The sequence below is a fragment of the Schistocerca cancellata genome, chromosome 1, assembly GCF_023864275.1.
Source record: "Schistocerca cancellata isolate TAMUIC-IGC-003103 chromosome 1, iqSchCanc2.1, whole genome shotgun sequence".
Lineage (NCBI taxonomy): Eukaryota > Metazoa > Arthropoda > Insecta > Orthoptera > Acrididae > Schistocerca > Schistocerca cancellata.
Window position 1 is genome coordinate 12,143,289 of NC_064626.1, and position 576,716 is coordinate 12,720,004.

General features: G+C 45.0%; 1 protein-coding gene and 1 pseudogene across 4 annotated transcripts; both read right to left on the reverse strand.

Moving 5' to 3' along the window:
* Positions 1–26,301: 26,301 nt before the first annotated feature.
* On the reverse strand, positions 26,302–479,332 carry LOC126164138 (carboxypeptidase E-like). Of its 4 annotated transcripts, none has more exons than XM_049920215.1 (12): positions 479,266–479,332; positions 353,765–353,945; positions 234,653–234,849; positions 204,130–204,285; positions 200,671–200,733; positions 182,736–182,899; positions 171,915–172,054; positions 152,603–152,742; positions 133,644–133,770; positions 126,704–126,888; positions 82,528–82,611; positions 26,302–26,696 (listed from the first exon to the last, which is right to left on the reverse strand). In XM_049920215.1, exons 1-11 carry the CDS (start codon positions 479,329–479,331, stop codon positions 82,531–82,533), a joined length of 1,500 nt encoding a protein of 499 aa, XP_049776172.1. In that variant the 5' UTR covers position 479,332; the 3' UTR covers positions 26,302–26,696; positions 82,528–82,530. The 4 variants fall into 4 exon arrangements, with proteins under 4 accessions (XP_049776172.1, XP_049776171.1, XP_049776174.1 ...); XM_049920214.1 differs by having other exon boundaries at positions 82,518–82,611; XM_049920217.1 differs by lacking the exon at positions 200,671–200,733 and having other exon boundaries at positions 82,518–82,611.
* On the reverse strand, positions 149,670–149,786 carry LOC126095311 (5S ribosomal RNA; annotated as a pseudogene).
* Positions 479,333–576,716: the final 97,384 nt, after the last annotated feature.

The window sequence follows — 576,716 nt, forward strand, 5'->3', positions numbered from 1 at the left end:
ACTTACATAGCCCCCACGCTCCCCACAAAAAATTTTACAAAATATTTTTGGGCAGTGGCCAATAATGATTTGAAAAAATTTTTCATAATTACAATAACAAAGATATCAAATGCACACACTTATTTATACAATGTTGGTCAAAAGCTAAAATTTTCTCACAGTCCATAAAGACAGTCTTGATCATTCATCATAATAGTAATTACAGATTTTTTTCACAAAGTCTCATTAGTAAAAAAAAAAAAAAAAAAAATTGCACACAGAAGTAGTGAAGCCGGCCGCGGTGGTCTAGCGGCTCAGGCGCTCAGTCCGGAACCGTGTGACTACTACGGTCGCAGGTTCGAATCCTGCCTCGGGCATGGATGTGTGTGATGTCCTTAGGTTAGTTAGGTTTAAGTAGTTCTAAGTTCTAGGGGACTGATGACCACAGCAGTTAAGTCCCATAGTGCTCAGAGCCATTTTTTAGAAGTAGTGGATTTCCATGCAGTCTTTAAGAAGTAGTATTGTCCTTCCAACGGAAAGACAGTGCTGACTCTTGACATGCTGACAGGTAATGGGCCACAACAGATCAAACCCGCAGCAGAGTCATTCGACGTTTTGAAGAACATTGGTAGGTAGGTCATCACAGAGCAGACCCACTGCAGTCCTTGTAGAAATTGTGGTATTGGTGAGTCATCATAGGTGTAGACCCACTGTAGTCCTTGTAGAGACGGTCAGCAGCCATCTGTTGCGACTGTGCAGGTGCACAATCACCATTGAAGAGTCTTGCGGATAATATAGCAAGTCCATAAACCACCACTCGTGCACTCACAAAGTTTTTTTTTTTCTAATTGTCCTTAGAACCAGCAATGCTGTTAACCAGTCCCTTGCTGAATTATTAACACCCGTGCAAACACTAACAGTCCCAACTTCTCACATATTGTGCATTACTATGATCAACAGAAATGTGTGCAGTGAAATGAATGCTTACAAGTTACTTAATTTGATGAACTGGTGTCAATTACAATATTATAACATGAGAATACAATGACAAAGGTACAAAATACATAATTAAAAACATAACAATACAGATAACATTTGTAGTAATACAGGCTTTACAAAAGAATAGAAATAGACATATACATCAGTGTTACAGGAATTATGACATAAGTAAATACATAAAAGATCAGAATAATTATTGAAACATCAACTTCACACATGAGCATTAAAACAAAACAGAATAAATAATGTCTAAACATCTTTACAAAGTAAATAACATAGAAAAATTCTACAACATAGCTCTCATCAGCTAAACACATAAAGACAGGAAAAACACAAATACACAAGGGTACACAAACATATCGAGGGATGACACAAAAGGAAAGGACAGGGTTTGTTTTACTGCAGTATTTTGCATGGAGATCTCCCTTCGTTCATCATTATTCCCAAAAAGTCCTATCTAAGCCTGCTTTCTGTATTCTGTTCACATCCTCTGTCAAAAATAGTTTTTCTCCACTGTACAGTATCCTTTTTTTGCCAGACCATTTTCTGATAGCTTCTCAATGCATTTCTTATAAATTCATCATAGTTAGTTTCTTATAGTCTACTCCTCTTAAGCTAACTTAAATCTACTGAGCTCAGATGCTAAACTAAGGGACGAGGCAATGCAGCAGCACATAACAAATTAACACAAACAGCAATGCAAAAAAAAAAAAAATGGAAAATTGCAAAGCAAGCTACAGTAAATCTAAATTACCAAGCAATGCAACATTACAACTAATATAAGCCAATGTGCAGTAACAAGAAAAATAAGTCAGTAGTAAAACTAGCTTAACAGAGTAACACAATTTAAAATTCAGTAGCACTATGCCTGGCAAACAGCAGCAGCAAATATAAAAATTTAAAAAAATATAAAGCTTATATCTATACATGACAAAGCTCAAGCAGAAAAAATATTACAGTAAAAATGGCCATGTTTAATACCTATGTCACATCTTAACACTAAAGTGATGCATCACGAGAACTTACACTAGCAGATAAGTTACCAAATCGTAAAGAAATTATTTATGCAATTCCTGTGAAGGGAAACGTCTATTTATGTGCCCTCGTTTTCTTGGAAGTAAAACATAAATTTCTTATTGACTGGATCTGTAGGCATAAAATAACTATATTAGTACATATATTAAATTTTATTTTAACCAATGCTGCAGTGCAGCTAGAAACTAGATATTAAAGAAAATGAGCAAATACACTCCTGGAAATTGAAGTAAGAACACCGTGAATTCATTGACCCAGGAAGGGGAAACTTTATTGACACATTCCTGGGGTCAGATACATCACATGATCACACTGACAGAACCACAGGCACATAGACACAGGCAACAGAGCATGCACAATGTCGGCACTAGTACAGTGTATATCCACCTTTCGCAGCAATGCAGGCTGCTATTCTCCCATGGAGACGATCGTAGAGATGCTGGATGTAGTCCTGTGGAACGGCTTGCCATGCCATTTCCACCTGGCGCCTCAGTTGCTAAAGCTTCTAATTCAGTAACGGAATAATTTTTTTCAGATTTTGTTAGCACTCGGCTAGCAAAAGCAATGGTTTTCTGAAAAGTAGTGTCATTTTCTGTGGCTTCTTGAAATAAATGGGCACCAAGACCGACTTTAGAAGAATCCGTGATAAGGCAGAAATCTTGTGACAGATCTGGATGAGCTAGTATTGGCGCGTTAAGTAGCGATTCTTTCAAAGAATTGAATTCCAACTGTGCTTGTTCGTCCCAGTTCCAAATAGTATTTTTTCCAGTGAGAGAACAAAGTTTTGGTGTAACTAGAATTTGCATATTCAGAAAACGACGGTAAAAATTTACGAGACCTAGAAAACTGCGGACTTGTCTTTTCGTGGATGGAACTGGAATGGCTCTGATTGCTTCTAACTTTTCAGGATCCGGCTGAACGCCTTCAGAAGAAATAATATGTCCCAAAAACCTCACCTTTGACCTACCGAATTCAGACTTTTCCAAGTTAACTGTAATTCCAGATTCTGCAAAAATACGTAACAAACTGTTGAGGATGCGATTGTGTTGTTCCCATGAAGCTTCTGCTATCAGAATATCGTCCACATATAAGGTGATGTGACGTTTTAAGAACTCAGGTAATATGGAATTTAGCCCCCGAATGAATGCTGCTGAAGAAATGTTCAAACCAAAAGGAAGTTTCCGAAACTGATAACAAACGCCGAAGCAAAGGAAAGCTGTGTATTTTCTACATTCTGGATGAAGTTCGATCTGATAAAAGCTGGATCTGAGATCAATGGAAGACAACACTTTTACACCATTAAAATTTTGAAGAAGTTCTTCCATCGTCTGCGGCCTGTCTGTTTCAGGAATAATGATAGTATTGATTTGTCTCGAATCTAAGACAAGCCTGATCGATCCATTTTTCTTCTCAACAACATGTAACGGATTGTTGTATGAGCTTACTGCAGGCTCAATAATGCCCTCGTCAAGCATAGATTGTATTTCTGTTCTAACACGGTCTCTATAATGTGCTGGAATTACGTATGGTCTAACACAAAATTTAGTATGCTCACGAACACGAAATTGGTATTGAAATCCGTTGATTGTTCCTGTTTTGTGAGTAAAAACTGTGGAATGTGCTTGTAAAATCTCAAAAAGGTCCTGCCTATCAGTGTCATTACAATTCTCAATTGTTTGAATTTTATTCTGAATTAACTCATTAGTTTCAAATATGCCGTCGATATCATCCCTGTCAGTACTTGCAGAGTGATTGTTAGTGTCTAGTTCTGTAGAAAATTCCGAACTGTTGTCTAACAGAACGTAAAGCCGATTAATTTCCTCATCATGGTTTGAGAGCCAGCCTTCAAATTTCAAAGCTATTGACTTACCTTCTTTCTCTAAACTTATTTCAGCATCGCGAAAGCTTAAGATTGCTTTGTATTCATTCAAAAAGTCTACTCCCAGTATAATTTCCGTCGACAATAATGGAACAATAAGAAAGTTCATAGAGAAGCTGTGGCTTTGGCAAAAGAATTCTAAATTGGTTTGTTGGCGTACATCTACACTTTTTCCAAAGATTGCACCTTGTAATTTAATCTTACGTAACGGAAGTGTGGGGCAATCGTTCGATTTGTTGCATTTGCTAAAAGCTGTTTCACTAATTACTGAAATGGGACTGCCAGAGTCAAGTACTGCTGTAAATTTTACGTCATTTACTGTAATGTGAATCACAGGATGTGCAATGTTGTTAAGTTTTACGTCATGTTCCTGGAGTAAGATGTCCCTAATGTCTTCCATTTTTACGTAATTACTAGCTACGGCAGCTGTGTCGTCAGTTTCATAAGTATGTCTTGTGGCTGCCAGCGGTGTGAGTCATTGCCTATTGTCTCTTTGCTGGCGCGCGTCGTTATTGGGATTTGGAGACCTAACTTCTACAAATTCACCATGACGAGAATCCCGCCAGTTCTGATGCAGTTCAGGTCTGTCGTTACGATCATATCGTCTGTCGTCATGTCGGTAGATTCCATAGTTTCTTTCTTGTCGGTCACGTGGTGGAGAATTTCTCCCTGAGTCGTAACTGCGCGCTGGACCGTTGCGTCTAAAGTTATTCTGTCTCCCTTGATAATAATTGTTTTGGTTCCCATATTGTCTGTTTCTCTGATTGTCTCTGTGATATTCATTACCGCGGAGAGGTGATCTTTCCCTGTAATTATTACTACTCTGCCAACGGTTGTCATACGGGTGATGTCTGTTTGGGTCACGATTTGTGTTGTGAGAATAGCCTTGTCGTGTCCAGTTATTATTTCATTCATCACGGAATTGTGACGGATGCGCCCTGTAGTGATTGTTTTCCCGTTTTCGCATCCCGCGACTGTCTGTGTCAATTTCTAATTCTTGTAAGAGTCCCTGAAACGCTTCAATGTCGTCTTTGCAACGTCCTGCTAAAATAATATGTCGTAAATGTTCAGGCAGTTTGATTAAGCAAATGCAGATGAGTTCTGAGGGGCTGTATGGGTTTGCAGGTACTGATTATTGTGCAACATTTCTTCAAAATATTTCACAAGACTGGAAAATTCAGATTGTTCGAAATGTTTCATCATTATGATGCTATGTTTTACTCGGTCTTGTGTAGCTTGAGACCAATATGCTGAGAGGAAGGCATGGTAAAATTCTCCTTCACTGCGGCAATCGTGAATGACCGATCGCATTCTTACAGCTGGTTCATTCTCTAAGTAGCCACAAATAAATTCTAACCTGTGCTCCAATGACCAGTTGGGAGGAAAACAATGAGAGAATTGATGGAGCCACGCTTGTGGATGAATGTCGTTGGCAGAATTCTTAAACGTTTAGAATTTACATGTAGTAATGAACAGCTTATAGTCAAACTCATCGTGTCGGCGAGTAGCATGTCGGTGATTGTTACGTCGTGTCGGCGGTTCCATCTCAAAATTCGGTGTACCTTGCCAATTTCTTTCATAATTACCGAAATGCCCTGTGTTATTATTTTGTGGCTTTTTCGTATTTCTAAGTTCCTCTTCCCATGTTGGAGCGCGAGTGTCCTCTGAAATATGAAATTTTTGTATTACTTGTGCCAACTGATCTTGTACTTCCTGCATTTCTCTTTTGTATTGCGTATTAATTTGATTCTGATTTTGCTTGAATTTTCTTATTTGTTCATACTCTTCTGTGTCAGTGAAGGCTACAGGTCTTGTGTCATTCAGATCATCATCTACCTTTGTAGATAAGTTAGTGACCTGATCCGAAAGTTTGGCTACTTTCTCCGATAGTGTACTTATTTCCTCCATGTGTCTTTCTGAACCAATTTTCAGGGTATCTACTGTGTCCTTTAAATTTTCCTGAGTTTTTGCAAGTTGCGTAACCGAATCGGTAGATGCAACTGAGTCAAATTTAGCTTGCAAGGTCTCATGATTTTCATGAACAATAGTTTGCAGTTCTTTTATGGCTGCTTCGTGATTCTGTAATGCATTTTCATGACGCGAAAAAATAGGTTGGAAATGCTCCCAAATTTGTGGTTTTACGTCATTACAGACCTTTTGGCATTTCGATTCGATGTTTCGATGTTATGTAACTCAGTAGTTAAATCTTCACGTGTTTGTTCAAGTGTGGTGTCTAACTTTTGAAGATTTTGTTCCATTGCGTCTAACTTTTGAAGCTTTTGCTGTTTTTGTCTCTGATTTTGTTCCATTGTGTCTAACTTTTGAAGATTTTGTCCCATTTGTTGCATTAATTGTAATAACAACGCATTAATGTCTGGAATCTGTTCCTCTACGGTTTTCGGCAGTGCATTTGCACCAGCAACATTCACATTTTGACAAGCAGAAAATGTGTCTTGACTTATATGAGAAAACGGTGAGGACGCAAAACCTGAATCTACAGTATTTGTAATATTGTGTTCTGTCATTCCTAATTCCTGAGGCGCGCTGTTGCCGACCGATCGATCGATAATGCTTCCCTGTTTACTACCTGTTTCACTGTCTACACCATTATTTGCCGCCCGCTCCATTTCCCTATGCACAATTACCAAATTACTACTTGGAATGTCTGTTAATTCACTACACAGTGGTGCTGATAAGCTACGCTCTTCGTCACTATTATTTCTCAGTTTACTTTGGAGCCTAGTGTTACGTTTTTCACACGCCATTATTGTAACAATATTTCACACGATAACACAGAAAAACACAATTTGAAGAGCAAAAATAGGGGAAGACATTAACATAGCACTGAAAATAATATCTAGTTAATTGCAGCTGCGAAATACTTGGTGCAAATCTACATGCATGACACAACTGTTTTACTGTACAACAATGAAAGACTGCAACTACAAAGAAGATTCTCTCTACAATTACGCAATAGCAATAAACAAAGTCTACACTAATTACACAAACTACAAGAAAAAAATCAGAAGATTCCAGTGAGGTATCCTAGGCTAAGGGTCGACATATGAAACGTCCCCTTAGAACAATTTATACACGAATGTGCTTAACCTGACACACAATATTACACTCCTGAAAATTGAAATAAGAACACCGTGAATTCATTGTCCCAGGAAGGGGCAACTTTATTGACACATTCCTGGGGTCAGATACATCGCATGATCACACTGACAGAACCACAGGCACATAGACACAGGCAACAGAGCATGCACAATGTCGGCACTAGTACAGTGTATATCCACCTTTCGCAGCAATGCAGGCTGCTATTCTCCCATGGAGACGATCGTAGAGATGCTGGATGTAGTCCTGTGGAACGGCTTGCCATGCCATTTCCACCTGGCGCCTCAGTTGGACCAGCGTTCGTGCTGGACGTGCAGACCGCGTGAGACGACGCTTCATCCAGTCCCAAACATGCTCAATGGGGGACAGATCCGGAGATCTTGCTGGCCAGGGTAGTTGACTTACACCTTCTAGAGCACGTTGGATGGCACGGGATACATGCGGACGTGCATTGTCCTGTTGGAACAGCAAGTTCCCTTGCCGGTCTAGGAATGGTAGAACGATGGGTTCGATGACGGTTTGGATGTACCGTGCACTATTCAGTGTCCCCTCCACGATCACCAGTGGTGTACGGCCAGTGTAGGAGATCGCTCCCCACACCATGATGCCGGGTGTTGGCCCTGTGTGCCTCGGTCGTATGCAGTCCTGATTGTGGCGCTCACCTGCACGGCGCCAAACACGCATACGACCATCATTGGCACCAAGGCAGAAGCGACTCTCATCGCTGAAGACGACACGTCTCCATTCGTCCCTCCATTCACGCCTGTCGCGACACCACTGGAGGCGGGCTGCACGATGTTGGGGCGTGAGCGGAAGACGGCCTAACGGTGTGCGGGACCGTAGCCCAGCGTCATGGAGACGGTTGCGAATGGTCCTCGCCGATACCCCAGGAGCAACGGTGTCCCTAATTTGCTGGGAAGTGGCGGTGCGGTCCCCTACGGCACTGCGTAGGATCCTACGGTCTTGGCGTGCATCCGTGCGTCGCTGATGATGATGATGTTTGGTTTGTGGGGCGCTCAACTGCGTGGTTATCAGCGCCCGTACAATTACCCAATCTTTGCTCAGTCCAAATTCGTCACTTTCTTGGATGATGATGAAATGATGAGGACAACACAAACACCCAGTCATCTCGAGGCAGGTGAAAATCCCTGACCCCGCCGGGAATCGAACCCGGGACCCCGTGCTCGGGAAGCGAGAACGCTACCGCGAGACCACGAGCGGCGGACAAAATGTGCGTCGCTGCGGTCCGGTCCCAGGTCGACGGGCACGTGCACCTTCCGCCGACCACTGGCGACAACATCGATGTACTGTGGAGACCTCACGCCCCACGTGTTGAGCAATTCGGCGGTACGTCCACCCGGCCTCCCGCATGCCCACTATACGCCCTCGCTCAAAGTCCGTCAACTGCACATACGGTTCACGTCCACGCTGTCGCGGCATGCTACCAGTGTTAAAGGCTGCGATGGAGCTCCGTATGCCACGGCAAACTGGCTGACACTGACGGCGGCGGTGCACAAATGCTGCGCAGCTAATGCCATTCGACGGCCAACACCGCGGTTCCTGGTGTGTCCGCTGTGCCGTGCGTGTGATCATTGCTTGTACAGCCCTCTCGCAGTGTCCGGAGCAAGTATGGTGGGTCTGACACACCGGTGTCAATGTGTTCTTTTTTCCATTTCCAGGAGTGTATTTAGCGCAGCGCAATCTGACTTTCAAAAATCCCTACAAAAGAATGGCCCTAACTAACATTAAACTATACCTTTCACAAATAACTTACCTCACAAAAATCTTCATTACTCGAACTACTGCAATACAGCGAGCGCCACTATTGCCAGCTAAATAAAAGATCCAAACTACAGAAGGCACTAACTACTGAGAGGGATAGTTAGCAAATGAAAGATATTAATAGAGAACAAACAATGTATTTACCTTAATAGTCATAATATATATATAGCAGTTCATGACAAATTACAAAACTCCGCCATCTCTCTCCCCACATCCACCACTGCTGGCGGCTCACCTCCAACTGCGTAACACTACGCGCTGTTCACATCCAGCTGCCGCTGCCCAACACTACAATGGCAGACAACAATGCAAACTAGCCACAGACTGCACACAGCACAGCCAGTGATTTTCATATAGAGCGCTACGTAACGTTGCCAATAAGAAAACATAAACAGCCTACTTACATAGAGAAAACATAAACAGCCTACTTACATAGAGAAAACATAAACAGCCTACTTACACACTTTCGACTCGTCCACCTACTTCGAAAGAAAAGGTGTATGTTGTTCTAAAGTGCACAGTATTTTTGCTTAGGACACAGTCTGTATGCCGGCCGCTATGACCGAGCGGTTCTAGGCGCTTCAGTCCGGAACTGCGCTGCTGCTACGGTCGCAGGTTGGAATCGTGCCTCGGGCATGGATGTGTGTGATGTTCTTAGGTTAGTTAGGTTTAAGTAGTTCTAAGTCTAGCGGACTGATGACCTCAGATGTTAAGTCTCATAGTGCTTAGAGCCATTTCAACAGTTCGTATCCATCCACCAGACTTCAAACCTTCCAAACATTGTGGCTTCTCCCACAGCCCAACGAGTTACTTTATTTTGGCCAACACCGTACCACTGAGTCACGGCGGTGGAAGCCGCCGGCTCTGTCATGCTGGATTAAGATCGATCTGCTGAGTTCAGACTTGAATATGTCGTGATCCACTACTCGGATCACGTTGGTATTTGCACCAGTGTTGTTGTTGTGATCTTCAGCCCAGAGACTGGTTTGATGCAGCTCTCCATGCCACCCCATTCCTGTGCAACCCTCTTCATCTGCGAATAACTACAGCAGCCCACATCCTTCTGAATCTGCTTAACATATTCATCTCTTGGTCTCCCTCTACGATTTTTACCCTCCACGCTTCCCTCCAGTACTAAGTTGGTGAACCCTTGATGCCTCAGAACGTGTCCTACCAACTGATCCCTTCTTCTAGTCAAGTTGTGCGACAAATTCCTCTTCTCCCCAGTTCTACACAGTACCTTCTCATTAGTTACGTGACCTACCCATCTACCCATCACGAGTATCCAAATACAATTCTCTATGCAACTAGATGTATTTATACTTGCTTAGTTCTTTCTTGCCTCAGCGATACAGATAGCCGTACCGTAGGTGCAACCACAACGGAGGGGTATCTGTTTCTGTTAAGAGGCCAAATGTGTGGTTCCTGAAGAGGGGCAGCAGCCTTTTCAGTAGTTGCAGGGGCAACAGTCTGGATGATTGACTGATCTGGCCTTGTAACACTAACCAAAACGGCCTTGCTGTGCTAGTACTGCGAACGGCTGTAATTTTTCCCGAGGGCACGCAGCTTTACTGTATGGTTAAATGATCATGGCGTCCTCTTGGGTAAAATATTCCGGAGGTAAAATAGTCCCCCATTCGGATCTCCGGGCGGGGATTATTCAAGAGGACGTCATTATCAGGAGAAAGAAAACTGGCGTTCCACGGGTCGGAGCGTGGAATGTCAGATCCCTTAATAGGGCAGGTAGGCGAGAAAAAATTAAAAGGGAAATACATAGTTAGTTATAGTGGCAATTAGTGAAGTTCGGTGGTAGGAGGAACATGGTGAATACAGGGTATTAATACAAAATCAAATAGGAGTAATGCACGAGTAGGTTTAATAATGAATAGGAAAATAGGAGTGCGGGTAAGCTACTACAACCAGCATAGTGAACGCATTATTGCGGCCAAGATAGACACGAAACCCACGCCTACTACAGTAGTACAAGCTTGTATGCCAACTAGCTCTGCAGATGACGAAGAAATTGATGAAATGTATGATGAGGTACAAGAAATTAATCAGATAGTGAAGGGAGACGAAAATTTAATAGTCATGGGTGACTGGAATTCGAGAGTAGGAAAAGGGAGAGAAGAAAACGTAGTAGGTGAACATGGATTGGGGGTAAGAAATGAAAGAGGAAGCCGCCTGGTAGAATTTTGCACAGAGCATAACTTAATCATAACTTGGTTCAAGAATCATGAAAGAGGGCTGTATACGTGGAAGAAGCCTGGAGATATTATCCGATAGATTATATAATGGTAAGACAGGCACCAGGTTTTAAATTGTAAGACATTTCCAGGGGCAGATGTGGACTCTAACCACAATGTATTCGTTATGAACTGTATATTAAAACTGGAGAAACTGCAAAAAGGTGGGAATTTAAGGAGATGGGACCTGGATAAACTGACTAAACCAGAGGTTGTACAGAGTTTCTGCGAGAGGGTAAAGGAATAATTGACAGGAATGGTGGAAAAAAATACAGTAGAAGAAGAATGGGTAGCTTTGAGGGATGAAGTAGTGAAGACAGCAGAGGATCAAGTAGGCAAAACGACGAGGGCTAGTAGAAATCCTTGGGTAACAGGAGAAATATTGACTTTAAATGATGAAATGAGAAAATATAAAAATGCAGTAAATGAAGAAGGCAAAAAGGAATACAAACGTCTCAAAAATGAGATCGACAGGAAGTGCAAAATGGCTAAGCAGGGATGGCTAGAGGACAAATGTAAGGATGTAGAGGCTTATCTCACTAGAGGTAAGTTAGATAATGCCTACAGGAAAATTAAAGAGACCTTTGGAGAAAAGAGGACCACTTGTATGAATCTCAAGAGCTCAGATGGAAACCCAGTTGTAAGCAAATAAGGGAAAGCAGAAAGGTGGAAGGAGTATATAGAGGGTCTATACAAGGGCGATGTACTTGAAAAGAATATTATGGAAATGGAAGAGGACGTAGATGGAGATGAAATGGGAGATATGATACTGCGTGAAGAGTTTGACGGAGCACTGAAAGACCTGAGTCAAAACAAGGCCCCAGGAGTAGATAACATTCCATTAGAACTACTGACAGCCTTGGGAGAGCCATTCCTGACAAAACTCTACCATCTGGTAAACAAGATATATGAGACAGGCGAAATACCCTCAGACTTCAAGAAGAATATAATGATTCCAATCCCAAAGAAAGCAGGTGTTGACAGATGTGAAAATTACCGAACTATCAGTTTAATAAGTCACGCCTGCAAAATACTAACACGAATTCTTTACAGACGAATGGAAAAACTGGTAGAAATATTGGAACACGTGAGGCGATACTGACCCTACAACTTATCTTAGAAAATAGATTAAGGAAAGGCAAACCTACGTTTCTAGCATTTGTAGACTTAGAGAAAGCGTTTGACAATGTTGACTGGAATACTCTCTTTCAAATTCTGAAGGTGGCAGGGGTAAAATACAGGGAGCGAAAGGCTATTTACAATTTGTACAGAAACCAGATGGCAGTTATAAGGGTCGAGGGACATGAAAGGGAAGGAGTGGTTGGGAAGGGAGTAGACAGGGTTGTAGCCTATCGCCGATGTTATTGAATCTGTATATTGAGCAAGCAGGAAACAAAAGAAAAATTCGGAGTAGGTATTAAAATCCATGGAGATCACATAACTAATGAGGAGGTACTGAAGAGGATTGGGGAGAAGAGGAGTTTGTGGCACAACTTGACTGGAAGAAGAGATCGGTTGGTAGGACATGTTCTGAGGCATCAAGGGATCACCAATTCAGTATTGGAGGGCAGCCTTTCACTCCCTGTATTTTACCCCTGCCACCTTCAGAATTTGAATATGTGCGCAAAAAAAAAAAAAAAAAAAAAAAAAAAACCTTCATATTTATACATCGTGTTCTGTACAGGAAGCTGGGCGCGGAATGTTGGGGAACGGTCCAGTTTATGCCCAGAAGCGTCAGTGACACAGTGCTGTGTGAAATAACATTATTTAGTGAGGCTGAGTGTACAGAGTTACGAAGTGTCTCTGAGCGTCGAATGGCGGCCAGGCACGAACGCGAGCCCCGCAGACGGGCTCGGCTATTGTGGAGACGGCGGCCTTCACGAGCCGACCAGCGGCTGCGCGGTAGCGCTCCTTGGCTCGCTGCGGTAATTCCGTTAAGTATTCTGGATGCCGAGTGCGCGTTTTCGTTTGACTGTGGCGGGCGCTCTGGCGCTTCGTGTCACCTCCTCACGTAGCGCTGCGGCATTTGCGTTACGCTTTCCTCGCTCGGAGGTTATACGGCAGTGATGGCCTGCTGCTTGACCTCCGTTACGTCAGCGGTACGTTTTGTGGACTCTGCGACCGGTGTCGGCACAACACCTCAAAGCCAGCTTCCTCAGGTCTGACGTTGCTGGGTAGAACTTGAAAGAACAGGAGCACGTACGACGAAATTGTTCTGCAGTGTAGCTATATACATTGAGTTGACTACAAAAGCATCACATTCGTAAGACAATAGACAAGATGACCAATAAAACTGTAACACAATGCAATACACCTACAGCTGTCTACTCATGTTTAGAATACACTGACACTTAACTTCTACGATTCACTTGTGTGATTCCATTTTTGCATTCTCCGCCATATTCATTCATTCGTACGTTATGTTTTGTAGATCCCTCATCAAGAACGAGAAAATCCAGGGTTGTAGAAAGACAGTGTATACACTAAAAAACTAAGCGTATCATTTAAACTTTATCTACAGTACATTTCACCTCACAGCTTAGTGCTATTCTTGCGTACACCATGTAAATGAAACTGAGTGAATCAGAATTAAAGCTCCTACTTGAAAAAAAAAAAACTGCTGTTTATCTGCTCCTGGTGAGTTAGTATTTATTCGATTACACTGGCAATTAAAAAAAAAAAGAAAAAAAAAAAACAGCTACCTGCGTTCGCAAACACCTACCACAGTATTTGCAATGCAGTTTCATGGTGAGCGCTGCTACTTGCCGCGAAGCTAACAGAACCTTCCAGTCCTCGAATGTGTATGCTGAGTTAATTTATGGTTAAAGTAGCTAATGAGCTGAACTGGTTGTGTTTCGCAATTACTGGTTTAATGTTAGACGGTATCATTTCCATTAGCTTTGCAGCAGACTACATAATGTGGGGAAACAGCAGACAGCTGGCGACACCCAGGGAGCCTGAAGGACTGGACCTCTGACAAGCAAACTCCGCTCACTCGCCGTCTCGTGCTGGTCTGTGTAGCACGTTAGAAATTCTGATAATTTAAAATCGTGCAATCTATATCACCAAATACAAAGTAACGTTAAGTTCATTAAGGTGCACCATCTCCAAACATTGTACCAAAAACTACAGGCAGCTAAGTCCAACGAATAAAGTCTCTAAAACACGTAGGCTGCTCATAAACTGCTAGTGATTAAGTGAATTGAAATTAGCTCGACGCCAGTGTAGTGGCGGATAAACTCAGACACGGCAGCGGTACAGCGGTCCGCTGTCCACACTTACAGTACTCCTCGTCCATAGTTGGATAAATTGAAATACTGGAAGAAAAAACTGTTGTTGTTGTTGTGGTCTTCAGTCCTGAGACTTGTTTTATGCAGCTCTCCATGCTACTCTATCCTGTCCAAGCTTCTTCATCTCCAACTAACTACTGCAACCTACATCCTTCTCAATCTGCTTAGTGTATTCATCTCTTGCTCTCCCTCTACGATTTTTACCCTCCACGCTGCCCTCCACTGCTAAATTGGTGATCCCTCGATGCCTCAGAACATGTCCTACCAACCGATCCCTTCTTCTAGTCAAGTTGTGCCACAAACTTCTCTTCTCCCCAGTCCTATTCAATACCTCCTCATTAGTTACGTGATCTACCCACCTCATCTTCAGCACCCTTCTGTAGCACCACATTTCGAAAGCTTCTATTCTCTTCTTGTCCAAACTATTTACCGTCCAGGTTTCACTTCCATACATGGCTACATTCCATACAAATACTTTCAGAAATGACTTCCTGACACTTCAAACCTATACTCGTTGTAAACAAATTTCTCTTCTTCAGAAACGCTTTCCTTGCCATTGCCAGTCTACGTTTTATATCCTCTCTACTTCGACCATCATCAGTTATTTTGCTCTTCAAATAACAAAACTCCTTTACCACTTTAAGTGTCTCATTTCCTAATCTAATTCCCTCAGTATCACCCCACTTAATTCGACTAAATTCCATTATCCTCGTTTTGAGACTAGGTGGAGAGGAGTTGGTGAAAAACCACTAAGTAAAGGATGTAAACTGTACTGGATAGGGAATGAGAGGGGAAGAAATGGAGTGGCAATAGTGGTTAGAGAGGGTCTGCAGGAGGAGGTGGAAGGTATCAATGATCGAATGATAAAAGCCAGAGTAGCATTGAAATCATCCAAGCATATGCCCCACAGGTGGGGTGTACAAAAAAGGAGAAGGAGGAATTTGAAGATGACATGCAAAAGCAGCTAAATGGAGGAAATCAGATTATAATAGGGGACCTCAATGCACATGTTGGCACAGACAGGAAAGGATTCGAGGAGATAATGGGACCAGAGGGCTGGGGGAACCGAAATAGAGAAGGAAAATTGTTGCTGGAATTCTGCAAGAGGAATGGGCTGGCGATCGCAAATTCCTGGTACAAGAAGAGAAGTAGTCACAAAATAACTTGGTACAGTGGGGACTGGTCCCAAACTTCAGTAGTAGACTATATACTAGTGGATAGGCAGATGATGAGCAGCCTCACAGATGTTAAGGTCATTCCATCTGAGGCCTTAGACAGTGACCATCGGCTGTTGGTAGCCACCCTGAGAGAGAAAAAAGATAGGAGGGCAACAGAAATACAGGAGAAAAGGTTGAAGACATGGATGCTGAAAGAGGATGAACGGAGGACCCAGTACCAGACACTGATCAGGAAGAAGCTGCCAAAGGAAGATCAGAGAACAGTGGAAGAAGAATGGGGAGATTTTAAGAGGGCTCTAGTTGAGGCAGCTGAGACTGTGTGCGGAAGGACTAACACAAAGAGGAAAAGTAGCGAAACCCCATGGTGGACCAACATATGTGAAGAGGCAGTACTTCGAAAGAACAAAGCCTTCAGAGAATGGTTCCAGACCGGAATATAAGGAAAGCAAGAAAGCGGCACAGACCATAGTAAGGGCGGAGAAGAAGAAGTGGTTGGAAAAATGGACAAGAATGTTATAAGAGGACAGTGAAGGGAACAAAAAAGTACTTTACACCATGGTAAGAAATAAGAGGAACGACAGAAGCGAGTGCCTGAGGATCATGGATAATAATGGAAGAGTTGTGGAGGAATTGCATGAGCTCAAAAAGATTTGGAAGGAGTACTTTGAAGATCTGTTGAATGCCGCCAAGCGGGTAACTAACAGCGATGGGGAAATTGATGATCTAACTTGGAATGAAGTGGAAGAAGCCATAAAGAGGATGAAAGGGGGCAAGGCACCAGGTTGGGACGAAGTAACAGTGGATATGATACGAGCAGCAGGAGAAGTAGGAACCCAGTGGCTATACAGAGTGCTGAGGGTGGTGTGGAAGGAGAACAGCATTCCTGAGGATTGGAAGAAAGGAATTATAGTCCCGATCTTCAAGAAAGGGGATAAAAGGAGATGTGAGAACTACAGAGGAATCACCCTGCTATGCCACTGTGGAAAAATCTATGAAAAGATCCTGGAGAAGAGAATAAGAAGCAGTATTGAAAGTAGACTGCAAGAGGAGCAGTACGGTTTCAGACCGGGAAGATCAACAACGGATCTCATATTTGCGGTAAGGCAACTGCAGGAGAGGCACTATGAGTACGGGAAGGACTTAATCATGGCCTTTTTGGATATTGAGAAGGCGTATGACAGTATCTGTAGGGACAAGCTCTGGGATGTGCTGAACGCAAAAGGGATAGATGAAGAGATAACACGAAAAGTCAGAAAAATGTATGAGGGAAGTGAGAGTTGTGTGAAAGTGGGGACGGAACGTACTGCATGGTTCAAGCTGGAAAATGGGCTGCGACAGGGAAGTGCACTTTCGCCTATATTGTTTATTATTGTTATGGATGAAATCCTACAGCAAGTATCAGATGCAATTGGAGATCCTAAAATGAAAGCAGTGCTTTTTGCCGATGACCTGATGTTATGGGGAAATTGCGAGAAGGAGGTGCAAGAGCAGTTAGATGCATGGGAGGCAACGGCAGCACAATATGGAATGCATTTCTCTGCAAAGAAAAGTGAAATAATCGTCACAGCAAGGAAGAAGAATAGGCCAAATGTGGATATAACTTGTGGAGGGGAAAAACAAACTTCAAGTACCTGGGAAGCGTGATTGAAAGTAAGGGGGGAAACGCAATGGAAATAAATGAAAGGTGCAGAAAAGCAGGGCAGTTCTACAAATGCATTAGGGGGCTTATTTGGAGCAAGGAGGTGCCACAGAAATCCAAGGGAATTATATACCGAACCTACTTTGTCCCCATATTGGCATACGAAAGTGAGACATGAGTAATGCACAAAAGCGACAAAAGTAGAATACTGGCTAGTGAAATGAAGTTCCAGAGGAGCAGGTTGGGTGTAACAAGACGAGACAGATTGCGAAATGTGTATGTGAGGGAAAGACTAAAGGAGGAACCAGTACAGGACAGGATAGAAAAATCAAGACTGCAGTGGTATGGACACGTGAAGAGAATGGATGAGGGAAGAATTCCAGAGAGGATGTTTGATCTGCAACTGGAGGGGAAGAGGCCCAGAGGAAGACCAAGGGATAGATGGGTGAAGGGAGTGAAGGAATGTGTGATGAGAAGAGGAGAGAACTGGGCGAAGGTGGAAGAGGGGGAATGGTGGAAAGACAGAACACAATGGAGAGGCTTGTGTTCCCGACAGACCCAGCCAGTGGCTGGAAACTGTCCAAGATGATGATGATCTGTTTCGTGAGGTGAGAAAGAATGTGTTCAGCCGCGATTGAGCCATTTGTAATTTTTAAAAGATATCGGCATTTGCTCTCTTCGGAGCTCACCCACAACCAGTTGCTGTACTCTCGCCACGTTTTCTGTGGCCCGCTAGCGGTGAGTATGCTGGAGGAGACACGGCTTCCTCTTCGTTGTAATTATTTCCGTTACTCACAGTGTGTACAACTGGAAGGACTTGCAGCTCGGCTCCACGTAACTGTACGGAACGGACGGCTGTCGGCGGGCCAACTCCCCGACTGGCGGCGGCAACGCGTCCGCCGCAGGGCAGCCGTCAGGCTGCCCAGAGGTCGCTGCTCGAGATGTCGGGACGCGGAAGGGGCGCAGAGCTGCAGCCCTGGCGGAGCGGAGTGGCTGCTCACGCTAGCAGGAGCGTCCGGCAACACGAAGACTGCAGCGCAGTGCTTTCGCTGCCAAAAGCTCGGCCACGTCGCCGAGCACTGCAGCGGCGCAGTCACGTGTCTGAAGTGTGCGCGAGCACGTGACCCGCGCGACCCCCCCTGCCCCCCGTACCTGCGTCAACTGCGGCGGCGAACGCCCGTTCCTGGGCCTACAAGTGGAACTGGCGCGGACCGGACAAGAAGAAGACGCAAAAGCGAGGGACCACCACGCGTCGAGAGGTGGTCTCTTCCACAGAAGACGTCGCCTCCAGGCGTCTAAAGGACGCCGCACAAGCAGCCACGTCCGTCTTCAAACTGGGCGAGGCTCGGCGTCAGATTGCTGTGTTGACGCAGGAACTTCTCTCCGCGACAAGAGAAGACACCGCCACCCAGCCGACTCCTGCTCGAGAGGAGGAGTCCGCAACGGTGGCCACGCAAACTGACGAGCCTGCCGAAGGGGAGGCGACACAGCAAGAGGACACCTAGGCAGCTGCACGAGAGGAACAAGATTGCGAAGAAGTGCCATTCCTCCCGCTTCCGGACACGTACAGCGCAAATGCTGCACTGAAGAATATTGCTACTTCGATCAGCGACGCTACGTACCCCCACCACGAAAATCCCTACCCTTTTGTCCCACCAAACCATCCAAAACCGCCACTCCCACGTCGAGCAGTTAGCTATCCAGAAGGCCTTACAGGACTGTCCAGGGGGGATTACGCGCTCATTAATTCCTACCCTATCTTCTCTGCAATGCAGATGCATTGTGTAACCAATTCTCTGGTTTGCGGAGAACAACTGAGGGCAGAGTACGCTACGTATCGAGCCGACACCGAGGAACAGTCCTCAGTCACAAGTAAGAAGAAAAAGAAAAAGCGTCACATCGACAAGACGCATGGGAGAAGCAAGGTTACCCAAGAGACTCATGGATTCAGCAGTAGAGGGTAGGAGGAGTCGGGGCAGACCGAGGAGAAGGTACCTGGATTCGGTTAAGAATGATTTTGAAGTAATAGGTTTAACATCAGAAGAGGCACCAATGTTAGTACTGAATAGGGGATCATGGAGGAACTGTATAAGGGGGGCTATGCTCCAGACTGAACGCTGAAAGGCATAATCAGTGTTAAATGATGATGATGATGATGATGATGATGATGATGATCGACAAGACCCAGAAATAGATTATCGGCACTCCTTGCCAGTTCCAGATTTAATCAAATAGTCCAAGAAACAAGTCTCATCAAGATTCTTAGGGGAGTAAACGCCAACAGGCCACAAACTTCCGTTTGAACCTCCCCACAGAGAGGAAAGGCAACAAGGAGCAGAGGCAGAGGGCACCGGTGGGCGAGGGGGGGCTGCGGCCGGAAAACCCCCGGTGCGTCCCGCGGTACCTGCAATACAGTCGCAGGCGCCGCCTCCACGTAGCCTTCCTAGCCCCTCTGTGCTTCCTCCCACGGGTTGGAGGTAACAGTTATCCACTTTTAAATGTGTGTGTGTGTGTGTGTGTGTGTGTGTGTGTGTGTGTGTGTGTGCAGTACTGTCAGATACTTGAGCACTCTTTGCAGCGTCTCTCGTAAGCACAGGGAGAGATGACGACGCCTGGTACGACGAGGGGAACAAGCTGACACTGGCGTCGACGAGCAGCAGCGCGATGGTCGGAGCGCTGTAGACCGGCAGGGGCGTCGCGTCTTTATAGCGCGCCGCGTACTCTACATTTTGTCTGATATTTATGAATTGGTTCTCCATTCAAAGAAAGACACAATTTCCAGCAGACTGTTCGATGCTGAACTACGTTGCGCACAAACGACGGGGCACACTGCACGCACTCCTCGGAAGTCGCACATTTACACGTGGCGTGTTCCACAGGCGGCTGGCCAGAAACGGTGGTGTATGCCTCGTTTCTGGTTGTCTGTTCTTACTTTGTGCCCATCGACGAGCATGCCGTGGCGTGAAACTTGTGACGTACACTCACTAGCAGCATGTGTGGACTCCAGGGTCGCAGGGCACACCACTTATCGCTGTAATATACTCGTGTCCGCCCTTCTTTTTATTCTCACTCCACGATGACTGTAGCCGAAAAGCCTCATGGGGAATAATCGACACACTGGGGAATAATCGACACACTGCGATCTAGACAAATTCTGAGAATTACAGCCGACTCCTATAATGATTTCCTATTACGTGCAGTAATTGGAAACCAGACAGTTTTTCGTTTTACACACGATTTTTTATTTCCTCTCCTTTTACTGAGCGCTAATCCCGTCTAGTTCAAAAATGTTCAAATGTGTGTGAAATCTCATGGGACTTAACTGGTAAGGTCATCAGTCCCTAAGCTTACACACTACTTAACCTAAATTATCCTAAGACAAACACACACGCACACACCCATGCCCGGGACCAGCCGCACAGTCCGTGACTGCAGCGCCTCAGACCTCTCGGCTAATCCCGCGCGGCGACCGTCTAGTACAGGATGTGCTGTATACGAGAATTCTGCAAACTTATTTTTGTTTAGTTCAGCTGTCTGAGAATTGCGTAAACTTCCTAAACGAGTGATCACGTTCTGCACGTTTGTGGAGCGATCTTCTGAGGAGCGGCCAGCACGTGGCAAGCCTGCGGGCAGCGCTAGTTACGATTTTTACTACGCCAGAAAATTATCCGCAGGAGGCATTTCTGCAAACAAAAATGCTCTCTATTTTGAACTTTGCTCGCTATTAAAAATTCCGGGGGTGGTGTTATTCCAGTTTGAACGTGTGGATCCTTTTAGCATTATGCACCTTTTAGCGCAGCAGAAAGATTCTCAAGTCTTTGTCAGGTGTGAAGATGACGCACGCTTGAGTAGGTAACCTTCTAAAAAATCGTGTCTCGTTGATGTCGAAGTGAAACCTGGTTAAGTGGATTTGAACTTAATAAGTGTACAAAATTCGTATTTTTTTAAAATTTTTGTCTTACAACATCCTCTGAAGTTCTCTGAACGAGAAAGAGTTTACTTCCAGGAAAGTGGATCACAGGAAGTACGAAAATTAGAGGAAATTAAAAGTGGAAGTGGCTGCACACCTCACAACGTACCCATGCCATAGTCAGGTCTGTTAAAAATAACGTTTTGTTCTCATGTGTTTCGCCTTTATCACGTTTTCGTGCCTTGAGTTGGCAAACCTGCGAATTCTGTAAAGTTCCTTATCTTTGGTTGTTCGCTGTTATTTTGGCGCAAATATTTTGTTTACAGCGAACTAATTGTCTGCCTGAGTTTCTTACTGTGAGCGTGACTATCTTGTTCCGCTTGAAAGCAATGATAAGAATTAAGAAGTTCGGTGTTAAACAGCGTGTATTTTATGGAAATCAGTTCACCAAACTGAAATATTTGGACCATAACAATTGACATAGAGTCACCAACTATTGATTCAGGTTGTGTTATTGTTGAACTATGCTCTCTCTCTGAACTAATAAATAAAGCTTTGCAGTGTAGGGAATGTGGCAACAGTCGTGTGAAGGTAGTTGAGGAGATACGTGCTAGAAGAGATTGTTAATAAAAACTGAGAATTGTTTGTAATTTTTGTGATCTAAGCGAATGTGGTAACCAAACAGAGAGCGTGTAACACACGCTTATGCTATGAGGTGTATAGGAACGGGGTACTGAAACGCACAAATTTTCATAGCTCCCCCTACAAGTTTTTGCAGGTACAATAAAATTATTCTATACACATTAGAATGAGTTGCAAATGATAGTATGGCAAATGCTGTTCAGGAAAGCGTAGACATGAATGACAGCAATACATGTATGTCTGCAGCTCTGGCAACGAAGAGGCCATAGTTCCCTAAATGGTGCAGAGACAGCTACCTCCTTGGACAATGGTAAACTTCTTGATGTGGAATGTATTACCAAGTACTGTCATGGCTGTACTAGTGAAACTGAAAATCATAAATGTTTGATTAATATTGGTGGTTATAATGGAGGAATGGAATGTGAAGGTGTTTTGAAGATTTTTGCCAGGTCAGTGGAGAAATATGGTGTGATGTATATACCGTACCTAGGAGGTGCAGACTCAAATGGGTATCAAAAACTTCGGAATCCAAACCTTATGCAGACACAAAAACTGAAAAACCAGAATTTGTTGGACATATCCAGAAAAGGTTAGGTACAAAACTGAGGAATCTGAAGGGAAATAAATTAGTTCATGGCAACTGCTGTAGTGGACGTGATCGATTAACACATGAAGAAATAGACAGGTGCAGTATTATTATGGACAACCTTGTTGTTGTTGTCTTCAGTCCAGAGACTGATTTGATTCTACTCTATCCTGTGCAAGCTTCTTCATCTCTAATTAACTACTGCAGCCTACATCCATCTGAATCTGCTTAGTATATTCAACTCTTGGTCTCCCTCTACGATTTTTACCCTCCACGCTGACCTCCAATACTAAATTGGTGATCCCTTGATGCCTCAGAACATGTCCTACCAACCGATCCCTTCTTCTAGCCAAGTTGTGCCACAAACTCCTATTCTGCCCAATTCTATTCAGTACGTCCTCATTAGTTATGTGATCTATCCATCTAATCTTCAGCATTCTTCTGTAGCACCACATGTCGAGAGCTTCTATTCTCTTCTTGTCCAAACTATTTATCGTCCATATTTCACCTCCATACATGGGTACACTCCATACAAATACTTTCAGAAACGACTTCCTGACACTTAAATCTATACTCGATGTTAACAAATTTTTCTTCTTCAGAAACGCTTTCCTTGCCATTGCTAGTCTACAGTTTATATCCCCTCTAGTTCCACCACCATCAGCTATTTTCCTGCCCAAATATCAAAACTCCTTTACTACTTTAAGTGTCTCATTTCCTACTCTAATTCCCTCAGCATCACCCGACTTAATTCGACTACATTCCATTATCCTCGTTTTGCTTTTCTTGATGTTCATCTTATATCCTCCTTTCAAGACACTGTCCATTCCGTTCAACTGCTCTTCCAAGTCCTTTGCTGCCTCTGACAGAATTACAATGTCATCGGCGAACCTCAAACTTTTTATTTCTTCTCCATGGATTTTAATACCTACTCCAAATTTTTCTTTTGTTTCCTTTACTGCTTGCTCAATATACAGATTTAATAACATCGAGGATAGGCTACAGCCCTGTCTCACTCCCTTCCCAACCACTGCTTCCCTTTCATGTCCCTCGACTCTTATAACTGCCATCTAGTTTCTGTACAAATTGTAAATAGCCTTTCACTCCCTGTATTCTACCCCTGTCACCTTTAGAATTTGAAAGAGAGTATTCCAGTCAACATTGTCAAAAGCTTTCTCTAAGTCTACAAATGCTAGAAGCGTAGGTGTGCCTTTCCTTAATCTATTTTCTAAGATAAGTCGTAGGGTCAGTACTGCCTCACGTGTTCCAATATTTCTACGGAATCCAAACTGATCTTCCCAGAGTTCGGCTTCTACCAGTTTTCCCATTCGTGTGTAAAGAATTCGTGTTAGTATTTTGCAGTTATGACTTATTAAACTGATAATTCGGTAATTTTCACACTTGTCGACACCTTCTTTCTTTGGTATTGGAATTATTATATTCTTCTTGAAGTCTGAGGGTATTTCACCTGTCTCATATATCTTGCTCACCAGATGGTAGAGTTTTGTCTCCCAAGGCTATCAGTCGCTCTAATAGAGTGTTGTCTATTCCCGGGGCCTTTTTTTGACTTAGGTCTTTCAGTGCTCTGTCATATTCTTCACGCAGTATCATATCTCCCATGTCATCTTCATCTACGTCCTCTTCCATTTCCATAATATTTTCCTCAAGTATATCGCCCTTGTACACACACTCTATATGCTCCTTCCATCTTTCTGCTTTCCCGTCTTTGCTTAGGGCTGGTTTTCCATCTGAGCTCTTGATATTCATTTGGTGGTTCTCTTTTCTCCAAAATTCTCTCTTAATTTTACTGTTGGCGGTATCTATCTCACCCTTAGTGATATATGCCTCTACCTCCTTACATTTGTCCTCTAGCCATCCTTGCTTAGCCATTTTGCTCTTTCTGTCGATCTCATTTTTAAGACGTTTGTTTTCCTTTTCGCCTGCTTCATTTACTTCATTTTTATATTTTCTTCTTTCATCTATTAAATTCAATATCTCTTCTGTTACCGAAGGATTTCTACTAGTCTTCGTCTTTTTACCTAATTGATCCTCTGCGGCCTTCAACATTTCATCTCTCAAAGCTACCTATTCTTCTACTACTGTATTTCTTTCCCCCATTCTTGTCAATAGTTCCCTAAAGCCATAAGACAAAATAAAAATGACCTTGAGGGAATGAAAAAGGCAATATGGGCTACCTTATTCCATAAATCCTCCACAGATGACAACCGATGTTATGCACTTTGCCCACCTTGCAGAGGGTTGTTACTCAAGGTAAGACCTACAACAATAAATATTCTTTCCTATTTGCTGTGATGGTAGGATTCAAAATCCAAATGAAAATTGCAACAGTTGTACATGGGAACAGATAGCAAAAACTGTTCTAGTAGGACTAAATACTTGGAAAATAGGTGCGCTAGATGCTGTTCTATGTTTCAATGACGGTGCAGTGTCAAGGCTTAATGTTATAGAACTGATGTGAGTGCCTGGTGGACTAAATATGCATAGAGCTCTAATAGCCACTGAACAAAGGAGAAAAATCGGTGTTGGAAACCACCAAAGAAGCAAGAATGAGAAGAGGTGTGAAAAAGAGAAGGGGAACAAGATGAATATGGACCTGGGATGCGTTAGTGCCGTGGAAGCAAGTTTTAACTTTAGCTTGAATTTTCCAGAAGTTCAATTATTTCACGTTCTGGTACACTTTGGCTACTAACTATTGAAAATAGAGCGCTGAAATTTTGTATACTGTGTTTAAAACTTGCTTAACTAAAAAGTACATAACTCTTGTGACTTAACTTTGAAAATAAAATGCTAAAATGCTTTTTTGAAGAAAAACTCTGAATTCATTTCCAAAATTTTTGATAATCGTACTTAAAATTTTGTTGTACCACAATTTATGACAGCACCACCTTTCAATAGTCCGCTTTAAAGATAATAGTGTAAAGGACTTACAGGCAAAAAAATAAACGTTCAACTTTGTTTGAATTGTAAGTAATGTGTATCTCCAATCTACATAAGTAATTAGCATGGTTTATTTCACTTGAAACAAAAAATACAATCAGAAAAAAGTGTGAGAGCTTAAGCGCGGCTTATTATTGCTATTGTTAGTGTGGACTTTGCTTTTCGCTCTTTAGCTACAAGTGTAGAGAACTTTCCACCTCGTGATGTATTGGCTTATGTGTTTATGTTGTGATCTTATTGACTGTATATGGACACGAGTACGGTATTTGTACAACAACGAAATGTTGGTAAGAGAGCGTTTTCATGTATGAAACAATAATAAGCCTGAAGAAATGGACTTTTTGCCAATACTGACAATCGGTGAACACCTACTTGTTTTCACTCCCCCCCCCCCCCTCTCCGGCTTTATTTCATGCAGGCGTCAATTCCTCTTCCTCCTCCATCACCTGTGTGACTGAAATACCAGAAAATATTGACAAGTAGTGCAACGTTACAACTTTTCCTTTGACTTCTTTTATCGATGTTCCTTCTCGCCAAACAACTGTGTAAAACTTGTGATCACTTTTTCATCTAAATTAAAAATCACACAACTGATCCTCTATTCTCTGCTTTTGTTAAGTATTCAGAGGAGTTTATTGAAATTATTTACAAAAGTGCTACCTTGGCAGAAATTCCTCTTTCCGTTCAACTCTGCTTTCGGAATAATTTACACATGTTTGTATTTATTTTCCTCAACATAAAAGAGTAAAACGAAACATTTGGCGTCCTTGTCTCTTAACTTACTCAGATGTGTATACGATGACGGCTTTACAAGCGGGAGCCGCCAATTTCTTCAGGTCATCTGCCGGCATTATTGTGAATTCAGTACAGTTGTACCACCTGGGATGCGCAGCACAATCCATTGGAAATAAAGTAACAAACGTCACAACAAAACAATACCAGTCAAGAAAACACAATCGAGCAATTCCACATCGTAACATCCTATGTCGTTTGTGTTCGTAGGTCCTAAGTTACTTGTGGAACTTGAGCATCTATATTTTTCAATAATATGTCAAGAGTGCTTCGGAAACAATATTTTATTTCGAATAATTTAAGAACGTTAACAATCTGTGTGGCTCACAATGTTTCTCTAGTTGGAAAATACAACTCAGTTCATGCAATTTACGAGGACCTTTTAATCTGTATAAAGTGTGAATTAATGGCACCACAAATAGTGTAGTAAATAAGGTTAAGTACCAGGAAACGGTGTTGTGCGATCAAAGTTTGCACAGTTGCTACAGATCTGTATTGCAGAGGGGAGAAGGGACGTGTGAGGGGAGGGGAGGGGAGGGGAGGGGAGGGGAGGGCAGGGCGCGGCAGCTGTGGCTGGCTGGCTGGCTCAGAGGGCGGCCGGCCCCCTCTGGCGCGCAGACGCCCACGGCGGCAGCTCGTCCGGCAGGTCCAGGTCCGCCGGCACCTGCAACCAGATGGAGCGAGTCAGGTGCAGAAACTGGGCAGCAACTGTACAAAGAAATGGTTCAAACGGCTCTCAGCACTATGGGGCTTAACGTCTGAGGTTGTCAGTCCCATAGAACTTAGAACTACTTAAACCTAACTGACCTAAGGACATCATCACACACATCCGTGCGACCGTAGCGAGCAATTGTACAGATCGACGGGCCTGAAAGAGAGACAGTGGCTGGGAAAGCAGCTGCACAGGGCGGCAGCGTGATCCCCGTATTGTTCCGTCACAACACCGAGGACAAGCCCTGTCTCCTCTGCAGAGGCTGGTATTAGCACGTACAGTGAGAAGGCACCTTCAGAGTCCCCTGCCGTCGGATTGCCGGTGCGGCAGTGCGGTTTTGAGAGTGACGCGTGCACCTCCCGCAGCACACAGCTGCGCGGTCCTCGTGCGTGGCGCGCTGTCCACACGTCCACTCAGCTGCACTCCGCGGACTCCGAGTCGGAGTCGTAGTGGCTCTGCTGCACCGTCGCACCGTCTTTTTACAACGACATCCCGACACAAATGGATTCCCCACCCACCACATCCCAATCGGCGTCGAACTGACCCACAGCAGACCGTGGACACGGTCCACAGCTGGCCGCGGATTTTGTCCACAGTACACCACGGATCGACCCGTGGCGCTCTGCGAAGCTGACACGTGTCCTTTTGTCGAGCATTCTATTATCGAGTACAACTAATATTTAGCTATTCTGGACTTGGCTTTTGATTTGGAAATTTGTACGATTGTGTTTTGTTCTTCGAGAAGAGTCTGATCTGAGGCTGTCGTTCGACGTGGCAGTTTCGGCCTGTTTCGAGCCGTCCCGTGGGTCGTGCTTTAAGGTGTCAGGCTGCAACACAAAACAAGTCATGTTGCATTGTATTTCAACCTTATTAATTTTGTCATTTCAACTGTAAGAGCCGTTTTACTTATCAGTAGAGTCGCAACACGGCTTGTAGCAGGCCTGGGCCAGTGGAGTGAACCACAGAGGGAGAACGCGCGGCGCCACCGCCCACGCAGCGCTTCCAGCCGACGGACGGGGTCGCGCTCTACCGCGCCGCGCAGTCTGCGTTCTGGAGACGCCACCTCAAACCCCTACGCACTGTCCACACTTAGGTTTCCCGTGGTTTGCTAGAATTTCTAAGCCGAACGATGGTTCTTTAGACAAAGCCGGTGCCGACTCCTGGGTGCGCCTCCGCAGTGTCGGTACGAGTGCTGCCATCCCTAATGTCCACACTGCCGAGGAGCTCGCCCTCTCACGTTACAAAAGCACGCGAGCTTTTTTTGATACTTTCCAAAACATTCGAGTCTTCACAAAGACTGCCACAGTTACAAATAAAATAACAGTAAGTAGGTAATACAGAAATGAATAGCTCGCCCTAAATACACAACTAATGCAAAATGAGATTGTCACATTGGCTCTGAGCACTATGTGACTTAACATCTATGGTCATCAGTCCCCTAGAACTTAGAACTACTTAAAAACTTAACTAACCAAAGGACGTCACACAACACCCAGTCATCACGAGGCAGAGAAAATCCCTGACCCCGCCGGGAATCGAACCCGGGAACCCGGGCGTGGGAAGCGAGAACGCTACCGCACGACCACGAGCTGCGGACGATTGTCACATTGAAGAAGGAACAAATCTGATTTTCATCCCTTAGTTTTCTCACTAGCATAGACCTGAAGGTGCTGGTGAAACTTAAGGAAAAAAAGTGACACGTATTTATACATTAACACCGAGCGACGGTACTGTCCTAGGTGATTAAATTTGCAGCAGTGCCGCCGTACATAGTATGTGGAGGAAGTCAAGAAAGGCCCTGGTGCTTTTCGAGTGAAGGACGCTGGGCAAAAGTCTAATCACTTTTTCGCTGTCACAGGTTGTTGCCACAAGTATGTCTGATAGGCAGTTTTCGACACGTGAAAACCCCTTAAGCAAAACGCTCTGTCTCCATTTATAAGGTCACTTCCTAATTTAATATGAACTGCTTCCTCAACAGCACCGAAAGCACACGCCACAACAACTGTCTTGATGCCAACCGCAGCCAGCGCTACGTTCTGCGGTAGCACACGCGCCCCACTGCTGTAGGCGCGCGGGGCGCTTCAGCGCTCTGCACAACGGACTCTTGACGGTGCTGGTGGTCTGTCCAGCGTCGGACGCGTCACAGCTGCACGGAATACGCAGAAACCGGACTCACGCAAACCCACACCTTAGAGGGCCCTACTCCCACATTGTGCTCCGAACACACAGTTCACATCGTGCTTCTGCAGGGTACCATCAGTCCTGCTTCTCCGTAACGCAAAAAGGCAGTACATTTATGTTTCTACCGAATTATTTCGGCTTCATTTGACGACTGATTCGACAATTTCGCCGTTTTCTTGGGACTGGCTCGACGGTGCTTCTCGGTCGAGTCTAACTGAAAATTCCGATATGTCACACTACCGCATTCGCGTAAGATTGAACGTTTCCGTGGCTCGGAGTGCTGTGATGACTCGCACCGAGAAATTTTTGGACGGCGCAGCTTTATCCGTGTTGAGGAGAAGTTTCAAGTTTTCGCAGACGCCCGAGCATGTGACTATTCTCGGTTGTATAATGCTGCTGCGTTCCTGTCTTTTTCTAAGCAGTTTTGTACTCGCTCCTTTCGTCAGTGAATTGTAATACACTGGCGGAAGACAATCTCATTACGAAGAAGGAGTCGTGCGACATAAAAGAATGTTAGTAGGCGTGTTTCTGCATCTGAGAGATGACGACTCTTGAGACTTGGCGCCAGCCGCACGGGAGTGGCACGAATCAGGTTTGCTTTAAATACGCGCCGGAGCGATCGTCAGCGTTAACTTACCTTCGAGATTGTACGCGGTGACTTGACGTTAGTCGAGAACGCCTTTCAGGTGACGAAGACGCCGTTATCGCTACCTCAGTGAGTTCGAACGAGTTCGCGTAACGCGGCTACGAGAAGCCGTGTGTTCCTTCTGCGATAGCGCAGACAGACAGACTCTGAGGGAACGGAGCCACTGTACGTGACTGCCTTCCGAGGAGCAGGCCGCGTCGTGCTGCCTGTGCAGCGACAACCCGGGCAGCAGTCGCGACCACAGTCGCACAGCGAGCTGTTGCAAGGCGGTTACTTCGACGGCAGACCCGAGTCAGATCATTTGCGGCCTCAGTGGTGCCAAGCGAGAGCTCACTGGACAGGGCGGACGTCAGTTGTTTATTCTGACGAAACCTAGTGCCAGTGATGGCGAGTTGAGAGCTCGCAACCAACCTGTCTGCAAGCTCGACACACTGGACCCACACTTGCAGTTACTACCTGCAGAGCAATTTCGTATGACCGCAGAAGCACTACACGCACTGACTGAAAATTTGTACGTCAGTCTGGTGATTCGAGTTGTTGCGTTGCCATTCACGAACAGCATGCCAGAGGGTGTTTATCAACAGGACAGCGCTCGCCGACATACCACTGTGCTAACGCGACCTGGACTGGTCGCCTCGGCCCGCTCCGTCACCAGGTCGGCCTGCAGTGGATCACGTACGGGAGGGACGCCGTCGGACGACAACCCCAGCCAGCGTCGCCCACAAACAGCACTGAGCGTCGCTGTACTGACCGACCGAGCGCAACAGCAATGCAACTCCCAACTCACATACTGACATTCGGTATACGTACAACACAATCTGTGCAGCTTTGCGTGCCTGCATTCGACATTCTGGCTGTTACACCGCTTATTAATGGAATGTGAATGACTTAAATCTGTTACCTAGAAAAATGCATTCTACTAATTTTATTGCTCTACATTAATCATTTTTTGGTGCTGCGATTTTTTCCGTTAGTGTATTTCTCCTATTACACAAAGTTTTTTCTTAGTTGCCTTCCTCGTACATGCACTCGTTTTCCGAACTTCTGTGGTTACCATTTTAGAGATGTCAATTCCTCTTGAGGTGAACTGCCTACTGTGGTATTCATTATCACAATGTCTACAGAGCCAGTGACCTCGAGACGTAGTGCCTCGCTACTATATTCCACGTCTTTGGACGTTGATACGTCTGGCCGTTTCAGTTAAACTTCAACCCATAGTTCATCACTACTAAACTGTGATTTGAGTCTGCTATTCGGTACTCCTTACAACCGAATATTTGGTTCCTGAATCTCTGCCCCTCCGTGATATAATCCAGCTGCTTTCTACCCGAGTCTCCAAGCCTTCTTGTAAGTAGAGTATGTCTCCTCTTGTGACTTTTCGACAGAGTATTTGCTATTACCAGACTTAGGTTTACTCCAGAACTCTATTAGTCTATCCCCTGTCTCATTCCTCCCGCCGTGAGATAACTTCAGTTTTTTCCCGTCTCACAGGCATTCACTCTTCCCTGATCATAGGATTATCATCTCCCTCTACGTACTGATTTACCTCCATCTGTCTCTTCATGTTCTGCTTGTGACGTCGGAATGTATAACTGAATTACGGTTGGTTTTGTCTCTGTTCTGATGAGAACAACTCTATTACTATATTGTTCAAATTAATTGAGTCTGTGACCTACCATTCTATTCATAACGAATCCTACTCCCGCTAGATCATTTTCTGCTGCAGTTCATGTGGTAAGAAATGCTTATCTTTCCATTTCACTTCACTTCACTCACCCTCACTCCGGCGGCAGCACCGCGAGGAATGCGTGCTGGAACGCGGACGCAGATGCCGGCCCAGCCTGGAGGCTGCGCTGCTGTGCCTGGCCACGAACGACTCCTGGGCAGCGCCCTCAACAAGCTGCAAGCGTCAGTCGTGGCCGGAACAGCGGCCGCTCTGTGTATCTGAGGGGGCTTTACTGCGCCTCTCAGTCGAGTGAATTTCAAAGTTGGCTAATTTTTGGTGTTCGTACGCTGCGTGCGTCCAAAACCGAGGGAGCCGAACTCCTCGGTGTTTCGAGAGGCACCGTATCGAAGATTTATATCGCGTATAGGGAAACAGGCTAGGTTTGTGGTTTGTCCAATCTCTATATATCTAGACTGAGCCTTTGCATTTCCCTTCCCATATTTTCTAGATTCCCTGACACGTTCACATTTCTGTCATTCCACGCCCCGACTCGTGGAATGTCAGCCTTGCATTACTTCTTCAGTCTCTTGCCCACGTTCATCTCCCCCCTCTAGCAGTCCTCTCTCGGAGGCCCAAATGGGGCACTAATCGGCAAATATTCACCAATGAAGAGGACATCGTGATATTTCTTTTTCTTCAATTGCAGGTCACACGTTCTGTGTATACAGACTGCGTGTATTTACTGCAGTGGTTGCGGTTGGAGGGCCTTCCGCACCCCCTGTGCCAGCGCCGGCCCCCGCCCTTCACCTGGAGAGGGCGTAAAACAGCTGACGCCTCGCTTAGCCTCGCCAGTGTGATCACTGACTTGCGTGCTATTGCGCTATTTTTGCTATAAAAATGACTTTCGACGTGGAACTTTTCACCACTGAAGTAGAACGTCGCCCTGTAATTTGGGATTCAAGAAACATGCATTACAGTAATGAGATTGAAAAACGTAATGCTTGGGAGGAGATGTGTAAGAACTTTGTTCCTGACTTCGAAAATAAAACAGTATCGGACAAAAACGAAAGTGGTATGTATTATTCTGTTTATATATGGCCGGCCGGAGTAGCCGAGCGGTCCTAGGCGCTTCAGTCCGGAACCGCGCGACCGCTACGGTCGCAGGTTCGAATCCTGCCTCGGGCATGGATGTGTGTGATGTCCTTAGGTTAGTTAGGTTTAGGTAGTTCTAAGTTCTAGAGGACTGATGACCTCAGAAGTTAAGTCCCATAGTGCTCAGAGCCATTTGAGCCATTTGTTTATTTATCATTAGCATACATCTTATATTTTTGAGAACATTTTGGGTAATCAGTGCTCTTTTCCTCTTAAAATTTTTATAAGAAACAGTTTAGAGCGCAAACTTTGTTTCAATTTTCATAAGCAGTAACAGCACCTGGAGGCATCCGTAGCACATGCTCCGCTCCACGCCAACTGTGGTATTGCCTGAATTGAAACTAGTTGTTAATAAATTCAAAAGTTGGCGCTCTAGACTGTTTTTTTATGAAAATTAGAATACATTTTGTATCTTGCTCATTTGCCAAGTAAGAGTACCTTCACTGCTGACAAAACAATCAAAAAATTTGTCTCTTACACTCACTGCACAGCGCCTTCTTACGGGCATGGTGCTACATCGTCCAACCCAATTATTTCTAAAGATTCATCCAGTTTGAACCTATCTCTTTTGCGAACGAAGTTGTCCAGAACGCAATATGCTTTGATTATTACTGTACAGAAGTCTTCATTCACATTTAAAGGGCGACGAAAAATTCGCCATTTATAAAATAGGATTCCAAAAGTGCACTCAATGTAACGTAGCGCCGTCGATAACCTGTAATTATAAACCTTTTTTTTTTCTCTGTCACATATTTTCCACTGTACGGACGTTGGCACGTTTCCTTGAAGTGCAAACGCTTCATCTCCAACAAAGCGGAATGGAAGAGTTCACCCGAGTCAAGTCAGAGGTCGAGGCTCTGGCAAATTTAAATTATTGTTTCATTCTCTTGTAAATTTGTGAGTCCCCACTTTTGACATATAAACCTACGTCTATTAATGTAAAGTAATAATCAGCGTCACAAACTGCTTGTAACACTACTGAGAAAAAGTGTTTGTAGTTATGGTATACAAAGCCACTGTGTTCAGGTTTAACAATACTCTCCATCAATTGCACCAAGACAGTTCGGAAAATCAGCGCACACTTTAAAATTTTCTCCTATATTAATCGAACCTTCTTCTGATGCAGGTCGCTTGCATATGCTTTGTAGATTATCCCATATCTCCTGACAAGTGTCTCGCACATTTCGATGTAGTTAAAATGCCACATTTGAAGGAATAATGTAGCTCTGTAAATGTACAGCCTGTAGCAAGGTACCTCAAATCAGACAGTTTTTTTTTTTTTTTTTTTTTTTTTTTTTTTGCAGCAACACAGTTACAGAAGAAGTGGAAGAACATTACTGACTGTTACACAAGAGAACTCAACAAGAGAAAAGCCTCAAAAAGTGGTTCTCCTGCAGAAACCAACAAAAAATACGTATATTTCGATATGCTAAATTTCCCATCACCTGTAACTGCCACTAAACCACCAGAGTTGGAAGAAGCCGATGCACTTACTGAAGAGGCAAATAATTCTCATGTACAGGATGGAGTTACCTCCCATTCCCGTAAGAGACAAAAGATGACAGACGAGGAGGAATTATTTCAGGTACTTGCATCAAAGATCAAGAAAAAAAAACGCGTCAATGGCCGAAGCAAATTTTCTACTATCATTATTAGATGATTTGAAATCTGTGCCACAACATTTGAAAATGGACGCTAAATTTGAAATAATGTCTGTTTTGAGGAAGCACAGCAGGCAGGTCTTACAGTTCATTAGACAACTATAATTTTCAGTTCACTTCACAAATACCAATGCCTGTATACTCAAATTCACCCATAACTGTACCTGCATCTAATCCCAGCCCATGTACATTAAATCGTGGTGCCACACTTTCACCTGTATCATCTGATTCATCAGTTGTCACTGATTTATTCTCTGGGTAGCGAAATATCACAGTTTTGGCTTACTGTATTTTAATATTACACATTGGAGCGAATTACTGATAAACCTACTTTAAGAATAAAGGTATATGTAAAATAAGCATTTTATTTACCTTAAAGTAATCATTAGTCTTTCCTCTGGTGAAATACTATTCCTCACCTGCGTATTTTGCCTTATGAGACTTGGCCTCAGCATAGCACATAATTCATCAAAGGATGGCACAGACATTCTGAAATAGTTTATGAATTTAGAAGGGTTTTCTCTTAATTCGTAATAAATTGTGCAAAAATGTCCGTTTTTCTCTCGAGTATTCAGTAGAGGATGAATCCAGGATTTTCTTTGACGTCGGCGGCTTCTGTATTTCCTTTTCAATAACAGGCTCGTCAGAATCCAGAGCAGCTGCTACCTGGCGATTCGGTGGCACGGTTCAGCCGAGCGAGAGTCGCGCATTGCAGCGGCTGCACCGCGGTGACCAAGTCGCCGGTGTGAAAGCAGCTTTAGGGGCGAGGCTGCCCTAAATTTCCGTTCTCTTTAACAAGGCCACTGCTGATGGTATTAATTGGTTCATAATACGTATCGTTAATAGTTACTGCAATAAATATACTCACAATACATGCAGGTCTGTTTTATGGAAATAAAACAATTGTTCACGTTCCTACAAATGAAGGATGTAATGCTGAAGTCGTTATTAACGGTGAACGCCATGTTGTTGTTGTTGTTGTGGTCTTCAGTCCTGAGACTGGTTTGATGCAGCTCTCCATGCTACTCTATCCTGTGGAAGCTTCTTCATCTGCCAGTACCTACTGCAAGCTACATCCTTCTGAATCTGCTTAATGTATTCATCTCTTGGTCTCCCTCTACGATTTTTACCCTCCACCACTAAATTGGTGATCCCTTGATGCCTCAGAACATGTCCTACCAACCGATCCCTTCTTCTAGTCAAGTTGTGCCACAAACTCCTCTTCTCCCCAATTCTATTCAGTACCTCCTCATTAGTTATGTGATCTACCCATCTAATCTTCAGCATTCTTCTGTAGCACCACATTTCGAAAGATTCTATTCTCTTTTTGTCTAAACTATTTATCGTCCATGTTTCACTGCCATACTACACTCCATACAAATACTTTTAGAAACGACTTCCTGACACTTAAATCTATACTCGAGGTTAACAAATTTGTCTTCTTCAGAAACGCTCTCCTTGCCACTGCCAGTCTACATTTTATATCCTCTCTACTTCGACCATCATCAGTTCTTTCGCTCCCCAAATAGCAAAACTCCTTTAGTACTTTAAGTGTCTCACTTCCTAATGTAATTCCCCCAGCATCACCCGACTTAATTCGACTACATTCCATTATCCTCGTTTTGCTTTAGTTGATGTTCATCTTATACCCTTCTTTCAAGACACTGTCCATTCCGTTCAACTGCTCTTCCAAGTGCTTTGGTGCCTCTGACAGAATTACAATGTCATCGGCGAAGTTCAAAGTTTTTATTTCTTCTCATTGGATATTAATACCTACTGCGAATTTTTCTTTTGTTTCCTTTATTGCTTGCTCAATATACAGGTTCAATAACGTCGGGGAGAGGCTACAACCCTGTCTCACTCCGTTCCCAACCACAACCTCCCTTTCATGTCCCTCGAATCTTATAGCTGCCATCTGCTTTCTGTACGAATTGTAAATAGCCTTTCGCTCCCCTGCCACCTTCAGAATTTGAAAGACTGTATTCTAGTCAACATTGTCGAAAGGTTTCTCTAAGTCTACAAATGCTAGAAACGTAGGTTTGCCTTTCCTTAATTTTTCTTGTAAGAAAAGTCGTAGGGTCAGTATTGCCTCACGTGTTCCAACATTTCTATGGAATCCAAACTGATCTTCCCTGAGTTCGGCTTCTACCAGATTTTCCATTCGTCTGTAAAGAATTCGCGTTAGTATTTTGCAGGCGTGACTTATTAAACTGATAGTTCGGTAATTTTCACATCTGTCAACACCTGCTTTCTTTGGGATTGAAATTATTATATTCTTCTTTAAGTCTGAGGGTATTTCGCCTGTCTCATACATCTTGCTCACCAGACGGTAGAATTTTGTCAGGACTGGCTCTCCCAAGGCTGTCAGTAGTTCTAATGCAATTTTGTCTACTCCCGGGGCCTTGTTTCGACTTTGGTCTTCCGTTTTTAACTGTGAACGCCATACTGAAGCAAAATTATTTCACGATTAATAAAGGTAATGTAGATAAATTGGTTAGACAAAGAGGCTGCCTTAACTAAGCCCGACAGTAACGGCTGACGATGTGGGGTGTAAGAGAATCCGTGGCTGTCACACCGTGCCTTCCCTTTCCTCGACATCTTCCGCTCGGCGGGCTGCCGAGTGCGGCAGGCACATGGTCCGTCTCCGTTCTGCTACTGTGCGAACGGACGTGGTGTGTATCTGGCAGAGGGCGCGTCGCTCTGTCCCACATATTAGGACCCCTTCCCGTTCTGCCCGCGAGTGGAGCGCCTCTGTGGCCGCTGTCTTAGCAATCCCCACGTTAGTGATGCGTCGGGGGTTGTAGCGTATTCTACTAGGGCCGTCAGCTATGCTACGTTCTAGAAACGAAGTAAGTAGGTTTTCACGGGACAGTTTGCGTCTGTGCGGGAGCGCCTGCCACCTGAGCTCTCTCAGCAGTCCCCCACGAGCCGAACAAACCTGCCACCAGCCGTACTGCCCTCATCTGTGTAGCTGCAGCACACCCCTGAGTCTTGGCCAGGACGGCTCCTGCACACTCGAGCGGTACTGTACGACGGCTCGGGTCGGACGAGTGTCTCGCTTTGTTTTGAAGCCGGACAGCCTCGCGCCACCTGCTACCTGCCAGTGCCGGGGCAGGCCGCCGCATCGATGCCGCCCCTGACGTCAGCACATCGATCGGTGACGTCAGCGACGCGACAGCTGAGCGTGTGCGGCCACTGCGCGGCGTGGCGGCAGGCGTGGGGAAAACCGGACGATGGCGACACTTTAGCGCTCAATAACCGGTATTTTTCGGTATTTATTTGCTCTCAGTTGTAACAGATTTTTTAAAATTTTTCACTAATAACAGGAAAAAACCGGCATACGAGTATCCCATAGTAGAAGCGCAAAATTTTTTTATTTTTAGATAATTTTTTAAATGAAACTATTTTTAGAAATGCACGATGTTCATGTGGTGTCACCGCCAGACACCACACTTGCTAGGTGGTAGCTTTAAATCGGCCGCGGTCCATTAGTACATGTCGGACCCGCGTGTCGCCACTGTCAGTAATTGCACACCGAGCGCCACCACACGGCAGGTCTAGAGAGACGTACTAGGACTCACCCCAGTTGTACGACGACTTTGCTAGCGACTACACTGACGAAGCCTTTCTCTCATTTGCCGAGAGATAGTTAGAATAGCCTTCAGCTAAGTCCATGGCTACGACCTAGCAAGGCGCCATTAACCATTGCTATAGAGAGTCTCACTTGTATCATCAAGAATGCTGTATACAAATGATGGATTAAAAGTTAAGTAATTCAGCAGCTACGTACTTTTCTTTATAGCATTCATTACGTATCCTGTTCCAGACCTCACGCCCGTCTGCATTAGATTATACCGTGCATTTTGGCCTCCTCTATCTGCAAGGTGTTGGCACATTTGCCAACACATCAGTTCATTTTTAAAATTTCTGTTGCTTTGAAATATTGGGTTGTTATAGAAGATGAAAAATGCGATCAATGCTATTTTAGTAACAATGCCAACTGTTGGAAACTGGCGACAAACACGTGAATCACGTCTACAGTATTGCTGGGGCAATAACGTTCCTGTTGCTGTGTGGTGTGGACTGTTAACACGGTACGCAAGTACGTGCAGTGAACCAGACCTGGCGTGTGCTGCCGTTTCTCGTTCTCGTCTTCAGGTGGTCGTACTGCAGAATGGTACGATACTTCGTACGTATTTTGCGAAGCACAGTAGCAATGAAGTAAAACGCAGAATTCGCTTTAAAAAAATAACAACAGGAGGACGCGTAACATATTTGCGACACGAAGTAAGCGAAAAACATCCAGAATATGCCTTGCGATAGAAGGTAAATTTCATTGGTACACCTAAAATGTTACTGACCTACTACAAACTTTCGATAACAACTGAAGCCTTACTTTTGTGTTTGCTATCGGGTGAAAAACTGATAGCATCGAAAAGTGACGTCGCAGGGAAGTCACAAACTCGTGACCTCGCACAAAATCGATTATTTGAGAAACCGGTTATTTGACCGGTTTTTAACAGTCAGGTTAAACTGGACACGGAAAATACCGGTGTAACCGGAAACCGGTGGATACGGCAATAGCCGGCATCGTCGCGTCGCAGTGCCGCGTACCTCGAAGCATTCTGTGATGGCTCCCCGCTGAGGATCGATGCGCACAGGACGCGGAAAGCACAGCTGGTGCGGCGCTCAGCTCGCTATTTTGTCGCGCGATAACCTGCGAACCGTGCGCGAAGGGCAGGAAGCACGTCGTACGTTCCCAGATTTCCGGAAAACGTCGACACGGTGCCCCACTGTAGACTGTTTAACCGACGTCCGATCTTACGGAACTGGTTCACAGACACGTGAGTGGTTCGTAAAGTAATAGAACTCAGTGCGTCGTCCTCGAGAACAGGTGTTCGTCAGAGACGAGGGCATCGTCAGGGGTTCCCCAGGGAAGTGCGACAGGACCGTTCTATTAGTCTGTACACAGGAACGACGTTACCGACCGGGTGAGCAGCGGCTGTCTGCTGACGATGCTGTACTCTGCTGTACGGGAAGGTGTCGTCATGGAGCGACTTTAGGAGGATACAGGACGAGTGGGGGAACATTTATAGCTGGAGTGATGAATGGCAGTCACGTCTACACGTTGAAAAACGTAAGTTAATGCAGAGGAGTAAGAAAAACAAACCTATAGTGTTGGCTGAAAATGGTTCCAATGGCTCTGAGCACTATGGGACTTAACTGCTGAGGTCATAAGTGCCCTAGAACTTAGAACTATTTAAACCTAACTAACCTAAGGGCATCACACACATCCATGCCCGAGGCAGGATACGAACCTGCGACCAGAACTGCTCGGCCACTCCTACAGTGTTGGAATAGAGTGTTAGTGCTGTGATGCTCGACCCGGTGACGTCGTTTAAATATCTAGCCATAACGTTGGAAAGCGATACGAAACGGAAGGAGCACGTAAGGACGGTAGTAGTGAAGGCGAATGGTCGATTTGGGTTTACTAGGAGACTTTTAGAAAGGTGTAGGTCAGCTGTAAAGGGCACCGCGTGTAGAAGTCTGGTGCGGCCCGCTGCTGACTGCTGCTCGAGTGCCTGGGATCCGCGGAAGACACCGGAGCTACTGTAAAGCGCCGTGCAGGTCTCTCTCCGGTGGATTCGGCCATCGCGACAGTGTTACGGAGATGTTTTGTGGACTCAAAAGTGACTCGCTAGAGGGAAGACGACGTTCATTTCGTGAGACACTGCGACATTTGGAGAACAGGCACTTGCAGCTGAGTGCAAAACGATTTTACTGCCGGAAACGTTAATTTCGCGTAAGGATGCGAAAACGAGGCAAGTTAGGATCGTACAGAGGCACACAGATAGTCGCTTCTTCCTTCGCTCCGTTTGCAAGTGGAATAGGAGAGGAAATGACTAGTTACGGTTCGGCATAAAACCGTAGCGTGAGTTGCAGAGCGTGCGTGTAGGTGTAGACGTTCAAACATTCCACAATGTGACGTGCACGCCGGCTTCCGGCGAAACGGAGTATCACGGCCGTCAAGTTTTCTCGGCACGGAAGTTTCGATGCAGATGTCGGAAGGGTAGGCCAAGGGGAAGGACAAGGGACAAGGGGTGATGGGGAGGGGGGGGGGGGGTGGACAGAGGATCGGCGACAAATAGTGACGTCCTCTGCTGACGTCAGAAACTGACCTGTTGCAACGTGGCACTGGTCCGTTCCACAATTAACTGTGGCATCTCATTAATGAACTCTGTTTTGTCCGTTAATAAGCTCTACTACTCAAACTTCCTGGCAGATTAAAACTGTGTGCTGGACCGAGACTCGAACTCGGGACCTTCTGCCTTTCGCGGGCAAGAGCTCTGCCAACTGAGCTACCCAAGGACGACTCACGCCCCGTCCTCACAGCTTTACTTCTGGCAGTACCTCGTCTCCCACCTTCCAGACTTAACAGAAGCTCTCCTGCGAATCTTGCAGAACTACACTCCTGCAAGCAAGGATATTGCGGAGACATGGCTTGGCCACAGCCTGGGGGATGTTTCTAGAATAAGACTTTCACTCTGCAGCGGAGTGTGCGCTGATATGAAACTTCCTGGCAGATTAAAACTGTGTGCCGCACCGAGGTACCGAGTTCGAGTATCGGTCGGGCACACAGTTTTAATCTGCCAGGAAGTTTCATATCAGCGCACACTCCACTGCAGAGTGAAAATCTCATTCTGAAAACTCTATTACTGTCAGTGTTAGGTTCTTTTTAGCAGTATCCGTGACGATTCGTTCACCCTTGCCACGTGTCCTGCTACGCAACTTTCGACAGCTGAGTTGCGCCGATGAGTTCGGAACTAGGGAACGTGGCGTCCGCTCGGACACGTGCTTCGGAGCAGCGACGTGCGCGGCGCGGTTACGGCAGCAGGGGGCGCGTCGCGTGAAACTTGGACAACGCTTAGGATCAATCGCTATTCTGTACTATGCGGGGTAATTGAAAGAAACGGGTAGTGAGACGAACAGAAATGACACTTTTATTAGGAGTCAATAATTACACTGAACTCACCGCGACTCGTAATGGTTCCCCGGACAATACAAAAGGCAGGACGCGACTCGTGTTAGCGTCGTTAGCACGACGGACGCCGGTATGCGGTAGCGAGTTCCCGCTACAGGGCGCTGCTGTGCTGTGCTCGGTGGGACTCGGGTCGAGGGAACGGGCGGGCCGGTCCATTCGGCGAATATCCTCACCTTCCGAGAGTCCTCCTTCGACCGAGTCGCGCTTCGTCACGCATTAAAGCGAAATCGGGGCCGAATGCGCCCCTGGCAAGACTCGCGTAGGAAGGAGTCGCGTGTCACAGCAGCGCTGGCCGTGTTCGGAGGTCTGGAGTGCAACGTCACTTGGACCACGTGTCCCCGTCTGGACGGCGCGTGCAGACTGTCGCCACGTGTCCGGCAACGTCAGACACGATCGCACGACCGTTTCGGTGGGCCACGTGTAACGGTGTGGCGAGGCGCGGTGTTGTCTGCAAGTCTCCGAACGCCGTACCCTGGCCGGCCGACGTGCACGTGGCACTCCGCTGCTTCCCGTGCGCACCTTCTGCACGGAGTGTCGAAGATAACGCGCGGCCGCGGCCAACAGCGCAGCGAGCAGAGGCTGGTGGCGCGCCCGTCTGCAGCGGACCGCCCCGCCACCACAACTCCTTGCTGAACTCGTAGCCAGCACCAGACCGTAACTGCTTTCCTCGGTCGTCACACACGCTTTTAACAACGGTCTCCGGCGGCGACCACCGCGAATCGCGATAACTATAGTATAATTATATTGCCTACGAATAAATGCCCCCCCCCCCCCCCCCCCCCCCATGAACCATGGACCTTGCCGTTGGTGGGGAGGCTTGCGTGCCTCAGCGATACAGATGGCCGTACCGTAGGTGCAACCACAACGGAGGGGTATCTGTTGAGAGGCCAGACAAACGTGTGGTTCCTGAAGAGGGGCACCAGCCTTTTCAGTAGTTGCAGGGGCAACAGTCTGGATGATTGACTGATCTGGCCTTGTAACATTAACCAAAACGGCCTTGCTGTGCTGGTACTGCGAACGGCTGAAAGCAAGGGGAAACTACGGCCGTAATTTTTCCCGAGGGCATGCAGCTCTACTGTATGATTATATGATGATGGCGTCCTCTTGGGTAAAATATTCCGGAGGTAAAATAGTCCCCCATTCGGATCTCCGGGCGGGGACTACTCAAGAGGATGTCGTTATCAGGAGAGAAAAAACTGGCGTTCTACGGATCGGAGCGTGGAATGTCAGATCACTTAATCGGGCAGGTAGGTTAGAAAACTTAAAAAGGGAGATGGATAGGTTAAAGTTAGATATAGTGGGAATTAGTGAAGTTCGGTGGCAGGAGGAACAAGACTTTTGGTCAGGTGATTACAGGGTTATAAATACAAAATCAAATAGGGGTAATGCAGGAGTAGGTTTAATAATGAATAAAAAAATAGGAGTGCGGGTTAGCTACTACAAACAGCATAGTGAACGCATTATTGTGGCCAAGATAGACACAAAGCCCATGCCTACTACAGTAGTACAAGTTTATATGCCAACTAGCTCTGCAGATGATGAAGAAATAGATGAAATGTATGACGAGATAAAAGAAATTATTCAGGTAGTGAAGGTAGACGAGAATTTAATAGTCATGGGTGACTGGAATTCATCAGTAGGAAAAGGGAGAGAAGGAAACATAGTAGGTGAATATGGATTGGGGGGAAGGAATGAAAGAGGAAGCCGCCTTGTAGAATTTTGCACAGAGCATAACTTAATCATAGCTAACACTTGGTTCAAGAATCATGAAAGGAGGCTGTATACATGGAAGAAGCCTGGAGATACTGACAGGTTTCAGATAGATTATATAATGGTAAGACAGAGATTTAGGAACCAGGTTTTAAATTGTAAGACATTTCCTGGGGCAGATGTAGATTCTGACCACAATCTATTGGTTATGAACTGCAGATTGAAACTGAAGAAACTGCAAAAAGGTGGGAATTTAAGGAGATGGGACCTGGATAAACTGAAAGAACCAGAGGTTGTAGAGTGTTTCAGGGAGAGCATTAGGGAACAATTGACAGGAATGGGGGAAAGAAATACAGTAGAAGAAGAATGGGTAGCTTTGAGGGATGAAGTGGTGAAGGCAGCAGACGATCAAGTAGGTAAAAAGACGCGGGCTAATAGAAATCCTTGGGTAACAGAAGAAATATTGAATTTAATTGATGAAAGGAGAAAATATAAAAATGCAGTAAATGAAGCAGGCAAAAAGGAATACAAACGTCTCAAAAATGAAATCGACAGGAAGTGCAAAATGGCTAAGCAGGGATGGCTAGAGGACAAATGTAAGGATGTAGAGGCTTGTCTCACTAGGGGGAAGATAGATACTGCCTACAGGAAAATTAAAGAGACCTTTGGAGAGAAGAGAACCACTTGTACGAATATCAGGAGCTCAGATGGCAACCCAGTTCAAAGCAAAGAAGGGAAAGCAGAAAGGTGGAAGAATTATATAGAGGGTTTATACAAGGGCGATGTACTTGAGGGCAATATTATGGAAATGGAAGAGGATGTAGATGAAGATGAAATGGGAGATAAGATACTGCGTTCAGAGTTTGACAGAGCACTGAAAGACCTGAGTCGAAACAAGGCCCCGGGAGTAGACAACATTCCATTAGAACTACTGATGGCCTCGGGAGAGCCTGTCATGACAAAACTCTACCATCTGGTGAGCACGATGTATGAGACAGGCGAAATACCTTCAGACTTTAAGAAGAATATAATAATTCCAATCCCAAAGAAAGCAGGTGTTGACAGATGTGAAAATTACCGAACTATCAGTTTAATAAGTCACAGCTGAAAAATTTTAACGCGAATTCTTTACAGACGAATGGAAAAACTGGTAGAAGCCGACCTCGGGGAAGATCAGTTTGGATTCCGTCGAAATGTTGGAACACGTGAGGCAATACTGACCTTACGACTTATCTTGGAAGAAAGATTAAGAAAAGGCAAACCTACGTTTCTAGCATTTGTAGACTTAGAGAAAGCTTTTGACAATGTTGACTGGAATACTCTCTTTCAAATTCTGAAGGTGGCAGGGGTAAAATACAGGGAGCGAAAGGCTATTTACAATTTGTACAGAAACCAGATGGCAGTTATAAGAGTCGAGGGGCATGAAAGGGAAGCAGCGGTTGGGAAGGGAGTGAGACAGGGTTGTAGCCTCTCCCCAATGTTATTCAATCTGTATATTGAGCAAGCAGTAAAGGAAACAAAAGAAAAATTTGGAGTAGGTATTAAAATCCATGGAGAAGAAATAAAAACTTTGAGGTTCGCCGATGACATTGTTATTCTGTCAGAGACAGCAAAGGACTTGGAAGAGCAGTTGAACGGAATGGATGGTGTCTTGAAGGGAGGATATAAGATGAACATCAACAAAAGCAAAACGAGGATAATGGAATGTAGTCGAATTAAGTCGGGTGATGCTGAGGGTATTAGATTAGGAAATGAGACACTTAAAGTAGTAAAGGAGTTTTGCTATTTGGGGAGCAAAATAACTGATGATGGTCGAAGTAGAGAGGATATAAAATGTAGACTGGCAATGGCAAGGAAATCGTTTCTCAAGAAGAGAAATTTGTTAACATCGAATATAGATTTAGGTGTCAGGAAGTCGTTTCTGAAAGTATTTGTATGGAGTGTAGCCATGTATGGAAGTGAGACATGGACGATAACTACACTCCTGGAAATGGAAAAAAGAACACATTGACACCGGTGTGAGGATGATGATGTTTGGTTTGTGGGGCGCTCTACTGCGTGGTTATCAGCGCCCGTACAATTTCCCAACCTTTGCTCAGTCCAATTTCGCCACTTTCCTGGATGATGATGAAATGATGAGGACAACACAAACACCCAGTCATCTCGACACCGGTGTGTCAGACCCACCATACTTGCTCCGGACACTGCGAGAGGGCTGTACAAGCAATGATCACACGCACGGCACAGCGGACACACCATGAACCGCGGTGTTGGCCGTCGAATGGCGCTAGCTGCGCAGCATTTGTGCACCGCCGCCGTCAGTGTCAGCCAGTTTGCAGTGGCATACGGAGCTCCATCGCAGTCTTTAACACTGGTAGCATGCCGCGACAGCGTGGACGTGAACCGTATGTGCAGTTGACGGACTTTGAGCGAGGGCGTATAGTGGGCATGCGGGAGGCCGGATGGACGTACCGCCGAATTGCTCAACACGTGGGGCGTGAGGTCTCCACAGTACATCGATGTTGTCGCCAGTGGTCGGCGGAAGGTGCACGTGCCCGTCGACCTGGGACCGGACCGCAGCGACGCACGGATGCACGCAAAGACCGTAGGATCCTACGCAGTGCCGTAGGGGACCGCACCGCCACTTCCCAGCAAATTAGGGACACTGTTGCTCCTGGGGTATCGGCGAGGACCATTCGCAACCGTCTCCATGAAGCTGGGCTACGGTCCCGCACACCGTTAGGCCGTCTTCCACTCACGCCCCAACATCGTGCAGCCCGCCTCCAGTGGTGTCGCGACAGGCGTGAATGGGGGGACGAATGGAGACATGTCGTCTTCAGCGAAGAGAGTCGCTTCTGCCTTGGTGCCAATGATGGTCGTATGCGTGTTTGGCGCCGTGCAGGTGAGCGCCACAATCAGGACTGCATACGACCGAGGCACACAGGGCCAACACCCGGCATCATGGTGTGGGGAGCGATCTCCTACACTGGCCGTACACCACTGGTGATCGTCGAGGGGACACTGAATAGTGCACGGTACATCCAAACCGTCATCGAACCCATCGTTCTACCATTCCTAGACCGGCAAGGGAACTTGCTGTTCCAACAGGACAATGCACGTCCGCATGTATCCCGTGCCACCCAACGTGCTCTAGAAGGTTTAAGTCAACTACCCTGGCCAGCAAGATCTCCGGATCTGTCCCCCATTGAGCATGTTTGGGACTGGATGAAGCGTCGTCTCTCGCGGTCTGCACGTCCAGCACGAACGCTGGTCCAACTGAGGCGCCAGGTGGAAATGGCATGGCAAGCCGTTCCACAGGACTACATCCAGCATCTCTACGATCGTCTCCATGGGAGAATAGCAGCCTGCATTGCTGCAAAAGGTGGATATACACTGTACTAGTGCCGACATTGTGCATGCTCTGTTGCCTGTGTCTATGTGCCTGTGGTTCTGTCAGTGTGATCATGTGATGTATCTGACCCCAGGAATGTGTCAATAAAGTTTCCTTTTCCGGGGACAATGAATTCACGGTGTTCTTATTTCAATTTCCAGGAGTGTAGTTTGGACAAGAAGAGAATAGAAGCTTTTGAAATGTGGTGCTACAGAATAATGCTGAAGATAAGGTGGGTAGATCACGTAACTAATGAGGAGGTATTGTATAGGATTGGGGAGAAGAGAAATTTGTGGCACAACTTGACTAGAAGAAGGGATCGGTTGGTAGGACATATTCTGAGGCATCGAGGAATCACAAATTTAGCATTGGAGGGCAGCGTGGAGGGTAAAAATCGTAGAGGCAGACTATGAGATGAATACACTAAGCAGATTCAGAAGGATGTAGGTTGCAGTAGGTACTGGGTGATGAAGAAGCTTGCACAGGATAGAGTAGCATGGAGAGCTGCATCAAACCAGTCTCAGGACTGAAGACCACAACAACACAACGAATAAATGTGTAATTTCTGCTTATCTCATTGCCCATTTGTTTCAGTTACTTTCTGAGCTAAACTTTGCACTTTTCGCTCTGTATGGTCCACGTTTCATTGAGCCGTGTTACTTGGCACCGACGCATCACGCAAAACTTACTCGTCGTCAAGTTTTGCACACCACTGTACCTCCAGAGTTCCAAACAGTTCAATAGCAGCGTCAGCTGTGCAGAAGTCAAGTTCCGAATGTAGAGACCACCGACACGTCAAGGTCTTACGAGTGACACGCGCGCAACGCACGCGCCCTTTAGTCGGCGGCCACTGGAGGAGTACGCAGCGCGCGGGATACGGCCTGTGAGCCTGTACCACATTCAGGGGGCGACCCTTATTCGTATCATTTCGACACACATATTGCAATATTTTCAATTACATTAACAGTCGCAGTTGTCAGAATAGTCGGTAATGGGTAAGAACGTTATCATCCAGTTTGCTGTCGCGTAATGCGTCGCCTTCAAAAGCAGAATTCCAAAAAAATTGCTCTGAGCGCTATGGGACTTAACATCTGAGGTCATCAGCCCCTAGAACTTAGAACTACTTAAACCTGACTAACCTAAGGACATCACACACATCAATGCCCGAGGCACGGTTCCAACATGCGACCGTAGCGGTCGCGGGGTTCCAGACTGAAGCGCCTAGAACCGCTCGGCCACTCCGGCCGGCCGTATACTCTCATTTTCCATCAACTTCGTATCATAGGTCGAAGAACATTTTACTACAAGTGTGTAGATTCTTATGTACGTACGTCAACTTCCTGTTTTCTTACAAGGAGACCACAAGACACTAGGATATTTGTTAAGTTTCTATACTTACTGTACACCAACTTCAGAACTCAAATATTGATCACCGAGCGAGGTGGCGCACTGGTTAGGAGACTGGACGCATTCGGCGGGAGGTTTTCCCTGATTGCCCTAAATCGCTTCAGGCAAATGCCGGGATGTTTCCTTTCATAGGCCAGGGCCGACTTCCTTCCTCATCCTCCCCTAATCGGCTGGGACGGATCACCTAGCTCTTTGGTCCCCTGCCACAAATCAACCGACCAATTAAATATTAACCCCCCAAAGCAATTAGATGCGACTCTCAAAAAGTGTACAGGAAATGGATTTTCCATTTTTCTGAGGTTATTTAATATCCTCAAGAAAGGTGCACAAAGCCAAAAAAGTGGTCCAGCTAAAACATTCATATTTCTTTACATACTACACGAATATGTAATAAAAATGGGTGTTCCTATTTCAAAAAAACGCAGTTGATATCCGTTTGCCCTATGGGAGCGCCATCTAGTGGGCCAACCATAGCGCCATCTAGTTTCCCACTTCAAGCTACACGAGTTTCGTTCTTTTTAGTTTTTTCGTTTGACGCTTATTTCGTCAGATATTTGGCCCGGTCACTATCAATGGACCACCCTGCCATGCGCGGGGCCTGGGTTTTATTCCTGGCTGATGCAGATTTTTAAACCAAGTTACATGTTTCGTGAGCACTTATGTGAAGCGCAAAATACATAATGATGGGGAAAAAATCGGTAGGTTTCGAGACTGGTAATTCCTGGATTCCTGCCTCCATTCTCATTTTCTTAGTTCACTTCTAATATCTATGTCATTTATAAATAAAATTCGTCAAATATGTGCTGATTAACACGTATGTAATTGTCATTTTTATAAAAACGCACCTATTCTTATTTATAACTACATATTGCACACAAAAATCCGGTTTTCACTACAAATATAATTTCTTCACAACTGACTTTTCACATCAGATTTTTCGGTTAAAGAAACCATTACAAATTTATTTTTTTTTCATCTTAATGTATTTCACGCTTCACGGAAATTCTCTAAGGCCGTGTCCTACGCAAGCGTCATAAGCGACCGACAGCGAGCGACGTGTGGATACGCGAGGCCCGGCAGCGAGCAGCGGCACCGGGCGGAGAGCTGGGGTGTCCTGCGTGCGAGCGACCACAGGATGGCTCCCTGCAGCCGACCGGCGCCCCTAAACTGTACAATACTGCAGCTCGAGAGTAAGGCTGCAAAAATAGCTTTACTTGGCAAAATAAAGCGAAAAGGAATAACGTTCCTGAAATTTACAAATGGAGGAATCTTCGTGGAGCATTTCATACTTTGCAGCATCAACCACTGAGATCACGTGACAAATTTTTCGAATACACGTGAATGAGCAGAGAAGCATTCAATTCATCAATAAATTAAAGACGAGTGTTTTTTTACACGACCGAGACCTTCTAACAGCCAATAAATGCAAACGAATTACTTACTACGTTAAATATTAGAAAAAGGAGTTGGGCACGCTAAAGCCATATATAATGTAACGGTAGCATACGGGGTTTGAAATTGCGATTCAAATAAGGACCTGTGTTCGGTCCCGATGTTTCTTACATTTTAGCTGCCTCAGCTACAATTGCGTATACTAATTTTTATGTATATTGTTTACACTGCATCGTTAAGTACATTTTTAAGGTCTTCCGAAAGTACTTGATCTTAAAGTGTATACACACTTACCCCAGCACATCACAACATTAAATTCCTAATGAAATACAATGAACAACCACGAAATTTTATTTGAATTAATCTAAATAGTCTGTATAAGTAAAGCATACAAAATTTCTGAGAAGAAAGTCAAACATTTTGTGAAATGATTTGTCTAGAAGTATGAAATAAAAAATATTAGAGAAACATTTGATACACCCCATTTCCTGTTTACGATTTCGAGCATCATTCAAAGGCGTGTCCAATGTTTCTCTGATTTATTCATTTCTTTCTTTCACGTAAATCACTTCACAAAATATTTGACCGATTTCATTCATTTTTTATTTTCACGTTTTGTTCAGAAAGCATGATGTTGTTCAGATGCTTCAGATGGCTCTGAGCACTATGGGACTTAACTTCTGGGGTCATCAGTCCCCTAGAACTTAGAACTACTTAAACCTAACTAACCTAAGGACATCACACACCCATGCCCTAGGCAGGATTCGAACCTGCGACCGTAGCGGTCGCGCGGTTCCAGACTGTAGCGCCTAGAACCGCTCGGCCACCCCGGCCGGCCATCATCTTGTTGACACTTCATTTGCCTTCCTAATGTTTTCTGCTCTCGGAAAACCTAACTTTGGTAGTTGATTCCAAGCAAGTCTTTCTGACATTTAAATGTCGCACCAATGTATCTTTTTATGCGCAAAATAGCTACGCCTTGTACAAATGAACTTTTTGACACTTCATTTACATAGCTTGCTGCAGCTGTTCCTGAAACATTTCAATTTTTCCTCAGCTCACTAATTAAGTTTTCCTTAATTACTCTGATCACTTTCAAGCAAAACTAGACCTCATGCTGGTCACTTTGATACCCTGTTTATCTGTTTCTCTCTCTTTCTTTGGCTGTGAAAATTCCGAAATATCTTATTGTATAATCTATAGGGAGTCTTGTTCTCGCTCTGCTCACACGTTTGACAAAAACGTTTCGAATGTTAATCATACGATAAAATAGTTCCTTCTGCGTGCTGTCATAAACGGTTCACGATATCGAAACGCCGTTTCTTGGAAATAAGATACGACGATTTTTACGACCACTTGATTCCCGATGTGCAGGAAAGGATTCGGAAATGCGGCGAGCGACGCGCCCGAGGATATAACAACCAATATCTCAACAATGAAAAGAGATATCATTCCACTCACAACTTTAAATAGAAGTAAGATATATTGGTTACATTTCATACGCAATAATATACGGCCTAAAATGAACTATACGGAAAGTCTACCCAACGCGATTTTACCTCTGCAAACTCTTAAAAATTTCGTGCAGCCATGTACTCGGTTTCGTGCAGCACAGTAATTATGACGAATACCGAAAATAGATTCAGACCTTCATCGAGCAAACATATCAAGCTGCAAGATAAGGAGGAATCAAATTTTTCACCGAATAGTTTTCCTAAAATCGGATGATAGCAGCCGGCGCGTCCGCTCCGCTGCTTTGCCGAGAAGACACGTGGTTGTCGCCCTGGATGTCGCACGTGCTGCAGCGACTGGATTCAAACCCGTCTGAATGCAAACGTTGCCAGTTGTAGCAGAGGACAGGCGCGGCGACCGCCTAGCACACTTCCCAGTTCTGTCGTCTGAAGCTGTTGCGCTGTCGGTCGCTTACGTAGGATGCGGCCGGCCTAAGAACGTGTACTTTTCTTTAAGGGGGAGTCGGGTGGTTCTATCTCGGCCATGTTAAATTACTAGACTTTGTTGTTGTTGTTGTTGTCTTCAGTCCTGAGACTGGTTTGATGCAGCTCTCCATGCTACTCTATCCTGTCCAAGCTTCTTCATCTCCCAGTACCTACTGCAACCTACATCCTTCTGAATCTGCTTAGTGTATTCATCTCTTGGTCTCCCCGTACGATTTTTACCCTCCACGCTGCCTTCCAATACTAAATTGGTGATCCCTTGATGCCTCAGAACATGTCCTACCAACCGATCCCTTCTTCTGGTCAAGTTGTGCCACAAACTTCTCTTCTCCCCAATCCTATTCAATACTTCCCCATTAGTTATGTGATCTACCCATCTAATCTTCAGCATTCTTCTGTAGCAGCAAATTTCAAAAGCTTCTATTCTCTTCTTGTCCAAACTATTTACCGTCCATGTTTCACTTCCATACATGGTTACACTCCATACAAATACTTTCAGAAAAGACTTCCTGACACTTAAATCTATACTCGATGATAACAAATTTCTCTTCTTCAGAAACGCTTTCCTAGCCATTGCCAGTCTACATTTTATATCCTCTCTACTTCGACCATCATCAGTTATTTTGCTCCCCAAATAGCAAAACTCCTTTACTACTTTAAGTGTCTCATTTCCTAATCTAATACCCTCAGCATCACCCGACTTAATTCGACTACATTCCATTATCCTCGTTTTGCTTTTGTTGATGTTCATCTTATATCCTCCCTTCAAGACACCATCCATTCCGTTCAACTGCTCTTCCAAGTCCTTTGCTGTCTCTGACAGAATTACAATGTCATCGGCGAACCTCAAAGTTTTTATTTCTTCTCCATGGATTTTAATACCTACTCCAAATTTTTCTTTTGTTTCCTTTACTGCTTGCTCAATATACAGATTGAATAACATTGGGGAGAGGCTACAACCCTGTCTCACTCCCTTCCCAACCGCTGCTTCCCTCTCATGCCCCTCGACTCTTATAACTGCCATCTGTTTTCTGTACAAATTGTAAATAGCCTTTCGCTCCCTGTATTTTACCCCTGCCACCTTTAGAATTTGAAAGAGAGTATTCCAGTCAACATTGTCCAAAGCTTTCTCTAAGTCTACAAATGCTAGAAACGTAGGTTTGCCTTTCCTTAATCTTTCTTCTAAGATAAGTCGTAAGGTCAGTATTGCCTCACGTGTTCCAGTATTTCTACGGAATCCAAACTGATCTTCCCCGAGGTCGGCTTCTACCAGTTTTTCCATTCGTCTGTAAAGAATTCGTGTTAGTATTTTGCAGCTGTGGCTTATTAAACTGTAATTTTCACATCTGTCAACACCTGCTTTCTTTGGGATTGGAATTATTACATTCTTCATGAAGTCTGAGGGTATTTCGCCTGTTTCATACATCTTGCTCACCAGATGATAGAGTTTTGTCAGGACTGGCTCTCCCAAGGCCGTCAGTAGTTCTACTGGAATGTTGTCTACTCCGGGGGCCTTGTTTCGACTCAGGTCTTTCAGTGCTCTGTCAAACTCTTCACGCAGTATCGTATCTCCCATTTCATCTTCATCTACATCCTCTTCCATTTCCATAATATTGTCCTCAAGTACATCACCCTTGTATAGACCCTCTATATACTCCTTCCACCTTTCTGCTTTCCCTTCTTTGCTTAGAACTGGGTTTCCATCTGAGCTCTTGATGTTCATACAAGTGGTTCTCTTATCTCCAAAGGTCTCTTTAATTTTCCTGTAGGCAGTATCTATCTTCCCCCTAGTGAGATAAGCCTCTACATCCTTACATTTGTCCTCTAGCCATCCCTGCTTAGCCATTCTGCACTTCCTGTCGATCCCATTTTTGAGACGTTTGTATTCCTTTTTGCCTGCTTCATTTACTGCATTTTTATATTTTCTCCTTTCATCAATTAAATTCAATATTTCTTCTGTTACCCAAGGATTTCTACTAGCCCTCGTCTTTTTACCTACTTGATCCTCTGCTGCCTTCACTACTTCATCCCTCAAAGCTACCCATTCTTCTTCTACTGTATTTCTTTCCCCCATTCCTGTCAATTGTTCCCTTATTCTCTCCCTGAAACTCTGTACAACCTCTGGTTCTTTCAGTTTATCCAGGTCCCATCTCCTTAAATTCCCACCTTTTTGCAGTTTCTTCAGTTTTAATCTACAGGTCATAACCAATAGATTGTGGTCAGAGTCCACATCTGCCCCTGGAAATGTCTTACAATTTAAATCCTGGTTCCTAAATCTCTGTCTTACCATTATATAATCTATCTGATACCTTTTAGTATCTCCAGGGTTCTTCCATGTATACAACATGACTTTAGGAACATTTTTCTCCCTAATCAATCGATATATTATCATGATTTTTTTGTCGTGCTCCTTATATCTTTATCTTCATTTTAAACTAATAAGTCTTAAACATAACGAAAACTTACTTTTAAAAAATATTGTTTTAAAGTAGCCATAAAAACTACAATTTTTTACTTTAATTAAATTTATATCATAGTTCTTTAAGAGATAATCATATTTCCTCAGTTTAAATCAACAACTAACAAATAAGGAACAATTAAAAAAATCATGTTGATAACATTAATAGCAGCCAAGAAAAATGTTCCTAACCATTGAAAAACACAGTTGTCAGGGAAACGCAAATAAAGATGCGAGCAGATGCTCAAAACTATAGGCCTATATCTCTGACATGGATCTGTTGTAGAATTTTAGAACATGTTTTTTGCTCGCGTATCATGTCATTTCTGGAAACCCAGAATCTACTCTGTAGGAATCAACGTGGATTCCGGAAACAGCGATCGTGCGACACCCAACTCGCTTTATTTGTTCGTGAGACTCAGAAAATATTAGATACAGGCTCCCAGGTAGATGCAATTTTCCTTGACTTCCGGAAGGCGTTCGATACACTTCCGCACTGCCGCCTGTTAAACAAAGTAAGAGCCTACGGAATATCAGACCAGCTGTGTGGCTGGATTGAAGAGTTTTTAGCAAACAGAACACAGCATGTCTCTCAATGGAGAGACGTCTACAGACTGGCGTGCCACAGGGGAGTGTTAAGGGACCATTGCTTTTCACAATATATATATATATATATATATATATATATATATATATATAAATGACCTACTAAATAGTGTCGGAAGTTCCATGCTGCTTTTCGCGGATGATGCTGTAGTATATAGAGAAGTAACAGCATTAGAAAATTGTAGCGAAATGCAGGAAGATCTGCAGCGGATAGGCAGTTGGTGCAGGGGGTGGAAACTGACCCTTAACATAGACAAACGTAACGTATTGCGAATACGGAGAAAGAAGGATCCTTTATTGTATGATTATATGATAGCGGAACAAACACTGGTAGCAGTTACTTCTGTAAAATATCTGGGAGTATGCGTGCGGAACGATTTGAAGTGGAATGATCATATAAAATTAATTGTTGGTAAGGCGGGTACCAGGTTGAGATTCATTGGGAGAACGCTTAGAAAATGTAGTCCATCAACAAAGGAGGTGGCTTACAAAACACTCGTTCGACGTATACTTGAGTATTGCTCATCAGTGTGGGATCCGTACCAGGTCGGGTTGACAGAGGAGATAGAGAAGATCCAAAGAAGAGCGGCGCGTTTCGTCACAGGGTTATTTGGTAATCGTGATAGCGTTACGGAGATGTTTAGCAAACTCAAGTGGCAGACTCTGCAAGAGAGGAGCTCTGCATCGCGGTGTAGCTTGCTGTCCAGGTTTCGAGAGGGTGCGTTTCTGAATGAGGTATCGAATATATTGCTTCCCCCTACTTATAGCTCTCGAGGAGATCACGAATGTAAAATTAGAGAGATTCGAGCGCGCACGGAGGCTTTCCGGCAGTCGTTCTTCCCGCGAACCATACGCGACTGGAACAGGAAAGGGAGGTAATGACAGTGGCATGGAAAGTGCCCTCCGCCACACACCATTGGGTGGCTTGCGGGGTATAAATGTAGATGTAGAAACAATGATTTTATTCTTACTTTAGTAATTCCAGCTTCATATGAATGTCTACCTGAATCTTCTAGTTCTTCAAACTGGTCCTCAGTCGTTGTTCTTGTTTGCTGTGTGGCCTGGCGACACTTTTTCTCAGTTTCTGTGACAGCTTCGTCCGCTTATTTTAATCCGAAGTTCGTCGTCCTTTTTCAGAAACTTGACACTGTTCTTGCCTGGAGATATGCCTAGAAGACTCAGAATTATACACTTTGCTAAATTTCCTTCACTGGAACTTGTAATAGCTTCGTACGCTCCCAACTGAAATGTAGTCGGCAAAATAAAGGTTGCTTGTGGTAGCCTCGACCATACATCATTGTTGAACCACTCTGACGGATTTTGCGTTCCACCATGAAGGCAGTTAGGCAAGAGGTCAGGACGGGCCAAGTCTCTAAATACGGGTTTTATTTGTTCCATGACATCGAAAGGAAGATGAGTGTGGTCACTGTGGTCGCAAGGCTCATTTTTCTCTTGGGCTTTTCGGAATTTGCACCAGCTTGTCTCACCTTTGGGGCATAGTCCGTGTCCAGATGTGTCTTCGTTGGTAGCCGTCAAATGAAAAAATTCTGCCCCGACCGCTGCCTTCACGTCATTTAGAGTTTTTGTAGCATTCCTTCTTATAGCTAGGCCATAATATACTTGTATTTGATTTACAACCTCACCAGTAAGGCGACCACGACCCCCGATAGTTTTGCCGTCGGAAAGTTTTGTTTTCCCAAGTTTCTGTTTCAGTTTCCTGAGGCGACTACCCATCCGCTTCTGGACGTGACCGCAACATTCCAATTTCTCAATTGAGAAGTCGGGACCGTATGGTTTGGCCTCACAAACCTTAGGGTAAGAACCACTGCCCCCATCTCCTAAATAATACTTGTACCGCACTCTGTATTTCGGCAGCGATTCTTGGAACATTTCCACAACTCCTTTTACCTCCGTTCCTCCACTTACTCCAGAGTAGTTAGCTAGGAAATCAGCATCATGATTGTTGGTCATTCTATTTTCGCATCTGCAATACTTGGATAAAATTTTAACATCAGTTACTTTGCTTGTCTTTTCTGCTATTGCAGTTACAATTCCATTGAGTGAAGTGTGGCCCCTGCATTGCCACGATTCGTATAATATTGCTGTCATGTCTCTATTACCATCATTTTCACCGACACTTTCTTCAACAGCAGCCTTCATACTCTCTTCACATACCTCTTTTGCAGCATCTCGAAGCGTGTTATTGTAATATTTGAAAGCTGGTGGAGTCGGCAAGTTCATTACACCGCAGAAAGTGTTCGCCGCTTCTTCACATTTTCCAGTACATGGGAATGCGTAGGCTAATCGAACATTCACTTCTGATTGTTTAGAGTGTGGTAAGCATGGAGAATGAGTAGTGGACACTTCAAAAGAACAGTCACTGCACTTTATTACTATCGGTACTTGTAAGCCTAGCCTGGTTCCAGTTGAGACGGTAAGGGATCCTCTACATGTTAAGCACACCGTAATTTGGCTAACTAGGCTACCTAAATTGTTGATATCAACAATATCATAGGAACCTTCTTCTTTTCCATATATCTCATATTTAACCAAGTTACAGGTAAGCTTCTTAGAACAAGAGCTTGTTTTAGAGGCACGACCAGCTTCAGTACTAGTACTGGGCCTAGGCTCGGCTTCACAACGAACTTCCACTTCAGAGTCACGACGATGCAGAAACTGTTTTTGGTCATATATCTCCGCCCCCCCCCCCCCCCCCCCCAGTGAACTCACGTTTTCTTTTCACGTTTTGTATTCGCGGTATTTTTACATAATATAAACTTATTTGCTGAAATACGAATACCGTAAACAAACTTCACTTTCAATCACCACAAACAAAGAACTGAGAACAACAAAGTAAACTGGCAGCTGTTTTCATCACTGTTACCAACAGTGTTTCATCAGTGCTACCAACTAAGCTTTCAAACAGCTGTACTATAACAAGTAGTCACTAGCGAGTAAAAAGAAGGTCGAGTTCATTAAAAGTGTTGTAAAACGGAAACCACTCAACATAAATTAATAAATTTGCTATGAATTTACACCCAAATACATGCGTAACAAAAGAAGTGTAAAATATAAAACTCAAAAATTTTGAAGCAAACAACCATCCGACTTCCCTTAAAAATGTACATCAGCAGCGGATCGAACCCAGGTCGCCATACTATTTTAAACATATTAATTTAGCATTTAGTAGTTTGACATGGAGTGATGAGCCAGAGCTGCCAAACAGCCGCTGTGCCCGCCTTCGGCAACGCGCCGTTACGCGCAAGCCGGCCCTCGCTGGAGGGAGCTGCGTGGCACACACCCAGATGTGTTCCATCGGGTTCAGATCTGGTCAGTCGTGGGGCCAGCACATCAATTGGAGCTCGTTAATATGTTCCTCGAACCACTCCACCAGCTTCCTGGTCTTGTGACGTGGTGCATTATCTCGTTGCAAAATGCCATTGCCGTCAGGAAACACGGTCGTCACGAAGGGGTGTGCGTGACCCGCAGCCACTGAGCGACACTCCTCGGCCATCACGGTGCCACTGGAGCCACGGTAGAGTTCTCCAGAGCGTAACGCAGCCGCAGGCGCTGCGCGCATGCTAGACGACGGATTCGGGCCCTCGCATCGGCACCACGAAGCAGGTATCGGGATTCGTCACACCGTGCAACGCTCTGCCAATGCCACTGCTGATGGCCACGTGCCCATTTCAGACGTAGTTGTGTTAACACTGTGACATGCAGGGGTCACGTGTTCCGATACACTTGTGCAGTCTGATGTTAGATTTGCCACAGTTCGCCGCTTGTCCCCTTTTACCTGTCCGCCCATTCCGAGATGTCCGATACCTGTAATTCCACAACGTGTGGAATGTGGTCTCACCTTGCTCTCGCCAAGTGCTGAAGACGCCAACTACACAACTCCTCCAACACTCTCTGACGAGTCCCGCAGTTTCCGAAACGCTCGACCCTCCGCGCCACCACAACCTGGCCCCGGCCAGACTCACGCAGTTCGCGCGCCTTCCCCATTCTATACACGGGCAAGACACTCACTAATACTACACGAACCGTGCGTGTGTCTGACTAGCAGTCATTCCTCGGCACCTCAGGTTTTATGTCAAAATATTATCGTAAGCTTTACGTATTGGAATCTCGAGAAAATTCACGTACGTAATCCTGTGCTTAGGATGACGACTTATTTCCAGTGTCCATACCCCAAGTGTGTCAGACAGTTGTCCGTTAATTTAAGTTCAAAAACTGTACATGAATTGCGTGCGCCATGATCCTCGTTGCTGCGTGTCGCTTTGCTTTGCAAAACTATTTGTATTTAGGTATCGTGGCGTTCGCAGCCTGCACATTGGGTAGGTGCGTTCTATTGATCGTGTCCCTTGCTATGTCGCATATCGCGATAAATTGTGGGTACTCAAAACGATGTTCGATTGGTTCTCCTGATTACAGCTTCCACATGCGGCCGACCATTTTACTGGATTCCCTATTTTCCGGTTTATCACTTTTACCGAGTCGACCTGGCGCCATCTGTTATTATTTTCATCGCTAAATTTTCCCACACGGTTTTCCAGTTGTGCTCCGGTAATCACAGCGCCCATTCTTAGGGACTGGTATTCCTTTGTGAGTTGTGGCCATTTTGCAAAGTTTTCCTTGTGTTAGGACGTCTGCTGGTATGTAACTCTTACTGAGACAATAATTTCGGACCGTGTTTACGTAGTGCGAGGTGTTCCAGTAGGAACCGGTGCTGGCTGCGATGCCGGCCGGCCGAGTGCGGCCCGCCCTCTGCTACGCTTCTACTTCGGTTCACGAGCAGCAGTGCTGCGCACTTTGCGTGCAGACGAAGGCGCACGTCTGCAGAGAAACCTAAAAAATCCCACCCCTTCACGTAAACCAAGATATCGCTTCCTGTGTAGCCATTCCTATTTTTTTGGGCCCCCCTCCTACTTTTTGGGCACCGGGAGGACTTGATCCAACTACCATGCTTTTGCCAGTATTTGTGTGACGTCTGAATTTTCCTATCGTAGCTACATTTCTATCTGCGTGGATTTTGGCTACCGCTCTTATTTTAATAGTGTCGTGCGTTATCTGTCATAATGACACTTAAGCACTTGCTGTTGATCTTTAGCAACAAACCAATTGCGCTGTATATTCCGCTTATGATTTTCAGTTGGCGAAAGACAAAACATTGGGCTTAACAATTGCATGTTTGATTTTTTTGTACCGTCGGAGGAAATTATATAAAATGTGAATATCCCAATTCATCGGCGTAAGCTCTGCATATGAACCGTTCACTTCTTATTGAAACTCCTTGACACTCAAACATATTATGGTACGAAGGATAGGTAAGGAGCAACCTTGCCTGACCGATCTGTAAATGGGAATTTTCTTACTTAGTCTACCGTCAATAACGATTTGTGACGCACCAATGCCCAAAATATTCTGAACTGCATTCGTGAACTTGCTGCCAAAGACCATTTTGATCATGACATTTCCAGGTAGTTATGACTAATCCTACCGAAAGTATTTTTAGTCTATTAATAAATCCGCTGCTTTCCCTAACATGTCGGTCTTTGTGTACGAAATAAATATTTGCTAGTAAAGAGTCGAATATCTTTTTGTCCAGAAGCGCACATCTCATTCGGACTAATCACTTATTTTATTGTTTACTTTAATCTCCTACCAAGGCACGGAATGATTAGCAACAGTCAACGCTGAGTAATGGTATCGGACGTAGATTCTAGATTTGGTGTTACCTTAGCTTTTGGTATCCTCTTCGAAATTCTTCCGGTAGTCGGCACAATTACGGACTTCATTAGCGATGGTTCAAATGGCTCTGAGCACTATGGGACTTAACAGCTGAGGTCATCAGTCCCCTAGAACTTAGAACTACTTAAACCTAACTAACCTAAGGACATTACACACATCCATGCCAGAGGCAGGATTAGAACCTGCGACCGTAGCAGTCGTGCGGTTCCGGACTGAAGAGCCTAGAACCGCTCGGCCACCGCGGCCGGCCAATATCTAGTAAAATTTCCCCTAAAATATTACAGCCTTTCGCATAAAACTCAGTAGGAACACCTGGAGATTTTCCTTTAGAACTCACTTTCACTGCCTCCTCAATGTCATTTAAAATGAAAGCCTCGTTAAGATGCGTCCCTCGTAAACATGTGAGGTGTTCCCTTGTGCGTCCGACCATGCCTCGTACGGATGTGAAGAAAACTGTTCACTGCGGATGGTTGATGTCGCTTTCCTTGAACAGGTTTGTAACGTGGATGGTGATTTCGGTTTTGAGTTCATGCTCATCAGTAGTTTTCTGGCCGTTAACTTTCTCCACGTCCTCATAAAGCAACTCCTGCCCCTCTCCCGTTCAATGTCTGAGCAGCACACTGTCACAGATGTTTCCACCTCGCCACCTGGCGGGTGACTTCTTATCCATTTTCTCTCGGAGGTCACATATAATTTTTACCTCAATGTTGTCTCATTTTCGGAAGTAAGTTCGTCATGACCGTCAGTATGACTCGGTTCTGTCGGGGTTCAAAATTCGCCGCTTCAAGACGGTAACTGTAAACCAGTGATTTACGTTCATTATACTTGTCTCGAAGAGGTTTCTTATGATTACCACTAATTACACAGTTAAAATCGCCACCGATGACAAGTTTGTTATTATTTCTTCGAAGTAACTGGCAAAGTTCTTGACCGAAGAAACGGCTTTAATTAGATTTGTTTTCACTACCGGATGGAGGGTAAACGTTCACTAATGTTGGGGCATGAATGTAACAAACGACACCGTGTCCACTCGGTGAAAGCTCTACCTCTTTACTTCAGTGTCACCAAGTATTACAATGGCGGTCGAGGTTAGAAACTACTGTGAAGGCGACAATTTGATTGACTGCTCCGATTGTGACTTCTTGTACTAATGCTATATCACATCTGACCTCCCTCAACAAGTTTTTAAGGGCCGCTATCTTAGTTGCATTGGATACCTTATTTATGTTAAGAGTGAGAATATTGCACCTAATGGTGGCTATGCCGACGTGTCATTGTCTACAGTACCCTCCACACTCGAACTGTATTACGAATGGTGTGGAGATCAGGTGCTTGTACAGGTTTCTTAGCATATCGGTCTTCAGAATTCGTTTTCCCTTTTACCTGATGGGAATCTTGATTCTTAAGTTTGCCTGATAGAATTCGACTTGATTCCCTAGCAGACTGTTCGTGGGTAACATCTTTAATTTGACGTGGTTCTGTAACAGGTCGTTCGAGTGTATCATCTTTAATTTCAGAGGGCGCAGGGACTTCCCCGCGTTTCCGCCTTTTTCTGTGCGGATTCTCTGCTGCACTTCCGACGCCCGGGGCACGTCAGTTTCACAAGTACGCCACCCTGTGTCTGCGGGATCGGTGCGTCACAATACGTCTTACTGTGCTCAGTGTTTCCCTTTTTCTTTTCAACTTTAACATTAGATTTTGTTTCTCTGGATGTACCTTTGGCTCTGGAGTGAGTTTCTGTAACGTTCGCAGCCACTGATGGGCTCTGTATTGAGGCTCGTGTGGTTTGTTCACTCGCTGCTCCTGGTTTCTCAAGCTCCGTTACCATATCGTGCCTCGTGCACTATAGCCAGTATGCATTACATTATCGTTTCTGCATCTAAATACATACTCCGCAGTCCACCATACGGTGCATGGCGGAGGGTACCTCGTACCACAACTAGCATCTTCTCTCCTTGTTCCATTACCGCCGGCCGGAGTGGCCGTGCGGTTCTAGGCGCTACAGTCTCGAGCCGAGCGACCGCTTCGGTCGCAGGTTCCAATCCTGCCTCGGGCATGGATGTGTGTGATGTCCTTAGGTTAGTTAGGTTTAAGTAGTTCTAAGTTCTAGGGGACTGATGACCTCAGAGCCATTTGAACCATTTGTTCCACTCCTAAACAGAACGAGGGAAAATGACTGCCTATATGTCTCTGTACGAGCCCTAATCTCTCTTATGTTATCTTTGTGGTCTTTCCGCGAAATATAAGTTGGCGGCAGTAAAATTGTACTGCAGTCAGCTTCAAATGCTGGTTCTCTAAATTTCCTCAGTAGCGATTCACGAAAAGAACGCCTCCTTTCCTCCAGAGACTCCCGCCCGAGTTCCTGAAGCATTTCCGCAACACTCGCGTGATGATCAAACCTACCAGTAACAAATCTAGCAGCCCGCCTCTGAACTGCTTCTATGTCCTCCCTCAATCCGACCTGATAGGGATCCCAAACGCTCGAGCAGTACTCAAGAATAGGTCGTATTAATGTTTTATAAGCGGTCTCCTTTACAGATGAACCACATCTTCTCAAAATTCTACCAATGAACCGAAGACGATTATTCGCCTTCCCCACAACTGCCATTACATGCTTGTCCCACTTCATATCGCTCTGCAATGGTGCGCCCAAATATTTAATCGACGTGACTGTGTCAAGCGCTACACTACAAATGGAGTATTCAAACGTTACGGCATTCTTTTTCCTATTCATCTGCATCAATCTGCATTTATCTATATTTAAAGTTAGCTGCCATTCTTTACACCAATCACAAATCCTGTCTTGTATCCCCCTACAGTCACTCAACGACCACACCTTCCCGTACACCACAGCATCACCAGCAAACAGCCGCACATTGCTATCCACCTATCCAAAAGATCATTTATGTAGATAGAAAACAACAGCGGACCTACCACACTTCCCTGGGCCACTCCAGATGATACCCTCACCTCCGATGAACACTCACCATCGAGGACAACGTACTGGGTTCTATTACTTAAGAAGTCTTCGAGCCACTCACATACTTGGGAACCAATCCCATATGCTCGTACCTTAGTTAGGAGTCTGCAGTGGGGCACCGAGTCAAACGCTTTCGGGAAGTCAAGGAATATGGCATCCGTCTGATACCCTTCATCCACGGTTCGCAAGATATCATGTGAAAAAAGGGCGAGTTGCGTTTCGCAGGAGCGATGCTTTCTGAAGCCGTCAGCAGCCGCACGCGTACTCTTTCCAGAACAACCAGTACGCAGGTGGTCAGTAGAATGACAAATGAAACACGTCTGCGGCTGCCCGATGCACGTTACGAAAGCTCGGTTTTGCGCAGTTAATACGTGAGACGGAACGTATATTTTTAGTTCGATTCGAACGCTTCGTACAGCACTGTCGGTTTGACATGGCCAAGTACCAGACCATTTATCATTTTGAGTTTTCAAAACGGTGCCGCACTGTCTAAGGTTCCACGCTGTTATCCCATTTGGGCATTGAAAACATGCATTACAAACTTTTATATTTTGGATTCCACAACCTGGATGCACTACAGCAACATTACTAGCAGATCCATTTTTAAGGTGCTTGAATCTCCTAGAACTGCCACCTGCAGTCACGAGTTTGTCACAGTTTTCAACACTTTCGGATTTTTCTTTTACTATTTTATCTTATATTCTTTGTAATAGGTTCTAACAAACCCAATGTAAGCCCTTTATTTCGTCGGTGCATTACTCTGCTTCTGTCATATATTGCCTATGTGTGGGACGCTCCATATACATTCGTTTTTGTCTTTTTATTCTGTGGTGTGCTTCGTGTATGGGCCTTTCTTCACTTTCTCTAGGCCTGCATCAATCATGAAAGCAGTATAATCGTTGCCAACAGCAATCTGTTTCACTACGTTTCAGTTCTTGTTGTATGTTTTCTTGGTTCAAATGAATTTTAGTTTGCCTATGTAGGGTTGTTCTATAGGCTGCCTGTTTATAGATGTTTGAGTGACATGAGGTTGCAGTGATTGTGCTCTTGGTCATTGTATTTTTCCTATAATACACTCTGTTGAATACGTGGAGGTTAAAAAAAGGGAGGCGGCGATGCAGAATGACGCCGAATGTCGTCTTGAAGTCAAAGTGTCCGGCGCCGGCCGCCATCTTAAATAGCCCGAAGCATTACCAGAATACTGACACTTGCTGGCAGATTAAAACTGTGTGCCGGACCGACACTCGAACTCGGGACCTTTTCCTTTCGCGGGCAAGTGCTCTACCAACTGAGCTACGCAATCACGACTCATGCCCCGTCCTCAGAGCTTTACTTCTGCCTGTACCTCGTCTCCTACTTTGGAAACTTTACAGAAGCTCTTCTGCGAACCTGCAGAACTAGCACTCCTGAAAAAAATGACTTTTTGCGGAGACATGGCTTAGCCACAACCTGGGGGATGTTTCCAGAATGAGATTTTCACTCTGCAGCGGAGTGTGCCCTGATATGAAACTTCCTGGCAGATTAAAACTGTGTGCTGGGCCGAGACTCGAAATCGGAAACTTTGCCTTTCGCGGGCAAGTGCTCTACCATCTGAGCTACCCAAGCACGACTCACGCCTCGTCCTCAGAGCTTTACTTCTGCCAGTACCTCGTCTCCTACCTTCCAAACTTTACAGAAGCTCTCCTGCGAACCTGCAGAACTAGCACTCCTGAAAGAAAGGATATTGCGGAGACATGGCTTAGCCACAGCCTGGAGGATGTTTTCAGAATGAGATTTTCACTCTGCAGCTGAGTGTGCGCTGATATGAAACTTCCTGGCAGATTAAAACTGTGTGCCCGACCGGGATTCTAGCCGGCCTGAGTGGCCGTGCGGTTCTAGGCGCTGCAGTCTGGAACCGAGCGACCGCTACGGTCGCAGGTTCGAATCCTGCCTCGGGCATGGATGTGTGTGATGTCCTTAGGTTAGTTAGGTTTGATTAGTGCTAAGTTCTAGGCGACTGATGACCTCAGAAGTTAAGTCGCACAGTGCTCAGAGCGAGCACGAGACTCGAACTCGGGACCTTTGCCTTTCGCGGGCAAGTGCTCTACCAACTGAGCTACCCAAGCACGATTGACGCCCCGTCGTCACAGACCTACCTCTAAGGGAAGGTCCCCAATTCTAAGCTAAGAAGGGAAAGAAGAACCACCTGTATGAATATTAAGAGCTCAGATGGTAAACCAGCAAAGAAAGGAAAGCAGGAAGGTAGAAGGTGTACTTGAGGGCAATGTTATGGAAATGGAAGAGGACGTAGATGAAGATGAGATGGAAGACATGATACTGCGTGAAGAATTGACAGAGCACTGAAAGACCTTAGTAGAAACAAGGCCCTGGTAGTGGACAACATACTACTGATAGCCTTGAGAGAGCCAGCCAAGGCCAAACTCCTCCATCTCGTGGGCTAGATGTACGAGACAGGCGAAATACCATCAGACTTCAAGAAGAATATAATAATTCCAATCCCCAAGAAAGCAAGTGTCGACAGGTGCGACAATTACCGAACGGTCAGTTTAAGAAGCAAAATACTAACGCGAATTCTTTACAGACGAATGGAAAAACTCGTAGAAGCTGACCTCGGGGAAGACCAGTTTGGATTCCGTAGAAATGTTGCAACACGCGAGGCAGAACTGACCCTACGACATATCTTAGATGATAGGTTAGGGAAAGGCAAACGTACGTTTCTAGCATTTGTAGACTTGGAGAAAGCATTTGTAGACTTGGAGAAAGCTTTTGACAATGTTTAATACTCTCTTCAAAAGCTGAAGGTGGCAGGGGTAAAATACAACGAGCGGCAGTTATAAGAGTCGAGGGGCACGAAAGCAATTATGTGAGGCCTGATTTTGGAAACCTTCAAATTTATCACGCATTTATGACTTACGCAGCACCATTTGGCAACGAAGTCAGCCTACATTCGTGTACACAATAGTACGAGATTTGAACACTATGTGTTTTGTTTTGGGTGGAAGGAAAGCGTTTAACACTCCCGTTATAAGAGTATGGGAGCCTTGGTACAATTAATGTAGTTATACATCAAAAAGACAGGTGGCGCTTACGCCGAGAGAGTTACGCACAGTAGCATATACAGCCAAAATATAAAAATTACATTACTATATTAGTGAAGCCCACAAACGGTATATATGTCAGAACTTTAAAATTAACAATAATGGCTCTTAAGACAGAATTACAAACCCTGGTCCACAATCCAGTTAATACACATTCGCAGGGAACCAACGTTTTAGAGCCAGACAAAATCACATAAGGGCCGATGTAGTGGCAGCCATACATCGTGAGAAAACCACATTACATAAAGGGTAGTGAGCTTAAAGCATTGAAAGTGCATCATAGCTTCCTGAGAAAATAGACCACTAAGGTTACCAGCATTAATGTTATACCATAAACAGGAGAGGTTTAAAGCCTTCGAAAAATTGTCTACAAGCAAGGTTCAACTGGTCGTTCAGTATATTACCGTTCTTGAGCTGTAGATGTTTAAAAATTTGTAACTCTTCCCACAGATCTAGTCTACGCCCTTTGACTTCTCTGTCTTCTAACTGTTTAGGCGTATGGCCGGCTATCAAGAGGTGTTCAGCAAAAGTAGAGCTGTGTATATTCGCTCCTTTTTTACCTAGTAGGTGTTCTTTATATCTTGTTTTCACAGCTCTGCCTGTTTGACCAATATAATATGAAGGACAGTTATTACAGGTTAGTTTGTAAACACCTGAATTGGAAAACCAATCGCTGGCAATCTCTACTGAATGTGCAAGATTTCTTTTTAAACTGTTATCTGTAGAGAAGGAGACGTTACAGTTATATTTTTTCCTAGAAGACGTTTAATCCTATACGATATATTACCCAAGAAAGGAATGGAAATAAATTTTTTAGCGTCTTTGCTATCAGTGGGGAGGTTGTTGCTCAAAGTCGAACAGTTTTGGGAAGTTTTTTTACTGAACAAGTAATCAATCATATTCTGATTGTACCCATTATTAGCCGCAATCGCTTTGATGACACTCAATTCCTTTTGTTGATCGGCAGGTGATAAAGGAGTAGTTACCATACGTTGAATTGCAGAATGAAAAAACGCCAGTTTATGAGCTTTTGGATGAGTTGAGTCAGCAGGGATGACATTATCTGAATACGTTTCCTTACGGAAGATAGTGAAATTGAAGGAACTATTCTGTATAGAAATTGTTAAATCGAGGAAGTGAAGTTCACCTTTTTCATTCTGAAGTTCTTTTGTGAAGGAAATCTTTTCATGTAAAACATTGAAAGTATTGAAGAGAAGCTCTAACTCATGATCAGTGCCATCAAAAGCAATGATAATGTCGTCAACATAACGTGCATAATAGCGGATGTTGTGGCGTAATTCTGAACTTGAATTGAAGAACCTTATTTCCAGGGCGTTGATAAAAACATCTGCTAAAATACCGGCGAGGGGGCTACCCATTGCTAAACCATCTGGTTGCACATACATTTTCCCATTGAACGTGAAATAATTGTATTTTAAAACGACCTTAAGCAAACCAATCAGTTCCGCAATCTGAATTTCACTTAGTTTTTTATGTTTTAGAAGATTCTTTTTTACAAGGGCTATGGTTTCATCGACCGGGACATTTGTATAAAGGCTGACGATGTCAAAGGAAACCAGCCTGGGGTCAGGTGTACATCTTACAGTTTGAATATTGTTAATTAATTCCTTACTATTTTTAACAGAAAAATTATTTTCAAATGTGAAAGCATCTTTAATTTTAAAATGGAGACGCCTAGCAAGTGTGTGATGTGGACTACCTATTCCATTCAGTACAGGGCGAATCGGGTGATTTTGTTTGTGCAGTTTAAACTAACTTCTGAGCACGGGTGGTTTTGGGTTCATATTTATAAGCCCTTTCTTTTGGAAGTTATTGAACAGGTTGACAAAACTAGCTAAAGTACGCCGGATTTCATTTTGCAATTCCGCGGTTGGATCTACGGTAACCTCAGTGATGTCATTTTCCTCAAAAAACTTTACAGTCTTTTCTATAAATTCATTTTTATAAGCCACGACAGCGGTGTCCCCTTTGTCCCTCTTAGTGACTAAGGCGTCGTGTTCTCTAAGCTTACGATTAATGCTTTTTACTATACTATATTCGCCCAACTGCCCATTAGAAAGTAATTTAATTTCTTTTTCTATTATGTTATTACATTCATAGGCACATTTGACTTGCTCGGTTTTCTCTAATTTCAGGGATTCCAAACCGATTTTAAGATCTACAATAAGATTACGGATAACTGGATATTTATCGAGTTGAGCAGGCAAATTATATTTAAGGCCTTTACATAACAAGTCATTCTCAGCCTGCGTAAAAGTAATATTAGTTTTATTCAGTATTCTTTCGTAAAATTGATGTTTGACACTATTGACTGCTATATTAACATTTTTACTTGTGGTCCTATTACTAAACTTTAACAACTTTCTTTCATGTCTGGCCTTGATTTCTTCTTTACGATTAAAGAGCCATTCATTAATACTATTCCACAGGTGGTCAATTTGGAAATTACAAAGATCTTTAAAAGCTTTAGTTACAAATAGGAACACCTATTAGGTAAAAAAGGAGCGAATATACACAGCTCTACTTTTGCTGAACACCTCTTGATAGCCGGCCATACGCCTAAACAGTTAGAAGACAGAGAAGTCAAAGGGCGTAGACTAGATCTGTGGGAAGAGTTACAAATTTTTAAACATCTACAGCTCAAGAACGGTAATATACTGAACGACCAGTTGAACCTTGCTTGTAGACAATTTTTCGAAGGCTCTAAACCTCTACTGTTTATGGTATAACATTAATGCTGGTAACCTTAGTGGTCTATTTTCTCAGGAAGCTATGATGCACTTTCAATGCTTTAAGCTCACTACCCTTTATGTAATGTGGTTTTCTCACGATGTATGGCTGCCACTACATCGGCCCTTATGTGATTTTGTCTGGCTCTAAAACGTTGGTTCCCTGCGAATGTGTATTAACTGGATTGTGGACCAGGGTTCGTAATTCTGTCTTAAGAGTGAATTTTAAAGTTCTGACATATATACCGTTTGTGGGCTTCGCTAATATAGTAATGTAATTTTTATATTTTGGCTGTATATGCCACTGTGCGTAACTCTCTCCGCGTAAGCGCCACCTGCCTTTTTGATGTATAACTACATTAATTGTACCAAGGCTCCCATACTGTTATAACGGGAGTGTTAAACGCTTTCCTTCTTTTTATTGTTACTTTATCCAAGGACGTTATTAATACTGATAATTTACACGTTGCCTTTGTACGCCAATTGGCACGTGGTTCGCGCCACGAGCGCCACCTGCCCTGGTCGCAGAGTAACTACGCTGGCCGATTACGCTCAGTCGGTTGTGAGCTCTGCAAGATCCATGTACTAATTTATATTTACGTGACAAACCCTATTTCTAGGGCTATATTTTAATTTCGACAAATGGATCTATGCCGACATTTGTAAAAAAGGCGATGGTACATTAGTCCTTACTAATGTAAAATTGTAAGTACCAGTCGTCGTTCTCATATTTCTGTAATGCAAGAGCTCTCTAATTTATGTTAAAATCTATTCTTGACTTAAGTTTCATACCTTTCTAATGTAAGCTATGATGTTCATTGTCCTTAGGCCACCTTCTGAAGAAGACAAATTTAATTTTGTTGAAACCTAGGTAAAGAATTCTTTATCCATTGCAACTGGTCGGCTGTTTATAATTTTATTATCATTAATTCTTAACTAAATGTTATTCTCCTATTTAGGTTACTACTGTTCTGAATTGCACACTCAACAGTTACTTTTATATTACGACAGTTTATATATATATATATGGGTGGTCCATTGATATTGATCGGGCCAAATACGAGGGTTATTCCAAAAGTAAGGTCCGATTGATTGCCACATTGAAACCATAGTGAACATCAGAAATGTTTTACTTGTAACAATTAGCTACACCTTTCAGCTACTTCTCTACGTAGTCGCCGTTCTGACTTAGACTTTTGTCATAGCGTTGTACCAACTTTTCAATAGCCTCATCATAGAAGGCAGCCGCCAGTGCTTTCCGCCAATTCTCCACGCTGGCCTACACCTCGTTGTCTGTGTCAAAATGTTGTCTTCAAAGACAGCGGTTCATGTGACCAGAGATGAAACTCAGGGGGAGACAATTGCGGACTGTATTGTGGGTAATCTAACATTTCCATTTGAAAACGATGCACGAGCATCTTCATTGCCCCTGCAGAATGCGGCTGAGAATTGTCGTGAAGACGAAACAGCACGACAGTTATGTAATGTTGGCTGCATAGCTTCAGGCGAAATTTCTCACCAGGCCCTCGTACTTGGCGGCAGACACTATTTTCTAGACATCTTTACGCACTCACTGCGAGCTCAGAAATGAGAAGAGCGACGTGATGCTAACTGGGGTTATACTAGAGACACTACCCAACACATCTGTGCAAAGCTTTATCGGATTTTCATAGTCGTTTCCATTTCGCGACCGATCGGACCTTACTTTTGGAATAACCCTCGTATCTCAAGAAATACGCATCAAACGAAAAAACTGCAAAGAACGAAACTCGTCTAGCTTGAAGGGGGAAACCAGATGGCGCTATGGTTGGCCCGCTAGATGGCGCTACCATAGGTCAAACGGATATCAACTGCGTTTTCTTAGATAGGAACCCCCATTTCTTATTACATATTCGTGTAGTACGTAAAGAAATATGAATGTTTTAGTTGGACCACTTTTTTTCGCTTTGTGATAGATGGCGCGCTAATAGTCACAAATATATAAGTACGTGGTATCAAGTAACATTCCGCCAGTGCGGACGGTATTTCCTTCGTGATACATTACCCGTGGTAAAATGGACCGTTTACCAATTGTGGAAAAGGTCGATATCGTGTTGATGTATGACTATTGTGATCAAACTGCCCAACGGGCGTGTGCTATGTATGCTGCTCGGTATCTTGGACGACATCGTCTAACTGTCCCGACCGTTAGCCGGATAGTTACGTTATTTAAGGAAACAGGAACTGTTCAGCGGCGTGTGAAGCGTCTACCACGACCTGCAAAAAATGATGATGCCCAAGGAGGTGTTTTAGCGGCTAATCCGCACATCAGTAGCAGACAAACTGCGCGAGAATCGGGAATCTCAAAAACGTCGGTGTTGAGAATGCTACATCAACATCGATTGCACCCGTACCATATTTCTGTGCACCAGGAATTGCATGGCGACCACTTTGAACGTCGTGTACAGTTCTGCCACTGGGCACAAGACAAATTACGGGACGACGACAGATGTTTTGCACGCGTTCTATTTAGTGACGAAGCGTCAGTCACCAACAGCGGTAACGTAAACCGGCATAATATGCACAATTGGGCAACGGAAAATCCACGATGGCTGCGATAAGTGAAACATCAGCGACTTTGGCGGGTTAATGTATGGTGCGCCATTATGGGTGGAAGGATAATTGGCCCCCATTTTATAGATGGCAGTCTAAATGGTGCAATGTATTCTGATTCCCTACGTAATGTTCTACCGATGTTACTACAAGATGCTTCACTGTATGACAGAATGGCGATGTACTTCCAACATGATGGATGTCCGGTACATAGCTCGCGTGCAGCTGAAGCGGTACTGAATAGCATATTTCATGACAGGTGGATTGGTCGTCGAAGCACCATACCATGACCCGCACGTTCACCGGATCTGACGTCCCCGGATTTCTTTCTGTGGGAAAAGTTGAAGGATATTTACTATCGTGATCCACCGACAACGGCTGACAACATCCGTCAGCGCATTGTCAACGTATGTGCGAACATTACGGAAGGCGAACTACTCGCTGTTGAGAGGAATGTCGTTACACATATTGCCAAATGCATTGAGGTTGACGGACATCATTTTGAGCATTTATTGCATTAATGTGGTATTTACAGGTAATCACGTTGTAAAAGCTTGCGTTCTGAGGTATATGTATCACATTGGATCAACCGAAATAAAATGTTCAAACGAACCTACGTCCTGTGTTTTGATGTAAAAAACCTACCTGTTACCAACTGTTCCTCTAAAATTGAGCCATATGTTTGTGACTGTTACAGCGCCATCTATCACATAGCGAAAAAAGTGGTCCAACTAAAACATTCATATTTCTTTACGTACTACACGAATATGTAATAAAAAATGGGGGTTCCTATTTAAAAAAAAAACGCAGTTGATATCCGTTTGACCTATGGCACCGCCATCTAGCGGGCCAACCATAGCGGCATCTGGTTTCCGCCTTCAAGCTAGACGAGTTTCGTTCTTTGTAGCTTCTTTGTTTGACGCTTATTTCGTGCGATATTTGGGCGGGTCACGACGAATGGAACATCCTGTATGAGGTGCAATGGAATAAGGCAATACGATACAAATCGAAAATTACCTTCTAACGTTTTATGCATATTACTCAGAAATAAACGATTGCCGACGTACCTTATTATGCCAAAGCGAGTCGTGCGGGTCATAGATACCCCTTGCGGCGCTGTATGCCTGAATTAAGACGATTAATGCCTCTTTGCTCCATTCCATTTTCACAATACTATACAGTTAACAGAAAAAATGCTTTCACAAAGAGTTGGTGTAAAGAAAGTCTACGGCAAAAAAATTGTTTTTTTTCTGCATTTATGAAAACCTACTTACAGAAAAAATGCAGACCCAAAACGAAAATCTGAACAATTACCAAATAACAAGCAGAAATCACTGCGGTAGCTCCTCCTGCGTATGCGCGAATTATCGCTGCCTGGTGCGTATACGCGGGTTGACGGCAGTTTACAACTGCTCTTTATTGTAGCGCGCGGGTAATGTGTGTGCTTCTTTTCCTAGTTTCACCCGTAGAACCGCTAGATGACTGTCGCGCTAGATCAATACCATTCGCGGCGGATGGTCGTGTTAATATCCTCGTACGGCGCTCCTTAATGTGACCGCGCCTGCACTTCGCCGTCGCCGCGGCCGTGACGTCACGCTGCCCCGCGCACCACCGTACAGCGCCTTCCAGACGAGGTACCACAGCCCAGAACGTCGAGTAGCCTCAAAAGCCGCGTGGTGGCAGAAGCACACAACACGTGCTGGGACCCCTGCACAGCGGGCACGATGACGAAGTGGTAGGTGGGGGGGCGACTCAGCAGCTCCCTCGTGGCTTCCACACCCGGCATATCTGCATAACGTCACCATTATTGTGCAATCGTTCGATACAAATGGCGACAACTGTCCCATTACAGCTTTGCCATCACGAAGACGCGGTAGTAGGAAAGAACTGGCGGTTGATGAAATTTCCAGAAGGCAAAGTAACGATTTTTGAATTATTGTGTTTTTCCTATGTTTTTTATTGCCGGCAGGGAATTATGATAGAAAGTTCAAATTTGGTAAAAACATCTAATATAGCAAAACCTTTAACTTGCTTTTACTCTTCTCTGTGTGCAATTTGAAATGAATAAGTCTAACAGAAACTAGAGGATACACATATTTTCGTGAAATCTGTAAACATTAACTACCCTCTGATTGGCACTGACAATTATTCTAAAATTTTAATACGTTGTAGAGTGAAGAAGTTAACGATATGGCGAGGCTATCCTTAAACAGTTGTGCCACGATCCACGTCTGAAGGGTTCTCTGGGAGCTCGCAAGCGTTAGTGCCAAGTCGTTGAAAAGTTCCATCAGTTGCTACACAGGGCGATACGCTTTACTGGGCTTCAAATGGTTCAAATGGCTCTGAGAACTATGGGACTTAACTTCTAAGGTCATCAGTCCCCTAGAACTTAGAACTACTGCCGGCCGGAGTGGCCGTGCGGTTCTAGGCGCTACAGTCTGGAACCGAGCGACCGATACGGTCGCAGGTTCGATAGAACTACTGCCGGCCGGAGGTTCTAGGCACTACAGTCTGGAAACGAGCGACCCCTACGGTCGCAGGTTGGAATCCTGCCTCGGGCATGGATGTGTGTGATGTGCTTAGGTTAGTTAGGTTTAATTAGTTCTAAGTTCTAGGCGACTGATGACCTCAGAAGTTAAGTCGCATAGTGCTCAGAGCCATTTGAACCATTTTTAGAACTACTTAAACCTACTAACCTAAGGACATCACACACATCCATACCCGAGGCAGGATTCGAACCTGCGACCGTAGCGGTCGCGCGGTTCCGGACTGTAGTGCCTAGAACCGCTTGGCCACCCCGGCCGGCTGCTGGGCTTCACTCACGGAAAGATCATCTTCCGCCAAAAGAACTGTGTGACGGCTGAAGCGTCACGAATAGGAAGGCAGGGATCGACTGTAGTGGCGTGGAGAGGAAGGGTGTGTGTGTGTGTGTGTGTGTGTGTGTGTGTGTGTGTGGGTGGGTGGGTGGGTGGCAGAGCGCGGCGGCCGGCGCCTGCAGGCTCTCTGCAGCCCTGCTGCACTCTGCACCTGCACCGGACACGGATTCTGCGAAACATCTCGTAAGAGTCGAGTAAATGTTTTTATTGTCTGGCTTGCGTACGGCTGTCCCTGTTACAAACTGCGTGCCAGCCGGACTGTTTTGTGTGTCACGAACAAAGGCTACAGTAGCTGATTGGGCGAGTTAAACGACTGGACTTTACCAGCGGCACGTACCGAGCGAATTTTCGTGTCATGCAAAACGCGTTATCTCTGAGCTCTGAAAGACTAATATTAGGAAGGGATATTTTTACTGTTCTAGTTTCACGCGACCTAGTGTTTATGACGTCTGCGTCGTGAACTACGTTTCGTACAGTGATATTATTCTGCACCTACATTCAGTGACCTGTGAAGATACCGTCTGCAATGTCTGTCGCGAATCGAATTAGTAGTGAAGGAGTAAAAAATTAAAACGTCGTGTTGGAAGGTGCTAAGTGCTCTCATTACCAGATAATGGATGATGAAAATAGGGGCCTCTGTGCGCCGTCAGTTGGCGCTGCCTCGACATAACCGCACGGTTTCTAGCTGTACTCCTCGTCTTATTGTGTCAAACTCTAAACACAAGCGCATGCCTTTAAACGAGTACATTGTCAAAGCATTTTCAATTTTTAAATTCGGTCAGTGTTAACACGTAACATTGAAAATCAAATTTCTGATGGTGCTCGAAGCTGTCAGACAGACGGCGGAGGCGAAGCCGTGCCGAGTGGCTCTGGACGATAAACTCCAAATGAACATTTTACACACATCAAAAAAAGTTTTGCATCACCTCGGTTCCGAATGTTCCGGAACCTGTACAGAAGATTGCAATAGAGATCAACATAAACATCATTTCCGCCATTTTTGTTGCTCATAAAAACCACACATTGCACGTTGTATCGCCATACACTGAGACCTTCAGAGGTGGTGGTCCAGATTGCTGTACACACCGGTACGCAGTAGCATGTCCTATTGCATTGATGCATGCCTGTATTCGTCGTGGTATACTATCCACAAGTTCATCGAGGCACTGTTGGTCCAGACTCTCCCACTCCTCAACGGCGATTCGGCGCAGATCCCTGACGGTGGTTGGTGGGTCATGTTGTCCATAAACAGCCCTTTTCAATCCCAGGCAATTTCGATAGGATTCTTGTCTAGAGAACATGGTGGCCACTCTAGTCCAGCGACGTCGTTGTCCTGTAGGAAGTCATTCACAAGATGTGCACGATGGGGACGCGAATTGTCATCCGTGAAGAAGAAATGCCTCGCCAATATGCTGCCGATATGGTTGCACTATCGGTCGGAGGATGGCATTCACGTATCGTACGGCAGTTACAGTGCCTTCCGTGACCACCAGCGGTGTACGTAGGTCCCATATAATGCCATCCCAAAACATCAGGGAACCTCCACCTTGCTGCACTCGCTGGACAGTGTGTCTAAGGAGTTCAGCCTGACCGGGTTGCCTCCAAACACGTCTCTGACGATTGTCTGCTTGGATGCATATGCGACACTCATCAGTGAAGAGAAAAAGAACGTGATGCCAATGCTGAGCGGTCCATTCGTCACGTTGGGCCCATCTGTACCGCGCTGCATGGTGTCGTGATTGCAAAGATGGACCTGGCCGTGGACGTCGGGAGTGAAGTTGCGCATCATGCAGCCTATTGAGCACAGTTTGAGTCGCGACACGACTTCCTGTGGCTGTACGGAAATCATTATTCAACATGTTGGCATTGCTGTCTGTCAGGGTTCCTCCGAGCCGTAATCTGTAGGTAGCGGTCATCCACTGCTGTAGTAGCCCTTGGGCGGCCTGAGCGAGCGACGTCATCGAGGGTCCCTGGCTCTCTGTATCTCTTCCATGTCCGAACAACATCGCTTTGGTTCATTCCGAGACACTTGCCTTGTTGACAGCCCTTGCTGGCACAAAGTAACAACGCGGACGGGATGGAACCGCGGTGCTGACCGTCTGGGCACGGTTGATGTACGGACAGCACGAGCCGTGTACCTCCTTCCTGGTGGAGTGACGAACTGATCGGCTGTCGGACCCCCTCCGTCTAGTAGGCGCTGCTCATGCACGGTCGTTTACATCTTTGTGCGGGTTTACTAACATCTCTGAACACTCAGAGGGACTGTGTGTGTGATACAATGTCAACACTTAACGTGTAGGTGTATGTCGGATTTTAAGAAATTGGAATATCTTTACGTTTTTTGTTCAAAATCACCAGAAGTATAACCCCTCACTCTGTTCCTGTCTGACGGTATAGTCAGTATTTGCGTCCATCGTAGTCCAGAGTCGCTGTAACAAAAAAGTTACTCATTTCAGGCAAGCGACCTGAGAGACAGCTACGGTGGACCGTCGTACGGGGACAGCTTCCATTTCAGAACCTACGAAGTGTCACTTGCCGACTGTACGCGCTGTCACTGTACACTGGAAAGCAACGGTTAATGTCGTAGCGGGGGAGCGATTAGGTAGCTCCGAACAACAGTAGGCAGAAGGAGACTGCTTATAAAACACTAATACGACCTATTCTTGAGTACTGCTCGAGCGTTTGGGATCCCTATGACGTCTGATTGAGGGAGGGCATAGAAGCAGTTCAGAGGCGGCTGCTAGATTTGTTACTGGTAGGTTTGATCATCACGCGAGTGTTACGGAAATGCTTCAGGAACTCGGGTGGAAGTCTCTGGAGGAAAGGAGGCGTTCTGTTCGTGAATCGCTACTGAGGAGATTTAGAGAACCAGCATTTCAGGCTGACTGCAGTACAATTTAACTGCCGCCAACTTACATTTCGAGGAAAGCCCACAAAGATAAGATTAGAGAGATTAGGGCTCGTACAGAGGCATATAGGCAGTCATTTTTCCCTCGTTCTGTTTGGGAGTGGAACAGGGAGAGAGGATGCTAGTTGTGGTACGAGGTACCCACCGCCACGCACCGTATGGTGGATTGCGGAGTGTGCATGTAGATGTAGATGTAGAAGAGCTTGCACTTGAACAATTTATTGAAGTTTCAATTTATAAATGATGAAAAAGAATTCCCATTCCCCGGTACTGCGTGCTCGCAGTAGAGTACGAGACGTCGCTGCGCACGGCGGCCGTTTGCTCGCGTCCGTGGCTGCTGCACACGGGGCGGCGACACGCGCGTGCGTGCGTCGCGGCAGTACAGCACAGAGGCGGAGCTGCCGTCTGCACGCGGACGGTTCGTACGAAAACGTACCTGGCGTCATTACTGCCGCACTGCGGGGACGAACACAAGCTGAACGCGGAACTGTGCTTGCAGCTACACGCCCGGGACATTCCACTCCGGAAATCGAAAGGGAGTCGAGTGTTGCGAGGTGCACATTGTGGACAGTGGCGAGGTCAGCGGACGCCTGCCGGCACAGCGGCCGGATGCCTCCACCTAACGACCGAGGGCGGCGGCGCCTCCGTACAGCTGCCAGTCAGTGTGTGGAGCGTCCCCACAAGTCGACGGGGCCGTGTCTGTCGCACCCTGGACGACTGGAAAACCGCCGGCGCGGCCACGCACGTCCAGATATCAGCTGCTCAGAGCTGCCCGTAGAGTTCCGGTGTGGCGCGGACCCGAGGAAGCCGCGGGCCGAAGCTGTCGACGGGGCACTGTGCAAGTTGATGGTGGCTCCGTAGCGGCGGCGGCTGTGTTCGCGTGGAACGGACTCGCTCCTCTGGTACAACTGAGCCGATCGTGCACTGCGAAACGCTGTGTTCGGCTACGTGCAGACCTAGCGACGGTGGAATTTTTTCGGACGACAATGCGCCCGTGACAGGGCCACAATTGTTCGGGATCGGTTCGTAGAACATCTGGACAATTCGAGCGAATGGTCTGGCCACTCAGAGCGCCCGACACGAATTACGTCGAACATTTGTGGGACGTAGTCGACAGCTCAAAAAAATGGTTCAAATGGCTCTGAGCACTATGGGACTTAACTTCTGACGTCATCAATCCCCTAGAACTTAGAACTACTTATACCTAACTTAGCTAAGGACATCACACACATCCGTGCCCGAGGCAGGATTCGAAAGTGCGGCCGTAGCCGTCGCGCGGTTGCAGACTGAAGCGCCTAGAACGGCTCGGCCATCCCGGCCGGCTCGACACGTCAGTGGGTGCACAACATTCTGCACCGGCAACACTTCCGTGGCTCGGCGTTTCTGCAGAGAACTCGTGACGACCGGCCGAGTGGCCGGCACGGCCGGCTGCACGGGGGCTGCCACAGCACACGACGTCGGGACGCCCAGCTCACGACTCTGCGCCACCTCGGTGTATGCGGCAGGTCGGAGGTGACGGGCTGGTGCTTTCACGAACCTCCTAAATCGGCGTTTGTCGGAGGCTGTCGGGATAATTTTGGATTTTCCCACGACGACCGATGAAACCCGTTGCTGGGAAAGTTCTTATGGCGTTCCCGAGAAGCGATATAAGCGGGAAGAGGAAGTGCGCAGTGCAAATGCCTATATCCAGCTCCCGGTTCGAACTGGCTGAAAGGCCTAAATGTTACACGATTTCGTGAATCGGTCTGGAGATCGGGAAACGGACGCCGGTGCTAGAGCCCGCCGTGGCGTGGCCGCAGTGTACGGCACGCCTCGCGCCGTGCTGTCTGCTCCTCGACGCAGCTGCTTCTCCCTGCAGGGAGGAGAGAGGGATCGAGAAGGTGCCTTCGCGTGAGCCGTCGTGCGTTTTCAGACGAGTCGTTCGCACCTTCTAAGCGACTCTTGCCGTCTCGGGCAGTACAGACGCTCAATAGATGGGGACTCGATATTAGGTTGTGTAGCCAGGCAGCTCGGCGGAAAGTGAGATTTAGAAAAAGTTGTGAACACGAAAAGCACTCGAAAGTGCGAAACATAACGTACACCACATTTACGAAGCGTCTGGTACATCAGAATGACCACCCTACTGCCAGAAGAACGCTATTAAGCAGTTATAACGACTTGTACGTTTGCGAAGCACCCCGTGTGCCGGAATCACCTCCCTGCTGCCGTAAAAACGCCACTAAGCAGTACTCGTAACTCGTATATAGCTTATGCCCATCTACCACAGCCCAAAAAAGACCCAGTACAGTGATTTTAACTACAAGGTCTACCATCCTTATCACTCGAACAAATTATTTTTTCGAGTTATGATTTACGCCTAAAATTTGAGATAAACATTTTTGCCTACTTGTCGTTTCCAGTAATACTGTAATTTCTGACCGTAGATTTCGAAGTATATCGCGATTACGAAATCTTTGAGTGTCAGGAAACTACAGACTAGTTTTTCGGATTGAACTTATCAGCATCTCACAGTCCGTTTTTCCTGGGTCAGCATGTCGGCCGATTTGACCGAAGAGAACATGTTGTTGTTGTGGTCTTCAGTCCTGAGACTGGTTTGATGCAGCTCTCCATGCTACTCTATCCTGTGCAAGCTTCTTCATCTCCCAGTACCTACTACAACCTACAACCTTCTGAATCTGCTTAGTGTATTCATCTCTTGGTCTCCCTCTACGATTTTTACCCTCCACGCTGCCCTCCAATACTAAATTGGTGATTCCTTGATGCCTCAGAATATGTCCTACCAACCGATCCCTTCTTCTGGTCAAGTTGTGCCACAAACTTCTCTTCTCCCCAATCCTATTCAATACTTCCTCATTAGTTATGTGATCTACCCATCTAATCTTCAGCATTCTTCTGTAGCACCACATTTCGAAAGCTTCTATTCTCTTCTTGTCCAAACTATTTACCGTCCATGTTTCACTTCCATACATGGTTACACTCCATACAAATACTTTCAGAAAAGACTTCCTGACACTTAAATCTATACTCGATGTTAACAAATTTCTCTTCTTCAGAAACGCTTTCCTTGCCATTGCCAGTCTACATTTTATATCCTCTCTACTTCGACCATCATCAGTTATTTTGCTCCCCAAATAGCAAAACTCCTTTACTACTTTAAGTGTCTCATTTCCTAATCTAATTCCCTCAGCATCTCCCGACTTAATTCGACTACATTCCATTATCCTCGTTTTGCTTTTGTTGATTTTCATCTTATATCCTCCTTTCAAGACACCATCCATTCCATTCAACTGCTCTTGCAAGTCCTTTGCTGTCTCTGACAGAATTACAATGTCATCGGCGAACCTCAAGGTTTTTATTTCTTCTCCATGGATTTTAATACCTACTCCAAATTTTTCTTTTGTTTCCTTTACTGCTTGCTCAATATACAGATTGAATAACATCGGGGAGAGGCTACAACCCTGTCTCACTCCCTTCCCAACCACTGCTTCCCTTTCATGTCCCTCGACTCTTATAACTGCCATCTGCTTTCTGTACAAATTGTAAATAGCCTTTCGCTCCCTGTATTTTACCCCTGCCACCTTTAGAATTTGAAAGAGGGTATTCCAATCAACATTGTCAAAAGCTTTCTCTAAGTCTACAAATGCTAGAAATGTAGGTTTGCCTTTCCTTAATCTATTTTCTAAGATCAGTCGTAGGGTTAGTATTGCCTCACATGTTCCAATATTTCTGCGGAATCCAAACTGATCTTCCCCGAGGTCGGCTTCTACCAGTTTTTCCATTCGTCTGTAAAGAATTCGTGTTAGTATTTTGCAGCTGTGGCTTATTAAACTGATAGTTCGGTAATTTTCACATCTGTCAACACCCGCTCTCTTTGGGATTGGAATTATTATAATCGTCTTGAAGTCTGAGGGTATTTCGCCTGTTTCATACATCTTGCTCACCAGATGGTAGAGTTTTGTCAGGACTGGCTCTCCGAAGGCTGTCAGTAGTTCTAATGGAATGTCGTCTATTCCCGGGGCCTTGTTTCGACTCAGGTCTTTCAGTGCTCTGTCAAACTCTTCACGCAGTATCGTATCTCCCATTTCATCTTCATCTACATCCTCTTCCATTTCCATAATATTGTCCTCAAGTGCATCGCCCTTGTATAGACCCTCTATATACTCCTTCCACCTTTCTGCTTTCCCTTCTTTGCTTAGAACTGGGTTTCCATATGAGCACTTGATATTCATACAAGTGGTTCTCCTTTCTCCAAAGGTCTCTTTAATTTTCCTGTGGGTAGTATCTATCTTACCCCTAGTGTGGTAAGGCTCTACATCCTTACATTTGTCCTCTAGCCATCCATGCTTAGCCATTTTGCTCTTTCTGTCGATTTCATTTTTGTGACGTTTGTATTCCTTTTTGCCTGCTTCACTTATTGGATTTTTATATTTTCTCCTTTCATCAATTAAATTCAATATTTCTTCTGTTACCCAAGGATTTGTACTAGCCCTCGTCTTTTTACCTACTTGATCCTCTGCTGCCTTCACTACTTCATCCCTCAAAGCTACCCATTGTTCTTCTACTGTATTTCTTTCCCCCATTCCTGTCAATTGTTCTCTTATGCTCTCCCTGAAACTCTGTACAACCTCTGGTTCTTTCAGTTTATCCAGGTCCCATCTCCTTAAATTCCCACCTTTTCGCAGTTTGTTCAGTTTTAATCTACAGTTCATAACCAATGGATTGTGGTCAGAGTCCACATCTGGCCCTGGAAATGTCTTACAATTTAAAACCTGGTTCCTAAATCTCTGTCTTACCATTATATAATCTATCTGAAAGCTGTCAGTATCTCTAGGCTTCTTCGATGATTCTTGAACCAAGTGTTAGCTATGATTAAGTTATGCTCTGCGTAAAATTCTACCAGACGGCTTCGTCTTTTATTTCTCTTTTTACGAACAAAAATGCGTAGAAGACAGTCGAGGCTTTCTCAATACATCAGAATCTCTAAAAGAGTGAGCACTATGCGGTCTCGAGGATCGAATGGAGATCGCGTGGCAAGACATCCTGCGGCTCGGGAGCATCAGGCTTCAGCTCGCCCTCTGGAAAGCCCTACCGAAAGAGACGCACGACGTAGCCGTGATCCAGAGTGACGTTCATTACCTCGCAGCGGGAGATGTCACGTCACCTAGTGCTGCTGTCGTCCGTGTGGACCGGGGGCAGACAGTATTGAAATAAGAGAGTATATCGTAGCAGAAGAAAGCGAATGCAAGATGAATTTTCGGCTGTACGTTTCTGTGGAGTACCACAATGTAACAGAGTTAGAAAGTGTGAAACACACGACGGAAATGCGTTAAAGCTGGTATTATTTTTGTTATGTTACAGGTGCAGTAGCAAGGGAACAGCGGCACGGAAAAGGGGAGGGAGGGACGGAGAAAGAGAGACAGAAATGAGACAGAAATGAGACAGAGAGATGAGAGAGAGAGAGATAGAGAGAGTGTGTGTGTAAGCGTAGGTGCAGTGCGTAGGCGGGGCTGTGTGCTGCACAGCAGCCTGCTGTTTACACCACGTCACTGACCTGACGTGACCTGTCAGTTGTGGCTGCGGGCGCCGCTCCCACGGGCCGTATTTCTGCCGGAGTGCGGAACACGGCGGCCGCTGTTTCCCTGTAGCTGCAAAGCGAAACATTGCCGTTACCAAAAGGGACACGGGCGAGCTGGAGCTTCCCGCACGAGGCTGTCTTCCAGCTGTGCCCACTGTGTCTGGGTCCGCCGCGGCAGCCGCTGAGCGCGCTGTCAGCAGGTGAGTGCAGGCGGCGCCCGTGGCAGAGGGCCGGGTGTCACGTCACCCAGCTACCACCCCCCACACATTCACTTTTACAAAGCTCCGTATCACGCTAAACGCTGTAGTACAAGTTAGTGCTTACAATAAATTAAAAACAACAACATTCGGCGAACACCACACGAACACCGTACGCTTGGCGTAATTTCAAATGCGAAAAGATGTCCTATGACCGGCAACAGCGCCACTTGTTCCTCAAATCCAGCATGCGAGTTACTGTCTCACTGTTAACACCTGCACAGTTTAGAACGAAGCTGGAGTACCTCGATGTGTAACAGCAGGTACGCAAGCCGCGTTCTGGGGCACAGTACGCGAGTGATAACGCAGTCTTCATGACCTCCACCGCTGTCCAGTGACGGCGAACAAAACTCGGTCGACTGCGCTGCCTGTGTACGCCTCCCGCGACCGCACTATCGACTGGGTCAGCAACGCCGGCCGCGGTGGCCGGGAGGTTCGAGGCGCGACAACCTGGAACCGCGCGACTGCTACGGTCGCAAGTTCGAGTCCTGCCTCTGGCGTGGATGTGTGTGATGTCCTTAGGTTAGTTAGGTTTAAGTAGTTCTAACTTCTAGGGGACTGATGACCTCACATGTCAAGTACCATAGTGCTCAGAGCCATTTGAACCATTTGGTCAGCAACGCCAGCGCGAATCGTCCACCGGTTCCGCCAACGGCCGCACAAATTCGCTTTCCGATAGCAGCAGCCACCCACTACTATTCGCAAATACTAATACTTGTCAAATATTGATATTGGCAAGCACCCAGTAAGTATTTGTCAAATATAGTTGTGATACGATTGCTGTTATAACTGTTTTTCACCAACCAAACATTGATATTTTTGCAATTTTAAATGTCTGTAATTGTTTTTTCAGCAACCGATCGCAATTTTGCTTGCACGGGCGCGGCGTTAGAGCGAGCTGCGTCGCCAGCTCACCAGCGTTATGTCGGGCGTCCGCCAGCAAGCCACCTTTTGCACCTGTACGCAGTCCTGCGTGGGGCGGCTAGTTGAAAGAATGGATTAATATTTCCGTATGTCAGTCTGCCTGTCGCGATGGCACGAGAGCGGCAGCAGTGGTTCTACGTAGTGCTCAGTGGGATGGCTAGCTGAGAAAGTAATTATAAATGAGTGCTGCTCCACTGCATTTGTCTCTGATTGCACAATGTCAGTAGGGCTCCGCCGTTCGTCAATACTGTGGCAGCAACGACGAATTAACGGCTGCCGCCCTCTGGCCGGAGCCGGGGAGTGCCTTTAGATCTCCAAATACCTCCTCCTCCACTCTAGGAAAGAACGTGTAGCCAGTATCGCAATAAAAACGCTGATAAACTAGCAGCTCAGCACCACAAGACAGACAGAGTGTGGGACAGCCGCGGACGACAGAGGCGCGCCCAGCTGCTTGCTGCCCCTGCCCGCCACGGCGCTCCTACTCGTCCCACCCCCGCGCCACCGGCCGGCCGGCCAGCTGGCTGCAGCTGCACTGCACGGCACCCACAGTGCCGAGCACCAGCCGCCTCCAAACACTACTCCTACACTGTCACAAAAACTCCCTACTTCTCGACCGACGAACCACGACATGGAACGCCACTAGCGCAGCCTCGCCATGCTGTAAAGTACTTCAAAATCGAACGCATTTGCTGCAATATACCACACCATACCCATCAGTCCTGGTGATCTGGCAACGCAGTTTCTGTATCTTCATAACCACTCCCATGATAAGTGGACGTAGCTCGGTAGGTCAGCTAGTAGTAGTAGTAGTAGTAGTTGTTGTTCTTGTTGTTGTTGTTGTGCTCTTCACTCCAGGAATGGTTTCATGCACCTCTCGATGCCACTATATGCTGTGCAAGCTTCTTCATCTCCCAGTACCTACTACATCCTTTTGAATCTGCTTAGCGTATTCATCTCTTCCTCTCCCTCTACGATTTTTACCCTCCACGCTGCCCTCCAATACTAAATCGGTGATCCCTTAATACCTCAGAACATGTCCTACCAACCGATCCCTCCTTCTAGTCAAGTTGTCCCACAAATTCCTCTTTTCCCCAATTCTGTTCAGTACCTCCTCATTAGTTACGTGATCTGCCCATTCACATTTCGAAATCTTCTGTTCTCTTCTTGTCCAAACTATTTGTCGTCCATGTTTCACTTCCATACATGGCTACGCCCCATACAGATACTTTCAGAAAAGACTTCCTGCCACTTACATCTACACTCCATGTTAAGAAACTTCTCTTCTTCACAAACGCTTTCCTCGCCATTGCCAGTCTACATTTTATATCCTCTCTACTTCGAGCATCATCAGTTATTTTGCTCCCCAAATAGCAAAACTCATCTATTACTTTAAGTGTCTCATTTCCTAACCTAATTCCTAATCTAATACCCTCACCACCACCTGACTTCATTTGACTACATTCCATTCTCCACGTTTTCCTTTTGTTCTCTCCACCTTATATCTTCCTTTCAAGACACTCTCCATTCCGTTCAACTGCTCTTCCAGGTCTTTTCCTGTCTCTGACAGAATTACAATGTCATCGGCAAACCGTAAAGTTTTTATTTCTCCTCCTTGAATTTTAATTCTGCTCCAAATTTTTCTTTTGTTTCCTTTACTGCTTGCTCAATTTATAGATTGAATTAAATAGGGGATAGGCTACAACCCCGTCTCACTCTTTTCCCAACCACTGCTTCCCTTTCGTGCCCCTCTACTCTTATTACTGCCATCTGCTTTCTCCACAAATTGCCAGTATCCTTTCGCTGCCTCTATTCTACCCTACCCACCTTCAGAATTTGAAACAGAGTATTCCACTCAACATTGTGAAAAGCGTTCTTTAACTCAACAAATGCCAGAAGCGCATCTTCCAACATAAGTCGTAGGGTCAGTACTGCCTCGCGTGTTGCAACATTTCTACGGAATCCAGTATGATCTTCCTCGACGTCGGCTTCTACCTGTTCTTCCATTCTTCTCCAATCAATTCGTGTTACTACTTTGGAACCGTCACTTATTGAACTGATATTTCGGTAATTGTCACACCTGTCAGCACCTGCTTTCTTTGGAACTGGAATTATTATATTCTTTTTGAAGTCTGAGGGTATTTCGCCTGTCTCATACACCTTCCTCACCAGATAGCAGAGTTTTGTCAGGACTGGCTCTCCCAAGGCTGTCAGTAGTTACAGTAGAATGTTGTCTACTGCCGGGGCCTTGTTTCAACTTGAACCTTAACTGCTCGGTCAAACTATTCACGCAATATTATGTCTCCGATTTGATCTTCATTTGAGTCCTCCTCCATTTCCATAGTATTGCTCTCAAGTACATCGCCGTTGTATAGACCCTCTATATACTACTCCTACAACTCTGCTCTCCCTTCTTTCCTTATGAGTGGTCTTGTCTCACTGTATTTCTTTCTCTTGCTCTTGTCAATCGTTTCCTAATGCTCTCTCTGAAACGCTTTACAGCCTCTGTTTTTTTTAAATTTATCCAAGTACTATATCCTTAAATTCCTGCCATTTTGCACTTTCTTCAGTTTTAATCTACAGTTCATAGCAAATAAATTGTGGTCATAGTCCACATCTGCCCCTGGAAATGGCTTACAGGTTAAAACCTGGTTCCTAAATCTCTGTCTTACCATTTCATAATCTGTCTGAAACCTTCTAGTGTCTCCCGGTCTCTTCCACGTACACAACCTTCTTTCATGATTCTTAAAGCAAGTATTCGCTATGATTAAGTTGTGCTCTGTGCAAAATTCTACCAGGCGGCTTCCTCTTTCATTCCTCACCCCCCACTCCATATTCACTTACTACTTTTCCCTCTCTTCCTTTTCCTACTATCGAATTCCAGTGCCCCATGACTGTTAAAATTTCATCTCCCTTCACTATCCGAATAATTTTTTTTATTGCATCATACATTTCTTCAATTTCTTCGTCATCTGCGGAGGTGGTTGACACATAAAGTTGTACAACTGCGGTAGGCGTAGGCTTCGTGTCTATCTTCGCTACAGTAATGCGTTCACTATGCTGGTCGTAGTACCTCACCCGCGCTCCTGTTATTTTATTCATTAGTAAGCCTACTCCTACATTACTCTTATTTGATTTTGTATTTATAACCCTGTATTCACCTGACCAGAAGTCTTGTTCCTCCTGCCAACGGACTTTACTAATTCCCACTATATCTAACTTTCACCTATTCATTCCCTTTTCTTAAATTTTCTAACCTACCTGTCCGATTAAGGGACCTGACATTCTAACTATGGGGAACTATTTTACCTCCGGAATATTTTACCCGAGAGGACGCCAGCATCATTTAACCATACAGTAAAGCTGCATGCCCTCGGGAAACATTACCGTTGAAGTTTTCCTTGGTTTCAGCCGTTCTCAGTGCCAGCACAGCAAGGCTGTTTTGGTTTATGTTACAAGGCCAGATGACTCCATCATCCACAGTGTTGTCCCTGCAACTACTGAAAAGGCTGCTGCCCCTCTTCAGGAACCACACGTTTGTCTGGCCTCTCAACAGATACCCCTCCACTGTGGTTGCACCTACGGTACAGCCATCCGCAGCGCTGAGGCACGCAAGCTTCCCCACCAACGTGAAGGTCCACGGTTCATGGGAGCGGGGGGAGGGGAGCGAGTTGTTATTCTCCCTGGACGCCCAGTGGTACAGAAGCAGCAGTGTAGCGTCCCAGTAGAGCCGTACACTTGGGTGCAGAGTGGGCAGTGTGTTTGACCCTGTCCGAGGCTGTTTAACTACACCAGACAGCGACAAGGAGTACTTACAGTGTAGAGAACAGCTGCTCTGTGTTGGTAACTCGCCAGAGTGTTGGCGTATCGGCTCTTTAGAATATAAAAGGGGGCAGGAAAGCCAGAGCCGATCAGTCTTCTGCAGCAGTGGGAAGTGTCAACGCGGACTGCTCCAAAGTGCTCAACACTCGCCAGGTATTAGGGAGGAAGAAAAGACCGGCAGAGGAGCTCTTGGGCTGGGCGTTATTACTGGAGATCCTGGGAAATCTTGATGTCGACAGCATAAGTTACACCGAAAATGTGCGCTCCATAGCAAGAAGAATTTTAATGTGCTTACACCTATTACAGAACCGTCTTGCTCGTTAAAATGTGTGATGAAGTGAACTGTGAGGAGCCATTACAAAAGAGAGAGTCAGTAATGTAGGAGCGGGACACGTGCGGCTCACCTGCGAGACACGGTGTCAGGGGAGTGACAATGTGACGGCGAAAGGAATATTGGAAACAATCGGCAAGGAAGTACTGGAAAATATTTTATGTAACAAATTCATATATAAAATCACAAGCCCGGGAGTGAAGAAAGTTGTCTGTAACCGTGTTACAGATTTTATTAAGTGTGGAGACACGCGAAACGTTTACCTCTTCCTTGGCTAAAGAAAATGGATTACCAGGTTGGAGGCAACAACATATAGGTTTATTAAACATATTTCTCTCAATCCAGCACATTGTTGTGCAAAGTACCGTCAAATGTAGACATTGCTGAATTAGGCCTGGTTATTCTACAAATTGCCATTAAACACATCATGACTTTAAGCGCTGTTAATACGTTATCCTCACGAAAAAATAAACTGGAAGTGGACTGGAGTACACGTCTTGAACAACTGTTAAAAAGGATGAACATAAACCGCAATAGTAAAAAGACGAAGCTGTTGTAAATGTACGAACGACGTTTACATACGGCTTTAAACACAGTGTATGGAGAAATATGGTTACGACTGCGGAGTACAATATGTTAGTATTTACTGTAAACAGCGATGGTGAGTGGTGATATATTGGCGTCCTGGCTGAAAATGATGGTTTGGAGCACATTCACTATGTTGAAGGACACTATTCCTTCCTAGATCTGCTTAAAAAGGATGGTTGCATTGTACTGAAATAAGGAGAACTGGTGTGATACAGTTTGCAACAGAACATCCGTTTGTAGAGATTAAAACCAAAGGAACAACAATCTATAGTGGTAATTGCCTTGCAAAAGTTGTAAATTTGAAGTTCTATACGAAAATTCGACAAGAACGTGCAGCACAAGAGCTGATAGGGCACACGCAGGGAGATGTGGTATGTTAGGACAATAGTGTTACGCAGGAAGTGAGAGGAAAAATTTCACCTCCCTGAATACTCACGGCTAGAAGATTTTCAAGGAGGGACGGAACTAATTGTTGAAACCAGTTTACAGGAAAAAAATTGATATTTAATGAAATTCGAAAACGTACCTTGTTTGTACTTCTCAGTTACTGGCTACAGAAAGAATTAGAAGATTCCAATGCGGATATAAAGTATATGTTAAAAATTAAGCTGGATGTTGTTAACGCTACACTCAGCAGTACACAGGAAGAGTTGTTTCTGTGTGTAACTGTAAATGCTGAATTTAATAAAGATTTAGAACAAGAATATATTTTTTTCGTAACCTCTACCGCTGCCAAAAATGATCTATGTGTATGGAGAGGAGGAAGCTGCAGAAAAAAAAAGTGCAAGAAAGGTTTGTGTGTTGCTTTAAACACAGGCAGAGATTGGGATTTACTGTAAAATTGTTACGGCACATTCACGTAAGTTGGACTAGCGGTAGAAAAAAATGCAGGAATCGAGGTGTCGAACATCTATCAAGATAACGACCGTTTGTTTTCTGCAGTTTAAACAGGTGGAATAACAGCTTTTCAAGGCAGTTCGTTTTCAAAGATTGTGAAGCTTGAGTTGTGCACGAGGTGAGCGCGCAGGGCAGTCACCGAGCACGACGGACTCGCATCCACGTCCGCACACGGGAGCGCCCTGTAGGGCGACTCGTGGCGGCGGCCGGCAGCCGGGGCGCCGCGTGCTTTCAGTGCACAGCTGTGCGTCAGTTTGGTGTCGGGCGTACCTCGGCTGCAGCTTGCAGCTTCGGGGTCTCCAACCATACCGCCGGCAGTAATGGGCGTCGCCAGCGAGCGTACCGAAAGCTGCGGCACGTTGCGAATAGTCGCTACGTCCTACGCCCGAACGCTGGCGGAGAAAGGCCACTCTTAAGAGGGACAACGCAGCGCTCCCCGGACGCCTAACAGAGCACGCTTATAATAATGCCCCCTCGCCTCCCCCCCCCCCCATTCTGTCTGGATAAGTCTAATTTCTTTCTTTACCGTGAAGCAGCCTCATTACTGAAGGCCGGAATAACAACTGTGGAGAAATTACGTCCTAATTTACGCATCAGACCGAGGTGTGGTGTTGCGACTGTTACGAGAACCCCGACACTGTCATCTCGTCAAAATCGGTGGTTACGCTGATGGGCGCCTCTTCCGGAGGCAGGAAAATAAGGAGCATCGTTTACATCACTCGACCTCAACGAGACGACAACGAATCGCCAGGAAAGTGTAAGAGATTACAACCCCAACACTGTCCATAGTCACAAGTGACCAGCGGGACATCATCCGCGGGCTATCAGCCAGTCGTCAGTCCCCAACTACAGGGAGCTGCTGGGAGCCCGCAGCGCAGCCGCTCAGCACAACACGAGCACGCTCCGATTCTGAGGTGAGGCTTCCCTCTGTAAGCACTGCACAGGCAGATTTCCAGATTCACTCCCAGTAGACTGTAGTAGTGTCGCTGTTTCTACTTGAAAGAAAAGGAAAGTCGCGACGCTGCTACGATGCCAGCCGTGCTCTGTGCAGTGGAACGACCACTGCAGTGGGTGTCATTGCAACAAGCAGGCGGCAAGTGTGCGTGTGGCGCTGACTCTTATGATATTAGCTCAGATAAAACAAAAACAAAAAACTGCAGTTCCTTGCAAGACTTAGTGAAACTTGTCGGGAAGACCACACCTTTCAACCGACCGCCTCTCTAAACGACCATATTTTTAAGGAGCGGATGTAAACTTCCATAGAAACAATGCGTCTATAACCCCTTTAAGATGATCACCCCTTTTCCCGCCCAACGACCACTAACGGTGCCCTCGCTTCAAGACGACCACACTCACACGAGGAGGAATTACAACACCGTACTGCACGAAGGTTTCTCGTCGACAACGTGACATAACAATCCCTAAAATTTAATTCTAATCTCTTGTTTTTAATAGAAAGCAGTTCTGATTCCTTCCGTGTAGTGAACTGTCGTGGCTACTCCAAATAAAAGATAACCTGTTGATCTTTCACTAGAACAGCAAATTCATGTTATTACAGAGTGAAAATGGAAAATCTCAGTGTCCGTTAGGTGGTGAGTTTAATTGTGATAAAAGTCAAAAACAGAATACAAGCCGGCCGCTGGTGGCCGAGCGGTTCTAGGCGCTTCAGTCTGGAACAGGTTCGAATCCTGCCTCGGGCATGGCTGTGTGTAGTGTCCTTAGGTTACTTAGGTTTAAGTAGTTCTAAGTCTAGGGGACTGAGAACCTGAGGTGTTAAGTCCCATAGTGCTCAGAGCCATTTGAACCATTTGAACAGAATACAACTGCAAATCATGGCATGTACGTTAAGGGATGTCAATAAAAATTCAAAGAAAAGATGGTGGCAACCATCAGAACATGTTTATAATGCTGTTTTAGAGTGGCTTAATAGAGCACGTGAAGAAGGATTGCCTTTTAGTGGATCGATGCTACAACAAAAAGCTCTTAAATTTGCTTCTGATTTTGGAATTCCTCATTTCAATGCAAGCAACCTCTGCCTGGACTGATTTCGTGTTCGATACAATATTGTTTTGGGAACAGTATGTGGAGAATTTGCAGAAGTTAATCAAGATGTTGCATCCGACTAGAATTCGACAGTTAGTGTAATAACTAGTGGCTATTTGATAGTGATTTACAACATGGATGAAACTGGACTATTTGAGCCGGCCGGGGTGGCCGAGCGGTTCTAGGAGCTTCAGTCTGCAACCGCGCGACCGCTACGGTCGCAGTTTCGAATCCTGCCTCGGGCATGGATGTGTATGATGTCCTTAGGTTAGTTACGATTAAGTAGTAAGTTCTAGGGGACTGATGACCTCAGCTGTTAAGTCTCATAGTGCTCAGAGCCATTTTAGCCACTTTTTTGCACTATTTGTAAAGTTACACCATACAGAATGCTAACTGTAAAAGATGGTCAGTGCAAATACGCCAAAACTGGAAAGCAAAGATTAACGATTGGTCTTTGCTCTAACCTCTGCAGCTAAAATGTAGCACCACTTTAGATATATAGAGGAAATCGTCCACAGTGCTTCGCAAAAAAAAATGACATTGCATGGTTGGTGTCTTTTTGCATGCAAATAAAAATGCTCGGGTGACTTCTGACATTTCTCGTTCTCGGCTGAATAACTTAAATTCAAAAATGAGCAGTCAGAAACTTAACATTCTACGTTTCGTGCATAATGCACCATGTCATTACATCGAAAAGATACCAGTGTGGAAGCAAAGTTTCTTGCTTCCAACGCATCATCGCGTGTTCAGCCTCTTAAATAAAATTACTAAAAGAAGATTCTGTGTTCCCTAGTTGCGAAAATGGACAGCGTCACATTCGCGTATGTCCCAGCTAACTCTGCTACCGCAGGTGATGCTTTCGGCTGGATTAAAAGTGCGTCGAATGAGGTGAAAAACGGAACAATTAGAAGATGCTTCATTAATTCTAGTTTCCAGTCTTCAGAAAACGTCGCGGTGGAGGAGGAGGAGGAGGAGGAGCTGGCGGCACCAGGGGCAGGAGCACAGCCAGGTAACGTGGGTTGCCTACACTGGGGGCACGCTTACGTTCAGGGGCCACCCTGCTGTCCTCTACTGGGTGTTGTTTTGGTTTGTGGGGCGCTCAACTGCGTGGTTATCAGCGCCCGTACAATTTCTCAACCTTTGCTCAGTCCAATTTCGCCACTTTCCTGGATGATGATGAAATGATGAGGACAACACAAACACCCAGTCATCTCGAGGCAGGTGAAAATCCCTGACCCCGCCGGGAATCGAACCCGGGACCCCGTGCTCGGGAAGCGAGAACGCTACCGCGAGACCACGAGCGGACTGTTCTCTACTGATTGACGGGTCTGTTCGGCTAACTTGACTACATTCCTCTGGGAATGATTCACCCTTCAGAGAAATCCCCGCAACCCTCCCCATCCGCCTCCGCCTCCCCACCCCCTATGGCAACTCCCCTCGCCAATACAAGCACACTTTTGATATCAAATTAATTGACAATGTAATTACTCGATCAATTAACTCACCCCCCCCCCCTCCTCTGGGAAAACCCCAGCTGTCCCCCTCCCCTCCCCCACTTGGAAATTGGCGAGCTGACTGGCTATTTGCAGGGCAATTGATTGCAGTGTGTCGAATATTGTTTATTTGAGCAGTTTATGGGAGCAACACAGTGTCTGTAATATCGTTTATTTATTTATTTAAAGCATTTGTAGGGAAATTGAGTGCAGTCTGTGGAATACTGTTTATTTAAACATTTTGAGAACTGACAAGGCAGTCTGGAATGTCTGAACTACTGCCGGGCTTTTTCGTTCCGATGACCGTCAGTGTGACTCAGGCCAAGCAGTTACAGTGTTGAAAACCCTGCGCCAGGCCGCAGCACGCGCCACCCACGTGGCAAACCCCAGCTGTGGCCGTCTTGCAGACAGTCCCTCACTCTGTCGCAATGACTGGCTAACTAATTAAATCGATACCCACTAAGTGCGACAAGTTTTCCTCGCTTCCCATTGGTGGAGACTAGGATAGGAATATTTAGCGGGATGTGATTCCGCAACAACCCGGTTTCCATATCCTACTGGCTCCATTTTCCCGTTGCCTGCTGTCGGTGCATTCTGGCACGAAGTCCATAACGTTGCACGTAGCTGTGAAATTTGAAATTTTACATCAGTTGCATGCTACACCCGTAATCAACCTGTCGGAGGGGCTGCACTGGTGCGTATGTTCGCAATACCACTTTCGGAAACAATAAATTGCTCTGTCAGGAATCTGACATCGTGATTGAGTTTTTAAAACACTATAGCATTCCTAAAAGCTATCCCGCACCTGGGTAAAGCTCATGTCTGAAACCCCCCCCCCCCCTCCCCTGCCCCTCGCCCCCTTTTCTCATAGTGTAACATCTGTAATCACCGAGGAATGGAAAGAAGTGTGGTTAGTAGCCACCGCTTGACGTGTACCGCAACCGCACTGCCACGCGGGCCAGAACGCCCCAACCTGCTAATCACAGATCGCGTTGCCAAATACCACCCACCGTGGAGCGCGCGCATACCGGCCTCCTGCGACCTCGCGGCCCCACTCGCTTTCTGTCTCTTCTGGCTTTCTCTGGAGGGCACTCCCTCACTGTGCGAACCAACATCTCCAAACATGCACACAGAGGTTTTCATCTCTGCTCAGAATACTGCGTCCCTATTGCGTGATGCTGGAGACAAAGGGAGAGCTGGCGCAATTTCGATATCAAAAGTAGAGTGAAATAATCTGTTTTGCACAGCCGTATCAAATTAATTGTTCAACAACTTTACAGGAGTCGAATCTATCGATTAAAACGGCCACTTCAAGCTTACGGTGACCCTTCTTCATAAAAAAAAACACATTTTCAGCGTTTGAGTATCATACGCAAACAATAAGGAAATCAAGTAATGAAATTTCCGCCAGAAAGATATCGCAGCCCTAATTACATCCGAGGTCTCGTATGCACTGACTTTTGGAAGCAGAAACACCCCCCTCCACCACAACGTTTGCTCTAAACATGTCAGCTGAAAAAATCCTACTGATCTGACAAAGTCGCGATCGCGAAGGCGTGCCGTCCGCTGACCGCTCGGGGTGAATATCCGCTGATACAGCCACCATACCGCGCAGCACACACGTGCGCCTCCCAACCCGCAACCCGCAACCCGCCACCGCCGCCGCCACCGGCGGCTGCCGTCTTCACCGTAGTTCCGTCCCCGACACACATTCCAGGGGCGCAGTTCTGTCGATACACCTACAACTTCTCTCGTGAAATCTACATTCTTCCCTTTTATACGAGTTACTTTCCGAGATAGAACAAGTCGGGGTATACACACGTTTTCGCATTGCTAAAGTACAGTCACTTGTTGTGAAAATCCTGTACAACACTATGGCATAGGCTGTATTTCCTCTTAAGTATTTTATCATCACATAGAAAAAAATCTGTCCTGTGTCACAGGACAAGAATATTACATTCCTTTTTTCCTGTGCTGGGATCTACCTGTGTCGCAGGATGCCGTCCTCACTTTCGAACTCTCTCAGAGTAACCAAATCTCTCAGCACACACCGAGTCTCTCATGGCAACAGCACAGAGACGTCGTAAATACCAGGCTTATGCTGTGAATCATTTTATAAATCCGGCAGCATATCTCGTTTTATTATATTACATTGGTCAGCTCTCCCTTTGCAAGTGACAGACTGAAACTTCCTTAGAAGATGCCGGCACAGCGAAAAAACGCCCGACTACCGCTCCCACTCCCAAACAGTATCAGTGCCGCTACCCACCACGCCGCGCGTCACAAATATCAAATCGACAGGCTAGTTAATTAAATTGACCACGAGAGTCATTTTGCACAGCGAGTAATTTCCTTTTTTCAACAATCAGACTACACTCACCCTGGAGAGAAGAGAATGTTCTTTTCGAGGAGCACTATTCACAACTGACACTGTAAGCTAGCTGCGGAAGGACTCTGCCGCCGGCAATATACATTTCGCGTAAGGACCGTGCTATTAAAAACACAATCGGAACGACTGTGCTACCGTCACCCTGCATAAAAAACGGCCACGATTCTACAAACACACACGAGACTGGCTGACATTATCTATGTTAAAAAATATACATACTTTATAAATGAACGTATGGTACTGGGCACGAATGAAGTGGTGTCCCACACAAATACCGCAACATTACATATATACAGTCATCGTAGGGTGTCTATTAACAGACCGAAAGTGTGGATGCAAGTCACCAGCTGTCAAAACCCGTAACAAAATTATTATTATCGCGGAATTTAGAAAGTGATTCGATTATGCAACGTGGTATTAAGCCGGTATTTTCAACTCCCTCTTGCCATTGCTAGATATTTCGCACACTAACAAACATAATTTCTAACGCATTCTATCAAGAGACCATGTAAACAGTGTAACAGAGGTTCTACGATATGTCAATGGCATTATAGGTGAGGGAAGGTGATAGCCGATTCAGAATGATCACATACAGTAGACGGTGTGCTATGTGAGCAATCACTTAAAAATGCAACGCTACATTGAGATCATAAGAAAGGTACAAAATCCTATGACCAATACTGGTTTTCCAGATTTCTGTCAGAAATGCTGTCCGCGATTTGGAATCAAGTCTCTCCAGTCAACTACATACTTGCGTTCGACCCGTGCTTGATTTTGTATTTATAACCCTGTATTCATCTGACCAAAAGTCTTGTTCCTCCTGCCACCGAACTTCACTAATTCCCACTATATCTAACTTTAACCTATCCATTTCCCTTTTTAAATTTTCTAACCTACCTGCCCGATTAAGGGATCTGACATTCCACGCTCCGATCCGTAGAACGCCAGTTTTGTTTCTCCTGATAACGACGTCCTCTTGAGTAGTCTCCTCCCGGAGATCCGAATGTGGGACTATTTTACCTCGGGAATATTTTACCCAAGAGGACGCCATCATCATTGAACCATACAGTAAAGCTGCATGCCCTCGGGAAGAAGTACGGCTGCAGTTTCCCCTTGCATTCAGCCGTTCGCAGTACCAGCACAGCAAGGCCGTTTTGGTTAGTGTTACAAGGCCAGATCAGTCAATCATCCAGACTGTTGCCCCTGCAACTACTGAAATGGCTGGTGCCCTTCTTCAGGAACCACACGTTTGTCTGGCCTCTCAACAGATACCCCTCCGTTGTGGTTGCACCTACGGTACGGCTATCTTTATCGCTGAGGCACGCAAGCCTCCCCACCAACGGCAAGGTCCATGGTTCATGGGGGGGGGGGGGAAATGTGATGGAAATGTGATGCTGATATGCATGTAGTATACAGGGTGGTCCATTGATCGTGACCGGGCCAAGTATCTCACGAAATGCTTGTCTAGCTTGAAGGGGGAAACCAGATGGCGCTGTGGTTGGCCCGCTAGATGTCGCTGCAATAGGTCAAACGGATATCAACTGAGATTTTTAAAAAATAGGAACCCCCATTTTTTATTACATATTCGTGTAGTACGTAAAGAAATATGAATGTTTTAGTTGGACCAATTTTTTCGCATCGTGATAGATGGCGCTGTAATAGTCACAAACATATTGCTCACAATTTTAGACGAGCAATTGGTAACAGGTAGGTTTTTTAAATTAAAATACAGGACGTAGGTTCGTTTGAACATTTTATTTCGGTTGTTCCAATGCGATACATGTACCGTTGTGAATTTATCATTTCTCAGAACGCATGCTGTTACAGCGTGATTACCTGTGAATACCACATTAAGGCAATAAATGCTCAAAATGATGTCCGTCATCCACAATGCATTTGGCAATACGTGTAACGACATTCCTCTCAACAGCGAATAGTTCGCCTTCCGCAATGTTCGCACATGCATTGAGAATGCGTTGACGTATGTTGTCAGACGTTATCGGTGGATCACGATAGCAAGAGAGCACAGAGAGAAATCCGGGGACGTCAGATCCGGTGAACGTGCGGGCCATGGTATGGTGCTTCGACGACCAATCCACCTCTCATGAAATATGGCATTCAATACCGCTTCAACCGCACACGAACTATGTGCCGGACATCCATCATGTTGGAAGTACATCGCCATTCTGTCATACAGTGAAACAGCTTGTAGTAACATCGGTAGAACATTACGTAGGAAATCAGCATACATTGCACCATTTAGATTGCCATCCATAAAATGGAGGCCAATTATCCTTCCTTCCATAATGCCGCACCATACATTAATCCGCCAAGGTCGCTGAAGTTCCACTTGTCGCAGCCATCGTAGATTATCCGTTGCCCAATAGCGCATTTTATGCCGGTTTACGTTACCGCTGTTGGTGAATGACGCTTCGTCGCTAAGTAGAACACGTACAAAAAATCTGTCAGTGTCCCGTAATTTCTCTTGTACCGAGTGGCAGAACTGTATACGACGTTCAAAGTCGTCGCCATGGAATTCCTGGTACATAGAAATATGTTACGGGTGCAATCGATGTTGATGTAGCATTCTCAACATCGACGTTTTTGAGATTCCCGATTCTCGCGCAATTTGTCTGCTACTGATGTGCGGATTAGCCACGACATCAGCTAAAACACCTACTTGGGCATCATCATTTATTGCAGGTCGTGGTTGACGTTTCACACGTGGCTGAACACTTCCTGTTTCCAAAAACAACGTAACTACCCGGCGAACGGTCCGGACGCTTGGATAATGTGGTCCAGGATACCGAGCAACATACATAGCACACGCCCGTTGGGCATTTTGATCACAATAGCCATACATCAACACGATATCGACCTTTTTCGCAATTGGTAAACGGTCCATTTTAACACTGGTAATGTATCACGAAGGAAATACGATCCGCACTGGCGGAATGTTAAGTGATACCACGTCACTATCAATGGACCACCCTGTGTAATGTATCTTATTACATCGATATTTAAGGAAGTCTGATGCCCACATGTATGTAGTGTAATGTCTCTTATTACACTCATATCCAAGTAATTCAGTGAGAATTGTATATTTCAAATGTTGGACGCTTTTTACCAGGAACACACATGTGGAAATTTCTTCTTCTCGAATCTCTATAACAGATCGTGTAGATACGACATCATAATGTGCAGCATGTAAATAACATTGTTTTGCTTTCCTGCCTTGCTTCATGATTTTATAATATTCCTTAAATACTTATTTACTATCCTCACGATGAATTGTCCGTAGCTTGTTGCGACCTGACAACATTGTGGGGGCAGAAGATATAATGCAGTGGCAAATGGCTGACGATTCGTTGATCTGTGCGTTCTTCTTGACAAAAGAAAAAACAAAACAAGAATTGTACAGATGTAAGATATTGAAAAATATTATGTAGTAACGAAAAAAGATGGAGCATTTAAATGTCGGAAAACGAGACACTACTCAGTGACAAGTGGAATGTACAGTGAGGCTGTACCATTGGGATGGCCAATACTAGCACTCCCGTACGCCTCCCCGCTCCTCCCGCGACGCTGCACGACTGCCGGAAACTCTGCCGCAGCGGCCTGGCGCAGCCGCGGCCCTGCTCGGACCTGGTCTGGCGGCGTGCGCTGGCTGTCCTGTGCCGCAGCACACACGCTATGCGCGCCTCAATTTGCGCCCAGCGTAAAAGCGACCTTCGTTCTACAGGCACACGCAAAAGTGGCCGACGATATTCGTGGTGAAAACTATACCTGCTTTATAAATCAACGTAAGGTATTGCTTCCGAATGAAGTGTCTTCCACACAAATACCGCAACACTAAATATATACAGTCATCGTGGGGTGTGTATTTATAGACCAAAAGTGTCGATACAAGTCGCCAGCAGTGTAAGGTCGTAATAAAATACCCTTATCACGGAATTTAGAAAGTGATTTGGCTATGGAAAAACTGGTAGAAGCCGACCTCGGGGAAGATCAGTTTGGATTCCGTAGAAATGTTGGAACACGGGAGGCAATACTGACCCTACGACTTATCTTAGAAGCTAGATTGAGGTAAGGCAAACCTACGTTTCTATCATTTGTAGACTTAGAGAAAGCTTTTGACAATGTTGACTGGAATACTCTGTTTCAAATTCTAAAGGTGGCAGTGGTAAAATACAGGGAGCGAAAGGCTATTTACAATTTGTACAGAAACCAGATGTCAGTTATAAGAGTCGAGGGGCACAAAAGGGAAGCAGTGGTTGGGAAGGGAGTGAGACAGGGTTGTAGTCTCTCCCCGATGTTATTCAATCTGTATATTGAGAAAGCAGTAAAGGAAACAAAAGAAAAATTCGGAGTAGGTATTAAAATCCATGGAGAAGAAATAAAAAGTTTGATGTTCGCCGATGACATTGTAATTCTGTCAGAGACAGCAAAGGACTTGGAAGAGCAGTTGAACGGAATGGACAGTGTCTTGAAAGGAGGATATAAGATGAACATCAACAAAAGCAAAACGAGGATAACGGAATGTAGTCGAATTAAGTGGGGTGATGCTGAGGGAATTAGATTAGGAAATGAGACACTTAAAGTAGTAAAAGAGTTTTGCTATTTGGGAAGTAAAAAAACTGATGATGGTCGAAGTAGAGAAGATATAAAATGTAGACTAGCAATGGTAAGGAAAGCGTTTCTGAAGAAGAGAAATTTGTTAACCACGAGTATAGATTTAAGTATTAGGAAGTCGTTTCTGAAAGTATTTGTATGGAGTGTAGTTATGTATGGAAGTGAAACATGGATGATAAACAGTTTGGAGAAGAAGAGAATAGAAGCTTTCGAAATGTGGTGCTACAGAAGAATGCTGAAGATTAGATGGGTAGATCACATAACTAATGAGGAGGTATTGAATAGAATTGGGGAGAAGAGGAGTTTGTGGCCCAACTTGACAAGAAGAAGGGAACCGGTTGGTAGGACATGTTCTGAGGCATCAAGGGATCACGTATTTAGCATTGGAGGGCAGCGTGGAGGGTAAAAATCGTAGAGGCAGACTATGAGATGAATACACTAAGCAGATTCAGAAGGATGTAGGTTGCAGTAGGTACTAGTGTATGAAGAAGCTTGCACAGGATAGAGTAGCATGGAGAGCTTCATCAAACCAGTCTCAGGACTGAAGACCACAACAAGAACAATTTCCACTGCAAGCAGTCGAGAAACCGCCACGAATGACACTGTTTTAATTGGCTTGTCGTGACGAGAAAAATCATTTCAGTGGCTGCATATACAATATCAGAATTACTACACTAATTATAGAACAGGCTACACAAATGAAGGCGTGTTCGGTATTATTCCATAAATAAAAATATCCTGAAAGAGTGTTGTTATTTGATTTATTTAGTTTTTTGTAATGCACTGCTGACAAAACACAGCTACATTCATTTCTTGCTGTCGCGTGCATTATTCTATGCTACTGACAATACACAGACCATCGTGTTGTGCAGACGAAAAGTTAATAGAGACGTTCAGGGAACGCAGAAAGCTTTATGATGCCTTTAGCATCGGGGGGGATGAAAATAAAATACCTAGATATATGGCTGCAATGCTTTATAATTCCTAAAATAAAGAAAACGGATGTGTGCGATCATCGCCTGTCTCAAAAATACTCACAGTTTCTGTCCAATTGCAATCGGCTCCTATGCATTACGTCCATTTGAGTCAGTGGCGTGTTATATAATTCCACGTACTACAGAAAACTGCTTTCTAGTCGTTTTGAATTAATTTGTAAAATGAGCATCACACAACATAGTTTCAAATTGTCTACATCTTTTCTTTTCAAACAAGATGTACATTTGACGATTTCAATCTTTTATTGGTCACCGAATGCAGTAACACTTCATTTTCAGCATTAGTACCCGAATCTGATTCGGAACTCGAGACTAACGATAGCAACTCTTTTATTCGCTGGTCGAATACTTTCGGTTTTCGAGCTGTGGCTCAGTAACGGCGTGTGGCACGTGTGCGTCACGCATCACACGCGTCTCAGTATGCGCCGGTCTGCACGACGCGTGGGGACCGGGAGGCCGGCGCGGCTCCAGTCCTGCCACACCACGCGTGCTACACGCGGCTCCAGCTGTGCTCACGCTTATGTGGGGTCACAGTAACACAGTCGTTGTGATTGTGTTTTTAACAGCACAGTCCTTACGCTAAATGTATGTTGCCGGCAGTAGAGTCCTTCTGCGGTCAGCCTAAAATGTCGGTACTCAGTAGTGTTCGTTGCCAAGAACATTGTCTTCCCTCCAGGGGTTCCCACTGTAGCTATCTGGTCAGTATACTCTGACTGTTGAAAAAAAATTACTCGCCATGCAAAGTGACTCTTGTGGTCAAGTTAATTAACTAGCCTGTCTATTTGATATTAGTGACGGGCGGGAGCAGGGTGGGGTTCAGCTTTACCCAGGTGGGGGATACCTTTTAGAAATTCTATAGTGTTTTAAAAACTCAGTCACGATGTCAAATTCCTGATAAAGCAATTTATTGTTTCCGAAAGTGGTATTGCGAACACACGTACGAGCCCAGCCCCTCCGACAGATTGATTACGGGTGTAGCATGCAACTGAGGTAAAATTTCAAATTTCACAGCTACGTGGAACGTTATGGACTTCGTGCCAGAATGCACCGACAGCAGGCAACGGGAAAATGGAGCCAGTAGGATATGGAAACCGGGTTGTTGCGGAATCACATCCCGCTAAATATTCCTATCCTAGTGTCCACCAATAGGAAGCGAGGAAAACTTGTCGCACTTAATGGGTATCGCTTTAATTAGTTAGCCAGTCATTGCGACAGAGTGAGGGACTGTCTCCAAGACGGCCACACCTGGGGTTTGCCACGTGGGTGGCGCGTGCTGCGGCCTGGCGGCTGGGGAGACGGCGCGTGCTTCTTCACAGTCGCAGGGTTTTCAACACTGTAACTGCTTGGCCTGAGCTATACTGACGGTCATGGGAACGAAAAAGCCCGGCAGTAGTTTAGACATTCCAGACTGCCTTGTCAGTTCTCAAAATGTTTAAATAAACAGTATTCCATAGACTGCACTCAATTTCCCGACAAATGCTTTAAATAAATAAATAAACGGTATTACAGACACTGCCTTGTATCCCATAAATTGCTTAAGTAAACAATATTCTACGCATTGCCTTGTCTACCCAAAACTGTTTAAACAATGCGCCGTACCACGGTAACTAGATACTATGTTGTTGTTCTTGTGGTCTTCAGTGCTCAGACTGATTTGATGCAGCTCTCCATGCACAGTAAAGCTGCATGCCCTCGGGAAAAATTACGGCTGTCGTTTCCCCTTGCTTTCAGCCGTTCTCAGTGCCATCACAGAGAGGCCATTTTGGTTAGTGTTACAGGGCCAGATCAGTCAATCATCCAGACTGTTGCCCCTGCAACTACTGAAAAGGCTGCTGCCCCTCTTCAGGAACCACACGTTTGTCTGGCCTCTCAACAGATACCCCTCCGTTGTGGTTGCACCTACGGTACGGCTATCTGTATCGTTGAGGCACGCAAGTCTCCCCACCAACGGCAAGGTCCGTGGTTCATGGGGGGAAGACACTAGACACTATAAGGGAGGCCATTTCGGGCGGGTCTGCGGTCGAGTTTGCCACAGTGACTTTCGCGGTGTGACGTCATGTGGCAGACAGCGGACAGTGTGCGAATAGCGCGTGTACAATCGAGGCGGAACGCGAGGCTAAATAATTATTGTAACAGCGTAGCGAGAAACGAAAGAGACGAGTAAACATACGAGTAACCGTTCAGCTGCAAACTGTAACAATTATGGATGTAAAACTAGTCACATAAAATATAATCGATTCCCTAAGAATGCAGTACAAAAGGTGTGGGCAGCCCATTGCAAGCCATCAGATAAAATGAACTGCTCAATTCATTTTGTTCTGCAAGAATTAAAGAACGAGCTCCTTGGTTTGCCGAGAAAAAAGAAGCTGAAGGTAAAGAAGTAGGTCCATCACAGTATTTGCCAAATTGGTTTGGAGTGTACGTACAACAGCGAAGCTGCCGATGATGTAAGCGGGGTAAATATACTGCCATTTATTGTTGAACTGATTAAACTAAATTACAGTGCTGATTTCGTTACCTTAAATCTTATCAAATGGCATGTGTTTTGTGTGTGGATAGATAGTTATTATTCCTCACGTGTCACTGATAAAACAGACAACACGAAACAAACAATTAACCACATTTTCTGTTACTCCTGCAGGCCGTACGTGGACGAGCTCTACGCTGTGAAAATAGAGACGTTCGAAAGACATCAGTTGGACGCTTGGATTCTGTGTCCTCGACGAAGAAGGAAGTGGATCGAGCAACAAATACGGCGCCGATCTGTGAATTCACTGACGAAGAAATAAAAAGACTGAAAACAGAAGTAGAAGTTTTGAAGAAGAAAAATCCAGTGTTAGAAATGATCCAAAAAGAACGAAATGGAGCCCTGAAACGGCTGAAAGCTGTCAAGGCGCGTTGTTAAAAAACAGAAAATTAAGTCAGGCTGCCTTCCATTCAGAAAGCTGTAGAACTCAGCGACAGTTATATTGACTTGTAAATTATAGATTACAGCGACCAGCCGCCCTTTTTTAAATTTTATTGTGCAGATCTAGATTTCGGCTAGAAGCTAGCCATTCTCAAAGCTAAGAATACAACAAGTACACAGTTAGATGATGTCGTAAAAAGTTCCAAGTAATGACTTAACTCATATGGTTTGTATACATGCAACTATTATTTTCGCTTAATGCATGTAATGCCTGTTGGTCGGGCTTCATCCACAGTTCATTCATTACTTCTGTTTGCGGAAGGCAGGCTGTATGGAGAGCAATCTAGAGGTGCACAATAAAATTTTTAAAAAAAGGACAACTGATCGCTGCAATCAATAATTTACAAGAAAATTAAGTGCAATTGTGGAAGAAAGTATGAAATGTTTCACTCTGAGAAAAATTCCCTGTTTGTTACAAGGCAACAGACGGGTTAAATGGAGTTCCCAAGATATTGCCAATGCACTAACTTTAAAGACACTTTCTCGAAAAGCTTACACGTATTTGAGGAATCACAACATTCCTTTGTCCTGTAGTGCAACGCATCAAAATTCGACTACAAATTATAAGTGCAAACCAGGTGCCTCGGAAGAAATTTTCATAATTTTGAGAGCAAAGACTGTGTTAGAAAAGGAAACTGTGCTGTTGCGCAAAATTTCGGGAGAACTGCCGGATATCTGTAACTTCCTGCCACAATATTTCGGAGCAGAGTCTTCTGGTTATCTTCAGGTGATACTGGCAAAAACGCACGGAGCTCTGGTATTTAAGGAAGTTACTGACAGCTCTCCCGAAATTTTGTGGAACATTGTGTACGCCGGGAAAGTTTTCAATCTCACACAACCGTGCTGTCTTTTGACGAAATGAACGCTGACGGCCGCATCTGCTATGACGCAGCGGAAGGCAAGATTTTAGGACCTCACAGCGATGTGCTAGTTACGATGATTCGTGATTTAAGTAAATCTTGGAAGCAGCCAGTTACTTATGATTTTGATGTGACAATGAATAGTAACCTGCTCCGAGATATAATAATGAAAGTTGAAAGTTGAGGGCTGCATGTTGTGGCCGTAACGTGTGATATGGGAGGAAAAAAATCTAGAGTGGGGAGCGAGCTTTGCGTCGACACGTCCAAAACATCTTCCAGTAATCCAGGAGCGAGGGAAAAGTGCCTCACTTACTGAAGCTTCTTAAATGGCTCCGAGCACTATGGCACTTAACTTCTGAGGTCATCAGTCCCCTAGAACTTAGAACTACTTAAACCTAACCAACCTAAGGACATCACACACATCCATGCCCGAGGCAGGATTCGAACCTGCGACCGTAGCGGTCGGGCGGTTCCAGACTGTAGCGCCTAGAACCGCTCGGCCACTCCGGCCAGCCTGAAGCTTCTTAGAAACCACTTTTTGGATGAAGGAGTACATCTACCTAATGGAATTTCAGTAACGAAGAAGTTAATCGAGAGCGTTTTAGACAGTCAGAAAGCAGACCTGAATATAACACACCACTTATCAAAAGCTCACATCAGTGTCACAGGTAGAGCGTGACTAAATGTTAAGATTTATTTCCACACCGCACGGCTAAAGCTCTGTTGTACGTACTAGGAATGGACGTTATAGGAAAGGAAGTCAATGATGTGTTCGACGTTTCGAACTCTAGAGTTCCCTTTGAGCACGGCACCCCTCTTCGTAGTGGGTTTGGTCTGAATCTTCCAAGCCAGGAGAACAATTTAACAAGATTTAGAGATGTTTGCCATGATATGCGCTTTGGAAACAGAAAGGGTTCGTTGCCATTTCAAAAGGGGTTTATTATTTACATCAGATCACTATTAGGACTATCTGAAGAAGTAAGTAAAGATAAAGGAAGGCATATCCTGGCATCCCGACCGTTTATTTTTCGACTATTCGAGGTCATGGTGGTTTCTACCACAACCCTTCAGTAGTCGAGGTCAAGAGCAGAATTCGGCTTCTTTTTTTAACAGGAAGTGCACATTACGTGCCGTTATCAAGCAGTACATCGATGAGAGACTCAGTAGCACAGCTGCTACAGACGCCGAAACGCACGATGACGAATTCGTGAAATTCATTACCAGTGAACTTTGTGTCGACGTGACAGCGTGCAGTAGTTGTGACATTGCACACATTACGGAAGAGGAAGAACTCGTGAGAAGAACCCACGAAATAGAGAAAAAAATTCTGATGCAGAGGACGTTTCGCGTGACTCTGTACACTAAATGGCAGGCTGCCTTGCGGTTTAAGTGTCGAGCCGCTGACAAATCCTCGGGATCACGAACTGAAATGTGCCCAGTTCCTGGAACAGGTACTGATCCTTGGACATTTACTGTGTCCCGAGGGCATCTTTTAAATCCGACAACAGACTGGGCGAACACAGTAAAACAGTTTGGAATTATTTTTTTCCGGGTTTCATGGACATAGTACTTCTACGTGTGATAAAGTAATTAAAACTTTGTCATCATCAAAGGAAAGTTTCCTCTGGTGCAGGAAGATATAATTAGTTGGTATGCAAGAATGAGAACATTTATCCGCATTAGGCATTTGAATAAAGAGAACCAGTTGCGAGCAAGGAAGAAGAATGCAGCAAAGAAGAATCTGATGTGGACAGGATCTCGACCATGTAAATATTGAAAATTTTCTTCCCTACACTCGCAACAGGCGATTAATTCATTTAAAAATTAGATGATTCAAGTATGTTCGTTTAACAAATTGAATTATTATATCTAGTGTGGAATTATTTTTAGTTGTGTATTTGTTAGGAGCAATTTATTTATCACTCTAACAGCGTTTAAATTTGTCTCCGGAAGGCACATGCTGTATAAAGCTTCGTGCAAGTTTGCTTTGTTATCGCGGCCGGCGGTTATCTGCCTGCTGACGTCACGCGAGAGTGACAGTTTCTTTGTCGGGCTGCCCCCCTGATTCCATCCACTGCAATCGATTCCCTGCAAAATACCCACTCATCTGAGTCTTTTTCTCACCGATTTCCAAGTGGGGAAGGGGAGGGGGTACGGCTGGGGGTCCCAGAGGAGGAGAGTTCAGTTAATTCATTGATTTAATTAGTTAGTCAAGTAATTTGATGTCAAAAGTGAGCTTGTATCGACGAGGGCAGTTTCCAGAGGTGTGGGGGGTTTCTCTGAGGCACGGGATATCTGCAGGGGGTCATAATCCACTAAGCGGAACATTAGGTTTCCTGCTGAAGGTATGCCTGCCGCTACTAACAAACAGTGTTCCTGCCTGCCGCCTGCTACTGGCGATCGATCAGTAAACAAACACCCTCAGTGACCTGTGCGACACTCCCAGTGTTGAGTTGGACATTTCTAGAGCGAATGAAGGAACTGAATGCTTTAATAGTGGTTGCAACTGGCAAGATGTTGCTGCTGAAATGGAACGCGGATCCTCACTGTAGTGTTTACTGAGAATGTCTCTATTACTCCAGAATTTTGTGTTTACACTACAAACACAACATCTTTACATATGAACTGTCTACGCTCACCATCATAGAAACTCTTGAGTGTGTGCAATGATTCACACCTTGAGACTCCATCGTGAAATGCTCTAGGTACGGAGCAGTACCTATTCATTTATACAGCTCGCTGCACAACACCTGTGAGTGGGCAGTAGTTGATCACACGGTCATGTAGAACTGGAGCATACGCGGCGGTGTGTTCTGGGAAATCTGCCGATGATTTAAATTCAGTTCACACATCTCTAGGTCCAGACTTAATTATCTCGTTCTGTTTCGAGCAGTCCATTATGATGATCGGTGAACGCTCCTTGAATTTATGTGGACTGAGTAGACACCCTACCCCCTCCACTTTGCAGTTTCATAGTAATAAGCACGAAACCTTGCAGACACGTCATAAGCTAGACTGTATACATTTTGATTCTACTGCAGATGTAAATTGTCATATGGGTAGAATTCTGAATTGAGGTAGACTTCGGCATTTGCTAACTTGTAGTTGTCAAACACGGTGGAATCATCTGCTATATTACCTCTTCTGTTAGTGTGAAAAGCGAGTATCATGAATCTAGGTGTCACTAGCTGCGAAGGGGTTTTAATAGCCCATGTTTGTCTGCTCGCAGTCAGTAACACTGCGTACTCGAAAACCTCCCACAAGCAAAATGTCAGTGACAGAAATGTACCAGAATTCAGGACTTTTAAAAGCTTCAAAGGCTCCTCGACGGATACACTGATGTGAGGCATTTTCGATATTATCTTGTTGATGGGGATCATATTCTCCTCTTGAGCTCCTGTTAAGCGTTCATAATAATCTCTCTCATATCCTCAAAGGACGCCATAATCATATTTAGAGCTATGCATGCAGTAAATCGCATTTACTCTGCAACTGTTCTATCATCTGGATCGTCTATGAACCATCCCACATTTTCTAAACTATGCAACTCTGCGGGTGATGCAGAGACGTATGTTTTAAGGGTCGATGTTATGCCGACATTCAGTGTACGGTCGATCGAAGACCCATTCAGTTCATACTGTGTCTCTTGGAACAGGAATATTAAAACATTATGTGTAAGCTTGGATCCCACTATATCACTGCCGTCGATTTTCTTAAATGATCCCTCTACATATATGAAACTCTTGCATGGAAGCGTGAGTGCGTCCCGGTACTGGATGATAATCCTAATTTCATCGTTCTTATTAAATGTGGTTGAAGCGTAAGGTTTATGAGCGACGTATTCCTGATGTATAATTCTCTCATCATACTCTACCGGACTCGTTATATTGAGTGAGGACATCGTTGTGCGGTTTCAAACCAAGTGATTTAAGAAACTCGTAGCTCGCACGTGTTATCACTTTGTTGTTCAGTAGCGAAGTGACATGCTGTGGATTGTGTGCACTTGTTTTATACCATATGACCATCCCCCTTAGATGTAATTGTACAATGATCTCCTCACCACGAAAGTCAAAAAGTTGGTTATTCTGGTCCACAACACACAGCTGCAAATAATCCAATGTCAGAGCTGTCACTGGAAGGTAAATCACAGTGGCAGGGATCTCAACAATCGTATACCCCACTGCAACTGAGAGGAAGAATCGGTAAATAGTATGAATCAGACTATCGTTGAGACAGGAGTTTGTTACAATGTTACCCCCAACTCAGATTGTGCTAACGGAAAGTATGTCCTCAGTCCGATCTGACTTGTAAAATTTGCTTGGATCCTTCTTCAAAATCTGTCCTTTTGTCAAACCCAGCAGGCGCCCTATTGAACCTTTCTGGTTAAAGTCAATCGTTGCATTTAGAGTCCTTATTTCAGCCTTAAGTGTATTGATGTTTGCATGTAGTTCAATACCTTTGCCAGACTGTTTTAAGACTTCGTTTCAAATCGTCGATATCGTATACACCCCGTTTTATTTCAAAAATATCCAAATGCATTTTGTTGCTGGTCTCAGTGATATTTGGGATGCTGTTGTATGTCTGCAGTCCAATCATTGCAATACTCCATTCACCAATGCTCAAATCAAATGGTGGGAAATAATTTGCATGCAATACAGATGATCGTTCTTTTAACGTCAAAGTGTACGACACTGCATCTCAACCTGAACTGATGAAGGAATGTTTAAAGATCCTCCTTACACAGCATGCTTCTTCTTCTTTGCAAATGTCAAGAGAAACATAATGTATAGATCTCTACAGAGGTATGTATTAATGTCCTGATAGCGCTGGTAATTGTAGAACACACGTCTTCTGTGAGTGAAGTATCGTCGTAATTCTTCTGGCGGTTGCAGTTCACCAAATAAGTCGAAATAGTAGACGGTATCCACATTTTTCTTAACATATGATACCCAGTGGGTGCTGGGGCCTCCAGCAATATCTAAATTCACAATGCCACATTCACCAGTTTTCCACATAGTCTTCAGTAATGTATCCCACATAAACACTCCATGGAATCTTGGTATGTTGAATTTGTTTCCAACAAACTTAAGAATATTGTAACAATACCAGAGAAGGAAAGTTGCTACTTACCATACAGCGGAGATGCTGAGTCACGATAGGCACAACAAAAAGATTCACACAGTTATAACTTTCGGCCATTAAGGCTTTTGTCAGCAGTAGACACACACACACACACACACACACACACACACACACACACACACACGCAAACGCAACTTGTACACATGTCTGCAGTCTCAGAGAACTGAAAACACACTGCGAGCAGCAGCACCAGTGCATGATGGGGGTGGCGAGGGGGTGGGGGTAAGGAGGAGGCTGGGGAGGGGAGGGGGAGGGGTAGTATGGTGGGAGTGGCGGACGGAGGGCAGGAGAGAAGGTGCAGAGGAGAAGGGGGTAAGTAGAGTGGGAAGTAGAGAAATAAAAAGAAATTAAAAGACTGGGTGTTGTGGTGAAATGATGGCAGTGTAGTGCTGGAATGGTTGGTTGTCATGCCTACACAGAATGCAGCAGAGTGGTTGCAGCTTAGCTTGTAAATCACATGACTGGTTTCACAGCCTTTGATGGGATAGGTGATGTTAGTGACTGGACTGGAGTAGGTGGTGGAAGGAGGATGTATGGGACAGATCTTTACACAGACATACAGAAAGAGCAAATGCTCTCCAAATGTGGAAGTGACTGGATACAATCGGCAGAGTGCTATGCCTCTCACTCAGTGCATTTGGACTGAGTTATATTTGCTACACATACTATTACTGTCCCTTCAAGTGTATCTTTCTATATATGCCACCTACATGTCAGTAGCTGGCGTAGTCAGTATCATGGCAGGGTGGGTGAAACATCCTCGTCACAAGGACTTTGTTGTCGGTGACTGGTCCTGTGAAGATGCAAAAGAAGACCTGAAGAAGAAGAAGAACGGAATTCTCCTCCCTGATAATATACAAGCAATTACTGTAGGTCCATCCAATTGCGGGAAGACTAATGTCCTCATGACGCTGCTAACACATGTAGATGGAGTCCGATTTGAACACGTTTGTGTATTCTCAAAAACACTGTTTCAACCCAAGTATCAGCTATTACAGGACATACTGCATGGCGTAGATGGTGTTACATACACAACATTCGGTGAATGCTGAGGAAAACCAAGACCAAATGCGAAAATATTTCTGTTTCGCTCGTCTGATGTATTTTATCTAACCCAAACATATTCCAATATTCCGAATCAGTTGGTTAAGGATAATGCAAACCTCATTATAGCCTTCAAACAAGACAATCTGAATTTAAAACACATTTACCAGGCAAATGTCGAACTGACAGGTCGTTCAATGATTTTGTAAAGATATGTGCTGATTGCTGGAATCATTTACAGTATGGTTTTCTCATTAACGATAAAACAAGAAAACTGAGTGGTGGTAGGTACAGGCGAAACTTTCAAGAGTTTCTGGATATATAGCACGGTAAGAGAGGATAGTACATCAGTATACGCTGCACCATGGACAAATTCGCGCGTATGTCTACCTCTCAAACCGAGAGAACGTGTGTACACAGACAGAACATTCGCCTGTACATGGATGCGAAAATTCAGGCTACTGTGCATAAAGCTGGAGGTATGCGCAAGGAACTAGAGCCGTATTACCAGACTCTTCTGAGAATGGTGAATGTGTTAAATGAGTTAGTTAATGAAGTCCGTAAGAAAGTAGCCGACTTAACTAAAAAGGTCGAGGCTATTGAGGGGAAAACAGTTGTAGAGTTCCTTGTTGTTGAGAAGGGGGAGCAGGTACATATTAAGAGGAAGAAGAAAATACACTCCTGGAAATGGAAAAAAGAACACATTGACACCGGTGTGTCAGACCCACCATACTTGCTCCGGACACTGCGAGAGGGCTGTACAAGCAATGATCACACGCACGGCACAGCGGACACACCAGGAACCGCGGTGTTGGCCGTCGAATGGCGCTAGCTGCGCAGCATTTGTGCACCGCCGCCGTCAGTGTCAGCCAGTTTGCCGTGGCATACGGAGCTCCATCGCAGTCTTTAACACTGGTAGCATGCCGCGACAGCGTGGACGTGAACCGTATGTGCAATTGACGGACTTTGAGCGAGGGCTTATAGTGGGCATGCGGGAGGCCGGGTGGACGTACCGCCGAATTGCTCAACACGTGGGGCGTGAGGTCTCCACAGTACATCGATGTTGTCGCCAGTAGTCGGCGGAAGGTGCACGTGCCCGTCGACCTGAGACCGGACCGCAGCGACGCACGGATGCACGCCAAGACCGTAGGATCCTACGCAGTGCCGTAGGGGACCGCACCGCCACTTCCCAGCAAATTAGTGACACTGTTGCTCCTGGGGTATCGGCGAGGACCATTCGCAACCGTCTCCATGATGCTGGGCTACGGTCCCGCACACCGTTAGGCCGTCTTCCGCTCACGCCCCAACATCGTGCAGCCCGCCTCCAGTGGTGTCGCGACAGGCGTGAATGGAGGGACGAATGGAGACGTGTCGTCTTCAGCGATGAGAGTCGCTTCTGCCTTGGTGCCAATGATGGTCGTATGCGTGTTTGGCGCCGTGCAGGTGAGCGCCACAATCAGGACTGCATACGACCGAGGCACACAGGGCCAACACGCGGCATCATGGTGTGGGGAGCGATCTCCTACACTGGCCGTACACCACTGGTGATCGTCGAGGGGACACTGAATAGTGCACGGTACATCCAAACCGTCATCGAACCCATCGTTCTACCATTCCTAGACCGGCAAGGGAACTTGCTGTTCCAACAGGACAATGCACGTCCGCATGTATCCCGTGCCACCCAACGTGCTCTAGAAGGTGTAAGTCAACTACCCTGGCCAGCAAGATCTCCGGATCTGTCCCCCATTGAGCATGTTTGGGACTGGATGAAGCGTCGTCTCACGCGGTCTGCACGTCCAGCACGAACGCTGGTCCAACTGAGGCGCCAGGTGGAAATGGCATGGCAAGCCGTTCCACAGGACTACATCCAGCATCTCTACGATCGTCTCCATGGGAGAATAGCAGCCTGCATTGCTGCGAAAGGTGGATATACACTGTACTAGTGCCGACATTGTGCATGCTCTGTTGCCTGTGTCTATGTGCCTGTGGTGCTGTCAGTGTGATCATGTGATGTATCTGACCCCAGGAATGTGTCAATAAAGTTTCCCCTTCCTGGGACAATGAATTCACGGTGTTCTTATTTCAATTTCCAGGAGTGTAAGTGTATATATAAAGCCAATCGCTGCAGAGATGTCTGATTAGTATACACCAAGATGTAAACAAAGCAGAAACTATTTCAAATGTCGGAAGCAGTTCGTGAGAAATTACGGTTGCTGGGGTTAGGGCATATGGATCGACAGCAAACACTAAAGAGAGACCTTTAACCTCGTTACTGAACCTGTCGCCCGCCCTGTTAGCCGTGCAGTCTATCACACGGAAGGGGCGCCCGGTCCCCGGCACGAATCTGCCTGGCGGACTCGTGACGAGGTCCGGTGAGCCGGCCAGTCTGTGGATGGTTTTTAGGCGGTTTTCCATCTGCCTCGGCGAATGCAGGCTGGTTCCCCTTATTCCGCTTGAACTACACTACGTCGGCGATTGCTGCGCAAACAAATTCTCCACGTATGCGCACACCACCATTACTCTACCACGCAAACATAGGGGTAAAATGTAAATGTAAATGTCATGTGACTAGGGCCTCCCATCGCGTAGACCGTTCGCCGGGTGCAAGTCTTTCGATTTGACGCCACTTCGGCGACTTGCGCGTCGAAACATAGGGGTTACACTCATGTGGTGTGAGACGTTCCTTGGTGGTGAGGGGGGGGGGGAGGGGGGGTTCCAGCGGGGGCCAGACCGCATAATAATCCTGACAGAGTGATTCAGCTGCGGTAGTCGCCATCGGGTTGTGGACCACTGCAGTTGCGGCAGGGACGGAGCCTCTCTGTCGTTTCTATGCCGCCGGTTAACATACATACATACATACATACTGAATCTCTCCTACAGCTCTCAGCAAAAACAAAAACACACGATAACGATGATGTTGCCATTGGCGAATTCATTATCCGTCACACCCCTGGTCAAATAGATAGAACATTCGGCATTAGCCGGGGAAGACCGTACATGTTGCGTATGCATCCTGTAACTGTAACTCATGACACAATACAATTGGTGATAGGCGGTTTGAGAGAACACTGGCTTAATTAATCTTATTTTCCTAAGACCTACCAAGAAACCTATAAATTATTCAGTTAATGATAGGGAAATGTACTGTGAAATATTGCACATGATTGATGTACATAAGATCGCGAAAAGCCTGAGCAACAAGAAATATGAAACCAATACTTGACGGCGAAAGCGGCAACAACAACAACAACAGCAGCAGCAGCGGTGATTTTTTGACATTGAGCATAAAGCACTGAACAATCGAATCCCGCAGTATACATATTATGACGACCCCAAGAAGCTAATAGACTGACTACGGCTGCTCACGGCATCAGCTGCTGCAGGTAATACAGCTCATGCAAATGAGGCTGTTTCAATAATCTCTGAGTTTAGAGAGAGTGGTATCATCGAATAAGTATGGAGACAGTAGTTTGAGACCTGCACAAACCAGCAAGCAAAACATACCCTCATAGGCATGTTATGATTAAAGGTTTGGATGACTTATGGCAAGCTCATCTCGTAGATATGAGGGAATATTCACATGAGAATAATGGATTTAAATATATTTTAATGGTTATCGATACATAGTCCAAATTTGCTTGGGCATTACCTGTTAAAACAAAAACGGCTAGAAATGTCGCAGATGGTTTTTCAGCGTTTGCTACGGACAGGGAAGAATCGATGCCCAGACAACCTCCAAACCGATCACGGCGCTGAGTTTTACAATAGGTATTTCAAGACTGTGATGCAGCAGTATGGAATACATCGGTACTCAACATTCACTCACCTGAAGGCAAGTATCGTGGAGCATCTGAACAGAACAATAAAAGGTCAAGTGTGCATGCGTTTTAACCTTCACGGCTCATACAAATGGACAGATATCCTCCCAGAAACAATTGCTCAGTATAATCGAACCAAACATACCACAATAGAAATGAAACCAATCAATGTTCGTGATAATGGACTCATGGATACCGTGTACTATCGCATTAAAATCCACACAGACAGAATTTAATGTACGTGATTTGGTACATATCTCAAAACAAAAGACAGCATTTGAGAAATCATACCTACCGAACTGGTCAACAGAGATATTTACAGTTTCAAAGGTGCAAAGAACGAATCTTAGAACTTATATATTGAACGATACTAAAGGTGAAGAAACTGCAGGCTGCTTCTGCACCGAGGAGTTGTTCTTCTCATGGAAAGACTCATAAGACGTCGTGGAAACAAAGCAGTTGTCAAATGGCTCGGTTTTCCTGCTACACAAAACAGTTGGGTTGATGCCGACTATTTGCTATATATTCACAACCACCGCAGTAGCATAACATGTATGCTAGGAGATGCATTACAGGAGGTAGTGGTATTGTAGACAAACTGTCAGTGAAATTACACATCCCTGGGTATAACTACTGTGGACCTGGGACACAGCTTCAAAACACGCTTGGCACGAGGTGATAAGGGGGTTAATCTGCTTGACGAAGCATGTATGGAACATGACACTGCAAATAAAAATCTATAAAGTCATCAAGTTGCAGATAGGATTTTAGCTGATAAGGCTGAGGCGATATGAAGAAGAAAGGATATTGGTATAGGTCCATGCATCGCAGCATTTGCAGTTGTTGATAAAACCTGAGAGGAAAAATTAAGTTGGGTTTAGGAGTGATGAATATGAAGCGAGTTATGAATGCTGCACGTTGTGCACTAAACAAGAAGAAGGACAAGGGCAGGAAGCTGCTGTTTGAAGAACTGTAATCTGACTGTGATGTGTGCAGCTAAAAATATACTGGAGCAGAAAGATGTGGGAAGAAGAAGAAGAAGAAGAAGAAGAAGAAGAGGATTGGTTAAAGCACCTCGAGTTCTACCAATACCCAAGACATCTGGCGGTTTTATTCCTGCCGCGCGGGATTAGCCGAGCGGTCTATGGCGCTACAGTCATGGACTGTGCGGCTGGTCCCGGCGGAGGTTCGAGTCCTCCCTCGGGCATGGGTGTGCGTGTTTGTCCGTAGGATAATTTAGGTTAAGTAGTGTGTAAGCTTAGGGACTGATGACCTTAGCAGTTGAGTCCCACAAGATTTCACACACATTTGAACATTTTGGTTTTATTCCATTTCTCATCCCGGCCCTCCCTGGACTCTCGGCGGTAGGGTCACCCGCTGGTGGTGCTGCAGCTATCGCTCGAGCGGTCAATATCACTGAGACTAACAACAAACTGCATCTGGATATTAATGGTGAAAAAGATATTGCTGAAATAAAACTGGGTACATACGATATCAACGATTTAAACGATGTATTAAAACAGTCTGGAAAAGTTATTGAAGTGCATGCAAACATCAATACACTTAACGCTGAAATAAGGACTGTAAATGCAACGATTGACTTGGACCTGAAAGGTTCAATAAGGCGCCTGCTGGGTTCCAAGTAAATTTTACAAGTCAGATCAGACTGTGGACATACTTCATGTCAGCACAATCGAAGTCGGGTGTAACACTGCAAGAAACTCCTATCTCAACGATAGTCTGATTCACACTATTTATGGTTTCTTCCTCTCAGTTGCAATGGGGTATAAGATTGTTGAGCCCTGTGCCAATGCAATATACCTTCCAGTGACAGCCCAGACATTGGATTATTTGGAGCTGCGTATTGTGGAGTAGAATAACCAACTTGTTGACTTTTGTGGTGAGGAGATCATTATACAATTACATCTAAGGGGGGATGGGTGTAAGGTACAAAACAAGTGCATGCAATCCACAGCATGTCACTTCGCTACCTAACAGCAAAGTAATAACATGTGCGAGCTACGAGTTTCTTCCATGAGTTGGCTTGAAACCGCATTATGATGTCCTCACTCAGTATAAGCAGTACAGTAGAGTATGACGAGAGAATTATATGTCAGGAATACTTCTCTCACAAACCTTATGCTTCAACCATATTTAACAAGAACGATGAAATTAGGATTGACATCCAGCACCAAAATGCACTCATGCTTTCATGCAAGTGTTTCATGTATCTAGAGGGGTCATTCAAGAAAACTGACAGCAGGGAAACAGTGGTATCCAAGCTTACATAAAACGCTTTAGCATTCCTGTTCCAAGAGATAAGCTACGAACTCAATGGGTCTGATATCGACCGTACACACAATGTCAGCATAACATCAACCATTAAAACATATGTCTATGCATGGCCATGTGATCAACTCCTGCCCGCTCACTGGTGTTGTGCAATGAGTTGTATAAATGAAAAGGTGCTGCACCATCCCTAGAGCAATTCACAATGGCATCTCAACGTGTGAACATCATTGCAGACGCTCAGGGTTTCTATGATGGTGAGCGTAAATGGTTGATATGTAAAGATGTAGCGTTTGTAGCGTGCACACAAGATGCTGGAATAATAGAGAAATTAGCAGCAAACTTTGCATCACCAAGTTCTTTCAAGTACGTGAAGTATGCTAAGGCACAGAAGAGTTCAAAGTGGTTAACAGATTTCTACCATGCAATTCACTGGGATGATCCCGGCATACCCTATACAGGTATTGTGATGGCGCTTAATTTATTTAATCACATAGAATTTACGTGAAGGGGAAGGAAAAGAGATAATGGATGCGTCAAATCTTTAAGTTTTCTGCTACTCAAGACCTGGAATTGTACGGGTGTCCTTCTCTCCATTGACTGAAGAAGATGTATGAAAAAGTGTTGCTGTGTCATCTTATGAAAATGTAAAATTACTTTTAAGTTGGATCAGAAATAAATGAATTTTTACCTCACAACCTCTGTGTTCTTTTTTCTTAACCCTGCTCCCATTGTAGCAGTGTACAGTTTTTTAACGACATGCTATGTCTGCGGTTTTCTTCAAGTACAGGAAATATAATTTTAGACATGTCTGCTGTATATCTTTGGAACTGGACACAGTCATGTGCCTCCTGCTCCCATAACTCAATTCGTGCTGCATGATAGGCATAATTCCACTCAACCATTGTATATACACTCCTGGAAATTGAAATAAGAACACCGTGAATTCATTGTCCCAGGAAGGGGAAACTTTATTGACACATTCCTGGGGTCAGTTAAATCACATGATCACACTGACAGAACCACAGGCACATAGACACAGGCAACAGAGCATGCACAATGTCGGCACTAGTACAGTGTATATCCACCTTTCGCAGCAATGCAGGCTGCTATTCTCCCATGGAGACGATCGTAGAGATGCTGGATGTAGTCCTGTGGAACGGCTTGCCATGCCATTTCCACCTGGCGCCTCAGTTGGACCAGCGTTCGTGCTGGACGTGCAGACCGCGTGAGACGACGCTTCATCCAGTCCCAAACATGCTCAATGGGGGACAGATCCGGAGATCTTGCTGGCCAGGGTAGTTGACTTACACCTTCTAGAGCACGTTGGGTGGCACGGGATACATACGGACGTGCATTGTCCTGTTGGAACAGCAAGTTCCAAAAAAATGGCTCTGAGCACTATGGGACTTAACATCTGTGGTCATCAGTCCCCTAGAACTTAGAACTACTTAAACCTAACTAACCTAAGGACATCACACACATCCATGCCCGAGGCAGGATTCGAACCTGCGACCGTAGCAGTCGCGCGGTTCCGGACTGCAGCGCCTTAACCGCGAGACCACCGCGGCCGGCAGCAAGTTCCCTTGCCGGTCTAGGAATGGTAGAACGATGGGTTCGATGACGGTTTGGATGTACCGTGCACTATTCAGTGTTCCCTCGACGATCACCAGTGGTGTACGGCCAGTGTAGGAGATCGCTCCCCACACCATGATGCCGGGTGTTGGCCCTGTGTGCCTTGGTCGTATGCAGTCCTGATTGTGGCGCTCACCTGCACGGCGCCAAACACGCATACGACCATCATTGGCACCAAGGCAGAAGCGACTCTCATCGCTGAAGACGACACGTCTCCATTCGTCCCTCCATTCACGCCTGTCGCGACACCACTGGAGGCAGGCTGCACGATGTTGGGGCGTGAGCGGAAGACGGCCTAACGGTGTGCGGGACCGTAGCCCAGCTTCATGGAGACGGTTGCGAATGGTCCTCGCCGATACCCCAGGAGCAACAGTGTCCCTAATTTGCTTGGAAGTGGCGGTGCGGTCCCCTACGGCACTGCGTAGGATCCTACGGTCTTGGCGTGCATCCGTGCGTCGCTGCGGTCCGGTCCCAGGTCGACGGGCACGTGCACCTTCCGCCGACCACTGGCGACAACATCGATGTACTGTGGAGACCTCACGCCCCACGTGTTGAGCAATTCGGCGGTACGTCCACCCGGCCTCCCGCATGCCCACTATACGCCCTCGCTCAAAGTCCGTCAACTGCACATACGGTTCACGTTCACGCTGTCGCGGCATGCTACCAGTGTTAAAGACTGCGATGGAGCTCTGTATGCCACGGCAAACTGGCTGACACTGACGGCGGCGGTGCACAAATGCTGCGCAGCTAGCGCCATTCGACGGCCAACACCGCGGTTCCTGGTGTGTCCGCTGTGCCGTGCGTGTGATCATTGCTTGTACAGCCCTCTCGCAGTGTCCGGAGCAAGTATGGTGGGTCTGACAAACCGGTGTCAATGTGTTCTTTTTCCATTTCCATGAGTGTATTTTGGCATGTCTGGTCTGCAGTACGTACAAAGAGTGTCTAAGAGCAGCGGCAGTGGTAGTTTGAGAGACAGGGGCTGTCGTGGCCAGGCACTCACTGGTACAGGCAGCAAACAGCAGGCAGTGGCCGACCCCGTGCTATTCTTAGAGCTCTGCTGCCCCACAAGACCGCCTGTACAGTGGTGTAGTGTATGTGTGTTTTGTCTAATTCAGAACAAGGCTTTTCGGTCGAAAGCATTTTTGTTTAGCAGTGTTTTTGTTGTTCCTGTTCGCGAATCAATATTTCCACTATATGGTGAGCAGCAATGTATCCCTTTCATAAATATTTGCGAGTATTACCTAGCCAGTATCGGTAGGGTATTTGGTGTTTTGTTCAATCGACTGTTTATTTTAAACGATAAACATTTTTATAGATCAATGAAGATAATTAAAATTACATGGGAAAATGAAGTACCGATGTCAGCCACATGAGGGCATGGAAATAATTCATTGGTGACAACTGAGAATTTGTGGTGGGGCGGGAATGGTATCCCGATTTCCCGCTCGAAGTGAGCTGTCGCCTCGGCCACGACCACCTCCAATATCCGAGCACGCCTCCCATCCTCCCCAAATTGCCAGCTCCTCGCACAGTGCTGTGCTGCAAGTTAAGACTGAGCCGTGCTCGGATAGCGGAGGTGGTCGTGGCAGGCGACCGCTCACGTCCAGCGGGACATCCGTGTTCGAGACCCACGCCAGCCAGCACAAGTTCTCACCTATCGTCACCGAATTATTTCTGTGCCCTCGTGCGGCTGACACCGGTACTTCACTTTAATCATACGGTTACGGAATCAGAAATGTGTGGCGTCTGTTCTTGCGGACATGTGTAGAAGAACAGATAGCACACATATAGTAGTACCGTGTGCAATGATTCCAAATGAAAAAAGAATAACGAGAAGAAAAACGAGAGCGAATAAAAAAGTTAATAGGATAATTAAAATGTCGTGGGAAAGGCTTAGAAATAAACGTTCATACACACCAAAAAAGTGTAGCGTGACGTCGATCCCGTGCGCTCCTGAACACACGTGTGTATTGCACCAGTATCACGGTGCCCCGCACTGTTCCTGGTGTTCACTCGACCCGCACGAAAACGTCAGCAACCGGGCATGCGCCGTGCCTGGGCGGCGGAGTGAGATAGACAGTCGGTCGGTTCCAGTCGTAACACCGGGAAGGAAGTACACTACTTGTTTCGCTTGTAGTCGCGCCTCACCTAGAGGGTCAGTTACAGAGTACGATCTTATCTGCAGCCTCGTTCAGGCCGCGCACCCTGTGAAGCGAATCGGTTACGAGATTGAGGATCGTAACAGATCGATATAGCCCATAAGACATTTTAAGAGCAAAGATCGAAGAACTTAAATGGGAATCTGCGAGGTGCCTGGGCTAGCAGTGTATTTAACACTAAATTCTACTAGAATCTTCATATGTAAATGATGCTCTAAGCCCCCCCCCCCCCATTCTAACTCCGACTTTTGCTGTTGCACATGGATTAATAAGAAACGCGAACTGACTGTAATCGACCCTGCAAGTGGAACAGAAAAGAGTTTGGCACCTGCAATAATTTAATTTGATAGACATTAATTAAATAAAGGAAAGTTTCAGTAACGTAGTGAGAAATGAAAGGGTAGCTCTACTGATTAACAGAATGGAAGTTCTGTCCAAAATAACAATTTGATTTATTATGACTAAACTCAAAACAATAAACAAAACACACGAAACATTTACCATACATCAAATTGGATACTCAAATAAATGCTGTGAAGGTGAAGTTGTCCATAAACTACATTGTGATATTTATGACGAAGTGGTGTGTGGAGCCAGTCCCTTGCAACTCAAATCTTAAGAGAAACACCCAGCCAACCCAACATTAATTGCTGCTACAGTAGTGAGAACTCAGACAATGAACATCCAAGGCAGAACCACGTAAGAAAAGACGGGGGAACAGGCGCGCTCTGCTGAGCTCTCATTATCACAGTGCAAATTCCCTAATCTGCTGATGCCTCGGACATACATTACCAAGCTGTCTTCTTAACTGCAAGGACACAGTCTGGCGTACCGGAAGCGATGGCTGGTTGCTTCGACGTCCAGTCGTGGTGATAATGTCGCGAGTATAGCCCAAAACAAATTATCCTGGTCTGGTTGTTCCAGACTTCCTATCAATACAAATGCGCCTCTGAGGGATACGAAGAAGGCTCGCCACACAATCACTGACGGTACAGTGATTGATTTTAACCAGCGAAGTCACACAGTAACTCCGATACAGTCAACTTTAGCCAAAACTGCTCAAGTCAGACAACATAGGTCGCTTGTACGCAAAAAGCTCAATTGCCAACTGTACTCGGAAAGTTACGTTGAAGTCGGAACTTCAGCAACTTCGTCAAACAGTTAGAATTAAATAAAAGTATATTAGACTGCCAACAGAAGGCAGGCTGTCTGAGCAGCGAGAGCTCAGTCCGACCGAAAGGCGAGAGCCGTCTCTCAAGAGCATCCGTACAAACCGAACACAGAACATTCCCGCCCCCACGACAGTGGCCGTGGTTAAATATTCCAATCAGCAAGTCAAAAACCGGTGGAAAATTCCACTCTATTGCTGAAGCACTACCATTCCACCAATGGAGAGTCTTGGCGCCAATTTCTGCATCGATTTTGCTACGTCACGGAACTATGCCCTGAGCAAGCCAATCACAGTTACGATTTTGCAGAAAACGCGGGAATTTGCCCGCCAAGACTGCCTGGGAACGCAAGTCATTCCCACGCCTCACTGGTAGCCCGCCAGAAAGTGTTTTCAGTGTTTCTGCGAAGTAACGGAATCTCTAGCCCAGCCGCTCCTTCAGGCCCCTGTGGGTGTGTCGCCACCACTCTTATGACAATGTCGGCATCTGGAAAGCATCCGCTCGACTCCCTCACACCCGTCGGCTTAACCTTTTCAAGCTCAGCAGAACCCGCCTGTCACCGGACCACCCGGGTGATGAGAGATGCTGCGTGGGAAGTCCGCGTGGAAGGAATAGCAACTTTTCACCGCATGCAATTAGAGAGGATAATCGAATTACTCACAGTAAGACGGAAATATGAGAGGGGGCACCTGCCACCTCTCAAATCTTTGGCGATAAAAGGCGGTACTGACGCCACGATTTCAGCTCGTGCTTCGAATCCGACGAGACGTGTGCCCCGTGTGTGCGAGAGATAATTTTCTTCAGAGCTGGGACCAGTTTTTATATACCCTTCGTCTGTCGTGTGCCCACCGAAGCGAATGAAAACCCACAGGGGCACGACGTGCCAACTAGGAACGGACGTGGCAACGAGGCGCGCCTATTGGCGAGGAGGGGGCATACGAGTCTTGTGAGGAAACGGCGCCTCTCTGTCTATTTCTGGAGGCGCTGCGAACCACACGGCTGCTCGGCGGCCACATTCGTCGCAGTCTTACTGAAATAAGCACTGTGCGTGGCGTGCACCAGTTCGGTACTTGCAAGTGCCGCAGCGCTGTGACTGCCGGGAGGCGCCAGCCTCAGTCAACAGGGGCCGCTGCTGCCGTGAGGGCCGCAGACTAACGCGCTCGTTAAGGCTTGCAGTCGTGCCAGGGACCGAATCACAAGTTTCCCTGCAGTTTCCCCCTTAAGACTCCCAGACTTTATTCAGAAGGTGTCCAGCGGGCGAGTTTGTGACCACGAGACCGGCCTACGCCGCCCCGCTCTCCGTACGCAGGACTTACTGTAGGGTAGGGTAGGGTAGGGTAGGGCTGCCAACTCGTTCAAGAATCTTACAAGCAGTCCACCTGGCGAGGGGACTGTCTGGCGTCACTGGCCGCCGACACCGCGACGCGCAGCTCCAGCACACCCTGCACGGTTGACTCGTCGGTCCTGAAGTGCCCTTTTCTTGATCATGTGCTGATGCACGGTTGCATCTACTTGGCTTCCTTAACGAAATTAATAATTTATTTCGTCTCAACATACATTCTTTTAATGTATTCATCATATACAAGGATAAATGTTCAAATGTGTGTGAATGCCTATGGGACCAAACTGCCGAGTTCATTGGTCCCTTATCTCATACTCACTACTTAAACTAACTTACGGTAAGAACAACACGCACACCCATTCCCCAGGGACGACTCAAACCTCTGGCAGGAGGGTCCACACAATCGATAGTAGTAGGGCGAGGGCGTGCTAGTGCGGGTTGCCTGCATTGGAGGCATGTATCCACTCATGGGCTAACCTATTGCTCTTCGTTGATTGACAGGTACTTAACCTATTCTTCTACTTTGACTGACAGCTACTTAAGGTATTTTTCTGTTAAGTGGTTTTCCAAGTCACCCCCTTCTCCTTAAACTATTGTACCGCATTTGATGCCAAATTAAGTAATTAGTTATGTCACCCCGCCATTTTCTGGTACACTTTTCGAATTTCACATGCCTTTCAACACCATTTCTGGCGCATTCTTCTTTGTCACCCACCCCCTTAAACTATTGTACTGTGCTATACATAAAAATTATGCAAATTAACCTAGTGTTATACATTTAACCTGCTGTTCTGCTCCATGTCACCCACTCACTCAGCCCCCCTTAACTATTGTACAGCTAACATCACTTTGATAAAAAAAACTTATGCAAATTAATTAAAGCGATATTTTTCACATGTATGGGGTAGTTTTTTTATAATTTCCAGCATCCCATTGGTCAGTGAAATGGATAGTACACAGTTTAAACAAAAGACTGCTAATAAAAAACACATCACCCTCACTCGACGCCCGATGCCACCACTGTCAGCTGCCGAGGGACGCTTAGATGTCACTTCAGGTCCCGCAGGGATGAAGTGGCGACCTCTCTTCCTTACATGACACCTGAGAAATTCCTGTCAAAACACGTGTTCACCTAGGTACTGTTGCTGCTGCGATAACGCATAGCTGTGCAGGTCTACTGCCAAGATAGGTGCCCCAATGCTTCCCAGAATAGCACAGGGTGCATTCTTCCTAGCGATTGTCACTGAATTTACCTGTCAAACTGCTGCTGCTGCCAATGTGGGAGCACTATTTCAAATACATTAGCTTTTGCTGAAGATGAGTGCCTTTAAGGAGGTGAAGTTTAAGATGGAAGATAACAAAATACACTCCTGGAAATGGAAAAAAGAACACATTGACACCGGTGTGTCAGACCCACCATACTTGCTCCGGACACTGCGAGAGGGCTGTACAAGCAATGATCACACGCACGGCACAGCGGACACACCAGGAACCGCGGTGTTGGCCGTCGAATGGCGCTAGCTGCGCAGCATTTGTGCACCGCCGCCGTCAGTGTCAGCCAGTTTGCCGTGGCATACGGAGCTCCATCGCAGTCTTTAACACTGGTAGCATGCCGCGACAGCGTGGACGTGAACCGTATGTGCAGTTGACGGACTTTGAGCGAGGGCGTATAGTGGGCATGCGGGAGGCCGGGTGGACGTACCGCCGAATTGCCCATCGTTCTACCATTCCTAGACCGGCAAGGGAACTTGCTGTTCCAACAGGACAATGCACGTCCGCATGTATCCCGTGCCACCCAACGTGCTCTAGAAGGTGTAAGTCAACTACCCTGGCCAGCAAGATCTCCGGATCTGTCCCCCATTGAGCATGTTTGGGACTGGATGAAGCGTCGTCTCACGCGGTCTGCACGTCCAGCACGAACGCTGGTCCAACTGAGGCGCCAGGTGGAAATGGCATGGCAAGCCGTTCCACATGACTATATCCAGCATCTCTACGATCGTCTCCATGGGAGAATAGCAGCCTGCATTGCTGCGAAAGGTGGATATACACTGTACTAGTGCCGACATTGTGCATGCTCTGTTGCCTGTGTCTATGTGCCTGTGGTTCTGTCAGTGTGATCATGTGATGTATCTGACCCCAGGAATGTGTCAATAAAGTTTCCCCTTCCTGGGACAATGAATTCACGGTGTTCTTATTTCAATTTCCAGGAGTGTAGATGGAAGACAGGTCGATGATACGCTCAGCTACAGAATGGTGTTGCAAGTAAGCCGCCACTGCGAGCTGTTCTGCTTTTTTGTGAACGTGTGTAGATCAGATGTACAGCTGGATGCACTTCAGAGGTATACTCGTGACAAATAGTAAGCAAATTACGGCGGAGGTGGCCCAATTGAGCAGCCGCTGGTCTTATCGATTTCCGGGAAAGTTTGCAACTTTGACAGGCTGTAAGTGTGCAGTGACAGTAGTCGTCGTGTAATACGCGATCGGAAGTTCGCTGGCTGCTGAGCTCTCGGAATACTGGGCTCCTGCGCACCTCCTCACTCCTAGGCGGCACACATGACGATGTCGCAGAAAGTGATCTTCTGGAAGACCTGGGACACCCGACACCCGGTAGTGGCGTGGCGGAAGCCGCGCATTCACCTTCCATTACTACACGCGCTGCTTACCTCTCCACGATGTCATTCTTCTAGTTTGTAACGGAGCCCACTGTCGGCTGTTCTTAACTGAGTCTTCACCTGGTCCACCACCACTGGCTCGGGGACCTCTGAGGACCGTTCTGCGGATCACCGCCAACTCACTGGAATAGTTGTTAGGTTCAAATCGAGAGCTGAACCTGACCACCTTTTCTCACAGTGGAAAACGGTGGCCAGATGCAACATCGCTCCGACCGGTTTATGCACGACCTCGTCGGCAAACCCGGACAACTTCCTCCGAGCGACTTAGTATCTTTCTGCTCTTGTACGCACTATGCATAGTGGGTTTATTTGTTTTATTACGCAGACAAAATGGTTCAAATGGCTCTCAGCACTATGGGACTTAACTTCTGAGGTCATCAGTCCCCTAGACTTAGAACTACTTAAACCTAACTAACCTAAGGACATCACACACATCCATGCCCGAGGCAGGATTCGAACCTGCGACCGTAGCGGTCGCTCGGCTCCAGACTGTAGCGCCTAGAACCGCACGGCCACTCCGGCCGGCATTATACAGAGATATTGCTATTAATTTGGCAAGCCGATTTATAATAATTTATAGCAGAAAGTTGAAAAGAATTCGTGTCGAGAGTAAGAGGGAACAGGGTCGGGTGGTAGGCAGTGGCCCGCTTGCACAGTGCGAGGCCGGCGGCCCACGAGCTGCAGGGACTGACTGACCTGCGGCCGCGGCATGGGCGGCCCCTGGGCGAGCGGCATGAGCGCGAAGTCGAGGCGGCGCGCCTCCGAGTGCGCCGGCAGGTTGGTGACGAGGGCGCGCCGGCTCTGCGGCCGGTAGCCCCGGCGGGAGGCCGTCACCACGTAGGCGCCGGGCGTCAGCAGCCGCCAGTAGTCGCCGTCGTGCACTGCGCACACACACGTACTCAGGCGTGCTGGGCTCAACACACATTATGCAACGTGAACAAGGTCTACACACATGCAGAAATTACTAGTAACTTAGTGGACTAGAATGCATCTTATCCATTCCTTTTCATCTACAGGGTGGAGAAGCACTGTGTCACCATATTTTAACCCTAGATAGCTGATGCCAGTTGTTGTTATTCTGGTCTTCTGTCCTGAGACTGGTTTGATGCAGCTCTCCATGCTACTCTATCCTGTGCAAGCCTCTTCATCTCCCAGTACCTACTGCAAGCTACATCCTTCTGAATCTGCTTAGTGTATTCATCTTTTGGTCTCCATCTACGATTTTTACCCTCCACGCTGCCCTCCAATACTAAATTGGTGATCCCTCGATGGCTCAGAACATGTCCTACCAACCGGTCCCTTCTTCTAGTCAAGTTGTGCCACAAACTCCTCCCCAATTCTGTTCAATGCCTCCTCATTAGTTATGTGATCTACCCATCTAATCTTCAGCATTCTTCTGTAGCACCACATTTCTATTCTCTTCTTGTCCAAACTATTTATCGTCCATGTTTCACTTCCATACATGGCTACACTCCCTACAAATACTTTCGGAAACGATTTCCTGACACTTAAATCCATACTCGATGTTAACAAATTTCTCTTCTTGAGAAACGCTTTCCTTGCCATTGCCAGTCTACATTTTATATCCTCTCTATTTCGACCATCATCAGTTATTTTGCTCCCCAAATAGCACAACTCCTTTACTACTTTAAGTGCCTCATTTTCTAATCTAATTCCCTCAGCATCACCCGACTTAATTCGACTACATTCCATTATCCTCGTTATGCTTTGGTTGATGTTCATCTTAGGAACCAAAATTACTTACGATGTGTAGGTCGACAACGCACCATCTTTAAACTACGTAAACTTGGCGCCGAGCGCTCCGATTGGCCGCTGGGTTGCCCTGTTGCCCGTTCGTTAGTTGACCGGCTGTCTGTTCACACATACAAATGCCCCTCGCCCCGTCACTGCCCAAACGTGATACGCGCACGAGTACAACAGTTCTTGCCGTTTGTCTCCACCTCAAGTCAGAGGCATTCACACGTAGGCTTCACTTCGGAGCACACACGTCACCTGCGATTTAGCCACACAGTAAGCATGCTGACATGGTATTCGTTTCACGAACAAACAGACATGGTTTGTTTTCCATCCTCCTCAGCAAGCATAGAAATACTTGTTTTGCAAATAAAAAAGAAGAAAGAAAACACAAGCTGGAAAAAAAAGAAAGAAGAAAGAAAACACAAGCTGGTACACAATGACATACAAACACAAACTCACTCATAAAATCACCAACATTTTCAAAAGACACGGAATAAACGTAGCATACACAACAGACAATTCTATACAATAATACTCCCCAAAACTGACAAAAACAGAGACATATACCAGAATGTAGGTATATATCATCTACTGTGTAACACTCGTTAAGTCAGATACATAGGACAAACTGGTAGAACATTTGATGTCAGATACAAATAACACATTAGAAACTTCCTGGCAGATTAAAACTGTGTGCCCGACCGAGACTCGAACTCGGGACCTTTGCCTTTCGCTGGCAAGTGATCTACTATCTGAGCTACCGAAGCACGACTCACGCCCAATCCTCACAGCTTTACTTCTGACAGTATCTCGTCTCCTACCTTCCAAACTTTACAGAAGCTCTCCTGCGAACCTTGCAGAACTAGCACTCCTGGAAGAAAGGATATTGCGGAGACATGGCTTGGCCACAGCCTGGGGGATGTTTCTAGAATGAGATTTTCACTCTGCAGCGGAGTGTGCGCTAGTTCTGCAAGGTTCGCAGGAGAGCTTCTCTTAAGTTTGGAAGGTAGGAGACGAGGTACTGGCAGAAGTAAAGCTGCGAGGACGGGGCGTGAGTCGTGCTTGGGTAGCTCAGTTGGTAGAGCAGTTGCCTGCGAAAGGCAAAAGTCCCGAGTTCGACTGTCGGTCGGGCACACAGTTTTAATCTGCCAGGAAGTTTCATATCAGCGCACACTCCGCTGCAGAGTGAAAATCTCATTCTGGAAACACATTAGAGCCTGGAAGTGTGGGACACATTTGCAGAACAAGTAAGAGAAGATGACCACAAAGCAACCACTAGAGAAGATGACATGAAAACAATTAGAATGAACAATAAAAAACACCTAACCCTAGAAGAAAATTACCACATACAGAATACCAAAGCAGAATATTGAAACAAAAGTCAAATCAGCTGTCACTAAAGCTTTCAACCACTCGCTAACGGCTAGTACATTCATATTCAACACCATAAAATTAATACCACCAACATCCCCCCCCTCCAAAAAAAACTTGTTTAGCGCTCTCTCTGTCTCTCTCTTTCTTTCTCTCTCTCCCTCTCCCTCTCTCCTCTCTCTCAGACACACACACACACACACACACACACACACACACACACACACACACACACGGTGTAAACATCATGAATAGAAGTTAGTCTTGAACATACACTTCGTTAGAATGACAACAAGTAGGTAGACACGCCAAAAAGGAGGAAACACGTAATGGAGCTGCAATACTTACGTTGTTAAAAGCTCTGTCCGACGAAGTAGTTTTATCGAGTGGCAAAAGAACGATATGACACCACAAAAAAGAAGGAGAAACATGGTAAACAGGGTGAAGGAGGCCAGAACGCAAAGTTGTGCTTGTAGTTCAGTAATAAAGTGGTAGTGCGGCCTCCAGACCAGATGAGAGGAAACGGAGATGAGCAAATCGTAAGTAATTACTTTTTTAAATAAAAAATCGCGAGGTGAACTGTTTAATAATCTAAAAATAACAAAACTGTAATGTTATAGACCCCACTGATGATGCCTTAGAACAAGAAAAAGGCGAAACGCGTCTGGGGTAAATAAATGAAGTGGCAGCAGGAAAAGGCGGTTTCATTCACAAGACAAGTATAACGAGATACGGTTTTTGTTTTCGGGCTAGCCGACGGTGGTGCGCGTCAAGCTGGACGGTGGTAGGAGGAACGGTACTCTGCAAGACGCCACCCGTACCCACGAACGTTTACAGCAGTCCACCGGCGACTCGGCGAAACAGGGTCGTTAGCGGGATGTCACGGTGATGCTGGACGACGGGATGCTGCATTCGAAGAGACTGTTCTCCAGCGCTTCGAGGAAGCACACACAACAAGTACTGGAGCTGTTGGACACGACATCAGGGTCACTCGTCGGTTAGTCTGGATGCTTTGAGGGATGACGGGCAGCGTCCATTTAGTTTCCGCCCTGTCCTATGGCGGACTATGAACACAGGCTAGGTTTTTGCCGATGGTTTCTGCGACGTGTTGCACCACATCCTGACTTCCCCGCCACTGTGTTGTCAACCGACGAGTGCTCCTTCCGTCGAGACGGCCTTTACGGCACTCGAAACACTGATTACTGGGCGAGGGGAAATACTGACGTCACGTACGTCCACGCACACCAGGAACGGTTTTCGCCCAACATTCGGGCAGACATTGTGGGTGACCATCTGATTGGGCCAGTCCGTCTACCTCCTCGACTTACCGGGGCAAATTATCTTCAGTTTTTGCGAGAAACTCTACCCAGTCTGCCGGATATACGGCTACGCACGTGGTTGCAGCACGATGGGGCGCCCGCACATAACGGTCGTGCTGGGCGCGGGTATTTAAATCAACTCTTCAAAGGCCGCGTAACTGGCTGAGTTGCTCGCAGGACGTGGCCCCCGCGGTCACCGGACCTCACGCCACCGGACATTTTCCTGTGGGGATTGTTCGAGGTTCCAGTTCACCCACCTGGATGCGAACGACCTAGAAACGAAGACGAACTAATGGATCATATTCAGCATAACGCTAATCATATCGTGGCAATGCCAGGAATCTTTGAAAGAGTTCGGCAAAACACCGTCGGACGTTACGAAGCTCGTACCGCGTCAGAGGGTCGCCAGTTCGAGCACCTGCTTAAAGTAAACAATGTCCTAGCTACAAGAAAGGCCCTTTTCACGGCCGACACAATTTGTAACAGACTTCCTGTACGCGGACTAACAGCTGTTGACGAGTTTGTTCGCGGTACTTCTTATCACGAAACAACACTGGATGTGTGGGGACGCCGGCGGATTCGCCTGCAGGCCCGCAGAGTGGAAGGCTGGCGCGCCGGCCGCCGCCGCCTCCGGCAGGCAAAGCATCCGCCAACAGGGCAGTTGTGCGTTATCCTCCTACACGACATTAGTAATTTTGGTTCCTACTGGCATCAGCCATCTAGGGCTAAAATTTCGTGACAATTTTTCTCCACTCTGTATAGGTCTGCTAACTGTAGCTGTCTTAGCGACCGTTAGTAATCACGCCATCTTTCAAAGGAACTGTACAGGATCGTTTTGATTCTGTGTTGGCACACACCGATCTCTGACCGAGGAAGTTTGCCAAGCTGTACAACCTTCATTGGGTCAGGGTTAGCAAAGCCCTCGTTTAGTAGCTTTTTGCACGTTATCCGTATACTTGTATTCTGAATGTTTCTACGAGAGTGTCGTTTCGGCCATGCTTAAATGCGCTAAGCGAACTTTCTGCTCACTGTGTTCCCACAAGTTACCGCTTTACCCATTTAATAGTGGGAATGCATTGCACCATCTTATTGTTATCAGTACAATAGTACATAGTACAATATGAGTAATGTTTTGGTACTGATTTCTTTCACTTTTTAAAATGTCGCTAAAGTATTTCATTGTCGCCATTGTTAGAGTTATGATTTAATGTCTGATTCGTGTCTCCTACTTTGTACACGGAACGAGTGCGATCAAGGTCAGTTTGGCTGTGTTACGAGACAAGTACAGGGTCTCATGACGCGTGTGCCCCCATCACTGTAGCGTGTTGACAGCCGCTTCTCCAGACTACGCCACACCACTGTCAGGTCTCGCTCTTCCTGCCCACGTGTGACAAGTGTGCTCTGTTCTCGTGGGTAGGACAGTGTCCTCTGACCCACTGGTTCGTTGTTAACGTTAAGATTTATCTTTTTAGTGCATGTCGTCTCACTTAATTCGTGTTCCTTGTAACGAGACAGCACAAGACCATACCATAAATAATATTAAAATCGTGACTGTTTAGCTCACAAACCGGTGCTCACTCTCTCGGTAGTACTTAGATGATTGATGCCGATTAGGAATGAGATGATAAGAGGGCTTAAATACGTACGTGTACTGCTAGTTTCCTGGATCACGCTTCAACGTAGAATTTCCTCGATGACTCCCCCTTGCCCATTTCTTTCAGTTAAATGAATTGCCAAGTGTCTTCCTTATAATTCCTGTTTGTTAGGACATGTAAGCAGTTGAACCAGGCTATTTGCTATACACACATGTACCGCCAAATCTCAATATGATCGCAAGTAATAGCCAGCTACATGAGCCGTGCCCACAGTATCGGTCTGCTGGCAGTGAGCCGCATAGTGCGCCGCATGGCCACGACGTGTGTGCTGCGCATTTGGAATAATAACAACGACGATCTATTACGAGTCGTGGCGTTTTATGCATTATATTGGCTGATTCGGAGCTCTCAGTCCCTTATATACGGATACTGTGGTGGGTACGAAATCGCGACCTCGTACATAAGACAGCAATGAGTTAACAGATACTGGAAGTTGTGTAATCGAGGGTACTATACATTCTCCGAAAGTGCTAACCTGATTTTGGGGAGTGAAACACCGCCAAATTTATCCCATTTCGGATCTGCTATAACAGAAGGGAAATCACAGGACAAAGTCAAGTTCATTCCAGTATCTCTCTAATTAATATTGTTATTGCGAGAGGCCTGTCGTTGCTTAGTGACTACTTTGTCAGAATTCGTCTGCGTGGAAACAGAATTAGGGATGCGAGTTTCCTCACAGGTACGGAAGGTACATTACCCGATCGAAGTACCTGTGCAGTGCTGTGACGAGTGACTGAGCATGGCCTGAGACGAGGGCGAGCTGTGTGCTGCAGCGACGGCAGGGGGAAAGGGGGGGGGGGGGGGGCAGGGCTCAGTCGGTTCCAGTGTGGACCGCTCAGCTGGGTGTTCCCAGAGAAGGAAACCCATCAGGGGCATTTCAGCCCTTCTCGAGCTGCCCACGCCCACTACTGGTGACGTGAGTCCCGAATGAAAACGCGACGGGACAACCGCAGCTAAACCGAGGCCGGGCACATCGACCATTCCAGAGGGAACGTGTAAAAAACCACCGGGAAGAATCACTCGCGACTTCCGATATGCTACCAGCAGTCCACCTGACTTGACGAGTCTCGCACTCGGTGTGGTGGTACAGGGGCAGTGTGTGCCCCCCCCACCCCCTCCTCGTAGGATGAGGACGCACTTGACAGCACAGTGCAGGGACTGTCCTGACACCACGACTGAATCAGCATTACAATCCTGCCTGTCACAGAGCGGCATCTGTCAGTGAAGGCTTTGTGGACTTTGTTGTCCCTGAAGTGTACCGGCCTGCGCAGAGTCCCGACACGAATCCAACAGGACACATTAAGGTCGAGTCAGGAGGTCGGCTTCATTCGAGACCCCGACGGCCGACGCCAGTGCCCTCCCTCGGCCTTTGAGGGACGACGGGTCACCGTTCCCCCGCAGAGATTCGGGCACCTCACCCGATGTATCGTCAGCAGAGTTCGAGCCACCGTACAGGTGAAGGGTGGGCGCATCCTGTACTGACGTCCGAGCACGGACACAGTAAGCTCTTGTTTTTGAGGTAGGGCTGCTCACCTGAGGTGACGTCGTGTCGGATGTGGACGGGCTGGCCGCTGGTGACGTTGGCCACGTGGATGACGGCGTTGGCGAGCGGCTGGCCGGTCAGCGCGTCCGTCACCACGCCCTTCAGCCCGATGTGCGCCTGCAACACACACACACGACGCTGCCACTCACCTGGTCGTCACGACGCACACAAACACAAACACCACGATCGGTCAGCAGTCGTAGCAAACGTGCGCTGCTGTCGTTACGCTATCGGAGGTAGGTCCTACTTATGTACGACCTCTGATAATAATGTTCGGTGAATGAAGCCAGAACAGTCGATCGGGCAACAATGGCGACTCACGACGCTGCACCTGCGTAGCGGCCGGTGTTGACAACCTGCCCCCACCGTAGTTCAGCTAAGCTCCGTGCATCTTCCGTGTTAAACCTGTCGGATGAAGTGCCTGTTTAGTGCGTCGGATCTGAACTGTGAACAGGACGATGAACGAGCAAAGGATTTTGTTTCAAGCTTGGCAAGACACCGAAAGAAACGCGTGCGCTGCCGGTACGTGTTCGCGGGCTGAAGCACACTCCGTGAAGTTTGTCTGCGAGTGGTCCGCCCGTATTCGAGGAGGCCGGGAAAGTGTTTCTGACAATCCCCGTAGCGGAAGGGAATTAATCACGAACGACTGTCGATTAACAGTGCGCACAATAGCGGATGAACTGCAGATGAACCGTGAATCCGTGCGACAAGTCCCTACCCACGAGTTAGGGAAGAGGAGAACGTGTCGTCGTCCTGCGCCACGTCGCCTGGCTTGCGGCCAGAAGCAGCCGCGTTCAGAGGCTCCACAGGGTCATGTCGAAGTGGTCGATGCGACACCCAATTTCTCGAATCGTACTGTCACGGAGGATCAAACCTCCTGTCTCCGGTACGACCCTGAAACGAAATGGCAAAGCATCGAATGGCGTCCTGCGATATCACCTCATCAGTAAAAGGTAAGAGCCGAAAAATCACGATCAAAACGATTTTCGTCACCTTTTTCGACAGTCAAGGCATTATCCCCAAGGAATTACTACCCGAAGGTATTACGCTGAACGCTGCACGGTAGGATTTTGACCCGTTTCATGCAACGTCAACGCAGGGTACGACCTCAGTACGCACGACAAGGTTCCTGTCTTTTTTTATTCATTACAACGCTCGCCCACACACAGCCAATATCGTCAAACACTTCCTGGCAAAAAAGTTCCACCATACTCGCCGGATCTCAATCCTCCAAACTTGTTCCTGTTCTCTCGACACAAACTCGCTTCGAAAGGAAACAGATTTCACGATATTCCTGACATCCAATGAATGTGGCGCGGCTTTTGAACACCATCCCAAAGGAAGACTTCGTACAAAGTTTCCAGGGCATGTACCGCAGAGCTCAGCGGTGCATAGTTATGGGAGGTGACTATTTCGAAGGGCAGTAAGGTAACTGTACTCCATAGTTCGTCTATGTTATTGTTACAGGACCATTAACCGAACTTTATTGTCAGAGGTTGTATCAGACAGCTTATCACTAAGTGTAAGTTACGATAAATGGAAATGTAAGATATTGTAATGTATAAACAGGTATCGACGTCTTTCTTAATCGTGCACTAGTTATGTAGCTTTTTTTTCTACAATAGTTTACAGTCGCAGTCTCTAAAGTGTTGCGTTCTGATTGTCGCGGTGTTAATACGCAGTGTGGAAACAGCTGACGCTCTAACCTGCCCCGTAGTGAAACACGCGCGCTGAACACATTCAACATGTTCACGGAAAAAAACTGTTCTGAAGCTTTCCGAGGAAGTGTACACTTTACAAGTTAGGGTGTACTTCAAACGGGCTGCATAGATGACTCGGTAGTATTGTAAAATGGTAATGTGGAACACTCAACGGACCGATTGTCTCTCGGTTTGGTCTTTCTTTTATTCGTTCAATTCTAAATACACATATCCTTTAAATATAAAATTCGTTCTATTTACACCGATTAAGAGCTATGTAGCCATCATTTTTATCAAAGATGCCCATCTTCTTACACATTAAATGAAAAATTCCACTTGAAATTCAAAATATAAATTATGAATCCCCCCCATGAACCATGGACCTTGCCGTTGGTGGGGGAGGCTTGCGTGCCTCACCGATAGACATAGCCGTACCGTAGGTGCAACCACAACGGAGGGGTATCTGTTGAGAGGCCAGACAAACGTGTGGTTCCTGAAGAGGGGCAGCAGCCTTTTCAGTAGTTGCAGGGGCAACAATCTGGATGACTGACTGACCTGGCCTTGTAACACTAACCAAAACAGCCTTGCTGTGCTGGTACTGCGAACGGCTGAAAGCAAGGGGAAACTACAACCGTAATTTTTCCCGAGGGCATGCAGTTTTAATGTATGGTTAAAAGATGCTGGCGTCCTCTTGGGTAAAATATTCCCGAGGTAGAATAGTCCCCCATTCGGATCTCCGAGCGGGGACTACTCAAGAGGACGTCGTTATCAGGAGAAACAAAACTGGCGTTCTGCGGATCGGAGGGTAGAATGTCAGATCCCTTAATCGGGCAGGTAGGTTAAAAAATTTAAAAAGGGAAATGGAAAGGTTAAAGTTGGATATAGTGGGAATTAGTGAAGTTCGGTGGCAGGAGGAACAAGACTTTTGGTCAGGTGAATACAGTGTTAAAAATACAAACTCATATAGGGGTAATGCAGGAGTCGGTTTAATAACGAATAAACAAAATTGGAGTGCGGGTAAGCTACTACAAACAGCATAGTGACGCATTACTGTGGCCAAGACAAACACAAGTCCACGTCTACTACAGTACTACAAGTTTATATGCCAACTAGCTCTGCAGATGACGAAGAAATTTATGAAATGTATGATAAAAGAAATTATTCAGGTAGTGAAGGGAGACGAAAATTTAATAGTCATGGGTGACTGGAATTCGAGAGTAGGAAAAGGGAGAGAAGGAAACGTAGTAGGTGAATATGGATTGGTGGTAAGAAATCAAAGAGGAAGCCGCCTGGTAGAATTTTGCGCAGAGCATAACTTAATCTAACACTTGGTTCAAGAGCCATAAAAGAAGGTTGTATACATGAAAGAATCCTGGAGATACTAGAAGGTATCAGATAGATTATATAATGGTAAGACAGAGATTTAGGAACCAGGTTCTAAGTTGTAAGACATTTCCAGGGACAGATGTGGACTCTGACCACAATCTGTTGGTTACGAACTGTAGATTAAAACTGAAGAAACTGCAAAAAGGTGGGAATTTAAGGAGATGGGACCTGGGGAAACTGACTAAAGCATAGGTTGTACAGACTTTCAGGGAGAGCATATGGGAACAATTGACGGGAATGGGGGAAAGAAATACAGTAGAAGAAGAATGGGTATCTTTGAGGGATGAAGTAGTGAAGGCAGCGGAGGATCAAGTAGGTAAAAAGACGATGGCTAGTAGAAATCCTTGGGTAACAGAAGATATATTGAATTTAATTGATGAAAGGAGAAAATATAAAAATGCAGTAAATGAAGCAGGCAAAAAGGAATACAAACGTCTCAAAAATGAGATCGTCAGGAAGTGTAAAATGGCTAAGCAGTGATGGCTAGAGGACAAATGTAAGGATACTAGGGGTAAGATAGATACTGCCTACAGGAAAATTAAAGAGACCTTTGGAGAAAAGAGAGCCACTTGTATGAATCTCAAGAGCTCAGATGGAAACCCAGTTCTAAGCAAAGAAGAGAAAGCAGAAAGGTGGAAGGAGTATATAGAGGGTCTATACATGGGCGATGTACTTGAGGACAATATTATTGAAATGGAAAAGGATGTAAATGAAGATGAAATGGGAGATACGATACTGCGTGAAGAGTTTGAGAGAGCACTGAAAGACCTGAGTCGAAACAAGGCCCCGGGAGTAGACAACATTCCACTGGAACTAATGACGGCCTTGGGAGAGCCAGTCCTGACAAAACTCTACCATCTGGTGAGCAAGATGTATGAGACAGGCGAAATACCCTCAGACTTTGCATGGGTGCTTAATTATAATAAAGATATAAGAATGCAATGCAAATACTTTTTAATTTTTTGTCGCTGTATGTCCGATTACGCTGTTTCGTAAACGGCTGGCCCTGACTAGTTTTTGTACGCAATCTGACTGCATGTAACAACCACAAAGAATGAAATGAAAATTTCAGTTAATACAATTAATTAATTAAGTCCCCAGCAACTATAAAACCTACGAAACCAACAAAGCACAAGTGTAGCTGTTCTGTGTGTGGTAGTGTGACTCAACGCACACCTGGCACGGTTCTTCTTCAACAAAACAAGAATTTTTAAATACCAATTATACTGATGTGATAAAAGAGAATTAGAAATACTATAATTGCGTAAGGAAAGCAGAATTACACTCTAATACAAGAACACAAGCCAGATGCTTTGTTGACTGAACCTGTAATGGCACATTATTCAGGACACACAAATAATAAAAGAATAAAAGAAAATACCTCCATATATATTGACGAAATGCACTCTGACCATTACAATATCTCCATTAGAACAACATCTGCTATCTCTCCCATCAAACCATTGCATAAAACATGGAACAACACTCTCCACTACCACATCTCACTCTAACTTCAGCTACAAGCAGTGTCCACCACAACTTCTCGGCAAGAACTGCCTGTCGCTGCGTCTCAATAATCACTGCCAGTGGAGGCGGCGGAACAATACTCTCTGGCGCGATTTCTGGCGCTGTGGCTCAGTGCAGCCACCTTTCATATGCCCTTCCTCCACGGGCTAGAATTTGATGGTATTTTTGCCAGCATTGGTGGTGAAAATACCACCAAATTCGTCAAAAAAAAAATACAGACAAAAATAAAAGATAATATTAATACGTAAGTATCATATAACTAGATAAAATTTTGGCTTTGCACTGACTTTACAATAGCCTAATATATAAAATACAGTAAGGAATACAAATTCTTTCATACATATGACTTTACATAATAGTTTACAGAAATATCATGTGGTTAAACAATTCAATCGATAGCGTCAGCAATGACGAATATAAGCAGGTAAGAGTCTTATAACTTTTCACAAACAGTAATACACAAAAAATCAGTTTATACAAATATTCACATAAAATGTTTTCATAACAAGTGGTTGACAGTCCCAGCAGTAGCACCCAGCAATGTTGAGTAGGTGCAGACACCATCAGGTGACATCATTTCAGTAGAAGCAGTCCATCAGTGGCACCCAGCATTGTGGAACAGGTGCAGACTCCAACAGGTGATATCATTTCAGTAGAAGCAGTTCATCAGTGGCACCCAGCAATGTTGAGCAGGTGCAGACAGCAAGAAGTAACATCATTTCAGTAGAAGCAGTTCCATCTGTGGTACCCAGCAATGTTGAAGAGGTACAGACAGCAAGAAGTAACATCATTTCAGTAGAAGCAGTTCCATTTGTGGTACCCAGCAATGTTGAAGAGGTACACACAGCAACAAGTCACATTTCTCAGTAGAAACAGTTCATCAATGGCACCCAGCATTGTTGAGTAGGTGCAGACACCGACAGATGACATCATTTCCATAGAAGTAGCTCCATCTGTGGCACCCAGCATTGTGGAGTAGGTGCAGACTCCAACAGGTGACATCATTTCAGTAGAAGCAGTCCATCAGTGGCACCCAGCAATGTTGAAGAGGTACAGACAGCAACAGGTGACATCATTTCAGTAGAAGCAGTCCATCAGTGGCACCCAGCAATGTTGAGTAGGTGCAGACTCCAACAGGTGACATCATTTCAGTAGAAGCAGTCCATCAGTGGCACCCAGCAATGTGGAGTAGGTGCAGACTCCAACAGGTGACATCATTTCAGTAGAAGCAGTCCATCAGTGGCACCCAGCAATGTGGAGTAGGTGCAGAAAGCAGTCCATAATATTCACTATCACTGATCACACAGTTCATCAGCAGAAATTAAACATGTCCTAGTGGCACCAATCATGTAGAAAAAGTACAAGTAACAGTCCATAATTTCACCATCACTAACCAGACAGTTCAAGCATGAACAATAGTTTGAATGCACATACAAATGCTTTTACAATGCTCTTACACTAAACATACAAATCATAACAAACACACAAATGATATCAGATAATTGTCATATTACTATTACAAATACACAAACATCAGTAACCCTATAATATTTATGGGTGTCAGTGCAAGCCACTACAAACAAATAAAATAATATTTAGGAGATAGGTGGGTAGGATTAGGAAAGGAAAACACACAAAACACACTCACTCATCTTTCATCCACATTAAGTACTACTGTGTAATTGAATAGTGTTAACTGTGCGAATCCACTTCTGTCAAAATTTCATGTTCATCATGTGTATCAAGTAGTAGTGACAGCAATGTATAACAGTCAATAATAGTTAAGTCAACGTCATAGTCATCATGTCAAGACCAATGTTTGCCAAGCCAGATCAAAATGTACAGTTGCTGAACAACTGTCAGTGTGCCAAGATATGCAACTTCCTCTCTCCAAAAAAAGTACATACTGCTTAGTGATTTAACAAAGTGTGTGTAGACAATCTTCCTTCCATTTTAGTGTTCTAGTCTGCTATCTTCATCCTCCTTGTTCCATATAGACCAACCAAAAAAAAAATATGCACCTCACTTATTTTACCTCTTATACACCATAACTCCAATCAACTTCATATAATCTCAATACCTCCATAATACCTCTTCAATACGTCGATACATATAAACCTTATTGCCAGTATCATTTCACTTCCATAACAACTCTTTCCTCTAGTCAGTCTCCTCGATCGAGTACAGATAAAATCCTAATGCAAACCTCCTCATCCCATACAATCCGAAGACACAGTCAACACACAACCTCTGTGTAATCCATCTGACCAAAATCTTCTACTCATTATGAATTATAAACAAAGAATGCATACATGACCTCTAACAGACTTAGTTCGAATAACTCTCAGTAATTAAGTACGATTACGGAGTGTGAATGATCCTAATATTTCACAGTGTGTACACCACTTCAAGAATTATGGCAAACAGAAGCAAACATGTGGAGTATTTCTTGTGTCAAGTGTCACTTCCTATTTCAATTGCTCACGAAAAATGCAGTGTAATAACTGTGTTGGTATGTCATGTCGTTAGCTTCCTTCCTATTGGCATACATTTATACAGCTTTCATAAAACCTCCAGCTCATGTGACTTCTATGAAGTTTCTTGTACTAATGTCGTTCGTCGAATTATAGCAGTTCATTTTCTTATCTTAAAAATATAAGGCACTGAGCGTAAGCAAGGCAAGCAATAGCGAGTAAATATACCAGTAGTGAACAGAATGTCAACAAGTGGATGCAGCACAATTCTTACAACGAGGCTCTGCCAAGCGAACAATCTGTAACTAGTACCATAGTGTAACCTAAACTCTATGTTTGTACACTGTACATCAGCATTGCTATATACCAAATTAAAGTATAGTTATGACAACAAGCAGAAATGTGTAAATGTGCAATCCATACGCATAGCAGTAAACATATATCTTACGTACTAAACAGGTCATTAGCATCGTATCTTAATAAGTAAACATGAAGGCGCAAGCAGATAAATCACAAAGTATAACTTACATACCTAACCACATCAGCACAATTAATCAGGTGACAATTATAATTTAAATAAATAAGCACAGCAGGCACATAATAAAAAAAATATAACATCAGTGAAAAAGCAGTGCAGTCAAGCGATGCATAATATACACAAGTTACAATCCAGTTCATTAATAATCATTGTCAAAATCAGTTAACGTACGCAAGCACGTCGCTTCACAAGTAATTTCATTGAACATGTAATTAGCACAAAGTATGAATCACGTAACCGCGAGCAGCAAATTACGTCTAAAGTACGTACCTAAGTGGAAATATGTTACCTGAAAAATAAACTCAATTAATAATTACCTTTTTAGTTTATTACTTTCTTCTTCGAAATGACATTTTTCCTGAAATTTTCTCGATAGCAAGTCGTCTTAACGTCGGACACGCACAGAATTTACCTGAAGTTCTTAAATATTTTATAGAACCGTATCCTGAAAAATACTGAATGTTAATAACAGAATTCATCAAGTCACTATGGCTTTATACTGAATTTAGTCGGAGAAATTAGCCTGTGTATTTATTTACGGCTGTCAGTGCATTCGCACTGAGCGCTCGATCAGCTGTAGGCGCGTGACGTAGGAAGTGATTGTTTGCGGTCAACGACTGCCTTGTGCGGCACGCAGACTTGACTGTTGCTTTGAGTATGTGCCACCGCCAAAACACAGCGCGGTATCCTTGTACTCTCCGTGTGTTTACATACAACTGTTAGTTTCTCAAAAGTATGTCATTCTACAAAAATTTTTCAAAAGTATATCATTCCACAAAAATTTTAACGTTAGATATATGATGTATTCCCTTAGAGCGTCGTGATTTAAGAGTTTCTACTTCGACAGTGTTATCATGAATAATTTTGCGAATTCTATATGGACCGTTATAAAGCAGAAAAAATTTCCGACACAAGCCTTTTCCTTTATGAGACAAGCGATGAGCCTTAATTAACACCTTCTGACCAACTGACAAGATTTTTAAACGAGCAGGACGCTTAGCTGATTTCTCTCTTCTAGCAGCCGCAGATGCAATATTTTGTAGAGCCAGGCTGACAACTTCAGAATGCCGCAGTTTCCGTGTAGGCGGAAAAGGAACGATTTCAGAAATGCGATTTGTCGGTGCTTTGTTTTTTAATATCAGTATAGGTGGTAAAGACGTTGAGTCGTTAGGAAGTTCATTCAGAATGTTTTGAAAAATATGAAGATACTGATCCCAAGTTCTGTGATTCTGATGACAATAAAGACGACACAATTTATTGATTTCCTTCATCCATCTCTCTGAAGCGTTAGATCGAGGGTGAAAAAGTGAAATGAAAACTGGTTTAATTTTACGACGCCGTAGAGTACGAATCCAAATTTTAGAACGAAACTGTGATCCATTATCCTATGTAACCTTATCAACATGACCCACTTCTTTAAGAAAATGGTAAATGAAAGCATTAGATACTGAACGAGCTGTTGCTTTGCGTAACGGTGTAAAACACACATATTTTGATGTCAACTCCACTGCTACGAAAATGTACGCAAAACCATTAGTAGATCGAACCACTGGACCAAACAAATCAACTGCAGCCATGTCCTTTAATTTTGCTGGAATGATAGGAAACAACGGTGCTCTGTGAGAAACTGTCGGCGGCTTAGCCTTTTGACATAATTTGCATTTGGCAAGAACAAATCGAATACGTTTTTCCATATTATTGAAGTAGCAATTTTCTCGTAATTTATGAAAGCATTTTCTGGGACCAAAGTGTGCATAACTGAAATGCGTATACCAAATCAGCTTATTAACCCACTCATCAGGAATACAAACTAACCAAACAGAGTTGTCGACCGATTTTCGTTTAAAAAGAACTTTCCAGATAGATCGCAAAAACGAGGTGTGGCCAAATCATCCAATCTAACAAAGCGTCTAAGAAATTTACAGACACCAAGGAAACTACGAACATCACGTTTTGTGGTAGGAACAGCATAATTACGAATAGCGTCTAATTTTTCTGGATCAGGAAGAATACCTTCTGTAGAAATAATGTGACCGAGAAATTTCACCTGAGAACGACCAAATTCAGATTTTTCTAAGTTCACCGTAATGCCAACTCTTGCAAAAATACGTAATAATGAATCCAAAATTTTGTTGTGCTCACTCCAAGAATTTTTAGCAATAAGAATGTCGTCAACATATGAAGTAATATTGTCACTAAGATAAACAGGTAAAATTTCATTTAAGCTACGAATGAATGCTGCTGAAGATACAGTAAGTCCAAACGGTAATTTCCGAAATCACTTTTAGGTAATATAGTCATATCCGGTTATTTTTTTACACGCTCTCTGGATAGATTGATAGTTGAAGAGTTGTTTCGATAGATGCAAAGAATAGTGAAAGAGTAGGCAGCGGTACAGAAAACTAAAAGAGAAATAGCACCACTACAGCTCGGGGCCCTATGCTCGCTACGGCACATATTCACTTAAGAGTAGTGAATCCCCTAAGGACACTAATAGCTGCATATAAATTCTAATTTGTGACTTAGTGGCCAATTTGGTGGAAGTGCGTACATAAATTGATCTAACCATGAACATGGATGTATGTCATTCTTAGAATTGCGGAAGATCTTAAATTTCCGAACAGTCAAAAAGTGTTTATAGTCAAAGTTTTCGCCTCGTGGCGACAAAGACCTACCGCGTCTGTCCCAGTCCCAATGTCGATTATTGTCAAGTTCGCGCGCCTGGCGCTCTCTTGTTGCATCCCGTAAATGAAAAAAATTATTTTCTTCAAATCCCTCTGGTATCTGTGATCCTAAATTTCTTTTGCCGTCTTTTCCTACGATTTCGCCTTCAATTTGTTTGACTTGCTTTTTTAATGCCTCAAATTCCCTTTTCACGCGTTCATTAAATTTTCCCTGATTTTCAACATGTTTATTTATGCTCTGGTACTCTTCGGTTTCTGAAAATGGCAATGGAGCTGTTTCATCTGAATCTCTGTCCCCATTTAAACTAAGATTTGTCAATTTATCTGAAATCTCCTCCACTCTTTCCGATAAGTCACCAATTTGTTCTTTCTGTTTATTTACGTCTTCCGTAAGTGTCGCGACTCGCGTTTCAGTATTAACTCATTTAGTAGTTAACTGTTCATACTGTTGTGTTAGGTTATTTAATCTGTTATTTGGTACGGATTCCTCGATTCTCTCAAATATTTCTTCCTTATCTTTTGCACGTTGTAAATTTAACTCTGAAAATTTCTGTACTATCACGCGATCTCTTTCTTCCTGTTCTCTATCCTGTTCCCTTTGTCTAATCTCTACTGCACTTAATCTATTACTGTGAGAATTCAAAATCGGTTGTACTTCTTCTCTGATTTCTTTCTTTAATTCATCTTTCATATTTTTGAAACATGTCCCTATTCGTGAGTCTAACCGTGTTTCCATTGTTCCCATCTGTGTTTTTAATTCAGATCTAAACTGTGTTTCCATTGTTCCCATATCATTTTTTAATTCAGATCCCAAAGTTCCCATCTCAGTTTTAATTGTTCCTATCTCTGTTTTTAATTCAGATCGAAACTGCTCCATTGTTCCCCTATCTGTTTTTAATTCAGATCGTAAATTTAATATTGCACTCATCAACTGCTCCAGATTAACTTGTTCGAAATTCTTTTCGCCCCTAACATTTCCCGTAAAACTAACTTATTTCGTCATAGCAGTAAAGCTATCTGAGTTCGATACTATTCCAGAATCTTCTGTCGTTAATCTCGGATTCTGTGAATTTTCTGATTGAGAAAAATTTTGAAATGGTTCCGGACTATTTTCCCGACTTATTACATTGTTTTCCACTTCATTATCCGTCATACTGTTTTCCTCTGTTGGCGAGTTCGCCATGTTAATAATTTCGTCATTCTCACTATTCATCATTTTTGCCTTTTTCATCGATCGCGTAATCATTTACAAAACATACAAAACTCGTCACTATATGAAAATTACACACAATGACTCTTTATCTTCAACAATACCATTCACACGAAATATTTCCCTCAAACACGATTAATCGAACAATTGAAATAATTGCACCAAATCGTCAAACGCGTATACAAGGCAATAAAAATTAAATTTTGAAAAATACCATTAGAAGAATGCCAATTACCAAATCTACACATGCAAAATAGACTACAATTACTAAACTACAAATTACTACAACAATACTACTGTCTACTATTTTTACAATCAGAAGAATTCCAAGGGACGATCCGAAGCAGCGGTCGCCACGTGCATGGGTGCTTAATTACAATAATGATATAAGAATGCAATGCAAATACTTTTTAATTTTCTGTCGCTGTATGTCCGATTACGCTGTTTCGTAAACGGCTGGCCCTGACTAGTTTTTGTACGCAATCTGACTGCATGTAACAACCACAAAGAATGAAATGAAAATTTCAGTTAATACAATTAATTAATTAAGTCCCCAGCAACTATAAAACCTACGAAACCAACAAAGCACAAGTGTAGCTGTTCTGTGTGTGGTAGTGTGACTCAACGCACATCTGGCACGGTTCTTCTTCAACAAAACAAGAATTTTTAAATACCAATTATACTGACGTGATAAAAGAAAATTAGAAATACTATAATTGCGTAAGGAAAGCAGAATTACACTCTAATACAAGAACACAAGCCAGATGCTTTGTTGACTGAACCTGTAATGGCACATTATTCAGGGCACACAAATAATAAAAGAATAAAAGAAAATACCTCCATATATATTGACGAAATGCACTCTGACCATTACAATATCTCCATTAGAACAACATCTGCTATCTCTCCCATCAAACCATTGCATAAAACATGGAACAACACTCTCCACTACCACGTCTCACTCTAACTTCAGCTACAAGCAGTGTCCACCACAACTTCTCGGCAAGAACTGCCTGTCGCTGCGTCTCAATAATCACTGCCAGTGGAGGCGGCGGAACAATACTCTCTGGCGCGATTTCTGGCGCTGTGGCTCAGTGTAGCCACCTTCCAACTTCAAGAAGAATATAATAATTCCAATCTCAAAGAGAGCAGGTGTTGACAGATGTGAAAATTACCGAACTATCAGTTTAATAAGTCAGAGCTGCAAAATACTAACGCGAATTCTTTACAGACGAATGGAAAAACTGGTAGAAGCCGACCTCGGGGAAGATCAGTTTGGAACACGTGAGGCAATACTGACCCTACGACTTATCTTAAAAAATAGATTAAGGAAAGGCAAACCTACGTTTCTAGTATTTGCAGACTTAGAGAAGGCCTTGTTGACTGGAATACTCTGTTACAAATTCTAAATGTGGCAGGGGTAAAATACAGGGAGCGGAAGGCTATTTACAATTTGTACAGAAAAACAGATGGCAGTTATAAGAGTCGAGGGGCACGAAAGGGAAGCAGTGGTTGCGAAGGGAGTAAGACAGGGTTGTAGCCTCTCCCGGATGTTATTCAATCTGTATATTGAGCAAGCAGTGAAGGAAACAAAAGAAAAATTCGGAGTACGTATTAAAATCCATGGAGAAGAAATAAAAACTTTGAGGTTCGCCGATGACATTGTAATTCTGTCAGAGACAGCAAAGGACTTGGAAGAGCAGTCGAACGGAATGGACAGTGTCTTGAAAGGAGGATATAAGATGACCATCAACAAAAGCAAAACGAGGATAATGGAATGTCGTAGAATTAAGTCTGGTGACGCTGAGGGAATTAGATTAGGAAATGTGCTGTTTGGGGAGCAAAATAACTGATGATGGTCGAAGTAGAGAGGATATAAAATGTAGACTGGCAATGGCAAGGAAAGCGTTTCTGAAGCGACGCAGAACAAACAGCCGCAGCGCGCGGCTCGCCTGCAGCCTGCCGCCTGGCCGCCTGGCTTCTGCAAACCCAGCGGCAGGTGGGCAGCCGCGCGCACTGTACGACGATTCGCAGCACAATCCACGATTAACTTGCAGCTTCGATTTTTCAGCCATCTATATCCGATTCGCGGTATTCAGCTACATAAAATACAAAAGTAGAAATATTTTAAATGTAAAACCAGATTGTTTTCCGCTTAATCTTGAGAAGGGCCGATATACATGCATCAAAAAATGTTTTGCATCACCCCGATTCCCAGAACTCCTGAAGACAGACGTTGACTGTCGATATTGTATCACACACACAGTCCCTTTGACTGTTCAAAGATGTCAGTAAACCCGCACAAAGATGTAAACAACCGTGCACTACCAATACCTATTATACGGTCCGACAGCCGATCAGTTCCAGTCATTCCACCGGGAAGGAGGTATACGGCTCCTGTTGTCTGTGCTTCAACCGTGCCTAGACGGTCAATACCGCGGTTCGATCGCGTCCGCATTGTTACTTTGTGCCAGGAAGGGCCCTCGACAATGGAAGTGTCCAGGTGTCTCGCAACCAAAGCGATGTTGTTCAGACGTTGAGGACGTACCGAGAGACAGGAACTGTCGATGACAAGCCTCGCTCAGGCCGCCCAAGGGCTACTACTGCAGTGTATGACCGCTAGGTACGGATTATGGCTCGGAGGAACCCTGGCAGCAACGGCACCATGTTGAATAACACTTTTCGTGCAGCCACAGGACGTCGTGTTACGACTCAAACTGTGCACAACAGGCTGCACGATGCGGAACTTCACTCCCCAAGTCCACGGCGAGGTTCCATCTTTGCAACCACGACACCGTGCGGCGCGCTATAATCGGGCCCAACAACATGCCGAATGGACTTCTCAGGATTGCCATCACATTCTCTACATCGACGAGTGTCGCATATGCCTTCAACCAGACAATCGTCGGAGACGTGTTTGGAGGCAACCCGGTCAGGCTGAACGCCTTAGACACACTGTGCAGCGAGTGCAGACTTCCTTCAGGACAACGACATCGCTCGACTAGAGTGGCCACAATGTTCTCTAGACAAGAATCCTATCGACTTGCCTGGGATTGAAAAGGGCTGTTTATGGACGACGTGACCCACCAACCACTGTGAGGGACCTGCGCCGAATCGCCGTTGAGGAGTGGGACAGTCTGGACCAACAGTGCCTCGATGAACTTGTGGATAGTATGTCAGGACGAATACAGGCGTGCATGAATGCAAGAGCACACGCTACTGGGTACCAGTGTGTACAGCAATCTGGACCACCACCTCTGAAGGTCTCGCTGTATGGCGGTACAACATGCAATGTGTGGTTTTCATGAGCAATAAAAAGGGCGGAAATGATGTTTATTTTGATCTCTATTCCAATTTTCTGTACGGGTTCCTGAACACTCGGAACTGAGGTGAAGCAAAACTTTTTTGATGAGTTTAGTTGCGCCAAGATTGCATTCATTAGCTATCCTGAAGCCGCGAGTGTATTGGATTGGAATGTTTATACGACAGTACCATATGTGTGGCAGGGTAAGTACAAGAGCCGTTGTGAGGCGACCAGGGTCAAAATTCTGCAGTAATCCAAGTTCTTTCAGGAATTTTTCCGACTACCGATTCCTACCATTTTCGGTATGGAAAAATGCAAATAAAAAAGGAAATGTGGAATGCATTTGCGAGTGGAACACGGGCTCCGGTCACATGTCGCGCTAGCTGCGCCACTGGCAATTTGTTGAACAGCGTTCACGTTTCGGGTATACAAGCGGCAGCTGTCACTGTCTGTGGTTACCACACTGGATTCACATTCGGGAGGACGTCGGTTCAAACACGCTTCCGGCCACCACGATTTGAATTATTCGTGATTTCTCTAAATCGCTCCAGGCAAATTCCAGAATAATTCCTTTGAAACGGCACGGCCGTTTTCCTTCCCCATCCTTGATAGCATCCGAGCTAATGCTCCGCCTCTAATCATATTGATGTCGATGGGACGTTAAACACTTTTTTTATGGCGCGTCATGGATTTTAGGGGTTGATTGAGGTTTCCACAAAAACAAGAGGGTCCTACAATCTCGCATATTAGGTTCTTCCTATGTGGCCGCCAAAAATGAGCCAAATCTGTAGGAACCGCTGTTTGTGTCGATGGCGTGCTGCAAGGAGCCCACGTGGCTCTCGGGCGGTGCTCGACGACGACCCATCTCTGTAGAAGAACGTCCCAAAACATGCATGAAGACCATCACCTCTTGACGCAAGGGCTAGAAGCTCATACTCGGCATAACCAAACATTATTTAAATTGAAAGTGGAGGAGAGAGGATAAAAAAAAAGCACTCCGTCTTCAAGCCACGAGTGGCCTACCGGGACCATCCGACCGTCGTGTCATCCTCAGTGGAGGATGCGGATAGGAGGGGCGTGGGGTCAGCACACTTCTCTCCCGGTCGTTATGACGGTATTCTTGACCGAAGCCGCTACTATTCGGTCGAGTAGCTCCTCAGTTGGCATCACGAGGCTGAGTGCACCCCGAAAAAGGACAACAGCGCGTGGCGGCTGGATGGTCACCCATCCAAGTGCCGACCACGCCCAACAGCGCTTAACTTCGGTGATCTCACGGGAACCGGTATATCCACTGCGGCAAGGCCGTTGCCGGAGGAGAGAGGATGGAAAGGAAAAATAAAAAGAGGGAACTGACGGTATCAGCTGCGTCGGAAATTAATGGGAAGTGAGCGGTGACGAGTGGGGCCAGATCTGCTGCTCGCTAGGCGGCTGCAGCTGCCGAACTGCCCCGGCGCTCGGCGACCGCCTCCCCCCCTCCCCCCCCCCCCCTTTCCCGGCGCTCGGTAGTTTCCGATTTCCGCAGGAGGTCGGACGTAAATGTGTATCGTCACTGAAGGTTGTGGATTCACTGCCCATTGAGGCATTCGTATTCTCATAAATAATTAAATACAATGTCATGCGAGTAACAACGCGAAAAGGCCTTATATTTTTTTCAAAAAAAATGGTTCAAATGGCTCTGAGCACTATGGGACTCAACTGCTGTGGTCATAAGTCCCCTAGAACTTAGAACTACTTAAACCTAACTAACCTAAGGACAGCACACAACACCCAGCCATCACGAGGCAGAGAAAATCGCTGACCCCGCCGGGAATCGAACCCGGGAACATTTTTTTTTTCATTATGTCGTCACAGGAATCAGCCGCAATCGTTGTATACCTAGTGGAGACATCGTACGTGAAAGACCGGATACACATTATCTTCCAGCAGCCCGATCCCGTGCTGGCATTCAGTGCAACAAATCGTACGCGCATCGCTGATAAACTGTCGTCCGACTGACTCAGGTTTTGTTGGCGCCGCGAGCGAGTCTCGCAGCAGGTGAACGCACTGGACGCGTGCCGTACTGCCAAATCCGGAGCCTGCCTCCGTTGTCTCGCTAAGGCATCCCTCACACGGGGCGTAGAAGCTCGTGTGCAAGTCGAGCTGTACAAGTTTTGTGACGTCAGTTCCCTTAGTTGCGCGTCGAGGAAGCACTGCCGTGTGTGAAACACGAAACCAGTCCTACGCCGTTTCGGCAAAGTCCGAGGAAAGGTTTAACCGACAAGAGTCGAGAAGATTCTCTATGTCACAAGCAGAAGTTGGGAGCTGCCGTAATGGATTTTCTCGGTTTCTGTTAAAGCCCGTATTTCATCGGTTATACACTGAAAAAAGAAATTTCACAGCTCGCGAAAATAATTAATGTAGAGTAATGAAATTTCGGGAATACGTTTGTCCAGGTAAGATATTTAAGCGATTAACATAGCAAGATAGCTTAATGTATGCGCGAGATAAGCCATTGCAAATGTGAAATGCTCGTACATTGATAACCGGTGTAATCACTACAATGTCGAATGGAAGCATACAAATGTGCACGGATTGTGTTGTACATATACCGGATGTCCGTATGTGAGATGGGAGTTGCATTCCTGTTGCGTTCGGTCGGTCAATACAGCGACGCTCGGCGCTGTTTGTGGATGACGTTAGGGTTGCCGTCCCATGATGTCACATATGTGCTCGATTGGAGGCGTATCTGGTGATCGAGCGAGCCGACACACTCCGTAGAGCATATATGGTTACAGAAAAGGGCGAGCGTCAGCCTGTTGGAAAACGCTCCCTCGAATTCTGTTCACGAGTGGCAGCACAACAGGTGGAAACACCGTCCTGACGCACAGATTTGCAGTCAGGGTGTGCAGATAACCACAAGGGTGCTTCTGCAGTCACACGAAAAAAGCCCAGAGCATAAACCAGGTGTAGGCAAAACCGAGGCAGGCGCACAAAGAACTTCATTAGTATGACGTCGCAGCCGCACCGGTCTGGATATACGCACGGATGCGGTTGGAAAGGGTGTCCTAAAGCTGTTTTATCCTCACCTGAGTCTAGTTGGTCCTCGATTTCCTCAATACTGCCACTGGGAGAGAGTCGTGCCACGTGCGGACGAGCATGGTCCTCTTGAAAAACTGCACCACGATACTGTCGCGTGACAGGCAGCACACGAAGACCCGTGCTGTCTGCGACGTACAGCTGCGTAGTCAGCGTTCTCTCAATCACAGCCAGCCGTGAAATGAAGTCACACCTGACTCTTCCCCACGCTGTGCCTCTACAAAACACTGGAAGTACAACAATACGGCGACCCTCGCTCGTGGACACGAGGCGCGGTCCACTGGAACCTTCGTGTCGAGCACACTCGCCCTCACGTTCTCGTGGCCCCCAAATCTGGACCTGCCCCTATTAGACCTGCTAGCCAAGTGGGACCCGTTTCAAATTCTCTCTCGAGTGTCGATAATGCTGTGCCACACGAGCACGCGGCCTTCACTGTGACCAGTCGACACCTGACGGCGCCGTCCACACGTCCCCGCAGTACCCTGCCAGGCCCGGGAATGGCACTGAGCGAGGACAACGGCAACACACTGTGGTGGCCGTTCTGTCTGTCACGCAGAAGCGCGTATCCATCATTTAGACACCTGCCGATGGTCTGCACGTGTTTAAAGTTACACGGACACTAGATCACGTCTTCTGGGAGCTTCATTTTTGTCACAGCCAGTGTAAGTGCAATTTGTTCGCCATCGTGTGCAAGCCACGGAAAGTTGGATCGCAGCTCAGTATTGATTTGTTGATCCAAAAAAAGTTCTATATATTGGGGTCCATAACACATTTTAAAATATTGCTTATGAATGTGTACACACACACACACACACACACACACACACACACACACACACACGACGTACCAATAATGTGACAGCAATACTGCACTAAACAAATGGTTATTTTTATTTTTGCAAGAGGGCTCGCACTGGTTAGAGTACGATATTTTGCGATTTCTTGTTTCAAATCTCGCATTTTGAATTTTCTGAAATTTCTTGTACTGAACAGGAACACAGAGATGTACAGAGGCGACAGCTGCGGGCGGACAGTTGAGGGGCCGACCCACCTGCCAGATGTAGTGGATGAGGGCGTCCTTGTTGTTGAGCCACTCCTGCTCGAGCGTGTCGGCGGGCGGGTACTTGTCGCAGCCCAGCTCCAGCGTGATCTCGAAGTCGTTGGTGGCCAGGTAGTTAAAGTCCTGCATGCCTGCAACAAACGCCCGAGTCTCACCGACACAGCTGCACGGTACTTCGTAACCAGTCGCCGGGACGCCTAGTATTGTGGCACTCAAAGGCGTGCAGTCCTCAATAATGTGACTCAAAGTTACGTGCAGTCATAGTTATTACTTAATACACTCAAAAGTTTGCATAACAATTTTGTATGTCATATCAAGTCGAGAGAGATTCAGAAGTTGTATAATATTATTACTTAGCCACGAATGTTTGTGTGGGTTATTTTAATTTTGAATTAACTCCTCTCAATATATAATTATTATTTTTCAACACGATGGTGGTCACCTTTATATAGGTTCCTTTGTACAGAAGAGGGTGCTCTGAGCCCGAGATACTGCTGCCGAGAGGTAAATGGCGGTTGGGACCAGCTAGGTGATGGAAACCTGAGACACATCTTTAGGGTTCCCCTCAAAACTAGCTTGTCAAAATATATAGGAAAGTCCACTTAGGGCAGCCACAAGAAACAGCACCGAGCACGACAACGCGACCTCTCACGTTTGCCGGCTGCTGTGAAGCGGGCGACACGCGGCCAGTCCTCAGCACAGTGGAGCACACTTCAGGCTGTCACAGGTCGCCAGGTGAACCGCCGCCTGCGACACGCCGACATCTCGCTCAGTCGTTTGCCCGTGCTCTGTTGTCGCTCGTCTCCACTCTGACTCTACCACGGCTTTGTAAATGTCAAGAGACGGTCACTTTGTAACTTCTTTAACTGATACTTTAGTTAAAAGATGAAATCTGATGGCCAATCCTGGAACACTCATTCACTCCAGTTTCAGTGCAAAATACTGTGTGCTTCGCGCTTCTTTGGCGTGCAATTATCTAGTCAAATTAGCTCTCCTCCTGGAGTTATGGCTGTGGTGTGCACCTCGATCTTCACCTGCATCGCTATGACTGGCCTTTAGTTATCAGTACGCAACATAATCACTCGAGTTAAATCTTGGAACCTTGCCATATTAATAAATAATCCCCGACATATAAAGCTTCGCACGCATATTTTGAATCTCAGTCCTTTCTCCATTATGAAATATATAAAGGTAAAACGATTTATAGACAAGTGTCCATTCTGTTATCAAGAGTTAACAAGTTGAGATACGTATACGGTTGGTGCATAGTGATGCCATACCGTACATTGCATTGCACCTGTAAATTACTCGTCTCACTTGGTGAGCTACACAACTTAATCGACATTTTTATTATTTCACTAAACTAATTAACTGATGTTAATATAAAAATATTTCAGAAGGGATATATGAACTTTCCAGGTACTAGTGCAGTGGAATACTTGCGTGTTTATCTGGCGATAAAAACAATTGAGACGCTGAAAACATATTCTATGATTATTTGTTAAATTATACTTACGAATCTGCACTTTCGAGAACGTTATTCTACATTTTGACTTACAACATAATGATTTTATTACGGTATATTGATGATTTTTACTTATGGCCGTCTGATAGCAACTGAATAAAACACAATTTTAGTGCCATACGCGTTTCGCCTTTCTTTTCTGCAAGGCATCTTCAGTGGCCTGGAATATGTACATATGTTTCCTATTTAATTTACACTTTGGTCACTGTACGTTTAGGTTATAAACGGTTCTGGTGGTTAGTATTTCCAATTGAGTACTAATATTTTTAACTGTACTTACAGGTTGCGTTGATCATTTCCTACATATTACGCTCCTGTTGCATTTTTGGTGTTGTTCTTCTTATAAATGTCAAATTCCGGTTTTTCCCACATTTCACAGCTCTATGAACTGAACACGCAATATTTTGGTTTGTGTTGCCGACTGTCAGATGTTATTGCCAAAGATCAAAAAAATGGCTCTGAGCACTATGGGACGTAAGTTCTGACGTCATCAGTCGCCTAGAACTTAGAACTAATTAAACCTAACTAACCTAAGGACACCACACACATCCATGCCCGAGGCAGGATTCGAACCTGCGACCGTAGCGGTCACGCGATTCCAGACTGAAGCGCCTAGAACCGCACGGCCACACAGGCCGGCTTGCCAAAGATCGAATGTCATTCTCAAACTTTCGGGTGTAATTATTGAAGTATCTGTGCTCTGTTTGTGTATGAGTGTGTGTGTGTGTGTGTGTGTGTGTGTGTGTGTGTGTGTGTGTGTGGTTTGTGCTTTTTTTGTGGGCTGTTTCAGTGTGTGTATGTGTGTGTGTGTGTGTGTGTGTGTGTGTGTGTGTGTGTGTCCAGAAGGCGAAGGGGGAAGAGTGATTTTTTCCCCTGGTTGTGTGAGAGGGACGATTTTCGATTTTTTATCTTATCATTTCTTTCATTAAGTGTAGTAGGAAGGCTGTGCTGATATGTGTTTGTTCATTTATCACGTGTTTGTTTTCATCGATGGCTTTCTGAATATGGAAGTTTTCTTTCGTTTGTATAAGATGTTTGTCATGGTTGCTTATTCCCATTATATTCATTTCTTGTTCCATGTTTGTAGGATGGTGGTTGTGGTGTTTTAAATGTTCTGCAAATGTGGAATGGTTTGTTTCGTACTTCCAACAGCTGATATGGTCTTTGTATCGTGTTTTAAAACTCCTGCATGTCATGCCTATGTTTACTGCATCACAACTTTCACATTCAAGTTTATGTATTCCTGATAGTTGGAATTTGTCCCTGTTGGTAGCCCAGACTTGTTTTGCCCAGACTTACATGCTATTTGGAAGCCCTGTCTCTTTAGGATGTTTGCAACTCTGTGTCTTAGTTTATGTGCGTAGGTCATGGTGTACGATCTGGTTCTTTTCTGAGTGGTGTTGTCACTGTGTGTGTTTGTTGTGTGTGTTTATAAGTTTTGAGCTTGTGAGTTCTCTTGTATTCTGGAAATATTGATTTTGAAACAGCCCGACTGTCTTGTTTGCTCTCTTCGACTGGTTCAAAATTCAGCTCGGTTGTTTTAGGAAATGTTTGCAGTAAAATAGCTACTGTGATTAATGAAACTTCTACATCCAAGACTGAGGAATTTCCGTGCCATGCAAGTAATGTGGACGGATGCTGATAGATTTCTTTTTCTTTTTGGAAGCCTTATTTTGACTTATTTGTTTTCAGTCGCATAAAATAGAAACACGATTTGTTAAACATTCTTCTACTAGTGAAGTGTAGAATTTTAAGGTTTTTGATCAGAAAATAGCCAACCAACCGAATGCGGACCCCTGTGAGAAGAGTGACGCAGAATTTAACCCAGAATTAGCAGAATCCACCGCACAGTGTAGCCGATCAGCTTCTCAGTCAGCCGGGCTGTTCCAAAAAATGGATGCAGCGTCGAGGAAGGCGTCCGCAGTGTAGGCGACGTTCTGTCAACACTGGCGGCTGGAATTTCAAGAAAACAAGACGCTCTGCCGTCGGCACAATACGTTACAGCGAGGAGCAGCAGAACGCACTGTCCTCCACTAAAACTGTGATGTCCCCTGAAATCTGAGGACTAAACTCAGCACAAGGAGGCTTAGCACAAGGGGAGTGCGTTTCAGCCAATGAACTTGTATCAAAAAGCCGGCCACTGGTGGCCGAGCGGTTCTAGTCGCTTCAGTCTGGAACCGCGCGACCGCTACGGTCGCAGGTTCGAATCCTGCCTCGGGCATGGATGTGTGTGATGTCGTTAGGTTACTTAGGTTTAAGTAGTTCTAAGTTCTAGGGGACTGATGACCTCAGATGTTAAGTCCCATAGTGCTCAGAGTCATTTGAACCATTTTTCTATCAAAAACCCAAGCGCAAGATGCGCTATCCGAACTGCCCGTTAGACAAAGACAGCAAAACAAAATGATACATGATCAGTAAGAAATATGGAGAAAAATTCCTGCAGACGAATTTGTTGCTTGCAAGTCTGAAAGAAACATGTAAAGAAGCAAAGCTATTGATGTGAAGGGGGTAGTAGTAGTTTCATAGACAACAAATGAGCTCGCATTTGAACGGGACTGTTCAATAAGTAAGCTTCAGGCTGAATTAAGTGACAGTAAGGACAAATTAGGACATCACTTTTCACGATGACGTGATGCTGAATGAGCTGCAATAAGGAGCGTAGTGCACGACAGTGAATTGCTTGCACATGGCTTAGAGGTTGTGCTCAATTCCAAACTACCCGCTAATAGGCAACAGGAAGCACAATATGAGCTGATGTCTCCGTCATTGAGTGGATCGTTATATAACATAGAAGCTGCGCTGATTTTTACTTTAGCACTGCTTGAAGAAGATGTACATAGTATAGAGAGTTTTTACCTAGCAGAAAGAGCATCCATACTGTGATTCTTTAAGGTCATTCTGCGTAGTAGAAACATACTGATGCTTGACGTTCAGAAGTTTGGGGAATGGTTGTACGTGAGGGGATCCTACCCTCTGGGCTACGGAGGCAGGTGAATATTGCCACACCTACAATATATTTTAGAAGTCCTTCTTGACAAAATATGGGTCTGTGGACATACAAGAACGACTTTACAAGTAAGTCTTCTACTTTAGAGCTATTTCACACTGGACAAGGAATTTTAAGAAAGTACTTCGAGAAGCATTTTAACAACACACAGTTATCAGAACATTCTCAGGATATTCAAGTAAACATTTTCAATTGATATACGCGAAAAATTCCTCAGTGTACCCGAGACGAACCTGAAAGAGTTGATGGCGATCCTAAATGCAGATGATTTACCTCATGAGGACACAAAAGCCGAAACAAACAATACCAGAATGAGGTGACTTTTGCATGATAATAATAGTAATAAACATAAGCATAATAATAATTATGATGATGATGACGGTAACACGTCCATCGACTGTTCGCAAGTGTCACGGCGACGGGCCAGCCAGGCGAAGAGCGCGACGGCACCAGCCACGAGCACTGACACGGCTCTCAGTGTAAAACTAGCCAACTAAACCGACAGACAGACCAGACATGGCGCAGCTAAACTCCCCACAGGGGTGTGGAGGGCAGAAGCAGCCACCCGTCGGAAAGCGGGGCGGCAGCGCTGACAGGCGAGTCCACTTACTGTGGTGACGTAACGGCAGTGACACCGGGGTCAACTCTGCTGATCTGCAAATCAGAGTTACAGTGAACATTCCACATTGCCACGGTCAGCAACGTTCCACAAAATTTTAGATGAGAGTTCTGCTGGTGATGTGGTTTGATCAAAAGAGTGTGAAAATATTGAGGTGCCCAAATTACCCATCAGTAACTGTAAGACCATGTGAGCTGAAGGCACTAGATGTCATAATAACAATACAGCGCTCCCCCTCCCCCCCCCCCCCATATGAAGCTGAGTAATGTAGCAATGTAGCGACTGAACACACATTTGTAGTACTTGACAGTTGAGCGGTGGGCTGTGTTATACGCTTTGGACGGCTGTAGAAAAGGGATACAAAGATCGTCGTTTCTTCCGCAAAATCTCACTTTGTAGTTTATGGCGTTCACGTTCTAACAACCCTACCACGACAAAGGTCAAAAATTAATTATGATTTGTAGTGTTGCTCACGCTGCTAAATATTGCATTTTCGGGCAACAACAAAGTTACATTACGTGGCAACTGTCATTAGAGCACAGTTAATAAAGTCATTTCATGAAAGAATGGATAAACTAGGCACTTATCTCCTCGTGTTTCCCACGCTGGTCTCGTTGTGAACTCATGGCTCAACCGTCGAAAATCTAGGTGGTAATGATTCCAAGCTCGGATGCAAAGAGGCCTAGGTGTTATTCTGCGATATTCAAAAGTTTTATAGATGTGTTTCACAAACCATTCTTGAAGATTAAACCTCTGAAACTTAGGACAATGCTGATGTAAAAAAGTAATCAGCACTCTGAATTTAAGTTACACTTCTTTTAAAAACTGACAACAATTTGCGTCTTTTCAACATGACGTCCAAGACTGGAGTCTCTAATAACCGCTTACGCGCCCAAAAATCAGAGTTACAAGTACGTCAAAGATCATAGTGACAAAAGAAAGAGTTCACATAAGACTAATATCATTGCAATATAAACATATCGATGTATCAAAGTACCTCTACATTAATGAAATCAAATCTGAATGTTGTCTCAGAAATATGTTAACTACTTTACAGAATCACAGTAGAATATTGCTGGTATCGAGAGGTTGAGGTGAGGTGCCGTAATGGTTACGTAATTGAAGTACCATTACAAGCTATCCGTGGACTTATTTTGACTGTGGTAAACTTTGCCAGGAACTAAAAGTGAAGTCGATCAGCAATGGGAGTGACAGTGTAAATAAACTGCAACCTGACTTAATTAGCGTTCTGTGTAGTGAGAAGCACATTATGGATAAAGTAAATGAGTCTTCGTATTTGAGCCTAAACCACCCGGTCTGATTTAACAAGAATTTTGTTAACATATTTAGATCCCTGTTTTCTGCATGTCGTGCATATACATAGACATGCAGTAAACAGGGCAAACGCTCTCCGAATGTGGAGGTGACTGGGTACAGCCGAATACAGTACTGCATTACGCCTCCCGATCAGTGCGTCTGGGCTACGCGTTGTCGGTTGTGCTACATTTACAGTCAAATTTTGAACACAGAAAGAGGTTCTTATGATCGCCTGGATAGACCTGAGATAAAATCGATATAATTGCGAAAAAAGACGACGCAATAGGTATAAATTGACAGAATATACACCGAAGTGCTGTGAAATTGAGGAAGTACTGGGGTAGCTTCCGGTTCGCGCTGAACAATTTGTACATGTGAGCGCGTATGCGACAACAGGAGGAATCCGGGAAAACATCGAAACGAATGGAATCAGCGAGATAGTCAATTTTTTTGCGTTGAGGCAGTATTATACTGTATGCCTATTGAGGAACCAATGATACACGCGAGTTCACTACCGTATTCGATGCTTTTCAGGAGGACAGAGGACCATTCACCTCTAAACTTACTTGCATCTGCGTTAAAGGATAACAGAGAGTGGACGGGGTGATCGACTGAGATAGAGCTGTAACGAGGTACCATTTAATGGTTGACTCATTCATTCTATAAATGGAGAAGTTGCTGCAGGTGAATTTTTTTCCAGTGTTCTGTCCGGGTGCATCAGTCGTGTGACATAGCGTTCGTTCCACTCGTATGCAGCCACGTGTTCTGTATATGGTTTAAAGCACTCTGTAATTGCGATCGTTAAAGGTAAACCCGTCGGTCATCAGAGGACTTCCACCTCGTGTGTGCTTAAACTTGACACATTCCTCTAAACGAACTTTGATTTATGTGATCCTCGCTGTCGCATCCTGGGTGTAAAATTGAGACTTTCGCGTCATAACTAAGTTAGCGATAGGAGCTTGTGAGGCGCTGCAATCCCCGTGTACACAATTTCTGCCGAATGGTCAAAACACGCTCCTGTTGCAGTAACTAAGGTCGTTCTGTTTCTACATGGCTTGCAGAAGGTGGTGGATATGTCTTTCTCCGACTTTTGGCCAGTTCCGACTTAAATTGGAGCAATCACATGCGGAAAGCTGTAGAAATGTAATCAGTTGCAAGATGCGTAGGGGGGTCACTAAAACGAAGTTGGAATTTTACTGTAGCAGCTAGGTTCGGGAAACGTTACTCGTTTCGAGATATGACAGTGCCAGAAATATCATTCACTAGTGGTTTTAATAATTAAAGGAATTGTCAGTAGGATCGAACGCGGGTATATGCTTGAATGCAACGACCAGATTCCAAATGACTGGCATCATTTCTAGCGAATAGCGTCACACTAGAGATCGGGGAAACTAGTGTACATTTTTCTTACGATCTCAATCAGCACATCATCTACTACTACCACTGTTTGTGTTCCTTCTCAGTCAGTCATTGGCTATAACTCAGTGGATATATCGCTGAACGCATGATATGGTCTCGAGACAGAATGCGCTAGAAATACTATAGAATTATTTAGCTTGGGCTGCGGCATGGAGTCGCAAATACCGCTTACATACCACGTTCGTTAGCCGATTGTCTTTCAAATGCGGTAATTTTATCACTAGGTTGCATCGTGGTCTAGGGGTCAGGACCTGGATTGCCGCCGGCAAGTTGCAGCAACGTGGACTGACTGTGAACGCCGCCGCCCACGATACACCTCGACCCTGGAGTGGTGGCTCCTCTGTGCCAAACCAGCAATCCGTAGGACACTTATGCGATATGGCAAGGATGTGACTGCGTGGCATCGACAGACCCTCGATTTTTACTACGCGGCACTCAGGGACCTCGACGCCTTACCCCCTTCCCCGGAGAGACAACATGACCAAAGCAGAATCAAGGCTCACATACTATCATTGACGAAGCGTCGACTAGAAGGTGCAGTAGTCCGCTCTCGACGGCACGACCGAACGGTTGCAGAGGAACCCACTATGCACCACGTTGTGGCGGATAAGCGCCGACAACGCCAACATTTAATCACACAACTCAGGACACACGACGGTCGCTTGTGTACGACCCAAGCAACCATAGTACAGGCGGTGGAGGATCATTTTCGTCATCTTTACAATGAAAGAACCGTCAATGACGAGGCCACTACTGAAGTGTTACAGCAGGTAACACGTACTATCGACGAGGCTACCGTGAATGTACTAACAGAGGAAATCTCACTCGAAGAAGTCGAAGACGCCGTGGACAAAGGTGCGGCCAATAAATCTCCTGGACCTGATGGATTGCCCATCGAATTCTACCGGACTTTCCGTGACATCATGATGCCTCGCTGGGTTATAATGTTCCGCGAACTCATGTCTCCAGACTGTGTTGTGCCGCCAGCGTTTGTAGAAGGTCTCCTCATACCAGTACACAAGCCAGGAGGAGGGCTATCGATTAACGACTATCGGCCGCTTACAATGCTGAACGCCGATTACAAGATTTTCACCAGGATTATGGCGAGCCGTATTAAGACGACTTTGCCGATGATCCTCGCTCCAGAACAGACGTCGCAGGGGGGAGAAGCCAACATACACATGGCCACCGGCGACTGCAGGGACTTAATAGCGATTGCTTCTGCGTGCCGTCTGAGAGCGGCGATCGTCTCCGTCGATTTCAACCGCGCCTTTGATAGAGTGCACCACAACTTCCTCCTACGAGTGATGGACTGTATGGGATTCCCACCTGGCCTCATCGACACCCTACAGCGTCTTTGGACCGCAGCCAGCTCACACGTCCAGGTCAATGGAAGGACGGTAGGACCAGTACCCATTAAGAGGTCTCTACGACAGGGTTGTCCCCTTTCTACCTACCTTTATGCAATCGCACTCGAGCCACTCCTAGGGGGCCTTAACCACCGCCTATCTGGCATCACGCTGCGGGACGTCACCTTTCGCTATAGGACATACGCTGACGACCTGCTACTGCTGGTTCGTTCCAATGACGAAGTTCAAAGCGTACTAACCTGGATTGAGCGATACGGACAGGCCGCAGGCAGTCTTCTGAACATCAACAAGTCGGCGGCGTTGGACATTGGGCGTGGTCTCGGACCGGAAGCCCTCGCTCCCCTCCCACCAGTTTCTGATCTGCGATATTTGGGAATCACGTTCAAGAAAGATGTACGTAAAACAGCTGCAGCAAACTACCGACGGTTATTACAGATCATACGCGCAATGGTGCGACAGAACCTGCTCCGGGACTTGAATCAGCTACAGCGTGTTGAATACCTGAACCTCTACGTAGCATCAAAACTCAACCACGTGGCACAGGTCCTCCCACTACCGCTGCAGATAGGTCGCCGGCTTCAGGCGGCCTTCAGTTACTACGTTTCCGCAGGTCATATCTTTAAAGTACGATACGACACTCTTACCCTCCCAGTGCACAAAGGAGGGCTGGGATTGGTCAACGTCAGGGCGAGAGCAGCTGCCCTTTACATGAGCAACATGAGGAAACGATGGAAAAGTCAATATACCTCTCTCACGGGTCGTTTACTACAGGTTCTGATGCCAGCCTCTAACGTGCCGCCGGTGTCAGTTGCGCACGTCGCACCACAGCTCTCCCATGTGTCGACCTTCATTCTTGATTACAGCTATGTCAGCTCGAACCTCTCCGCCACACGTCCACCAAAGGCGAAAGATTTTTATACCAACCTTCTGCGGGCTGTTCACCATAACGTGGTGGAAAACAAGTATCCTACGGTTCACTGGCCAAGAGTGTGGAAAACGATACACCACCACTTTCTGTCATCCACGGTGCGTTCCACGTGGTATCAGATCGCCAACAAAAAATATGCCACACGCCAACGACTTCACACTATTGGACTGGCAGACTCCCCTTATTGCCCAGATTGTCACCTTTTGGATACCGATGAACATCGTTTTACTTGCGCATCATCGTCCGGAGTTTGGCGACTAACACAGAAGATATTGGCTTGTTACCTCCGGGTCACGCCTGATATGATTGACCCGCAGACCCTACTCTGTCCCGATGAAACTTACTTTCCGGCTGCAAAATATCATGCGCTTACATGGTTCAAAGGACTTACCGTCGCCTACATCTTTAGTGACGGAGAGAAAGAGCAGCTTGATTACTGGTGGTTCCTACAAAATGCTCACAATGCCCTCGAACGCACACCGAACTACCGTACGCTCTTCGCAAATTATTTACGCAGCGTTTTCGTTAACCCCCCACTCAGCTGGGGAGTGCCAGGCTGTGGTTAATGTGCTGTGCCGCATCACACTAACGGCTCAACGTTCTGCCTTGTCAGCCATGACCAAAGGAAGAGACAAGCTGCTGCAAGGAAACTGTTTTCCTTGAGGCACTAGCGAAGCAGAATGCCTCCGTTGCAGATGCCCTTCAAAGGCGCTATTGGAGATTTCAGATAGCGATGACGAGGCTCCAAGTGGAACCAGTTGCATTATTGAAGAACCTTTTAGTTAGAATTACATCAGTGGTTTATATTTTATTTTTTGATTACTCTTTTATGCCACCTTTGTTGTTGTTACTTGTAACACTTAGTTACTAGAATTCTCATTTGTATACGCTCCCTAAATGTAATCGTATAAAAACAAAAAGTGGCAACGGATAGCCCTAACATTGATTACCCGTACTTCCCCTGGTCTATAGGCAGCTCTCTGGGGTGGGTTTACTCAGGAGCCAACGCCTGAAGTGGATCAGATTTTTTTTGTTATAGGATGACAAGTGGCGGTGGCACTTAGGTTTTTTTGTTTTTTTTTTTTTTTTTTTTTTTTTAGTTCCATTTTCCTAAGGGGCTTTTTAAGGGAAAAAAGTGGTCCAAAATATTGATTTGTGGTTTATTTGAAAAAAAAAAAGAAAAGGGGTAGCGTCTTTAAAAAAAAAGAAAAAGAAAAAAAAAAGAAAAAAAAAATAAAAAGAAAAAAAAACAAAAAAAATAAAAAAAAAGATAGCGTTGTGAGTTAAAAAAAACTAAAAAAAGCGGTAGCAAAAAAAAAAAAAAAAAAAAAAAAAAAAAAAAAAAAAAAGGGTAGCGTCTTTGATTCATAAACAAAACGTCTTCGGTCCCGGGTTCGATCCCCGCCACTGCCTAAATTTTGATAAATAATCAGCATTGGCGGCCGAAGACTTCCGGCATAAGAAGTCAGCCTCATTCTGCCAACGGTCTTGTCAAAGACGGCGGAGGAGCGGATAGAGGTTCAGGCCACCCTCTTGTCCTAGGGGTGGGAAATTGCCCCTAAAGGCGGAAGAATCAGCTATGATCAACGACATGAGGATGCAGAAGGCAATGGAAACCACTGCATTAAAGACACGTAACGTGTATCCACAGGACATGTGGCCTGTAATTGAAGAAGTGTCATGATGATCTCTCCATTGGCAAAAGATTCCGGAATAGTCCCCCATTCGGATCTCCGGGAGGGGACTGCCAAGGGGGAGGTTACCATGAGAAAAAGATTGAATAATCAACGAAAGGATAACGTTCTACGAGTCGGGGCGTGGAATGTCAGAAGCTTGAACGTGGTAGGGAAACTAGAAAATCTGAAAAGGAAAATGCAAAGGCTCAATCTAGATATAGTAGGGTTCAGTGAAGTGAAGTGGAAGGAAGACAAGGATTTCTGGTCAGATGAGTATCGTGTAATATCAACAGCAGCAGAAAATGGTATAACAGGTGTAGGATTCGTTATGAATAGGAAGGTAGGGCAGAGGATGTGTTACTGTGAACAGTTCAGTGACCGGGTTGTTCTAACCAGAATCGACAGCAGACCAACACCAACAATGATAGTTCAGGTATACATGCCGACGTCGCAAGCTGAAGATGAACAGATAGAGAAAGTGTATGAGGATATTGAAAGGGTAATGCAGTATGTAAAGGGGGACGAAAATCTAATAATCATGGGCAACTGGAATGCAGTTGTAGGGGAAGGACTAAAAGAAAAGGTTACAGGAGAATATGGGCTTGGGACAAGGAATGAAAGAGGAGAAAGACTAATTGAGTTCTGTAACAAGTTTCAGCTAGTAATAGCGAATACCCTGTTCAAGAATCACAAGAGGAGGAGGTATACTTGGGAAAGACCGGGAGATACGGGAAGATTTCAATTAGATTACATCATGGTCAGACAGAGATTCCGAAATCAGATACTGGGTTGTAAGGCGTACCCAGAAGCAGATATAGACTCAGATCACAATATAGTAGTGATGAAGAGTAGGCTGAAGTACAAGACATTAGTCAGGAAGAATCAATACGCAAAGAAGTGGGATACGGAAGTACTAAGGAATGACGAGATACGTTTGAAGTTCTCTAACGCTATAGATACAGCAATGAGGAATAGCGCAGTAGGCAGTACAGTTGAAGAGGAATGGACATCTCTAAACAGGGCCATCACAGAACTTGGGAAGGAAAACATAGGTACAAAGAAGGTAGCTGCGAAGAAACCATCGGTAACAGAAGAAATACTTCAGTTGATTGATGAAAGGAGGAAGTACAAACATGTTCCGGGAAAATCAGGAATACAGATATACAAGTCGCTGAGGAATGAAATAAATAGGAAGTGCATGGAAGCGAAGACGAAATGGCTGCAGGAAAAATGTGAAGACATCGAAAAAGATATGATTGTCGGAAAGACAGACTCAGCATACAGGAAAGTCAAAACAACCATTGGTGACATTAAAAGCAACGGTGCTAACATTGAGAGTGCAACGGAAATTCCACTGTTAAATGCAGAGGAGAGAGCAGATAGGTGGAAAGAATACATTGAAAGCCTCTATGAGGGTGAAGATTTGTCTGATGTGATACAAGAAGAAACAGGAGTCGATTTAGAAGAGATAGGGGATCCAGTATTAGAATCGGAATTTAAAAGAGCTTTGGAGGACTTACGGTCACATAAGGCAGAAGGGATAGATAACATTCCATCAGAATTTCTAAAATCATTGGGGGAAGTGGCAACAAAACGACTATTCACGTTGGTGTGTAGAATATATGAGACTGGCGATATACCATCTGACTTTCGGAAAAACATCATCCACACATTTCCGAAGACGGCAAGAGCTGACAAGTGCGAGAATTATCGCACAATCAGCTTAACAGCTCATGCATCGAAGCTGCTTACAAGAATAATATACAGAAGAATGGAAAAGAAAATTGAGAATGCGCTAGGTGACGATCAGTTTGGCTTTAGGAACAGTAAAGGGACGAGAGAGGCAATTCTGACGTTACGGCTAATAATGGAAGCAAGGCTAAAGAAAAATTAAGACACTTTCATAGGATTTGTCGACCTGGAAAAAGCGTTCGACAATATAAAATGGTGCAAGCTGTTCGAGATTCTGAAAAAAGTAGGGGTAAGCTATAGGGGAGACGGGTCATATACAATATGTACAACCAAGAGGGAATAATAAGAGTGGACGATCAAGAACAAAGTGCTCGTATTAAGAAGGGTGTAAGACAAGGCTGTAGCCTTTCGCCCATACTCTTCATTCTGTACATCGAGGAAACAATGATGGAAATCAAAGAAAGGTTCAGGAGTGGAATTAAAATACAAGGTGAAAGGATATCAATGATACGATTCGCTGATGACATTGCTATCCTGAGTGAAAGTGAAGAAGAATTAAATGATCTGCTGAACGGAATGAACAGTCTAATGAGTACACAGTATAGTTTGAGAGTAAATCGGAGAAAGACGAAGATAATGAGAAGTAGTAGAAATGAGAACAGCGAGAAACTTAACATCAGGATTGATGGTCACGAAGTCAATGAAGTTAAGGAATTCTGCTACCTAGGCAGTAAAATAACCAATGACGGACGGAGCAAGGAGGACATCAAAAGCAGACTCGCTATGGCAAAAAAGGCATTTCTGGCCAAGAGAAGTCTACTAATATCAAATACCGGCCTTAATTTGAGGAAGAAATTTCTGAGGATGTACGTCTGGAGTACAGCATTGTATGGTATTGAAACATGGACCGTGGGAAAACCGGAACAGAAGAGAATCGAAGCATTTGAGATGTGGCGCTATAGACGAATGTTGAAAATTAGGTGGACTGATAAGGAATGAGGAGGTTCTACGCAGAATCGGAGAGGAAAGGAATATGTGGAAAACACTGATAAGGAGAAGGGGCAGGATGATAGAACATCTGCTAAGACATGAGGGAATGTCTTCAATGGGACTAGAGGGAGCTGTAGAGGGCAAAAACTGTAGAGGAAGACAGGGATTGGAATACGTCAAGCAAATAATTGAGGACGTAGGTTGTAAGTGCTACTCTGAGATGAAGATGATTAGCACAGGAAAGGAATTCGTGGCAGGCCGCATCAAACCAGTCAGTAGACTGATGACAAAAAAAAAAAAAAAAAAAAAAAAAAAAAAAAAAAAAAAAAAACTATCACCTTCACGGTATTTGTCCAGAAAAAAGAAAACTAGCTAATTCAGAGGTAATGTCATACCACAATTTGTAAAGCGGGCATAGCTTTTAACATGGCTACTTGTCTGCACCTGTAGAACCAGGAGCACTTGTGGGAGGAACATGTAATAGTTGTTGCGATCGGGTTTTTCTCTTTAGCACTGGTCGATTACGTCTCTGTTTCTATGACATCCTGGTAGGTCTCGCAAGAAGAACATAAGGGACATGCACACAGTTCTTTGATTTTCGGTCCGAATTATTTCATGTTGTAGGCAATGATTTATTGGCCCAATATTATAATTAGTTGTAGCGGTGGTTGCGTGATATGTATGTATTTGAGCATCAGGTTTATAAAGTATGTGTTTGTAGAAAGGAGATGACTATGCTCCGTTGTAGAGAAGGTATGGATTTGATTTGGAATACTGTGATAGCAAAGGGAAGAGTATGTCCAGTCATAAGGCAGGTGCAGATATTTCCATTTCCAGAGCCACCGCCTTCAGTAGGGCGTATTTCCAATACTTAGCTCTTTGTCGAATGAGGTGCAATTGAGACAGTGATCACAAGATGGGCAGCTTTCGTGATCAAGTAGAAATTTGAGAAGATTGTGGATAGAGATGTGTTTGAGCTGGACTGTTATTCGCTTCCATGTAAATTGTTCGGTTGACTGCTTCTGCACATTTTGGGCCTTTATTTAGTTGAGAGAAGATCGATTGCGGTGTGTCCACGTGGCATGTGGAAAACACGTTTGGCTGTTCTCTAGACATGGGAACGACCTTAGTTGGCTTGTAAATTATAGGGATGTTTTGGAATTAGTTAGATCAGCGAGATCAGAGATCGGGCTTCTACTGCCGTGTGCTTGATATCGAGAAGTACACGAAAATGATATAATGTTATGGCGGAAATAGGTGTGTTCTTGTAATCCAAGAGTCTGTCTGCAGATGGGTGTAGAAAAGCAAGCAAGCAGGCAGGTCGGGGCCAGAAACAGTAGCTCATCTGTACCGAGAGAAAACGAGCCTCTCTTTGCACGTAAGTTCTGAGAGTGACTTCGATTGAGTGACGGCTTTCTGATGTAAAAGGGGTGATTTTGTATGGCATAGGATAGGAATTGTACGTTTACTACATCGACACAGTATGCGTTGATATATTGCGGAGTTGGAGATCGGTTTCAGGCACTAGTATTCAAGCTCCTGGCACGAGTGGGAGGACAGTGTAAATCAGTAGTTGTCTTTACATATTTGACGATGTGGATGGCACTTTGTGAGGTTTAGTTGTCGGTGCAATATGGCGAAAAGTGTAAAATAGTATATAGCAGCTGAATGTCACATCTGTAGAAAGAAAGAAAAGGTGGATGGTGCTTTCCTAGGACTGGGGAGCATCGTGACATATAGCCTGTACGATTGTAGGCATACGATAATTTATTCAGGTGCTGTACAGATATAAAGGATAACTGCACTGTTAGTGTAAAACGTGTATATATTCGATTGTAAAGTTATTGTGGTTTATGTTGTGGCATGACTACAGAGGACGACTGTGTGTGCTACAGTGAGGGACGTATACATTGATCTCATGGATAATGGAGAGAGATTTCTTATGTTGAGAATTATGTGTGCTACAGATAGTGAAACTGGATCCAGAAGCACAGCCGTCAAGGGGAGAAATTAACTGTACAACGATGGGTGTCAGGCTGTGGCAGCAATCGTAATATTTAATTGTAGTTACACTTGCACATATGTTCCTGGCTTCCAATATCGTTGTTAGTATGGTATGTATTTCATGATCTATAGACAAGTTTAAGGGTTTAATTGTAATGCAATTTAGCCATCTGTGGAAAACAATTTTACTTCTGGAAGTCCCAGAAAGAAGAGGTGGATGGTGCTGGGATACCGGTGGCATCAGTAATTCGGCGAGTATATTTGATAAGAGCAAATGATAATGCTGGATTCATTCACATGTTTTGTGCTGGGATATGGGAGCCTTTACATAGCTGTGTGAACATTTGCGTACGTTGAGAGCAGGATGGGAATCACGTGATGGAGTGGGTATGACGTTAGGTCCGCGAGGAAGACTGCATTGGACGTTACTGTGTGTTATTTTCGTAAAGAGGTTCTGTTAGGGCAAGAATTTCCGTGCATACAGGCTGAGAGAAGACTACTAAAAAAGCGGACGTTAAGTATTTCTGGGGGACCATGGAATTTACTAGGGTTCGACTTGGTTATTATTTTAGATAGCAATGTGGCTCGAGTATAAGATTGAGAATGTTGCTAGATGAGCTTGCCACGGAAAGTAGCTATGCGCGGCGAAGAGTCAGTCAAACGTCACGTATGGCCCATTACGATCGCTCAGAATAAAGAAGGTTCTGCTATTCTGGAATGGATTCCTGCAGTGTCTTCACCGGATCGCAGTTAGAGTGAGGGTAACAAGGAAGGCCCCACGCACGTCACCCTGCTTGATGTACGCACACTGTAAATAAGCCCCTGTCCGGTCGCCTCATCAACGGCGCCTGCATACAACTTTCGCCTGTGTTCGGTGGCAGCGCGAGGCTGCGCTCCCGCCCGATCGTGTCAGAACGAGTGTCCAGGTGGACACGTATCTGGATAGGAATTTCTCAGAAATGAAGTACGAATGAGATGTGGCCGTCTAATGCTTGTGGGACCCGGGCGGGGGCGTGTGCGTGGTTTGACAGCTGACGGCCGCGCCACGTCGTTGGGGTTGCCTGTGCGCTCTACTGCAGGGGGGTCGGCGGAGGGTGCTTGCACGTGTTGATTGACTTATTTTGCGAACAGGTCTGTAGGCTGTGCTATGCGTCATTTGGACAGTTTACGTGTCTAAACATAGCTGTGCTGAATTATTTAGCAGTAGTGTGAATATCTGTACTTAAATTATTTGTGGAAATTAGGAGTTGTTTGTGTGTCTGCAGAAAGTTATGCCCTTGATAGACAGAGTCGTTTCCCCGCCATTTTGTCCCACCATCTTCGATTACGTCATGCACTATGCACGTTAGTACACGTCAGTGCACATTAGCCCGAGAACATGGGCTGGTAGGGGGATGTGGCGGATGGTTGAGAATCGTGGTGGACACTTCAACTATTTGATTCCGAGTCCAGGTGGGTGTGGCATTCGTGAACATTGATTCCTGGTCTTAGGTTCTATGAAGTCGAATCGCGTGACTAATGCACTAGCCAACAGGAGTGCAGCATTCTAAAGGTGAGGGGAACTTCTCATTTGCTCATTGAATATTGGAACTGCCAATTGAGTTACGAATATGATTAAAATTGAAATGGAATTAAGTAGTTAGGTAATTGATAGGTCAGATGCGCAATGTTGGTGTCTCTTGTGTTCAGTTAAATTCGTTAGCATATTTACAGAAGAGCGTGTCCGGCGCGAGTATACAGGTGCGGTTCCGAGGCTGTGGCGTTATCAGTCGCTCGCTCTCTGGCCGCTGTCGTGTCGTCGCCCTCTGGGGTCTGGAGCTCGTGGTGAAGACACTGGGTGCCGCCATCTCGAATAACGGTGCTTGCGTCATCACCTGACATCAGCAGAGCGCCCTCTGGTGGCAGTTGCAGTACAGACCCAGTGCACAACATACCTGCTTCAAATTGGTTTAATAATAAAGACAAGTACTTTTCCCCGCAATTTTCTTTGCTTATTTGAGATAAGAGTGGTGCAGTGCATTATCCTGCTGAAATCTGAACTTCGCGCCATTTTTCTGGAGGAGGGGGGCGTGGCACTTTCCCGCCAAAATTCAAACTTCCCGCCAAAATCTCGATTGACGTCGCAGCTGCCATCTTGGATGACGTCATCGCCGGCATCTCTGATTACGGTACTATGGAATGAGAGCGGCCTCGTTCGAATACTCCCATCGCTAATGTGGCAGAGAATTCTCATCGCTCTCTGGCGCCACTGCCATTCTTTTTGAAAGGTCTGTGACCGTAGATCGCTAGACTGTCTTTTCTCGTGCGAACGAACACTGGACCTGTGAATGTCCTTCGTACGACAAACAAAAGCGAAGGGTCAACAGTGCTGACACGACGACTCTGCCGAAATGAAGAGACTTGTGCTGACCGAAAAATGTCACACCGCAATACTCACCCCTCTGTGACCGACAACAGGTCCGGGAAAATTTAACAGACATAGTAGCAGATAGTTCTGTTTCTAATTACAACTAGGGATGTACATAGCTTGTCGTATATTTGTGGTTTAATCATTATGACACACCAAACTAAGCTATTTTGATGTACGAATGTGTCTGAGGTCAGAAATAAATAAACGCCTCAGAAGGGTCCACGGCGTCATCCTTCGTACTGACAAACCTCTCTAGATTGTGACCACCACCGAGCTGAAAATTAATGAACAGGAAGAAGACACACCGAAATGAAAAGTAAGCGAGAAGTAGTTGGCAGCCACTGACCTCCCTGGACGCTGTACCAGGCGGCGCCGTTGGTGATGCCGCCCTGCTTGCCGAAGCTGAAGTCGTCGCCCCTGTCGCAGCCGGGGCGGCTGCGGTTGGCCATGGTGGCGTGCCGCTGCGCGTACGACAGCGCCAGGTGCCTGCAGACACGAAGAGGGGGCTGCAGGGGGCGCAGGCTGCAGGCACACGCGCAGGCCGTGCTGCTCTGTGGACGACTGCCTCACACCAGTCACAAGACGGAGCAACGAGAAGCAAACAACAACCGATAAAATATCTCGTACGGAGGGTGGTCCCACGGGCCTCTACGAAACTGTTTTGAAAATTTAATGCCCTAGGTGAAAAATGTACCATTTTTATAAGGGTCGTGCACCCCAGTAGCCATCCATCTGACACTTTCTTATCACTCAGTACCTCGTTTTATCCACGTTTCTGAATTGGCAGGTACGAATATATTTTATGTTTAAACAATTGCAAGTAGACAGTCTTTCTCTGAACCTAACAAATACGTATTCCATTTCAGAGTACCATTAATGTATCTGATCATTAATACTGACAGTCGCCGTAAGCGAACTGACAATCAGGCATTTTGCAATACTGTACTACCTCGGTCGTTCTGAATGTATAGCTGGGTTCACTTTCTGCAACGTGTAGGGAGGTGTTAACAAATTCGTCGCTAATGTGCTCTCTGTCAGACACCTGACGTGTGTGCGGTGCGGTGGGCGCGGTCGCTGCCTGTCGCAGTCACACCGTGCTGTTTGTGACACGTGTCGTGCTGTGTGCTGTGGGACAGACGGCTGCATACACGGGCCCGTGGCGTACGTCACAGCACGTGCAGCTGCCGGTCGTACCAGCTGCAGCAACCGCCTTCAGCTGGGAGCCACTCTTACACTCTCGATAACGTACGACACATTTACAGGGTGTTTCAAAAATGACCGGTACATTTGAAACGGCAATAAAAACAAAACGAGCAGCGATAGAAATACACCGTTTGTTGCAATATGCTTGCGACAACAGTACATTTTCAGGCAGACAAACTTTCGAAATTACAGTAGTTACAATTTTCAACAACAGATGGCGCTGCGGTCTGGGAAACTCTATAGCACGATATTTTCCACATATCCACCATGCGTAGCAATAATATGGCGTAGTCTCTGAATGAAATTACCCGAAACCTTTGACAACGTGTCTGGCGGAATGGCTTCACATGCAGATGAGATGTACTGCTTCAGCTGTTCAATTGTTTCTGTATTCTGGCGGTACACCTGGTCTTTCAAGTGTCTCCACAGAAAGAAGTCACAGGGGTTCATGTCTGGCGAATAGGGAGGCCAATCCACGCCGCCTCCTGTATGTTTCGGATAGCACAAAGCAATCACACGATCATCGAAATATTCATTCAGGAAATTAAAGACGTCGGCCGTGCGATGTGGCCGGGCACCATCTTGCATAAACCACGAGGTGTTCGCAGTGTCGTCTAAGGCAGTTTGTACCGCTACAAATTCACGAAGAATGTCCAGATAGCGTGATGCAGTAATCGTTTCGAATCTGAAAAATGGGCCAATGATTCCTTTGGAAGAAATGGCGGCCCAGACCAGTACTTTTTGAGGATGCAGGGACGATGGGACTGCAACATGGGGCTTTTCGGTTCCCCATATGCGCCAGTTCTGTTTATTGACGAAGCCGTCCAGGTAAAAATAAGCTTCGTCAGTAAACCAAATGCTGCCCACAGGCATATCGCCGTCATCAATCCTGTGCACTATATCGTTAGCGAATGTCTCTCGTGCAGCAATGGTAGTGGCGCTGAGGGGTTGCCGCGTTTGAATTTTGTATGGATAAAGGTGTAAACTCTGGCGCACGAGACGATACGTGGACGTCGGCGTCATTTGGACCGCAGCTGCAACACGGCGAACGGAAACCCGAGGCCGCTGTCGGATCACCTGCTGCACTAGCTGCGCGTTGCCCTCTGTGGTTGCCGTACGCGGTCGCCCTACCTTTCCAGCACGTTCATCCGTCACGTTCCCAGTCCGTTGAAATTTTTCAAACAGATCCTTTATTGTATCGCTTTTCGGTCCTTTGGTTACATTAAACCTCCGTTGAAAACTTCGTCTTGTTGCAACAACACTGTGTTCTAGGCGGTGGAATTCCAACACCAGAAAAATCCTCTGTTCTAAGGAATAAACCATGTTGTCTACAGCACACTTGCACGTTGTGAACAGCACACGCTTACAACAGAAAGACGACGTACATAATGGCGGACCCACAGACTGCGTTGTCTTCTATATCTTTCACATCACTTGCAGCGCCATCTGTTGTTGAAAATTGTAACTACTGTAATTTCGAAAGTTTGTCCGCCTGAAAATGTACTGTTGTCGCAAGCATATTGCAACAAACGGTGTATTTCTATCGCTGCTCGTTTAGTTTTTATTGCCGTTTCAAATATACCGGTCATTTTTGAAACACCCTGTAAGTACTGTATTTGTACACGTGCACTGAGACAGCCGGGCGTTGGCGACATCTGTCGGGCGTGGCAGCCGATGTGGCACGAGCGAGCGTGCGGCGTGCTGTCTGAAGCAGTGGCTGCAGCTGCAGCTGCAGCTGCGTCTGACCAGCGGGTACGTCCGCCAAAGTGTCGCTGTCACAGCTCTCGAGCACATCAGCCAACTTGCTGCGCTGGTGCTGTCGACGGCTGGAAGCGAGGGGAAAAGACGGCCGTAATTTTTCCCCAGGGCACGCAGCTCTCCTGCACTATCGACAGCTCGGGTGCAAAACCAGTACTAAGCAAAGAAGAGAAAGCTGAAAACTGGCAGGAATGTACAGAGCACGTGTACAAGCGGAATGAACTTCAGTGTAGTATTACAGAAAGGGAAGATACGATACTGAGAGAATAATTCGTCACAGCAGTAAAATAACTCGAAAAGTGGAAATAACACCAACGAAGGAGACGACATTCCTCCAGAACCACTGGCATCTCTGGGAAACCCAGCCGCGACTAAACCATTCCACCTGGTGTTCAAATTGTGTTAGACGGGCGAAATACCCTCAGACGTCGAGAAGAATGTAATAATTCCAATTCCTAAGAAACCAGGTGCTCACAGGTGTGAATATTACCGAAGTATGCTTGTAGAATAGCGACACGAAGTACAGGTATTTACACAACATTAAAAAATCTGGTATAAGCGAACATCACGGAAGATTAGTTTGCATTCCCGAGAAATGTAGCAACACGAGAAGCAATACCGACTCTACGACTTCTGTTAGAAGATAGGTGGAGGAAAGGTAAAACCTACATTTATAGCATTTGTTGTGTTACAGAAACGTTTTGGCGATGTTGGCTCGAATACACTGCCAGGAATTCCGAAGGTTTCCGGAATAAAATACAGGCAGCGAAACGGTATTTACAGCTTGTACAGAAATCAGATGGCAATTCTAAGACTCGACGCACATAAAAGGGAAGCAGTGGTTGAGAAGCGAGTGACACAGGGTAGGAGGGTATCCCCGAAGCTGTTAAATATGTACACTGAGCAAGCAGTAGAGGACACAACAGAGGAGACAAGAGAAAAAATGTGGAGTAGGAACTAAAGTTCCGGGAGAAGAAATGAAACCTTTGAGGTTTGCCAATGACCGTGCAGTTCCGTCAGACAGCAAAGAATCTGGAAGAGCAGTTGAGCGGAATGCGTTGTGTTCAGACGTGGGTATAAGATGAGATCAACAAACGCAAAATAAAGATAATCGGATGTAGTGGATTTATATCAGACGCCGCAGAGGGAATTAGACTAGGAAACGACACACTTACACCAGTAGATGACTCTCGTTATTTGAGCAGGAAAATAACTGATGATGGCTGAAGTAGAGAGGATATAAAAATGTAGACTCTATCGACAAGAACAGCGTTTCTGAAGAAGAGAAATTTGTTAACATCCAATATAGATTTAAGTGTTAGGAAGTCTTTTCTAAATGTATTTGTCTCCAGCGTAGCCACGCATGGAAGTGAAACATGGACGATAGACGCAAGAGAAGACACGAGAAAGGGGATTTTGAAATGTGATGTCACAGAAGAATGCTGAAGATGGGTAATTAGTGAGGAGGAGGCGCGCTGGGTAGCCGCCTGGTCTCAGGCGCCTTGCCACGGTTCGCGCGGCTCCCGCCGTCCGAGGTTCGGGTCCTCTCTCAGGTACGGGTGTGTGTGTTGTTCTTAGCGTAAGTTAGTTTACGTACTGTGTAAGCCTAGCGGCCGATAAACTCAGCAGTTTGCTCACATAGGAAATTACCACAAATTTACGAAATTTTTAATGAGGAGGTACTGAACGAAAATGAGGAGAACAGAAATTTTGTGGCACAACCTAACTAAAGGAAAGGACCAGTTTACACGACACTTTACGATACGCTGATTGATCACCTATTTAGTAGTGGACGGAACTGTGGGGTGTAAAATTGTAGAAGAAGAGCATGAGAACAACACAGTAAGCAGGTTCGAGAGTATGTAGGTTGCATTAGTTATTCGAAAAGGAGGAGCCACAGGGTAGAGTAGGACGTAGCACTGCATCAGAAGACCACAATGCCAGCAACCTGCCGACCGCTAGCCTGAACGTGATGCCCCGGAATGGCGTGATCCGTTTAGTACGTCATACTTGGGGCAGCGTCGATCGTTCGATTCGTGACCACCAGAATGAAGTACACAGAGTGGGCGGGGTCACATTGCTGCAGAGTACGCTCAGCTTCGTCGGCTAGAGCACTGTCTGCTGCCACGGACACAGCCCACACAACTGTGACACTGCAGCAGCGAGCCAACACACTGCTCTAAGAGGGACAATTACAATGTCGTCGGCGAACCTTAAAGTTTTTATTTCTTCCCCATGGATTATAATACTTACTCCGAATTTTTCTTTCGTTTCCTTTACTGCTTGCTCAATATACAGATTGAATAACATCGGGGATAGGCTACAACCCTGTCTCACTCCCTTCCCAACCACTGCTTCCCTTTCATGTCCCTCGACTTTTACAACTGCCATCTGGTTTCTGTACAAATTGTAAATGTCCTTTCGCTCCCTGTATTTTACCCCTGCCACCTTCAGAATTTCAGTCAACATTGTCAGAAGCTTTCTCTAAGTCTACAAATGCTAGAAACGTAGGTTTGCCTTTCCTTAATCTAGCTTCTAAAATAAGTCGTATGGTCAGTATTGCCTCAAGTGTTCCAACATTTCTACGGAATCCAAACTGATCTTCCCCGAGGTCGGCTTCTACCAGTTTTTCCATTCGTCTGTAAAGCATTCGCGTTACTATTTTGCAGCCGTGACTTATTAAACTCATAGTTCGGTAATTTCCACATCTGTCAACGCATGCTTTCTCTGGGATTGGAATAATTATATTCTTCTTGAAGTCTGAAGGTATTTCGCCTGTCTCATACATTTTGCTCACCAGATGGTAGAGTTTTGTCAGGACTGGCTCTCCCAAGGCTGCCAGTAGTACTAATGGAATGTTGTCTACTCCCGGGGCCTTGTTTCGACTCAGGTCTTTCAGTGCTCTGTCAAACTCTTCACGCAATATCATACCTCCCATTTCATCTTCATCTACATCCTCTTCCATTTCCATAATACTCTCCTTCAGTACATCGCCCTTGTATAGACCCTCTATATACTCCTTCCACCTTTCTGCTTTCCCTTCTTTGCTTAGAACTGGGTTTCCATCGGGGCTATTGATATTCATACAAGTCGTTCTCTTTTCTCCAAAGGTCTCTTTAATTTTCCTATAGGCAGTATCTATCTTACCTCTAGTGAGATAAGCCTTTACATCCTTACATTTGTCCTCTAGCAATGTCTGATTAGCCATTTTGCAGTTCCTGTCGATCTCATTTTTGAGACGTTTGTATTCCTTTTTGCCTGCTTCATTTACTGCATTTTTATATTTTCTCCTTTCGTCAATTAAATTCAATATTTCTTCTGTCACCCAAGGATTACTATTAGCCCTCGTCTTTTTACCTACTTGATCCTCTGCTGCCTTCACTACTTCATCCCTCAAAGCTACCCATTCTTGTCAATTGTTCCCTTATGCTCTCCATGAAACTCTGTACAGCCTCTGGTTTAGTCAGTTTATCCAGGTCCCATCTCCTTAAATTCCCACCTTTTTGCAGTTTCTTCAGTTTTAATCTACAGTTCATAACCAATAGATTGTGGTCAGAGTCCACATCTGCCCCTGGAAATGTCTTACAATTTAAAACCTGGTTCCTAAATCTCTGTCTTACCATTATATAATCTATCTAAAACCTGTCAGTATCTCCAGGCTTCTTCCATGTATACAACCTTCTTTTATGATTCTTGAACCAAGTGTTAGCTATGATTAAGTTGTGCTCTGTGCAAAATTCGACCAGGCGGTTTCCTCTTTCATTTCTTACCCCCTATCCTTATTCAGCTATTACGTTTCCTACTCTCCCTTTTCCTACTACCGAATTCCAGTCACCCATGACTTTTAAATTTTCGCCTCCCTTCACTATTTGAATAATTTCTTTTATTTCATCATACATTTCTTCAATTTCTTCGTCATCTGCAGAGCTAGTTGGCATATAAACTTGTACTACTGTAGTAGACGTGGACTTGTGTTTGTCTTGGCCACAGTAATGCGTCACTATGCTGTTTGTAGTAGCTTACCCGCATTCCTATTGTTTTATTCATTATTAAACCTACTCCTGCATTACCCCTGTTTGATTTTGTATTTATAACCCTGTATTCACCTGACCAAAAGTCTTGTTCCTCCTGCCACCGAACTTCACTAATTCCCACTATATCCAACTTTAACCTATCCATTTACCTTTTTAAATTTTCTGACCTATCTGCTCCATTAAGGGATCTGACATTCCACGCTCCGATCCGTGGAACGCCAGTTTTCTTTCTCCTGATAACGACGTCCTCCTGAGTAGTCCCCGCCCGGATATCCGAATGGGGGACTATTTTACCTCCGGAATATTTTACCTAAGAGGACGCCATCATCATTTAACCATACAGTGAAGCTGCATGCCCTCGGGAAAAATTACGGCTGTAGTTTCCCCTTGCTTTCAATCGTTCGCAGTACCACAACAGCAAGGCCATTTTGGTTAGTGTTACAAGGCCAGATCAGTCAATCATCCAGACTGTTGCCCCTGCAACTACTGAAAAGGCTGCTGCCCCTCTTCAGGAACCACACGTTTGTCTGGCCTCTCAACAGATACCCCTCCGTTGTGGTTGCACCTACGGTACGGCTATCTGTATCGCTGAGGCACGCAAGCCTCCCCACCAACGGCAAGGTCCATGGTTCATGGGGGAGGGGGGGGGGGATTTGAAGATAATGTCTTTAGAGAGGCGAAACTTGAGCGTGGGACGTGCTGCAAACCACTTGTATCATCTGTGTAGAGTTTTACGTGAAAAATTGAAAACGGTGAAAACTGGTATTCCACACGTACTTTTTTAACGAATATCGATGTCAATGATATAACAAGTACGTTACAAAGTCAACTAAAGTGTTAATACTCATATTTGTTGCTCGTGTCTAGAGCTCAGCAAATGTCTCTTTCATTGCGATGCAAACAACACATCACTGTCGATGTTCTCTCAACCACATAAAGACGGCTTACGCGTACTGTAGGTTGTGCCAGTATATCTCAGTCGAAAAGGTGGCTTCTGGATCTCTCGGACCTGCGGCATGGAGAGAGAGAGAGAGAGAGAGAGAGAGAGAGAGAGAGAGAGATGCTTGTAACACTTTGTCTCATTATAACCCCAACAAAGAAGTGTAACGTCACTGGTCACATCAGCTCACAGGCTTCTGTTTCCGGTCTGCAAAAATCAGTCACAGATGGATAAAAGACTCAAGAACAGGACGCTTCCTGCAAACCGTTAAACGTATTTCTCGGAAACAATCGGCCCCTCCAACTGGAACAATGGCGAATTCCTGACTGTTCGTCACGGATAAGAGCTGAATGGACAGCAGCGGTGTGCTGCAAACATTCTGGATGTGCTGGCACTGTGGTCCTCCACTAAGTAAAGTCATGCTAGTGTAGGAAAAACATCTGGCTGGTCAAAGCTGCTATTTGATGCTTCTCACTGCCGATACCTAACGTTTAGCACTGAAATATCGTTTCCTGTGCATATTCCCGGTCGTCAGATCCAGTTTTTCACATTACCAAGTGTTACTTCCTGTTAAGGTTTTCCAGAGCAATTCCTCTGCATCCCTTCAGCTAAAATACCTGCCGCAAACTCTTACGGTCTGTCGTTGATTCGAATTAGCATCACGTGAGTGCTGTTCGCAACCCTTCTCGGAGCCTGCAGCAAAGAAAACTCGCACACGTCATGTCACAAGTCATTTCTTAACGACACACAAGTACTGTCGACGATACGATTATCATTCGACTACTGCTGTGAGCTGTACACACATTACACTGCACTGAGGTTTCATTAGTATGTGTTGACATCAGCAGGAGGTGGGATACTGGTTTCATTACACTTCGTATTCACTTTGTAAAAATGAGTGACCCGTTTAGTGACTCTGAAATACGAAAGTGACAACATTCAAAATAGGAACTTCTCACTCGATATCCTGCTGTTCTTCTGTTACCCCATGCCAGCCATCCTGAAGGAACAATGACGCAATGTTTGATAACAAGGTAGTACCCGTTCTTGCGCCACGTCACAGATCTCCGCCTAAGAAATGTCACGACTGGAAAAAAATGTCTTTGGGAAAAGAATTTGATAGTGTACCACCAGCCTTATCCATTACGGTTTCTTAGCGCACTTCCTGGTCTCGCACAAATTTTTAGTTTGTCACAGCAGATTCATTACATTTCATTCAATCTGATTCGGTTGACAGATCTTGTTGCTGATACATAAAACTGTAGTACAAAAAAAAAAGGAAATGATGAAAGAAATGTAAAACACGGAGAAAGAGCAAAGAGAATTTTTTTATGTGAGAACATATGGAAGATAGGATGCACGAGAGAAGTGTTATGCAGTGGTATAAAGCAAGATCCAGAGCAAAATCCGAGACAGACAAACAGACTGCGAGGTATTCTGAGTTTTCAGCGGCTGCTTCTGCAGGTAAAATTGTCACAGTGTTGAAGCTGGCTCGTGATTTGTGGGACCGATGTCTGGGGGCGACGCTGCCTGCAGTGGGATCGGAGTGCGCAACAACTGCGGGAGACGGGACGGACTGCAAAGAGGAAGCACACCACACACTCCCCCCCAAACAACTGTGGATCAGAATTAGGGGGGGAGGGGGGGGAGGCGAGCAGAGAGCATAAGCGAGGGACCAGCGGTCCCCAGCCGCTGACCGCACTGAACTTGCTGGCGCACACCCAATTTCTTACCGCTTCTTCTAGTATCGCGTTCGGACATCATTCCACAGTCCTGCGCTGTGTAAGACACAGACAGACACAGACACACACACACACACACACACACACACACACACACACACACACACAGACACACACACACACACCTTCTCCCGTGGTCGCCTAACTGGCAGTGCGTAAGAGAGGGAGTGGCAGCTTCTGCAGGACGTGGACCACCAAATGCGACAGACAGTGGCCCTGGCGGCCCGCACACAGCCAGTGCTGTAAACTCTGCTTGACGAGAATTGCCGGTCCTGTGAGCTGTCTCCCTTCTCCTCCGGCGCCGTAACACCGGTCGAGTGCGTACTATGAGAGAAGGGGGGCAAATTGGCATTTCCTGCAGCTGCAATCTTCACACGCTAATGTCGTCCCAGGCGACATCATTGCACAGTCCTGCGCTGTGTAAGACACACACACACACACACACACACACACACACACACACATACACAGATGCAAGAGTTTGCGTGCCTCGCTCCTACGTCACTCGAATCTCCCGGTGGAATGGTAGAACACGTGCAGTCTTCGAGTAAATGGAGTTTACCGTCGTTCGCTGGACCGCTCAATCAGTTTAAGATACTCACCTTCCCGTCTAACAGCCGATACATTCGTATCACTAACACATTAAACTTTTTAGGACTAATTCTTAGTAAATAATTAATATGGAACCAACACACAGCTCGTAAATAACGGAAACTGCTAAGAGGCTGCACCTGCTGTCTACACCCTTGTACCATTGCGCTCAGCTATGAATCCCTCATGTCGTCCGTCCTAGCTCGTGTCGGCAGCGACCAGGTGTCTACAGATCGTAGAGAAACGCGCGCGCCTGCCTTTCCCGACTCGCGTCTCGTAGCCACTCACCCGCTCCGGCAAACCCCGGTCCCGGCACACGGTAGCCCAGCAGCCCACCTATCCCCCTTCCGCACACTTCCGCGCCTCATTCGTCCTCTCCCGCCGGAATTTGAACCGACGCCCGTATCCGACGACGAAACCCACCCTCGGACCATCTAACCCCACCACACAATTTTCTCGCTCCAAAATCTCCCCACTGCAGAATAGCTGTTAGTTGCTTCCTGCAGTTTTACAGGGTAGAATTCGTCATTTCATTTCCATTTTGTACACGACGATTTATTATGCACCCCCTACATCACGTTTTACCACTGCAGCAGCACCATAAGCTCTGATCATATTTTTCTCTTTTCTAGAGTCGCCTAAAATTTTAAAACGTACAATTTGTCACGAGTACGTAACTTCAGTGATAACATCTATCAGATGTCGGCTGTATAGCTAAAAGTTTTATGAGACGTGTGCAAGTCGTGTCTGGAGGGTGGCTTTGGCTGCCGCCAGTCCGGCCCCCCTCGTCGACAGTGAGTCGAGTCAGCTGCTCGGCGAGGCGCGACCACGGGTCCAGTCGGGGACACACAGACAGAAGAGGACGAGGCGGCAGCTCGGCCAGCCCAGCCAGCACCCACCTGAAGGTCTCGTCGTCCGGCGTCTCGGAGTACTCCTGGGAGGCGCCGGAGCGGCTGTAGTCGAACGGGTAGTTGGCGACGAGGTCGCCGCCGTGCATGTTGGCCGACAGCACGAACGGCACCTCCATGATGAGCCGCATCACGGCCCGCGTCTCGGGCTGCACCTGCGGGCAGGCCGCCGGCCGCCGGCCGCGTCACCACGGCAACCGTCCGCCGGTCGTCGCTTGTACACGGCACGAGGCATTTGTAGTGTCGCGACCACGTTGTGGTACATCTACCTGCTAGAGCTGACAGGTGACGTAATAAGGGCAGCCGCAGCTCGCATCAAAATGCTGCGACACGAAGCGGCCATTTCTTGTTTCTCGGCCACACTTTTATTATTTCCCAAAACACCTTACCCGTTTCCACAACCCGTATTTTCCAAAGGCTACAAAATACAACACAAAAAAATGGCTCTGAGCACTATGAGACTTAACATCTGAGACCATCAGTCCCCTAGAACTTAGAACTACCTAAACATAACTAACCTAAGGACGATACACACATCCGTGCCCGAGGCAGGATTCCAACCTGCGACCCTAGCAGTCGCCCGGTTCCGGACTGAAGCGCCTAGAACCGCTTCGCCGCCACGGCCGGCAAAATACAACACAGAACTGATATCAGACGATATGAAAATCTGTTACATTTCGACAGTGGTAAGATACACAGTACAACGACTAGAAAATGGCTTTCTAACTCACCGGTGTTATATTAAAGTGATGGTTATATACACTGTATCACGTCGACATTTTCAATCGCGAGACAAGTGCAAACTGCTACCGAGAGATAGTTTTGGAAACCGACTGGACTAAACCGCTAGTTGGGGCTGGATTACTGAACTGACGTATGGGGGTTCCAAGACTGCGCCTCTCATACTGTTTGACTTTCCTGTCCGGACATTCATTTGCTCCCCTGGCGGAAGCAGCGACGCAGTGGCGCCACCTCTTCTCTCATAAGTGAATACCACATGCCTCTAGAGTTTGCAGATTCTTAAAAGAAAGTGATATTTATGAACTTTTACCCGTGCTAGTAATTTATATGCTGTAAGTTGTCAAAAAATTGTTTGTTAACAAATAGTTGGCCCCAGCGCCAATTAGCGCGTTCTTCCACTCTATTGATTTGCACTACTCAAAAGATCTGTTACACATTATTCCGTAAAGAAATATCTTTTTGTAAAACACTGCAAAGTGATTCCCATGTTTACTGACGAATTTGTTTTCTACAATGTAAAGATGAAAATTGCTGTAAACAAAACAAAACGGGCAGCGTGTATACCACGTATCCAGCGACCCTGGAAGTTTAGTCCACTCGGTAGCAGTTTGAACTTGCCTCGTGACTGAGAATGTTCACGTCATACAATCTACCTAATGATCTATTTTATAATGATTGACATATGACAGGTCTGCGCGAAAGCCACATTCTAGCCGTTGTACTGTCCCTTACCAGTGGTGAAATGTAACACATTTTCATATCTATCGGTACCAGTTTTGTGTTGTATTCTATAGCCTTTGAAAATGACCGAATGTCGAAACGCGTAAGGTGTTTTTGGAATAAGCCAGCAAATAGTTTTCGCACACTCCGACTTCTCTCTCTACTTCTATTTTGTTATTGTTATTCAAGGCAGGAAATTCATTTTTAAAGTGTTTGTTGATATTTTACTTGTAATCGCATAACGATACTCATTTTTAATACACGGTTGTTGACGTCGCTACAAGCTTACCCAGCGCCAATTTAAATCCCATAAGGACATCACCTACTCTTCTCAGTTAGCTCCACTTCGCTTTGTACTCACGAATGTTCGATGCACTATTAATGACAGAACAGATATGATTCACATTTATGGTGAAGCACGTAAGAACGCGAACTTATTCTCTGAATCGGAAGGGCGCCAAGGAAACATAATGCAAGAAGAACTGGTACTGGGGAAAATTCGGAAGTCGCTGTATTTGCTGCAGATGTCACCAATCCTTACGTTTTGTTCGCGTCAGTTGGAACATCATTCGGGAATTTCACAATGTAGTCTTCTTCGAATACTTAATCGTAATAAATTCCATCCACATCACATTAGTCTACGTCAAGCCATTCATGGGGACGATTTCCAGGAACATGTTGAATTTTGCCAATGGGCTCTAGTGCAAATTGAAAATGGTACGTTTTCAAACATTTTATTTTTTGATGAGGCGATATTCTCCAACCACGCTCAAGCGAACCGACGTAATATGCATTATTGGTCAGTGGAAAATCCGGGATGCTTACGGGAACTTGAAAATTGAGCATCAAAGGCAGTGGAATTCTGGAATTACGTGTGTTTGTACCATACTTCATTGAAGGTACACTAAATGTCCGGAAACACGGACATTTTTGGGACCAAGAACTTCCAGTGCTGCTTGAGGATGTGCCTCTTGTGGAACGGCGCGCCATTCGGTATCAATGCCACGGTTGCCCACCTCATTACTTGGCTGCACCTCGAGAAGTCCTGAAGAGAGACCGACCTGACAGGCGGATACGTCGCAGGGCCCCGCCCCCGGACGTCCCCTCCCCAGACTTTTTTCTTACGGTGATACTACCAGGACAAAGGTTATCACGAAATGCCGACCATACCCGAAAACCTACGTCAACAAATTAGGAACGTCTGTGCAGGAATCAGAAAAGAAATGTCGAGGTGAATTCATATCTATTTTGAAGCGCGTTTTCGGAAATGCATCCAAGTTTAGTCGTAACTCTGAGCATTTACTGCACTTAAATTGATTTTAGCGTTAGCATGCAGTGTACGAGTATTGTACGTATTGTATGTAAATGGATACCAGTAAAATTAAAGTGCGTGAAAACCATTTGCTGACTTATTTGTCCAGTTTACATCACCTCTCACCCCTAGGGGGTAAATGAACTGCAGCTTTTATATTCAAAACTGAATGGCCTTTCATTTTCGTAGAAGAAAATACACCATCCCATTTAAAAAAAAAAAAGGAATTTGACCTCGAAAAAAACACGGAGAATGGCGTTTTAAGGACCAGTTACGATCACTACCTTATGTCCCCTAACCAGTACTGCGAATTTTGTAGAAAACATCGTCGATTTTCCTCTTCGTTTAGGAGCAAAATCGCTAATACACTATAAATTACTGTCATTCTCTGTGAGCGATAGAATTAAGGACTTTACGTTACTACTTACTATTTGTTATTAATATTATTATTTTACAAACATAGAATGTCAACAAGAGCTGACCAGCGTAAAGCATCATGCTGTAGCTATAAATATTTAAACTTCTGCTTGCCTCATCCAAAGGTGACCCTGAAAAAGTTCGACAATTTGTTCCTTACAGTAAATAAATAGTTCATACGTGACTTATTATTTCATGTTTTTATTTATCCATTCTACTACACTTAATTGATACAATAATTGACCGTTGCACATCAAATTACCTTTACGCGAATTTTCATGGCAATCTTTTTGTTTTTTCTGTTCTGGAAATTGAACTACTTGAACCGTGCTTAGCGCACTATGTTCCCTTAGCTCCATTGTTCCTGCTACTATTGGTCTAACGTTTAGATGGCTACCTATACGCCACTCTACATGTAGTTATCCTGTGGTACCTTTTCCAGTGTGTCCCTTTACTGTGACAGAATTCATTTTGATTCTTCAGTTTCTCCCGGCGTATTTGTTGCTCTAACAGTCCACGGGTGTACTGCCGGTTCATAGTGTCCAAGGGGCACAATATTTCGGCGATCAGCCATGTCGCCATCGTCAGGTGCGCTGACGGACTGAGCTCCTGAGGGCGGCCGGCCGCCCCCCCCCCCCCCCCCCCCCCCCGCGGGCCGCGCTCTTCGCGGTCGCGAAGACGTGGGCGTCGGAATCTGCCGTAGCGTCGATGTGCTCGCTACCCCGCCACGAATTCCTTTCCCGTGCTAACCTCTTCATCTCAGAGTAGCACTTGCAACCTACGTCCTCAATTATTTGCTTGACGTATTCCAATCTCTGTCTTCCTCTACAGTTTTTGCCCTCTACAGCTCCCTCTAGTACCATGGAAGTCATTCCCTCATGTCTTAGCAGATGTGCTATCATCCTGTCCCTTCTCCTTATCAGTGTTTTCCACATATTCCTTTCCTCTCCGATTCTGCGTAGAACCCCCTCATTCCTTACCTTATCAGTCCACCTAATTTTCAACATTCGTCTATAGCACCACATATCAAATGCTTCGATTCTCTTCTGTTCCGGTTTTCCCACAGTCCATGTTTCACTGCTTACAATGCTGTACTCCAGACGCACATCCTCAGAAATTTCTTCCTCAAATTAAGGCCGGTATTTGATATTAGTAGACTTCTCTTGGCCAGAAATGCCTTTTTTGCCATAGCGAGTCTGCTTTTGATGTCCTCCTTGCTCCGTCCGTCATTGGTTATTTTACTGCCTAGGTAGCAGAATTCATTAACTTCATTGACTTCGTGACCATCAATGCTGATGTTAAGTTTCTCGCTGTTCTCATTTCCACTACTTCTCATTACCTTCGTCTTTCTCCGATTTACTCTCAAACCATACTGTGTACTCATTAGACTGTTCATTCTGTTCAGCAGATCATTTAATTCTTCTTCACTTTCACTCAGGATAGCAATGTCATCAGCGAATCGTATCATTGATATCCTTTCACCTTGTATTTTAATTCCACTCCTGAACCTTTCTTTTATTTCCGTCATTGCTTCCTCGATGTACAGATTGAAGAGTAGGGGCGAAAGGCTACAGCCTTGCCTTACACCCTTGTTAATACGAGCACTTCGTTCTTGATCGTCCACTCTTATTATTCCCTCTTGGTTGTTGTACATATTGTATATGACCCGTCTCTCCCTATAGCTTACCCCTACTTTTTTCAGAATCTCGAACAGCTTGCACCATTTTATATTGTCGAACGCTTTTTCCAGGTCGACAAATCCTATGAAAGTGTCTTGATTTCTCTTTAGCCTTGCTTCCATTATTAGACGTAACGTCAGAATTGCCTCTCTCGTCCCTTTACTTTTCCTAAAGCCAAACTGATCGTCACCTAGCCCATTCTCAATTTTCTTTTCCATTCTTCTGCATATTATTCTTGTAAGCAGCTTCGATGCATGAGCTGTTAAGCTGATTGTGCGATAATTCTCGCACTTGTCAGCTCTTGCCGTCTTCGGAAATGTGTGGATGATGCTTTTCCGAAAGTCAGATGGTATATCGCCAGACTCATATATTCTACACACCAACGTGAATAGTCGTTTTGTTGCCACTTCCCCCAATGATTTTAGAAATTCTGATGGAATGTTATCTATCCCTTCTGCCTTATTTGACCGTAAGTCCTCCAAAGCTCTTTTAAATTCCGATTCTAATACTGGATCCCCTATCTCTTCTAAATCGACTCCTGTTTCTTCTTGTATCACATCAGACAAATCTTCACCCTCATAGAGGCTTTCAATGTATTCTTTCCACCTATCTGCTCTCTCCTCTGCATTTAACAGTGGAATTCCCGTTGCACTCTTAATGTTACCACCGTTGCTTTTAATGTCACCAACGATTGTTTTGACTTTCCTGTATGCTGAGTCTGTCCTTCCGACAATCATATCTTTTTCGATGTCTTCACATTTTTCCTGCAGCCATTTCGTCTTTGCTTCCCTGCACTTCCTATTTATTTCATTCCTCAGCGACTTGTATATCTGTATTCCTGATTTTCCCGGAACATGTTTGTACTTCCTCCTTTCATCAATCAACTGAAGTATTTCTTCTGTTACCCATGGTTTCTTCGCAGCTACCTTCTTTGTACCTATGTTTTCCTTCCCAAGTTCTGTGATGGCCCTTTTTAGAGATGTCCATTCCTCTTCAACTGTACTGCCTACTGCGCTATTCCTTATTGCTGTATCTATAGCGTTAGAGAACTTCAAACGTATCTCGTCATTCCTTAGTACTTCCGTATCCCACTTCTTTGCGTATTGATTCCTCCTGACTAATGTCTTGAACTTCAGCCTACTCTACATCACTACTATATTGTGATCTGAGTCTATATCTACTCCTGGGTACGCCTTACAATCCAGTATCTGATTTCGGAATCTCTGTCTGACCATGATGTAATCTAATTGAAATTTTCCCGTATCTCCCGGTCTTTTCCAAGTATACCTCCTCCTCTTGTGATTCTTGAACAGGGTATTCGCTATTACTAGCTGAAACTTGTTACAGAACTCAATTAGTCTTTCTCGTCTTTCATTTCTTGTCCCAAGCCCATATTCTCCTGTAACCTTTTCTTCTACTCCTTCCCCTACAACTGCATTCCAGTCGCCCACGACTATTAGATTTTCGTCCCCCTTTACATACTGCATTACCCTTTCAATATCCTCATACACTTTCTCTATCTGTTCATCTTCAGCTTGCGACGTCGGCATGTATACCTGAACTATCGTTGTCGGTGTTGGTCTGCTGTCGATTCTGATTAGAACAACCCGGTCACTGAACTGTTCACAGTAACACACCCTCTGCCCTACCTTCCTATTCATAACGAATCCTACACCTGTTATACCATTTTCTGCTGCTGTTGATATTACCCGATACTCATCTGACCAGAAATCCTTGTCTTCCTTCCACTTCACTTCACTGACACCTACTATATCTAGATTGAGCCTTTGCATTTCCGTTTTCAGATTTTCTAGTTTCCCTACCACGTTCAAGCTTCTGACATTCCACGCCCCGACTCGTAGAACGTTATCCTTTCGTTGATTATTCAATCTTTTTCTCATGGCAACCTCCCCGTTGGCAGTCCCCTCCCGGAGATCCGAATGGGGGACTATTCCGGAATCTTTTGCCAATGGAGAGATCATCATGACACTTCCTCAAATACAGGCCACATGTCCTGTGGATACACGTTACGTGTCTTTAATGCAGTGGTCTCCTTAATTACATTAAATGCCGGGTTGGACACTATGAACCGGCAATATACACGTGGACTGTTCGAGAATTCATTTTGTTTTAACACATTTTGCAACTGTCCTTAACGTCTGCTGATGTTTGTGCTATTACGACTGCATATACTACTACTACTGCTGCTACTATTATTACTATAATCATTACTATTGCTGCTAGTACGAGAACAAGGCAAGTATTAGAAACGAAAGAACGGCCTGTTACTAATGCCACCACCGCTACTGAGGCTTCCGTCGACTGGTACTGGTACCACTGCGACCACTTAGGACAGTGTCGACTCCTGAGCTGGTCACGCAGACTTAACCATTACCTGCACGTAGCTGGGCTCCTCTTCAAATTCCGCACCAGATCAGCTACGCTGTCGTGCCCGGCAGTCTCTCGCTGCCTCCAGACCGCAGAGCGCACGCTCGCCTCTGCCTGGGTCTTCTCGTTGTTCTCGGGCAGGTTTGCACGCACAGCGCTCCCGTAGAGCCATCGTAGAGCTGTCGTTTGCTGTTGCATTTCCAGTCGCGGAGGGTCCGCGCGAACGACGACTGGCGGTGCGCCTCTGTGTGGACTCGAACCTCTCTGGTCCCTACCTTCGTGCTCATTTAACGGGAAGGAATATGTCCGCAGCTCGTGGTCTGGTTGCTAGCATTGCTGCCTCCGGATCACGGAGTCGCAGGTTCGATTCCCAGCCGGCTTGGGGATTTTCTCTGCCCGGAGACTGGGTGTTGGTGTTGTCCTCATCACTTCAATCTCTTCACCATCACCATTCGTGGGTGGCGACAGGAGGGCCATCCGGCCACCGCTTAAACTAACAACGCCAAATCCTTTTCTAACACTGCCGACCCTGCGCTGATGCAGGATATGGGCACAAGGGAAAGAAAAGGAGAACATGACACGAGGAAGCAATTTATCGGTTGACTCTTCCAGGTAAATGCGATCTCGGAACTTTAACAGTGAACCGTAACGTGATGCAGACTGCCTCTTTCCAGCCTCTGCCAGTGGAGCTGGCTGAACATCTCCGTGACGTTTCCGTGTTCCGTAAGTGAGCGTGTAACGAAACGCGCTGCTATCCTTTGGATCTTCTCCGTTTTTTCTATCAATCCTAAGTGTATCGGTCCGAAATTGACGAGTATTTTGAGGTATTCGTCCGTCGAGTGTTTTGTAAACCACCTCTTTTGTTGATGGACTACATTTCCTGAGAATTCTTCCAATGAAACTGAGTATCGTTGGAGACTGTCTTCGCTGCGATTAGTTTAACGTGATTGTTTCTTTCAAATGGTTCTGTAGACACGCTCATAAATGTTTTGTGGAAATAAGTTCTTTCCAGTGATTTTCCTGCAATCGTGTAATCATACAATAACTAACATTTCTTTTAACGTACACGAGAAACGCCACGTTTGTTTAAGCTGAGGCTCACTCCACCGAGGTCAGGCCCCCAGCAGTTCTTCCTGCATTTTCCCACAATTTCCTAGCTTTGCGGTACCTCTGTGTACAGCAGCAATATCCGCGAAAAGCCTCGTGCAACTTCTGATGGTAGGCACTATGAGATTTACATATACAATGAGGTGACAAAGGTCACGGTACAGGGATATGCACACATACAGATGGCAGTAGTATCGCGTATGGCGTATACAAAGTACAAAAGGGCAGTGTGTTGGTGGAGCTGTCGTTTGTACTCGAGTGACTCGTATGAAAAGACATCTGACAGCACGAGGCCAACCAGGAGACGAGGACAGTTCGGTAGTGCGGGCTGGCTACATTAAGGGGCAAACCTATTGTTCTCTTTTGATTGCCACGTTAAGACCCCTGGGCATAATCCATCCTTTTGGTTGACAGGTAATGACCCCCTGAGGAAAACCCATCCTTTTGATGGACAGGTCCTTAGCCTATTGTTCTACCCTTCCCCCTTGCCCTCTCAAACTGTCGGGAAACCTCCAACCCTCACCTTCCCCTCACATGTATAGGTGCACTGTCATGTATGAGCGCCCTCCCATTCTATCAATTTCTTTGGCTACATAATTAAATTGATGTATTAATTAACTCCTCCCCACCTGGCAATTCCCCAACCACCACACCTCCCCTACCTAGAAATTGGCGGCTCTCTGCTGGAGACGAAGAATCTCAGGACAGGAAATTGAATTACAAAGCCGAAGGTATATTGTTTGTTTATAAAAAATACAGTTTGCAGAGGGTCATCATTCTCAAGTGTGTGGGAATATGCAGGTGTTGTGAAATGCATCAAAAAGAAGTAATTAAATCGATCGCTTTTCTTTTTATTTGATCGCGCTAGTAACACCGTAATGAAAGAGCCATCACAAGTAATTAGACGGTTAAAAATCTTTGGATGATAAAGCACGCGGCGTCCGCCGACCGCCGCCCACTGCAGTGCAGCCAGTGCCGGCTCCGCCACTGCACTGCACCGCACCCGTAGCTCAGCCGGCGCTCTGCGCAGCGACGCGCCACGCGCCTCTCCAGCATCCGATAAATGCCACTGCCAGGTCTGCACGTGCCGTGGGTCGCAGTCGGACCGAACTGCAAACAACCCGGTAAACCCCTGCACAATACCCACGCACGCGTGATGCCTTTCTGTCGAGGGAAATTTTCTTACTCAAAATGGATCGCGCCACGGGCTCTACGCTGCCGTGCGTACTGGAGACAAAAGAATCTCGCGCCAACAAATTCAATTATGTAGGACAGGATACACGGTTTATTTATGAAATTCGATTTGCAGGAGCTGGATCTCACTTTTCATTCGTTGGAAAAGTTCACATAGCCCGCATCTCGTGGTCGTGCGGTAGCGTTCTCGCTTGCCACGCCCGGGTTCCCGGGTTCGATTCCCGGCGGGGTCAGGGATTTTCTCTGCCTCGTGATGGCTGGGTGTTGTGTGCTGTCCTTAGGTTAGTTAGGTTGAAGTAGTTCTAAGTTCTAGGGGACTTATGACCACAGCAGTTGAGTCCCATAGTGCTCAGAGCCATTTGAACCAAAAGTTCACATCCAGAAACTACGTGTCGTAATTACGTAATTACACTGTTGCAGGTCGAAGGTCTGGTCTTATTGGAAAATATTTGTGTGTGGCCTGTCACGCCAGATACGGAAGACAGGTGGGAACACCGGCAAAGGCAGGCACTCGCGCCCCAGACCTGCGACAAAGTACAGCCGCGGCCTCAGTAGTGATACGTAGTGTAGAACCTATATTTAAAACTTGTCTGTGCTGTTACCTTAAGAGGTTTCGTATGTGGCGAGACATTTGGTTACCTCAAGAGAGAGTTCGAAAGTGAGGAGGCGTCCCCTGACAGTGGCGGAACTCAGCCCTCCATCATGCCCTGTGATGCAGACCGTGACAATTGAGGAAAGATACTTTTCTACCTGACGAAAGAATATTCAGAGGGAACACATCCTATGGCATAGCCCTGTAGAGGATTTTCGCAACAATTAACGATACTTTGACGATGTGCAAAACTCGCATCAGCGGGAGAAATCTACATTTTGCGTGAGGAATTCGATGTGAATGGTCAACGACATCTTTCTCTCGGATTGGGTAAAGTGTTACTTTTTCCTGCTTTTAACCGGGTGGACTATGCCAGGGTGGAACTGTTTCGAACTAGTGTACAGGTCCGAGCTGCAGCTGCTCGTCTCGCAGTGCACCGCGGCTGCCTGCAAGGGCGGTCTCGAGGAGTCTGCGACCGGAAGACCCGGATTTCCTCAGCAACTGACGCGTACAGAGAGTGCGCCTGCCTGGCTGACCTCCCAGGCGACAGCGGGGGCTGTGGGTGGGCGCTGTGTGTTCCGTCAGGGTTGGACGCCTGCACCGGACGTGCTGACGATACCTGGACTCCCGCCACTGCAGCCCTGGCGTGCACGCGCGCCCGCCACTGCGGCCGCGGCTGTACTTTGTCGCAGGTCTGGGGCGCGAGTGCCTGCCTTTGCCGGTGTTCCCACCTGTCTTCCGTATCTGGCGTGACAGGCCACACACAAATATTTTCCAATAAGACCAGACCTTCGACCTGCAACAGTGTAATTACGTAATTACGACACGTAGTTTCTGGATGTGAACTTTTGGTTCAAATGGCTCTGAGCACTATGGGACTCAACTGCTGTGGTCATAAGTCCCCTAGAACTTAGAACTACTTCAACCTAACTAACCTAAGGACAGCACACAACACCCAGCCATCACGAGGCAGAGAAAATCCCTGACCCCGCCGGGAATCGAACCCGGGAACCCGGGCGTGGCAAGCGAGAACGCTACCGCACGACCACGAGATGCGGGCTATGTGAACTTTTCCAACGAATGAAAAGTGAGATCCAGCTCCTGCAAATCGAATTTCATAAATAAACCGTGTATCCTGTCCTACATAATTGAATTTGTTGGCGCGAGATTCTTTTGTCTCCAGTACGCACGGCAGCGTAGAGCCCGTGGCGCGATCCATTTTGAGTAAGAAAATTTCCCTCGACAGAAAGGCATCACGCGTGCGTGGGTATTGTGCAGGGGTTTACCGGGTTGTTTGCAGTTCGGTCCGACTGCGACCCACGGCACGTGCAGACCTGGCAGTGGCATTTATCGGATGCTGGAGAGGCGCGTGGCGCGTCGCTGCGCAGAGCGCCGGCTGAGCTACGGGTGCGGTGCAGTGCAGTGGCGGAGCCGGCACTGGCTGCACTGCAGTGGGCGGCGGTCGGCGGACGCCGCGTGCTTTATCATCCAAAGATTTTTAACCGTCTAATTACTTGTGATGGCTCTTTCATTACGGTGTTACTAGCGCGATCAAATAAAAAGAAAAGCGATCGATTTAATTACTTCTTTTTGATGCATTTCACAACACCTGCATATTCCCACACACTTGAGAATGATGAGCAAGAGACATTCAATTCAGCCTCTGCAAACTGAATTTTTCATAAATAAACAATATACCTTCAGCTCTGTAATTGAATTCCTGTCGTGAGATTCTTCCTCTCCACCACAGAGCCGCCATTTTCCAGATAGAATAAGGGGAGAGACCAGGGAAAGGTTGGGAGGTCTACCACAGGTGGAAGACTTAAGTTAGTGATCAAGTCAATTAAGTAGTCAATCAAATGATAGAGTGACAGGGGGCTATTCGAATAACTCAGACCTGAAGTTGTACCTGTATCAGCGAGGCAGAGGGGGGAAGGTTGCAGGTTCTCTGATGGTTTGGGAGGAGGAGGTGGTGGGGGAGGGGTGGGGGAATAATAGGTTAAGGATGTATCAATGAAAAGGATAGGTTGTCCCCAGGGGTTCAATACCTAGCAATCAAAAGGATGAATTAACCACTAAGGGGTCTTAAAGTGTCAATCAAAAGAGAACAATAGCTTTGTCCCTGAATGTACTCTTGCCCTTGAATGTAGGCAACCTGCACTAGCAAACTGTCCTCATCTCTTGTTGCCCTACTGCTTCCGAAGTGAATATTGATGCACAGTGGGATTAACAAAATTTGAATGCGGAGCGGCACTTAGAATTAGACACGTCGGACATTCCATTTCGGAAATTAAAAGGGAATTCAATATTCCGAGATCCACAGTGTCGAAAAGGTGCCGACAATACCAGATGTCAGGCATTACCTCTCAGCACTGACAACGCAGTGGCCCACGGCCTCCACTTAGTGGCTGAGACCGTCAGCGACTGCGCAGAGTTGTCAGTGCTAGGAGAGGAGCAACACTGAGTGAAGTAGCCACAAAAATGTGGGATGTACGACGAGCGTATTTGTTTGGTAAGTGCGGCGAAATCTGGCGTTATTGGGCTGCGGCAGCAGACGACCGACACGAGCGCCTTTGCTGACAGCACGGCGTCGCCTGCAGCGCCTTCCTCGTCCTTATCACCACATCGATTGGGCTGTAGACGGCTGGAAAACCGTGGCCCGATCACATTAGTGCCGATTTCAGTTGGTAAAAGGTAATCATAGGGGTCGAATACGGCGCAGACCCTGCCAACCCCTGGACGCAAATTGTCAACAAGACCCTGTCCAAGCTTTTGGTGGCTCGATAATGGTGTGGGCTGTGTCCACACGGAATGGACTGCGTCCTCTGGACCAACTGAACTGACCGTTGACTCGAATTCGTTGTGTTCGGCTGGCTGCAGCCCGTTTACAGCTATTCGTGGACTTGATGTTGAAAAACAATGATGGAATTTTTATGGATGACAATGTGCCATGTCACTGGGCTAAAAGCGATCGCGATTGGTTTGAAGAGCATTCTGGACAATATCAGCGAATGATTTGGTCGCCCAGATCGCCAGACACGAATCCCATGGAACATGAACGTAATCGAGAGGTCAGTTTACGCAGAACATCGTTCACCGCAACAGTTGCGCAATTATGGACGGCTGTAGAGGCATTATGAGATGTTCCAAGACTTTTCTCATATCAATGTACTGTGAGAGATAATGGACCTATATCTTTACGCTGGTGTATACCCGAAGTTTCTTGTGGTTCTGAAGGCTTCTCTCTGTTTAGAATGGCGTTCCGTGTGCTGTTTGCTAGAAACTCTTCAGTCCAGTCACGCAGTTCGTATGATATTCCGCACGGTCGTATTTCGTTCGTCGGGCGGCAGTACGGAACTGTGGCGAACGCGACCTGGAAGTCGAGGAAGACGGTACCCACCAGGCCGTGTCTGTCTGGTGCTTTCTTTGTCTCGAGGGCGAACAGAACGAGCCGGGTTCTACACGGTTTCCTGTCTCCAGCAATGTCGCGATAAGCGAGCGTAAAACGTGTTCCGAAATTGTACAACAGACCGAAATGAGAGGTACAGGCCTACAGTCCTGTGTGTCTGTTGGGAACGCTTCTCGAAAACGAGAAAGACTTCCGCTCTTTCCAGCCATTAGGAACAGTGCTGCAACCATAGGATCGAATTGCTATCCCATTAGGCTGAGCGACTTTTCATCTGTCTAGCGATTTCAGTTGCATTTCTGTTCCGTTATTTCGATATCTATGATTGTGTCGTCCGTGCGACGATTTAAAGGAGGGACCAAAATGCTATCATCCTACGTGAAACAGTTTTGGAAAAAGACGTTTATTATTTCGACCATTTCTATGTCATCTTGTGTTTCACTGCCATTACGGCCACAGAATCTCTCGATACACGGCTCGGGACCTGTTTACTGATCTAACATACGGCCAAAACTTTCTGGGTTTTTTTGTCAAGTCGGTAGACACAACTAGGTGGTTTAGTTTCTCTTTCTTCGGATCTAGAACTTCAGAGAAGTTTCTCTAACTTCCTTGCTACCTTACTGTTTTTTTCTGTTTCATAAAACCCGTCGTGTCTCGCTTACGTTTCTGTACGTTCCATCAGAGTCTGATATGTCACTCGTATGCCACGCCATTTTAAATAAACGGTTAGTTCTAATTAGAATGATTTAACCAGTTTTATAAAGCAAGCTACCAACACCAAAAACGGAGAACATGTATTTAAAGAGTTTATTTAATTTTAGAAAGTGACGTTCCCACACCATTAGCAGAAGAGGCTTACGTCAAGCACGCAAAGCACTGCGGGCCAACCAACCAGTGCAACCCAAGGAAAGTCTGGACAGCCAAAGACGTGAAACCCGACACAGCACAGCACAGCAGAGCAGCGCGGCTGCCCCCAACGACCAGCCAGGCACCACCCACACCCGAGACACAGAAGGACGCGCGCGGCTGCCGCTGCTGGAGCTGGAGCTGGAGAGGAAGGGCGGCGGCGGCGCGTCTGCAGAGGAGTCAGTCACACACCAGAGCTCCGCACGCACTCGGTGAACGACACGCCTCAAAGCGCACGGTGACGTCAGCTGCGCAGTGTGTCACCATACTGGGGGTGTCTGACGTAGGGCTCGACACCGCTTTTGTTGCAATACGGTTGTAGATGTCGAAACAAGATTGTCGGCAAATGATAGTACTCACGAGGGGCGCATAGTTTTGTTAAGCTGTTGATACATCCAACTCTTATATCGAGCGAGTTAAGTTACTCGGGCGTTTGAGGTTCCTCGGTATACTGTTCAACAGGATTCCATACCTACAGACAAGTACACTCGTACAATCGTTGTTAATGTTGGCACTGAAGCGTTTGGCAAAACTATCTGAGGAATACACACGAAATACTGAATTTAGGTAACGAAAGAGGAAAATATGAAAACGCAACAAATGAAGTAGTGAAAGGGCAATACAGATGTCTAAAGAAGTGCCTGACGGAAAGTATAAAATGGCAAAATAGGAATGGCTAAACGACAGAGACAAAGATATAGATGCACGCATTAGTAGGGCGAAAGATAGATGCGGCTTATAGGAAAATTAAAGATACACTATGTGATCAAAAGTATCCGGACACCCCCGAAAACATACGTTTCTCATATTAGGTGCATTGTGCTGCCACCTACTGTCAGGTACTCCATACCAGTGACTTCAGTAGTGATCAGACATCGTGAGAGAGCAGAATGGGGCGCTCCGCGGAACTCACGGATTTCGAACGTGGTCAGGTGATTGGGTGGTCACTTGTGTCATACGTCTGTACGCGAGAATTCCACACTCCTAAACGTCCTGTTTCCGACTTAATGGTGAATCGGAAACGTGAACGGACACGTGCAGCACACTGGCAGAGGGAGCCGACAGTTGAAGAGGGTCGTAATGTGTAACAGGCAGACATCCATCCAGACCATCACACAGCAATTTCAAACTGCATCAGGATCCACGGCAAGTACTATGACAGTTAGGCGGGAGGTGAGAAAGCTTGGATTTCGTGGTCGAGCGGCTGCTCATAAGCCACACATCAAGCCGGTAAATGCCAAACGACGCCTCGCTTGTAAGGAGTGTAAACATTGGACTATTGAACAGTGAAAAAACGTTGTGTGGAGTGACGAATCACGGTACACAGTGTGGCGATCCGATGACGGGGTGTGGGTATGGCGAATGCACGGTGAACGTCGTCTGCCAGCGTGTGTAGGGCCATCAGTAAAATTCGGAGGCGGTAGTGTTAAGGTGTGGTCGTGTTTCTCATGGAGGGGGCTTGCATCCATTGTTGTTTTGCGTGGCACTATCACAGCACAGGCCTACATTGATGTTTTAAGCACTTTCTCGCTTTCCACTGTTGAAGAGCAAGTCGGGGATGGCGATTGCATCTTTCAACACGATCGAGCACCTGTTCATAATGCACGGCCTTTGGTGGAGTGCTTACACGACAATAACATCGCTGTAATGGACTGGCCTGCACAGAGTCCTCACCTGAATCCTACAGAACACCTTTGGGATGTTTTGCAACGCCGACTTCGTGCCAGGCCTCACCGACCGACATCGATACCTCTCGTCAGTGCAACATTCCGTGAAGTATGGGCTGCCGCTCCCCAAGAAACTTTGCAGCACCTGATTGACCGTATGCCTGCGAGAGTGGAAGCTGTCATCAAGGCTAAGGGTGGGCCAACACCATACTCAATACCAGCATTACCGGTGGAGGGCGCCACGAACTTTTAAGTCATTTTCAGGCAGGTGTCCAGATACTTTTGATCACATAGTGTACATCTGGAGAAAAAAGAAGGAGTTGTACGAATATGAAGAGGTCAGATGGCAAACCCGTATTGAGCGAAGGAGGGAAAGCGGGAAGAAGGAAGCAACGCACGGCACGGCTACGCGAGGGAGATTAACTCGAGGAGAATATTGTAGAAACGGACGAGTAACAGAATGAAGACGAGGTGAGAGATATGATACTGTGATGAAAACTTGACAGAGCACTGAAACATAAAAGTCGGAGAAAGCATGGCACTGCCTAATAATTATTGAGATCTTTGGGAAACGTAATATAAATACATATTTTAAAACGGAAAAGACAAAATAGAGAGCAATGAGAAGACGTTAAATTTCTGAACATTTATTTGTAATGGGTGGAAACTGTTTAAGAGTGCACGTCGTCCAATATTAATCGGAAAAAAATTATAGCAAGTGGAACAGTCTAAGAACGATGGGAAAAGTGTTCAAGTAGAAGATCTAACAAATTATATTTTTAGAATTTAGTTGTTAAAAAAATGAACATTTATGGAGTACAGAGAGTGAAAATGGAAGTACAAACAGCAAAACGGCTCACTGCAGCTAAAACGTCACACTTGTTCTTTGTAGAAGAATTTGCTGTCTGTGAAAATATTCTGCTTCAGGGCATCCGCACGTTGAACGGCGCTTTTTCTATACGATTTGTCGTAATGAAGTGTTCATAAATGTCTGGAAATGCTACGGCAGCGCGAACGTGAAATTGCGGGCGGGACACATCTCTGCAGATGCTCCACTCGACGAAGGCGTGAGAGTGTGTGTCTCTACTGTCTGTCTCCGAAACTGGAACGGAAGCATAATTTTAGCTCCTCGCTAGTATACGAAATTCGGTTCGTTCGCTCGAATTTGTTTTCGACGACATGTTGCCTACGAGTTGTCCGTAGCGCGTTAAGCAGCCTCGAGTGCATCGGTGCCTTCACACTGCTCTTCGGGGCTTTCTCCGTGCGTTTTTGGGAGTCGGTAATCGCGTGGACGCCGCCCTGCGAAGGGAAAGCCCTCTGTCTGCAGCACTGTGCACACGCGTCAGTAGCTGCTACAGGACGAGTAATCAAAGTTAAAGGATATGACAGAGACTATCATTCCTAGCAGAAAAGTTTAGGAGACGTGGGTCCTGAACCCCGTACCGTTTTTAAGAGCACTTGTCGGAGCAGAAGAGACGTGCTGAGCAGCAGCGCATGTGAACAAGTGCTCTTATGATGCGCACTTGGCAACCCAGGTTTACTGGACAATTTCTTCTCGTTTCGGTGGGTACTTGCACCTCTGAAAGTACGGAAAACAGAGAGGTTGCAGTAGTAGAGGTTTATTTCACGGCATCGAAGACGAACAAGTGCTCGTAGCTGTTACGTTCGTTATACTCTTTTGCTTGGAATGACGGTTCCTGCCGTCCCTCCGTCAGCAGGGGGTGGGAGTGGGGGGTGGGGGTGGGGGGGACCAGTAGCGGCAGCCGGGCGGCGTGCTGCGCTCTCCTCTCCTCTTACCTTCTTGCAGCGCGAGTCGAAGCCGTAGTAGATGTCCCGCGGCTGGCCCTTCAGCTTGGAGCACTAGAAACGAAACGACACAAACACAGCTGGTTACGGCACACACCTCGGCCGCCAGGTTCGCTCGTCGCCCTCACAACTCACGGAGGCCGATCGTGCCGCCACCTGCGACACGACTTTCCACTGTCTTGTTGTACTCTATGCTTGGAGAACATATCACGTAAATGGCTGACGTTTGACACCGGAAGATGTGAAAAGGAGTCTTTTAAAGGCGCCTACACACTAGGCCAACGAGGCCGACGATCGACAGCCAACCGCTGCGTGGGCCGAGATTTGCTCTGGAACTTAAAGCACATTAGTTGGCTGCTGAATTAAAGGGCGGTCGCAGTCAATGAAACGTACCGAGTGCGACGCGTCGTTGTACGAAAATTCCATCATCTGCCGCTTGCGCCTGCTCTGGCTAACGGCCTGCATTTACTGCGTTTTAAAATACCGTAGTATAGCGTGGAATATGGAGAGAGCATTGAAGCTGATACGGTTTTGTCGTGAACGGGGATGGTAATGAGACCCTACGGACTGCGATTATAAAAGTAAACCAAAGAGACTAGACGCTTGGAAAGTGACGTGCACGATGTGAAAAAGGAAAAGGTGTCTTTACCGACATCTTTTCGTCACGAACGACAAAGAGAAACAAATAAAACTGAGGGCAGCTATTAACTTTGTGCTTCAGGTAGAGCTCTCCAAAAAGACGTCTAATCTTTAGAAATTTCAGAGTGTATACAATTCAATAGCAATTTCAAATCTGTAGCGTCAACTGGGAGAGCATTAGGAAGTAGTCCACATTCCAATTCATCTTTAAGTTCTGACATCAATTTTGTCTCAGCACACTGCTTCCTACTTTTTAAATGAGAGATCGTCCACCAGCGTCGTTTCTTCTTCTCCTTCTTTTTCTGATGATGAGCTTCTTGCAGTAAAATAAATACTGCAAATGCGACGACCGCTAAATCCTCTTCTCCGCTCACAATATCGGCTGGCGAAACTCTCGTTAAAACTTACAACTTTATAACAGTAATAGAACGGCAGCAGCGTCTACGAGAAGCCGAGCGTGCATGCCGTGTCGTCGCCGTGTCGTCGCCGGCTCGTGTGGGCGCGCCTTAAAGAACGCCGCACTCTCAGCTTCTGTATTGTGTTTCCTGGTGCACAAACCGTCTTTTTCTGAAGATATAGCGAGCGAGGTGGCGCAGTGGCTAGCACACTGGACTCGCATTCGCGAGGACGACGGTTCAATTACGCGTCCGGCCATCCTAATTTAGTTTTTCCGTGATTTCCCTAAATCGGTTCAGGCAAATGTCGAGACGGTTGCCTCGAAAGGCCACGGCCGACTTCCTTCACTTATCCTATGAGACTGATCACCTCGCAGTTTGGTCTCCTCCACCCAAATCAATCCATTCGGGTTCCACCATCAGTGCGTGATACCCAAACAGTTTTACCGTTTATGTAAATATGAAAGGATTCGATTTTTAGCGATGCAGCTGATGCAGAAATGAAACAGTTTGTAAGAAGAGTGCTACACTTCCGTGACTTTAAATTGGCCGACGTCGATAGCGCATGCTTGCGCTACGGCGCTCGACCTGGCGCTAAGCTGGTGGTGGCCTAAAAAAATGTTCGCTCCATTATTTGGTCGGCAAGGGGAGGAGAGGTGGTGGCCAGAGTCCCGGACTGAAGTCCCAGCCTCTGCGCAGCGCCTCGCCAGCTGAGGGCGCGCGACCCGCCTATCGGACGGGCAGGCACCCTTCTGCCACCCTCTCCCTGCTGTCATCATCATCATCATCATCATCATACGACGCAATCACTACGCTACACTCTCCACCCACACAATACATACCTCTAGTGCTACAAACGTTTAATGGAGCATGTTGCAAATCAATAAAAAAAGTCAATATTGCATGTAACGGTAGCGCCTACATTTCAAGTTCCCATTTTAGTTGAATGACGTTCAGTGATTCATTTCTCGCCTTATAAATATAAAAATTTGGTTAAAATCTTTTGTGGAATGATTTCACAATATGCTCAAGTTCTGCGAACCGGAGTAATTTTCACGCCTGAGTTAAAGACTCGAAATTCAGTTACTGGCGAGCAGACTTCTTTCCGGGCAGTTGAAATGTCGCTTCCTCTCGAAACACACGCACTGACGATATTATTCCTGCAGACTGGCGTGTTAAAATTGTGTAAAAACCGTTTCGATACTTTTTGGCACAGTTGATATAACGTTATCCTTAACAAGGTCAAATACAGCGAGTCGAGTGCAAGGTGGGTCACGAAAGAGTTAACGCGACAACATAAGCTAGCAATATTCAAAGTGTGGACAAACTTGAGAAAAGGCTACGAAAGACAAGGTGGCGCTTTCCTAAAAAAAGATTTAAATATGTGATGGAACTCGGAGTGAACTTTTCAACCGGCGTTCAGCAACAACAAGGAGGTCAGAGAATTTGTGGAAAAGTGGCTCACACAACAAGACGAAGACTTCTTTGCATCGACATCCATATAGTTCATCCCGAGTACAAGTGTAGACATATACCGGATGATCAAAAACTCAGTATAAATTTGAAAGCTGAATAAATCACGGAATAATGAAGATAGAGAGGTACAAATTGAACTTAGAATGACATGGCGTTTTATTAGAACCAAAAAAATACAAAAGTTCGAAAAATGTCCGGCAGATGGCGCTTCATCTGATCAGAATAGCAATTATTAGCATAACAAAGTAAGACAAAGCAAAGATGATGTTCTTTAGACGAAATGCTCAATATGACGACCATCATTCCTCAACAAAAGCTCTAGTCGAGGAATAATGTTGTGAACAGCACTGTAAAGCATGTCCGGAGTTACGGTGAGGCATTGGCGTCGGATGTTGTCTTCCAGCATCCCTAGAGATGTCGGTCGATCACGATACACTTGCGACTTCAGGTAACCCCAAAGCCAATAATCGCACGGACTGAGGTCTGGGGACCTGGGAGGCCAAGCATGACGAAAGTGGCGGCTGAGCACACGATCATCACCAAACGACGCGCGCAAGAGATCTTTCACTCGTCTAGCAATATGGGGTGGTTCTAATAAAAGCCCATCTCATTCCAAGCATGTGTGTCAATTGTTACCTCTCTATCTACATTATTCCGTGGTTCATTAAGTTTTCAAATTGATACTGACTTTTTGATCACCCAGTACGTGGGCATTATGTTAACAAGTAGAAAGAGTCTCATCTTGTAAAAATACACTTTTTTCAGCATCTATCTGTGTCTTTAATTATCGAATGTCCGTACAAGAAGTAAAACATTCTTTAGTCATTGTTAAAGCTAAGGTAATTTGAAAGAGGACAGTACGCAAAGGGCGCTTAACAGGTTACACAGGATACTAGCGGCAGCAAGTGACAGAGAGACCGAGTCACCTGGCTGTACTCACCGGCTCCGCGAGGCGCTGCAGCTGCGCCAGCAGGTGGTTGTTGTAGTCGATGTGCGCCTTCTCGTAGCTGAACATGACGCGGTCCAGGTCAGGGAAGTTGCGGTTAAGGTCCACGCTGTTGTTGTTGTAGCGGCCGATCAGGTAGTCGGTGCCGCCCTGTGACAAAGAACGAACAGCTGACGGCCGGGAAACTCTTCTCGCAACCTGAGCTCCCGGAATTTTAACGCTAATGCTATACTGCACAACGTCTGCGTTCTGGGAGAGTTAACGGGCGCACCTGGTTCGTACTTTCTCGTCTAAAGTTTCTACGACAGATTTTTGAGGGAAAGTACGACTCGTTCTGAAAACGGTAGCGGATCTTAAAAGAAAGCCATTCTCTAATGCAACGCCAAGAGCTGCTAATAAACAACAAAAAATGGCTCTAAGCACTATGGGACCTAAGTTCTGTGGAACTTAGAACTACTTAAATCTAACTAACCTAAGGACATCACACACATCCATACCCGAGGCAGGATTCGAACCTGCGACCGTAGCGGTCGCAAGATCCAGACTGTAGCGCCTAGAACCGCTCGGTCACCACGGCCGGCAATAAGCAACACCTTTAAGAAATTTTTACAGCAGCGTCGTTAAGGATCCAATGAACTTGTATCACTGTTACTCAGTGTTGTAACTCACTCGTATGAGGAGTGGAGCGGGCTGGCCGAGATGTCGTACACACAGGAATTGCAACAGTGAGGAACAGCATTTTTGATTCTCCGTTTCTAGGGGTGGAGTGCTACTAACCGCACTACAGCGTCCGTTTCTGCATTCGCTGGTGTCGCGCTATTATGATGCCACAGACCTTGCCGTAACAATTTTATGTTGCCCGATGACGAGCTCTCGCAAGAGAATGCTTGTTTTCTCAGCAGCTGTCTCTGTTACGTAAGAATGATCTTCTTTACGTATTGGCGCGCGATGTTGAAACACCTAGTGTCAAATCTGTCATTAATTGGATCATCTGCTTTCGTTTTTCATAAGTGGCGTAGTGCACAAGCAGTGCTTTGCAAAACAGGCAGTGAGAATTCGGGAAGGAAGTCTACATTGTTCCGGTCTTTCATTTACTCTCGGGACACTCGACGACCCTTTCCTATTGTCGCACCTGAAGCGCAATGTCGTCTACGTGATCGAGAAACCGACGGAACTGCATCATATTTATACAAAAAAAGGAACAGCATAAACCTAAGAGTGAGGTCGCAAACACAACTTAAAAAAATTGAATGGACTGCACTTCAAAAAAAATGGTTCAAGTGGCTCTGAGCACTATGGGACTTAACTTCTGAGGTCGTCAGTCCCCTATAACTTAGAACTACTTAAACCTAAGTAACCTAAGGACATCACACACATCCATGCCCGAGGCAGGATTCGAACCTGCGACCATAGTGGTCGCGCGGTTCCAGACTGAAGCGCCTTGAACCGCTCGGCCACAGCGGCCGGCGACTGCACTCCCAAAATGTAGCAAACCTGTGTGGGATGTGACTGTCAACTATCCGTAAAAGCAAGGGTGAAGAAGAGGCGCCAGAAGGAGACGGCGCTGGAAAGCGTTGCAGCCAGCTGCTAGGATGGGACGCGCCACTGCTGGGCAGAATGACGAAACTACAGCTCCAAGGAGGGGTAGGGTGGGGGGTGTTCCGGCGTCGCGACGCTGCTTCTGTACGGGAGGCTGACTCCTCCTAGCTCCTGTCGTATGAGGCAGGTGGAGTCTCGTTTCGTGCTGCAGCATTCCTGACGAGTCTTCGTACGTTTTGAGAAAGACGACTTCAGCAAATCTCCTGTCTGCCGCGTTGCTCGTTCAGTAAGCACCTCTGCTCCCCCCCCCCCCCCCTCGCCGCCCCTGCTTCCCTACGACGCCAGGTGCCCCTCCTCACCGCCGTACACCGCGTGTGGTCCTCTGGTGCTGGCTGCCGACTCGAATCGTGAAATCTGGCACGAAGAAAGGTTCCACAGTACAAGTAGAGCAAAGATATCGGATAACTGTTAGCCTATATCCGACGGAAAAATTCTTCTCTTCTCATCCGTTATCTATCTGACTTTAAAACTGAAATTAAAACATTCTGGAAAGTGTTGGAATTCGCGGGATCGCTACATTGCCGGTTTTAGTGCCGAAGACAGGCAAAACTCGTCGAGTAAAATATGGAGTTTCAGTCTTCGATCGCTATTCTTTATTTTCAATTACCGGTTTCGGGCTAGCTGCCCATCTTCAGATCATATGTTGTAGTTACAGAGTAACTTGTCCGTACAGAACACACAGTTCACTGTCATAAGTAAAGTAAATTTCAATCTGTTAAAACATTATATCGCAGTATTTAAGAGTAACCTGATTGGTAACAGTAAAAAGTGCCCTCCTGCTTCCCAGCCCCCGGCGCACTGATACCCTTTATCATTGAGCATCAACTGCTTTGGGAGTTACTACATCTGCTGTTGTGCAACACTGTCACATACATAACTTGAAGAGTGCACAGGAGCTACATGTACCACTGCACAAAGAGAGAGAGAGAGAGAGAGAGAGATGGCTTTGGAGATGATGCGAGAATATTTAAACAGTCACACGTTTTATTCCATGGAATTGTACCACCGTCACAACTGAACACAGACCCAAAAGAAAAGACCGCGGTACACTTCTAAAACCGTCCCTGAGACACTTGACGTGTTTTTGTGGGAAATACCCCTACCTCGATCACGTGTTGCTTCAGGAGTTACTAAATCCAACTGAATATGTCTCTCAATACACTTTCAAAAAGATCAGTGCACAGTAGTTTGCGTCAATTTTGCGATGTATATCGCCAGTGACTCTTAAGAAAAGGTCGCTGCAGACTTGTGAAACCTCCCTGACACACTTCACACACCTTCCCGGGAACAGATCACAAAACCGGTATCAGCTCCAATATCTGTTTTCACATGCCAGAATGACGATATTTGGAAGTCGAATTAAATATCTCTGTAACTCTGAAAACAGCACGCTTTCCTCTTTTCGAGTTTTAGCTGCTTGTTTGAAGGCACTGCCAGAGACAGAAAAATGTCTGCATCCTACAGCTGCTGTGGTTTTGAACACTGGTGAGTGGGGTAAGTTTATATTTGCTGCTCCTGGAATCAGGGACGTTATTTTTCTCACTTCTCGAAGCACACACGGATGTCCAAGCACAGACGGAAAAATCAGAACAAGCACACAAACAGAATTCGAAGCACTGTCCTATAAAAGAGGAAAGTGGCTGGAATTCGACGTAAACTTTCGGTGTCCTACAGCTGCTGGTCTGGAGATGCTCTAAAGCCAGAATGGCTGGTGGAGGACAGCATTCCGCCTCACCAAACAGGACGAGGATGGTCCGCTTCGACTTGCCTCTCAACACTCAAACAAAGAAGACAGCACATGACTCTCAGATACCTTGCCCCTGACTTGTCTGAACCAGTCTCTGGAGGTTGCTAAGCCCTGCACAAAGCATGTTTTGTAAATGGAGAATTCTCGTCGGTACTTATTGAATTTACCCGCCGAACTGCTGCTGCTGCTGCTGCCGGTGTGGTTAGCACTATCCACCGTGCCGTTTTCTGCAGATGAGACTTTCAGCCGCAAAAGTATTTTGTACAGACCGAAAAAAAACTGCAGTCATATTGCACTGACAGTTAAACAGTGCAAAAGTGGTGTACAGAGCATGAAAAATGAAAAATAATGCCAAAGACACTTCCTCATTTACGCTGATCTCATGCTGTCGAGGAAAGTTTGAATTTTTCGGTGCGAAACCCGCCAAACTGCCGCTGCTAGCTGTACTATTTTGAACAGATCAAAAAAAGAAAAAACAGCAGTCTTATTGCACTGGCTGTTAAACCCTGCAAAAGTGATCTACAGATAATGAAATGCAGAAACTATTGGCAAAGACACTTCCACAATTACATTGCTCCGGTACTGTCGAGGAAAGCTCGAATTTTTCAGCGTGAAACCCCTCTCCAACTGGGCTATATCACAACATACCATATCGATGTAGTAAACACATTTCGTATCCTGCACCAAACAAAATCATCACGTCTGCATCCTGCATATAGTTATCGGTATAAAGTTACAGTACTCGGGCGTACATACGATGCAAAGACGGAGTCCAAAAAAACCACAACCACATGCTCCGTACACATAGTCACAGCTGTAGAGATTCCGTGTGAGGCTGGTCAGAAATCGACCGCGGCCAACGGCCACGAGTCAGCCGCCATCAGCAGACCGCAGCCACTCTCCAAACGGGTGTGCCAAAGCTGGGCTGTTTCCCCTCGGCACAAAGGCGTCACTGTTTGCCGCCGCGACCTGCACGCTTGCTAGCTGCCGTGCTTTCTGCAGCCATCTCCAGACTCTGGGATTACAAGAACGTATGTATTTTCACATAGTTTTCCACAACTTTGACAATTTACGCGATAGTTCTCGATATGAAGTATAAAGCAGTATGCTACCCATCGCTTGCACAGTACAATTTCGAAGGTAAAGACTAGAAACTATAGGGAAACCCGAAACTTTAGAAGGTGCAGCGAGATGGGACGTGCTGCTAACCAGTGAGTAAGCAAAACTCTCGTCTCGTAGTAAAGTGACGCAGGGCCGGCAGAGCGGAGTGCCAGCCACACGCGGCTCCATACCCGCATCCAGTGACGCCTCTGGGGATGAGGAGGGCACGGCGGCTGGTCGTTACCTTGGGGCCTTCGTGGCCTGTTCGGACAGAGATAAGTTAACTAGAAACTTATCTCGTCTGCGAAGATCTTTACGTCAAAACTCGAAAATAGAGGAGACTGATTGCTCCACTTGCGAATACCGATGTCAATGACTTAATAAGAATCCAAATCATCCTTCTACTTCACTAGGTGTTTCTCGTGTCTTAGAGAACTACCAAACATCTCTTCCACTTCTCTTTCACCATCTAGATGCACACAACAAATGGTTCAAATGGCTCTGAGCACTATGGGAATCAACATCTTAGGTCATAAGTCCCCTAGAACTTAGAACTACTTAAACCTAACTAACCTAAGGACATCACACACATCCATGCCTGAAGCAGGATTCGAACCTGCGACCGTAGCAGTCCCGCGGTTCCGGACTGCAGCGCCAGAACCGCACGGCCACCGCGGCCGGCGAGAGAGAGAGAGAGAGAGAGAGAGAGAGAGAGACAGCTTTGCAGATGGTGCGAGAATATTGCAACAATTACACATTTTATTCTGAGAAATACCACCACCGCCACAATTGAACACAGACCCAAAAAAAAAAAAAAAATGCCCTTCTGTTCGAGCATGGGTTGCTTCAGGAGCTACTAAATACAACTGAGGATCTCCACAAATACACTTTCAAGCTCGATCGCTGCACAGTAGTTTGCGTCAATTTTGAGATGTATACCGCCACTGACTCCAAAGAGAAGACGGCTGTATTCTTGTAAAACCTCCTTGAGACATTTCACACGTTTTTGCGGGAAACAGAGCCCGTAACAGATATCAGATGCAGTATTTGAATGTACACGCCAAAAGAACGATATTTGCACGTGGAAATAAGTATCTCTGTAACTCTAAAATCAGAACGCTTACCACTTTCCGAGTCTAGTTGCTTGTTTAAAGGCACTGCCAGAGAGAGAAGAATGTCTGAATCCTACAACTGGTGTCGCGTTCGTCACTTTTCTGCAACGGTAGTGTGTGTGTGTGTGTGTGTGTGTGTGTGTGTGTGTCTGCTGCTGCTGCTGCTGGAGCCAGCCACGTTATTTTCCTCACTTCTTGAAACACACACTGGTGTGTAAGCCCAGATGGGAAAACCATATAGGGAGTTGCAAATACCGGCGTCATATCACATTCCACTCCTCAGCTGAATCGCTTTGCTAATTCGGTCGTTCCATTACGATCATACACCGCCGGCGACGCCCACCTCCCGCTTTCAGACTGTTATCACACATCTCAATGATCACCGTCTATATTTAGTCTGCGGTATTTGTGTGGAAACCACTTCATTCGGGAGCAATACCATACCACGATTTCTAAAGGTTGTATATAATTTTTAACACGGATATTTGTGTGCGTCGTCAGAACCGAGACCTTTGTGATAGTAACGCATCCGCTGCAGTAGTGCTTTCTTAATAGCTGGTCGCTTATAAAATGATTACGCGTCTCTTCCTAAGACACACTGGAACCACTAACAGGAAACACGAATGAGACAGACCTATCCATCGCGTATCTCTGCTCACTAGTGTTTGGTGTCATCAGCATTCAGTTATTGGCGAAGTATTATTCGTAGTAGTGGGGGATGTACGGTAGATTCGCTGTGATCAGCGGGCTTATAAAGTAGCTGTGTATTCCGACATGTGCAAATAAAATGGCTTTGTCCTGTCGTATGGATTTGACGTGGAAAATAGTGATAACCGTAAGGGGAATGAAAGATTTTTTTATGTGGAAAATTATGTCCAGTCATAAGAATGGTACACATGTTTATGTTTCCAGAGCCACAGCCGTCAGGAGGGAGTATTGCCGCTACTTCGCTCATTGTCGAATGTCGTCAGATTGAGACTACGATCGTAATATTTAGTTGTAACTTGAGTGATAAAATATAGTGGCTGGTTTTCTACGGCAATTCTGCCTGGGTGGAGGGAGGGGGTGGCAGCGGTGGCCTGTGCCCGGAACGATTGACATTTCCGACTTGCGGAGGGAGGCATCCGAACTGGAGAAGGCAGCTGGGCTACGGGAACGTAGCTGACCTAACCGTGCCGCCCTCTAGGCGGGCGAATAGCGAACTCATTGTGTGCTGGGCAGCTTTCGTGATCGCGTTTGTTCTCCGTGGGAATTTCAGATGATTCAGTATGGGCGAATGTTTGCGCTGGACAGTTACTCCCTCCCATATAAACTGTCTGATACACTGCTTCTGCACATTTCCTGTTTTTATTTGGTTGAGAGAACGTCGATGGGTTGTGTGCATCGCCGGCCGCGGTGGCCGTGCGGTTCTGGCGCTGCAGTCCGGAACCGCGGGACTGCTACGGTCGCAGGTTCGAATCCTGTTTCAGGCATGGATGTGTGTGATGTCCTTAGGTTAGTTAGGTTTAAGTAGTTCTGAGTTCTAGGGGACTTATGGCCTAAGATGTTGAGTCCCATAGTGCTCAGAGCCATTTGAACCATTTCTCTCTCTCTCTCTCTCTCTCTGTTTGTGCGGTGGTACATGTAGCTCCTGTGCCATCTTCAAGTTCTGTAACTGACAATGTTTTTATTTTATTTATTTATTTATTGTTCCGTGGGACCAAATTAAGGAGAAGTCTCCAAGGTCATGGAACGAGTCAATACATGAAATTATAACACGATATTAGAAACAAGATAAAATGAAATATAAAAAAAAAACATATTCAGGTGACAAGTCGTAAATTTAAATAACGAAAATCAACAATGTAACACTGGAATTTGCTTAATTTTTTAGCTCTTCCAGGAGCTCCTCGACAGAATAGAAGGAGTGAGCCATGAGGAAACTCTTCAGTTTAGACTTAAAAGAGTTTGGGCTACTGCTAAGATTTTTGAGTTCTTGTGGTAGCTTATTGAAAATGGATGCAGCAGAATACTGCACTCCTTTCTGCACAAGAGTCAAGGAAGTGCATTCCACATGTAGATTGGATTTCTGCCTAGTATTAACTGAGTGAAAGCTGCTAACTCTTGGGAATAGGCTAATATTGCTAACAACAAACGACATTAAACAAAATATATACTGTGAGGGCAATGTCAGAATTCCCAGACTATTGAATAGAGGTCGACAAGAGGTTCTCGAACTTACACCACATATAGCTCGAACAGCCTGTTTTTGAGCCAAAAATACCCTTTTTGAATCAGAAGAATTACCACAAAAAATAATACCATACGACATAAGCGTATGAAAATATGCGAAGTAGACTACTTTTTGTGTTGAAGTGTCACTTATTTCAGATCCTGTTCTCATGGTAAATAAAGCAGCATTTAGTTTCTGAACATGATCCTGGACATGGGCTTTCCACAACAGCTTACTATCTATCCGAACGCCTAGGAACTTGAGCTGTTCCGTCTCGCTTATAACATGCCCATTCTGTCTGATCAAAATATCGGTTCTTGTTGAATTGTGAGTTAGAAACTGTAAAAACTGAGTCTTACTGTGATTTAGCATCAAATTATTTTCCACAAGCCACGAACTTATTTCATGAACCACATTATTTGATACTGTTTCAATATTACACACAAGATCCTACACTACCAAGCTGGTGTCATCAGCAAACAGAAATATTTTTGAATCACCTGTAATACTAGAAGGCATATCATTTATATAAATAAGAAACAGCAGTGGCCCCAGCACCGACCCTTGGGGAACGCCCCACTTAACAGTGCCCCATTGGGACTGAACATCACTACCACTCTCAATATTGCGGGGAATTACCTTCTGCTTTCTGTTCTTAAAGTAAGAGGCGAACCAATTGTAAGCTACTCCCCTTACTCCATAATGGTCTAACTTCTGCAGTAATATTTTGTGGTCAACACAGTCAAAAGCCTTCGTTAAATCAAAAAACCCCTAGCGTTTGCAACCTTTCATTTAATCCGTCCAAAACCTCACAGAGAAAAGAGAATATAGCATTTTCAGTTGGTAAACCATTTCTAAAACCAAATTGAACATTTGACAGCAAATTATGTGAATTTAAATGCTCCAGTAACCTTGTATATACAACCTTCTCGACAACTTTAGCAAACACCGATGGCATAGAAATAGGTCTAAAATTGTCAACATTATCAATGTCTCCCTTTTTATTAAGTGGCTTCACTACCGAGTACTTTAATCGGTCAGGAAACCGACCACTCCTTAAGGAAAAGTTACAGATATGGCTAAGTACTGGGCTAACATAGATAGAACAATACTTCAGTAATCTGCTAGATACTCCGTCATATCCATGAGAGTTCTTGGTCTTTAGTGATTTAATTATTAACTCAATCTCCCTCTTGTCAGTATCATGGAGGAGCATTTTAGGTAACAGTCTTGGAACAGTTTTTTCTAAGAGCGCTATATGATTCCCTGTTGGGACTAGGTTTCTATTTAGTTCACCTGCTATATTCAGAAAGTGATTATTAAATACTGTACATATATGCGACTTATCAGTAACACGGACATTCCCACTACGCACTGATTCTATATCCTCGACCTGTCTCTGCAGACCAGCCACTTCCTTTACGACTGACCATATGGTTTTAATTTTATTCTGAGACTTAGCTATTCTATCTGCATACCACATACTTTTTGCCTTCCTAATAACATATTTAAGCACCTTACAATACTGTTTGTAATGGGCTGCTGCATTTAGATTTTGACTATTTCTCACATTTTGATATAACTGCCACTTTGTTGTACAAGATATTCTTATCCCTCTAGTCAGCCACCCAGGTTGCCTGTTTGTGCTAGTACCCTGTTTTGAACGTTCTAACGGAAAGCAACTTTCAAAGAGCACGAGAAAAGTCTTGAGAAAAGCATTATATTTATCGTCTACTGTATCAGCGCTATAAACATCTTGCCACTCTTGTTCCTTGATAAGGTTTACAAAGGTCTCTACAGCAACTGGATCAGCTTTCCTAAACAGCTGATGACTATATTTAACACGTGTTGCAGCACAAAAATCTTTTAGAGTTAAAATTTGTGCATCATGATCTGAAAGGCCATTCACCTTTTTGCTAACAGAATGCCCTTCTAGTAATGAGGAATGAACAAAAATGTTGCCTATGGTTGTTCTACTGTTCCCTTGCACTCTCGTTGGAAAGAATACAGTTTGCATAAGATTATATGAATTAAAGAGGTCTACGAGCATCCTCTTCCTTGCACAATCACTTATACAATTAATATTGAAGTCACCACATATAGCTAACTTTTTGTATTTCCTATAAAGTGAACCAAGAACCTGCTCCAGCTTTAGCAAAAATGTTGTGAAATCGGAGATCTATAAATAACAACAGTTAGAAATTTAGCTCCATTGAATTTAACCAGACCTGCACAACATTCAAACACCATTTCAGTGCAGTAGTTTGAAACATCAATTGACTCAAATGGGATGCCGTTTTTCACATACATGGCTACTCCCCCACACCGCAAAGAGCTCCTCGAAAAGCTGCCAGCCAACCTGTATCCTGCTAAAGGAAGCCTCTGAATTATTTCCTTATTTAAGAAGTGTTCAGATATACCAATAATTTCAGAGTCAACATCTATAAGCAGTTCACTAACTTTATCTCTAATACCTTGTATATTTTGATGAAATATACTAATTCCCTCATTACTCGGATACCTAAGCTTTGTCAAAAGTGGTTCCTTTGTTAGAGAGACTTCCCTTAAGCAGGAATACCTATCAGCTGACTTCAATCTAAAAAAGGTGCAGTTCTAACACCCACTACTGCAGGAATTTTCCCATAAGTGATCCCACCAACCCCACCTATGCTGTCACCTATAAGCTTTGCCAACCTCCCCTTCCCATACCTTTTGAGGTGCAGGCCATGTCTAGTGAAACCAACAACACACAACAGCAGATGTAATAACTCCCAAAGCAGTTGATGCTCAATGATAAAGGGTGTCAGTGCGCCGGGGCTGGGAAGTAGGAGGAGGGCCGCGGGTACTTCCAACGTGACAGGAAGACCTTAGCCCTGAGGCTGCCGCGTGGCCGTGCCGTGCCGCGCCGTAAGCCGGCCAGTGGCCCCCCTTGCAGCGGGCAGCTGAGGCGCTGGGGTGGACGCGTTGCCTCTTGCGCTTCGGAAGACTCGACTTTTATCGAATTTTGGATTACGTCACGCGAGTGGAGAGGCAGAGGGACGACACAGTCGAGTGGTGGTGGCACTGTGAACTAGGTCGGCTGCACTCCGGACCTCGGCACGGTGAACACACCGACCGAACCTAGCTGCCTACGACGCCACGAATTGTTTAAATAAGCAATGCACACTGACGTCCATTCTACTCGTGTCTGGCAGCCCAGCAGACACTGAGTCCTTTTCCTGCAAGGAGGGGAGCGGAAGAGGGGTTTAGAGGAGGACGGTGGAGGTAGCCCAACTGACGTAGTTTCCGGCCGAAATCTGAAGTTCTCACCGTGACGTCACTCCGACGTTGCCAGATCTATGCCCGACATTTTAAATACATTTGGCGATAATGCAACGTGGGGTGACGCCCGCTTTGTCCCCTACTAACGACTCCCTCAGATTAAGCCTTACGTTTCATGCTAGCAGACTTCTGTTAGCGACAAATGGCCTGTCTGCACATGCTGCTCTGCTTCGTATATCCGTCTCGCTTCCTAAAATGGTACAAATGGCTCTGAGCAGTATGGGACTTACCTACTGAGGTCATCACTCCCCACCTAGAACTTAGAACGACTTAAACCTAACTAACCCAAGGACATGGCCAGCCGCGGTGGCCGTGCGGTTCTGGCGCTGCAGTCCGGAACCGCGGGGCTGCTACGGTCGCAGGTTCGAATCCTGCCTCGGGCATGGGTGTGTGTGATGTCCCTAGGTTAGTTAGGTTTAAGTAGTTGTAAGTTCTAAGGGACTTATGACCTAAGATGTTGAGTCCCATAGTGCTCAGAGCCATTTGAACCATTTTTGAACCTAAGGACATGATACACATCCGTGCCCGAGGCAGGATTCGAACCTGCGACCGTAGCGGTGGCGCGGTTCCAGACTGTAGCGCCACAGCGGCCGGCTCTCGCTTCCTCCGCCGTGCACTCTCTTCCTTCCGAGGCAGCACAGATCGTGCACTTGGCCTACTTCGATGCTGAGCTCGCTACGAGACGAAAAGGTTGGTAGGATATTAAACGGCGATATGGTGCCGACAAAGCAGAAAGACGAGGCATACATATCTACAACTGTGTCGTTACCTTCACCGTAGAAAACAAGACATTCAGTAAAATTATCACAAACCATATTGAAAAAAATATTTTTTGATCGACTGAAGAAACAATCCGGCTTGAGAACTGGACCGTTTGCAACTGCTGCACGAAATTAAAAAAAACTCAACAGAGAGTATGAACCAGCACCGTCTCTGAAAACACATTTTTCGCGAAGGCTTCTACCTCAGTTCCAATAAAATCTCTACGCATTCCTTGACAAATAAGATATCGATTCAGACTGCGTTGACCCACTGAGAGAGTATATAGGTTCCTGCTATAGCTCACATCAGACTCGGTCAGTGTACTGAGAAACGTGCAACTGGAAGATGAGTCAAGACATCGAGGGTCTGTACCACGGAAACTATTCTTGGGATCCTCTTTCTGATCTTTAAAAAGCGAATGCGAAGAAGGAACACTTTTTGGTGGAATACATACGCACGTTCTCCGTTTTGCTGATGATATTGTAACGCTTACCTCCAGTGCAGACCAGTTTCAACAGCGAATGAAGAAAGTTTAATAGAGAGTGTTCGAAAGCAAGCTTTATAATTCCTTACAGTAACTTCAATATTGTGTACAAGTTATATACTGAAAAGAAGGCAGCGCACGTTAACAATGAAGTTACGCAAGCAGCCGTTGAGGTAATTTTTTTTTTATTTTTAGAGCAGTTAAAGACAGTGAGTCAACGAACAGCAAAAGAAGTTACGGAAGAGTGAAACCGGCCTCAGGTGCCTCGCTAAAACTAAGCCCGAGCTGCCCCTCACAGCGAACTTGCGCGCCTTCAGCCGATGTGCCGTCTCCACCTTCTGCACAGTATTTCGACGGCCGATCCACTCGTCTTCCTCAGGTGCTGCGAGTTTTGCCGTTATGTCTACTCGCTGCCTATACTAGGGCTGTAGATAAAAAATCGATATATCCTTATAACAACATTTTTCTCCACAACATATCGATATACGTCGGCGATATTTTCTCCGATACATCGATATCAAAACGGCAATATGAAGTGCAATATATTTTTGCTTTACATTTTTTTTTTCACAATCTTCGGTACATATTTGAAGTTGTTGTTTTGAAATTTGGTAGAGCATAATTTTATTTTTTACAGTGTGAAGGAGTGTTACTACTTTTTGAGCTTTCAACACGCCGAATCTTTCTCTTTGACTGTGTGAAGCAAGTATAGGTGGCACAAAAGCAGAAGTCAGTTTGCAATTGGGAGGGGGAGGGGTGCTCGTGGTGGTAGCGGAGTGAGTGGGAATAACAAGATTTCCAATGTGAAGAATTTATAACGCAACTAGTGTGCTATTTCTTCACATCGGCATTCTTCAAAAACAATTTCTGAAAACGATGAACGAAAATCTAAATGACAAGCAATGGGCGGAAACGTGTGAGGGGAACTGCAACATTTAGCTTCGCCACGCAATTTTTACACTACGACTGCTAGGTCGCTGGTGTTGACAGAAATGAGAAAAACAGGGATGTCAAAGTGTTCCGGGCAAATTCGATATGTGACGAAACCGAGCAACCGACCCATCGTAGGCCTTCCGTTGTGCGTTACCTGCAGTTACCTTTGTTAGCAAAGTGGTTGTCGCGAAGTGTGAACGTGCACCGTTTTCCTTTCACTTCTTCAGAATAGGGGGGGGGGGGGGGCTGCTAGTTTGTTGGCGTACAGAATATCTAATAATATATCAATACTTAAATATACAGCTCTGAAACCGGCAGTATATTTACAATGTGAAGCCGATGTTGTTATGGGTGGGAAAGTCGATATTTTCTCTGTCAATACATCGATAGTTTTTCTTGATATATATATAGAGATCCGATATTGATAATTTTATAAATATCGATATATCGGATTCCCGGTATTTTTAAAAATATGAACAGTCTTAGCCTGGACTCCAACCAGACTGTCAGCTGTTGACTGATCGCAATGCGAGGGGTTCTAGATTCAATGTGTCAAAAGGCTGGAATAGCAGGGTTGCATTCGTTATGTCGGAGTCTTGGATTACGGAATGAGAGGAAGACATCGGAGAATATTCTTTAGAAGTGAACGAAGTAAGACGTCGAATGTGAAGGAGGGTTAGAAGTCGAATTGGCAGTTCCGGACGGACCTGCGGAATTCAGGTGGGGAATCGGGTGGCATGTGACCTAATGAGTTGATGAAATGGTGGGCTGAAGACTGAGCTTCTTCATAAAATGTTTGTGCTTGTTCGTGAATGACAGTATGAATTTTCGGAATTTGGAGGTCGGTTGAACGATTAAATTTGGTAAGTAAAGGGGAGCATCTATTGCAATGTGGAGAAATTTATTCTCTTTAATTTGAAGTTTCTTGAAATTGGTGTCAGCTGCTTAGAACCAGATTGCAGAGCTATAAGTGATTGCGGACAGAAGAAAGACTTTGTAGATACGAAGTTTTGTTCTGACGGTGAGTGACCGTCTTTTGACTAGAGGATGCATTTGATAAAGAAGGAGATTGTGTTTATTGCACACGTGATCGACATGGTGTTTAAAATCTAAGAGCAGTCGAGCAGGACGGAATCGGAGTAGAGTGTGAGTTTTGTGTGTGTGTGTGTGTGTGTGTGTGTGTGTGTGTGTGTGTGTGTGTGTTGGAACTAGTGTCGGTCTGACGGCGCTATTTATAGCCAAGTTCGATTCCCGACGTCCACTGCTCCCTTTGATGCTCTCCTGTCGCACAGAGCACGGACTGATATTCCTTGAAACGCAATTTCCTCATCGTTTCCCAGTGACGGTAGGCGAGCTTTAAATACATTGAGTCTTGGACCCCAGGCGTCATTTGAACTGAAAAAGCATCCCCGTGTGTCACGGTTCCTGAGAGACTGGGCACTTCCGCCGCGCCCGTCGCCTCCGCCGCCCCCGCCGCCGCCCCCGCCATGCCCCACTTCACGACAGCTGCTCTGCTCGACTGTTCCTCTCTGCTGTTGTCACGGACTGCCTTACGCAAGGCATGCCACATTCACACCGAATGCGACACGCACCGAGCTTTACGAGACCCAGATCGTCTTCAACATTACAAATAATACTTTTTATCTTTGTCGGAGGGAGCGAAATAAACAGCACGGGACACACAAGCGACTCTCGGTCCCTCTTGCTCGGCCTCTCTCCCGTCCTCTTTGTCAGGCGTTCTTCGTTGTGGCTGCCGCGCCGGTTCAGTCTGATGTTCTGGGCAGTCATTCCTTCGGAACGCCAGTCGCAGGCGTTGCAATTCTCCGACGCGGCTCTCCCTGTCTGGAAGTGTTCGAGGTCTTAAACACACAAGTTCTTTGCGACGGATGTCGATATCTCGAAGCGAGGGTCCTGGGGTCAGCGTGTGTAGGTTTTCTGTATGCACGGTGACCTGGGGATCTTTCCGGTCTTCTCTTAATTAACAGGCCAAGGACAGGTGTTGGGCCTTTCGTTTGGAGCTCCATCGTGAATTTTATGGTACGACGGACAGGATAGAAATGTTCCAATAACTCCTGAAGCTTTTCCGCTCCATGTGGTTGCACCACAAAAGTGTCGTCCAAGTACCAATAGAAACACATCGGTCTCGACACGGAACACAGCACATTCTAGGGCCTTTGCTTCAAAGTGTTCCGTGTACAGGTTCGCCACGACCAACGATAAAGGAGTGCCTATCGCCAATCCCCCGCTTTGCTCTAATATTTTCAGTGGAACAGGATATAAGCTGATGTCAGAATGTGCCTAAAAAGTTCCGCGAAACAATCATCGAACTTTTCCGCGACGAGTTCCGAACAATCAGAAAGCATAACTCCCGTAAAGAGAGAGAGAGAGTATCAAAATATCGCCGACTATCACGTCTCTCACGGCTGGAAGACTCTGGGGGAATTTGAGTTTCTTGGAGTACCGGTGTGGATCCTGTGGCGGGTGTGCACGTGCTGTGCTCATGTGTGTACGTGCATATCCGTATCCACAAGTACAGGCCATTTTTATTTGCCCCACCCTACGTCTACGGTGACGCACGTGAAAAGGTTTCAGATGTCATAATGGCCACACGACGGGAATTAACAGACAACGAACGCAGACTGAAAATTGGAGCTAGATGCGTGGGTTTTTCCATTTTGGATTCAGTATTTGATGATCCTCAGTGTCAAGACTGCGCCGAGAGTACCAAACCTCGGGCACTGCCCCTCGCCACAGGCGACGCAGTCAGCGCCGGCCTCCACTTAACGACCGAGAGCAGAGGCCTTCGACCAGAGCTGTCGGCGTTAACAGGCAAGTAGCGGCGCGTGAAATAACCGCATAGATCAATGTGGGACATACGATGGACGTAGCCGCCAGCACATTGCGGCGAAATTTGGCATTAATTGGGTGTCACCACCACGGACTAAGCGCGCCGCCCTTCCTCGGACCTCCTCTCTCTCTTCTATTGATCCAACTTGTAAGGGGCCCCATCAGATCAACAATACTCAATAATCGGCCGAGCGAGAGTTACGTGAGGCACTTCTTTCCTCAACGACTACGTTTCCTCGAGTTCCTTCAACGAATCTCAGCCTGGCATCGGCTTCTCCTGTTATTTGTTTGACGTGGCCATTCCACAGTAGGACTCTCCGAGGTCACCGAGGTCACTGCAACTGTCTCCAGTAATCCGCCGACTGTACAGCACAGCACTTGTTGTTCTGTGTGTAACAGCTACGGTTGTGGTCGATTTGCAGCCACTACACACTCACTGACCCCCTGCAGTTCATCAGACTTCGGCGTTGTTACTTTGTAACAGAGTGCAACTGCGCCATCTGCAGATCTGGCCTCACGAGGCTTCCAACGTCACCTACTGCTTTGTTTATGCACAGGTTGTATCAGATTAATGGCACAAAAGCATGCAGTTGAAAATACACAATATTAGAAGCAACAGAGTCTCAGTAAAGATAGGTCGCAAACGAACCATTTGCAAGAGAGTTGCGACTTTGTGGCAAGCAGTCAGCACTGACCTGGTACTGTTTAAATACCACACACTGGTCCGTGGTGTATTCTTTGTTTATATTTTCGAGAGGTGGAGCCGTCAACAGAACAGAAATGTCAGTACAGTACAGTACAGTCTCAGAGTGCCCACTCACGTCAGTTGTTTACAGAGAGTCAGTTTTCCTGTACGGCTCTCAGTGCTAACACGGAACATAACAGTAATGAGGAGTATGTGGATACAGATTTCACATACTGCAGGGCAAACGGCAGTGCGCAGGAGACTGAACGCTTGTGCCGAGAAGGCTAACGTATACGAAGGCACGACCAAAGTCCACTGTTTACGGGGGCAAATCAGTAGCGGGCAATGCATTTTCTGATACAATCTGTTAGTGCGGGCTGCATACATTCAGGGGCAAATTTGACTGCTTTATGACCCCCTCCCTTTAATCTACTGTTCTGCAAAGTGGTTTATGACCCTTCAGTGATCGATTTACGACCCTCTGGGGACAGTCCATCTCTCTCCCTCCACCTTACCACATCTCCCCTTCCTCTTCTCCTCTGGAAACCTCCCACCTTCATCAATCATGCAAGCATAGCATAATTTCGCAACCATAACTGGATGTCAGAACTGGGTACCACACACCTCCGGAAATATATTGTGCGTATATCACAGAGAATCTATGTTTTTCTTTCGTGTAGAAGGAAGTAGTTGTATCATCTTACAGCTTGTCACGGTAGGGAGTGGGACAGAAAACTTGCACGGTGGTCAGACCATCCACATATATGCTCCGCATTAGAGCATCGGGAGCGTTGCACTCCCCGAACGTCTAATATTTCGGAAACCGCGTGGGTTTAACGATGTAGCACGTTTAAGTGCACAACTGTGTACTCTTAGTAGTGCATGTGTTCATGTTCCTCTCTTGCCCATACTTTCTTGGTACCGACCCAAGACACTGGAACAATAATTTAGAATCGATAGCACAACTAATTTATGTAAAATGCTTCAAACTCCATCTGTCTGGAGCTCCATCATGCTAAACTACACATTCTTCTTAACTGTCTGCTATATCACAGCAACACCCTCATATGTACCACACACCGACAATGGGTACTAACATCCTCAGCATGCACACATCTGCAGAGAGCTTGTGCACTTCGATAGGCGCTCTACAGTTGGTGTGGAGAGTCTTTGCTGCACAGCAATCATGGACTCAGCTTGCACTGTTCCTTCACGAGACACGGAACGTAGCAGGTATAGTGCCCTCCTACTTCTGGTCAGTTGCAGTGTTGTGGGGAAGGTTGGTCAGAGGCAATGTGGTGACATCTCTCAATCTCCAACTTCATGCTATGAATGCGAGAATACACTGTGACTCCCATTCACATAGGAAAAGATGGGCCATCATAATCGTAAAGTACCCAATGTGATCAAAGTGCTAGAAATATGTAGATAACCTAACTGCATCAGTATAGGACGCTGTCAGGTATACTTTGGTGTATATATAAAAGAAATTATTCAGATAGTGAAGCGAGACGAAAATTTAATAGTCATGGGTGACTGGAATTCGAGTGTAGGAAAAGGGACAGAAGGAAACGTAGTAGGTGAATATGGATTGGGGCTAAGTAAGGAAAGAGGAAGCCGCCTGGTAGAATTTTGCACAGAGCATAACTTAATCATAGCTAACACTTGGTTCACGAATCACGATAGAAGGTTCTATACATGGAAGAACCCTGGAGATACTAAAAGGTATCAGATAGATTATATAATGGTAAGACAGAGATTTAGGAACCAGGTTTTAAATTGTAAGACATTTCCAGGAGCAGATGTGGACTCTGGCCACAATCTATTGGTTATGACCTGTAGATTAAAACTGAAGAAACTGCAAAAAGGTGGGAATTTAAGGAGATGAGACCTGGATAAACTGAAAGAACCAGAGGTTGTACAGAGTTTCAGGGAGAGCATAAGGGAACAATTGACAGGAATGGGGGAAAGAAATACAGTGGAAGAAGAATGGGTAGCTTTGAGGGATGAAGTAGTGAAGGCAGCAGAGGATCAAGTAGGTAAAAAGACGAGGGCTAGTAGAAATCCTTGGATAACAGAAGAAATATTGAATTTCATTGATGAAAGGAGAAAATATAAAAATGTAGTAAATGAAGCAGGCAAAAAGGAATACAAATGTCTCAAAAATGAGATCAACAGGAAGTGCAAAATGGCTAAGCAGGGATGGCTAGAGGACAAATGTAAGGATGTAGAGGCTTATCTCACTAGGGGTAAGATAGATACTGCCTACAGGAAAATTAAAGAGACCTTTGGAGATAAGAGAACCACTTGTATGAACATCAAGAGCTCAGATGGAAACCCAGTTCTAAGCAAAGAAGGGAAAGCAGAAAAGTGGAAGGAGTATATAGAGGGTATATACAAGGGCGATGTACTTCAGGACAATATTATCGAAATGGAAGAGGATGTAGATGAAGATGAAATGGGAGATACGACACTGCGTGAAGAGTTTGAGAGAGCACTGAAAGACCTAAGTCGAAACAAGGCCCCTGGAGTAGACAACATTCCATTAAAACTACTGACAGCCTTGGGAGAGCCAGTCCTGACAAAACTCTACCACCTGGTGAGCAAGATGTATGAAACAGGCGAAATACCCTCAGACTTCAAGAAGAATATAATAATTCCAATCCCAAAAAAAGCAGGTGTTGACAGATGTGAAAATTACCGAACAATCAGTTTAATAAGCCACAGCTGCAAAATACTAACACGAATTCTTTACAGACGAATGGAAAAACTAGTAGAAGCCGACCTCGGGGAAGATCAGTTTGGATTCCGTAGAAATACTGGAACACGTGAGGCAATACTTACCTTACGACTTATCTTAGTAGAAAGATTAAGGAAAGGCAAACCTACGTTTCTAGCATTTGTAGACTTAGAGAAAGCTTTTGACAATGTTGACTGGAATATTCTCTTTCAAATTCTAAAGGTGGCAGGCGTAAAATACAGGGAGCGAAAGGCTATTTACAATTTGTACAGAAACCAGATGGCAGTTATAAGAGTTGAGGGGCAAGAAAGGGAAGCAGTGGTTGGGAAGGGAGTAAGACAGGGTTGTAGCCTCTCCCCGATGTTATTCAATCTGTATGTTGAGCAAGCAGTAAAGGAAACAAAAGAAAAATTCGGAGTAGGTATTAAAATCCATGGAGAAGAAATAAAAACTTTGAGGTTCGCTGATTAGATTGTAATTCGGTCAGAGACAGCAAAGGACTTGGAAGAGCAGTTGAACGGAATGGATGGTGTCTTGAAGGGAGGATATAAGATGAACATCAACAAAAGCAAAACGAGGATAATGGAATGTAGTCGAATTAAGTCGGGTGATGTTGAAGGTATTACATTAGGAAATGAGACACTTAAAGTAGTAAAGGAGTTTTGCTATTTGGGGAGCAAAATAACTGATGATGGTCGAAGTAGAGAGGATATAAAATGTAGACTGGCAATGGCAAGGAAAGCGTTTCTGAAGAAGAGAAATTTGTTAACCTCGAGTATAGATTTAAGTGTCAGGAAGTTATTTCTGAAAGTATTTGTATGGAGTGTAGCCATGTATGGAAGTGAAACATGGACTGTAAATAGTTTGGACAAGAAGAGAATAGAAGCTTTCGAAATGTGGTGCTACAGAAGAAACACCGCCTCCGTCTATTATTCCAACCATCCTGTGTGTTGTGGGAGTAGCATAGTTTACACCAAGCAGTGTCCAGCTGTCTGTGATGGATCGAAGTGTGTTAATGTCAGTTAGGACCTGACACATATCTCGAAGTCATGGTAGAAAAACAAAATGTATGGCTGTGTCCTTCACTGCTTCGACGTGTTACAGCAAAAAAATCTGTTTATGAAACAACACAAGAACACTCTCCCTGTGACTGATAGTCGATACGGTCTTCCTCCAGCACAGGAGACAAAAGTTTACACAGGCCCGTGGAAGCAACTTCGATCACTGGTCGCCTGCTCCAATGGACCAATACAAATATATTTAATGGGATCACCACATACAGTCGATATCAACACGCAGATATATCAAAAGAGAGAGATACAGTAAAATCTTATTGAGCTCTCTATCAGATGACGTTAGCAAAGTTATTATGGTTAATCCACTGGATGTTACAAAAAATAATGAGGGGAACGGGGGGGAGAGAGAGGGAGAGAGACAGTGTGCTGTCAATGAAGACTCGGTCACCATTACTCTGTCATATTTGCAGCTGGTATTCACAGGAATACGATAAAGGAGCTTATGTCATGTACAGAGCGATATTTATAGCCCGTCATTTGATATTAGTGAATTTTAGGTGTTATGCTTCTGAATTTCTTAGTGCAGTCTGCGTTTACTCTAGATGGTTGTGAATTTCCTTTCAGGCTTCTAACAAATGGACACAATGCTGTTGGAACGTGATGGGATTTCGAGAGAACTAGCAGGTGTCTGTAATTTGGCAGGGGACATCTCTTACTTGTCAAAATCAGCTGGATTCAAATGCTATGCATCGAAGACTGGAAAATTCGTGACAATTCGACACGTAAGCGATACTCTGACGGAAGAGGAGTTGAGAAGTGAACTCTATACCGTTTCTTGTAAGTACTGTGGGGAAACATATTACAACTTCATACTTGTCTTGCAAAGTGACTGCAATGAGAAAATTAGGGGCTAATAGGAAGGTTTCTACAGAGAGACAATCAGCAGCAGAAGTTCTGTCTTTTGTTTTCTAGATAAATGACAGACTACATTCTTCTGTGACTTTGTGTGCATAGAGGTAAATGGGTCGAATAACATCTTAATAGGTAGACTACATTTACGTTCTATATGCTTCCTTTGCAAGCCAGCATACAGTGTGGTGAAGGGTGTCCTGTACCAATGCTAGTCATTCCCTTTCCTGTTCTACTCGAAATTAGCGCGGGGGAAAATGACTGCGGATGTGCCTCCCTACGAGCCCTAATTTCTTGTATCTTATCATCACGGTCCTTATGCGAAATAAACGTTGGCGGCAGTAGCAGCCTCTTGCAGTCAGCTTCAAATGCCAGTTGACAATAGTGTTCCTCGAAAAGAACATCACGGCTAGTCCCGGCGGAGGTTCGAGTCCTCCCTCGGGCATGGGTGTGTGTGTGTTTGTCCTTAGGATAATTTAGGTTAAGTAGTGTGTAAGCAGAGGGACTGATGAGCTTAGCTGTTAAGTCCCATAAGATTTCACACACATTTGATTTTTGAAAAGAACATCATCTTCCCTCCAGGGATTCCCATTTGTATTCTCGAAGTAACCGCCAACTAATTTGGTGGGAGTCATTAGGAGCGCTTTGAAAGGACTGTATTCTGAGGGAAACCTAGGTCTGCAGACTGACATACGTTTGGGATGTGGGAGTAAGTAGAGAGGTATTTTGTTATTGCTCACTGCATCAGCCTTTCTGGTATATTTCGAAAACACATCTGAGAACGTTTCGGTTTGCAGGAGGGGTGAAGGAAGCATATCGTTCAACATCTCAGCGACATTTAAGCGTCCAGTTCTTCTGTGAAGGATGGAAAAACTTTTGTGACTGTGGAATCATTAACAGCTGTCCAGCACAGTGAGCGGTGGGTTGCTGGCCAGGAGCGGCAAAGCCCTGAGACGTGGGTGGAGGTTCACGATTCGGTAGCAGCTGTTCACATTCAGTCCGGTAGTGGAGGCATCGTGGGGGTGGAGAAGAGAGTGAACATCCTAGAACTCCCCGTAGACTGACGATTAGTTCGGGTGAACTATACCAGAATTCTAAGTGACAGTTCTATGAGCACAACAGGACAACTGAGAGACAGAACTCAATTAGCGTGGGACGTCTTCAGCTATTTGACGAAGGATACCACTGTTTTTGGTATCAGAGCAAATGCCTACCTAGCCTGCGGCAGGTCTACTGGGACTTGACGGAAGCACCTGTAGCCGTTGCTCCAGTAATACCCACTGTTCGTGCCAGGCGCGCTGGAGCGGGCACCTCCAGTGCCGGCTCACTCTGTGGCCATCTGGCCACTGGCAGACGCATCAGTTCGCAGGTTCAGGGTTGCAAAGGTGCCTCGTGTAGCAAACGTATGCACTAGTGTATTTAAGAATGTTTTTAGCTGATGTAGGGTCGTCTTTAGAGTTTTAACGCGATGTATTTGCGCTCATTTTTTATTTTCAATTTATGAGCAATATTCCTTCACAATTTATTTTCGAGTGTATTTGCGTTCATTTATTTTTGCACTATGTACTTCTGTTCCGTGTGCACCTGAGAATATGGCTTTGCTCGCGAGCGGCGACAGGAAGTGGGTACCGGAACTAAACCCTCGAAAGGGCTGCCATGCATTCTGAGATGCCACAGGATGCCTGCAGCCCGGTGTGCTGTGAATTCCAGCAACAGTGCAGCGTCTTATGTGCGAGTGTATTTCAAACAAATTGTTTAAAGCAACATTTGCAAGTTTACTGAGGCATCGAACACTTTACCTAATTTGTTAATCGCGTAAATGCGACAGCCGGTTGTGTGGCAGTTGACAGGGGCGGCTGCCGCGACCGCAACAGTGGTGAGTTGTGTCGACGATGTTCCTTGCGCGATTGGAATAAAAAGTGATGTATTTACCTGCTCCTTTTCGATGTATTGTACAGTACAGAATGATGAGCAAGAGAGATCCAACCTTCGGAATTTGAATTTTATAATTAAACAAAATACTCTCTGCTATGTAATTGAATTTCCTGTTGTGAGATCTCTCCAGCACAGGCCTGCCAATTTCCAGGGGGGGGGGCAGGGGGTTTGTGGGGAGGGTTAGGAGGTTTCCGAGACGGAGAAGGGTTAATTAATTGATTGATTTAATTAATCAGTGAATCAAATTGATGAAGATCGAAAGTATACTTGAATTGGTGTGGGGGAGAGTTCGAAGTTTCCAGAGGGATGGCAGAAGGGGACGGGGTGGGGAGTGGGAGGTTTGTCAGAAGGGAGTATCATCCCCAGAGGGTCATAAATCGCCCCCCCCCCCCCCAGTGGGTCACAATCCACTTAGAAGAACAATAGGTTAAGAGGAAGGGGTCATTAATCAGTCAAGTTTCCCACGAATGTATGCAACCTGCACTAACAAAATGCACCGAAAGATACATTGCCCTATTACTTATATGAATGTCTCCGGGAAACTGGAAGCCTTCGACACGACGTGGCAGCCGGTAGGTCTGCACGAACGAGTATCATCCCCAGAGGGTCATAAATCGCCCCCCCCCCCCCCCCAGTGGGTCACAATCCACTTAGAAGAACAATAGGTTAAGAGGAGGGGGTCATTAATCAGTCAAGTTTCCCACGAATGTATGCAACCTGCACTAACAAAATGCACCGAAAGATACATTGCCCTATTACTTATATGAATGTCTCCGGGAAACTGGAAGCCTTCGACACGACGTGGCAGCCGGTAGGTCTGCACGAACTACACCTGTGTTTGAACGTGTGGTGCTGGAAACAGTCGAACACTCACTGACAGAGAGACTTGCCACACAAATTCCTCAACTGACCTGCAGTAGTTTTTGGGCAATAATGCATCACGAGGCAATGTACCTGTACCACCTCCAATGAGTTCAATGTCTTAGTGAGGTGCCGGCCGGAGTGGCCGACCGGTTAAAGGCGCTACAGTCTGGAACCGCACGACCGCTACGGTCGCAGGTTCGAATCCTGCCTCGGGCATGGATGTGTGTGATATCCTTAGGTTAGTTAGGTTTAACTAGTTCTAAGTTCTAGGGGACTTACGACCACAGCAGTTGAGTCCCATAGTGCTCAGAGCCATTTTTCTTAGTGAGGCAGACTTTGTTCCTAGAGTAACGTTCTGTAAGTGGATGCAGCAATAAGTTGTAGGCAACCATACATTTGAGAACATTTTATTTACAGGTGAAACACGGATAGCTTGTGATGGTACGTTTAATTACTATATTATGACAGTTCTCATGTTGGGAGTCATCTAGGCTCCTACCCACATGCTGCGCACGACGTTCACATCAGTTACGTTTCTCATCGAATGTGTGGTTGAGGATAATAGATTATCAACTTATTAAGCCACATATGTTACCAAACAAACTCAGTGCACGCAGAATTATCGTCGGTTTCTGTGGCATCGTGCTTTACGATGTTCCCTCAGAGTAACGCCACAGGATGTCGTACGTGCACGACAGAGCACTGGCAAGTGCTGTTGCTGCGGTGAGATGACGTCTTATGCACTGGATGGCAAAAGACGGATTGTGCGCGGGGGACGTGTGCCGTGGCGTCCGAGGCCGCCTGACGTGAACTCCAGGGACTTGTGTGTCTGGGACCGTCCTAAAAGTGTCGTGTGTGCCACTCCGGGCAGAGGCTTGTCATTAATTTCGAAATGATACAGGCGTGCTTGAAAGGATTGGAAACTCATTGCGGGGATGGGAACAGGCCTGCATTCCGGTACAAGGACGACACTTTCAACACCTCGTTTAAGTACGAGTACAGCCACGTAACTGCTGTCGTGTTCACTTATACCGAAGTACATCTAATAACGTTGCTTAACGTTGTACACTAATGTCTTCTTAACGTTGTTCCAGGCTGGTATTAGTTTTACACAGAGTCGAGCCAGTGGTGGCTGGTAACCGCAAAGTCGCAGTCAGCTAGCAAACGGTTCGTTTGCGGACTTGTGTCTACTGAGACTTTCAACTGTGTACGTTTACGCCATTAATTATGACAATGACGCACTCTGTGTGTTACAAACAGTTACTATCCCATCACACTTCCCTGGGGCGCTCATGAACGACTTGTACATCTGTCGATTTTGTTCCGTGTCCGTCTGCTTAGCTGAGTGCTAACGTGTTTGCGCACTGTGCAGCGGGCGCAGGTTCTATTCGTGCCCGGGTTGGAGACTTTCTGCGGCCGTGGGTCGGGTGTTGTGTTCTCGTCACCGCCGACGCGCAAACTGGCGTCGCAGCCCGGCGGGCCAACCCCCCCCCCCCCCCCCCCCCCCGCTTGCGGCCTCCCGGTCAACAATGCCACACCACCTCCCCCGTTAACAGCCAAGTGTCGAGTTCTGATCGCAACGAAGTCCTAAGTCCAGTCACAAATCTGGTCCAATACTCGCTGAGTTCGTACGTCTTTCGCTGACGACAGCACGGAATCGTGCCAAATGCCTTCCTGTCAACCTGAGCGCCGTCGTCCAGAGCGCGACGGATCTCGTCGACGAACAGAGCGCGGCGAGTCTCACAGCGTCCACGTTCCTTTTTGTAGACCAGTTCTGCGTTCTCTAACAACGTCATAATGCGCAAGCATAAAACGTTTTCTATAATTCTACAAAAGATTGACATCACTCATATGGGCCTATAATTATGTGCGTATGTCGTACGATCCTTGTTGGAAATGCGAATAAACAGGATTTTTTTTCCAGTCGCTAAGTACACCTCGTTACTCCAGAGAACTACAATAAACTGCTGCTAGAAGGGGAGCACGTTCTTTCGTACAACCTCTGTAGGATCTTACAGTTGTCTGAGATAGTCCGGATGCCTTTCCAGTACCATGTAATTGCAGTTCTTTTGCTATTCTGCAATCACTTATCACTGTGTGTGCCATTTCGGCGTTAATGCGATGACTATGTAAGGCGGCGGTATTGTACCTCCTTACACGATTAATCATAATGGAAGAAGTAAAGTCTGCCGTAGCTGCAATGAAAAATGGCAAAGCGGTAGCTAGATACAGATACAATACCGGGAGAAATATTAAAATGCTTGAACCAAGATGCAATAAGAGAAATATTGAGATTATGTAATAAAATATATGACAGTGGTGAATGGCCTGAGGACTTTCTGACAACACTAATGATTCCATTACCGAAAAAACAAGGAACCAAGAAATGCAGCGAGCACAGGATAATCAGCCTCATTTCACATGCAGCCAAAGTGATGTTACGAATAATTAATAAAAGACTTAAAAAAGTAATGGAGGAGAACCTTGGCGAGGAGCAGTTTGGCTTTAGATGGAATACGGGCACCACAGATGCAACAGGTCTCCTACGATTCTTGGGAGAAAGGTTTACTGGAAAAGGAAGAGACCTATATATGTGCTTCATCGATCTAGAAAACGCATTTGACAACGTCGTTTGGAACAAGCTGGCGACTATAATCAGGGAAAAGAGAGTGGACTGGAAAACCAGAACACTTGTAAACTCATTATATCTTAATCAAAAAGTTTCAATTAAAGTGAGAGGAGAAAGTACAAACTGGATCAGATAAGGAAAACTCTTTTCAACCTCTACTTGGAAAATGTCATTGACCAATGCTCATTAGATGACAATGGCGTAGAAATTAGACCAAGAAGAGTAGGGTGTTTGAGGTTTGCTGATCACATGGTCCTTTCAGCCACAGGGCAAAAAGAATTGCAGGATTTGGTGGACACCATTGAAACTAACGGAAAAAAGTATGGAATAAAAATTAACACAAATAAAACAAAAGTATTGGCACTAGGAGGAAATAAGGATATACAAATTATGCTGAATGGAGAAATACTAAACAGGTGCAAAATTTTCAGTATCTTGGAAGCACGATCGATACCGACTGGAAGTGCACCACAGAAATTAAAACAAGGATAGCAAAGGCAAAAGAGGCGTTTCATAAGAAAAGGAGAATTTTCTGCAGCGGTCTGGACAGAGAACTCAGGAAGAGACTCATAAAATGTCTTGTATGGAGTGTTCTTCTATATGGCGCTGAAACATGGACTATGAGGAAGAAAGACAGAGAAAGGCTGGAGGCTTTTGAGATCTGGACAAGGTGGAGGATGGAAAGAATAAGTTGGATGGACAGAGTAAAAAATGAAGTGGTACTGAGAAGAGTGGGAGAGGAAAGACAGTTACTAGATGTAATAAAGAGAAGAAAAAGAAATTGGATTGGGCATATATTAAGAAAGAATGTCGGACTGATAAAAACAGTTTTAGAAGGTTATGTAGAAGGGAAAAGGAAGCGATGAAGGAAGAGATTCCAGATACTGGATGACATGATGGACGGTTCGACATAACAGCAGCCTTAAGAAGGAAGCAATAGATCGCAGAAAATGGAGAGGCAAAGGACCTGCTAATATGGAAGATAACTGATGAATGACGATTAATAAACACAATCACTTTGGTCTATTAGATTAAAATATTTATATCATGTTCGATCGAAGATTAAGTGGGATTATCAGTTTATTTATCATACTGGTTGACACTGGACAGTTTCACAGTAACAACTGTAGCACTGCATGGTTTAGAAAAGTGATTTTTTGCGTTGGCTGGTGCAGAGAGAGGTGCTGAGGAAGCAACGCAACAGACTTTGGGCAGGTCAGGAGCGAACTGAGAGTTTGTAAGCGGCTGAAGAGCAGACCGCTGGTGGCCGCCACAAGGCCGTCCTGTGCAGTGGCTCGGCGAGTGCGGCGTCAGGGGTGTTGTCAGGGGTGTGGGCGGAACTTGACTTGCAGTGGGGCAGTAAAGGCAGCCGTCCGGCGACAATCACCTGCGGTTTCCTCAGCCCCGTCGCGATGCGTCTGCTGTCGCCACACCTGGGCACCTGGCAGTCGACGGTTAAGAACTACTCCCACGCAGAACGCGTAACACATTCCCACCGCTGTATGCGGGGGCCTTGTGATAGGCTAAGCTGACAGGCGGATACTGCTTTAAGGGGCTCCGGAAAGGCTCAAAATCATGAAAAGTTCAATTTTTACTTTTTTGCGTTTTCTGAATCTGCAGACTATTACCTTTTAATAGATATATAATTTATTCAATTCCGAAGACTACAACTATTTTTAAATTTTTTTTGAAATGTGTTCTACATGGGCTTGACCCACTGTGGCGCTGTTAAACTGCTGTCAAATGGTGTTATTATTAACGTCCGTGTTCATCAGGTACATTTTAGTGATGTGAGATAAAGTATGTGTTGTGGCTAACGTGTGATGGTTCAATATATATCGCTGGTGTGATTGTCGATTGTTTCAGTTTATTTACTCTGTCGTTATCTCGAAAATATTCGTAATTAATTCTGTTTCTTGAGTCTCTTATTCTCACACATATCTCTGATACTTGACAAAAGTGTCTATACATCTATCTTGATGGCTATGTACAGGAATATGGTAATCTTATTGGGCGCAGATAGGTTCTAACATGGTACGAGCGATGCTTGCTTTAGACAAGGAACGCCTTCGGGCTGCAGACAGGGCTGTAAAGAGTCTAGAAATATAAGCAAGAGTAAACAGGAGGAGGAACAAGAGGAAGCTGGAGGAGGAGTTTGCAGTGGAAGAAGATAATCCATCCTTTGGACCTGGATTGCACTAAAAAGTTAATCCAATCTTTGTCACTCGATTCCCAAAACTTTTATTTTCTCATACTAATTACATGTTTTCTAAGGATCTTCCAAACATATTTGTTTCAAACTTTCAGTAAATGTTACACAGTACCTTCTGCATAATTTAACACAGCCTTTTTCCAAAAAAACTGTATATTTTTGAATATATAAATAAAAAATTGCAAAAAAATGTTGTGAATTTTCATTACAATTGAAAAAAAATCATCTTTAATAACTGAACTAAAATTTTGTAAAATCCCTGTGTTACGTTGTAGCCCATATTCCAATAAATAATCTGTAAAAAGTTCAACTTCCTACCTCAAATACTTTGTGAGGAAAGATGTAATTTATAAGCGTTATTTTAACATTGCAAGTATAGGGCGTTCCGGAGCCCCTTAAACTGCTCGAGCAGCTTCTTCAAAATTTTATATGAAGTGCTCGGGTTTGGCCAGTGGTTTCGTGCCTGGAAAGAGCGGGCTGAGATCAAGTTGTCGTGAAAACCGTCACTGGCTGAGTCCAGAGTCCACATTAGTGAACTGCGGGAGTGTCTGGAGGGTGTCCAGCTCACTCACATCGCTGGAGAGCATACAATTTGTTTGAGACATTGCTGGCAAAGCGTCCAGTGATTCCCCTCAAACCCTGCCCGAGAAAGTGCCGACTGTGACACCTGAAGCAGAATGCAAGCACAGGAACAAACTGGTGCTTCTCCGTGCAGCTTTAGGCATTCCGAAGTGCTCATTTAACGAATGTGCACTTGAGTCGAGCGTCTGCTCCTGGCAGGTTTACAACCAGACTCTCTCGACATTCTATTTTATTTTTTATTTTTTTTATTTTTCATTTTGCTCATTGTTGATCGACGTGTTTGGTCGTTGCGGACGTCCGGTCAAGTTCATTCTGTTGCTCCCTGCACTCAGGTTTTTTTTTATTAGAGAGGCCAACCAGCTCTCTGAGCGAGCACGCTGAGCTGCCGCGCCGGCTGCTCTCGGACGGCCTCTCTACTCGAGTAACTCATACGCACGATTCTGGGGACGCAACCGCGAGTACTCTGTGTAGTTAAATTCACATTTCCACATCACATCTCATTCCGCCCCCACGACGACCGCAGCCTTTCACGGGCGACAAAGCACACGTGTTTTCCAGTCGAGTAGTCGAGGTGACATACGCGCCACGGCTCGACAAATAGGGAACCGTAATAATACATGTATTCAGTTCCACTAGATTGCTGTCTGAGCCCTCTGTTGTCAGCGCTAGTCAGGGTGGAGGTTTTTACTAACAAAGAAGCTAGACAATGTCAGCCGTTTAAGCGTTCCTGTCGTGAAAATGGGGAGCATAATTTTCACGTAGAAGATTGGCGTTGTGCCAATATTAAAGTTAGTCTGACCAGTAGGAGTAACTGAATGTCGACTGACCGTGTCGGTGGCGAGCTGCCAGCCGTCGGGGTTCATGCTGGGCAGCAGGTGGATGCGCGTCGAGCTGATGAGGCGCGTGACGTCGGCGTCGCCGGCCAGCCACTGGTCGCACAGGTGGTGGGCCAGCTTGAGCAGCAGCTCGCGGCCCAGCACCTCGTTCCCGTGCATGTTGGCGATGTACTTGAACTCCGGCTTCACTGCAACACACCGACCACAACTCCGTCTGGGTTACTGCGGCGGTAAATCCTCACGCTGAGACGGGCAGTGGCGGATAGCGCGCAGGGTGGTCTATCGTTCCTGCCACCAGGTTAACCTGTGAACCTGCAATGCTTCACTCGTATAAACAACGTTCGTATAGGACCGAAGAAATACAACAGGTGTTGTGACTGCCCTCTTCCCTGACAGATGAGCTGTCATTTATTTTCAGGTCGGTCTCATTTGTTTTCAACTTCATAATCTGCATATAATTTACTTTAGCAAATATTGACACTTTTGCTATCACGCATCTCGTTAATGCTCGAGCATCTTATACCAGATCGTATGAGTCCATTTTACCTAGCGTGCTTGCAGCGGTGTAAGCTGAGTTTCTTAATTTACCAGTAGTCAGAGTGGTCCGAAGCTAATTCGCTGACCTACTCAGGCCGTCACATGATCATATAGGATGCTGCGAAAACCTATGGCAGTGGGAAGGCATTGGGGTTTCTCGATACAATTTGACCTCGAAGGTAGCCACTGACCTCAAAATGATGATGTCATCGCTGACCTCGAACTGTTGGCTCGACCTGGATTGAGTGCCATCGTTGATAACCCATAACTGCCAACTTGACCTTCATCACACGATATACGTGTTCCAGCTCGAGCCGACGGTTCAAGGTCATCACCGAAGTCGAGCATCTACAGTCAGTGATTATCTTCACGCAGGTAAGAAATGCTACATGCAGATAAGAAACGAGGTTATTATACTGTCGACTACCCCATTTCGAATACTTTAAACATCACCTTCGGTGGTGATGTTTAAAGTATTAGAAGACTCTTTAAATTTTTTGTATGGTAACGAATAAGAAAACAAATATTCTTGTACAAAATATTAATTTATGTACATGCATATCCACAAAGATAAACTCTTTACTTATTTTTGTTTGATGTGATTTTAATAACATCCAGCTTGAAACTTCCTGGCAGATTGAAACTGAGCGCCCGACCGAGACTGGAACACGGGACCTTTGTCTTTCGCGGGCAAGTGCTGCCAGTATCTCGTCTCCTACTTCTGTACAGTTTGGAAGGTAGGAGACGAGATACTGGCAAGCACTTGCCCGCGAAAGGCAAAGGTCCCGAGTTCAAGTCTCGGTCGGGCACACAGTTTTAATCTGCCAGGAAGTTTCATATCAGCGCACACTCCGCTGCAGAGTGAAAATCTCATTCTGGAAACATCCAGCTTGATTTTTAACTTGCAATTTAAAGCTATATCTAAATCATCTAATTCTCTCTCTAACCAGTAAATTGACAGAAAAACGTATATTCTCAGATTCTTACACACATCTAACTTTTTCCCTATAAAGTATCTCTGTTATGGCTTCAACAATTAGCACCATGCCTTCCTGCAATTCTTTTAACCAAAAGCCAACAGGGATTTTATGTCCCCTATTATGTTGTCATTAAAGAATTCCATCTCTTCTTGGGTGCACGTTTCCTTAAATATTCGTCCAGAATTGCTGCATAGAATAGTAACTTTATACCCGCAAACAGGTTTTCAATTCCAGAATGAGATTTTCACTCTGCAGAGGAGTGTGCGCTGATATGAAAGTTCCTGGCAGATTAAAACTGTGTGCCGGGCCGAGACTCGAACTCGGTACCTTTGCCTTGCGGAAAGTGCTCTACCATCTGAGCTACCCGAGCACGACTCACGCGCCGCCCTCACAGCTTTACTTCTGCCAATATCTCGTCTCCTACCTTCCAGACTTCACAGAAGCTCTCCTGCGAACCATGCAGATCTAGCACTCCTGGAAGAAAGGATATTGCGGAGACATGGCTTAGCCACAGCCTGGGGGATGTTTCCAGAATGAGATTTTCACTCTGCAGCGGAGTGTGCGCTGATATGAAACTTCCTGGCAGATTAAAACTGTGTGCCCGACCGAGACTCGAACTCGGGACCTTTGCCTTTCGCTGGCAAGTGCTCTACCATCTGAGCTACCCGAGCACGACTCACGCCCGGTCTCACAGCTTCACTTCTGCCAGTATCTCGTCTCCTACCTTCCAAACTTCCCAGAAGCTCTCCTGCGAACCTTGCAGAACTAACACTCCTGAAAGAAAGGATATTGTGGAGACATGGCTTAGCCACAGCCTGGGGGATGTTTCCAGAATGAGATTTTCACTCTGCAGCGCGAGTCTGCGCTGTTTTAATCTGCCAGGAAGTTTCAGGTTTTCAGTTGCTAAATGCACGATGTCCAATCCATCACATTTAGATACAATGTAACCTCCTTTTAAGCTGAATGGATGTTTCTCAACACAGTGTTCATCAGTCGTTTAATATCGTAAACAACCTCACATCCATTACTTTCTGCGAATACTCCAAGTTATGACAACACTGCAGTACTATTTGCAGTAAATGCTGGTATTTTGCATCCCTCATTCCATATTTACTCATATAATGCATTAAAAGCAATTGGTAAGCCTTGCCTGGCTCGTTCTTTTCACAATAGCAGTTTATATTCTTCCTTTCTGACAATTGTTTTTGCCAATACTTCTGTTTTCTTTTTTACGTTTTGGTCTCTTCCATATCTAATTTTCCATTGCTCATGTGTAACCCCCCGTCCCCATGAACCATGGACCTTGCCGTTGGTGGGGAGGCTTGCGTGCCTCAGCGATACAGATAGCCGCACGGTAGGTACAACCAGAACGGAGGGGTATCTGTTGAGAGGCCAGACGAACCTGTGGTTCCTGAAGAGGTGCAGCAGCCTTTTCAGTAGTTGCAAGGGCAACAGTCTGGATGATTGACTGATCTGGCCTTGTAACAATAACCAAAACGGCCTTGCTGTGCTGGTACTGCGAACGGCTGAAAGCAAGGGGAAACTACGGCCGTAATTTTTCCCTAGGATATGCAGCTTTACTGTATGGTTAAACGACGATGGCGTCCTCTTGGGTAAAATATTCCGGAGGTAAAACAGTCCCCCATTCGGATCTCCGGGCGGGGACTACTCAAGAGGATGTCGTTATCAGGAGAAAGAAAACTGGCGTTCTACGGATCGGAGCGTGGAATGTCAGATCCCTTAATCGGGCAGGTAGGATAGAAAATTTAAAAAGGGAAATGGATAGGTTAAAGTTAGATATGGTGGGAATTAGTAAAGTTCGGTGGCAGGAGGAACAAGACTTCTGGTCAGGTGACTACAGGGTTATAAATACAGAATCAAATAGGGGTAATGCAGGAGTAGGTTTAATAATGAATAGGAAAATAGGAATGCGGGTAAGCTACTACAACAGCATAGTGAACGCATTATTGTGGCCAAGATAGATACGAAGCCCACACCTACTACAGTAGTACAAGTTTATATGCCAACTAGCTCTGCAGATGACGAAGAAATTGAAGAAATGTATGATGAAATAAAAGAAATTATTCAGATAGTGAAGGGAGACGAAAATTTAATAGTCATGGGTGACTGGAATTCGAGTGTAGGAAAAGGGAGAGAAGGAAACGTAGTAGGTGAATATGGATTGGGGCTAAGAAATGAAAGAGGTAGAATTTTGCACAGAGCACAACTTAATCATAGCTAACACTTGGTTTAAGAATCATGACAGAAGGTTGTATACATGGAAGACCCCTGGAGATACTAAAAGGTATCAGATAGATTATATAATGGTAAGACAGAGATTTAGGAACCAGGTTTTAAATTGTAAGACATTTCCAGGGGCAGATGTGGACTCTGACCACAATCTATTGGTTATGGCCTGTGGATTAAAACTGAAGAAACTGCAAAACGGTGGAAATTTAAGGAGATGGGACCTAGATAAACTGAAAGAACCAGAGGTTGTACAGAGTTTCAGGGAGAGCATAAGGGAACAATTGACAGGAATGGGGGAAAGAAATACAGTAGAAGAAGAATGGGTAGCTTTGAGGGATGAAGTAGTGAAGGCAGCAGAGGATGAAGTAGGTAAAAAGACGAGGGCTAGTAGAAATCCTTGGGTAACAGAAGAAATATTGAATTTAATTGATGAAAGGAGAAAATATAAAAATGCAGTAAATGAAGCAGGCAAAAAGATATACAAACGTCTCAAAAATAAGATCGACAGGAAGTGCAAAATGGCTAAGCAAGGATGTCTAGAGGACAAATGTAAGGATGTAGAGACTTATCTCACTAGGGGTAAGATAGATACTGCCTACAGGAAAATTAAAGAGACCTTTGGAGATAAGAGAACCACTTGTATGAACATCAAGAGCTCAGATGGAAACCCAGTTCTAAGCAAAGAAGGGAAAGCAGAAAGGTGGAAGGAGTATATAGAGGGTCTATACAAGGGCGATGCACTTGAGGACAATATTATGGGAATGGAAGAGGATGTAGATGAAGATGAAATGGGAGATACGATACTGAGTGAAGAGTTTGACAGAGCACTGAAAGACCTGAGTCGGAACAAGGCCCCCGGAGTAGACAACATTCCATTGGAACTACTGACGGCCTTGGGGGAGCCAGTCCTGACAAAACTCTACCATCTGGTGAGCAAGATGTATGAAACAGGCGAAATACCCTCAGACTTCAAGAAGAATATAATAATTCCAATCCCAAAGAAAGCAGGAGTTGACAGATGTGAAAATTACCGAACAATCAGTTTAATAAGCCACAGCTGCAAAATACTAACACGAATTCTTTACAGACGAATGGAAAAACTCGACCTCGGGGAAGATCAGATTGGATTCCGTAGAAATACTGGAACACGTGAGGCAATACTGACCTTACGACTTATCTTGGAAGAAAGATTAAGAAAAGGCAAACCTACGTTTCTAGCATTTGTAGACTTAGAGAAAGCTTTTGACAATGTTGACTGGAATACTCTCTTTCAAATTCTATAGGTGGCAGGGGTAAAATACAGGGAGCGAAGGGCTATTTACAATTTGTACAGAAACCAGATGGCAGTTATAAGAGTCGAGGGACATGAAAGGGAAGCAGTGGTTGGGAAGGGAGTAAGACAGGGTTGTAGCCTCTCCCCGATGTTATTCAATCTATATATTGAGCAAGCAGTAAAGGAAACAACAATTCTGAATAGGTATTAAAATCCATGGAGAAGAAATAAAAACTTTGAGGTTCGCCGATGACATTGTAATTCTGTCAGAGACAGCAAAGGACTTGGAAGAGCAGTTGAACAGAATGGACAGTGTCTTGAAAGGAGGATATAAGATGAACATCAACAAAAGCAAAACGAAGATAATGGAATGTAGTCGAATTAAGTCGGGTGCTGTTGAGGGTATTAGATTAGGAAATGAGACACTTAAAGTAGTAAAGGAATTTTGCTATTTGGGGAGCAAAATAACTGATGATGGTCGAAGTAGGGAGGATATAAAATGTAGACTGGCATTGGCAAGGAAAGCGTTTCTGAAGAAGAGAAATTTGTTAACCTCGAGTATAGATTTAAGTGTCAGGAAGTTATTTCTGAAAGTATTTGTGTGGAGTGTAGCCACGTATGGAAGTGAAACATGGACGGTAAATAGTTTGGACAGGAAGAGAAGAGAAGCTTTCGAAATGTGGTGCTACAGAAGAATGCTGAAGATTAGATGGGTAGATCACATAACTAATGAGGAAGTATTGAATAGGATTGGGGAGAAGAGAAGTTTGTGGCACAACTTGACCAGAAGAAGGGATCGGTTGGTAGGACATGTTCTGAGGCATCAAGGGATCACCAATTTAGTATTGGAGGGCAGCGTGGAGGATTAAAATCGTAGAGGGAGACCAAGAGATGAATACACTAAACAGATTCAGAAGGATGTAGGTTGCAGTAGGTACTGGGAGATGAAGAAGCTTGAACAGGATAGAGTAGCATGGAGAGCTGCATCAAACCAGTCTCAGGACTGAAGACGACAACAACAACAACAAATGTGTAACACATTAATTGCACTTAGGGAACTAATTTCTTTAATGGGAAATGGCTTAATTGTGTTCAATGAATTTATTCTGTTTCTTAACATCTGCAGCATAACATTTTTCGTCCTCGCATGGACGTCCACATAGTGCACTATTTCACGTCCAGGTATTTAACATAAGTGGATGTCGTACACAGTAGATTCTACTTGCTCTTGGGGAAAAAATAGCTGCGCTGGTTTCCCTTTGCTTTCAGCCGTTTGCAGCACCAGCACAACAAGGCCATGTTGGCTGATGTTACAAGGTCAAATCACGCAATCATCCAGACTGTTGCTTCTGCAACAATTGGAGAGGCCGCTGTCCCTCTTCAGGAACCACAGTTGGTATGCCTTCTTCACATACAACCTTCCACTGTGAATGCAACTACGGTATGCCTGTTTGTATCATTGAGGTACACTAGCCTCCCACCTCAGGCAGGTCAATGGTTCAGGGGGGTGTCCCATTTGTTACCTATCAAAAATCCTGAAAAGTCTCCTATTTAGATGATCTACAAGTGTTTTTTTTTTTCAAGGGTATGGTGAAATTACTTGACAGTGGGTAGTTTAGTAATCCTGAACAGCTTTTAAAACTAGGTAATAGTAGGTATGTATACATGGACACCAAAGAACGCCTCTCTATCGCTGTCTGATGACATTAGTAAATAGAATTTAACTTATCTTACAGACCGATAATTAAAAAAACTCGAAACTTTCCAAACTCAAGATTCTGATTGGCTGTTAGAAAAGATCATGAAATTATGTGTTAAGATTTTATAGGGGAAATCACAGAAATTTAGAAAGAAATGATTGTAAAGAAAAAAAAGTCGTGATAAATGCTGAGTCAAAGAATAGTATTTGATTGCTTCAAATGGTAAATCATAGCTGGATTGCACAAAGAAAATTATACTCTCAGCCTCATCTCTTATTATCATACGTCATTACTTTACAAATATTTCGTTTCCTATTGAACTGAAGCATGTTGTAATATTTCAGAAGAACAACAAAAATGTGTCTGTCAGTGTGAATGATATTCAGTACTCTGAGCATAAGTGGATGGTTATGGGATGGACAGAAGAACTTAAAGGAAAAGAGTTAATGTAACTCCACTGTACGTCTCAAAATTTAATAAACGTAAGCTACATGTGAATCTGTTAATACTGCAGGTCGAAACTGTGGAAACTTTCCATTTATGTTACAAAAAGATCTTTCGAGGGTCGCACATAGTGGCATAGTTATGTAAGTGCTGCTTGTGTTTTTTCATTCTAAAGAGAAGTTGATTGTTTTCATTTTACACCAGTTACCAGTATCATGCCCAAAGCAGAGAAAAAATACATGAAATTCGACGCATATAAGAAACGACTAGACATTTAAACACCGAATGCTTGCTGCAGCTGTATGTTAGTGACAAAATTCACAGTTAGCTATATTTAGGTTTTGAACTCTACAGAGGTACTAACTGTGTGAAATCGGTTAGCAGACTACTGTATCTGATTGCTGACTACATAAAAAATTCTTGTAGCAAAACATGCACATGATTGCAAGCATCGATGAGGAAAAAGTGTTATAAACAGCAGAAATTTGCCACATCTGCAAGGAATGGTTCAAGCAAACTAATGTGAAACATAAACGTCATTGTCATATTGCAGGCAAAATTCGGGGAGCTGCAGATGATGGCTGTAATTGAAATTTACGACCTAATTCTAGAAAACCTATTATATTTCACAATGATGCTCATTTTATAGTTAAGAACCTATGTGAATGAGAGAAAGAAACTGACGATAATGAAATGATAAAATTACATCTAGGCCTCGTTTGTGAGATAGTGGAAAACACGGGAAAGTATAAAACATTCAGTACATCTATTACAAAATTTTGGTTTACATATTCCTTCAAATTTCTGGTATGCTCTGTAGAAAAGTGTGCCTCACATTTACAACCCGGAGAGCTGAAAATGACGCGGAAGTATTTCCCTGACAGTACGAAATTTAATTTTATCAGTAACAAAGGCGTATTCGCGTACGAGAATGTAACTGACAAATTCGTTTTGCTGGATGAACACTGTCGCCAACTGAAACATTCAAAAGCTTGCTGAGCTGTGAAACACAGCCAAAGAAATACTTCGTGTAGGTGCTGCTGGACAGCTTTTAGGAGGGCTGTGAACTGCGTCGTAATCAACACAGCTGTGCCACTACTTTTATTTAAGATATTTCAATGCAAGCCATTAGGGGATCACTCTGACTTATATCTAAAAACTTACGTCTTGTTTTTCTCCGAAGCGTCTGAAAACGTCTTTGCACTCTGTCTTAAAATATGCAAACTGGAGCAGCCCCTCAAGTGACTTCATTTCGGTTAGCACGAGATGTTGTAGTTGTGGTTGTGGTTTTCAGTCCTGAGACTGGTTTGATGCAGCTCTCCATGCTACTCTACCCTGCGCAAGCTTCTTCATCTCCCAGTACTTACTACAACCTACATCCTTCTGAATCTGCTTAGTGTATTCATCTCTTGGTCTCCCTCTACGATTTTTACCCTCCACGCTGCCCTCCAATACTAAATTGGTGATCTCTTGATACCTCAGTACATGTCCTACCAACCAGTCCCTTCTTCTAGTCAAATTGCTCTGTAGAAAAATGTGCCTCACATTTACAACCCGGAGAGCTGAAAATGACGCGGAAGTATTTCCCTGACAGTACGAAATTTAATTTTATCAGTAACAAAGGCGTATTGCTATTCAATACCTCCTCATTAGTTATGTGATCTACCCATCTAATCTTCAGCATTCTTCTGTAGCACCACATTTCGAAAGCTTCTATTCTCTTCTTGTCCAAACTATTTATCGTCCATGTTTCACTTCCATACATGGCTACACTCCATACAAATATTTTCAGAAACGACTTACAGACACTTAAATCTATACTCGATGTTAATAAATTTCTCTCCTTCACAAACGCTTTCCTTGCCATTGCCAGTCTACATTTTGTATCATCTCTACTTTGACCATCATCAGTTATTTTGTCCCCAAATAGCAAAACTCCTTTACTACTTTAAGTGTCTCATTTCCTAATCTAATATCCTCAACATCACCCGACTTAATTCGACTACATTCCATTATCCTCGTTTTGCTTTTGTTGATGTTCATCTTATATCCTCCTTCCAAGGCACTGTCCATTCCGTTCAACTGCTTTTCCAAGTTCTTTGCTGTCTCTGACAGAATTACAATGTCATCAGCGAACCTCAAAGTTTTTATTTCTCCTCCATGGATTTTAATACCTATTCAGAATTGTTGTTTCCTTTACTGCTTGCTCAATATATAGATTGAATAACATCGGGGAGAGGCTACAACCACGTCTCACTCCCTTCCCAACCACTCCTTCCCTTTCATGCCCCTCTACTCTTATAACTGCCATCTGGTTTCTGTACAAATTATAAATAGCCTTTCGCTCCCTGCATTTTACCCCTGCCACCTTTAGAATTTGAAAAAGAGTATTCCAGTCAACATTGTCAAAAGCTTTCTCTAAGACTACAAATGCTAGAAAAATAGGTTTGCCTTTCCTTAATCTTTCTTCTAAGATAAATCGTAAGGTCAGTATTGCCTCACGTGTTCCAATATTTCTAAGGAATCCAAACTGATCTTTCCTGAGGTCGGCTTCTACCAGTTTTTCCATTCGTCTGTAAAGAATTCGCGTTAGTATTTTGCAGCTGTGGCTTATTAAACTGATAGTTCGGTAATTTTCACATCTGTCAACACCTGCTTTCTTTGGGATTGGAATTATTATATTCTTCTTGAAGTCTGAGGGTATTTCGCCTGTCTCATACATCTTGCTCACCACATGGTGGAGTTTTGTCAGGACTGGCTCTCCCAAGGCCGTCAGTAGTTCTAATGGAATGTTGTCTACTCTCGGGGCCTTGTTTCGACTCAGGGCTTTCAGTGCTCTGTCAAACTCTTCACGCAGTATCGTATCTCCCATTTCATCTTCAACTACATCCTCTTCCATTTCCATAATATTGTCCTCATGTATATCGCCCTTGTATAGACCCTCTATATACTCCTTCCACCTTTCTGCTTTCCCTTCTTTGCTTAGAACTGGGTTTCCATGGGATACTTCAGTGAAAAAATTAATGCGTGAGTAGTGGAGCAAGGAGGCTGTCGCCCCAAATCCAAGATGGCGGCCGATGCACCCCAACATCGGTCCTGATGAAACGTGCGGCGGGTCCACACTCGAACGCTAACTCTGCTCTACCGCAGGTCCTGGGGGGGGGTCTTCTGCGACACATACATATATAATATCATACAGAAAACAGGGCAAACGCTCTCCAAATGTGTGGGTGACTGGATAAAATCGAGTACTGTGCTATACTATGCCTCCCGATCAGTGCATTTGGGCTAGGTGTTGGCGGCTGTACTACATTTAAAAACAAATCTAGAAAACAGAACGAGAGGTTATTACACGATCGCATGGATAAAACTGCCATAATGTAGATAGAATTGCGAAAAGTGATGGGGTAATAGGTATAAATTGACCAAATATAAATGCCACGAAATTGAGCAAGTACCTAGGTATCTTCTGGTTGGTGCAGAACAATGTGTACATGGAATCAAGTATGCTGAAGCAAGAGGAATCCGAGAAAACGTCGACATGGAAGCAAACGGAAACAGTCAATTTTTGTCCGTTGAGACAGTATTATACTGTATGTCTACTGAGGTATCAGGGATAATCACGAGTTGACTACTGTATTTGACGCTTTTCACGAAGACAGAGAACCATTCATCTCTACACTTAAATGCATTTGGAGTCACGTGACATAGCCTGCGTTCGACTCACATACAGCCATGTGTTCTGTACATGATTTAAAGCACTGTCTATTTGCGATCGTTAACTGTAAACCTCTCCTGCATCAGATGAAATGTGACACATTCCTCTATACGAACTACGATTCAGCTCCATAACTAAGTTAGCGATAGGTGCGTGTGAGGTACTGCAACCCCCTGTGTATACATTTGTCTGACAGAATGACTTGTAATTTTCACATGTAGGGCGCTGTTGCTATGCCTTTATCTGTTTCCTTGTAAGAGACTTTCTCTGTTAGTAACGGTCATTTTATATGTAGGGTTGATAAACGCATAGTATAATTTCTGAACTGTGATCGCATGTGAACAGTGGTCACTATACATCACTGGAAAGCTACACTACTGGCCATTAAAATTGCTGCACCACGAAGATGACGTGCTACAGACGCGAAATTTAACCGACAGGAAGAATATGCTGTCATATGCAAATGATTAGCTTTTCAGAGGATTCACACAAGGTTGGCGCCGGTGGCGACACCTACAACGTGCTGACATGAGGAAAGTTTCCAACTGATTTCTCATACACAAACAGCATTTGACCGGCGTTTCCTGGTGAAAGGTTGTTGTGATGCCTCGTGTAAGGAGGAGAAATGCGTACCATCACGTTTCCGACTTTGATAAAGGTCGGATTGTAGCCTATCGCGATTGCGGTTTACCGTATCTTGACATTGCTGCTCGCGTTGGTCGAGATCCAGTGACTGTTAGCAAAATATGGAATCGGTGGGTTCAGGAGGTTAATACGGAACCCCGTGCTGGATCCCAACGGCCAAGTATCACTAGCAGTCGAGATGACAGGCATCTTATCCGCGTGGTTGTAACAGATCGTGCAGCCACGTCTCGATGCCTGAGTCAACAGATGGGGACGGTTGCAAGACAACAACCATCTGCACGAACAGTTCCACGACGTTTGCAGCAGCATGGACTATCAGCTCGGAGACCATGGCTGCGGTTACCATTGACGTACCATCACAGACAGGCGCGCCTGCGGTGGTGTACTCAACGACGACCATGGGTGCACGAATGGCAGAACGTTATTTTTTCGGATGAATGCAGGTTCTGTTTACAGCATCATGATGATCGCATCCGTTTTTGGTGACATCGCGGTGAACGCACATTGGAAGCGTGTATTTCAGTTACTGTGGACGCTAGTGAAGACGGTGTGCTCTGGAAGGTCACTGGCGATGATGCAGGAAGTGCCTCTTTTTTCTGGTGTAGACTCTTTCGAGGGTACCAGTAATGATGACATTAGTGAATAATGATGAGTAATGCCTGTAATGTACGATACGTTTGTTTGATGTCATGTAGGTTATGACGGTAGGCGTTTTTTTTTTTTTTTTATAATAAGTAACTCACTTAGCAATCGGTCAGTTAAAAATTGGTTTTGTTTTGAAAGTTCATGTATACGTCCATTCCTGTGTCAAATAAATTAAGTCTACCAGTGATGCGGCCAAAGAACTGTGTTTTTATTATTTTTATTTTTAAAATTGGGATGCGCATTACATACGATGGCGCATTACCGTCACGTAAATACGGTAACCTGTAAACTCAGTAGTTCCACATCATCTGAAAGAAATAATCGTTGAAATGGTCAGTCTCCCAATCAGTAACATTAGTTTTTTCCCTCGACACGGGTAAATCGGCTAGACAGGCCAGCAGACCGCCCACGGCCTCGAGATGGAACCACTGTGGCACGCAGATCGAGCTAATCGGGAAAACCTCGACCGACTCAGAATTAGAGCAGTCGCGTTATCCTGTTGGGAGGGAAGGTGGGAGGGTGGGAGGGTTTGCACACGCACGTGGCGTGCTCCGAGTTGGCGGTGACGTCGGTGGCTGCGGCGTGTGTGGGCGTTTGGTGGGCGCTTCGTGGGCGGCACCGGAGAAGCCCCGCCAAGCGCGTCACAGCCAGCCAACTCTCCAGAAGTGAGAGTAATTTGAGGCGAAACCCGAGGCAGTACAACGTGACCGCGATTCTTCAAAATATATGTATACAGACTGCGTCACTACGATACATATAAGCGAAACGGGCTGGTAGACAACAAACAGACCCGAACTTTTCGACTCTGTAAGTGCAGAACAGGGAATCAATAATCATAACGCCGTCGCAGCATCCCTGAATATGGAAGTTAATAGAAATATAAAAAAAAGGGAGGAAGGTTTATCTGTTTAGCAAGAGTAATAGAAGGCAGATTTCAGACTACCTAACAGATCAAAACGAAAATTTCTGTTCCGACACTGACAATGTTGAGTGTTTATGGAAAACGTTCAAGGCGATCGTAAAATGCGTTTTAGACACGTACGTGCCGAGTAAAACTGTGAGGGACGGGAAAAACCCACCGTGGTTCAACAACAAAGTTAGGAAACTACTGCGAAAGCAAAGAGAGCTTCACTGCAAATTTAAACGCAGCCAAAACCTCTCAGACAAACAGAAGCTAGACGATGTCAAAGTTAGCGTAAGGAGGGCTATGCGTGAAGCGTTCAGTGAATTCGAAAGTAAAATTCTATGTACCGACTTGACAGAAAATCCTAGGAAGTTCTGGTCTTACGTTAAGTCAGTAAGTGGCTCGAAACAGCATATCCAGACACTCCGGGATGATGAAGGCATTGAAACAGAGGATGACACGCATAAAGCTGAAATACTAAACACCTTTTTCCAAAGCTGTTTCACAGAGGAAGACCGCACTGCAGTTCCTTCTCTAAATCCTCGCACAAACGAAAAAATGGCTGACATCGAAATAAGTGTCCAAGGAATAGAAAAGCAACTGGAATCACTCAACAGAGGAAAGTCCACTGGACCTGACGGGATACCAATTCGATTGTACACAGAATACGCGAAAGAACTTGCCCCCCTTCCAACAGCCGTGTACCGCAAGTCTCTAGAGGAACGGAAGGTTCCAAATGATTCGAAAAGAGCACAGGTAGTCCCAGTCTTCAAGAAGGGTCGTCGAGCAGATGCGCAAAACTATAGATGCTATTTTTCTTGACTTCCGGAAGGCGTTCGATACAGTTCCGCACTGTCGCCTGATAAACAAAGTAAGAGCCTGCGGAATATCAGACCAGCTGTGTGGCTGGATTGAAGAGTTTTTAGCAAACAGAACACAGAATGTTGTTCTCAATGCAGAGACGTCTACAGACCTTAAAGTAACCTCTGGCGTGCCACAGGGGAGTGTTATGGGACCATTGCTTTTCACAATATATATAAATGACCTAGTAGATAGTGTCGGAAGTTCCATGTGGCTTTTCACGGATGATGCTGTAGTATACAGAGAAGTTGTAGCATTAGAAAAGTAGGAAGATCTGCAGCAGATAGGCACTTGGTGCAGGGAGTGGCAAATGACCCTTAACATAGGCAAATGTAATGTATTGCAAATACATAGAAAGAAGGATCCTTTATTGTATGATTATATGATAGCGGAACAAATACTCGTAGCAGTTACTTCTGTAAAATATCTGGGAGTATGCGTGCGGAACGATTTGAAGTGGAATGATCATATAAAATTAACTGTTGGTAAGGCGGGTACCAGGTTGAGATTCAGAGATTCATTGGGAGATTCCTTAGAAAATGTAGCCCATCAAGAAAGGAGGTGGCTACAAAACACTCGTTCGACCTATACTTGAGTATTGCTCATCAGTGTGGGATCCTTACCAGATCGGGTTGACGGAGGAGATAGAGAAGATCCAAAGAAGAGCGGCGCGTTTCGTGACAGGGTTATTTGGTAACCGTGATAGCGTTACGGAAATGTTTAACAAACTCAAGTGGCAGACTCTGCAAGAGAGGCGCTCTGCATCGCGGTGAAGCTTGCTCGCTAGGTTTCGAGAGGGTGCGTTTCTGGATGAGGTATCGAATATATTGCTTCCGCCTACTTATACCTCCCGAGGAGATCACGAATGTAAAATTAGAGAAATTAGAGCGCGCACGGAGGCTTTCAGACAGTCGTTCTTCGCGCGAACCATACGCGACTGGAACAGGAAAGGGAGGTAATTACAGTGGCACGTAAAGCGCGCTCCGGCACACGCCGTTGGGTGGCTCGCGGGGTACAAATGTAGATGTAGATGTAGATGTAATACGGAACGCCTTGCTGGATCCCAACAGGCTCGTATCACTAGCAGTCGAGATGACAGGCATCTTATCCGCACGGCTGTAACGGATCGTGCAGCCACGTCTCGATCCCTGAGTCAACAGATGGGGACGTTTGCAAGACAACAACGATCTACACGAACAGTTCGACGACGTTTCCAGCAGCATGGACGATCAGCTCGGAGACCATGGCTGCGGTTACTCTTGACGCTGCATCACAGACAGGATCGCCTGCGATGGTGTACTCAATGACGAACCTGGGTGCACGAATGGCAAAACATCATTTTTTCGGATGAATCCAGGTTCTGTTTACAGCATCATGATGGTCACATCCAGGTTTGGCGACATCGCGGTGAACGCACATTGGAAGCGTGTATTCGTCATCGCCATACTGGCGTATCACCCGGGTGTGATGGTATGGGGTGGCGTTTGTTACACGTCTCGGTCTCCTCTTGTTCGCGTTGACGGCACTTTGAGCAGTGGACGTTACATTTAAGATGTGTTACGACCCGTGGCTTTACCGTTCATTCGATCCCTGCGATACCCTACATTTCAGCACGATAATGCACGACCGCATGTTGCAGGTCGAGTACGGGCCACAGAAAATGTTGGACTGCTGCCCTGGCCAAAACATTCTCCAGATCTCTCACCAATTGAAAACGTCTGGTGAATGGTGGCCGAGCAACTGGCTCGTCACAATACGCCACTCACTACTCTTGACGAACTGTGGTATGGTGTTGAAGCTGTATGGGCAGCTGTACCTGTACACGCCATCCAAGCTCTGTTTGACTCAATGCCCAGGTGTATCAAGGCCGTTACTACGGCCAGAGGTGGTTGTTACGGGTACTGATTTCTCAGGATCTGTGCACCCAAATTGCGTGAAAATGTAATCACATGTGAGTTCTAGTATAATATATTTGTCCAATGAATAGTCGTTTGTGATCTGCATTTCTTCTTGGTGTAGCAATTTTAATGGCCAGTAGTGTACAGAATGGTGACTGTGCACCAGTAGCCTTGCGCAAGTTGCAGGCATTCGTGTGATGCTTGCTAATGGTCTGTAGAGAATAATTACAAAATTAGAAAAGACTTGTTAAAGTGCAGTGTGGCAGATGGAGGAGGGCAGATGATCTAACGCCTGTCAAAGATGTGGCCACAGCACTGCACGAGCGGGCGAGCAAACGTGCGGTGTGCGGAGAATTGCCCGAACGCTGGACAGGGCTGCGGGCACGGTGAACGAAACACTGCACTGCTGTCCACGGAAAACCACCCGCGTGCAGCAGTTGCTTCCTGTTGACTTGCCAGCAAGACAAACGTTCACCCTGGAATTTCTTGCTTGTGTGGAAGTGGACAACGAATGACCACGGAACATAATGTGGACAGTCGAGACCCATTTTCATCTCCAGCGACACGCAAATACGCAGAAATGCAGAATATGGGAAACAGAAAGACCGTACGCACGTGCTGTTTCTCTATTTGAACTTGTGGCAGAAAATGGTAGACAGAATATTGAACAAGTCTTGCGCCAGTCATTTTGCTTTATATGCGGTTTTTGGTGACAGGTTCATCAAAAATTGATGTCATTTTGCTTTTTATGTCGTTGTGACCTCAGGAAAGTTAAAAACAGATTTTTTTTCCATGTGGTACGGCGCTGCCATGGTGGATGGACTTACCTAATTAACTGTGCTATAACTCTTGACTGCCGAACTTGTGCAATGACGCACACAGAACTTGACGCACATTGAGCAATGAGGATGAAGATGTGATGTGCAACTCAAACTGTAGCCGTCGTATCGCAAGTCATCCGTCAATTGTAACAGACCACATTTAGGTTAAGATTCTTACGGCGCCATCGACTGGGAAAATTTTCGTTAATTTTTTTTTTTTTTGTTTTTTGTTCTACGAGACGCTATTCAAATTTTTCGTCATTATGAGCGATGGTTCTTTTCTACAGCGTTATGAAAGTGGAGTTTTAACTATGGACACCGTATTTGTCGGCATCTAAAGTAAATTTAAGTCTTAGGAGTTCTTTGATGAGTTATTGATTTTTAGTAGAACCAAATCAGGAAGTGAAACATATTCGATAAATAGCACAGACAACAAAACGACGCAAGGTTTTGAAATGTGGTGCTACAGAAAAATGTTGTTTCTAGGAATGGTAGATCACATAACGTTAACAAAGTACTGAATGAGAACGAAAACAGATTATACACTCCTGGAAATGGAAAAAAGAACACATTGACACCGGTGTGTCAGACCCACCATACTTGCTCCGGACACTGCGAGAGGGCTGTACAAGCAATGATCACACGCACGGCACAGCGGACACACCAGGAACCGCGGTGTTGGCCGTCGAATGGCGCTAGCTGCGCAGCATTTGTGCACCGCCGCCGTCAGTGTCAGCCAGTTTGCCGTGGCATACGGAGCTCCATTGCAGTCTTTAACACTGGTAGCATGCCGCGACAGCGTGGACGTGAACCGTATGTGCAGTTGACGGACTTTGAGCGAGGGCGTATAGTGGGCATGCGGGAGGCCGGGTGGACGTACCGCCGAATTGCTCAACACATGGGGCGTGAGGTCTCCACAGTACATCGATGTTGTCGCCAGTGGTCGGCGGAAGGTGCACGTGCCCGTCGACCTGGGACCGGACCGCAGCGACGCACGGATGCACGCCAAGACCGTAGGATCCTACGCAGTGCCGTAGGGGACCGCACCGCCACTTCCCAGCAAATTAGGGACACTGTTGCTCCTGGGGTATCGGCGAGGACCATTCGCAACCGTCTCCATGAAGCTGGGCTACGGTCCCGCACACCGTTAGGCCGTCTTCCGCTCACGCCCCAACATCGTGCAGCCCACCTCCAGTGGTGTCGCGACAGGCGTGAATGGAGGGACGAATGGAGACGTGTCGTCTTCAGCGATGAGAGTCGCTTCTGCCTTGGTGCCAATGATGGTCGTATGCGTGTTTGGCGCCGTGCAGGTGAGCGCCACAATCAGGACTGCATACGACCGAGGCACACAGGGCCAACACCCGGCATCATGGTGTGGGGAGCGATCTCCTACACTGGCCGTACACCACTGGTGATCGTCGAGGGGACACTGAATAGTGCACGGTACATCCAAACCGTCATCGAACCCATCGTTCTACCATTCCTAGACCGGCAAGGGAACTTGCTGTTCCAACAGGGCAATGCACGTCCGCATGTATCCCGTGTCACCCAACGTGCTCTAGAAGGTGTAAGTCAACTACCCTGGCCAGCAAGATCGCCGGATCTGTCCCCCATTGAGCATGTTTGGGACTGGATGAAGCGTCGTCTTACGCGGTCTGCACGTCCAGCACGAACGCTGGTCCAACTGAGGCGCCAGGTGGAAATGGCATGGCAAGCCGTTCCACAGGACTACATCCAGCATCTCTACGATCGTCTCCATGGGAGAATAGCAGCCTGCATTGCTGCGAAAGGTGGATATACACTGTACTAGTGCCGACATTGTGCATGCTCTGTTGCCTGTGTCTATGTGCCTGTGGTTCTGTCAGTGTGATCATGTGATGTATCTGACCCCAGGAATGTGTCAATAAAGTTTCCCCTTCCTGGGACAATGAATTCACGGTGTTCTTATTTCAATTTCCAGGAGTGTATTATGGGCAAGGTTTACTAAATGAGACATGCACCATGCCGCAACGTTGCTGTGTTCACCGCCCTATGCTGGACGTCGACGCGCAGTAACCTCTCACAGGCGGGAGGTGGCAACACTGGCAGTGGAGTGTAGATGAAGTGTGACAGGGGGGACGCGGAAAACAGTGCAGACGTTGTCATTGTTCTGAAATGGAGCGATTTCTCTGACGTCTGAAAGGGCACCATCATTGGCTTTCGGGCCAATAGTGGAAGCGTTTCCAAAACGGCTGTGTTTGTAGAGTGTTCGCCTGCTGCTGTAGTCAAAGTACAGGGTTATTACAAATGATTGAAGCGATTTCACAGCTCTACAATAACTTTATTATTTGAGATATTTTCACAATGCTTTGCACACACATACAAAAACTCAAAAAGTTTTTTTAGGCATTCACAAACGTTTGATATGTGCCCCTTTAGTGATTCGGCAGACATCAAGCCGATAATCAAGTTCCTCCCACACTCGGCGCAGCATGTCCCCATTAACGCGTTCGAAAGCATCGTTGATGGGAGCTCGCAGTTCTGGCACGTTTCTTGGTAGAGGAGGTTTAAACACTGACTCTTTCACATAACCCCACGGAAAGAAATCGCATGTGGTTAAGTCGGGAGAGCGTGCAGGCCATGACACAAATCGCTGATTATGATCTCCACCACGACCGATCCATCGGTTTTCCAATCTCCTGTTTAAGAAATGCCGAACATCATGATGGAAGTGCAGTGGAGCACCATCCTGTTGACCGTCGGCTGTGGTACGTTTAGCTCCATGCTTGCTTTATTCGTCGACTTCCGCGGGCTACGCGTGAAACTTGCCCGCACGCGTTCAACCGTTTCTTCGCTCACTGCAGGCCGACCCGTTGATTTCCCCTTACAGAGGCATCCAGAAGCTTTAAACTGCGCATACCATCGCCGATTGGAGTTAGCAGTTGGTGGATCATTGTTGAACTTCGTCCTGAAGTGTCGTTGCACTGTTATGACTGACTGATGTGAGTGCATTTCAAGCACGACATACGCTTTCTCGGCTCCTGTCGCCATTTTGTCTCTGCGCTCTCGAGCGCTCTGGCGGCAGAAACCTGAAGTGCCGCTTCAGCCGAACAAAACTTTATGAGTTTTTCTACGTATCTGTTGTGTGTCGTGACCATATGTCAATGAATGGAGCTACAGTGAATTTATGAAATCGCTTCAATCATTTGTAATAGCCCTGTATATCGTGCACGGCAAAATGGCGCCATCCGGAACAGCCACCGATACATCTGTGGTGTGCAACGCCCGCAGATGACGGGGCACAACGATAGCTGCGGGGGCGTATAGACTACGGACCGGCTGACCGGCCAGATGAGCCGACACGCACAGTGCCTCTTCGGCGGCCGATCGACGAAAGTTTCTGCTCACGGGCTTGCACATGGGGCGCCTGGTTCTCGCACCCTTCCTCACCGCCGTTCGTCGGCGGCGAAGACTGGAGCGCGGCACGCCGAAGCCGCGACTGCGCGTCCACCGAGTGCCGGCAGCTGGTCTTCCCAGGCGAATCGCGTCGCACAGACGTGGCTGGCGTGAACGGCGCGAGGCGTCCGAAAGCGAACGCCCTGTGCTACGGCCTCGTCTGGGAAACGTTTTCGTCACATTCCGTGTGCGATTGCCTCACTGTGGAAGGCTGCTTTCGTCAGCACGACGGCACCTACGGTACTAGCAGCACGGCGTAATACGTCACACAACTCGCGTGTACGTGAGTGGACGGAAGAGCACCAGAGTGGTTCTACCCCACCAAACTCCCTGGCCTGGCGCCACGTATGCTCAGCGCAGCTGGCCACGGCCTGGCGGTATCTCGGAGAACCTCGTTTACTCTCTTCCTGCACGTCCGCACTGCCGAAGCTTTTGACAACTGCTGGCATTAATATCACTGGTCAGTGTAGTTTGGCGGGACTGACGCTCCTTAACAACAGGAAACACGCGACTAAAAAGGACAGCTCAGTTTCGGCGGCAAAGCGAGTCCACAATCCACAACGTCTGTAAATATCTAAGACACCTCGTAGACAATTACGGTCAAGTGTTGGCGTCTACACGCACGCTCGTTGGGGAAGATTTCCTGAAGATGGACGTAATCAGTGGCGGCGATATCAAGAAATGGGGTGCTGTGTTACCGAAGAAGACAACCTCTGTAAGAATAAGATCTTGCAAACTTACACGCACTTTGTGCTCCAACTTGTGGACTTGGTTTAAGAACTACCCACCGCATTCGTCGTGAGGACCCCACTTGGATAGAGTAAAAAAAAAAAATTGTCAGCCTGATAGTCTACGAATATTACAATGTCGAGTATCCAGCATCAGAAGAAAAAACAAGAGAAAAAAGTTAATTGCAAAAATATATTTTATCGGATTTGCTACACCTGTGAGACGCAATTAATGGTATAGAATTTAAACACGAGTACAAGCGTCACAAATGTAGTAGGCAATTTTTAGTTCAACGCAGGAACATAGTGGCCTTGTGGCGTTTGCGCCACATCCCTGCCCACGTTTACTACATTTTTGTTGCCATGTTTCAGAGGACTGTACAGGAAGTTTTGTTACGAGAGGCTGGGAGGTAGGTGGGATCACGAGGCAGGCTCGTGTCATGTAAGGACGCGCCAGGCGGCCGCACAGGCCGAGCGAGAGCTGGAACAGAGCGACACATTTTCTCAGCATGTTATAGTCTTAGGTGGAGATTTCAATTTACCAGATATAGACTGGGACACTCAGATGTTCAGGACGGGTGGTAGGGACAGAGCATCGAGTGAAATTATACTGAGTGCACTATCCGAAAATTACCTCGAGCAATTAAACAGAGAACCGACTCGTGGAGATAACATCTTGGACCTACTGGTAACAAACAGACGCGAACTTTTCGACTCTATAAGCGCAGAACAGGGAATCAGTGATCATAAGGCCGTCGCAGCATTCCTGGATATGGAAGTTAATAGAAATATAAAAAAAAGGGAGGAAGGTTTATCTGTTTAGCAAGAGTAATAGAAGGCAGATTTCAGACTACCTAACAGATCAAAACGAAAATTTCTGTTCCGACACTGACAATGTTGAGTGTTTATGGAAAAAGTTCAAGGCAATCGTAAAATGCGTTTTAGACAGGTATGTGCCGAGTAAAACTGTGAGGGACGGGAAAAACCCACCGTGGTACAACAACAAAGTTAGGAAACTACTGCGAAAGCAAAGAGAGCTTCACTGCAAATTTAAACGCAGCCAAAACCTCTCAGACAAACAGAAGCTAGACGATGTCAAAGTTAGCGTAAGGAGGGCTATGCGTGAAGCGTTCAGTGAATTCGAAAGTAAAATTCTATGTACCGACTTGACAGAAAATCCTAGGAAGTTCTGGTCTTACGTTAAGTCAGTAAGTGGCTCGAAACAGCATATCCAGACACTCCGGGATGATGAAGGCATTGAAACAGAGGATGACACGCATAAAGCTGAAATACTAAACACCTTTTTCCAAAGCTGTTTCACAGAGGAAGACCGCACTGCAGTTCCTTCTCTAAATCCTCGCACAAACGAAAAAATGGCTGACATCGAAATAAGTGTCCAAGGAATAGAAAAGCAACTGGAATCACTCAACAGAGGAAAGTCCACTGGACCTGACGGGATACCAATTCGATTCTACACAGAGTACGCGAAAGAACTTGCCCCCCTTCTAACAGCCGTGTACCGCAAGTCTCTAGAGGAACGGAAGGTTCGAAATGATTGGAAAAGAGCACAGGTAGTTCCAGTCTTCAAGAAGGGTCGTCGAGCAGATGCGCAAAACTATAGACCTATATCTCTGACGTCGATCTGTTGTAGAATTTTAGAACATGTTTTTTGCTCGAGTATCATGTCGTTTTTGGAAGCCCAGAATCTACTATGTAGGAATCAACATGGATTCCGGAAACAGCGATCGTGTGAGACCCAACTCGCTTTATTTGTTCATGAGACCCAGAAAATATTAGATACAGGCTCCCAGGTAGATGCTATTTTCCTTGACTTCCGGAAGGCGTTCGATACAGTTCCGCACTGTCGCCTGATAAACAAAGTAAGAGCCTACGGAATATGAGAGCAGCTGTGTGGCTGGATTGAAGAGTTTTTAGCAAACAGAACACAGCATGATGTTCTCAATGGAGAGACGTCTACAGACGTTAAAGTAACCTCTGGCGTGCCACAGGGGAGTGTTATGGGACCATTGCTTTTCACAATATATATAAATGACCTAGTAGATAGTGTCGGTAGTTCCATACGGCTTTTCGCGGATGATGCTGTAGTATACAGAGAAGTTGCAGCATTAGAAAATTGTAGCGAAATGCAGGAAGATCTGCACAGTGCGTGTGGGAGGGCAGTCAGTGATGCTACGTGCGATTTATAGACGAGAGTCTATTGCCTCCCGTGCGGTTCTAGCCGGTGCAGTCTGGAACCGCGAGACCGCTACGATCGCAGGTTCTAATCCTGGCTCGGGCATGGATGTGTGTGATGTCCTTAGGTTAGTTAGGTTTAAGTAGTTCTAAGTTCTAGGGGACTGACGACCTCAGAAGTTGAGTCCCTATAGTGCTCAGACCCATTTGAACCATTTTCTACTGCCTCTGTCCCCACTTCTTTTTCTCTCAGTTGTTCTGCCACTAATGCTGCTGAGTCGGGAGGTCGGTAAAAGGAGCCAATTATTAACCTACCTCGGTTGTTGAGTGTAACCTCGACCCATAATAATTCACGGGAACTATCCACTTCTACTTCACTACAGGATAAACTACTACTAACAGCGACGAACACGCCACCACTGGTTGCATGCAATCTATCCTTTCTAAACACCGTCTGTGCCTTTGTAAAAATTTCGGCAGAATTTATCTCTGGCTTCAGCCTGCTTTCTGTACCTATAACGATTTCAGCTTCGGTGCTTTCTATCAGCGCTTGAAGTTCCGGTACTTTACCAACGCAGCTTCGACAGTTCACCGCGTTACCGCTGCCAGTACGGTCCGACTGATCTCATGTCAGCCCATGTCAAGGGAGAAGCAGCAGCGAAAAACAACACGGTTAAGATGGCATATGTTGAGTGCTTGCTTCTTGAGGTTTTGGAAAACGTTAGAAAATCGGACAGTGGCAGAAATGTGTTGAATGTGCAGATAGTCTACAGAAAGAAGAGTTAGAAACAGAAGTCGTTCGAGACACCGCAATCGAGCGTAGAGTCCTCAACTGCAATGATGAGTCTAGAGCCACAGACGGTGAGATTATAGGAGAAAAATGGGGGTAAGAAAAACGTGATGAGGAAGATGACACAAGTGAAGAAAACTGAGATGGGACATCTGGAACATTTCGCACTCTTTTCTCAATTTACTGTGCATGAACATTTCGTACCTAATAAAATGTTTTATTGTAAATAAATTGCATTGCTAATGTTTTGTATTGATTCGCAGCCAAAACCCATATGCACGAACAAGTCAGAGAGGATTCCATAGCGTACTGCTATGTTCAGTGTCTATGTAATTATTTAGAAAACGAGGTAGGTATTTACCGCAGTCGGTCATGTAGTAATCGGGTTTTACTGCATATCCAGAATTCAGCTCTCTTACAGCGAACAGTAGAGCTTTTACATGTACGACAGAGGAAGGTTGGGGTACATTCCGCAAAGGCGCGTTGCCCCAGCCAGGAAGGCAGCGTGGCTTCCGGTCTGCCGGCAGCTCCGCGCGGCACGGTCGGTGTGCCGCAGAGAGGGAAGACGTGCCAGGCAGAGGGCTGGCGGCCACGGGGCCAGCGAGCGCACAACTCCGGGCACGCAGCGTGTGCGAGAATTTCTCAGATACGGTTAGCACAATCTGTGACAGTGTAATTATGTGGTTCCTTTCATTATGGGGATAAAGAATAGTAGTGCAATTGTTTATCATTGTCTAAATTGTTTAGGCAGTATTGTAAACTGTGAATAAACCACTGCAGTATTCCAACAGCAGCTCCAGTTTCAGGGTGTACGGTGATATTATAAATAAATAAACAGTATTCCACACATCATTTCATTTGTTTAAACACCAGAGTCAATTTCGAGGTGTACTGTAATTTCAGAAATGAATGTACAATAAATATAAATAAACTGCTTAAGCAATGCCTTATGCACGTCATATTAGCCTACAGTCACGAGGTCCTCCCAGTCCAAGACCCCAGCGAACACTGAGCGAGTTTTCCTGCCGTTTCCAGGGGCAGGACGGGGTGGTGTCACAGGTGTAGGGGGAAGGAAGGAAGGAAGGAAGGGCTGGGGAAAACCCGTGACGTCACCAGCGAGTGGGCGTAATTAATGGATCAGTTTGATTACTTTGCATAATTATATTGACATCAAAAGTGTGCTTAGTTTGCATAATTATATTGACATCCAAATTGTCGTCCCACCACTACAGCTTCGTTTGCCGCCCAGTCCCCGCGACGCCTTCCCGCGCACGCGCCCGCTGTTTAGGCAGAGACAAGTGTGCTACTGCAGTCCTATAATCAATCGTTCCTGTCGCTGCATTCTCGGTGTTTCAAACTGCGCAGGTGTCTATTTCGTGAGGCTCGAAGTAATGTAGAAGTACCCCAGAAGTTGGTGAGCACGCCGTACGTGTTCCTCAATAATCAGCTCCAGAGCAAAATGATACCGTTCTGAGCGTTACTGCCGAGGAAAGTTCCTGCGCTAGCCGACGAACTGCAGGGAGCGGAAATTGTGGCGGCGTTACCGCCCCATTAGGTCACGGCTAACGGTGACGCCTCGCCGCGGTCGGCAGCTATCTGGTGATTGGGCGGCGTCGTTAGTCGGCCGAGGACAGATAAGCCCTTATCTGTAGGACTGCGCAACGCCCGTGCGGCCGTGACGTCAGGGGGGAGGGGGAAGTGGTGTGCCAGGTGTAGCAGCTCTACGACTCCCTCTGCACGGACACGCGCCGCTGACCACAGCTGACTCACCTTTGCAGTACACGAGCTCCCTCGGAATTAACAGTGTCTTCAAGCTATCGGACTCGTGACGTACACCGCCGGTTCTCTACACGTCAGCGATACACAGGGGCAACGGGGTCCATCGTATGAATACAATACGGGCGTTTTTAAAGAATCAGTAATTGTTCACAGCGAGAGTCATACACTGAAGTGACAAAAGCCACTGCACAACGACGTGCCCACGTATACAGATGGCGCTAATATCTCGTGCACAAGACATATAGGGGCAGTGCATTGGCGGAGGTGTCATTTGTACTCAGGTGCTCCGACGTCACGATGGCCGCAAGAGGGGGATTAACAGACTCTGAACACGGAATCGTAGTTGGCGCTACACGCACAGGACACTCCGTGTCGGATATCGTCAGAGGCTTCAGTGTTCCGACACCGACAGTGTGGAGAGTGCGCCGAGAACAGCACACGCCGGGCGCCGCCTGCCACCCCCCACCTCCCACCACCACACGACCGCCGTCACTCGGCGGCCGACGGCAGCGGCGTTTGCGTAGGGTCGTCAGTGGTAAGAGACAAGCAACACTGCGTCGAACAGCCCCACAAATCAGTGTGGGAAGTACGACGGACGTGTACGAGAGGACTGTGCGGCGAGCTTTGTCCTTCGTGGGTTACGGCGGCAGACGACGGATGCGAGTAGCTTTGCTAACAGCGCGACATCGTCTGCGACGCCTGTGCTGGGCTCGTTTGGACTGCACACCGTGGCTGGCCCCTACTTCAGCTGGTCACAGTTGACGGTGAGGTTCGAGTGCGGCGTGTACCGCACGAGGCCAGGTTGTCGACAAGGCGCTGCGCGAGCTCGTCGTGCCTCCACACTGCTGTGGGCTGTGTTTACACGGAGTGGACTGGTAATCATTACCTGCAAATGGTTGTGTTCGGCTGCTGCAGCATCGTTTGCAGCCATCCGTAGACTTTACGTTCCCGCAGAAAGACGAAATGTCTATGGATGTTGCCGGCTGCAGTTGTTCGAACATTAATGGGGGATAATCGAAAGGTCGGTTCGTGCACAAAATCCTGCACCGGCAATACTTCCGCAGTTATGAACGGCTATACACGGAGCACGGCTCAATGTTTCTGCAGCAGACGTCCAACCACCTGTGGACTGTACGCCACGTCTGGCTCCTGCAGCACGCCGGCCAAAAGCAGGTCCGACACGGTATCAGCAGGTGTCCCACCACTTTTGTCAGCTAACTCTGTATTCTATGAATGCAGTACGATTTAGAAGGTGTGTGACACGGCAGCGATTCGAGACTAGGGTAGAGTTTGTCAGGCCTTTACTACTACAACTTGCAGGTGCACTTTGCGGGAGATTTTGCCTACGGATTGGACAAGCAGCACTTGCTAAGAGATATTAACCTACACACGCATTTATCAGCTACTGTTTGCTTCCTATGCGATAATGTAAGTTCGATGTAACCGTGACACGTACTACTGGTGTAATATAAACGTGATGTACTCCTGACACGCAGCACTGACGCAATATTGTGTTCGTGGTACGGTGTGCACGCCAAAATGCTAGTAAAATAAAGTCAGTTACAGGAAAGGGAATAAAGCTAACCTGTGGCAGTCGTCGTAAGCTGCACTCCGTGGGTTCTCGCAGACGATTCAGTGAAGTCGTGCTCACAAAGCACGTGAAAGCGCTCGTTGGAGAGGAAGTGGAGAAAGTCGAAATTTGGAATTTCACCTTACACAGAATTTCGCTGCGCGGAATTCTGAATAGAAGATAGTCAGACTCTTCATTTCTGATAAGGAGAATGGTCAGTGAGATATGAGATGTCCTTCTACACCAGAAACAGAAGTCGGCAGACCCCATATTCGATTTGGTGTTCTCTCAGTTGAAAGTCAGGTATGGTAATTTTATATTATAACTTATGTCCTGTCAGTATACAGTGGTGTGCAAAACGTAATGGCGAAAGTATACGGGGCAGTGAAATTAAAACGGAAAGCCTGCCACAACGGCTCCATTCAAGACACGCGTCCGCAGCTCGTGGTCGTGCGGTAGCGTTCTCGCTTCCCACGCCCGGGTTCGATTCCCGGCGGGGTCAGGGATTTTCTCTGCCTCGTGATGACTGGGTGTTGTGTGATGTCCTTAAGTTAGTTAGGTTTAAGTAGGTCTTAAGTTCTAGGGGACTGATGACCATAGATGTTAAGTCCCATAGTGCTCAGAGCCATTTGAACCATTTTTTCAAGACACGCGCTGAGACGCGTGTCCCACTGGGGGGGCGGGGCGGTCGCTTCCCGCTTCGCAGAGCGCGACGGCCCTCTGCCGGTGGTGCACGGCCGCACCCACTCTCGCACGACCTCGTCTCAGTCAAACCGACGTCCTCGCACGTCTCTCTCAAAGCAGCTACAGAACAGCAAATCGCACGGTGGAAGATGAGGGCGGCGCGGAGCATGTTCCAGCGCAGCCTTCGTCCAGCTGGCAGGATTGCTGTATCCGGCAGCATTCCTCTGCGTTTTGACATGCGGCGCGTTGCAGTTTCTGCAAAGTGTGTTCGTGGCGCCGTGGTTCCACACTCGAGCAGCGGAGGAGGAGCTAACGGTGACGGTACAAAATCATTAAGAAACCAACCACGTACCGGACGCCCTCCCACTTTGACTGATGCAGACGTGAGATTTGTTACGAGGGAAATGAAGAAGAAACCTGACATCGGCGCTCCTAAGTTGGCCGGGGAGTTAGAGTCTAGGGGAAAGAAATACCTTCAAAACATATGGGTATCACAGCCGGGTAGTGCGCAAGAAATTTTGGGTCAGTGAACAGAATCGAAAGAAACGTCTTCATTTTTCGGTGGAACACAGATTCAAAATCAATATCCCAAAACAAGTTAACACCCTTCCTCAGGGCCCAGACATTAATCCTATTGCACACCTTTGGAAAGTACTGGAAGATAGCATCATGAGAAGACGCATTTCTAACAAGAAAGACCTAAAAGAAACACTTCAAGACGAATGGGACAAAATTCCAGCCTATCTGACGGCAAACTTGGGCAAGCCGATGCCCAGACGACTACAAGCAGTAGTAGCTGCAAAGGGAAACCCCACTAAACATTAATTTTTGTAATTGAAGTCACACTTTCATATTGTAAATTACGAAAGTATGAGTGGGCGTAGGGACCACGAAGATGAGGTACGAGGATTGAGGGCCCGTACGGTGGCGTACAGACAGCTGGCTGGCCCTGTCTGCGAGTGGAACTTCGCACCACCGATTCGATCCTTGTTGACAGGGTGTGTAGGCCACCAGTAGGGCTTCCACATACAGTGTGTGAACGGGAAGACGCAACTCTCAACCGTTTTCGAGAACATCGAGTTTCAAAATTTTAGGGTTCTTGTATACTTTCTACGGTCGCAACTGTTGAACGTCTTCAGGGTCACCGCAGCCGAGAGTCTAAGCACTTTGTTCCACAAGCGCGACGCCTCTGAATCGAATCTCGGTGCTGGTATTTCTTTTCATACCGACGTAATTCTGTAAACAGATTTATTATTACGGTGCAAATTATCAGTCTCTAATGAAGCATTTATCACTTTATAATTTTTACCCTGAAAACTCGGACTTTTCTCAAAAATTTTGGAAATATGTTCACACTAAACGTGCAGCATGAAGCAACAGGTGTTATTTTCTATGTTTCCGTACTCAATTTCTTCCCGATTCGCGCAGTCCTCCGTAGGTTACACATTACACTTGTCACTAAAGCAGATACAGTGTGTAACGGAACTGAAATGATGGTGGGCTGACAGTAATTTGGAGCCCGCGCGTCCGAAACGGGCGCGCTTGTGTGAGACTGCCAGGGAGTGCACCCTGATGCCATCTATTGGCGAAACTGGGAATTAGCGCTGTCAGACAATGCACTAAGCTCTCAGAGTCAAATGTATTCTTTTTCTTGGTAATTATAAGTTATTACTGTATAATTTAATGTTGTAAAACGCTAGTAGTAAATTATTATGACTGGTATGGACTCCAGGGTAGTAAATATAAATATTCTTAAATACTAAATGATTTCGGTAAAAAGGTGGTAGGGGAACGCCCCCACTCTTGGTGATACGAGCGTAGCTAGAGGTAGCTGGAGACACAGGGACTGAACAATGCAATGGCCTGGGGAGTGTTGACGTGATCGGACGTGCGTAACTGTGCTCACGCAAAAGTGATTGTGCAACAGCGAAGAGGCGAATATCGTCGCCGTTTGTGGAGTAAAACGCGACGAAAGGTTGTTGAAGCCGCCTCTATGCCACTGGGGCTGATTGTAAGAGTTCCTGTGCCCAGATTTTATGGCGGACGTGCAGTAGCTTATACGAGTGCTACAGCTCATAGTTCCAGCCGCCATTAAGGGCATGAGGCGTGAAGAGCTGCGTTAGCCACGTGCATCTCACCACCAGCACCGACACGTCTACCCAAGGCAAGACTGCTTGCAATTGTTAAGTCGAACTTTGTATACATGTAAAAGGAGAATACCAGTTTTCTTTTATGCAAGTGCAGAGGACAGAATATAGTAATGAGTAAAATTACGACACATGTTGTTCATTGTAAAGTGTAGTAACCTCAAACATAGTATAGTGAAATCAGACTGAGGCCACCATCGCCTCTTTCATTTACAATTCTTTTGGTTGTAGAATACTTTAGCGTATAAGAATGTTGAAAAGAGCAATGGTCACACCAGAATGAGTCGCCTATTTATAGTTACTTAAATTTTTCTGAGCAACCTTTCAAGTAAAGTCACTTAACTAGTTCTGTATCAATGGTCCAAAGAGTAATATCCAAAATCATTAAATAAGTTGAAGGATAGAATTTTGTTAACTGAAGTTGCATAACCTGTCTTGGTAGTAATTACCAAGCCAACTCACAGAAATTGAGAGAGTATTTGCTTTGTAGAATCATCTAGAATGATCAGAAATAGTAATATTCAGAATTAAGTTTAAATTCAACTCAAGCCATTTCACTTTGAAACGAGCCCAAAAATTGATTTATTCTTTTGCTCCTTCAGAGCTGGCGACCGTAGTTATAAGTATTTTCAGGAGGATTCGACGGTAAGTCTGCTGCTCTCGTCGTGCTGATAGGATTATCCACTGCTGCTAGCAGTGGTGATTGGATACATAACCTCACTACCAAGTTAAGTGGGTCAGGTAGGCAGTGTTACCGTGTGAACTGTAGGGCACTGTAGGCCGTGGATCGAACCCGTTCAATCATCACAGCTCTTAGGGAAATAGTCCTGTTAGGAGTGTACTAATCATTAGGTAAATACTGGCGAGTAACGGTCAAAAATGTATACGCAAGTGAATTTAGCAAGGTCCACGTAGCACCTAGTTAATGTGGTGCAATGGCGAGGGTAGGAGTGGAGTAGAAGTGAGCTGAGCTTGTGGCAGCTGTGCTGGATTCAAATATTAACTACGTGAATTCACTACTGCCTCTTACCATTGGGACTGAGCTATTTACAGTTAAAATACGTAGCAGTAAGCGCAAAGGCGTGACAGCTACAAGTCCGTATTGGTTTTATACATACGGAATTGGGAAGTGGGTCATTCCGTCAGTGGAGGGGGTTAATACAACCGAGTCAGTGGAGAACATATCCCATTTACTGATGGAAAGATTCAGAGGTTCGGTCGCAAGTGACATAAATACAATGGGTATGCTGCTTAGATTGCAAGTTCTCGGTCTATCTTTTTTTCCCAGTCTCCTTATGGTAATCTTTTTTCTCCTTTCTCCAGAATAAATTTTATGAAAATAGTAAATGAACCATCAGATACTAATGACTTTCACAATTGTAATAAATCTGTTGTTAGAACTAAGTGACAAAAAAAAAAAAAATACACCAGCAGCGAGATGCGACGCAGCGACCTTGCGGATACGAAACCACGTGCATACTCGTTCGGCAGCGGACACCTTGAATACCAGCGACCGTACATAGTATGTAAGCACGCCTAAAATTTCGAAACGCGATCGCCTCGAAAACAGTTGAGAGTTGCGTCTTCCTGTTTACACAATATGTCAAAATCCTAGTTGCAGCGTACACTTACTATCGATAGGAATCAAATCGGCGAGGGGAAGTCCGTACGGCCCTCAGTGAAGCGCCATCAGGGAACCGCATCCAAGGGCTTCCGTCGAGCCGGCGTCAAGCCGGGCGTTCACTGCGTCGCTCTCGGCCGCGTGTCCTGGTGCTGGCGTGGGGCGCGGCCGCTGGCGACAGCACACGTCACTGCCTCCAACTGACTGAGACTTCCGCAGCTGACAGAAAGACTTTGAACCAACTTCAGTTTCCTTGCTTATTCTTTTTGCAAGAGATCTTCTACGCTTTTGTACTGTGAGCTAACCAGTGTGTTCAAACGTGTGTGAATTCCTAAGGGTCCCAACTGCTCAGGTCTCGAAGCTGCGCGCAATCCGTGACATTGCGCCTCAATCAGCGCTGCCACTCCGCGCGGCTAACCAGTGTCGTTCAACTACGTCACACACAACACGTCGTGCGAGTTTCGTGAATGGGACGAGGCGTGCGACTTGAAAATGTGGTACTGAGAGTATGCGAATAAACAATAGTGTCTTTCGCACGTTGGAGATGACTGTACGTGTGAATAAACAAAAATAAGACAATAATTTCAAAAAATATGCTTATGAAGGGCGATTTTCGTAGCTACGTCACTGATTAATCTTCCTCCCTTCATCTAAAGTAGTCTAGCGGTTTTATGAATGTGATGTTCGGAAAGGGCGGGGGGATTATGGTGAGCAGGGCAGTTACGCGACCGTTTCTTCTCTTCACATGTACCTGTACAGTGTCGCCAGAGAGTAAGGACTCCGATGAAATCAGTCTGGGCCACTTCTTCTCTTCCTCTATCTTCATCGTAATCGAATTCAGTTATGTGTACAACATTAAACACCTGCGCGTTATTATTTCCCTGCGGTTGACATTCTTCTTTCTTCGTTATCAGTATTTCGTCGTATTTTCAGCCTGTGGTTTTTCTATCTTCCAATGCGACATTACTTCTTCGTTTTGATTTTAGGGATTGTGCTTTTCGCTGAAACAACCGACTTTGGGTTATATAGGTTTTTCAACGCCACATCAACATAAGTATTACACCTGACTAGTTTCTGAAATAACCGGTTGACGCCGGCCGGAGTGGCCGTGCGGTTCTAGGCGCTACAGTCTGGAGCCGAGCGACCGCTACGGTCGCAGGTTCGAATCCTGCCTCGGGCGTGGCTGTGTGTGATGTCCCTAGGTTAGTTAGGTTTAATTAGTTCTAAGTTCGGCCGGCCGCGGTGGTCTCGTGGTTCTAGGCGCGCAGTCCGGAACCGTGTGACTGCTACGGTCGCAGGTTCGAATCCTGCCTCGGGCATGGATGTGTGTGATGTCCTTAGGTTAGTTAGGTTTAAGTAGTTCTAAGTTCTAGGGGACTGATGACCACAGCTGTTAAGTCCCATAGTGCTCAGAGCCATTTGCACCAAGTTCTAAGTTCTAGGCGACTGATGACCTCAGAAGTTAAGTCGCATAGTGCTCAGAGCCATTTGAACCATTTTAACCGGTTGACGGTGAATTATTCCTATTACTTTCTGTATTAAATACAGAAACCGAACAAAGATGGAAAATTTTGACTCCCTCAGTTTTATGAAAGACAGAATCAAAATATTACATTAATTGGCAAATAAAACAATAGTCTCTGTTTTTCTCGAAAACTTATAAGTGCTTGATTACTACATTCTTAAACTGATTCTAATATCATGACGTAATCGGGGATCACGCCAGTATTGGGACATTATGAATAGTCGGTGCTAAATGCTAAAGAGTGAAACTCAGGTTCAAGAACTCTATTTTTCGTGTTAATTTGTCCGTTTTCATGGGCTACAAGCAGATAACGGCATATTGTGTACATACAGGCACCAAATCAGCAATGTTCCATTTTTATCGTAAACTGTAAATTAATTCTTAAGTTTCACGTTTTCTCCTCACGTAATTAACGCAAGTGAGTTGTGCCTCCTCCCGTTGTTAAACTTTTAAAGCAAAGGGAGCATTGCACTTCACTGATTTCACACTTCCTAAAATACTTCCAGACTAGGGATAAGGGCAGGGCCATTATATAGTCACGTAGAAGGTGTAATTGGATGAAAAACACTAACTTCAATTGTTGTTGTTGTCGTCTTCAAATGGGTCAAATGGCTCTGAGCACTATGGGACTCAACATCTTAGGTCATAAGTCCCCTAGAACTTAGAACTACTTAAACCTAACTAACCTAAGGACAGCACACACACCCATGCCCGAGGCAGGATTCGAACCTGCGACCGTAGCAGTCCCGCGATTCCGGACTGCAGCGCCAGAACCGCTAGACCACCGCGGCCGGCTGTCGTCTTCAGTCCTGAGACTGGTTCGATGCAGCTCTCCATGCTACTCTATCCTGTGCAAGCTTCTTCATCTCCCAATACTTATTAAAACTTACATCCTTCTGAATCTGCGTAGTGTATTCATCTCTTGGTCTCCCTCGCGGTAGCGTTCTCGCTTCCCGCGCCCGGGTTCCCGGGTTCGATTCCCAGCGGGGTCAGGGATTTTCTCTGCCTCGTGATGACTGGGTGTTGTGTGATGTCCTTAGGTTAGTTAGGTTTAAGTAGTTCTAAGTTCTAGGGGACTGATGACCATAGATTCTAAGTCCCATAGTTCTCAGAGGCGTTTTTTTGGTCTCCCTCTACGATTTTTACCCTCCACGCTGCCCTCCAATACTAAATTGGTGATCCCTTGATGCCTCAGAACACGTCCTACAGACCGGTCCCCTCTACTTGTCAAGTTGTGCCACAAACTCCTCTTCTCCCCAGTTCTTTTCAATACCTCCTCATTAGTTATGTGATCTACCCATCTAATCTTCAGCATCCTTCTGTAGCACCACATTTCGAAAGCTTCTATTCTCTTCTTGTCCAAACTATTTATCGTCCATGTTTCACTTCCATACATGCCTACACTCCATACAAATGCTTTCAGAAACGACTTCCTGACACTTAGATCAATACTCGATGTTAACAAATTTCTCTTCTTCAGAAACGCTTTCCTTGGCATTGGCAGTCTCCATTTTATATCCTCCCTACTTCGACCATCATCAGTTATTTTGCTCCCCAAATAGCAAAACTCCTTTACTACTTTAATTTACTACTTCACTTAACGAAGGTTTATTCAGCATTTGCACATACAAGAGCGCGGAGCGGACTGCCTCCGGCCAGAACACATCCAGTATATATACAGTTACAGAATATTCCAGTATAATGATTTCTGACATTTGTGGATACTTATAGAATGTACTCGAACCGAAAACAGAAATTAAAATTTTACAGTAAGACCCTCAATGCAACAGTCTAGTATCATAAGTACTACACCACGGTGCTACTCAGCTTCTTGCGCGACATTGCTCCTTCCTTAAGAGAACAGTGTCCGGGAACGCGGGAACGAGTCATCGGTCCTGCATACTCCGACTCCCGATGACTGATGTTCCCCCTGGCGGTGATCTTCTTAGAACTTCTTTCCCCGCTACGCTCGTCACCACCTTTCCGCTTGTTGCCTGTCGCTGGAGCTTCGACTTTACCCTGGGTTGCAGGATCCTTATAGGGCTTCATTCGGATGTGGAGCGTCTCTCTGATCTTTCGTCATCTTGTGTTGTGGTCGGAATCTTCAACTTCTTGAGTAACATCAGACAACTGTCTTACAACCTTACAAGGTCCAAAGTAGCACCTGAGGAGCTACTCAGAGAGACCGACCTTCCGAACGGGAGTGAAGATCCAGACGAGGTCACCAGGCTGGTAGACAACAGGGCGGTGGCTCGCGTCGTACCTTCGGCGATCGTTTTCTTGAGCCTGCAGCGTGCGGAGTCGAGCTAACTGCGGAGCTTCCTCAGCTCTGGTTAACACCTGGCCGATGTAGTCGTCGTCCACGTCATCAGGATGTAACGGAAACACGGTGTCCATCGTCGTAGTCACCTCACGCCCATGCACCACGAAAAATGGCATAAATCCTGAGGTGTCTTGCTTGGCGGTGTTGTAGGCAAACGTCACGAAAGGTAGCACCTCATCCCAGATGCTCTGCTTAACATTGACGAACATTGACAGCATGTCGGCCAAGGTCTTATTAAGGCGTTCAGTAAGACCGTTAGTTTGCGGATGGTAGGCAGTCGTCATCTGATGAGTAATGTTGCACTGACAGTTTATCGCAAAATTCGATGGAAAAACTTTCGCTCGATCCGTAATTAACGACCTTGGGACAAAGTGATTTAATAAAATGTCTTCCACGATGAATTTGGTTATCTCGGATGCTTTGGCTGTTTTCACGGCTTTTGTAATGCATAGTGTGTCAGACAATCAGTGCAAACAATAATCGATCTATTGCCACTAGCAGACGTTGGAAATCGTCCGTGGAGGTCAATCCCAACACGCTGGAAAGGCGTTTCGGCTGCTGGAATTGGTGTGAATTGGCCAGGTGGTTTCTGAGGAACTGCCTTTCTCCTGTGGCACTCTCGACAGTGCGACACATAGTGGCGGACACTCCTAAATAAATCTGTCCAGAAAAATCTCTTGCGGATTCTATCGTATGTCTTAATAAATCCTAAATGTCCGGCGTGGTGTGTCATGGAATTTCTGTGGAATATCTAAGCGCATGTGTTTAGGAATCACTGGTAGCCACGTCTTTCCAAACGGATCAAAGTTTTTCTTGCAATATAATCGATTAACTACCTTAAATTGTCCTTTCACATCCTCTCGCCGATTTAAGGCAAGCATAACTTTAGATATCTTGACGTCCCTCTTCTGCTCATTAGAGAGATCCTGAGTGCATGGAGACAGTCACTGTCTTCATCAAAGTCTTGATGGTCTTGCACATGGTGTCTTGAGAGGCAGTCGGCATCTTCCTGTTTTCTTCAACTTTTGTAGACTATGCTAATGTCATACTCTTGAACACGTAGTGGCCACCTGGTGAGTCGTCCTGTTGGATCCTTGAGACCTGTCAACTAACAAACTGAATGATGGCCTGTAACAACTGTGAATGGCCTTCCATAGAGATACTGTTTAAATTTGCACATGGCCAAGATCACAGCAAGACATTCTCGTTCTGTAGTTGAGTACTTTCTCTCGGTTTTTGTAAGTGTCCTAGAAGCAGAAGCTATAACCTTCTCTTTTCCATCCGAAATCTGCACCAGAACAGCACCGATCCCATACCCACTGGCATCTGTCTGTAGCTCTGTAGGTGCTCTCTCACCATACAGACCAAGTACAGGGCCAGTCGTCAGAGCTTTTCGCAACACATCGAAAGAATCTTGTTGAGCACCACTCCAGATAGATTTTGCATCGGCTTTTAACAGCTCTTCGAGTGGCCTGGCTTTGATACAAAAGTTTTTGATAAAACGAGGGTAATAAGAACATAATCCCAGGAAGCTTCTTACATCTCTAATACTTTTAGGAATAGGAAATTCCGTTATAGATCTCACCTTTTCTGGGTCTGGCCGTACACCTTCGTTTGACACAAGGTGCCCAAGTATTTTGATTTCTTTTGCTCCAAGGAGACAATTTCTTGAATTAAGTTTCAGTCCGCCTTGTTGGAGACACATAAGAATGGCCCTCAGTCTTTTTACGTATTCATCAAATGTCTCTGAGAACACTACAATGTCATCTAAATAAGACACATCGTCCACTTCAGGTGACTTAGAAGATTATCCATCGTCCGTTCAAAAGTTGCTGCATTACACAGACCAAACGGCATTACCTTAAAGTCATACACGCCCTCAGGGGTGATGAATGCAGTTTTCTTACGATCAGTCTCATCTACTTCGATTTGCCAGTATCCCGATACATGTCCATGGTTGAGAAAAACTTAGTACCCTTCAGACAGTGTATCGTCAATTCGTGGAAGAGGGTAAACGTCCTTTTTAGTATCTTATTAAGCTTCCTGTAATCAATACAAAAGCGCCAAGTGCCATCCTTCTTCCTGACGAGAACCACTGGTGACGACAATCGGCTCCACAAAGGCTGAATGATGTCATTCTTCATCATTTCCTCTACCTCGTCGCGAATTATTCGACGTTCCTTTGATGACACACGGTATGCTCTCTGGCTTATTGGTTGATGGTCCCTAGTGCTAATCCGGTGCTTCACCGTCAATTTCTCTAATTTGCTCTTCACCTGTGGATTGAAGCATTCAGAGGTCTCTTAGTGAGATGTGGTGATAGTCGAGCTAGAAGATATTGTGTCATAGCACCAATTTCGCCCACAGATTCGGCATGGGAGGTTTCTATGACGCTAAGCTCTTCGGCAATTAACGGCTCAGCGTTTGCTACGCACATGCGTCTTGGAAGGATCTACGGTTCTCGGCGACAGTTAACTATCCACAGTTCACCAAATCCATTCTTAAACGAGACGACAAGAGCCTGGGATAACCAAGTTATTCTTCAGTGGTATGGCTCTGAGCACTATGGGACTCAACTGCTGAGATCATTAGTCCCCTAGAACTTAGAACTAGTTAAACCTAGCTAACCTAAGGACATCACAAACATCCATGCCCGAGGCAGGATTCGAACCTGCGACCGCAGCGGTCTTGCGGTTCCAGACTGAAGCGCCTTTAACCGCACGGCCACTTCGGCCGGCGTTCAGTGGTATGCTTCTCTTGCATACCACTACAATATCGATGGGTTACCTTTCTAGTGCTAACTGCAGGAATGATCACATCATCCAGCACACGCAGTCTCCACACACTCGCATGTGCATCTTCCTTTCCATAGTATCTCAGCTCGTCTACCATAATCTTCGAGCGACCACACTCTATAATTGCATGGGAAGCTTTCAAGAAGTCCCATCCGAGAATGACGTCATGACTACACTCTTGTAAGACAATGAATTCTAAGGGCTGTGTATGGCCACTTATACCCACAATATTGATACATCTTCCTGAAGGTTTTACATATTTAACATTAGCCTCCGTCAGCAGAGATAATTTGTTGTCAACGAACACGGTTTTCTGCAACTGACGACGGTACTTCTCCGAAATGACTGAATATGATGCTCCAGAGCCCAGAAGAGCTTGGGCTGGTCGGCCATCCATGAGGATATCGACGTAGTTTCCTGTCATTTTTGTAGTGATCGACGGCGGAGGATTTTTCTTTTCGGCAGAATCACCAAGGAAGGTCGCACCCTTTAGTTTTGCAGGTTGCGGCGGCTGGGTGATCGGCTGGAGCTTCCAAACGGCGATGGAGACCTTGATCGGCGTGTTGGGGAGCGCCCTCTCCAGTGGCTGGCTCGCAGTGATGGTCACCTACGTCGTCCTGCACCCACGTCTTCTTGTTCATCTTCGTCGTCCCGGAGTTGGCGTCGGCTAAGATCGGTCTGCTGTCTTCTGGCGCGGGCGTCATCAAATATCCGCCGCCTTTCTCTACAATAGCGCACCACACGTCACTGTCGTCCGCAGTGGAAACACACTGGTTGGTTATCCTGGGTCCTCCAGACATCAGTCTTCCTTGGTGTCCAAACACGTTCCGCATGAGGCATTGTAGGAACGTATCTCCGCCTGGGTCTCGACTTTTTCACCGTTTTAAACGGAAATGATGGACGAGAGATTGGGTTCAATGTCTGTTCCACTTCCTCCCTTATGACCTCTTGAAGCGTCTCGGTTTTTTGCTCGCCGTGCAATCCAAGTGGCTTCTGAACTTCCTCTCTCATTATCTGGCGAAGAACACTTGTGAAATCAGTTTTTTCCTCCATCACAGACATCGATACGACGTTTGGAAGCCGATCAAACTTCTTGCGTGTAATTCCTTTTTGATGCATCGATACTGGCATCATTTTATAAAGTCGTCTGCTGTCGAAACCTCCTTCAAGAGTAGGGCTTGATACATGTCTTCAGCAACACCCTTCATGAGATGTGCAACCTTATCTTCCTCCTCCATCCTAGGATCCACTATTTTACACACCTCCAAAACGTCCTGAATGTGGGTGCTGTCGTTTCTCCTGGACGCTGTGCGCTGCACTTTAATTTATCTTCAGCCTTGCACTTCTGTCGTCGTGTGTCGCCGAAATACTTGCGTAGTTCCGCCTGGAATACTTCCCAGCATGTGAACTTCTCCTCGTTGTTCTCATAACATTGCTTCCAAGTAGAAAAACACATTAGCCAAACACACGGTGCCATCCCATTTGTTAAATTTGGCTATACGCTCATATACCTTCAGGCACTTGTTTGGATCTTGGCCATCGTCACCAGAGGACATGGAAGGATGTCTTACGTGGTGGCACACAGTTGCTGTTATCGTAACGTCCTCTTCTTCTTCTTCTGTCTCCGATAGATTGCTATCTGTTCAATATGGCTGGAACTCGGGTTTCTCGCCACGTAAACGGCGGCTCTGTCGTGGCCCGATGGGAGCCACTGTGTCGTCGATAATGCGCGCTGTCACAAGTTCCAATACCCGGCGTCTCCACCAGAATAATGTCACGTAGAAGGAAGTGTAATTAGATGAATGACTAACACTAACTTCACTTAACGAAGCTTTATTCAGCACTTGCACATACAAGGGCGGGGAGGTAACTGCCTCCGGCCCGAACACATACGGTATACATACAACTACAGAACATTCCAGTAGAATAATTCTTGACATTTGAGGATACTTCTAGAATGTACTCGAACCGAATATAGAAATTAAAATTTTACAGTTGACGTGAGTGCTGAACTCACGACCCCCCATGCAACAGTCTGGTATCGGAACCACTGCCCCACTGTGATGTGCCAGTGAGCTGCTTCTGCGACTACAACTCGCGTCCGACGACTGCGCCGTGAAACCGGACGAGATGAGGCGAGCCGCGCACTGCACGCGCACGCACACCACCCTGAGGAGCAGAACATGCTGCGCGATAACAGGCTCATCACTGCCGCAGTTCTTGTAACACGTGTCTGCTGCTCGTCTCTGTCGACATTGCTTTTACAAGTAGCACCGATCGCTTTCCCCATTATCTACAATAACGCAATAGTTTTTCTATAATAACGCAATATTTCGAAGCAATGAGAATTTTAGATACACAAATTAACCGTTCTTTAAAAACGGTTTATTTAAAAACAAAACAAAAAAAATAGCAATTCTCCTTTTGCCAGTTGATATGCCGTTTTTTTTATCCGTTTATTAGGAAAAGTTAAAACACCTGTTATGATCGAGAGCAAATACCGAAAAATATCGGTTATTCTGAATTACAATACCGGTATCGGTTTTAAGCGGTACGCTTTGCCCGTCCCTATTGGATTTCGACAGACACGGGTGGACTCGGTCTCTCCTCCGGCTCCTAACGACGCGACGCCCGTGTTTCGGGAAGTACCGTAGCGCGTGACGTCAGGCGGCCGCTTCCTGGAACTCCAGCTGACCCCTCCGACTTTCGTCACTGGCTGCGCGGGACGGCGGCGACTGTGGACCACTGCTGCTCTTCTGTGCTCAGCTCCCACAATCCACGGCGTGGTATCCACATTTTTCGTTTGCTACGTCTGGATGCTTTACTTATCCGCTAAGTTGGAAACGACTGTGCCAATCGCAACTGAAATGGATGAACGTGTAAATGTCGATTTCGAGAACATCGTAAACTATTCTGACTGAAGCGCTATAAAAAATCTGAACTATAGACAGGTGGGATAAAAGTTACAAAACACACGAAACAAATAAAACACGTGACCATCCTCCATACAGCAGTGAAGAGCAGAAACCTGCATTTATCAGTGAAGCTGAAAATAATTTTTTTCTTCAGTGTATTTACATAAATTTTAAGGAGCCACCAAAATTGGTTAGTGAGAAGAAAGAGTACAGCCACGACTTTTTCAACAGCTCTGCAAATGCACTTCTGCTAAGTGGCCGATCGGTTCTAGACGCTACAGTCTGGAACCGCGCGACCGCTACGGTCGCAGGTTCGAATCCTGCCTCGGGCATGGATGTGTGTGATCTCCTTAGGTTAGTTACGTTTAAGTAGTTCTAAGTTGTAGCGGACTTACGACCTCAGATGTTGAGTCCCATTGTGCTCAGAGCAATTTTTTTACACTGACCGAAAAAAATTCCTGCACCAAAAAATAATTAATGTAGTGTAATGAAATTTCGGGAATGCATTTCTCTTGGTAATATATTTAAGCGATTAACATTGCAAGATCACAGTTTAATGTAAGCGCCACATAAGCCATTGCAAATGTGAAATGCTAGCATCGAAACGTGCACGCACTGTGTTGTACAGGGATGGAATGTCAGTTTGTGCCATAGAGTTCCACGCTGTTGCACTTGAGTTTGTGCGATGGAGTTGTATGACTGTTACACCCGGTCGCTCAATACAGAAACGGTTAATGCTGTTTGTCGATGATAGCCGAGTTGTCGCGTATGTGGTCGACTGGCGGCACGACTGGTGGTCGAGCAGGCCGAGGCAACGCGTCGACACTCTGCAGAGCGTGCTCAGCTACGATAGCGGCATGTGGGCGAGCGTTATCCTGTTGAATTGATGTAAACGGAAACAGTGGATGGTTGCATAACTTCAAACAGTGCTACGGAATTGGAAGACGTCAGATGACGACGTTTGAAAGAAAACGCCAAGTTGAGAATGCGCAGCAAATTGCGGAATCGGCCCCAAAATTTGTAGATCGGATAAGCAAATATATCCCGTCGTCCAGTAAGGAATTTCTTTTCAACTTAGAGCAGTCGGAATTCGAAGAGGAAACGTATATGAAAGGCACTCAGGAAATTAGAGGTACCGAGACAGTTGTTTCGAGATCAACTAACATCAATGTATCAACGCATTGTATACAATGACGCCGACTTTACGTGTGGAGTGTAAATTGGCTGGAAAGTTATTTATTGTGCAGCGAGAATTTGGAGATGTCCTGCCCCGTACGATTGTTTCCCGTGTGCGTGATGTTGCAAGGACAGTAAGGAATGTTTACGTCACAGCAGACAAGCTATGGTATGAGCAGTGCTTTTGCCCACTATCTGCTCAAAATAACTTGCTTTTGCTCGATTCCTCGTCTGGGTATAAAATTCAAGCAAACTATCCTTCCTGAAAAGTGTGTGACATTGGAACTCCGGACACATTCAGCCCCCGGATATTTGTACTTCCGTGCCTATAAAACATACTATCACACCATCTGCAGCTACTTCTTAAAGGATAGCCACTTACACGAGAATAGCCACGACAGACTATTTCCCATTCGGTTGCATGCCATCACATTCGATCAGTTCTCGTAAACCCGTTACATCAATATGACTCTATATGCGTTTTAAAGAGTGGATAGCTAGCTGAACATCCTGCACAGTTTGTAATTCGCAAGGAGTTCTCCTTCGATCTCGATGGCGCGAAATTTAGATCACTGTGGTATGCCACTTTTCATTCGGTGTACGTGGTGCACTTTAATGGTTTGCTTGGAACATTTCTTCAGTATCGACAGTGTGCTTTTTGTGAAGTGCAATAGATACACCCCATAGAAGTTCGATCTCTGCACTTCCCGTACAGTGATTCTGTGTCGACTTCCCGATGCAGGAAAGTAAATCAGGTGGAAGACATGCGGTTCACTGGTAGGAGTTTGCGGAAATGCAGTGAGTCCACAAAGAGATCGGTTACAAAACACTCGCGCGACACACTCTCGGACATTTCTCGAGTGTGTGAGAGGGTTCTGGAGCGACACAAAGAACGGCCACCGGCTGACCGACCAGTGGGAGGGCGTGGCGGAGGTGGCTGCCGCGCTGCCCTGCACGCTTTGGAGGAGGAGTCCGGGACTGAGCACGGGCCCTCGCGTGTCGCGGGAGACCAGACTGGGGCAGTCGACAGCTCTTCCCGCAGCTCCGGAAGCCAGTAGTGCAACACGATGCGGCCCTGACCAGTGCTACAATGGCAACTACCCAGTGCCGTAGAGTACAGTTATAAACGCAGGCGAGTAGATCAGCTTCTGAACGAGATTTGTAATAGTGGGTCTGGTGTTTGCTGTTGTAAGAAAATACAGGTGGTACGGAATATGGTAAGCCGCTGTAAGGGGTATGAAGACCAATCCTCCAGTATGGCTTCTTACATATGCTTCTAGCAAACCTTGGACCACATTGGGTGCTTAAGGCGTACAAGTCTTTCTTGCACTAAAGCCCACTTGTTCTGAGATCACGAATAGCTCTGTTTTTCCCCCTCAGTCATTGGAGGATACAGCACAGCTACAAGGAAAAGGGCCGATCGTCTTTGCTCTCCAACAGTGTCTTACACGGGCGGACACAACTACTCGCCAACTGCAGCAGCCAGTTACTTGTTATGGGTCAAGAATGTTACTAACTTGCCTATACAAGTCCTCCTCCAGCACCAATTCCAATTCGTATAAAGTGAGACGTTTGGAAAACGGCTGTCTTTTGTTCTCCGTGTTGCCTTGTGGCTTTCTTATCTGTTTTGATGAAAGAAACTGATTTGTCGTTCAGTAAAAATTTTGCCCACCTGGCTGGGTAGTGAGGGCCGCTGCTGCTCGCGTCGCCTTCGTCGATCGTCCCTTCCTTCGACTGATCCTTCTGTATACAGAACTCGGTACGTACCGTTCTGTTTGCGGCATTCTCTCGCTAAAAGGATTCTCTGATGCTGACTTTGTAACATCATTTTAACATGGCAGACGTTGTTTCACACGTTAAACCTTATAGGAAGATTGTTATGCAGCGTCTTGCAATAGCTGTCCTCGAGCAGTATCTGGTAATGTCCACAACTCTAGTACAAAACTAGAAAATCCAGAGTCGGCGTTATATTTATCGGGACATTCTGCCCTAAAATCCATACTATCTATTTTAAATAAATATGTGCGGTGTCCATATATTTCCGTTTAAGACTTGTAGGATTTATAACAGGGGAGTGAATACATAATATTTTGAATAGAAAACCATCTCCGGAAACTTACTACAATGGTTTCAGTTCAGATGTGTAACGCACCCAGTCTGCTGAGGAGAAAGAAGTCATACGTGTTTGTCCTGGTACACAGTAGGACAGACAGGATGACGTGTGCTACGTCAGACGTTGACGTCACGGCAAATAGCGTCTGCCTCGCTGCGAGCCCTATGCAGTGCGACACAGTAAACGCGGTCCCGTACACTTTTCCGGAATGCACAGACACGCTTCTTGTGTAGGGGGAAGCTCTAGGGAACGGAAGAGCTGCACCACGAACGTTTTGCGCAACGCGGCACGCCATCGCACTAACTTTTTTCCCGAGCTACGCAGCGGCTCCGACAAGTAGGTAGCTACTGGAATAGAAGGGGGAACCGATAGAGGTGCTCGAGGTACCCTCCGCCACACACCGCCAGGTGGCTTGCGGAGTATGGATGTGGATGTAGATGTAGACACACCGTAACAAGGCGCGACTGCGGTGCTGCACGAGAGCGCCGCACGCCCGCAACTTGTCGGAGACGCACTGCGTCGCGCATCACAGACTCGGTCGACGAGTTCTCCAACAGTTGCGCGTCCGACCGGTGTTGGTCGCAGTATCGTCTGGGACGTTCTGCGTGAGCAACCCTTACATCCGTACCACTTCCCAAGGGTACACGCTACGGGTCCAGTCGATTTTTCACGACGCGTTGCCTCACACACTAATACTGTGTAAGTTCACCATGGACTGCGTTCTGAATTCGCGTAATAGCCATGTCTGGCCAAACGAAAACACCTGTCCTACACATACTGATCGATTTCGGCACCGGTTTGGTATTTCCGTGTGAGCAGGTATCCGGGCAGTCGCGCGCCTCCTAACTGCCGCTGTGTCCTCCGTGTGGACCCGTTCTCGGAGGCTGTGCCAGCAGGTGTGGTTCCAGCGCGACGGCGGCCGCCCCACTCCTCTCGTGTCCTCACCTCAGTGGCCGAGGTGGTCCAACCGCGTGGCCGCCGCCATCGCCCGGTTTAACTTCGATCGACTACTTCTCGTGGGATGGTATGTAAAGACAATCTACGAGACTCCTTTCTACATCTACATCTACATGATTACTCTGCAATTCACATTTAAGTGCTTGGCAGAGGGTTCAACGAACCACAATCATACTATCTCTCTACCATTCCACTCCCGAACAGCGCGCGGGAAAAACGAACACCTAAACCTTTCTGTTCGAGCTCTGATTTCTCTTATTTTATTTTGATGATCATTCCTACCTATGTAGGTTGGGCTCAACAAAATATTTTCGCATTCGGAAGAGAAAGCTGTTGACTGACATTTCGTAAATAGATCTCGCCGCGACGAAAAACGTCTTTGCTTCAATGACTTCCATCCCAACTCACGTATCATACCTGCCACACACTCTCCCCTATTACGTGATAATACAAAACGAGCTGCCCTTTTTTGCACCCTTTCGATATCCTCCGGCAATGCCACCTGGTAAGGATCCCACACCGCGCAGCAATATTCTAAGAGAGGACGAACGAGTGTAGTGTAAGCCGTCTCTTTAGTGGACTTGTTGCATCTTCTAAGTGTCCTGCCAATGAAACGCAACCTTCGGCTCGTCTTCCCCACAATATTATCTATGTGGTCTTTCCAACTGAAGTTGTTCGTAAGTTTAACACCCAGGTACTTAGTTGAATTGACAGCCTCGAGAATTGTACTATTTATCGAGTAATCGAATTACAACGGATTTTTTTGGAACTCATGTAGATCACCTTACACTTTTCGTTATTTAACGTCAACTGCCACCTGCCACACCATACAGCAATCTTTTCCATACTCCTGGAAATTGAAATAAGAACACCGTAAATTCATTGTCCCAGGAAGGGGAAACTTTATTGACACATTCCTGGGGTCAGATACATCACATGATCACACTGACAGAACCACAGGCACATAGACACAGGCAACAGAGCATGCACAATGTCGGCACTAGTACAGTGTATACCCACCTTTCGCAGCAATGCAGGCTGCTATTCTCCCATGGAGACGATCGTAGAGATGCTGGATGTAGTCCTGTGGAACGGCTTGCCATGCCATTTCCACCTGGCGCCTCAGTTGGACCAGCGTTCGTGCTGGACGTGCAGACCGCGTGAGACGACGCTTCATCCAGTCCCAAACATGCTCAATGGGGGACAGATCCGGAGATCTTGCTGGCCAGAGTAGTTGACTTACACCTTCTAGAGCACGTTGGGTGGCACGGGATACATGCGGACGTGCATTGTCCTGTTGGAACAGCAAGTTCCCTTGCCGGTCTAGGAATGGTAGAACGATGGGTTCGATGACGGTTTGGATGTACCGTGCACTATTCAGTGTCCCCTCGACGATCACCAGTGGTGTACGGCCAGTGTAGGAGATCGCTCCCCACACCATGATGCCGGGTGTTGGCCCTGTGTGCATCGGTCGTATGCAGTCCTGATTGTGGCGCTCACCTGCACGGCGCCAAACACGCATACGACCATCATTGGCACCAAGGCAGAAGCGACTCTCATCGCTGAAGACGACACGTCTCCATTCGTCCCTCCATTCACGCCTGTCGCGACACCACTGGAGGCGGGCTGCACGATGTTGGGGCGTGAGCGGAAGACGGCCTAACGGTGTGCGGGACCGTAGCCCAGCTTCATGGAGACGGTTGCGAATGGTCCTCGCCGATACCCCAGGAGCAACAGTGTCCTTAATTTGCTGGGAAGTGGCGGTGCGGTCCCCTACGGCACTGCGTAGGATCCTACGGTCTTGGCGTGCATCCGTGCGTCGCTGCGGTCCGGTCCCAGGTCGACGGGCACGTGCACCTTCCGCCGACCACTGGCGACAACATCGATGTACTGTGGAGACCTCACGCCCCACGTGTTGAGCAATTCGGCGGTACGTCCACCCGGCCTCCTGCATGCCCACTATACGCCCTCGCTCAAAGTCCGTCAACTGCACATACGGTTCACGTCCACGCTGTTGCGGCATGCTACCAGTGTTAAAGACTGCGATGGAGCTCCGTATGCCACGGCAAACTGGCTGACACTGACGGCGGCGGTGCACAAATGCTGCGCAGCTAGCGCCATTCGACGGCCAACACCGCGGTTCCTGGTGTGTCCGCTGTGCCGTGCGTGTGATCATTGCTTGTACAGCCCTCTCGCAGTGTCCGGAGCAAGTATGGTGGGTCTGAAACACCGGTGTCAATGTGTTCTTTTTTCCATTTCCAGGAGTGTAAATGGCTTTGCAACTGATACTGGTCTTCGGATGACCTTACTAGACGGTAAATTACAGCATCATCTGCGAACAACCTAAGAGAACTGCTCAGATTGTCACCCAGGTCATTTATATAGGTCAGGTACAGCAGAGGTCCCAGGACGCTTCCCTGGGGAACACCTGATATCACTTCAGTTTTACTTGATGATTTGCCGTCTATTACTACGAACTGCGACGTTCCTGACAGGAAATCACGAATTCAGTCGCACAACTGAGACGATACCCCATAGGCCCACACTGCTGGCGCGAGCTGTAGCAGCTGCGCTGCAAACCGAGCAGACACCAGGTGTCTTGCAGAGTGTGTTCCAGAACACGCTTCGTAGGTACTGCGTAACGACGTTGGAGCCGTCAGTACCGTTCTGTACGTACAGTACGCTCGATCCTTTTTTGTTTCGGAATAATGTAAACACGTGAATACAAACAATTGTGCTTAAGTTATAAATGGATGTTTCCTTAAGTTTCCTTTCGAATTATTACCTAATAATTATACTGCGTCACACCTACGAGGAGAAGTCTACTGCTTAAACATCTGAACTCAAACCGTCGTAGAACGGAAACGGTACGTTTCTGGAGATGGGTTGCTTTTCAGAATATTGTGTACTCACTCCCCACCCTGCTAGACCTAGAAGTTCGTAACCGGAATCTACGAACATCCTGTAGAGTCAGTTGGCTATTTTCAAACATTTATCAGTAACCACCAGACACTGTCAGTTTTTTGAGACCAGCCTCAAATGTGTTTGCAGTAAATAAAATACGATTTCGAAGCCTATCCTAGCGGCGGTGCGGCGCAGACTGCCGGTCGGGACTGAGGCGCGAGTACTCCACTTGCACCGCCCTCTCTACGCTCCTCGCATTCCGTTCGTTCCGCCTACGGAGAAAAACAGAATACAGATGTAAAAATAGCATCGGTTGGTGTACCTCTATATTCGTGCAGTATACTTCCTTAATCTCCTTTATACTGAATGAGATTTTCACTCTGCAGCGGAGTGTGCGCTGATATGAAACTTCCTGGCAGATTAAAACTGTGTGCCGGACCGAGACTCGAACTCGGGACCTTTGCCTTTCGCGGGAAAGTGCTCTACCAACTGAGCTATCCAAGCACGACTCACGCCCTGTCCTCAAAGCTATACTTCTGCCAGTACCTCGTCTCCTACCTTCCAAACTTCACAGAAGCTGTCCTGCGAACCTTGCAGAACTAGCCCTCCTGAAATGGCAAAGGTCCCGAGTTCGAGTCTCGGTCCAGCACACAGTTTTAATCTGCCAGGAAGCTTCATATCAGCGCACACTCCGCTGCAGAGTCAAAATCTCATTCTGGAAACATCCCCCAGGTTGTGGCTAAGCCATGTCTCCGCAATATCCTTTCTTTCAGGAGTGCTAGTTCTGCAAGGTTCGCAGGAGAGCTTGTGTGAAGTTTGGAAGGTAGGAGACGAGATACTGGCAGAAGTAAAGCTGTGAGGGCGGGGCGTGAGTCGTGCTTGGGTAGCTCAGTTGGTAGAGCACTTGTCCAGGCGAAGGTCCCGAGTTCGAGTCTCGGTCCGGCACACAGTTTTAATCTGCCAGCAAGTTTCTCCTTTATACTTATTCCTCGCACTTAGGTGATTAACTTGGAGCGGGCCTCGGTTGTGCCCTCTCTACTAACAAATGCCTGACAGGCCGGACTCGTGCACATTCGGCCGAACAAGACGGCAAAATGCCGCTCTTTGGCAACCCTACCACTGAGCCACGTACGGCGCGTAGTCGAGGGTACCTCGTACCGGTACTAGTCGTCTCCTTCCCTTTCCTGCTTGCAAACAGAGCCGTGGAAAAACGACCGTCTGTAAGCCTCTGTACGAACCCGTGACAGGACCGCCTATAATACTGAGATCTTCCTGAAGTCGTTCCACCGCATTTACGAGGTAAGGATGGTACCTGTAGAACGGCTGAAGCTTATCTCGATAAACCTAGTAAAGAAGCCTAATGCCATTACAGTCAATACACAGCAGTCGGCTTAATGAAGCGTCAGAATCTGAAACCGCCCACGCCCGCCGGGATAGTGCGGAGACTGGGGCAACTACCGGCGAAGCACGGCCTGGCTTCGGGAGAGGTCTCTCAGCAGAGGACGCCTCGTCTCCACCAGCGAGAAGATACAACGGCAACCCACTTGGCAGTGTCGAACACCACATACTTACTGATCAGCAGCCGACACAAGTCTGTACTAAATGCAGACGACTCGTATGAATGTTCGAGACATCATAACTCTAAAAGGTGTCAGACAACGACGTATAAATTGTCACCGACGCTTCTGAACTGATATCGTGAAGCTGTTTTTCAAAAAAACACTGGATTACATGGAGACAGGAATCGAGATCAATGGTGCGTAGTTAAACACGAGCCACTGAGCAGATGCCTCACAGACCTCCTTCAGCTGCTGATGAACAGAATTAGCGTCTCGGGAAAAGATATTCGTCTTAAGGCGAAAAGTCAGTTTTTTCAGTCCCAGTTTCCTTCGATAACATATATTTTCCGAGAAGAATCTGCTTCGATCAAAGCACAGATTGTTCTTTTAACAGCTGCACAAGTTTCAGTGGGCTCTGTTTTTCCGGTAGTAAAGAGTTTGGCCGGCCGGAATGGCCGACCGATTCTAGGCGCTTCAGTCTGGAAGCGCGCGACCGTTACGGTCGGAGGTTCGAATCCTGCCTCGGGCATGGATGTGTGTGATGTTCTTGGGTTGGTTAGGTTTAAGTAGTTCTAAGTTCCAGAGGACTGATGACCACAGCAGTTAAGTCCCATAGTGCTCAGAGCCATTTGAACCAATTTTGAAAGAGTTTGAACTTCCAAAAAACAGAAATTATTTGCATTCGTACCATGGGACTAGATATGAGATTGATGAACTTGAATGGAAACGTACTCGAGGGTGTTAGAATCAGATATTAACTACATTGGGGCCGGCCGGAGTGGCCGAGCGGTTAAAGGCGCTACAGTCTGCAACCGCACGACCGCTACGGTCGCGGGTTCGAATCCTGCCTCGGGCATGGGTGTGTGTCATGTCCTTAGGTTAGTTAGGTTCAAGTAGTTCTAAGTTCTAGGGGACTTATGACCACAGCAGTTGAGTCCCATAGTGGTCAGAGCCATTTGAACCATTTGAACTACATTGGGTATTCACGATAAAGGTATATAATAGATAGAAACGGCGACATTACAGTAAGTCAGACAAGCCACATTCAGTCGTCTTTTTCAGTGAAACACTTTGCCGAGCTGTCACATGCTGTGTATTATTGGTGCTACTACACTGGGCGGAATCTCTGACATTTCAAACCGCACTGGTAAGCACGCCGAAGGCTTTTTTCGTATCGTGTATTGCTGCGCGCTAAAGATCCGGCGAGTACGTCACGTTGGCGTCGAACAGGTACTTAATTGTGTCGACGAAAGTCTTAAAAGTCGTGTCGTTTGTTGTTAACTTGCTCGATGCATCGCTTGACGCCGGTGTATCCTGCACAAGTCTCTGAATCTCTGCACAACTACTGCGGCATTCGTCCAGCTGAACAGCCAACCTCACACTGCACGGAGTGCTTTTTTTTTCCACTCTTCCCTCAATCAGTGAATTGCCAATTTCTCGATGCTTCGGAATGGGTCTTCCTAAACTGTCCGTTCTTTCGGCCAAATTGAGTCTCGACTTTCTTTTCTCCCAATTTCGATTCACTTTATGTAATATTCAGCACCGACGTGTAGCACCAGAGTTCAAATGTTCTATTCGCTCCATCTCAGTATGGTTGTGGTCCAGGTTTCACTGCCTTACAAGCCCGCAATCTGGACAAACAGCTTCAGAAACGGCTGGAAGTCACCAAAAGCAGGAAAGCACCGCGTTTTGGGTACACCCTTCGAAACGAGAAGTACAGTTTCGTGAACTCGTGACCAAAGGCCAGGCATAAAATCAACGTTGAGCTGGCGCGGGGAAAGTTTGACGGTGGCAGTGAATGGGAGGGGGCCTCAGGCGGACGTGTGCCACACTGTACATCTACATCTACATCTACATGTACATCCATACTCCGGAAGCCACCTAACGGTGTGTGGCGGAGGGTACCTTGAGTACCTCTATCGGTTCTCCCTTCTATTCCAGTCTCGTATTGTTCGTGGAAAGAAAGAGTGTCGTCATGCCTGTGTGTGGGCTCTAATCTCTCTGATTTTATCCTCACGGTCTCTTCGCGAGATATACGCAGGAGGGAGCAATATACTGTTTGACTCCTCGGTGAAGGTATGTTCTCCAAACTTCAACAAAAGCCCGTACCGAGCTACTGAGCGTCTCTCCTGGAGGGTCTTCCACTGGCGTGTATCTGTCATCTCCGTAACGCTTTCGCGATTACTAAATGATCCTGTAACGAAGCGCGCTGGTCTCCGTTGGATCTTCTCTATCTCTTCTATCGACCCTATCTGGTACGGATCCCATGCTGGTGAGCAATACTCAAGCAGTGGGCGAACAAGTGTACTGTAACCTACTTCCTTTGTTTTCGGATTGCATTTCCTTAGGATTCTTCCAATGAAACTGAATGTGGCATCTGCTTTACCGACGATCAACTTTATATGATCATTCCATTTTAAATCACTCCTAATGGTTACTCCGAGCTAATTTATGGAATTAACTGCTTCCAGTTGCTGACCTGCTGTATTGTAGCTAAATGATAAGGGATCTTTCTATGTATTCCCAGCACATTACACTTGTCTACATTGTAATTCCATTCCCATTCCCTGCACCATGTGTCAATTCGCTGCAGATCCTCTTGCATTTCGGTACAATTTTCCATTGTTACAACCTCTCGATATAGTACAGCAAATAGCCTCAGTGAATATCCGATGTTATCCAGAACGTCATTTATATATATTGTGAATAGCAACGGTCCTACGACACTCCCCTGCGGCACACCTGAAATCACTCTTACTTCGGAAGACTTCTCTCCATTGAGAATGACATGCTGCGTTCTGTTATCTAGGAACTCTTCAATCCAATCACACAATTGGTCTGATAGTCCATATGCTCTTACTTTGTTCATTAAACGACTGTGGGGAACTGTATTGAACGCCTTGCGGAAGTCAAGAAACACGGCATCCACCTGGGGACCCGTGTCTATGGCCCTGTGAGTCTCGTGGACGAATAGCGCGAGCTGGGTTTCACACGACCGTGTTTTTCGAAACCCATGCCGATTCCTACAGAGTAGATTTCTAGTCTCCAGAAATGTCATTATACTCGAACATAATACGTGTTCCAAAATTCTACAACTGATCGACGTCAGAGATATAGGTCTATAGTTCTGCACATCTGTTCGACGACCCTTCTGGAAAACGGGGACGATCTGTGCCCTTTTTCCAATCCTTTGGAACGCTACGCTCTTCTAGAGACCTACGGTACACCGCTGCAAGGGGGAGGGGGGGGCAAGTTCCTCCGGGTACTCTGTGTAAAATCGAACTGGTATGCCACCAGGTCCAGCGGCCTTTCCTCAGTGTAAGGCAGGCGGCTCAATCAGGCGGCAGGTGCGGCGCCAGCTGTCGCTTGTTTGCGCAGCTCGTGCGCGCAGGGCTGCCGCAGTGACGCACGAGCACCAGCTGCCGGCGGCCAGCAGCGCTGGTCCGTCTCACCGCGGCAACGCTATACAAAACAGGCCGACACCTGAAGTTCAAGTAGGCACGTCGGGACAGACTGCGGCGTGCCGCGTCACTTCCCACACGTTGCCACATCCTCTGCTGCTCCTCATCTGCCGCCATCTTTATATGTGCCTATCTCTGCCGCCACAGTGTGTACTCTAGACAGTACACGCTAAGGTGACTAAAATGGTGCGGCAGAGGTAGGCACGTACAGGGTTATTACAAATAATTGAAGCGATTTCGCATCTCTACAATAACTTTATTATTTGAGATATTTTCACAGTGCTTTGCACACACATACAAAAACTCAAAAAGTTTTTTTAGGCATTCTCAAATGTTCGATTTGTGCCCCTTTAGTGATTCGGCATACATCAAGCCGATAATCAAGTTCCTCCCACACTCGGCGCAGCATGTCCCCATCAATGAGTTCGAAAGCATCGTTGATGCGAGCTCGCAGTCCTGGCACGTTTCTTGGTAGAGGAGGTTTAAACACTGAATCTTTCACATAACCCCGCAGAAAGAAATCGCATGGGGTTAAGTCGGGAAAGCGCGGAGGCCATGACATGAATTGCTGATCATTATCTCCACCACGACCGATCCATCGGTTTTCCAATCTCCTGTTTAAGAAATGCCGAACATCATGATGGAAGTGCGGTGGAGCACCATCCTGTTGAAAGATGAAGTCGGCGCTGTCGGTCTCCAGTTGTGGCATGAGCCAATTTTCCCCGGCGTGCGCGTGAAACATGCCCGCACGCGTTCAACCGTTTCTTCGCTCAGTGCAGGCCGACCCGTTGATTTCCCCTTACAGAGGCATCCAGAAGCTTTAAACTGCGCATACCAATTGCCGAATGGAGTTAGCAGTTGGTGGATCTTTGTTGAACTTCGTCCTGAAGTGTCGTTGCACTGTTATGACTCACTGATGTGAGTGCATTTCAAGCACGACATACGCTTTCTCGGCTCCTGTCGCCATTTTGTCTCACTGCGCGCTCGAGCGCTCTGGCGGCAGAAACGTGAAGTGCGGCTTCAGCCGAACAAAACTTTATGAGTTTTTCTACGTATCTGTAGTGTGTCGTGACCTTATGTCAATGAATGGAGCTACAGTGAATTTATGAAATCGCTTCAATCTTTTGTAATAGCCCTGTATGAAGATGCCGGCAGAGTGGCGTGCACGAGGCACAAGTGGGGAGTGCACTGGCGGAGCTCTCATTTCTACTCAGGTGGTTCACGTGAGAAGGCGTCCGACGCAATTATGGCCGCACGACGAGAATTAACCAACTTTCAACGCGGTACGGTAGTTCGAGCTAGATGCGTGGGACATTCCATTTCGGAAATCGTTTCGGCAATTCAATACTCTGATGTCCGCACTGTGTCGAAGATACCACATTTCAGGCGTTACCTCTGTCACGGACAAGCCGGCGGCCGACGGCCTTCACTTAACGACCGAGAGCGGCGGCGTTTGCGTACAGTTGTCAGTGCTAACAGACAAGCAACACCGCGCCAAGTAACCGCAAAAATCAATGCGGGGCGTACGACGACCGCATCCGACAGGACAGTGAGGCGAAATTTGGCGTCAGTGGACTGTGCCAGCACGGCGTCGCCTGCGGCGCCTCTCCTACCGTGGCCTGGCCTGGTCGGACGAGTCTGCTTCTGGCGGTACCAGCTGACGGTGGGACTCGACTGTGGCGCTGACCGCACGAAGCCGTGGTCCCGAGGTCTCGGCAAGGCACTCTGCATGCTGCCCGTGGCTCCATAATGGCGTGAGCTGACTGCTCGTGGAATGGACCGGCGATCATTGACCGGAAATGTTATGTTCGCATAGTCGGACATCATTCGCAAGTTGCCGGCCGCGGTGGCCGTGCGGTTCTAGGCGCTTCAGTCCTGAACCGTGGGACTGCTACCGTCGCAGGTTCGAATCCTGCCTGGGGCATGGATGTGTGTGATGTCCTTAGCTTAGTTAGGTTTAAGTGGTTCTAAGTTCTAGGGGACTGATGACCTAAGGTGTTGAGTCCCATAGTGCTCAGAGCCATTTGAGCCATTTGAACCATTCGCATGCTCCCAAACAAAGATGTTCATCTTCCCAAAGAACGATGGAATTTTTATCACGCCTGGAAAGCAAATATTGCGCGTAGCACGAGCCATATTTTCAGATGCGTGCCGATTTCCATACACGAGTTTATCTTGTTCCACGTAGTTCATATTGAGTAAGCGACATCTATTTTTTTGTGCTCCAAACTGATGTTCGTCGTACAGGATAACAGTTTCACAAGACATTTCTATTTTCAGCGGTACGCAGCTTTCCCTGCACTCGACGGATCTGCGTAAAATGACGGTTTAGACCAGTGGATGTCCAACGTTTTTCCTGAAGACCCAACACGTATTGACGGGCGGCACCTAGCACTACATATCTACACACTTCATTATTACTTCGTAACCTACGTAAGTTAGCGTGTTGTGAACTCCCAAGAGGCTCCATAGCTGTAGTAAGTTTCCCGCCGGCCCCCGACTGCTGACCGTCAGAATTCGGTAAGTCAGCTGCTCTCTGTGTCAGACTGCTACCGCCCTCAGCGACACCAAACTCCCGCGCCCCACTCGCCTGACACAGTCTTGCTGTGTTGCCTGTGTGAACGAATGGTTAACTGACTAGAAGCTGCAGCTGCACTCACTCTCCTGCCCGCGACTGCAGACTTCCTCGGCCAAGTCTACTCGAGTCATCGGCCGAGCGGCGTCGTCGCCTTGCCGCGCAACGTCTCAGTGGCTTGCACATCCGTCATCTTTAGGCGTAGTGCCGGGATGACGCTGACGCTCCCCAGCTTTCCTTCCTCGGCACGTTTGGAAGTATTGTAAGTAGGCTGCTTAGGTTTTTATGTCGGTAACGCCATGTAGCGCTCTGTATGGAAATCACTGACTGTGCTCTGTGCAGTCTGTGGCTGGTTTGCATTGTTGCAATTTGCTATTGTAGTGTTGGGCAGTTGGCTGTTAACAGCGCGTAGCGTTGCGCAGTTCGAGGTGAGCCTCCAGCAGTGGTGGATGTGGGGAAGCGAGATGGCGGATTTTTGAGAGCGGACGATCTGGACGTGTGTCCATCAGAAAGAGTAAATTTGTAATATTCGATATCATGAACTAATATATATATATATATTATGACTTTTGAACACTATTAAGGTAAATACATTGTTTGTTCTCTATCAAAATCTTTCATTTGCTAACTATGCCTATCAGTAGTTAGTGCCTTCGTTAGTTGAATCTTTTATTTAGCTGGCACTATTGCCGCTCGCTGTATTGCAGTAGTTTGAGTAACGAAGATTTTTGTGAGGTAAGTGATTCGTGAAAGGTATAGGTTATTGTTAGTCAGGGCCATTCTTTTGTAGGGATTTTCGAAAGTCAGATTGCGTTGCGCTAAAAATATTGTGTGTCAGTTTAGTGTTGATCTGAATAGGTAAAGAGCGAAATGTCTGAGTACGTTCAGTTCTGCTCAGCTATTGCAAAAATCAAATAACGTAAGGGGTTTATCAGCACAGTCATTCATAAATTTTTCTAAGGGGACGTTTCAGTATAAGCATAAAAACGCTGTTCCAGTGGAGAAGAGAAGATAAACCTTAGGTATACGAATTGTCGTTGGGTGATGCGACGCTGATACCCTGTGTCTTCTCCGAGAAAATTACTTTCGCAGCAGCTCACACTAAAGTGTGAGTAGCGAGCGGGTTGGCTGGCGATAATCCTTGCTGTTGACTGACATGTCCTTAACCTATTGTTCCTCCACTCCTGCCCCTCCACCTCCTCCTCCTAAAGTCTATTCACCGAGAGCTGGGACGAAACATAAACAGTGTCACGTGAGCGACTACGCTCGTTTCCAGAGAAAGCATTCGGTGTTCACGTGATACGTAGGGGTGTGGAAAATCCTTGGCGCACGCTTTGCAGCTGGCGGCGTTCGGCTGGCTGCCGAGCTGTCACAGCGGACTGTGAGAAACCTGGGCAACAATGTACGAAATAAATTTAACAATAATGTTAAAATAATGTTAAACTGAGTTCATTCTGTCGAAGCAGCTTTCTTTCATTCAGGTTGCTAACAAAACGCTCCATTCAAACATAATTAATTGTTAATTTTAACAATAATACCAGTAATAATAATAATGATAAAGGACGAAACAAGGTTCACTCTGTCGAACTTGAACTGTTTTCATTGAGGTTTATAACAAACCGCTCCTCTCTCTCCTCTGTAATGCAGTCTAATTTCCACATTTGAGTTTCCACTTTTTCTACGCCGTGGAGGATGCACTTGTTCCAATCCTCTGCTTCTTCTAGCAGTACTTCCGGCATTTTGTATGTTTTGTTTTTCGCTGCAACATAGCCTTTGATTCTGGCCCACACTAACTCGATGGCGTTTAATTTACAGTGGTACAGAGGAATTCTGAGAACAGTTTTCCCTGCATTCTTCGCCATTACATCTATTGCGTATTCGTTGTGCGCTGTTCTGTGATTTTTAACTATATCTTAAAGTTCTTTCTTCGACATACCGTCTTCGAAATCAATGTTTTTAAATTTTAGCCACTCTGATATTTCGTGCTTATTGGAATTCGCATTGGGAACTTTTTCTTTTCTCGAGAATGGTACGGCGCGTTATCAAGAACAATAACTGCATTTTCCTGAAGCCGAGGAAGAACATCTTGAAACCACTTCTCGAAGGTTTCGGCGCCCATCTCCTCATGATAATCTCCACTTTTCTTGGATTCGAAAGTCCACAAACATCCTTCAACGAACCCTGCTTTGCTGCCAATGTGTGCGATAATCAGACGTTTCCCTTTACGTGATGGGCCCTTGCTTCCGGTGGATAATCCGTACAGAAACGCTTGTTTTGAGGAATTTATAGTCATTTACCCAGACGTAACTTCGGGTATGTCCTGCGTTCACCCACGTCTCGTCCAGATAGTAAATGGGTCTGCCTTTATCTCTCAACCGTTTAATGGTTCGAAGATAACGCCACCTTCATAAAATGATGTCATCCCTGTCTATTAGCATGCTATCGCGCCCACGCCGGACATATTTGAAATTCATTTCTCTCAATAACTTATAAAATGTAGTTCTCCGAAAATTGCCCAGATCTGCATCTACGTTCACGACTGTAAGCACTTTGTCAATTGTTGGCAATTCCTTACGAAAAAAAAAATCGTGTACTTTCCTTCGTATCGCATTTCTATCGAAGTCATCAACACTTTCAGAAAGTTTCTGTCGTAATATTCCTTTCTTGGGAGACTTCAAAGAGTGTGTGGCCTTGTACTCACTTATCACACGATACAATGAAGAGCGTCCAACACCTGTAGCTGCAGCTGTTTTCGAAAGAATGTCACTCATTGACTGCTCTGGATGTAACAGTTCCGTTTTATACACATCAAGCACCATGTGCTTCTCAGAAGAACTTAATGATTTCTTCTTTGCTCGCTTCTTTGGTTGAATCAGAACTGACACGTGGACCTCGCTCGCTGCATCCGTGGCTGACATAATGAGGACAGCCGTATGTGATGCTAATGAAGTAAGTGAATATATAAAATAAGAAACCATGCGATGCTATTGGATACGCACATAAACAGTGAATGCTCAGCGTGACTACAAACACATATACTTACTCTAATAATCAACAACTAGTCTTTCAAGCGTCTTTACAGATGAACTTAAGATATCCTGAAATCGCCGCTGAACAACACCCACTGACGAGCTCGCACCTGCAACTGAGGCGGCCACATTGACTGAGCGCCGCGCCTGCGAACCGCACAATGCATCGCTCATAAAGGACAAACGGTTGCACCCATCGCATTCGAACAAACTACAAAATTAAATTCAAACCTTTCTGAAACTTTTCTCGCGTGCACCCCCACAAAAAAATTTAAAGGGGAAAAGTTTGTCGCTTACTATATTTCGGATGATGATTTGGTAAAAATTCTGCATCAGACGTGAATTTTAGTTTATTACTTCACTATTACTGACTCTATTGGGCAGAAAATTTGCAGACGTCATCAACATATAGTACTGAAGGCAATTATAAGATCATTTTGCTGTGCGACACACAGTTTAGGAGTTATGGCGTGATAAATATAGAGTAACGCGAAAAACAACTTTTCCTGAAAGCTTAAATATTTCTCTTTTTAAGTGACAATAAATTTTAATGTAATGAAAAAAAGGTGTCGGAAGATAGTTCTCGGATCACTTGTTCATGTTCAGGTGCCAAATTATCAAAAACACGACTTTCATTTTTTATTTTGTGACGCCCCTGCCTTGTACACCCCTCGACGGCAGCGCTGTGGTCACGCGCTTTGCTGTGTTTACAGTACGTCTCTTGTTTCGGTGAATGGAGTATAGTTCGAATGACCGATTAATGAAATCCGTCCTCTGCGAAACCCCAGCTCTCTCCCTCCCGGAAACTGGCGTGAAGAAGACTCAGTTGATTGGTCATTTGGAGGGAAATCACTTACAGTGTATGGAATATTGTTTAAACAATTTAAACAGTGCGTAGAATATTCTTTATTTAAACAATTTATGTAATTCAAGGTGGTATTTGGAATATAGCTCATTTATTAAGTTACAGAATTTGTCGGAAAAATTGACTGTAGTCTATTGAACACCGTTCATTGAAACAATTTACAGGATACAAGATCGTTTGCGGAATATAGTTTAAAAAAAGAGTTTGTCAGGAAATCTATCGCAGTATGGAATATTTAAATATTTGCGGCGCTTTTTTTTTATTCTGATCGCGCTTGGAAATCCTCAGGAGGCTTAGTTTATATTTCCTGCCAGAGTCAGGGATGTTAATGCTCTTATTATTTATGTTCCTCCCTTTCCAAAGCACACTTGCGTCTAACCGCGGGAAAAATCAGAACAATTACATATCTAAAAGTTCATAATATACCTCAAAACCCACCGTCACTTTCTGCAGATGGACAAATTACTGCAATCTCAGCGGGAAACTAATTTGTACAGATCGAGAAACATACAGCAGTCATATTCCCCTGACAGTTAAATCCTACAAAAGTGGTCCACAGATCGTAAATGGAATGAAGTGCAGCACAGTAGCCGCCATTTGGGGTCTCCCGTGCACGTCTCTATCGTCAGGGCACCGCAACGAACGTAAAACTGCCCACTGTCCTAAGTGGAGATCACGTTGCTGAATACCACCGACCACATGTCGGCCTCCTTTGATCTCGCGGCCCCCTAACAAGGTACCAAGTGGCGGCATTCTGTTGGTCGGGAAATTCCGGACTTGCTTCCCCTCTGTCTCTCTCAATTTCGATATTAAAAACCTTTCAAATTAAGTGTTTAACCATTTACAGCAGCCAAATAATATTGCGTATCAGGAAAAAACTACTAGGCCAAGTCAAGTAATTAAATTTCCACCACAAATGGATCGCATCGCTAAATACATCCGAGGTCTTGTAGGCACGAACGTTTGAGAGCACAAACACCGACCTCCACCACAACGTTCCACTAAACATATCTGATTAAAAAGAAAAGCCTAGCGACCACCACGCAAACAAACGAGCGGGCACGAGGCGCGCGCCGTTCGCCGTGTACAGGGCAGCCCGTGTGCGCACCTCCCGGGAGGGAGGGAGGGAGAGAGAGAGAGAGAGAGAGAGAGGGAGGGAGAGACCCACACCCGAACGCACGGGCGGGCGCAGTACAACTGTCGGAAACAGTGAACTCATCAATCGGCGATTTCACATCGGGATTGGGTTTTTCAAAATAAAATAAATTCCTAAATTGGTTCTGTCCGCTGCATTCGGAACGAGGGAGGAAGTTCCGTGATAGAACAGAAACATCAAATACCACTGCAATATAGAGTCCACTGCGATGTATTGAGAAGCACTAAACGCGACTCAGTTAAACCAGAATCCTGTCTGTAGTAGTATTAGTCGTCGTGGCTAGATGTTAGAGATCGTTATTAATCGTAAAAATCTGAGGTCGCGACTGATTATTTTCAAGCACTGTAGAATTCCTAAATTGGTTCTCTTCGCCTCATTCAGAAGGAGGAAGGACTACTGCTCGATAGAACAGAGACAACTGAGAAGCACTAAACACGACACGCTTAAACCGCGACCCAGTGCGTTGCAATAAGCTCTCGTGGCCAGATGTCGGAGACAGCTGTAAACAGTCGCATGCCCACACGGAGCGCACCGTCGCGTCGGCGTCGGCGACCGCGGGCCGGCGACGACTGCAACCGTGGAAGCGGCCGCGGCCGGCTGCCACAGCGCACCGCCGCGCCGCCAGCCGTGGAGTGGTAGGAGCACGGCCGGCACAAACAAACACCTCACACTTTAAGCCTTCTCTCACGCCACGCACACAGCACACTGGTCACTCCGCTGCCGTGGCACAGATCACACAGACAGGTGCGCTCCTCGAACAAGTCAAAGGCTGAGCTGATCTGCTACTTCGGGTGACCGCCCTTGCAGGCAGCCGCGTTGCACTGCGAGACAAGCAGCTGCAGCTCGGACGTACACAGTAGTTCTCACCAGTGCCACACCGATATAGACCCACCAGTTTAAAAAAATATACTTTACCCAATCCGAGGCAATGATGTCAGTTGACCATACACCTCGAATTTCTCACACGAAATGTAGCTTACTGCAGTTCATACGAGTTATTTTCGAAGGTAGAAGCAACCGGACAATACACACGTTTTCACGTCGGTACTGTATCGTTACTTCTTGTGTAAATCCTGCACAGGACTATGGCGTAGGCTACATTCCCTCTAAGCATTCTTTCATCACGTAGGAAAATATATTTTCTTATCTGTCACCTCATGCATCACAGGACTAGAATATTAAACTCATTTTTGGTTCGTGACGGACGCTTCCTGACTTTCTAACTCTCTCTTAACGTGTCCAAATGTCTCGGCACGTACGCACTCTCATAAGCTAACAGCACTGAGAAAGTTTTGTGCGACATATCACTTAATAACTTCAGTGGCACATCTGATTTCATCACGATGGTTGTCTCTGCCTGTATAGGTTGACGGTTGAAGTATAGTTGAAAGATATCGCCGCAACGAAAAAAACACCAAGCGTGGAATCGTGTCCGCGGTGCCCTGGCCGCCGCCTGCACCCGCCACGCGGCAACGCAGATTCATCACGAGACTCACTTTGCACGACGAGTAATTTTTCTTTTCAGTAGTCGGATTACACTCACCCGGTACTTCAAAGGGGAATCCCTGCAGGGGAGACGATGTTCTTTTCGAGGAACACGACTGAGAACCGACATTTGAAGCTGATCACAGAAGGTTTCTACCGCCAGCAACATACATTACGCGTAAGGACCGCGCTATTAAAAACACGTCCACAACAACTATTTTACCGTCACCCAGCATAAAAAAACGGTCTCGGCTCTACAGGTACACGCTGACATTGTTACGGTTCGTGGCAAAAATGCTCTATGTGATTTGGAATCAAATCTTTCCATTCAGCCACATACCTGCATTGCGTCTTATGGATATATCTTTCAATCATAACAGCCACTAGTGAATCATATTCGTTGCACTCTGATATCTCGAAACGAGTCACCTTTTCCGAACCTATCATATGTCGAAACGACTCATTTTTTTCGACCCTATCTTCTACGCAGAGTTAATGTGAGAGGCCAGTGTTTTCACTACTCGGTGGAAATAAGGACATGTTGTCGTAGTTCCGCCAACGTAGTTCAGCACCAAAACGAAGCTTTCCCCTTCAACAAAGGTAGTATAATCGACACTACGAACTGTTACGGTGGTGTTTCTTATCGGGAAAATTAGGAAGCCTCCACATCATACGGAAACTGGAAGAAGGACTTTCGAGGTTCAGTTTTATTGACGTTCTAATATGTATACCACAAAGGTCTGTGCCCAGCTTCTCTAATATCATAACAACTAATACCACATGTTATATTATTAGGCATAAACACGAATTCTCTGTACACTTCACTAAATTGTCCAATCAACTCTTACATGTTAGGTTTATAGTACCACAATTCTTCCACGACAATAACAGCTGCTGACGCATTAATTTTGTTTCCATAAAATTTCCTTGCAAGAATATCAATTCGTGCATCCGTATCAGGCGATGCATTCACAAACTACATACAGGTAGAAGAATCCGAAGCAGATCTGTGTCCCTCAGAACGCATTCAGTCTGTCACTCAAACATTCTTTCATCGTTATTTTGTACCATCCCGACAGAGAAAAACTACGAATTATAAGAGCTACGCTAACGTCAACCGACAGAGAACTCGAGAAGATTTTCACCACATCTCTCTCTCCAGATACATCGAAAACAAATACCGTCTGCGTTCCAGCATCGAGCACCCGTGGTGATCCTATTAAATATAGAGGTATTAATCCACTGAAGCAAGTGGCCAGTGATGAATGCCGCTTGCACGGACCAGTGTGAAGATTCATCCCCTGCACCGCAGGAGGGCTCTATCCCACAGACTGTGTGTCGCAACAGAGGGTCTCTGTTTTGCTGTCTGATACAATGACTTTTCCTGCTGTAACACGTTTTGTACATTGCCATGCATTTTGATTTTTCCGCCACAACTTCCAAGTCTGTGTCAGGTTCTAAGCTGACATTAACACGTTCCGATCCATTTGCAATCACAAACAGCTGGACATCGCATCTCACAGACAAAATCGTGTTGCTGCTGCTCCAAATCACACACACTGGACCACTGAAATAAAAGACAGTCACAACGTAAGGAAACTGGAAAACTTTTGCGCCATTGTGGAGCGTTTACAAACTGCTGTCCGAAGGTGACTGACGACCTCTACATGTTAACTCATCTTTCACGCTGACGGGATAGCTGATGGTTCAGTGTTCTGTTTCGATTGATTCTTCATATGGCAGTTTTCACTGAATGCGATCCGTACGGCGCTTAAGACTGTAAGTACGTTCACAATGCTACGGCTCAACTCCGCTATCATTCCATCGTGTGAGATTTGGAAAATGTCAGCAAAATCAGAACAAGAGCTCGATGCTTTCTTGAATGTTTAACATCCGTTATCCCGACCACGTTTCAAATGCCGAATTGCTGAGAAGATGTGGTCTACGCAACCTGCAGAAAGTCATTGCTGATAGAAGACTCCAAATTCCGGGGCATGCTCTCGACACGGAAGATGAAAGAATCCACAAGTCAGCACTGTCGTGTACGAACAGTAGTTGGATACACAAGTTGAAATCTACCCGCAAATAATCTTTTGCAAAGGATCTTCAGTGCTTGGACACGAACACGAAGTGAATTCTCGAACACATTCTCATTTCGCATACAATAAAATCCTTCAGAGTCAGCGCGGATTTAGAAAGCACCGGTCGTGGCAGACCCAGCTTGCCCTCTTCTCGCACGATATCCTGGAAACCACGGAAGAAGGACAAGAGGCAGATTCCATATTTCTAGGGTGCCGAAGAGCGTGTGACACGGCGTCCCACTGCAGACTCATAATGAAGATATGAGCACACGAAACAGGTTGTCAGACCTGGAAGATTTCTAATAGAAACCGGTGCGGCATGTTCGACGGCGACGGTAACGTCAGGAATGCCGTGGGGAGTGTGATGTACGACCGCTGTTGTTTGTCTGCGTGAATGACGTGACTGAGCGACCTGCGGCTGTTTGCTGACGACGACGCTGTGGTGTACGTGAAGGAGGACACAGTACAACTTGAACAAAATGTCGCTAGTTGGTGTGGAGAATGGCACCTCGCTGCAAATATAGAAAAATTTAGGTTAATGCAGATGAGTTGGAAAAACAATGGTATAATGTTCAAATAAAGCAACCGTATTGTGCTGCTTGACACAGTTACGTCGATTAGATATTTATGCAAAACACTGCAAAGTCATACGAAATGGAATGAGTATGTAAGGACTGTAGCAGGGAACGTGGATGGTCGACTCGGGTTTACTGGGAGAGTTTTTGGAAAGTGCGGTTCATCTGTAAAGGAGACCGCTTACAGGGCACGACTGAAACCCATTTTTGAGCACTGCTCGAGTGTTTGCGACCCGTAACAGATCTTTCAGAAGGAAGACATAGGAGCAATTTGTTGCCGGCAGCTTCGAACATAATGCGTTACGGAGGTGCTTCGGAATCCCTGGAGGGAGTGTGACGTTTCGAGGTAGACTATTGAGCAAATTTAGAGAACCGGGATTCGAAGCCGACCGCACGTCAGTATTACTGCCGTGAATGCACAGTTCAGATAAGGAACAGCATATATAGACACTCGTTTTTCCCCCGCTCTGTTTGCGAGACGGCTACTGGGCTGCAGCCAGTGTGGCGTGGCGCGAGACACGACCCGGGCAGCGCAGGGTCGCTGCACAGATGTCGACAGCGATTGTTTTCACTTGGCACCGTTTGTTTTTCTTCAGCATCCTGTACGGAAGCGTCGAAACCAGTACCGTCACAACTCATTCATTTTGCACAAGGTATCTGATGAGATGGCGGCAGTATGATAAACTACAAGTACAGAATACATTTCCTTAATCTCTAATTTCGTTCGTTGTCATGAAACGGTAGGCGATATTAAGGCTGAAATAGCATAGCTGACGAACACATAACAATCGTGTTCTATTTTGTGAAAGACTGTTTTCAAAACGGTCTCATTTGGACAGCATTATTTGAAGCTCTGTTAAAGTCTCGTCCCGTCTGCCTCCTATACAACGCTCCATTTCTGCTGTACGTTGCTCGTCGACACTCGGGGTGCCCTCTAGGCTAGCGACAGTATTGTGCAGAACGGACATTTCATAATATTGCCAGCAGATTCTGGTCAAGTGTGTATTGGCTTCCAAAATATGCTCCACTTAGCGCTCATTATTCCCAAATCACATTCAATTAATCGTCATAGTCTGGAAAAGAGTTCGTAAAAATATTCTTACCCCCGATCTAAAGCCTATTTACTGTAATAGTTGATAAAATGGATATGCCTCATCTCCAATTAACACAGAAGGCAACACACCGCATGTTTTTGGTAGTGGAGAGGCTGGCGGTATAGTAAGATCCCCTTCTTACGTCGGGCGAGATTTACTAGATTCTAATTACTAGAAGAACTAAATGTATGACCTCTTTCCTTCCCATATCACCCAACATCGATTGTAATGAATTTCCTATAAGGATCAGCATCTGCTTGTGGGATGATTGACGAAAATGTGTCATAATATTAAACACTGTACGAGAATTTTCTGCGAGTTTTAGATGAATGTGTTTTCTGTCAATATCACTCACTGCGTGTGAAAAGTTCCGTAGTTGTATAAATCATTAACAGTATTTACAAAGTCATCTTCACAACGCACTCGTGAATTGCGGCTGGAGGCAATCCCACAATACTCTGGTAGTTGACCGCCCAATTCTCACAACGGCCACGAATCACTTTGTGAATGTCGGGGCCATGTCTTCTGGGTTCTAACAACCCGTGACAATTCTTCTTTCACTACCTGCCGACGGCCCTTAAAAAATTACATTATTCCACTGAAAAAAATCTGTACTTACTTCAATATGCCACTAGATAAGGAAGTTACTCACAGTAACCTACTCCCCTCTTTGTGTGCCACGATTTGCCAAAGTCTTGTTTCCATATCTCAAACTGTTTTAGAGATACGCGGTTCTTACGAGTATTTCATTCTCGCTTTATCATCTGGGAGTGCTAGCGGAACAGGGCGCACTACATACGGTCCATTTTCTCGAGAATGCAGTATGCTACATATCCCATCCAAGGTGTAAAGAACATTTCAAGATATTTCCTACATTTCGTACGTACCAAATTTGACCTAACCGTGCATCAAACCCAGGATCATGATGGCCTTTACTTTTCGTTTCAATCTATTCGCTTTGCAGTATCTCGTTTAATTTTGAAATATCACATAACTACGACGCTTAACGGAATGATAAGCAGTTGATGACAGAGGTGCCGAGGTACATGGGGCGTCTTGCGCGCACCTCCGGCCTGCTCCACTACAGTCCGGGACCACACCCCTGTCACGCAGGCCTCTGCCAGCAACTGTCGACAGTGCACCAGCTCTTCCGCACAACCTGACTACAATCTACTCATTTAAAGTGCACTTGCATCGGCTGAACTTTGGCTTGCCTCTCCAGATTCCTACAGCAACAGATTCCTTTGACCACTCTCCTCGCACTTATCATTAGCAGCGAGGAAGTAACAGCAGTTACCGACTCGCAACACAACACTGCGTATGTACATGTAGATGCAGAAGCAGAAAACATGGCGATTAATCGAGTTCTCTGTAGGAAACTTGTTGTCCGACGTGCTATCCAGCACTGCAGGAACAATGTCACATTTATTATTTCTTTACTCCTGACTCTATTCGCAATACATTTTGCACACAGTATCTACAATGAAGAGCCAAAGAAACTGGTGCACCTGCCTGATATCGTGCAGGGCCCCCGCGAGCAGCCAGCAGCGCCGCAACACGACGTGGCACGGACTCGACTGATGTCTCAAGTAGTGCTGGAGGGAACTGACGTCGTGAATTCTGCAGCGCTGTCCATAAATCCGTAAGAGTACGAGGGGGCGGAGATCTCTTCTGAACAGCACGTTGAGAGGCATCCCAGATACGCTCAGTAATGTTCGTGTCTGGGGAGTTTGGTGGCCAGCGGAAGTGTGTTCCTGGAGCCACTCTGTAGCGATTCTGTACGTGTGGGGTGTCGCATTGTCCTGCTGGAACTGCCCAAGACCGTCGGAATGGACAATGGACATAAATGGGTGCAGGTGATCAGACAGAATGCCACCTGTCAGTCATATCTAGACGTATCAGGGGTCCCGTATCACTCCAACTGCACACGCCACTCACCATTACAGAGCCTCCACCAGCTCCAACAGTTGCCTACTGACATGCAGGGTCCATGGCTTCATGAGGTTGTCTCCATACCCGTACACATCCATCCGCTCGAAACAATTTGAAACGAGACTCGTCCAACGAGGCAACATGTTTCCAGTCCAATGTCGGTGTTGACAGACGCAGACGAGACGTAAAGCTTTGTGTCGTGCAGTCATCAAGGGTACACGAGTGGGTCTTCGGCTCTGAAAGCCCATATCGATGACGTTTCGTTCAATGGTTCGAATGCTGGCACTTACCGATGGTCGAGCATTGAAATCTGTAGCATTTTGCGGAAGGGTTGCACTTCTGTCAGTCTTCGTTGGTCCCGTTCTTGCAGGGTCTTTTTCCAGCCGCAGTAATGTCGGAGATTCGATTTATTGCCGAATTCCTGATATTCACGGTATACTCGAGAAATGATCGTGCTGGAAAATCCCCACTTCGTGGAAGATGCTGTGACCCATCGCTCGTCCAACGACTATAACAGCACGTTCAAACTCATTTATATCTTGTAACCTGCCATTGTGACAGAAGTAACCGATCCAGCAACTGCGTCAGACACTTGTTGTCTTATACAGGCGTTCCCCATCGCAGTGCCGTATTCTGCCTGTTTACATATCTTTGTATTTGAATACGCATGCCTACACCAGTCTCTTTGGCGGTTCAGTGGATAGAAATCACTTAACAGACGTGTAAAATTATACCATTGTACGACACAAAGTTCAGGAGATACGATGTTAGCGACATGTAACAAATTTCAAGCGTTATCGGGAAAAGTGATACTCACTGTGAATTCTAACCTCACTTGTATACGTTTGACTAGCGCAACCTGCGAGCGTTAACAGTTAACCAAACGTAAAACACGTGGTAAATTAATGTTACATTACAATATCTGAGTAAATCAGTGTTATAATAGAACTTCTGAGCCATTCTTACATACGGTTTACTTAGCAGAAAGCTAAAACTCACCTCGCCGTCTGCTTAAATTCCTTAGCTTGTTAGCTTATTAGTGATCGTGTTCTGTAAGCCCATCGGTTCCTATAAAGTAGAGTTGTGCTGTACAGTCTAAACACTTATTGAAATCTAGATGTTTTGTTTTTTACGTGCGTATGTCAGTGTACAATACTCAGTATTTACGTTTATTAGTGTCATTTAGACTCGATACATTTAAAGTAGCACTTTTTATCGTTTTATTAGATCACTTTCGCGTGTACGTAAACGTATGTTTACGTTATAAACACCAGGGATAATCAGTAGGTGTAGCTTACCGTAGGTTACTGTTAAATTCGTTAATAATGTGCTCTAGATAGCCCTTACCAGTTTAATGTAGGTCGCTGTTTCTTAATTTAGTATTCAGTGGATAGCCCCTAGCAGGAAAATAAGCACCAGATCTAGCTTCTACCATACATTTTTATTGTTTTTCCATTGCTGATTGTTCTTTCTGCCAACTAGAGTGTAGCTGTTAACCTCGTGTGGCAGTAGGTTTCCTTAAGTTTCTTATAGTAGATCAGTTCTTAGCTGGATGGATAGGAACTGTGTCTGTTGTGTGTGGATGCAGGAGGAGCTGGCCACAGTCCAAACGCAGCTGGAAGCTTTGTTGGCAACAGTCAACAGGCTCCAGAGTGCCACCTTGAGGTGTGGTGTGGATGGGGTGCCTGGGGCAGCCTCTGCTGCACTAGTGTGCAGGGGGAGGGGGAGGTCACAGCTCTCTGTCACTGAGCCGACCTCAGGTGCGACTGAGCGGGCCGGCCCACTCTCACCCCAGTGTGGGTGGCGGACTGTGTCGAGGTCTCGATCCTCAAGGTGAAGGCTGCATGGGGGATGCAGGCTCATACCAAATCCCATGCACTTTGCTAATAAATTCAGTGTGCTATCTGATGCTGGGGGGAGGCTGAGCCGGATCAGACTGCACCTTCTGCCAGGATAGTGGCCGCTCCTTCAGCAAGGTCCAGGCAGGCACCTGGGGGTAGAGGTTTGTGAGTCATTGGGAGCTCCAATGTTAGGCGGGTCATGGAGCCCCTCAAAAACACAGCGGCTAGGGCGGGGAAGAAGTCCGACGTTTACTCGGTGTGCCTGCCAGGGGGCCTTGTCCAGGATGTGGAAGAGGCTCTTCCAGCGGTCATCGAGCGTGCGAGGTGCAGCCACCTGCAGATTGCTGCACATGTCGGCATCAACGATGCCTGTCGTCGGGGTTCCGAGGAAATCTTGCGTCCTTTCGATGGCTCTCGAGGAGTGGAAGCCAAGCTGACGATTTGCAGCATCGTACCTGGGGTCGACCGGGGTCCTTTGCTTTGGAGTCGAGTGGAGAGGCTACGTCGACTCGGTGACGAAAATGGTTATAGATTCCTCGACCTACACTGTGGGGTGGAAGGTTGTAGGACGCCCCTCGATAGATCAGGGGTGCACTACACACAGAAAGCAGCTACATGGGTAGCACAGTACTTGTGGCGTGCACATGGTTTTTTTTTTTTTAGATTATATTCCTCCCCACATAGCACAGTACTTGTGGCGTGCACATGAGATTCTTTTACATTAGATCCCTCCCCACGAGAAACAAACTGTTGGCCTGAAAAATTACCAGTTCATGACACTGTTGTTGCTGTGCCAACTATAAAAATTATTAGTTCGCCTAAACAGGTCATTCCAAAGGATTTAAATATGCTAAATCTCTTGTTAGTAAATTCTCGAAGTGTCTGTAGCAAGATCCCCGAGTTACTCTCCGAAATAAACAGTAGCAATGACAATATTGTATTAGGTACCGAAAGCTGGTTGAAACCAGACATAAACAGCAGTGAAATTTTGAACTCGCGCTGGATAATGTTTAGGAAGGATAGGGCTGGTGCTATAGGAGGTGGTGTGTTCATTGCAGTTACAAGCTGTTTAAATGCAGTTGAGATCGATACAGTATCGGACTGTGAAATAGTCTGGATAAAGCTGTCAATCAGACAAGGAGTTACCATTGTATTAGGATGTTTTTATAGACCACCAGCATCCGCAACAAACGTCGCAGAAGGTTTCAGGGAAAGTCTTGAGTACATAGGAAATAAATATCCAAATTATCCATTAGTTATAGATGGAGACTTTGTTCTGGCGTCATTAACGGGGAAAATTACATGTTTACCACAGGGGGCAGAAGTAGAGACTCGTGTGGAGTTATTCTAGGAGCGCTCTCAACATGCAACTTCCAGCAACTGGTTAGAAAACCAGCTCGAGATGGGAAAACATTAGACATCTTGCCGACAAACAGACCTGATCTTTTTGAGGTAGTTAATCTAGAAGAAGGTATTAGCGATCATAATGTCTTTATGGCTTCTATGTCAGTGGAAGTTGCAAAAAAAAAAAAAAAAAAAAAAAAAAAAAAAAAAAAAAAAAAAAAAAAAAAAAAAAGCTGAAACTTCCCCTTTGAATGAAAAGAAAGACTGTGCTGGTAAACTTCTACGTTATTTGATACAGAAACAGATGAGTAAAACTCAACGTACTCAGACAGTTTTCTCTTTACTTATTCTGATCATTTCTGAACTGACACACAATATCTTAGCGCAACGCAATCTGACTTTCAATAATCCCTACAAAAGAATAGCCCTGACTAACAGTAACCTATACCTTTCATGAATCACTTACCTCACGAAAATCTTCGTTACTCGAACTACTGCAATACAGCGAGCGCCAGTACTGCCAGCTAAATAAAAGACTCTAACTAGTGAAGGCATTAACTACTGATAGGCATAGTTAGTAAATGAAAGAGTTTGATAGAGAACAAACAATGTATTTACCTTAATAGTGTTCAAAAATAAAAGTGTCATTAATGAATATCTTCATAGTCAGCTCCAAGCATTCACGGCGGGACACAAAGATATTGAGCATCTTTGGTCGGAATTTAAAGGTATTGTCCACCACGTGCTAGAGAAATATGTGCCTAGCAAAAATATAGGGGAGGGGAAAGGATCTACCTTAGTTCAACAAACATGTTAGGAAGTTGCTGAGAAAGCAGAGAATTTTGCACAGTCGTTTTAAACGTAGTCACTGCCCCGCTGACAAACAGAAATTATGCGAAATGAAAGCAACTGTCCAAAGGTCAATGAGAGATTCTTTTAACGAATTTAAAAGCAATATTTTATCTGCAGATTCTAAAAATAACCCCAAAAAATTTTGGTCGTACGTAAAATCTATGAACGCTGCAAATAATTCAATACCTTCTCTTGCTGACAGTACGAGTAATGTAACAGATGATGATAAACAGAAGGCCGAAATTCTAAACCTAGCTTTCAAAAACTCGTTTACGGTGGAGGACTGCAGCACCATTCCTCCTTTCAATTATCGAACAAACGCAAGGGTGGCTGACATAGTGTTTAGTGTATCTGGGATTGATCCTTAGACGCCAGAAAGGCATCTGGCCCAGACGGTATCCCCGTATGCTACAAATATAGTACCATTCTTATCCGTCATCTATCAGAGATCATTGGAGCAGCGGAAAGTTGCACGGGACTGGAAGAAGGTCCAGGTCACAGCAATCATAAAACGGGTAGAAAATCGGATGCACAAAACTACCGGCCAATTTCACTGATATCCATTTGTAGTACAATCATGGAACATATTTTGTATTCGGACATAATGACCTTTCTAGACTCGGAGAAGCTGATCTGCAGAAACCAGCACGGTTTTAGGAAACAGAGGGTATGCGAGACACAGCTGGCCCTCTTTGTGCATGATATACAACAGGCTCTAGATACCGGCTCCCAGGTTGATGCCATATTCGTCGACTTTCGAAAGGCATTCCACGCAGCTCCGCACTGTCGCTTGCTGCAAAAAGTGCGCGCTTATGGTCTATCCGATGATATATGCCGTTAAATAGAAAGTTTAATAACAGACAGAGAGCAGTATGTCGTCCAGAATGTGGAGACTTCAACAGAAACAAGCGTAACATCAGGTGTGCTCCAGGGCAGCGTAATAGGTCGCTGCTTTTTACGGTTTGCATAAACGATTTGGTTGATGGTACTGACAACGACATTAGACTGTTTACAGATGGTGCTGTAGTCTACAGAAAAGTTGTGTCAAACGAAAGTTGTGAACAAATCAAATTGGATTTGCACAAAATAAATGCATAGTGTAATGGTTGGCAGTTATCTCTCAATATAACAAAACGAAAATCCCCATTAATGTACGAGTACAAAATATATGCCCAGTCTTTGTAAGTGGTAGCATCTGTCAAGTATCTGGGTGTGACTATTCGAAACGATCTCAAATGGAACGATCAGATTACACAAGTAATGGGTAAAGCAAACTCTAGATTGCAGTTTATTGGTAGAATCCTGGAGTGATGCAGTCCTTCTACAAAGGAAATTGCTTACAATACGTTAGTTCACCAAGTCTTGGAGTATTGTTCGTCTGTATAGGAGTATTGGGGCAAAGAGGTTTCTACCCCACACTCCATTGTTGCCAGATGTAGCCAAGATAGCAGCGATGACGTCATACAAGATGGCTGTGTGTAGACTTGGCAACAGTGAATGACATCATCCAAGATGGCAGCCATGACATCATTCAATATGGCTCATTTTGGCGGGAAGTTTGAATTTTGGCGGGGAGATAGATCAATCTGGCTACCTCCACTAACCTGACAACCTCCCCTCCCCCAGAAAATGGCACAAAGTTCAAATTCCATCAAGGTAATGCATCACACCACGGTTACCTCTACAAACCTAAGAAAATTGCGGTAAAGAAAGGTCACTTGGGTTACCTCCACAAGCCTAAGTCATCCGACTGCCACCTCTTCCTGGGGATTGGCGCAATTTTGAATTTTGGCGGTAAAGAAAGGTCACTTGTGGTGTCTCTACTAATCTAAGAAAATGTCAGGAAAGAAAGGGTGCTTGGGCTACCTCCACTAACCTAAATCACCTGACCGCCACCTCTTCATAGGGATTGGCGGTAAAAGGACTTGGCCTTGGCCTGGCAGTGGTACTGATTACTAGGTCAGTTGGAGTCTGGAGCTCTAGGTGACCACACTGGAAGGTGGTACTGCCTCCGATTGTTTAAATAAAGACTGGTGCATGCAATAAAATAAAGACTTATGTCCAGCACAGGCCAAGTCCTTTTACCACCAACCCTTAGGAAGAGGTGGCAGTCGGGTTACTTAGCCCAAGCACCCTTTCTTTCCTGCCATTTTCTTAGGTTAGTAGAGATAGCCCATGTGACCTCTCTTTACCGCCAAAATTCAAAGTTTGTGTGGTCAGATGACTTAGGTTAGATGAGGTAACACAAGTGACATTTCGTCCCACCATTTTCTTAGATTAGTAGAGGTAACTGTGGTGTGATACATTATCCTGTTGGAATTTGAACTTCACGCCATTTTCTGGAGGAGGGGAGGGGGTTAGCTTAGTGGAGGTAGCCCATTTTACCTACCTTCCCGCCAAAATTCAAACCTTACGGAATATTAATTTGGCGCGAATAGTGCTTTACGCCACACACCGCATGGTGGCTAGCGGAGTATATATGTAGATGAAGATTTAAAACCTTTCCTAAACGTCTTCTCACTTACATACTTAAAGGGAAATAATAAACAAATTATTTCATTTATAAAGGATAGTTGCTACTCACCATATAGTGGACATTCAGAGTCGCCGATAAGCACAACAAAAAGACTGTCAGAACGTAAACACACACACTCTCAAACACATGAGCACAGTCTCTGCCTGTTGAGACCAGATTGTGTGCTCAAGCAGCAGCAGCACATGATGGGAGAGACAAGTGGGTGGTGGAGGTAAGAATGAGGCTGGGGCAGGGAGAGGGAGAGATAGCAAGATAGGGGGCGGGACAGTAAAGTTCTGCTTCTGAATGAGGTGGAGAGAGGGTAGCAGCTATGTGCACTCCAGAGGCTAGACAGAGGGCAGATGGGGGAATTGCAGGTGGGGAGAGGGGTAGCAGAAAAGGAGACAAGTAAAAGGACTGAGGGTGCATTGGTGGAACAGAAGGCAGTGTAGTGCTTGTATGGGAACAGCGAAGGGGCTAGATGGGTAAGTACCATAACTAACAAAGGCTGAGGCCAGGGGGGTTTTGGGAACATAGGATAGATATGCTGCAGGGAGAGTTCCCACCTAAGAAATTCAGAAAAGCTGGTGTTGGTGGGAAGGGCCCAGATCGCACAGGCTGTGAAGCAGTCACTGAAATGAAGAGCGTTGTGTTGGGCAGCGTGTTCACCAACAGGACGGTCCAGCTGTTTCTCAGTCACAGTTTGTCGGTGCTCATTCATGTGGATACACAGCTTATTGGTTGATGTGCACATGTAGAATTCAGCACAGTGATTGAAGCTCAGCTTGTACATAACATGACTGGTTTCACAGGTAGCCCTGCCTTTGATGGGATAGGTGATGGTTGGTTGGGTTGTTTAGGGGAAAAGACCAAACAGCGAGGTTATCGGTCTCATTGGATTAGGCAAGGACGGGGAAGGAAATTGGCCATGCCCTTTCAAAGGAACCATCCCGGAATTTTCCTCGAGAGAATTAGGGAAGTCACAGAAAACCTAAATCAGGATGGACGGACGTGGGATTGACCGTCGTCCTCCTGAATACGAGTCTAGTGGGTGATGCTTGTGACTGACAGGAGTGGGTCTGTTGCAGGGATATGGGCCATGAGACAAGTGGTTGGGATCTCCTCAGTATGAGTTCACTGAATACAATGGAAGAGTGGCACAATGGTTCTATGCCTTTTTCTACAGCGACATCAACCATACCACAATATCCTCATCCATACCTATTCAACCTCTGCTGCTGTCCTGGGTCATACTGAGACATGAGAGGAACGCTCCTCTGTGGCCAGATGGTGAGATTTTGGGAGTTAGTGGGTGATTGGGTGATGGGAAAGGTAAGGCACAGGAGATCTGTTTTCGTACAAGGTTGGAAGGGTAATTACAGTCTGTGGAGGTCTCAGTGATACCCTCAGTATATTTCGAGAGAGACCGCTCGTCACTACAGATGCGATGGCCACGGGCAGCTAGGCTGTATGGAATGGACATCATGGTATGGAATGGGTGACAGCTGTTGAAGTGAAAGTGTTGCTGGTAGTTAGTAGGTTTAATATGGAAAGAGGCACTGATGTAGCCATCTTTGAGGTGGAGGTCAACATCTAGGAAGGTGGATTATTTAATTGAGCAGCACAAGGTGAAGCGAATGGGGTTCTGGAGGAATGTGGATAGGGTGTCCTCATCCTTGATCCAGACCACAAAGATGTCATCAACGAATCTGAACCATGTGAGGGGTTTAGAATTCTGAGTGTTTACGAAGGATTCCTCTAGATGGCCCATGAATAGATTAGCAAAGTATGGTGCCATGTAGGTGCCTGTAACTGTATCCCAGATTTAATTGTAGGTAATGTCTTTAGAGGAGAAGTAACTGTGGGTGAGGATATAGTTGGTCATGGCGACTAGGAAAGAGACTGTTGGTTTGTAAACTGTCAGGCACTGGGATAGGTACTGTTCAGTAGTGGTAAGGCCATGGCCGTTAAGGAAGTGGCATCAATGGTGACGAGCAGAGCATTATGTGGTGAAGAAACAGGAACTGTGGAGAGTCAGAGGAGGAAATGGTCGGCACCTTTAATACAGGAGGGAGGCCAGCTGGCGGGGTCCTTCTGCCGGGTTATTCTTGCAGTTCGAAACAACAGCCTTTGTCAGCAGGTAGGACCGTAACGTCGGTGTTGTGCTATTCTGCGACTCAGCACCTCCGCCATATGGCGAGTAAAAAAATGGTTCAAATGGCTCTGAGCACTATGGGACTTAACATCTATGGTCATCAGTCCCGTAGAACTTAGAACTACTTAAACCTAACTAACCTAAGGACATCACACAACACCCAGTCATCACGAGGCAGAGAAAATCCCTAATCCCGCCGGGAATCGAACCCGGGAACCCGGGCGTGTATGGCGAGTAGTAACTATTCTTTTCATAATATTGTTATATTCCATCCTGGATTTATCATTGTTTAAATCATTTGTAGAGTAGAGCCACACATTTGAATCTGTCTCATACACGGGAGTTAGATTCTTTAAAGAATCGGGGTTTACTGTTGATCAAGAGTGGGGGAAATGAGTGTTTTGTAAGGGATTTATGTCGTGGATGAATTAAACATGTGCTTCACGTTCTTCCAATGCCTCTCAGTTTTTCCTGCACTTACCACCTTTACCTCAGTCTATATCGCTTCGGACGTTAACTGCTGGGTATTGTACTGTTATTAATGGGTGCAGTGACTTATTACCAACAGAGGAACCGAACAGCAGTGGACTTCTCCGTTCGCTGACGCGCAGCACGCTACACGCACTCGCGTTAGACGGCCGAGGCCCTGCTCCTGCTGCTCGTCCCATACTTCGCCGCAGCCGCCTGGTCTGGCGTCGTAACTCTGCTACGGGCATCGGCGACGTCCACGAAAATCCTCGCGGAGCTTCCCGCCTTATCAGTACATCGAGTATAACTGTACGCAGAAAACGGTAGCTGTGCTGCAAGTCTCATCTGGGGTATCCTCGAAATTACGTTTGCAATCTGTCTGCAAGCGAGGCTCGAATCGACCTCAGGATGGTGAAGAAAGTCTGGTTCGACGCAGAACAGCTCACCGAAATACGACGGACGCCGGATTAATGTGATAGCCAACGGTGAATGACCTGTCGGAGGATCGAGACACTGTACAGAGTAACTGTGAAATGTTAACTGAAACGCTTCCGACTAGTCGACTGACATTGCGTGAAGCCTTCAGTAGCTCGCGTACTGTGATAGTGTTGTCAAATTATTTACTATGAGGACGAAAGCGCGCATTACAGCCAGAGGATCAAAGCACACATTAAAAGTAACAATTAAATAATATATAGATCCCACATTGTTCCGAGTACATCGTTAGGTGGGCACCCGTTGTTGTGTTTAAAACTGTGTGTATCGGTCGAGTATATTCCCCTCCGAAAGAATTTTTAAAAGGCTCTATCAGTGAAGTTTAGACAGCGAGACGGTGCATCAGAGCGACAGTGGGAAAGAATAGCATGTGTTGAGAATTAATTTGTTCGTTTTCGAGACAACTGATCAGCGCCTTCCTGTAGACGCGCCACGGCTCCTGCGACAGTCAGCCGCACGCCTCAGGCGAGCGAGTCGGCACACTTTTCCGGTGGCAACCATTATTCTCGACACGCCAGTGACTGTTTACATCGAAACCAGACATTACGGTGCAGCTTTCGTGTAAAGATATATGACAGTAAAGAACGTTCAAACTGAAGCAGTTACATCAGAGCAATAACAATAAACTGAAGTTTATATTCTAGTTCCCACTCAAACGCACAGCTCTCTCACGTCGCTTAACCCCATCAACGGCTGGACATTTGTAGCTTCATTTTCCTCCACGCCTGCTTCAGACACACACTACTTTACTTATCTTTACTGACTGCCACAATAAATCGCCTTGCGAAACACGTGTGGGAACGAGCCCATAATCGGCGAGACAACCTTTGTAAAGTCGCCAATGAATCAAGTCGGTCGTGAATGCGTAGTGGCAGAGAAACGGCCCCCTACCCGCCAAACGCTTGCCGTACCTCGTTCTACACAAACCGCCCGCCACGGCGCGGCACCAGCCACCCGGCAGCCGCTGCTGCTCGAGCGCCCGCCAGTGTCTCCGCCAGTGACGTCCACCCGCCGTGAGCCGCGTGCTCGTCCGGAACTCCTTTGTCTCCTGAAATCCGGCACAGAATTTGTTTGCGCCGGAGCCGCTACCGGCACTGGGCGGGATGGAGCAGTGGACAACACGCAGTATTCGCGTGCGTGAGGTCGTCGGTTCGAATCCCCATCCAGCCATCCAGATTTCGGTTTCCTGTGACTTCCGGAAATCTATATTAAGGCTGTTGCAGCTGAAAGGAGACGGACGATTTCTCCGTCCTTCGCTGCCCCCTGCGCACTCGGGTCTCCGTCTCTAAGGAGCGTGGCGGCGACACGGCTTGAAGTTCTAAATTTACTTCCTCTCAAGTCGGCTACACGAGCTAGTTTCCGCTAAGACGAAGGCACTTATAACCACTATCGGCTTCAAATGGTCACCTTCCTCCGCAGTACGTTACGCTCGTTGTACGGTCTAATACATACTTGACCTGGGAACGTAGAGCTTTCGACGACATTCTTCTATAACACACTTTCAGTATACTTCCCGAGACGATCAGAACAAAATTTGGAATTTCTCCGACACTCTACCTCGTCTTGTTGCACATTCTGACCTCTACAGCATCTTTGCAAGACACATACTTCAGCAGATGTGAGGTCATAAACGCTGAGATGCGTAAAAAACTGCTGCATCGTGTATGACGTTTATATTTGTTGTTTCTCTCTTACTACCTCGATTTGCAGTACATTTCGCAGACAGTATCCACACACACTGCTGAACGTATCTACAAAATTATATCGTTTTAATAGCCTTAGATCAGGAGATACAGGTATGACGCCATAAACACTGAGATGCATGAAAATTGCCGCACCCCGCATGACGTTTAAATTTATTACGTCATTGTTATTAGCTCTAATTGCAAAATATTTCGCAGACAGTATCCACATATGACGCTGAATGCAGATACAAAATTATATCGTTTACGATACATACTTCACGAAATATGATTTCTTAAGCACAGGGCTGCGTGAAAACTGCATGGCGAAATTCGGCAAAGATGCACGTGAATCGTAGGAATAAATGTGTGTGAAATATGTTAAACATATGTGAAATATGTGCGACACATACATACGACGAAAAAGTCACAGGTAAAAACCTCCTCATAAACCCATGTATCGATTTGAACTAAACTTCGTACACATACACACAGCTGACTAAAGTCACGGGACAGGGATATGCACATATACGTACAGATGGCGGTATTGGCGGAGGGTCACTTGTACTCAGGTGATTCACGTGAAAAGATTTCCGACCTGATTATCGTCTCACGACTGGAATTAATGCACTTTCAGTACATAATGGTAGTGGAGCTAATCGCATGGGAAATTCCATTTCTGATATCATTAGGGAATTCAGTATACCGCGATCCAGGCTGTCAAGAGCGTGTCGCGAATAACAAATTTTAGGAATTACCGCTCACCACAGACAACGCCTTCACTTAACGACCGAGAGCAGCGGGGTTTGTGTAGAGTTGTCAGTGGTTACAGACGCTCAACGCTGCGTGAAATAGCCGCACAAATCAATTTGGGTCGTACGACGAACGTCTCCGTCTGGACGGTGGAGCGAAATTCGGCGTTAGTGGGCCACGGCAGCAGACGGACAAGGCGAGTGCCTCTGCTGACAGCGCGACATCGCCTGCGCTCGTGGCCACATCGGTCGCACCTGGACGACTGGGCAACCGTGGCCTGGTCAGGCGAGTCCCGACTTCAGTCGGTAAGAGCCGATGGTGGAGTTGGAGTGTGTCGTGGACCCCACGAAGCCACGGACCCACGTGCCCCCCTTCTTGCAGCGGTGTACCGTAGGTCCCTAGAAGAGCGTAGCGTTCCAAAGGATTGGAAAAGGGCACAGGTCGTCCCCGTTTTCAAGAAGGGACGTCGAACAGATGAGCAGAACTATAGACCTATATCTCTAACGTCGATCACTTGTAGAATTTTGGAACACCTATTATGTTTGAGTATAATGACATTTCTGGAGACTAGAAATCTATTCTGTAGGAATCAGCATGGGTTTCGAAAAACACGGTCGTGTGAAACCCAGCTCGCGCTATTCATCCACGAGACTCAGAGGGCCATAGACACGGGTCCCCAGGTGGATGCCGTGTTTCTTGACTTCCGCAAGGCGTTCAATACAGTTCGCCACAGTCGTTTAATGAACAAAGTAAGAGCATATGGACTATCAGACCAATTGTGTGATTGGATTGAAGAGTTCCTAGATAACAGAACGCAGCATGTCATTCTCAATGGAGAGAAGTCTTCCGAAGTAAGAGTGATTTCAGATGTGCCGCAGGGGAGTGTCGTAGGACCGTTGCTATTCACAATATGTATAAATGACGTTCTGGATAACATTGGATGTTCACTGAGGCTATTTGCGGATGACGCTGTACTATATCGAGAGGTTGTAACAATGGAAAATTGTACTGAAATGCAAGAGGATCTGCAGCGAATTGACACATGGTGCAGGGAATGGGAATTGAATCAGAATGTAGACAAGTGTAATGTGCTGCGAATACATCGAAACAAAGATCCTCTATCATTTACCTACAATACAGCAGGTCAGCAACCGGAAGCAGTTAATTCCATAAATTATCTCGGTGTAGCCATAAGGAGTGATTTAAAATGGAATGATCATATAAAGTTGATCGTCGGTAAAGCAGATGCCAGACTGAGATGCATTGGAAGAATCCTAAGGAAATGTAATCCGAAAACAAAGGAAGTAGGTTACAGTACACTTGTTCGCCCACTGCTTGAATATTGCTCATCAGTGTGGGATCCGTACCACATAGAGTTGATAGAAGAGATAGAGAAGATCCAACGAAGAGCAGCGCGCTTCGTTACAGGATCATCTAGTAATCGTCAAAGCGTTACGGATATGACAGATAAACGCCAGTGGAAGACTCTGCAGGAGAGACGCTCAGCAGCTCGGTACGGGCTTTTGTTGAAGTTTCGAGAACATACCTTCACCGAGGAGTCAAGCAGTATATTGCTCCTTCCTACGTTCATCTCGCGAAGACACCATGACGATAAAATCAGAGAGATTAGAGCCCACACAAAGGCATACCGACAATCCTTCTTTCCACGAACAATACGAGACCGGAATAGAAGGGAGAACCGATAGGGGTACTCAAGGTACCCTCCGCCACACACCGTCAGGTGGCTTGCGGAGTATGGATGTAGATGTATGGAAGGCACTGTGCGAGCTGGTGACGGCTCCGTAATGGTGTGGGCTGTGTTTGTGTGGGAGGGACTGGCTCCTCTGGTGTACCTGAATCGGTCACTAACTAAAAATGTTCATGTTTGGTTACTCTGAGACCATTTGCAGCCATTCGCGGACTTCGTGTTCCTACATAATGTTGGAATTTTTATGGATGACAAGGCGCCATGTCACTGGGCCACAACTGCTCGCGATTAGTTTCAAGAGCAATCTGGACAGTTCGAGCAAATGATTTGGCTAGCCATCCAACATTTACGGGACAGTTAGTTCGTGCATAAAGTCCTACATTGTCAACGCGTTCGCAATTATGGACGGCTAAAGAAAGAGGCGGCGCGGTTCAGTATCCAGGCAGAGGGTTTGCGGCGACTTCCTGAGTCCGTGCCACGTCTAGTTGCTGCACTGTTCCGGGCAGAAGGAGTCCGGCACGGTAGTAGGGAGAATCCCGTGACTTCTGACATCTCATTGTGTAGCGGGAGCGAGGATCGGCGACATCGTATTGGGATAGGGGTGATAACGTGGACAGAGACGGGGAGAGGAGGAAGAAATGGACAGAGGGGGGGGGGAAGAGGAGTGGGACAGAGAGGGGTGGGGGGGGGGGGTAGGAGACCAAATTGACAGAAAGAGTGGAGGAGGAAATAGACAGAGAAAGGGAAGTGTATGGACAGAGTGAGGCGAGAGGAAGAGATGGGGCAAAGAGAAGGGGAGCAGGAGATTGGCTTAGAGGCGTGAGTGGGAGAGAGGGGAGGGGCGAGAGACGGGCAGAGAGAGAGAAGGAGCACAGGAGCAACAGACGGATGGTGGGGGGGGGGGGGGAGCAGGAGAGCACTAATAGAAGGTCGGAATAAGCACATACCCGGGGAACGTCGGGTTCTCATCTGATGCGAAATGAAAAACAAACACATCAGAGCAGTTGCCGCAGGCAGCTGACGCTTTGAGCGTGTCCCCGACGTGCTGCACCTCGCATTTCGTAGGAACAGGGGAGGCTGGTCTTGAAAACCAGGCAAGACTCCTGTGCTGCTGCGATTCACTCCAGATCGTGCGCCTCAGTCACGTCTTGGAGGCGACAGGGCTGCCGAGCGTGCTACGGGGAAGGCAGGCGAGTACCGAGAACCTGGCAACCGCACGGAGCTGTTCAGGGCCCTAACACTGTGTCAGCTCGCCCGGTAATCAAGTAGAGATGTCGAGAGGCAGCCGCGTCGTGCCGGATACAACAAGCACAGTCCTTAGAGGTGTGAGCTTTAACAGTTTTACGGTTTACATTTCGCTATTTCCGCCGACTGTCTTAAGCAGGCTTTCTCGGTAGCACACAAAGAAGGGAACGCCGAACGGCGCTTCACGCCTAGCACGCTAACAGGTCACTCCCAAACTTCCACGAACATTGTGGGACTTGGTATCTGCAGATAAAGTCGAACATCATTCATTTCCCAGTCATATGATCCCGCAGTACTAATGAGTTCTTTGAACGATAACCATTATTAGCGCCACGTGTGGGACGTTACGTGTAAATGACATGCGCTGTGGCGCTCTAACTGTCCACTCGATAATGGCTTTGTTAGCGGCGAAATTAGTCTGTCGCGCAAATAAAGCTAGTCCTCGCAAATGGCAAAAATGAATTAGTACAGATGTAGTTACGATTCCTTCGGGTAAGTAAAACTTAATTTTGTGAGTATACCAGTATTCGATTGTCAGTGAAGAAACTGACTCTCATGCACAATTAGAAACCTAATAAATAATAAAATAAAGGCGAAACGCCTATGGCACTAAAATTGTGTTTTATTCAGTTGCTGTCAGACGGTCCATAAGTAAAAATTATTAATATACCGTAATATTACACGCAACTGAGGAAGACAGGCCTATAAAAGTTCAAGATGTCAATACAGCTATGTCAAGCATTCCCTGTCAACGTGTACAACAGGTTCAAGAAAATACATCTGAGACTCCGTAAGACGATACAGCATATAAAATTCAACAAAACATGCAAAAAGAACGATTTAATTCCAAGTTACATTAATGTAAAGGTTAAAAACAGTTCTACAGTGGCACAAAAGTCGAAATCATTTGCAGAACGATATTGGTTACTACATGAAATTAAGATGCTCTATTCGAAAAAACAGCACCTAAACATGATGCTCTATGAGACTCATCTAGAATTGGCAAAAAACGTAGGAAACGCCGCAGTTTTCGTGGCACTAGTAGAAAGAACGGAACACAACACATAAACAGCAATGAAACATTTACAAACCAAACATAAACCGAAGATAATGAAACTAACACTAAAAAAGACGCAAAAACACATTTACATTTTAAATGTGAAACCACATGAACACCAACACACATTCCATCCACGCTTAGTTAACCTAACAGAGACAGAACTACACGAAAATGAAAAAATGCTCTTGGAAAAAGGTTTGAAACACTGCACCAATAGCAAAGTGAACAACCAATACATACAAAATCTCATAGTAGAAACCGAACACATCCTTACACGTGAAGAACAACAAAATAATTGTGAAATAAACGTAGGACTGACAAGAGAACTAGTAAAAGAAGAAATAAAAGGCATAATAAAACAAACACAGCAGACACACAATAAGAACAACCAAACAGAAGCAGCTACTATGAAAAGGATAAAACAAAAGTTAACAGACAATAACGTATTAATAACAAGAGCAGACAAGGGAAATGTAACAGTACTCATGGATAAAGAGCAATACATCACAAAAACCAAGGAATACATAAACACCAACGCCATACAAAAACTGAAGTCAGATCCAACTACACGATTCCAGGCAAATGTGAAACGAACACTGAAAAACATTGAACACACACTCACAGACAAACAGAAATACTACTTAACACAGAAAAACCCACAAGCACCAACATTCCGCAGTCAACCGAAAGTACATAAAAACGGAATGCCAATGAGAGCTATTATCAACTTCAAGCAAGCCCCAACATACCGCATAGCGAAACACCTCCAAAAGTTAGTTACAAAACACTATAAAGTAGAAAACAACAGAACAGTGATAAACACAGGAAACCTAATAGAAAACATACAGAACATACAGGTACCACGCACAGCATCACTGATTTCATTCGATATAGAAAATATGTATACCTCCATTCCTATCACAGAAACAATAGAAATCATAGAACAAAATCTCTCATCCCACAGCAACCTCACCACAGACGCAATAAAAGAAATAACAGATATGCTCAGACTGACAACTGAACAAAACTATTTTCAGTTTGAGAAAGAATATTATCTACAAACTGATGGACTGCCCATGGGATTCCCAATATCAGGAACACTAGAAAACATTTTCATCAGTCACCTAGAAAATCAGATATTTGATAAGATAACCACAAATGAAAGTTTCAAAATCATATATTGGTACAGATACGTGGATGACATTATTTGTCTGGTAGATGAGCCACGTGAAAAAATAGATGAACTCCATTCAGAAATAAACAAAGCTCATCAGAACATAAAATTCACACTTGAAAAAGAAACTCAGATAAATTTTCTTGACATTACAATTAAAAAAGAAAATGGTAAACATACATTTAACATCTTTAGAAAACCAACAGCCACAGACACAATAATACATTCCACATCCAACCACCCCCACAGCCAGAAACTTGCAGCACTAAGACACATGTTACATAGATTAAACAGAATCCCACTCAGCAAGAGAAACTATGAACAAGAAATGAGTACAATCATACAAATAGCTAGGAACAACGGGTATGACACACATGTGGTACACAAGCTCAATCAAAAAATAAAAACACAAATAAAAAACAAACACAACAGTTCCACAATACAAGAGAACTCACAAGCTGAAAACTTACAAACACACTCAACAAACACACCCAATGACAACACCACACAGAAAAGAACCAGATGGTACACCATGACCTACACACATAAACTAACACACAGAGTTGCAAACATCCTAAAGAGACAGGGCTTCAAAATAGCATATAAGCCTGGGCAAACCCTTCAATCACTCCTAAGCCAGCCAGCTACCAAGAGAGACAAATTCCAACAATCAGGAATATATAAACTTGAATGTCAAACTTGTGATGCAGTATACATAGGCATGACATGCAGGAATTTTCAAACAAGATACAAAGAACATATCAGATGTTGGAAGTATGAAACAAACCATTCCACATTTGCAGAGCATTTAAAACACTACAACCATCATCCTACAAACATGGAACAAGAAATGAAAATAATGAGAATAAGCAACCATGACAAACATCTTATACAAATGCAAGAAAACTTCCACATCCAGAAAGCCATAGCAGAAAACAAACATGTGATAAATGAACAAACACACATCAGCACAGGCTCCCTACTACACTTAGTAAAGGAAATGATAACATAAAACAAAAAATAATAAAAAAACAAAAAAAGAAAGAGAATTCTCCCCACATCATCTGGAGACACACACACATACACACACACACACATACACACACACACACACACACACACACACACACACTCACACAGGGAAAAAAACATACACACACACATACACAGCACAAAAAAAATATATATCACACCAAAAAAAAACCACACACACATACACACACACACACACACACACACACACACACACACACACACACACGCAAACGCACACACAAATGCATACACGAACAGACCACAGATACTTCAATAGTTACACTCATAAGTTTGGCAATAACATTCGATCTTTGGCAAAAACATTTGACAGTGGTCAACAGAAACCAAAACATTGCTTTAAAACAAGCGTTCTGTGCATAGTGTTGTGGAATGGCGAAAAAAACCGCAAATTGGCGTTCATAAGAAGAAGAAAAACACCAAAAATGCAACAGGAGCGTAATATGTAGGAAATTGTCCACGCAACCTGTAAGTACAGTTCAAAACATTACTACTTAATAGGAAATACCAACCACCAGAACTGTTTATAACCTATAGGCACAATGACAAAAATGTAAATTAAATAGCTAACATACGTACATATTCCAGGCCACTGATGGTGCCTTGCAGAAAATAAAGGCGAAAAGCGTATGGCACTAAAATTGTGTTTTATTCAGTTGCTGTCAGGCGGTCCATAAGTAAAAATTATTAATATACCGTAATATTACACGCAACTCAGGAAGACAGGACTATAAAAGTTGAAGATGACAATGAGAAACCTTTTTTTGTCTGCCTGGAGCGCACGGACAACCAGCCGTACCACAGCTGCAACCACAATGGAGGGGTTTCTGAGGAGAAGCCAGGCAGACGATGGGCAGCAGCCTTTTCAGTGGCTGAAAAGGCTGCTGTCTGGACGACTGACAGATCTGGACTTGTAAAGTTAGCCACCGTCGCCTTGCTTGGCTGATACTGCGAACGGCTGAAAACAATAGCCAACTATCGCCGTTATTTTTTTTTCCTCACGACATGCAAAAAATGGTTCAAACGGCTCTAAGCACTATGGGACTTCTAACTAACCTAAGGACATCACACATCCATGCCCGAGGCAGGATTCGAACCTGCGACCGTAGCAGTCGCGCGGTTCCGAACTGAAGCGCCTACAACCGCTCGGTCACCGCGGCCGGCTCACGACATGCAGCTCTACAGTATGGTTTAATGAAGACGCCATCATCTCCGGCAAAATATTCTGCAGGTACAACACTTCCCCATTCGTATCTCTGCGGGGACTACCCGGGAGCATGTCACCATCAGGAAAAACAGAACTCTATAAAACTGGAAGTAGAATGTTGGATCCATGAATCGAGTAGGCAGGTTAGAGAGTGAGAAACGAAAATAGATAAGTTAAAGTTATGGTGGAAGTTCGGTGACAGGCGGAACAGAATATCTGGTCAGGTGGGTTTACGGTTATCAACACAAAAACAAATAAGGGTAGTGCAGCAACACAATTAACAATGAAAGACAAGAATGTGGGTAAGTTTCTATGATCAGCATAGTCAACACATTAACGTAGCCAAGATAGACTAAGCCAGCACCCATCAAAGCAGCACAAGTTTATATGGTGACTAGTTTCACTGATGAAGAGACTGAAAGAATACATAAGGCGAGGAAAGAAATTATTCGAGTGGTTATGAGAGACGGGAAGACATTAGCAATTAGTAGGAAAGAATAGGAGGAAAACGTGGACTGCGGGACGGGAATGGAGAGACATTCCGCCTACTAGAATTTTGCACCGAGCACAATTTAATCATTGCTAATAAAAGTTCAAAAAACAATTTATCTATGTCAGACACTTTTTATTTACTCCCACAACGCGTTTCCAGAGTTTATACCCTCATCTTCGGTGGAAAACAGCAAAATCTTCTTACGTGTGTACCAGCTGGATGCTGCAACTTATTTGTATTGCTTTCATTTTGCAACAAAAAGTATAACAGACATTTGTTATCATCATATGGCACTACGATTATACAGTTGAGATAGTGATGGAGTTACCTAGAATGTGTTCCAGTGTACAAAACTCTGCAGTTTGTCATAAATGAACATTTTATACTTGATTTTTCGCACAAACTACTAATATAAACACACCAAAGATTGTACCGATGTAAAGATATGATACCTTGCCTCAGAGATCATTCATAGCTAATGAACATTGTGGATCCGAAGTACAATAGTAATTATAAAATTATTTCTTTCCTTAAAGCATCTGGTTACATTGCAAAATATACACTGAAGCGCCAAAGAAACTGGTACAGGCATGCCTATTGAAACACAGATAAATGTAAACAGGCAGAATACGGCGCTGCGGTTGGCAACGACTATATAAGACAACAAGTGTGTGGCGCAGTTGTTAGATCGGTTACTGCTGCTACAATGGCAGGTTACCAAGAGTTAAATGACTTTTAACGTGGTGCTCTAGCCGAACGATGGCACGCAGCATATCCGAGGCAGAGATGAAGTGGGGATTTCCCCGTACGAACATTTCAGTATGAGTGTACCGTGAATATCAGGCATCCGATAAAAATTCAAATCTCCGACATCTCTGCGTCCGGAAAAAAATTCTGCAAGAACGGGACCAACGACGGCTGAAGAGAATCGATCAACTTGACAGAAGTGCAACCCTTCCGCAAATTGCTCCAGATTTCAATACTGCGTCATCAACAAGTGTTAGCGTGCGAACCATTCAACGAAACATCATCGATATGGGCTTTCGGAGCCGAATACTCACTCATGTACCCTTGATGACTGCACGATACAAAGCTTTACGCCTCGCCTGGGCCCGTCAACACCGACATTGGACTCTTGATGACTAGCAACATGTTGTCTGAAATACTCACTAACCACCTTGACATAAATTATTTAATAACAACAGCCCATGTACACAAGACATTAAGTTTTACAAAATATATGTTGATGATATTCTAATAACAACAGAAGGGGGAAGCAGACAAAATGTCAGTCAATTTACCGGCATGAACAAGACCATTCATTTCACTTGTGAACATGGAAGCTAGAACTAAATAAACTTTTTGGACCTCCCCATCACTAGAAAAAGCAATGAACACATGTTTAATATTTACAGAAAATCCACAACTACAGACGTAAATATCCGTGCTTCTCCATGCCACACACACACACACAAATTAACATGCACAGAGCATATAAAATGCCACTTAGTAAGGAAACACACCAAAATGAAATTGATGTCATCAACCAGATAGCATCCGCAAATGGTTTTGAACTTACACTCATAGAAAATGTCTAAGAAAGTCAGGAAAGGAACAGACGGATACATAAATAAGAACAAAACAAACAGACAGACACCAGGACAGTGCGCCTTCTCTACTTTGGTACCATTTCACAAAAAATTGTTAATGTACTGATCCTATGCAACGTAAGAGTTGCTTTCCCCACAAACAATAAATTAGGTAATAGACTGCCACACACCACAAAAACCAGTAAAGATAAATTCTCCAACTCAGGTGTATACAAAATAAAATGCAATCAAAGTACTGTACAATATGTAGGCCACAGTAGATGAAGCTTTCGAAATAGATTCAAAGAGCACATTAATGCATTTACATGCAACATACTCAATAAATCTGCCATAGCTACACACATTCAGGACACAGGACATTCCTTTGATAACACAGAGCACTATCTAATGATATTTCACGGAATAAACAAAGGCCACAAAAAAATGGTTGAAATGGCTCTGAGTACTATGGGACTTAACTTCTAAGGTCATCAGTCCCCTAGAACTTAGAACTACTTAAACCTAACTAACCTAAGGACATCACACACATCCATGCCCGAGGCAGGATTCGAACCTGCGACCGCAGCGGTCGCGCGGTTCCAGACTGTAGCGCCTAAAACCGCTCGGCCACTTCGGCCGGCCAAAGGCCACAAACTCAGGCTTCATGAAGAGCTGGAAATTTTCATTCACAGCAGAATACAAGGACAAAACACACTAAATGAAAAAACTGAGATGGGGGCAATGGACTTCTTTAAAAGCTTTGTAGGTATACTTGATGATGCACTATAACTCTTTCTGCCTTCCACTTCCTGAATCAGAGAGAGAGAGAGAGAGAGAGAGAGAGAGAGAGAGAGAGAAATATTATGTTCATACTAAATCCGCAAGTTTTATGTAAATAGATACTTAGTTTATCCACTGTATTTTATGTTACTGTCAAATATTTTGCAATGTAACACTTTTAACAAGATGTTCTAAAGAAAGAAATAATTTTATAATTACTATATGTATCTCTGATCCACAATGAAAACTAGCTATGAATGACCTCAGAGCCAAAGTAGCATATCTTTACATCGCTACAATGTCTGGTGTATTTATATTAATGGTTCGTGTTTATGTGTGAAAAATCGAGTAAAAAATGTTCATTTATGACGAATTGCAGAGTTCTGTACACTGGAACATATTGTAACCCGTCACCACTTCAAATGTATAATCTTAGTGCCATATGACGACAACAAATGCCTGTTATACTATTCGCAGTTACACGTGTAATAAGTTATTGCTATTTTCCCCTGAAGATAAGAGTATAAACTCTCGAAACGCGTTGTGGGAGACCTGTTGATTGAAATTTCATGAGAAGAACCCGTCGCAACGAAAATCGCCTTCTTTTTTAATGATTGCCACTCCAATTCACGTATCATGTCTGTGACACTATCTCCCCTATTTCGCGATAATACAAAACGAGCTGCCCTTCTTTGTACTTTTTCGATGTATCCATCAGCCCCACCTGATGCGGATCCCACACCGCACAGCAGTACTCCAGAATAGGGCGGACAAGGGTGGTGTAAGCAGTCTCTTTAGTAGACTTGTTACGCCTTGTGACAGCGAGAGCGAGAGCACCAGCAGCAGCACAGTACTGTTTGTATAAAGCGTTTTTGTACTTATTTGCTGCGCTTAGCTTTTAAATAGTTTTTCTGGTAAAACCTAGCGTAGTTTTCGCGTCTCGTATTTCAGTGAGTGTTTCTTGATTATCAGAGTAGCTCATCAGAAGATTATCTTGGGAATTTGTCACCGTATAGGGTAGGGTAAACATAGTCATGTGTAGGGACTGTGGTTGTTGTGAGCGGACGCAAGGAGAATTGGCCACTATTCGGGGGCAGGTGGAGGCTTTGTCTGTTAGGCTCATCGAGCTCGAGGCGCAGGTGTCGGCTCGTAGTGGCGTTGGGGCAACTGTGGTGAGACCTATGCCTACTTCGGTGGCCTTGGAATCGCATGGAACCCCTGATGTCGCTGCGTCTTCCGGCAGTGAGCATCTTACCGGTCAGCCATCACTCCAGGGTGAATGGCGGACAGTGGTGGGCTCTCGCGTGCCTGGCCGAAAGGCGAAGGTGGGATCTGGCCGCGTGGCAGCTGCCTTACCCCTTTCCAACAGGTACGGGGTGCTTCCTAGTGGTGATGACATCGTTTCCGAGCCACCACAGGATGCCTCGCCTGTTGGGCCAGTGGCCGATTCTCCGGCAAGGTCCCGACAGTCACAGAGGGCGGGCCTATTAGTTATAGGGAGCTCCAACGTTAGGCGGGTTATGGAGCCCCTCAGGAAAATAGCGGGTAGGTCGGGGAAGAATGCCAGTGTGCACTCGGTGTGCTTGCCGGGGGGTCTCGTCCGTAATGTGGAGGAGGCCCTTCCGGCAGCTATTGAACGCACTGGGTGTGACCGGCTGCAGATAGTAGCACATGTCGGAACGAATGACGCCTGCCGCTTGGGTTCTGAGGCCATCCTTGGTTCCTTCCGGCGGCTGGCTGATTTGGTGAAGACAACCAGCATCGCACGCGGAGTGCAAGCTGAGCTTAATATCTGCAGCATAGTGCCCAGAGTCGATCGCGGTCCTCTGGTTTGGAGCCGTGTGGAGGGTCTAAACCAGAGGCTCAGACGACTCTGCGACTATAATGGTTGCAAATTCATCGACCTCCGATATTGGGTGGAGAACTGTAGGGCCCCCCTAGACAGGTCAGGCGTGCACTACACACCGGAAGCAGCTACTAGGGTAGCAGAGTACGTGTGGCGTGCACACGGGGGTTTTTTAGGTTAGAGGGACCCCCCCTTGGGCGAAACGATAAAATACCTGACGGCTTACCAGAGAGGACATTATCATCGTTGATAAAGAACGTCCGTCCTCAGAGACCAAAAACAGGAAAAGTTAACGTAATATTGGTAAACTGCAGGAGTATCCAGGGCAAGGTTCCTGAATTAGTATCTCTTATTGAAGGAAATAGTGCGCATATAGTATTAGGAACGGAAAGTTGGTTAAAACCGGAAGTGAACAGTAACGAAATCCTAGACACAGAATGGAATATATACCGCAAGGATAGGATAAACGCCAAGGGTGGAGGAGTATTTATAGCAGTAAAGAATTCAATAATATCCAGTGAAGTTATTAGCGAATGCGAATGTGAAATAATCTGGGTTAAGCTAAGTATCAAAGGTGGGTCAGATATGATAGTCGGATGCTTCTATAGACCACCTGCATCAGCAACCGTAGTAGTTGAGCGCCTCAGAGAGAACCTGCAGAACGTCGTGAAGAAGTTTCGTGATCATACTATTGTAATAGGGGGAGACTTCAATCTACCAGGTATAGAATGGGATAGTCACACAATCAGAACTGGAGCCAGGGACAGAGACTCTTGTGACATTATCCTGACTGCCTTGTCCGAGAATTACTTCGAGCAGATAGTTAGAGAACCAACTCGTGAAGCTAACGTTTTAGACCTCATAGCAACAAATAGACCGGAACTTTTCGACTCCGTGAATGTAGAAGAGGGTATCAGTGATCATAAGTCAGTGGTTGCATCAATGACTACAAGTGTAATAAGAAATGCCAAGAAAGGAAGGAAAATATATTTGCTTAACAAGAGTGATAGGGCACAAATCGCAGAATATCTGAGTGACCACCATCAAACGTTCATTTCTGAGGAAGAGGATGTGGAACAAAAATGGAAAAAATTCAGAAACATCGTCCAGTACGCCTTAGATAAGTTCGTACCGACTAAGGTCCAAAGCGAGGGGAAAGATCCACCGTGGTATAACAATCATGTACGAAAGGTACTACGGAAACAAAGAAAGCTTCATCATAGGTTTAAGAGTAGTCGAATCATAGCTGATAAGGAAAAGCTGAACGAAGCGAAAAAGAGCGTAAAGAGAGCAATGAGAGAAGCATTCAACGAATTCGAACATAAAACATTGGCAAACAATCTAAACAAGAACCCTAAAAAGTTTTGGTCATATGTAAAATCGGTAAGCGGATCTAAATCCCCTATTCAGTCACTCGTTGACCACGATGGCACCGAAACAGAGGACGACCGAAGAAAGGCAGAAATACTGAATTCAGTGTTCCGAAACTGTTTCACTGCGGAAAATCGTAACACGGTCCCTGACTTCAGCCGTCGCACGGACGCCAAAATGGAAAATATTGAAATAAACGATATCGGAATTGAAAAACAACTGCTATCACTTAGTAGCGGAAAAGCATCCGGACCAGACGAGATACCCTTAAGATTCTACAGTGATTATGCTAAAGAACTTGCCCCCTTTCTATCAGCAATTTATCGTAGATCGCTGGAAGAACGTAAAGTACCTAGCGACTGGAAGAAAGCGCAGGTCGTTCCCATTTTCAAGAAGGGTCATAAATCAGATGCGAATAATTATAGGCCTATTTCGCTTACGTCAATCTGTTGTAGAATAATGGAACATGTTTTGTGTTCTCGTATTATGACGTTCTTAGATAATACAAATCTCCTTCATCATAACCAACATGGATTCCGCAAACAGAGATCATGTGAAACTCAGCTCGCCCTATTTGCCCAAGAAATTCACAGTGCCGTAGACACTGGCGAGCAGATTGATGCCGTATTCCTGGACTTCAGGAAGGCATTTGATACGGTTCCGCACTTACGTTTAATGAAAAAAATACGAGCTTACGGAATATCGGACCAGGTTTGTGATTGGATTCAGGATTTCCTAGAAGAAAGAACTCAACATGTCATTCTTAACGGTTCAAAATCTGCAGATGTAGAGGTAATTTCGGGAGTACCGCAAGGAAGCGTGATAGGACCTTTATTGTTTACAATATACATAAATGACTTAGTTGACAACATCGGTAGCTCCGTGAGGCTATTTGCAGATGACACGGTTGTCTACAAGAAAGTAGCAACATCAGAAGACTCGTACGTACTCCAGGAAGACCTGCAGAGGATTAATGCATGGTGCGACAGCTGGCAGCTTTCCCTAAACGTAGATAAATGTAATATAATGCGCATACATAGGGGCAGAAATCCATTCCAGTACGATTATGCCATAGGTGGTAAATCATTGGAAGCGGTAACGACCGTAAATTACTTAGGAGTTACTATCCGGAGCGATCTGAAGTGGAATGATCACATAAAACAAATAGTGGGAAAAGCAGGCGCCAGGTTGAGATTCATAGGAAGAATTCTAAGAAAATGTGACTCATCGACGAAAGAAGTAGCTTACAAAACGCTTGTTCGTCCGATTCTTGAGTATTGCTCATCAGTATGGGACCCTTACCAGGTTGGATTAATAGAAGAGATAGACATGATCCAGCGAAAAGCAGCGCGATTCGTCATGGGGACATTTAGTCAGCGCGAGAGCGTTACGGAGATGCTGAACAAGCTCCAGTGGCGGACACTTCAAGAAAGGCGTTACGCAATACGGAGAGGTTTATTATCGAAATTACGAGAGAGCACATTCCGGGAAGAGATGGGCAACATATTACTACCGCCCACATATATCTCGCGTAATGATCACAACGAAAAGATCCGAGAAATTAGAGCAAATACGGAGACTTACAAGCAGTCGTTCTTCCCACGCACAATTCGTGAATGGAACAGGGAAGGGGGGATCAGATAGTGGTACAATAAGTACCCTCCGCCACACACCGTAAGGTGGCTCGCGGAGTATAGATGTAGATGTAGATGTAAGTGTTCAGCCAATGAATCGCAGTCTTTGGTTTACTCTACGCGCAACAATATCTATGTGACCGTTCCAATTTAGAGTATTTGTTTTTGAAATCCCAAAGTATTTAGTTGAATTTGCAGCCTTCAGATTTGTGTGACTTACCACGTAATCGAAATTTAGCAGATTTCTTTTAGTACTCATGTGAATAACTTCACACTTTTCTATATTCAGGGTTAATTGCCACTTTTCGCAGCTTATAGACATCTTATCTGAATCATTTTGCGATTCATTTTGATCATCTGATTACTTTGCAACATGGCAAATGACAGCATCGTCTGGAAACAATCTTAGACGGCTACTCAGATTTTCTCCTATGTCGTTAATATAGATCAGGAACAATAGAGGGCCTATAACACTTCCTTGCGGAACACCGGTTATTAATTCTGTTTTTCTCGACGATTTTCCGTCTGTTACTACGAACTGTGACCTTTCTGACAGGAAATCACGAATGCAGTCGCACAACTGAGGCGATATTCCATAGGCACGCAGTGAGGAACGGTGTCGAAAGCCTTCTGGAAATCTTAAAATATAGGATCAATTTGACATCCCCTGTCGATAGCAGCCATTACTTCGTGAGTATAAAGAGCCAGTTGTGTTTCGCAAGAACGATATTTTCTGAATTCGTGCTGCCTATATGTGAATAAGTCGTTTTCTTCGAGGTACCTCTTAATGTTTGAATACAGTACATGTTCTAAAACCCTACTTCAAATCGACGTTAGTGATATCGGCCTGAAATTTAACGAATTACTCCTACTTTCCTTTTTTGGTATTGGTGTGACTTGAGCAATTTTCCAGTCTTTACGTACGGACCTTTCTGTGAGCGAGCGGTTGTATATAATTGCTAAATATGGAGCTACTGTATCAGTATACTCTGAGAGGAACCTGACTGGTATACGATGTGGACCGGAAGCCTTGCCTTTGTTAAGTGATTTAAGCTGGTTTGCGCCACCGAGGATATCTACTTCTATGTTGCTCATCTTGGCAGTAGTTCTTGTTTGGAATTCTGGAATATTTATTTCACCTTCTGTGGTGAAGGAGTTTATAAAAGCCATTTCCAATAACTCTACTTTCGTGGCACTGTCATCAGTGACTTCACCGACGTTATCGCGCTGTGACGGTATTGATTGCGTCTTGCCACTGGTGTGCTTTATGTGTGACCAGAACCTCTTTGGGTTTTCTGCCAGATTTCGAGACAGAATTTCGTTGTGGAAATTATTAAAAGAATCTCGCATTGAAGTACGCTCTGTATTTCGAACTTCTGCAAAACTTTGCAACTATAGGGGATTTTGCGTTCTTTTAAATTTGGCTTGGTTTTTTCGCTGCTCTGCAAAAGCGATCTGACCCGTCGTTGGGTTGTTTTGAAAATCAGTCTTATGGAAACACAATTTGTTGATTTTTGTATTTACCCAGACTTTTTTCGATACCCGTGGGTCATCTTCTGTGGGTCAAATTTTTATTTCTGTTTTTCGTCTTTTTTTTCTTTTGTAGAGCATGTGATCTGCAAACTAGCCATGAAGAAATTGACTGCGTATTTGTCAAGAATTGTTTCGTGGGTAGAGAGTAGAGGTTATGGACGTTTCTGTACTTACATTTTTCGTCCTGTTGCGTGTCGGGTTGGTGTCTAACGCCAATAGGAAAAGCAGAGGGACCGTTGACGAGAAGCAACTGTACGAATATCCAAAACTAAGCAAGAAAAGGGAAGGATCAAAGGTGTAAAATATATATACTGTATAAGTGTGTGACTAAAAAGGCGAAGAGCCGAGAAGGCGAGTAAGAAACGTAATGAAACTTGACGGCCTGTGAGTGTACTGGTGTTACTTCAGTGATTCAAAATAGAGACAATGTTCCCAAGGACTCGACAGTAGGAGCGCACTTAGCAGTACGGTGCCGGGACGCGTGCAGTGGTTCGCCTGGGAAGCAGCTGCGTCCTCTGCTGAGGAACGCTGGACCCCCACATACTGGACAGCGGCACCGCGGCAAGGTCCACGTGCTGCCACGCGTGTTGCAGTGCACAGGGGCGGTGCTGGCCACGGGAGTACCTCAAAGTTTGTAGTGTCACGTGCCACGTGTGGGGGAGTACTGTTCTGTTGAAAAATGGCACCACAATGCTACTGCACGCGAGGTAACGCACGACGCGCAGGAGGTAGCCGCAGAGCTCCCTCGGCCGCTACACAGTCCCAATCTGACGTCACATCCGACGGCTGGGGGTAGTGCACGACTACGATCCATCGCTGAACACAACGCGATCCCATTTATCAGCAGTCTACGCTTCCCGACTGTGGCACCGTTTCAGATGTAGGCGTTTGTGTTGGGGTGGTAATGGCAGCCTACGCACGAGAAGGTATTTCACAGTCCGGCCGGAACAACACGTAATGTTGCAGTTGCAGTGAATCCCCTTACTCGCTCTCGTACTGGCAGAGGCGGGTACGAAGCGGTTACAATGTGCTCGGTACACAATACGGCGTTTCTCCCTCGTGAAGATCACACGCGATTGACCGTAACCTTGATTGTAAGTAGGCCGTTTAGGTTTTTATGTTGGTAACACCACATAGCGCTCTGTATGAAAATCACTGACTGTGCTGTGTGCAGTCTGTGGCTGGTTGGCATTGTCGGAATATTCGCTATCGTAGTGTTGGGCAGTTGGATGTGAACAGCGCGTAGCGTTGTGCAGTTGGAGGTGAGCCGCCAGCAGTGTTTGATGTGGCGAGAGAGATGGCAGAATTTTAAGAGCGGGACTTATATATATAATGACTTTTGAACATTATTAAGGTAAATACTTTGTTTGTTCTCTATCAACATCTTTCATTTGATAACTATGCCTATCAGTAGTTAGTGCCTTCAGTAGTTTGAATCTTTTATTTAGCTGGCAGTAGTGGCGCTCGCTGTATTGCAGTAGTTCGAGTAACGAAGATTTTTGTGAGGTAAGACATTCATGAAAGGTATAGGTTATTGTTAGTCAGGGCCATTCTTTTGTAAGGATTTTTGAAAGTCAGATTGCGTTGCGCTAAAAATATTGTGTGTCAGTTTAGTGTTGATCTGAATAGGTAAAGAGCGAAATGTCTGAGTACGTTCAGTTCTGCTCAGCTGTTGGAAAAATCAAATAACGTAAGGGGTTTATTGTGTTGGCGGAAGAGCACGCGTTTTAGCTCACGCAGGCTGGCATGAGGTCTGGAACATGACGAGGAATTAGAATTCAGAAAGCGGACGTAATTAGTTTGATACTTAACTTTAATCCATTAATGATGAACGTCGCTCTTGACGGTACATGATTCACAATATTATGTGTTCAGAAGACATAGTAGCTGAATATGGCGCCTTGCTAGGTCGTAGCAAATGACGTAGCTGAAGGCTATGCTAAACTGTCGTCTCGGCAAATGAGAGCGTATGTAGCCAGTGAACCATCGCTAACCAAGTCGGCTGTAGAATTGGGGCGAGTGCTAGGGAGTCTCTCTAGACTAGACCTGCCGTGTGGCGGCGCTCGGCCTGCAATCACTGATAGTGGCGACACGCGAGTCCGACGTATAGTAACGGACCGCGGCCGATTTAGAGGCTACCACCTAGCAAGTGTGGTGTCTGGCGGTGACACCACAGGGTTTATCAGCACAGTCATTCATAAATTTATCTAAGGGGATGTTTCAACATCATGTTCCCATACAGTTCGATACGGGGCACTGCCAGATCTGAATTACTCACAGATATGGATATTGCGAGGTTCGACCATCTGGTGAAGCAGAGACCCACAGTGGGACACCTTTTAAATCCTGAGGACTGCTGATAAGGCTGTCTTACACGGCACTTGCGCGTGCTAGCCACATGCGAATTCTGACGGGTACCGAAAGCGTCGCGTGTCCCATAAGCACGTAGGAACGGGTGGACGGGTTTCTCTGTAGAGAGACATTTTTAAAGTACCCAACAAAGGCGTGCGGGTGGCCCAGAGAGTGTTGCCGAACTGCGGGGGTGGGTCTCGGAGGGGTGCGTCGCAGGGCGCTACGTTGTTGCACCTTTAGAATGGAAGGCTGCTGGCACGTTGGAGACAGATGTCAAACTTGTGCATCGGAATGGGAGCAATGAGTGGCCGTCTAATTTTGTTGCGCAGTACAGGTACGTGTGACCTCCACAACCGCCTAGCACTTCTGACAACCCTACCACAACAAACGTCAAAAATTAATTATGATTTGTAGTGTTGCTCACGCTGCTAAATATTGCATTTTCGGGCAACAACAAAGTTATATTATGAGGCAGGTGTCATTAGAGCACAGTTAATAAAGTCATTTCTTGAAATAATGGGTAAACTAGGCACTCATCTTTTCGTGTTTCCCACGCTGGTCTCGTTGTGAACTCATGGGTCAATCGTCGAAAATCTAGGTAGTGATGATTCCAAGCTCGGATGCAAAGAGGCCTAGGTGTTATTCTGCGATATTCAAAAGTTTTATAGATGTGTTTCATAAACCATTCTCGAAGAATAAATTTTTGCAAGTTAGGACAATGGAGTAAAAAAGTAATCAGCACTCCGAATTTAAGTTACACTTCTTTTTTATTACTTTTGTTGCAATATCACGTAACTCGTTCCAAAACATCACTTCACAATATAAAACATACTTGAAAATATCTTCCTCACTGTTAAAGTTCACATTTCATAAACTGACTACAATTTGCGTCTTTTTAACATGACGTCCAAGACTTGACTCTCTAATAACCGCTTACGCGCCCAAAAATCAGAGTTACAAGTACGTCAAAGATCATAGTGACAAAAGAAAGAATACACGTAAGAATGATATCATTGCAATATATACAGGGTTATTACAAAAGATTGAAGCGATTTCAGAGCTCTACAATAACTTTATTACTTGAGATATTTTCAAAATGCTTTGCACACACATACAAAAACTCAAAAAGTTTTTTTACGCATTCACAAATGTTCGATATGTGCCCCTTTAGTGATTCGGCAGACATCAAGCCGATAATCAAGTTCCTCCCACACTCGGCGCAGCATGTCCCCATCAATGAGTTTGAAAGCATCGTTGATGCGAGCTCGCAGTTCTGGCACGTTTCTTGGTAGAGGAAGTTTAAACACTGAATCTTTCACATAACCCCACAGAAAGAAATCGCGTGGGGTTAAGTCGGGAGAGCGTGGAGGCCATGACATGAATTGCTGATCATGATCTCCACCACGACCGATCCATCGGTTTTCCAATCTCCTGTTTAAGAAATGCCGAACATCATGATGGAAGTGCGGTGGAGCACCATCCTGTTGAAAGATGAAGTCGGTGCTGTCGGTCTCCAGTTGTGGCATGAGCCAATTTTCCGCGGGCTACGCGTGAAACTTGCCCGCACGCTTTCAACCGTTTCTTCGCTCACTGCAGGCCGACCCGTTGATTTCCCCTTACAGAGGCATCCAGAAGCTTTAAACTGCGCATACCATCGCCGAATGGAGTTAGCAGTTGGTGGATCTTTGTTGAACTTCGTCCTGAAGTGTCGTTGCACTGTTATGACTGACTGATGTGAGTGCATTTCAAGCACGACATACGCTTTCTCGGCTGCTGTCGCCGTTTTGTCTCACTGCGCTCTCGAGCGCTCTGGCGGCAGAAACCTGAAGTGCGGCTTCAGCTGAACAAAACTTTATGTGTTTTTCTACGTATCTGTAGTGTGTCGTGACCATATGTCAATGAATGGAGCTACAGTGAATTTATGAAATCGCTTCAATCATTTGTAATAGCCCTGTACATATCGATGTATCGAAGTACGTCTACATTAATGAAATCAAATCTGAATGTTGTGACAGAAATATGTTAACTACTTTACAGAAACACAGTAGAACATTGCTGGTATCGAGAGGTTGAGGTGAGGTGCCGGTAATTCAAGTACGATTACACTCTGCTGTAGAGAGAAGAGGCGGCTCGGTGTACAGCGGGGTCAGCGGCGGTCCCCGTCCACTGGGGTTGCGCGCGCCGCCGGCACGTGCAAGTTCTGCCCAGCTGGGCCACTACGAACTCTTTCACAATGCCATACCGGCCCTTCCCAACTGCGCCTTTAAAATCAGCGGTGATGCACCGCGATCACGCACACGACGAGTGTTTGTTGTCCACCAAATGCTTTAACAGCGTGTGGAATACGGACATCTACATTGAAGAAAAATCGCGAGACCCAGAAGGAGTTGCGCGACATAAACGAAACTCGGTAGGGGTGTTCCTACGTCTGGAAGGCTGCGTGTGCCCGCTCAGATCTCGCGCCAGCCGCACACGAGTGACGCTAGTACCGCCTCCGTGAGGATGTAAATCAAATTTGCTTCAAATACAACCTGTAACGGCCGTGACAGCTAATTACCTTTGAGACTGGCCGTGGTGAGTTGGTGTTAGACAAAAATGTCTTTGCGACGACAAGCAAGCCATATCAGCACCTCCTTGAGCGGAAACAGTTGGCACGACTGCTGGCAGCGGTGGTCACGACAATGTACGATCGCAAGAGGGCCGGTCTCGTGGCGGCCACGTGTCATTACCATCGTGTCCACTGTACAGCTGGGGCGTATCGTACGTCTGTAGGAGCAACGTGAGCAGCAGGTGGCACCACAGACACACGGCGAACTGCTTACACGGCGATTAGTTGGAGGACAGCTCCGAGCCACAGGCCGTGTAGTATGCGTTCCAGCGATCCCTGTCCACCGCCGACTCCCACTTCAGTCTTCACTGGAGGGAGGTCTGTCGCGATTTGTGATGAAAACCGGCTCCGCGTTGGAGCCGCCGATGACCTGTCTGCTGGTCAGACGGAGGCCGGTTGAGGGCCTGACACCGTCCTGTCTCCGTGCTGGACACGCTGGACCCACGCCTGGTGACCCGATCGGTCACGAAGGTCGCAGTTTGTAGTAATAGACGGCAAATCGTCGAGTAAAACTGAAGTGGTATCAGGTGTTCCCCACGGAAGCGTCCTGGGACCTCTGCTGTTCCTGATATATATAAATGACCTGGGTGATAATCTGAGCAGTTCTCTTAGGTTGTTCGCAGATGATGCTGTAATTTACCGTCTAGTAAGGTCATCCGAAGACCAGTATCAGTTGCAAAGCGATTTAGAAAAGATTGCTGTATGGTGTGGCAGGTGGAAGTTGACGATAAGTAACGAAAAGTGTGAGGTGATCCACATGAGTTCCAAAAGAAATCCGTTGGAATTCGATTACTCGATAAATAGTACAATTCTCGAGGCTGTCAATTCAACTAAGTACCTGGGTGTTAAAATTACGAACAACTTCAGTTGGAAAGACCACGTAGATAATATTGTGGGGAAGGCGAGTCATTGGCAGGACACTTAGAAGATGCAACAAGTCCACTAAAGAGACGGCTTACACTACACTCGTTCGTCCTCTCTTAGAATATTGCTGCGCGGTGTGGGATCCTTACCAGGTGGGATTGACGGAGGACATCGAAAGGGTGCAAAAAAGGGCAGCTCGTTTTGTATTATCACGTAATAGGGGAGAGAGTGTGGCAGATATGATACGCGAGTTGGGATGGAAGTCATTAAAGCAATGACGTTTTTCGTCGCGGCGAGATCTATTTACGAAATTTCAAACTTTCTCTTCCGAATGCGAAAATATTGTGTTGAGCCCAACCTACATAGGTACGAATGATCATCAAAATAAAGTAAGAGATATCAGAGCTCGAACAGAAAGGTTTAGGTGTTCGTTTTTCCCGCGCGCTGTTCGGGAGTGGAATGGTAGAGAGATAGTATGATTGTGGTTCGTTGAATCCTCTGCCAAGCACTTAAATGTGAATTGCAGAGTAATCCTGTAGATGTAGATGTAGATGTGCTGCTGCCATTCATGAATAGCATTCCAGGAGGTGTTTTCCAACTGGACAACGCTCGCTCACATACCGTTGTTGTAACCCAATATGCTCTACAGAGTGTCACAGGTTGCCCCGGCCTGCTCGATCACCAGACTGCACATACGGGAAATCATCGGACAGTAACGTCAGCATCATCCGCAAACAGCGTCGTTAAGCCTCCTTGTACTCACCGACCGACTTGAACAAAACTGGCATCGGGCATCTGTGCAACACAATGAATGCACGTCTGCATGCTTGCATTCGACATTCTGGCGGTTTCACCGATCGTTAATGTACCAGCTTTTCACATTTGCGATGCCTTATCTCGTGCATGCATTAACATGGCATCTTGGAATGTTAGTCACTAAAATATACTAGCCAGACAAATGTATTTCCCACAGTTAATCACTCTAGATTAGTTGTTTTTTGGTGTTACAATTTTTTTGAGTCAGTGTATATTAAAAGGTTCACTCATGCCACCTGCAGGTTGCCTTTGGAACGGCTTCCACGGGCGACAATAGCCTGATTTTCACAATTTTATATAATTATTGAGCGAATTAAAGTTAAAAACTGTGTCTTGACGCAGCGCAACTTATGACGTATGCAAGTGGCCGAGCGGTTCTAGGCGCTTCAGTCTGGAAACGCGCGACCGCTACGGTCGCAGGTTCGAATCCTGCCTCGGGCATGGATGTGTGTGATGTCTTTAGGTTAGTTAGGTTTAAGTAGTTATAAGTTCTAGGGGACTGATGATCTCAGATGTTAAGTCCCATAGTGATCAGAGCCATTTAGACCATTTTTAAACGTGTGCAATTTATCCAGACAATTATTCATCCATCATTTGACACTGAGAGCACTTGGTGACTCCCAACAAACTTTACACAAAATTTCAAACATTTTCCCATCTTTTTGGCGGATACATACCCCACAAAATAGTGAAAGGAAAGAAGTTTAACGTTTACTATACTTTCGTGGTGTAATCCTTCACCATCAGAGACGACGTTTTAATTTATTACTTCGTTATACTAACTCCGCTCGCAACTCATCTGAAACATTATCTAAAGTTTTTGCCGCACGCTGTTCCACAACAGTTTGTCGCTTGATACGTGTTCATCGTTCGTGCAGCGAACTTGAGCGTGGAGCGGGAGGTTTTCGTTTATTACCAGTTTTTTATTTGAGCTTTTCATTAGTCTACGGGCGAATAATGCGAAACTAATAAGACCAACATAATTAGAGTTTTGCGTATTCTTTTGAAGAAACTGGGGAGGGAGGGCGGGTATAGTTAATGGTTAATGTCTGACAGTTTCCACAGTGGAAGCTTAGCGTTTTTGTTTTTTTGTTTTTTTACATTAAACTGTAAACACTTTTGTTTAAACAGATTATCAGTGGAAGCTGCTGGGAGCTAGTCGTAGGTGGTGCATGAATTGTAGTGGTGCACATATTCCAGTCCAGTGCAGTCTTTCTGAATGTGGGGACATAGTTACGTGGCACGAATCTTTAGTTTTGTAGAAATTCCTGGAAATTTGTTTGCCACCTCAGAAGATAAGTTTGGATTCCGTAGAAATGTTGGAACACGTGAGGCAATACTGACCTTACGCATTATCTTAGAAGAAAGATTAAGGAAAGGCAAACCTACATTTCTAGCATTTGTAGACTTAGAGAAAGCTTTTGACAATGTTGACTGGAATACTCTCTTTCAAAATCTAAAGGTGGCAGGGGTAAAACACAGGGAGCGAAAGACTATTTACAATTTGTACAGGAAACAAGATGGCAGTTATAAGAGTCGAGGGGCATGAGAGGGAAGCAGCGGTTGGGAAGGGAGTGAGACAGGGTTGTAGCCTCTCCCCAATGTTATTCAATCTGTATATTGAGCAAGCAGTAAAGGAAACAAAAGAAAAATTTGGAGTAGGTATTAAAATCCACGGAGAAGAAATAAAAACTTTGAGGTTCGCCAATGACGTTGTAATTCTGTCAGAGACAGCAAAGGACTTGGAAGAGCAGTTGAACGGAATGGACAGTGTCTTGAAAGGAGGATATAAGATGAACGAACATCAACAAAAGAAAAACGAGGATAATGGAATGTAGTCGAATTAAATCGGGTGATGCTGCCGGAATTAGATTAGGAAACGAGACACTTAAAGTTGTAAAGGAGTTTTGGTATTTGGGGAGCAAAATAACTGATGATGGTCGAAATAGAGAGGATATAACATGTAGACTGCCAATGGCAAGGAAAGCGTTTCTGAAAAAGAGAAATTTGTTAACATCGAGTATAGATTTAAGTGTCTGGAAGTCGTTTCTGAAAGTATTTGTATGGAGTGTAGCCGTGTATGGAAGTGAAACATGGACGGTAAATAGTTTGGACAAGAAGAGAATAGAAGCTTTTGAAATGTCGTGCTACAGAAGAATGCTGAAGATTAGATGGGTAGATCACATAAGTAATGAGGAGGTACTGAATAGAATTGGGGAGGAGAGAAGTTTATGACACAACTTGACTAGAAGAAGGGATCGGTTGGTAGGACATGTTCTGAGACATCGAGCGATCACCAATTTAGTATTGGAGGGCAGCGTGGAGGGTAAAAATCGTAGAGGAAGACCAAGAGATGAATACACTAAACAGATTCAGGAGGATGTAGGTTGCAGTAGGTGCTGGGAGATGAAGAAGCTTGCACAGGATAGAGTAGCATGGAGAGCTGCATCAAACCAGTCTGAGGACTGAAGACCACAACAACGACAACAACCACCTCAGATTATCCTTTGCCTTTCCTTTCCATCCCTTTTATGAAAATATTGGTAAAGAGAATATACTGATCATTATTCCTAGTCATTTGCAGTGTAAGTAACGTAAAAATTGGAATTAAAAAAAAAGATATCTGCACCAGGACTCGACCCCGCGACGCTGGGATTGTCGTTCCGTGGTGTGTTCGCTGCGCCGAGCGCCGCCTGGGAGCTGTATGACAACACGGACGGCTCGTGCCTCGCCCGAACCGCGCCGACAGCGCCCCCCTCCTCCTCTACTGCAAACACTCGGCCACCTCAGGCTCCCACATTTAGAGACAGATTCAATTGGATTTAGTAACTCCTGAAGCAGCCCGTGCTCAAAGACATCTGCATTTGACACAAAAGTGCGCGAAGTGTCTCTGGGAGGTTTCCACAAGTGTGCAGCGATCTTTTCAGAGAGCACGGTAGAGTGGGGGGCGGTATACGTCGCACAATTGAAACAAACTACTGTGCAGCGATGTTTGAAAGTGTACGAGTGTTGCCCAGAAAGTAACGCACCGATTTTTTTCTTGAATTCTTTATTGAACATAATGAGAATTACACAGACACGAAAGAATGGAGCTTTATGTACACACTATTTTTCCACGTAAATTCCATGCCGTTCTATGGCCTTCCTCCAGCGCAAAACAATGGTGGGTATGCCCTGTCGGCACCAGTGCTTATCCTGGTGGCGGAGCCAGTGCTTCACTGCGTGGATCACCTCCTCGTCGTCCTCAAAATGTCTTCTACGAATGGCATCCTTCAGTCGCCCAAACTAGTGGAAGTCTCAGGGCGCTAGGCCACGGCTGTAGTGCGTATTGGTTAACACTGTCCATCCCTGTTTTGCAATGTGTTCAGCAGTCCTCAGACTTGTGTGGCAGCTGACTCTCGTCGTGTTGCAGCGAAACATCTCCTGGGTCGCTGCAGCGCGGAAGTCGCCGGAAGCGCGTCCTCAGTTTTGTTAGTGTGTTGACACAGGCTTCTGAATTAGTGGTACCGCCTCTTGGCATCACATCAATGAGGATCACACCTTCACAGTGCCAGAACACAGTGATCATGACCTTACCGGCGGAAGCAGCTGCTCTGAATGTTTTCTTCTGTGGGGAGTGGAAACGGCGACATTCCATCGACTCCCGTTTTGTTTCGGGCCCAAAACGGTGAACTCAGCTCTCATCATCTGTCACAATCCGGGACAGGAAGGCCTCCCTCTCAGCTTCAAACTGTTGCAACAAATGTTTCTTGTGTGCGATTTGTGATCCACCGGCAGACACCGCGGGACGCACCTTGCAGACACCTTTGCATATCTAAGAGTGCGGATAATTGCGTCCACACTTGCTTTTCTGATTGACAGATTCGGCACCAATTGCCGAGTCGTAAAGCGTCTGTCCTCGCGAATGACATCAGCGGCTCGCTGCAACATGTCAGGTGTGGCAGCCGTGGATGGCGTCCCCGACCGCTGCGAATCGTGGAGCTCCGCCGAACCGCCCTCTGATGAGCTGACCCTCCGTGCCCAGCGACTAGCTGTATTTCTGTCAACAGCGGATGTTCCGTAGACTTTGCACAAGCGCCGGCCGGGGTGGCCGAGCGGTTCTAGGCGCTTCAGTCCGGAACCGCGCGACCGCTACGGTCGCAGGTTCGAATCCTGCCTCGGCCACGGATGTGTGTGATGTCCTCAGGTTAGTTACGTTTAAGTACTTCTAAGTTATAGGGGACTGATGACCTCAGAAGTTAAGTCCCATAGTGCTCAGAGCCATTTGAACCATTATTTGAACTTTGCACAAGCGTTTGTGAATATTCCCCACAGTTTCCTCCTCTTCAGTTAGAAATTCGATGACGGCCCGTTGCTAATAACGTACATCACCTACAGACGCCATTTTGAAAGTGTCCTGCAGCTAGGCTATCTGTCGAAAGGGAAGAAAGCGTTGCATTACTTTCTGAGAACCCTAGTATTCTAAATACTGAATTGGATTTAGTGACTCCTGAAGCAGCCTTTACTCAAACACAATGGTGTTTCCCACAAAAGCGCGCAAAGTGCCACTGGAATGGTTTCACAAGTTTGCCGCAATCGTTTCAGAGTGTGTGTTCCAATGTGGCGTTGGCGGAACTCCTCGGAATAAAACGCGTCAGTGTTTAAATATTCTGACGTCATCTGCTAAGCGCTCTCTCCCTCTCTTTCTCTGTTCAGAGGTGCAGTTAGTTCACGTGACATCTTCAAGTGACGTGTGTGACAATATTCCGCAACAGCTGATGTAATGACTCCTGAAGCAGTTCGTGTTCAGCGACACCGGGGTTGGGTAGGAGGAGGAAAGGGGGGGGGGTGGCGGGACGTCGTCACTGGGCCCTGGAGGCTGCAGCGTGGCCGCGCCGTGCCGTGAGCCGGGGCCACGCTCCCACGCGGCGGGCTGGGGGAACGCCTCGCCTCTTGCGCATCGGAAGACTGACTACACTCCTATCGAATGATCTGCAGTTGCAGTACACGCAATTACCATCATTAGTTGCGAAGCGTAACTCGGCCTAATCCTGCCGCATATTCATCATTTGGTGGAACGTAATATTATTGCTATCGACACAGTGCTCACACGCATGGCCACCGCTGTATACTCCTCCGTCTCCAGCACAGACATCTCGCCTGTTGAACACAGTAAACAACGACACGTGTTCTCGCAGTCCCAGACTGAGCCCTTTTCCCCAGACTGCCGTCACGCAGGGGGAGGGCCGGCAGCGTCCTCTGGTGGAGGTGTGGCGGTGTCGTCAACTAGGTCAGTTGGGCTCCTGACCTCACGGTGAACATGCAGCTTGGAGCTACCGTCTACGGCAAGTCAAATTGTTTAAATATCCAATGCATACTTTACGGCAAGAAAAAGGAATACAAGTGAGATAGTGTTAATACTTTCATCCTTCTTTACCTCCTCTCCATTACTGCAGGTGACGTGTCACTGAGCACATCTGTACTGTGCATGCAGTACACGTGAGGTGCCTAGTTGTTCCCACTGCCCTGTGTGGAATACGTAAGTTCTTGTACACTTCACTAACCTGCTGTCTTCGTGATGATGATGTCCCCAGCGCAGAAAACAGCACGCAGGTCGTGGATTCTCTTTCTTGAGTCTGAAATTAACTTCGCAAGGAACTGCTGCTACGAATAAACTATAACTCATTTGGGAATGCCACTCGCGTTTTTACTGATATAGACACGAGAAACTATTCTCGATCACAACGTACTGAACATATCTTTCCACAGTCATTATATCTGGCTAAAATTACACGAATCAAATACTACTATTACAGACAACATGTCTGTACCTAGCGACGGTCGCAACTGTAGTAAATATAATTGCATGAAACAAATACTGCTATAACAGACAACGTGTCTGTCTACTGGAACCGTCAGAACTGGAGAGCCGGACTGCCCGAGACACTTCGCGAGCCAAGCCAGCAAGGCGTGACCCGAACGCCACCGAAGTGCATCGGCAGTAATATTGTTTTAGTAATACTTTGATTTTAATAATTGTGAAATGACTGATTGATAGCTCGCTGTTGAGAGAATGCAGGCGGTCTTTCTCACTGGAATGGTACCGAATCTAACATCTGTCACCGGTACCTCATCCCACATTGCGTCATCTTTATTCTTCTTGCATCTCCACTGCCCTGGGAATAGATTCCTGGACCCTAATATGATGGCTGAATAAGCCAGAAATATTACAACTTGCAGCCCAACACTGACTGAGTCCTTTCTCCGCCAATTGTAAGATGAATGACGGGGAGGGGGGGGGGGGTTAGTTTGACCTATTTTCCCGCCAACATTTGAACTTCCCGCCATGATGGCACTATGGCCGCCACATTCCATCCGCCATCTTGAATAAATGTCTGTAAAAAATCTTTGTCAAATATGTCGTTTAACTTCTTTCATCGAGCTATTCCACTGGAGCTATTACATGATGGAAAATTTTTTCATCATAGTTGTTCGAGAACAGAAGTTGAACAGTCAATCACCTGTCCAACAGTATATGTTAGTCCTGAGCGCCCTGCGTGAAAAGAACGAGAAATGAAACAATTGAGGGTAAAACGGTGGATAGCGAGAAGAGTAGGTCGAAGTGTTCATCAGAATTTGCTTCGTGACCTACAGCGCGAAGACATGAAAAACAACGAAAATTATTAGAGAATGGGCGAACGCCCTCGCCGCAATGGTAATACCCGTTACCGTCAGATCACCGTAGTTAAGCGCTATCGGTCTGGGCCAGCACACACAGATGGGTCTCAGACGGGTGACCATCCGGTCTGCCGAGCGCTGTTGGCAAGCGGGGTGCTCTCAGCCCTTGTGAGGCAAACTGAGGAGCTACTCGACTGAGAAGTAGCGGCTCCGGTCTCGTAAACTGACATTCGGCCTGGGGAGCGGTGTGCTGACCACGTGCTCCACCACACCCGCATCCAGTGGGCTGAGGGTAGCTCGGGGGGCCGGTCGGCGCTATTAGGCCTTCGTGGCCTGTGCGGGCACACACAGTGTACTTTTTAGTTTAGAACAAACATTTCAGTTTTCCCTCATGAAACTCGCCCGGAATATTTGCATATATGATACTTATTTAAGAAACGCCAATTCCTAATTTCGGTTATCACAACGGACGTTTCTGGAAAGCTTGCAAATGTGTCAATAAGGACGTATTTTTTCGTGCTTAATATGATGCATATCGAGAATATATTCTCATTATCGAGGGGAAATATTTACATAGGTCAATTAAGTGGTGTTTTTGTGTGTTTTTATGCCTCTTTTGCCCAGAAGTTGTGTTTTTATGGTTTACTGCGGTCGGACATATTTCTTTTCTCCGACTTTCCGAAACCTCACGAAAATGTAAACATTTGTACTTGATCATGAGAGAAATTCTTGCAAAACATCGAGCAAAACGTGAAAAAATATATAACTGGTCCACTGCTTCATTATTTAAATCACGGATGCTATTTCTGCTAAATATCGTCTCACAGTTAGGTTAAGATCTTTAGCAGTTGGCGAAAGCTATTCCAGCTTGCAATATGAAACTGGGATCCCACAGTCTACAATTTTACGTGTTATTCCAGAAACATGTGAGCCGATATACAAATCACCTAAAGAGGAAGTTATAAGGTTAAGTGATATTATTTAGAGTATATACATTTGTTGCACGCTTTGACACACACTTGGCTTTTCACGTTTCCAACTTCTTCCATATCCTTTCGTTCAAATGGCTCTGAGCACTATGGGAGTTAACATCTGAGGTCATCAGTCCCCTAGAACTTAGAACTACTTAAACGTAACTAACCTAAGGGCCTCACGCACATCCATGCCCGAGGCAGGATTCGAACCTGCGACCGTAGCAGCCGCGTGGTTCCGGACTGAAGCGCCTAGAACCGCTCGGCTCCACATCCTTTATTTCTATGTCTAAGCTTAACACAATCAACAGTGCAGCCACGTGGAGGGCAGCCGACTGCTGCAGCTGGTACTTCTTTGTTCGATTCCAACCGCTTATTATTCTTTTCGTAGACAACGTTCTTTGGGTTATGAAGAATTTCGTATTATTCATTCTTTGCAACTATCAGTGTGATGGTAGACATGCGCCACATATACACACATCAAAAAAAGTTTTCCATCACCTCAGTTCCGAGAGTTGCGGAACCTGTAAAAAAAATTGGAATAGAGAGCAATATAAACGTCGTTTCCGTCTTTTTTATTGCTCATGAAAACGACACATTGCATGTTGTACCGCCATACAGCGAGACCTTCAGAGGTGGTGGTCCAGACTGCTGTACACACCGGTACCTCTAATACCCAGTAGCACGTCCTCTTGCAGTGAAGCGTACCTGTTTTTGTCGTGGTATACTATCCACAAGTTCATCAAGGCACTGTTGGTCCAGACTGTCCCACTCCTCAACAGCGATGTGGCATAGGTCCCTCAGAGTGGTTGGTGGGTCACGTCGTCCATAAACAGCCCTTTTTAATGTATCCCAGGCATGTTCGATAGGGTTCATGTCTGGAGAACATGCTGGCCACTCTAGTCGAGCGATGTCGTTATCCTGAAGGAAGTCAGTCACAAGATGTGCATAATGGGGGCGAATTGTCGTCCAAGAAGACGTATTTAGAATGACATATTAATACGTCCAGCTGCTGACGGGCGTTGATACACATCAAAGGGGAAGGTGAAAATGTGTGCCCCGACCGGCACTCGAAGCCGGGGTCTCTTGCTTACATGGCAGACGCTCTATCCATCTGAGCAAACCGCGGCCACGGGGGATAGTGCGACTGCCGTGACTGTCTCGCACACGCCTCCCGCGAGACCCACATTCTCACCCTGTATGTCCACAAACTACATTCGTAGCGTCCCTACCCAACACACTCATTACTCGTGGAAGACATTCTTACCATGTTCCTTAAGAGTTCGGCTAATATGTGAGCATCCGCACAGGAGAAGAAGGTCATGGCCGGTATTGCCAGAACTATATACTTATACGGATATGGTGTCTGTTCTTTCGACATGTCCGAAAGTCAGTAGCGGTAAAAATACACGAAGAAGTGTACATATCCATGAAAATTGTAACAGTTATCATATGTAGGAGAAACATTTGAGGAAATTAACTGATTCACTATCTAGTTTGTCTTTGAGAATTTTTTCTCCTTGCTTTTTGCGGTGTACAAAAATGTGAAGCTCCTGCATTAAATGAATTGTGTCTGATTTTTGGAATGGTGGAGTACCTTTAGATCGTCTTTTATGTTTTCGAATGTGTGCCCAGTGTTTTCCGTGTGTGCTGGTGTGTATTCCGCACTGGATGCACTGGACACGCCAGCTGCGCACACTGACCCTCGCGGCCAGTACGGCCCAGGAGCGGCTGACCGGGTGGCTCACACCTCACCTCACCTCACCTCACCTCACCTCACCTCACAGTCGTCATGTGTTTGATTCAGCGGAGACTGGGGCAGTCACCAGATTCCTTAGTAATACCGGCGACACTTAGAAATCTGTAATGTCAGAGGAACTATAAAACATTCTTGGTATTCTTGCCGCGTCAGCGCTAGATAAAATCTCGAGCTTTCGACTATTACCTCCATCGTCATCGTCAGGAGCTGACTGTCTCCGTTGCTGCTATGGTAGCCTCTATATAGCCCGAAGACAGCTTCTGATCGGTCCAGAACACCAACGCCATATTAAAAATAGAGAAGTGGAGAAATCAGCAATTGCGGAGCACAGTCTCACGAACAAACATAAAATATTGTTCGATGAAAGTAAAATTCTGTCCCATGCATCCACGTACTGGGATTCTGTTATTAAGGAGGCTGTTGAAATAAGAATGAGCCAAAAGAACTTTAACCGCGATAGCGGATACCATCTGAGCTGTGCGTGGAATCGAGCGCTTGATGCAGAGAAGCAGCAGAGGCGTTCCTTCCAAGGCTTACGTTCCAACGGAAGCGGTGGCGCCACCGGCGCACACAGTGGCACCGTCTGAGATAGCAGCACGTAATCGCCGACCAATCAGAAGCCGGCTATATAGAGGCTACCACAGCAGCAGTGGAGACAGTCAGCTCCTGACGATGACGATGGAGGTAATCGTCGAAAGCTCGAGATTTTATCTAGAACTGAGGCGGCAAGAATGCCGAGAATGTATTATACATAACTGCCGCCGCGAAAAACTTCGTTCCCAATGTCAGAGGAAATTAGAAACAAATAACAATCGTGGTTGACGCACATCGATATCTCGTAAACTGCCAAGATCTAGCATTCAAAAGAATTCGCCAGGACAGATCCAGTACATGCATGGTATTTAACTTAAGAATGGAAGACGTTTACACAGGCTCGCACTTCGATATTAGAGGCATCAATATAGACGGGTTGTCCCCAAACCGTTTTCGATATGCTGACATCATCGTGTTGATAAATGCAAAAGAGGTGACGCAACAATTCCAGAACAGGAAATTGCCTGTGGAAACGTCGTTGGACGTAAATATAAAATAAAACCAAGTTCTAAATCTATTTACCGAACCAGTTAAGTATGACTATGGAAATCGCCTCTGAATACAACTACGTTGGGCATCTCAAATTGCAAAAATTCCACAGTCAGATAGGTTATACTCATTCCGGGCAACAAACCCTGTGACACCTGTGTAGTAGCACTAACAGCTCACGCAGTAGAGACGTGAGCGCTCAGAAACTAGAGTGTCTACGAAGAGCAGTGCAGACCAGGATGCTCGCGTCCAGCCCCGCGGACAACAACTTTGTCTCAAGAACAACACGGGAAACAAACGTGCCCAAAACAGTTGCAAGTTGAATTGGCGAGAGGACCCTACTATGAGATGGAGCAATAAAATGCTGCATTTGGGACCTCGGAGACGCAAAAGAGGCGTTGAAAGACCACAGAGGTGATGCCGTGTGGCTACGGCCTCCCGTCGGGTAGACCGTTCGCCTAGTGCAAGTCTTTCGAGTTGACGCCACTTCGGCGACTTGCGTGTCGATGGGGATGAAATAATGATGATAAAGACAACACGACACCCAGTCCCTGAGCAGAGAAAACCTCAGATCCGGGCCTTCAGGTATGACATTCCGTCGAGCTGACCACTCAGCTACCAGGGGCGGACACAGAGGTGATTAATCGACGACAGAAAGACTGCTGAGACACAGTGGTGGCTCATATCATAGAATCAAGTCAAGTGGAAGAGTGCAAAAGACACCTCCATTCAGCTTTGGACGGATAATGGCTGGGCTACAGAAGAACAGGGCTGTCAGTGTTTGACTTGCTGCCAGGCGGAGAAAAGCAGCGGCAACTGAACTGTTATTAGGTCTTTTATTGATATGGCAACTGGATTGTTATGAAGTCTTTTCCTGCCCTATACTGCGAAACTCATTTGCAGAAGGATCACCGGTTGTTCACAAGATGGAAACCCTTCAGATCGACCGTAGTTGTAGGGCTGCCAGTAAGTCACACCGCACTGTAGGCGTCCAGCCGAGAACTACGGCGCTTGTGAGCTCTGTCCGACAAGTGACACAGTTTCTTTGCAAACATGGACGCGCGTAGAATTTCTTCGTTATCTCTATTAAAACGGACATCCCTTCTCTTGTTCTCATACTAACCACTTTGTTATCTCTGTAATACAGGTAAATACAAATTTTCATGCACAGCAAAATATAATATACGATATATGTCCATTAAGTTAATAAGAAAGAGTCAGAATTTTTTTTAGAAAGTGACGAGTTGAATATAGGAATATTTACAGATAGCAGGACATAAACCAACTGAATTTGACTTGACAACTGCAAGTGTCGATCCACTCGAATGTGGAAAACTGGTGTCACGTATGACTGTTTATGACGTTACTTCATCCGCCGATAATACATCAACTGGCATTTATAACTTACACTACAGTGAATGACGCCTTCTAATACACTCTGTCGTGCTGTTGCCTCGAAATGGCACACTGCTGTACCAGGGACGTTGTAATACGAAAGAAACCCAATACCAAAGATCTTTTAATCACCATTACGGACGTATCTCGTCATCTTGTTACACAAAATCGTACCGAAAGCGACTGGTTCTCGTGAGATTTTCAGTCTACAGCATATATTCATAGTACACAAGTTATAATGATATAACAGAAACTGAATATGGGCTCGAAATGAAAACGACGATTCCATTATGGCGTCTACCGAGTTCCGGTTCGTAGAACGGGATTTTGCGTCTCATTCGCGACGTTTCCCTCCGCGAGGCAGGAATCCGACTCGGCACCCCAGCCGGCTGTGAGGGCGGCCACAGCCGACCCACTGGACCCCGCGTGGACGAGAGCAGGCTGCGTGGGGTTTCCTACAACGGTACAGCAGGTAGCAAGGCTGTACCGAGCAACCGGTTCCCTAACGAGGTGTTTGCGACCTGAGCCTCCCCCACTGCTTGTCTGCCCCAGTCGCTCACCCTCAGTGCAGGTGTTGTCACCGTTCCTCAGACAGTGTCGTGCTGAGGAAGGCGGAATGAGGACTCAGACAGCTGGTTGCGCACTTTTCTATCAGAGTCTTTTAAACACGATCATATTTGCCTTTATTGAGCTCCAACAGGAGCATTTTTCAGTTGATTATTATGTAGTTCATTTTATAAATATGAAATTCCTACTAGATGAACTTCGGTGGAGTCATCTATATTAAGCAATGAATTTTATCATCTGTAGACATCAAGAACAACACTCAAGTTATCGAGACTTTATACGCCGCATCTAACCGTAGGAAAATATTCTGTAAATTCTTTCAGGTGAACACTCCCATTGTCGCGTAAATCTTTATCTAAATACTAACAGTAAACGGGCGTTGCCCGGATATTTATTCATCCAAGTTTTAAGTCAGTTCATCCCCTTTTCCCTCATCTCTCTTGTCCATTTAATCCTATCTCGTCTCTCTGTCCACCTCCTCCTTCCGCCCATTTGTCTCTCTTTCCATCTCCATCTGCGCCCCCCCCCCCCCCCCCTCTCTCACAAAACTTCCTCCTCCGCTTTTTCTAATAGTACATCAAATTCACAATAACACTCCTAATTTATGTATTTATTACAGTGTACCATTAGTCATTCACCACCTTCCCCCTTTCTCTGTGTACCTGGTCCTCCCTCTCTCTTTTAATCTGCTTCTCGCACTTCTCTGGATGCACCTCCTCCCCCTCCCCGCCCCCATCACGTTCTCCTCTCTCCGTATATCTCCTCCTCCGCCTGCGTCATGCCATCTCCTCTTTCCCCGTCTATGAAAAAATACGTAGATCTGTCAGCTTTCATGCTGATTGACGAAACGATGTTGAATTTATTTAAAGGTAGGCCAACACTTCGCCATCCAGCATACGTTGGCTTGTATAAATGCCTTCACCACGAAAACATACATGAGCCAACTCCCAAGCTGATCAGTCAAATGGTGTGTAATTCTGTTGTAAGGTACCCTCCGCCATACACCGTATGAAATTTCACGTAACGGTGATGTTCCCCTTGTTTTGACGATCAAATGTACAAAATTTCATCAAGATCAGAGCAACACTGTGGCTTTTGTTGAAATCTGTACGTAAAGTACCCTCTACCATGCACTGAACGCAGTGTTATGTAGACAGTGACCTTCCTCTCGGTTTGGGAAATAGGGATTCATTTGTATACACCCCGTTTGCTCTATGTCGACTTAGTTGCGAAACATAAATAGTAGAGTCGAACAGAAATCATGTAATGACTTCTGTCGTATAAGGGGCAACATAGCTATTAAATAGTAACGAGATTACGAGAGCAGTCACCTTCAGTGTTACGTAAAATAACGTTATACCTTGTAAATTATCCCGACACAAAATGAACATGATAAGCAATGTGGGACTTGCTTCCGTTTGCGTTTGAAACTCTCGGAGAACTGCTGTGTGACGAGGAGGGTGGGAGGGGGTAGCAAGTGGAGCCTCCATTTGTTTTGCCGGCCCGGGCCTCTGACAGGTGTAGTGTGCCACTGCTCGTAGGAAACCCCACGGTAAGCCGTCGGCACACGGACCGTGCTGTCGAACGTTAACGTTGAGCGTGCCAAATTCAACGTGCTGCGCCGGCGTGGCCGTGCGGTTAAAGGCGCTTCAGTCTGGAACCGCGTGAGCGCTGCGGTCGCAGGTTCGAATCCTGCCTCGGGCATGGATGTGTGTGATGTCCTTAGGTTAGTTATGTTTAATTAGTTCTGAGTTCTAGGCGACTGATGACCTCAGAAGTTAAGTCGCATAGTGCTCAGAGCCATTTGAACCAATTTTCAACGTGCTGCTGAACGCTCAGGAACGATGCGATTTGTGCATACGGTACGTGGGCCCCAACGTGGTGTACGCGATCGCAACGCACTCCAGCGACAGTTGAGGGATGTCTCTAGTTGGTAAATCACTGTTACTCAACGGGTGCGCGTAATTCCCACGTTAGCTCTATTAAAACGCACATTTCTTCCATCGTCCACGAAAAGGAAAGTACCATGTCCAATCAGTAAGGACACAGGCTTATAAAAGTTCCGTTACAGACAGTGCGTTACAAATTTGGAATACTTCTCCGCGTAAGATAAACGTTATTTCGTGATTCCCACATTTTAGTAAAACTCCAAGGTCAGTCTTACTTGATCACTGTTGCTACCCAGTAGCAGAATCTTTGCAACATGTGAATTACGAAGCGTAAAAGAAGGAGGAGTAAAATATCTTTAAACAAGTAGCGCAAGCTGTCCTTTAGATTAAGCCAATCGAACAAAGTCACCCCCAAGAAAAGGTGAACTTGCATTTACATAACATCAAATATTATAGTCTACACTTGTATTAAACTAATAATAAAGTATCAGAACCTAATAAAAACGTGAATGTTAAGAAAAAAAATTGGTTGTGTCAGGACGCGAACCACCGCCCCAACAAAAAACTCTTTACAGAACGCTAAACCAACATCTCCCATATTGGTACTAATCATAGTACCTTAGCGCATGCTAAAAACATTAATCGTAGATATGTTGCTAACTGAAATTTAATTATAACAAATTGTACCAAGAACAATGCGTTTTGGGTGGATCTTCAGTGCGTCGCTGCCTTCAAATAGCCTGCTCTCATTATACGCAAGTTAGAATAATTCTTTTGCCGCGAATATGATGTTTCTCATTATTTTATTGGAACGAATAACACAGTTAACAACGGGTTTTGAAGTGATTCTCAATTTGCTGGTGCTCGGAACGGCATATATACGTATAGACTTGAAATGAATGCCAATATGGCGCCTCACAACTCTGTACTGAAGGGAGACGGCGTGCTTGTGACGTAGGTGGCGTTGGGCCATCTCATTGGTCAACGCTCAGACGCACGCTCAGGATATCTGACATGCCAAATATTCCTCTGCACGTTCGGAAAGACTCCCGAGCGTTCTATTCCATGACGTCAGAAACTCGGCACGCTCAACGCTCAACGTTCGGATGCACGGTCCGTGTGCCGACAGCTGTAGGAACCCCCACGGCACGGCACAGGCAGGTAGGCAGGCAGGCAGGTGGGCGGGTAGGCAGGTACTCACGCAGCTGGTGGTAGCCGGGGCGCGTGGAGAACTCGATGAGGTGCAGCGGCAGGCCGCGCACCGAGCGCTCGCTCAGCGTGTAGAGGCGCGTGACGCGCGGGCAGCGGGCGTGCACGGCGCGCAGCTCGGCGGCCAGCTGCGCGTTGTCGTGGTGGCCGAACTCGAAGCAGCGGCCGCCGCCCTGCAACACGGCAGCTCCTCAGTGCCTGCCACTCCAGTCTCCTATAGCGCGCTCAAACAACCGACACCTGTATCCTTCCGTGCGCGCTCTCATTTCCATTATTTTATCACGCCGATCGTTTCTCCCTATGTACGTCAGCGTTAACAAAATATTTTCGGAATCGGAGGAGAAAGTTCGTGATTGGAATTTCGTGAGAACATTCCTCCGCAACGAAAAATGCGTTTCTTTTAATCGTGTCCATCCCAAATCCTGCATCATTTCGGTGACACTCTCTCCCCTAATTCGCGATATTACAAATGTGCTGCTCTTCTTTGAACTTTTCCGATGTACTCCGTCACTGCTGTCCGGTAAGAATCCCAGACCGCGCAGCGGCATACTAAAAGAGGACAGACAAGCGTAGTGTAGGCACTCTGCTTAGTACGTCTGTTACATTTTCCAAGTGTCTTGCCAATAAAACCCAGTCTTTGCTTAGCCTTCCCCACAAAATTTCCTGTGTGTTCCTTCCAACTTAAGTTGTTCGTAATTCTTATTCCTAGGTGTGTAGTCGAATTTACGGCCTTTAGACTTTACTGCTTTATCGTGTAATCCAAGTCTAACGCATTCCTTTTAGCACTCGTGTGGATGACTTCACACTTTTCGTTATTTAGGGTCAACTGCCAATTTTTGCACCATATAGATATCTTTTCTAAATCGTTTTGCAATTTGTTTCGATCTTCTGATGACTTGACTAGTCGATAAACGACAGCATCATCTGCAAACAACATAAGGCGCTGCTCAAATCGTTTCAATGGCTCCGAGCACTATGGGACTTAACATCTGAGGTCATCAGTCCCCTAGAGCTTAGAACTGCTGAAACCTAACTAACCTAAGGACATCACACACATCCATGCCCGAGGCAGGTTGCGAACCTGCGACCGTTCCAGATCGAAGCGCCTTGAACCGCTCGGCAACTCCGCCCGCCGACGCTGCTCAAGTTGTCTCCTAAATCGTTTATACGGATGAGCAACAGCAAAAGCACTGTAACACTACCTTGCGGAACGCAAGAAATCACTTCTGTTTTAGTCGATGGCTTTCCCTCAATTACTACGAACTGTGACCTCTCTGACGGTAAATAATATCGACGTTAATGATGTGGGCCTGTAATTTAGTGGATTACACCTACTACCTTTCTCGAATACTGGTGTGACCTGTGCAACTTCCAGTCTTTGGGTACAGATCTTTCGTCGCGCGAACGGTTTTATATGATTGTTAATTATGGAGTTATTGCACCTGCACACTCTAAAAGGAACCTAACTGGTGTACACTCTGACCCAGAAGACTTGGTTTTATTAAGTGATTTAAGTTAGTTCACTACTCGGACATTATCTACTTCTACGTTAATCGTGTTGGCAACTCGTCTTGATTCGAATTCTGGAATATATACTTCGTCTTCTTTGGTGAACGAATTTGGAAAGCGGTGTTTAGTAACTGTGCTTTGGCAGCACTGTCGTCCATGATATATCTTTCCTTTGTCATCTCGCAGAGAAGGCATCGATTGTGTCCTGCCGCTAGCATACTCCACATACGACCAGAATCTCTTTAGATTTTCTGCCAGATTTCGGGACAAAGTTTCGTTGTGGAAACTATTATAAGCATTTCGCATTGAAGTCCGCGCTAAATTTCGAGCTCTGTAAGACATCGCCAAACTTGGAGATTTTGCGTCTTTTTGAATTTGGTATGTTTTATTCTTTTCTTCTGCAACAGTGTTGTGACCCGTTTCGTGAACGACGCAGGATCAGCTCTGTCGGTTTTTAATTTATTTGATATAAATCTCTTAACTGCTGCCGATGTTATTTCTTTGGATTTAAGCCACATCTAGTCCACACTTACATTATTAATTTGGAAGGAGTGTCTCTCAGGAAGGTGTCAAGTGAATTTTATCTGCTTTTCTCGACTACGTATATTTCTCGTTTATTTTTGGAGGTGTTCACTAACACCTGTTTCCCTTCTCATGTTCGTTATTAGCTCAGGTTATTTGTTGCCACGAGGTCAAGTGTGTTTTCACAACCGTTTACTATTCGCGTGGGCTCATGAACTAACTGCTCGCAATAATTTTGAGAGAATGCATTTAGCACAATTTTGGATGACGTTTTTGGTACCTCCGGATTTAAACATGTATTTTCGCCAACATATCGAGGACAAATTACAGTCACCACTAACTATAATTGTATGAGGCGGGTACGCCTTTGAAATTAAAGTGAAGTTTTCTTTGCATGTTTGAGCAATTGTATCATCTGAATTGGGAGGTTGGTAAAAGGATCCAATTATTATTTTATTCGGGTTGCCAAGAACGAACTCTGGCAATACTATCGCACAGGAACTGTAACTAATTCAATTTCGCGACTGGTAACTGCAACAAACACGCCACCGCCAAGTGTGTTCAGCCTGTCCTTGGAGTTGCGCCGTTTTCAAAGTGAAAGCGAGGCAACTTTACTGCGCGGAGTGCGGCACGCAGTCGTGCGTCGCGGTGGTCGTCCCGAGGATGCGGCCAGGGGACGGAACTCGCACAGCGGCGAGAGCGCTGCCGACTGGCCGGCGCTGGTCGTGGCCGCGAGGGACGAACGACACGCGTGCCTCGACAAACGCGACTGAAACTTGACAGGTGTGGGCGGTGTGTGACGTTCTACATCTGCATCTACATTTATACTCCGTAAGCCACCCAACGGTGTGTGGCGGAGGGCACTTTACGTGCCACTGTCATTACCTCACTTTCCTGTTCCAGTCGCGTGTGGTTCGCGGGAAGAACGACTGCCGGAAAGCCTCCGTGCGCGCTCGAATCTCTCTAATTTTACATTCGTGATCTCCTCGGGAGGTATAAGTAGGGGGAAGCAATATAATCGATAGCTCGTCCAGAAACGCACCCTCTCGGAACCTGGACAGCAAGCTACACCGCGATGCAGAGCGCCTCTCTTGCAGAGTCTGCCACTTGAGTTTGCTAAACATCTCCGTAACGCTATCACGGTTACCGAATAACCCTGTGACGAAACGCGTCACTCTTCTTTGGATCTTCGTAAGGATCCCACACTGATGAGCAATACTCAAGTATAGGTCGAACGAGTGTTTTGTAAGCCACCTCCTTTGTTGATGGACTACATTTTCTAAGGAGTCTCCTAATGAATATCAACCTAGCACCCGCCTTACCAACAATTAATTTTATATGATCATTCCACTTCAAATCGTTCCGCACGCATACTCCCAGATATTTTACAGAAGTAACTGCTACCAGTGTTTGTTCCGCTATCATACAATCATACAATAAAGGATCCTTCTTTCTTTGTATTCGCAATACATTACATTTGTCTATGTTAAGGGTGAGTTGCCACTCCCTGCACCAAGTGCCTATCCGCTGCAGATCTTCCTGCATTTCGCTACAATTTTCTAATGCTGCAACTTCTCTGTATACTACAGCATCATCCGCGAAAAGCCGCGTGGAACTTCCGACACTATCTACCGTGATTACAAAATCGAGTCAAATTTACGACGATTTCGGCAGTACGACGTCGCAGCCCCTCCGACCCGAGTGGCTGGAGACTCCCATCGCTGGGGAATGGCGTGACGTGGCCGCCGTGCCCTTCGCCGAGGCACACTGTCCCGCAGCTGTCGCAAAGGGGCCTCGACGCCCCGGGTACTGGTGCAGGGGTGCTCTTGACGGCGACGTGTTCTGCCGGCCCCGTGTATGGGCGGGCGGTGTCTGCTCTCGGACTGCGTTCGCTCGGTCACCGCCCCACGGGTCCCCCACACACCGTCACGCCGTAACACTGAAGAAAGGTGCCCACCTTACTCACAACGATGTCCTTCAGGGACACTGCAGAACAACTGTTCATTAGCGAAAACGATGTGACGCCATTTGTGAGCAGCCGTGCGTCCCGGTCGCTGCACTACTCGAGATGCGCCCACTCGCGCAGCCCGCGCGGCACAGTTGCGACCGCCTGCTCCGGCTGCTGCCCACCTCGAACCGGAGGCGCGGGATGACACAGCTGTGCAGTGCAGAGGTCCCCGCAGACGTTCGGCCGGAACTTTCGCGACGCGCGCGCCTGCCGCCACGTTCCCGTGCACTCCGACGCTCGGCCTCTTTCACTTCCGAACGCTCTTCAAATCCCGATACTGCCCAAACTCGGACCGGCCGGCGAAATGGAGAAACACGACGGGGCGCCCTTCCAACTCTCTCGACTGCTAATAAAGCCGTCTCACACCCGTACGTAGCACCTTCGTGTCGTCACAGTGATCTGACGCCGTCCGCGCCCCCTTGTTTACCCTACCGCGCCTGGGAACCACACTAATACGGACGAGACTAACGCACTCTGCTGGCCGTTCTGTCACGGAGAATTGAAATATCGACAATTTACACACTCGGCAACGCTGCGCAGCTGTACAAAGCTACGTCCCACGTACGAATGTGTGTTCTGGCTGCTTCATTTCTTTTGTCGTGCACTGTATTTTGTCAACACGATACGCAGTCTTGCAGGTATCGCCAAAATTACTATTACTCGAGATTATGCATTCTCGATGAGTTAGAGATCGAGTTAATGTGGGAAAAAACGGCGAATGTTGCGAACGAATAATTCGAGTGGCGAGACAATGATTCCGAGCTGGTCAATCACTGGAATGCGGAAACAGGAGCAGAGCGAGGTACCGGAGAACACGGAGGAGCGCGCTCCGGGCGGCGGCCGCCCGCAGACTGCGCCACCTGCCGCCGAGAGAGGCCAGTGTGCCGCAGACATCAGCGCCACTCGGATATCACTGTCTCACAAGTCGTCATACGCAAGTTTCGACGACAATCCGTGGCCACTATGAAGGCTACTCCTATACAGTGAACAACACGAAGGAAGATGGGACTGCGATTTGGCGCTGTTCACAACAGAAAGAGAACCGTTACCGAGGAAAGCTTAAAACCAGGGATTCTAAAGTGGTCTTTTCGCACGAGCGTCAATGTGGAGCTCCGGATGACGCAAGGTTGGAAGAACAGAGGACTCTGAACCAGGCAGAGAAGAGGGCACGAGAGGAAATACGTACATTTCCAAAATCCATTCAGAGGATCTAAGTAGCTTGCATAATCGAGGGTACGACTTTGTGACAGAATTGCCAGACCAGCGAACAACGGAGAAGACATTATACAAGCAAAGGGCAAAGTCGCAGGGAAGTGAGTGGGATCCAGAGACAAGAGAAGAAATTGAACTTAAAGCAGAGCTATTAACTATAAATGATGGCAGCAGTTTCCTCTTAAGCGACTATAAATCAGGAGACAAGAGAACAATTTTTTTGTGGAACAGAACAGAGAGAGTCTCTAAGAAGTAAACGACACTTTTTTATGGATCGTACATTCAAGTGGTGTAGCAAACAGTTTTCACAGATATATACAATTCACGCAGTTTTTGGAAATAATAAAAATGAGAATAATATCTACCCATTTGCATTTGCATCATTACCAAATAAAAGGAAAGAGACATACATCTGACTTTTCAGAAATGTGCTGGAAAATATTCCAGAATCGAACCCTGAAAGTATGACTGTAGATTTTGAATCAGCAGCGATTTCTGCAATTATAGATATGTTACCAACTTCCTCAGTGCATGGATGCTATTTCCACATGACAAAGTCTCTCTGGAGGAAAGAACAGGATCTTGGACTCATTCGCGAATATAAAGAAAATGAAGAAGTGAGACAACAAATCCGCATGTGTGCTGCGCTGGCGTTCCTACGGCCTGAAGAAGTACGCGACGGCTGGCTGGACATACATTCACAGGCACCGGATGTTTCTAGCCTTTTTGACTTTTTCGACTATTTTGTAGAGAGACGGTTGGAAAATGAAGAAAACCCTATCACCCTTTGGAGCTGCTACAAACGGCTCTATCGAGCAACTAACTCCGTAGAGGGCTTCCGTAGCAAAATTATTAATATGCTTTCCAAACCAAATCCTAAAATTAGTGATGTAATTACTTGCATGAAAACAAAAGCAGAAAATTCAGCGTGCGCGTTAATGGGAACAGAGCTGAGTATGGAAGCTAAAAGAAAGAAAACAGTGTACATGAAACGGGACGAAAGGTTGGAGAAAATATTGAAAAAGTATGAGGAGGATGGTGAGATAAAGGCTTGCTTGAACGCTATCTCCTACCTTCAAAAACTAGAGTAAATAATGTATCAGAACATGTATATACATAAAAAATATACGAAATGTTAATAGCAATCTTAAAAAAATTAAAAAACAAAAAAAAGTTTGACGAAGTTTATAAACTGATTTTAAACACGCCTAAATGAGAATAAAATTACTTTGGCGTTTAGCCAGTCCAAAGCTTGGATAAAGTGTGATGGGAATCAGATTACTTTTAAAAGTGTAGGTATGTGGTTTCTAACGCATCTAAACCCAAAGCGCCAACAGTCCCATGCCTCAGCAGTGTTAACAAATTAACAGTTAAAATTAAGCTAACTACACATGTGTGAACATAATACCACTTAATATTTCCGTGTATTTAATAAGTGCACTTTTATGAAAATATATCTATTGACAATGACTGCTGTCTTGTGCTGTAAAAGAACCGATCTGCATTGGAATATTCTAAAGTCTCTGTGAAGTCTTATTTTGTTCTGTCTACTGTCTACTTGTTGTTTATCGTACCAAGCGATGTTAGCACGGTGGCTAACCAGGGCTCAATCATTTGGCCGTCCATAGTCTACTGTATTTGGATCTCCTTGTTTAAGCAAATGCTGTGAAGGTTCCTTAAAGAGATCATGGTAGCCCCCCCCTCCATAACCAACAATCCGAGCAAAATCTAAATCTCTAATTACCACACCAAACGAAAAATTGGTTTTCTCTAGGTTGTATTGATGAATGATCTGAGCTAAAATTCAGCATATCTCTGGAATGTAAACTTGCTTTTTGTGAGTTCCCATTCACTTTAAAAAAGATGCCCACTAATGATGCAAAGATGAGACTCCTGTGCTATTTAAATATTAAGTTATTCAATGATTTGACGATATTTGCCGTGATTAATTTCGAGTTGACACAGAACTGTATTAATTTCTTATTTTGTTACCTACATGTCGAATATTTTGTTCTGCTTCAGAGTGACGTTTACTCAGTGGTTTAGCTATGTATTTTGGAACCCAACCCTGAATTCTGTCATCCTCACCAATTACCGTCCTCACAAAATCATTTATTTATTTATTAATTGCGATAGGACCATTCTTCAGTCTGAGGTGCTGTTTAGGTAAGGTTTCTGTTTACAGATAGACTTGTTCCTAAGGTTTTAAGGTCTAAAAATTCAACCACGCTTGAAAACTTTTAACAAATTTATATGTGTTGTTCAAACTCGTGCCTGTGGTAAAGAGACTACAACAAGAATAGTACAAACTGTGATTCTTAGTTGAATGTGCCATCAAAGTTCTAAAAACATTCTCACGCTGTGGCTGATATAGGAGGAGTCAGACGTTAACTGTTAGTTAACAAAAGTGAATGAGTAATGTTTGTTTTTAAATTTTTTGTCACTATTTTGATAATTCAACTGTTAGATTTCCAAGACAGTCAAAGGTCACTGACAGATGTCAGAAAAGAAAATATTACAACTACTTTCATTGGGGAAAAAATGGCGGGAAAAGGACTCAGCCTGTGTTCAGCTACAGGGCTGGCAGGAAAGACGTAACTGTTTGCTGTGTTTAGCCATGCATGTGAGGACTATATCAATAGCAATGATTTTTGGTAAAGACGAATACGCTTTATGAAATAAAGAATATGCAGCAGGACGGGGCTAAGTTGCCCTTCACAACTTATGCTGATAAATGTGTGTGCTGTAACTGTAGATCACTGGATAAAGTCCAGTGAGTCAGTCTTCCTGATCACAACTCCAGCGCGTGGCGGAGGCTCGGGCACGGCCATGCGGTAGTTGCAGGGCCGCGCGCTGCGCACGCACTCCCTGTGGACACCCTTTGTCGCTGAACTAACTGGTGTTGTGCAATGTTGTCACATACATAACCTGAAAATGTCACAGGAACTACATGTACCACTGAACAAAGAGAGAGAGAGAGAGAGAGAGAGAGAGAGAGAGAGAGAGAGAGAGAGACAGAGAGAGAGAGAGAGAGAGAGAGAGAGAGAGAGAAATTTGCAGATGACGCGAATATATTTAAAAAATTACATGTTTTATTCCGAGGAATGCCTCCAATGCCTCAATCTCTAAAAAGATCGCGACACGCTTGTAAAACCGTCCCTGAGACACTTCATACGCTTTTGTGGGAAATACCCTCGTGTTTGAGCACAAAGTGCTTCAGGAGGTACTAAATCCAATTGAATATCTCTCTAAGTGCACTTTCAAAAAGATCGCTGCATAGTGGTCTGCTTCAAATTTACGGTGTATACCGCCACACTTGAACACAGACTCTAAAAAAAGATCGTGACACACTTGTGAAACCTCACAGAGACACTTCGCGTGCTTATGTGGGAAATACCGTAGCTTTCCCATGTCTTCGAGCACGACCTGCTTCATGAGTTACTAAATTCAACTGAATATGTCTTTAAATACTAAATTCAACTGAATATGTCTCAAAAAAGATCGCTTTACAGTAGTTTGCGTCAGTCTTGCGATATATACCACTACACTCCAACACAGAATCCAAAAAAAAAGATCGCTGCGTATTGTGAAAACTTCCCTGAGACACTCCACATGCTTTCGTGGGAAACAGATCCTGAATTCTGTATCAGCTGCAATATCTCAGCTTACACGCCAAAGCACCTATATTTGGAAGTCGAAATAAACATTTCTCTAACTCTAAACGGGTCGTGCACTATTTTTCGAGTTTTAGCTGCTTGTTTGAAGGCACTGATACAAAGAGAAAAATTTCTGAGCTCTACAGCTGCTGTGGTGTTCCGTCACTTTTCTGAACAGTGAGTGGGCTAAGTTTATATTTGCTGCTGCTGCTGGAGTCAGAGACGTCATTTTCCTCAATTCTTGAAGCGCACACTGAGGTCCAAGCACAGACGGGGAAATCACAACAATTCGAAGCACTCCAGCGAGCAAAATGGTTGGAATTTTCGGTGTCCTATAGCTGCTGGTCTGGAGATGCTCTAAAGCCACAATGGCGGATGGGGAACAGCATCTCGCCAGAGGTGGGTGGTCTGATTGGACGTGTCTCTGAACACTACAACACAAGAGACATCACATGCCTCTCAGAACTTTCCGCAGACACCATGCCCTAGTCTTGTTCGAACCGGTCTGTAGAGGCTTCTAAACCCTGCATAACGGATGTCTCGTGAATGGAGCATTTCTGCTTGGTTCTTGCTGGGAGCTGGTGTGGGAGCACTATCCACCATTTTGTACAAACAGACAAATTACGAGACTTTCAGCAGAAAACTATCTTGTACAGATAAAAAAAAATACAGCAGCCATCTTCTACTGACAATTAAACCATGCAATAATGGCGTATCAGTGTAGAGGGCTCTTACAAAACTCTTGCCTACATCACGGCCCGAAGACGTTCCCTCTGAGACATTAGTTAGTGCGTTACATAAATACCATGAAGACCGTAGCAACACTGCGGCTGCCGGGTTTAAAGAAGCAGCCAGGACAAACGTACCCTCAGTGCGTGACCTAATTGCAAGGGTTAACGCGGAAATGCAAGTTCCGTCGTGAATGTGGACAATATTACAGAGATTATATGGTCGGGAACACAATCACACAGAATGTGTCAGACAATAGGATCAGACAACAGACTCTGAAATATTCCGATCCTACTCTCGAGGAGGATGATTGATTATCGAGACTCTTGTGATTTTGCTGTAGACAGTTTTCGACAGTCTGGTAACATTCGTGCTGTCGAACAGGAGGTCCCGGAACCAGCCACACTTACCGCCACACAAACAGCCTCGCGGACAGAACGTCGTAACACGTCAACAGCTTAAGCGCAGGATACGGGCGTATCAGTGTCCTAGTTAAACTATGAAACTTATCAACTTTTAGGCAAACCAAAACTGTGTCAATCTACATATACGCTTACAGCGTACAATGGCCAGGACATTCCAGTGGTGGGAACACTTAACAATGCGGCCACGTATCAGAGTCTTGTCAAGTGCTACGAAGCAAACAATCAGTTAATATTGGACTAAAAATTATGGCCAGTGTGCTAGCTGAGTCTCATTTCAATTGAAGAGACACTGTTGCTAAGCTCTGTGGCGAATTTCAAGAAGTGTTTGCTACTGGCGTAGGTAAAGCCAATAACTTTGCAGCGCACGTTATGCTTAAAGACAGCGCGCAGCCGCGCTCTTTCGAAACAGGTGCAGCGCCTGTCTTCAGACAGCTGTTAATACCTGTCCATTGCCTCGCCCTGGCGAACACTCACGGATCGCTTAGGCGCAGGTCGCTACTTTTCAAAAATTGTCTTCGCGATCCCTACCTTCAGATTCCTCTTGCTGAATCTTCGCAAAATGTGTTTGTCGTCCATACAAATTTAGGCCTTTTCAAGTTCCTTCGTTTGCCCTTCGGTAGCGCATCAGCACCTACCACTTTCCAACGCTACCTAGAAGAGCTGAAACTTCCGTACCCTCATGTAGCATTACCTGGACGATATTGTAGTTTCTGTCCGCACAGCAAAACAACATCTCGCCAACTTGCGCACTTTATTTTAAGTTTTGTCTCAGGCCGGACTCAAGTGCAATAAAGAAAAGTGTGTCTTTTCCAGACGGAAATACAATATTTAGAGCATGTTACAAGTTCTTGAGGTGTTCACCCGAGATAGGTACACTTGCAAGCAATACGTGATCTCAAACGCCTCATAATGTCCAAGAATTGCAATCTGTCTTACGGAAGCTCAGTTATTACATTCGCTTCATTCTTAACGCGGGTGAAACAGCGGCTCCCTTGCATCGCCTTCGCCGAAAAATGTTCCTTTTGTTTGTTCCTTAGATTGCGACATAGCCTTTCAGAAACTGAAATCATTTGGTTCGAGCGAAACAAACCGATCCAAACAAAGCTGTCATTTTGGTCACGGACGCATCGTCCTATGGAACTGCTGCTGTTTTGTCACGCCGGATTGGTTCGTCAGACAGACGTATTGCCTTCCCTTCCAAGCTTCTGAACAATGCTCGGTAGAACTACTCCCAAATCCTTTTATGAAGTGACTAAATTTCACCAGTACTTATATGGTCGAAAATTCTATTTGGTCACGCATCACAAGCCTTTGCAGTGACTCTTCAATACGTCCAAACCGATTCCTATTCGTACTGCTCAGAAACTGCAACGTTGGGCTCTTCTCCTCTCCCACCACCACTACGAGATCTTTTATCGGCCCTCTTCTAAGCATGCGAATCCAGACGCTCTTTCGTGTCCACCTATGGGACCCGATGCTGACTTCGACACTTCCAAAGCAGCACGTTTTCACGTTGATGGGCAAGAAACTGACATTGTCGAACAGTTTCCCCTGGATTATCGCAAAGTAGCGCAACCTACGTCTTCCGATCCCCTTTTGCAAATTTTGTTCCGATACATTCGTGCCGGATGGCCATCTTCCATCGAGTTCTTTGTTAGCCCCATTGTTCGTAGATATTTTGCGCTCTCACACGATCTTTCTGTTGTTAATGGTGTCATTTTGCTTCACACAGTCAGGACATTCGCGTATGGTGATACCGAAAGTTCTTCGAAAACATGTACCCAGCTCACTGCATCGAGGTCATTGGGCTGCTGTCCGCAGCAAACGATTAGCGGGCAGACATTGCACACCGTTTGGCACGGACGCGAAAATCGAAAGGATGTCTGCACGGTGTCAAGTGCGTGCGGAACATCAGGCCGCCCCTGCACAACGGTTTTTTTTTTTTTTTTAGTGTCCCGAGGCAGAGGCGCCTTGGCAACGTGTGCACGTAGACTTTGCTGGCCCTTACTGGAACACACGCTGGCTCGTTGTCCACGCACATAGGAAATTCCCCTTTGCTGTTTCCATATCATCAACATGTCGCTCCACTTTGCAAGCACTTCACTCCGTAATCTGCCTGAATCGCTCGTCACGGACAATGGACCTCAACTTGTCTCTGCAGAATTTGAAGATTTCTCTACGGCGAAAGGCATTCGCCTTCTCACCAGCACCGTCCCACCCACAATAGAATGGTGAGGCTGAAGGTTTTGTTCGCACGTTCAAACAGCAAACGGACAAACTTGCCTTACATCGCCCACGCGAACGAGCCTCGCTTCGCTTCTTCTCCACTTACGGCTCCCAGCCCCGCAACGGCCCCTCGCTCGTCGAATTGCTACGCCGGCGACGCCAACGCACGCTCTTCCATTTGCTCCATCCCCCGCTGCAGTCGGCGCCTATGGATTCCAGTCAGCCAACATATCATTTGTCGCAAATCTCTTGCCCAACGTAAAGTCCCGAGCGACTGGAAAAAAACGCAGGTGACGCCTGTATATAAGAAGGGTAGAAGGACGGATGCTCAAAATTATAGACCAATATCCTTAACATCGGTTTGTTGCAGGATTCTCGAACATAGTCTCAGTTCGAATATAATAAATTTCCTTGAGACAGAGAAGTTGCTGTCTATGCATCAGCACGGCTTTAGAAAGCATCGCTCCTACGAAACGCATCTCGCCCTTTTTTCACATGATATCTTGCGAACCGTGGATGAAGGGTATCAGACGGATGCCATATTCCTTGACTTCCGGAACGCGTTTGACTCGGTGCCCCACTGCAGACTCCTAACTAAGGTACGAGCATATGGGATTGGTTCCCAAGTATGTGAGTGGCTCGAAGACTTCTTAAGTAATAGAACCCAGTACGTTGTCCTCGATGGTGAGTGTTCATCGGAGGTGAGGGTATCATCTGGAGTGCCCCAGGGAAGTGTGGTAGGTCCGCTGTTGTTTTCGATCTCCATAAATGATCTTTTGGTTAGGGTGGATAGCAATGTGCGGCTGTTTGCCGACGATGCTGTGGTGTACGGGAAGGTGTCGTCGTTGAGTGGCTGTAGGAGGATACAAGATGACTTGGACAGGATTTGTGATTGGTGTAAAGAATGGCAGCTAACTCTAAATATAGGTAAATGTAAATTAATGGAGATGAATAGGTAAAAGAATCTCGTAACGTTTGAATACTCAATTAGTAGTGTAGCGCTTGATACAGTCAAGTCGATTAAATATTTGGGCGTGACATTGCAGAGTGGCATGAAGTGGGACAAGCATGTAATGGCAGTTGTGGGGGAGGCGGATAGTCGTCTTCGGTTTATTGGTAGAATTTTGGGAAGATGTGGTTCATCTGTAAAGGAGACCGTTTATAAAACACTAATACGACCTATTCTTGAGTACTGCTCGAGCGTTTGGGATCCCTATGAGGTCGGATTGAGGGAGGAGAGAGAAGCAATTCAGAGGCGGTCAGCTAGATTTGTTACTGGTAGGTTTGATCGTCACGCGAGTGTTACGGGAATGCTTCAGGAACTGGGGTGGCAGTCTCTGGAGGAAGGGAGACTTCTTTTCGTGAATCGGTACTGAGGGAATTTAGAGAACCAGCATTTGAGGCTGACCGCAGAACAATTTTACTGCCGCCAACTATATATTTCGCGGGAAGACCACAAATATAAGATAAGAGGGATTAGAGCTGGTATACAGGCGTATAGGCAGTCATTTTTCCCTCGTTCTGTTTGGGAGTGGAACAGGGAGAGAAGATGCTAGTTGTGGTACGAGGTACCCTCCGCCACGCACCGTATGGTGGATTGCGCAGTATGTATGTAGATGTAGATATCAGATTAGGCAACGTGTGTTTTACAGAATTTAAGGCAGAGAACAGTCGTGGGAGCGCGGCGTCATTACTAATTCCACTGGTTCGTGTACGTTTCGGATTCGAAGTCCCGCTGGACTGCAGAAATTCGCCCTTGTCGTTTGCGAAGTTCTGCCGCTTCTCGTATGTTCTTCCCGGTCGACGCACCCCGAGCACCGTCCATCAGACGCTTTTTCCGGACCTCGAGCCGACGGACACGGACCCTGCGCCGCATCCGCCCGCCAGCCCGGCACGCCACAGCCCCGCACCGGGGCCTCCCGTCACAAGGGCGCCGTTGCGGGTTCGCGCCATCCAGACGGTGCCTCCCTGCCGACGGATACTGTGCCGGTGTCCCCCCGCAGTCTCAGGGTGGATGTGGGGGTGCGAGCAGCGACTCGCAATCGGCTGCAGCAACGGCCGCCGTTCCGGCACTGGTTCCGACATGCGCGTCTGCCCCTCACCACCGGTGTGGCAGTCTGGGTGGGGAGGAGTGGCGTGTCGTCCGAACAGGACCAGCCACAGTAGAAGCGGGCTGGTGCCGGTGCCATAGAGGCATCCACGAGCGGCGAGTAAAATGAGCCAACGACTGAGCGACAACGGACAGAAACCTACTCGGAAGACACAAGAGCAGCTCCCGACCACTCGGTTATGGATCATCGTCCAGGGTTGACTTAGACTGGGAACGTCGTTTCGTGAACTCTCAGAACGGAACAGTTACTGTAATTGTGAAGTTTACCAACCATTATTTGCACTTAGCCATTGAGAGCCATTTTTTGTGTTGCAGACTTTAATATTCCACTATGCGCAAAGATAAATAAACCTTTTTAACTCATTTGTGTGACTGTTACTAATTTGTTGGAGACTTGTAGAACCTTCGTTCTCCTATTCTGTTAACTGACCCTGGGCATAGCTGTGTAATAGTGGCAGAGAGAAATTGTCTTAGCGGTGTACTGCACCAGAAGCCGTTCCAGCAACTCACAAACTCGTCCTGGCATAACAACAGTGGCAACTCGGCCTCCGTAGCAGTAGCGACGAGGCCTTTACGACACTGGCAACGAGAGTTTTTAAAAAACAGACCGAAAGTGCGAGTGCACGTCGCGAGCAGTGTAAGGTCGCAATAAAATCACCGAATTTACAAAGTTATTCGCCTAAGGAGCGTGGCTTGAAGCCGTTACTTGCAACTCCCTCAAGACGCGGCTAGATATTTCTCCACTGTTAGTAACGCCTTCTATCTCGCTGCCATCTCATGGGTTCTGCTGATGATCACATACAGTAGACGGTGTACTATGCGACGAATCACTTGAAAAATACAACGCTAGATCCAGGTCGTAAGAAAAGTACCCTAGCTTTTTACATCCATAATTTTACGCTTTGTGGTAGAAATTCTATCTGCGATTTGGAATCACGTCTTCCCATTCAACCACATACCTACATAGGATCCAGTGAATCGTATCCGTGCCACTCTCATATCTCAAAACGACTTACCTACCTTCTTCGAAACTATCTGCTACAGTAAAATTCCAACGTGGTTTCAGACAGTCCCTACGCGTCTTCTAAATGTTCCTCACACTCCCCCCCCCCCCCCCAAATCCCTGCAGCTTTGTGCATGTCATCGTTCATCGTTCCAAATTAAGTCGGAACTGAGCAGAAGTTGGAGAGCGCTATACCTACCACCTTCTGCAGCCCACATAGAAACAGGGTGAGCTAAATTAAAGCGACAGAACCGTGTTTTGAGCACTCAGTGGAAATGGGAACATTTTGTCGTAGCTCTACCAACCGTGTTCGATGTGTAAGCTCAGCGCCAGACGAAGCTTTCTTCTGCAACGCCAGACAGTAGTACCAAAGACACTACGGGAACTGGGAAAAGGACGAGGATTTTTTTGCTGCATTGTGGTACGTTTCCAAACTACATACAGGTACTGCAGTCCGAAGATGATCTGCATTTCTCAGGGTGCATTCACGTCTGTCACCCAAACATTCTCTCTTGTCATCGTTATTTTGTTCCATACAACAGAGAATGAAAAACTACGAAATATAAAAGCTCCACTAACGTCATCCAGTTGAGCACTTGATAAGATATTACTGCGTCCCTGTCTTCCGATATATATATTTCGAAACCAAATACTATCTGTGTGCTGCCATCGAGCATATGCACCGATCCCATTAAATATACAGCTATTCATCCCCCAGTGATCGAATTAGCGTGCACAAACCACTGTTAAAGTGTCATTGCCCGTACTGTAGGCAGGCAGTATCTCACAGACTACCAGTCGCAAGACAGGGCTCCTGTGTCGTTGTTTGATACATTGCCTTTTAACACATCCGAGGATCGTGTGAGATAGCTTTGTACACAACCATACATTTTGATTTTTCCACCACGACTTCGAGGTCTGTGTCAGGTTCCAAACTGACATTAATGTGTTTTGATCGTTAGGCTCTACCTGAAAGCTAGACATCTCATGGTATAAATCATGTTGCAGCTCCTCCCACAACACAAACACACTAGATGATTGAAATAAAAGACAGTCACAACACAACGAAACTGGAAGAGTTTTGTGACATTCTGGAATATTTCCAACAGCTGTCCAAAAGTGATTGACGACCTCTGCTTCAACTCATCTTTCACAGTGATGGGACAGCTGATGGCTCCGTGTGCCGTTTCAACTGATTCCTCATATTGCAGTCATGTATGCAGTTACTGTCTTGGTCCTAGCCATCCCCATAGGCGTTTCCCCTCCACCAAGACTCAAACAATTGATGTCACTCAATGATTATGTAGTTATCAACAGCGTACGAGTGGACGGATGCGATAGAAAAGACACCATCAATCTACTTGTAATAAGCATCAAAGTTGACATTGCGATCAATTTTACCTGTTTTTCAACGCTGACCAATGACGCGGCAGCATGGTTCCCCGTTTCTATATCATCTCTAAAGCCGCCCCTCCTCTATTTTGCGAATACCATTGTGAATGTAGATAGATGACTGTGCAGTATGTCCAGTCACATAAGCCAAAGTACACCAGACAGAGTCCTATATGTTTCTAGCACATCGATCATCGGGAGTAATTTACGATCTTGCTCTATGGAGATGGAAGTCACAGAGCAGTCTTGCATTCTAACAATAAAGTTAGAAATTAAAAGATCTCCTCACGTTGTCCTTGACCAACTCTCCCTGCAACACTGTCACCAATTCAACCTGCAGCTGACCAGAAGCAGACTGCTACATTCCACGTCTCATGAAGCAGCAGACCGAGCTGAGTCTGTAACTGCTTTTCCGCACCAACCTCATTCATGGCACCCATCCAAGAGCACAAAATCTGTCCAAATGGGCGCATGTCGAGGATGTTAGCACCCTTTATCGGTGTATAGTAGATATGAAAGTGCTGCGATGATTCACTCCTAAGGCAACATGGTTTTGCACTTAAAAACGGATATAATGTTAGAGCGGTGCGACCTGTTAGTGGTGTGGAATGCAACGCTTTTAATATTCCAATGTAAGAAATATATTTCCAGCGCATGGCATACGTTCTTCTTCCAGGTTTCTCTAAGATAAACTGTGGTGGCAAACTGTAAAATGATAAAACTACTACCTCGCACACCAAAGAAAACATCGACTCTCTGTGATACAAGCTCAATATAGCTTTCCAGATATGTGTGGCGCCCACTGTTAACATCCGATCACAGGTCAGAAATTATACTATGCTCGCATCTGGCCTATAAAAAAATGATCGTTAGTAACGGAGAATGCCTCTTACAACGAAACAAAATCATAGCAGCAGTCATGCTGCCATTAACTCTGTAAACAGCTCATCTATCAAGCGTATGTATACATGGGGATTGTAGTACCTCACAAACACCTGTCGCTAACTCGCCATCGTTGGCCACTGTGGATGACCGTACGACCTTGCGGAAAATATCTACTACTGGGAGGGCTATAAATGGTGCATGTGCTTATGTTGTTTGGTGGCTAGCGGAGTGTATATGTAGATGTAGATCTGTCTGTCTTTGTGGTATATCTACGAGAATCTGGAGGTCGATAGCCGTATGCAAGATGCAGAAGTGATGATTTTGTATGGTGCAAGAAGGAATTGTGTGTAACACGTCGATATGGTATGTGGTGATATAGCCCAGTTGCAGATCGTTTTCACGATGAAAAATTCAAGTTTTTCTCGACAGTAGCAGAGCAGTGTAACTGAGGAAGTGCCTTTGGTGATAGTTTCCGTATTACACGATCTGTAGAGCAGTTTTGCAGGGTGTGTCAGTGCAATATGATTGCTGTACGTTCTTTTCAGATCTGTTCAAAATAGTTTTGCTGTCAAAATTCTCGTCTGCAGAAAATGGCGGGCAGTGGTCCCACACTGGCAGCAGCAGCAGCAGCAGCTGGGTGGGTAGATTCAGTGCGGAGCGCTCAGAATGCTCCACTCACAAGACATCCTCTGTGTGGGATAAAGGAGCCACTACAGACCGGTCCGAACAAGACTAGGGCCCAGTATCTGCAGAAAGCTGTGTGACACATTGAAACAGACCACCCACCTCTGGCAAGACGCTGTTCCCCATCCGCCATTGTGGCTTTAGAGCATCACTGGACCATCAGCTACAGGACACCGAAAATTCGAGCCATTTTTTCCGTGTGTAAGACAGTGCTTCAGATTGTTCATATTTTCCCATCTGTGCTTGGACATCGGAGTGCACTTCGAGAAGTGAGGAAAATGATGTCCCTGACTCCAGCAGCAGGAAACATAAACTGAGCCCACTCACTGTTCAGAAAAGTGACGGACACCACAGCAGCTGTAGAGCTCAGAAATTTTTCCCTCTCTGGTAGTTCGTTCAAACAAGTAGTTAAAATTTGAAAAGTTGTGCACGTCCCGTTTCGATTTAGAAAGATATTTCTTTCGACTTCCAAATATAGTCGTTTTGGCGTGTAAACTCAGATATTGCAGTTGATATCGGATTCAGGATCTGTTTCCCAGAAAAGCGTGTGAGGTGTCTCATGAACGTTTCACAATGTGTAGCGATATTTTTTCTTTTTCTTTTTTTTTGTGGGTCTGTGTAATGGTATACATCGCAAAATTGATGCAAACTACCGTAAAGCAATCTTTTTTTAAACGTTATTTGGAGACACATTCAGTCGAGTTTAGGGGAGGCGTCCCTGGGAGGTTTCACAGGTGTGCCACCATCTTTATTCAGAATCTGTGTTCAACTGTGGCGGTGGTGGTTTTCCTCGGAATAAAACGTGTAATTGTTTAAAGAGTCTCACGTCATCAGCAAAGCTGTGTCTCCCTTTGTGCAGTGGTACACGTAGTTCCTGTGACATTTTCAGGTGTATGTTCGTGACAACATTCCGCGACACCAGTTGTAATAACTTCCAGAGCAGTTAGTGTTCAGCGACAACGGGTATGCATGTGCTGGGGCTGGGAAGGAGGAGGGAGGGCCGCGACAGTGACCCGCCCCACGCCTACGCGCCCGCCCCCTGCCACGCGCCGCACTGCGTGGACGTCTCGCCTCTTGCGCTTCGGAAGACCGACTGACTCGACTTCTGTCTAATAACCTGCGGTCACTGCACGCGCATTTGTGATTGTGAGTTGCGAAGCGTAACTTAGACTCATCCTGCTGCCTCTTCGTTATTTCATGAAGCGTATTCGTCTTCACGAAATATCATTGCTATCGACGCAGTCCTTAGATGCACGGTTACAGCTAGTATATTCCTACTTCTCCAGCAGAGACATCTCATCCACTGAACACAGTAAACAATTAATGTCCGCCCTCCCAGTGCAGCAGCTAAACACAGATTGAGTCCTTTTCCCGCCATTTTCCCCAGACCGCCGTCTAGGATTACATCGTGGGAGGGGAGAATGGGAGGGCCGACTACAGTCTCTGACAACTCAAAGTGTTTATTTAAACAATGCATACAAAATAAACATTTACGTCCATTCTATCCGGCATCCCAGCACATACTGAGTCCGTTTGCTGCCAATTTCCTGATGGGGGAGAGAAGGGGGGGGGGAGGCTTATGTTAGTGGAGGTAGTAGCTAGATTGACCTATTTTCCAGCGAAAACTTGAACTTCCCACTATGATGTCACTACAACATTGCTACATCTCTGGCCGCCATCTTGAGTAAATTTGGCAACAGTGTAGAGTGGGGTGACGCCACCCTTGCCGTACCACTTCATTGTACCACGTTTCCTCCCACCCTTGCGAAGGAATACTAAAAGATATAGGAAACTGTGTAAACTTTATTGCCACAAACAACACACTTAACTTGACATATATATTTTTCTGGAGACCTATAATTTAAGTCCTAATGTTTCAACTTTGCCTTCGCCACGTTTGTTTTAAAAAAATATAAATCCGCCAGACCAAATGAAAGAACTTGTTTCTTTCCTAAAATCACAGTGTTTACCTCATTCTGAACTGATTAACATTGCAATTACTAACATAAAAAGGGCAGCTGAGAAGAGGGAAATGCTACAAAAGACGGTAACCCATACCAGGACATTCGAAATTGGCCGAAAAGTTTAGTTCGTGCACACCCATTCTCTTGTAAAGCAAAGAGCAAGTGTCAGAAATTTGTAATACTTTATAACGGACATTTACGGATGTGACGAATTGCACATCCCAAACATAGTACATCTTAGAACACCCAGAATTAAAGCATCGACAGCTTTTCATCACATCACCAATATAAAACCGCTCACTGAATAATTATTTGACTTTCTTTTTCTAATGATGACAACAACGCACCTATAGTCACGTTGTAACAACACTTAATTTATTTTTTTTTGACATGAACAATTTCTGCATAGTTAGCAGTTAAGATTTTTCTACAGGTTTTCTTTCGCTCACATGTGTGTGTACATAACAATATTTTTTTGTCTCATCAATTCTATAATTATGAGGCACTTCGTATGTTTATTTTCACTGTGTCATGACTCTTATGTAAAAGATACAGTGCTTGTTACAGAGCATACACAACGCCATGTTCTAAGATAACTGACCCCGATCTTTACAGTCCATCATTTTGCAAGTAAAGCTTATGTAAAAGAAGACAGCAACAGTTTTTGGTTAAAGACAGAGGTTGTCACAGAAGATAAAAACAACATGAAAAACAATAACATGCAATTTTCTACGTCGTAATGGATTCTCTCCCACAGGCGGTACGCAATAATGGATTCCAGATAGTAATGATATAACAGGCACAGCTCTAACACGACTGTCAATAATCGCAGGAGATATCTAATTTCAGCGTCTAGCACTGAGATCCTGTTAACATTGAGCTATAACCAGTGTTTCTTCCACGACTGTAAAGATTTTGCTATAGGTGTCGTATGTAAAGTGAAGACTTAAGGATTTATAATAGATGACGTATGTGAAGCGATGATTTATGGGTTTTTGTAATGAGGATATGATGAGATAATAAGGAGTTAGGATCGCGAATCTTTTATGATTGTTATGCAGACACTTATGATTTATGACAGAAGGATCGAATATTGATTTTAGGAATTGTTAGGGATTACGTGATGATTTTACCCTTGCCGCATGCTTTGTCAATTGTGTTTTGGTGCGTTTCTCTGATTTCTAATGGTTTGCGATAAGGTGGTATAAAACGACAATACAAGTGTATGAATTTACAGGAGGATAAAGACTTTGTTTCAACAAAATGCGTTTTTTCTCTCTGTGAATAGCAACGTGAAGGAATGAAGACGCTTTACTGCCATGTACTTCCTTTGATGAATTTGCTTACGCTAATGAATTTTTTCTCATTCACAGGATAATACCATTTCTCATAATTTGTCAGCTATAGTTAACCGGTTTCATCGGAAAGAAATAATTTCTTAATTATTTTTATTTTGTTTGTTTACTTTGGTTGTTCGCAGATATTAAGTAATCTTCTAGATACCATTTAAATTTTGTATTTTGGATAATTATAAGTAATTGGCACGTTTATGGGTTAAGGTTGTGAGATCACATTTTCATTTGGTTTATGTTTTGTGGCTGACACACGATAGTCAGATGTAACAATTTCTTTTTTCTACAGCAGCAAAATACTGTGCACATTTCTTTCTTTTCCTTCCCTTTCCTTATGTGCATTTACCCAAGTGTACAAAAAAAAAGACATTCCGCAGGAATCATGATTGTACACTTGCGTAACAACACGAGTACACTATGTGATCAAAAGTACCTGGTCACATGACTTAAAACGACTTACAAGTTCGTGGCGCCCTCCATCGGTAATGCTGGTATTCAGTATGGTGTTAGCCCACCCTTAGCCTTGATGACAGCTTCCACTCTCGCAGGCATACGTCCAACCAGGTGCTGGAAACTTTCTTGGGGACGGCGGCCCATTCTTCACGGAGTGCCGAACTGACGAGAGGTATCGATGTCGGTCGGTGAGGCTTGGCACGAAGTCGGCGTTCCAAAACATCCCAAAGCTGATCTATAGGATTCAGGTCAGGACTGTGTGCAGGCCAGTCCATTACAGCGATGTTACTGTCGTGTAACCACTCCTGCACAGACCGTGCGTTATGAACAGGTGTTCGATCGTGTTTAAAGATGCAATCGCCATCCCCGAATTACACTTCAACAGTGGGAAGCAAGAAGATGTTTAAAACATTAATGTAGGCCTGTGCTGTGATAGTGCCACGCAAAACAACAAGGGGTGTAAGCCCCCCTCCATGAAAAACACGACCACACCGTAACACGACCGCCTCCGAATTTTACTGTTGGCACTACACACGCTGGCACATGACGTTTCACCGGGCATTCGCCATACCCACACCCTACCATCGGATCGCCACACTGTGTACCGTGATTCGCCACTCCACACAACGCTTTTCCACTGTTCAATCTTCCAATGAACACCAAGAGCGGCGTCGTTTGGCGTTTATGTGTGACTTATGAACAGCCGCTCGACGATGAAATCCAAGTTTTCTCACCTCCCGCCTAACTGTCGTAGTACTTGCAGTGGGTCCTGATGCAGTTTGGAATTCCTGTTTGATGGTCTGGATAGATGTCTGCATATTACACATTACGACCCTCTTCAACTGTCGGCTGTCTCTGTCAGTCAACAGACGAGGTCGGCCTGTACGCTTTTGTGCTGTACGTGTCCCTTCACGTTTCCACTTCACTATCACATCGGAATCAGTGGACCTAGGAATCTTTAGGAGAGTGGAAATCTCGCGTGAAGACGTATGACACAAGTGACACCCAATCACCTAACCACGTTCAAAGTCCGTGAGTTTCGCTGAGCGCCCCATTCTACTCTCTCACGATGTCTAATCACTACTGAGGTAGCTGATATGGAGAACCTGACAGCAGGTGGCAGCACAATGCACCTAATATGAAAAACGTGTGTTTTGGGGGTGTACGGATACTTTTGATCCGCGCGGGATTAGCCGAGCGCTCTGAGGCGCTGCGGTCGTGGACTGTGCGGCTGGTTCCGGCGAAGGTTCGAGTCCTCCCTCGGGCATGGGTGCGTGTGTTTGTCCTTAGGGTAAATTAGATTAAGTAGTGTGTAAGCTTAGGGACTGATGGCCTTAGCAGTTAAGTCCGATAAGATTTCACACACATTTGAACATTTGATACTTTTGATCACATAGTGTAGTCTACTCATACTCTTGTAAAAAGTAAGAACACTGATAACCCCGTTTGCCTATTGATATTTCCACATGTAACGATTACTGTAGTTTAATGTTTCCTTCCTCTCAGAGCGCAAAACAGATTTCGTTTACGATTATTCTGTTTGAGATGTCACTACGGACACATCCGTATAAAATTTAATTTCCACGTTTCTTACTCTTTGACAAGTAGTTTTAGAGTGAAACAAACGTAGCTTTATATAAATGCGTTAGCTTTATTTTCTTTCACTGTAATGTAACAGACTATTCGTACTTTGCAAAAACAGCACATTAATGGACTCTCTGCACTGTGAGAAAGTTCTACGTATTACGAACGTTTTCTTCACCACGACATGCTACATCGATTATCATGGTTTTTGATGACTTCACAGACGTTTGGTGAAAAAGAAGTGGCAATACTTTTTGTGGGGTGTCACTGGATTTCTTATGGATAAATACTGCATCCATTGAGTCTGCTCGTAGCCAGCTCACAGACAGTTATCAGCGCTTTCGCTTTATGGCCGGCCGCGGTGGTCGTGCTTTCTAGGCGCTCCAGTCCGGAACCCCGCGACTGCTATGGTCGCAGGTTCGAACCCTGCCTCGGACATGGATGTGTGTGATGTCCTTAGGTTAGTTATGTTTAAGTAGTTCTAAGTTCTAGGGGACGGATGACCTCAGACGTTAAGTCCCATACTGCTCAGAGCCATTTGAACCATTTTCACTTCATGAGTTATTACAACGTTATAAGTGCTAAAAGGCACTTCAAAATATGCTAGGTAATGTTCTGTGTACACTCATGTCAACAGCTTCGTGTACAGCAATCACGGAGAGACTTTGCTTCGATGAATATTTGCTACGACTAAAAGACAATGTACGAGGGTCGTTCAATGCCCCACATTAAAAAAAAAAGCCATTAATATACATAGAAAAACGTCCTTGTTGGTGCCTCATATTTGATGTTAGTTCTGTGCGCCAGTGAAGTTTCGAACCGTTCTGGCAGATGGCACAGCCGTAGTACAGCGTTAAAGTGGCGTCTACATACGACTCACGTTATAAGCAGTGTGCTGTTACTGAATTCTTGTGTGCAGAAATTGAAACCGTGGTGAACATTCATAGACGTTTGTGTGCAATGTATGGCGATGCTGCAGTTGATAGGAGTACAGTTGGGCGACAGTTAAGGACAGTCACAGCCTCGGGAAAGGCAGAAACAGAGCTCCATGATCAGCCACGCTCGTGACGTCATGTCACAGCCGCTGGTCCACCGTGCGGATGCCGTTATTCGTGCCGACCGGCGCATCACAGCTCGACAACTGGCTCTACAGTTGTCGGTCAGCACTGGAAGTGCGTCTGGAATGATTGAGACTCGGATGTTCAAAGAGGGTCCACCAATGCTCACAGCGGACCAAGAGATTCAAAGACAGGCCATTTCATCTCAAGTCTTGGAGCGTTTTGCGACCGACGGAGAGGCCTTTCTGTCACGGGTCGTTACGGGGGACGTAAGCTGGGTGCACCACTTTGCGCCGGAAACAAAAAGGCAATCGATGGAGTGGCATCATCCTCGTTCACCACAAAAGAAGGAATTCACGACAATCCCTTATGCCGGAAATATCGTGGTAACAGTCTTGTGGGATGGTGATGGCGTCGTTCTCGTGCATGTGATGCGTAGAGGGTCAACCATCAATTCAGATGCATACGTTAAGACTCTGAATAAACTCAAGAACCGCTACCGACGTGTTCGATCGGACAAGAATCCAGCACCCAGAACGATAATGCACGCCCACACACATGTCTGAGAAGCCGGGAACACGTCGCCTCATCCACCCTGTAGCCCACACCTGGCACTCGCAGACTTCCACCTCTTCGGAACGCTTGAAGATTTTCTACACTTTGAAGATGACGAGAGTGTCAGTCGTACAGTGAAGACATGGCTACGCCTACAGGCCAAGCGCTGCTACCAGCAGGGAATACGAGCTCTTCCACAACGTTGGCGCACGGCCGTAGAACGTGATGGAGACTACGTAGAAAAATAGGACATGGACAAGACATGTTGATGTATATTGTCACCAAATTCTGATTCTTAACAATAAATACGTTCTGAGAAAAAAAACGTGGGGCATTACTTACTGGACGACCCTCGTAATCACAATCTCACGAGCTTTTGTGCAGAATGCCCGCATCTCGTGGTCGTGCGGTAGCGTTCTCGCTTCCCACGCCCGGGTTCCCGGGTTCGATTCCCGGCGGGGTCAGGGATTTTCTCTGCCTCGTGATGGCTGGGTGTTGTGTGCTGTCCTTAGGTTAGTTAGGTTTAAGTAGTTCTAAGTTCTAGGGGACTGATGACCATGGATGTTAAGTCCCATAGTGCTCAGAGCCATTTGAACCATTTTTTTTGTGCAGAATAAGTACAAAAAATAATAACGCCATGAATATCTTTTTTTTCCACAATTAATGACTTCGTAACCAGTGCTCGCTAATGTGACGGACAATTAACTTTAACTTGTGCACATTTCTTTCAGACGAAATGTAACATATTCTGAGTGCAGCTGAGTACCAATGTAAGCAACATTTGTAACTTCACTTGGAGTGCACCTGAGCACGAAATATACAAAGCTCTTTGCTAATTAATTTATATACGACTGAACACCGTTACTTACAAAATAAAAAAAGTTTTTCATGACTTCTTTACAGTGCATATATGCACGTCCCATGTATATAGCGTATATTCTGTATCTTTTACGTTTCTCTATGGTATATTGTACTACTTCCTACTTAAGTGTAATATTGTATAGACGAGTTTTTCAGTATAATCTTTGCCATACGCAAAAATCACCCAGCGAAAGTCTGGCCGGAGAGGCCATAGGGTAGTGGAACAAGTCTACTTCAAAGAAAACTTTCAAGGACTTCCCAAGCACTGCTTCCATTTTATGCCCCTCGACTCTTAAAAGTGCCGTCTAGTTTTTATACAAGCTGCAAACAGCCTTCGCTCCCTGTATTTTACCCCTGCAACATTTAAAATTTCAATGAGAGTATTACAGTGTTCAACACTGTCGAAAGCGTTCTCTAGGTCTACAAATGCTATAAACGTAAGCTTACCTTTCCTCAACCTAGTCGTAGGGTCAGAATCGCTTCGCGTGTTCCTACATTCTCCGGAAACAAACTGATTTCCGTTGAGGATGGCTTCTACCAGTTTTTACTTTCTTCTGTATAGAATTAGTGTTAGCATTTTGCAACCATGGCTTATTAAACAGATATTTCGGTAAAATTCGCCCCTGTTAGCACCTACTTTCTTGGAGATTGTTATTATTATATCGCTCTTGAAGTCAAGGGTATATCATCTGTCTCATGCATCTTGCACAGCAGGTGAAAGAGTGCTGTCATGGCTGGCTCCCACAAGGCTATCCGTAGTTCTAATGGAATGTTGTCTACTCCTGGGGCCTGTTTCGACGTAGATCTTTCAGTGCCCTGTCAAAATCTTTCTCGCAGTTTCATATCTGCCATCTCATCTTCATCGACGTTCTCTTCCATTTCTACAATATTGCCTTCAAGTACATCTCCCTTGTACAGACCCTCCATATACTCCTTCGACCTTTCAGATTTCCCTTTTTTGCTTAGGACTGGTTTTCCGCCTGAGCTCTTGACATACATCTGCTTCACATTCCTGCAAAGGCCTCTTTAGTTTTCCTGCAGGCGGTATCTGTCTTTCCCCTTGTGATATAAGCTTCTAAATCCTTACATTTGTCCTCTAGCTATTTCTGCTTGGTCACTGTGCACTTCCTGTCAATCTCATTTTTTAGACATTCGTATTCCCTTTTGCCTGCTTCATTTAGTGAATTTTTATAAACATCAGTTAAAGTGAATATATCCTGGGTTATGGAAGAGTCTCTACTAGCTCTCGTCTTTTTTACCTATTTGATCACCTGCTACCTTCACTATTTCATCCCTCAAAGCTACCCTTCCATCTTCTACTGTATTCCTTCCGCCTGTTCTTGTCAATCGTTGCCTAATGGTCCCTCAGAAACTCTGAACAACCTCTGGTTCTTTCACCTTATCCAGGTCCCACCTCTTTAATCTGCTATATATTTGCAATATCTCCAGTTTTAATGTACAGTTCATTATTAATAAATTCTGATCAGAGTCGACATATGCCCCTGGAAATATCTTAGAATTTAAAATGTTGTTTCGAAATCTCTGTCTTACCATTATATAATCAATCTTAAATCTTCTGGTGTCTGCAGATCTCTTCCAAGTATACGACCTTCTTTCATAATCCCTAAACCAAGTGTTAGCGATCATTAATTTATGCTCTGGCGGCTTCATCTTTTATATCTGTCCCCCAGTGCATATCCGCCTGCCACTTTTCGTTCACTTCTTTTTCCAACCATCGAATTTCAGTGCGCCATCACCATTAACTTTTCGTCTCCCTTAATTATCTGAATAATTTATTTCATCTCATCATACATTTCTTCAATTCCGTCATCATCTGCGGCGATAGTTGACGTATACACTGATAACCCAAAAATTGTGACCACTGCAAACGACGACGTTGGATGCCGCGTGATGGCGTTACGGGCACGTGACGCGGCGACAAAAGTATGTGAGGGGGGGGGCAGACGCTGACGGGGGATCACCCCAGCGAATACGTAGGGCGGAAATGGGGAAGTCCGTTGAAAGAAGCGACGTTGACGAACGACAGATCACTGTTACACAGAGACTGTGAACGAGTGTCTCGTAAACAGCGAAGCCATTCGAATGTTCACGTGCTACTGTCGTGAGCATCTACGGATAGAGGTAGAGGGGCAGTGGAACTACCGCTAAGCGCTAAGCGACTAGACGTCCACGACTCTTCACATAACGTGGCATTCGGAGTATGCCGAAAGAGCACAATGCTCGTGCACGTGCAAGTGCTTCGAAGCGCACCGTTCATCTCACATTGTTGAACATGCACACAACGGCTGTGTTCACATATTGACCTGACGACAATGCAGTAGGCATGGGACCACCGTCGAGCAATGGGACAACGTGTCGGCTGTTCGGGTGAATCACATTTGAGCTACACCAGGTCGTCGGTCGTCTCCACAAACGCCGTCATCGAGGCGAACGGCAACTCGAAACGTGCAGCGCGCCGCGGACACAGGCAAGTGGCAGCAGTATTACGCTATGGAAGACGTTCTCCTGCGCTTGCATGGGACCTGTGGTAGTAATCGAGGACGCGCTGACAACTACGAACCATCTGCGACCCTCCGTGCTCGGTGTCTTCCCCGACGGCGATGTCGTCTTTCTGCAGTACGGCTGTTCGTGTCTCGGAACCAGAATCGTGCTGCAATGGTTTGAGGAGCATTGTAAGGAACTGACGTCGACGTCTCGGTGGCCAGATCCGCCCGATGTAAATCTGGGTCGCTATCGGTCGCCATCACCGCGTTGGCAAATCAGCGGTCCGTCACTCACGCGAATTAATGGACCTTGAGAGGTGGCAGGAGCCCCCTCTCATATTTCCATCTTACTCTCAATAATTCGATTTTCCTCTCTAATTGCATGCGGTGAAAAGTTGCTATTCCTTCCACGCGGACTTCCCACGCAGCATCTCTCGTCACCCGGGTGGTCCGCTGACAGGCGGGTTCTGCTGAACTTGAAAGGTTTACGCCGACGGGTGTGAGGGAGTCGAGTGGATGCTTTCCAGACGCCTACATTGTCATAAGAGCGGCGGCGACACGCCCACAGGGGCCTGAAGGAGTGGCTGGGCTAGAGATTCCGTTACTTCGCAGAAACTTACTGAAAACACTTTCTGGCGGGCTACCAGCGAGGCGTGGGAATGACTTGCGTTCCCAGGCAGTCTTGCCGGCCAAATTCCCGCGTTTTCTGCAAAATCGTAACGCCGCTTTCACACTATACGGTTTTGACCGTACGGCAAAAAGCCGTACGAGTTTTAGCCGTGCCTGTGTTGCTTTCACATTACACGGCTTTTTGACGTGACCAGTTGTTGGTGTCTATTCAGTTTGCTTAATGTGTGTATCAAGATGAACCGTAAACGAGTTGTTGCTTTGTGGTTGCTTCATCGTCGCCGCAAAAGAAAAGGTCGTCTTTTGTGGGTACACCCCATTAACCAGAGAAGAGACGAAGTGGGTTTATTTTATACACTCTTTGAAGATTTGAGGAACGACGGAAATAAATTCTTTAACTATTTCCGAATGTCTATTACCTCGTTTGACGAATTACATAGAAAACTAAAGGATGTGTTACAACGACAAAACACACAATTCCGCAATTGCATCCAACCTGTTCAAATGCTGGCTATCACGTTAAGGTAATTTAATACATAAAAACTAGTTCTGTTTATTTACTTATTTATTTGTGTTTTACATTTTTATTACGCTCAGATTATGAAGTAGAAAAGTCAATATCAATATCAGCAGTTGAAACCAAAGAGTTTGTAGCAGGACTGACTGTACTGTCACTTTGTGGCGACAGGCTCTCTGCAAAAACGTTGTAGAACTGCGTTGTTGATGGTGGGCCTTCATGGCTACTTGTGGAAGGCGAAGGGTATGGTGGTGGCACTTTATTAATTCGTTGATAAGAACTGCGACCTTGAGAAGTCTGTAATGGTTGTTCGAGAAAAGTAGTTGGGTTTGGTGCAGCTGGAGGAGGACGAATCTGATGCGTATGGTAAGAGGATATTGGAGCAGCATTTTCCATAGGTGAATAAGAATAAGCTTGAAATCTATTATTATAGGGCATGGGAGGTGTGTAATGGGTAAATGGAGGAGGTTGAGCTGTCAATATATTTCTCCTTTCATATATATTTTCTATAACTTTGAGGACTCCCATCTGAAACTGAAGATAATCCTGTTCATCAAATTTTTCCAGATGAGGCTTCAGACTAAGTAAAAATGACATTTTGCTGCAAGGTTTGTCTTCTTCCAGAGCTCGTAATATTTTCATTTCGATTGCATCAGGTTTTCTATGTTTTCTGTTTGTATGGCACTCGCTTTTGGATGTTTGTTGTGTGGGTGCTGTATCAAATGGCCCAGAAACATTCTCAGTATTTTCGACGGAGCCCTGCGTTTCTATATCTTCTTCCAGTCTGGCGGTGCGTTCCGATTGAAAACTGTCCTCCGTCTCTCGAGCATCATACAGCTTTTTTAGAAACTGCAGCTGATCAGAATATACATACTTTTTCTTTTTCTTTGCTGCTGAGCCACTTTTTTTCGCAGCTTGAATTTTTATGTTTGACTTCACAAAGGAGTCTCGTAGATTGGTCCACCTCCGTATTACTTCTATACCTACATCAAAAGGAAACAAAACTGTATGAAAACATTTTAATTTTGTATAGAAAAAAGCAAAACTGTAACAAAAAATGTCCACTGCAAACTAAATGTCACTGATTTTTTTTCGTTTTGTTCAGGTATCTGGCAAGCGGTTGTTCCTTCACTGACTTACATTTCCAGTACAGAATTGGGATTTCTACAGCAAGTAAAGTGGTTAATGATGTATGCACAGCAATTTGGTCATCACTGCGGGAAGAATGTATACAAAGACCGACCAAAGAGGTATGGGAATCAATAGCGGCTGGATTTGAACGTACTGCTAATTTCCCCCACTGCTTAGGAGCGGTGGATGGAAAACATATCCGTCTTACTGCCCCATTTAATAGCGGATCAATGTACTTCAATTACAAAGAATACTTTTCTGTGGTTCTGATGGCTGTAGCGGATTCCAACTACAGGTTCATTTATGTCGACGTAGGAAGTTATGGCAAAGACTGTGACTCTTCAGTGTTCAGACGGTCCAGTTTATGGAAGTCAATAGAAAGTAATTCCCTGGAATTTCCAGACGTCCAATGTCTGCCTGGTACGGAAGGTCCAAAAGTACCCTACTTCTTCGTGGGAGACGCAGCATTTGGCCTACACACGCATTTGCTCCGGCCTTTTGGGGGAACAAACTTGACAGTTGAGAAACGTGTATTTAATTACCGTTTGTGCAGAGCAAGGAGGTATGTGGAATGTGCTTTTGGCATCCTCACCAATAAGTGGCGGTTGTTTCACCGACCTTTAAATGTTCATCCAGATTTTGCAGTAAAAATGGTTAAAGCTTGCATTGTTTTACACAATTTTGTACGTCAGAGAGATGGATTTATAATTGAAGACACCACATCCTTCACTGGTTTGGAAGACTTAGCCCAAGATGCCAACATAAGAGGAGGACTGACAGCCAACGCCATAAGGAACACTCTTTGTAAATATTTTATGACAAATGCTGGAAGCGTGTCATGGCAGATGTCAAAGATATAAATTAACAAGCCTTTTCCTTTTTGTAGATTGTTTGTGAAAGCCTGCGACTGTATAGTAAATAGTTTTCTTTATAAATAAATTACTGCTACCACTCACGTTTTTAATCGTTTTGTTTATATTTTGTACGACGCGTTTCGGGAAATAATTCCGATCTTCAAGTGCGTTTTTTTCTCTAAGTTTTCATTATGTGTAGTGTTTTTTTATTTGTGAGGTCTTGTGCGTGTTTCTCTTATAAATTACAGTAAAGAAAACAGAATGCAAGACCTGACACATAAAAAGACACCACACATGATGAAAACTTAGAGAAAAACGCACTTAAGGATGGGAATTATTTCCCGAAACGCGTCGTGCAAAATATAAACAAAACAAAAAAAACGTGACTGGTAGCAGTAATTTACTTATAAACAAACGATTTACTTTTAGAATAAAATTTATAACGTTAAATAAAAACTGTTTAAAACGTATTAAATGTAATATTAATATATTAAATAAATACTTACCAAACGCATTTTTATCTTTGTCTTCCATCTCATCAAAATCTTGCTTCAGTGCTACGCAAACTTCCCGCCAAGCATTCTTTGTAGCAATACGATCTCTATACGCATCTAGAGTTTTGTCCCACAGAACAGGTCTTACTTCCACCAAGGTTATCAAAAGTTCAGTATCAATTTCATCCATTCTTCTACACTTTTCAGTAAACAAGAATAAACACAAATGAATAAAACGACACTACAACGAACTAGTCGACGCCGTACGGCTCAAAACCGTCCAGTGTGAAAGCATGCACTTAGTCACGTAGGCCACTGTTGTCGAACTTGCCGTACGGCGACCGTCTGTTGTAGTGGCAAGACACGGCTGCAGCACGGCACGGCAGCGGCATTTTGCCGTCGCCGTATAATGTGAAAGGCGCCATACATTTCTTCACACCTACAGCCGTACGGCTTTTTGCCGTACGGTCAAAACCGTATAGTGTGAAAGCGGCGTAACTGTGATTGGCTCGCTCAGGGAATAGCTCCGTGACGTAGCAAAATCGGCGCAGAAATTTGCGCCAAGTACCTCCATTGGTGGAATAGTACTGCATCGGCAATAGAGGGGAATTTTCCGCCGGTTTTTCGAGTTGCTGATTGGAACGTTTAACCACGACCACTGTCGTGGGGGCGGGAATGTTGTGTGTTCGGTTTGTACGGGTGCTCTTGAGGGGAGTCGTCTCTCGCCTTTCGGTCGGGGTAGGTTACAAGACTGAGCTCTCGCTGCTCTGGACAGGCTGCCTTCTGTTGGCTGTCTAATATACTTTTATTTAATTCCAACTGTTTTACGAAGTTGCTGAAGTTTCGACTTCAACGTAACTTTCCGAGTACAGTTGGCAATCGAGCGTTCTGCGTACAAGCGGCCTATGTTGTCCGTCTTGAGCAGTTTTGGCTAAAGTTGACTGTATCGGAGTTACTGTGTGACTTCGCTTGTTAAAATCAATCACTGTACCGTCAGTGATTGTGTGGCGAGCCTTCTTCGTCTCCCTCAGAGGCGCATTTGTATTGATAGGAAGTCTGGAACAACCAAAACAAGGTAATTTGTTTCGGGCTATACTCGAGACATTATCATCACCACGACTGGACGTCGAAGCAACCAGCCATCGCTTCCGGTACGCCAGATCGCGCCCTTGCAGTTAAGAACACAGGTTGGTAATGTATGTCCGCAGCATCGGCAGAGCACGGAATTGTGCTCTGTGATAATCAGAGCTCAGCAGAGCGCGCCTGTTCCCGTCTTTTCTTACGTGGCTCTGTCTTGGGTGTTCATTGTCTGAGTTCTCACTACTGTAACAGCAATTAATGTTGGGTTGCCTGGGTGTTTCTCTTAAGATTTGAGTTGCAAGTAATTGGCTCCGCATATCACTTGGTCACAAACGTCACAAGCTAGTTTACGGACAACTTCACCTTCACAGAATTTATCTGAGTATCCAATTTGATGTATTGTAAATGTTTCATGTGTTGTGTTTATTATTTTGAGTTTAGTCATAATAAATCAACCTGTTATTTTGGACAGAACTTTCATTCTGTAGCTCGGTAGAGCAACCCTTTCATTTTGCACCACGTTAATGAAACTTATTTATCAAATTAAATTATTGCAGGTGCCAAACTCTTTTCTACTCCACTTGCATGGTCGATTAGAGTCAGTTCGCGTTTCTTCTTAATCCGTGTGCAACAGCAAAAGTCGGAGTTAGAAAAGGAGGGGGGGGGCTTGGAGCATCATTTCCTTATGAAGATTCTAGAAGACTTTAGTGTTAGATTGCTAGCCCCCCTGTGTCCAGACATCTAGTGCCAGATACTTCCACACACCTACCAACGAAGTGTAGGATCCCTGATATGCAGAATCAGTGATGTATTTCGTTCCAAAGTGTTACAAACTAGCTATTAAGCATGTCGTCATAATGTTCTGGCTCGTCAGTGTAAACTTGCGACGTAGCCACAGCGGATTAATCGCTGACGTTTGGAGTAGTGACAAGTGTAGCCCGGTGTGGTGGCGAAAGAGGGGTGGTGGCGGGCGATGGCTGGGCTGGCTGGGCTCTCCTTCACAGTAAAAATCAATCGTCCGAAACGTGGTTCTCACACACACACACACACACACACACACACACACACACACACAAAATAATTTTTCCTATAGGTTCCGCCTACACGTATTCGGGCACTCGTAGAAATCGTCTGATTACAAAGGCTTAAGGACTGAAAACAGTCGCTGCTTACACAGCAGAGCTGAGAAAAAGTGACGATGAAAACCGATACCGGTACTTTTGATCTGAAAAACCGGTGTTCTTCCGTATTCGTTTGCGACAGGTCTTTATTTTTTACCGTCTCTACACACTATGCCTCTACCCGCTTGTAGCCCTCGGAAGCGGACAATATAACACGAACAAAAGAGTTCTCCAATCTCACTCTTCGTCCTTAAGCACCGAGTATTCGTAAAACCAGAACACCTCTACGATTTTCGATTACAACATGATTTTCGAGCAGAGTTTAAAAAATTACCATTAATATGAGAACACTGGTGATTTTTTGTACTGTTCAACGCCTGATTATTTATCGAGAAAAGCAGCGAACAATAAAGGGACTAAGTTCCCCTTTTTTCACCTATTTTAGTTCGTATTTTGATTCTAAGTATACTGAAACTTATAATGAAAAAGTCTGAGGGAGTCTTAAAATTTTCTAGTCCTCGTTTATTACTGGAAGTAACAAAACCTGGAACTGAACTAAACTCCGTCCACGCAGGCCACGAAGGCCCAACGGCGCCGACCGGCCGCCGTGTCATCCTCAGCCCACTGACGTCACCGGATGCAGGTGTGGTGCAGCACGTGGTCAGCACACCGCTCTCCCGGCCGTATCTCAGACTGCGAGACCGCAGCCGCTACTTCTCAGTCGAGTACCTCCTCAGTTTGCCTCACTAGGGCCGAGTGCACCCCGCTTGCCAACAGCGCTCGGCAGACCGGATGGTCACCCATCCAAGTGCTAGCCCAGACCGACAGCGCTTAACTTCGGTGATCTGACGGCAACCGCTGTTACCACTGCGGCAAGGCCGTTGGCCTACTGGAAGTAATAGCAACAAGAAATCGGAAAACAGTTATTTCAGAAACCGGTTATTTTGAGCAGATTGGAGACGAAAGAAAACGGTACAACCCAAAAAAGCAGTTTTTTCAGCGACAACGGCCATCCGTATTACACAGCAAGCAATAGCACACGCTGCAAAACTGCATGACTGAAAAAAAAACGCATTGTAAACGGGTCCCTATTGTTACAAAAATAGAGAAATACCAGAACAATCAGGTAAATAGTAAGCCACCAGTTGGGATAAGCAATTGAGCAACCAAGACTCCACTTAGCTGGCGCAGCCACTAGTAGTATTTGAACGGTACAGCGAGAGTTTAATAAGTTTTTAAAGGCTTCCTCGTCTTTTAGTCCGCCTCCGTAGCTGGGTGATCAGCGCTGCTGACCACCTTGCCGAATGCCGGGGTTCGTTTCACCAGTACTGCCAGAGGACTGGAACGGGTCCGATTCAGCCTCGAGATGACAGCTGAGGAGAAGTAGCGGCGCCACGTCTGCCAACCCGACAGCGGCCGGGAGACCGGTGTGCCCATCCCGTCCGTATCCACACGACGCCACTAGCCAGATTGCAGTCGTTCCATAACTCACCTCAGAAGCTACACTAGTAAATTCGGATGGGAAGTTTGCAGAACACGGAGTACTAATCAACAGAAACGTCGACACCAAAATGCTGACAACTTAGCAAGGCGCGGTGGAGCCTCGGTTGCCATGGAAACGCCGTCACCGGCGCGGCACAGCTGAGTCGCGGTTTGGCGCTCGCTCAGCGTGACGTCAGACCAGACCAGGTTGTACGAACTGTGGCCGAAGCGCTGGCTCGGGCGCTGCGACAGCTACGTATGAAATACTTACCATCCGATTTCGGGGAAACTATTAGGTGGAAAAAGTTGATCCTTCTACATCTTACAGCCTGATATCTTCGCTCGATAAAGGACTAAATTTCTTTTCGTTATTCGTCATGGTTACCTGCCGTATTACTTCTAAGTGAACCAGTACACGAAATTTTATTGGGTGTGCAGAGATAAAAATGCATTGCGTAGACTTTGCGTATAGTTAATTTTAGGTAATACATTATTGCGTATGAAATTTAGCCAACATATCGAAATTTGAGTTACGGTTGAGAGCAGAACGATAGCTGTCACCGTCGGCGAGGTGCAACCGACACTTCGCCCTGCTCGCCCTAAACATGTGGTCGTATCAGCCCCAAATTTCGTAAACAGTTCAACAAATAGATTTTTCATTTTTGGCAAATGATACCTCAAAAATGGTCACATATTATGTCTCGTGGTAAGTATGCTGATATCTCATTAAGTTGCTAAGTCTCTTCCGTGTTGTAAGTAACAAACGCTTTTTTCTTTGTGCAACGTATGTTAATTTTTCCAGATGCGTTCCGCCTGTTACTTTGAGATATCTTCAGTGGAGTCTAGAATAATTCAGTTTTCTTTTGATATGCGATATTTGTAGTTACCTAAAAGAGTTCACATCTTATTTTTTTACGTAAATAAGTGACTACTTACAGTTAATCGAGTTTTTGGCTGACATCAGCGTTTCTTCTCATCTGGTCACATGCTGGAGGTCGTACTAAAACTTAACTGACGGAACATAAGCATATTTTCAAGTTCGCTCTTTTTCCTTCACAATTTCCATCTTTTTTGTGCTAATTGGTACGGCGTCCTATTATTCTTCTGTCACTAGCTGTAAACATTTTTTCCGAAAACTGTGGTTTAAAGCCGTAACTGCAGTGCGTTCAATTCTCGCACTCCTTATTTGCTTTGTTTATGTGCATGTTGCCAAACAAACGAATTATATACTGGAAATTAACGTCTGTTCATTTCAGTTCTCCTTATATCTGTATGTGTGCGTAGATACTCAGGGCGAGTTGTAGAAAGTCGAGTGTGAATATAATAGCTGTCAGAGAGTGGTTGAAAGTTTTGGTGTTCAGTTGATTTGACTTTTGGTTTAAATGTTTTGTGGAGGGGTTCATGTAAGAGTAAAGTCACTGCTTACTTTATATGAAATAGTGGAATAACAGCCCAAAAGATGATTATTATCAGAATATTATCACCGAAGTCCTTTGTCCTCACTTTTACACGAATCACTCCACTAAACATTTAAACCAAAAGTCGAATCAACTCAACACGAAAAATTTCAGCCTCTCTCTGAGAGCTATTACATTCACACTCAGCTTACAATAACTCGCCCTGACTAACTAACACACACATCTACATCTACATCCATACTCCGCAAGCCACCTGACGGTGTGTGGCGGAGGGTACCTTGAGTACCTCTATCGGTTCTCCCTTCTATTCCAGTCTCCTATTGTTCGTGGAAAGAAGGATTGTCGGTATGCCTCTGTGTGGGCTCTAATCTCTCTGACTTTATCCTCATGGTCTCCTCGCGAGATATACGTAGGAGGGAGCAATATACTGCTTGACTCTTCGGTGAAGGTATGTTCTCGAAACTTTAACAAAAGCCCGTACCGAGCTACTGAGCGTCTCTCCTGCAGTCTTCCACTGGAGTTTATCTATCATCTCCGTAACGCTTTCGCGATTACTAAATGATCCTGTAACGAAGCGCGCTGATCTCCGTTGGATCTTCTCTATCTCTTCTATCAACCCTATCTGGTACGGATCCCACACTGCTGATCAGTATTCAAGCAGTGGGCGAACAAGCGTACTGTAACCTACTTCCTTTGTTTTCGGATTGCATTTCCTTAGGATTCTTCCAAGGAATCTCAGTCTGGCATCTGCTTTACCAACGATGAACTTTATATGATCATTCCATTTTAAATCACTCCTAATGCGTACTCCCAGATAATTTATGGAATTAACTGCTTCCAGTTGCTGACCCGCTATTTTGTAGCTAAATGATAAAGGATCTATCTTTCTATGTATTCGCAGCACATTACACTTTTCTACATTAAGATTCAATTGCCATTCCCTGCATCATGCGTCAATTCGCTGCATATTCTCCTGCACTGCAGTACAATGTTCCATTGTTACAACCTCTCGACATACCACAGCATCATCCGCAAAAAGCCTCAGTGAACTTCCGATGTCATCCACCAGGTCATTTATGTATATTGTGAACAGCAACGGTCCTACGACATTCCCCTGCGGCACACCTGAAATCACTCTTACTTCGGAGGACTTCTCTCCATTGAGAATGACATGCTGCGTTCTGTTATCTAGGAACTCTTCAATCCAATCACACAATTGGTCAGATATTCCATATGCTCTTACTTTGTTCATTAAACGACTGTGGGGAACTGTATCGAACGCCTTGTGAAAGTCAAGAAACACGGCATCTACCTGGGAACCCGTGTCTATGGCCCTCTGAGTCTCGTGGACGAAAAGCGCGAGCAGGGTTTCACAGGACCTTGTTTTTCGAAACCCATGCTGATTCCTACAGAGTACATTTCTAGTCTCCAGAAAAGTCATTATCCTCGAACATAATACGTGTTCCAAAATTCTACAACTGATCGACGTCAGAGAGGGTTGGGTTGTTTGGGGAAGGAGACCACACAGCGAGGTCATCGGTCTCATCGGATTAGGGAAGGACAGGGAAGGAAGTCGGCCGTGCCCTTTCAATGGAACTATCCCGGCATTTGCCTGGAGCGATTTTGGGAAATCACGGAAAACCTAAATCAGGATGGCTGGACGCGGGATTGAACCGTCGTCCTCCCGAATGCGAGTCCAGTGTGACGTTAGAGATATAGGTCTATAGTTCTGCACATCTGTTCGACGTCCCTTCTTGAAAACGGGGATGACCTGTGCCCTTTTCCAATCCTTTGGAACGCTACGCTCTTCTAGAGACCTACGGTACACCGCTGCAAGAAGGGGGGGGGGGGGGGGGCAAGTTCCTCCGGGTACTCTGTGTAAGATCGAACTGGTATCCCATCAGGTCCAGCGGCCTTTCCTCTTTTGAGCGATTTTAATTTTTTCTCTATCCCTCTGTCGTCTATTTCGATATCTACCATTTTGTCATCTGTGCGATAATCTAGAGAAGGAACTACAGTGCAGTCTTCCTCTATGAAACAATCTTGGAAAAAGACATTTAGTATTTCGGCCTTTAGTCTGTCATCCTATGTTTCAGTACCATTTTGGTCACAGAGTGTCTGGACATTTTGTTTTGATCCACCTACCGCTTTGACATAAGACCAAAATTTCTTAGGATTTTCTGCCAAGTCAGTACATAGAACTTTACTTTCGAATTCATTGAACGCCTGTCGCATAGCCCTCCTCACACTACATTTCGCTTCGCGTAATTTTTGTTTGTCTGCAAGGCTTTTTCTATGTTTATGTTTGCTGTGAAGTTCTCTTTGCTTCCGCAGCAGTTTTTTAACTCGGTTGTTGTACGACGGTGGCTCTTTTCCATATCTTACGATCTTGCTTGGCACATACTCATCTAACGCATATTGTACGATGGTTTTGAACTTTGTCCACTGGTCCTCAACACTATCTGTACTTGAGACAAAATTTTTGTGTTGAGCCATCAGGTACTCTGTAATCTGATTTTTGTCACTTTTGCTAAACTGAAAACTTTTCCTACCTTTCTTAATATCGCTATTTACGGATGAAATCATCGATGCAGTAACCGCTTTATGATCGCTGATTCCCTGTTCTGCGTTAACTGTTTCAAACAGTTCGGGTCTGTTTGTCACCAGGTGGTCTAATATGTTATAGCCACGACTCGGTTCTCTGTTTAACTGCTCAAGATAGTTTTCAGATAAGCCACTTTAAAAAATTTCGCTAGATTCTTTGTCCCTGCCACCCGTTATGAAAGTCTGAGTCTCCTAGTCTATATCCGGCAAATTAAAATCTCCACCCAGAACTATAACATGGTGGGGAAATCTACTCGAAATATTTTCCAAATTATCCTTCAGGTGCTCACCCACAACAGCTGCTGAGCCAGGGGGCCTATAGAGACATACACAAAGAGAACAGAAATGAACAGATTTTTCAGCATAATACTCCGTTAGATTGGCGACATGTACAAACACAAAACCAAATAAGAAGCGACATAAATTGAACACACAGTAGTTACGACTTTAAATAATTTTTTGGTAAAATATCCGCAGCTAGTGACAGAAGAATAACAGTGCTCTATACCAATCGGCGCGAACAACACGAAAATTGTGAAGAAAAAAGTCTGTAACTTCAAACTGCGCTTACGTCTCGTTAGTGAAGTTACGGTGCGCCCGACAGCCTGCAGTAGACGCAGACGCCAGCCAAAATCTTGATTAACTGTAAGCAATCACTTAGTCACATAAAAAGTACCAGATGAACTGTGTTCTAATATACAAACTTCGCAATGATTCCACTGGAAATGTCTTAAAGTAAAACTAGAAACACGACTGGAACAAATTAAATACATCACAGGAAGAAAAGGGCGTTTTGCTATTTACGATACGAATATTTCTGTGCTTGCTGCTGGTGATGGCCATGTAAAAAACTTGTTATCAATTATTTCGTTTTGCCTTAAGACATTTTGTTTATTTTCAGTGTCTGGAATACTTTATAGTTATATCTAATAATACCAGATTGCCATTACTCTTTCCAGCATCGCCAAAATAGTCTTCACAGGCGAGATATTTAGCCTCTGATAAGTCGATTTCTTTTAAAGAAAGATTTTACATCTCTGATCAAATCTTTGTGTCAAATACCTTGGCATAAAGTACCGTATGTAATATTATGTGAATCGCTTTCAATATCCATAAAGTCTCACTGACCCTAGTCTTCCAAGTAGTTATGAAGTACCAGTCATAATAATTGGTTTCACAGTTACCACTTTAGGTGTTGTGATCCAATTGCCGATTCGATATGCAATTGCCAAAATGCCCTATTTATTTTTTGATTGACTTGCTTTTCCGACACAAACAGTAATTAAAAATAGTTTCATACAATGTTAGTAAATCCTTTAATAAGTCTGAGAATTGTCACGTGATATTTGAAGTCAGTGGAAAAGCCTCCACTGCACAAAAAACGTGTGGCAGCATATGCAGAACTCCATTGCAATACATTTGCCCCTGATGTCTTCTACACAGTTTGCGAATTGCCAGTGCATTCGAAAGTCGTGGTCACTAGTTGGCTGATGAAAGAATACACGTTCTGTGGAAAATGCCACGGGCAAAACAGTAGTTCAGCTTTATCATTTGCTAATAGTCGCCATAAGAAAACTGCATTCAAGTTGTAATTTTTCGCTAACATAAGGCTGTCTGCAGTGAGTAAGACAGATGCTTACACAAATACATTACAAGTGATATGTGCTACAGGCTATATTAAACAAATATTCTGGCTATAAATACGCAACTGACCTATCTAATCAAAGGTAATGTTATTGGCTGCTGGGCTGCATGAACAAGAAATACAATTCGTCTCACTATTTTTTTGTTGTAGTCTCCAACCTGAAGACTGTGCTCCACATTAGTCTGTCCTATGTCGGCCTCTTCATCTCTACGGAACTATTGCAAGCCTTGGTCTCTCTATCTCTCTCTCTCTACAATTTAACCTCTATTACCAAACTGACGATTCCCTGATGCCTCAAACTACGTCCTGTTAACTAATCCCCTGTTTTAGACAAATTGTGCCATAATTTCCTTTTCGTCCTCAGTTTAATTCAGTATCTGCTCTTTAGTTATACGATCTACATATCTAGTCTTCAGCATTATTTTTAGCACCACATTTGGAAAGCGTCCGTTGCCATCTTGGTGATCGTCCACGTTTTCTTATATACACACAGTCCACACAAATACCTTTATAAAATACTACCTAACCATTTAAATTTATATTCTACGAGGGTTGTACCAAAAGTAAGGTTTCCATATTTTTTACAAATAGGAAACATTGTTTATTGTTATTAATTTATACACCGTTGAAAAGATTACACTTTTGTCTATTTTTCAACGCAGTCTCCATCTTTTTCGACAGACTTTTGAAGACGGAGCTCCAGCTTTTGTATTCCTAAGTCGAAGAAGTCCCCCGCCAACCACTTGAGGAAGCGAGTGGCCTCTGCTCGGACTTGATCGTCGCTCTCGAAGCGTCTGCCACCTAAGTGTTCCTTTAGCTTGGGGAAGGGTTGATAGTCGCTGGGGGCTAAGTCCGGGCTGTATGGGGGATGAGGCATAGCAGTCGACCCAAGTTTCTTCAAAAGCTCCTGTGTTTGACGAGGGACGTGGGATCGAGCATTCTCGTGAAGAAGCACTACTCCCTCCTTCAGTCGTCCTCTCCGGCGATTCTGGATTGCTCGCCGGAGTTTGGTCTACGTTTCACATTATCTGAGTTTACTGTCGTCCCAGGTTGCACGAAATCGATGAGGAGTACCGCTTTCCGATCCCAAAACACAGTCGCCATAACCTTTGCTGCCGAATGCGTTTGTTTGAATATCTTTGGTGGCGGTAAACCTGAGTGACACCACTGACGAGATTGTTTTTTTGTTTCGGGGGTGTAATGAAACGCCCGCATCTCGTGGTCGTGCGGTAGCGTTCTCGCTTCCCACGCCCGAGTTCCCGGGTTCGATTCCCGGCGGGGTCAGGGATTTTCTCTGCCTCGTGATGGCTGGGTGTTGTGTGCTGTCCTTAGGTTAGTTAGGTTTAAGTAGTTCTAAGTTCTAGGGGACTGATGACCATAGATTTTAAGTCCCATAGTGCTCAGAGCCATTTGAGCCATTTGTAATGAAACACCCACGTTTCATCTCCCGTGACGATAGAGTCCAACAACTTCTCCTTGTTGCCTCCCCTCTCATATTGTTGAAGAAACTTAAGAGCACCGTCGAGGCGTTGCTCCTTGTGTCGGTCAGTCAGTATCCGGTGGACCCAGCGAGAACACACCTTGCGATAACCCAATATTTCTGTTAAAGTTCTTTCAATTGTGCCGTGGGAAGCTTCAGGAATGCGTGCAACATGTTCACGGACAGTGACCCTCCGATATTTGAGCAGCTCACTGTTGACCTTCTGGACAATCGCATCCGAAACCGGCGGTCTTCCACTTCGTTCTTCATCGTGAACTTCCGTGCGACCCTCAGCAAAAGCCCTGCACCATTTGCGGACGTGGCTGAACGTTCCTTGTATGGAGAAGCCGGATTACCGCTCGATCCTCGCACTTGCCGGCAGCGGCGATCGACACTTTCGTCTCTGACGGCGGCTGCCAACGCTGAGCGACGTAGCGAATCGCGGAAGGGCGGGCTCGGGACGAGAGTGGGGGAACCGCTACGCACGGGACTGTCGTCGGATTTAGTCCAGCATCTTCCCTCGAGGGTGCAGCTCATTGGGAACTTTACCTTTGGTACAACCCTCGTATGTCAATAAATTTTCTTTTCCAGACGATTTTCTTGCTATTGGCGGTTTGCATTTTATACCCTCGCTGCCTCTGCCTTCTGAATTACTGTTTCCCTTTCATATCATTAACGTCTTACAACTGCAGTTTAGGTTCTGGACAAGTTGTTTATCATCACGTGTCCCTGTGTTTTTCCCTGATACCTCCAGAGGTTCAAAGAGTGTCTTTCAGTCAAGATTGTCAAAGCCTTTCTCTAAATATACAAATAATATAAACACAGGTTTGCCTTCCTTCAGTCAGTCTACAAAGTTAATTGGCAGGATCATTGCCTTGCATGTTCAAACATTTCACAGGAATCTAAAATTGCCCTCATGTTACTTTATATAGCCCCTCCGCCTCTCCTTTCTACATATTCATTCCACCTTCTAGGCTTCCGTTCTTTGCTTTGATTTGGCTTGCCAAATGAGCTCTTGACAGTTGCTTCTCTTCCGAGCAAAGTTTTCTTTCCTCTTTTTCTTATTTGGTTTCGGCACCTATGTTTCCTAAGTGCAGAATCGTAGCTCCAATTTTGGATTCTGTCAACGTCACTTTTTAGACATCTCTATTCCCTATGGCATACTTTATTTGCTGCATTTTTATATTTCCCCTGTTGTCAATTAAATTCGATTCATCGTGTTTCATCCTTTTTCCCATTTACATCGTCTGCTGGCTTGACCACTTGTTCTCTCAATGATTTCCCTTCGTATTGTAATGGATTTCTTCCTCTAGTTCGGCCAGATGTTGCCTAATGGTCCCTTTAAGATTATCGATCCTAACTTATTCATGCTCTATCTTGTTAATTTGCTACCGTTTACTACCTGTTTAGTCGTGAACTGCAGTTCATAACCAATAAATTATCTTCAGTCTGCGTCTGCACCGGGAAATGCCTTACAAGTTAAAATCTGGTTTGGAAAACTGTGTTCCAAATATGCATCGTTCTTTCGCGATTCTTAAGCACACTTTTGGGAATGATTAAATTATAATCTCTGCAAAAATTCTTTCAGTTGGCTTGTCCTTTCATTCCTTCCCCCAAGCCTATTTTTTCCTACTAGTTTCGTTTCCTATACCTGCTATCGAATCGCAGTCTCTCATCAGATTTTAAATTTTTGTCTTTCTTAAATATCTGAATAATCTCTTTTCTCGTACATTGTTTCAATCTGTTCATCACCTGAGGTGTAGGCAGACACGTAAATTTGCATCACTGTGGTGTGGGTGTTAGCTTTATGTCTATCTTGGTAATGATACTATTAATGGCAGTTTAGAGACGGAGTTGAGTTTGCTGGCACTATTTCATTAGTAGTTTCAATAACTAACACTCACAGAGTGGTTAAAATGCTGAGGGTCAACTACCAGATGTTTTCAGTTATGAGTAAATGACTACCACGTAACAGGTAATGTACTGTCGTTACAGTAAACTGCATTTAGGTACTGTAATTTGCAATATTAAATGGTGTTACGAAAGTAACAATAAGTTTGTTCTGGGGCGATCGGTTTTCTAAATGAGACAGTAAACAGTTACGAATAGTAATCATCAAATGTGTTTATGATGAAATAAGAAAACACGAGTAACGAAATATGTAAAAGAGCACATGTAAAGAAAATAAAAAATTGCTACGTCATCATCCAACTCGGTCTTTGTTTGATACAGGTTGACGAAAAGCAGCCGGCGGCCGGCGGCCGGCGGCCGGCCCACAGCCCCACCAGTGGCGGCCCCTCGCTGCTCGCTGCTCGCTGGCTGCCGCTTCCACACGGGGGACGCCCGACAGTCGCGAGAGCCGCCGCCGCGCAGTGTGGCGGGAATCCGCCTCGACAGATACTGCGCCGTCACGAAATGTCAGTACAGATTAGTATGTATCGACTCCAATCTTTTGCTACGTATATCAACCACATTCTGTTTAATTTTTTGACCTTTTTACAATTGTTATTATTCTCGAATCAGAAACATACAAAGTTACAGTAGCCATATATATGGTGTCACCGCCAGACACCACACTTGCTAGGTGGTAGCCTTTAAATCGGCCGCGGTCCGCTAGTATACGACGGACCCGCGTGTCGCCACTGTCAGTGATTGCAGACCGAGCGCCGCCACACGGCAGGTCTAGAGACACGTCCTAGCACTCGTCCCAGTTCTACAGCCGACTTTGCTAGCGAAGCTACACTGACAAATACGCTCTCATTTGCCGAGACGATAGTTAGCATAGCCTTCAGCTACGTCATTTGCTACGACCTAGCAAGGCGCCATTACCAGTTAATATTGAGATATTGAAGCATGTACAGTCAAGAGAGATTTACACCAATTATGGAATAAAGTTAAGTATTACTTCAACTACGTACTTCATTTGCTACTATAATTTCCCTTAACTGTTGCAGACCTCACGCCAGTCTGCGTGAGCTTTAACGCGTGCCTTTCGGCTACCCGGCACTGTGGATTGGCTGTCTTGCCAGTCCACAACAATACACATCAATAAATATGTACACATATATACACAAATTGTATTTATATTACATGTGCCCAGTACTTTGCAACCTCCAAGGCGCTTGGAGTGGCTTGCAGGAGATCAATCTTGGTGCAGGATGTAGGGCACAAAAGGCACTGGAGCATGTGGCTTGTGGTTTGTTCTTGTCCACAGTCACAGGACGTATCTACTGTTATGAAGCCCCATCTCTTCATGCTGTCTCTGGATCGTCCAACTCCTGATCGTAATCTGTTAAAAGATTTCCGCACCAGCCAGCTCTCGTTGTGTCCAAGTGGTAGTTCTTCAGCTTCTGGCGTCTGCAGGTGAGGCGTCGACTTCTTCCATAACTGCAGCCTCGCCTTCTCTGGTGAAATGGTGAGCTTCTCGGATGTTCTCAGGAAGCTCTTTCGCCATCTCAGCCGTTGCTGTGGTGGACTATGTCCGGGCAGTGGATGGGCACTGTCCTGTTCCACTTTTAGTCTCTCCTTGTTGGCAGCCACTGTTCTGCGTACCCGTGGTGGCGCTATTCCAGCCAGGCAGTAGAGCTTGTCAGTTGGGGTAGGTCTTAACCAATCTGTGATCAACCTGCAGGTTTCGTTGAGAGCAATGTCTACTTGTCTGGCATGAGATGACCTGTACCAGACTGGAGAAGCGTATTCGGCAGTAGAAAAGCACAGTGCCATTGCAGAACAGCGAATAGTTTGTGGATGTGATCCCCACTGTGTCCTCGCTACTTTGCGAATTAGGTTGTTTCGAGCGGAGATTTTCATTTTGCTGTTCTTGCAGTGAGTTTTGAATGTCAGAGTTCTATCGAGAGTGACTCCCAAGTATTTAGGTGCCTGATGATGCTGGAGTTGGATGCCTGACCGTGCAATATGTAGCTCACGATTAGCTTCCCAGTTCCTTAAATGAAAGGCGCACACTTGTGTCTTCGAAGGGTTTGGTCTGAGTTGGTTCCGACTGTAGTAGCTTGACAGTGTTCTAAGCGCTGTTGTCAGGTTTCTTTCCACTCTTTCAAAGCATGAACTCTGCGTAGCAAGGGCTAGGACATATGCACATAAGAATCTCCTTGTGCCTGGGGTCAATGGCTGGTCGTTGGTATAGAAAGGTACATGAAAGGAGCCTCCACGAAGATTGCAATGATTTCCGACCAAGATAAGACTTGCAACCGGGCGTACCCTGGGCGTCAGGTTTCTCTGGCGGCTGATCCTTTCGCACCAGAAACATCATCTTGGTCCTTTTCAGGACCACAGTTGACCTTTTTACAATGAGTTTTATTGTATTTTTTTTGTCCACACGACAATTAGGGTCCATTAGTACGTTATAAACATTTTTATTTTTTATTTATTGATTAACCGATTTGATTAGGGCCACAAGGCCTTCGCTTACATCGAACCAAGGTTTCCCACGTACAGAATAGATTACATAATAGTTACCTAAGAAAAGAATAGTTTTAGTATGACATCTAGTATTAAAACGATCTGAGCGTCTGCAGTGGCGATGTGACTAAACTATTCTGATTATGAACTAACAAAGTTAGTACTCTTGTTATTTGCAATGCTGCAGCTGCAGTCACTAATAGTAATAACGATAGTAATAGTAATAACCTAGTATAATAATAATAATAATAATAATGACAATAGTCGCGACATTAATAGCAATAATGATATTGTAAAGAAAAAAATATGTCTACAAAATACATGTTTTCTGATCTAACGAGTTCTGGGAAGAGGAAATTTCTGGAGATTACGTCGGCTAAGAATACTGGGAAGTGAGGAAGATCAAGTTGGAAATAGGGATTTACAAGGGCAGTGAGTGCGTACAGGGACAATGGTAACCTTATTGTTGCTCTAGTAGATGTGCCATTACCTGTCTTCTGAAGCCGACGATGTTACTTAGTTCTGTGACGTAACGCGGGAGGTTATTCCGGTGTCGGGTTGCTGCTACTGACAAGGGAAGCTCCCCGTCCCACGCCCCTCAGTTTAGTGGTCACATGCTCCGGCGGACAGCCCGTCAAACACTGGGTACAAGTCGAGCACGAAAGCAGGAATAAGGTGTACTCAACTGCGAAAAGGTGCAAAATACAAACAGCGAACGATCCAAGTACGAGATGTGTAACATCGAGCGAACTGCAAGAAGCACGGCGTCGTGGTTGTGTGCTCACACGGTGTTGGACTGGAAAACACAAGATCCTTGCTCAAATCTCGCTGATGCCCCACTCTTTTTTTTTCACAAAATTATGAAAATTCGATCCGGTCACTGACATGCCTGTTGTCCTTCTGTAGTCTTGGCAAGTGTCACACTACAGACCTCGCATAAACGTCTCACAGAAATGAAAAAAAAGACAATTAAAAAGGTGTGAACAATGTTACAACAAAGGAATTCGAGAGCCAAAACTTCCAAAACGGAATGCAGGAATCATAACATGTGGTACTTCTGTGGAACAAATAGCAAGTACGTACGTCTGGAGGACCCTTCCCTTCATAACACGTTGTTGTTGCAAACGGAGGTTACACCACGACACAGACACAAATTTGAATAAAACGAATAGACACGTCAGTGACCGGACGGACAACAACAACAACAACAACAACGGTTCACGAGGGAGGTTAGAACACGGCTGGCTCTGCCCCTACGCTGTTCCACACCGCGACGCCGTGGCTCCTGAAATGCTGCCGATGTGGCACGCCTGGAACTCGGACAGTTCAGTATTTCTATTTCGCTACTTTTTTCGCAGTTCAGTACACCTTCTTCCTGTTTCGAGGCTTGGCCTGTGTTCAGTTTTTGACGCACTACAAATGGCCAACTTACCACTAAATTTGAGGGGGGTTGCGATGGGGAGCTTCCCTTGTGAGAAGGACTACCATTAGGTGGCTGAACGATGGAGTGGGATAGAGGGTTTCGCTCTGATAGGATCCAGCGCTTCTTCCGTGTTGTTCAGACAGGAACGTTAAGGTCGAGGAGGATACGACAGGCAGTGCTCTTTGATAAGACAGTAGAGAGGACACGGTCTGCGTGCGAACACATTGGGCACTCTGTGAGTCTCCCTGAATTCTACTTCAGCAAAAGCAGTACACCTCGAACGACTAGAGACAGGGACTTCATATTTTCAGGACATGTACATTGGTATGTTCAGCAGAAATGATTAGCATTTCAGTCGCCTCGGTTCAGTGTGTGTCCTGTTGCCTAGCAGGCACGGGGTCCGCCACGGACCCTGACAACTCGTCCGGTGTGTGACGGCACCGACGCGTGTAAGTCCTGTGGTGTAGCCATTCGTGCTGCGTTCACCTGGTTCAGAAGTTCGTCTATGGTGGTCGGCACTGCACCTGCCGTTTAACCACATCCCTCCCACACATTTTAGATTGGCGACAAGTCTGGTGAGCCGTCGGGCCGGGGCACCTGTGGTCGTGCACTGTCTTGCTGAAAACTGGAGTTTGGGGTGTCGTGCAGAGAGGGGCGTGGCTGCATGGCGCAGCACCTCATTCACGTGCAGGTCACGCTGGTCGCAGTGCCCCGGACTGTGATCTGTGGCTGCACCAAACAGCACTCCACACCAGAAAGCCTCGAGCTGGTGCCGTATGTCTTATGCGAATGCAGTCACTGTGATGCCGCTCCCCTATCGCCATCATTTTCAAATCGACAGAACTTGGATTCTCCCTAAACCACTGTCTGATGCCATTCCTGCCTACAGTGCCGTCGTTCTGTGCACCACTGTCACCCAGCACGTTTCTGCACATTCGGCAGTGGACGACGTGTACGTAACCCATACCCTAGTAAACGGCGAGGGGTTGTCAGCCCTGATGCTGTGCAATGTGTTACACTCTCCCACTGTTGCGCCAGAGACGAGCAGTACACAGATCTGTCCTGCAGTGCCATTCTGACGAGGCGTCCATCTTCTCGGAGGCGGAGGATGGTCTGGGTGTTGCGACATGACCCAACTCCTCGTGTTGTACAGTCTTCCGTGAACAGTCTGCACACACTCGTTGCACTGCTAAAACAATTCGTTCCACGCGAGCAGCAATTTCCCAGACGAATGCATCACATTCTTGGGCGCTGATGACCACGCTGTTTAGCACCCGTAAACCTCAAACACACACACACAAATGGTTCTAATGGCTCTGAGCACTATGGGACTTAACTTCTAAGGTCATCAGTCCCCTAGAACTTAGAACTACTTAAACCTAACTAACCTAAGGACATCACACACATCCATGCCCGAGGCAGGATTCGAACCTGCGACCGTAGCGGTCACGCGGCACACACACACACACACACACACACACACACACATCACATTCTCTTATGCGAATAATGTGCCGTCTTTCAAACTCACTGATTTGGCGGTACGGTTCGGGCATATCTGCCTGGCAACTATCACGTGTGCTCGAGTCACACTGGTTTGTAGCGACAACGAAAGCTGCTGGCACATTTTACCGGTACATAGTGTTGTGCCACATTATCGACGTTGACCTCGAACCGACACGGTTCAAATACTAATCATTTGTGCCAAACATACTAATGTACATGTCCTGACAATATGAACGTCCTATCTCTAGTCGTTAAGGTGTTCTGTTTTTTTTTTTTCTGAAGAGTATTTTAGTCCACCGAATAATACTGAAAAGTCAACTTCAGCGTCATCTGAGATTGTGCCTGGTATTTCCGATGAATGGTTAGGCTGACACTATGAGAAATACTTGACAGGCCGTGATGATAAAAGCCGAAATGTGTCGTCGACATAGAGCGGACTGGTGGCACCAGGGACTGCGGCACTGTTTTGGAGCGACAGAGTCGTATTTTTACTCTGTGCTGGCAAATAATGAACAAACGTCGCGCAAAGTTTCTGTTTGTTGTACGCAATTTCAAGTCCACCCCAGTTATTAAGGGAGGCACTGGCCTGCAAGCTTGGAGGAATCGACGACCACGACACAACAGTATCCGTGCAAGTTCTGGGTTTCAGAATATACTGGTAGGAGCCCGTCTATTGGTCTAAAATAATTTAGCCGCGCGGGATTAGCCGATCGGTCTGAGGCGCTGCAGTGATGGACTGTGTGGCTGGTTCCAGCGGAGGTTCGAGTCCTCCCTCTGGCATGGGTGTGTGTATTTGCCCTTAGCATAATCTAGGTTAAGTAGTGTGTAAGCTTAGGGACTAATGACCTTAGCAGTTTAGTCCCATAAGACTTCACACACATTTGAACATTTTCTAAAATAAATTACATATGTAGGTGTCACGGTGACTACAGTCGAGATACTCTTGTCGAGAGTACTTACACTGAAGATGAAACAAAGAGAGCGACACGGTGGCTGGTTAATAGCGGAGTGTGGCAATATGGCAGCGACTAGCTTCTCTAATTATTAAGCGCGTTATTGTGTAGTTTTGTCTCTTTTCGTTTTCTTCAACGTTCCGTAAGAATTTCACGTTATAATTTATAGTTGTTCAGGGACCACGAAATACTCTGAGAAGTGAAGTGGGGCGCGTAGTTGCCATTCATAAGGTCATTTCAACGAAAATGAGACTGGTGGGAAAAAGGTACGTGAATTGTTTATTACTTCAAAGGTTATCGCCATACGTTTTAACACATGTAACCCGCTGTGAGACAATAGGGTCGATGCCATCATCATGCAAATATATTTGCGATTGCCTACGGAAGCAGGATTCTAGCGAGGCGTGTATCTCTTCGCCCGAAGCAAACTGACGGCAGCGAATGTCTCCCTCCACGGCTTCTGAAAGTGGAAGTCGCCCGGCGGCAGGTCGCCACTGTGTGGAGGACGTGTAGCAACTTGCCAGCGAAACTTCTGCACCGCACTGGAAACAACCTCGGCAACATGTGGGCCCGAAGACTTACGGCGGTTTTTTGCTTACGTACTTATTTTTTCCCATCTTAATACCTCTCATATATTAAGAAATAATACAAAATACATCCTCCGATTCAGCATTGATTAGCATCTCTAAGATTGTGTTCTACAAGTAGAGCTGATGGGAAGTTGACAGAGATGGGCACTACACATTGGTTCAAATGGCTCAAATGGCTCTAAGCACTATGGGACTTAACATCTGAGGTCATCAGTCCCCTAGACTTAGAAATACTTAAACCTAACTAACATAAGAACATCACACACATCTGTGCCCGAGGTAGGATTCGAACCTCCGATCGTAGCAGCAGCGCGGTTCCGGACTGAAGCGCCTAGAACCGCTCGGCCACAGCGGCCGGCCTACAGACTGGGCTCCATCTGATCGTACTGAGTTATTCATTAAACAACAAATTTAAATGTTCTCTTCAAATCTATTATACAGGTTATAATGTATTAATGTAAGGAGAATAGAGATGCTGAATCATGAATGCATGCAGCTTGCCGCTAACCTTGTGTAATGTCTTGTCTGTATAGACGTGTATCTGTTGCCTTTAAGATCCCTTCACTTTCACACATAAATCTATACAGTAAAGTAAGGGCCTCCCGTTTTGTTTTTAGGCTGATCCGTGATAAGACAGGCGAAAAATTAGACTAATGGAGGATTATTAGTATTTTCTCTATTTTCATTCGCTCTCTCTCTCTCTCTCTCTCTCTCTCTCTCTCTCTCTCTCTCTCTCTCTCTCTCTCCTTTTTCTATGTACAGTTTTTAAATATAATATTTCATTACGTGAAATCAGCCCAATAGAATCTCTGGTGGAGCCCTTCGTCTTAGTATTCCGCGGCTGGCTTGCTGTAAGAGATCTTTACATTTATTATTATTGTTAAGCGCTGCATTCAGTTGGGAAAATCAATCGTTTGAACAATTCGTTCCTTTTACGAAAGATTTCGAATTCCAGATGTGTACGAAGCCTTTTTGGACGATTTAACAAAGACTCGGTGATTGCAGGCTCTCTTCGACACAGCTGAAACTTCCCCACTAATTACAGGGCCAACGCGATCATCAATGATTCAGACAAAGAACTCATTCGTTCATTCACTCCAGAATAAAAGGGGTCACAAACCTTATTTATGAAGGAAATTGTATATTCATTCCATCTCCATTACATGTCCAGATTTCTTTTGGTTCCAAGTCTTAATTATTTTCCGTTACAATTTCTTTCTCTTCAAACAACCCGCTAGTGGCACAAATGTTAATAGCTCGCTTTAGCGAGAAGAAAAGCAAATATGTCTCTTTTAGAAACCCGTCAATCTTTCAACAGATACTTCCGAAGCTGTCCTAGTTACCCGTCTAACAACCATGGAGAATCCATACATGTATCTCTGTTTTTCCAAAGAATAAACGTAGTAAAAAATACTTTGGCGTCGACAAGCTGTCGGCGCATATATTACTAGAAAATCAGATCAGATACTTTTCCAAAGTAAATAAATGTGGATGGTTTGATTGACAATGATTAATTGTTGCGTGGTAGAGGATATTTTTCCGTGGGGACATTACAAGGTATACTCAAGTCCCTTGCCATTTCGTATAACCAAACTGCCGCCCATACGATTCATAACAAGAGTTTTGGTAATCAGCAGTGGTTCTATTGGCAACATTTCTATAGACACGACGAGATTTCAAAAGAAATTCTGTAAGTACTTGCAGTCAAACATAAGACCAACGAGTGAAACCGGCATAGAGGACTTATAAACGGAAAACAAATGATGTTTAACACAGTGAAAAGATGTATACAACCCACTCGGCGTCAGTGAAAAATTAAACACAATCTGTAAACTACGCTACAATTGCCAAGAAAAGCGTTTCGAAACAACTTTAATAAATCACGGTCGCCATTTTTTTTAAGTTATTTGGCGCAGAGATCAGCTGCGACGGCAGTGAAGCTTCCCCGCAGTGCCGGTGGAAGCCGCTCGTGTGCGGCGGGGTCGAGGCGCCAACAGCTAAGGGGGCCGCAGCCAGGCAGAGAGAGCCACGCGGGATTAGCCGAGCGGTCTGAGGCGCTGCAGTCACGGGCTGTGCGGCTGGTCCCGGCGGAGGTTCGAGTCCTCCCTCGGGCATGCGTGTCCTTAGGATAATTTAGGTTGCGTAGTGTGTAAGCTTAGGGACTGACGACCTTAGCAGTTAAGTCCGATAAGATTTCACACACGCATTTTGACATCGACCGCCTCCTGCCCACGGCGGAAAGTTGCGAAAGCGCGGAAAAGGGGTCGCCGAGGCCGCTACTCCAGCTCCGTCGCGTGCAGTTATCGCAGCAACGAAACGAGAATGACACTGAGTAAAGAGGTCGAGGCTGGACGTGCGAGTAAACCAGTTTACGAGGGAACACCAGTCCGAGGTGTGCCTCAGTGCTGAGACGGTAGCTGGTGTCGCGGTCCTTCAATTTTTTTTCCGGTGCATACGTTAACTGTACGTTACTGACAGATTAAAACTGAAGAATTTCCAGAAAGGTAGGAAACCGAGGAGATGCAGTCGGATAAATTGAAAGGACCGTCGACCATTGAATGTTTTTAAGGCAGTATTACGTAGCGGTTAGCTGAAAGTAGAGAAAAGAATGCAATAAAAGAAAAATGGGTAGCTTTTAAGATGAGATGGAACCTAGACAAATTGGAAGAACCACTGATTACCGAAAGTTTGTAAGGCAGCATTAGGCACGGTAGATTGTAACGAGAGAAAGGAATGCAATAGCACGAAAACGGGTAGCTTTGACGAATAAAACAGAGAGAACAATGTAGGAGATACTATATTGTATCGAGGAAAGGAGAAAATTTAAAAGTGCGACAAACTAAGCAAACAAAAGGGAACGGAGACTTCCGAGAAATGACGACGGAGGTATGGCGAGAGAAGAAATCGAAACCTGTAAACGTATAGATATTATCGGGAAAGTAAGTATTGGAAACTTAAAGTTCTGGAGAAAAAGGAAGGAGGTGCGCGAACACCAAAAATTCAGAACGCAGCCTAGTAGTAAGTAGTGAGGGCCGAATGGTGGAAGGACTGTGCCGAAGACCTATACAAATGAAAAGAACAAGAATACGAAATTAATGATAGGGAAGAGTAAGGAGACGAACAAGTTTTGGGCAATAAAGCGAACGAGGTGGTGTGGCGCGAGTAGCTGGGCGACAGCAGGGGGTGGGTCCGGCCGCCCGATGGGAAAGGTTTCCGGTAGCCTTCGCGGCCGCAGGCATTGTTGCGCCGCCAGGTATCAGCTGTGTAACGGCACGTGGCGGGTGCGTGTGTGTCCAGCGTGGCGCCGTGCTGGGAGGAGGGAGAGGGGGGGGGGCTGCCCGTCCCACACACACGTCACCATCAACAGTGCCGATCTACCGAGACGGTAATGGCGCAGAGTGTGGTGACCGGGCACTTCACGCCACCGCGCCTTCTCCACTTGCCGATCAAATACGGGCAGTGTAAACTTCATCCGCACCAGCATTCGGAGTGCCTACCCCAGAGTCGAGCACCAGCGCACAGGCACGCTTTCGCGATCCGTGTCGTGGTGACGGGGAGTGGTGGGAGGGACGATACTGCGAGAAGTATTTCACAGAGCACCGGAAGACATCGAGAAGTCGAAATGGGGCACACAGAGCAAATGTCTTTCATTCAAAATTACTGACATCCTCGGGAAAACATATCGCGAAGAACCTGTTCCACGGTTCTAGGCGCTACAGACTGGAACAGCGCGAGCGGTACGGTCGCAGTTTCGAATCCTGCCTCGGACATGGATGTGTGTGATGTCCTTAGGGTAGTTAGTTTTAATTAGTTCTAAGTTCTAGGGGACTGATGACCTCAGAAGTTAAGTCCCAAAGTGCTCAGAGCCATTTGAATCATATATTTTTTTTTTATTATAAAGGCACACGTTTCCAGTTACAATTGAGATACGGTTATTGTCGTTTCGTTAATGGTCGGGAAACATCCACTCGTGCAAAATGGGAAGCATAACAGTATACACACAAGATACAGCCTATTAGTTTTATAATGCAGCTTTAACTAAAGAGATCCATGTAGGATGTTTCCGTGATGATGTTACAATCTCCCACGTACAATGGAGAAGGCCGAATGTATCAATTTGACGTAAGCGACCCTGTCCGGGAACGACCGAGTGGAAGGTTATAAAATGGTTCAAATGGCTCTGAGCACTATGCGACTCAACATCTTAGGTCATAAGTCCCCTAGAACTTAGAACTACTTAAACTTAACTAACCTAAGGACACCACATACCACATACACCCATGCCCGAGGCAGGATTCGAACCTGCGACCGTAGCAGTCCCGCGGTTCCGGACTGCAGCGCCAGAACCGCACGGCCACGGCGGCCGGCGTGGAAAGTTATAAGCAAAACTTGGCCTGATAACTCTGACATTCGACCTCTTCTGCTGCAAGCGCCTTCCTTTCCATATTTTGCATGGAATCAGTACGGTCCAAAACAAGAAAAAGATGTTGAGTAAACTCGGGTTCTTTAAAGTGCATACCTTAAGAGCCAAGAGCGCTTGTTCAGTACGAGAGACGCCTTTCACAATAACAAAGGTGGACGAGTGCTCGTAGTTCTTACAGTATGCCCTTTAGAGCCCACGTTTACTCTCAACATTTTCTTCTTACTTTGGTAATTACTACCTTCTTCACAAAGACGGAAAACGAGGAGATTGCAGTTCGAGAGCCGCACTGCCAAATGTACCAGAATGATCTCCGCTCACAACTTTCGACTCAGTCGTTTCCGGACCAGAGTCGCTTACATCGAATTGATACTTTCGGAATTCTCCAAAATACCTGAAAGTTTGTAACATCATCACGGAATCACCCTCTACAACGAATTCATTGAGAATACAAACAGCATTGCTAACTTAGAGAAGTTTGCCACACGAATCAAGCAAAGTCGCTGTGTTTACTGCGAGACCATTCATCTGAGTGTGGCATAAAATGCGGTGTCACCTGCTCTCAGTGACGAATTACGCGTGCGATCGAAAATTGTGTAGGAGAGCACGAGGACCACTGCCACGGCGCGCCGGCGCCTTGTCCGGCGCGCCGATATCGTCTGCAAGTTACCCAACACTACTGTGGACAACGTGTCAAACATGTGTTTGAAAATTTTGTGCACGATTATTTAACAAAGTAGAAGTTGATGTGCTGCAGTTCCTTCCAGCGAGAAAAGAGCATCGAGGAGGTCGAGTGTACTACGTCCGCATCCGGGGCAACAGAAAAATAAACTAAGAAGAAAGGCAGAACAATCGCTCAAGTCTCCACTGAAACAAGTAAGTACAATCCACCCGATACACTGCAAATCCTGAGCCAGGCGTTCTTCGTTAGTGGGATACTGGTGGCCTCCAACCTGTCTGGTCTGGCACGACGTCCTAGAGGAGGCATAACAACGTCAGGCATCTGTCGATTAGTTGGACACTGGCCGACTGGAAGTTGTCCGGTGGAGTGCGTTAACTGCGTCTGTACTGGGAACACTGTCGAAGCGGAAGGAGCTGGTGCAAGGAAGCCCCAAAACCGGCGCGGCACAGGTACTAGAAGGGCAGTGAGAAGAGTCCCCTGTTGGTGTAATTCGATGTGTCCAGGAACAATGGAAATCTGAAGTAGGTCGCGTAGTTAATGTTTGGATGGCAAAAAAATCCGATACTTTCGCAAACGCTGCGCGTTCTCTTCGAGGAGCGGTAGGTTCTGTTTATGAGACCTAGATATTTTTGCATTTCCGATGGTGCCGACTGGTTCATTTCAGCCACAAACGAATATGAGGACTCGTTCTAAAAATGAAAGCATGTGTCACGTGAGTGACCGTACAGCAGAATTTACTAACAACGTGTGTGGTAGTGATCTGCAGAACTAACTTACGGCTCCAACCACACCCACGTGTGCTGCTGCTGTTGCCGGTGTCTCCAGCTCTTGACACTCGTCTGCTCGTGAAGCCCCTCGGTTCCTGCCCTGCACATATCACAACATCAACTTGACCTCCTTACTGTAGCCAAGTCTCGGACTCCTACAAATTTTACCCTCCACACTTCTTTCTATCACCAAACTGACAACTCATCGATGCCGTAGATTTCTGGTCTCCCCAATTCGATTTGGTACCTCTTCATTAGTGATTTGATCTTACCGTCTAAAGTTCGAGGGTTCTCCTGTTGCGCCAAAGCAGAAAAGCTCCCGTGCCCTTCTTGTAGCGGACACCAGACGAATGCTTTCACACGAGACTACCCAAGATTTAAATTTATGTTCGATGTTAGCATATCTCTGTTTTCAGGAGACATTTTGTTGTTGTCCGCACTCTGAATTTTTCGACTGTTTCGGTATCTGATTTTCCACTTTAATTTCCTCACGAGGGCACCGCACGGACGGACTTGTCCTCTCCGACCTCCAGGCCACGACCAGGGCAGCGAGAAATGTTAACAGCAAGAAACGACTCGCAACTACTTTCGCGAAGATTGAGTTCGAACATTTTAGTCGTGCTTACATTCTTTATACGGCCGCAAATATTCGAGCACTGTGCAGCTGAGCGAGTAAGCGCGTAGTCTCTGGACCGAATCTCGCTACAAGTACTCTTTTTTCATTTCCGCGTAATTCTGACTACAAATTTATTACGGTTGTGCAAATAATCGATATTTAATGATGAATTTATTATTTACACCATACTGATCCTGAGAAATGGAGAAAAAGCTTTTATCTCGAAGACATTGGAATTAAAAAAAAAAAAAAAAGCAACAGGACAGACGAGAACCTCAATCAAACCACTATAGTCATTTCATTTGTATTATTGTGTGTACGTTTGCTAGAAGTGTAATGTGAAATCTACGGAGCACTGTGCGAATCGGGATGACATTGATAATAGAAACGTGGAAAACAATAATTACTGCGACACGCGGCACGTGTGATGAACCCCGAATGTTCAGTGTGTCTGTTGTAAAACAAAACTCGGTTTACATTCACAAAGGATTCTGGGTCATCACACAAGTTAACGGCCTGTCACGGCTACTGAAGCATATCGCCGAATACTGGTGTGCACGGGGCTGCCGGTAGACGAGTGACTGAATGTTTGTGCAGTATTCTCTAGAAGCGCTCTCTCTCTCTCTCTCTCTCTCCTCTGCTGGACGACGCGCTCCATTTACGAGGTTCTCCAGCCGCCTGCACGGACGGACGGAGGTCTGCATTTCAGTGCTGCACGGCGCCAGAATGGCGAGGGAATCGAAAAACAAGTCTCCGTATCCAGTTTTGATCCACTGATCTTGCGCTTATAAAACAGCTTATTCGGTCAGCTGCAGACTCCTGGAATGCTAGCGGCCATAGAAAGTACGGTCTGAAATTTTCAAAACCGTTGTCTTGCTCTTTAGATATGTTCAAGTCCGAGGAATGCCCTACACACCTTACCAATACGAATCGACTAGGCGAGGAGAAGTTGGTACGGTCTCCTTTTCACTATCGTCCGACTTGGTTCGACTGCGCGGTGTTATCCTTCTTTCAATTTTGTCGACGTCTGTCGTGTAATTTGTTTTACGCCTCTTAATCCGAACTAGAAACGTAGGAAAGCCTTCTAAGGTACAGAATAACTTGGTGTTAGGGCGTCGCTGCAAAACCTCGCCGCGTCGAGAATGAAGAATGCCGACGTCATCGCAGGCCAGAGAGAGAGAGAAAAAAAAAGAGAGAGAGAGAGAGAGAGAGAGAGAGAGAGAGAGAGAGAGGGTGTGCTCCCAGGTGAGGGAGCGGCGCGGCTCGGCGGCAGGATCTCGTTGCTGCCACGGCCGGCTTTGCGCCTGGAAGAGCATGCCCTGTGCCCACTTTCCATCCGAAGCGAGGGCGCGAAATGCTGGAGTTTAACGTCAAAAAGGTGAATTTTCCAAATAATAGGCCTAGTCTATAAACAAGGATAGAACATTGTTTGGCCTCAGTATACGACTGAAATAGACCGAGGTGACGAAAAGACACGGCGTAGCGACGTGCACGTAATCTACAGACGCCGGTACCGTCGCGTACACAAGGCACAGAAGGACAGTGCATAGCCGGGGCTGTCGCGTCTACTCAGGTGATTCGCGGCCAAAGGCTTCCGACGTGATCATGGTCGCACTTCGGGAATTAACGGACTTGGAACGTGGAATGGTAGTTCGTGCTAGACGCGTGCAACATTCCATTTCGGAAGTCGTTCGGGAATTCAAAATTACGGGATCCGCAGTGTCGAGAGTGTGCCGAGAGTACCAAATTTCACGCCATCACCTCCCACCACGGACAACGCAGTGCCCGACGACCTCCACCTGACGAACGGCAGCAACGGCGTTCGCGTAGGAGTTGTCAGTGGTAACAGACAAGCAACAGTTCGTGAAATAACCGCATAGATCAAATTGGGAAGTGCGAAGAACGTATCCGATAGGACAGTCCTGCGAAATTTGACGATAAAACGCGCAATGGCGGCAAACGTCCGAGGGAAGTGCCTCACCTAACAAAAAAAAAAAAAAAAAGCTGAAATGTGTGTGAAATCTTATGGGACTTAACTGGTAAGGTCATCAGTCCCTAAGCTTAGACACTACTTAACCTAAATTATCCTAAGGACAGACACACACACACCCATGCCGGAGGGAGGACTCGAACCTCCGCCGGGACCGGCCGCACAGTCCGTGACTGCAGCGCCCTAGACCTGTCAGCGAAGCCCGCGCGGCCTTACCTAACAGTACGACACTGTCTGCGGCGACTCCCCTGGGCTGGTGACCGTATCTGTTGGAACCTGGACGACCTCGTGAGATAAGTCCCTACTCCAGTTGTTAAGAGCTGGCGGTGAGGTTCGAGTGAGACGCAGACACGACGAAGCCGTGGACCCCAGTTGTCAACAAGGCGCTGTGCGAGCTGCTGGTGGCTGCATAACGGTGTGGGCTGCGTTCACACGGACTGGGCTGGCCATCATAGAATGGAAACGGTTGTTTTCGGCTACTCGCAGGCCATCTGCGCCCATTCGTGTACTTCGTGTCCCCAAATAATGATGGAATTTTTATGGATGCAAATGCGCCGTATCACCGGGCGACAGCTGTTCGCGATTGGTTCGAAGAACCGTCTGGACATTTCTGGCGAAGGATTTGGCCGATGAGATGGTCCGGCACGAATCCGTCGAACACTTACGGGACATAACGGAGAGGTCAGTTGGTGCACAGCACGCTGCGCTGGCAACACTCCCCCGACCACGAACGGCTGTGTAGAGACAGCACGGCTCAGTACTGCTGCAGCGGACTTGCAACGGCTCGTCGAGTCCGTGCCACCTCCAGCTATTTCACTATCCCGGACAAAAAGACTTCAGACACTTTCGTCAGCCCACCGTAAAACTATGTCATCTCGTCCATGTTTTTGTATTATATATTTAAAACAAAACAAAAATCGAGTTCCTCAAACAGTATTTTAATAATGCAGTCAGGAAAACTGAGAACGGCCAGTACAGGCCAGTGCTGAGAACGTGCCCCTCTTATCCGCGCCGGCCGCTGTGGCCGAGCGGTTCTAATCGCTACAGTCTGGAGCCGCGCGACCGCTACGATCGCAGGTTCGAATCCTGCCTCGGCCATGGATGTGTGTGATGTTCTTAGGTTAGTTAGGTATAAGTAGTTCTAAGTTCTAGCGGACTGATGACCTCAGCAGTTAAGTCCCATAGGTCTCAGAGATATTTGAACCATTTTTCTTATCCGCATCCGGTGACGATGACACGGCGGCCGGTCGGTAGGTGTTTTTTTCAGTATGTGGTTCATAAAAGATTCTGTAGGGCACTGCTTTCATTCTAAATATCAAAACACTGATTCTCGACGGACTCGCGTGTGGAGGGAACGTGGAACACGATTTCGGGACCCAAACATTGCGGAAAGGGACCGAAATGGAGGAGGACCCCTAACACTGTGGGTAGGGACTGTGTTGACCACTGCAACATCTCTTCGTGAAATTGTACGAATGAAGCGGCAAGGAGTAACAGTTGTCAGGTATCGCAACGTGATCTCCGGACCACCTGCGCGGTTGTTGCGAGGTGCCACCGGCCCAGACTTTGTACTCGAGGACGATAATGCCCGACCTCATAGAGCGTGGGCGGTTGATGTTTTCTTGAAAACGTAGCCTGCTCGCTTTCACACAACACGTCTGGGATGCACTGGGAAAACGGGTTGCGTCGCGTCAGTATCCACCGACCACTCTCCGCGACTGCGAGCTGCTCGGCAGGAAGAATGGGCGTTACTGCCTCAACATGAGACTGATGACGTCATTCACAGCATTCCCCGTCGTTGTCAGACCTGCATAACCAGTTGTCGGAATGTGTGCCCAAATTTCTTTAGTTGGAAAAAACAAAGAACTGTCTACGGCCATGCACTGTTTCTACCTCACTACCGTCTTTTTACATTGTTTTGTGGCAAAATACACGCAACCTTCCAAACTTTCCGTTTGTTGCAGATACTACAATACTACAGTTATGCCTAACCTCTTCTCAAATGTAGTTTCTTTCCGAACTTGCACGTTTTCTTCTTTCCCACGATACCATTCATAATTTTTCGTTGAGTCGCAAGAGACATTGGATATCAGTGTGAAATTCACACGTACTGTCTTTTCTCAGCGGTTGACGTATCTACCTTTTTCCTTTTGTTACTGTTCCTCTTCACGGTGGCTTCAGTATACTGAAGGCCTGACGACAGAGTATTGTTAATAAGGACTGGAAACGGGGAGCTCCCTGACATACCGGCGGCGTCGGCAAAGCTGCGGGCGCGCCGGTCCGGACGCACAGCACAGCACAGCACCGCCGCCGGCGCCCACGCTCGCTGCCCGCCCCCGCCGCCTGCACACTCCCGCCTCGGATGTACGGCGACGGCACCTGAGTGAGCCTTCCGCACCTACACAGCAGGTGTCACGGAGCCGCCCTCCACTGCCCGTTTACGCCAGTCGGAGCTACTAGTCCCGGCTCTATATCGGAGATTGACCTGAGCGAAGACGTTTTGAAATTGACTGAACGTAATAGTTTTTTGATAATTGACGATGGGTCTTTCGCGACAAAAGAATCAGTTGTGAAGAAGCGTAGCCAACCCTACGCGAAAATGGAACTGTTGTTACGGACGGCACATTTGGCAGTCGCCGGCCGGAGTGGCCGTGCGGTTCTAGGCGCTACAGTCTGGAGCCGAGCGACCGCTACGGTCGCAGGCTCAAATCCTGCCTTAGGTTAGTTAGGCTTGATTAGTTCTAAGTTCTAGGGGACTGATGACCTCGTAAGTTAAGTCGCATAGTGCTCAGAGCCATTTGAACCAGCCATTTGGCAGTCGTTCGACACAATTGAAACTAGTGTACGCAATACGTGGCGACATCGGAAGCACCAGGGAGCAGACGAACATTTTTTTCGTGCTTTATTTGCTTTGCTTCCAGACAATATTCGAGTTATATATATGAAACATTTTTTTCCGTATTGAAAAATAGGATGCCTGGATGATCACCGAAAATTGCAGTGCCAGACATTGAAATGGCTACAATTAAAGCTATGAAAACAGTGTCCTCAGTAACACGCCATTCCGGTTGCAATTTTCACGTCAACGCATGTGTGTGGACGAAAATACAACAACAGGGATTAACAGAGGAATACAAGGACAGAGAACAATTCCTGTCGTTCTGCCGCATGTGGACTAAACAGTGATGGCCAAACGTGAATGGTAATAATCGCGAAAATCCCCAGCGGAGAAAAGGTCACGAAATTCTTAGACTACCCGGTGAATCAACTGAGCTACAATTCCTGTATACCAGTTGAAATGTGGAATGTCGTTAACCAGCGTCACAGAGTCACGAAAGCCGCCCAAGTCTGCCACAGTTAACTTGGCAAACCGATACACCAGACACATCCCAACTCAAACTTTGAGATAAATAAGCTCGAGGAGCAAGCAGTAACTGCCTGTGCCCTCAACAAACAAGAAGTAGGACGTATAAATCTTGACGAAAGATTAAAATACACCACAGAAATACGTAACGACTCACAAGGCGACCGTATCTACTCGCCAACACCGCTTTCGTCCACATTCCTGGTATATGCAGGGTTTGGCCGCAAATAGAAGTGACGGAAGTGGAAGCTCTAACCGGCAAAGAGTTCAGGAAAAAATAGCGTTTGTGCTGCGGATCTGGCGGGACACGAACGGCAGTGCGCAGCAGGCAGCGAAGGAAGCACCTGCCCGTAGGTAACCCGACGCTCGTGAGGTCGAGTTCCCACGCGCAAACACTTTTTTTTTTTACTTTCGAGTTTCAAGTTATTTCCACTGCAAATAAACAGAAATATTGCTCAATGTACTGCTATATAAATCAAAAGCTAAACGTTCGCTATCTTGTCTCTCCAAAAGTTCTTGACCTATTGCTTTGAAATTTTGACACAACGTTCCATTCTTATACAGACGAGTTTTTAGGTACGAATTTCTTTAATACGTAATTATACATATACAACTTCTTGAAATGTTTGTAACAACGTTATCTTGTTATTAAATTTATAAAATATTCCATATTACATATATTAAAAGACAGATATATGACATACGTGGTCTGTGCAACGAAAACTAGCCCATTCGTTGCGTATGAAGGAATACCGGGCGAAAAGGAAGGCCAATAAATGTTGATTCCTTGTGGTCCTAAGTGATCCATCCGCGAAGAAAAAGAGATACATTTATAAAATCACAATTGTATTCCAATGGAAGTGTCAAAATTTCAAAGCATTCGGTCAAAAAAAATTCGGAGATTTGCGATTAGCAACATTTACAGTTTCTAGTTAAGTACAAACGCAGATGTTCCCTTCTTCAAAAACTCAAATCTCCGGAAGTTATCCACCGACTTCTATTCAATACATATAATACATAAATATTTATGTTGTAATATATACAGCGAAAACATTCTTACCAAAAATCACAAAATGTCAATTTCCGATTTACTTCAAGTTTTATACGTTCTGTGGCGCTCGTAAACGTTTAGACATTCATATACTATAGACTTTTTAATATACGAATGTGTACATAAGATATACAATAGCGGAACGTTGTTAGAAAACAGGAGAGTTGTGCTTACAGCTTATTTAATTATGATTAGACTACTGCTACAGAATCTGAATTTCCAATAACAATGAACAACCGTCAAGGTGAGAGACAGAGGAGGAGAATAGATGGACTGAGGAGTGGGCGGAAATGGAAGGAGGAGAACGACAGAGAGAGAAGGTAGGCAGAGTTGGAGTGAGAGGGCAGAGGAGGAAATGGACTGGCCAGTGAGAGAGGGAGCAACGGCAGCTGGAGTGAGAGGGTGGTGGTGAGATGGACTGATGGAGGGGACAGATCGAGTTGGAGAGAGAGGGGGAGAGGAGGGATGGACAGAGAGGGGTCCAGGGAGAGCTGTAGTGAGGAATGGAGAAGGAGATGGACGGAGAACGGGCGAGGAGGAGGAGGTCGTGGTGGTGGTGGTGGTGGTGGATTGAGAGAGGGGGAGAGAGAGGGGCAGACCGAGATGGAGAGAGAGGGGGACAAAGGAGGAGATGGGGAGAAAGTGATGGACAGATAGAGGGAACGCGGTGGAGAGGGACAAAGAAATGGGAAGCGTGTATGCCCTGTCGGTACCAATCTTCATCCTGGTGGCGGAGCCAGTGTTTCACTGCGTGAATCACCTCCTCATCGTCCTCAAAATGTCTTCTACGAATGGCATCCTTCAGTCGCCCAAACTAGTGGAAGTCTCAGGGCGCTAGGTCACGGCTGTAGTGCGTATTGGTTAACGCTGTCCATCCCTGTTTTGCAATGTGTTCAGCAGTCCTCAGACTTGTGGGGAGCAGACTGTTGTCGTGTTGCAGCGAAACATCTCCTGGGTTGCTGCAGCGCGGAAGTCGCCGGAAGCGCGTCTTGAGTTTTGTTAGTGTGTTGACACATGCTTCTGAATTAATGGTACCGCCTCTTGGCATCACATCAATGAGGATCACACCTTCACAGTCCCAGAACACGGTGATCATGACCTTACCGACGGAAGCAGCTGCTCTGAATGTTTTCTTCTGTGGGGAGTGGAAACGGCGACATTCCATGGACTGCCGTTTTGTTTCGGGCTCAAAGTGGTGAACCCAGGTTTCATCACCTGTCACAATCCGGGACAAGAAGGCCTCCCCCTCAGCTTCAAAATGTTGCAACAAATGTTTCTTCTGTGCGATTTGTGATCCACCGGCAGACACCGCGGGACCCACCTTGCAGACACCTTTGAATATCCGAGAGTGCGGATAACTGCGTCCACGCCTCCTTTTCTGACTGACAGATTCAGCACCAACTGACGAGTCGTGATGCGTCTGTCCTCGCGAGTGACACCAGCAGGCCGCTGCAACATGCAGTCCACTCCCCGACCGCTGCAAATCGTGGAGCTCCGCCGAACCGCCTTCTGATGACCTCGCCCTCACTCACCGACGGACTGTGTTTCTGCCGACGGCAGATTTTCCATAGACTTTGCACAGGCGTTTCTGAATACTCCCCATAGTTTCCTCCTCTTCAGTGAGAAATTCGATGACGGCCCGTTGCTAATAACGTACACCACCTACAGACGCCATTTTGAAAGTGTCCTGCAGCTGCGCTGTGTGTCGGAAGTGACGGAAACTTGGCGCGCTCACTCAGGAGACATCAAATAATTCATGCGTAAACGTTTCGCATCCGTAGCATTGTTTTCGGCCGAGAAAAAAAAATGCGGTGCATTACTTTCTGGGCAACCCTCGTATATACGAAGTTCGCGTGTACACTTCACAACGCCTTTCTGGAAATTTATTTGCCATCCCAAATTTTCCTTTGGCTTTACTCTTCACGCATTTTTCAAAACACTAATAAATACAATATACATAAAATGGCTCTGAGCACTATGGGACTTAACATCTGTGGTCATCAGTCCCCTAGAACTTAGAACTACTTAAATCTAACCAACCTAAGGACATCACACACATCCATGCCCGAGGCAGGATTCGAACCTGCGACCGTAGCAGTCGCGCGGTTCAGGACTGGAGCGCCTAGAACCGCTCGGCCACCGCGGCCGGCTCAATATACATACTGAGCATCATTTCAGTTTATTTGCAGAGCATGTAAGGTAAAAACTGAAAACGAAAAAGATGTTAGCGCATAGGGACTCGACCCTGCGTCCGACGCATAATCGTCGTGCACTATTCCCTGTGTGCCAACCGCTAGCTGGAAGCCAGCCTGACATAAACGCGGCACGCCTCTCCCCACTCGCACCACAGACGCTGTTTTTTCAAGGTGCTTGGCAGTGTGGAGCTACCGTTTCCGTCACTTTCCTTTCTGGCGAAGCCCTACATATACCAAAAATTTAAACGAAATCCGTAATGACGAACAGACGTGGTCGGTCCCCTTGTCAGGTGACTTGAGAAGAGATTTAAAACTATAAATCATACAATGGTACAAAAAATTTATTCATTTGGCGCAGTGATGCTGTAGAAACAAAAATTCAATTCACAGGAGAACTCTTGACCCTTTTGAGATGAAAACTGGTGTACGACAATGGGATGGATTCTCTCCACAGCTGTGTAACTGCGCCCAAGAAAAAGTAGTGAGAGAGTGGAATACCAAGATCCATAGTGGAATTCAACCAGGAACAAAAAACAAAGGCATCAAAGTCAGTTGCCTAGCGTTTGCAGGTGGAGTGGCCCCTACAAGCCTAGACCTGCGAAGAAGCCATAGAACAGACCCTCGAACTAGAAGAACAAGCTGAAGAAATACGTCTCAAAATCTCCTTTCAAAAGATAGCGATAAAGACAAACATAAGAAACCTGCCAAACCAAACTAAAGTGGAAGAACGAAAAAAATTGGGAGCGTCAAAGAAATCAAATATCTTGGGGGAAAAATCAGCTGCAATGCTTTCGATAAAAAAACAATGGAATTTAGAAGAAGTAAAGTTGAACTGGCCTTCCATCTCACAAAAATACACATAACAAGTAGTCCCTCTCGTAGAATTTCAAAATAACGTATTAGAATACGGTAATCAACTGGGGAGTCCTTTGTGAAGCCTAAGTACTGTCGGTCACCAACGATGCCCCAGCTGCATGGCTGGATATCAAAGAAAGTTCCCAGATTCCACAACAACAAAGTAGTTCAGAGCAAACATGAAACCCTTTACCAAACTGCCGAAAAACTCTCGGGCACGATGAGGAGCTGAAGAATTGATTTTTATGGACACATGGATACATCCACACAATGAACCCAAATACATCAACAAAAAAAATTGTTTTGACTACTTACGCAACAAAAAAATCAACCAAAGTGGTTTAAGGAAACGTAGAAGGACTTAAAAAGAACTCAAAATCGCACAAAATATGTTCACAGATAAAACTGAAAAAAAAGAGACAAGAAATAAAGGTTACAAGACGAAATGAAAACCAAAAGAACAACGCACATCTCTGAAAAACAAAGGAAACCAAGATCAGAAAGAATTAAACAATACTGGGCTAACAGAACGGACAGATGTTGAACATCAGCACCTGATAAAAGGTAGTTGGAATTTTTAATTAATTTCTTAAGCTGAGCTTGACAGTTAGGTGTGGGGTAGGTCTTCAGTTCTTTTATGTTGTTTTGAAGAAAGAATTTTAGGTCTTTTTTATGCAGTCTCTCCTTCACACATAACTACCGTAGTGTTACTTTTATCTGCCTTAGCAACAAGGGCTTTGTTGTCGTAAGTTTTTTATCAACGCTAGTGAATATCTTTGAATTGGTTTTCCCAGAACTGTTGTTGGATGTAGATTTCTCGCAATAATTTGTTTGGTTTTCGGATCTACAGTATTTTGTTCACTTGGCCTTAACCTGCGAACATCACATGGAATTTTTGTGCTGACAACTAATTCTTTGATGTTTTTGTCATTAAGTATTAGTACAGTCTTACGGTTGAGACCTTTGTTTAATAAACCAAGCTCAGCTTCATCAAGTAAGAAGCCGGTGAAGTTTACTACTCTATAACAAAATTCAAATTCCGAGGTGTTAGGGGTGTCAGTAGGATAATATGTTGATTTTCAAGTAAGTGATTGAATTTTCTTTTTGTTTTTCATGGAGATAATTTGGTGTTCTTTGCTTATCTGTCTATCGATGTTATCTAAGACGTGCACGAAGTCTGTAGGAGGCATCTGTGGGAATCGCCACAGAAAGAATAGATCGCACTCTAAAATGATGAACATGCAGAATCGCTACAAACTGGTGTCCCTGAAAACGCAGAAAAACTCCCAGGCAGCAGAGACTATACAGAGTCATGCGATATCGTCATATCAAGAAGTCTATCGAGCTCAAGAAGCGCTGCAGCTGTTAAAGGTGCAAGGCGGTTCGCATAAGCAGATTAACGATCTTGAAGGCGTAACAGGAACGAAGCAAGCCGGCCAGAGTGGCCGAGCGGTTCTAGGCGCTTCAGTTGGGAACCGCGCGACCGATACGGTCGCAGGTTCGAATCCTGCCTCGGGCACAGGTGTGTGTGATGTCCTTAGGTTAGTTAGGTTTCAGTAGTTCTAAGTTCTAGGGGACTGATGACTTCAGATGTTAAGTCCCATAGTGCTCAGAGCCATTTGAACCATTTTGAGGAACGAAGCAAGATAGAGCAGAGACGTACCGCTGAGAGAAGACAAGATTCCGTACACAGACAGGTCGACAAATACGAGTTGCGAGTCAGGCCTACAATGAAAGTGCAAACTCTGAGGTTCTTGCCCGAAAAACCGGAATTATGGTTTGCAATGTTAGTCCTAGCATTCATTTGTCCAGAACGAAGTGACTGACGATGATGTAAAATCCGCGCTAGCAATAAACAGTTTGGACGCTAGAGCTGCCGTTATGGTCGCCGGCATGATATTGGAACCATTGGAAAAACAACAGTATACACAGGTAAGGAAAACGCTAATTTATCGGTTGTATACGTCAGTGGAGCAACGAGTGCAGCAGGCATTGCGCAGCGACAGCCGACAGAACGTCAGCAGAATTCTGGCGACGTTTACGACGTGCCGCCAGTGGAGGGGAGTTTTCAGCCGCCACGTTGCGACACGTGTGGACGGCACAGCTGCCACTTACGGTGCAATCGGCTGTTGTTACCTGCAGCACTACTGACATCGACGCGATAATTCCGGTTGCAGACAAAGTGTCTGCAACGTTAGACAAGGCTAACGCACCGAGCGCGATTAAATTACACGAGGGAAGCATCACGCAAGAAACTGTGGCTACACGAAAAGGGCGACACACAGGCGTTATTAGGCAGTCCGAGCACTTGAAAGAGCAGACAGTAGCGTAGCGGAAACAGGCGGCGGCACTCGTAGAAGACACACCGACGAGACAATTTCAAGAATAGGCAGGTTGGTAGCATTGGTGTTTTGTGGAGCGGGCCACGAAGTGAAGTGTTCATGCCCAAACCGGTGCCAGCGGTCGGCAAGAGGCGCGCCAGGCAGCCGAGCTCACAAGAAGCACCCTACTGAGACAATCGACGACCTAAGAGAACAGCAACGAGTGAGTAACCAAACCAGCCTCCTGGCATCGTCACGCAGATCGTATGTAAGAGATGTTAGGGCGGATCGCTACTATCCCGTCGATTCGGTCTCCGTCGTTAGCATTAGGCACAGAAAAAGGAACGTCACGGCTGCAAACAAGTCGCCCATACCGACGTATGGACGTCGGCAAATAGAAGTGGATCTCGGATTCAGGAAAAATTTATGTGGAATTTCGTGATGGCAGATGTCTCAGAGCGTATCCTGGGAGCGGATTTTATTTCTCAACAGAGTGTAGACATAAACCTCAGTGCAGCACAGATAAAAATGGACGGCGAGGTAGTCACGGGATCTCAGGGTCGAAGTGCTGTGAGCACCTTGGGTGGTCGAGAACAAGTAGTAAACGCAGTGTTGCACAGCACAGTAAGACCACACGAGGATAATCGGTCTGCCGACGGCCGAGAATACTGGCTCCCGATCGTTTCGCGGCAGCATAGGCGGAGTTGGAAGACATGCCACAAACAAGCAGATACCCCGTGGGCGTCCCCACTACACCTAGTAAAGAACAAGGGTGGCACTTGGAGGCCCTGCAGGGATTACCGGGCCCTGAACAAACGCTCAATCCCAGACCAGTACTCCGTTCCAGGCGTTCACAAACGTATTAGCGGGATCAGCAACATTCTACATCTACATCTACATCTACATCCATACTCCGCAAGCCACCTGACGGTGTGTGGCGGAGGGTACCCTGAGTACCTCTATCGGATCTCCCTTCTATTCCAGTCTCGTATTGTTCGTGGAAAGAAGGAGTGTCTGTATGCTTCTGTGTGGGCTCTAATCTCTCTGATTTTATCCTCATGGTCTCTTCGCGAGATATACGTACGAGGGAGCAATATACTGCTGGACTCTTCGGTGAAGGTATGTTCTGGAAACTTTAACAAAAGCCCGTACCGAGCTACTGAGCGTCTCTCCTGTAGAGTGTTCCACTGGAGTTTATCTATCATCTCCGTAACGCTTTCGCGATTACTAAATGATCCTGTAACGAAGCGCGCTGCTCTCCGTTGGATCTTCTCTATCTCTTCTATCAACCCTATCTGGTACGGATCCCACACCGCAGAGCAGTATTCAAGCAGTGGGCGAACGAGTGTACTGTAACCTACTTCCTTTGTTTTCGAATTGCAAGGTAAATTCGAGGTAATCGACTGCAATAAGGCATAGAACCCAATAAAAGTGGCACATGAAGACACACCAATGACTGCTGTGATAACTAAATTCGGGTGTTCGAGTTTTTACGAATGCCCTTCGGATTAAAAGAGTGCTGCACAGACATGGCAACGTTTTGTGGATGAAGTCCTCAGAAAGCTGAATTTCTGCTTTGCGTGCCTGGACGATATCTTGGTATTTTCCAGAACTACCGCAGAGCACGAACAACACCTGAGAGCAGTTCTTGACTGAATACGAAACTCCTGCGCTGAGGTAACGACGCAGATAAATTTCCTTGGCTACTTCGTTTCAGCGTCTGGCATCCGACCTTTGAAAGACAAGATTGAAATCATAAAGGACATTCGTCTCCCGACATACTTCCATCAGCTCAGATGATTCCTAGGAGTCGTAAATTTCTACTGGCGGCAGCCACCAGGAGCAGCTCCGGCAGGTGAACGCGGCACAGTGGCGGAGAGCCTTCGACCAGGTAGAAGCCAGCTCGGAGAAAGCAATTTTGTTAGAACATGCTGTACACGACGCACCTCTAGCAGTTAATTGTAGACGCCACCCACCAGTATGTTGACTATTGTTGGCAGCCCTTGAGTTTCTTCTCCCGCAAGCTCACGACAATGCAGCGCTCTTGATCGCCAGCTGTTAGCCGCATGTGAAGCAGTGAGGCACTTTCGGCTGTACATCGAAGCCAGACCATTCATCACATATACAGACCACAAACCTATAACTTTCGCCTCCAGCACACATAAGGACAACTAGCCCTCAAGACAATTGCGGCAACTTGAAATTATTCGGCAGTTCAGTACAGACACAAGGCACACTAGAGGTGCCGCAAATGTCTTGGCTGATTTTTTATTCGCGGGTCGCAGCCTCCTGCTGTGTGGTAGATTACGCGCAACGCAGCAAATTTATCTGCGTCGTTACCTCAGCGCACGAGTTTCGTATTCAGTCAAGAACTGCTTTCAGGTGTTCTTCGTGCTCTGCGGTAGTTCTCGAAAATACCAAGATATCGTCCAGGCACGCAGCAAAAGTAGGGGCTAACGTAAAGATCTGGTGTGATATGTCTCAAGGCAAACCCAGACCTTTCGTATCAAAACGACTATGCAAAGCTGTTCTTGATGGAATTCATGGTCTACCTCATTCTAGTGCAAACACGAGCATTAGGTTGCTGACAGAACGGTTCATAAGGCCCGGCATTGATAAGGATTGCCGCAAGTGGCCAAAACGGTGTGAGGCATGTCAACAGTACAAGGTGGGCAGGCACATCCATAAAAAAGTGGGAGAGTTTCCAGAAACGACAAACTGCTTCTCCCATGTTCACTTGGATAACGCAGGACCGCTGCCAGAGTCAGAAGGGTGGAGACACTAGCCGACAGCAATCGACCGTTACACTCTGTGGGCAGAGCCAGTACCCATCACTGGCATCTCGACGGAGACAGTAGTAAAAGGATTTTGTAGCACATCTTGGCTGCCCGTCACGCGTTACCACAGACCAGGGGCGGCAGTTCGAATCGACGTCGTTCCCGCAGCTGGCTAAGCTGTGTGGATTCCGCCACTGTCATACGACCAGTTACCATCCAGCGAGTAAAGGGGTGGTGGAACGCCGGCACAGGACCTTGAAAGCTACTATCGTGTTTAACGAAGACAACTGGACCTCCGCATTGCCGCTAGTACTGTTAGGGCCACGCACCTCACAGAAGCTTCAACGGCAGAGATGGTATACGGGGAGACCCTGCGTCTGCCATCGGAATCTATTTCGGCACTATCAGAACCGACAGGAAATAATCTGCATACTTGCTGCAACAAGCCATCATCAGCAACACAAACATACGGTCCAGATACAATATGACGACAGACAACAGACCGTGTCCCTAGGAAGAGTGAATCCTGCGTATATATATCGGCATCAGACAACGAACTGTTTCCAGAAAAGGAAGAGGAAACTACGCTCGCAAGTGCAGAAAAGACAGAACAAGGGGAGCAACTGGAGAAAATGAAACCCTCAAGACGGCAAGCAGACCCAGGAAAAACGCCAGAAAAGCCAGAAGTTCGCACCAGCGCCGGTCGGCGCGTGCAGTACAAACACCCATACACTCCGGTAGCCCCGCTCCACCGCGATGGGGGCTGTGCGGGAGCCGCCGCAGTGTATTTAAGGTGTTTGAAACGAACGATGTTGGCAGTATGTTTACACTTTGCAACTCGACAGTACTCTTAGCCTTGTTAAGTCAACTTTTGACAGTTTGGAAGAGCGAGTAACATAAAAACTTCCAATGTGGCATTCCCAACAGTGTTTTCATTGTCTAAAATGATGAACATGCGGGATTGCTAGACATCTGATTACTGAGTTCAATATGTAGTTTGTAAATTTGCTTATTTGTTATGTCTTTTTCCTTGTGGGCGGATCTGATTTCATTTTTTAACCACATTATTTAACACTAAGATTTGGCCATCTGTACAGATTTACTCTGGCTCTTACAGTTAACGTTAATGTAGTTAGGCATTACATTAAAAGCTAGACAAGCCTTCTTAAACTTTAGAGCTTGTACTATTTTCATAATATTCACTTTCTACTTTTAAATGTATTAATAGTTCAGAATGACTAGCTTGTCAATTTCAGTGTTATCTTATCCATGTTAGGTAGCTCGTTGCTAAAGATAAAACTAACATTGCAGTAGTTATGTATGAAGCAGATTACATAGAAAAAACCTTAAAATGCATTCTTCAAAGCAACATAAAAGAACTGAAGACTGACCCCACACATAACTGTCAAACTCAGCTTATGGAATTAATTAAAAATTCCAACTACCTTTTATCACATGCTGATGTTCAACATTGCATAATCATGAAACCTGTTCCTCCTGAACTAAGATCTCAGCCAAAAATACATACACCTCAGTGTCCATTACATCCAGTTGTTAACTCAAGGAATAGTTCTGCATATCACATCTTTGAAAAGCTCAAACATTTCCTTAGCAACTTTTACGCATTTGAAGGCTACGTCTCTATTAGACATCCCAAACAATTCATTAATGATGTAAGTCATGTGCACATACCTGACAGTGCAAGATTTGCACCCCTGGACATTGTAAATCTGTATACAAGTATACCAGTTCATGAAACTATTAAAATAATTAAGCGCAATTTAATAAAAAAACAAACAGCTTTGCAAGACAGAGATGTATGAACTCATAGAGATGTTACAATTAATTCTGGCACAGAACTACTACTCATTCAACAAAAAAATCTACGTGCAGCCAGATGGCCCAGCAGTGGGATGCAGTCTTGCAGGCTTTTTAGCTAAAATTAACATTAACAATTTGGAAATTAAATTCCTCAGAGCCAATACCCACTTAAAACAAAACTGTTTTACTACAAGAGGTAGGCTGATGAAACAATCATCTTGTTCAATGGTGTAGTAGATTAAATAGAATCATTTACAAAAGCCATGAATAACATGCACCCCGACATCAAATTCACTGTTGAGCATCAGACAAAAGAGGTATCAATTTACTTGATCTTAGAATAAAAGAGCTGAATCGAAAGCATAACATCAAATTCAATGTTGAGCATCAGACAAAGAGGGTATCAATTTTCTTGACCTTACAATAAAAGAGCTGAATTGAAAACATAGCTTCTAAATTCATTGAAAACCCTTGTAATTACAAATAATTCTTATGCCATCCTACACAGCACAAACTGGCCTATTTCAGATCCATGTTAAACCATACAAATAAAATTCCCCTTAGATCATCTGCCACAGAGAAAGAAATCAACACTACCAGAACTGTAGCTAAAAATAATGGATATAATAATAATTAATCACCTATACAATAAAATTAAAGATAGCAAATCACCTGCAGTACAGCCACAACCAGCAGCAGGAAAGAAACGACCTGCAAGTATTCCCTTCCTAGGCACAGTGTCGTTACAAATTGCCAAGGACAGGAGTTTAAATAAGTTTCCGCAACAATAACACTGTGCAACAAAACATTACCCACAGTAGCAAAACCACCAGCCTAGGTCTAGGAAAATCAGGAGTTTACAATGTTATTCGTGACAATTGCCCCTTCTTTCATATTGGAGAGCCCAACAGAAGTTTCAGTATAAAATATCGAGAACACATCGATGCCTTTAAACTAAAAAATTTAAATAAATCTGCAGTAGCCACCCGCAAGAACCAATATGAGCACTGTGCTTCTAACATGAATGACAACTCAGGGATATTACATATCACTAACAACAACAAGAAAATGGACCTCTTACATGAACCACAAATATATATTCACACGCTCAGCTCACCCAAACACATTGTAAATGAAAGCTTGAGAGCTGCAGATAGCCAATAAGCATTTTGTGAATAATTTCCTTGGGCTGTTCATAGCCATCAAACACAAATTGCATCCCTAATAGTCACACGAATGCAGTCTGAGATACTAGTACGTAACTGTGTAAATATAAACTAGCATGATTTACAAATGTGTCGCTCTCATCCAACCTCCCAATTTTTCATTTTGTACGCCTGCAATTAACTTATGAACTGTAGTGATATCCAAATATCTGTAAATATAAATTTGTGTACATATGTATATATACTTTATAACAAACACTCGGTTGTCTTTCAAGTATTGCGTTAATAATTACTGCTGACAGTACAAAAAAATCCAGGTCAAAACAATTTATCCTACCTTCTTTTAATAATAAGTTTTCGCTTAAGGTGCAAATATTTTTCTGTTATTAACATGTTACATTTTGCACATCCAGCATCATCTTTGTATCTTTGTTTAATGATAATCCTTGCACTGTAAAGAAAAACATCAAGTGTATAACAAACGCACGATGCGCAACAGGCGTTATAACAATATTATGAAGTGTGCACAGTAACTTTTGTACAATTTGTGTGTTGTGGTGGAATTCACGAACATATACCTCGAGCTAGAAAAAAACATTGACCACAACAAAACGTACCGCCATTTCCTATAATGTATGTAAGGGAAGACAACTATATTGCCTCACACACACACACACACACACACACACACACACACACACACACACACACACACACACAGATATATAATTATTATTATTATGATTATTATTATTACTAGTATCATGTGCGATTAGACCCTGTTGGATCACGCAAAGCTTCTTGATCCTTTTTCCTTTTTTTCCACACTGCTTCCATTTTTTCTGCATGGGCTCTCTTTCTTTCCTCTATCCATTTTGTTCCTGTTTTCTTCGGAGCTTCGTTCCCTGACTTAACTTCCCATCTGTCAACTTCCTGCTTAAGTACTTTTCTCTTCAAAATATCTGATTAATTTATCTGAGCTTTTTGTAGGTCCTTTTTGACCTCTTGTGACCGTGGTATAGTTGTAAGTCCTATGCATTTAAGAATTTTGTGCGTAAGTCTCGTTTCGGGAGGCCTAGAGACTCGCCCATAAAATTTTAATCGTAATGTCTGCTGCAAGGTTGGACAATTTCGCAGCCGTTTGACGAGATTGTAGTCTATAGTACTCCTCTGTTTTCTTTGGCTATCTTTCTGATGATTCTACGTTCTTCCTTTAATAAGTTTTCTAGGCCACCTTTTATGTGGACTGTCTGGGCATCACTGGCATACAGGACTTCAGTTTTTAATACTGTATTATAGCGTCTAATTTTAGTGCTTTTAGAAAATTATTTTTTACTGTACACCTTGTAGGTTCTTCCATAGGCTCTCTTTAGTTTTAGGAGGTGAACTTCTTGTGCTATTTTCTCTCGCCCCGTACGTTCAAGGACTTCATCTAAGTATTTAAAATATGGGACTATACTGACAATTTTGTAAACAAGTTTTGGGTGTCAGGGAAAATATCATGCTAATGCTAATAATGAACTTAAGAACTAGGAAAGGAGTTTTTGAGTCTGTTCATCACCTTCTCCAAATCAAAGCAAAATTTATACCCAACAGACAAACCAAGAGAACCAGCAGACCTTTCAGAACAGATCCAAGTACCTGCAACTAAACAAGAAAGAAATAATACAATAAATTACGAAAATCAACAGCAACAACTGGCCCGAACTGTTAGAAAAAATGAGAGAACTGATAAAATTGGGGCAACCACCGAGAAAAAGGAAACATCGATGCTGGAACATGACATGCGACAGAAGCATAGAACACTAATACAAGCTTGGGAAAATTTAACAGCCATAGAACACAAGAAAAATGGGAAGAATTCAACAGGATACAGAAAAACTCTTCAAAAATAGTCCTCAGAGAAAACACTGGAGAAAAGTCCAAAGGAAAACTGTGAAATATTAGCTCGATACTTTGACACATTACTCAACTGCGATGAACCAAAGCTGAGATTACAGTTTACAAAACCAGAACCTAACCAGGTCTCCGAACCCCCAACACACGAAGAAATAGTAAAAGTAATAAAATCATTGAAAAATAACAGAGCATCAGGAGAAGATGAATTGATTGCAAAAACATGGAAATTAGACCATGAAAACATTACACCCAAAATATACAGAATAATCAAAAACATCTGGGAAACAGAAAGAGTGCCAGAAGAATGGAAGTCAGGCGTAATACACCTGTTCCACAAGAAAGGAGACAAAACAGGTCCTAATAACTGTAGAGGAATTTCGTTACTGCCTGTGACATCCAAAACTCTATCCAAAGCTCTGTTAAATCGCCTAGATCCTCAGATGGATCCACATATCGGAGAGTACCAAGCATGGTTCAGGAAGGGAATATCGTGCAGTGAACAGATCTGGTGTCTGAGAACAATATTAACAACGAGAAAGTCGAGAAACACGACAATGACATTTGTTGATTTCAAGAAGGCCTACGATTCCGCAAACAGAGAAACACTTTTGAATACACTGGAAAAATGAAGGTAGGTAACAAGAGCAGGAAATTAATCCAGGAAACATTAACAAATCCAAAATCCAAAGTGAAGTTCATGGGAGAGAGAGACAGGGAGATGGCCTGTCACCCACTTTATTTAACGGAGTTTTAGAGAAAATAATCAGGACATGGGACAAAGGAGTCAATGGGGTAATGACGGGGAGACTGAAAAATATAACCATCAACATAAAATGTCTGGCCTTTGCCGATGATATAGCCATCATAACAAATAACAGAAAAGAAGCCAAAGCAGCCCTAGAGATACTATGTGAAATCGCAGCGAGAGCAGGACTACAAATTTGGTATGAGAAAATCCAGCACATGGACACAAAATCCGCAGACAGAAACACATTGGTAGCAAAGCATGGAAAGATAGCACAAGTAGAAAGTTTCAAATACCTGGGAGAGATTATACAGAAAACAGGACTAAACTCGACAGCCAATAAAGAAAGAGTTGCAAAACTACAAAAAGCTTACAGACTTACATGGAACCATTACAACAAAAGTAGTATTTCCGTTAGTGCCACATTAAGACATTGCAAAGCAGCAGTCTTACCAGAAGCGTTGTATGCCTCAGAAACGAAAATCAAGGAAATGGAAAAGCAAGACAGGAAAATTCTGAGTAAGATTTGTGGGCTAATTCAGAGACAGGGGATCTGGATAAAAAGACCGACAAAAGAGCTGTATAAACAGGCAGAGACAATTACAGACAACATCAGAAAAAGAAAGCGTAAAATCTATGGGCACATTTATAGGATGAACGAAAATAGGCTGATCAAGAAGATTTTTAACATAGTGATGAGTAATACGATGAAAACTAAGTGGGCAAAGGAAACCACGGGAGACCTCAAGAAACTAAATATCTTCACAGAAGAAATAACAAACAGATAAAAATACAGAGAAAAAACATCAGGAAACAGAAATTGGAGGAAATACGAAATGAGAAGAAACGAGGAAAAAAGTGGAACAGAAGAGAGGAAGAAGAAACACAGTGAATATATGAGAGGTTTTAGGAAGAGAAAAGAAAGAGAAAAAAAAGTGCAGTGAAAATTTATTGTATTTTAAAAGGTCTCTTAAACGCGGAATTAACAATAATTATAATAATAGTATAATGCAAACTCTTTAGCGCATTTTTATAAATGAAACAACTGATACGGTGGCCTAAATACTGAAATGTTTTTGTGCAGTGTGGAGCAGACTACATCCTGTTAACCGAACCAACTACACTCCTGGAAACTGAAATAAGAACACCGTGAATTCATTGTCCCAGGAAGGGGAAACTTTATTGACACATTCCTGGGGTCAGATACATCACATGATCACACTGACAGAACCACAGGCACATAGACACAGGCAACAGAGCATGCACAATGTCGGCACTAGTACAGTGTATATCCACCTTTCGCAGCAATGCAGGCTGCTATTCTCCCATGGAGACGATCGTAGAGATGCTGGATGTAGTCCTGTGGAACGGCTTGCCATGCCATTTCCACCTGGCGCCTCAGTTGGACCAGCGTTCGTGCTGGACGTGCAGACCGCGTGAGACGACGCTTCATCCAGTCCCAAACATGCTCAATGGGGGACAGATCCGGAGATCTTGCTGGCCAGGGTAGTTGACTTACACATTCTAGAGCACGTTGGGTGGTACGGGATACATGCGGACGTGCATTGTCCTGTTGGAACAGCAAGTTCCCTTGCCGGTCTAGGAATGGTAGAACGATGGGTTCGATGACGGTTTGGATGTACCGTGCACTATTCAGTGTCCCCTCGACGATCACCAGTGGTGTACGGCCAGTGTAGGAGATCGCTCCCCACACCATGATGCCGGGTGTTGGCCCTGTGTGCCTCGGTCGTATGCAGTCCTGATTGTGGCGCTCACCTGCACGGCGCCAAACACGCATACGACCATCATTGGCACCAAGGCAGAAGCGACTCTCATCGCTGAAGACGACACGTCTCCATTCGCCCCTCCATTCACGCCTGTCGCGACACCACTGGAGGCGGGCTGCACGATGTTGGGGCGTGAGCGGAAGACGGCCTAAAGGTGTGCGGAACCGTAGCCCAGCTTCATGGAGACGGTTGCGAATGGTCCTCGCCGATACCCCAGGAGCAACAGTGTCCCTAATTTGCTGGGAAGTGGCGGTGCGGTCCCCTACGGCACTGCGTAGGATCCTACGGTCTTGGCGTGCATCCGTGCGTCGCTGCGATCCGGTCCCAGGTCGACGGGCACGTGCACCTTCCGCCGACCACTGGCGACAACATCGATGTACTGTGGAGACATCACGCCGCACGTGTTGAGCAATTCGGCGGTACGTCCACCCGGCCTCCCGCATGCCCACTATACGCCCTCGCTCAAAGTCCGTCAACTGCAAATACGGTTCACGTCCACGCTGTCGCGGCATGCTACCAGTGTTAAAGACTGCGATGGAGCTCCGTATGCCACGGCAAACTGGCTGACACTGACGGCGGCGGTGCACAAATGCTGCGCAGCTAGCGCCATTCGACGGCCAACACCGCGGTTCCAGGTGTGTCCGCTGTGCCGTGCGTGTGATCATTGCTTGTACAGCCCTCTCGCAGTGTCCGGAGCAAGTATGGTGGGTCTGACACACCGGTGTCAATGTGTTCTTTTTTCCATTTCCAGGAGTGTATATAACGAAAAATGTCAGCCATCTGAATGTGGGCACGGTAGCCCCAAACCGGTTATGGCAGTAAAATAAGATATTCGGAAAGTATTTGTGGCTGATTACGTCATTCGCCAATTAAAACAAAAGGCGTGTAGAGCACGAGCACTTGCGGTCTTTCGTCGAGGAGGCGAATGATTGAGTACAGTTTGTGGGAGACTTGTGAGGAGAGTATGGCGCGGCGGTAAAGCAGTGTGCCACCCATTCCTGAGTACTGCTCAAATATCTGGGGTCCCCACCGGGCCGGTTTAAGAGGTGACGACGAATCATAAGGCGTGCTGCTAGATTTGTTGACGGTTGGTTCCGTTAGTGGGAGGGTGCTGGGAAAATGACGCGTGAGCTGATACGGGCATGGAAGACGACCCACCCGGTTAAAGGCTACGGAGGAAGTCGGAGGGAGGAGAATTTGCGGCAGACTGCACCGCGGCTCTGCCGCCTGCGAGTAGTGATCGACCGTAGGGGGGGGCGGGCAGAGGGGTGGGGCAGGGCCCGCACAGAGGTGGGCGTCCCCCGCACCGTTTTGCGACGGTGCACACTGCCCTCCATCACGTGTTGAACGGCGGTTTGTGGAGCGTGTCGATGTCGATGCGGATGTGCGGGCATCGTGTCGGGCCTACGTGGGCAGATTGTCGGTGCTCGAACAGTGGCCGCTTCTGTACATCTTTGCTCTTTCGACAATTTATACCGCATACGAGGAAAGCCGAAAAACATCATACGCTAAGTAACAATACGGACGGAAATGTGTCACGAATGATCGTCACGGACGGTCAGTGAAGAGGACTGTGACGGAAAATAAGAGGAAGAGAGCTGTAAAAGTGAGTGCAGAACTCGATGTCGCACTCTCAACCCAGCCCCAGCGCCAACGCAACAGGAAGGGTGCTGCACCAGCGGGCGAGGTGGAGTTCCGAAACCACTTATCAGTTACGCAGATGCCTCTAACACGAAAACTCTGTGCTGAAGCCATAGCAACTGGACTACACAGTAACGGAAGAATGTCATTTGGTCCGATAGTTCTTCTTTCACAGTTTCCAACTTCAGGTCGAGTTTACGTCCCAAGAGTGAAACGTGGCGGGGGTTCGCTGACGTCCTGGACAGCCGTATCGCGGTGTTCCGCCGGCGCCACTGTCGCACTCTGGCGTCGCATTACTGCCGAGCATTATGTGGCCGTTTTGGCCGATCGGGTCGTGACGTGGCTTCCGAGACGACGAGGCCGCTCTTCACACAGTCGGATAGTGCGGGGCTGGTTCTGTGAGCACGAGAACGGACTGGTGCATCTCCGATGGCCACCACAGCCGTCAGATTTCAAATGCTACTCAGCCTGCCAGGTCTGCCTTGGAGAGAAGTGTGCACGACCGCTATCCATCTCCATCATCGTTCTCTGAACTTGACTGGAAGCTGTTTTGCATGCCAACGTCTTTTGTACGTCATATTAGGCGTGTTTTTAGTGTGCTCAAATTTTCGCCCACGTCCTCCCGCAGTACAGAAGCAGGTCGACACCCACAGACAACTTGCTCGACGCTCCACGACAGTGTCCGCTGCCTGGGGAACTGGACCCACTTGGAGTTGGAGGGGCGGTGGCGGCTGCAGGCTGCTTCCGCCGTCCACAGCTCGCTGCCGACGTAAACATTCTCACCACTTCCGGAGCGTCCGATGGTTACGGGAGGGAGTGGGGCTACAGCCGGCGCATCTGCTTCAGGCCAGGAGAAAAAAATGTTCCAATGTGTGTGAAATCTTATGGGACTTAGCTGCTAAGGTCATCAGTCCCTAAGCTTACACACTACTTAACCTAAATTATCCTAAGGACAAACACACACAGCCATGGCCGAAGGAGGACTCGAACCTCCGCCGGGATCAGCCGCACAGTCCACGACTACAGCGCCTCAGACCGCTCGGCTACTCCTGCGCGGCCAGGCCAGGAGACAACGGAACTGTCTCCCTCGCGTGCCCTAATGTACAGTCTGGCGGAGACGAGGCTAGCTTACCGAGTATCAGTCGGGCGAGGTCTGTTACTGCGCTCAGGATTTTCAGTAGATATACGTCAACAAGTACTCTTGACGAACCAAAACTGAAAGACATAACTGTAATTTACCAAGTTCGACAAAAGAGTATAGTATTATAGGACCGTTAGTGTTTATACGACCTGATCAAAAGTGTGCCGAGACGTATTAGTGGACGCGAATGCTGGGTGTGGCCAACCGTCGTCCTTAAGACGACGCGATCTCCGTCCAGGAGACTGTAAGTAAAGTGTCTGAATGCCTGTGCACGAATGGCAGCCAGGTCTTCCCAAGAGGCCAAAACGGAGAAGGCCGCAATGTTGCACGCTGGGGGTTTGGGGTTCTTTTGGGTCTGCGAGGTCATCGGTCTCATCGGATTAGGGAAGGATGGGGAAGGAAGTCGGCCGTGGTTTTTCAAAGGAACCATCCCGGCATTTGCCTGAAGCGATTTAGGGAAATCACGGAAAACCAAAATCAGGATGGCCGGACGCAGGATTGAACCATCGTCCTCCCGAATTTGCACGCTGCGGTCTGGAGTGAAGTAGGTGTTCTCACTCGTCCCACAGGTACTCCATTCGCTTCAGTACGGCAGTCTGAGGAGGCCGTGTCACGTCAGCAAATGGACTGCCCACAAAACACTGCCGCACAGTCGCTCTCTTATAAACAGGGTGCACTGTCGTACCGATACAATCGACGTCTCCGAACTGCTCTCTCCTGCACGCACTGCGGAACGCTGTAAAATGCACTCGTACCGTTGCGCATTTAGCGACTTCAGCAATAAGGGGACCGAACGCTAACCGCGGGAAACGCCGGTGTATCGCACCACTGCCTCCTCTCCACTGCACTGGCTGCACCTAACGTTCTGCAAGAATCTGCCAAACCCAAACCGTCGCGCCGGGTTGTTGCAGGACACAGCGCCATTCGTCACTCCAGATCTGTTGTTTCCAGTCACGCAATGTCCGGCGCCGTTGGCGTTTTCATTACCTCAAGCGTCGTCTGCTCTGTGAAGAACGTACAGAATGCAACCACTCAGTTTAGCACAATACGCAATTTAGTGCTACCTACCTGCTCTGTGTTTTGTACCTCGCTGGATGCAGACGATGTTACTGTATTCACTATTATTTACTATTTGTGTCGTGGACAAAACAAAGTGGTCGTTTACGTCTGTAAGAAGTTCGTGTTGTGTTTTAATGTTTAAATAAAGTTAACAGTAAGAGTGCAGCTGTAAACTGGACACCATGTGGTGCTTGTGTTTGTGAGTGAAATCACTTATCGGCTTCCACATAACTTGAACCGCAATTTCAAAGTTCAAAATGGTTCAAATCGCTCTGAGCACTATGGGACTTAATTTCTGAGGTCATCAGTCCCCTAGAACTTAGAACTACTTAACCTAACTAACGTAAGGACATCACATACATACGTGCCCGAGGCAGCATTGGAACCTGCGACCGTAGCGGTCACGCGGTTCCACACCGTAGCGCCTAGAACCGCTCGGCCACATCGGCCGGCTAATTTCAAATTAATTCTAAATTTTTTCTCGCTTACTTGCTTAACATCAGATATTTCACACATCGACTTATTTGTAATCGGACGTTTGAAGCTGTTCCCTTCGATATTGCTCGTGACTCACTGCCCTTTTAAACTGGTAAGCTCAATGGAACTTGTACTGAACACAAATAGAACAGTGGCGGACTCCGTCGGCGGTCCGTCAAGTGGCAGCGACAGCGCAGCACGTCGCACGTGTACGTCACGAACTCCAGCGGCAGGCGCTACGAGAGAAGCGCACTGCGTCACAGGTATTCCCGAGAGTGTGTGTCGCAGGAGAAACCGACTGCGGTGGCGCCATGGTCTTCCGCGGTTTTCCTACACCGCTTTTAAGGTGTGTGCCGCGACAGTTCCCCTGAAACGGTTCCCCGTCCTCACCGTCGACTGGACGCTAAACCGCAGCCGCCACCTCGTTCCGGGCAAGATACGGGCGAGGTACTAGTTCCTCCCACACACTGTTGGCGATGAGGAAATCAGATAAATTATCTCCATACGGGGGTTTCCCACAGCCGTTCTCCGCCCCCGGCCACACATGTCTCCGCGTGCAGTGTGCTGCTTCCGGCGCACAGGCACGCCCGCGCCCGGGGCCAGCTAACGTCGCCCTACAACGTCTTCTGCACCAGTAAACAGTGCTCGCAGAAAACTGTAACGTACTACAGCCACCGACGAAAAAAAAAAAAAAAAGAAACAGCAGCACCGAGAAAGAGTTGTGCCGCATAAACGAAAGTTGGAAGGCGGGTTTCTGCCTCTGAAACACGACGTCCACTCAGATTTCGCACCAGTCACACAAGGACGGCGCTCGGAGCGCCACTGTGTGGATGTGAATTCGCTTTAAGGGGCTGCGGAAAGGCTAAAAATCATGAAAAGTTCAATTTTTACTTTTTTGCGTTTTCTGAATCTGGAGACTATTACCTTTTAATAGATATATAATTTATTCAATTCCGAAGACTACAACTATTTTTAAATTTTTTTTGAAATGTGTTCTACATGGGCGTGACCCACTGTGGCGCTGTTAAACTGCTGTCAAATGGTATTATTAACGTCCGTGTTCATGAGGTACATTTTAGTGATGTGAGATAAAGTATGTGTTGTGGCTAAACCTATTTTCAGAGACTTAGCAGCACCTGAACTGTTGGAAAAGTGTATTCACGGAAAAACTCAAAACCCCAATGAAAGTGTAAATAGTGTTATATGGTCGAGAATCCCCAAGACTGTATTTGTTGGAATAGAAACACTTCACTTTGGTGTGTATGATGCTGTTGCGACTTTCAATAATGGCAACATTGTAAGTTGCAAGGTATTTAGAAATATGGGAATGAAGATAGGTTCTAACACGGTACGAGCGATGCTTGCTGTAGACAAGGAACGCCTTCGGGCTGCAGACAGGGCTGTAAAGAGTCTAGAAATACAAGCAAGAGTAAACAGGAGCAGAAACAAGAGGAAGCTGGAGGAGGAGTTTGCAGAGGATGAAGATAATACATCCTATGGTCCCTGGAATGCACTAAAAAGTTAATGCAATCTTTGTCGCTCGATTCCCAAAACTTTTAGTTTCTCATACTAGTTACATGTTTTCTAAGGATCTTCCAAACATATTTGTTTCAAACTTTCAGTAAATGTTACACAGTACCTTCTGCATAATTTAACACAGCCTTTTTCCAAATAAAAATTGCAAAAAAATGTTGTGAATTTTCATTACAATTGAAAAAAAATCATCTTTAATAACTGAACTAAAATTTTGTAAAATCCCTGTGTTAAGTTGTAGCCCATATTCCAATAAATAATCTGTAAAAAGTTCAACTTCCTACCTCAAATACTTTGTGAGGAAAGATGTAATTTATAAGCGTTATTTTAACATTGCAAGTATAGGGCGTTCCGGAGCCCCTTAAACACACGCTGTAACGATCGTGAGCGTTAGTTACCTACGAGACTGGACCTGGTCAGCTGATGTTAGGCACGATAAAGACCACGACAGGCCGGCTGTTCCCTCTGCAGTACTGCGAAAAGACTCGGAGCGACCGCAGCCACTGTACACGGCTGCTGGCAGCGGCACTAGCAGGGGAAACACCGTCGTATTCGGCGCATAGCTCTCGCACATCCTGGTACACTTGACGTTTGCACCGGCTTATCTCACGCCCACATTAACCCGCCATCTGGCAGTGTTAATCACGTAAGTATGTTATCTAGGCAAATGCATTCCCAAAAATTTCATTACTCTATCATTAAATTTTTTTTTTCAAGAGTCTTGTCTGCAGCAAGGTATCACCGTTCGACGAACGTAAGCAAACACAGAAAAAGATTGAGAAAACTTACATTTGACGTCACGAATAGCAGCTCACTTTAATTGTCGATAAATACGGTATAACTCTTACAACAAAGACAGAGAGAGAGAGAGAGAGAGAGTCCATCGTATCCGACAACAGGTTACTGCCGGACACGGACAGCGCCTCGCATCGATTAAATGTTTACCGCTAACACAAAAAAGCGACGTGAAACAGGAATCGTTAACGGAAGTGAGGTGCATCTTCACAGCAGACAGCAGACTAGGCGCCGCTGTGACCGAGTTCGCGCCGGCCCTTGTGGCCGAGCGGTTCTAGGCGCTTCAGTCTGGAACCGCGCAACCGCTACGGTCGCAGGTTCGAATACTGCCTCGGGCATGGATGTGTGTGATGTCCTTAGGTTAGTTAGGTTTAAGTAGTTCTAACTTCTAGGGGACTGATGACCTCAGATGTTAAGTCCCATAGTGCTCAGAGCCATTTCAACCATTTTCATCAACGTATCCTGTCTTGAACATTTCCAAGCTATCAATTCATCCCTGTGAGTGGGAGATCCAATGTCTAAATCACAGAAGGACTCGCTGCAGGTGTAGGTAGGTGTTGTCACTACAGTGTGACTGCGTCGGAAGGCCACACCCACGGCTGACATATGAGTTGTGTTGCGACCAATAACGACTGTTGTGGAGTTTGAAAATACCATCACGAATGAAGCTAGAGTCATCAGTCTGTATCACGTTATTTATAAATTGTACGTTATCTTCGACTTGGTGCAGAAGCCATTCACGAAACTATACTTGTCGAATGCGGTCTTCTGGCTGTGGTATCTAGTTAACACGTAATGACGTGGATGGAGTTCAGCGTGCAACACTTCAACAACCAGTGTTTGAAATATCTGGAACTGCCTTGCAGTATCGCGGGTTGGTGATTGGTGAATAGTTTCAAGAATCGCGTCCTCTGTTTGTGGAGTACGTCCAGTCCTCGGACAACTCGTGTCGATTACTTGTGAATTACAGCTCGGTTATCGGATGCACACAGCACCAAAAGCGTCTTCGTCGTTTGTGTACTCCTTCTGGAAGTCACCTTACGTGAACGTGGCGGTACGAGCTGCGGTTGTGCACTACGCTGTTACTAGACACACGCACGCAGTTTGATGGGTCCCACTGTCCTGTGCCTTTGCTTTCCCCTGCTGCTCCGTGCTCTGCACTCGTCAACCGCGGGGCTCGGCGTCACGGTATTCGTTGCATCTTGTTTTACCCAGGCAGCCGTCCGTAGTACTGTCTGGTGTCGCCTTACCATTGACTTAGGTTTTACAGCACCTAGCCCGACCGGTGGTTTCTCAAATGTTATATGCAACTTTTTTGTTTTTTATCTGCATTACTCCGTGTAAAAATTATTATTATCTCCGGTCTTTGCTATATTCAGTATGCCGGCCGGGGTGGCCGAGCGGTTCTTGGCGCTACAGTCTGGAACCGCGCGACCGCTACGGATGGATGTGTGCGATGTCGTTAGGTTAGTTAGGTTCAATTAGTTCTAACTTCTAGGGGACTGGCGACCTTAGAAGTTAAGTCCCATAGTGTTCGGAGCCATTTGAACCGTATATTAAGTGTAACACCTGACGATGGGTGTATAAGAGCCCGAAACCGGTCGTGTTCTAAATAAAAGAACCTTACAACTGTAGCGGGATTTTCAACCTGCAAAATATTCGAGAGCTGTTTGTGACGAAATTCATTTGCCATTCACTTGCGCTTCCCACGCTTACTTAACTTTCCCTATACGCACAGAAGACCTAGCGAGCGACGTGTATAATTATTTCCAGTGTAGCCCTAAGCGTATTGGTAACCTGAAAGACTTTCAGAACTTTATACGAGTGAAACTGCAGAGATTACTTCGACACTAGTTCTCCCTACACACGTTTGCGTCCAGGCTTCCTGAGCAATGCTGTGCCTGTCGACAGGCTTCTGGCAGGCGACACAGTTCTGCAGAAAGTAAGTGATAGTACTGCGAGAGTCTTTCTTAACTTTTTGGACTTTGTTTAGCCCGTCTTCGACACAATCTAAGATGCAACCAGAGTCTCTTCAAATCCACAAAATGTGTCGTGACGTTGGGGCAACACTGAAAACGGTGTTAGAATGTTACACGAAGGAAAGTTATCTCGAATCAACTCTCTTGAAAGAAGCTCAGTATCAAAATCCGACTCATTTTAAATCTGATGAACGGTATTTAGGAGCAAAGGTTCCGTTGAACATTGATAAAAAAATAGATCTGACATGTGGCCAATTGAAGAACTTTAAACTTCGATGCTTAGTCTTTTTATTGAGTGAGCTCAGCTGATATAGCGTTAGAGACGAGAGAATTCCTTCTGTTCCTAGTCTTGCATCAAAGTTTCCAAATTTAATAAAAATGACACTCCAGAAACCGACGCTGAATGGAGGCTACTGAGTAACACAGAGGTAGGACCGCAGAGTGCACATCCCAGTGGACTCGCGAGTGCCGCCCGCAAGCTAAGGCGGACAGGTGGCACGCCCCACGCCCCACGCCCCACGCCCCACGCCCCACGCCCCACGCCCCACGCCCCACGCCCCTGCTAGCCGCGTCACCAGCCGTGGCGGCGTCGCTGCTGAGCTCACTCCACTCGTCGGCTGGCGCAGAAGGAATATTCTCGGCAATAAACAGAACGAAGGCCAATTGGGAAAGAGACTGAGCACTAGAACGGTAACAGCACTTTTACACCACTGGCCATTAAAATTGCTACACCAAGAAGAAATGCAGATGATAAACGAGTATTCATTGGACAAATATATTATACTAGAACTGACATTTGATTACATTTTCACGCAATTTGGGTGCACAGATCCTGAAAAATCAGTACCCGTAACAACCACCTCTGGCCGTAGTAACGGCCTTGATACGCATGGGCATTGAGTCAAACACAGCTTGGATGGCGTGTACAGCTTCACCACGATACCACACTACATCAGGAGCAGTGACTGGCTTATTGTGACGAGCCAGTTGCTCGGCCACCATGGACCAGACGTTTTCAATTGGTGAGAGATCTGGAGAATGTGATGGCCAGGGCAGCAGTTGAACATTTGCAGTATCCAGAAAGGCCCGTACAGGACCTGCAACATGCGGTCGTGCATTATCCTGCTGAAATGTAGGGTTCCGTAGGAATCGAATGAAGGGTAGAGCCACGGGACGTAACACATCTGAAATATAACGTCCACTGTTCAAAGTGCCGTCAGTGCGAACAAGAGGTGACCGAGACGTGCAACCAATGGCACCCCATACCATCACGCCGGGTGATACGCCAGTATGGCAATGACAAATACACGCTTCCAATGTGCGTTGACCGCGATGTCACCAAACACGGATGCGACCATCATGATGCTGTAAACAGAACCTGGATTCATCCGAAAAAATGACGTTTTGCCATTCGTGCACCCAGGTTCGTCGTCGACTACACCATCGCAGGCGCTCCTGTATGTGATGCAGCGTCAAGGGTAACCGCAGCCATGGTCTCTGAGCTGATAGTCCATGCTGCTGCAAACGTCGTCGAACTGTTCGTGCAGATGGTTGTTGTCTTGCAAACCTCCCCATCTGTTGACTAAGGGATCGAGACGTGACTGCACGATCCGTTACAGCCATGCGGATAAGATGCCTGTCATCTCGACTGCTAGTGATACGAGGCTGTTGGGATCCAGCACGGCGTTCCGTATTGCCCTCCTGAACCCACAGATTTCATATTCTGCTAACAGTCATTAGACGTCGACCAACGCTAGCGGCAATGTCGTGTTTCTTGACTTCCGCAAGGCGTTCGATACAGTTCCCCACAGTCGTTTAATGAACAAAGTAAGAGCATATGGCTTATCTGACCAATTGTGTGATTGGATTGAACAGTTCCTAGATAACAGGACCCAGCATGTCATTCTCAATGGAGAGAAGTCTTCCGAAGTAAGAGTGATTTCAGGTGTGCCGCAGGGGAGTGTCATAGGACCGTTGCTATTCACAATATACATAAATGACCTGGTGGATGACATCGGAAGTTCACTGAGGCTTCTTGCAGATGATGCTGTGGTGTATCGAGAGGTTGTAACAATGGAAAATTGTACTGAAATGCAGGAGGATCTGCAGCGAATTGACGCATGGTGCAGGGAATGGCAATTGAATCTCAATGTAGACAAGTGTAATGTGCTGCGAATACACAGAAAGATAGATCCTTTATCATTTAGCTACAAAATAGCAGGTCAGCAACTGGAAGCAGTTAATACCATAAATTATCTGGGAGTACGCATTAGGAGTGATTTAAAATGGAATGATCATGTAATGTTGATCGTCGGTAAAGCAGATGCCAGACTGAGATTCATTGGAAGAATCCTAAGGAAATGCAATCCGAAAACAAAGGAAGTAGGTTACAGTACGCTTGTTCGCCCACTGCTTGAATACCGCTCAGCAGTGTGGGATCCGTACCAGATAGGGTTGATAGAAGATATAGAGAAGATCCAACGGAGAGCAGCGCGCTTCGTTACAGGATCATTTAGTAATCGCGAAAGCGTTACCGAGATGATAGATAAACTCCAGTGGAAGACACTGCAGGAGAGACGCTCAGTAGCTCGGTACTGGCTTTTGTCAAAGTTTCGACAACATACCTTCACCGAAGAGTCAAGCAGTATATTGCTCCCTCCTACGTATATCTCGCGAAGAGACCATGAGGATAAAATCAGAGAGATTATAGCCCACACAGAGCCATACCGACAATCCTTCTTTCCACGAACAATACGAGACTGGAATAGAACCGATAGAATAGAACCGATAGAGGTACTCAAGGTACCCTCCGCCACACACCGTCAGGTGGCTTGCGGAGTATGGATGTAGATGTAGATGTAGATACGATAAACCGCAGTCGAGATAGGCTAGAATCCCCCCTTTATTAAAGTCGGAAACGTGATGGTAAGCATTTCTCCTCCTTACACGAGGCATCACAACAACGTTTCACCAGGCAACGCCGGTCAACTGCTGTTTGTGTATGAGAAATCGGTTGGAAACTTTCCTCATGTCAGCACGTTGTAGGTGTCGCCACCGGCGCCAACCTTCTGTGAATGCTCTGAAAAGATGATCATTTGCATATCACAGCATCTTCTCCCTGGCGGTTAAATTTCGCGTCTGTAGCACGTCGTCTTCGTGGTGTAGCAATTTTAATGGCCAGTAGTGTACATTCTCAAAGGAATACGACATTTGTCCCCTTTTACCACTTTCCTATTGGCACGGAATTTCTACGTCTGATGACGAATGACATTTACGAGGATGGTGGGGGAAAAGAAGAAGAAACCTAGATTGGTGTGTGAAAATAATATAACCTTGTCTGAACGTTCTTGTTTGTTATATTAACTCGTATGGCGGGGTCATGTGGACTGGACTTTTTTTTTTAATGTTTGTAAGACTGTAGCGCCGCACGCTTCTCAAGAGAATGGTGCAATCCGACATGTCGAAAGCCATCCCGAACTTTTTTATGCACGAATAACACAACGAAAAATGTGCACTGCAATCATTTTAGCCGCTAAAGTTACTTGTAAAAGAACTATTTAAGTTCCCCATTTTTGGCTCGCGAAGGACCGCTTGTGACAGCGTCTAGCGCACGCCCAGCCCTCCTTGCGCAGCGCGCACAAGAGTGTGTAGCGTCGCCTCGCGCAAATATCCAGGGTGACACGCGACAATTTTTAGCACCTAAACCATACAAAAAATGGCACGTATCGTTAACAGTTTGAGTAACACACGGTGCATATCGACAGCTAAACTGTTGAAGATGTAATTTTTACTAACATGATGAGTAGAGGAAAATAAAGGCAGTTCTCGATGTTACATTACAACCTACCATGCCGAGTACGAGATTTTTCTAACGAATTATTTTCTTCTATCCTCAACTGAACGGCATTACCTTCTCGTGAAGTATCCGACCCTACACTCGATGAATGTGTACAGTCAGTACCTGTTTAAGTAGAGAGTGAGCTCATCTTCAGATGCTGACCAGAATTATAGAACCAAACACGACAGTGATTCAGAGTTCGGCGAGCAAGAGGGAAACCAGGTGAAAAGGAAGGAAAACGAAAGTTAGCTGTTTTAGTTGTAACAACCCAATATGCAGTGAGCGCTGAAAAATTTTTTGTAGGAACTGTGTATAAAACTCGGTTTGGTTCTGTTCATTCCTAGTTGAACAAGTTTACAATTTATATTATTTTATTTCATTGCTAATGATCCTAGTGTTAAAATCTACTAATAATTTCTGAGTCAACAATATTGTGATAGTAAGAAACACACCAATTCTTTCCACGCAGAATTTTTGTTACTTTAAATTATTTATTTAAGAAGAAAACGTTTACATTTCATTGTAACTCACATTTTTAAAGAATGTTCACCAGAAAACAATAATGACTATTACGATTACATTGATTACAAGAGATTGCTTTATTTTCATCCCTTAGTTACAAGTAAAGGGTATATGCATACTAACATCCGAAATTTTTCCTGCATCTTCCGAAAGTTTTAAACTCCATCTTCCGAAAAAAAAAATATATATCGGTCCTAGAACACTGACACCAGGTCGGGGGTTCGTCCTGGGCAGCTGCCTCCTCCCACACACCGGTTTGGAAGTAAGCGGTTTCGAGCATCTCTTGCTACTTGTGCATAGAGGGCAACACGTGCATGATGTTGGAACCACATCATTTGACGGTTTCGCGAGGGTCCTTTTCTAATAATAATGGTAAAGTATTTACCAGACAGAGCACTGAAAGACCCAAGCCGAAAGAATGCGCCGGGAGTAGACAACATTCCATTAGAACTACTCATAGCCTCGGGAGAGCCAGCCATGACAAAACTCTACCATCTGGTGAGCAAGATGTACGAGGCAGGCGAAATACCCCCAGACTTCAAGAAGAATATAATAATTACAATCCCAAAGAGAGCAGGTGTTTACAGGTGTGAAAATTACCGAACTATCAGTTTAATAAGCCACGGCTGCAAAATACTAACACGAATACTTTCCAGAAGAATGGAAAAACTGGTACAATCAGAAGATAAGGAAACGCAAACCTACGTTTCTAGCATTTGTAGACTTAGAGAAAGCTTTTGACAATGTTGACTGGGATACCCTATTTCAAATTCTTAAGGTGGCAGGAGTAAAATACGGGGAGCGAAAGGGTATTTACAATTTGTATAAAACCCGGATGGTTATAAGAATCGAGGGGCATCAAAGGAAAGCAATGGCTGAGAAGGGAGTCAGATAGAGTTGTAGCCTATACCCGCTCTTACTCAGTCTGTATGTCGAGCAAGCAGTAAATGAAACAAAAGAAAATTTGGAGTTGGAATTAAAGTTCAGAAACACGGAATAGAAACTTTGAGGTTTGCCGATGACATTATAAATCCTTCGACAGAGACAGTAAAGGATAAGGAAGAGCAGTTAAGCGGAATCGACAGTGTCTTGAAAGGAGAATAAATGATGAACATCAACAAAATCAAAACGAGGATAATGTTCAAAAAATGTTCAAATGTGTGTGAAATCTTATGGGACTTAACTGCTAAGGTCATCAGTCCCTAAGCTTACACACTACTTAACCTAAATTACCTTAAGGACAAGCACACACACCCATGCCCGAGGGAGGACTCGAACCACCGAGGATAATGGAATGGCCGGCCCGAGTGGGCGAGCGGTTCTAGGCGCTACAGTCTGGAACCGCGCGACCGCTACGGTCGCAGGTACGAATCCTGCCTCGGGCCTCGAATCCTGCCTCCTTAGCTTAGTTAGGTTTAAGTAGTTCTAAGTTCTAGGGGACTGATGACCTCAGCAGTTAAGTCCCGCCCGCATCTCGTGGTCGTGCGGTAGCGTTCCCGCTTCCCACGCCCGGGTTCCCGGGTTCGATTCCCGGCGGGGTCAGGGATTTTCTCTGCCTCGTGATGGCTGGGTGTTGTGTGATGTCCTTAAGTTAGTTAGGTTTAAGTAGTTCTAAGTTCTAGGGGACTGATGACCATAGATGTTAAGTCCCATAGCGCTCAGGGCCATTTGAACCAGCCAGTTAAGTCCCATAGTGCTCACAGCCATTTGAACCAATTTTTGATAATGGAATGTAGTCAAATTAAATCAGGTTATGCTGACGGAATTAGGTTAGGAAATGAGACACTTAATGTACTAGATGAGTTATGTGATTTGGGGAGCAAAATAACTAACGATGGTCGAAGTAGGGCTGATATAAAATGTAGACTAGCAACGGCAAGGAAAGCGTTTCTGAAGAAGAGAAGTTTGTCAACATTGACTATAGATTTAAGTGTCAGGAAGTCTTTTCTGAAAGTATTTGTATGAAGGGTAGCCATGTCTGGAAGTGAAACACGGATGATAAATACTTTTGACGAGAGGAGAATAGAATCTTTCGAAATGCTGAAGATTAGATGGATAAAATGGTTCAAATGGCTCTAGGCACTATGGGACTTAACAACCGAGGTCATCAGTCCCCTAGACTTAGAACTACTTATACCTAACTAACCTGACATCACACATATCCATGCCCGAGGCAGCATTCGAACCTGCGACCGTAGCAGCAGCGCTGTTCCGGACTAAAGCGGCTAGAACCGCTCGGCCACAGCGGTCGGCATTAGATGGATAGATCGCGTAACTAATGAGGTACTGAATGGAATTAGGGAGAAATTTGTGGCACAACTTGACTAGAAGAAGGGATCGTTAGGTAGGATACGTTCTGAGGCATCAAGGTATCATCAACTTGGTACTAGATGGAGGCGTGGGGGGGTAAAAATCGTACAGGGAGAGCAAGAGATGAATATACTAAGCAGATTCAGAAGGATGTAAATTGCAGTACGTACTGGGAGATGAAGCTTGGACAGGATAGAATAGCATGGAGAGCTGCATCAAACCAGTCTCTGGGCTGAAGACCACAACAACAACATTTATCAGAAAATTTGTGCACTTCTCCCCGTCCAGTGTACCATCAACGAAATAAGGACTGAACACGTGCTATCCGGTTATGCCACAACACACATCCACACACCACCCCGCCGAAGCCAATGTGGATTTTCCGTTGACCAGTAGTGTGTGCTTCTCAAATTTGCATTCCAAACATGCGCGGTAACATCAGTAAAACGTTTTCCTCGTAAAATTATTGTCTCTTTTCGACAGTATTAGAAACGTTGTTCAAAACGACTGCCACTTAGCTCTCCATGCAGAGAAATATAGAATTGATGATATTTATGAAACGCTTCTTTCGCCAGCACAATCTTTATTAGTATCGGACGAGAAGCATCGTGAGCAAGCAGTTATCGCAGCAGCCGGAAGAACGGCTACTCTCTTTAATTAAAACTTCCTCTCTCGCCAAATGATGGCGTTTTCGGAGGTTGGACGAGCTGGGTAGCGTCTATCTGGGAACCCTCGTGCACACGGTTCTGTTGGCGCTGACGCATTCTGCGACATTCGGCACAAGTTGAGAGCATGTCGAGCAATTCTTCATCAGTAAATGGCATTGTACTCGTGAAAACTGTTTATGCATCACTAACGATTCAAGTATGGGGATGTTTACAAAGCAACACACTGTACAGACGTGTTTAAATTATTACACTAAACGATTATTTTCGATATTCTTAAGTTTTCTGGTGTACAAATAGGAGAGAAAAGTGTAATAATTAATTTGTTTTAGTGGTTCGATTGATGCTACGAAATTAGCCTTCCAAGCGACTCACGGATCACTGAATTTTTCACAGTTGACAACGTTTGTCATTCTCCCTCCAAATCGTGATGGTGTTAGTTGTCTGTGTACATGCACTGAAACTGCGTTTACATAATGTTTTATCTTTCTGTGGTGTACTTCAGCATGTTATGTATTCTGTCAACTTCTTGCTACATTAACAAGACATTATACTAGCTTGTGGACTTGCATGTCTTCAGCTATAGGAATAAATCGTGGAGTTTCCAAAGAAAGTAAGGTTATGGGGAAGACAAAAGATGTTTCACCTCGCAAAGTTTCGGCTGTGGTAACACTCCTTGATGAAAATCGTTATACACAGCAAGGAATTGCTGACTGAATGAGAATATCACACAAAATTGTCAGCAGAATCAAACTTTCAGTGCATAACGGTGGTGAATACAAGCCGAACAGGAAAGGAAAATGTGGACATAAAAGGAAAATCAGTTCTAGAACAATGAGAAGACTTACAAACACGGCAACAATTAACCGTAAACTCACTTCTACAGACATGAGCCATCAGCTAAAAGGTTTGGGAGTTTAAGTTTCACCTGTGACAGTGAGAAGAAGGCTGTTTGAATGTGGTGTAAAGACATGCGACCAAGGCAAAAACAGAAAATCACACTTGCCACGAAAACCAAAAGATTGCAGTGGGCTAAACAGCTTCAGGAGTGGACAAGTGAGAACTGAGCTAAGCTATATGCGAACATATGGTAAATTAAGCGGGTCTGATCTCTAAAGTTAGGAGTTTTGGCTCGAAATTGTGACGTTTTTTTGATACTGAATAAATGCACATTGGGTTTTGGGACTGTTGACGTTTCCTACGCTACTATTCCCAACTTTTCTAACATTCAGTTTTGTACACACGCTTCAGGTACGCTTCAGTGACGAATCTGTATTCACTGTGATGGAAGAAAGCAGCCATTATGTTCATCGCGGACCTGGAGAACAGTTCAAAGCTGAGTTGTGCAGCAATGTGTGATGCATCCAACTTCCGTTATGTCTGTGAAAGGTCCTGGCAGATTACACATTATTGAAGTGACAATGAGGCAAGAACAATATAAAGGAATCCTTGAAAAGGAACTTTTCCCCCACATAAATGAGTGGTTTCCTCATAAAGAGCCAACGGCCTTGCCGCAGTGGTTAACACCGGTTGCCGTCAGATCACCGAAGTTAAGCGCTTGTCGGGCTGGGCTAGTACTTGGTTTGGTGACCATCCGCTGTTGGCAAGTGGGGTGCACCCAGCCCTTGTGAGGCAAACTGAGGAGCTACTTGATTGAGCAGTAGCGGCTCCGGTCTCGTAAACTGACATACCGCCGGGAGAGCGGTGTGCTGACCACATGCCCCTCCATATCCGCATCCAGTGACGCCTATAATCTGAGGATGACACGGCGGTCGGTCGGTCCCGTTGGGCCTTCATGGCCTGTTCGAGAGGAGAGTTTTTTCCTCATAAAGATGCCATTTTTATGCAGTATGGGTCACCTTACCAATTACTTGGAAGAAAAGCAACTGAAAGTGTTGCCATAGCCAGGGAAAAGCCCTGATATGAACCCAACTGAAAATTTATGGGCTATTGTGAAACAGACGACAAGGAAATTTGCAATAACCACCAAACAAGATCTCATGGAGAAAGTAGAGGAAATCTGGCACCGCGACAATGATATTAAAAAGTCATGTGAAAGTTAATAAAAACTATTCCAAACAGGACAAAAATGTTGATTAAGAATAAAGGCATGCATACAATGGTTAAATATAATCTGTATGTGGGTGTAAATGTGTAATAAATGTAAAGTTTTGGAAAAAATGTCTTCAGTCTGTAAATTAATTTCACCATTTATCATAACACGTCTTGCCTACGTAGACAGTGGTTTCACTGCTCTCGAGGGCGACGCACAGTTGACGACATGTTTCTCGTGTCGGCAACACAAGGCCCTGTCAAAAGCACCGTAAACAGCGTGTAGGCCTACCCACTGCCCGCAGCCACTTTCCCCGGGCAGTGGCGCAAGCCCGCGGCTGGCGGGGCAGTCAACAAAACTCGCTGTACTCTTGCTCCGTGGTGTCTTGTAAGATCTACGGAGGAGCTCTATCCCTCAATTAGTCTCATCGAGATGTGCTAGTCTGGCGGCAAAAAAATAGCACAGTTCCTCGCCTGTATCTCAGCTATTAATGAAGAGTCCAGAACGTATCCCTGTTTGATTTATGAGCCCCTGGTCACTGTTCGTGCAAATCATTACAAATGGTTCAAATGGCTCTGAGCACTATGGGACTCAACTTCTGAGGTCATCAGTCCCCTAGAACTTAGAACGACTTAAACCTAACTACCCTAAGGACATCACACACATCCATGCCCGAGGCAGGATTCGAACCTGCGACCGTAGCGGTCGCGCGGTTCCAGACTGAAGGGCCTAGAACCGCTCGGCCACTCCGGCCGGCTACGTTGTAAACACCAGGCGAAGTAAACACCAGGCGAAGCTAACGGCTGAGCTACAACTACTACGCCTCACGGAATCTATCGAAGACACTTTCAAAAAGAAAAAACATAGCATTGGAGTCTTTCTCGATATAGAGAAGGCTTACGATGAAGTATGGCGACGCAACTTGATCGTCAAGCTACGACGTACCAATCCCCTGCCGGACTGCTATTTAAGACTTCTCGACAATTTTCTCCAGGATCGCAGATTCATGTCCGCATTGATGACAAGAATTCAACAACACGCCTTGTCCTTGAAGGACTTCCAGAAGGATCGGTCATATCTCCACTGCTGTTCTATTTATACATTAACCAGATCCCGACAGTGCCACACGTGACTGCCAGTTTCTATGCCAACGACACCGCGCTCCTGACTGCAGGCACCAGAATGGACCACCTCGTCACACGGATGCAGCGCCAACTTGATTTAGTGGACCACTGGACCCACAGGAACAAAACAACGGTCAATGCAGAGAAAAGCAAAGTCGGAGACCCATTGTCAACGAACGTCTACGGATATCAGACCAGCCACTCCCCTGGGCAACAACTGTATAATACCTGGGAGTGCATCTGGACGCCAAACTGTTGTATAGTCATCACATTATGGAGAAGAAGACGTCTGGCCTCAAAATGCTGGGAGCTCTCCTCCCATTTCTGAAGAGCTCGTACCCCAGCCAACGCACCAAACTCCAGCTGTACCACGCCACAGTCGAATCATCTATTTTTTATGGATCGACCTCCTGGGGTACTGCGTGTGCCACTAACTACAAGAAGTTACAGGTTATACAAAGCAGATGGCTACGATGGATCACTGGAGCCCAATAGTGGATCCGGAATCATGATATTCATCGAGCCTCAAGGGAATCTTACCTCTCCGACAAGGTCAAGGAGAAGGCACGAATCTTATTTCGAAAGTTGGACATGATACGCGACCACAACTCACCACAGTAGGTACGGTAGAACCCTCACGCAACCGAAGGCGATAGTATTTGAGTCCCCGTAAATGTTATCCCTACGTAATTCTACATAATTTACGGACATAAAGTGCCTTAGCATTTCCGCATACTGTTTCCAAACACACACCAAAAGCAGCGAGTTAAAGGACCCGTATGTGTGCTCAGACTAAAGCTGACAGAAGAATAAATAAATAAATAAATCGAAAATTTTTACCCTTTCCATTCCCTATAGAAGTAAAAATCAACGAAGTTGATCAGACTTCAGCACTACATACACATACACACACACACACACACACACACACACACACACACACACACACACAAACACGGTAAAATGGAACGCAGATTCCTGAGTAAGTCATTGAGGCGGTCTCTAGGTGGCGCTAACGAGATGCCACATCACAGCTGCTCTAAAACGTCACCTGTTACTACCAAAATGACGAGAACTCAGAGCCTGACCACATAGATTGTTTACAGTGTGGCGTTTCAAGAAACAGCGTTGCAAATAAGAAGGAAATTTCGAATCGAGGTTTGCGTCGCACGATTCTTTGCACTTTTCGTAAGGATTAGCAACACCTCGAATCTCTTGGTTCAACTTTTTGTCATCGATCCTCTTCGGAAAGTACAACTTCCATTTGATTTTAGCCGCGATTGTGCTTGCGACAGCAAGAACATCGTCAACGCCACGAAAATTTGTTGCCGTTGCACGCAACATCCCTACCGTCTGCGACGTGTTTAAAGAAGATCTACACCTGCATCTTCAGTTATCCTGCATCTACATCTACGCAGCAGGGCGCGTGGCGGAGGGTACCCACTACCACTACTTGTCGTTTCCCCTCCTGTTCCACAAAAAATTCAGCGACTGTGTACGTGCCTCCGTATGAGTCCCAATTTATCATATCTTACCTGCGTGGTCGCCACGCGCAATGTATGTTGGCGGCAGCAGATTCGTTCGGCAGTTTGCTTCAAATGACGGATCTCTAAATTTTCTCAATAGTGTTCCTCGAAAAGAACGCTATCTTCCCTCTGGGATTCCCTTTTGAGTTTCCGAAGGATCTCCGTAACACTTACGAGTTGTTCGAACCTACCGGTAACAAATCTAGCAGCCTACCTCTGAACTGTTTCGATGTCTCACTTTAATCCGACCTGGTACGGATCCCTAACATTCGAGCGGTACTCAAGAATAGGTCGCACCAGAGTTCTATATGTGGTCTCCTTTACAGTTGAACCACACTTTTCTAGAGTTCTGCCAACAAACCGAAGTCGACCATTCGCCTTTCCTTGCACAGTCCTGACACGCTCTCTCCACCTCATATCGCTTTTCGACGTCACGCCCAGATACTCAAACGACGCGACTGTGTCAAGCAGGACGCTACTAACACTACGGGTTTGCATTTCCTACTCGTGCGCAGTAACTTGAAATTTCTCCGCACTGAGAGGTAGCTACCATTCATCAATTCATCACACCCACATCATTGCCGTCAGATAGAGAAGCTCTTAGGCATATCTAAGACTGCAGTACGTTTGCTTTTGCGTCACCATTTAGCTGTGAGGAAGACCTGATCCAGATGAATCCTGCACAATTTGACTGGAGCTTAGAAACATGCTTGTCTGTACAGGTATAAGGAAACGCTCAAAAAAATTGGAAATAGAAAATATGTATAACATTCTAACAAGAGACGAAACTTGGATGCACTCGTGTGAACAGGAAAGTAACCAGTAGTCAGGTGTTTCGCTAGATGAACAGGAAGCAGTAAATGTGGTTCGTTCTTCGGCGAAGCACTACCGAGATAACAGTGGCTCGTTTGTTCAGTTACATTCCACACGTGGTGACCACAGCTTTAGATGATCGGATGAATAGTTAGTGCTGATTGGTATAGCACAATTTGTTTGTCAGAAAACTCCAGTAAAAGCTAGGAAAACAAACGGACACGTCGCAGCGTTCCTCACCTCGACAATGCTAGCTCTCCCACGGCACGTTGATTATCTGGCGGATAGTAATATGAGATTAGTGTCGCTTTGCTCACATTCACGCGACTTGTTGCCCAACGACTTCTTATTTCCTTACGTCAACCGATCAAAATGGCGCGGACAGGCATTTTAGTCAGCCCAGGAAGCTGTCAGAATGCTGCCAATACCTTGTTTCTTGAGGTGAAAACTCTTGAGTGAAAATAAATGCTTCCAGTATTGTTTCGAATCCACGCAAAAGTGTATTAATTCTAAAGGGGGGGGGATATTTTGGAAAAGAATAAAATGATTCGTAACAGAAAAAAATTCTGTCACCTATTCTTTTCTTGTCTCTTCCTGCCCCTGTCTTCTTCCTTCCATCCCATCTCCTAATCTTACCCTATTATTCCTCTCTCTTCCTCTTACCAGTAAATTACTTCTGTTGTCTAACGTCTCGGTTACATGTCACTCACATTCATTAAGAATGCAATGATGACATTGCCTAATGTTAACAAGACTGACATTTCTTAAATGACAGATATTCATTACTATTATCATCAACGAATAAAAAACCCAAATCTCTGAAAGCGCAATCAACTTGGGCGCACTAAAATGACATTAATATCGCTTGCTTAGATTTCGCAAACAATTTAGCGATATTAGTGGACAATCGTAGGAATTAAGGAGATAGAAGTCTTCAAAGAATGCGCTGAAAAAAGCTGGCCAATAAATCTCCTTTGGAAAAACCGAATTCATTTGCACTAAATTTAAGTTTCGGAAATAAAGTACGGGTAAGAGACTGCACGGCGCAACGCCAGACATGTACAAAAAGAAATGCACGTCCAAATATACAAAGTTTAGACGTAATAATACGATGCACAAACCTGAAGCTCCGTACGTGAACGAAGTTTTAATTCTCAACACAAAAGGCAACCTCTAAAATGTCGTGACGGAAGAACGATGGCCTACGAGGAAAATTCTTGACCCAGAAGAAACGGAAAGTAACAGAGAAATCATCACTTCTGACAGGAGACACAACAAAACCGAGACCGAAGTTTTAGAGGCATGTTCGAAGACTTCTAACAACGATTCTGCACACAAAACTATGGCCAATTTTCGGAAAATCGAAGGATACACCGTGGATTCAACACGTCCAGAGAGACCAATAGAAACAGGAAGCAGGAGTAGGGTTTAACGTCCTGTCCACATGGAGATCACTAGAGACGGACCATAAGCTCAGGATGTTTCAGGCATGGCGAAGGAAATCGGTCTTGCCCTTTCGAAGGAACCACTGCGGCATTTGGCTGGAGCGAGTTAGGGAAATCACAGAAAACCTAAGTGAGGACGGCCGGACGCGGATTTGAACCGCCTCCCTCCGCTGTGAGAGCCGACTGTGCTAAACAGTGCGCCATCTCGCTCAGTCCTACACATAAACAGTGGAAGTAAAGCGCGGGAAACTGTCGAGATGTACAATGCGAGAATGAGGTTAAAGGAAAATAGGTCACGAAGAGAGGATGAGAGCCATATGGAAGATCAGGACAACGAATCTGAAAGCACTGCGTCATTCAATAGGGTCCATACGGAAATAATAATAATAACCATAACCCTCTTTCAAGTTCTCTCTCAATTTCTGAAGGTGGCAAGGGTAAAATACAGGGATCTAAAGGCTATTTACAATTTGTACAGAAACCAGATGGCAGTTATAAGAGTCGAGGGACACTAAAGGGAAGTAGGGGTTGGAAGGGAGTGAGGCAGAGTTGTAGCCTATCTCCTATGTTATTCAATCTGTATACTGAACAAGCAGTAACGAAACACAAGAAAAATCCGGAGAAGGAATTAAAATCCATGGAGAAGAAATAAAAACTTCCAGGTTTGCCGATAACATTGTAATTCTGTCAGAGACAGCAAAGGACTTGGAAGAGCAGTTGAACGGAATGGACAGTGCCTTGAAAGGAGGATATAAGATGAACATCGACAAAAGCAAAACGAGGATAATGGAATGTAGTGAAATTAAATCAGGTGATGCTCAGGGAATTCCATTAGGAAATGAGACACCTAGGAAGCAAAATAACTGAAGATGGTCGAAGTAGAGACGATATGAAATGTAGACTGGCAATGGCTAGGAAAGCATTTCTGAAGAAGAGAAATTTGTTAACATAGAGAATACATTTAAAGTGTCAGGAAGTCGTCTCTGAAAGTATTTGTATGGAGCGTAGCCATGTATGGAAGTGGAACATGGACGATAAATAGTTTGGACAAGAAGTGAATAGAAGCTTTCGAAAGGTGGTGCTACAGAAGAATTCTGAAGATTAGATGGGTAGATCACATAACTAATGAGAAGGTATTGCATAGAATTGGGGAGAAGAGGAGTTTGCGGCACAACTTGACTAGAAGAAGGGATCGGTTGGTAGGGCACGTTATGAGGCATCAAGGGATCACCAATTTAGCATTGGAGGGCAGCGTGGAGGGTAAAAATCGTTGAGGGAGACTAAGAGATGTATACACTAAGCAGATTCAGGAGGATGTAGGTTGCAGTAAGTACTGGGAGATGAAGAAGCTTGCACAGGATAGAGTAGCATGGGGAGCTCCATCAAACGAGTGTCAGGACTGAAGACAACAACAACAACATATACTTATCACACTGAGGCAAAACACTCTCCATCTTATGCTTGCGCTCACAATACACAGTCTGCAGACATGCAAACAACTCCTAATTTACGCAAATAATTTAAGTAGAGACATTCAAACTAATCCTAAATAATTCAGCACAGTTATGTCTAGACATGCTCAGTACTCGTAAACTGTCCAAATAACTCACAGCACAGCCTACAGACCTGCTCGTGTAATAATTCGATCAACGCGCGCAAGCACCCTCCTCCAACCCCCCTCCAGTAGAGCGCACAGGCAACCCCAACGACGTGGTGCGGCCGTCAGCTGTCAATCCACGCACGGGTCCCCCGCCCAGGTCCCGAAAGTATGAGGCGGCCACATCTCATTCGTACTTCATTTCTGAGAAATTCCTATCCAGATACGTGTCCAGCTAGACACTCGTTCTGACGCGATCGGGTGGCAGGGCAGCCGAACTCAGGCGAAAGTTGTATGTAGGCGCCGCTGATGACACGGCCGGACAGGGGCTTATTTGCAGTGTGCGTGCATCAAACAGGGCGACGTGCGTGGGACGCTCCTTGCTAGCCTCACTCTAACTGCGGTCCAGCCAAGTCGCTGCAGAAATCCATTCCAGAATAGCAGAGCATGCTTTCTCCTTAGTGATTCTAACGGACCATAAGTGACGTTTGACTGACGCTTCGCCGCGCGTAGCCACATAGCATCGCAAACGCATCTAGCAACGTTATCAATCTTGTACTCAAGTCACATTGCTATCTAAAATAATAACAAAGTCAAACTCCAGTAAATTCCATAGTCCCCCAGAAATACTTAACGTGCACTTGTGTACTAGTTTTCGTCTTCTCCCACATTTTATGCACGGAAATTCTTGCCCTAACAGAACCTCTTTACGAAAATAGCGCACAATAACGTCCAATGTAGTCTTCCTCGCGGACCAAAACCCATCACGTTATACAAGTCCTACTCTCAACAAACGCAAATGTTCGCACAGCTATGTAGAGGCTCCCATACCACAGCACAAAGCATGTTAATCAATCCAACGTTCTCATTTGCCCTTATCGAATTTACTCGCCGAATTACTGATGCCGCTGGTATCCAAGCACCATCTACTACCTCTGCTTTCTGGGACTTTCACCGGTAAAATTATTTTGCACAGATTGCTAAAGTGCATTACAATTAAACCCTTAAACTTGTCTATAGATCATCAAATACATACAATACTCACAACGATATTGGTAGGCAGGAATATATTTACCAGTATAACTGTAATTAAATATTACTATTCGTGCTATAGTCTGACACCCATCAATGTAAAATTAATGTCACCTCTTGACTACTCTGCTTCAGTATCTATAGCGCATATAATTTTCCACGAAAAAATCTCTCGCCATTATCGATGTGCTCAATCTATACCTCCCTCCCTCACACTGTCATCCTCTCTAATCATGCCATAACATGAACCATAGTAACTTCACAATACAACAGATACACATTTTACACAAACAGTGCAATTATCTTTTATATCTGTACAGCACCCGAAAAAATTGTCCTATGCCTACACTCACGCAGGCTATATGTCACGATGCTCCCCAGTACTACGAAAGCACCGTCCACCTTTTCTTTCTTTCTACACGCGTGACATTCAGCCACAATAAACTATTTTACACTGATCACCATTTCGCACCGATAACTAAACCTCGCAAAATTGTCTACAGATCATCAAATACATACCAGACTAGCAAAAATATTGTAGCGTAAAACCAATCATCATCCCAGCAATATATCACCGAGTACCGTGTCGATCTGGTAAACATACAGCTCGTATTCCCCACCATGAAAAAATCACCGCTTTTACATCAGCGGGCCGAAGTCACTCTCAGAACTGTTCCACAAATTCGCGATCGTCTCCCCTCGACACAAATGCTTTGGCTCTGAGCACTATGGGACTTAACTTCTGAGGTCATCAGTCCCCTAGAACTTAGAACTACTTAAACCTTACTAACCTAAGGACATCACACACATACATGTCCGAGGCAGGATTCGAACCTGCGACCGTAGCGGCCGCGCGGTTCCAGACTGTAGCGCCTTTAACCGCTTGGTCACCACGGCCGGCGACACAAATGCTTCACTGTCTCTGCTTCCTTGCCTCCTCGCTTATCTATACACATTTCCAGACTCGGAAATTACAAGAACACACTAATTTTTGCAATAATATTATACCATTTTCTCGATACTTCTCCATATCACGTACTAGGTGGCATCCTACAGATCGCTAACGCAACATAATTCGCGACATATAGACTCGAAATCATTTCTATATAAACATGAAACTTTACCTACGTGGAGCGTGCTGTAGACCACTGACTAACTAGAAACAAACACATTAAAAATCATATTTCCACCCCCGAATACAGATTTGGCCGACCTAACATACTCCAAATCATCCATATAATTTACATGCCAACTAAGGTCTTTCCCATGTCTAGACAACAGGCAAACGTATCTTCCACATGTCAGATGCACACACCACAATCGATCTACTCTCAACTAAATACAGGCACAAAATGTGCAGAAGCAGTCAACAGAACAATTTACATGGAAGCGAATAACAGTCCAGCTCAAACGCACCTCCATACACAATCTTCTCAAATTTGCACTTGATCACTAGAGCTGCCCATCTTATAATCACACTCTCAATTGAGCGTCATTTGATAATGAGCGAAATACCGGAAATACACCCTACAGAAGGCAGTGGCTCTGGAAATGGAAATATCTGTACCTGCCTCACGACTGGACATACTCTTCCCTTTGCTATCACAGCACTCCAAGTCAAATCCATACCCTCCTTACGACTGGACATAGTCATTTCCTTTACACAGACACACATACTTTATAAACCTGACCCTCAAATGCGAACATATCACGCACCCAGCACTAATACTAAGTATAATATTTTGTCAATAATTGTTTGCCTACAATACGAAATAATACTGACCCAAAATCAGCGATTCGTCTGCATGTCTCTTACGTTCTTCTTGCGAGTCCTACCACCATGTCATAGATGTAATCGACCAGATGTTGAAGAAAAAACTCTATCTCAACAGCTACTGCATGTTAGTGTCACAAGCGGTCTTTGTTCTCCACGTGCACACAAGTATCCATGTTAAATGCTAAACCCGCTTCACAAATGAGGCGGAGTTTCCTGCACAGATACCATGACAGTGATCGTACGAGTACGTATTATCGGCCAACGATGCAGCCTCGTGATAAAACCAGTGAACTTTGAAAGTGATTCGGCTAAGGCACGTGGTGTGTAAGAGGTATTTGCGACTCCCTCAAACGCATAATTCTATACTATTTCCATCGCATTCTGTCTTGAGACCATATCAGGAGTTCAGCGATATATCCACTGAGTTACAGGCGATGACTGATTGACAAGGAGCACAAACAGTAGTAGAAGATGATGTGCCGATTGAGGTCCTAAGGGGGAAAGTACCCTATATACAGATACACTTGAAGTTGGGACGGAGCCGTGGCGGATGCCATGTCAAAGCACAAGCGAACACGAACACCATAACTTTTGACACCTTGCGGATTTGTTGGATATTGACTCTGAATGCTGTTAAACGTGACATAGTTGGTGCAATCTGAAATATACGGCACTTGAAACCCAGCGCGCTACTGCTCCTCTAGATTCCGTGACACCTGGCACAGCTTCAGTTGTGCACCTTTTAAGAAGCTTTTGCGCAAGCGCAGCTCGCGCGACGTAATTGCCTTAAGGGCCAAACACATACGGATTCGATAAACAAGGTGCACGGTTCACGATCTGCACAGCTATCCCTTGCCACTCTGCTGGAAGTTTATGTCAGTCCGACCCTGTGGCAGACTTCTATCCCCCTCATTCGATCGGCAGAAATCTAATTCATTCACTGTATAGTTTAGCAAAATTAGATCGGACGGTTGTACTGACAGTCACTGAATTGCTTGTTCTCTTTCTGCAGTCTTGGCAACTGTCATACTACACACTGGTTACACAATATGAGTCACGAGGTAAGAGTACCTTACTTCGTACACAGATGTGATGAACAGTGAGAACACGTGAGATACGACATAAACATCTCAGAGAAATGAAAAAAAAAAACGGGCGTGAACAATGTTACAACAGAGGAATTCGAGAGTCCAAACTTCCAGAAAGGAATGCAACTTCAAAAACGTTAAAAAACACATGTTTCGATAGAGCACAGGGAAAACCTTAAACGCGAACATTTTTAGGTTAGGCTTTACCGTGACTGTTATTGACATTAAATGAAACAACAAGTTTACTGTTACTAGTCACCGTTTTATTTATTTCCACGACGCGTTTCAAAGGTGTAAACCTCCATCATCGGGTGGATTTACAATAGTTAGTATGCCATTTGTGTGTGTGTTGTGTTACAATTTTTTGGAGGAACTTGTGGCATTGCCTAGGGAAAACTGTCTGATTGTCAAATTGTTGCGTTCATTTGTTGCAGTTTATATGACAAACCACTATGTTTTCATCACTTCCTTGGGAGTGGTTACATCTACATTCAGACGAACACCCATATCGGGCAAGGAGGCATATCTCACTCTCATTAGGCGAACAAGTCGGGTGCGGTGATAGGAAATTCCTATCATATGACACACGCATTGTCGCTAATGCCGTGTATGGCATACGAGACGTGTTTTCCGATGCAGGATTCAGCTGACTTGTCGCATTGTCATCAAACGTTTGCGGTTCCCATTTGAAAGCCACTTCCTTTCGGATGCTAACGCACTAGTTGTGCAGAATCAACTTTCGTTATAGGTCTCTTTCTTATATCTCGCCGTTGCAGACGGACGTTACACCACGACACAGACATAAATTTCAGTATAACTAACAGACACGTAGTGACCGGACGGACAGTTCATAGTTTTGTGAAAACGGCACGGTGCAGCTTTGAACACGGCCTCGTCCGTTTCACAGTCCAAAAACGACACCGTAGCTAATGTCTGTGCTCGATGCTGTACTTCTTGAGCTTCAAACGTTCACAGTTTCTATTTTGCTTTTTTTTTTTCACAGTTCAGTACACCTCTTTCTCGTTTCCGTGCTTCTTTTCTCATACGTGTTCAGTTCTTGACGGCCTGTCCTCCATTACAGTCGATTGTGAGTCGTAGAATTTATTCGTGCTTCTGAAATCTATTGGTCTTATGGCGAGTCACGTTCATCTGTGCTGGAGCCATACACTGCACATATGAAAACTGACGAAAAGCTGTATCACTGGTTTCTCTGATATTCACTTAAATGTCGGATCGACAGCGGTATGCTTTAGGCCCTTTTGGATCTCAGCGCCTCATTTGTATTCTAATCAAGTCACCATGTTGACAGACGTTAGCACTCGAGTTTAGTCATATCCACAAACGGCACTTTGTGTTTGGTGTTGGTTGTTTACTATGCGGGAATCGGCTATTGTGTGCAGTGTAAACATGAACTATGTTGAATCAATTTTAAACGCTAACCGTAAAGTAAAGCTGTGAGGACGGGTCGTAAGGCGTGCTTGGGTAGCTAAGTTGGTAGAGCACTTTCCCGCGAAAAGCAAACGTCCCGAGTTCGACTCTGAGTCCGGCACACAGCTTTAATCTGCCAGGAAGCTTCATATTAGCGCACACCGCGCTGCAGAGTGAAAATCTCAATCTGAGAAGAGAAAAGTAAATTAACAACAAACGTCAGCCGCAAAAAAACTGCGGCCGCCATTTCCTTTGATTGAGAGAGTAACGAAATCAAATAAGTGTGACTACAAGCGAACATTTAACAAGGAAGTGTACAGTTAACAAAAGTTGTAACGCTGCAGCGTAATAATGACTGATTTTCAGCCCGGAAGGAAATTCGTGAACTAATACACTTGTTATTGTAGATTTGCCCGAAGAAAAAAAAATAGAAAAGCACGAAAACTCCCACTTACGCAAAAATGCGAAATGCAAAGTTGCCAAAGGTTACACATTATTTGGTAATTGTTGTAAACTGTACGTTATTATATACAAAACAAAATTCCACAAAGACAAGTCTTTCTTTTGTCAGATAGGTTATGCATCTTATTATTATTAATTATTATTATTGTTATTATCACTGTTGTCATTATTGGCAGTGGCTGGTAGCGTAGAGACTTCCGTCAATAAATAACTGTACAACTGTAGCAGATGTTTTAATTGTGAACATTAAATGGAACGGTTGTGGATGTCGCACGAGCAGAAATTAATATAGGAGCATCAGATATTTCCAACAAAAGTGTATACAGACAAAAAATTAACAAATGGGAAGTCACCTCCAGATGAGGGACAAAGTGGAGTGACGAAGGTAAAAGAAGCCACGGAGGAAACATGAGAGCTGCTTAGCAGCTCTGAAGACTGAAACGTAAGAGGTTTATGCGATACAACAGCGTCCAAAGGCACCTAATGACAATAATAACGGCAATGTACTGTACAAAGTCACAAAAGTGGCGTGAAATCGAAAGACTTGCTTGCACCCGGCGAACGGTTTCCCCGACAGGAGGCCCCACTCACACGACATTTACATTTTACATCTACATCCATACTCCGGAAGCCACCTGACGGTGTGTGGCGGAGGGTACCCTGAGTACCTCTATCGCTTCTCCCTTCTATTCCAGTCTCGTATTGTTCGTGGAAAGAATGATTGTCGGTATGCCTCTGTGTGGGCTCTAATCTCTCTGATTTTATCCTCATGGTCTCTTCGCTAGATGAACGTAGGGGGGGAGCAATATACTGCTTGACTCCTCGGTGAAGGTATGTTCTCGAAACTTCAACAAAAGCCCGTACCGAGGTACTGAGCGTCTCTCCTGCAGAGTCTTCCACGGGCGTTTATCTGCTCTTCGTTGGATCTTCTCTATCTCTTTTATTAACCCTATCTGGTACGGATCCCATACTGGTGAACAATATTCAAGCAGTGGGCGAACAAGTGTACTGTAACCTACTTCCTTTGTTTTCGGATTACATTTCCTTAGGATTCTTCCAATGAATCTCAGTCTGTCATCTGCTTTACCGACAGTCAACTTAATATGATCATTCCATTTTAAATCACTCCTAATGCCTACTCCCAGATAATTTATGGAATTAACTGCTTCCAGTTGCTGACCTGCTATATTGTAGCTAATGACATGGAATCTTTCTTTCTATGTATTCGCAGCACATTACACTTGTCTACATTGAGATTCAATTGCCATTCCCTGCACCATGCGTCAATTCGCTGCAGATCCTCCTGCATTTCAGTACAATTCTCCATTGTTACAACCTCTCGATACACCACAGCATCATCCGCAAAAAGCCCCAGTGAACTTCCGATGTCATCCACAAGGTCATTTATGTATATTGTGAATAGCAACGGTCCTACGACGCTCCCCGGCGGCACACCTGAAATCACTCTTACTTCGGAAGACTTCTCTCCATTGAGAATGACATGCTGGGTCCTGTTATCTAGGAACTCTTCAATCCAATCACGCAATTGGTCAGATAGTCCATATGCTCTTATTTGTTCATTAAACGATTGTGGGGAACTGTATCGAACGCCTTGTGAAAGTCAAGAAACACGGCATCTACCTGGGAACCCGTGTCTATGGCCCTCTGAGTCTCGTGGACGAATAGCGCGAGTTGGGTTTCACACGATCGTCTTTTTCGAAACTCATGCTGATTCCTACAGAGTACATTTCTAGTCTCCAGAAAAGTCATTATACTCGAACATAATACGTGTTCCAAAATTCTACAACTGATCGACGTTAGAGATATAGGTATATAGTTCTGCACATCTGTTCGACGTCCCTTCTTGAAAACGGGGATGACCTGTGCCCTTTTCCAATCCTTTGGAACGCTACGCTCTTCCAGAGACCTGCGGTACACCGCTGCAAGAAGGGGGCGAGTTCCTTCGCGTACTCTGTGTAAAATCGAACTGGTATCCCAGCAGGTCCAGCGGCCTTTCCTCTTTTGAGCGATTTTAATTGTTTTTCTATTCCTCTGTCGTCTATTTCGATATCTACTTATTTACTGACTGAAGTCCTTACACTAGTAAATAGTTACTAGTTAGAAGTGAGAGACGGCCTGGAGGCGCCGATCAAAATAGGTGGATAAATAAATGAAAAATGTTTCTGTTTCGTTTTCCATGTGAATACCTAAAAGGTACTGCATTAATGTGCAGAGTGATCACCAAGTCCCGTTACCGTCTATCTATTACACAGATGTTAATGTATTCTTGCTTCTGGTTGTTGTGGGTGCTGATATACACTCATGTTCAGAAAAGAAACAGAATACCTTGAACAACTAGAGGTAGGGCGTTCATATTCACAGAATGTGTACATTAGTATATTTTGCAGAAATTATTATGAATATCAGACAGCTCCACTGCTCTCTAAATGGGTTTTGTTTTATAAATTACTCACGATGAGCCCATTTCATCATAATGTCACCATCATGTGCTCTGTGAATACATAAATAAGTGATGGTCTTAATAACTATGATCAGAAATGTTCTAATACGTTCGTTTGGTATTTTTACCTTACATGTAATATCGTTGCTGCCATGTCCAAACTTTCTTTAGAATTTTAAGTTTCTCCATAGATGTACGTTGGAGATTTATGTCTGACTTTAGTCAGTTTTTACACACGCTATTTTTCTCTTGACAGTTTGGGTGACAGTGGATCATATGTTTACCTTGTTTCCATTATAAGTAAGTGATGCGCAGAAATTCGGTTTTTTTATTGTTATTTTTATAGGTTTGGTTCTAGTTGTTTTTGCCAGGAATTTGTTTTAGTTTTAGTTGTGGTTTTTATGTTACAATTTATTTTTTTGTAATATTTTTTTGTTGTCTATGATGTGTGATGTTTTCTAGGTATTATGTCTTCGTTGTACACTCTTCAGGTTGTTATCGATGTTACTATGGATATGTATCATTTAGTGCCTCTGATTTATTACTTTACCGGTTTTTTGCTTTGTAATGTGAATAAAGTTTTCTATGCACTTTTTGTCCGTTAGGTCGGTTTGTTCACTTCAAAATAAAAAGCCAAGCAGTACATGGAAGAGTCAGTTTTCAGAAATCCTATTCAGATTAATTTTCATCTAACAATCTCTTGTGAAATAAAGAAAGTCATTACATCATTGAAAAATAAATGTTCTGCTGGAGTAGTTACAACTGATGTCCTGAGTCACTTCTGTAATGCGTCACTAACTCAAGGTACTTTCCTGGGCAGGTTAACATATGCCGTGGTCCAGCCTCTCTACAAGAAGGTGACACCACAGATGACAAAAATTACCAGTCAGTAACCTTGCTTACAGCATTTTTCAGAAACCGTCGAGAAAGTAATGTACTGAAGAGGGTTAGCCATCTCAACAGCAATGGGATACCAGATTTGGATTTCAAATATGCTGCTCCACTGAGAAAATGTCACCAATAGGAATTTTCTGTGACTTATCCCAAGCGTTTGTCTGTTTTTTTTTTTTTTTTTGTGGTTTTAGGGCGCACAACTTCAATGGTCATTAGCGCCCTGACTACTCTAAGAATGCACCGCGAGGCACAAGTTTAAAACAACTAAAAGGGAAAACACGATAAAAGACAGACTGACAAGCATAGGATTAAAAAACAGCATCATCAAATGTCCTTAGAGAGGTTTGTCAAATTGATAAAACGAAGAACACGAGCAACTGCTCGTGGGTCATCCGCTAAAATGGCATCGAAAGTACTTCGCAGGTTAAGATCTAGACGCAGTGTGTTAAAATCTGGACAGGACATTAAAATGTGTCGAACCGTCAGCAAGTGCCCACATGGGCAGAACGGCGCCGGCGCAGCCGTCAGCAGATGGCGATGGCTGAACCGGCAGTGTCCAATTCTTAACCGGGCCAAAACTACCTCCTCCCGCCGAGAAGGGCGTGAGGAGGACGTCCAAGCCACTGGAAGAGGTTTTAAGGCCCGAAGCTTGTTGTCTGTAAGTGCAGCCCAATCGGCATGCCACAGCGATAAAATGCGCCGACAAATGACCCTGCTAAAATCGGACGAAGGGACACAACAAGAAGCTGTCCGAGGCTGGAGGACCGCAGCCTTGGCCGCGGCATATGCAGCTTCGTTCCCAGGGATACCGACATGGCCAGGAACCCACATAAAGCTAACCGGAGAACCGACGTCCACCAGCTGCTGAAGAGAGCGTTGGATCCGGTGCACGAAAGGGTGAACCGGGTACGGATCACTGAGGCTCTGGATAGCGCTCAGGGAATCGGAGCAGATGACATAAGCAGAATGTCGGTGGCGGCAGATGTAAAGAACAGCCTGGTAGAGGGCAAAGAGCTCAGCTGTGAAGACCGAACAATGGCCATGGAGCCGGTATTTGAAACTTTGTGCCCCGACAATAAAGGAACACCCGACCCCGTCATTGGTCTTAGAGCCATCTGTATAAATGAAAGTCATGTTGATGAACTTCGAACGAAGTTCCAAAAAACGGGAGTGGTAGACCGAACCGGGGGTAACCTCTTTTGGGAGCGAGCTGAGGTCAAGGTGAACGCGGACCTGAGCCTGGAGCCAAGGTGGCGTGTGGCTCTCGCCCACTCGAAAGGTTGCAGGGAGTGAAAAATTCAGGTGTTGAAGGAGGCGACGAAAGCGAACTCCAGGGGGTAGCAGGGCAGAGACATACAACCCGTATTGACGGTCGAGAGAGTCGTCAAAAAAGGAACGATAAGACGGATGGTCGGGCATTGACAGTAGCCGACAGGCATACCGACAAAGCAGTATATCGCGCCGGTAGGTGAGTGGCAATTCGCCAGCGTCAGCATGAAGACTCTCTACGGGACTAGTATAAAATGCTCCGATCGCAAGTCGTAAACCCCGATGTTGTATGGAGTTGAGGCGGCGTAAGATGGATGGCCGTGCAGAGGAGTATACGAAGCTCCCATAATCCAGCTTGGAGCGGACGATCGACCGATATAGACGAAGTAGGACGGTTCGATCCGCTCCCCACGACATACCACTGAGAACACGGAGGACATTTAAAGAACGGGTACAACGGGCGGCCAAATATGACACATGTGGAGACCAGCTAAGTTTCCTGTCAAATGTAAGGCCTAAAAATTTGGTTGTCTCCACGATTGGGAGAGCAACGGGACCGAGTCGTAAGGACGGTGGGAGAAACTCTTTGTAGCGCCAGAAGTTAATACAGACCGTCTTCTCGGCAGAAAAACGGAAGCCATTGGCGACACTCCAGGAGGAAAGACGGTCAAGAGAACGCTGAAGACAGCGCTCCAGGACACGTGTACACTGCGCGCTGCAATAGATGGTAAAATCGTCCACGAAAAGGGAGCCTGATACATCAGCTGGGAGGCAATCCATTATTGGATTGATCGCGATGGCGAAGAGAGCGACGCTCAAAACTGAGCCCTGTGGCACCCCATTCTCCTGGCGAAAGGTGTCTGACAGGACAGAACCCACACGTACCCTGAACTGTCGATCCATTAAAAAGGAACGAATAAAGAGAGGGAGGCGACCGCGAAGGCCCCATGTATGCATGGTGCGGAGAATGCCCGCCCTCCAACAGGTGTCGTAAGCCTTCTCCAAATCAAAGAACACAGCCGCGGTCGGGCGCTTCCGCAAGAAGTTATTCATAATGAAGGTCGACAAGGTAATCAGATGGTCAACAGCAGAGCGGGGCCTACGAAATCCACATTGTACATTGGTAAGTAGGCGTCGAGACTCGAGTAGCCAAACCAATCGACAGTTAACCATTCGCTCCATCACTTTACAGACACAGCTGGTAAGCGAGATAGGTCGATAACTGGAAGGCAAGTGCTTGTCCTTCCCCGGCTTAGGAATCGGGACAACAATAGACTCGCGCCAGCATGCGGGAACATGTCCCTCAATCCAGATGCGATTGTATGTACGAAGAAGAAAACCTTTACCCGCAGGAGAAAGGTTCTTCAGCATCTGAATATGAATAGAATCAGGCCCTGGAGCGGAGGACCGTGATCGGCCAAGTGCGTTTTCGAGTTCCCGCATGGTGAATGGGGCATTATAACTTTCACAATTCGAGGAGCGGAAGTTAGGTGGCCTAGCCTCCTCTGCCTGTTTGCGGGGGAGGAAGGCAGGGTGGTAATGAGCGGAGCTCGAAACCTCTGCGAAAAAGCGACCGAAGGCATTGGAGACATCCTCAGGGGCCACAAGGACGTCATTCGCGACCTTCAAGCCAGAAACTGGTGAGTGGACCTTAGTGCCAGATAGCCGGCGCAGGCTACCCCAGACAACAGAAGAAGGAGTAAAACTGTTGAAGGTGCTTGTGAAAGCAGCCCAGCTGGCTTTCTTGCTTTCTTTGATAATACGACGACACTGAGCACGTAATCGTTTATAATTGATACAATTCGCCACTGTAGGGTGGCGTTTAAATGTGCGTAAAGCACGTCGACGAGCACGTAAAGCGTCTCTACATGCTGCGGTCCACCAGGGGACCGGTACGCGACGTGAAGAAGAAGTAGGGTGAGGGATGGAATATTCAGCAGCAGCGAGAATGACTTCCGTGAGGTGTGCGACCTGACGATCGCAGCTTGTGAAGGTTTGATCCTGAAAGGTCGCCCTGGAAGAGAAGAGCCCCCAGTCTGCCTTGGAGATGGTCCAACTAGAGGAGCACGGAGAGGGGGTATGCTGCAGGAGATGGATAACACACGGGAAGTGGTCGCTCGAATATGTATCAGAAAGTGCATACCACTCAAACCGGCGTGCAAGTTGGGGAGTACATATAGAGAGGTCTAAATGGGAATAGGTGTGAGATGTGTCCGAAAGAAAAGTAGGGGCGCCAGTATTGAGGCAGACAAGATTGAGCTGGTTGAAAAGGTCTGCTAACAAGGAGCCCCTCGGGAAGGATGCTGGAGAACCCCAAAGGGGATGGTGGGCATTGAAGTCTCCAGTTAACAAAAATGGCGCAGGTAGCTGAGCAATAAGTTGCATCATGTCCGCCCTGGTAACGGCAGATGACGATGGAGTGTAAACGGTACAAAAGGAAAACGTAAAAGTGGGGAGAGTAATGCGGATGACAACTGCCTGCAGGCCGGTGTGCAACGTGATGGGTTCGTAGTAAATATCATCCCGGACCAGCAACATAACCCCTCCATGAGCTGGGATACCTACCACAGGGGGTAGGTCAAAACGCACAGAGGTGTAGTGTGCCAAGGCAATTTGATCGCATGGGCGTAGCTTCGTTTCCTGGAGGGCTACGACGAGCGGACGGTGCAAGCGGAGCAGCAACTTCAAGTCCTCTCGGTGGGAGCGAATGCTGCGAATATTCCAGTGAATAAGTGCCATCGTAAGAAAAGGAAGATGAAAGAAGGGGTCACCTCGAAGGCCGCTGAGGGCCTGGCTTCGAGCGAGCACTGCCGCCGCTATCAGTAGGCGGACAGTCATCGTCCATTGGGTCTATAGGTTCATCGGCCATCTCGGGAGGATGGCCGGGAGGGGGAGCTTCCTCCGCCGGTGAACGGCCAGATGTACGGCTACCAGCGGTGCGGCCAGGCGAAACGGATGACGGCCTGGGGCGGCAACCGCTGGGTGGCGCAGGAGAAGAAATGCGCCGTGGCGGAGAAGGAGAACTGTGCTTCCTATGAGCCTTTTTGGAAGGACGTTTGGTGGAAGTACCGGTCGAAGGCTGGGAGGTCGAGGTACGTAGGAAGTCTGCACGGGATGGTTCCTTCTTGAAGGCCCGTGCATCTGACTTCGGGGTCTTCGTCTTAGCAGAAGCTGATGAAGGGGCTGGTGTCTGTGGGGTGATGGGAGGAAGAGGAGACGTCGACCGCGCGATCTTAGCACTGGCCGAACGGACGACCGTGGTGCTGAAGGTCAGATCGCATGTCTGGGTTGCCACCTCCCTGGTAGTCCGAGGAGAGGCGAGGACAGTACTGTATTTCCCCGCTGGGAGCAGCGCGGGCTTCCTACTAGCCAATAGCTTGCGAGCAGCCGAGGTGGACACTTTCTCTTTGACCCGAATTTCTTGGATACAGCGTTCTTCCTTATAGACAGGACAGTCGCGGGAGGATGCGGCATGGTCACCCTGACAGTTCACACAACGAGGAGACGGAGGTGGACAGTCACCCTCATGGGCATCCCTGCCACAAGTGACACATTTAGCCGCATTGGAACAAGACTGTCGAGTGTGATTGAAACGCTGACACTGGTAGCAGCGCGTAGGTGTCGGGACATAGGGGCGAACAGAAATAACCTCGTAGCCCGCCTTGATGCGCGATGGCAGCTTAACACTATCGAAGGTCAAGAAAAGTGTCCGGGTCGGTACAAGGTCATTGTTGACCTTTTTCATGACCTTATGGACAGCCGTCACGCCATGCTCAGCGAGGAAAGATTGAATCTCCTCGTCAGTCAATCCGTCGAGGGAGCTAGTGTAGACTACACCACGAGACGAATTCAAAGTTCGGTGGGCCTCCACCCGGACAGGGAACATGTACAGGAGTGTGGCCCGAAGCAGTTTTTGTGCCTGAAAGGCACTCTCAGTTTCTAGTAATAAGGTACCGTTACGCAACCTGGTACAAGATTTGACAGATCCGGCTATGGCATCTACGCCCTTCTGGATAACGAAAGGGTTGACAGAGGAAAAATCCTTTCCGTCCTCAGATCGAGAAACGACGAGGAACTGTGGGGCAGGCGGTAGTATTTTTGTCACTGGTGGCTGGTCACGTTTCCGTTTTTGGGCAGAAGTCGAGAGAGATGGAGTAGAATCCATTGCGGAGGAATCCCCCATGATTGCCAGCGTCTCCGATGGCGCGCTCCTTCCTTGTGGGGACCCTCTCAGAGGGCACTCCCGCCTTAGGTGAATGTTTACACCTCAGGTCACACCTCCCGAGAAACAGACGGAGGGACCAATCGGCATGGTCAGAAGGTATCAGCTCAGGCAATCACCCCTCCCCGGGCCTGGCCTTTACCAGGGGGTACGCGCGTGCCTTACATGTCTACCCAGGGCGGGGAATTACGCGTTACCCCGTCACCGGCTACGCGTGCGAACGCGTGGGTCGGCCTTCAGGCACGCACAGGGAGGAAGGAAGAAGAGGAAAAAGAAGAGAGAGAGGGAGAAAGAGGACAGACTGTCTCAAACGCCGAGGCGGAGACCAGAGAAGGCAAGGAGAAGAAGGCAATGAGAAGGCAAGGAGAAGAAGGCAATGAGAAGGCAAGGAGAAGAAGGCAATGAGAAGGCAAGGAGAAGAAGGCAATGAGAAGGCAAGGAGACAGAAGGCAAGGAGAAGAAGGCAATGAGAAGGCAAGGAAAAGTCAAGGGAAAGAGTAAGGAAGACAGTGAGGTGGAGAAGAGCAAAGAAAGGAACCAACAAAAGGAAGGAAGAAACGAGAAGTGAAAAACCAAAAAGACCACAATTATAGGTCGTGGAACCGTCCGTCTCCGGACGCAGGCGCTAACTACCCCCGTGAGGGGGATGGACTCCTTTTAGTCGCCTCTTACGACAGGCAGGAATACCTCGGGCCTATTCTAATCCCCGGACGCGCAGGGGGTGCGTTTGTCTGTCTGAACCATGACATTATGTTACAGAAATTACAATTCTAAGGTATAAATGGAACAACACATGAGTGGTTCAAGTCGTATCTACAGGACAGGAAGCAAACGTTTTCTTTATATAGTTTAAATGATTTAAGGAAGTCTTCCACATCATCTAACTGAGGTGAAATTACATTAAGTGTTCGATAGAGTTCGATCATGCGTCCCCTTCTTTTCTTGATAGATGTGAATCTATCTGAAACAAGAAGCTAAACTGACAATGTTTACTAATGATATAAGCATCCTTATTAATCCCGTAAAAGAAACTCCAATAGAAAATAATACAAATAATGTCTTTGGAAAAATTATTGATTGGTTCACCGCGAATGGGCTTGGTCTGAAATTTGAAAAAACACAGTACATCCAATTTTCTACTGCAAGGAGTACAGTTCCTTCAATAAATATAACACACGAACAGAAGTCAGAGGCCACGGTACAGAATACTAAGTTTTTAGGTGTACATGTAGATGAGAATCTTAACTGGAAAATTCATATTTTGAATTTCCTAAAGCGAATAGGTTCAGCATCTTTTGCGATCACAATAATTGCTAATTTTGAGGATATAGAAATTAGCAAGCTAACATACTTTGCATACTTTCACTCTCTGATGTCATACGGAATAATATTTTGGGTAACTGAACACTTAGGCAAAGTATATACTGCTCGAAAGAAAGTGGTTAGAATAATATGTGAGTTTCACAGTCGCACGTCTTGTAGGCATGTGTTTAAAAGGGTAGGAACAGGCTCACAGTACATTTACTCGGTAATAAGATTTGTTCTCAACAACATAGACCAGTTTAAATGAACACTGACATTCATGTTTATGACTTACACTACCCTCTACTTAACCTGTCTTTGGCACAGGAAGGGGTAAAACATGCTGCTGTAAGACTTTTAAATAAATTACGAGATGAAATAACATGTCTGAGGGACATCAGTAACAGTTTTAAAAATAAACTGAAATCATATCTCCTTGACAACTCCTTCTACACCATAGATGAATAAACCTATAGGTGTAATACATGCATTTTATGTCATTTAAGGGGATGGGGTGGGGAATAAAAATTTTAAGCTTAAAAAAAAACCTTGGTTCATGTGTGATTTTCTTATGCACCTGACACATGCCACATCATAACAGTTACCGTGAGATTGATCAATGGAACAGGTAACTAATTAAATTTGTGGGGTTGCTATATGCATGTGAATATATCTCTATTTCCTCAAGGATGTTCATGACTGCTCCTTTTTGCATAATATGGACGATTTATAGTGCTTCGTTTATGGGTTTTACGTCGTGTAGATGTTGAAGAAATGTGGACGGGTTGTTTTCACTCTCTCTGGTGTGTCATTTATGTCCGGAAGTTTCCACCGGGCTGTCCTATGTAGAATTTGCGGTATGTGTTACACGAAATTTTGTAAACGCTGTGGTTGTTGTGTATGGGAAATTTAGAGCTGCCTTTGTGGATTTTATGTTTCCGGCTGTATGTGTTTTGATATGCAAAGGCGATGTCGGTTTTGTGGAATAATTTAATTTTGTTTGAGGTGTTTCATAGATAAGTTGTGGTTACATATGTTTTTTCTTCTTTTTCGTTGTATGTCTAATGTCATTTCTTTATGTATCTGGGCATTTTTGGTTGTGTTTTATTGTGGTGTGATTGCGTTACGATTTTGTTCTATGATATCTATTGTTTGCTGGATTTGAATGTTCGTGTTTACATCAGTAATGTCCAAAGATATAAATCTTGCATTTGGGGGTATTTTTATGTCTTTAATGTTTTTGGCTATAGTTCTAGAATTTCTTACTGTATATTTTTTGTTGTATGTGTAAAATTTATTTAGGAGGTTGTTTAATTTCTTGCTTATGTAATATGTGGGTCTGTTAACATTGTGTATTACAGAACATACAGGAACAAATTTTTTGTGGATCCATGGACCATTGGTGTTCTATGGTTCAGTGGTGTACATGTACTTTTCTCATATTCTGTAAGTTGTGTGTGACATTCTTACCCATGGACCATTGGTGCTCTATGGTTCAGTGGTGTACATGTACTTTTCTCATATTATGTATGTTTTGTGTGACATGCTTATATGGTTTTATTGGTTTGGCCTACAAATTAGTTTGTGGGGTTTCTATTGATTTGTGTGATATCATTATTACCAAAAAATCATTAACTGTTGTGTGTAGTCGTTTTTTTTTTTTATGATGACTAGACTGTAGCCTTTACCTGATCTAATTGCTTGGGCATTGCTATTCGTTAATTTTTCATTAATTTTGCATATTATTATCTGAATCGGTATTGTAGCTTTCCCTGGTTTTAAGCCCTCTTTCTGTTACCTTTCCTGTTTTGATAGTAATTTCATTCTGTAGTTTTATAGATAAGTTTCCTAAATCTATTGCTGCTTTTGCAGACGCTATTAGTTGTTTTTGTTCAATACTGCGGAATCTAGGTTCGATAGCGTACTTTAATCTTTTATCCAATGGCTTTTACTATTGGTCAATTAAAGTACTTTCAGACGTGTTGATAGTTCTTTTGTGAAAACTGGAAGGAGATATTATGTTGTTAGTTTTGGCAAGGGGGTATTGTTTTTCCAGGAGGCGTTTGATTTCATTTTTGTGTGTAGATCTAATCTGTGATCAGTGTGACCTCAGTGAATGACAGCCTTCGATCCGTAGCCATATCCTTTCTGCACAACACCCCAGACGCCATTTTTCAGCAAGACAATGCACAATGACATGTTGCTGCACAAACATGTGCCTTCTTGGTAGCTCAGGACGTCAGCCTTTTGACCTGGACTGCTAGATCACCAGAATTGTCGCCAATGTAAAATGTGTGGGATATTGTGAAATGAATGGTGCAGCGCTGTGACCCAATGCCAACCAATACAGATGAACCTTGGAACCAAGTGAATGCAGCATGGATGGCTATGCCACAGGACGCCATCTGCACTGTATACGTCGAAACCACCACACGTCCTGTAAATATGAATGTCCTATCTCCGGTCGTTCAAGGTGTTCTGTAGACATTTGACAGAACGTTCACCACCAAAGGCCAACAATTTTGCCGTGGGAAAATAATCTCTTTGCGATTGGTTACATTAAAGATAAGCCCCCCCCACCCCCTCGCTCAGAACGACCAGAAACACAAATGGAAATGTGTGTTGAGGCTGCAGCGCCTGTCGAACGTTCGACAAAAATACTCCATTCGTAAGGGGGTCACAGGAACTGGGAGTTGCATACTCGACATTACAAGAACGTGTCAAGAATGATTTGGGTGTTTAAGGCATTTAAACGTTCGTGTCTAAACAAACTGAGTGATAATGCCATAGAAAATCATCATCAGGCTTGTGGGCGAATGTTCGATGTCTTTGCAACTGTTCGTTTAAGGGGGAAAGTGTTTTTGTCGGACGAGTGTGCAATATTTCGCAAACGAGAAACATTTATTACTGCAGTAAAGAAAATCCATATTTTTATGAATAACTTAAACACAACCCACCTCATTCACGATCTGGGCTGCAGTGTCTGCAACACACTCGGCAAGTCCGTATTTCTTTGACGGTGGCATTGCGTATCTCACGATATGATGTGACTGCTTTATTCACATCTGTTGGGGACTGCCGGGTGGCATACAGTTCGAGCACGATGGAGCACCAACCTGTTGTGGTGATGCCGTTAGAGAATATCACGAAGAGGTGTTTCCTGATAAATGGATGCGACGCAGTTGTGTCCATTTGCCTGCACGTTCAGAGTGGCCACTCCGAATTCCTGATCCGTCATCTCGCGAGAATGCATTATGGGTTTTCGTTAACGAAAGCAAATTGTATATTAAGCTATGAGACCAAGACACTGCTGTCTTGGATTATATTTTTTATTACAGCAGGCCTAATTCAAAGTGATTGCCACGTTCACGTTATATCGGGTGGTCTCGACATCTGTACGATACCTGTGTCTCAGTTGCTGTTACTATTGTGTAAGCATGCTCCTTTGATCTCGGTGGAGCTACAGCAGGTGTTAAAGTTTAGCTGGAACAGTGATTTCTGAAGCTGACCAATTATGAAAGTCTGTATGATAAATAAATAATTTCAGAAATAACTGCTCCAGCCAAAGTTTGTTCCGATATCAAAGCAGCAAGTACAACAGTAACAGCAACTGACAGATCGATGTCTTACGGTATCCATCCCATATAACACGAAGATAGCAATCAGGCCTAAATAGGCCTAGTGTATTAAAAAATATAATCGAAGACAGCAGTGTCTTTGTATCGTAGAATAATACGTAATGTCCTTATAGGATATATACGGTGCAGGAGGCCCAGACGAGTACAAAGTGAACAAAAAGCAAATTTATTTGATTAAAACACCTACGCTGGCTTTCAGACAGCACCCCCCTCTTCGTTCGGTCTCAAAGTGCTACTCCGGTACAGTCGGACAGCCTCTGCAATGCCGTTCGAGTGTAGGGGGGATACCGAGTGGGCTAAGGCACGAATTGGAATTCAGATTGAGGAGGGGGGCAGAGGCACTGTGCCAGGGTGGCGTACTGGTTAAATCATCTGCCTAATGAGTACGGACCTGGGTTCGAATCCGGGCCCGGGTACAAAGTTTCATTTGTCGCTCAGTCTATATATACACACATCGCTAACAGAAATTTGCCCCCATATGTTACGAGACAGTCGACAAACTTAAGGATGCTGCCATCAGCAGAATTTCACGATGTACGTGAAGGACAATCATGCTCTATTGTGAAAACGATGGTGTACAGCCGCACCACGATATTATTGCAGTTGGCCTCCACGGGCTTTATCGGAAACGTGCGGTGACATTACAGTGAAGAAAAACATCATTTTTTTCTGCTGTCGTATACAGAGTGGAAGTCTGAATAACTCCGAGAGCAGGTTGTCTGGTCGTTCAAACAGTAGAGCACATCACGATCGGCTTGAAGCGCACGCACCCTCACTCCCAGGTGCGAAAATATTGCGCTCGTCCGATACACAGACACACTCTGGAATAAACGCGAAACAACAGTGACGCTAGCTGGAAGTTATCCCACATTAATGCAAAGCGTGGGCGGCAGCGGCGGCGCCGGCTTACCGTGGCGGCGAGCAGGCAGGCGCCGGCGAGCAGCAAGGCGGCGGCGGCGTCGCGCGGGCCGGCCATGTCGTCTGTGCAGCACTGACTTGACTGAGCACTGGCCGGCCCTCGCAGACACCTGCCGCTGCCCGCCCGCCGCAGTGCGCGTGCGCAGGCAGACACCCCACCCCGGCCGCCGTATGGATTTTGTGGGGCCGGGTCAGCCGCCTCTGTGGCGGTACGCTATCAGCAGCAGAACGAGCACCACCAGCAGGCACAACAGGTACATGTTCCGCCGCGACGGCCCACTCGCTCCCCGACTTCTCTACACGAAGGCGGCCGCCGCTCACGGTTCCTGCGGCGACAATAATTTGAAGACGACCCCTCTATCCGCTCCCGTCCGAACTGCCATTTCGGCCTCTGTTGCCTAGCACCGCGCCCCGCCGAGAAGCTCTTGTCATCTGAGAGACCCCGTACACGCGGCCAGGTCGCAGTCCGCGTCACGTGTCGGCGTTTCCCCGACAGCCCGACGAATCACTGCTAAGACTTCATTTATTAAGCGTCGCTGTGCTGTTCTTTTTTTTCTTTCGTTATCATTCCGGAGCAATGTCTGAAAATCTGAAGCCTTACTGACCTTTCGCTTCCTCTTAGAAGATAAAAACCCTTACGAATATTTACAGCCTTTGTAGATTCAGACAAAGTTTCGACAATATTGACTGGAAAACGCTACTCGTAATCATCGGTATGTTGTACGTCTTTTTGTTTTTTTTCATTTGTCATTATAAATGCAATAAATTTCAAATAGTTGTTAGAAATATGACCTTAAATGTCCATTTCCGGAATAATTACGTGTTACAGATACAAAAAAGCACTCCGTCATCAGGCCACGAGTGGCTCATCGGCACCATCCGACCGCCGTGTCATCCTCTGCTGAGAATGCAGATAGGAGGGGCGTGTGGTCAGCACACCGCTCTCCCGGTCGTTACGGTGGTTTTCTTTGACCGGAGCCGCTACTATTCGATCGAGTAGCTCCTCAAATGTCATCACGAGACTGAGGGAACCCCGAAAAATGGCAACAGCATTAGCGACCCGGATGGTCACCCATCCGAGTGCCGGCCACGCCCGACAGCGCTTAACTTCGGTGATCTGCCGGGAACCGGTGTATCCACTGTGGCAACGCCGTTGCCACTTTTACAAATATAAACTATACGTAATTTCAGCAGATGTCAAGAATGTAAACATTGTCTCACGTACACAGAATGATTTTTTCATGATGTTATAAACATTTAGGTATGATGGAGAAGGGTAGATGTATCAATTTCACTTCAGGGACCCTGGTCCGGAAACGACCGAGTTGAAAGTTATAAGCGACAATCTTTCTGATACCTCTGACAGTGGAATACATGTACTGCTACCGTTGTCGCTAAAACTGTAACGTAGGCAGCTCTCAGAGCTGTTCGTGTCGACTAAAACAAAAAAAGTATAGTAAACACGGGCTCTAAAATGCGAACCACTCCACCTTCCGTATTCCAAAACACATCCCTTCTACTGCAAGCTCTTTTGTTTCTATTTTTCTGGAGCAGGTAGTGCATATGTACCTAAACAAGGAGAAGCAGCCCAGTAAATATTGGGCCTAAAATGCGTACCTTAAGAGCTGTGGGCGCTTCTCCAGTAGATGAGATCTGTTTGATAGTACAGACGATGAACAAGTGCCCTTAGCTCTTAAACTGTGCTTTTAAAGTCCATATCTACTGGACATTTTTTTCCACCTTCAGTCCATACGAGCAGCTATGAAACTTTCGTACTCTACGTTCTTAGCAACAACAGTACCGGTACATCTATTCCATTGTCAGATGTGCCAAACTTTCGCCTCGATCGTTTCCGGACTACAATCCTTTACGTCAAATTGATACATTCATCTTCCTACATCACCCCTGGAGGTTTGTAACAACATCACGGAACCAGGAAAACCACTACGTACATGCAAGCCACTGTTTCTCAAATCTTCCTTAAAAACCTCTCCGTCCCCATTCTATTTGGAATAACTTAGGAAAGTATGGTTGAGACCAGCATACAAGGTATTATTATCACAATCGCACTAAGGAGAATTCGAGACATCCATTGAGCTGGAAAATATCAGCCAGACTGAAGAGCGGTTCGCTGCAGCTCCGCACACTACAGTGTTGTGCTCGAAGGCTCTCCTGCCAGCCACGTCTACAGTACCTGAACCTGCCTACTGTCCGGGCGAGCTTGCATATTCCTCTCCAGTTTCTACCGGCCATCTTTGCTTCAGTTACCAAAATGACTACTCTTAATAGCTCTGTATGTCTCCTACCAACCGATCCCTCATCTGTAGTCGAGTTGTGCCATAATTTGTTTCACTCCAAGTTCGATTCAATTCCGCCTCCTTTCCGGAGGAACAAGCAGCTCTGCTTGGCTAAGATATCCCAGACGTAAAATAGTCCTCCATTCGGACCTCCATTCGGGAAATACTCAAGAATATGTTGACATCACGTCAAACAAGACTGCCGTTCAGCGTGCCCAGATAGTGAAACTCATCGATTGCTGTTCCTGTCTCATTTCTAATCTAATTCTACCTGCATCACCTGATTTAATTCGAATACTTTCATTATCCTTGTTTCATCTTTTTTGAACATAATCTTGTAATTGCTTTTCAAGATACTTCCATTCCTTTTAACTGATCTTCCGAGTCATTTGCCCTTCAACGGCAAACATCAAACTTTTAATTTCTCATCCCCCAACTTTAAAACCCTTTCCAAATTTCTCCTTGGTTTCCTTTACCTCTTGCTCAAAGTACAAACTGAAAAGGAGGTGGCCTACAACCTTCCCAACCCCCGTTTTAACCTTTAAAAGCCATTCCAGTCTTATAGCTGCACTCTGATTGCTGTAGAAGTTTTGGATAACCTTTCGCGCACTGTATTTAATCCCTGATACTTACAGAATTTCAGATAATGCATCCCAGTCAACATTGTCAAAAATATTCGCTAAATCTGCACATGTTAGAAATGCACGTCTGCTTTTCTTAACGTAAATCGCGTTCCTACATTTCTCCCAGAAATCGGCTTCTACCAGTTTTTCCATTCTTCTGCAACTAATTCGAGTCAAAACCTTGCAGCCACGGTTTATTAAATTGATGATTCTGTAATATTCACACCTGTCAGCACGTGCCTTCTTTTAGGTGGGATTTGTTACATTCTTCTCCAAGTCTAGCGGTATTTCGCGTGTTTCGCATATCCTGCATACCAGGTGGAATAGTTTTATCACGTCCCCCCCAAGGATGTCAATAACTTTAAAGAAATACCGTTTACCGCAGGGCTTTGTTTTAACTTAGGTCTTCTAGTGCTCTGTCAAATTCTTACTGCGGTGGTATCATATCTCCCATTTCATCCACATCTGTTTCGGTTTCTCTTTTTATAATATTACCTTCACTTTTGTTTCCTTCGCACATACGCTCCATATATTTCTTTCCAATTTTCAGCCTTTTCTTTCTGACTTAGTACAGGCTTGCCACCTAAGCTCTTGATATTCATACAACTGCTTCTCCTTTTGCTGATATTTGATTTCTCGGCATAATGCCGTTGTCCAAGGCGTAATTCTGTGCCTATCGTTTCGTCTTCCACTGCTGGAGGCTTTAACTGCTAAGAAATATGTTACAGATTCCAACAAGCTCAACAAGGCGAACTGCTTATGTATATGCACGCAACGGCTGCTTCGTGACGTCATCACACCGCTTCCTAAGGGGGTTTTCTGGTCTAGACGTCTGATTTTGAACTCATTTTCAACGTTTCATCTCCTTTTAGCTGCATTAAAAATGTTTTTTGTCCGAAAATATTTGGAGGTTATTAAACAAAATGGCGCTGAAGATCGTAATGCACGCCGTGCATTGGTAGGCGGGTGGACGTGGTTCAGGTAACTGAGTGGTCTAAAACAGACCAGACCAAAAATTATTAAAATTACGAGTGTAGACATGGTCAGAACCTCTGAAACGTGAAACAATGTAATTTTTTCACAAAATGGCGGCTATTTGAAAAAAAAGTAAAAAAACACTTTTTGGCATTCAAATCCCCAAAACAAATCGATATTCTGAAAATTGTTTAATTTTTAGGGGTTCCGACCATAGCCAGGTCACTTCTCTACAAAAATACACTATCTGATCACAAGTATCCGGACACCTGGCTGAAAATGACTTACAAGTTCGCGGCGCCGTCCATCCGTAATGCTGGAATTCAATATGGTGTTGGCGGCCCAGCCTTAGCAGGCATACATCAGTCAGGTGCTGAAAGGTTTCTTGGGGAGCGGCAGTCGATTCTCCACGGAGTGCTGCACTGACGAGAGGTACTGATGTCGATCGGTGAGGCCTGGCATGAAGTCGGCGCTCCAAATCTTCCCGAAGGTGTTCTATAGGATTCAGGTCAGGACTGTGTGCAGGCCAGTCCATTACAGCGATGTTACTGTCGTGTAACCACTCCGCCACAGGCCGTGCATTATGAACAGGTGCTCGATCGTGTTGAAAGATCCAATCGCCGTCCCTGATTTGCACTTCAACAGTGAGAAGCAAGAAGGTGCTTAAAACATCAACGCAGGCCCCGTCCTGTGATAGTGCTATGCAAAACGTCAAGGGTGCAAGCCCCTCCGTGAAAAACACGACCACACCATAACAGCACCACCTCCGAATTTTACTGTTTACGATGGCATTCGCCATACCTACACCCTGTCATCAGATCGCCACATTAGTATTGGCGCTAGGCTGGTTCTACCCCAAAGTACCGTTATCCAAGATGGCAGCGATGACGTCATTCAAGATGGCGGCGCTGACGTCTTTTCCTCAGTTAGTCTTTTACTTTGTTTACTCTGTTAGTTAATGAGTTCACTCATTAGTAAGCAGGATCTTTGGTTAGTTAGTTATATAGTCAGCTGATTTGTTTGATAATTAACAGTTGTATGGCCTCATGACCACATAACAAACAAAACTTATCGGAATCTGCGAAAAAATTAGCATTTAGTTCAACATTCCTCTCTCTCAAACCCCACCCTACGGGTAGAGAGGGAGAGTTTTAGTTTTAGCAAATCAAAATTTACGAAGCGAACAAGTATTTTTATTTATCCATAAGTATTGGAACAAGGCAGCCACCAGTCTAAAGTACCGTTATCTGAGATGGCCCATTTTGGTGGGAAGTTTGAATTTTGGCGGGAAAGTGACACGCCCCCATCGTCCAGAAAAATGGAGCGAAGTTCAAATTCCAACATGATAATGCATCACACCCCATTTATCTCTAATAAGCAAAGGAAATGGCGGGAAAAAAGTACTAGTCTTTATTATTTAACCAATTTGAAGCAGGTGTGTTCTCCACTGCGTCTGTACTTCATATCGTCGCCACCAGAGGGTGCTCTCCTGACGTCAGTTGATGACGCAAGTACCGTTATTCAAGATGGCTGCACCCGGTGTATCCACGACGAGCTGCAGAGCCCAACTAACTTAGTTCATATCGTCAGCACCAGAGGACGACACCGCGGCGTCGGGTGATGACACAAGATGGTCTGGTTTCTCTCTGGCCCCCGAGCACGAGACCGCTGGCGTCACAGCTCCCCAGCCTGGACCTTTATACTCGCGCTGGACATAGTGTTCCGTAAATATTCTAATTAAACTAACACTCACGTCGCGCATCTAAAGTATTAATTACCCAAATACTTAATTCCATTTCACTTTTAATTTACGACTTCTATATTCATATAGGTAAGAAAAGCGGTTCACTATATTTCAACTACCTAGTTTCAACAACTTTCCAAGGTCCAGACTGCCACCTCTTCCTAGGAAACGGCGCCCAGTTTGAATTCTGGCAGTAAAGAAAGTCTCTTTGGCTCTCGCTACCAACCTAAGAAAATTGTTGCAAACGAAGCTCACCACCACTAACCTAACCCTGCAAGGGCGCAACCCCTTCCTGGGGGTTGCTGGAAAAAGGACTCGGCCTGCACTAGGCTGATGGAGGGAGGAAGGAGTCTACTTTTTATTTGGGAGCAATTTATTTAGGGATGGAGAATATGTATCACGGAACACACGCTCTGACATGCACCAGAGCACAGAGACGTGCAAACTACTCCTACATAACTCATGTGTAAGGCACTACGCACACGACTGCTACTTGGAAACTGTCAAAAATAACGCACTGCACAGCCTACAGACATGCGAACCACTCATAAATAATGCAATACATTTACGTCCAGATAGCGAAACAACTCGTAAATTGTCAAAATAATAATCCTTCTAAAAGACTCTGCTTGCTAATCGTCAACTGTCGAAATCATACACCAGCCTTTATTTAAACAATTAGGGGCAGCACCACCACCCAGTGTGTTCGCCTCTGAGTCCAGAGCCCAACTGACTTAGTTCACATCCATGCCACTAAAGGACGCTGTAGTGATGACGCAAGTACCGCAATCCAAGATGGCGCCACGAACTCCAGAGCCCAACTGGCTTAGTTCATATCGTCGCCACCAGAGAGATCTACCGTGACGTCAGGTGATAGCGCAAGTACAGTTATCCATGATGGAGTTAAACAGCGTGTTCTCCACGAGGTCTAGCACCCAGTACCACCAACAGAGGAAGCTGTCATCCGTTTCGGGACGTAAACCAAGATGGTGGGGGTAAATGGCGGGTAAACGACTCTGGACCCAAGTCTTTATTTTGCAGGCAGTGTCTCCACCACGAGATCTAGACTCCAACTGGCCTAGTACACAATACTGCCACCAGATAGCACTGTCATCCATCCTGTGACATAATCCAAGATGGTGAGGGAAAATGGTGGGAAAACGACTCAGTCTATTCTGGGCTGCTGGAGAGAGTAAGGATGGGGTGAACTCTATTTATTTTGAAACAACTTATTTAGGGATTGAGTATATCCACCACAGCAATAGAAAATATCGACCCTGATATGCCTGCGGCCATGTTGACAGCTAACAGACACGTAATTTCAGTACAGAATAGCTAACTGCTCCTCTTCACACTCAAGTGTAGACACGCTCAGTACTCATAAACTGCCCAAATAGCGCATAGCACGGCCTACAGACCCGCTCGCGAAATAATGCAATCAACGCGCGCATGTACAGTCCACCGCCCCCTGTCCAGTAGAGTACACAGCAGGTGGCGATAAGTGACATCCCTCATATGTCAAACTGTGCACAGACCACTGCTAGGCTTCCACAAGCATGAGGTGACGGCACTCCAGTCATATGTAACACCTGAGAAATTCCTATCGCTGGACACCGATGATGATGCGATCAGACATATGGCTCAGATGGTCGTCAGCTGTCAAAGCACTCGGAGACGTCCATTTAGGGCTGCGCACGCCACAACCCCCGTGAAGTGAGGAGGCCGCAGCTCGGGTCCCGTGCGCTCCGTCACAGTTGTCGAACACCAGTGAAAGTTGCATACCTGTATACAGTCACGATTGTACTGGTGTCATAGCTTTCCAAAGCGCATTCATGCCAGTCTCATATTCGAGGCATCTCCAGCCACCACTTGTCTTTACCAATGAAGGCAGAATAGCACAGAGTGTGTTGACAGACGCGTTCAGCCGCGTGTACACGCCCCCCAGCGTGACTGACACCTCGCCATATCAAACATTCTCAATGTTATTCTTACATCACATGGCTTTGTGAAAAAAAAAAGTCGGCCAAGTCCAGCTCTCCGTAATTTTATAGTGCCCCAGAAATAGTTAACGCTCGCTTTCTTGTTGTCTCATCTTGCATGCCCGAAAATTCGTACCCCACAAGAACCTGTTTACGAAAATATCGCCGATTCCTGTCTTTCTCCCAGACATAACGCTAGAGCCTTCCTGCTCTCAACATACGCAAATGTTCTCACCGCTCCTATATCCCATCACAATCAATCTAACATTCTGATTCGCTCTTATCGAATTTACCAGTCGAATTACTAACGCCACCGGTATCAAAGCACAATCCACCTTTTCCTTCTGGGATTTTCTACGGTTATGTAACACAGATTCCTAAATTGCACTGACAGTTGCCTCAATCTATACGTCCCCACCTGTTCCTTCTACAGACGCTACACTCAGCCGTAATGAACTATTTGACACTGATCACCATTTTGCACCAACAACTAAACATCGCAAAGTTGTCTACAGTTCATCAAATACAGACGACACTCACAAGAATATTTCTGTGTCAAATTGATCTCTAGCCCGGGAATGTATCACCATCTACAGCGTCGATGTAGTAAACATACAGTTCATATCATCCCTTTTACATCAGCAGACCGAAGTCGCTCTCAGAACTCGTCAACAAATTCGGCATAAACGCGTTACTGTTTCCACTTTCTTGCTCGCATTTCTACAGACGTCTCCAGACTCAGGGATTACAAGAACACCCATATTTTCGCCATAATATTATACAATTTTCGCCGTACTTCTCTGTATAAAACATTAGGCAGCATCCTACAGATTGCTAATGAAACATAATGCACAAGATATAGAGTGTAAATTATTTCTCCACAAACACCATACTTTAGTGGGGTGCAGCGTGGTGTAAACCATTGACTAACTGGAAACAAATATGGTAAACCGATGTTTGCACTCTCGAATACTGAAGTCGGTGATGCCCGTCAAGGTCCCGCACACACGAGGTGCTGGCGCCCCTTTCATACTTGACGCCTCAGAAATTCCTCGCGAAATACGTCATCACCTAGGTTGTGAAAGTTGCCTCTATTTTCGAGTATACAGCCACTATTATACTTGTGGTGTCACCGCCAGACACCACACTTGCTAGGTGGTAGCCTTTAAATCGGCCGCGGTCCGCTGGTATACGTCGGACCCGCGTGTCGCCACTGTCAGTGATTGCAGACCGAGCGCCGCCACACGGCAGGTCTAGAGAGACGTCCTAGCACTCGCCCCAGTTGTACAGCCGACTTTGCTAGCGATGGTTCACTGACAACTACGCTCTCATTTGCCGAGACGATAGTTAGCATAGCCTTCAGCTACGTCATTTGCTACGACCTAGCAAGGCGCCATTACCAGTTTATATTGAGATTATAAATCATGTAACAACAAGAGCGATGTTCTCCAATTATGGATTAAAGTTAAGTATTACATCAACTACGTACTTTATTTGCTACTATACATTCCCTTAACTGTTCCAGACCTCACGCCAGTCTGCGTGAGCTTTAACGCGTGCATTTCGGCCTCCTCTAGCAACACGGTGTTGGCTCTTCTGCCAACACAATAATACTGACGTCACAGAACTCCAAGAAGTACTCACGCAGCCCCCGTATGCGAGACACCTCCGGGCAGCACTTGTCTTTACTGTTGATGACAGAATAGCACAGGTTGCTTTCCCCCTAGCGATTCTACCGGAACATACGAGCTGCACCCAGCCGTGCGCACCAGCCCCAGCACGACTGACACTTCGCCACGTAACGCCCTCGGTGCGACTCGCAACCTAAAAGGTTCTCAATGTTATTGTGACATCACGTGACTTTGTAAAAAATAAGAACAAAGTCGAACTCGCGGGAATTGTATAGTGTCCCAGAAATAGTTAACGCTCGCTTTCTTGATGTCTCAGCTTGTATGCACGGAAATTCTTGCCCTAACAGAACCTGCTTACGAAAATAGCGCAGCATAACGTCGAATGCACTCTTCCTCCAGGACCTAACATGGTACCCCGTCCATCACGTGTTACCCTTCCTGCTTTCGACACACACAAACGTTCCCTCCGCTATGTAGAGGCTCCTATAACCCAGCACAAAGGATGTGAATGAATCGAGCATTATCAAATTTACCCACCGAATTACTGATGCCGCAGGTATCGAAACACCATCAACCTTTACTTTGTGGGACTTTCAGCGGTAAAATTATTTTGCACAGTTCGATAAATTGCATTGACAGTTAAAACAGCAAAGTTGTCTACGGATTATCAAATACATACCAGACTCACAAGAATATAAGGAAGCCAGGATCATATTTACCGCAGTAGACCTGAGTTTGCATTCGAATGTGGATCTACTGCACGTTATATCCGGAGCGATGTCGAGATTCGGATCCACAATATGCCATACACGGGATAGGGTTTGAAAGTGGATCCACCACGCGCAATGTACAAAGCGGTGTTGGGACGTAGATACACAATATACCACATTCGAGTTAGCATTAGAGTGTGGATCTGCCGCGACTATATATGCGGACCTATGTTTGGAGGCGGATCCACGACGTGTCACATCTGCGATAGAGTTCGCGGGTGGACAAACCACGTCCAGAGAAGTATTCTAAGTTCGAAGTTTGGTCCACCAGCGTAGGAGTCTGGGTACTGGGAACCATCCGTGAGGCATGCATATACACAGACATACAGAAAACAGAGCAAACGTTCTCTAAATGTGGAGGTGACTGGACACAGTCGAGTACAATGCTATATTACGCCTCCCAATCAGTGCATTAGGTTAGATGTTGGCACCTGTGCTACAATTACAGGCAATTTTAGAACACATAACGAGAGGTTATGTTATGATCGCATGGATACAACTGACATAAAATCGATAGAATTGCGCAAAATGATAAGGGATTAGGTATAAAGTGACAGAATATACACCGAAATGCGGGGAAATTGAGGAAGTACTTGCGTATCCGAGGTATGATTTTATGGTTGACTGATGTATTCTAGTGAAGGAGAAGTTGCTGCAGGTCGATTTTTCCAGTGTTCTGTTTGGATGCATCAGTCGCATGACATAGCCCGTGTTCTACTCATATAGAGCCACGTGTTCTGTATGTGGTTTACAGCACTGTCTACTTGCCATCGTTAACGGTAAACCTGTGGGTCACCAGAGAACCTGCATGTCATGTGTGATTAAACTTGACACATTCCTCTAAACGAACTTTGATTTATGTGATCCTCCCTGTCGCATCCTGGGTGTAAAATCGAGACTTCAGCGTCATAACTACGTTAGCTGTAGGAGCTTATGAGGTGCTGCAATCCCCGTCTACACATTTGTCCGACAGGTGTTCTGTTTACAGAGTTAGTAACAGAATCACTTGTAATTTTCACATGTCGGACGCTGCTGCTATGTGTTTATCTGTTTTCTTGTAGGAGGTATCTCCCACTACTAAAGGTCATTTTATACAGGCCTGATGCAGGCATTGTATACTTTCTGAACCGTGGTGGGATGTGGACAGTGGACACTATACGTCTCCGGAAAGCTATATTATACTCGTATCATGCAGAGCAAATGTTTTATGGAAGTAGTTTTTTCGGTTTACGGTCCGATAACATAGTTTATCGTGGAGAAACCATGAACAAGGACGTATGTCAGGCGCTTGAAATATATTTCTCACAATGCAGTATTAACAACGCTACATTTCATGCGACTGATGGTCGGAAATACAGGCGGTCTAACATAGCCCGTTTTAAGGGCAGAACGTTGTAGCCTTAGGAGTGCGTGTGTTTATGTTCTCTCTTACCAGTGCCTTCCAGTTGCCGATCCTAGACTCTAGAACAATACTTTAGAGTTGATAGCTTGATTGATTTACGTAAACATGCGTCGAACTCCAACCGTCTGGAGCTACAACGAGTATAAAAATAATTAGTTTCTTGTTCTTCTTAACTGTTTGCTATTACATCACGCCGCTTTGAGATCCGTTACTATACACCGACAAGGAGTGCTGAGCTCGTCGACATGGGGGCATCTCTAGATGGGTGAGGACTGAGAAAGCTCCATTCATTCACGAGACGTGGAGTGTAGCGGTCTTCTTCTGATCGGTTGCAGATTAATTGGCTAACGGTGATGCAGGGAGGGTTGGTCAATGACAGTGTGAGTAGGGTCTCTCACACTCTAATTTTACCCTAAGACGGCGAGAATGCTCTGTGACTCTCATATGCAGAGAGATAGATCGTAAATTAAACATTATGCTCGAGGTGACAGAAATATGTGGAGCGCTGTCTGGTATACTTTGATGATTTGTGTGTTCGAGAATTAACACTGAATGAACATACTGCACAGTCATCTATCCACGTTCACAATGATACTCGTAGTGTGGAGAAGGGTTGGTTTAGCTATGATACCGAAATTGGGGAGACATATTGTCACATCATTGGCCTGTGTTGAAGTTGCTGTAAAATTGCTAAAATTGTTCGCGCTATCAACTGTGATGGTTATTATTAGAGTACATCGATGGTGTCTTTTCGATCCCATCCGTGCACTGGCATGCCGTTGGTTACTACATGATGATTGACTGACAGAGCTTGTTCGAGTTGGGGAATGAGTTTAGTGGATGGGTGACACCTTCTGGGGGTTGCTAGAAGCGAAACAGTGATCGCGTACATGACTGCAATATGAGGAAACGGTCGAAACAGAACGCAGCATTACCAGCTATTCCGTCAGTGTGAGACACTAGTCTAAGTGTAGAACTCGTGAATCACCTTCGGACTGTAGTTTGGAGGCCTGTGCCAACGCCGTAAAACTCTTCCAGTTTGCTTATGTTGTAACTGTCTTTTATTTAAAATGAGCCAGTGTGTAGCATGTTATGCTATCCGCAGTAAGAATATTATTTAAACCACGCAACGTCTAGTTTCCTGCAAAAGGCCATGGATCAGAACCTCTTAATGTCAGTTTAGAACCTGCCACAGGCCTCAAAGTCGTCGCAGGAAAATGAAATGTTTGGCATTATACAAAAGCGTGTTAGAAAACAGTGTTTCAAACAACTAAGCAGAACCAGAGCGAGCGTCTCTGGCGACTTAGTATAGTCTGCGGGAATATGATCATTCGCCTAGAGAGTTTTAAAGTGGCCTCTGCAGTGCCTGTGTGTTTAATAGGATCGTGCCAAACAGACAACAGTAGCAGTTTGACAGGACTGTGTGACCCGTTAGGGATGCTATTCTGGGAAGCATTGTGACAAATCTCTCTCTGCGCCGGACCCACATCGCAGCTATGTGTCATCGTTTGAGAAATGGTGCCTAGGTGACTTCTATATCAGGTGAAGTTAGCAGAGCTTTTATAGTTGGTAATTTTCTCTGTTGGGGGGGGGGGGGGGCGGGGGTAGAGAATAACGATGATAGCATGTTGGGCTGATAGATTTGAATGGACGCGGATCTGTAGTACTTGTATGTAAAGTAGTTTGGGGATGCACCACAATGCGCGCATTTGCACCAGATGGTCAAAACATGCTCCTATCACACTAACTCAGGTCGCTCTGCTTCTACACGGGTTGCAGAAGGTGGTGAATATGGCTTTCTCCGACTTCTGCTCAGTTCTGACTTAAAATGGAACGATCACATGCGCAAAGCTGTAGAAATGGGATATGTTGCAAGATGCGTACGGGCTGACTAAAACCAGGTTGCAATTTTACTGTAACAGATAGGTTCAAGGAAGGTGACTAATTGCTAGATCTGTGAGTGCCGGAAATATGATTGAGTAGTCGTTGTTATTGTGTTGGCAGAAGAGCCAACACCGTGTTGCTAGAGGAGGCCGAAATGCACGCTTTTAAGCTCACGCAGGCTGGCGTGAGGTCTGGAAAATGACAATGTAATTAATATAGCCAATAAGGTACGTTGCTGCTGGAATACTTAACTTTAATCCATAATTGGTGTACATCGCTCTTGACTGTACAGGTTTAACAATCTCAATGTTAACTGGTAATGGCGCCTTGCTAGGTCGTAGCAAATGACGTAGCTGAAGGCTATGCTAACTATCGTCTCGGCAAATGAGAGCGTAGTTGTCAGTGAACCATCGCTAGCAAAGTCGTCTGTACAACTGGGGCGAGTGCTAGGACGTCTCTCTAGACCTGCCGTGTGGCGGCGCTCGGTCTGCAATCACTGACAGTGGCGACACGCGGGTCCGACGTATACTAGCGGAACGCGGCCGATTTAAAGGCTACCACCTAGCAAGTGTGGTGTCTGGCGGTGACACCACATTCCTCCCCCGCAAATCGGCGTACGGTTGTGTTAGAAGGCTTCCGCCCGCCGTGGGGAGGACCCCATGTTGACGCATGCGACGAGGTGGGGAGCCTAACAACAGGCGAGGCTGTGCCACCCGCACCCGGCCATTCGGTCCGAGGGGAGCTAGGATACACCTGAAAGCCTAGTCCAGGGTGCACGCCAACATGCGGTGTATGCGCCCGAAGATAGTCAGGAGGGGCCGAAGGGTCGACCGTCATCGAGTCGGAGCACCCGACTGGCGAAGACGACAAATGGTCCGGAGCGGGCAAGAGTTCCATGGCGGAGGACAACTGGTCACGGGAAGCGATCGGCGGCGCGCGACCCAGGGAGGCGCTTGGCGGCTGCAGCGAAGCGTCCACTGCGGGCTGCGCCGGCGGGAGAACAGGCGGCGGCGGCGGCGGCGCGTCGCCATGGGGCAAAATGGAAGGCAGCGTCGGTAACACCTGGGGATGAGGCGAGCCAGTAGATGGGTCCCCAGGGCGCTGACAGGACGGCACCGTCGCTGAAAGCAGACGGGGAGCGGCAGAACCCGTGCGACGACAGAGGCGCAGCTGATTGAGATGCCGACGCACCTCACCAGAGGCCCCCAAAACCAGATACATAGCGCGGCCGAGGCAGCGAAGAATGCGCCCTGCGAGCCAACGCCGTGAACCGCGATAGTTGCGATAGTATACAACGTCGCCGGGAGCAAAAGCAACTGTATGCCGCTGCACAGGAACCTGATGCGGCGGATGTAGCAAAGACATCAAGGTTCGATGTGGGCGACCATGAAGCAGCTCAGGCGCCGAGCGACCATCCCGGGGCTGAGAGCGATACGAGGACAGAAAGAGCAACAATGCGTCCTCCCGAGAATGCGACTCTTTCAACTTCAACATCTGGGACTTGAAAGTCCGGACCAATCTTTCAGCGGCACCGTTTGACTGAGGCGAAAACGGCGCGGATGTCAGATGTTGAATACCATTGGCCTTGCAGAAGGACTGAAATTCTGCGGACATGAATAGTAGGCCATTGTCGGAAACAATAGTCTGTGGAAGACCTTCAATGCAAAAGATAGCGGACAACGCTTGGGTGGTGGCAGAAGACGTCGTGGAAGACATCCGGACAACAAAAGGAAAATTACTGAAGGAATCGACCACAACCAACCATCGAGCATTCCAGAAGGAACCAGCAAAATCTATGTGTAAGCGTTGCCAAGGGGAAGTGGCTTTTGGCCATGCAAAGAATTTCCGCGGTGGTGCGGACTGGTGTTCGGCACACGCCATGCAAGAAGAGCACATATTCGTAATCGCAGCATCGATTCCGAACCAAGTACAGTGCTGACGACAAGTTGTTTCGTTCTCACCATACCCCAATGTCCTTAGTAGAGAAGCTTTAAGACAGAGGACTGTAACGAACGTGGGACCACGACCCTGGACTGATCATTATCAGAACGCAACAGCAAAACACCACGTCGTACAAAAAGTCTCTCCTTGTGAGCAAAAAATCGGCGAACCAACGGATCCTCGATCCGTGACTTTGACAAGGGCCATTGCGTAGCAACAAAACGCAGAACGGTAGCAAGGACAGGGTCAGCAGCTGTGGCTGTAGCTACACGACGAAAATCAATCGGAAACGATTCGACCACGTCATCGGTTTCCGAGTCAATGAACATGCAAGCAAGTTCGGAAGAATCGAATGCTCTATCCTCAGCAACAGGCAAACGGGACAACGCATCGGTGTTTCCGTGCTTAGCAGTGGACCGATACAAGATATCGTAGCGGTATTGCGAGAGGAAAAGAGACCAGCGAATGAATTTCTGCGTTGTACGTAGAGGTACAGGCTTGGTCGGATGAAAAAGCGATTCAAAGGTTTGTGGTCTGTGATGATGGTAAAGTGACGACCATACAAGAAATCATGAAACTTTGTAACACCAAAGACGAGATTCAAAGCTTCTTTCTCGATCGGTGAATAATTTCGTTGCACAGACGAGAGCAATTTGGACGCAAAGGCAATAGGGCGATCATGCGAGCCATCTTTGTGCGCAAGCACAGCACCGATCCCGAAATCCGATGCATCTACCATCAACAAAAGGGGTTTCTGGGGATCGAATGGCGTAAGGCAAGTAGTGGAAAGCAACGCCGATTTCAACTGGCGAAAGGTGCGTTCGCATTCCGTCGTCCAGACGAACGGAACACCTTTACGGCGTAAGCGACAAAGCGGAGCTGAAATGGAAGAGGCGTGCGGCACATATTTGTTATAATAATTAATTTTTCCCAGCACACTCTGTAACTGCTTCAAATTCTGCGGCGAAGGCAAGTCTTGTATGGCAAGGACGTGCTCTGGACTGGGATGTATGCCTTGGGCATTGAGTACATGGCCCAGATATGGCAAATCACGAGCAAAAACCACACATTTGTCCTTCCGCAAGCGAAGACCATTTTGTCGCAAGACCTGAAATAATGTTCTGAGGTTGGCTAAATGTTCTTCTTCCGTCTTTCCGGAGATCACAATATCGTCCAGATAGTTTGCTGCAGTAGAGACCGACGCACAAACAGTTTGTAAATATTGCGGAAACAATGCAGGGGCGGATGCACACCCGAATGACAGTCTTTTGAATCGGTACAAACCAAGATGCGTGTTAACCACCAAAACGCGCTGGGATTCTTCGTCCACCGGTATTTGCAAGTACGCATCTGCTAGGTCCAACTTCGAAAAATATTTACCCGGGCACAGTTTGTCAAAAAGATCTTCCGGGCGGGGTAAAGGAAAAGTAGCAGTCACAAGTTGTGGATTCACTGTTGCCTTGAAGTCCACGCAAAGTTCAATTTTCCGGAAGGTTTGTGCAAAATTACTAAGGGTGAAGCCCAGAGAGAATCCTGCACACGCTCAATTACACCTTGTGATTCCAAATCGTTTGCTGTTCTTGCGACCTCATCACGCAATGCGTGGGGAACATTGCGCGCTCTGAAAAATTTCGGTTGCGCGTTTACTTTCAGTTCAAAATGTGCTTTATAGTTCTTAGCGCAACCAAGGCCCGGTGCAAAAATGTCTGCAAATTCTTCACATAGACGAGAAACACTGGCTGAAGGCACAGTCTGGTTCACTGATAGGACCTAATTTACGATGGACAAGTTAAACAACTGAAATAAATCTAAACCAAACAAGTTCACTGCAGAAGAAGAACGAAGTACGTAAACTGACACAAGTTTTGTTTGTCCCCTGTATGTTGCAAGAAGGCTGCACTGTCCTAACACAGGGATAGCTTGTCCTGAATAACTATTTAACTTAACATTTGCGGCACGCAAAGGAGGTGCGCCCAGTTGTTTGTACGTGTCTTTATTGATCAATGAAACTGCAGCTCCGGTATCGAGCTGGAATGGGATCACGTTGCCATTTATGACTAAATCGACAAAAAGTTTATTGTCCTGCTGACGACAAGAGCGACTGTCTCGTGCAACGTAAACTGACTCTGGTACAGAATCGCGTGCGACTTGACGGGATTTCCGGCAATGTTGACGCACACTATTTGTGGGACGAACACAGTCACTGTTAGAGAGAATGGCACTGGGCGGAGTGGAATTAACTACATGAATGTCCATGGGCGAAGGTTCACGAGACCGAGTAGTCTTGGTTCGATTCCGGCGCGAAGCAAAGGGCCGGGAATGGTTGTGAGTGTCCGATCTGAGCTTTTTCTGGCAAACACTTTAAACATGACCTTTCTTATTACAGAAAAAGCAAATAGCTTGGTGTGACGGGAAATTCTCACGCGGATGTCTAGTAGCACACTGCGGGCATGACTTTAGTACTGCATTTGCATGCTGGCGCAGGACACGTGGATGAGAGCTAGGCGGCAGTGGCGCGGCCGGGCGGGAGGACTGTTTACTGTTCCGTGCAGCTCGCCCGGCAGGCCGGTTAAGTGACACACGGCTGGCGAAGTTTCAAATGATTCCCGAGCAAAGTCAAGTGTGTCCTGCCGATCCAATATGTCTATCACTAGAAGAGAGGGATTGACTAGTTTCAAAAGCTGCTCCCTGATATGAACATCAGAAACGTTCTGTGCAATTCATCACGCACCATAGTATCTGAATAAGGGAGTCCACATTGACACTCAAAAGCACAATCCCTAGTAAGGCCTTGCAAGGTTGCAACCCACTCCCGATTAGTCTGACCGGCCGTACGTTTTGTTCAAAAGAAAGTATACCTTTTTGCAACTACATTGACTGAGTCTTTGAAATATGCATCTAATGCAGACAAAATTTCTTCGTAGGACAGAGTTGCTACGTCGCGTCGGGGAAATAATTTCACCATCACATGGTACGTCTGGACGCCTAAACACGAAAGCAAAAAAGCCTGCCGCTCAATACCTTGAATTCTGTAGGCGGCGAGATGGAATCCAAATTGGCGTGACCACTCCGTCCAGCTTTCCAGTGCAGCATCAAAAGGACGAAAAGGTGGTGCAACAGCATGTTGTGGCTGCGGTAGCGGTGGAGCGGCGGCTGCCGCATCGTTTTGCATCGCACGTTGACCCTGGACGAGCTGTCCAAGGACATCCAATAAGGCCTGCGTCTGCTGATTCTGCAAGCGATAAAATTCGGACAGTACATCTGGAGATGGTGGCGAAGCCATTACACAAGTAAATTAGGGCAATACGAACTCAAAATACTCGTCGCCATGTATTGTGTTGGCAGAAGAGCCAACACCGTGTTGCTAGAGGAGGCCGAAATGCACGCTTTTAAGCTCACGCAGGCTGGCGTGAGGTCTGGAAAATGACAATGTAATTAATATAGCCAATAAGGTACGTTGCTGCTGGAATACTTAACTTTAATCAATAATTGGAGAACATCGCTCTTCTTGTTACATGATTTATAATCTCAATATAAACTGGTAATGGCGCCTTGCTAGGTCGTAGCAAATGACGTAGCTGAAGGCTATGCTAACTATCGTCTCGGCAAATGAGAGCGTAGTTGTCAGTGTAGCATCGCTAGCAAAGTCGGCTGTACAACTGGGGCGAGTGCTAGGAAGTCTCTCTAGACCTGCCGTGTGGCGGCGCTCGGTCTGCAATCACTGACAGTGGCGACACGCGGGTCCGACGTATACTAGCGGACCGCGGCCGATTTAAAGGCTACCACCTAGCAAGTGTGGTGTCTGGCGGTGACACCACAGTTGTAATCATTAAATGAATTGTCAATAGGATACAATGTAGGTATGTGCTTGAATGGAAAGACCTGATTCCAAATCATGGACATCATTTCTAGCGGATAGCGTAACACTATAGATGTGAGAAGCTAGTGTACATTTTCATATCACCTCTATCAGCACATCATCTACTACTATTACTGTTTGTGTTCCTTCTCAATCAGTCACCGCCTATAACTCGGTGGCTATACAGGGTGGTCCATTGATAGTGACTGGGCCAAATATCTCACGAAATAAGCATCAAACGAAAAAACTACAAAGAACGTAACTCCTCTAGCTTGAAGGTGGAAACCAGATGCCGCTATCGTTCACTTAAGGTGGCCAATAAAACTGACCGCCCCTGACAACTCTAAGTCCGGCCATCTGCACAATCTGGCAACACTGTAAGATGCGGAAGTGTTAGGAGGAAGTGTTGTCTACTTCGGAGATGTTGTCGGATTGTGTGAGCCCGTGGTCTATTGGTAATCGTCGTGCATTCTAAACTTATAGTCGCCTGTTCGCGCCCAACTGTTTTTGTACCACATTTCGGCCCTCGTCTAAAGTTATCAGTTTGATTGATCATCGAAGATAATTCGCTTCACATTCTACCCACCAGCAATAACAAGTACTTCCAGAAACAATTCCACAGGACAGCTCGTGGCAATCATAACAACTCACGCTCGAGCGTTTCCTCGCGCTGCAGCGTCTACCGGCCACCGGCCAGACTCCACACGCCGCCTGAAATCCGGCGCCGCCCACGTGAACGCGGAGCGACGCTGTCAGTGTATGTACCAACTGTCATTTTCGAATTTGAAGCTCTGGTTATCATCTTGTAGTTAAGCATTGGATTTTGCATACTTGAAAATCGTGAACTACGGTTAAGCATTGTAAAATTGAGTCGCAAGTGGAAAAAGGTGTAACATCTGCAGAGGAGGCAGCTAGAAAGATTAGAACTGTGTGTGGAGCGAGTGCTTTTGGGAAAAATACGCTAGAAAAAGATATGCTTGTTTCAACAAAGATCGTTCTGGCATGAATGATTTTCCACATTAAGGAAGTCTCGACTACTGATATATGTTATGGATTACCATTTCCCCGTCATGTGACATTTGCATTCAATAGGCAAAGTTCAGAAGTCTGGTGTAGGAGTACTGCACGCTCTAATTCGAAACAACAAAAATCAACGGAGTGACTATTATTGAACGTCATCAGTTCGCTCATTGAGCGTTCCTATGCAGTACTGTTAGTGGTGACATGTTATGATGCCTTTATCGTTAACTTCCTAAGATTAAATGAAAGGCTGAGCTGCACCAAAAGACGTAAACTCGAGCAAAGAGAAGTGTGAACATAATATTTTACATTTAATAGCTCCAAAAGTGTGTTTTGGGCTACGAATTCTGCCCCAAGGGGTGTGTGCATAACAGCTGGAATTTGTTGCCAACAACTGATACAGACGTCCACAGTTTCAACATGTGATGCTGGAGTGGCACCAGAACGATTCGTGTGTGAATTTCCAAAACTTAAATCACCGCATTGGCGAGGGATGTTTGGATTGACGTCACAATTTCAGGTAGCAAATCACCCTCAAAGGCCAAGATGAAGTCACCAGTAGCAACCCTGTTGTCTTTAGATCCCCTATAGACGTGCCAGACAAAGTGAACACCCCTGCATTCTAAAATGGCCTCGTAGCTGGTCGTCAGACTGCAATAGGATCCACGATGAAAAATAATCCCCTGTTGAGGCTTTTATGAGGGGCGACCAAAGTGGGAATATCACCCATCTTGTCATATGCGAGTAACACTTGTGACTGGGCTGGGGACGTTGTCTGAATCTGGACTGACTCACTGTGTATTTTGGACAGTACAGCCACTTCCCCAAACTAATCCTTCAGGTGTTCTACGAAAAAGAGTGTCTTGATAGCCAGAAAGGAGTCCCTATCGGTTCTGCTGCACGCTAAACAAGAAGGCGAATATGGTCCTCTCTTCTTTCTGTAGCCCTACATTCGTCCCATGGTGTAGTTAGGGAGGGGGACGATTCGGGGTCATATGTCAAAGCATTGTATTCATCCTTCCTTTTCTTAGAGACCGCTGGGGCCATATGGTCCCCAGCAAAAGATGAATATAGCAGGTGAACTAAATAGAAACCTAGTCCCAACAGGGAATCATATAGCGCTCTTAGAAAAAAAGTGTTCCGAGACTGTTACCTGAAATGCTCCTCCATGATACTGACAAGAGGGAGATTGAGTTAATAATTAAATCACTAAAGACCAAGAACTCTCATGGATATGACGGGGTATCTAGCAGAATACTGAAGTTTTGTTCTATGTATGTTAGCCTAGTTCTCAGCCATATCTGTAAATTTTCCTTTAGGAGTGGTCGGTTTCCTGACCGATTAAAGTACTCGGTAGTGAAGCCACTTTATAAAAAGGGAGACACTGATAATGTTGACAATTTTAGACCTATTTCTATGCCATCGGTGTTTGCTAAAGTTATCGAGAAGGTTGTATATACAAGGTTACTGGAGCATTTAAATTCACATAATTTGCTGTCAAATGTTCAGTTTGGTTTTAGAAATGGTTTAACAACTGAAAATGCTATATTCTCTTTTCCCTGTGAGGTTTTGGACGGATTAAATAAAAGGTTGCGAACGCTGGGTGTTTTCTTTGATTTAACGAAGGCTTTTGACTGTGTTGACCACAAAATATTACTGCAGAAGTTGGACCATTATGGAGTAAGGGGAGTAGCTTACAATTGGTTCGCTTCTTACCTTAAGAACAGAAAGCAGAAGGTAATTCTCCGCAATATTGAGAGTGGTAGTGATGTTCAGTCCCAATGGGGCACTGTTAAGTGGGGCGTTCCCCAAGGGTCGGTGCTGGGGCCACTGCTATTTCTTATTTATATAAATGATATGCCTTCTAGTATTACAGGTGATTCAAAAATATTTCTGTTTGCTGATGACACCAGCTTGATAGTGAAGGATCTTGTGTGTAATATTGAAACAGTAACAAATAATGTAGTTCATGAAATAAGTTCGTGGCTTGTGGAAAATAATTTGATGCTAAATCACAGTAAGACTCAGTTTTTACAGTTTCTAACCCACAATTCAACAAGAACCGATATTTTGATCAGACAGAATGGGCATATTATAAGTGAGACGGAACAGTTCAAGTTCCTAGGCGTTCGGATAGATAGTAAGCTGTTGTGGAAAGCCCTTGTCCAGGATCTTGTTCAGAAGCTAAATGCTGCTTTATTTACCATTAGAACAGTATCTGAAATAAGTGACACTTCAACACGAAAAGTAGTCTACTTCGCATATTTTCATACGCTTATGTCGTATGGTATTATTTTTTGGGTAATTCTTCTGATTCAAAAAGGGTATTTTTGGCTCAAAAACGGGCTCTTCGAGGTATATGTGGTGTAAGTTCGAGAACCTCTTGTCGACCCCTATTCAAAAATCTGGGAATTCTGACATTGCCCTCACAGTATATATTTTCTTTAATGTCGTTTGTTGTTAGCAATATTAGCCTATTCCCAAGAGTTAGCAGCTTTCACTCAGTTAATACTAGGCAGAAATCAAATCTGCATGTAGAATGCACTTCCTCGATTCTTGTGCAGAAAAGCAGTGCAGTATTCTGCTGCATCCATTTTCAATAAGCTACCACAAGAACTCAAAAATCTTAGCAGTAGCCCAAACTCTTTTAAGTCTAAACTGAAGAGTTTCCTCATGGCTCACTCCTATTCTGTCGAGGAGCTCCTGGAAGAGCTAAAAAATTATGCAAATTCCAGTGTTACATTGTTGATTTTCTTCATTTAAACTTACGACTTGTCACCTGAATATGTTTTTTTATATTTCATTTTATCTGTTTCTAATATCGTCTTATAATTTCATGTAATGACTTGTTCCATGACCATGGAGACTTCTCCTTAATTTGGTCCCACGGAACGATAAATAAATAAATAAACTTGGTCCACTTCACTGTGGGTCATCTGCCCTGATTCCACCCACGCCGATCAGGGGCTCTATCCACAGGCGCCACCCAGCTACAGCAAAGGACACCTGGCATGATGGCTGTTGCTGGGAGTTCTGATGTTCTAAGACCATGTGCATCTACTGATTGTCATATGTGGGAAGTTTGCAGCTCAGGCACAAGCAGTGATCCCTGTGTCGTCAGATGCTATGACCAACAATGTACATGATGGTCCCACGACGATGGACTGGCTACCGTGCTGGATACTGGGTGCGTGAAAATCCCGTACTGTCAAGGGGCAAAAGAGGACAGCAGGCAATGGATGGAGATTTTGCACCCTCCAACGTGTCCTCGCCCAAATAGTTGGGATATGGGTGAAGTTGCATTGTCATGACAATAATATGTGCAGAAAGTCATAATGCATGAGGGATGGATGGTGCACCAAGTAAGGCATCCTTCCCCAAATGAGCGGCACTTAAGAAAAATTTGGACAGTGTGGAGGTCAAACCCTAAAAGGGGACCATAATGCATTAGGCCCAAAAGTGGGAGACTCCTTTTAATCACATCGTACGACAGGCATGAATACTTTGGGCCTGTTCTAAGCCCCGGGCCTGCAGCAGGACACTGAATAGTTATCAGGGACCTGACACTGCATCCTTTCAACAGTGTACTGTTATTACAACCCACTCATGGATTGCGCCGCCCTTGCATGTTGAGTGTCTTACACAGAGGCGGTGGCAATGGGGGGGGGGGGGGGCTATAGCCCCCCCCCCCCCCCTTAATGGAATACCATTTTACAATGGAAAAAATGACTTCAGAAATCGGCGAATATATTACTTCAACAGATTCAATCCGTTTTTAAATGTAATTATGTAGCAATATGGGTTGCAATCTATTCAAACACATTTTAACAAAAGAATAAGAATGGCAAAAAGCTTACTATCTAAACCAATAAATATCATTTACCTTAAAATGGGCGTCTTACTATTTATTATTATACACTGGATGTATATTAATGTACCACTTACAATAATCAAGAAAGCTAAATATGCCAGGTATGTCTACCAACACTTAAACTGCTAACCCCAGACAAAAACTTCGAAATCGCCGGACATCTGGGTCAAATCGTATTCTTTTCCCGGGCAGATACATTCTGCAGACGCGTTGCAGTGCTGGCAACGCCAGGGGGCGCGCGCCACCTACCGACCAGTAGATATTAACTACACACGAGAGTTACAGGAATTTGCGAAAGCGCATTATAGAGAAGCACATGTTGAAACGTAGTACGCGTTTGTAGTAAGGAATATGAACGTAAATTAAGACCGTTTTAATACAGCTCAATGAGTAGAAGGCAAATGATACTTAAATTATTCAGCTGTCCGGCGAGCGGGGAGACGTCGCGGTGTACACGATCGCCGATTGTTGGCGGCTTCTCATTTTCTCAATAAAGAAGTAAGGAAAATACAGGGTGTTCCAAAACGATCTTTACAAATTTGATGACAGATATTTCAGAAACGTGTTAAAAGATGAAGGGTCATTTATATATAAATAAATTTACAGGGCAGCATCTGATATCAAATTTTAAAAACCAACCAAAAATTATTATGATAAGCGAGAAGTCCGAAAGAATGTAAATAAAATAACTCAAACCCGGAAACTGAGTGTAAAATTAATATAACTGCTGGAAACGAGTGAAGAAAGAGACTGGACGAAAACACAATCGACTGACCAATCGATTGGTAAAAAGAGTCGGTTGTCCTTCCAACTCTTCCACGTGCTGTCAGCGAACATTTGTCTTCCGAGTACGATTACTGATTTTACTGAAGTGTGTAACTAAGCAGTGTCACCGAATCATAAGTCGTGACGTGTCAATTTTTTTCTGAAATAATAGTGTGTTAGAGATTGGAGTGACTGATTAAAGACGTTGCTGCAATGAATCGCAAGCTAATGGATTATTTTGGAAAACCTGAGCGTAGGGCCAAAAACTCTCGTAAGGAATCTGAAGCTCGCGCTATAGAATTGGAACCATCACAGGCTTGTGCATCTAGAGTCTACAATTTCGACAACACAAAACAATTGGTAAGAGTCATTTCTTCTTAATTTTAAATAACACTTCGTTCATGTTACTGAGATTTTTTACTGGTAGTTATTAATTTGATTAAGTAGGATTAGCGCTATTTTGCTTAATCGATAACTAATGGTAAGAATACGACTGCTTGAAAACATAAAAAGTGAGGTCAATTTTTAAAGACGCCATTCGTCTATAAGAAGGTAAAATATTTTCTGCACAAACGAGCATTATTTAATTAATTTGTACTGAAAAATAACACTTTATTGTTGTATTTTTTTTTACTAAAGCTGGCCATACGTATTTTTGGTATTAATAATTTCGACAAAATTTGTAAGATGTGAAATGGTGGTTGTGTATTCTATGACTGAGGGCGCAACTGTATATGCTGTAATGACATTTGTTTAATGTTGCAACCTCTTCACAGATATACACGCCTTTACACAGTTTACAATGCGACAATGTTAAGACAGTTGTGAAAATGATGCATCGTGTCCTCTGAAATTTAACTAATCCTAAACACAACAATATTAAATTTTAACTACAAGTTTCTTTACCAAATTATTCTTACAATTACGTTATGATGTTGGTTAGTACTACGATAAATCATCCGATTCCGGCTCAAAGTTCGGTACTATTTAGGATGACAATCAAGTCTACGGAGGATGGTTAATTTTGTGACAAGTTGAGCAAAAGATTACCCGAGGTCGCTCGAGTTTACAGTGGACACAAGCTGGTGGACCAACAAGTTTACGCCTCTGCACGCGGTATTCACCTTAGCTGTGATGAGCTACCGTATGCACGGCCGCTCTCTTCCTCTGAAATCCCTATAAACACTTATTAAACCTTTGCTGAATTTTCCAGTAGAAACTCTCCCTAAGTTTCTCGTTATCTGAAAAAACAAGCACTCATCCCTAGTCTTGGAATATGGCGATATACCAATGCATGGCTGGAGCAGCGTGCATATTATAATGCCCTCTCAGTTCTCTCAAGAATAATTAACTAACTGTCTGGTTCGTTCCTCCACTGTTGGAGCTAAACTACGCTGCAGCTAACTTCTAGCTGGATGTCAGCCGCTGTGAACGTAGTGATCACACAACTTTCTCCTCTGCATTGTACACAGCATTATGCGCCCCATTCTGCACTTGATGCCTGTTCAGAGAAGAGTTTTTCTCGTAGCTTGTCTCCTCACCTGGCTTTTTTCATTCTCCGTGTCATAGCTTTTTTCGACCATTAGGGTCTGAGTCACCTGGTCGGTCGGTCGTTGACTCCTGCCTCGGGACGCGCCCTAAGTGCTTTCCGTGGTACCCCCTGTGGTGTGGCCTTCGCCTCTCATCACGATTGCTTCCAAATTAAAACATTTCCTGTCGCTGGTTGTCTCACCTTCTGCTCATAGACACGCATTACATGATCGGTGTGTTAATACCGTCGATTGAGTGTCATCCCTTTTGGATTACATGCTTTCAGGCAAATTTGCTCATTACCGCCGAATTAAGTTAGGTGTCATATTCACCTTCCCATTACGATACACAAAGCTCTTATGTAAGGTGCGAAATTGACCTTAATTTATTCTGTCACCTCACAAATTATTCAAAGCTTTCTTTCTCAACAATATCTACCAACTTTCAGTAATACCCTATAAAGCATTTCAGAAGTTTCTATAAGCTTTTCAGACTACTAGAAGAAAGCTTATAGGCCTGCAGTAAGTAATGTGATGCGGAATCTTTCCTGGTTTTGCTGTTATTAATCTGACTGCGACCGAATGATGGCACAGGATGGAACCAATCAACGACTTTGACTGACATACATCGCTAAAGTTATGTTAAATTTTGAAGCCTTTCTGTAGGAACATTTTCAAACAAAACTTCCAGGCAAAGGCCACTAAATTATGAGAAAGTTGGATTTTATGTATCTTTGGACTCATAAATACCGTTCACGGACCGGTTTCACAAACAAATAAGAGTTACAGTGTCTAAACTGTATCTTGACAGTCCTGAATTGGTAGAAAGTGGGTGATGGCGGTCGCTTCTTCCGGGCTGCCGGTAACATTAGGTAGCTGAAACACTGTCTGAAGTAGCCGTTGTTGTCTACTTTCTTACTCTTTACTGCTTAGCTGTTCCGAGTCTTTTTACCTTGTCATTACTGTACGGAATTGCTGCAGTCAGTACCTTCATTAAGCATATCAATACACAGGACCATTTCAATACTGTTTACCGAGGGCGCCCATACGAATGTTCGTAGGGGGAGGGGGCAAAACCGAGAGATACGGGGTAATGTTAATGTTTTGGAAGACAAATGGTGACTTTTTAGTGGTCATAATAAATTAAAATTATTTATATGTGTAAATAACGCTATATACTTTTGTGTTGAGCCACTTGTAGATAATACTGACATTTGAAGCATATTTAATTCACAGGAAGAAAGACCAGAAAGGACTGAAATATATTATGATATAGTAAGAGCTGTTAAAGGGGCCTTACGTGATGATGAGAAGCTTAAGTTTTTAAAAGACTACTTGGAAGTCTCCTGCAAACTTTTCTTTTCATACTCAATTACAAGGGAAGCAAAACCAAACATTTAAGAATGAATGGATGAGCCAGTACAACTGGATTTCATGCAGTAAAATGTTACATGGTGGATTTTGTACTGCATGTGTTCTGTTTTCTCCTCCAGGTGCCGGAATCGGCTCCCGGATACTTATTACAGCTTTCCATTGTTCTAAATAATTGAAACCTTTAACTGGCTTGGTAAAAAAACATAAAAACTTGTAGGTGTCGTTTTTAATCGGAAACACTTCAGATACAAAAACATAATTATTCAAATAGTTTTCAGGCTTGGTTGTTCAGCAAAAATTTCTATGTTGCTAACATTTCGAGTGCTTATAAGGTTTTGTGTTTGTACTATTTTTTCTTTACTTAATTTTTTACCAAAGACATTAATTTATTTTTATAGGTGTTGAAAACACAGGTAAAAGAACCATTGGTCAAATACAAAAAGGCTTCAGTAGATCTTCGTCATCATGAAAACACAAAATATCACAAATTTTCCGTGGAGAAGGCTATAGAGTTCCCCAAGTCTATTGAATCGAGCAAAAAAAGTATTGCCGTTGTCCTCTATACCAAGAAATTTTCAGTTATTGAAGAAAACCGGAAACGCTTGAGACCTATTATAAAGACTATAGTCCTGTGTGCTAGAAATAACCTACCTTTACGAGGACATTGTGATCATGGTTTAATTCCTCGGTTAAAAGAAGAAAAAACTGATGATCTTCTAGAGGGAAAAACATAGAGTGATTCAGAGTGGATGCTGGAGATGAATATTTAAAACATCATTTCAGTACATGTGGCCGAAACAGTTCTATGATAAGTAACAGTCCAAAACGAAGTCATACATTGCATTGGTTGCGCTATTCGCTCCTCAATATCGAAGGATGTGCAAAAGGCTAAATTTTTTAGTGTTATATGTGATGAAACAAATGATGTCACCACTAAGGAACAGATTACATTTGTATTAGGTACATTGACACAGAGACCTTTGTTACCAAAGAGGACTTTCTGGGTTTTACCGAGCTTAAATCAACTGCTGAGACTTCGATTGCAGAAGCCATCGATGAAGAACTCAAGACACCGGCCTGCGTCTGGGGGGGCGCCTGCTGATTGGCCACGTCGTGCCATGACGTCGCCTCCCACACCAGCCAATCCAGATCGTTTCTACTTTCTGAAACGCGCTGTTCTTTAAACGAGGCCATATTATTGTCGATATGTTGTGTGGCTAACTCGTTGTAGTCCTTCATTGTTGTGTGTCCTAGGACTATGCGTATAATGGCAGATTCCAACACGTGTTTCGTGTGCGATAAAGCATTTCAGCTTCGAAAAACTTTATACGCGCACATCAGGAAAATGCATGATGTACAGCCACATACAGAAGGTAAGATTAAGTGCCCACAAGACGACTGTAGCTATTCCTTCAATGCATTGGCTAGTTTGAGAGCACATGTGGAGAAAAAGCACATGGTTCGAACTGCAGATGAAAAGATTGTATTGCAGTCAATGGACGGTAAGAAACACCGTATAATAATTAGTGTTTACTATTCAATAGTAGGAATGTTTCTGGTAAAACTATATAATTTCGTTCTTTGTGCATTCAGTAATCCGGTGCAATGTTGTACTGCACCGGGAGATAGTGATCAAATTCTGAAGCTGTGCGAAGAAATTGCTGTCGCTTCTTAACTCTCGCTCCAAGAAAGAAGATCAACACTGTGCCAGCAATGAAAAAGTGCCAGTGCAACGAACATCTAATAAACAGAACTTCAGTCCAAAAAGTGTCTCTGGTAAACCAATCCTGTCGGAAAAAAATGTTGCAAGTGCTTTGGTGCAACCTGACAGTGAAGTGTTGAGTGTACATGTTGGCTTTGATCACACGTATTCTAAGAATTAAATTTATCTGTCATACAGTTGTGTGTGCATGTTTGTGTATCATGGTTTATAGGCCTACTGGGGAAACTCGCCATCTAAAAGAATGAGTAACGTATCATACTCGGTACCTCAGGGTGATGTGGAAATCCGAGTGTTCTTAATAAAGAAAATGTCAGTGTTTGTGTATTTCTTTTGACTCATTTATCCTATTGCATATAGTTAACAAAATGTAACTGAAATATCTACTAAACTATAACATTTATTGGGCTATGTACATAGTCATTTCAAATGGTTTTGCCATTTTTCACAGGTAAAGGATGAGTATTCACCAGAATCCTCCAGTACGAATGTTTTCTAGTTGACAACTGAATGAGGGCAAAAAGCAAAATCTGCTTGGTCAAGCTGAAAATTGGTTATTCAGTTCCAGTTATTATTTCTTATATTAAAAAAGTCCCAGAGAATTTATTTTGACGACTTTCTTGGTCTAATTTTCTATATTTAACATGTCGGTTACGACATGCTTGGTGATGGATGTTTTGTCACCAGGCATATGGCGTCAGGTGGTTGGCTTGCAGTGACGATACTGCAGTCGATGCGTTGACAGCTTTTCGGGACCATGAGCATGAAGTATATGCATCTAGAAGTCTTGTTTAAAAAGTGCAGCCAAAATTCTAAGGTCTGTCTGAGGAATTTTCCTTTAATGGAATGTTTTTGCCCAATAATTCAGTTAATTTCTACTAATTACCTAACATGGTAAGTGCTGTGAGGCCAACACCAGCCACAGTAGAGCCATCTGCCATGGCTGCTGGCAACTTTGTGACAGTTAAGGGATAATATACAAATGTGGGCTCTGCAAGAGGTTCACTAGTTTTATTTGGTTAAAGCAATTAAAATCAAACTTGTGAAGCATGTTAAAAATCGCATACTCCTCACCATAATTTAAATGTTTACGTTGAAATGGTTCTGACATGTGCATAATATATGGAAATGTTATATTTTCTTGAAACCTTAAGAACCAAACCTGTCGGTTGAATTAACATATGAGTACACTCATCACAATAGCACTATGTTATGCATCAATTAGCTGTAGTTACAGGATAAGTAAACATCTATAGAAAACTATTTCACATAAATTTTATTATAAAACTTGCAAAAGTTATAGAAAAGATGGACAACAAAGATAAACTTGTGCAGGCATAATTGTAAATACATTTTTACTTTAAGAAAGCTGAATAGGATAATAATCTCAAGAGAGCCTTAAATTGCATGACATATATCACCAATCAGTTATTTTCTGTTGGAGAAAAAGTCTGGTTTTTCAGAATTTTTTTCAATTGTTCTTGTGGAAAACCTTGAATCAAACAGCTGTTTTTCTACAATCAATCCATTGATGCAGATGCAGATGTCCTTGCATATAATTGTATAAATTAGAGATGGGCAAAACTGTTCTTTTCAGAGATTGGATCAGAACTGTTCACTCCCTGAAATGAATTAGCTCTTTTTCATGACTCACCACTCATTTACAATATAAAATAAATGGAAGGCACATTGCCCTTTAAACTTGGTTTATTCCAGTACTATACCTGTATTTTGATCTTATTTGATCTTATTTTGAAGTAACACAGATAATGAGTAAGAATTTTGTATTGTTTATTGAAATTTCCACGATATGACAAAGTTTTTGATTATTGATTTATTTTGCACTATCGTGGTTTTTTGGGTGATCGGAAAATGTTGTAACTTGAGATTTACATTAACAATATATTTGGCTATAACGTATTAAAATTTCATTAACCTCATACAAATACATCGCAAGCCATATATTTTTAAAGTGAACGTTTCCTTTCGAAGACGCCTAAAATCGCAAAATCCGTACCAGAATAAGAAAAAAATATATAAATTTGACTGTAAAATGAAAGTGCTGCATATAGCCTTACGCAGAATAAAACAAGGAAAATATTGGTGTATCACATTTTGCGATACGTTTATCGGTTCGCTCGTAATTAAAGCGTAAATTCGAGTGTCTATAATAAAAATCCTATAGTAAGAGGAGTCATCAGGAACCTAAACTAATCAGTTTAAACAAATAAAAATAAAATAAAAACAATTGATGTATACATAACATAATAATGTAATATACATAGCGGCATTACTACGAAGAACAACATCCAGTGGGGACGAACTCCGATGCAGAGGCGCTGAGTCGAGCAGGTCGAGCCGCGAGCTGTATTACTGCGTGAGCTGAGACCGCAGAGACCACAGTGACACCTGAGTCGCTTTGCTCGACGCTCTGGCTAGAGTCGAGACGGTGGGGCGAGCGTTGAGCGGGCGAGTTCCGAGGGAGGGGGTAGCGGTGAACTCACCCGCTCCGAGACAAATAGTTCGTTCCCTTGCGAGCGGGTTTTTGCAAGTAGTTCCTATGTTATCCGCTAGGTGGCTCTCTGTCCTGTTGCTCGCATCAACTGCCCAGAGGGCAGGACGTGCGACTGAAACGATCGCCGACAGAGTGCGATGCGAAGTTACGCCGCGCCAGACACTGCGCGGCAGACGACGCACAGAGACGCCACAGCATATGTGAAACACAAAATCCAATGGGGCACTGCACAATGCAGGCAGCCAAGGTAGAAGCAGTTCAGAGGCCGGCGCTGGCTGTGTTATGTGGCGTGCACTGTGCTGTGACCAGCAGAGGCGCTGCTGATATGCTCCGTCTCTCTCTCTCTCTCTCTCTCTCTCTCTCTGCCGTGGGAAACGTTTGGAGCTACCGTTCTTTTTTTCTGAATCACTGATTGTTCACTCCTTTGAAAGATTGAACTCTATGAATTAGTTCAAGAGCGGATCCCCCATCTCTAGTATAAATATAACTCGTCTTACGACTGAGGTGTCCACGTCAGTCTGAATAAGTCCGTGGAATCTAGTAAAAAAACTGGTGGCACCTGCACAATGCAGACCAACTATGTGATATATTTATCCAGTGGTTTACATATAGCCTTAAGATTAATGAGATGCCGAAACTAGTTGCATATAGTAAAGGATTTATAAAAAGAAAAACTGCTGTTTGGTACAAGGTTTTTCACAAGAATTTGAAGCCAGCTGCAGTCCTATATCCCACCTCTGATGGATTCACAAAAAGAAGAAAAAAATCATTCATTGCCCTAAGAATTTCTCTGAAAATATTACCCATTACATGGAATGACCAGATGCTGCATTCGGAACAAGAATTTTGTAGACCTATGCAGGACCAATGCCTGATAAGTGCTAGATCAAAATATGACCTCTTCCAACACCTCTTCATTTTCTACCTCGTTTTCCTTTTCTTCTTCTTCACCTAACTCTGAATTACTGTCATGGCTGCTATATAATCCAGATAAAGGCCTGAATACGGAGTTGTAGCTGATTACTTTCTGTAGAAGAGGGCAAAAGGAAGGCAGAAGTCCTAAGTTTTGCATTTAAGAACTCTTTCACACAGGATGATCATATAGACATACTTGATTTTTCCCATCACACAGACTGGCATGTGACTGCACTTGAACATGGCATCAGCTCACTCACCAGAATTTACAAGAATTAGGTGACTTGTGTGTGCAGATGTGGTGCCAACTCCCTCCAGCGACCTATCAAGGCTTCACTGATTCTGTGCAAAAATGCATCGTCACTGTTATCCGTGCTGAAGACAGACATACCAGCTATTAGGCAGGTGGTCAGAATGTTCTGGTTAATCAGAGTGAGTAGCTGCATTTAGTCAAGGATAGACTGCAGCCATTCATCGAGTTGATCACTTATTTTCATTTCTTTACGAGAAGATAACATCGTTTTCAATCTGTAGGAACAGGAAACAGTTCGTTAGAGAAATCCCACAAGCAGTATGGTGGGGTCAGTCTGGCCCCAAACGTATCTGCTCTAAACACAACCACTTGGTTTTACACTTCAGAGTGCAAAGTATGCAGACCTACAGCAGTACAATTTTACAAGCATTCAATCTAAACATAAACAAAATTCCCTGGCATCCGAATGACCCCACCACACTGGTTATGGGTTAGATAGGATATGCCTGATGACTTGGCAGACATTTGTAAAAGAATGAAATGAAGGAAGTTAATTGAGGTGATGGAAAAAAAGAGGCAAGTGAAAGTATCATTGAAGTAAACATGCACTTGAAAATTGCATAAAGGAAGTAAATTTTGTGAAAACAAAAAAATTATAATAATTCAATTAAAAATAAATACAAACTGAAACACTAGTAGGACTATGAAACAAAAAATAAAGATTGAATTTTCAAGTACAATGTACCATTATATCTGTATAGGAAGTTACTTTTATTTTTTAAAGTAATTGCAAAAGTAAATAGTGTGCTAGGATTAAATTATTATGGGTAAATCACCAGAAAATGTTAAGCAAACAACAGTATATGTCTTTGCCACTTTTGACCACTAATTAGTAATGCATTTCAGGCATTGCTCATCATCATAATATCTGCCCAGAAACATCACAAAATATGTATGACACATTAAACATATTAAGATTCATAGGCAAATAAGTTAACATACCAGAGAAAAAAACTTTACTTCAGAGTATCATGCCAAATGTTATCTATCATAACACTGGAGCTCTCAACTCACAGCATTCTGCCATCACATAATTAGCTGTTATAACATACCACTAATTGACTTGGTTGTAGAAGTGCTGAGTTCATTTGTCATATTTTGACAGATAATTAACAAAAATCAACTGAAAAACCATAAAAACTGTACATCATGCTAAATGATTTTTATTCCTTTAGGAAAACTAATAATCGCAATTGAGAGTGCAAAGATCACATTGGAAGAAAAGTACATGATTAAGACGGGTGGTATGGGCAAGAGACGGAGGGAAAGGAAGGGACAAGGGGGATGTGGTGAGAGGGTTCCAAATAAATCTCAGCTTATGTAAATTAGAACCAGCAATCTCTGGTATTAATAAACTTAAAACAGGGAGGCAAAGGGTCAACGTTGAGACAGATCATTTGGGGGCGGGGGGGGGGGGGGTTGGATTGCACATCGTAAAGTGAGCATTCATGATCAATGAAAGATGTAAGCAGAACATGGATTAAAGGGTCGGTGGAAGGAGGGTTGGGACATCGAGGTGTACAAAATAAGAGCAGAAGAGAGGAATATCTTTGTTTGATTGTGGAACTACACTCCAGAAAATACCCTCTATATGTTTTGATGGGTATCAACGTCAACACTAATAGGTAAATTTGGATATCATCTTATAATGATTGGTACTGGCAGTCATTAAGTGTAGTATGATGGCCTTTGTGATACTAGTCTGCCCTGTGATTTTAGAATCAGCTGAAGGCATTTTTCCTTCTACACTTGTTTTGATGTATATATATAGTACAAACAATGTTTTTTATCCTGATGATTATTATTGAATTGTTTGTGTGTTTGCGTATTCAGCTAAGCATGATATTGTTTATAATGTTTGCATTCTTTGCAGTATTAGGTATGTAGTATATGTATTGGCTATCTATGCAACTTCCCAGTTGGAAGTCAGTTTGCTATTAATTAAGATAGAACACTGCTGTATAAATTGGGATCATGACTTGTAGTCTGTAGTCTTGTCATAATGCTGTGACATAATCTCTTCTGGTTTTGTATTTATTAAGACTCCAAACCACCCCCCGCCCCCTTGCCACCACCATTTAGTCACTATTTATCCTACTTATACCCTTGACCATACCTCCTCACCTTCCCATTGCTCTTGCACAATCCAACTCCTCCCCACCCCTCCAAACAAATATTCTGTATATGAAGTTAGGTCAAATCTGTTGAAGGAATCATTAGCCAAGTCATGAGGACTAAGACAGCATGGTTTCCATTCTGTGGTGCAATGGATAAGTTAGAGTGTAAACAGGCAAGGAATCAGAGGAGTCTTTTTGTCACCAAGGAAAATTAAAGAAAGGTTGTGACCTGACAAACATACTCTCAGGCTCAGTGTACCAGGGATTTATGATATTCCTTGTGATTATGGTATCAGTTATGTGGGGCAGCCTATACAAACTACTGCTGTGTTGATCATCACCTCAAGCATAAAAAATGAAAATCAGCAGTTTCCAAGGACTGTTTAGTGAGTAAATGCAAGATAGCCTTTAAGCAGATGAGGATCTGGCCCATATTTCTAGCTGTTGGGTATCTGTATTTATGGAAGCAGCTGAAATTAGACTGTATGATCACAACAATACACACACTGGCTATGTAATTATCAGTTTATTTATTTGTTAATTTCTAATACAAGAACAGACCACATGTTGCACATGAGGCAGTATATATGAATATAACACAATATTATCACACAATTTCAAATTAATTAGTATAATTAAGTAATGCATGGAAGCATGCACTTCGGAAAGAAAAATTACAGAGAAAAACTTCACTTAGTTCACCATCTATTACAAGTGATGGCACTGCAAGCTATGCTGGACAGCTTGCAAAAATGTGGCCTATGGATGCAGAGGGTGTTGTTTTAGCATATGCTTTCTCCATGAAGTAATTTAGCCAATTGCATTGTGTCCACTGGGCATAAGAGTGAACCTCATTAATTTTATGACAGTCAGACTTGGCCCCTGACAATGTTGATGGAGGTAGTAATCAATGGCATGGGATTCTATTCAGATTTGATGTGGAATCTTTTGAGAGAACTTTTTATCCATGTGAGTAAGATTATTGTATAAAAGTATTAGTTTGACACCTTACAGAAGCCTCCTCATTGTCCTTGAGTTTTACACTATCATGTCAATATATTAACCGCCTAGTTTTATTTGCTGTTAATAAGAAGTGCGAATTTAGAATTATTTGTGAAATTAAATGCCATAATATTGCACAGAATGTTTCTCTGCTCGGATTCAGAATAGAAATTTACATTCTGGTGCAAAATCAGAATTTTATCTGTGATGGATGGTGCTGATCTCCATGACTGTTCCTTTATTCTACACCCTCTAGTCTAACAGGTTGCTGGCAGGCATCAGACAGAAAACTGGAAACCCTAGATATTAAATAAATGTAATTACTTTTGAAACAGTGATTTACTGCCATATGGAGTTCTGCTCCACAGACAACCATTGCTAATGGGTCTGAAGAAGACCACAAATAAAGTCAAATTGTAATCGATAATGATTTAAAGTAAATTAAATTATCCAAAATAAATATAAAGTAAAAGAGTATCTCATTAGCCTCCTCTCCTGTGATGAATCATAATGTTAGGACTCAAGGATGCATGTACTGGATATCGGTAATGTTCACATTAAACAGATATTTAACTTTACAGTTATATGAACAGCTGCTGGTGCTCTCTAAAAATTATAAAATTGTTTGTATGAACTATTAGAGGAAACAACAGCTGAGTAAAAAAAACTATTTCTAGCGTTCTGTACTAGTAGTTCCTTCCTCTGGGAATATGAATACATTTGGGAAGATTGGGAATGAGGGGAGTCTCACTTGGACCACAAGTTTAGAGAAACCCACCAGTATTGACCACTGATGCAATTCATTCTGAAGTACCACTTGAATTTTCGGGATCCCCACCAGGTCAGTTTAAGGAACAAACCAAGCAGTTCAGAAGTGGGCTTCTAGATTTCTTACTGGTAGACTCAATCAACATGTAAGTATTATGGAGATGCTTCACGAACTCAAATGAGAAAGCCCTGGACGAGCATGTTCTTCACATGGAATACTATTGAGAAAATTTAGAGAAATGTCATACAAGGTACCTATCACCACATACCGTATTGTAGCTAGCAGACTAGGCCCTATGTTTGTAATACAGAATATGGAAAAGAACTATGAGTGAATGTCTAATACATTAAAACATACAAGATCACTCTGAAACTTTGTGATTTATTTTAAATGTTTTGTTACACATTTCACTGTAACTGATAAACTGTGATTACCAGTAGATTAGATTAGATTAGATTAGATTAATACTAGTTCCATGGATCATGAATACGATATTTCGTAATGATGTGGAACGAGTCAAATTTTCCAATACAAGACATAATTAAGTTAATTTGACAACATACTTAAGTTAATACAACAACTTTTTCATTTTTTGTTTTTTATTTTTATTTTTTTATTTTTTATTTTTTTTATTAATATTTTTTTTTTAATTTATATCTAAAAATTCCTCTATGGAGTAGAAGGAATTGTCATTCAGAAATTCTTTTAATTGCTTCTTAAATACTTGTTGGTTATCTGTCAGACTTTTGATACTATTTGGTAAGTGACCAAAGACTTTTGTGCCAGTATAATTCACCCCTTTCTGTGCCAAAGTTAGATTTAATCTTGAATAGTGAAGATCGTCCTTTCTCCTAGTATTGTAGTTATGCACACTGCTATTACTTTTGAATTGTGTTTGGTTGTTAATAACAAATTTCATAAGAGAGTAGATATACTGAGAAGCTACTGTGAATATCCCTAGATCCTTAAATAAATGTCTGCAGGATGATCTTGGGTGGACTCCAGCTATTATTCTGATTACACGCTTTTGTGCAATAAATACTTTATTCCTCAGTGATGAATTACCCCAAAATATGATGCCATATGAAAGCAACGAGTGAAAATAGGCGTAGTAAGCTAATTTACTAAGATGTTTATCACCAAAATTTGCAATGACCCTTATTGCATAAGTAGCTGAACTCAAACGTTTCAGCAGATCATCAATGTGTTTCTTCCAATTTAATCTCTCATCAATGGACACACCTAAAAATTTGGAATATTCTACCTTAGCTATATGCTTCTGATTAAGGTCTATATTTATTAATGGCGTCATACCATTCACTGTACGGAACTGTATGTACTGTGTCTTATCAAAATTCAGTGAGAGTCCGTTTACAAGGAACCACTTAGTAATTTTCTGAAAGACAGTATTGACAATTTCATCAGTTAAGTCTTGTTTGTCAGGTGTGATTACTATACTTGTATCATCAGCAAAGAGAACTAACTTTGCCTCTTCATGAATATAGAATGGCAAGTCATTAATATATATTAAGAACAACAAAGGACCCAAGACTGACCCTTGTGGAACCCCATTCTTGATAGTTCCCCAGTTTGAGGAATGTGCTGATCTTTGCATATTATGAGAACTACTTATTTCAACTTTCTGCACTCTTCCAGTTAGGTACGAATTAAACCATTTGTGCACTGTCCCACTCATGCCACAGTACTTGAGCTTGTCTAGCAGAATTTCATGATTTACACAATCAAAAGCCTTTGAGAGATCACAAAAAATCCCAATGGGTGGTGTTCGGTTATTCAGATCATTCAAAATTTGATTGGTGAAAGCATATATGGCATTTTCTGTTGAAAAACCTTTCTGGAAACCAAACTGACATTTTGTTAGTACTTGTTTGTTACAGATATGTGAAGCTACTCTTGAATACATTACTTTCTCAAAAATTTTGGATAAAGCTGTTAGAAGGGAGATTGGACGGTAATTGTTGACATCAGATCTATCCCCCTTTTTATGCAAAGGTATAACAATAGCATATTTCAGTCTATCAGGGAAAATGCCCTGTTACAGAGAGCTATTACACAGGTGGCTGAGAATCTTACTTATCTGTTGAGAACAAGCTTTTAGTATTTTGCTGGAAATGCCGTCAATTCCATGTGAGTTTTTGCTTTTAAGCAAGTTTATTATTTTCCTAATTTCAGAGGGAGAAGTGGGTGAGATTTCAATTGTATCAAATTGCATAGGTATGGCCTCTTCCATTAACAGCCTAGCATCTTCTAATGAACACCTGGATCCTACTATATCCACAACATTTAGAAAATGATTATTAAAAATATTTTCAACTTCTGACTTTTTGTTCGTAAAGTTTTCATTCAATTTGATGGTAATACTGTCTTCCTGTGCTCTTGGTTGACCTGTTTCTCTTTTAATAATATTCCAAATTGTTTTAATTTTATTATCAGAGTTGCTGATTTCAGACATGATACACATACTTCTGGATTTTTTAATAACTTTTCTTAATATAACACAGTAGTTTTTATAATGTTTGATAGTTTCTGGGTCACTACTCTTTCTTGCTGTCAGATACATTTCCCTTTTCCGGTTACAAGATATTTTTATACCCTTAGTAAGCCATGGTTTGTTACAAGGTTTCTTACGTGTATATTTAACTATTTTCTTGGGGAAGCAGTTTTCAAATGCATTTACAAAAATGTCATGAAATAAATTATATTTTAAATTGGCATTAGGTTCACGGTACACCTCATCCCAGTCTAACTGCTGTAGGCTTTCCCTGAAATTTGCAATTGTTAAATTGTTGACTGAACGTACTCCTTTGGAGGACTGTTTAGTATTGCTGAATGGAGCTATGTCATATATTGTAACTAGCTGTGCACCATGATCAGAAAGACCATTCTCAACAGGCTGAGCATTTATCTGGTTAAACTTATCTTGGTCTATAAAGAAGTTATCTATCAGTGAGCTGCTATCCTTTACCACCCGAGTAGGAAAATCAATAACGGGTGTCAAATTGAAAGAACCGAGTAATACTTCAAGGTCATTTTTTCTATTACCCTCTTTCAGAGAATCTACATTGAAGTCCCCACAAATAATAATTTGCTTCCCCCTGTCTGACAGATAGCACAACAAGGAGTCCAAATTTTTCAGAAATAGATGAAAATTTCCTGATGGGGACCTATATACAGTTACAATTATAAATGTGCCTTTATTTAATTTAAGCTCACAGGCACATGCTTCTATATGTTTCTCTACACAAAACTTTTTTGTTTCTATACTTTTTGCACAATGATGACTTTTGACATATATGGCAACTCCTCCTTTCTCCATATTTTCTCTCATTACATGTGCAGAGAGCTTATATCCACTTACATTTACCTTATCCATATCAGTAACAATGTGATGCTCAGACAGGCATAGTATATCTATTTCATCCTCAGCTTCTAAATCTTCTAAGCAAACCAGAAGCTCATCTATTTTATTCTTTAAACTCCCAATATTTTGATGAAATATACTTACATTATTTTTAATTATACTTTTATGAGAACCTTTCCTTATTCTAACATTTGCAGTACTCTCCTGTCTGAGTTTCTCATTGTGCTTAGACCTAGTTGCTATACCAGTGGTCACATGGTGTTCAGAGAGGCAGATTATGTGAACTGGGTTGGGTGACTTTAATTCATCAATGCAATTACCTAGGACTGAGATACAACTTGGTGGAGATAAAATTTCTGGTGATTGGTGCAAATTTATAATTGACAGTTGTGATTGGTGATCCAAAGTGCTAGAATTGTGCTGTTTAATTTCTTTCCTAAACTGAAGATTTGTTTCAATCCTGACCTCTCGTAGAACTTGACATCTTTCTGTCTTACCTATCCTAAAAAAGGTGCTGCTCCAACACCTGTAACCACTGGTATTTTACCATGCATGTCAGTGCCTGCCCCCCTTAAATTTCCTGCTGTTACCCCAGCCAGTTTCCCCTTCCCTTTCCTGTTGAGATGTAGGCCGTGCCTGGTATAGTCCCACCTACTGAGAGAATCAACAGGAACCACACCAATATGAGCCCCCACACCCGACCCAAGCAGCCGTTCCAACTCCAAATTAACTCTCCCAACAGAAGAGTTCAAATGAGGCCGGTCATGGCGTCTCAGGACAGATACAAATTCAACACTGGTGTGTCTCGATGCCGACGCAATCTTTACCAGGTCACACTCTATACTGTACCCAGGATCTCTGTCGATGCTGTTCCCTGGCCCTCCCACAATAACCATGGTGTCTTCCCTGGTAAATCCTTTACAGAGTGAACCTAAATCCTCTGTCACCTGATCCAGACTAGCACTTGGTTTGAAAAAATTTGTGACCTGGTATTCTGGTCCTAATTCCTCCTGCAGAAGTTGGCCTACACCTCTGGCATGAGAACTGCCTAACAACAAAACTTTCTTCCTTTTCAATGGCTTTCCTACATTATTTTTCAATTTCCTATTGAAAGTTTGTTGTGTCCTGTCTACTCCTACCTCTGCTTGAGGCTCATCAGTTTCTAACTGAAGCAACAGGTCAAACTTATTTTTGACATTCATCACAAAACTGTCAGACTTAGTTCTAGGCCTGTTCCTTCTGCTACCTGTTGCCACTTCCCACCTCTCTTTGCCCTTCTCCCTCCTTAACCTGTCCAGATCTTCCCTAGCCTGATCTAGCTCAGCCTGAAGGGCAGCAATTTTCCCCTCCTGTTCCACTATCTTCCTATCTCTGCTGCAAATCCTACAGAACCACTGATGAGCCTGATCCACTTTCCCAACACCCACGCCACTGCAGTCCCCCCAGTGAAAAAAACTACTGCATCCATCACACCAAATCCCAGAACTAACAATTCTACGGCAAGTCTGGCACTTCTCACTCATGGCAAAAATAATACTTTAGCTAGAATAAATCAATTAAATTACCGAAAATCAAAAAAAGACGTTACAAGAATTAAGCCTATTCACAAATGTATATAAGCAAGTTTCTGATTTAAAATTCCGCTGTTTTTCTGAGATCTGTATTAAAACAATGAAGGTATACGCTATTTATTTTATATTTCACTCGATGGAATGAAAAAAAGGACAATTAAACGAGATACTTTGATTCTCCAAAAACGTTACGAGAATTAGGTCTATAAACAAATGTACGAGGGCTGTTCAGAAAGTAAGCTCCGATTGATCGCGAAATGGAAACGACTATGATAATCCGATAAAGCTTTGCACAGATGTGTTGGGCAGTGTCTCTAGTATGACCCTAGATAGCATCACGTCACTCCTCTCATTTCTGAGCTCACAGTGATCGCGTAAAGTTGGCTAGAGAATAGTGTCTCCCGCCAAGTACGAGGACCTGGTGAGAAATTTCGCCTGAAGCTATACAGCCAACATTACATAACTGTCGTGCAGTTTCTTCTACAAGGCAATATTCTCAGCCGCATTCTGAAGGGGCAATGAAGATGCTCCTGCATCGTTTTCAATTGGAAATGTTTGACTACCCACAATACAGCCCGTAATTGACTCCCCCTGCGTTTCATTTCTGCTCACATGAACCGCTGGCTATGAAGACAACATTTTGGCACAGAAAACGAGCTGTAGGCCAGCGTAGAGAATTGGCGGAAAGCACTGGCGGCTGTCTTTTATGATGAGGGTATTGGAAAATTGGAAAGTTGGTACAACGCTACGACAAATGTCTTAGTCAGAACGGCAACTACGTAGAGAAGTAGCTGGATGGTGTAGCTAACTGTTAAAAATAAAACATTTCTAATTTTCACTGTGGTTCCCATTTCGCGATCAATCGGAGCTTACTTTCTGAACAGCCCTCGTATATAAGCAAGTTTCTGATATAAAGTTACGCTTTTTTTTCTGAAATCTGTATTAAAACAATGAAGTTATACGCTATTTACGGTAGTTTACTTATTTTTTACCAAGAAATTAGTTAAATTACCGTGAAACAAGAAACAAACACGTTTACAAAATTTAAGCCTAAGCGCGACTTCGCGAAGTTACGATCTTTTCGTGTTTTCTGAAAAAATACGCAAAGAAAAGTCAAACCTTTAACGGCAAGACTAAATGATACACTAATGCATGTATTTAATTTGTTGTCGGTGTTAAACTAAATTATATTCCTGTCTAAATCACTTAACTTTCTGGAAATGGTTTCTGGCGTCACTTACTCGGCGGCCATCTTGGAACACAGTGACCTACATCTATAACAATCTCACGATTCGGAGATGTGAGTATCGTCTAGACCTATTAATCTATTAATAATTCCTCATTCAGCTTTGTTTATCACAATGCCATATGAACATAACCTGGATTCTGAAAAACTAAATAAGGTATAGGAAGATGCAGTTCGTGCATAACATTGACATATAGTTCTTTGTTTACACAACAACGACCAAAATTGAAGCATAACACATACTTTTCCAGGAGCGCAATATTGGGACCCCCCCCCCCCCCCGGAATTCTATAGACTTCTCTGTGATGTTGTCTGAGGCCTAGGTTTAGTTGAAGGGTGATTATTTCGTTAGTTGTGGAATTGGTAAAGTTTGAGTGCGGAATAATTGTTGTGGTGACAGACGGACATATGGCATTGCCTAATATTTACGTTTGCATTATATTTGAAGGTACCATATTTATCGCAATTCTCGCAATAATACATAAAAGAACAAGGTAAAATCAGAAAATAAAGTTAATGAATAAGCATTCAAAGAATATTTTGATACATATTATGAACAATATCATACATAAACCGCAGAAAATGCAAGGAATATGTATGTAACTTTTACACATATTTGGTCCGCTTTTCCGCATTTGCTACAGCTGCAACCGTGTTAGTCTGGCACCGCATTCGCGATTATTCGCATTCGAACTGGGTTTTTACATTTAATTCCCATAACTTGAGGTCCATTGAATAATCTGGACTTATTTGACGTTGCAAAATGACAGCCGTGTGCAGATCTACATGTAATGGCTTTTTAAACAACAGGTGAGCGACGTCGCTAATGTCAATGGAGCTCATTACAGTTCTTGTCACCAGGCAGCACTGCTACACACGTTCTGTCTCCCTGATGACGTCATGAGCCTCAACCAATCAGCAGATCCAATTCCTTGGCGTCCGCTAGCCGCAAGTAAGTCACTAGGGCTGAGCTATCAATATCTTTGTGGACAGGGCTACGATGGCGGCTCAAACATGGCCGGGAGATTTAAAGGAGTTCAAGCTCTTATTTTAAGCAAACAACCGTTGGCTATTTATACTCACTGTTTTAGCCACTCTTTGAACGTGTGCATTTCTAAGTCTTGAGACACTCCAATAGTTAGAAATATGATGGGAATTGTAGGATCAGTTTCAGCATTCTTGTCAGCCTCTGCAAACAGAAAAAGTTCCCTAGAGGAAGAAATATCACGACTACCGATCACAGAGTCAAAGAAAACAAAGTTGAAGGCAATGTGTCCAACAAGATGGGTGGAAAGACGCGATACCCTTATTACTTTCAAGAAGCTATTTGTCCCGGTCGTGACCTTGCTTGACGAACTTTCAAGTAGTCGTGAGACCAACGCGGAACGGCTAGTAAAGCTTGTATGTTTAGTTCTGCTGTCCGAAGAGGAGACTTCGTAGTAGCTTTAGCAACTGCAGCGTATTGCTTCTCTTTAAGACTAAGCGAACAGCTCGAAAGTCCTAAAATGGATTTAACAACTGCTTTAAATCATGTCAATGATGTACTTTAGATGTTCAACAATGTAAGGACGGATTCGGAAATAGACTACGGAAGTAATTTTGAAGAGGAACCAAAAGAGACACCGTACCTACTTCAAACGCCGAGGAATACTTCAGGCGAACATTATTTTTACCTGTTGTGGATCGTTTTATTGCCGAGCTAGAAACAAGATTTCCCCAAGATTTTCGCACCATGTTACCACTTGAAGGTCTTATTCCTGCATACTGTTTAAAATACAGTGAGGATGAAGGGATCCAGGCATCTGAGAAATATGAACAATTTTTGGAGAGTTCTTAGCTTTTAATGGAAGGAGAACTGAAACTATGGAAGAAAAGGGGGGTTCATGAAAGTAAAAGACCTGAAAGAGTAACAGAAGCATTAAAGAACTGTGACAAGCAGTTTTTACCAAATGTATATGTCTTACTCCAAATATTTGGGACTATTCCTGTTACCACAAGCACTCCTGAACGAAGATTCTCTACTTTGAGACGAATAAAGAGTTTTTGCGTAACAGAATGGGGCAGGTGAGGCTAAGTGGATTGCCTCTTGCAAATATACATAAAGAAAGAGATATGGACATGGAAAATATCATTGAAATATTCAGTAAAAAGAAACAGAGGGGAATGAGCGTGGCAAATTGGGCAGAAGACGGAAATATACAGTGAGTTTTGTTACAGAATTATTTTTCTTACATTCATCTCAAGTTCAAGTTTTTACATTCATGTCACCATCTGTATCCAGAAAATTAATGAGAACTTATTTGTTGTAAGTTGACCTTTTTCGTGGTTAATGTAATTTATAAAATCTCCCATGTGAAAATAGGTTTCTTTTACCCTGAACTCCAAAAAAGTTACCAAAAACTACACTAAGGAACACCAAATTTTACCGATTTGTCGGCGGAGAACCCCAACTCTCCTTTTGTTAAGCGATATTCCACTCCCACAGCCCCCCCCTCCCCCCCCCCCCCCCCGCCCTTGACCGACTTCTAGAACCGCCCCTGGCTTACATAGTAGACATACATTAGTTCAGATCGTGTCACCATTACTTAATTTTTTAGGATTGCCCATTCCTGTCTCTGAAGAGTGACACAACAGCAGGGGTGTCATAACCGCACATATTACACCAGCGTGTCGCGAACTTCCAAGATTTTTAGTGTCTTCTAATCTTTCCCAGATAGAATACCTAGAACATAAAAAAATCTGTAATATTTCTATATCGTAGTCGTTCCATAATGCCTCATGTGTTTCCTTTTGTGCATCCAGGAAAAAATCGGAGGTAGGAGTGTCGCAGAAGTTTGAAACGTACCTTGTTTTGTCCCATACGAAAAAAAGGTTGAGAAACGTGCCGTTAGACCACGATTACAGTGAAGTATAAACATTCACCGGGAGGCCAGCCACTGACGATGGCCGCCCTTACAGGTAGGACGATTCTCTGTAGTACCTGGGTGTGAGAGCAGAACTCGGCACTCACTGTACACGCACGCGGTGCCCACACAGAACTGTGTGGCGTGCCGCGTGCTTCTCTGGATACAATACCCGGACGATTGACGCGTTTTGCTGCGGCATTCGAATTAGTGAACAATCTACTTGTCAAATCAATGTAATTTCTTTCTCATCGAGCGATGGAGCAACGGTCATTGTCGATGGTGGCGCGCATACTTCCTACTGCATATAAAGAGAATGCAAAGATTCCACAATAAAGTTGGCTCTAGAAAGTTCTTACATTTACGAACCGTAGTAATTTAACGCCACCGTGACTTCTGCGGGGCCTGTAGCTGACTGACGCGCGACCAGCAGACTCTCAGTTCAGGAACTATGGCCAAGTCACGAGTAATTTCCGCTCGCTCAAAATGATCGCAAATCACTGTTAAACGATCTGCAATTAACAGAATGAAATCACTGGATGAATCCGAATTGCATTCGTCACATTATGCCTCTTTGCCACGATCTGGTGAGCTCGTGGTTGCAGCTAGTTTTTCTGAGGAAAATATTACAAAAACTATAAGTGATGTACAACTTATTGATTGCGGCGAGAACTATTATCCACAAATAATAACATATGGAAATACTATTCTCCCGATTCGTTTCAGCCAAGGGTTGGTTTCTGTGATATCGTTGATCTGAATTTACAGTTCATGCACGGAGAGGACGCTGGGGTAAGTAACTTAAGACAGTACACAAGGGGCCGCCACTGCCGGGAAATGACTCCAACAGTGGATAACAAACGCTGAACGTGCGACATCAGCAGATGTAACCAAGCAAAAGCTGTTCTTGCCTTTCTTTCCATTTCTCTCTTTTTTCTCTGTTTACAGACGTCACTCAGTAAAGAAAACGTCGGTCATTTACTGATAACGACGCAGTTCAGAAGCTTATAGTCACTTACTTTGGATGTGTGGCATTTTTCATGTCTAGCGCAAAGTGAGATCAAAAGTGCGCGAGAGTTTTTTTTTTTGGTCATGTGTTGTTTTTTATCTTTGCCGTAAGACTATAGGATCTCCTAGTTTTTGTTACTTCTCTGTTGTTTTTAGTTTTCTTCTCAGTGTGAGTTTCCACGAATAAATAGTACTCCGTTAACTCATTATACCGGACGGCTATGCAATTATTTGTTGTAGGCAAGTCGCCTACATAATTGGTGACCTCCGATTAAGGAACTTCAAATCTTTCGTTAGCTACGTCGAACATTAACTGCAGAAGCAATGACCGACGACGACAAACGATACGGTTCGATAACGGAAGAAATTCATAGGCTTCAGAATGAGATAGAAACTTTACAGTTGCATATTTCGAAAGATATGAACTTAAAGCATATACCGGACCAAAGGAATGACGTTGGTTCAACAACCATGGCAGCACAACCACAGCAAGTAACAGCAACGGAAGTACCCGTTGGTTTCAACGCTTCACCAACTCAACGGTTGCAATTACCGACGCCCCCATTCATGCCTTCTCAGCCACACACATGGTTCGCGGTAATGGAAAATATATTTCTACAACAAAGAATATTCAGTGATCACGAGAAGTTCACCTTGGTGATAAGTAATTTGGACCATCAGACCTCGGTTTTGGTATCTGACATTATAGTGAACCCGCCTACTGAAGGAGCATACTGTAGACTGAAAGAAGAATTAATTTCTCGGTGTGTGAAGTCAGTCGACATCAGAGTCAAACAAGTACTGTGCCAAGAGAAACGGGGAGATAGGACCCCGTCAGAATACTGGCGTCATTTACGCAGCCTGGTAGATAGATCGACAGTCTCTGATAGACTGTTACTCCACGTTTGGCAACAACAGCTACCAATGCAAGTAAGAACTACACTAGCTATATACGACGAAAGATCGGCTGACAAGCTGCTGCTCGCTGCAGACAGAATCCACGAGACGCACGAGCCTACTGCAACAGTCGCAATGACGTCGACAGATGCCACGTACGGTAACTACCACTACCAGCAAGACCAAACTGACGATATAACAGTAAACTGTGCCGCGGTCGCAACGCGACAAACAACAAAAAGTTCAAACGAAATTAGAGATTTAAAAACTGCAATAGATGATTTGCGAGCGCAACTACGCACGCTAAACGACCACAAATTATCTTTAAGCGCAAGAGAGACCGGGCTGGGCGTGAAACAAGAAGTCAACAAGAGGACGTGCGTAAGGTGTGTTGCTACCACATACGTTTTGGGAGAAATGCTGCAAGATGTACATCACTATGCGCCTACTCAGACAACCAAGGTATGTACAGAAACGGTGCAGTGTTTTCATGTCAGCGTCAACAGTCGTCAATACATATGCCTCCTGCTTCGAAAAGATTGTATGTATCAGACGTACTTACGGGTACAAGGTTTTTGGTGGATACCGGGTCAGACATTAGTTCGCTTCCTGTCAGCCATGCGCCACACAACGAAAAAGACATACAGCCACGTTTGAAGGCAGTGAATAACTCGGTGATTAACACGTACGGATGTAAAGTGTGCAAGATTGATGTGGGTTTTTCCAAACAGTTTACCTGGTCTTTTGTGACAGCTGGTATATCAGAACCTATTTTGGGCGCTGATTTTCTGGCACATTTCGAGTTGGCGGTCGACTTACAAGGAAAACGTTTGTTAAATCTGACGGACAACAGTGCAATATCAAGCACTAAAGGGCATACAACTTGTGAGAAGCTACAGGCGATTGGAGACTCTGTAGTCGAAGAGCTACATGACGAAGAGAAGATTCGGAGATGTTCTGACGGACGGACAAAAGAAGTTAAACATCGTACGGTTCACTATATTCGTACCACGCCAGGACAACCAGTTTCACAACGAGCACGTGGAATCGCACCAGAGAGAGTGACAGAAACAAAGGCGATATTCGAGGAAATGTTACAGGCGGGAGTAATTCGCCGGTCAGACAGTCCGTGGTCTTCACCCCTACACTTAGTACGTAAGAAAGATGGATCATGGAGACCATGTGGGGATTACCGAGCATTAAACTCAAGAACCATTCCAGATAGATACCCAGTACTTAATATACAGGACTTCACATGTGCTTTGGCCGGCGCGAAAATTTTTAGCGTCCTCGATTGCAAGAAAGCATACAACCAGATACCGGTGGCTCCAAGAGATGTTCAGAAGACAGCAGTGATTACACCATTTGGATTATTCGAGTTTTTATTTATGCCTTTTGGCCTTAAGAACGCAGCACAGACTTGGCAGCGATTTATCGACGAGGTGATAAAGGGATTAACATTTGGCTTTGCTTATCTTGATGACATTTTGGTTTTCTCTCCGGATAGTCAAACACATGAACAGCATCTGTGTCAACTTCGCAAACGTCTATCTCACTACGGAGTCGTTTTAAACGAAAATAAATGCGTCATGAACAAGAACCAAGTCACTTTCCTCGGCCATACTGTGTCATCAGAAGGTATATTGCCTCTGCCAGAGAAGATCGCGGCGATACAGGCCCTTCCGAAACCGACAAACTACCAAGAGCTACGACGATACATGGGATTAATAAATTTTTATAGACGCCATCTGCCAGCAACGGCTGCGGTGCAAGCACCACTCACTGATGCACTCAAGGGACACGACGCCAAAGGTCGACGAATAATTAAGTGGACACAAGAAATGGACAAAGCATTTAATGATCTTCAAGCAAGCCTCAGCAAAGCAGTGTTGCTCGCTCACCCAGTTCACTACGCACAATTAGCTATTGTTGTAGACGCGAGCCAGTCAGCAATAGGGGCGGCGCTGCACCAGCGTGTAGAACGGCAGTGGCAACCACTGCGGTTTTTCTCTAAAAAGTTACAGACTGCACAACAGAAGTGGAGCGGGTATGACAGAGAATTGTTCGCGATCTACGAAGCAATTCGATACTTCCGCCCACAAATAGAGGCTAGACCAGTGACTATGTTTACAGACCACAAACCCATAACATCGGCTTTTAAAAACACCAGTGATAAATGCTCACCAAGACAGTTCCGTTATATTGAGTTCTTAAGTCAGTTCACGACAGATATACGCCATTTAAGAGGCGCAGAAAATTTAGTGGCTGACTGTTTTTCACGTATTTGCGGGATTTCAGAAATTATAGACTATGATAAACTTGCAGTGGAACAGACCATGGACGCAGAGCTACGACAGCTGTTAAACGACCCGTCTACAGGTCTGAAGTTCGAGCAAATTCTGGTGCCTAACTCCAAGCGGAAGCTGTGGTGCGACTTTTCTCAGGGCAGACCAAGACCATTCATTTCAGAAATACTGCGCAAGACGGCATTCGACAGTGTCCACACACTATCGCATCCAGGAGCCAACGCTACAATAAAGCTGCTGACAGACCGATATGTGTGGCCTTGTATGAAAAGAGACGCGCGCCTTTGGGTACGTTCCTGCATTCCTTGTCAACAGAGTAAAGTAGGACGACATGTGCGTGCTGATATTGGAGATTTTAAAGGTACCTCTGCTAGATTCGCACACGTTCACGTAGACCTGGTTGGACCTCTCCCACAGTCAGAGGGTTACAGATATTTGTTTACGGCCATAGATAGGTGCACAAGATGGGCAGAAGCAACTCCAACAGTCGATATTTCAGCCGAAACTACTGCTAAGACGTTTCTGTGTACGTGGGTTGCCCGTTTTGGATGCCCCCTTCACGTCACAACTGACCAAGGACGTCAGTTCGAATCTACGTTGTTCCTCGAGCTATCCAAAATGTGCGGTTTCCAACGCCACCACACGACTGCCTATCACCCTGCCAGTAATGGTATGGTCGAACGATGGCACAGAACACTCAAAGCAGCATTGATGTGTCATCAAGAGAGATGGACGGAAGCATTACCATTAGTGTTGTTAGGCCTGCGGACAGCTCACAAACCCGATATTGGTGCATCAGTTGCCGAGATGGTTTACGGCGAGCCGCTACGGATTCCTGCAGATTATTTAGTACCAACCTTACTACCTGGATCAGAGGGCCTCACACACTGGGTGCAGCAGCTAAAACGTCACTGCACAAATATACGTTGCCCGCCACCTTCTCGCCATGGTAACCGTAAGGTGTTTGTACACAAAGACTTGTACAATTGCTCTCACTTAATGTTGCGAACAGACTCAGTCAAATCGCCTTTACAACCACCATATACGGGCCCATTTCAGGTGCTGAGTAGAAATAAGCATACCGTGGACATAATGTACAATGGTGTTCCGACAAAGGTATCGACTGAACGTGTCAAGCCAGCATGGGTTTTACCCTCTCCGACCTCTGACACCACGCCTGTGCATCAACACATGATGGACGCAGAGCATACCAAAACACCGCTCAGTACATCGTCCGAGACAGGTGAATCACCACCACAAACAACAACGTCACCGCCCCCGAGACACCCGACGCACACCAGAGCTGGACGTCGAATAAAATTCAAGTATCAAGATATCCCTGGGGCTCCGCAATTTAAGGGGGGGGGGGGGGGGGGGGCTGTGTGGCAGTGATATTTTTCATGTCTAGTGCAAAGTGAGATCAAAAGTGCGCGAGAGTTTTTTTTTGGTCATGTGTTGTTTTTTATCTTTGCCGTAAGACTATAGGATCTCCTAGTTTTTGTTACTTCTCTGTTGTTTTTAGTTTTCTTCTCAGTGTGAGTTTTCACGAATAAATAGTACTCCGTTAACTCATTATACCGGACGGCTATGCAATTATTTGTTGTAGACAAATCGCCTACAGATGCAATACGGTAGGTTTTGGTTGTACTCCACTTTGCAATAAACAGTGGCGACCGTGAGACCAGTAAATAGAATAATAAGTCTTACCACAATGTAAACACACAGTTGCCTAACCAATGAAAAATATACTGCCCACCAGACGCGAGACTCGAACCACGACCTCCACGTTGCCACACTGACGCAAGTGCTTTACTTTGGTTGGGATGATCAGATGCAACAGACCGACAGGCCCAACTGCGCCACGTGCTGCGAGGCACGTCACATGTTCAACATTTGTCATCCACTTTTGTAGTTATTTCCCGAAATTTGCGACCTCATGGGTCTTAAATTAAATTACTTGTCTCAGCGTCACATAGGTCGCTTCGGGCTTTTTAAGGTGGGATGTAATGTATTTTGATCCAAAACATCGATTTTTCAAAAACATGAATTTCTTGATCTACAAAATGTTCAAATGTGTGTGAATTCCTAAGGGACCAAACTGCTGAGATCATCGCTCCCTAAACTTACACACCACTTACACTAGCTTATGCTAAGAACACACACACCCATGCCCGACGGAGGACTCGAACTTGCGGCGGGAGGGGCCGCGCAATCCGTGAAATAGCGCTCCAGACCGCGTGGCCACTCCGCGCGGTTCTCTTCAGCTACACAGTTTAATCTATGTTGTGTGTGAATTTCATCGTGACAGCAGCTTTAGAAATGCCTTTTAACTGTTAAACTGATTAACTCTGCATCTTTTCCGACATTTGGTTTAGAAGTTCTCCAGATTTGACGACCAGTATGGTGTTAGATATACTAAATACCTTGGTGATGGGGACTCCCCTTCGAGCAATAGGGAAGTTGAAATGTGTTGGTCATATCCAAGGGAGGCTTGCTGGTAGGCTCCGTCGCTTGCTGAAAGACAAGGTGAAGTACTTGAGGATGGAAAACCACTAGGAGGAAAAGGCAATCTTACTCTGAAAGTTATTGATTCTCTTCAGTTATTTTATGGGAGAGCTGTCAGGAAAAACACACATAATTTACAGGCAATGAAGCATGCTGTGAGGGCAATTTTTTTCCGCAAACTATCCAGTGATCAAACACCAATGCACAATCTGTGTCCGAAAGACGATTAGTGTATGTTCAACAACAGAAATGAGACGTATTCACATAAATATTCACTACGAGAACCTCTTATGAATGCAATTAAGCCCACTTACAGGTTTCTTGCAAAGCCTGATTTACTGAGCAAGAAAAGACACAAAATTTAAATGAAAGCCTCAGTAATTTAATTTGGATTATATGCTCAAAAAGGACATTCTGTGGACTCGAAGAACTCAAAATAGGTGTCTATGATGGAGTTTTATGTTACAATAACGGAAATAATGGCAGAATTGAAGTGCTGAAGAGAGTTGGTATATCTCCTGGTGCGTTTACAACAAAAGCATTTTACACCATCGACGAGAACAAGGTCAAGAAAGCTAACAGATCAGTGTCTTACCTGCAGATATACAAGCCAGGTAGATACGAAGAGGAGAGAAGAGAAACCTGGAGGATGAGGACTATCAGTATGGAGGATTTTAAAATTGAAGCAAGTTTATTACACGTAGAAATATGAGAGGAAAATCTTTGAACCTCATTTTCTCTGTTTTACATTTTTTATATTATTAGAAGCCTTTTCCAAAAAGTATATGCGCTAATGCTATGAAATTTTCAGGAACTGTCCGTAGCGTGTTTCTGTCTCCCTGGAACTAAAAAATACGAAATCCTGCAATTACATTCTGATTTTCAGATGATTGTATGTAGAAAAAAGTTAATATTGGATGTCCAAAAGTAAAAACTCTGTTAATGAGGCAATTTGTACCACAAATTAATAATTGTACTTTAGTGGTATTATAACCTTCTCACGACACTGCAATAAAATTTTCAGATTAATTGCATGATTAGAATTTGAGTTATGGCTTTTTATAAAAAAAACACTAAAAAAATTAAAAATTCAAATTGCTGGCAGTATATTAATGCTGCATATTTTATTATATTTATCTGTTAAAATACAGATCTTTTGCTTTACACATGCAAAATTGTATGTTTGTACATTAATATATATGGCTATAATGATTTTTTAAAGAAAATGTTTACATTTTCCGTTACATCCTCCCTTAAAAGGTAATAAGAGTTACCCTGTATCGCGTGCAGCGCGAAACACCGGATACGATACCTGAGCTACGCAACTTGCGGTGCCATGCTTCTAAGCGACACCCATTGCATGCGGATTACCCAAACTATGCAATGTGTTGCGTCACACCTGGAAGCTGTGCAACACAAAATGCGGTGCCACTCGTGAGTGGGCAGCCTCCGTCACTCCCACAGACATTCTGCACAGTTCACTTGTTCATATTTCAGTTACTATCTGTTTGATATACATAATTCCATTTGTCTGTGATCGTGATTCGATATGTCACACGGTTAAGGGCATACTTTGGGTGGGTATATTCCACGACCACCAGTCTGTCACAAGAGGTGTTACCAGTTTGGACTTTGGAGTATATATGAGTAGCATTAAATCATGAATACGCATTTTGTTACACCTAATAACAAGGAGGAGAAAAAGTGTAGTTTGCAGAGAAACAATCTGAGTTAGTTCACACAATACTTCCGTAGGAGCTTTGCTGCACATGTTGGTCTATGGGAACAGGTTACCTGTGATTGTATCGCTTCCACTGCTGCATCGAAGACTGAGCAAAAGTTTGTCACCTGTACTGGATAATGCCATAAACATCATAACTAGATTGAATTCCATGAAAAAAAATATTTTGTAGATACTATATGTTAGAACAAATACATGTTAATTACAGCAAGGGATGTATGTAATATTAAACTTCAGGAAACTGCAATCGCTGTTAGTCGTAAAGCATAAAGTGCTTTGTCATCTGAACAGCAGGTGAACATAAGTGTCGTCGACATCATTAGCCTGCGTAAAAATTTGCTTCCTTGAAGAGCTGGGAGTTCTAGTCTTTCCATGAAGATTCATTGCTGTTTGTGTTAGACGTAAATCTTCCATTTCATCATGTAATGTGTGTTGCATTTCTATTTTAACTAGAGTAATGAATTTAGTATCAACAAACAGTTTTCACATATATAATCTAACTTTATTATCTTCATTCCTCATTTGGCCTCTTTTTAATGAATGAACTGCTAAGTCGAGCTACAAACTGCTATGTCTCATTTTCTGGCACTACAACAGCTGAGCTTTTAAATTTCATCTCATGTAAAACGTACCAAGTCTCTTTGAGATAGCAACCATTCGACTGTAAAGTCTCTCTGACGCTGGAAACGTTTGAACTTAAGATTCTCTCTACAGCAGCTGCACTGTTAACTCTGTCTATGCATATGATGGAATGAAACATACTAGTACTACAACTTATATATATATACTACCAGGCCATAAGACCTCCAGTAGGGTCAGTGTGTCTCGGACGAATGCTTTGTATGAGGGAGCACTCACCACGTCTACTTTGTATGCACAAACGATCATCATTCTGCATACAGGCAGAATCTGCTTTCATTGCTGAAGACCATTCCATCTTGCACGTGATCCTCTGACTTGACCACTCAAACCGTGCACATCATGCTGTGGTGTGAGTGTGAGATGGGCTAGAGGTGTGTACGCCTGTAGCCTCACTGCTACTAACCACTTCACAACAGGTCACGTTGCCATGTCTGGGCTCACAAGGCCCTATCTGCGCTGTGGTAGCTGCATGATCCACCACTGCTACTCTGTGCTGCACAGACATCCAGAACCTCATCTACAGGTGTGAGAACGTTCACGTGATCACTCATACCAGCACCACTGATGCAGCACGTCCAGCTTGTGTGGCAGTTTTCTGAACAGCCCATCCCACGACTCAGGAGGTCACAATTGACACCTTTCAATCTAGTTCAACTGCCTGCAGGAAGCACAATGTGACTCCGTGGTATGGTTGCGTGCTTGCTTCACACTTGTGCACCTGAATGAGCCTTCCGGCTGTGAGCATTCCCTGTAAAACGGTAGAAACAGATGGCGCTCTGGTAGCCGTGCCACTACGCTATATATTAGTGGATGATGAAACCATTATCAGTACTCCTGCTATCACACAGGTGGCATATGCCATCTTCAGATCAAAATCGACGTCGTTTTCCCAGATGTACTAATTTTTTTTTTTCAGGCAGTATATACTGATACAACTTTTACACATTGTTAATGAATATTTTCTGAACTTTGTGAACTGTCAAGCACTACTTTCATGCCAGTAAATCGTATATTTCCAAAAACTTACTACCACATTGCACTCTCAGTCCGATAACAAGTTCTGTAATATCATGTTTACTGTCACTTGTATTCAGCTTGCACTTTTTGGACAATAACATCACATTCATCAAATGTACTGAGTAGCGTTAGGGGCTCGAGGAGCAGTGCGGACGTTTGAGACAGTGGAATCTCAAAGTCTAGAAACAGTTCTGTGTGCAACCTTCATTTCTGCCCCAACATATCAGTTCTTAATCAGAAATCCCTTCTGCATGCTGATTTGATTTCTCCTCTGATGTACTAGGGAGCTGTTTTACTGAGGGAGACAGTCCTCTGCACACCGTAATTTCGTTAAGCATTCACTTAATTCTGCATGAACATCATGCAATGATGCTGGTCCGTCACACTTAATACAACATGCTGCCACACAACAGCTGTCGAAATTTGTAGAAATGAATCCTTCTTCTTGTGAACTGTTCCACTGGGCAAGATCTAAAAGACTTCACCAAACAATTCCATAAAATCTGTACCTGTATGGACTCTATCCAATACGCTCATCCTACACATGTTGGATGGCTATGCTAGCAAATATTAACTGTCTGAATGTAGATACCTAAATGTGGGTGCACTGAATGTTGAATAGAATAGAATAAAATAGAATAGTAGTTTATTGTCTCATAACATACAATTTCAAGCCATTGACTTAATGTACAGGTGACTCGTCAAAACACAAAAACTGTTTCACAATTTTCCTTATAATACCAGTAATATAATACACGGTACTGAATAATTACTTAATTAATCAATTAGCAATTTTTCTTCAAAAGTAACAAACTTTTAGAAATTAAGAGTCCTGAATACTTGTTCTCTCCTGCTCAAATTTTCACGTTGTCATTTATGAATTCTTCTACTGAACAGTAGCATTTCTGCACAAGAATTTCTTCAGTGTTTCTACATTTATGCAGCGCAATTCTATTCCTTTCACTTTGTTATAAATTTTCATACCCATATAATGTGGAGTTTGAGCATTAAGTTTTAAATGGTGGGTGGGCAGCACAAAAATATTTTGATTTCTGGTGTTGTACTCATGTTGAAAATGATTTGCTACGAATAAATCAGTGTTACTGTGTAGAAAGATAATCAGCTCATATATGAATAGTGAGGGAACACTTAATAGATTTTTTAGGAATGGGCGACATGATTTTCTTCGCCCTACATTGTGCATATTTCTAATGATAGCTTTCTGAAGTTTTAGTATTTGTCACATATGGTTTGAGGTACCCCAAAATACAATTCCATACTTTATTACCGAATCAAAGTAGCTGTGATATACTACTTTTCTTATGCCCACACTGGTCGCATTGTGCAATATCCTCATTGCAAATGCTAGTCTATGTAATTTATTTGCAAAGTACTGTAAATGTGAGCCCCCATGATAGATTTTTATCTAGTTGCATTCCTAGCAATTTAACACAGCTAGCTTCCTGCTAATCCTGGTTTCTGTGACTGACCGGAATATCATTTAATTTTGCTTGTTTTGTTTTAAACTGCATTAACTTGAGTCTTTTCCACGTTTAATTTTAAACCATTTAAATCAAAATGGGAATCTAATTTTTCTAAAGTATTTAATACAGTTTGTAGAATTTGATTGGTACTGTTACCTTAAATGATTAAATATGTGTCATCTGCAAATAAAACTGAGTGACACTCAATATTAAGTGGCAGATCATTTATGTAAAATAGAAACAGAGTGAGACCTAAGACAAAACCTTGGGATACTCCATTTGAAATGGCTTTCCATTTTGAAGTATAACTTCCTCTCTCTGGTGATATAACCACACTTTGTCTTCGGTTGGTGAGACAGAGCGTAAACCATTTTAATAGTGCGGCCTTAATTCCATGCTTTTGCAGTTTACAGAGTAGCAAGGAGTGATTCACACTATCGAAGGCCTATTTGATAGGTCACAAAAAAATTCCTGTGGCATGCAGTGAGTTGTCTGAAGACAAGCTAATTTTAACAACAAAATTATTTATAGCACATACTGTGGTTTTGCCTTTTTGAAATCCATACTGAGGGTCTATACAGGGGCAATGTCCTTGAGGACAATATTATGGAAATGGAAGAGGAGGTAGATAAAGATGAAATGGGAGATACGATACTGCGTGAAGAGTTTGACAGAGCACTGAAAGACCTAAGTCGAAACAAGGCCCCGGGAGTAGACAACATCCCATTAGAACTACTGACAGCCTTGGGAGAGCCAGTCCTGACAAAACTCTGCCATCTGGTGTGCAAGATGTATAAGACAGGCGAAATTCCCTCATACTTCAAGAAGAATATAATAATTCCAATCTCAAAAAAAGCAGGTGTTGACAGATGTGAAAATTACCGAACTTCAGTTTAATAAGTCAGTAGCAAAATACTAACGCGAATTCTTTACAGACGAATGGAAAAACTGGTAGAAGCCGACCTCGTGGAAGTTCAGTTTGGATTCCGTAGAAATGTTGGAACACGTGAAGCAATACTGACCCTAAGACTTATCTTAGACAATAGATTAAGGAAAGGCAAACCTACGTTTCTAGCATTTGTAGACTTAGAGAAAGCTTTTGACAGTGTTGACTGGAATAGTCTCTTTCACATTCTAAAGGTGGCGGGGGTAAAATACAGGGAGCGAAAGGCTATTTACAATTTGTACAGAAACCAGATGGCAGTTATAAGAGTCGAGGGACACGAAAGGGAAGCAGTGGTTGGGAAGGGAGTAAGACAGGGTTGTAGCCTCTCCCCGATGTTGTTCAATCTGTATATTGAGCAAGCAGTAAAGGAAACAAAAGAAAAAATCGGAGTAGGTATTAAAATCCATGGAGAAGAAATAAAAACTTTGAGGTTCGCCGATGACATTTTAAATCTGTCAGAGACAGCTAAGGACTTGGAAGAGCAGTTGAACGGAATGGACAGTGTCTTGAAAGGAGGGTGTAAGATGAACATCAAGAAAAGCAAAACTAGGATAATGGTATGTAGACGAATTAAGTCGGGTGATGCTGCGGGAACCAGATTACGAAATGAGACACTTAAAGTAGTAAAGGAGTTTTGCTATTTGGGGAGCAAAATAAGTGATGATGGTCGAAGTAGAGAGGATATAAAAAGTAGACTGGCAATGGAAAGGAAAGCGTTTCTGAAGAGGAGAAATTTGTTGACTTCGAGTGTTGATTTAAGTGCCAGGAAGTCGTTTCTGAAAGTATTTGTATGGAGTGTAGCCATCTATTGAAGTGAAACATGGACGATAAATAGTTTAGACAAGAAGAGAATAGAAGCTTTCTAAATGTGGTGCTACAGAGAATGCTGAAGATTATATGGGTAGATCACATAACTAATGAGGAGGTTTTTTTTAAGGTTTTAGGGCGCAAAACTGCTACGGTCATTAGCGCCCAGTCTGTGACTTAGGAAAAGGCAGAAATGGGAGCGAAACTCAAAAAATTGGAGAAACTAAAAACAGAAGGAAAGCTTAAAAAACCACTATAGAAGGGGGGTTGGTTGTCCCCAAAAAGAGCTTCAAATGACTGACGTCATTTCACTGACACTGATAAACTCGAGAATGCGATCGGCTGAGCGCGTGTCATCTGCTAAAATTGACGATATATCAGGCGACAGCTGTAGACGGGCGCGTAATGGAGTAAAATAGGGGCACTCAATTAAAAGGTGTCTTACCGTCCACAGCTGAGAGCAGTGGGGACAGAGTGGGGGAGGATCGCCACTTAAAAGATGACGATGGCTAAAAAGACAGTGCCCTATCCGGAGTCTAGTTAAAATTACCTCCTCCCGACGACGCGTTCGGGAGGAAGAGGTCCAAGCACAGGGAAGCGCTTTCACGTCCCGCAATTTATTATTGGGAAGTGTCGACCAATGTGCGTGCCATGAAAGAGTAACACGACGACATAAAACACTCCGTAGATCGGCGAAGGGAATCGTGCGAATAGCTGGCTGAAGAAGAGAGACAGCAGCCTTGGCCGCTATATCGGCCGCCTCATTTCCACAGATACCAACGTGTCGTGGGATCCAGAGGAACGCCACCGAGACGCCCCCCAGGTGGATCATGTGGAGGCAGTCCTGAATCCGGTGGACCAGAGGGTGGACAGGGTACAGAGCTTGGAGACTGAGGAGAGAGCTGAGAGAATCTGAACAGATAACATACTGAATCAGCTGATGGCGACGGATGTATTGGACAGCCTGGAGAACAGCGTAAAGCTCCGCAGTATAAACCGAAAGCTGGTCGGGAAGCCGAAATCGATTTGGGGTGTCGCCAACAATAGAGGCACTCCCTACACCTAACTACGTTTTTGAGCCATCAGTGTAAATAAATGTGGCTTCCTTCATTTGCGCGCACGCAGCAGCAAATGCCCGACGATAAACAAGTGAAGGGGTACCATCCTTGGGAAATTGACAAAGGTCACGGAGCAGGCAGGTCCGGGGACGGAGCCAAGGCGGTGCTGTACCCCAAGTTGTCAAGAAGGTTTTAAGAAAGCGGAAGGAAAGAGAATGGAGCAGTTGACGGAAGCGGACTCCCGGGGGTAGTAGGGAGGAGGAGCGGCCTGCATACCCTACATCAAAGGAGGCGTCGAAAAAAATGTCATGGGCCGGATTAGCAGGCATGGAAGACAGATGGCTAGCATAACGACTCAGGAGGACTGCTCGCCGATTGGACAGCGGAGGTTCAGCAGTCTCAGCATAAAGGCTTTCCACAGGGCTGGTGTAAAAAGCTCCAGACACTAAACGTAATCCACGGTGGTGGATAGAGTCGAGACGCCGAAGAATAGACGGCCGAGCAGAGGAGTAAACTATGCTTCCATAGTCCAATTTAGAGCGCACTAAGGCGCGATAGAGGCGGAGAAGGACCGCTCGGTCCGCTCCCCAGGAGGTACCATTCAGGACACGGAGGGTGTTGAGGGATCGCAGACAACGAGTCGAAAGATAGGAAACGTGGGAGGACCAGCACAGCTTTCTGTCAAACATAAGACCCAAGAATTTAGTGACGTCCGAAAACGGAAGGTTGACAGGTCCTAGATGTAAGGAAGGTGGAAGAAACTCCGTACGACGCCAAAAATTAACACAAATGGTCTTACTGGGAGAAAAGCGGAAGCCTGTTGCGATGCTCCAAGAGTGGAGGCGATCGAGACATCCTTGAAGACGTCGTTCAAGAAGGCTGGTCCGTTGAGAGCTATAGTAGATCGCAAAATCGTCCACAAAGAGGGAGCCCGAGACATCGGGAAGGAGACAATCCATAATTGGATTTATGGCGATGGCAAACAATACAACACTTAGCACGGAGCCCTGGGGTACCCCGTTTTCTTGGGAGAAATTACGGGAGAGAGTAGTGTTCACCCGCACTCTAAATGTGCGCTCTGCCATAAATTCGCGAGAAAAAGGGGCAGCTGACCTCAAAAGCCCCAAGAGAACATGGTGCAGAGGATGCCTGTCCTCCAACAGGTATCGTATGCTCTCTCCAGATCAAAAAATATTGCTACTGTTTGGCGTTTCCGGAGAAAATTGTTCATGATATAAGTGGAGAGAGCAACAAGATGGTCAACTGCAGAACGATGCTTTCGGAAACCTCATTGGGTAGGTGTTAGAAGACTGCGGGACTCCAGCCACCAAGCTAAACGGCAATTCACCATACGTTCCAAAACCTTACATACACTCCTCGTGAGAGAAATGGGGCTATAGGTAGACGGGAGATGTTTGTCCTTTCCAGGTTTCGGAACAGGAACGACGATAGCTTCCCGCCATCGTCTGGGAAAAGTACTGTCGGTCCAAATTCGATTATAAAGGCGAAGGAGGTAACGCAGACTATGTGTTGATAAATGCAGCAACATTTGGACGTGGATACCATCCGGTCCTGGGGCGGAGGAGCGAGAAGAAGAGGGTGCATGTTGGAGTTCCCGCATGGAGAAAACAGTATTATAGCTTTCGCGATTTTGAGAGGAGAAGGCAAGAGGTTGCACTTCCGCTGCACGTTTCTTCGGGAGAAACGCTGGCGGGTAATTTGAAGAGCTCGAAATCTCAGCAAAGTGTTGACCCAATGAGTTTGAAATTGCGACAGGGTCCACTAACGTATCATGCGCGACAGTGAGCCCAGAGACCGGGGAGAAACTAGGCGCGCCAGATAACCGTCGAATCCGACTCCAAACTTCCGAGGAGGGAGTGAAGGTGTTAAGTGAGCTAGTAAAGAAGTTCCAGCTTGCCTTCTTGCTATCGCGGATGACGCGACGGCATCGCGCACGGAACTGCTTATAGCGGATACAGTTGGCCAGTTGGCGGAAAACGCGAAGAGCACGTCGCCGCTCACGTATTGCGTCACGGCATGCCTCGTTCCACCAAGGAATTGAGGGGCGCCGGGGCAATTCGAAGGTGCGCGGTATTGAACGTTCCGCAGCGGTAAGAATAACGTCTGTAATATGTGTGATCTCATCGTCGACGCTAGGAAAGTGACGGTCATCGAATGTCGCTAGAGACGAAAAAAGTGTCCAATCGGCTTGGGCAAACTTCCAGCGTCGCGGGCGCATATATGGCAGTTGAGGCTGCAGTCTAAGGACACATAGAAAGTGGTCACTCGAGTGTGTATCATCAAGGGCGAACCATTCGAAGCTAGCGGAACAGTACCGACCGAAAGGTCCAAATGAGAGAAATTTATCGTGGAGGCAGACAAAAATGTAAGGTCCCCAGTGTTGAGGCAAACAAGATCCGCTTGGTGGAAGACGTCTATCAATAGTGAGCCATGCGGACAAGGATGTGGAGATCCCCAAAGCGGGTGGTGGGCATTGAAGTCCCCAACCAGCAAATAGGGGGGTGGAAGCTGACCAAGAAGATGAAGGCGATCAGCTTGTGCCATTGGTGTAGACGATGGAATGTATACAGTACAAAGAGAGAAGGTGTATCCAGAAAGGGAAAGACGGACAGCGACAGCTTGGAAGGAAGTGTTTAAGGGGATTGGGTGATAATGGAGAGTATCATGAAGAAGAATCATAAGTCCTCCATGTGCTGGAGCGCCTTCAACAGAGGCGAGATCAAATAGGACGGACTGAAAATGGGGGAGAGCAAGGCGGTCGTGGGGACGCAGCTTTGTTTCCTGAAGACAGAAGATGACCGGCGAGTAGGATCGTAAGAGGATCGACAATTCATCCCGATTGGCTCGAATGCCGCGGATATTCCAGTGGATAATGGACATAGAGTGAACAGAAAATGTTCCTGCAGCTCCTGCCACCAGCGATCGGCCGGTTGAGCGGCCGCCAGCAGTGCGCCTCGGCGACACAGAAGACGGCCGAGGGCGGTTACCGACAGGTGGTGCTGTAGATGAGACACGCCTTGGCGGAGAAGGAGAGGAACTCGGTTGCTTATTAGCCTTCTTGTAACATGATGTTTAGATGAAGGAGGAACCGATGGTTGTGAAGTTGGGGTACGTAAAAAATCTTCACGAGTATGCTCTTTTTTGGAAGTCTTGGTGTCTGACTTTTGGGCTCGAGATTTAGCAGAACCTGATGACGGGTGAGCCATAGAGTGAGCAGGCGAAAGTGGAGAGGTTGAACGGGTGACCTTTGCGCTGGCCGATCTGACGACCGTGGCACTAAAGGTGAGGTCGCAAGTCTGCGTGGCCGCCTCCTTTGTTGGCCGAGGAGAGGCAAGGACAGTGCTGTATTTTCCTGTCTGAGGCACAGTGGGCTTTCGACTGGCGAATAATTTTCGAGAAGCAAAGGTCGACACCTTTTCCTTCACTCTGATTTCCCGAATGAGCTTTTCGTCTTTAAAAATGGGGCAATCTCGAGAGGAAGCAGCGTGGTCACCCATACAGTTGATTCAACGAGGGGATGGAGGTGGACAAGCACCCTCACGGGCATCCTTGCCACACGTAACACATTTGGCCGGATTGGAACAGGACTGGCTGGTGTGATTGAACAGCTGACACCAATAGCAACGCGTAAGGTTTGGGATGTAAGGGCGAACGGAAATTATCTCATAGCCCGCTTTGATTTTCGATGGGAGTTGAACTTTGTCAAATGTCAAGAAGACATTACGGGTTGGAATGATGTTCGTGTCAACCCTTTTCATGACTCTATGAACAGCCGTTACGCTCTGGTCAGACAGGTAGTGTTGAATTTCCTCGTCGGACAATCCGTCGAGGGAGCGTGTATAAACGACCCCACATGGGAATTTAAAGTGCGGTGCACTTCCACCTGGGCAGGGAAGGTGTGTAGCAGCGAAGTACGCAGCAATTTTTGTGCCTGGAGGGCACTGACTGCTTCTAACAACAAGGTGCCATTTCGTAATCTGGAACAAGACTTTACAGGACCTGAAATTGCGTCGACACCTTTCTGAATAATGAAAGGTTTGACCGCGAAGAAGTCGTGACCTTCGTCAGACCGAGAAACAACAAGGACCTGTGGCAACGATGGAAGAACTGTCTGTGGCTGAGACTCAGTGAACTTACGCTTGTGAGCAGACATAGTGGAAGATGAGGAAACCATTGCGGAAGAATCCCCCACGATTACTGCCGTCTCCGATGGCGCGCTCCTTCCTCGTGGGGGCCCTCTCTGAGGGCACTCCCACCTTAGGTGATTGTTCACACCTCAGGTCACACCTCCCGAGAAACGGATGGAGGGACCAATCGGTACTTTCGGAAGGTATCAGCTCGGGTAATCACTCCTCCCTTGGCCTGGCCGTTACCGGGGGGTACATACGTGTCCTACCTGTCTACCCGGGGCGGGGAATTGCACGTTACCCCGTCACCGGCTATGCATGAAAATACGTGGGTCGGCCTTCAGACACCCACAGGGAGGAAAAAAGAGAAATGGAAAAAACAAAGGGAAAGGAAAGAAGAGAGGTCTCAAACGCCGCAGCGGAGAAAAGGGCAATGAGAAGAGGTAAGGAAAAGAGAAGGACAAAGGAAGGACGAAGACTTGCAAGCAGAGAAAGCAAAGAATGTGTTACATTTTCGAACGTCCGTCTCCAGACGTAGGCACAAAACATACTCCCAGAGGGGGAGAAAGGGATGGAAAGAGGCGGAGGTGAGGGGGGAGGGCGAAGATGGGGGATGGGGAAGGATGCGGAAAGGGAAGGCATGCAGCCCGGAAAGGAAGGAAGGCCACATTAGCTCGGGTTATTGAATAGAATTGGGGAGAAGAGGAGTTTGTGGCACAACTTGACTAGAGGAAGGGATCGGTTGGTAGGACATGTTCTGAGGCATCAAGGGATCACCAATTTAGAATTGGAGGGCAGTGTGGAGGGTAAAAATCGTAGAGGGAGACCAAGAGATGTATACACTAAGCAGATTCAGAAGGATGTAGGCTGCAGTAAGTACTGGGAGATGAAGAGGCTTGCACAGGATAGAGTAGCATGGAGAGCTGCATCAAACCAGTCTCACGACTGAAGACCACATCAACAACAACAACTGATTTTTTGAAATTAATTAATTTTTTCTATGAAATTTTGAATTTGTATGGTGACTACTTTTTCAAATATTCTCGATAGTGATGGAAGAAGAGAGACTGGGCGATACTTTCCCATATGTTCTTTTGTGCCTTCTTTGAATAGTGCTTAACTACCCATACTTCAGTGTGTCTGAAAAAAACCATCTTGAAGGGACTGTTTACCTATTGTTGTTAGTGGCTGCGCAATTATTTTAGAGACTGTTTTTAGCACTTTTGTTGGTATCCTATCACGTCCTGCTGATGTTTTACTTTTAGTGATAGTATCACAATTTCTATATCTTTTACAGTAGTTCTGGTAAATAAACTGAAAATTCACCTTCAGATTGCTCACTGTTGAAGAGATTTACCTTGTTTGGGTAATCTACTACATTGATGTTAGATTTGCTTATATTTATAAATTATTCAGAAATCTGAGCAGGATTTACAATAGTTTCATCCTGTATCTCGATTTCAGAAATATCATGGCCTCTACCTGTGGCACCTGTTTCAACTTTGATGACTGACCATAATGCCTTTGATTTGTTTTAACTCTCCAATAGAAATCTATTATTTGCCAGTTCTTTGGCTGCCTTTACAACTTTTTTAAAAAAATATTCTTGTTATCTTTTACATAGGTAACAAACTCATGACTTTTGCTATGTTTTAGTTCCCTATGTAGCCGTCTTTTTCTTGCACTAGAGATTTTTATTCCTTCAGTAATCCACTTTACTTTATTTTCTACTTTTTATCATGTACAATACAGGGAAAGTTTCATTAAATACGTGTACAAAGTTTTTCACGAAAGTAGTAAAATTTTCAAAGGAGAAAATACTATTATCTGTACCCCAGTCCACCTTATTTAATCTATGATAGAATAAGTTCATATTTTCTTTGCTTAACTGGCGTTTGGTGTAGGTTTTTTTCGAGCAACGTTCTATCGTTCTTGGTAACTCCATAAACAGAGCACAATTATCAGAAAGTCCTAAATCTAAACAAAACTTATTTGCCTCATTATAAGTGTAATTGGTTAAAATATTATCTATACATGTTGCAGACATTTCGTTTACTGTGAGTAAAATCAGTGAAATTTGCGCTGAAACCCGATATTTGAATCATATCAATGAATTTTGTTGAGTTATTGGCTTCACTGGGTTGAAAAATTAGCAGTTTTTGTGACTCTTTTCTTGGTTTCTTTTTGAAGTTTCTGCAACAGACACTGGAATTTCGACAAAAAGTGTTTCGTTATTTCTGCGCCTGGAATTCTATACACAGATAGAATTACAATATTTTGCCCTAACTCTACACAGCAGCTTTCAAATATACATTCTTCATTAAGGGAATCCAAATCATATCTTGTTCCATATTCCATTGATGTTTCCACAACTATGCACGATCCTCCTAGAGTTAAATTACTCCTACAAAAGCTGCTGGCAACATAAAAATTTTCAAAGTTTTTTAATATTTCGATACTTTCCTTTGAAAGCCAGAGTTCATTCAAGCATACAACCTTGATATTTGGTATTTCTGACAAAATGATTTGCAAGTCGTTAGGTTTTGTTTCTCTGCCATTTGAGTAGTTTGAACTTAACAGATTTATGTTCAAGTGCATTACGAAAATATTGTTACTTTTTTGAATATTCCTAATGGAATCTGTTTTGAAACGCTGTTTGTGTAGTTTCGTTTCAACCCCCTTCTCTGCATACTAGTTTCACTTACTAAGTATGATCTTACAAATATCACTATACATATTGCTGAATGCTGCCGATCCTAGCCTGTTTCGATGCAGCCCATATTGACTACACATTTATCGCCGACAAATTTATTCGAATCCACCAAAACTGCATCAAGTCTGTATACTTTTACTGTTCCTGGGTAGCTCCCACACATACTGTATGGCAATCCAGTAGCCCTCCCAGCCTTTGAGTGTTGAACACTGCAGTTATTTGCGTGGCGTTCTGATATAACTGGTACCATTCACATCTTGACAGCACTTTCTTTCATGTCACTAAATAGTAGATTTTCAAAATTTATCGGTATGCTAACTCCTGATATGATGACATATCTACAACAACACATTTACAATTACTCTCATTCAGCTTGTGTGTTGCAGAGAATAATAACACGTCCTTCCTCGATGCACTATGCAATGCTAGTGACTTGATGATTGACGCAGGCATTAGATATGATGGAAACTCGAAGTCTGCAAACAGTTCTCATGCTGACTTGATTTCCAGTCTAAAGTGTCGGGAGCTACATCAGTGTGTGTCTACATACTGACTAGATTTCTGCTGCTGCTCAAGTGTATCAGGCGCTGCGTAAGTCTACGTCTGGGAGCCGTTGAATTGAGGGATAAATAAAAGAAAACCATGAGAACACACCTACATATGCATACATAATGAATAACAACAACAATATTAACTACTGAGAAAGAGAGGAATGGTTAGAACTACCTGGAGATAGCAGATCTTTAATGACACTTAATGAAGGTAATCAATCTTTCACTATGGTGTATAAAGGAAAAGTGGTGATGGCTGGTCAGCTTGGACACTGGGGATGAATTGGTAGCGTGTGTTCGTGCTGCTCTTTTTACTGTGGATGCATATTTGCTGCGAAGGATCCAGAGCTATATGACCTGGCGGGTTGCGCTATGTTTGGACGAAAGGAAGGTCGCTTTGCGCACCCGTTGTTCTGAAGACAACGTATTCTGTTGTGAAGGCCATGCAGTCATTAATATGCACTTTATTACTGTCACTGGTTGCTAAAGTGCCACATGTGAAAGCTCATATTACATGCAGTATAAACGACAAGTTGATGTTGGGTTATTGTACTGTGCTATTATCTTTAGCATCTCGAAATTTATATTGTTTTCGCAGTTATTCTGTCCTATAACAGATCATTTGTTTCAACTGTCTATTTCTTATTTGTCTAACCACGTATTTGTTGTGTTCAGTGTTACAAAATGTTGTATATTTCGGACGCATGTGGCCTAAGAAACGGTGTATATTAAAGTATGAAATGTCAGAATGAAATTAGCTAATAAAAAAATGCGCCCCAATACAAGATCGAACCTTCGACCTCCTGCATGCTAATCCAAAACTCTATCCACTACATCAACTGTACAGCTTACAGAGATTGTGTGCTTACAGAGATAGTTACCATACATGTGATTACAGTGTTGCCAGATTGCCACACTTTTACGTCCTTTTTCTGCCGGGTGTACTCGCCGGGCGAAATTTTGTGAGAGAGATTTTTTATCGCTGGCATGTGAGGAGTCACGCTGCGATGCCCGAGTGGGTGAATTTCGCCTCAGCCTGTATAGCTCACACTAATGATTGATAAATACACCTGTTAGTTCCTACATTAACTGTGTTTGCTATTGAATGTAGAGATGGGCAAAACTGTTCTTTTCAGAGATTGGATCAGAACTGTTCACTCCCTGAAATGAATTAGCTCTTTTTCATGACTCACCACTCATTTACAATAGAAAATAAATGGAAGGCACATTGCCCTTTAAACTTGGTTTATTCCAGTACTCTACCTGTATTTTGATCTTATTTGATCCTATTTTAAAGTAACACAGATAATGAGTAAGAATTTTGTATTGTTTATTGAAATTTCCACGATATGACAAAGTTTTTGATTATTGATTTATTTTGCACCATCGTGGTTTTTTGGGTGATCGGAAAATGTTGTAACTTGAGATTTACATTAACAATATATTTGGCTATAATGTATTAAAATTTCATTAACCTCATACAAATACATCGCAAGCCATATGTTTTTAAAGTGAACGATTCCTTTCGAAGACGCCTAAAATCGCAAAATCCGTACCAGAATAAGAAAAAAAAATATAAATTTGACTGTAAAACGAAAGTGCTGCATATAGCCTTACGCAGAATAAAACAAGGAAAATATTGGTGTATCACATTTTGCGATACGTTTATCGGTTCGCTCGTAATTAAAGCGTAAATTCGAGTGTCCATAATAAAAATCCTATAGTAAGAGGAGTCATCACGAACCTAATCTAATCAGTTTAAACAAATAAAAATAAAATAAAAACAATTGATGTATACATAACATAATAATGTAATATACATGGCGGTATTACTACGAAGAACAATATCCAGTGGGGACGTACTCCGATGCAGAGGCGCTGAGTCGAGCAGGTCGAGCCGCGAGCTGTATTAGTGCGTGAGCTGAGACCGCAGAGACCAGAGTGACACCTGAGTCGCTTTGCTCGACGCTCTGGCTAGAGTCGAGACGGTGGGGTGAGCGTTGAGCGGGCGAGTTCCGAGGGTGGGGGGGAGCGGTGAACTCACCCGCTCCGAGACAAATCGTCCGTTCCCTTGCGAGCAGGATTTTGCAAGTAGTTCCTATGTTATCCGCTAGGTGGCTCTCTGTCCTGTTGCTCGCATCAACTGCCCAGAGGGCAGGACGTGCGACTGAAATGATCGCCGACAGAGTGCGATGCAAAGTTAAGCTGCGCCAGACGCTGCACAGTGCACACGGCAGATGACGCACAGAGACGGCACGGCATATGTGAAACACAAAATCGAATGGGGCACTGCACAATGCAGGCAGCCAAGGTAGAAGCAGGGCAGAGGCCGGCGCTGGCTGTGTTGTGTGGCGTGCACTGTGCTCTGACGAGCAGAGGCGCTGCTGATATGCTCCGTCTCTCTCTCTCTCTCTCTCTCTCTCTCTCTCTCTCTCTCTGTCTCTGCCGTGGGAAACGTTTGGAGCTACCGTTCTTTTTTTCTGAATCACTGATTGTTCACTCCTTTGAAAGATTGAACTCTATGAATTAGTTCAAGAGCGGATCCCCCATCTCTAATTGAATGTAGGGTGCTGTGTAGATGAACTGTGAGGAATATACTATTATGGAAAGCTGTATGAGACTCCTAAAAGAATCTTCTCTGTGGCATCAGGTACACTTGCAAACATTTTGGTCGTAAACCGAGTTGTTCCGGTACACAGCTGTAGCGACTCAGAGTCAATGACAGGAATTGGTGAAATTCTGCTGGTACTATATTCTGTCACCTATGAAAGAAGCGTGTGGTCACTGTGGTACAGGTAGTTGACAATATGTGGTACAAATCAACTACGACTTGTACTAGTACAGCTAGTTGGGAACGTATTTGGACCTATAGTATGAAAGAATGCCAGTACCTTCATGAACTTGCCGTAAGACCTATTGTTTGAATCTATGGAAATTATGAAGTATTAAAGTGCTTTTCCCTGCACAAGTGCTCTTATAATTCATTGCGGTGTAAGACTTAAACAGTGCTACAGTGGTTTGAGGAGCACTCACCTTGATATCTTAGTGGTCAAATACTTGTGATCCAAATGTATCTGGGGTGAAATCAGATGTTAGCTCTACACCTGTGTGTGTGTAAATGTGTGATGCCAGATAACTCTGGAAACTTAGAAGACTCCACCATAGCATGTTTGGTGTGCCAGCAGTCCTGAACGTCATGTGGAGTACATTCTAAATGCAACAGCTGACCCTTGCAATTGTTAGCCTCCACAACCCTAGTCAGCAAAAGACTTCCAATGCAAGTGCTTTGTTGAATGATGCGCTCTCATACTCATCAGAAATGGTTTAGAAATCCGATAAAAACATGAGATGTCTATATTGGCACATATCCTGCAGACCAACCTCCAACGCCACAGTTTTACCCTTGCCAGGTCTATCAGTAAAGTACCTGTGTTCGCCTTCTTTATAACGACACTGAGCTACACGGATCACAGGTCGGCCTGACGATCAACATCAGAAGACAATACCATTATAAAACTGCTGGAGATGTTAGATGTGCTATGCACAATGTAAATCGTTTACACGTTAATGGAAAAAAAATCGCACCACCGAGAAGGAGTTGCGCGACATAAATGAAAGTTGGTAGGCGTGTTTTCACATCTGAAATATGACGTCTACTCAGATTTCGCGCTAGGTGCATAAGAGTGGCGCTAGAAACACCACCGTGAGGCTAGAAATGAGGCTAGCTTTAAATACACGCTGTAACTGTCGTGAGCGTTCGTTACCTTTGAGACTGGGCATGGCGAGTTGTTTTATTTAAGAATGCCTTTAAGGCGACAAAGACGCCATTACAAACACCTCATTGAGTTTGAATGAGGTCGTGTAACATGGCTAAGAGGAGCTAGATGTTCCTTCTAGTATTCTGCAGGACTGCAGCCACTGTACACGGCCACTGACAGCAGTGCTCACGAGATCGTACGGTCGCAACAAGACTTGGCTCCAGACGGCCACGTGGCACTGCCGCGTACTGCATCTGCAGCAGCAGTCTGGACAGCAGTTGCACAGCGAACTGTTACAGACTGTTTACACCGACGAGAGCTCCGAGCCACACACCCTGTGGCGTGCATTCCACTCACCTCTTCAGTGGCGTCAAGCGAGAGCTCATTAGAGCGCACGGTGGAGGTCTGTTCTGTTTTCTGATGAAAGCTGGTTCTGCCTCGGTGCCAGTGATGAAGAAGTCCAGTTAAGGGACTGCAACCGACCTGTCTGCGTGCTTCACACACTGGACCTACCCTTGAAGTTACGGTCTGAGGGGCGATATGCTACGGCAGCACCAGCACTCTTGTGGTTATCCACATCAGTCCGGTGACTCGACCTGTTGTAGTGCGATTCATGAACAGCACTGAAGGGGGTGTTTTCCAACAGGGTAACCATGACCCACATACCACTGTTCTAACCTAACCTGGTGCACAGTGTGCCGACACGTTGGCTTCGCGTGCTCGACCGCCAGATCTGTCTCCGATCGACCCCGCACTGGGCACCATTGGACGGGAGCTCCAGTGCCGTGTACAAACAGCACTGACCGACCGAGCGCAACAGGTATGGAACTCAGTCTCGCAACTGACGCGTGCACGAACATTCTGGTGGTAACACCAGCTATTAATGAACCAGCATTGCATAGTTGAAATGGTTTATCTCACGTTTAATTACACTTAATTGTTAATTACTTAAGTATGTTACCTAGACAAATGTATTCCCGAAATTTCATTACTCTATATTAATTATTTTTTGGTGCTGGGACGTTTTTTAGTGGAATTTATGTGAGGAACTGCTTTATAAATTACTATATCTCTTTCTGTTTACGGAAATGACTACCGTGTAATGTACCGCTACACATCCGAAATTATCGTTTCAAGGTCTTAAGTATTTGTTAAGTATCTGTTATACTGTGCTACTATATGTCTTCGTTCATCTAGCATGTAGGTAGATGAGACTTTCATCAACTGAAATGGATAGTCCTCCAAGTCAGTCATATCTGGTATTCCTGCAGACATTTTGGGTACTATCTGAGTCGTTCAGTTTCATAACTGCAGCGGATTCAGAGTCCGTGGCAGGACGTGGTACGTTCAGACATCGTAACTTCCAAACAGAAAGAAGAAATTAAGTTCTTGAGTGCTCATCAAACAGTTCTGAAAGTTTTATATACCTGTACATTCGCTAAAAATGTACCTTGCCATCAAGTAATCATACTTTAACGATGAGCAAGCGGCTGTGTGCTTCCGTACGATATGTAATTTATCTTGTCTTTGAGGTCCTTGCGTTCTTGTCTTCAGCGAGATTAGGACTGTTGCGACCAGACGAAACTGCTTTCGCATGGCCATAACTGTGGGTTTCTTGATTGCTCAGTGACATGTCACATAGCAAATATAACACATAAAATATTAGTTCACTTTAGTACATTAATGAATAAAAGATTTTACTTAAATTTGCCACACTTCTTTGTCACAGGAGTACTGGATAATTTACAACTGTCATTGACAAGCAAAGCATCACTTGAGCCACTAATCAGCCCCGGATCTGCGATATTTCCAACCGGGGCAAAAACTTGATGTGGCGCCCCCCTCCCCTCGAGCGCTTGGGAAAGGTCGTCAAAATTTAAAAAAAATCGATTTTTCAAAAATAGGTTAATTTTGTAGCGCACATCTTTCTGAAGAGTTTGACATATAAAATATATACGTTCAGCAAATGTAGGACATGTTACTTGGTCTTAAGTGCAGCGCCACGCCTCTTCTCCCAGCATTCTTCTATCGCACATCAGTGTATTTAGCTCTGTGGAAATCAAACCTGTATGTTTTGTAACGGAAGCCATGAGGACAGTGGAAATTAAAATATTCAGTGGTGTCTCTGCTGCTTCCAGTCAGCCACTTTCACATCCTACTCCCTCAATAAAAATAAAAACCCTCACAATTAATACTAGGTGGGATTATTTGTGGCTAGGAGAAAAAGAAAATTTTCGCTCTTTTTTGCCTATTAGCTAATAACTTTCTCTTTTGTGTGACATAAAATTAAATATAGGAAACATAAATGCAGTAAAGACAAGAGATATGCAAGGCAGTACACATTTCTTCAATCATTAGGTCACAGCATTTTTCTCTCTCTAATCTTGCTACAGCTTCACACAGTGTGCTTTCTTTTCTGCGAAAGAGTCTGTTACCTCGTCGAAGTTCGTCAAACGTTTTGCAATACAAAAAATCAAAATGTCGTTGTCCAAAATTGAAAAAGCTGTTAATACGAACAGTACACAAGACTGGTGTGGTTTCTCGATTTGATTACGTCTATTTTGTAACTGTCTGCTGGATAAAACGATACATACCTTTCTAATATTGCAGCAATTGCAACATAAGCCAAGTAAGCGACACTGATTTGGCACAAACGGTCATTTTCATGTGCCTCATTTACGACTGAATATAATTCAGGAAGTACCATCATTATTTGCCTATTATGGGTACGACAAACAAAAAGTTTTATATTTGGAAATAGTTGAACATTTCATTCATATGGTCCAGTTTCTCCAGCACGAGATCGAAAAGTAGTAGTAGTACGAAATTTTTATATAAATTTAGAACCGTCACATTCTTCCATATAATTTGTGTGATGTCCCCAATTCTTCTCCTTCCTCGTTCTAACAAACAATCAATTCTGTAACTGTTACCGTCATCGTCAAAACTTTTTCCACAGTTAACTTCACTAACCCTGCCAGAATCACCAGTTTAGTTATCCCGCCATTATTCTCCGGTTAGGCGTTATTACGTGATCGTACAACGCGTTTTCTGCGCTCTTCCGAGACTGGAACAAAGCTGGCTGATAACCTGGGACTGTGCAACTGGCCCTTAGTAGTGTAGCGTCCTGGCAAAACTTTTCTGTCAAAAGTCCGTTTTCTTGGATTCAATGAGAAGTTAGTCGTTTAATTCCACTCTGGTAGTCTGAATCTACGGATTTCAGTAATAATTATAGCAGCGTTTATAATAAGCACACCCAGTCGACCATATAAATAAACCGCGATCGGCATTCTCTCGTTCGGGTTTATTCGGCTCAGCTCTTATAGCCCCGTCCCTTTTAATCTGCGGGAAAAAATTTTATGTCTAGTTGCGATAAGGATTCCCATGGCAGAGACATCACATACACTACGCACGCATTCAAAAATCAGCTAATCATTCGTTCACAAATCAACTTAGAATGTGTTGAAAAATGTTCAAAACCCAACAGGGATGCGTTTCAAGATCATATGAACAATAGACTGATCGAAGTGCTCTACATGCTGGGTGCTTTTTGAAACAAGGTTTTTTTCTTCAAGAATATGAATTTGGTGCCCCCCGAAATTGCAGCCCGGGCAGATACATCCGTTTGCCCCTCATCCACCACCCCCCCCCCCCCCCACCTACATCCGGACGTGGCACTAATTAACCCTTTCATGATCTGCGGGACATTGTGTCGCACTTCACTTTTTCGTGCTTCACGACCAAGGGGACAACAGAAACTCAGATCTGTATTGTGCTGCCATCTACTGGAAGCCTTCGCTACTACTTGAAACCATTACAGACTTCTTCCCGCCAAACAGCTGCATTTTGCTGGAAGTTGTTCGATGCAGTGCACTTGTCTGATCGCTTCGGTGGAAGATTTTGCATATTTTTCAACTTTTCTTTTGTAAATAAGCAAGGTAAGCACCGTATTTTCAACTTTTCTTTTGTAAATAAACAAGGTAAGCATCGTATTTTCTTTTCTTTTGTAAATAAACAAGGTAAGCATCGTATTTATTGTGTTTCTGATAATTTATTTGTAAATATTACGTGGAATTTCAGTGCAAAATGTATTTCAGTGACTTGGTAAATAGTTTTTAGTTTTTGACTGCATGAAATATGAGTCACATGGCCAGTGGGACACATTTCTCCCACATATTATTTGTAATTTCGTTATACAGTAGACGTTTTGGCTTTATTTCTTTCTGTGTGCGATGCTACATCACTTAGCTCGGTAAAGTATTCATACAATAATGATAAAAATAACAACAACAACAATAATAATTATAATAATAATAATAGTAATTTGTCGCACAATACAGTGTGCCATCCCAATTGCAGACCTTCTTAGAAACGTCACATCTGAAAGATGAAGAAGAACTTCTAGAATTTTACTTTTCGCTTTCTGATAATGAAGAATTTTCGGAGGAAGACGGTGATGATGAAGCTGCAGATGAATTCACCCGGCTTGATGCATCCAATAGTACATCTATTGATACTAGCAATGGTCATCACAATAATGGTGACAGTGCTAGAATGGAGGTGGCAGAAAATGATGGTATTGTGTGTGCAGTAAAAGAAAATGTCACCGAATTTACCAATGACACTGCAAATGAAGGTACTGGGTGTGCAGAACAAGAGAATGGGGCCGAACATGCCAATGAAACTGAAACAGAGTGGACTGACGACATAACTTATTCTGAAAACTTATCGGCATCTCTTGATGGAAATGCAGATATAAAGTCAGATTTTGGAAAAAATGATAAAGAAATAGATTACATTTTTACAACTTTTACTGATGATTGTTTGAGGAAGGTCAAAGATGAGACTAACCTCTGTTGTTGTTGTGGTCTTCAGTCCTGAGACTGGTTTGATGCAGCTCTTCATGCTACTCTATCCTGTGCAAGCTTCTTCATCTCCCAGTACCTACTGCAACCTACATCCTTCTGAATCTGCTTAGTGTATTCATCTCTAGGTCTCCCCCTACGATTTTTACCCTCCACGCTGCCCTCCAATACTAAATTGGTGATCCCTTGATGCCTCAGAACATGTCCTACCAACCGATCCCTTCTTATGGTCAAGCTGTGCCACAAACTTCTCTTCTCCCCAATCCTATTCAATACTTCCTCATTAGTTATGTGATCTACCAATCTAATCTTAAGCATTCTTCTGTAGCACCATATTTCGAAGGCTTCTATTTTCTTCTTGTCCAAACTATTTACCGTCCATGTTTCACTTCCATACATGGCTACACTCCATACAAATACTTTCAGAAATGACTTCCTGACGCTTAAATCTATACTCGATGTTAACAAATTTCTCTTCTTCAGAAACGTTTTCCTTGCCATTGCCAGTCTACATTTTATATCCTCTCTACTTCGAACATCATCAGTTATTTTGCTCCCCAAATAGCAAAACTCCTTTACTACTTTAAGTGTCTCATTTCCTAATCTAATACCCTCAACATCACCCGACTTAATTCGACTACATTCCATTATCCTCGTTTTGCTTTTGTTGATGTTCATCTTATATCCTCCCTTCAAGACACCATCCATTCCGTTCAACTGCTCGTCCAAGTCCTTTGCTGTCTCTGACATAATTAAAATGTCATCGGCGAACTTCAAAGTTTTTATTTCTTCTCCATGGATTTTAATACCTACTCCGAATATTTCTTTTGTTTCCTTTACTGCTTGCTCAATATACAGATTGAATAACATCGGGGAGAAGCTACAACCCTGTCTTACTCCCTTCCCAACCACAGCTTCGCTTCCATGTCCCTCGACTCTTATAACTGCCATCTGGTTTCTGTACAAATTGTAAATAGCCTTTCGCAACTTGTATTTTACCCCTGCCACCTTTAGAATTTGAAAGAGAGTATTCCAGTCAACATTGTCAAAAGCTTTCTCTAAGTCTACAAATGCTAGAAACCTAGGTTTGCCTTTCCTTAATCTTTCTTCTAAGATAAGTCATAAGGTCAATATTGCCTCACGTGTTCCAGTATTTCTACGGAATCCAAACTGATCATCCCCGAGGTCGGCTTCTACTAGTTTTTCCATTCGTCTGTAAAAAATTCGCGTTAGTATTTTGCAGCTGTGGCTTATTAAACTGATCGTTCCGTAATTTTCACATCTGTCAACACCTGCTTTCTTTGGGATTGGAATATTCTATTCTTCTTGAAGTCTGAGGGTATTTCGCCTGTTTCGTACATCTTGCTCACCAGATGGTAGAGTTTTGTCAGGACTGGCTCTCCCAAGGCCGTCAGTAGTTCTAACGGAATGTTGTCTACTCCGGGGGCCTTGTTTCGACTCAGGTCTTTCAGTGCTCTGTCAAACACTTCACGCAGTATCGTATCTCCCATTTCATCTTCATCTACATCCTCTTCCATTTCCATAATATTGTCCTCAAGTACATCGCCCTTGTATAGACGCTCTATATACTCCTCCCCCCTTTCTGCTTTCCCTTCTTTGATTAGAACTGGGTTTCCATCTGAGCTCTTGATGTTCATACAAGTGGTTCTCTTATCTCCAAAGGTCTCTTTAATTTTCCTGTAGGCAGTATCTATCTTACCCCTAGTGAGATAAGCATCTACATCCTTACATTTGTCCTCTAGCCATCCCTGCTTAGCCATTTTGCACTTCCCGTCGGTCTCATTTTTGAGACGTTTGTATTCCTTTTTGCCTGCTTCATTTACTGCATTTTTATATTTTCTCCTTTCATCAGTTAAATTCAATATTTCTTCTGTTACCCAAGGATTTCTACTAGCCCTCGTCGTTTTACCTACTTTATCCTCTGCTGCCTTCACTACTTCATCCCTCAAAGCTACCCATTCTTCTTCTACTGTATTTCTTTCCCCCGTTCCTGTGAATTGTTCCCTTATGCTCTCCCTGAAACTCTGTACAACCTCTGGTTCTTTCAGTTTATCCAGGTCCCATCTCCTTAAATTCCCACCTTTTTGCAGTTTCTTCAGTTTTAATCTACAGGTCATAACCAATAGATTGTGGTCAGAGTCCACATCTGCTCCTGGAAGTGTCTTACAATTTAAAATCTGGTTCCTAAATCTCTGTCTTACCATTATATAATCTGATACCTTCTAGTATTTCCAGGATTCTTCCATGTGTACAACCTTCTTTTATGATTCTTGAACCAAGTGTTAGCTATGATTAAGTTGTGCTCTGTGCAAAATTCTACCAGGCGGCTTCCTCTTTCATTTCTTAGCCCAAATCCAGATTCACCTACTACGTTTCCTTCTCTCCATTTTCCTACACTCGAATTCCAGTCACCCATGACTATTAAATTTTCGTCTCCCTTCACTATCTGAATAATTTCTTTTATTTCATCATACATTTCTTCAATTTCTTCGTCATCTGCAGAGCTAGTTGGCATATAAACTTGTACTACTGTAGTAGGTGTGGGCTTCGTATCTATCTTGGCCACAATAATGCGTTCACTATGCTGATTGTAGTAGCTTACCCGCATTCCTATTTTCCTATTCATTATTAAACCTACTCCTGCATTACCCCTATTTGATTTTGTGTTTATAACCCTGTAGTCACCTGACCAGTAGTCTTGTTCCTCCTGCCACCGAACTTCACTAATTTCCACTATATCTAACTTTAACCTATCCATTTCCCTTTTTAAATTTTCTAACCTACCTGCCCGATTAAGGGATCTGACTAACCTCTATGCAACTCAAATACGTGACAATGTTACTAGAGGTAAAAGGGTAAGACAGGCCAACTGCAATTGGAAAGATATTGATAAATAAATAAAATATTTCATTGCCATTCACATTCTAATGGGAATACATAGGCTGCCTGAGCTGAGTCACTATTGGTCCACCGACCCATTTTTAGGTGTAAGAGCAATTTCTCAACTAAAGAGTAAAACCAGGTTGATAAAACTGACTGAAAACATTCATTGCAATGACAATGTTACAGCAGTACCAAGAGGTGAAGCTGGCTATGATCGACTACACAAATTACGCCCAATAATTGACGCTGGCCATAACAATTTGAATCATACAATCCCTCAAGGATCATGGCTGTTGACGAAAGTATGGTCTCATTCAAAGGGTGTTGTTCTATAAAGCAGCACCTTCCAATGAAACCTGTAAAACGAGGTTACAAAATTTGGTGTCTTGCCGATTCAAAAACAGGTTTCATAACCCAGTTTGAGGTGTATACTGGAAATAAGGACACCCAAGACTCATCGTTCAGTTTGGGAGAAACTGTTGTGCTCCATCTTACTGGGTCATATATGCAGTCTCGCCAACTAATTGTGTTCGATAATTTCTTTATGCCATACAATCTGATGAAGTCACTAAATGAAAGAGGACTTTGTAGAGTTGGAACAGTGAGGACAAACAAGAAGTGACTTCCAGGTATGATGAAGAAACAAGACAAATTGCAACGGGGGAAGTTTATGTTCAAAAGAAAGGGATGTGTCTCAGCAATACAATGGCAAGACAACAAGACTATGACAATACTAAGTACTTAACATAGCCGAAAAGATGTAACCTTTGTCAATAGGAGAAACAGAGACAGCACCTCATCAGAGGTCTTCTGTCCTAAAGCAGTTGCAGAGTACAATACATTTATGGGAGGTGTGGATCGCTTTGATCAGATGCGTGAGAGGTATGCAATTGGAAGGCGATCTCTAAAGTGGTGGCATCATCTTTTCTTTTTCGTAATTGACCTGAAAATTGTTAACAGTTTCATAATGTGGAACAGTAAGCACGGAGGAGGACATAACCAGTTATCCTCTCGCCTTTCGCTTATCAGACAACTAACAGCACGCCACGAAATCATAAGAAGAGGAAGACAAAATTTTCTAAGAAGAAACAAGCTGGGTGTCAAAAGTGTACCAGACGAAGTTTGCCTCCAAGCTGGAAAACATTTCCCAGTAAAAGACACAAAGCAGAAGGAAGTACAAACCAACATGATGTGCATACACTGCAAAGTTCGTCTATGTGCATATCCCTGCTTTGAAGAATTTCATAGAAAATAAAAGTTCCTGATATCGGCATTGGTAAAATCAACATCTCTGTTTTTATCCAAACCTCCCATCTAATGACCAATGGGAGACATAAGTCCCACTTAAAATATTAAAAAAACTGGTCATAGCAATCATACACTTTTTATAAATTTCACTTTAGAAGCTATTCCTTAAGCAAAATACAAAACAAAAATTTAAAAAGCTAAGCAAAAAATAATTCTGTCATGGAAGGGTTAACAAACAGCTGCCTTGAGCTACAATTTTCGACCTTTACTAAAGTACAAGTTCATCAGAAACTTTAACGACTGGTTGGTCCTACAGTATGACGACACTCGGTGCTGTGGCGTGCTCGACACCACACTGACCCGAGTGTGGAGCCACTATCGGATACCGTGCCGCGCTGAGAGGCAGGCCTCGTCTTCCGAGTGCCTCTGCTGCTTGTTGCGGATTGCACTGACCCATCGCTAACGTCTGTCGTATAGATTAGACTTTCCGGCTTTAATGTGGCACCACAATCTCTGGATGACCACAAGAACTAGAAACTAGCACCCTGCGATCTTGACTGGCGAACTCCTTACCGCTAAACTACACTCGTACTCATAAATTAAGGATAACTGCCGAATGTGGTGCCACACAACGTGACACTACACAAAACTGGCGCTAATAGCATCGGCACATAGAGAACACACAAGACACAGATCTGTAAGTCTACGTTATTGGTGATAATTTGAGAAAACCGTCCCAAAACACATGTGGTACAAAATGCCACTGTTTCCTGCGCATGTACCTCGAAATCAATATGGGATACGATCACCGTGCACACGTACACAGGCCGCACAACGGGTTGGCATACTCTGGATCAGGTGGTCGCGCAGCTGCAGGGGTATAGCCTCCCATTCTTGCACCAGTGCCTGTCAGAGCTCCTGAATTGTCCTAGGGGCTTGAAGACGTGCAGCGATACGTCGACCGAGAGCATCCCAGACGTGCCGATCGGGTTTAGGTCTGGAGAACAGGCAGGCCACTCCATTTGCCTGATATCTTCTGTTTCGAGGTACTCCTCCACGATGGCAGCTCGGTGGGGCCGTGCGTTATCATCCATCAGGAGAAAGGTGGGACCCATTGCACACCTGAAAAGGCGGACATACTGGTGAAAAATGGCGTCCCGATACATCTGACCTGTTACAGTTCCTCTGTCAAAGACATGCAGGGGTTTATGTGCACCAATTATAATCCAACCTCGTACCATCAAACCACGACATCCATACAGGTCCCTTTCAAGCCCATTAAGGGGTTGGTATCTGGTTCCTGGTTCACGCCAGATGAAAACCTGGTGAGAATCGCTATTCAGACTATACCTGGACTCGTCTGTGAACATAAACTGTGACCACTGTTCCAATGACCATGTACTGTGTTCTTGACACCAGGCTTTATGGGCTCTCATGTGACCAGGGGTCAGTGGAACGCACTTTGTCGGTCTCCGGTCGAATAAACCGTGTCTGTTCAGTCGTCAGTAGACTGTGTGTCTGGAAACAACTGTTACAGTGGCTGCAGTAAGGTCCCAAGCAAGGCTACCTGCAGTACTCCGCGGCCGTCTGCGGGCACTGATGGTGAGATATCGGTCTTGTTGTGGTGTTGTACACTGTGGACGTCCCGTATTGTAGCGTCTGGTTTCCTGCCTGCTGGAATCATTTCCATAATCTTGAGATCACACTTTGTGGCACACGGCCTGCTGTGTTTCACCAGCCTCCAGTCGCCATAGTATTCTAACCCTAATAACGTCATCAATATGTGTTCTTTGAGTCATTTTCAACACAAACGTCTGCACACTTACTCGCTGCACCGTACTTCGACATGCACCAACACACCTCTGCGTATGTGGACTGCTGCCAGCGCCACCGTGCGACGACCACAGGTCAAATGCACCGCATGGTCACACCCCGAGGTGATTTCAATCCGAAAACTGCCCACCAGAGGGCTATTTCACCATGTATCAGCATTATCCTTAATTTATGAGCATCATTGTAGTATGCAGCAGCGCTCCCTTGAGGTCCTCATAATGCCTAACACAGGAAATTCCCAACGTTAATGACGATGGTAACAGCAGTTGCTATTGGAACAATCTTCCAAGACTCAAAATCACATGCCATCCCTTAAGTGAGAATAAATAAGAATACTTAAACTTAATGACAAGAAAAATCGAGTGACGTAATGCAATAGATCTTTTAGGGAAAAAGAAAACTTGTGTATGGAATAAATACGCCGAGTAGCGACAAAGAATAATTTATATGTATGTGATCTCTGTTAATTTTTATTTCTAAAACAAAAGACAAAAACTTTCTATTATTATTCTTCTGTACTGTCAGTTAAGAGTTTTGAAACGGACGTCGTAGCGTATTCTACCAGATGCTGTACGATTATTTAATTGATAAATCAAGTCATCAAAAGTATCGGTGTTTCACTTAAATGACTATGTACCGAACCTAATAACTTTTGTCATAAACGTTTTGTATTTGTGTATCAATATTTCGCAGCAATCAGTGCGTCTCGTATTATAATATGTGTCCTTTCAGACCATCAACCTTTATCTTTTAAATATCGAAGTCTTATCTCATTACCTTATCTCATCGCCTTTACTGGCGACTTGCGTGAAAGGACTATTGTAATTGTGTACTAGTGTTTATTTTATAGGTTGTTTCATGCTGCAAAACTGTTGATATTCGGAGAACCACTGTAACCGAAAAGTGAAATTTATCTGACGAGAAAATTAAAAGAAGTAGTTACGAGAGGAGAAGCAGAAAAGGTAAGGTGCAGCAATTCTTAGCGGTAGCACATTAGCAACAGCGCATTTGTGTCGCAGATTTTATAATGTAAAATGTCTTTTAGTTTGAAGCTGATGCAGCACTTTTCCATTTCAAAATTCATATAACACTTACACCACGACAAAGTATAACAAGGGTTGCCACAAGTTTCCCCTCATATATTCCGTGATTTCCAGACAAGTTTTAGCATTTTCCTCTGACAAATTTTCAGATCTCAAGCGTAATTTAAGGCGTAAGTTGACAATCTGTCTTTGCAGCTACTAACGTCAACATCTTTTGTATTGAACTGTTTTTAGATGGAGAAAGCAAGCCAAATGGTATGTGTGTTTCATTAAGACCACTGATGTTATTTTATTTCAATGAAACGAAACACATTTGGTGACAAAAATACACATTTCCTTGGAGTCGCAAGACACATTTAAAATACCTTCATTGGTTTCAGAAATAAACTCAGAAGAAAGTAGGCCGCTTGAAAGAAGTGTATAAGGCAGGCAAGAATTGTGTAAACCAACACTGTAGGTGACCACCAATAAAATGTTGGTTCTTCTATGTCCGTTATTGTCGGCTGTTACTGTGTTATATATATCATTTTACAGGTATTGTGCGATTTTTCTTTCAAGAAACACGTGAGTACATAGCGTGCAAACCACCAGCGACTGACAATTTTCTTCACCTTATTGTCCATACTTTCTAACGTATAAACTACTTTTGAATTGCCAAATATACTGGACCAAATAAAATGTCTATGAAAGAACACGCTGTACAATGTCCTTGCAGTGAGGCAGTCGCAATTCCTGAAATCCACGGCCTGCTGAGGAGCGCCACAGTCCTAGGTCCGCGGATAAACCACGAAAATCCGCTGCACTATGCCACACACAAACAGACCCGGCCTGCGGACTGATCGGTGAGACTAGATTCGACAGACAGAGCCTGAACATCAGTGGGAACCGAATGGCTTCAGATAGGCAGGCCCAATCCATTACAGATACCCTCAGAAACAGTATGTGGTTTTGGCCCGACACGGAAATCCAATCACGTAGTCAGCTATTCACGAGTCACAGACAGCATGTTGCCGACCGCGGTGGTCTAGCGGTACTAGGCGCGCAGTCCGGAACCGCGCGACTGCTACGGTCGCAGGTTCGAATCCTGCCTCGGGCATGGATGTGTGTGATGTCCTTAGGTTAGTTAGGTTTAAGTAGTTCTACGTTCTAGGGGACTGATGACCACAGATGTTAAGTCCCATAGTGCTCAGAGCCATTTGAACCATTTTTGAACAGACAGCATGTTGATGAAATGAGGCCATGGTGATCAGTCCATTCAACAAAAGAGTTGTCCATATAGCCGAGATCCTGAGTCGCAGATAGGCACAACAAAAAGACTGTCACAAAGCTTTCGGCCAGTAAGGCCTTCGTCAAAAATTGACGACACACACACACACACACACACACACACACACACACACCGAGTATTAACTGAGTGAAAGCTGCTTATTCTTGGGAATAAATTAATATTGGTAACAAGAAACGACAATAAGGAATATACATATTGAGAGGCCAATGTCAAAATACCCAGACTCGTGAACAGAGGTCGACAAGAGGTTCGTGAACTCACACCACTTATTGCCCGAACCGCCCGTTTCTGAGCCAAAAATATCCTTCTAGAATGGGAAGAGTTACCACAAAACATAATACCATACGACATAAGTGAATGAAAATAAGCAAAGTAGACTAATTTACGTGTCGAAGTATCACTCGCTTTTGATACCGTTCGAATACTAAAAATGGCAGTATTAAGTCTTTGAACAAGATCCTGTACGTGGGTTTTCCATGACAGCTTACCATCTATCTGAACACCTAGAAATTTGATTTCACAGATCATATGCCCGTTCTGTGAAATTAAAACGTCAGGTTTTGTTCAATTGTGTGTTAGAAACTGTAGAAATTGAGTCTTACTGTGATTTAACGTTAGTTTATTTTCTACAAGCCATGAACTGAGGTCATATATTGCACTGCTTGAAACCAATCCAAAGTTGCACACCACGGCCTTTACTACCAAGCTAGTGTCATCAGCATACACAAATATTTTAGAGTTACCCCAATACCAGAGGGCATATCATTTATATAAATAAGGAACACGAGTGGCCCCAACACTGATCCCTGGGGCACCCTCCACTTAACAGTGACCCATTCAGACCCCACATCACAGCCGTTATCAACATTGTGAATAATGACCTTTTGCTGCCTGTTGCTAAAGTAAGAGGTGAACCTATTGTGAGCTACTCCCCTTATTCCGTAATGGTCCAACTTCTGGAGCAATATTGTGAGAACAACACAGTCAAATGCCTTAGTTAAATCAAAAAATATGCCAAGCGTTCGAAACTTTTTTGTTTAGCCCATCCAGTACCTTACAGAGAAAAGAGAATATAGCATTTTCAGTTGTCAAACGACTTCTGAAGCCGAACTGTACATCTGATAGCAAATCGTGTGATATAAAACGATCAATTAACCTTACATACACAGCCTTTTCGATAACTTTTGCAAACACTGATGGCATAGAAATAGGTCTAAAATTATCTTCATTATCCCTTTCACCCTTTTTATAACGCGGCTTTACTACTGAGTACTTTAATCAACCAGGAAACTGACCATTCCTAAAGGAAAAATTACAAATATGGCTAAATACAGGGCTAACATGTGCAGCACAGTACTTTAATATTCTGCTAGACACTCCATCATAGCCACGAGAGTCCTTAATCTTCATTGATTTAATTATTGACTCACTCTCCCTCTTGTCTGTATCACAGAGGAGTATTTCAGACATCAATCTCGGAAAGGCATTTGCTAATAAATTTATATGATTTCCTATAGTAACTAAATTTTTATTTAATTCACCAGCAATGCTCAGAAAATGATTGTTAAATATTGTACATATATATGATTTATCAGTAACAGAAATGTTATTACTGCGAAGTGACTTTATATCATCGAACTTGTGCTGCTGACCAGACACTTCCTTCACAACTGACCATATGGCTTTAATTTTATCGTGTGAATTAGCTATTCTATTTGCATACCACATACCCTTTGCCTTCCTAGTAACATTTTTAAGCACCTTACAATACTGTTTGTAATAGGCTACTGTGGATTGATTGTGACTACTTCTAACATTTTGATATATAATTCCAACTTTGTTCTACATGATATCACGCTAGTCAGCCAACCGGGCTGTCCATTACTGCTAGTACCCCGTTTAGAATGTTCTAATGGAAAGCAACTCTCAAAGAGCATGAGAAATGTGTTATGGAACGCATTGTATTTATCATCTATGTTATCGGCACTATAAACATCTTGTCACTCTTGTTCCTTGACAAGTTTTAAAAAACACTATTGCTGTTGGATTAACTTTCCTACAGAGTTTGTAATTATATGTGACATTTGAGTACAAAAGAAAATTTATGCATCATGGTCTGAAAGACCATTCATGCTTTTACTAACAGAATGCCCATCTAGTAATGAAGAACGAACAAAAATATTGTCTATGGCTGTGCTACTGTTGCCCTGCACCCTAGTTGGAAAAAACACATATGAATTTAGGAGATCTACGAACATCCTTTTTCTTGCACAATCATATACAAAATTAATATTGAAGTCACCACATATAACTACTTTCTGGTCCTTCCTACAAAATGAATCAAGAACCCTCTCTAGCTTAAGCAAAAATGCTCTGAAGTCTGAGTTAGGGGACCTATAAACAACAACAAAAATTCAACTACCCCTGCACAACATTCAAATATCTGTTCAGTGCAATGTGTGTTACGTCAATGGACTCAAATGGAATATTGTTTTTTAAGTACACACCTTTGCCTCTCTTGTAGTCATTTATTGTCAAACGTCGCTCTAGTTATGTTCAGGAAAAAAAAAGACACCTTGAGCGACTAGAGATAGGACGCTCATATTTACAGGATTCTGCAGAAAGGATTACATTTCTGTTATCTCGGTTCAGCGTGTGTCCTGTTGCCTATTAGCCACAGGGTCCACCATGAGTCCTGATAACTTGTCCAATGCGTGATGGCGTCGATACGTATAACGCGCGAATGGCGTCCTGTGATATAAGCCACCGATGCTGTATTCACTTGGTTCAGAAGTTCATCTGCCGTGGTTGGTTCTGGGTGACAGTACTGCTCTCGTTGTTCCACCACATCCCACACATTTTCGATTGGCGACGAGTCTGGTGATCTGGTGGACCAGGGCAAAAGGCTGACATCCTGTGACACCAGGAATGCACGTGTTCGTGCAGCAACACATAGTGGTATATTGTCTTGCCGGAAAATGGCGACTGGGGAGTTGTGCAGAAAGGGCGTGGTTACGGGTCGCAGGATGTCCTTCAAGTAGAACACAAAAGCTGCACTCTCTTCTTCTGGAGTCCTTCCAGGCGTCGCACTGTTTAACTGTTGTTTGACGACCACATTACTTCAAGTGCAATGAACAGTTTTATGAGCAAACGGATGGCGTGGCTATGGGAAGCCCCCTAAGTCCCGTAATTGCAAACTTCTTTATGGAGAAATTCGAAGAACAGGCCTTAGGTACTGCCAGCAAAAAACCAAATATATGGTTCCGATACGGGGATGACACGTTTGTGCTGTGGAGACATGGTAGGGAGGAACTAAGCCGGTTCCACGAACATCTGAGCAGTATAAACTCGAGAATTCAGTTTACAATTACATTTCCTCGATGTGCTTGTTTTTAGAAACGAAAATGGTAGTTTGGGCCACTCAATATACCGCAAACCCACGCACACGGACCGTTATTTGCACCGGGATTCGAACCACCACCCACGACAGAAGCGGGGTGTTATCAAGACGTTAGCGGACAGAGCTAGAAATATTTGTGGACGCTCGCAAACCATTGGAAAAAGCTGGAGTGTATAGGATCCCATGCAGCTGTGGTGATGTTTATGTGGGTACCACTAAAAGGACTGTTTCTAAACGTTTGGAAGAGCACAAGGGAAATTGTCGAAGAGGAGAAACGGAACGATCAGCTGTTGCGGAGCATGCTTTCCAGCCAGGGAACCACAATATTCGTTTCGAGGAGACGCAAGTACTAGCGGCCACAAGCGGATATTACGAAAGGCTCTACAGGGAGGCAATCGAAATCGCTAAACACCCAAATAATTTCAACCGAAAGGAGGAGGGCGTCAAATTAAACGGTATATGGATGCCGGTGTTAAAGAAGATGTGTACCACTCGTCCACTACTGGGTGATGGCAACGGCGATCGACGGCGACGGACAGCGGCCAACTGCACTGACGTTTTCAAAACACGTGACGTCACGCCGCGGCGCGGGAGCGCGCGGACACGGAATTTAGCGGCAGTCAGTAGCGAGCCAGTGGGTGTCTTGGACCTTCCGTCGAGCTACGGACCCCCTTGAAGATGTCTCCCGCAGTCGGAGACGAAACGTTGGGAATCGACACAGAATTCATCAACCGACCGCGGCATAACAGCCCGGATAATTATAATGGACATGCCTAGTGAAACCCCATCTACTGATAGACGCAACTGGCACCACTGAGATGTGATCCATGCCCTTCGCCATCAGTGCCCTCCCCAGCCCCACATTAACGCGCCTAACAGTTGCATTAAGATGAGGCCGATCATGACGCTGAAACAGTGGCACGAAATGCACATTAGTGCCACCAGTTTGAGTAGCTATCTTAACTAAGTCACCACTGACATCATATTCCCCGTCCCTATCGAGACTGTTCCCTGCTCCACCCACTATCACTACCTGATCCCCTTCGTAAAATTCTTACATAACTCCCCTTTGCTTTCAGTCACCTGAGCCAACGCTGCACTAGGCTTCACAATGCTGGTGACCTGGTACTCACTCCCCAACACTTCCTGCAACTGCTGGCCCACACCTCTACTGTGAGAACTACCTAGCAGCAGAACCTTCTTTCTTCTAGACTTTGCAACTAACCTAGGCCTCCTAATTGCTGAGGACTGCTGCATGTTCCCTACATCTACAGCTACACGAGGCTCCTCTCCACTCAATTCTGACAGTTGGTCTATCTTTTGCATGTATGCAAAGTAAAAGTGTGTGAATACCTCCTCTTCCTAGCTACCTTCTTACCAACTTCCAGTTCCCATTCCCCACCACCCATCACCCTATTCAACCCATCTAGTTCCTCCTTTGCGCATTGTAACTGCACCTGAAGGGCACAGATCTTACGCTCCTGCTCCTCTATTTAACTTGTTCCTACTACACATTCTACATTCCCAGGAGAAGATCTCCCTAAAATGAACAATGGCTTCCCCACTGCATTCCCCCCAATGAAAATATTTTGAACAAGTCCCACACCGTAATCCACTACTCACAAACCTATGACAGAGCCCACACTTTTCACTCATGGTAAAATTTTACAGTTACTGAAAAAAAACTATTCGTCTACGTTACCAAAGTTCAGTTACACCAGTAGAACTATTTAAGAACTAACAATAATGGTCTCAAAATGCAGCTACTTGTATTAATGCAGCTACTTGTATTAATAGTACAACACAGCCGATACCAATACCAGCAAAACGTCACAAAATTATTAGCTAAAATCAAAAAATTAAAACGACCACTGTAACACTAAGCGAAGTTAAAACACTGAATGAAAATTTTACTGAAATATTTCACTAGAAAGAATAATAAACATCAGTTGAAAACTAAAGCGTGAAATTTACTACACGACTTCAACGCACAGAAAACTCTAAAACACACAGCGAGCGAACGATTACGAAAGTTTATTAAGTCGTTATTTCGCCACAGACGGCACTCAACACCGCTGAAATCTATTAAATTTAATAACTGTATTACAGAGCACAAATAAGTTTGTCAGTACTTAGCTTATAACCGCTAAAGCTGCAGTGCACGCCGCAAAATGTAAACACACTACTGAGGCGCGACGCTTAGACGAACGACGAAAGCACACTCACAAATAATAGACCACTCGAGTCAGTAACACAGGAAGAAAGACTGAGATTAATGAAAATCCACTGATAAGTTACTTTTACGGCAAATATTAACACAAATAAACTTTAAAATAAGTAAACGAAGTCTAAAATTTATAAAATATTAACGAGCTATTTCAACAGCAGTGCAGCACACGTGCGTCACACCAAAGATCTGCGTTTGTGTGTGTGTGTGTGTGTGTGTGTGTGTGTGTGTGTGTGTGTGTGTCTTCTATTTTGACGAAGGCTTTACTGGCCGAAACCTTTGTTAGAGACAGTCTTTTCGTTGTGCTTATCTGCGACTCAGCATCTCCGCTATGATGGTGAGTAGCAACTCTCCTTTTCATAATATCGTTACATTCCATCCTGGATTTTCCACTGTTAGATAAGTAGTTCAAATACTCCGAGAATCAATTATAATGAGAATAGGTAGCAACTCACCGTAAATAAAATTGCTGAGCTGCAGACGGCCACATAGAAAACACAATCACAGCCATAGCTTTTGTCAGAAAACAAGAGCTCACACACGTGCACGCATCTGAGAACGACTCGTCACGCCTCCCTGCCTCTCGTCGGCAGCTGCCAGGCTAGCGACTAGAAGTCCATTGACTGCAAGCTGAGGGGAGGGAAACGACACTACCTGACACCTCACTACACAAACCATTTCATGTACTCAGACAAAAACGACATTTTTCCAGTGTTTTTTTCCAGATTTGCTTGATATTTCCCTGATGTGCTTCAAATTCACTGATATTCTCTGATTTCCAGAACTTGTGGCACCCTGTATAACAATAACACATAGAACATTGTTCTAACAAGATGGCTTCGTTTGGCTATACCATTCATAAAATGGCGAGCCGCCATTAAGAAGATAATACTGAGACGGATTTTTTTTTTTTAAATTTCAATTTACGAATTTTTGTAGAAGGGGATGTTTAAAAATCAGACGCTTCCTACCAAAATAAATATTTATTAACAGAATTTTTGTACTGGGATGGTTAAAACGTGTATACAATACGCTAAAATGGAGCATAAAATTGAAAACGCGGATTCTGACGCGAACAATGTTGTAGATAATGGAAATGAGCAGTGTGTGTCACAGAATATCACAGTAACTGCACAATACGTAGACAATAACGAAAATCTGTTAGGAAACATGTTTAGCAGGATGAATGACGGTGCGCCAGAGCCTTTGCTGGGGGCTGGCGTATTACTGTCAGGTGCGACGGCTACGGCACAGCCTGCGCCGTCGTCAAACGTCGCCGACCCATTGCAAATCGTATTAAGCAAACTGGACACTGTCCAAACTGAATTGAATAACATACAAACTGAGCTCACTACTTTAAAAACCGGTCACGATGAGATAAAAGTAGAATTAGTCACACTGAAAAATAGTAACACTGCACTAATCACCAAAGTTGACGAACTAAAAACTCGACTCACTGGTCAGGTGGTGGTAAGTTCCTATGGGACCAAACTGCTGGGATCACACTACTTAATATAACTTAAACGAGCCTACGCTAAGGGCAACACACATACCCGTGTCCGAGGGAGGACTCGAACCTCCGACGACGTGAGCCGCGCCAACTCAGGCAACGCGGCCACTGGTCGGGTTACAGTTTTACACACACAAATTACAACACTTAATGAGTAATAGGGTCAATCGACTGCTAAAACTGATTCTTTGTTTAATCAGAATTAGAACTACGAGTGTCAGTAAAAGGTACTTGTATCTGATGTTGCAAGTTGTGTTCTAATCGTGATACATTAAGCACACAAGCACTAAGAGTTGCTGACGCACACGCTTCTGTGTCACAGAGCTAAATAACAAGGTAGATACCTTAGCAAATACTTTCAGAGACAGTTTGCAATTACGAGTCTCCGACAATCAGTTTCGTCAAGATATCAAAGATTTTCACACATGGCTGGAGGAAAAGAAAGTTGAAAGTTGTTTACAAAAAATTTTGCCTACTACTTTCAATAATACGGTTAAAGAAATTTTGAGGAGTGATATTCCACCGCAAACCGATAGACACGTACACAGTCAAGTGATTACATACCTAATGAGCACACAAAACATACAAATAGCAACTAATATGCAAATGAAGAGAATGGTTATGATTTTAATGCAAATCGTAGATATTCTTGTGAGCCCGTTCAGGAACAACAAGTGTACGAACATGTTGGGTCGGGTTGATTTGGAGGGAAGAGACCAAACAGCGAGGTCATCGGTCTCGTCGGATTAGGGAAGGGTGGGGAAGGAAGTCGGACGTGCCCTGTAAAGGAACCTCACCGGCATTTGTCTGAACCGATTTAGGGAAATCACGGAAGCCGTCATATAGCAATAATATAAATAATATACCGCTTCCAGTTTATATGGGAAACGAGCATATTTTGAATCAGTAGCAGGATCAAAGTTTATTAAAATACAGGCAATTCGAAGTCTTTATTCATGAAAAGAGAACAGTACATCCAATTGCTTTTGTCAAAGCTTTTAGAAACACTTTTCCTCGTACATGGACAGATGGGCGAAAGACACGTTATGTCATCGGATTCGTACAAGACGAAGCAGCCATATGGACATGTAACTCAGAGGCTTCGAAAAATGGTGTTCGAACCAAAACCGTTCAAGTCGGGGTAAAACCATCTTCGTCGTTACTTTGAAAAGATTTTGAAATCACACATTACTGGAATGATCCTGTCTTCGCGGAACGTAATCTGTGTATTAAAGAAACAATTACTGTGGTGTCACCGCCAGACACCACACTTGCTAGGTGGTAGCCTTTAAATCGGCCGCGGTCCGCTAGTATACGTCGGACCCGCGTGTCGCCACTGTCAGTGATGGCAGACCGAGCGCCGCCACACGGCAGGTCTAGAGCGTCGTCCTAGCACTCGCCCCAATTGTACAGCCGACTTTGCTAGCGAAGCTACACTAACAAATACGCTCTCATTTGCCGAGACGATAGTTAGCATAGCCTTCAGCTACGTCATTTGCTACGACCTAGCAAGGCGCCATGACCAGTTTATATTGAGATTCAAATTATGTACCGACAAGAGCGATGTTCTACAATTATGGATTAAAGTTAAGTATTCAAGCAACTACGTACTTTATTTACTAGATTCAACTCCTTTAACTGTTCCAGACCTCACGCCAGCCTGCGTGAGCTTATAGCGTGCATTTCGGCCTCCTCTAGCAACACGGTGTTGGCTCTTCTGCCAACACTACAATTACCATTCCACATAAGGGTAATACAGGTACCAGATCATTGTTTAGAACTTAGATTCATTTGATATCGTTAATGAAGACATACGAAGTGCGCAGGGCGTATAGGCGGACAAGGAAAAATAATTCCCGGATTTCCCGGTGAGAAATACACTTTCTCCCGGGTGGAAAACACGCGTTTTCCGTGTTAAGTGACAGTATATTTTCCCTTAACAATCCTTTGAATGGTTTTATACACGAGAGTAGATTTTCTCGGCACTTTAGAAAATGAAACTCAGAGAAAACGACACGTGTTGGAAATATGTTTGATGTGCAGCAACATGTACGCTGCATATTTTCGTATTACGAAAGTATACATTGGAATTCCACCAAACACCGCATCTTACTTTCCGAATCATTGACATCGAGATTGCGATGCGCGTTTGTAAGCCAGTCATAGCTCATGTCACGTGATCTCGCCAGCCGATGGCAGCGGATATTCAGAGCGTAGGACACGTGATGTAGTCAGCGAACAGTAACATCACTGTTAAGTAGCACAAACACACAAACAGGAAAAGTTAATAGTTTAAATTAATATACATAGTGTTGCTACAAGAAAAGCAAAGCTTTCACATATAATATTGGTCTCTAAGGTTAATAAGCTCCAAGAGAAGCTAAGCTTTCGCATATAATGTTAATCTTTTTTCCGCCTGTTACACTTAAGATACATCACACAAATGTGGCAGTAAAATTTTTAACAATGGCATAAATGTCTTATCTTAAGGGTTCCTCTAAATGGCTCGTCATCAAAGATTGATTTTTAAATGCGAGTCAAACGCTCTGTGATTTAATAAATTCATGGTACGTTCTCGTACATAATTCAACTTACGTAAAATGATATTTACCCTGAAAGTAACGCTTTTCAAACCACCATTCGCAATATTTTCCCGTGACCTGTTAGAAACAGGTTCAAAAAAAGGCTTCAAATGGCTCTGAGCACTATGGGACTTAACATCTGAGGTCATCAGTCCCCTAGAACTTAGATCTACTTGAACCTAACTAACCTAAGGACATCACACACATCCATGCCCGAGGCAGAATTCGAACCTGCGGTCGTAGCTGTCGCGCGGTTCCAGACTGAAGCGCCTAGAACCACTCGGCCACTTCGGCCGGCGAAACAGGTTCGTTTCAGCAGTTGCCAGAGAGCGCAGATAACAGGCGACACCGCCCTTGCGCAGCTATCATGACGTAGGAAGCCCGTATGTACGTACGTATAAAATATTAAAAGATCATACAATACGTCATAAAAGAAACAAGACATCAGAGGATACTCCAAGAGCATAGGAATTTCGTGAACCATACTAAAATGTGCACATTTAAAGTGCATACTTAACGTGCACGTTTGTGTGTTCGGATTCCCAATGCTAGACCTCCACCTGGTATTAAGCTTCTCAGTGTGGTTTTCAGGATGTAAATTTTCTTGGAGCACCAGTACTGTATTATATCATGTTTGGTTCTTTATTATGGTATACTGGCATACCTGCTAGAAGATGAAAGCGTGCTCTTGAAATGCAGCGAACAGTTGAAACTTGCCAATACTGCGGAATTAAACATTTCGTTTCAAATACATTGACTGCCTCTGCCGAAAAAGTTTATAAAAGTCAAATTTCTTTAGCAAACAGACAAAAATAACTTCATTGTCCCGCAAGGCGATTAATGCTTGGCTGTCAGAAAAGTGGAAATAAAATAAAATCTGAAACTAATGACAAATTTTAGCCTTCCGTAATTATGTGAATGCATTTTAATTCACTTGATAGCTCCCGGTCACAGATACCCGTTTTGTTTTCATTTGACGTGAGAGTAAACGAGGTGGAAACCGCAAAATCACTGAACGTAAACACCGGTCACGTGGAGACTACCCACTGTAACTCAGACTGCTCTGCGCATCAGCACCGGATCTACGATATTTGCGAACCGGGTCAATACTAAAAAAATCGAATTTTCAAAAATATGTTCATCTTGTAGCGCATATCTTTCTGGAAAGTCTGAAACATGTATGTTCGAGGAAATGTAAGACATATTATTTGGTCTTAAGTATGCCAAAGTGCACTGCACGCCTTTTCATAAAGCATTCTTCTACCGCACGTCACTGTATTTCGCTCTGTGGAATTGAAACGCGTATATTTTGTAATGGATGCCATCAAACGTTTTGCTACATGAAAAATCGCAATGTCGTTATCTAATACTGAAAAAGCTGTTAACACAAATAATACCCAACACTGGTGTGATTTCTCGATCTGATTACGTCTATTTTGTACCAATTTCAAATGCCTATTTGGCCTCCTACAAGCAAAAAGCTTTATGTTAGGAAATAGTTTCACATTTCATTCATACGCACCAGTTTCTCAAGCATGAGATCGAAAAGCAGTATTACGAAATTTTTATATAAATTCGGAATCGTCTTATTCTTCTAAAATTTGTGTTATGTCCCCGTTTCTTCTCCTTCCTCGTTCTAACGAACAGTTTTGTCAACACCATTTCTGTAGCTATTCCTGCCATTGTCAAAATTTGTTCGCCAAGTAACTTCACTAACCTTGCCAGAATCACAGGTTTAGTTATCCCGCGATTATTTTCCGGTTAGGCGCTATTACGTGTTCGTACAACACGTTTTCCGCGTTACTTCCAAAATTGAACTTAAGCGGCTGCTAGCTGGGGACTGTACAACTGGTCCTTACTAATATAGCCATCTGGCCAAAAATTTTCTGTCAAAATTTCATTTTCTTGGATACACCGAGAAGGTAACCTGTTATTCCTGTCAGTCGTTTATTTCCATTCTGGTAGTCTGAATCTATAGATTTCGCTAGTAATTATAATAACGCTGACTATTCGCAAACCCAATCAACCACGTAATCAGACAGCGATTGGCATTCATCCGCTCGACTTTACTCCGCTCAGGTCGTACAGCCCCGTCCCCTTTTGTCTGTGGAAAGTTTATTTCTAGATGCGACGAGGATTCTCCTGGCAGAGACATCACGCATTCAAAAATCAACTTACGATTCATTCAGAAATCAACTTAAAATGTGTTGAAAAATGTTCAAAAACCAACAGGGAAGCGTTTCAAAATCATATGAATAATCTATAGACAAACGTGCGCTGGATGCTAGGCATTTTGTGAAACAAGTTCTTTTCCTCAAGAATAAGAATTTGGCGCCCCATTTTCCTGGTAGCATCTAGCTGCTCGCACAGCCAACAGCCACATTCCTGTAGCCAGAAGCGGGAGGATCTACAACTCACACGCGACTCAACTGCGCATGCCCGCTCGTGACTCTTAAACGAATCTAATGTCAGCAGTTGTGACTTCACGCTCATCTGAGGCAATTTGTTGTTATGAAGCATTGCATAGTCTTCCTAAAGCCTTCGACATTTTGCTGTTGGCAGACGCTTGCATTAGCACTGTGTGTCGTTGTATATGGCGCATTTCCTTTGCAATTTATTTTAGTTTTTTTCTCTCGTTTATGTTTTATTGTTGAAGTACTATTCTGCAGTAGCGGTGTACAGTAATATCCTTTGTTAGAGTATCGGTTCTTACAAAAATTTAACTGAAAACTAAAACAACGAAAAATTCCCGGAATTCTAAAAATTCCCGGGTTTTTCCCGGTTTTCTCCCGGATGAAACAATTCCCGGGTTTTTCCCGGATCTCTCCGTCAGAAATGTGAACAG

Excerpts from the sequence above, each read along its gene's own strand:
- LOC126164138 (XM_049920215.1), bottom strand. The coding sequence starts at position 479,331 with ATGGCCGGCCCGCGCGACGCCGCCGCCGCCTTGCTGCTCGCCGGCGCC. Across the intron at positions 133,771-152,602 it reads TCATCCACTACATCTGGCAG|GCGCACATCGGGCTGAAGGG; the intron begins GTGGGTCGGCCC and ends TGTGTGTTGCAG. Across the intron at positions 82,612-126,703 it reads CGCCCATGCCGCGGCCGCAG|CTACAGGGAAACAGCGGCCG; the intron begins GTCAGTCAGTCC and ends TTCGCTTTGCAG.